We start from the raw sequence: 576,716 nt of genomic DNA on the forward strand, positions 1-576,716 counted from the left end.
ATGCAGACGACATGAAGCTCTTCATGGACATAAGAAATGCCTCCGACGCAGAAATATTCCAGAATGAAATAAATCTGGTGTAGCAAAAGTATACTCCAATTCAATGTTACAAAATGTAACGCAATAACATTTAGTAGAAAAACTGGAACCCCTTGTTTTAGGAAACGAAATAGTAGACGAATGCAAAATTTTAAGCGACTTAGGCGTAATACTGGACACCAAACTTACATTTGTGGAAGATTGTAACACTATCATAAGCAAGGAATCAAAATTGGACGACTTAATTCGACTGCATTTCCTCTACCATCCTATGGGGCACGCTGCGTGCTCATCAATCTACAAATACTAAAGGAACGGCGTGAATTTGCAATGCTTTTCTTCATCAATGACATTATTTCTCATCGCACAGAATCTGCAGAAATCAATAAAGAGAGTGAGAAAGGTAAGTAATTTCCATTTAATTCCACTACCTTATTTGTTTATCCTTGACAGATAGGCGTATTTCGTCTACAATGCGCAGACTTCTTCAGTGTCTTGTACTAATACTCGACTGAGTATTCGAGTATTAGTACAAGACACTGAAGAAGTCTGCACATTGTAGACGAAATACGCGTATCTGTCAACACACTTAGAAATACCTAATTTTACACGTGACGGAATCCATCTTTGACATAAAGAATGAGACGTAAGCAAACATGTCATGTAAAATTAGGTGCTCCAAGATTGAAAAGTTCGAAAGTACGTTTGATTGGGCTGAATTTCTCGTCTATTTTGACTAAATTTTATGTCAAAATTGACGTTCGTATATGTCTCAGAGCTCCTAAGTTTATATCAATTTTTCTAAGTGTGAAGGAGAAGCAAATAAGGTAGTGGAATTAAATGGAAATTACTGATCTTTCTCTCTCTCTCTCTCTCTCTCTCTCTTTCTCTCTTTATACAGGTATTCCACTTAGACGCCCACATTCATCAGGATGCAAAAATCAAGCTGAACATTGCATTAGGTCCTAAGTAACATTGACAGATTCTCTTCGTTGACTTTCTCTTTGTATCCCCACGGCCATGTAAAGACATTCCCAGGTATTTTCAGCCCACAGATCGATAAAAGAAGTTTATATCTAGTATCTAATACGAGCAACATAACAAGAAACAGATATGAGCTCAAGTTATTTACGAAAGAGAAAGTCGACGAAGAGAATCGATCAATGTTAGTTAGGACCTAATGCAATGTTCAGCTTGAAATACCCTAATAAACGGGTACCATACACTAACGATATCATAGATGATACGACCATACTACATAAAGTTGGGATGATATCTGGAATTGGTGGTTAGGCGCTTCTTATGGTTATTGCTTATGCGGGTACTCTCTCAACTAAATTTTCATGCACCCTTTTGACCCCTTAGAACTCGAAAATTATTCTATGAAAACACATGCCGAACAAATTATGCAAAAAATGGTCCCATCAATCGAATGATGTGCCTGTATAACATAAATTGCGAAGAAATTGAAATCACTATGTCAAAAAACAAAATAAAAAACTTGACTAGAGGAAATAGAAATAATGCATAACATGTAAGTACACTGGAGTCGCTTTTTACGCGGTTTTTTTTTACACGGTTTTTTTTTACGCGGTTTTTTTTTACGCGGATTTCGGAATTTACGCGGTTTTTTTTTACGCGGATTCCGGAATTTACGCGGTTTTTTTTTACGCGGATTTTGGTTTTTTTTTACGCGGATTTCAGAATTTACGCGGTATATCGCTTTTTACGCGGTTTTTTCTTCCTCGGTTTTTTTTTACTCGGTTTTTTTTTACGCGGATTTCGGAATTTACGCGGTTTTTTTTTACGCGGATTCCGGAATTTACGCGGTTTTTTTTTACGCGGTTTTTTTTTACGCGGGACGTATCACCCGCGTAAAAAGCGACTCCAGTGTATAACATTGTAAACATTGTATGTAGACTACTTTGCTTGACGAAATAAATAAATAAATAACATAAGCATTAAAATATTAAAAATTATGAAACAAGCCATACCGCATTATAATATGTACGACAAACAAATTTCTGAAAAATAAAACAGAAAACGTAAAAAATTAAGACTCTGTCTGACGGAAAAGGAAAACCTGTACAGTTGTCCAAATTAAAGAGGCTGAATTGAGTAACATGTCGTGTCTTTCTAGATTCAGTCTCTTTAGTCCAAATAGGCACCAGAGAACGGTAAAGCCAAGCAGGCACAAGTGCTCTGCTCCGCGATACTAGTCAGCATCACACGGCCAGCAATAGGCCTCAACCGAGACAGTGCGTTGGAGTGAGAAGGTTGCCGCGAGAAAGAGCGAGCGAGGGAATGAGAGCCAATCGATCGAAGTAGTTTAAGTACAGTTACACCAACGCTGACTTGTTGCTCGACCTTCGATTGTATGCGTGTGCCTCCATGGCGAGGGAGATCTCACTCAGATCTTGGCCTCTGTCTGTCTCTAGAGTTTATCTGTATAAGCTGTTCTGCCTACACAACACAACACACTACCTCTTCTGGATCTCTGTACGGGGTCGACTTTTCAGCTCTCAGATCTCTCAACTCAGCTCAGCGGTCTGTTCCGTTCGGTTATTGTCAACTCAGCCGTACGTCGGAACAGTCGAAACTTTGTCGGGGCTCTTCGAGTTTGAACTTATAAAATAAAAAAAGAGTAGCAAAAAGTAGAAAAATAAGCACACATTCAACCGCGACTGTGCGCTAGTATAGGGCTTTTAGGGAAGAGAAGACAGCAAGCAGCTCCGCGTTTGTACTTAAGTAACATTTACACAAAGTCAGTTCAGAATAATTCGCTCGTACCCCGTGTCGGGCGATCGATCCGGTGTGAATATTTTCGGTAATTCGCGACGCGTCGAGTGCACAGTGCTTGCTTCCGGCAGGGATTAGAATTTTTAGTGAACTACCCACGGCCTGGCGATTGGTCCCCGATCGTAGATACTCGATTAGTGCTCATTTGGAGGATTTTCCGAAACAGATTGAGGAGAGCTGCTGCGCATCGCCAGTTCAGTCAGTCATAGAACCGCCGCGACGACGTCGAACCGTGCGCGAGGCAGAGAAGCAGAGTGAAAAGAATACGAAGGAGGAGTGTGTAAAGTGCGGAAACCGAGAGTTGTAGAAGGAAGGCAACGCAGCACGGCGGTAAAGAAAGGAGTCACCGAGTAGTGTGTACAAGTGTGACCGACCCACCACCAGAAGAAGTGTGTTTGTGGAGGCACTTCCCCCACGATCGCGAGTGTTAGTGGCGAATTTCTTGTTGGGAGGAAAAATTTTGTTTTTCGATTTTTTTTTTTGAGGTTACACAGAAGGAAAGCAGGAGTAAAAGAAAACCGGGTGTGCAAAGGAAGAAAGAGAAATCGAAAGCGCTGTGTGGATTATAGGAAGATAAAGGGAAGCGAAACAAGTTGATTCATACGAAATTCCGATACATACACTAGTACAAAGGAGAGTGCAAGAATAGTGTTTTTTTTTTCTATCGTACACCGCATCGGAGTATTATTGATGAACGCAGTTATATTGAGGAATGGAGAAGCAACACTGAGTTACACAGATAGAACAAGTGTATAAGGTTGTAATTTGAAGCAGCAAAACAAACAGAGCCTTAATCTTACCTGTACCTTCTCTCTATTTCTCCACTGCAGAGTGATTGTTGAACACGATATTATTGTACAAAGCGCGAGAAGAAGTGAGTTGATTCAGAGAGAAGAAACCTGGAACCAAGCAAACAATCAGACAAGATGAGCGTATATGGCAATAGTGTGCACCCGGAGGCCACCATCCAGTCGACGCAGAGCATTGCCGACTATTTGGCACAGCTACTTAAGGATCGGAAGCAGTTGGCCGCTTTCCCGAATGTGTTCAATCACGTCGAGCGTTTGCTCGACGAGGAGATATCCAAGGTCCGAGCTTCCCTCTTCCAGATCAACGGAGTGACAAAAGAGCCTCTGACGCTGCCAGAACCGGAGGGTGAAACTATGACATTGAACGAGAAAGTGTACGTACCGGTCAAAGAGCATCCCGATTTTAACTTTGTGGGACGAATCCTCGGACCACGGGGCATGACCGCCAAGCAGCTGGAACAGGAGACGGGATGTAAGATAATGGTCCGGGGGAAAGGCTCGATGCGAGATAAGAAAAAAGAGGAAGCAAATCGGGGTAAACCGAACTGGGAACATCTGTCTGATGATCTGCACGTGTTGATTACCGTTGAAGATACCGAGAACCGAGCATCGATGAAAATCAAGCGTGCGCTGGAAGAGGTCAAGAAACTGCTGGTTCCCCATGCTGAAGGCGAAGATGAATTGAAGAAACGGCAGCTCATGGAACTGGCCATCATCAACGGAACCTATCGGGACTCGAGCACAAAATCCGCCCCGGCCGAGATCACCTTCGAAACGGCCTACGACGGATGGAAGCAGCTGGCTGCCGAGCAGCGATTAATGAACCCTGCGCTCCAAGGTCTCACGCAGAACCAGCTCCAAAGTCTCACGCGAAACGCCGGCAATCCACTCGGTGCTCCGCTGATCCTGTCGCCACGAATCTCAGTGCCAACGACCGGTGCCAGCCTAATGACCGGTTCGGCGCCACCCACCATCGATCACACCACCGGGCTGATATACGCCACGGCACCGTACGCCGACTACGCCAGCTATGCAGCACTGGCCGCCGGGAATCCACTGCTCGCAGAGTACGCCGATCACAGTGTAGGTGCAATCAAAACTCAAAGAAGGCAATTTGCGCCTAGAGATCATCCTTACTAAAACCGGGCAAAGGGGCAATAATCAGCAAAAACACGCATAAAACCACACACATAATTTATATATATACTTCTATTATATATAACTCTATTTTTTAATAACTTTTTTGTTTTTAATCATTGTTAATTCTGAAATAGATATAAAACAAATCTGCACTCACATCTAATAATAATCTAGAAGATCTTACATCTGGAAATAACTCTTTATTAAAAAATAGAAAGCGTCGTCTAGAACTCTATTAAACCCAATTGTCAATAACGAATCTAAACAAACAACAACTCAAGTCGCATTAAAACAAACCACACATTCGGAGAAGAAATGCAAAAACAAAAAAAAAACGAAAGAAAGAAACAGCAATATCTACAAAAACGAAAAACAAAACCGGAATGCAACCACCAATCACCAAAATCTTTTATCATTCTTCTTCCAATATTCAAATATTTACCACGCATCCGCATCGGTCGCTCAGGATCGATTTCGTCAATAATAATATTCAGTTGTTGTCCTCAATTTGACTAACACTCACACATTGATACTATTTACACTACCAATTGCTACTAGTTTCCGCAATCCACCCTCCATTTCCCGTAATTAGAAACAAAAATAGTAGTACTTTTAATCAGTTTTAGCGTGCGAGTCAACACCCCCTCCCCCTCCCTACCAACTCCGTAATTAAATAAAGTGCATTAGAAGAATGGATCCCACTTATACTGCAGCCTGCTACAACACACTTGACAAAATGAATACAGGTGATTTTCTTTGAATGAGACCGAAGGACAGGGCGCTTTCCGTGTTTGGTGTACAAGTCGTTTGGTGTCAGGTTGGTTGGTTGGTTGGTTGGTAAAACCTTTAGGAAATTTTCAGAAAAATCAGTGTACCTAAATCATATTTATTTCTATCAACCCAGATGAAATTTAAATTAGGTACTGCTTTCCGACTGTGATGAAAAATTTATATTTTTATGATACGGTTTCAAAACCTCTATCAAAATTTAAAAAAAAAAACCATGCATGCTAATATTTTTCGTTTAAAAAATTCAAACAAATCATATACAATGATCTACTGGACAAATGTGGACTGCCACTTGCTAGTTCAAATTTCATAGGTTTTCCATTTATCATATACGATCTAGTCTGCAACTTACAATTTGTTAAATTCAGTCTATCCATTGTTATTTCAAATCGTGGGTGGCAACTCTATTGAGTCAGGAAGTTGAAATTTTTTCCAGGAAAACCACTTTGAAACAAAATATTTGAAATTGGCTTCGTTGAGACAGGTGCTTATTTTCCAATGAAGCCAGTGTTTTGTAGTTTAAGGCCATTTTGATGGTACTTTTGCATAACATTTTTGAGTTTTTTTTATATTTTAAATCAAATTTAAAGATGCTGGCTGTTATGGTCAGTTTTGTATTTTCATCATGTAAATTTTGTGATTAAAGGGTCTATTTGCAAGACCTTTGTTAATTTTCAAAACCTTTTTTTGCGATTTTAAGACTATTTTGACCTTTATAATGTCATTGTTGCATTTCAGAGCTATTTTAGCTTTTTAAAGACGATTTTTGGGTTTGAATTCTGGCCTATTTATGGCCATTTTTACGTTCTGACGTTAGTTCATTAAGCTTTAAAAATATGCCACAATGCTTTTGTGAATCCATTTTGGCTGTTTTGGTGGTTCTCTGGCAACGAATAGCCATTTGCCTTATGCGTTTTATGGACTTTTCGGTACTTTAATTACTATTTATCATATGTTGGTGTTTTATGTGTTACAGCGTCCACAAATCCAGCAAGATGGCTGTAAACCCGGGTAAAGGCGGTTAACAAAATGAAAGCAAATCGATATTTAAGTTTGCTGTTTCTATCGTAATGAAAACTCATTTTAATATTAATTGTCGCGAAATAAGTCTGATTACATATTGTGCTTTCAGTTTTATAAATAAAAGCAACTTTACTACTTACTTTACATCATAACAGCAAATTTTGATTGCGATTTGATCTTCAGCTTTACTCGAGAAGCTGGCTGGGAAGTAAATCTCGGACACTATTGCCTAATTTGCATGGAATTCGTTTCTCCATAAACATGAGGATGAAGTTTTGTTGATATATGTTTCCTAGTGGCTGATTTTAATGCTCCAGAAAATGCGAAATGTCATGAGAGCGAAGGGCTTCCAGACCATATCACCTTCAGATATTTTGAAATTTTCGGGATGTTTTGACCTTTTTTGAAGTCATGTTAGAATTCTCAGAACGAGTCCTTCTTAAGGCGACTTTAGACGTTTTTTAATACTTCTTGGCGATATTTTAACATGTTTGACTCCTATTATGCAAGCCAATTTCAGCGTTTTAAAGACCATCGCTATACATTTCAAGACGATTTTGGAATTTATAAGGCTATTTTGATCTTTTAACTTGTCATGGGTTTTAAAAATATATATTTCAATGTGAAAGTGCTTCTTAGAACTTGGTGAGGTGCACAACTGGAAAATGTGAAATGGAAGACCAACAACCGGAAAAAACTGGAATTATGAAATGGAAATTTCCACCAGTGCATTATACTTTATCGTATTGAGAAGTCAAAGTACTGTTGATATTGATACTAATAGAATCCAAGGTGCTTTGAATCACTGTCCATTAGAGTGATGCAAAATTTGAAGTGTTCACTCCACAGTGCTCAAACGGTTTCAAATCGGGTCCTTGATAAGCCTCGCAAAATTGAAACTCATTTGGTAAGAAATTGGCATGGCACAAACCATTTGAAGTTTATATGGAAATTACTATGGGAAAACCAAACTTATTGCTCTTTGTCATCTAGTCTTTTTCCATATTGCACTGTTTAAAAATTCTATAACCATGCTTATGGTAAATTTTCTCAGCAACAACTTTGCAGAAGATCGGTTTTCAGCCAAACTTAAAAGTAAATAGTTATTAATTGTTTAAGAGATTGATAATCTTATGACACGATCAGGCATTTGTTCTGTGGGCAACACTGTGTTCTGCAGTGTGACGTAGTAGCCATTCTATGCGCCAAAAAAGACCAATGTTGCCTGTTGAACAGTTGATTGAACATAATCATAAGACATTAGTGATGTGAGAAGTGGTTTTTGGCAAAGTTGTAGCTGAGAAAATTTCCTACAAGCGAAGCTAACAATTTTAAAAGCAGAGTGAAATGGTGAATTTTGAGATCGATAGTAATTTCCTTATAAACTTCATAAAGTTTGTGCCAAGTCAGTTTATTAATAAATGAGATCAAATTTTGGGAGGCTAATCAGGATCCAATTTGGAACCGTTTGAGCACCGTGGACTGAAAAATTCAAATTTTGCGTCAGTCTACTGTCCATGCTTGAATAGACAATATTTGCTTCAGATATTTTGATTTAGCCATGCCTGAGAAAATCACCCTGGAAAATAAATCAAAAATCAAAATTTGAAACCATAAAAATCTAAGATTTAGAATATATATGATACTTTTTAAAGATACATGGTAATGGGCCTAGAAGATCTTTGTTAGCCCATTAATGATCTTGGAAGTTAACATTTAAAAAAAATACTAATCGGACTACACAAATGTCTAAAAGCCATGTTTTAATATCTATTTTAAGATTCTGTACCAATGAAATATTAGTATTCTGTAGTATGGATTCTTAATAACCATTGGATAAAACAGTGCCAACATTTCATTAGGGTGAAACTTCTTTTGTAACCAATGACTCCAACCGCCGATTTCTCACAAATAATAGCTCACTCCTGCAAATTAACGATGCCAGCTGGTAGAGGAAACATTCATCTACCTTGTGGCGTCGTTAATTGGCATGTGTGATCTTTTACTCTCGAGTAATCGTCGGCTAAAGCCACTGTAAAGATCTTTTCTAACCTACACTGTGCCAAAACATCATCCCAAGATTGAATGAAAGCTTATTCGCCCTTAAGCATTGTGCTGAACTCGACATCAGCATTTAAAAGCAAGATGATGTTTGTTTCACAAATCCATTTGACAAGCGAGTTTAACCTTGAAAAGTAAGGTTCGAAGATCGATTTATTGGTTCTTTATTATCTGATCACGTTGAATTCGGATTCTAGGAAATTGTGATTTATTCCAGCCTAGGTTACGAATTATTGTGTCCCTTTTTCGTGAAACCCTAGGAGAAAGTCGATGAAGAGAATCGATCAACAAAGATCAGCCATTTTGACATGTTGCCCTAGATTTCATCGGAGTCAGCGACTTAACGAACCGTGCAACCACATCATCGGATCCGTTTTTATTTTTGAATGTAATTTTTTTCTTTGATTAACCGGCGAATAAACGGTAAAGCGAGGTTGCACTGTTTACATCATCATTTTGAACGATTTGCATGAAGGGGTTTAACCAATGCTCATTTTCAGATTTTGATAGTAGGTACTGCCAATTCTTATAGAATTAGCATTGAAACTGAAAATTTGTCAAATAATGCGGTAATTATCAAAATGTTATTCTCAAAAACGATCTCAGACTTTTGATATGAATGGTCAAAGAATTCATACGAATAAAAGTTGAAGTTTTGGGACAGATTAGTCAGTAGAGGTGTGGGCTTCAAAGCAACACCTTGCCTATCTTTTAAGTAGGTATCTTAAACAATTTTCCTGCATATTTCAACGTGTCGGAGGGTTTGGGGCGCAAGACATTTTGAGACTTTGTTTATATAGTCCGAATACGGGCTGAGCGAACGTAAAAAAGAATATTCTATAGAATATTTGATTTTTCTTATTATATCTAGACCAACAATTGAAATAGGCGGAACAACCAAACGTAAACAATGACTTTAAACGCAAATTCCACGAGAATCAAAGCACATCCAAGCAATCTAATAACATCATCCGATAGAGCAAACTTCCTTTATAGAATGGCATTGTTAGTTTGCGTGGGAGTGTTTTAATTCTCGAGAAATTTGTGTTTAAAGCCATTGTTTATGTTTGATTGTTCCGCCCATCTCAATTGTTGGTCTAGAAATGGAACAACTTTGGTGTGCTTCGGAGGATTTAAAAACAAAGTTTTTTTTTGTATGTGCTAATAGTACTAGGTTTTAATTATTAGAAAACAAACTTCGCCTGTCAAATTCGACTTTGTCTAGGGGTTTTGATCTAATTTCTGTCCTTTACCTCTCTTTTTTGAACGGGTTTGAACAAAACATTGGAATGATTCTTCCAAAGATGACTTCTAAATTTATTTACCTTTCGTTGTATTTGATAAAGAGTCACACATTGTGGAGATATTGTTAAAAATTTAACACTGCTTCTTGATTCAAAATTTGTTCTACGGGTTGCAATTCCGTCCCAATGCATTGAAACGCCATTTAAAACAGATGTATTCGTTATGAGCACTCCTTTTGTTTCAGAACAATGAGTGTAAATATTCATACAATGCACACTAATGAGCTTTGTGTTGTAGCTTAAGAAGTAACGCATCGGAACAAACGTATTATTGTTTTGCGCAATCATGCGTAATCATTGATATTATTGATGTTTTCTGCCGATAGAACGAAAATGGGCGATTACGATGAAGTAGCGTTCTAGCCTATACAAATACTGGAAAATGAGGGTCAAGAAGCTTAAAGCAACACGGATGAAAAAAAATGATTTCCCTAGACTCTTTGTTGCCTTAACCTAAGCGGAAGATCCAGAATAGGAGCTTATTCAAGCAAAAATATGCTTCTTCAGCAAAAAAAGGTTTCAAAGTGTTTGTTGGGTGTCTACTACGAGGAATTGGAAACAAATGCTTTTTGTGTAAGTCTATCCGTTCAAAGAATTCGTTTTGATTTCCTAAAAGAAAACTGATCGTTGATCGATTCCCTTCACTTTTGGTAATTTAATTTTGGGGATTAACTAAAATTTTGAACCAACAAATTCCATACCAAACCAGATGAGAAACAAACGACTGTTGCCCAAACGGAAGAAGCCCACCAACAATACACAGAATACACACAAATACACATCCACCCGAACCCGAACCAACCCTGTAGAAACAGAAACTGACAATATCAAAGTATGCCTTGTTGTGAATGAGAGATGCATTATTCGTTATGACTTTTCGTATTAACTTGGTGCCATGGTAGTCTCGAAATATTTACAAATAAATACTACTAGAATGAAACAAACAAAAAAACAAACAAACAATCAACAAATGAGAGCAAAGCTTTTGTTCGTGTCTTCTCAAAATATGATTAACAATTACGACGGGACGAGAGCGAGAGAGCGAGAGAGAGCGCGTGATGGAAACAAGTCTCTGAGGATTCGTTTTTTTTATTAATTTAACACACAAACCCCACAACACACGTACATAATTATGTGCAAGCACATACATACACACATACACACAAAAACAAACACAGCTAGATGTATAAGGATTTAGTGACAAAAACATGAGCACTGTTTAAAAAAAAATGGAGAGTTATGTGTGCTATAACACCGTTTTCCTCCATTGTTGGGGCAAAGCAAACAACAAAACCTGATCGAAGCAAGCGAGAGATTTTTACTTTTAATATTTAACAAAGTCATCCTTGAACCAGGATATGCAGAATCCTCGATTCTCGACGCGAAAGAAAAACAATCATGAAATCTTGTCCCGTGCTGCTTGCTCTGCTTTGAAGCGAGGCAGAGACCGTGCGACAGAGACGCACTTTGGGACGTCGGAATAACACGTAATCTCAGAAATTATTAATAATAATTAGATGTGTTTTAACTGTGTAGACTTAACTGATAAACACTGTATAGCGCGCTAAGTGAAGAACGAGCAGAAACAAAAGAAACAAGTAGTTTTATTTTTTTTTAGTAAGATGAAAGTGGAAGTCTATTTTTTATTAACGTATTAACAAAAGGATACAATTGCAAATGGAATTGCAAATAAAACAATAACGTAACTAGCAAAACGAACGCAAGTGTGCGAAAACAGCAAGATGAAGAAAAGCAAAAATACAAACAAGAATCCAATAATAACTCATCTTAAAACAAAACTAGAACCAATCTCTTTTTATTTTTATCATATAATGTTATTAATAATGCTATCACAAACTCTGGATTAATCACACCATTTTCATTCGTCTGGAAAAGAAGAAAAGTTTGCATAGGTCGTCGCTAGTAGTTGTCTTTTGTTCATATGTTGCACTAAAACCACCCGGAGAAGGAATATCTGCGGACCGTTGACGGCGTTGCACAAATCTGTCTGAATTAACATTCAACCTAAGGCTTTTACTGTGTAGCGAATAAGCGAATGCGTGCCTTTTTTAAAAACAAATATACTAGAGAAAGACGATCGAATATCAATAACACTATTAATAATTAATAATTAATAACTCAATCGAAAGGAACGCAGAATATCGAAAAGTATGGAAATCTTAACATTTCATTAACAATGTAATCACACTAAATTAATTCGGTCTAATACAAGCGATTATGGATTGTTTTCAAGAGCTGTCGGAAATTAATCCACTTCTAATTTTATTCTAACCGAAAGCAAGGCCGATTAATCGAAACAATAAAAAAAAACAGTTGTTGTATCAGCTCGCCAGAAACTCAATACGTTAATTAATTAATAATATCTACTATCTCTTATCATTATTAACGTTTTCTTAGATTAATAATACAAGTGCACTTCTAGCAAGTAACGAAATAAAGTTATAACTTAATAATAACAATAACAACTACTTTTTATTTATTCACCTCTTCAAACTCACACCCACACCTTAGCTCTCTCTAACTCCATTCTCTTCTTTCTCTCACCTGGAGGCTAATCGTACCCATAAGGGAACATACATAAATGACGTTGCATTTGAGAGGGGTGGGGTTTCAGAAGTTGTAACCGGCCATGTATTAAGTATGGCAAACACGCAAATATGCTACGTCATTTATGGATGGTCCCTAACCTGTGAACTGTATTTCTTCATCTTTCTTCTTGCTAAACTCGCTCAACTTTTGGCTTACAACCTAATGACTTCTACTTGGTTTCTAATCTATCGCCAACATTGCACCACCCAGATCATCGTTACATGTGCTTACTGTTTATGTTTGAGAAAGAATAATCCCTTTTTCACAGCATCACATTATATTACTATTATAGTCGAGATTAACCCGTTCGCTCTCTCACTCTCTCTCTCTCTCTCTATCTACTACTGAGTGTCCAAATCCAGGCAAAAGGCAAGTACCTTCCCATAAACGTTTGTCTGTGTTCGCTGTCGTTGCCGTCAACTTTGTTGTGATTCATATATAGCTACCGTCAGTGTTGGGGGAAGAATGTGTACAATCCAAATCTTGAAGCTCAAATCATCTTTGAATTGGTTGTTGTGTCATGTTAAAAGTATTTGCACTCCCTATTTGTATGTTTTAACGGGGCTTTCTGCCAAGCTTATCCATGTAAATAGTTTAACAGCACGCCGCCATTTAATTGAATCGACAAATGCATTTGCCATCCTCCATGACATTGTACTGTATAGTTTACGAAAAGTTTAAATACTCTTTCAGTTTGCTCCGCTGCGATGACGACACTCAAAACACCGCATAATCATATTTGTGCTAATTGTGTCTGTAAATATGTTACTTCTTGTATTAGGCAGTGTCGTTCGCTACGTACTTCTTGTGGGTGTCTGCTCCCGTGTTTCGATGATAACAGGCCGAGGCTTCAAGATGCCTGATAACAGCAGAATTCAATCTTTTGCTCTGGCAGTTGCCCTACACTATCTACTTGCCGCAATCGTTGAGATTTGTCCAAACATTGGAGGTGTAAGGTGCAAGATAGGCGACCGTAATTATACGATTAGGTAATCGGAATCGGTGGATCCACTTTAGCGTATTTGAATTTGGCGTGGGCTTTTCTTGATTTATGTCAATTGTGGGCTATAAATTATCAGTTCCCACCGGAACAAAACCATCAGTGCAGAGCTGACCCACGAGAAACCCATCTGCATAGGGGGTGTGGGATTCGATTTGATTAAAATCCACTTGGATGTGCCCAGAATTGCAACGTTATACTATTTTAATATGGTAGTGACGGCTCCGATCTATTTGCAGTGGTCGGGAAAATAATAATCCATTTTATATGAAATGACAAAAGCTTCAACTTTGAAGCCAGAATCTTCCCGAAATTAGTAACTCCAGGCGCTATCAATTATAGTAAGTTCATCCATCTGAATAAATTTCTAACACACTCACACACATAGCTACCGACCGTTTTAATTGAAGTGGGGCTATTATTTTCTCATTTTTCTCCCAGGAAGAGCCCATTTTGGTGCCATATTTTATGACATATTTCACGTAAGTTTCCATTTTTTTTGTTTAATTTAAATATTGATCCAATACTGATCGCTACATTGCTCCCAGACTGTCGGAAAGACTGTCTGATCCAAATTTTATCCGATTTATTTCTCTTTGGTGTCTTTACTAGTCGTTACGCTTAGTTGTGGATCGATTTTTTTTTTGCGAAGTCGATTAATTATCAAGGCTTAACTGTTGAAAAGGAAATTCATAAAGTTTGTCAACTCACCGCTAAAGAGGATTACAGTCGGCTTTTTCAAGGTGTTACCGTTCAGTATTACCAACAAACAATACGAAACTAACGATTTTAAATTGGCTCACTACTTGACTAGTCTATTGGTTCCAAGCAAATTGACTTACGTACCCCATTTTAGTATAAATTCCAGTACTACACTATGTTTGTTTTGATTCGCTATGAAATTTTGACAGATAAAATGAGGCGTTAGTGGATTTTCCTATGATTCGAGGGGTGAATCGATTAGCTTGGGACCGAAGATAGTACCAGAGCTGAGCCAAAAAGTTGAGCTCGTTTCTTCGGGACCTTCTGGTCTTAGAGTTACCTCTATGGTATTACTACACGAGATGGAAGCGAGTCCTAAGGACAAAAAAAAAACTAGTACTTTTGACCCTATTCCAAACATGAAGTTTTTATTAATAAGATGCTCTAAGCAAGGTTGAAAAGACTCATTTCAGCTAAAATAATGTTTTTCGGAATAATAAAACCAAAAGATGGTATGATGGCATGTTTTACTTGTAACTTACAAGAAGAGGTTACAAAGTATGCGTTGGAAACATAAAACCTGTAAATTTTGCTTTCTATGAGTCACAATCAGCGATTTGCTGATCGCTGAGTGAGTGAGTGAGTGAGTGAGTGAGTTTGTGAAAAATCGCTGATTGTGACTCCCATGAAGTGAAATAAACAGGTTTAATATGTCAAACACATTCTTTGCAACCTCTTCTTGTATCCTACAAATTCAAAATTTGATCATGGCATCTAATTATTTCATAATTTAGAAAAACATTGTTTTAACTGAAATGAGTCTTTGCAACCTTGGCTCTAAGACGTGATGTATCTTGCTGTAGAAAACGAGGTTTTAAGAATACTGTTTACTCTCTGCTTGGATAGGGTTTTGCTCTGCGTAATACGTTCGACATCCTGTAGATACTCCTAGAGGTAGATCTCCCCGTTTACAGTCCCGGTAGTCACGAACGGCGCACTCCGTTTGCCACATGAGCAGATCGCTTGCCAAATCATGTATTTCTTGGCAAACTTTGAATTTTTCTGCTTCCTTACTTCCTCCGGAACATCAAACTTGTGCTGGGCGGTGAAGAACAGTAGCCCCGGAAGCTGCCGGAAGTCCGCCTTGACGTAAGTCTCATGATCCATGATGAGACAATGAGGCTTCGTCCTCGGCTTCGTCAGCATCTGGTTGTACAGTTTCCGGGCCCGTGACTTTCCCACCGTATTTTGCCGTTCGTCCCGATTGGGAGCCTTCTGCACTTTGTACGTACACACTTAAAAATAACTATTTTTACACGAGACGTAATCCATCTTTGACGTAAATTATGGAACGTAAACAAACATGTCATGTAAAATTAAGTGTTCCCAAACCGAAACATACGCAACTCGACGAAAAGTACGATTGATTGAATATATTTTCTCGTTTCTTTCAACTGATTCTTATGTCATTTGGGCCGCTTGCATGTGTCGGTCTCAGGGCACGGAAATTTACATGACTTTTTGGTAGTGTGTATGCAGTCCCTCGCGGTTCTTGGCTCTCTGAACGAATGACTTGGACAGATTCAACAACCGAAGCATTAGGATTCCACTTAAACGCTTTCACGACACGCTTGTGATCCTGATCACTAATAGAACACCCATTCTGACCACAATTCTCCTTTCGTTCGATGCTCAGAGCTTCGAAGTAACGTTTAATCACACGACTCACCGTTGACTGCACGATTCCGAGTTGTTCAGTCCGCTATTTGCTGAAGGAAGTGTTACTACTACCTAAAGCTACAACAAATTTAAGTAGCACTTTTCAGTGCTCAATATACCTGTAAATGTTCTACTTTATTTGACTCTTATTCCTCATCGATCCTTGTTTTGACCCTACCTGAGGTAATTCTTCTTGGATATTGATTTGGAAAATTCCTCTTCGATCCTTCTGATTCTTATAGTAATCTGCTTGGAAGTCGATTTGGATAAAATTTTTACTGCCGCCATGGCGCCTAAGCGCAAAAGAAAAGGGAAATCTCTTGATCCCCTTCTGATGAAATTAATCTGAGCAATCAATTTGATTTGCTCACGGATGATGAGAATGATCCATCATCCAGGAAAAATTCTAGTAAACTTTCCCGGCTTAATGCCAAGGAGGAGAATCCCCTATTGTGATAACCAATTCCGATTTCCAAATTCGATCAAATTTAGCACAGTTGTTGGGGACCTCGCAGTGAGTATTGTATTGTGACCCATAATATAAACTTAACCCACGATAATGACCATATGGACACAGACAAACAGATGAAACACTTTAAACAACCTCTCCTTCGAAATATCGTCACGGAACTGACTAACGGCACCTCGTGAGCAATTGGCGGAATATAAGCAGGCTTGCTGAATAGAAAACAATGTTGCATACAAGTTCAATAGTTTGAATAGAAACGATAAACTGATCCGATGCCAGTGCTATGGTATATAATTCACGAAACTGATAACACTCAAATTTAACGGAAAGGCTGTGTTTCATTTGATGACTTTTCACTTAAATTTGGCAGATGGAAAATTAAAAAAAAAACTGCTATTCCAGCGTGCTTATTTCTGGCAGACAATGAAAAAACAATGAGTTTAAGAAATGAAATTACCGTTTTTTTACCGGTTTCATAAAAATATCTAAATATGATAAAAATAAGAACACCGGCATGAGTGATGTCCTGGGCTGGTAGCAGATCACTTTTTAGTGGCTAGGTCAATATTTTCAAGTCAGTCACTAAAAAGTAACTTTTTTCATCAAAAAGTCACTATAGTCACTGTTCCTTAAAATTAACTCACGGCCAATGTTGAGAGTAAAGTATTTTATCTTAAAAACTCACATCAAATCACATATTTATTTGATAATAAATTGGTTTTAGAAAGATTCAATACAAATGTGTGAATTCTGACGGACAAAAAGAGTTGCGAACATACGAAAACGGGAACTATCCAATTGATGTTGACGCAATCACTAATATTTTGATTTTTTTTCATCTCGAAATTGTCAGAGACTTATCACAAATTTGTCAGAAGATTGGAAGAAATTCCTGAACTCAATATTTTATCTATTTTCCTTAGCGATCTTGAATGTTGTTTTCCAAATGCCTAAAATGTCAAAAAATGGTCTAGGAAAGTTTTTAAGCTCTCGACATTTTTTTTTTTTAAAAATCTTTGACCTTCGGTAGCTTTAGTATTTTTCCAAACACCGATCTGGAGTTTCTTTCTAAGTTCATTAAATTGTATTGTTTTTTTTTTCGTTCTAATGTTTAATGTTTTCTATGTTTAAGAAGCATTTAAATTGTTCAAGGACTGTAAACTTACATTCTATATGTTCAAAATATAGAAAATTATTTCAGACCTTACAATTTTCTCAATTTGGTTGTCTTAGAGATCTCGAATTTGTAAGTCCCAGAAATAAAAAAACGGTCCAAAATTCTAAAATACATGCTTAAATCCCAAATTTTTCTCGACCGATATTAGTCTTAGATCCATTTAAATTTTGTTTTTGGTCCGTGATGTTTCCATCTGGGACAATTTTCCTCGTTCCATAATAATGAGATGTTTTCTTAGACTGCGATCTAGAAAAGTTGGCTAGGTCCCAGATTTATGATCTTTTACAGTTACAGAAGATTGAATTCTTGAGAGGAATGGAAACGACCGTCCGCTATGGCGACTACAAAGAAGAGCAAGATTTTTTGTTTATTAAAACACTCATGGCTAACTTAGATCCGTGCCAAAATAATATGGTTCTGGCACGGATCTAAGTTAGCCATTAGTATCTTATGTTGGCGCACTCGTCTATTTTTGATCGCATCTCGATTTTGTTGAGATATTTGTTATACTGCCTTCCCTGGAACTAATATTTACAGTAGTAACTTTTCAAAAATATAGATTAAAAATAGTCGAAAATTATTGATTGCGTCGAGTTCTTCTGCTTCTTCTTCTTCTTCCTCGCATTTCAAGCTTATTGCGTATGGCATATTAGCTTATTGCGTGCTCTCAACTTAGTGTTCTTGATGCACTTCCACAGTTATTAATTGAGAGCTTTCGATGTCTGTACCATTTTTGCATTAGTATAATTGTGTGGCAAGTACAATCATACTCTATGCTCAGGGAAGTCGAGAAATTTTCCAACCCGAAAAATTCCTAGACCGGACCGGGAATCGAACCCAGCCACCTCCAGCATGGTCTTGCTTTGTAACTGCACCTTTACCGACTGAGCTAAGGGAGGTGCGTCGAGTTAGGAACCGTTTCAAATGTGGTGCCTCCACGGTACATTTAATTCTAGACTGTGGTTCTTCACGTTGCTAAACACATCGCCTCATATATATATCTTAGATCTTTAAACTCGACTGTCCTAAAATTGTCAAAGTTTGACTAAATCCTTGAATTTGATCATTTTTCTCTGTGCCTTAATTTTGCGATCTAATTAACAATTAGCGCTTTGCATATAATATAAACTTAGTAAATAGCTTGTTTAAAAAAAAATCGAGGTAGACAAAATAGTGCAGAGTGAGTAAGATGTGAAAGTTACAATTGGACCGTTATCTTGTTTATTCAATTCATACTTATTTTTTGAGAACAAATTTATGAGATCCTTAAACCGTTTGTTTCATTTTTAGAAACATGAAAAATGCGTATAATGTGTGTGAATTTATAAAATTTCTAGAAGTGGCAATCTCAATCAACGGTAGATAGAAACCGCATATTTCTAATCAATAATACTTTATGAATTTAATGTAAATTTTTAAAAAATAATTAAATTAAGTCAAGTTCCACCCATAAGCTCCTCCTGCCTATGAATCTGCTCTGTCATTGCTCATATACAGGCTGGATTTCGTCATAATTTGGCATACTAAATCTGATAGAAAAAGTTCTGTTTGGAAACTCGGAAGTCACTATCGTTAACTTTTTTTGTTGGGTAATTGAACATCTTCATTTTTGACAACATTCGAATGAGTGCAGCCGACGAACAACTCAAAAATCATAAAAAAGGAAATTTGGTACCATTTTTACTACCGTGCTTAAGATCTTAATTTAATAAACAAAATGGAACTTGAAATGTATTCATCTAACCTAGAAAAAGAAACAACAACTCTAGTGAGGATGGGCCCAAATTAAAGTTCTCCTACAAATGGTGTACGTTGGGTTGTACCTGATCGTAACACGTTTAACTTAAGTACTTAAGGTGAAAGTTAATGCTTTTCCGTTGATACTGAATCCACACCCGTTCAAACCACACCCAAATTCGAAATGCACCAATACCAACAAGCATAGCAAATTAGAAAAATGGGAAGAATTGAAAATTTGACCATATTCGTAAACACAATATTATTGTATAATTATAATAATTCTACTACTGAAATGACAGCTTCAATTCCAAGATTCCATGTTCAGGGTAGCCCTACTAATTCTCAGGGAAGTCTTGCCATAGTTCAGGGAAAGCTTTCCAAACTTCAGCGAATTCCTGATGAAGTTTAGGGAAGTCCTGCCGAAGTTTAGGAAAGTCCTTCCGAAGTTCAGGGAAGCCTTGCCGAGGTTCAGGGAAGTTCTGCGGAAATTCAGAGAAGGGCTGTTGAAGTTCAGGGAAGTTCTGCCGATGTTCAGGGAAGTTTTTCCGAACTATAGGGAAGTCCTACCAATGTTCCGAGAACTCCTGCCGAAGTTCAGAGAAGTTCTACTGAAGTTCAGGGAAGTCCTGCTGAAGTTCAGGGAAGTCCTGCCGAAGTTCAGAGAAGTTATGCCGAAGTTCAGGAAAGTTTTGCCGAAGTTCAGGGAAGGGCTGCTGAAGTTCAAAGAAGTCCTTTCAGTTCAATTCTTGGAACTCCGGGAGGTCCTGATGAAGCTCAGGGAACTCATGCCAAAGTTCAGGGAAGGCCTGTGAACCTCAGGGAAGTTATGCCGCAGTTCAGCGAAGTTATGCCGAAGTTCGTGGAATTATCTAATTATCTTCAAAAATACCAAGATATATCAGAATACCTTCATCAAAAAGGCTGAAAATTTTACAAAATATACTAAAATACTTGTGGGATAGAATTCAATAGGCCTTTAGAGGAAATGACACTGATAAATACTACCCCTTGTAGTCGAAATCCGTATCTGTCATGGATACAAATTACTAAGTGGAATTAAATGAAAAATAATTACCCCTTTTTATTGTACTCTTGTGAGTATTCCACTAACATCCCAATTCATAACTTTCATTATAAGTGGTGGTAAAAGTTAGTTGGGAAATTTGATAGAAATTGAGCAATATTTGACTGAAATTGTTTCAACTTTACTCTAATTTACATAAACGTTAAAAATAGCGAGTGCTTGATTGAAAAAAAAAAACATTATCTAATTTTATTCAGAGTTGGTTGGAAATGCTATCTAACATCAAGCTTTAGTGTAATAATTTATTAGCTAGAGAAAGATCTGAAGAGGGTAGGTAGATAGTTCCGCTAGATTACGCAGTATGGAAATTGAAGAGATGTTTAAAATGAGCAAAGGGCCACTACGTTGGTCATGATGAAAAGAGCAACACATCGGCTGGAAATGCTTTCGGCAACGTGGGCTTTAGTTAGTGATGAAACTTCGCTAGAACTATTTCTCAACCGCATACAGTATACGAGCAAACCAAACGCGCAGTTTTTTGCCTGCAGCTTTGAAGAAATACTTCAAATCTCCTCATCGGTTGTATGAGTTAGGTAAAGAAGTGTGCGTATGACTAGTACTGTCGCATTAATGGCTCTTTACTCATTTTCAACTTCTATTCCATTTTTATATCGCGAAACTATCTACCTACCCTCTTCAGATCTTTCTCTAGCTAATAAATTATCACACTAAAGCTTCATGTTAGATAGCATTTCCAACCAACTCTGAAAATCGCAAACTTCGCGTATGAAGTAACATGAAAACACTTTGAATTATCTTAGTATTGAATTCAAAAACCTGGCACGAGAATTTGGTTTGGTTTGGTTGATTGAATAGAAATCAAGCGACTGATTCTGACTGAGACTAGGGCAGAAATTTTCTCCGAGAACCAGTTGCGTGATTTGCAGGTAGATTCATCTGATCCACATTGGATTCTCTCCACTTTATAACTAGTAGATATTGATATTTTGTTGTTGTGAAAATTCGAAACATGTCAAGGAATATGATCTTTCGAAATTGTTATGTGTTTAGTTTAGATGCACATCATTTAGTATTTTCGTAAAACCTTAGAATAAGACAATTGACAAAGACAAATTTGCTAGGTCTACTCGATTGGCCAGACGATTCAGGAACACTCTCGTTAGTGGTGCTTAAAAAATGCAATAGGTAACTGCAAATCAAATTGAAGTTCCTGCAGTGAAAAATGTACCTTTGAATTTAAAGAAAAAAGCAAGCAAACATTTTATGGAAAATTTAAAAGACTGAACAATAGAAAATAATCAAACATAATTTCGTAAAAATGCAAAACTAGTGTTGAAGCTGGAGTAGGGAACCATATTTTGAGGAGTCCACGAGTACACCGATGCCACCATGTTAAAATCGTCCATTTTACGACATGATCCTTCCTTATCACCAGACCATTTTTCATCCATTGACTCCGACGTAGGTAGAGTTGGTTTGCCAAATCCGTTCCGAACGACATACACATGCCAACACGATTATATGTCCATTCCGGTGATGCATTCTCTTAGGTGTATCACTAATGTGATCTTTTAATGTTTTCTCCATCCTTTCCTCCTCCTCACATACACGACACCCGGTGATGTGGAGATAAGGCTCCTTTTTAAATTTATTCTCCCATTCAAGGCTAATAGAACTGGTTTCCTGCCCTCTCTCGAAACATCTTTATTAGCATATTATGCCATAACGTCTAAGCTGAGTGTCACCTCCTCCTGGTGCATGTATTGTTAAATTTTTGGTATTTATATGAAACACTAAAAAACAGTCGGATAACATTTTTTAAACAAAACAAGCTCTTAGCGTTCAGCCAAATTTGATGGCTGTTTGCTATAGAAAAATACATTCTACTATTGATCAAGAATGGTACCAACCATCGTCGTCAATCATCTACCATTCTTTTTTTTTCCAGAACTTCAATGCAATACCGCTCGAGAATGCTCAACATTTATGGCACAGTTTTATGAAGGTTGAATTCAACCAGTCTCGATTATGGAAATTCCGTACAATCGATGACCATTGAGAGCCGCGCCTAATAGGGGTAATAAGATCATCGCCATAAACATATTCTCAAGAGTAAGTGTTTAAAGAAATACGCTAAACGATCGCATGAATGAATGGCCGGCAATATAACTGGTTCTATTGTAGCCTCCATGCTCCAGACTCGTCTGGCGTTAGTCTGTCTCTCTAAAACACTACCGCGCTTCATTCTTCGCTGAACATTCTTCCATGGCGGGGCGGCTAGCCTGATTGATGTACAAAAACCTTTTAGCTTAGCACCATGTTATTGACGTTTGCACTACTCTGTACACAACCCGTAGCGGTCAATGAGTGCAAAAAATAGCCTACTCTCAAGCAGCCCATGAGAATCGACTTTGTTGTTCACGGTGATGATGTTGTTGTTTTTCAATGACGCTTGCTTGATCTGTTTATGAAAAAAATATCATATGGAATGTTTCCATAATTCATTCAAAGTGAAACCTTTGTTTTATTGGGTCCAACCGTTTAAACAAGGGCTTTCGATCATCCGCAAGTGAAAGTTCCGCATAGGTGACAACTCGCGGACTTCGTTCCATGACACGACGTCCAAGTTTAGTATTATCTTGCGAAAACAAAAGAGATTACTTCGAACAACCCTTGCACCAATACACACATGAAACCGGTCGTTCATCCAACGTCTTCAATGTACCAACCAGCCATTCAGCATCCAAGTGGCGGCAGCTTGGTGGATTCGAACTCTCTTCTCCATTTTAAAAGACACACACCATACATCGACCGTTATTGGGTGAAGGTACTCGCTACTCGGTCGGGGCTTGGTGGTGCACTATAATACCGCAACCGGAGAGGCATAGGTATACCAACCTACGTCTGTAGTTGAAGTGAAACCGCGAAATTATTTATAGTCATGACAACCGAAGACGACGACGACGACGGCCGGGGTGACAAGACAGCGCGGTTGGTTGGATGGTGTGGTGATGCTTGCTTCGGCGAAATAGCACTCACTCGCGCGCGCACCACGACCGATGGTCGCCTTAGGCCGAAGCGATCTGTCGATGATTACTAAAATAAACAGGCCAAGTGTAGCAGAAGAATCGAAGAGCAGGCAGAAACGCCCCACGAGCCACACTTTCGGCTCGGTTCAGTGGATGCAAATGAGAACGTGGTTTTGGAGCATACACAAGCAGGGGATTGGATGGCGAAATTTTCGAGTTGGGTGAGATTTTTTTACAGTTTACTGTTTACTCCCACTACTAGTACAAAATGGGATGCTTGATGGTCGTCCATGTCGGGCTAGAGATGAACATTTGAAATGGATCAATTTGAAAATTTTCTTGACATCTTGTCCCTAGTAAATATTTGATGAGCTCAGACTTGGGAAAAAATCTAAAATATTAGGATGAGGTTAAATTTTCGATCTCGGACTCAGGAAAATTCTCGACATTTAAGACTTGCTCTGAGGACATGAGTGTTATTAAATACCTGCTGGACAGAATGCATGCATAACAAAGTTGTGTTTTATGATATACAAGCATATATATCTACAAACAAATCGTATATAATGCAAAAAAAGGCTTGTACCTACAAAAGTGAAGGTCATATCCGTCCAATCTTAAAATGATTTTGTAAGCGAATCAATTTGACATCATAAAAGACTTAATCTGTAATGACAAATTTAGTTTGACAAGTCTTGCGGGTTTATCCGATTTAAGTTGTACTATTGTACGATGATAAAATGGTACATCCGTATGAAAGTAAAAAAAAATGCGCTATATACGATTTTGACTTAATCTGCAATATTTTACGATTTTATCTGTGCATCTTTATACGACTTCTGTTTGTCTGGGAGGACATAGCCAATGTTTTCAGTTTCCGGAACAAAGCTAAATTATCATGGTTTTGTTATGTTTAAAGCACAGATAACAGACGTCCAACTTCCACCAGAAACTTGTGTAAAGATAAGTGGGAACGTCGCGGTTAAGTAGCGCTAGCATCTCCTGATTTCCTCTATAAATTTTCCACTTTCGACCAATTTGGCGCTAGTATCGTTACATTTTCGGTTGAAAATTACCACTTGGTGCTACCGGCACTTAGTGTCTAGTGTAAGTTATGCAACGCCAGCGTCCTCATGTTGTCAAAGAGAGTTTTTAAGTGGGGAAATCGGCGTTGGCAGCGCTTAAGTCAAATAGGAATCTTTACACAAGGTTTTACAGAAATTTAGTTCAAGCCTCAACGTCTGTTCTCTATGTTTAAAGTTTGAACATTTTAAAGTTATGGGCTCAATAATGCCCCTATTCTGTGAGCTGTGTGGCTCTATGTCACTAGTATAAGTGGGACAATGTTGGCACTAGTACTCCAGTTTTTGGTCCTAGGGAATAATCTCTATTGAAATATTTGTTCACGACTTTATTTGCATAGATTTATGGCAAAATATATTTTCTAACCTTGTAACGAAATAATTTTTGAAAGCAATGAAAATGTTTGGATTTTTAGCTAGAGTCAATTAGACGACCACTAGAACCAAAAACAGACACACATACGACTCTCCATTTGATTTGCACAGAAAGTCACCTCACACGTCGTCCGAGTCTCCGACTCGCAAAATAAAGGGCAATATTTTCAACCTTTGCGACTGGGACAGGGACCTCTGCTAATCTGAATGACTGTTCAATCATATTTGACCTTCAATGAGCATCAGCAAAACGTTTTTTTCTGGTAGCCTTGTTTGCTTTGCCATGTATGATGCTAAATAATATTTGAGCTAATGTTTGATCAAATGGCATATTAGCAAGGCCCCAATCAAAAAGTTTTTAGAATAAAGCGATCAGCAGTTCTATTCGAAAACGGTAAATTGTCAAGTTTGAGTTTTTTTCCGATTTTAATGAAACTTTGTCCATTTAGACCATTTCGACTCAAGTATCATGTTTTAAAGGGAGTATATATTTCTATGGACACTATGTTTGACAACAAGTGGAAAACTACTGAAAACATAATTGATATTAAATTATCTTCAATCCTAATTATTGCTAAAATATTTTTTTAAATAAAAAAAAATGTTAGCAAAAACAGAAATAAATTAGAAACTTTTAAAAATAATTCAGGGATGATGCAAAATGTATTAACAGATTTCGTAGAAGACTAACATTTCACGGATTTTTTTAAAGTATATGTTTTCAAATGTAAAGTATGAATTTTAGCCAGCCAAACTCCCCCAGAAAAGTTCTAGGCCAAATAGGATAAAACATTAAAAATTTAAGGCTCCACGTTCTCCGATTTGCCTGAAACTTTTCATAATAATGCGTCATATCAATCCTTCATATATTTGCAAAAATTCGGTCATTTTGGATCTTGTATTTTTTTTATTCAGAATGGCGTCTTTAACATTGTTTAATAAATTGTAGTACTAAAACTTTGCTTCTGATCCAAAAGACGTCTGAAACAAAGTTGTTTAGAAAAGTAAAGCAGTAATGGAAAAATATACGAGGTAATTTTATTTTGCAGAGATTTTGAATAATATTTAAAAAGTGTTTAAATCTGAAATATTTAAAAAAAAAAAGTATATTTTATATATTTATAATTTATTAATAAAGCTCATGCAAAATGCAAACTTAAGGATATTTTAAAACCTCGGACCAATTTACTGTAATTTTTGCACAGATAAAGATTTAGAATCTCTCAAACAGTGTTTAATGTTATGAAATTACATCAAAAAGCACAAGCAAAGGTCAAATATTTTACCAAAAGTTCTTGTTCAACGATTTATGTGAATTTTAAAGTGTCCATGGTTTAAAATATTCCAAAAGTTTGTATTTTTGTAAGCTTTTTGTTTAGTTAAAAAAGTTGAAGATTTACTTTAATTTCTCTACAGTTTTGTCTCAGACGTCATTTCGACCAGAAGTTACGTTTTCATGCTACAATTTATTGAAACATTATAAAGACACCATTCTAAAAAAAAACATAACATCCAAACTGGCCGTTTCTTTTTTTTAAATAATTGCCCATAACACACAATTATGCAAAGTTTTATGCAAATCGGAGAAGGTCGAGTTTTTCCGATTCGTCATTTGGCGTGGAACTGCTTCCCTTACTCAATTTCTCCCTGACTCGATATTCTCACTAGCTCTATGGAAAGCCAGCCTACTTCGACCACTTTCATCATACAAATTTCCAAGCTTTACTTCCGTAACTAGATAACCTTCCTTTCTCGGTTGCTAATTCAATATAAATATGTTCAATCTTGTTCAATGAACGTTGGTTAAACACAGAAAAAAAAACATGTTTTTAGAATTCATTTACTAAATATCTCGAAAATGACTACATTTAGACAGAGCCATGAGCTTTTTTGTTCAAACTGACATTACCTAGAACTCGTTAAAAGGTGGTTAAAATCCATACTTTACATTTGAATTAATTAAACAAAAAGGGTCCATTAGTTTTTGCAAGTGTATATTTTTTTCACATTTTAAAAATCATTCCCTACAACTTGCCTTTCGACACAATTCCGGTACAATGAGTAGTTTTTGAAACACTTTTTTTTCAAGCATAGTGTCCATTAAAACATTCACATTTTTAAAATATGACGCTTTAGTCAAAATGGTCTAAATAGCTATGGAAAATTAATATTCCCTCCTGTTGAAAACATAGACAAGGTTTAATTTAAATCGACAGATTAGCGTCTGATTTTAGCTTTTCAGGAAGATTTCGCATGGAACTGCTCAAACTTTCAATATACTGGACCCTGGAAAAACATTCGAAGACTTAAACTTAGTAAATTTGTTTTCTTCATGATTTTTCATAACAAATTTATCCTTATTGGGCAGATCATGCTATTTCGGAGAACAGGAGCAAAGATTTTTGATATTGTATGGAAATGAAGTATTAATCTTTTTAAATTTGTCGATCCTCTTAACGGAATCTCTGTATGAAGAGCTTTGAGTGTGTTGGTTTATTTCCTTTTAATTCCGTGATGATTGCTTATCTTTTGACAGATACGCGTATTTCGTCTACTACTTGCAGACTTCATCAGTGCCAAGTTTCTTCGTACACGAAGATGGGCTTTTACACCAGCCCTGTTTCCACTTGTTTGGCTGCCAAATTCCATTTCCGCTTGAAATCCTTCAGGTCAATTACAGTTCCACCTTTTATTCAGTATGTGCTTCACAATTTACCAGTGTTCCTCAATTGACCTTAGTTCAGGATTATTGATGGAATTCATCTCCTTGAGAACCACTGTGACAGCATTTTCGCTGTACCACTGTTTGGTGGAATTTGAGTAGTGGCAGCTTGCCAAGTCCGGCCAGAATAGGCATTCACCTCCTTCTGCTCCAGGATAAGCAGTAGTCTCTTCCGTAGGCGCTACTCCTGGTAAATTTTCTGGTTCATGGTCTCAGCAGTAGCAAAAGTTTCGCTTTTCAGCCCTCAACTGCAGATTGCTTGCCAGACAAGAAAACTTTTGGGGACTATCGACTTCCTTTTGATTTTACATTCTTCCGGGGCACTCTTCCAGTCAACCAAGGTATAAAGTTCCTGCCTAGGAATTTGATCGAAAACTGCCAGGAGCGGATAAACCGGGATTTTCGTTTCGAGCGTGCAGGATCGAATCACGACGTGCTTACTCCAGTGAAGTCATGATGTAAACAAATGAACCTGCCAACCAATGCCTACTGTGATTGTATACACTCTTAGCTTGGTTCAGTGAAATTTTGAAAAAAACTCAAAAAATGCCTTAATGGCAGCGTTTTAATGTGTCCGGATTTTTTCGTGTTCCACTTTTAATCCGGATCAAGAGGTGTCATATAAAGTAAAGGTCTTACTCAACCGAACAACCTTGTCGAAGCGGAGAACTTTCTACATGGACAGGAACAATAATTATCGTGTAGAGCATTATTGATGTGCTTCGGGACCTCTGATTGCCTACACACTTAGAAATTATAGCTGACTTCGGTAATTTTTAATGAAATCTGAACAGGTGATCCGTTCGGTAAAATTTATGCAATTCAATTCAATTGCTTTTCAGCTACTTTGAAACTAAATTAAATCTCCACTAAAATGGCAAGATTTGATCATTTAAACAAGGTTGACCATGTTTTGAAAGTATTTTCAAGTTCAATAGCCTTTAAAATGAAGGTCAAAGTTTTACCGAACGTTCAGTTGTTCTGATTTCGGTAAAATTTACCGAATATGAAAACAAAATCTTAGTGTGTAGTCAGTGAAGGTTCGGTCAAGGAAATCTTTCGGGTAGGGCATTTTCTCAACTTTCCTTGCCACACAATTTACAAATTCATGCATTGGTTGGCATAGAAAGCTCTCAATTAATAACTGTCGAAGTGCATCTAGAACACTAAGTTGAGAGATGGCAACAAGCTCGCTAAAGAAGCGTAAAAGACCTAGAAGACACCTGACGAAATAATTTTACAATATTGATAAAATTTTCCAAATTCGGAAGCTTTCAAGTTGGTCTTTTCAATTGCAAAGCTTAAATTCTGCCATATTCGTTACTTGGATCTTTTCTCCAATTCCGATTTTCTGAATTTGTCAAGCCTAAATCCTCAATCAGCGCTTTTGTTTTATACTTAGTAGAAGCATAAGCCAGCTCGGTACGCCATTTACGGTGGTGAGATGATACTCATATAGGACTTATTTTGCCTTCTTGCTCAAAGGCAGCACAGAACAGCTTCAATGTTGGCTTAGTTGTAATTTGATGCTATGTTCTTGACTCCTTTCTTCAATACAACCACTTCCGCAGCACAGTCGTTCAACGGCATGTGAGAACCTCTGTTTCCACACCGGCATTTAGCGTACCGACGTTTTATAATACCCATCAAAACAGAAGTCGTTTCCCGTTGACCCGACACCTTCAGTGTTGTTTTGGGTGGTTAGGCAAAATCGTGGAAGGCCTCACTAAAATAAACCGCGGACAGTCATCTAACTTCGGAGCACTAAAACACGATCTGCCTCTACAATGCCTCCTCCCATAAGAAATGACGACCATCTCGAAGAAAGTGGACCTATGTATCTCCTGTTGTTGTTGTCCCAACGACCCATGTTCGTGGTGTTTCATAGTAGCATCCACAAGGGATTGATTGAATGACTGTGAGATGAGTGTCTGTTTTTCGCTGTATATTACCGCAGCACAGCGAAATGAGTCAGTCTCTAATTGAACTGGTTTTTTATTCCTCAAGTTATTACGTCAGATGATTTGTATTTGAAGTATTTTTCCTTTCTCAATCGGTTGCTGTTACAATTAACTGGAGGAAGGAATTCGCGGTGGTTCTACGGTACCTAATGATAAATTCATCGTATGTGCATCGTCATTTTTTAGCAGACTTGGTGTTGTCTCAACAACCTTCCCTTGCCGAGTGAAAGGTCGTGAGTTCGAACCCGAGGGTGACGACCGACGATATCTTCAAATTCAGTGTTCAATATTATGCGGGTCAAAAATCAAAACCCCTCTGTCAGCAGATTCGCGTTAGTTGCAAGGTTTTCCCATTTGCTAAACTGCATTTTAATTACCATCAGAATCGACTCCGACCGTCAGCTACTGGTAGCCTATACAAACAGCTTCCGTCGATAATTTCTTCTCAATTAGGGAGACTATTTACGCGAGGCGGCATCAAGTTAATAACAATTCCGCACAGTGCTATAATCATTATCATTTACGGAACCAGCATCTCGTCGTTGACGTCGTCATCATCGTACTCGGAACAGGCAAACATTCACGCATTGTCACTATGGGGCCCATAGCTCACGTACCTACTACTCTGAGTGTAGTGCGATTGCGGCTTAAGTAACAATAATAACAACATTGTGGGGCGCAACTACACTTAGCCATGAAAAGAAAAATAGTCGCACGCGTGCACGGACCGATACGAATGCCAAAACAGTATTGTATATTTTGTTTTTATGTTGTTGTTGTTGTTTTTGTAGAATACTAACACACTGACTGGTGCATCACACACTGTAGAGCTCTATGCATTCGCGTGCTGGAAAAACTGTACACGATTCATTGTGTACGATTTTTTATATCTTTATTTTCGCTTTATTTTACCATTGTTGTACAGTACATGTCGCTCTCTAAACCCTGATGCATGGTAGCTCACTTTTGCTTCCACTCGCACTCAGTTTCCGAATTGCAGTGGACAAAATATTCAGAGTGTATGTTTTGTTTTCACTCCACTTTTTTCTCTGCTTCTACATTGTCCATGAAATTGTGCTGACGCCACCCGTACGCACTGGGCGAACCGCTTCAATAATGACACATAAAGATCAACAAACGTAGCATTTGTTACCCTCATTAAAACGCTTCTAAAAGCAGACAGTGCAGATATAAATTAGAGAGACAGAAAATAGAACAGCGTTCAATTGAGTCACTCGAGAAGAAAAACTCATCAATCCGTGCTCACCTCCGTCAGGATTCAATTTCGTTTATTCTTCTGCGAAGATCGTTCAAAATGAGAACACTCTTTGCGGGCAGCTCAGACTTTTTTTTTATTCAAAGATAAAAACAGAAACGCGCCACGAGAGGACATTAACCGTTCGTTGACAAGGGTATACTCATTTGCTTCTAGTCTAAATTGTGTTGTTTATTTTTTTTCTCATACATACTAAATACTTAAGGTTGCAGATGATCTGCAGAAGCACAATGATAACAAAAAGAGAAGACACGCATGATTGCTGCTTTGAAAATCACTTAAAAACCGACAGATACAAATGTCTGCAATGATCGTAGGGAAAATGTATCGAATACATAAAAAAGTACAGGCAGACCCCTTATGTTTGTTTTAAATATATTTAAAATGATATTTATTTCTATTACCTAGTAACTATTTTTATATAGAATCAATCGAGTTAAGAAAGCAAAGATGCCATATGTATTTAATGATCTGAAATGAACAAAATTTACTTACTACCGACAAAAGCTAGATCTGTAAGAACCCACTGGCACTAGCACCCTGGAACGTACTTGAAACTTTATACATAAATATAAATATACATTAAATAATAACAGCTCAAATAACAAGTCAATAAAACCCCCCGAACTAAGCTTTGTTTTTAATTATGCGACCTACCTTGACTAATGTGCCTAATACGTATCCGCATCCGCATCCTCCTCTCTTCACCGCGCGAGCCAAACTCTCTTCATCGCATCGTCGTCGGTCTACCGTGTCAGTCTGCAAATCTACTAAATCGTTCGTAACTAAACCTTTCCTGTCTCGTGACTCATCCATCCGTCTTCTACTGGGGGTACCTACAGAACAGAAGGCACCTGTGCGCATCTTGTTAACTTGTTAAATACTGATCTTAACTGGGGATGTTAGGTACTAACATTTCAAATCAACCTCTAGTGATCATGCATATTAATTCTTCATGCATTGAATACTTAGGTAAAACATATATTACTGAGGTCAACATTATTTATTGGTAATTTATTCTAGGGGATGACGGGGTAATAAGAAACGCCCAACTTTCATATCTCTGTCTAATTTTAACGGATTTCGTCAGTCAGTCGCAGTTCGAATTCAGAATACATGTTTTCGAATAAGAATAAAAAAAAGTAAAGTTGTATAAAAGTTATATAGAAGTGACAAAAAATTATGATGTTTTCCAAAAACAATACTACTGCATCTAATTTTCGGAAATAACTGGACAATTGTGAGAACAGGTTTTGATTTTTTTGTTTTTTAAAACAACCCGAGCAAACAGGCTGCACTTAACTGCTAACCGTGAAATTTTCTAGCAAACTGATGAAATTTTCATTTATCATTTTGCATTGTCTCGGTGTTGTCCAATCGAAATCAGAACTTCCTACTCATACAGTATTTCAAGCACATTTTTTTTTTTTTTCAAATAGACGCAACTGCTTTTGTTAACAATGGTTTCGAACATCGATTCGAACAAACTAACATCACCAACATGTATTGGAAAAGTTCCCCTACAAGATCGTGGTGGTAGTTTGCGTGGGTGAGTTACGAGTTATGAAAAATCGATATGCCATTGCTTACAAACAGTTGCGTCGAATGAAAATGTTTCGCTTGAAAGGTGTCAAAACAGCCATTTACATTGCTGGCTAAACAATTTATAATACTTTTAAGGAATTCAACGTATTCATAAAATATTGAACTTAAAATGATGGGATGTTTATTAGAGTGATGCAAAATTTAAAATTTCCGCTCCACAGTACTTAAACTATTCCAAATCGGATCCTGACTAACCTCTTAAAATTTGAACCCATTTGGTGAGAAACTGAGATGGCACAAACCATTTGAAGTTTGTATGGGAATTACTATGGTAAAACCAAGATTTTTGTTCATGTCTATCTAATAATTCACCATATCGGTCTGCTTTAAAAGCTTTCAACTGTACTTGTAGGAAATATTTCCAGCTACAATTGCTGAAGAGCAATTTTAATTAAATGCAAGGATCGAAAGTTATCAAGGGTTCAATGCGGTGGTGTCGTATGATCATGCTCAACCAACTGTTCAGCAGGCAACATTGGTGTTTCTGGGGCGTTGAATAGGACACAAAAATCATGGCTACTATGTGACACTGCAAAATACAGTGTTGCCTACAGAGCAGCTGCTTGATCATGTCATAACTTTACCAATCTCTTAAATAATTAATAACTTTTTACTGTCTCGTTTTACATAGAAACGATCTGTAACAAAGTTGTAGCTGAGAAAATTTTCTATAAGAATGGCTATCGAACTGTTTCGCAGCTCAATATGGAAAAAGACTCGAAGGCAATGAACAAAAAGTTGAGACTTCCCTTAGTAATTTTCATGTAAACTTCAAATGGCTTGTGCGAAGTCTGTTTCCAAACAAATGAGTTGTAACTTTGGGAGGCTAATCAGGACCCGATTTTAAACCATTTAAGCACTGTGGAGCGAAAAAGTCAAATTTTGCATCAGTCTACAATGTTTATGCTACGATGCCTTATCATTATGCAGTAGAGAGCGGGATTTGTTCAAGTGTTTTCACGCTCTACAACGTACCGTTCTGAATAATGTAAAATTGTATCGCACTAAACAATTTCAAGGGAAGGTGAAAAATTAAATATCTTGATTGCTCCACCTACGATAAGTTCAGAATGTTGTTTGTCTGTTTCACATAAATTTTAACCATGTGTAAGCATGGAGCCTCCTTTGGATTAGTCATTACGGGCTACTGTTTCAGATTCTGCTTCGATCAGGAAAAAGTAGGCGTTGGAAGCATTCTCGACTTGTTCCAGTATGTGGGTGCCCCAAAAATATGTCAAAGAATCTTAATCAATCTTTCGCATGATACGTAACATGATTAATGAAACGATGAAGAGCTTTTGAGTGGATGAGTAACTTCCATTTGATTTCGTTATAATTGTTTATTTTTTGTCAGATACGTGTATTTCATCTACTATTTGTAGACTTCCTTAGTGCTAAGTACTCAAGCACCGCTCAATGTACTGCTTGCATATTTGGCACTGAGAAAGTCTACAAGTAGTGGACGAAGTACACCTATCTGTCCAAAGATAAAGGGCGAACACGAAATTATTGCGACACCGAAAATGTCATGCCAATTTTCTTATTATGTTTAGAATCAAACCAAAATTTTAGGGTAGTTTTATACATATATTTACTTCAAAAATCAAAAGAAAACTTAATCGATGGAGCCTTGAGTGTAAAATTGAACGCATTTTCGCTTGATGCCCTCCATCAAAGTCTTTACAGTGTCATCCGGTACCAGTTTCTCAGTTTTTTCCATTTTCTTAACATGTCCTTCTCGTCTTTGACTGTCTTCTTGCTCTTCCGAAGTTCCCGCTTCATTATTGCCCAGTACTGCTCCACCGGGCGCAGCTCCGGACAGTTTGGCGGATTCATGTCCTTTGGAACAAAATGGACAGAATTGGCCTCATACCACTCCAGGACACTTTTAGAATAGTGGCATGATGCCAAATCTGGCCAAAATAGCGGAGCTTCGTCGTGCTGCTGCAAGAACGGCAAAAAGCGCTTCTCGAGGCACTCAAATTTGTAGATCTCGGCATTTACTGTGCCCTTTGTCACGAAAGGCTCACTCCTCAGTCCGCAAGAGCAGATGGCCTGCCAAATGAGATATTTGGAGGCGAACTTCGACATTTTCTTCTTCTTAAATTTGTCGTCCACATCGAACTTGCTCTTGCCGGTGAAAAACTTCAACCCCGGAATTTGCTTAAAATCGGCTTTTATATACGTTTCGTCGTCCATCACACAGCAGCCATATTTTGTCAGCATCGTCTCGTAGAGCTTCCGTGCCCGAGTTTTAGCCGTCGATTGTTGCTCATCGCGGTTTGGAAAGTTCTGTACCTTGTATGTATGTAGTCCAGCTCTCTTCTTTGAATTCTGGACGTAGCTCTGCGACATGCCGATCTTTTTAGCCAAATCACGGCTTGAGACGTTGGGATTTGCTTTAATCATCCGCTTCACCTTTCCCTCCATCTTTTTGTTCTCCGGTCCCGGTTTTCTTCCAGCTCCTTTGCCGTGGTCCAACGTCAACCGCTCCTGGAACCGCTTCAACACTCTGTAGACGGTTGAATGGTGAATGTTCAACATTTTTCCCAACTGCCGGTGCGACAGGTCAGGAAATTCCAGGTGTTTGGAAAGAATTTGTTCTCTCAACTCGCGTTGGTTCACCTCCATTTTCGTTGAATCGAAAAACACGACTTCGAGTTTGACAGCATGTACACAATACACATCAATGAGAAAGTGTGCAAAATTTGGTTGATTTTTACCCAATGGTAAAAAAGTTATGCCCTGTTGAATGTGTCGCAATAATTTCGTGTTCGCCCTTTATGTAATTATATTGGAATTAAAAGGAAATAACTCAATTAGCTCTTCATAGTCTTTCAATGTATACTAAGAAAATCGATCATATTCTATTGAAGCCAAACTTCATCAGCTTCATATTATCAAAGAGCATTTCCAGCCCAAAACGCAAACCGGTTGGTCATGAGTGTTTCCGATTTGAATGAAACATTTTTCGCGTGTTCGCTGCTACTAATGGTTGCATTTTTCATTTAAATATGATTTTTTCCTCCAGAGTAACTTTTGAAAAGGGCGTATAAGAAAATGGATTATTTTTTTTCAAAAAATCATAACTTGAAAACTATTGATCTGATCAAAATGGCATATGACAAGAAGTTTTAAGTAGTTAAATTATCTTTGCGGAAAAAAATACACTGAAAGAAAAACTTAGTAAATTAGTATTTAAAAAACGTAAAACGATGATTATCTCAAAACACCCCCCCTTCGATCTTTATAATTTTTTTTTTCAAGAAAACTGAAAAAATACCCTAATATTTGGTAAAGAGTGTATACTGGTAACTTTCTTAAAAAAAATTTAATAATTTTTGAAATTTTTGTTGGTTTTTACAAGTTGGTAAAATTGCATATTTTTTAGTAAAATAGTAATTTATTTGTATTTTACGCATAATTTTCAAAAACATTGCATATATAAACTTTTTTCCTAAGTCCAGCCGTTCTTAAGTTAATGCAATTTAAAAAAAAATAATTATAATAATTTTCTACATTTTGGGCCATTTTCAAATGTTAGTCGTGATGTCCAGCAACGAGAAGTTTTTCCATGAATATATATTAAAAAACAGACAATTCATTTTCAAATATGGTAGCTGTCAGACTTACCCGTTTCTATTTAGACGCAGCGGAAAAGAAACAAGTTTATAAGTAAATACTCTCAAATATACCCAAATAATCAACAAACCCACTCATGTGCCTTTTTTTCTGTCCTCTATTAGTTGTATACCTGGATAGAATTGTGTATGTCATAACAGAGGCTCAAAACATAAACAGGTAAACAAATATGTTATTAAACCTGTAATTGAGATAAATTCTCTAGGTACTTCTCTGACGTATACCATATTGTGCCTTAAGAGCTCATCCCGCGATATCACAACTACATAAAAAGGCACCCCGTGGAGGCTTCTTACACTCACACTTAAAAAAGTTTGCTATAATCAATTGTACCTAATGAAGATAGGTATAATGTCAACATTGTAATTATTCTGCTACATATATATATATATATATATATATATATATATATATATATATATATATATATAATATATATATATAATTGGGACAATCTTCACCTGTTCCATTCAGTTCATCTCTCTTAGCGTTTCAAGTTAAAAAGCAAGTAGTTTTTTACGATGGATAACAATTTCAAGTGTTGTAAACCTCCACCTAAATCAATTTCAAATCATGACACAGTAGCAGTTCAGTTGTTTATCTCAAAATTATTAGAATTTTCAAAGTTGCAAATAACAGTCCAAAAGTGTATTTTTATGTCAGATGGAGCAGCATCACAATACAAAAACATAAAAATTTTTGCTAGCATTTGTGGATTTAAAGATAAGCATAATGTAGAAATTGAATGGCATTTTTTTGCAACTTCACACGGCAAAGGTCATTGTGATGCGATTGGCGGTACCCTTAAGAGAATGGCAACCAGAGCAAGTTTAGCTAAGCAACACGAGCACCCTATAACGAACCCTTAACAACTGTACGACTGGGCAAATAGTCGTAAAGAAGATCTTCAAACAAAAATGTCATTTTGTTATGTTTCTACGGAAGAATACAAAAAGGCTGACACGGAATTTGATCCAATTTTTAAGAAAGTGAAACCAATTCCTGGAACTCGAAAATATCATTGCTATATTCCAGTTTCAAACAACCAAATTGTAGTAAAAATATTCTCTAATTCAAACGATACACCCAAATTATTCAATGTATTCAAATAATATGAGTTGTCAAATAATATGAGTTGTAAAATAAAATAATAAATAGGGGAATTTACGTATTCTCGGCAACCTAAGCAGCGACCTTCTTTCTTTAGCCTTTTTCTCTAAGGAACGCACACATATGCAGTATTGGTTTGTTTACAATCTTTTGCTACCAGCTGCTCTAACACTTTCAGTCGAAAGAATTGTCAAACACTGTTTTGAAACGCTTTTACAAAGCTCCAATCTTCTCTAGTGAGAACGAGTATTGTCGGCAACCAGTTTTTCTTCGGCAACCGTTCCATTTGAACTGCATGTAAATCTGCTGTTCTATTATCGGCAACTCGAAATCAGCTACAATTTGTAGTGCGTGTGTTGCATTTCAAGAAAACCTTGCTAGATTGCTTTTTCTAAGTGGTAAAAGTATAGTCAAATTGAAGCTGAAAGCATAAAGAATCGTTTGCATGCATTCAGCGAAGTGTTTTCGTAAGAAAATCCAGTGAAAATAGTGTTTCAATTTGTATTGCCGAAAATAGTCTGTCATGCCGAAGCCGTCATTTCCCCTATATACTGTTTTTAATCTCAACAAATCTTTCATTTGACCACATCAACGTGCTTCTCTTCCGCTGCCTCTAGATAGAAACGGGTAAGTCTGACAGCTACCATATCTGAGAATGAATTGTTTGTTTTTTAATATACAATCATGAAATAAAATCTCGTTGCTGGACATCTCGACGAACATTTGAAAATGGCCTAAAATGTTGAAAATTGTTATAATTATATTTTTTTAATTTGCATTAACTTGAGAACGGCTGGACTTAGGAAAAAAGTTTCCATATGCAATGTTATCGAAAATTATGCGTAGAATCCAAATAAATTGTTATTTTTCAAGAAAATATGCATTTTCATCAACTTGTAAAAATCAACAAAAATTTAAAAAATTATAGATTTCTTTTTAAGGAAGTTACCAGCATACACTTTTCACGAAATTCAAGGGTATTCCATCAATTTTCTTGAAAAAAAAAAATTAAAAAGATCGAAGGGGGGGTGTTTTTAGATAATCATCGTTTTACGTTTTTTAAATACTAATTTACGAAGTTTTTTCTTTCAGTGTATTTTTTCCGTAAAGATAATTTAATTACCTAAAACTTTTTTTCATATGCCGTTTTGATCAGATCAATAGTTTTCAAGTTATGTTTTTTTTAATAAAAAATAATCAATTTTTTTATACGCCCTTTTCAAAAGTTACTCTGGAGGAAAAAATCATATTTAAATGAAAAATGCAACCATTAGTAGCAGCGAACACGTGAGCAATGTTTCATTCAAATCAGAAGGGGTCGAGACAAAATTGACATTTTTTTTATCGATTTGAGCTAGAAATGCTCCAAAGTATTTGTATCAATTCCTCAATAAATCATGTGAATAGCTCAATAACTAACGGTAAAACATATATGTTTCTATGTCCGTTCTGCCAATAATTTCTTATTTACCATCAGTCTTAATATTTCTGAACTGTTGGCTTGTCCAAGTTGTTTCCACTATTATTAAGTGAGAGCTTTGTATACCCACCAACGCATGAACTTGTATGCTGTATAGCAAGCACAATAATAGTTTACGCTTAGGAGAGCCGAGAAAATGTCGACCCGAAATATCAATTAAAAGTTGCAAATTGTAGAATTAATTTAGAATTAATTTGTAAATCCTGATTCAATTTTTTCTATATCATTCATTATGTTTGGTGTTGCTCCACAGATTGGTCAATTCTGCATCGATGAATTTCCAGTAATATAAGTAAGGACTTTTGCATCTATCTGTTAACTAAATTAGCCAAGAAAGACAAGTTACTCTCTGGGAGTTATTTGATGAGGATACAGAAAATACCATCATCACCTGAAGCTTTCATATTATGGCAATTTTTAGTTATTGATCTTACTTCGTCCAAATCAGTACCCGAGGAATCTTTAAAAACATTTTCCCAGCAGAAAATATTCAGATTATCCCGAGCAACCTGTTTCCCAAAAGGACTAGCAAGACCCACCCTGAAGTTATGGGAGTTCTCGAATTGCTTAGTAAGTTTTTGAGCTTTTTCCCAATTTGTGATCAAAATTTTACCACTTTCCTTAAACGATATAATAGGGTTTTGAGGTTTTTTTTTTCAAAATTTGCGTAAGTTTCCAAATCGTTCTGCAAATCCCGCCAAATAACTTTCATGGAAGGATCACGTGTTCTTTGATATTGCCGGCTACGGACATTTTTCAAAGCTGAAAATCGTCGCCTACTATATGATTTAACCTCGTATTTTGGTACTGATACTGTTCTGGCTTCGACTATAGAAGTAATCAGAGATTCAAGAACGTTATTAGCTTCATCTCTGGTTTGCAATTCCATAAATGTTCGGTATTGATTCCAGTCAGCTCTATGGTATTTAAAATTAAAACTGTTTTCTTGTGTTATTTCTTACATTTCCAAAATTGGGTTTGTAGTTTTCACCACAATTTGAACATTTAAATTTCTTAAGATCTTCCTTCACAAGACAGGCGTCCTTTGTGAAAGAGGAATCACCACAATGCATGCATTTAGCAGGCGTGTAGCATTTTTTTTTCCGCGACCCCATCCCTGGCACTTATGGCACTGGGTGAGGTTTTGGAAATTTTCTCTTCCTGAAGTGTTCCTATGAATGAAGCATAAGGCTAGGTTTTTCTAAGACCTTAAGGTTAATTAGTTCACTAGACTTGAAGTGAACTAAATAAACATCATTAGTTAAGTTAGAGTTAAGCGAAACGCCAGGACGAAATTTCATTTTGATTACTTAGACTGGCTCAACTCCAATTAATTTTGTCTATTCATCTTTGATCTGATCCAGAGATTCACCATTGAGCAGCTCTTTTAAGACATCCTCAGTTTTAGTGTCGTAAGTAAACAAATTGTGTTGCTTCTCAGAAAGATACTGTAGAAGACATTTGAATCCGTCCAATGTTACAGTCAATACACGGCATTCACCCCGACGGCCTATTTGAAGAGAAAACTTTAATTTAACGAAGTTCAAAAGTTCCATGCGACGAGCATGGAAATTTGAAATGGTTATCACAACAGGGGGGACCTTTTCCTTCTTGGCTTCAATCCGGGAATGTTTAGTGGAACTTTGCTTGAATGATGGATCATTCTCATCATACGTGAGCAGATCAAATTGATTGCTCAAATGAAATTCAACAGAAGGGGGATCAAGAGATTGTCCTTTTCGTTTGCGTTAAGGCACCATTGCGGCAGAGCAAAGTTTCTCCAAACCCAAGCAACATTGCAAGTTTTATCGAGGTTTTAAAGCATTCTACAAGTCTAAAACATGCTCTACAGAACCTTCATAAAACCAGAAATGTTACTTGGGAATCGACGACGTCCAAGCAGATTACTGTAACAATCCAAAGGATCGAAGAGAAATTTTGCGAATCGATGTCCAAGCTGAATTACCTTGGGTAGGGTCCACACAAGGATGAAAGAGGAATAAAAGTCAGAAAAAGTACAATATTTCCAGGTAATATTTAGCATTGAGAAGTGCTGTTTAAATTTGTTCTAGCTTCAGGTAGCAGTAAAACTTCCATCAGCAAAAAGCAACACAACAAGAGAGTACTATGCGGACTGACCGTTTCAATGGTTGATCTTGATTTGTAGTTGTCATCCTTTGTTTCCTCCAGGAAGCTTCTTCTGACTTTTTCCGGAAGTTTCTTCCAACTTCGCCTGAAAATTAAACAATTTCCCGGGAATAGTTTCCCGCGTGGTATTTTCGACTTTTGAAATTACGGAAAAAATATGTTGAGTACGCTTTCTGTAAAAAAAAAAGCAATAGTAGCTCGGGAAATACAACCAGATTCCCGAGAATGAGAAGACGTGATTCTCGATATGCTTTCCCCGTAAAGGAAACACTTAAAGTAGCGTTCCTTTGCCCCGTAACGAGGGCAGATCACCTTTTCGTGGAACGTTACGGGATTTAAGATCTACCACCATCTACCATTCCTAGTCCTGACTACTTCAAACTTGGGGAACAGGATTTTTCAGTAATCAAAGGAACAAATCTAAGTCCTTGTTACTTATTATGCATTGTTAATAGTGATAAGTTTTCGGGTTGCCTGGAGATGCTCTTGAAACAAGGAAAAATGAATTATGTGATTCCTGATCTTCTATTCGTTGTTCCCTAGTTTGAAGTGGTTAAGACTAGGGTTCTGATGCATGATTCAATTTTAGCTAAGGATCCTATTTTGACTGACTTAATCTTCGAAGGGTATGAATAGCGGGACCCTTCAATTGGAATCGATTCCTTGAAATGAAGACAAGAATGCCAACTGTATCCAAACTGAATACTTCATCATTTCTCAATAGTGATGGAGTGATACGACATGCACTAAGCTAAGGACATGGCCTTTATAGTACAATAGATCAAATTACTGATCGCAGTGGTTTTATTTTCCAAACAGAAAAAAAAAAACATTCCATTCAATGAAGAAATACTGAAAAACAGTTCTGAAGCATTATCTTCCAAACCATCTCTGTGCATCGACAATGTTGAGTTGTTTGTTAAATCCTAGCAAAACAGTTCTGATACTTCTGGAGAAATACAAGTTAAGATTGATGTCTAGACATTTTTTCATAGGTAATTTAAGATTAAAGATTAAATTTTGTGAAGATAGGTATTTTGGGGTCAGAAATTTACTTATATTAGATTTTCGATTTTAAGCTTATGGTTAATCTAGCACGATTTTGCGATTAGCTATCATGTCTCCAAAAACTGAAGTGAGATGAAGATTGGTGAATGTCAAAAAAAAACGTATAGAAACTTTAGAGATTTCGAGAAAGAATGTAAAAGAGTTACATAGGTTAGCAATGAGCAAGAGGTACCGATCGTGATGATAAAAAAACCCACGTTGTCGTGCGCCCATTCCCAGCAAACAACTCGCACGCATTTAAACGCAACACATTTAACGGGTGCATTTTGTAATCCACCCACGCCGTGCTTTGCTTCGACTGTTTGGAAAGATTTAGATCACTTTTTGACAGTCTCGATTTCCCTCCACACGCTCACTACTATACGCTCAGGAGGAAAAATGGCCATTTCGGAGGGCGCCCAAACGCCCATGCGCAGAAGAAGCCCTCCTATTTGCACCGAGTGAGCGACTGTTGCGCGGAAGGAAAACGATAAATCAAATCGCCTCCACGAGGCAACCACATTTTTGTCCCGAGCAGCAGCAGCCAAATGTGGAAACTCTAATAAATCCTACGACCGGCCGGCCTGCCACCCGCCCAGCCGGGTCCCAAGATGTGATTCATAAAAAAAAGCAAACTGCGCCGCGTGTCCATCGCAAGTAGTGCTCTCGTTGGCGAGCCAAATTAGTATTCCATATGTAACAAATTGAATTCAAATTGTTACTGTAGATCGGTCGCACCACACACAAAATACCTGCGCGCCACAATGGTCACGAGTCGCGTGGGAAGCATCCTCCTTCGTGAGTACCTCAATGTCACCCCCTTCAGCAGCTCATCGAAATCGATCGGGGCCTCAGGAGGATCATTAGCCAAATCAGGTGTATACAAATTATTACTTTTCATCGGTTTTGTTATTTTAATTCGGCGCACACAAAGAGCAACGCACCGTGTGGGTTTTTAGTGAATTAGTCCGAACGGTTCCCACACGGTTGCGGTTTTGGACCCAGGATCGTAAAATTATATTTCAGGGGGCTATGTTTTTGGTGCGGTGTTAATGACCAGAAACCAGGATGCAGAGTGACTCACTAAAGCTGCTCTAGACTGACAGCGTGCACCGTGGGTTGATGATTGACAGCAAATTCAAATCAAGGATTAACTCACTGCCGAACCGAGTGAAAGAGTGACTTGACTTTCGAAGACTGGAAACCTTATACAATATCTAGAATGAAAATATAGCATCTTGATAGTTAACGAACCTTTCTGCGATTAAAAGAACCCTATTTAGGGTTCCACGATTGGCTTCAAGTTTTTCAAAAAATGTTCCTATTCGATTGATTTATTTCAACAACCTCTTCTTTGGTTCTAAGTAGCCCATTTAGAAATTCCTGCATTCCTGTCAGGATAAAAATGAGATTTTTGGTGCTCAGCTTCAACTAATCCCATGCGTCCCCCGAGCGTCGCATTACTGAGTGTCTGTTGACCTGATTCGATCACCACCACTGCACCAGCAACGGGAATTTGAGCGAAAGCAACACAGGGCAAAGAGGGGGGTGGGGTGGTGGTTTAGCTCTTAATTAAAATAAATTGAAACGCGTAGCAGCGATGCAAGATAAACGACTCCTAGATCAAGTTATACCGCTTCGGCCGTCACTCACCGGGCGGCGTACGTCGGGAGGTCCCGCCCGTGTGTGGGTAAATAGAATTCCTACGCACTTCCCCCCTTTTGCTCCCTCCTCAACCGATCATGGTCACAGCGTGGATGCATGGGGCAATGCGTGCTGCATTTTGTTGTGCAACGTGTCTAGCTACCTGGGCGATGGGACAATACCGCGATCGCACGAGACGCGTGTGTGGGAGGCGACCATGTTTCAACTCCTCCGTATGATTTTTCGTCTGTTAAGGACGTTCTATCTAATTTTTCATTCAAATCAATTCCACACCGATGAAAAAGAGGAAACCTACATCAACCATCTTGAGTGACCGGTTGACTGATGGTGATTCGATGGCAATAGCAGCACCGGTTTTAATTTGAATCTAATTAGCCACGTCGATATCTGTCAGGTAGGTTGCGCCAAGTCAGGTAGCCACCTACACAGGTTACTAATAAGTAGCGCGGCGGTATTGATACCGCTATACCTCTCTATAGTTATATCCGATGGCGATCGATCAAAGCGGTTTGACACCCACCTGAACGCAGATGAATGGATGAGTGGTTGATGGTGCAATTCAGGGAATTAGACATTAGCTGGAATATTGACAAACTGTGTAGGGGTGGATTTGGTTGATTGCGGTGCTGGCGTTTGTTTTCGAGACCATATGGTGCATGACAAATAGCAATTGAATAGTTTTCTTAAAGTAAAGTTGTGATTGATCAATTGTGACTTGAGGGAGATTTTAAATATGAGGCATACCAACTCGCAGCGAAGGGCAGAACAGAATTTCAATGCAACATTTGCGCAGTCAGCTCAGGCGTTTATGATTGTGCTGATAAACTTCCGATGATAAAATTAATTTTCTAAATATACTGGGAATATATGAATCGTTGCTCGATGAAGTGATACATATCCACTTAAATAAATGTTATAGGAGACGCTATTATTCGAAATACTCGAAAAATTAATTCTGCTCGAAAGATTTCGGTTCGTTTTGGTTTTCGGTTTCAAGTACCGAAGGGGGTCGTAAGGTCAGGTCTCCACTGAAAAATCTAGAGATATAGATTTGACATCACAGAATAATAACCACATAAGTCAAATGAATCCTGCTTTAAAATGCCGATACTAAATAAAGTTGTGGAGTATAGATGACAGTCAAAGTAACAGTGATACTAGCTAAAAGGTTGGAAAAGGTAGAGAGGTAGAGATGGATGATTTGATAAACCTATCGACCCTGTTCTATGACCTACAGAATATAGATTTAGACATTAAGTTCCTTTTATTATTGATATCTGTACTCAGCAAACAATAAATTCTAATGTTACATCCAAGAGGATGCACTTCAATCATGTCAAAAATCTCATGTAATTTTTATGGCCACAAAAATAAACAAATACAGTAAAAGCAATGTAATGTCAGTTCATGCACTGTATTAATGATAATCTTGAAGTTTTCCAATAAGCTTCAAGTGATAATGGCTCGGACAATGACCTGTTGTAAGACCTGTATATATGCTTAGAAAGTTTCAGGATGACCACCAGACCAATGCACTGGGTTTCACAATTGCCGAATAAATCCAATGGATCATTTTCGGTTTCAGTCCTCACTGTTTACCGAATGTTCTTTTGCATATCCATAGAGCATTGGTAGCTTTGTTTATTGCCTGCTCTAGATGCATGTTCCAATTAAGTTTACTATCTAGGATTACTCCAAGATATTTGACAGCATTAGAAAGTACCAAAAGTGTACCATTCAATCTTATGTTGTCTAATGAAAATCTCTTCCTTCACGCAAATGACACAATAGTAGTTTGAGAAGGACTTATGTTCAATCCTTCCCTATCAAACCACGATGAGACATAATTTAAGGCAATTGGTAATCTGTTAGCGTTGATAGAATCGTATTTGCCACGTACAATTATGACTATACCATCTAACGAAGCTAATTATTTCATAGCCTTGGGCTATTAAATTTTTTAGAAGATCATCTACTATTAACAACCACAATAGAGGTTCCTTACACTGATGAGTGCGCTTCCAAGGTTCGCTGATATTTCTCTTTTCGATGACATCTCAGCTTCAATGCCAAGGAATGCAGCAAGTGAAATTTACTTTACTTTAGAAGAACTTTATAGTTTTGTATCAACCGTATGGAGTGCTGTTACTGATAACTTACCTTCCTGGTATGCAAACTGATATTTGCTCAGAGGATTTCTTACTAGATATGATGACTTTATGTGTTCATCTATTTTTTCCATTATTTTTAGCACAATAGACGATAAGCTCATTTGCCTGAAGGATTTTGGGGAAGTTTTATCCTTTCTATTTAGCCTTGGGGTTAAAAATAACCAACTCTTGTGGCCACACTGTCGGTATATAGCTTAATATTAAGCTTGCTCAAAATAGCTTTGTTAGAATATGCGTTAAAACCACTTTTTCCTTCTGTAGCAGTACAGGAAAAATTCCATCCCTACCTGGTGACTTGAAAGGTTCAAAGGAGTCAATCGTCCATTCAACTTTTCTTTCAGTAAAGATTTTGTTGGCCAAAGTGCAAGCATCAGCTCTTGTTCTCTCTAACTCAGTCGTTTTATTCAATATTTCATGAATATCCGTCCTGGTTCCATCGATACCAATTGCTGTTGTCGTTGCGTTTTGGTCTTCGTTTGAAGTGATAATAGAATATGGAAAATGTGTTCTCATTATCAACTCTAACGTTTCATTATTAAAAGTAGTAAAAGAGCCATCCTCTTTTTTCAAAGTGCTCAGCCCATTGGAATGATCTTTAGCGAGTATTTTCTGCAACCTAGCAGTTGCTGGAGTATTTTCAATGCTCTCACATGTATGCTTTCAGTGTTTTCTCTTTGATCTCCTTATTTACTGATTATAAGCGGTGAGGGAGTCCTTATATTACTCACACTGTTGTGTTCGTTTAACCCTGTTGAAAAGCTTCTGGGTCTTTTTACGATGTTTCTGCAGCCTGTTGTTCCACCAAGGTACATCCCTGTTTGTAGAGCGTTCCTTTTCGATGCAACTCTCATGGAAGGCATGTTGGATCAAATCTGAAAGTAGTATACGACTATTCTCGAGTGTTTGAGCTAATTACTATCGTGCCTCTTCCTGTCACTAACTCTGAATTATATAGCTCCCAGTCTGTTTTCCTATGATCTCTAAAAGTTTGTGTGAGCTGGTGACCAGCCTCACATTCAAATAATGTTTGTTTGTGATCAGACAAAGATATTTCGTCTGATACATGCCAATTTTTTCTTTTGTCCGAGATTAGTGAACTACAAAAAGTCAAATCAGGACTTCTAGTCTAAATGCATTAATAAAGGTTGGAGCATCTCTTATGTTACACATGTCTACATCATTGTTAGAAATATAATCTAAAAGGCACTCACCTCTGGTATTGCTGTCTGTGCTAGTCCATATCGTGTGATGAGCATTTGTATCACAGCTAATTACAAGCAGGCTTGCAATCACTCATTACAGCTAAAATGCTATTTTTTCGTAATTAAGAAACAATGAGATACTATAACGATAATTTTTATTTGTAAGATGCAAGAAGAGGTGGTAAAGTTTGTGTGTGACACATAAAATTTGTCTATTTTGCTTTCAGAAGGTCACAATTAGCGATTAGCTGTAACGATGAGCAACGCGATGAGCGAGCAATCAGCGATCATAAAATCGCTAGTTGTGACCTTCTGAAAGAAACATTGACAAATTTTATATGTCATACACAAATTTTACCAATAGCATTTTAGCTGTAATGAGCAATTGCAAGCCTGATTATAAATGCCTTATTTTATATCTTGTAGTACGCCGCTACTTCTGGTGGAAGTAACATAGATTTCCGTTTTCCCGTGAGTTGTTACAACCACCAGCATGACCACAACAATGTCTCTTTTTTATAAATTCTGTAATAAAAATAAATTTACTGTTCCATAAACTAAAATTGCAGCTCTTGGAGCTAATTTCCTTTCATCGGAAATTAACTTTCAAGATGTATTTAGTAGGAACTCCTAGTATCCTACTTTTATTTGTCCATGGTTCCTGCATAAGGGCAATGTTCAGTTTTCTCTCTGTGAACCTTTTAAAAAGTACAGCAGTTGCTCCATTCGCATGGTGAAGGTTCACTTGAACAAATTTGATTTTATTGTTGTTGTTCGCCGTGCGCATGGAGATTTCCCCAACACTGCTTTTGTGGATCCCCTTATTTGGATTATTTCCTGCTTGGGATTTCGTCAATTTGATCTACGATCATCTTGTCATTACCAGTGTATACGTAGGTCTTTTAAGAGTTACCATCATCCCTTTGCCTTAATCTTTCACAACCATCATGTAGATTTATCTTTTGGAACTTTTTTCTTATCTTGGAATTTCCAAACTTTAAATCAAGGATGAATTTACTGTTTTTGATGAAGTTCAAGGATCCTCCGTCTACAGAGAAAACTAGTTCTACATGTTGGTTTTTTAAGTTGCACTGCAGTATCGTCCATGCATCGTTTTGACTTTCTAAGAGAGTCAGAATTTCTTCATTGTTGTCCTCTGCACCAGGCATGGCCAATCATTGTTCACAAAAGTTGTAGCTAATATCAAAATCTACATTTAACGAAATTTCCTTGAAGGAAAAAGTTGGACGCAAATGAATGTAAATGAATGCACGAAATGAATGTAAATGATTTACCATGCCATTTCCATTTCATACACTGCTAACAGCCCTGCCGCTGACCAGGGAGAAACTGTAGAAATAATGCTTTTTAGCCAGTCTGCAGTTTCTTTATTTTTACTGACTTGAAAACACAATCGCCAAATTTTGGTTTCAATTGTGCTATCCGTTGTCAACCAGATACAGCCAATTTCATAAACAACCTAAAACCATTACAAACAATCAACTGACCAGGCTAGCCTCATCCTATCATTACTTATTGAATTTTACTTAATTCTTTCTTCCCTAAAATTCACTTGTTAGCAAATATATGATCGATGATCTGATTAATTTTTGTATTGGTTAAAATAACAACTTCCACTATTGCCAATACTGCCGGTGGACGCATAATTGTCTCATGTGTCATGGAATTTCATATACACATCGGAAAATTATGCTTCCAGCGGTAGTATAGCTAAAAATAGACCAAATGAGGACATTTATTCTACACATTTAAGGCCTAGTTGCGTTACTATGTGGGCATCCTATTCTTCCCACGAGATCAGCCTAAAAGTAAAATCTTGTCTTCGTCCGTCTTCAGTAACTTCAGTAATTTTGTGTGACAAAATGCTTCATTCTGAGATTAGTCTCCTATCTAAAGCATATTTTGTTTTGGGTGACTAGTTCGATCACGGTCACCTGACTCTATCCCAACGCACCCTGTCATGGGAAATGGTATTCCCAAATGCCACAAACGAACACACAACAGGACACACAGCCTTAACGCAAGCATTCACCCTGTTCGAAAATACATAAATTATTTACCAAATGAATGAAAAACAATTTGAAAAGTGAACTTTTTAGTCGTTTTCCTTAAAGTATTTGGAATAGAGATTGTTAATTTTCAGCTCTAAAGCAAAAACCACAGGTTCAGGGATGATAGTAAAAAAAAACCAGCATAGTTTTTATGACTCAGCTGAGTTATAAATTGCAGTAAAGCATACTTTGGCAAAACATGTATGGAAACAAACTGGGGGGATCGAGCACTCCTGGTTCAGAGCTTTTGGCGGGAATCAACTGAGAAAGAGCAACACAGTTTTAACTTGAAACAAAAATTGCAATCAGTTTTTCATTGGCTTGCAAATAAAATCAATCGACTCCACAGTATTCAGGGTCCAACCAACATCATTTATCCTATAATAATGCTGTAAGTTGCCCCGTTTAACGGTGGCAGAGGGAAACGGCAGTCGTATTTTAGTGGAAAAGTGTTGTAATCTTGCAAGCCATAAAGTTAACATTTTTGTTTTGTTTTTACCCTCGATAATCAATTGTCAGTTTTTTTTATATTTGACAACAACCGTGTAGCAAACAGTCAGTATGTTTTATGTTTTTATTTAGTGAGTACCTATTTATTCCACTACTGATTTTCCAAACAAATATTTAAGAACCCAGGAGTACTTCAGCAAATTACAGCGCATGTATGTGTTTAAATTTTGGAAAAAAATAATCATTTTATCTGTCAAAAAAAGCTAATTATATTTAATTTTTACATGTGTCCTTTAAATTCCAATGCACTGTAAACAAAAACACAAAATAATAGAACTCCGTGCAAAAGCTCCGCATTCTTTGGTAGCCTTCTTTATCTTATGTTCGACAATGGCAACTTCACCGCGATGATATCATTCGATTCGCTGGTAGCTTTCTGCATAATAAATAACATTTAATTGTTTTCAACCATTTCTCTCGTTCTACCACCTCTCCGCGCCGCGCCGCCGGGTCATTAATTTACTCACCCAAAATTTTACAACCCATTGAATAGCCTCTGAAATGACGTTTTACCTACTACCTACCTAGTACCTACTACTATAAGTAGAAGAAAGCTGTCGGAGTTGCTGGCCGCGACTCGAGAAAAAGCACCTCCATTGTATTCTTTTCTCTTTTTCTCTCTGTGTGTTTCTTTTCTAGTTTCCCTCTTGCTTTCAACCGGTTCCACGCCACGGACAGATGACAGTATAGTCTCGAGAGTTGTTGATACCGAGAAACGGTGCGCGGGATGAAATTTTGCGACCGCCTGTTCCCCCTCGCAACACTCCGGTTGACTTAAATCAAATGGCTAAAATTTATGATCCGAGCTTGCTGTCCCACTACTGTCTGTCTATCTGTCTGTCTCTCCGTGAAAACCGTTGCTGCCGCACTGTACCTTTCCTCATGTACCATTATATGTATACATTCACGGTAGAGGCCGCGATCCCACAAGAAAGCTGCAAGAACGGTAAATCTACGAGAAGAATCTCTCTATTTTTATTAGCCTCCCCTATTCACCCCCTATTCTCAGCCTCACATCTCCCTCTCTAGCTCTGACAGACTGACATTCCATGTGTTGAATCACCACCGCCACCCTGTTTCATGTTTTACCCGATATGTGTGTGTGTGTTGTAATGTCAAAATCTGTACCATCGCGAGACACCTGTCAATAATAGCAACCAAACTCAGCACGCGGTCGTTAAACAGAAATCGAAATCGTCCTCATCCTGGCGACGATCGCGGTCAACTAATCACCGAACTACTGCGAATGCACTAAACAAGAAAATCGCGAGAAACTGCCATTCGTACGCTATCGTGTCCGGGACACATCTCTAATCCTGTATCTAATCTGTCTGACCTGTTTAACCTTCAGTATTTTGGACGATGGCTAGTAGCTTATCTTCTGTCACGAAAGGCACGCGCTTACCGTTCTTCTAATAAATGAAAAGGTATGCGGGACGCTTTCTCATGCCGCTGGATATTTGCAAATCATTTGTAAGTCAAGTTATCTTCATTCTAATGTTAGTCTAAATAGCGCTAACAAAGATAATTTAACACTTTCCTTTTATAGATGCTAGCCGGTATTAATATTAGTTAGATTAGTCATATGTACAGTGGTCGTTATTGTGTTTAAAAGATGTTCTCACATAGGTGATTCCAAAGTAATACGTATGGAAAAACAATCATTTTGAAAAATGTGAAGTCATTATTCATAAGTATAAAGTTTACAAACATGTAGATACCATGTAGACCTAATAAGTTAACACTGAAACAGCGTTAAACATTGTCACCGCTATTACGCACCTCAGTGAAGCAGTTCATTTCTCTTCAGTGTTCTTCACCGATAATTCAGACATTCCAGCTCTTGTAGCTAGTGCTAGTGCTTTAAGAACGTTGGAGAGAATTCGCGCTACGAAACATGGCGGACATGGCATTATCGCTCAAAGATTGACACTTGGGAACGGGATTTTTCGGTAGAGTGACCGAATAAGAAAAAAGCCGCCATGTTTCACGCATCCACTGACGTTTGCTTATGAGAGTTCCCCATAGAAGTAAAGAGTTACAGAAGCTTCGTAGACGCGAATTGCATCTCTAAGTGCGCTGTTTTTCTTCTCTCCGAGGAGCGAGTGAAAATTGACAAAATATTAAGTTGCCAACTCTCACGCTCTTCGGTTTTGTTAATCGGTTATCGGCAAAGCTCGTAGAAACGACCGAAGAGTCTCTCAAGTGAACTATATTTCATGCACCGGTGTGCTGTACTATAGAGACTTATAACAACTTAATCATATCTGAATGCAAAGATCTCTTGAGTGCCTTACCTAGTGAGAACCCTGCGCACCTGCAGTAGTGCTAAGGTCGAAGACTAACGTGAAAGGCTTCCATCCTGGGGCCAGTTCAAATTCCTATCGACTTGCTCGATTTCCTTGCTGAGACCCCTGATCCGATCCAGCATTTTCTAGCTGAGAGTTATTCGCTCCAATGAGATAACTGCTAACTCACTTTGCATACACTGACGAGAGTTGCATCTCTGCCCAATCGTTCGCACAGAGAAGAAAAAAATCCACACAGAAGGTTTCCAGCTCTCCTCAATTTGTATTCTCTTTGTACACTTTGAGAGGTAAAGCAAATTACTATTTAGTCATATTTTTATTACTCTGTTCCTTACATTGTAACATTGTGGATTCAATAGCAAACATAGAAAACTAAATGTGCACAGTCTCCTCAGCAACAAAAGACTCATTTTATCGTGGTGCTTTTTTCCAATGGGCATTCAAAGTGTGTCTAAGGTCTTTCTTAATTGGATAGGCTTTAGAAACGGGAAAAGCTGGGAAAGTGCAAAAGCAACCGAGGGAAGAGCTTTCGCTTTATGGAACGGTATCCGGAGCGAGATTTTTTCATCTTTGCTTCCTCTGAGCAGCATTACATGTCCACTTGAAAGGATGATACCGCTTGTTAACACTCAAAGAGCTGTGATCTGCTGGATAATTTTTGTAATCCAAATATAAATGTTTGAATCGATTCCTTACATGAACTTGCAATTGAGTTCCTTAATTTATATGGAGTAGAACGGGTAACGCACGCCATTAGTCCAAATGCCGATAGGCCGAATGGGTCATTTAACCGAAATTAAAATAATTGTTCATCATTTGGCATCTGTATTGTTTCGGGTTAAGAAATTAAAGAGCATTGTAAAATTGTAAAAACATCTCAACTAGAGTAATTGTAAATTGTAAAAATCTTCATCTAAAGTAATGTCTTCAGATGAAAACATTTAAATTAAAAAAAAAAACTGTTCTTGTTAAAAGAAGGAGAATAGGCTAAATAGGTGAAATAGTTTTTATATACCGGGTCTTGGATTGTTTTTTTTTCATGATTTCAAAATTGGAATCTTAGTTTTCCAAGGTTATCTCATAATTCAGATCATGTACGCAATTCTTTTTTCCTTAAAAGTCCATATCAAAGGTTTTTAACCTTTGCGTGCGTAACGTCTGAATTTGTATATATTTCAAAATTCAATTAGCTCTATAAACATAATTTCTCAATCTTTTTCTTCACAACAAATTGCATTTTGTCGGGAATCTATTGAAGTTTTTGAAACTATCTGAAAATATTTGGATCAATACATGGTTCCGGAGTTATTCTGGTTCCCGTTGGAGTCACTTTTGGTCGGCATTCGACTTTACTGTTCTGTAATAAGTATACACACGATGAACATCATGTTTTTCTCTCAAATTATGTAATTCAACCAATGGCAGCTATACCGACGGTCCACAATCACATTTCGCATCCCGGAAATGTTCCCGTGCCCTGGGGAAGTGGCCAATTCTCAACAAGAACCAAAACCCATCATGAGACATATCAAACTTCACGATTTTACAAATCTTGGCCGGTAATGGCCTTATTGAGAGTCCATGGTCACACTAGCCCTCCCGGGAATGTTTTGGTGCCCCCGGGGAAGTGGTCAATTCTTAACAAAAAGAAAAAACCCATCATGCGACATATCAAACTTCATCATTTGACAAATTTTGGCCAGTAATGACCTTATTGAGAGTCCATGGTCACACTAGCCCTACCGGGAATGTTCTGGTGCCCCCGGGGGAAGTAGCCAATTCTCAACAAGAACCAAAACCCATGTCATTCGTGATTTGTCTGGGGGTGAGATTTGATCTCGTGACTTTGGCGTGAGAGTATGGATGTTAAGCGCTACGCCGGAGTTGCCCCTTTTTTGAAGATTTTTTCGAAGATCATATTGAGTTCAATCTAACACTTTTAAATTCTCGGTCTTATAACCCATACGACCTAGTGGCCTTTGGCCTTTGCGTGGGCGTGCTGGAAATTTCAGAAAATTTACGTTTGCAGTCATTGATTTCATTTGTTACTTTGGACCTAATGCAAAATTTCTCGAAATGCCGTTTTCAATATTTTACAATAAATCATAGCTTGAAAAAGTCAATTCCAATCGAAATCCTATTTCAGACAGAGATGTAGGAAAAACTAAAGCCAATCCAAGAAAGAAATACACAGTCAATTTTTATTAGTAACTTTTGGAAACATATAAAAATGTTAAAAACTTTAAAACTAAGACTTGCTTATGAAAAAAAAATGCCTGAAAGGAAACAAAACTATCGGCTTTCACTACCGAAGAAAAAATAATCATGGTTGCTTTTCTCGAGAGAATTGCTGCGCTAGATGGGGTGTTTACACTTATGCTATTTCACTAGCGCTAATGAGCCAGCTGCTAGCAAAAAAGCTCACCAGCATACTGTATCAGCGTCTACCAGCATAAGATTTCAGGAGCAACTGAAATTCGTACTAGTTGGCTAGTACAAGAGCACTAGCAAATCCACACTGATGTAAACACCCAATGAACAAAGTTCCCTCGCTCTTTGCATTATCTTTTCATCCTCTGTACGGGTGAAAATTGCCGGTTCTCTTCTCTTCTTCTTCTTCGCATTTCAAGCTTATTGCATATCGCATATTAAGCTTATTGCGTGCTCTCAACTTAGTGTTCTAGATGCACTTCCACAGTTATTAATTGAGAGCTTTCGATGCCAACCCGAAAAATTCCTAGACCGGACCGGGAATCGAACCCAGCCACCTCCAGCAAGGTCTTGCTTTGTAGCTGTGCCTTTACCGACTGAGCTAAGGGCCCCCCTCTTCTCACATCAGCGATAATTTCGATCCCTGGTTTGAATCACTCTCGACTGAAAATCTATGCAAACTTTTGGCAGGTCACCCAAGCAACAATGTTGGTTTTCGGAGACGAGTCAGCCAACGGCTGAAAGTCTCCTTAATAAAGATATAAAAAAAAAAAAAAACAATGTTGGTTTAATGACGGTTCTGTAGACCATGATTTAGACTACTAGAATGCTTTAAACCAATATAAAACATGCAATGTTGTTAGGGAGCTTCTTCACTTGCTTTGCAAGTGTAAGTTCACATACCAACTCTCTAGTGGCTTCGGTTTAGTGGTGCGATGGCAATAACTCTGGTATGGACATTGTTTGAAATCAAATATTGGATATTGACGATATACCATCAATAATGGTCTGTTTCGACATCATGTGCTACATAAAATCACATCATTTCAATACGTCTAATGGAATTCTTTTGGACCACTTTGGTAGTCACTCCTTATTATCTAGGTTGGAGCATCTATAGATTCTACACCCAACCGGGAAATGTAAGATTCTATAACAGATTTGCATAAAAAAGCATGCAGACTTTATAATGTATCACCGCGTGAACAGTTTCTGTAATATTGTAGTCGGAAGGGTTTGTTTTTTTAAAAGTAGTTGTAATTTTTATGTTAGCTTACTATTCAAATCAAGTTTGTTTCTCCAAATGCAATCCAAATTGTTTCTCCAGAAATTCATCTTATGAAGGTTTTTTTTTCGTAAATATTCATTCTACAAAAAAAAATGCTTGGATGCTATAGTCCATTATTAGAACTAACATTACATTTGTTGTCAGAAAACATGCAGAGGATGCATGAAATCCACCCTTACATTTGATGGGTCATTTGTTTTGGTGTAAGAAAGTCCCCCTTAAACTGTAGGCAGTGCATCAAACCAAGTCTCTATTTGTGCCGTTTGCCCAAACACAGCCGTTTGGCTGAAAAGCACTGAGTCAAAAATAAATAAATCAAATAATTATCTCTGCGTCCCATTTCAGTAAGCTGCAACTTCAGAAACATAGGATTATAAGCCTGTGGAATAAATTCACATTGCAGTGCAATATTATCTTAAAATTGCATGGAAACAATAGGCTACTTTAGAATTTGATTGAACCGCCACATATTGTTAAAAAAAAATATGGTGTACTGGCCAGTTATTGCATCCGGGCTTAGGCTCGTCCAGTTAATTCTTATAAAAAAGCAATCATGATCAGTTAATTAAAACAAAGCACATCATGTTGATTGGAATCATAGAACTGAGTGTTTTTTTTTTTCATTATACGCAAGACCACTGTACAACCCTTGCTAGCGGCTTTCTGAGTCGTGGTTAACCAAGATGCCACCTCACTAGCTAACACGCCGCTTAGGGCGCACCCTCCTTTCACGCCCTAAGCAAGCACTTAAAAATTGATTCGAATTTCACCATAAACACACTAACACACACGCCATCCTCATTCGCCTTACCGTTCCCCCGCATTATCCTCCAATCCCTGAACCATTCTTCAATCTCTAAAATTCCTTCTCTCACCCAACTGATCGTAACGCTGTCCGTCCGTCGTAACGATGATGATCTAATTCCTTCTAGCACAGCGCACGGTTGCCTTCTTCCTCACATGTATCGATCGAAACTCTGATTAACAACAAAATCCAATAATCCTAACCAGCTTTAATTGGGATGATCTCCCCCCTCAAACTCGCTTCCGAAAGCCACAACCCCTCCTCCCACTTACCCGGTGTAACTCTGTGCGGCTGGTTACGACCATGCCCCCAACCAACCCGCCCACCCAATTTTCCTTGTGGTTCCCAGAAAACGTGTGTGTGTTAGCTGTATTTATAATGTCAAATCATCTTAGTCTCTATCCTTGTTCCAGGTCAGACAGTTTTGAAGGACATTGGCAGGCAAATTCCGCAAACTTTTTGTCCCCAAAATTGCGTGTGTAAATATGGCAGATAGTGCCCTCGATGACGAACGTATGCGTGCAGTGTGCAACTCTTCTACCGCGTGACGCAGTAAATTCCGGTGTGCCATCCCCCAACGTCCCCCGTCCCCCCATCAGTGAGTGCGTGTATGTGAGCCCTAAGTGGAGCGAGAGAACCGATCCAAGCCGAGCGCGTGCGTGAATAGTTTTGTCGACATCCCAGTGAAACCGTAGTCTACTATTATTACTCAACGCCATCATCGATCCAAGTGACACGCACTACCCGTGCTTCACAAAAACAGCGTGCATGCATCGAAACAGAGTAAAAGCAGCGAAAACGGAATCGTCCAGTGACGGAAGCTCCGAACTGACAAAACGTCCGCAGTGTATGTAGTGAAACAAATTCGTTCTAGTTGTGTTTTTTTTTATATGTAGAGTTTAATGAAAACAAATTTTTATACTTCTCTTGTATATTAAGTAGTTATATAAATTGATGAGATACACCCTGCGCAATAGACATTCACGGAGGATTAGTTAAATTATTATCATTACGATTCAGAAGAAGAAGAAGAAATATTTATGAAAACAAATGTTCAGAAAGCGTAGAGTGCGAGACAGTTCGGGACATTGTGGAGCTGCATTTGGAAGATTAGATTTGTGTGATTGAGACGGTCAAGACGGCGAAATAGAGCGCTGATAGATGGGATGTACGAGGATGCCGGAGCAGGATTGCACATTTAGAGGGGCAACATTGAATCAAAACAAACAGATACAGGTGAGACAAACTGGAAATTGAATCATTATAATGGAATTATTTATGTTTTAATATATTTAGAATGTTTTCCCCTCGTGTATATATTTGTTGGAAATGTGAAAATTACAGTTTATAGGTACTGATTACTAACATAGAAAGTTGTTATCAATGTCACTGATTTCAACCAAACTTGCCAAAATGCTTATTTTTATAGTCTAAGAAAAAACCTTCTTGGATTTTGCTTTAAAGTACTTGGTTCTTGGCTGCAACCCTGGATTTTAAAGATTTTTTTAGGAATTATATCTTTGAATAGTGATTACTCCGTGGCCGAACATGTTGTGTTCTTGAACCACCACTTTGAAGAGTTTTCAATATAATATATAAAAAAAAATATTTGTGATATTCAAACAACAGCAAAGCGCACTATCTAACTTATCTACTAGATGTGTTCCGAAAAGAAAATGTTTGAACAGATGCTAGGTTTTCCAATATGTAGAGGGAATTTCAGTTCAATTTCTCGCGCGGTTTGAAAAAAGCCCCTTCTTAATAATTTGGATATCTTTTAATAATCTCAAAAATCCAGGGTTGTAGCCCAGAGGGAACAAAATCCAAAAAGGCGTTTCTTAGTATATCAAAATAAGAATTTTTCAAAGTTTGGTTGAAATCGGTGACATTGACCACAACTTTCTATACACTTGAGCTGGAATGACCCATATAACCTTTTCTCACACGGCAGTACTGCGTGAACAGGTTATATACTTTTGTCCGCAGAGTGAAAACCCAGATCGAACAAAAGTATTTAACTTACATCCAAAGTGTTTTTTGTTACTTCATAAGTGAAGTTTACGATTTTCAGAGTTGGTTGGAAATGCTATCTAACATGAAGCTTTAGTGATAATTTATTAACTAGAGAAAGGTTTGAAGAGGATAGGTTGATAGTTCCGCTAGAGTACGGCATTATGAAAATTGAATATAAATTGAAAATGAGCGAAGGGTCATTAATGCGACAGTACTAGCATAGAGGTAAATCTAAGACTAGAAGGTCCCGAAATAATGTGCTCAACTTTTTGGCTCAGCTCTGGTACTCTCTTCGGTCCCAAGCTAATCGATTCACCCCTCGAAACATAGGAAAAACCAATAACCCCTCATTTTATCTGTCAATCTTTCATAGCGAATCAAAACAAACATTGCGTCGTACTAGAATTTCGACTAGAATGGGATACGTTAATCGTTTGCTTGGGACCAATAGGCTAGTCAAGTAGTGAGCCAATTATAAAATCATTAGCTTCGTATTGATTGTTGGTACTAGTCAAACGCACACTCCTTGACCTAGCTCATTCATTAATGGATGAGAAGACTTGAAGTATTTCTACAAATCTACTCCAAGAAATTCAATTTTTAAATAGGTTATTTAAAAAATAAGTGTTTTGCTACAAATGCTAAAATTCAATACGATTCAACGAATTACCAAACATAATAAATTAAAAATAAAGTCCACACTTCTATTATCCCCAAGACATGATTTTACTCTACACACTAGCGGTGAATAGTACACTGTAAATTGAGTGCTTAGCAATTGACAGCTCATACTCAACAAGGCTACCGAAAACAACACACAGTTGAGTAAATTTTTTCTCAGAAACAAGGTTGCAAAGACTCATTTCAGCTAAAATAATGTTTTTCGGAATAATAAAACCAAAAGATGGTATGATGGCATGTTTTACTTGTAACTTACAAGAAGAGGTTACAAAGTATGCGTTGGAAACATAAAACCTGTAAATTTTGCTTTTTATGAGTCACAATCAGCGATTTGCTGATCGTTGAGTGAGTGAGTGAGTGAGTGAGTGAGTTTGTGAAAAATCGCTGATTGTGACTCTCATGAAGTGAAATAAACAGGTTTAATATGTCAAACACATTCTTTGCAACCTCTTCTTGTATCCTACCAATTCAAAATTTGATCATGGCATCTAATTATTTCATAATTTAGAAAAACATTGTTTTAGCTGAAATGAGTCTTTGCAACCTTGCTCAGAAATATGGTAAATTACCTGTTTACAATCTTATTGAAACTGAGTGAGACGAATTATATTTAATCTTAGATGTCTGTTGTAAATTGAGAGCAAAATATTCACTAAAGAAGCGTTAAAAGCCTAGAAAAAGTTAATGCTACTCAATATAAAGTTGTTTTCATGGACCATGTACCGCCAATATCTGTCAATTGCTCTGTAAACTCACCATATAAACTATCTTTATCGTTTTTTCCCTGATTAAATTTCTTGAAAAAAAAACGTAATGGGTCGATCGTTTTGCGCAGTTTCTGGATGTTCCAGCTCAAAAGAAGGCCCTTCCAGTATTTTCTTCCGAATTCTTCAGAAAGCTATAAACAGGTAAACAGGTTTCCAAATATTGTAAATTTCAGCTAAGCCATGTTTCGGTTTACTGAATATGACTAGTAACTAGAACAACATGTGAAAAGGACCTATGTGTCAAATGTAAACAATTACTAAAAAAACGTCGATTTCTCGTGAATACAGACTCATTCTGGCAAACCGACACCAGCATCTGAAGGAAAAGTTTGCTCTATCAGATGATATAGTTAGTTTGCGTAGGAATGTTGTAATTAATGAACAATCGACATTTAAATGCATTGTTTACGTTGGGCTTATATATCCTTTTCACATGTTGCTCCAGCAAAGTTGGGTTAATGATTCTTAGCGTGTTGAAAGTTTGCTTTCTGTCAGTTGGCAATCTGATCTATAAATAGGGATGGCAGATATAATCCGCCTTTTTTTTTTTCTTTTTTTTTTAACTCTTTATTTGTTCCAAATTCAAAATAAATTACATTTCATTTTTAACCTAGGTGCTCCAGTTACTACAGTAACTTACCAGCCTTAATTGTTATGATATATATCTAAGTGTTTTTACATTGTTCCTGTCTTGGCAATTCAGTATTTTAAACAGGTTTTTTAAACCTGCATGTCAGTATAACAATTGATAGCTTAAAACTAAATAACTAAAACTAAATCTTATCTAAGTATAAAGGGAATTAATCGTTGCAATTGAGGATTGTAACGATTTTTGCCGGAAATTAATAATTATTTTGTTGGACATTTGTGCTAAAGTCTCAACATTCGAAATTCTATGTACTTCGGTAGTACTGTACCAGGGAGGCAACTTCAAAATCATCTTCAGAACTTTGTTCTGAATCCTTTGAAGTGCTTTTTTCCTGGTAGTGCAACAACTAGACCATATTGGCACAGCGTAAAGCATGGCCGGTCTAAAAACTTGTTTAAATATTAGAAGTTTATTCGTCAGGCAAAGTTTGGATTTCCTGTTAATAAGAGGATACAAACATTTTATATATTTGTTACATTTGGCTTGAATGCCCTCAATGTGATCTTTAAAAGTTAATTTATGGTCAAGTATTAATCCAAGATATTTCACTTGGTTTGACCAGGAAATTGGAACTCCGTTCATAGTGACTATGTGACTACTACTAGGTTTCAAAAAGGAAGCCCTGGGCTTATGTGGAAATATTATAAGTTGAGTTTTGGAAGCGTTGGGAGAAATCTTCCATTTTTGTAAATAAGAAGAGAAAATATCTAAACTTTTCTGCAGTCTGCTGCAAATAACACGAAGACTTCTTCCTTTAGCGGAAATGCCTGTGTCATCAGCGAACAAAGATTTGTGGCAACCCTGAGGCAAATCAGGGAGGTCCGAAGTGAAAATGTTATACAATATAGGCCCAAGAATGCTACCCTGAGGAACTCCTGCTCTAACAGGTAGTCGATTAGATTTGGAATTTTGATAATTTACCTGCAGAGTTCTGTCAGTTAAATAATTTTGAACTAATTTCATAATGTAAAGTGGAAAATTAAACTTTTTCAATTTAGCAATCAAACCTTCATGCCAAACACTGTCGAATGCTTTTTCTATGTCTAGAAGAGCAACTCCAGTTGAGTGGCCTTCAGATTTGTTTGAACGAATTAAATTGGTAACTCTCAAGAGTTGATGAGTAGTTGAATGCCCATGGCGAAATCCAAACTGCTCATCTGCAAAAATTGAGTTCGTATTGATGTGAAGCATCATTCTATTCAAAATTATTTTTTCAAAAAGTTTACTTATTGAAGAAAGCAAACTTATTGGACGGTAGCTAGAAGCTTCAGCTGGATTTTTATCCGGCTTCAAAATTGGAACAACTTTTGCATTTTTCCATTTATCAGGAAAGTATGCCAAATGGAAACATCTGTTAAATAATTTTACCAGGAAAGACAAGGTACTCTCTGGGAGTTTTTTGATGAGGATATAGAAAATTCCATCATCACCTGGAGCTTTCATATTTTGAAATTTTTTAGTTATAGACCTTACTTCGTCCAAATCAGTCCCCCAGGAATCATCAAAAATATTTTCCCGAGAGAAAATATTCCGAAAATCCCGAGCAACCTGATTCTCAATAGGACTAGTAAGACCCAAACTGAAATTATGGGAACTCTCGAATTGCTTAGCAAGTTTCTGAGCTTTTTCCAAATTTGTGATCAAAATTTTACCACCTTCTTTAAGCGCTGGAATTGGCTTTTGAGGTTTTTTCAAATTTTTTGTGAGTTTCCAAAAGGGTTTGGAACTCGGGTCTAATTTAGAAACATTATTTTCAAAAGTTTTGTTCCTCAGGGCAGAGAATCGCTTTTTAATTTGTTTTTGCAAATCCCGCCAGATAACTTTCATGGCAGGATCGCGTGTTCTTTGAAATTGTCTCCTACGGACATTTTTAAGACGGATCAAGAGCTGAAGATCATTGTCTATTATAATTGAATCGAATTTAACCTCGCATTTTGGTACTGAGGCAGCTCTTGCTTCAACTATAGAAGTAGTCAGAGATTCAAGAGCATAATTAATTTCATCTTTGGTTTGCAAAGGAATGTTTGGATCGAAGTTATATTCCATAAATGTTCGATATTGCTCCCAATCAGCCCTGTGGTAATTGAAAGTAAAGCTGTTGGGATTAGAAATTATTTCTTGGGATATTTCAAAAGTTACTGGAAGGTGATCAGAACCGAAGTCAGCATGGGTAACCAATTGGCTACAAAGATGACATGAATCAGTTAAGACCAAATCAATAGTTGAGGGATTTCTTGCAGAAGAAAAGCATGTTGGGCTGTTTGGATATTGAATAGTGTAATAACCTGCAGAACAATCATCAAACAGAATATTACCATTGGAATTGCTTTGAGCATTATTCCATGAGCGGTGTTTTGCATTAAAATCACCAATAATGAAGAATTTAGACCTATGACGGGTAAGTTTCTGGAGGTCACCCTTGAGAAAATTCTTTTGCTGGCCTGCGCATTGGAATGGCAAATAGGCAGCTATAAACGTAAGTTGTCCAAATTTTGTTTCAACAGAAACTCCCAAAGTTTCAAAAACTTTGGTTTCAAATGAAGAAAGAATTTTATGCTTGATTCGTCTATGAATAATGATGGCAACGCCACCACAGGGTCCATCAAGACGATCATTTCTATAAATCAAGTAAGTTGCGTCCTTCTTAACCTTATGGTCAGGTTTAAGGAACGTTTCAGTTATAACGGCAATATGCACGTTATGAACTCTCAAAAAATTAAATAGCTCGTCTTCATTATCTTTAAGAGATCGAGCATTCCAATTTAAAATGTTTAATGCTTTAAAATCCATTACTGAATTTTAAAGTCATGACAATATTATTAGCAAATTTTACTCCAGTTTGAATAGCATCAAACATGGAGTTAGATTTAAGCATATCAGAAATCATGTCAATTAATGAATTCTGTAAAAATTCCATTTTAGGGGCAGTAATGCTTCCTAAGTCAAAATTGTCAAAATTTCCGTTAGAACGTTGGTTAGTATTTTGATTTCTACCCGCTGCAATAGCAGCATAGGTAGCTCCATTAACTCGCTGAACATTGTTAGCAGCGAGGGGAGTAGGTACAGATGAAACATTTGAAGCAGGGGTGATATTTGTACCTACGGGTACGAATGTAGAATTTGTTCCTCGCTGACCGTTGTTAACAGCAGAGGAATTTGTACCTGGTCGGAAACGTGGAGCGTTTCGGTAGGTTTCGGTCGGTTAGAACGAGATTGTAGGATCGCTTTGCGAGTCTTACATTCCCAAAAATTGGATTTGTGGTTTTCACCACAATTTGAACATTTAAATTTCTTAGGATCTTCCTTCACAGGACAGTCGTCCTTTGCGTGAGAGGAATCACCACAATTCATGCATTTAGCTGGCATGTAGCAATTTTTAGTTCCGTGACCCCATCCCTGGCACTTACGGCACTGAGTGAGGTTTTGGAAATTTCCTCCAGTCTTCCTGAAGTGTTCCCACTTCACTCGGACATGGAGCATAAGGCTAGCTTTTTCTAAGGCCTTAAGGTTGTTTAGTTCACTAGACTTGAAGTGAACTAAATAAAAATCATTAGAAATCCCGTTGCGCGAATCGCCAGGACGGGATTTCATTTTCATTTTGATTACTTGGAGTGGCACAACTCCAAGTAATTTTGCCAGTTCATCTTTGATCTGATCCAGGGATTCACCACTGGGCAGTCCTTTCATGACAACCTTGAACACACGTTCAGTTTTGGTGTCGTAAGTAAAAAATTTGTGCTTCTTCTCAGTAAGATACTTGAGAAGACATTTAAATCCGTCCAAGGTTTCAGCCAATACACGGCATTCACCGCGACGTCCAATTTGTAGTGAAAACTTAACTTTCACGAAATTCAAAAGTTCCATGCGAAGAGCATGGAAATCGGTAGTGGTTATCACAATAGGGGGAATCTTTTCCTTCTTGGCATTAAGCCGGGAAAGTTTACTAGAATTTTTCTTGGATGATGGATCATTCTCATCATCCGTGAGCAAATCAAATTGATTACTCAAATTAATTTCTTCAGAAGGGGGGTCAAGAGTTTGCCCCTTTCTTTTGCGTTTAGGCGCCATGGCGGCAGTAAATTTTTTATCCAAATCGACTTCCAAGCAGATTACTATAAGAATCTGAAGGATCGAAGAGGAATTTTCCAAATCGATATCCAAGAAGGATTACCTCGGGTAGGGTCCAAACAAGGATCGAAGAGGAATAAGAGGAGTTGAACAAGGTAGAAAATTTTTACAGGTTGAGCACTGAAAAGTGCTGTTTAAATTTGTTGTAGCTTTAGGTAGTAGTAACACTTCCTTAAGCAAAAAGCAAATAGATCCGCACGGCAAGAGAGCACGATGCGGACTGAATATATAATCTGCCTTCATTTATTTGATTGGTTCGCCTAATAGTACGTTAAGACCTACAAGGTGCGGAGTCACTCGAAATAATTTTCAAAAAATCAAACTAGTGCTGTTGACAAAAAATCCAACGATCAGGACCAACACCAGGGCTTACGTCCCTTAAACAGATTTGTTCGAAAGATAATGTATTAGGATCAACACTCAAAATGTTACCCTAAAACTAAATTTCAAAGTAATAAAACAAGTGTTTCTTTAAAGGCTGGTCACACTTTCCTACCAATGGAAAAGTACGTCTAACTCATTGCAATAATCACTAAAGATTGTAAACATCCCCAACAAAGATAACAGAAACATATTGATATTGATCCGTTTTTTATTTGATAACCAGTTAGAAGCTTATTTCTAACTTTACGAAAAATTGGCTTATTCAAGCAATTGTTATCAAATAATGAGAAAGTCACGAAATAGTTCCCATTTTGCTCTGAAAAAAGGCGCCAATTTGTGAGTGGTGTTAAGAGGATGCCAACAAAGGCATGAAAATTAATATTTTCAAGCAAAATAACATGAAAATTGAAAGTGATCGACCCCGCACCACTCTGGTTCAGACTAGAGCTGGAACTTCAACTATCCGGATACTTCAGTTTTTTCAATAAAATTACATTACTAATGAAGTATCGTTGAATTGATATTCAGTATACAGAATATCATGCTTTCTAGTGCCCAATATTGAAATAAAATAAATTGAGAAAACGTTGAGATGGTCATCAGGCGGATAATAACTATCCGGGATCCGGATAGTGAAATTTTAAATTTATTCTCCCTTTAACAGTTTTCTTTTTTACTGTTCTAAATATTTGTCAACAAGTTGGCTTTTAAGTGCCCATGGGAAATGGCAAATCTGTTAATTGTCAAAATTTAATAAAATTGGAAAATAAAAATATCCGGATAATCCAAGTCCCAGCACTAGTTCAGACCATTTAAATAACGTTATATCAACAATAGTCTGAACGTAGCATAAAGCCATGACGTCAGGGTAGGCGTGTAATAATGCATGAGAGAGCTAATATCATAGAAGTATCCTGCACACTTATACCCCGGACAGACTATGGCTTATATCATATAATATAGGCTGTCTTGCAATGAGCACTCATACATAGAATTTCCAGTGAAAACTAGATGTATGAGTTCTCATTGCAAGGCAGGCTATATTACGTGATATAAGCCATAGTCTGTCCGGGGTATTAGATTATTTTACCAAAATCTGTGAAATTTCACCGAAATCTGAACAGCTGAACGTTCGTTAAACAGTTCGGTGATTTTTCACAGATTTCCTGCAGTTTTTCAACGAATATCTGTGAAAAATCACAGAAAATCTGTGCAAAATCACTGAACTGATTACACTAGTTTACAGCATTTTTGAACTCGGTAGGGTGATGATCATTTCCAATGCAAAATCCTACGCTGAATTCAATGCCGTGGTCAGAAAAATTTAAAGTAGAGCCATTTTTGAGATACACAAAAATTTTGATTTTTCGAATTTTGGACAAAAGTACGATTACTAAAATGTCAATATCTTTGGAACTAGTGCACCAATTTTAAATCTTTTTTATGAAAATGAAGCTAAATAAATTGGCTATCGTTCACTAGAATATTATGTCTTAATTAAAAATTTAATTTTGAAGTCATTTAAAAATTTACAGCATTTTTTTTATTTTTCCTGCGAATTTTCCATAAGAATCTTGTTTTAATCAACATTTTTAATGCGATAAAAAGATTCAAAAAATTATTCCATAATTTATTCTTAAAGTCCATTCAAAACCGGAGAAAATGAGCATTTAATGGATGAAATCGGTTGGAAATTGTAGAAGTTATGAGCATTTTTGTATTATTATATATTATATATTTTTATATTATTGTATTTGTATTATCGTTTGCCGTGTGATTATTTAGCTTCACTTTCATAAAAAAAGATTTAAAATTGGTGCACTAGTTCCAAAGATATTGACATTTTAGTAATCGTACTTTTGTCCAAAATTCAAAAAATCAAAATTTTTGTATATCTCAAAAATGGCTCTACTTTAATTGTTTCTGACCAAAGCATTGAATTCAGCGTAGGATTTTGCATTAGAAACGTTGGTCAACCACTAAAGTTCACACTTTTTTTGTTGTTTTGTAAACTAGTGTTACCGAACGTTCAGCTGATGAGATTTCGGTAAAATTTCATAGATTTCGGTAAAATAATCTTAGTGTGTAGAGGCATCCTGTTTATTTCTCGATACCTAAGATAACTGGAAATACTTAAAAAATACTTAAGATATATTTCGCGTTAGTTAGTTACCCACGTTGCTAAAAAAAATATTATATTTTTAAGTTGAAGATGCTAATTTCGAATAACTGACTGAAGTGGTAATTTTTATACGATAGATGAGGAGGAGATGAAAGTATAGAATTGATAGTTCCGTTTAGATTACGGCAGTGTGAAAATTGCCAATAGAAGAGTAGATAGCGAGCTAGGACAACTTTTAAGGAAGGTACAAATCAGTTTTATCATCTCTCTTTACCGATTTGTACCTTTCTTAAAAGTTGTCCTAGCTCGCTATCTACTTTCCTATATGCAATTTTCACACTGCCGTAATCTAAACGGAACTATAAATTCTATACTTTCATTCTCCTCCTCATCTATCGTATAAAAATTACCACTTCAGTTAGTTATTCGCAATTAGCATCTTCAACTATGTAAATCGTTGACTTCACGCAGAAGTCATACTAAACATATAGTCAAAGTATTATTTTTTGTTTATTTACCAGATGTCATTTGGGATTTTGCGTGAGTGTTTGAAAACTTCAATGATTATATTTTTAGTTTTATCAGCTTTTTAATTGATTCTTCTAGCTTTGTAGGCATCATGTTGTGGTCTTTGAATAATGGAAGGTGATTACCAAACTGATTCAACCTATCAATTAAAGGGGAGATGAAACAAGTTGGAAAATAAATGCGCTGATTATGGCACCCATTTTGGAACCGATTTACACTGTTTTCGAATTATGCCTGCACTATTGAATATTTCACGCTATCGTGATGTTACTGACCACAATCAGCATAGTCCTTATGACATGTTACAGGAAGAAGTTAAGCTAATAATCATAGAAACCTTCCACTCTTTTGTTCGATTTTATTGATAGTTGCGTTAAGTGTAGGTATTTTTCATCCGTTATAATCTTGGCAATATAACACTTAATAGTACGTTCAAGACTACAGAGTTATAACATGTTTTAACGGTCGTCAAATAACTGCAACTCAGAAACTACCATCAAGATAGCGCTATAACATGTCATAACTCTGTAATCTGAACAAGGTATTAAACAGGCCGATCGAAGCATAATCAGAAGTTGTGAAGGCTTTTCATGCCATTCGCATTGTACTTGCGGCCGAGCTTGTAGCATCCAAAGAGTCGCAACTCATAGTTTTCCATCGACCATGTTCACTCTAGAGGTGGACAACATTTTCTCGGATTTGGAACCACCAACTCTCATATGTTAAACAATAATTAGGGCTGGACATGATTGATAGGGCATATCTGATAATGTAGAAACCGTTTTCTCATTGATTTTATCAGCTATCAGCAACGGTAGTGAATCTTCTTAAAATGTACTGTATTTTAACATTGGATTTTTCTTCACGACTTGTGAACAAATAAGTCCAGACGATTATTTAAAAAGGTCATATCTGCTTTGATCGATTTAATCTTTTGATAATCACGGCGATACAAACATGTTTCGGTGTGCTCTCGCTTCCCTTTGTTGCCGGTGTGACTTGACCGCGCTGATCTATTATTAGGTTTTTTACGATATGCATTGCTTTTGTGCACAGAGTGACTTGAAAAAGAAAAGTGATAGGTATTTGGTTATTGTGCGGTTGGAATCGCTGGAGGAGGAATTGTTTGAAAATAAGCATCGGGTATGCGCTCTCGGATATATTGATTTGGTTGAAGATTGTTGTTATACATTTCTCGATTGCATTTTTCGAGGGGACGTGTCTGCTTTTGTGGATAGTGCGTTTGATGGTCGGTTTGGTGTGACTGATGGCTCGCCCGCGCGTTCCCATTTGTCAGAGGAATGACCTCGATCGCATGAAGCATGTTCCTCGGGTTTTTACGGTTAGGTGTGTACGAATAATCTATTATGATTTTTTTAAGTTGAAGCATGATTCGTTAAGATAATAAATGTCGCAATCAAACATGCAAGCTTGGCGCTTGACCGATTAGTTTTTGTTGGGTTGTTAGGTGTGTCCTTAAAATGATCATGAAGGCCGTGGTTGAAGACTGACGGTAGTCACTGCGGGTCGTGTTTGATTGTGGGGTTTGGTGGTTTTGACGACGAAATATGATAGAGAAAACAGTCGTCGAATTCGCTGTTGTCGTCGTCGTATGCGCCGTAGTATTCGCCGTCGTAGTAGCGGTCGTAATCGCCCTAGGCAGTAGAGTAATGCGGGGCAAAAGTACGCACTTAACTTTTTTAGTAAGTTAACTATTGAACGAAAGGCAAATACCATGCGACCAAGTTACCACGTATTGCCTTAATGTCTTACCTTTCAAACGTAGTACTGGAAATTACCAAAATATTTGTGTAATATGAGAACTGAAACAGTTTTTAAACATAGTCAAATGCGTACTTTTGCCCCATAGGGAGGGAGGCAAAAGTACGCATTGTACGGGGCAAAAGTACGCATTGAACAAATAATGTATTTGTCGCAAATAATGGTTGTAAAAAAATAGTTTTTTCAGTACTGTACCTCCCCTCTGGTCAACAAGGATTAGGGAGCATCCAAAAACTTCGTTTTCTTTTTAGAGGCAAAAGCGTAAGGGAGGGAGGGTGATGAGAGTTGTAGTTTGTTGGTTTCCATAAAGGTTCATATAAAACATCTTAAGGTTCCATGCAAAACGGGTAAAATAATCTTTGAAATTCGACCACGTTTTCTCTGGATGGTTCGCGGGAAGTCGATCTTTAAGGGGTCATACATAAAGTACGTGATGCACCTAGGAGGGGTCCAGAAATAACTAAAAATTCAAACACAAAGTCAATCTCATTTCAATTTCATTTGGTACTTGATTTTACTCACCAGTTTCAACCTTTTCCTCAATGCTCCTTCCGTTATTCCGAGATCCAGCGCAACCTGCCGCTTCGAAATGCCATTCCGGACTCTTTGCTGAGCTGTTTCGAGCATCTGGGAAGTGTATTTCTGCCGACTGGTTTTGCGCTTGTAGTTCCTGTACGAAAACATAACCATTTCAATGTGACATCCTGTGCGTACTTTTGCCCCACATGCAGTTTTATCAATGATTCGATTTATTACAAAACTTATGGAACTGTTTGAACGGAATGACTGCACCTCTCAAACAATCATAGAGTAAAGATATTTTTAGCATTTTTACACCCATTTTTTTTTAACTTTAAATGGTCAAAACATAATCCCCAAAATGTTGAAGATTAGATCAAAACTGCACAAAACACAAATTACCTCATAACTTCACGCCACTACGTTCAAATCACTTATGTTTACACCTGTGATCAGCTGGTCGAATGATGTGTCGAACCCATACAGTGTGGCCAGGTTTTCATGTTCGAACATTTCAAAACGGCCTATGCGTACTTTTGCCCCGAATTACTCTACCGTTAGAACATTTAAAATTAACCATCAGCCGTTAGTATATTTAAAATTAACCATTTAAAATTAACCATATATGAATTATTGCGTATCTCTGGTGTTCATTACATACCAAGTGAAAACTTAATCATATTTTGTCGTGGAAAATTGTGGTTTTGAGATGCTCGATAACCCGGGAGGGATCGGTTTTGCTTAGTAAGCAGAATATCAAGGGTTTAACCCCAAGCACTCCCACAACAGAATAAACCACCATCGTTGGGTTCCGAGAGCATAATGCGCAGTTAGTAACCAAAATTTCAATAGTTTAAACCATGAATTTCGGAAAGTGTGTATGTAACGATGTAACGATTCAGAAGAGTAATAAGTATATTTAGACAAATGTGACGTACGCCTGAATCGGTTCGGAAGACATTGTTAACTACTTTGGATGATTTAATTTTATTGTAATAGCTTCTTGTACCGATAATGAACAACCGTCGGTCGTAGCTTGTTGTGCTGAAAGGAGCACGGTGGCCTTAGAGCGACCGTTTTTGCTTACTGAGCAGAGGATCATGAGTCAAAACCCAAGCCTCTTTACATTACTGTACCGCTTCCTGTAAAAGGTTCGCTTCATCAGCGTTTTCCTAGCATTGACCTTTGTGAGCATAACCTTCTTCTCTCTTCTTGCACTACTTGCGACTACGCTTGGTCGAAATTATGTGTAACATAGGCTTGGTCTTGAGCTTTGGAAATTCAAACGTTACGTTAGGTATTTTGTTTAGATTTGAATCCTTCGATGTCTCCATAATCTGCTATTGAGACATTTTTCGGTCGTCGATGATATTTTTAACCATAGTGTGCTCCATAATGTCCTCTAATCATCCATCTAATGCCGCTCAAAGTAAATGTCTTTCTTCTCCAGATGCCTCCCACGAAAATCTCCATCATCTGTCGGTGACACATGTTGACACCCTTGGTTCCGCCATATCAATCCTAGGTACCTTATTTTCTCGGAAAATTGAGTTGAAATGCATGATGCTGCACCCAAAACCATTAGAAATTCGAATAACACAAATTGTATGGCTAGAAGCTTTGCTGAAAAATTAGTATTTTTACACTAGCATAAGCATACGCATAATTTAAATTTTTGCTTTTCATTCCAATTAAAAAACAGAACTAGAATTAATTTAAGGTGATTTCATGTAGAGTCCAAAAATGGCCACTATACATACACTTCCACTACATCTCGGAAATCAGTGCCCAATTTTACCTGAAATTGCTTCTTCATTTGCTGCAGTGCAGCAAACGTGGAGTAACAATTTGAATGTTGCACATGTCGTAGAAGCTTATATTTGTGAACTTAATGTTTCGAAGTGGTTCCGAGAATAAGGATGTCACAGCGAATCACCTTAACTCAATACGGGACGAAAACTAACGAATTGACGGAGCATACGATAAACAACAACAATAGCAACCGGTCACTACGATGACAATAATCTATGATGTTAAATACTTTAAAAATACTTAAGAATACTTAAGAGAGATTTCAAAATATTTATTTTATTTTTTTTTTTTTTTGACTATATGTTTTTAGTATTACTTCTACGTGAAGTCAACGATTTACATAGTTGAAGATGCTAATTTCAAATAACAGACTGTAGTGGTAATTTTTATACGATAGATGGAGTAGATGAAAGCATAGAGTTGATAGTTCCGTTAGAGTACGGCAGTGTGAAGATTGTATATAGATATTAGACAAGCGAGCTAGGACAACTTTTAAAGAAGGTACAAATCGGTTTTTTCATCTCTCTTTACCAAACTCCCCCTTTGGAGAGGGATGGTGAGGGGTGTCCCCCCCCCCGCCACCACTGGCAAAAAGAGATGAAAACCGACCCGCTCATGTACTAACTGTGTGTTTGAAACAGTTCTACCGATTTTTTACCGCACTTCAGTTGTTATTTGAAGGAAGGCATCCAGTCGTAGGTTTGGAAATTGCAACTATTGTTTACCCCTACCACGATATGTGCTCCTGTCATCGTGGATGGGAGCATACCATCAATTACTGTCAATGGTCGAAAGGTACAGTAGCAGCACCTACCCCACCCGTGTCCCCTCGAGATCGTCAAGTCGACGATGACAGGAGCACATATCGTGGTAGGGGTAAACAATAGTTGCAATTTCCAAACCTACGACTGGATGCCTTCCTTCAAATAACAACTGAAGTGCGGTAAAAAATCGGTAGAACTGTTTCAAACACACAGTTGGTACATGAGCGGGTCGGTTTTCATCTCTTTTTGCCAGTGGTAGCGGGGGGGGGGGGACACCCCTCACCATCACTCTCCAAAGGGGAAGTTTGGTAAAGAGAGATGAAAAAACCGATTTGTACCTTCTTTAAAAGCTGTCCTAGCTCGCTTGTCTAATATCTATATACAATCTTCACACTGCCGTACTCTAACGGAACTATCAACTCTATGCTTTCATCTACTCCATCTATCGTATAAAAATTACCACTACAGTCTGTTATTTGAAATTAGCATCTTCAACTATATATTTATTTTATATTTTAACTCAAGTTTAGAGTGGGAAGCCCCTAGGAGGTAACTCCTAGACCAGAAGGTCCTGAAGAAACGTGCTCAACTTGTTGGCTCAGCTCTGGTACTCTCTTCGGTTCCAAGCTAATCGATGCACCCCTCGAAACATAGGAAAATCCACGAACCCCTCATTTTATCTGTCAAACTTTCATAGCGACTAACTAGAATTTCGACTAGAATGGGGTACGTTAATCAATTTGCTTGGGACCAATAGACTAGACAAGTAGTGAGCCAATTTAAAATCGTTAGTTTCCATCTGTTGGTATTACCAGAAAGAAATTTACTAAACTGATATTCAACATATTTCATTTTGGAGAGTTGGTGTGTTCCACAAAGTTGTTTATTAGTCAAAAATATAAAACTCTTACAAAGGCTTTAAAAATCTCAGCCTTGATTCTCGAGATTTTTTTTTATTTTAAAAGGTAAAGAAATCAGTTATTTACACTTTACTGTTTTTTTTTAGTTGTAGTTTTTTTTAAATATTTTGAAAATTGATTTGACGGTTCAATTTAAAGATGTTCAATACATACATTTGACACATTATTTCAAAAATATGTGCTAGTCAACACCGCTGAAAAGAACGCATTAGGCCAAACGCATTATAAATATATGATTGAGTGAGGTACATTTATGGTTGCTCTGCAGGATGTGTCAGTTCAACGATCCTGCCAAAGTTTTATAAATTTTCTTAATATTCATAATGTTAAGAATTGATATAAAGTTTCCTTGTCAGCAAATAATTTGTTTGCATCAATTTTTATCCCTGAAGGATTCAAGTATGTTGATTAAGTCCTAAAGGACATGTTCCAATGATGGTTGATCTGCAGGATGTGTCAATGCATTCACCCTGCATTGCTCTTTATGTTAATATTGCTTTTGTGTGTTTTCTACTTTCTTCTCATCTCATGCACATCATTTAAAAAATTCGGCATAAATTTTATGTAAAAGTTTAATTCATTGTTGCTGTTCTATTATGTTTTAGAATACCTGCAGGGTGGTATGGTACAGGGTAACAAAACCAGCCTAAGATTCACCGTAAATTTGCAACCGCAGAAAAGTTTGGGAGTATGAAATATCTGTTTATGCACTTTATTCGCACGATAAAATTACCCAGCAGAACATGTTTTGTAAATTGGTGATGGAAAAATAAACAAATTCCATTCGTTGGAAGAATTCAATTAATCTATGTTCAAATCAATAGATTGCTTTATAGCCACAAATACGTTGCGAAAGTCAATCACATATAGCTTGACATATGTTATATATATCCCACCTTTTGCGCTTTTTTCGATGTGAATAAGTTGTATATATGTGCTACACGTACATTTTTACTGCTGAGATTGTCATACATAAGTTATGTAAACCCGTTTATGACAAAATTTGTCGCCAACAAGTATAAAACAACAACTATCCTTACGGTGTCCTTTTTTATACTAACTCTTGTTTAATTCTTTTCACTCATCGAACCAACTTTATGGCTGCAACAAGCAATACATTTAGAGGAAACTAAAGTGAGTTCAGATAGCAGATCGTCAAATGATTTGATCACACAGAAATTGAGATGCAGCATTTGCATGATTTGTTGACTTTCCTACAGCAATCACAATGACACCCTATGTCCAGGGAAGTCGGAATAATTTCTAACCCGAAAGATCTTCCAGACTGAACCGGACCTTTGAATGTGTATCATATTGAAATTACTAAAAATAGGTGTAAAATATCATGAAGAATTTAAACAAAGAATGGGTTGAGAGTGTGGTGACCAAAGCAGATCACTCAAGAATTATAATCGAATGACATCTTTTCATTTTATTTGACACGCCAGATAAAACCATGAGTCCCTCGCATGATCCAATTTAAAACTCGAAAGAATCTAGAGCCCTGGCCAATCACAGTGTACCACATTGCGACTCACAGCGCTCGTACGGTGTAGCTCCAAAAGTTTAAAAATATCTCTGGAATGTGCTTGAAATGAAACACACCAGCAGAAGGGAAAAAATAGCCGGGAGAAAATACATAAACTGCAAACGAATTGCCACCGCGCAGCAGCGCAGCCATGATGATGTTGTTATATAGCAACCAACAGCTCATACCATGCGGGGGTGCACTCTATAATCTAAAATCGACCGCTTGACATGCGCAGTACCAATCAGCGTTTTCTTCGACTTGAATCAAGTTTTCCGCCATAGAATTGGTACCTATTTTGTTAAGCGTCGTAGTCGTAGTTCCTTTGCCTACGGAGTGCGCTAAAATTATGCGAATAAAAATGCACCGGTTGCAGTTGAATGCCGATGCTGGGAAAGAACTACCCATAACACAAAACACTGATTGCAAAACTCGTTGGAAAAGTAGGAAAAACGTGTTGAACTCGGCTCGAGGGATTTCGAGAGACACCACCAACTTGCATATGGACTGGTATTTTGCTCCCCGGAATGATGACCACCATTCCCTATGCATGTGCGAGAGCGAGTTATGGCCTGGCTGGGCAGGGTCAGTGTCTTGGAGGAAAATGAAAAAATGTGCCGGTTGGAAACAAATTTAGTACAAACTACCCGAGCAAAGCTGAAGATCAAATTGAAATCAAAATTTGCTGTTATGATGTAACTTATGTTGAATACTCCAGTTGATCTCATTTTGGTTGACTTAACGGTTAACACAGCAAAAATGAGAGCAAAATTTTACACTGTTGAAGCAAACGGAAAACTAATCCTGCTTTCAATGAAATCAATTTGATTACTGATTTTGCATTCATAATGTTTAACTGAATACGGGCCTAGAGTAAATGGTTACCATTCATGTTTCTCAAGCTGAAAGACTTAGGCTCCAATCTCACCGCGTTCAAGTCACGAATGACCTAAAATGTGTTAAACAAATCAGATAAACGATAATCATTAGTTCAACGACAGATGAATTTCAATTAAATTTTAAACAAGACGTAAACAGCAGAACTTCAAGTTAAGTTGCTTTCATTTAAAACGTCTTGACTGCACAATGAAAGCACAATATGATGTCAGACTTATGTCGCAACATTTGAAATCAAAATGAGTTTTCATTATGATAGGAACTGCACACTTTAATATCGATTTGTTTTCATTTTGTTAACCGACTTTGCTCGGGTAGTAACATTCTGGATAAGTACTTATGCAACGCGGATGAGGTTTGGATTGAGGGATTCAGAATTAGTCGTATTGCATAGTTCTATTACATTTCCGTAAACATTTTTTTTCGTTAAAATGATCGTTATTGAATCCAGGGCTTATCGAGATGACTGGCAAATTTTAAGCTTAACGAAGCAAAGAGGCAAAAAGGCAGACAAAATCTCACCATCTATCACTTAAAGGTTAAATCTCCGAACGAATTTGATACCAAGGATGCCAACCTGAAAAGAGAAGTTTGCATATTTGCTTATTTTTTATCCGTTCGTTTCACCCAGGGCTGTGGAGTGCAGAAATATCCTGGGATGTCCTATAAGTAAGAAATGCTAGCGGAAAATTTTCAATATATGCATTATGATTAAAATAATAAATTAAACATTGTATGTATAGGTATAATGAAAAAAATCAGCTCTGGTTTCGACAAAAGGAGACAAAAATTAATCAAAACTCGACTTCAACAGGTCGATGTTCCAGTTTCTTATACACTTAGAAAATTATACTGAACATGGTTAAATTATCTACCGAACCACTTCGGTTACCAACGAGAAAACAAATAATTCGATTAAACATGTTTTTTTCAGGCATATTTTTTCGAGTCAAACCCGAATCTCGGTTACAATTAGTAATCCTACGTATAGAGATTTTCAGATCGGCGATTTTGAGCCAATCGAGCGGCGAGAACTGTCAAAATGTGAGCCAAATGAGCATTCTGATTAGAAAATATTCAAAGGGTTTCTTATTGAGTTGAAAAGTGTTGTAATCAGGGTGAAATAAATTCAAACAAAACGTTTATAAATGAATAAAATTACTATTTTACGAATGTTAACATAAACTCTCTCGAGCATAATTAACAATTATATAATAAATTTTGAATGGATAGCTTTTACTGATTTTTCAGCTCGGTTTATATTGCTGATTGTATCTGTAACTGGACAGTCCTAAAAATGCAAAAAATGTGATACAAGTACACGATTCCGTCAAATCGTTTTGGTGTCTTCGAAGACACGGAAGACACCAAGATGATTAGAAGAAACTCGCACTTTAATCACCTTTTTTAATGAGTGAAAACGCGCTTATTTGTCCTATTTGGTATGAAGTGCGCAATAAGACTGAACGCAATGTTTCTGTTTTTTTTAGCAATATATCTTAATTCTTTAGCAAAATACAATTGCGTGTGCTCGAAGTGGTACTGGAAAACGCATTAAATTTTAACTAGATACCGCATAGAATCCACTAGGGAAAAATCCGTCGGTAGTCCGCAAAACTCCAGCCTTTTTTTTTGCGAAGTTCAGTGTTTTTCGAAAACAGAAAAAAAACCTCAAATTGCTACACTTTGTTACACGCGGTTACTTGGCAGAAATAGTTCACCAGTTCACTGAGAATTCAAACAACGTAAACAAACAAACTCGTAGAGTAGACAACGATACAGTCACACACAAAGCTGGAAAATTTTACTCCGCGGCAAGTGTTTGCAGCTTTTGTAAACAAAACAAATCACGTTGCCAAATCATCTGATAATATTTCCGCGATTCTCTGTATATAGGATTACTAGTTACAATAATATAAATTAGAAATATAAAAATTCTGGCAAAATCGAAAAGTAAATCCGGAGAACTTCAAGATTAGGGTGTAATTGCTTTTGTAAACAAACACGTCTATCACCGATTTCACGCGAATTAAAGCTCAATCTCGAAAACTAACACATGGTTGAGAAAAAGTTGTTTACTCTCCAAAACTATTTTGCTAGCTTCTGCTTGTAGATGTATCTGCAGCTTTTTTCAGCTACTTTACAGCACAACACTGGAAAAGTTGACTTGTAAAGCTGGAAATGTTAGTTGGGTAGGATCTACCATCGACGTTGGAAGCCGGTTCAATTTGAAGAAAAACATACCCAATACGAATCGTGAATGTGATATCGGAATTGTAGTGTGTACAGTGGATTGTGAGTACATATTTCGGACTGGTCGGCAAAAGGCGCCACCTGACAATGCAGGACTGTTCCATTTAAAAGTGGAAGATTCTCGAGGAGATGCTCTATAAATGACCTTGAGGGAGCATTTATGCCAGGATCTTCAAGACCTTCCGGACCATCAGAGTCCCGACATTTACCGTCATCTAGAAATAGAGCATCTGCGACTTATCATTCGAACAGGCTTGCATTGTCAGGTGACGTCTCTCATGCGTACTCTTCAACGAGTCTCAGCGATTTACCAACCAGCCCACAACACTCACCCTTAAATCAATAACAAGTCCCGCCCTTAACCCTCCGTTACTCGCGCCAACTTTTATAACACGAGTACTCGCGCGTTGTACTTTGTACAACAGTGTGAGTTTTCTATTGCCATTTTGCAGCCGAGCTACCAATCGATATGAAACCAACGGGTATTCATTAAAAAACTTGTTTTTAACTAAACAAGCAAAAAATTTATCACAGTTAACCCACAAAAATGCGGATAATAGAGAAAATGGGAATGGAAACCGCGTAAACGGTGTCCGTACTACGTGGGATACTGTCTTCGGCAAAGTTGTTCATCATAATCTTTTCGCTGGTGGAGAGTAGTTCAGAATTTTCTCACTACGTAGCGCTAGAATACATGTGAAATTATCGCATGTGATATATCTCGAGATCATGACCAGATAGAAAATTACTGTCGTCGACAAAGTTGTTCAGAAGGTCAAGGCCTTTTCGTTGGTGTACAGTAGTTCAGCGTTTTCTCACTTCGCGGCACTAGTATACATGTAAAATTCTCGCATATATAAAATATTTCTAGATCCTTACCATATAAAAAGTTACTGTCTTCGGCAACATTGTTCAGGAAGTCAAGATCTTTTCGTTGGTGGACAGTTTTTCAGAATTTTCTCCCTAATCGGTGTATACTAGCAATTCTCGCATATACAATAGCTCGAGATCTTGAGCAGATAGAAAGTTACTGTTTTCGGTAAACTTGTTCAGGGGGTCAAGACTTTTTGGCTGGTGGACAGTAGCCTAGAAATTTTTCACCACATGGCGCTAGTAAACGTGTACAATTCTCGCGTATGCTAAGAGATTCTGAACAGGGTAGAAAACTACTGTCTTCGAAAAAGTTGTTCATGAGGTCAATGCCTATTGCTTGGTGCACAATAGTTCAGAAATATCACACTACGTGGCGCTAGTATACACGCGAAATTCTCGCATGTAAAATATCTGATGATAATGATTCTGATCAGATAGATTTCTCTAGTGGACAGTAGTTCAAAATTTTCTCACTACGTAGCGCTAGAATACACGTGAAATTCTCGCATGTGGTTTGTTTCGAGATCCTGACCAGATAGAAAGTTACTGTCTTCGACAAAGTTGTTCAGGAGGTCAAATCATTTTTGGCTGGTGAACAATAGTTTAGAATTTTCTCATAAACTCTAGGCTTTAAGCTCCTGAACAACTTTGTTCAAGACAGTAACTTTCTATCTGGTCAAGAACGTGAGATATTTTATATGCGAGAATTTCACATGTATACTATCTTCATGAAGTGAGAAAATTCTGAACTACTGTCCACCATCCAAAAGACCTTGACCTCCTGAACAACTTTCTATCTGATCAGGATCTCGAGATATAGCATATGCGAGAAGTGTACATGTATACTAACGCCACGTGGTGAGAAAATTATTAACTACTGTTTACCAGCCAAAAAGTCTTGATCCCCTAAACAACTTTGCCGAAGACAGCAACTTTCTAGCTGATCAAGATCTCGAGCTATTGAATATGGGAGAAAGGCACGTATATACTAGCACCGCATAGTGAGAAAATTCTAAACTATTGTCACCCAACAAAAAGATCTTGACTTCCTGAAAAACTTTGCCGAATACATTTACTTTCTATCTAGTCAGGATCTAGAGATATTTTATATGCAAGAGTTTCACATCTATAGTAGCGCCGCAAAGTGAGAAAACTCTGAACTACTGTCCACCTGCGAAAAAGTCTTGACATCCTGAACAACTATGCCGAAGACAAAACCTTTCTAACTGGTTGGGAACTCGAGATATTTTATATGAGAATTTCACGTGTATACTAGCGTCGCGTAGTGAGAAAATTCTGAACTATTGAGCACCAAGAAATAGGCTTTGATCTCCTGAAAAACTTTGTGAAAGACAGTAACTTTTCATCTGGTCAGGATCTCGAGATATATCACATGCGAGAATTTCACATGTATGCTAGCGCTACGTAGTGAGAAAATTCTGAACTACTGTCCGCCAGCGACAAGGCTATGATCTCCTGAACAACTTTGTCAGAGACAGTAGCTTTCTATCTTGTCAGAATCTTGATATATTCCATGTTGTAATCAATTTAGTCAAATCCCACGTAGTATGGTCACAGTTTTCGCGGTTTCCATTTACATTTTCCCTATTATCCGCATGTTTTAGGTGTTTACTGTAATCAAAGTTTAGCTTGTGTAGATCAAAACAAGTTTTTTGAGGAATACTCGTTGGTTTCAGATCGATTGGTAAGTCAGCAACAAAATGGCAATGGAAAACTCATGTGTGTTGTACAAAGTACAACAGCTCGAGTAACGGAGGGTTAAGTCAATCACAAGTCCGATACCAGCCAACTACTCCCCAAGATATTCATCGTTGCAAACCAACACCTTCATATTCACTCATAAGCTCATAACTTCCTCTGCATACCGAGTAGCAAAACCTACTTCCTTTTTAAGTTCACTCACCAATCTGCAGTAAGCAGACAAATTTGACAAATTTCATAGAAGTTATGGACAACTCAGATGAGTTTAACGATCTTCAAATAGCTTCAGTTGAGTTTTTATAAATTACACTAAACATCTTATGTTCCTCATCGTAATCGACAAATTCCGGTTGGGTGCAATTAACACCGAACCGTGGGCTGCTTTGGCAGCCTATCCCCATGGAACATCTCAACGACTTCGATTTGGCTGATGATGTTGCTCTACTAGCACAACGGCGCTCTGATATGCAGAGTAAGCTCAATGACCTAGCCGAACGCTCCTCTGCGGCGGGTCTCACCATCAACGTCAACAAGACCAAATCGTTGGATATCAACACGGGCAACCCTTCCAACTTTACGGTAGCGGGGCAAGCAGTGGAGAAGGTCGAAAGTTTCCAATATCTTGGCAGCCAAATAGCGTCGCACGGCGGGACCAAGAGCGACATAGGTGCACGAATCAAGAAGGCTAGGGCTGCCTTTGCGAGTTTAAGAAACATATGGAGATCAAACTAGATAGGTCAACGCACCAAAATCCGAATTTTCAACTCGAACGGGAAATCTGTGTTGTTATATGCCAGCGAGACGTGGTGTGTATCAGCGGAGAACACTCAGAAGCTGCAGGCCTGCGGTATGTAATACGTGCCTGGTGGCCTCACAACTGGATATCGAATCCCTTAACGAACTTAACTAAGCATCTCAAAACTGTTCTCCAAACATCATAGAAGTTCAGATAACTTCAGAGAAGTTTTGCGAACTTCAGCTAAGAAATGCCCTATGCGTTTTGAAGAAATCTGCCTTACTTCAGAGTGGGTTTACAAACATTCGAGTACTCTTACCTATTTCCTGAAAATATCAGAGAGGTTATGCTTACTGCAGAGATTTTAACTTCAGGCCACGTGGTGTGAAATGTAAGGAGACCCGCTGTTCTGGTTAAGTAACACATCACCGCAACCTGAAGATCACTAGATTTAACTTGAAGCTCGCAAAAATCTGAGAAGTTCTCAGAAATGTTTGACGTTCGAAGAATTTATCTGAAGTTTTCTGAACTTCTGGTGAATTTCTTTGAACTTCTAGCGAGTTCTCTGAACTTCTAGCGAGTTATCTGAATTTTTTGTTAAGTTCTCTGAACTTCAAGCGAATTTTAATTTACAGAATTTTCTAGGAAAAATTCGCATAATTTCGGAACAAATGCTCACCGAACTTCCGACGAAAAGTTTACAGAGCTTCCCTGAACTTCAGAGTACTTAAAAAAATCCTTAAGGTTCACAGAACTTCCTTGAAGATCACAGAGCTTCATTAAAGTTCCCTGAAGTTCGATGAAAAGTTCAGAGAGCTTCCGACAAGAAGTTAAGAGAATTTCCTACAAGAGATTCAGAGAGCTTCAGACGAGAGATACAGAGTGTATGCTCTGGTTCAGAGAACTTCTGTACAACGTTATGATCCGTATTCCAGGACATTTTTCAGAATGGAACACATTTTGTTAATACAACTTCTTATCTCACTTGATTTGATATGGTCCCGTATAATAAACAAAATATTCACAGAACTTTCTAATCTAATCTAATCTTATCTAACACCAACACAGCCAGTTCTTGAAAGCATCCTGAAAAATGATGGGTATACCTCCATAATTTTTCTTGTCTATTTGATATATGTTTCACATCCAAGATGCGTCACATATATCAAAACGGCCAGGCCTACTGTGCAGCATTTAAGGGGCAAGATGATTCAGAAAACATCGGGCCTGTTTAAATCAAAGATTTGAACACGATGTTTCAGTATCCAATAAATGGATGAAACGTGGACATCTCGTACCGTACGTTCCGATTTTGGTAATTATATGATTGGTTGGTCGTTGGAAGCATCAAAGCTAGAAAGGTTAAGTGATGCTCCATTTTCTTCTGACGGTTGGGGCATGAGCACTAACTCTTGTCCTAGCCTTTTTATGACTTATGGCTATAGCGCCATAGCATGATGCTTAGACTGATGCAAAATTTGAAATTTTCGCTCCACAGTGCTCAAACGGTTTCAAATCAGGTCCTGATTAGCCTCCCAAAATTTAAACTCATTTGGAAAGAAACTGACTTGGCACAAACTATTCGAAGTTTGTATGGAAATTACTATGGGAAAACCAAACTTTTTGTTCATTGTCTTCTACCAATTTTTCATATTGCTTTTTCGAAAATTTCTATAACTATTCTTACGGGAAATTTTATAAGCTACAACTTTGCGGAATATTGCTTTTCAGTCAAATGTCTAATTATTATTAATATAATCTTATGGCATGATCAAGCAGCTGTTCTGTGGGCAACACTGTATTCTGCAGTGTGACATAGTAGCCATGATATTTGTGCTCTATTCTTCGCACCAGAAACACCAATGTTGCCTGCTGAACAGTTGAATGAGCATAATCATAAGACATCAGTGACTTGAATCATTAATAACTTTTGTTCCTTACATTTGATTGAAAAATGGTTTTCAACTAAGTTGTAGCTGAGAAAATTTGCTACAATCATTGCTATCATTTTTAAAAGTATAGTGATGTGGTGAATTGTTAGATGGATATGAACAAAAACATAAGTTTTCCCATAGTAATTCCCATATAAACTTGAAATGGTTTGTGCCAATTCAGTTTTTTACTAAAGTAGTTCAAATTTGGGGAGGCTAAGCAGGACCCAATTTGGAACCGTTTAAGCACTGTGGAGCGAAAATTTCAAATTTTGCATCAGTCTAATGATGCTACTGGTACTTTCATGCTCCACCTTTCTTGCTTGAATCAGGATGATATCCACTTGGTACTATTCAACAGAATTAACATGTTGCCTCTCCTTGAATACATCCTGATTCCTGGTGATTCCTTTTCTTCAGGGAGAATTTCCTGTAGTCCTGTATCTGTTATCTTTTTGTAATTTTCACATTTTGATCATCCATTTCAGGTTCAGCTAATATGAAATATCACTAAAAGAGTCCACAGGATCACCCCTAGTGGTTCGCTTCTCCGTGACGTCGTCGCAAACGAAAGAACGTCGGGGGTTCACTGGAGGAGTTTGTTTTCGGAGCTGCTGCCCTCTGAAGCTCTGAAAAAACTTCATGATACGGGTTTTGTTCAGAGTCACGGAAAGACAGCCCCAAACTTGAATAACTTTGGAAATCACTATCCGATTGTGTTTTTTAACTGTTTTATAAATATGCCGAAATCGTTTCTCCGAAAAAATCACAGCAAAGAAAATGCACGTCAAACTTGATCAAAGGCAGAGCCTACTCCTCAAAACGAAATATTCACAGAGCTTTCATCGAAAAATTCACCTTCATTAAATTTCCCTAAAGTTCACAGAAATCCATTAAAGCTCCCTGAAGTTCCGATGAGAAGTTTAGGGAACTTTCAACAAGAATTTCAGAAATTTTCTAACAAAAAGTTCAGAGAACTTCCGACAAGAAGTTCACTTGAAGTTTCTATGAAAAGTTTAGAGAACTTCCGACGAGTGGTTCAGAACACTTTCGAAGAGATCTGTGATCTTCAAGGAAGTTCAGGGAATTTTCGACGAGAAGCTCATTGAACTTCTAATGAGAGGTGCAGAGAACTCTCAACAAAAAGTTCACAGAACTTTAAATTTCCTACGAAAAGTTTAGAAAACTTCCGACGAAAGGGTCACAGAACTTCCGATAAGAAGTTCAAAGAACTTTTGATGAAAATTTTACAGAACACAGAACACACAAATTCAGAGAACTTCTGATAAGAACTTCACAATATTTCCGACAAGAAGTTTATGGAACTTCCTAGGAGAAATTCAAAGAGTTTCTGACGATAAATTTCGAGAACTTCCTACTAGAAACTCACAGTATGTCCGACGAGAAGAGCAGCATAATGAAACGCATAATCCATCCCGAATAGGCAACAAGTTTCTTGGCAAACATGGAACATGAAATAAGGGAAATAGTACGTTGCGCAAAAGTTCGTTGTGAGATTTAATATTCTTGCCGACATTTTCAATCACTTGCTGCTCCCTCCCGAATATGATGCGTATAACATTTCCGAATTTTTTTGCTGTAGCCGATCGGATTGTCCAGGAAGCTGATGAAAACAACGCAATCCGCGGAAGAACGTTCCGATTGGGATCAAGCCGCAACAAACTGCGGTCGGAACAGCAGCAGCTAATCGGATTCCGCAAACATAAACAGGAAAATTACATCCGAGATTTTGTCTATTACGCCGAAATCGGCGTATTAAATTTAAATTCGAGATTAAAATTGAGGATAATACGGCACGGTGTTTAGCAAAATTGAGGATATTTTTAGATTGGCGTATTATCCGCGATGGAGCTTATCGCTATTTGTGTATATAGTTAATAAAGTTAATGTCTCTAATGTCGGCCTAAGTGTCCCTTATATTGCGCCCATGCCATCAATTTCGAAGGAAGGAATTTTTTGCCAATTTTTCACTAGCATTCAAAAATATCGATTGTATTGTCCAGATGACGATGGTCCAAAGGGATCCAACATTATAGCCATTTTCGCTAGATTTTAAATTTAATCTAGGAATGGAATTCTATGGCCTATGAATCTAAAGATTTTGCCCATGGATAACAATCACATTTTCTTAGAACAATGTGATATTTTTGGATGCTAGTGAAAAATTGTCAAACAAATGCTTTCCTTCGAAATTTAGGGGCACTTAGGCCGTTATTAGGGACATTAACGCTATTCCCGAATTTGTAAACTATTCAAAACGTATCTCCTTCCATGGTTTTAAATCGTGTTTTTTCCATTTCTTTTCTCTATTTTCAGACCACCATCTTCTAAATTTACGAACTAAGCCAACTTTTCAAAACAGATGACAGAATTCCGGCCCCCAGCCGAGCCTCGTTGAACGGATCCGTACGTCATCATCGATGCATCGCGCGTGTTCCCATTTTCCCAATCGGTTGTTCCGGGTGCAGTAGTGGTACCTGTTGTCATTGCGAGCCGATTCAATCAACAACGAGACAATGCAGTACACACGACACAACGTGCAACGATGAGAAACGTCCACTTTGCAAAAGAGAAAAGAGAAAGGGAGTCAACTGATTGGGAATCACCGGACACCGAACCAGACGACCATCGCGACCAGGAGAAATGCCGTGAGAGAAAGAAAGAAAGCAAGAATGTATCGAAGACGTACACAAAGAAGCACAGCAACAAAAACATGAATTAACTTTGTGAATGCAAAAAACGTAAACACCAGTTTTGGATTGATGAGGAGACATTCCATACAAACCGTTATAAGAAGCGAAGAAAGCAACAAAAAAAAAATCCAGAAAGTTGTGCAGTAGGGTATATGTGTTATTTTTTTAAATAGCAGCGAAAGATTGTCCAAGGTGCTTTCGATGTGAAGAAAAGAGTGCCAAATCTTCCCTTGCAGTAGCCCTTCACCCCTCCCCCCAAACACTACCATCACCACTGAAATACCGGAATACTGGTCCAGAGTGGTGACTTCACCGATGATGGTAGTTTCGATGTCGAGCAGTAGTGGCCGTAGAAATACGAGAACACAAGTGGTAGACTGGTTCTAAAATTCAACATAATTCAAAAATCGTAGAAGAAGGTTTAAATTTTAAATAATTGCAAAGATAGACCATCATAAAAGTCAAACAACATTATTGAGAGTTTGGACCAGTCTACTCTATAACTGCATGATCAAAAGTGGTCAGTCAACTTGTCAACCCCACCGAAAATTGGTAGGGGGCAAGTGGTGTACGAATCCGTGTCATGTACTGGAAAGTAGCTCATATGAATCTGAGATGGTAGTGGTGGTGAGGGGTAAGAACAGCAACGCATATACAAGGGGATGCACTTACGATGCAGTTAGTCAGTTTTTTACCTATATTTATAAGCAATCAACCCAAAATTGCAGTTTTACACAACACCACAAGTTACCAAGTATTTTCGTTCGTCTGTTTCATTTCTTTTTTTTTTACTGTATAGAATTTATATTTAGATTTAATGTGTATTTTTTTTCAAGAAAAAGAATGGAAAATACAAGCAAATAAAAAAGCAAAACGCGAATAGCGAGTGTCACGCTAAAATTGACAGTATATAAAGATGAAAAGAAAAATTCTTCCACGACCGTTTAGAGATTAAGGAAGTTCAGCTGTAGTATTTAAGAGGAGACGTTTCTTAGAGATGCTTTGTTAGAATGTGTCAAACTAGTCTACACAATTAAATAAAAAAAACGTTAGGTGTGATGAGAAGAGAAAGAGAACATGCTTCGAAAATACCTTTATTTCAATGTACTGTAAATGTGTTTAGTATTTAATGACAGCTTTCTTAGTATTATTAAGTAAGTAAACTATTTATGTATAGAAAAAAATACGTTCTATGTGTTTTATTACTTTTGAAAGAAAGCCCTCGTATAATGCAATCTTACAATCTGAATTTGATCTTATGTAGACATTTGAGGTAGGGCCCAGGCAACCAGAATGCACGTATATTGAAAGTGGTTTCTGTGATATGCAAACATATAAGAAAATAACTTTTTAATAAATTCAGACATGAAAAGAGCATAACTGACAACCTAAATATAGTATTGACGAGCCTGGCATAAGAGGTGAAATGCCAAAAATAATACATAAAAAAACTATGCTACGAATAACGAACTAATACATAATTAAGTTATTATAATAACTGACGGATAACAGGCGTTTTTTAAACCGAAATACCATTTTTTATTTATTTTAAAGGTCTTCCAATACCAATCCAATATCTTTTTTAAGTGCTTTTGTCTAAAAACTGAAAGATCACATTTTGTCATTTCATTTTTATTTGTAATTTTATAAAATATTTCGATAAATGAATAATATCAAAAGCTGGTATAAAACCTTAAAAGCATACCAAAAATAATCCAACTAACAATTTTCGCTTTACTCATTTAATTTACACAGCCTCAAGCTGTATTCAAATATTATATGATATGAGGAAACCTTTACTCAACTTCTATACAAGTAAATCTGGCGAACTTAGTCAGCAGCTTATGGCTGTTGGGACGATTGGGGACAAGCTCTCATTGCATATCCATTTACGCTTCTATACAGCTTTTATCCTGCTGTTTAGTTGTGTGTGAACTTGAAAGGCGCTTATTCAACCTTTTCCCGGTAATCCAATAATCAATACACGGCTATCTCTTGAAGCCGGGTTACATATTGTTTACGTTTTTTGTTGGAGGAATGTATTAAATTTATTTTCCTGCGAATTAAATTAATCTAAATTAGTTATTAAAGCACACCACGCATTTATTTACCCTATTCCGGAACCTGGAATCGAACTCCAGACGACAGTAACAGACGTCTAAATTTACATTGCAAATGCTATGCAATATTAGACGACTCATACGTTGTACTCGTATACAACATTTATTCGTTATAAGTCTGGTAACACAGGAGAAATCTTATCAGAATCAGTATTCTTTCGGTGATACGACTTATTTTACTTAATTTTGGGTCGTTGAATTCGAAGCTGACATCAGATTTCGTTAATGAGAACAATTCCGTATCATAAAAATGATTATATGTGAAACACCGACAAACCGACATGAATGACCAAAGCAAAAACAATAAAATTTCTGACCAAAGCACACTACTGACATCTGGTTCCATGTTCGTGGGAAATATTCAGCTAAGCCATGAACCCGCATGCAAAAGTTATGAATTGGTTCGTGCCTGATCTATTCTGGACAAATTATTTTTATCAATAAATCCTATGGTTTTGACAGTTCGGATCACTGCACCTTTAAATCGACCGTTTACGATTTTCGGGCATAAGACAGAATTAAGTGTCATGTCGGTTTGTCGGTGTGTGAAATACTGATGATGATTGCCTACATTTAGGCGTATTTTGAACTAATTCGCAACAAAATATGCAGTGTTTTGGTAAAACATAACTTTTTTTTAATGTTAACACCTGGTTCTTCTTTAGCGAACACAAATCCACAGAAAAACAGACATAACACTGGCAATTTGTTCATCGAACACGTATTTAATGGTAAATCAGTCGATAACCCTTGCGTTTGACGTTTACACACTACCGCCATCTGTTCAGCGTACTACCCATCACAGTATACTCAACAGATGTTTGAAAGATATTCCATGTGTTATGTATTTTTGTCTGTGACAAATCTATTACCTTGTGGAGCCCATGCACCACTCACTTTAGAGCAACATCAGGTTCACATCGTTAGTAAAGTTACTTTTCATTAATATATTGAGTATATTTTTGGACTAGCTTGAAGCTCATTATAATTAGATGGTGGATAAAATATAAAACATCCAAAATAATGCTGTTAAAATAGATTTCGATACATATTAAAGCATGTAACCAAGGGTTCCATTCTCAGCTCATTGCGTAATGGAAATCTTCACTTTTTGAATTATTTATCTTTTCTGGCCATTTAGCGTACAATATGGTTTATAAGCTATTAAGGTAATAGATATTGATTAAAAACTCACCTTTTTTTATGAAATATTGGTAGTGATGTGATGTCTATTTTAAGTTCATTTTTGTAGTGAGCGGTGAAGTGAACTCTTGATCGTTGTAGGGGTCTCCATTCACCGGTCATATGGATGCAAACAAAAAAAAAATAGGCGGTAAACAGTGAAATAAAAATGCCGATGGTTAAATATGATCAGCAGCCATCTTAAACGAGTGAATTAATCGGTTAAACGCATGCTTAGAACTAATTTTGGGAACTTTTTCAACAAATTCTAATAAAATGACCGGTGAATTGAAGTTAAACGGTGAACGGGTACCACACGGTAGAAATGCTAACTTCTTAATATTGTATTGCATAAAAACCTGCATGACCAACTTCACCCCAGCATTGAAAAATTACATTTTTAATCTAATTTTAAATATAAAAATAAGCCCAACATGCAATTTTAATACTAAATTCGTAAATTAGAAAGCATTTGCTATTAAAGGTTTCAGAGGCATTTGTTTGTGTCCCAAACAAATGGTTGGAAAAATATTCAGGTTTATCAGTAAAAAGTGATCAACTTCCCCCAATTTTGCGCTATTGTGCTAATATTCAATGTCCGACGTCTTGAATATTTATTTTCATTCCATATTCTTGAAAATTTCTCCAAGTTTGATTGTATTTGGTCCAAGATTTAAAAATAAAATGTGTAAGATCAAAATCAGTAGAAATTATCCATGTTCCAGAACCTTAAAAAAAGAATTCATGTCTTGTTAGTCTACTACCGAATTCTTATTTCCAATGAATTAAAGTAAATAACGAGGAAGATAAAGTTGTTTGTATTATACAATGTTTTTAAATTTCTGAGAAGGTTCAGTAGCTTACTTCAATGTATTATATTCTTAAAAATTTGCTTGATTAGATAGTTGGAAAATTCCCTGAAAATTTCAGGTTTTCCAGCAAAAATAAAATTCCCTGAAGATCCCTGGTTTACCATGTAGTAGACACATTGTTGCATCATTTGTGCATAGGAAATTATTTCCTGGATAAAAAAAATCAACATTGATCGATGAGCGTTTTGTAATTGTAATTTTTCAGTGTACAGACTGTGCCAATCACTAAGTTGACCTATGTGGTTGGCACAGTCCAACCCCTTAGTCTGTACACCTACCGTCCTTCCCGTTGCACTCGTCAGCTCGTGCGATACTCTAGACAAACATGGGTGGTCGTATCTGGGTCCTCCCCTGGGTAGGCTCATGGCTTTTGTGCCAGTAAACATCCGAATCGCTCCCTGAAACAAAATTTAGTGGCCAAAAAGCGAGCACGATTACTATGCGAACGAGTTTTGACGAAATGTGGTGGCTGTATTTTAAAGGATAACGAAACATATGTCAAAAAATGGCTCTTCTTTCATCGAACAACTCCTCACCGGGAAGCGATATGATTAAATTCAATCTTCTGAAAAATCTCCCAGATATCGCTAAAAGACGCTTGCTAGATTTATTCAATTCCTTGCTAGAAAACAACATTGTACCGCCTGAATGGAGACAGGTCAAAGTAATAGCCATTAAAAAACCTGGCAAATCAGCGTCTGACCATAACTCATACCGTCCGATTGCTATGCTTTCGTGCATTAGGAAATTGTTGGAGAAAATGATCCTTCGGAGACTCGATCAGTGAGTCGAAACAAATAACTTGCTATCAAATACACAGTTTGTGTTCCGCAAGAGCAAAGGAACAAACGATTGTCTAGCGCTGCTTTCCACAGATATTCAACTGGCCTTTGAACACAAGGAGCAATTGGCTTCAGTATTCTTGGACATTAAGGGGGCTTTTGATTCAGTTTCCATTGAAATTCTGTCAGACAATCTGCACAGATGTGGACTTTCTAGAATTTTAAATAATTTCTTGTACAATTTGTTGACAGAAAAGCAAATGAACTTTTCCCTTGGACAACTGACAACTTCCAGAATTAGCTACATGGGCCTGCCCCAAGGCTCATGTCTCAGCCCTCTTCTTTATAACTTTTACGTCAAAGATATCGACAACTGTTTGGCATAACAATGCACGCTAAGACAACTTGCAGATGACGGTGTGGTTTCCAGTAAGAGGTCCACATGCCGTGGACTTGCAAGGACCATTGCAAAATTCCTTAGATAACTTGTCTTCTTGGGCTATGAATCTAGGGATCGAATTCTCGCCGCAGAAAACTGAACTGGTAGTGTTTACCCGAAAGCGGTACCCAGCCCAAATGCAGCTTAATCTTTTGGGCAGAAACATTACCCAATCATTGTCTTTTAAGTACCTTGGGGTCTGGTTTGATTCAAAGTGCACTTGGAATGCCCATATTACGTATTTGAAGCAAAAATGTCAGCAGAGGATCAACTTTCTCCGTTCAATTTGCGGCACATGGTGGGGTGCTCATCCGGGAGACCTCATAACGCTTTATAAAACAACTATTCTCTCTGTTCTAGAGTACGGCTCTTTCTGCTTTCTCTCGGCAAGAAAAAGTCACCTAATAAAATTGGAACGAATTCAATATCGTTGTCTGAGTATTGCTCTAGGCTGTATGCACTCAACGCATAACATGAGTCTCGAGGTTCTGGCAGGAGTAACACCCCTCCAGAACCGTTTCTGGGAGCTCTCTCTCAGAATACTAATCAAATGCGGAGTGACGAACACACTTATAATTGCTAATGTTGAAGAAATTCTTGGGCTGAACACACAATCTCGATTTATGAGAATCTACCACCACTACATATCATCAGATATGTGTCTTCCTTGTTATACTCCAGATCGTGTTCACTTCACCAATCGCAGTTCCTCAATTGAATATGATCTGACCATGAAACAAGCAACTCATGGGATTCCCGATCAACTTCGACCTATTATTATTCCGCGTATTTTTACTGAAAAGTACCAACAAGTCAATTGCATGAAAAGATATTTCTCAATGGATCCACTGGCTTCGGTGTCTTCAATGAAAACTCTAGCGCCTTCCGCAAACTTCAGGAACCTTGTTCCGTTTTTGTTGCTGAGCTGGCAGCAATCAACTTCGCATTGGGGATGATTTCCAACATGCCCGCAGACCATTACTTCATCTTCACGGATAGTCTCAGTTCGATTGAGGGTATTCGGTCGATGAAACAAGGTAGGCACTCATCTTATTTCCTTTCAAAGGTAAGGGAGCAGATGTGTGTGCTGGTCGAAAGATCATATATGATTACCTTTGTATGGGTCCCCTCACATTGCTCAATCCCAGGCAATGAGAAGGCGGACTCTCTCGCAAAGGTGGGCGCGCAGGAAGGCGAATTGTATGACAGGCAAATTTCACACGATGAATTTTACCATTTAGTGCGTCAGAGTACCTTTTCGAGTTGGCAAACCGATTGGGACAATGGAAATCTTGGACGGTGGTTACATTCAATTATTCCTAATGTTTCTTCGAGAGCGTGGTTTAAAGGCTTGGGCTTAAGTCGTGACTTATTCGCGTGATGAGTAGACTTATGTCCAACCACTACTCGCTAGATGCTCATCTCAATAGAATAAACCTCGTGGACAGCAACATCTGTCGGTGTGGAAACGGTTACGATGACATCGAACACGCAGTTTGGCAATGTACGGATAATGACGCCGCCAGAGAGCGACTTTTGAATACCCTCGAGGCCCAAGGAAGACAACCCTATGTTCCTATCAGAGACGTGTTGGCAACCCGTGATCTCTGCTATATGCAGTCCGTTTATGTTTTTCTTCAAATGTCTAGTATAAGAATTTAATTCCTTTTGTCTTTTGTCTCTCTTTATTAGTTTTTGTTTGTCTTGTCCCCCCGTCTCGATGAGTCTCATCGTCGCCCACTGGTCACCCACCATAGCCGGTCGAACTCCGGACGAAGCTAGAACAGCACTACCGTTCATACTGGCGACAACGCTCTGATGAGACAACGAAACCCTACCCCAAGCTCCTCCCCTGATCCTATCCTTCGAAAATGTACCCTTCTAACCTCGAGTAAGCCGCGAGTAATCGGCCCAACTCCTACTAGACATAGAATTAAGTGAATTTTGTTACAAACAGTGAACAATGAATTATCGGCTCCGTAAAGCTAACGCGATTGAGCCTTCCAAATAAACGAACTAGATAAAAAAAAATATGTCAAAATGAATTATAAACAAATCCCCGGACAAAAAATTTACCTGGCTACTGGTCGTGGGGACGTCCCTTGCTGATAAGTTTGCTCGGAAACTAATGATTTGGCAAGGAATCTGCAGTTGTGACCTTAAAACCAATGTTTTCATCACATCTCACACAATGACGTCGAAGGTTTACATTAAAGAGTGTCTGAAAAAGCGGATTTTACCCTTCATTCGGAAACACAAGACCAACGTTATGTTTTGGCCGGATCTAACCAGCTGCCACTACTCTAGGGAGGTACTAGAATGGTATGCTGCAAACAATGTTAATTTCGTAGCCAAAGAGATTAATCCTCCGAATTGCTCTGAGTTCAGACCGATCGAAACATATTGGGGGTCAAGCGAAAACTTCGAGGATGCGGTAAAGAAGTGACAAATGCACAACAAATGCGTTTAAAGTGGAATAAGTTAGCCGGTGCAGTGTCACCAGCGACTGTGCAGATCATGATGGCATCGATCACAAGTAAAGTGCGACAGTTCGTTCGAAACGGTGAAATGGAATAACTTGTTATGTATCGTTCGAAAGCTGAATAAATACCCTTTTGTTTGACGTTTTGATCAACCGTGTATGATGTTTAATTCTTGAGTTATGATCACTTGAAGGCATCTAAATTTACTTTGAATCGGGCTTTACGGTAGTGGAATTAAATGTAAATTACTAATCCTTCGCTCTCTTTTTATACAGATATTCCACTAAGACGCCTACAATCATCAGGATTCTTTTTAAAACTTTTTTTTTCAAACAATTTGTATTATATTATTTGTAAAAAAAAAGTTTAAAAATTTATACTATAAGTTGATGCTTTACGATTTTGGTCAATTTTAAAGTGTCCATTGTGTCCAATATAAGAAAAGTTAGCATTACAATCGAGTGTATACGCAGGGGAAGGGAGGGGGTACATAGTCCGTTGTGGTTTCCGTTCATTAGGGACTACCATCGACTACAGTCCTGCTAATGACTTCATTTCTTTAAAATAAAAAATCGTTCAATGGAGAGTATTTAGCAACTTGAATTACAAATGTTATAAAATAGCAAAATCTTCCATTTAATTCAACTTAATTAATTTTGGTATCCATGACAGATACGTATTTTCATCAGTGTCATTCTCATTTGTAGTTTCATTTTTTTATATCTGTGATCTTGACATTTTTACCTAGGAGATGAGTACTTAAGGTTGTTAAATTTTGATAGGTTCTTTGGTGGGAATGACACTGATGAAGACTACACATTGTAGTCGAAATACGCATAAGTCATGGATACCAAAATTAATTAAGTGGAATTAAATGGAAGACAACCTTTTTTGCTGTTTTATTCAAGCATTCCGCTAACAACCCAATTTCATTACAAATGTTGCTTTTCTAGAAAAATGTACAACATACTTTTCCTTGTACATTCTTCCTAAAACACCAAACGATTTCCTACAGCAAATTATTTTTTGGGGCACCCTATTATCCAGCTTCCCGAACGTCGTTGTTAGCACAACGATTTATTTGCCCTAGAGTCGGTGTATAATGAGTCACGCCAAGAGAAAAACAGTTGAACTCGCATCACGGTTTTCGAAAGATTCCCTTTCTTTTCACTTGGCAACAGAGGACTTTTACATCAACTTCAAATGACTTCTAGCGAGAAAAAAAAATAGCGGCTGTAGTAAATCCTTATATCAGTAATTTTGTCAAATTATCTTATCAAAAAATAGTAGAAATTCTCATTACTGATCATTGCCAAACGTATCCCATGACAATTTAATGCTCAGTGCGTGATTATGATAATTTTTCCAATTATATTTTATATTTTATTGCATTACCTTTCGTGGACCTTTCATAGCATCGTAATGTTTGTTTTCTTTGCACGATAGGTAGCCGGTTTGACAGTTCAATAGGTAGACTTGGCTTCACTCTTGGCGTGACTCATTATACACCGACTCTAATTTGCCCCATCAAATCCAATGACGACCGGGATATTCGTCACTAGTTTTACTGGTTTATCTGGTAATTTGTCATCATGTGTATGTGTGTTCAAACAAAGTCGACGGGTGTGATGCAGATGAGTAGAAAGACAGTTGTCTTCCCGTTTGCTGATAAGCCAATGGACTAACCTCCTCAGGTTAGGTTAGGTTTTTCTTTATTAGGGAGGCTTTCAGCCTGGAGTTGGTTCGCCTCCGGCCTAACCTGCCCAACTAACATAACAGCATAAAATGCCGGGAATTTCTCATGATTTCTGTTCAAATCGGGAAAAACGTTTGTATCCTTAAGGTACAAGTTTTATTTCACATGTTGATTTACCTACATAATCTCACCCTTCTAATGATGGTAGGTGATTCGCTAAGATACACCTAATCAGTGGTAAAGGAAATGATTAACCAACAAAACTGCGTGCACTTATTCTGAAGAAGGGGAAGTTGATGATGGGTCGGGATGTTTTTGGTTTTTGTTCCAAAAGAAGTCGAATGAGAATTTTCCAATAAATTAAAACAACTGCCAAACGTTCGGCAAAGTAAATGTGATGATAGTGCACGCAAGTATATGAGTTCGAAAATGAGTAACAACGGTCAATGGCTAATTCAAGTCGACTACAATGAAGACCAGGATGGAATCGTTAGTCAAAAAATACGCGCAAAATGTTGGTCTGCGTCTCGAACAGTTTTCGTCGCTTATTTTCCTAAATATGTGTGAATACACGCGATTCTCCCGAATAATACGATGCCTTTTGATTGATTTGATAAGTTGAGTTTTGTCTAGATTCCGGGATTTTTTCGTACAAACTTACGTCGATATGAGAGAGTAGATCATACTGCAAGAAAAGATGCGTGGGTAAGTAAGCTGGTTATTCGTATAGATTGAGAAACATACCCATATAAGTAGTAGAAGAAGGACAGGAGGTAAACGGCCAGTTTGATCCATCCTTCACGTTGGCACTTGGCCAGAACGTCAGCGTTCATGATGCTGGTGGGGTCGTATAGGCCCGGTCCGGACATGACCGGTCGGTTAGAGTATCTGTAAACGATCATGTTGTAAATCTGTCGAATGCTATCTTCGTGCGACAAAAATTCACCCAACCCCTATCCCTCAACATAAACTAGCTAGTTAAATAGAAACAAACTAAATTTCTACCTGGGTGAATTTTGAAACATTCAAGATGACTCATCGCTTGGAATCTCTTGAATTGCTAAATGCCAAACAGATTATCGGGAAAATTCACACTTACCGCCATATATGATACGCAATCAAGGGAATGTTCATGGCCAGCGAGAACCATTCCCCGGCAAACAAGAACAGTAGGTTGAACAGCAGATGAAGCATATATTCCGGCAGCACCAGCTACAAGAGAACCAATTAGAGACAAATCTCGGGAAATTATCGCTACCATTCAAATACTCACCGGATTCAGCGAATTGCACTGATCGATGGGGTTCTTGTAGTCCGTTTTCAGCTCATCGAAGGCGATCACATGGAATATCGAGAAAAAGATCAGAAATGCATCGATGATCAGGGCCACAATGTAGCTGAATGCCGAGAAGTTGAAAGCCATCGTCTCTGCTTTGCCGTAAAAAAATCCTCCCTCCGCAAACCTTAAAAACACTAACGAAAGAAAGCCAAAGGTTAATTATAGTCTCTGTGATGGGGAATGGTATGCATATTATGCTAATTCACCTGTATAGTTTTAATCCTTTTTACGAGCAATTTTCCTCAATCAGTGAACGCCGCAATCAGCAGCCTTCAGTCAAAAAAGCCACCCTTCAAAAAGGAAAACAGCAGCAGATGACAGGACAGAAGTCGTCGTCGATCGAGCAGGAAGGCACGACGGCGCGACACACGCACTTGGCATACAAACGAGACGGGGGATCGCCCATTCGGGCCGCTGTCAAACATCGATCGTGTTTTGTTTTGATGCCTACACTCTCGGTCTCGATTCGGGTCGCGCATCAAAGAGTGGTTTTTTTTCGCCGTCGGGGTTCCGGTGTGAAATTTCAGTGGAAAATGGAAAACGGATGGGATGTGATGGTGGCCAAGATTGTGCGGAAGTACAATCTAACCGGGGTGATTAGGGAGTACCAGAGTGAAATCGATACGGTCAGGAAATTGGATGCCATTCCGGAGATCAAGTAAGGGAAATTACCGTTCATTTTTTTTTCTTGGTGGGTTGTCCACAGATAATGGGACAGATGAATTTTCTGTTCAGCTAAGCTGCAACCCTTTAAAAATCGGGTGATAATTAAGTTTTGAGGTTTACGATGTTCAGTCTTTAGATCTGGATGGTTTCAATGAAAATGTTGTTGATCAAAATTGTTAATGTAATCTTTAGGAAATAGAGAACATCAACATACCACAACAGAAATAGACGGCTAACGACGATTTTGTACAATATTAGCAAAAACATTATACCATGATACTATGTTTGAACATTCCCAGCTCTATCTAGAAATGTTGGTTACTTTTCTCGAGGTTCTAGAAGAAAAAATCTCAAAATAATGTTTTATTTAAAAGTTCGAGTGGTAGTAAATGTCATTTTAGCTGCTCGAATGAAGTGGTTAATTGAGTTTAAATACAGCAACCTATAGAAACAGAAATTAATCAATCGTATCGCAGCACCAAAGAACGTGCTTATTATTTGACTCTTAAGTTCTGCAGAAAACCATACAATTCAGTAGCTGCTGCTCCGTGATTGAGGGAAAGGATTTTTAGTTCGAACCCCGTTGTTACTAGAGGCCGAGTATACCTTTGAATCTGCACAGTTGTCACGGAAAGAACGTTTTTGTAAGTGGATCGAAAAGGTTCAGGCAAGTTTATTAAATAGTACTTTCCCGATTGTGTCAGCCTTGTTTGAAATTTAAGACTGACAGAAACGGGAAGCTTATAAATCGGGATTTTTTCCAATATTTTAACCTTCAAATGATTTTAAATCTAAGATGAACCATTATTGATCCACTATGAATGGACCTACTGATAAATGTTTATTATTCTTACAAAAAAAGGGTTCACCAAACGTCTTGAAAAGGCAAAAATGTTTGCGCACGGTTTGTTGAGCCGGTACGTGTTCAGTTTCCTTAAACTCTGCTTGGTTTCCAGCGCTGCAACTGGACCTCCATATCTCAGTATCGGCATAGATACACTAGACAGGAGCCGTCTCTTGCTTACTGTTTGGTCCCGAGTTGCTCGGCATGATTTTGGTTACCGCGTTGATGGCCTTAGCCACCTTCTCGCAGGCGTATTCTACGTGGATATTGAAGTTAGACGGTACCTTGTATTTCAACACATGCTTCGGCTTCGAGGTTCTGGCGTGCTCTCCAAGAGTAATTTCTGCCCGCTGCACTGCTATACGGCCCAAACGCAATGTGGACGGAAGCGGAACGGAAAGTTTGACAGTTGTCACAAATGACATCAAGATGCCTAATCGAAGTCGATTTGATTCGAACTAGTTTTCAATCCGACAAGTAGGCTTATTCAGATCGGGCTTTTCCGCTGCCGCTGCCGTTCCGCTTCCGCTGTCATTGCGTTTGGGCCTTTACTGACAGCACTTCTTGCGTTATGTAGTGGGCTATCTGCAGCTTCGCTCCTTGCATCAAGTTTCCAATCATGTCGATCGCCTCTATCGCCAACATTTCCACCTCTTACAGCGTCTCGCTTGTTACCGATCTCATCCCCTTTGAGGAGCTTCAGCGTTAGCACGGCGTTGTAAATCCCGTTCCAGAACGTTGGACCAAGGATGGGTTCTTGTGGAACTCTTACCGTGATCCTAATCGATCTCTATCCCATGTCTGTTTCTTAGACCAGAACCCGGTTCTGGAAGTAACTCCTTAGAATTATGCACACTTAGACCCAAGTTCCCAAGACCCAAGTTCTATGCAGCGCTTCGGCGATGACCTCCAAGTTGGCGCTGTTGAACGCATCCTTGAAGTCGATCGTTATCCACATCTGTTTGGATGCCTTCTCGGTTCTCTCGACCACTGTCCGAATTCCATCTACCTTTGCGCTCCCTTTTCAGAATTCGAACTACCTCTCCGACAATCCGTGCTCACTGTCCGTGCATTTCGTCAGCCTGTTTAGAATTATGCTCTCCAAGCGTTTTCCGAGTGTATCCAGCAGGTATATAGGCCTATACGATGCTGGATCTCCCGGCGGTTTCTCGTTGGTGGCTTCGACGTTATGTCCCTCTCCCTCTCCATACGGTGTAGGTGTGTCGTTGGACCGTGCTTCGGGAAAAGTCCTTGCACGATGACTTTCAGCTTTTTTGGGCACATTTCAGCGGGCATCGTTTGACCTCTGATCTTCGCCATCACGAGACGGGGGTTGGCATCAGCGTCTCGACATAGCTCCTTGAAACAGTTTTACTTGCTCTGCTTCATCTCTAGTTTATGTGTGGCCATGGCCGCTCGGAACCCTCCTCTACGTTCCTCTGTGTCTGTTTCTGTTCTTGCACATCCTCTGGCTCTGCGACAACTAGCGCGGAGGGTGCTATGTGCTTCGTGTCACCAGTAAGCTGGACGCCGTCTGTTGTTTGACTCCAGTTTCCTTGGCATGGACGGGTAATATGCTCTCACTAACGTTTCTGTCAACTCGCCCGTGTTCAGATCCGTGGGGCCGCTGTCCACACGAAGTGCTTCAACGGAAAGATCCTTGTCGAAATCCTTCGTCTTCCACTTCCGGTTGCAAGTTCTCGTCCTCCGGACTGCAGAAAGTGACGTCGATAATGGATTTAAGGCCATCTATTAGAAAAGTGGTGCCATTTGGCAGCCTAATTTCCAGCTTTGCCAGAGCTTCCAACAGATTGTGCCCTCTTGCGTTGGAACATCTGTTTCCCCACTCCACTGTCCAAGCATTGAAGTTTCCTCCGATGACTACCGGTTTTCGTCCGGTCAGCTCTTCGGTGAGTTCATCCAGCATCTGGTGGAACTGCTCCATTGTCCATCTACTGTGTTACCTGACTTATAACGAATATACGTTGTATACGAGTACTTCGAATACAACGTATAGTTCGTTCAATTTTACATGGCAAATGCTATGCAAAATTAGACGAGTCAGGTAACACAGTAGGGGGTGCGTAGCAAATGCATATGAAGATTCCGTTAATTTTGGTGATCACGTATCCTTCTTCTTGAATGGGGTATCTGCCCATAACTTGTATTGTAGCCATAGCAGCTCTATCCACCACCTAGTTACCGTTATCAGGGGGAACTCGATACAGTTCCGCAACGACTGCAACGTCGCACATTGTTTCCGTTGTCCACTACCACAACAGTTGTGCAGTGTCTCAATGATTGAGGTTTATTCGGGATACGTCCGTTACTGTTCTAACAAAATCATTAAGTATCATGAGGGAAATGCTTGAGAATTCTTTATTAAAAACCGAAAAGTTCAGTAAAATCTGCAGGCTGATGAAATCGAGTAAAAAAGCTGACAAAATCGGGGGTAAACAAAATCGGGAGCTGACAAAATCGGGAAAGCGCTGTATATTTTAAATTTGGATGAGATAATCCAAATTGAGTAACAATAATAATATTTGTTTTACGTTTTAAAGGCTGTTCTATCATCAGGATTATTTTGGCGTTTTATTATAAAGGTTGTCGTTTTCAAGATTATTATAAGAGTTGTCAGTTTAGTGATGTAAACGTGATTTTGGCGTTTTTAAAGCTAATCAAGCTAAGCGATTGTGATGCAACTTCAAGAACAACATGTGAAAAGGGCATACAAGCTTTTTGTAAACAAACCTTCTTAAGCCCTTTTCTCGCCACCCATACGACATCAACGCAAACCATTAACATTCCCGATGATGTTGTTGGTTTGCGTGGGCGACCCTCGGTTGACGAGAAAAGGGCTTACAAAGGTTTGTTTACAAAAAGCTTGTATGCCCTTCTCACATGTGACATTTTGGCGTATTCAAGACTATTTTGAGGGACGTTTTTGATAGCCAAGCGTGTTGAGACCATTTTACGATTTAAAGTCATATTCATATTCCGCGTTAAGATCATTGTGGTTTTGCAACTTGGCCCGGAGTCGTTGTTTTTACCATCTCATCGTTCTGGATTGCTTATCTTAATACTAATTTGTCGCTTTGATACTACTAATGCGTTATGATTACTCTTTCAGTTTTATGAGAAAATTATCGCATATTTTGGCAGATTTTGATCAGATTTGGCATTTTAGTGTGATTGTCTTTCGTTTTTAGCTAATAAAGCTAGTTTGATTTTTTTTTTTGCATAACAATATCTGCGGCCCGACAGCTAATGTAATCGCAATCGAAAAAAGTTGGAGAACCGCTGCGCCCCAATTTAGATACGGTAAAAATCACAAATTTTTTGTTCAAATTCTTATCCAAAAACTACCGAAAACAAAATCAGGAAAGTCTGTCGCTCGTGGATCAGAAAACTACCGGCCGTTCGCGGAAACGACGAGGAAAAGTCACACCTCTATCGGGAAAATGGAAACGAAATTTTCCGCAGCCGCAAAAGTCCGCACGTGGCGCTGGAAGCCTACAGCAAAGCCATCTTTGCAGCACCACGTGGTTCGCCTGCGCTAGCACTGGCACACGCCAACCGTGCAATCGTCCTAATGAGCCTGAAAAAGTACCGCGAAGCGTACCAGGACTGCCAGTTGGCGCTGGAGGGCGCTTATCCAGCGGAAAATCGACTGAGGGTCCTTTTCCGGCAAGCGGAATGTGCTCTGCAGGAGCGCGATCGGGAGGGTCTGGAAAAGGCTTTGGAGGAAATAGAGCGATTCTCGGAGGAACAGGATTTGGCCAGTTTTGAGATGGAACGATGTGAGTGTTTTCTTTTTGAAAAGGTTGTGTGATTTTACTTATATTGATTTCTAGATAAAAGGCTGCAGCAGCTAGCTGGGATCATAGCGATTTCAGAGATACCATTGGATTCGGACGACGTTGTACTAAACCTACCGGAGCTTGAAGAGTGAGTGAAATGTTTAATAGTTTTAAAGTGGAATCACAATTTATATTCTATACTAACATAGAAAATCTGATGCAGTGCATGGAAGGTTTATGGTCACGAAAGAGGAAATTAAGAAGGACGCACCGATCGTACAGGAAAAAGCAGTATCGTTTGTACCGGTTTACGATCCCCGAGGTCGCTCCGAAATACCTCCCTTTGACTGTCAGTACTGCGGGGAAGTCAATATCATCCCGTTTCCGTAAGTAGTGAAACTTCTTCTAACGTAACGCAAATTTTCATGATCACATTCTCAGTTGTTCAACGTGTGGTCGAGCATGCTACTGTAGTGTACAGTGTTGCGAAGAACACAGCCAGGTGCACCGCTACGAATGTCCAGGATATGGAAAGCACCTCTGGTATCTGATCGGGATTGCTCATCTGGGATTGCGCAGTTTTCTGGATGGTTTCGAGTCTAGTATAGAGAACCTTGATGATTTAAAAGAATGCACTGCGGAAAGGTTGTTTGAACATGTTGCCGATAAAGTTGAATCCCAGCATAAGGAGTATCCGTACGGGAGAGTTTTTCGATTGGTTTCCAATCTTGACAAAATGGCGGTCACGGACATGATCCAGTATACTTTGGTAAGCGAACTAATCCGTTTTTAGAATTAGGGTTTAAATCGATCTTAAACTATATTTTTGCAGACTGCTTACATGCTTTCGATATATTTAAGTGATTTCACGCAGTTCTTCAGCGATCTAGGTAACAGAACCGATGTGATGTCAAAGGAAGATTGGTCTTTGTACATTTCAGGTGTAATTTTACGACACATCGGGCAGTTGGTTTGCAACGGACACGCAGTCAGTGAGCTTCGGATATGCACTGCATCGGAAAACAATTGCCTGGAAGCAGATAGCTTCAATATTAAGGCCGGTTTCCTTCATCGATGCTTCGAAAGTTCCCGGGTGTTTACTGGAATATTTCCTCAGATTAGTATGTTCAATCATTCATGTGATCCGAACATACGGAACTGTTTCAGCAAAAATTCCCTCTCGGTTTATGCGACGCGGGATGTAGAAGCTGGAGGTGAGATTTTTAACTGCTATGGACCAAACTTTAAGCTGTTGTGCAAGGAGGATCGTAACTCGGCGTTAAAACAGCAGTACTGCTTCGAATGCAGGTGTAGTCGTTGTGTGTCTGGCAATGACGAGGCCTACGTGAGTGGTTTTGAGTGATCATATTTTTGGGAAAATCCAGCCACATTTTTCAATTTCAGGAATTGTATGAACGCTACAAATGTCCGTTCTCAAAATGTTCCAAGAAATTCATAGTGGCGCAGAATGTAGATCCTTTTGAAAAAGACATTAAATGTCCCAAGTGCAAACGAATCATCGATTGTTCGTGCTTTCAGATCATTGCCGGTGGAATGTCCAGTGAGACTGAAGGTGTGTAACCTATTCCTATCCCACGGATGCAGATAACCTAACGTATTTTTATTTATTGCAGCTTCATACGAAGACTTTGAAGATGCAATGAATGCTTACAACAAGTGTAAACTGATTTTATCGCAATATCACGAAACGAAGATAACTTTGGCTCATATGATCTTCGTTCAATATCTACCGTTCTCCGGTTTGGACGAAAGGTGTCTGAATGCGCTCAAGAAGCTAGCCTATGAGTTCGTTGAAATCCGCGAGCATCGCTTCGGAACTTTGAGTCCGGAGTATGTGGTGGCATGTTTCTATGTGGTGGATTTGCTCGTTATCGAATCGAAGTGTGAAGGAGAATTCCGCATGGATGCGGATTCTGCAGAAATTGTTAACAAGTTGAAAAAAGCGATTGAAATATTCGGCCATGGAACTAGAAGCAGGTTGATGAACTATATGAAAACTCATTTAGGATAGCCAACCCAACATTGACCATTCCGATGAAAAGTATATAGCTATGTACCTCTTTCCAGTGCTTAATTAAAAATAGTATAGTTCAGGGCTTCGACTAGTTGTACCAAATTAGTTCTAAAAATTGCACTGAAAGACATCTTTGCCGGTAGCTTACAGTTAATTTTAGCAATACTCAATCTTTAACGGCGCTTCTGAAATATGAGATCGCGGAAAAGTTATGACGTGGTCTTTTAGTTATGACATGGTCAGTTATTTAGAAATAGCAATAAAAATCATAGCCGATTTTAAGTAGTCAATAGAGTTTTGAAAGTAATGTTATACCTATAATCCGTATGACAATTTGTTGAACACCAAAAAACTTTGAAACTGTGCTACTTGGAGGCTTCAATTCTCTAATTCATTTTTTTTATGCCGAACCACCCTCAAGTTGACTTATTATTATGTAAATAAAATATTAGAGCTTCCTTTGGTTTGTTTTTTCCGTCGATCTTGTTTTCCGTGCTGAGTACCAATGCTACCGACGTGCCAGGAAGGCAGCTCTCACACCTGGACCCTACCTATCGACCCATCAACTCATGAACCGGGGACCAACGGCTTTACTTCCCATCCGAAGGAAGGCGTGATCAGAGATGTTATGCCTCAGAACATCCCGGCGGCGCCGACTGGGATTGAACCCAGGCCTGCTGTGGTGAGAGGTCATCACGCTTACCACTACACCACCGGCGCTGCTTAACCTACCATCATGAATATCAAGCGTGCTGTCATGTAGAGAAAATCGACTGCAGAAAAGCAAGAAATGTTTCGCATCAAACCGTCTGGAAATAAGAGAAACTAAAACGCATTCGGTTTCGTCAACAAACGGAGTAGTTCGACTCCGTGATCATCTACTGCACTTTCATGACCTGTCTAAGAAGATATCTCACTCCAGAAAAGTTCCACGCCAAATGACGAATCGGAAAAACTCGACCTTTTCCGATTTTCATAAAACTTTGCAACAATTATTCCAAGGAGAATTCAACTCGGCACATCCTAATTTGTGCCGAAAACTGGGTCAACCGTTGTGCCGAACGTGCCGAAGTGTGGCAATGAAGGTATCAATCTCAGTATTCCATGAGTTTGGCAACCCTGAAGTTATGACTTTTGAGATTATTTGTTTTCATTTTCAAGATAAAAACATTAAAAAGTTGTGAACATAAATTCTAAGATAAATTTCAATGTTCAACGAGCGCATTGTCGGCTTTAATGAAGTGACACTCGTGACAGATGCCAGAAGCTATCCATGCAGGAGAAGAAAGTTCTGTACCGTGCGTCATTCTGGCAGACGTTTGCCGACACCAAGTACCTAACCGGTAAAAGGAAGACGCATCTTGTCTGCATTATCATCATGGTACGCGGGCAAAAAGCTACAACCTACAAAACAGGAAGGACTCGACCTAAAATGCCCACCTGAGACCTGCAATAGCTTCCCAGTGTCAGCAGTCGTGATTGAGTATTAAGATTCAATTTTCTTTGATGCTTTGTGGAAAATTTCAAAAGCAGTTTTTTCCGACGCATTATTTCAGATTGCATAAAGCTCGCACTATTCGATTCCTTTTGATATTTTACAAAAAATGACGCGAGCTTTTTGCAATCTAAAATAATGCGTCGAAAAAAACTGTATTGAATTTAAAAAAATGCATCAAAGTTAATTGAACCTTAAATCCATCTAACTGGCTTTCCCTTTTTGATGGGAGAGTCAAACTACTTCGTCCATGGTTTAGAACTTTTGAAAAGTCTAATAATAAATCAGGAGACCCAGGAATCCGCTGAGATTGGACATTTATGGAAACAAATTTACTAGTGTTGGTCTTCTTCTTTCTCATGGTTCTCAACTTTTTTTTACTTTTAATCCGATTATCCACATCTTCTATCTATCCATCTTCCCCCCCCCCCCCCCTAGAGCGTGACATAATATATGCATCAACCCTTATCTATACAATTGACTTCAAAAGTACACGGATCGAAATCCCCTTATACCCTTTTGGCAAATTTCTATTGCTGATTATTCATAAAATTTATAAGTCAACTAATAAGCAGACGCCTTGCAAAAAGTTAATGAAGATCATATGTCAAATGAAATGTATAAATGTTCACACATACCGTTTATGCATTTTTATAGGAACTATGTGGTTTGTCTTATGTTATGGGTGATGTTTTGGCAAAAATGTATAAATGAAACACATGAATAAAATAATTAATTTTCATTTCGTGTAGTCAATTATTTTGTTATGATTGGGGAGAATTTCGCTGCAAAATCGACAAAAAAACATGACACTGATAAATATTATATGATTAATATTATATTCTGTGACATACTTGTAATCGAGTGCCATGACGTGCCGATCAGTGTGATACCATGTGTTTCGGCACACTACTTGAATCATTCGCATTTTTGTAAAAAAACCTTAAGTAAAATCTTCGATCAGCTGTAGATATTTAGAATACTTCCCGGTAAATCTACTGTCAGGAAGAATATCTTTCCTTTATTTAACGTCGGTCTCTGTTCCGAAATCTACACGAAACGATAATCAATTATTTTATTTATGTGTTTCACTTGTACATTTTTGCCAAAACATGAGCCTTATACCACAGACAAACAGACATCACACTCGCAAATTGTTCATCGAATAAGCATTTAATGGTCAATTTAAAGGTATCGTAGTTGGTAGTACCGCCACCTGTGGCGCGTATAGTCATTTCCCTCGAGTTTGACGTTTACACACTACCGCCATCTGTTCAGCGTACTACCCACCACAGTGTACTCAACAGATGGCGGTAATGTTTTAGTGACGATGATTTACAGTGAGAACTACTCAATGTGTTATGTCTGTTTGTCTGTGCTTATACATTCCATAAGACAAATCACATAGTTACTATAAGAATGCATAAAAGGTATGTGTGACCGCTTATACATTTCATTTGACACATAATCTTCATTAACTTTTTCCAAGGCGTCTGCTTATTAGTTGACTTATACATTTTATGAATAATCAGCAATAGAAATTTGCCAAAAGGTATAAGGAGATTTCTATCCGTGTAGTGCCAATCACCGACGGACATCGATTGCCATACATTGACGGCAATCGAATGTGCAGGAAGGCAGCTTCCACACCTGCATAGGATATCGCACCCATTCAATACACATTGGCCGGGACCAACGGCTTTACTTCCCTACCGAAGGAAGACGTGACCAGAGATTTTTATGCCTCAGAAAAATCCCACCGACCTCGGCTGGGATTGAACCCAGACCCATTGGGGTGAGAAAGCAGTCACGCTTACCACTACACCACCGGCGTCGGCTAGGAAGAATATCTGTGGTTATCATTTTACTTTTTGAACAGTTGGCGACCTTCAGAATAAACTTCATCAACCTTCGGATCATCCTGCCATCTTGGATGACTATCTGAAAGATGAAATTTCAAATTTTGAACAGTGGCAGATCTTCAGAATGAAAGTCCGTGTACATCAACAAATTTCCGTTAAAATCTTCGAAAATTCCTTATCTTCTGCGAAGACTTTCGTAGTTCCACCATGCTCCATAAAAAAAAAACTCAAACCAAGCCCCCTGAACTTCATTCCAGTCCATTGAGTATATCGGAAGTTTTCAGCGCCCCTACAAAGTTTCATGAACTTGTGGGGAGCTCCGTAGACTTCTGAAATATGCTGTCAACTCCCAAAAACTTCTAAAATTTGCCATAGCGTGAGGCAACTTTCCTAAAATTCTAGGAAGTTCACTGAATTTCTACTAAGTTTGTTGAGCTTGTTCGGATTTTCTATAACACATAGAATGGAACACCCACCGACCTCAGCTGGGATTGAACCCATACCCATTGGAGTTAATCACCCCTATTCTGTATTTCGTTCAAAACGAAATTCTCATACAAAAATAAAAAAATTTTGTATGGGAATTTCGTTTTGAACGAAATACAGAGTAGGGGTGAATCTCATCGGCAGGGTTACCAAAACTACAGATTGATCTCCATTTCTATAGGTTTGCACAGATCCCAGATTTTTAAATTTAAAACATTAATTTGTTTTTAAATTATGAGTTGTAGCATTTAATTATTGTTAAAAATTCCAAAACATAATACTTTATTTGTTTGAAAACAAATCTTTTGTATTCGCTTTATATTTGATTTTGATTTTGCGAGACATAAAAACAAAACTTTTGTATTCGTTTGAATTTTATGTGCCATGGGAGTATGAGATCTGTCAGAGACGCAGACTCTTGTACCATGTCAATGTTAATATGTTATTTTTTCCGTTTTATGTCTATTAGAATATAGTGCAATATAAAAAACCCTTAATCATTTTTCTAAGATTTTTTTTTATTTGATTAATTCAAACAAACAAACGGTTTGCGATCCTACACTGAAACAAACCCTAATAAAAAAGTACCATAAACGAATGATAACCCAAACGATTGAACCATTCCACAAATGGTTTTGATTATACCCAGAACACGTCGTTAAGCTAAATAACCATAACTATTTTATTAGGGAAGACCATAGTTAGGAATACTATTTTGCAGAAAACACTTATTTTCAGTATAACAGTGCTTAATGCCGTTAAATCTACCATGATTTCAGTATAGCTGACTATAAATATAAACAAATTTAATACCACTCTGTCAAAACTACTATGCTTTCTCAAACGGTATAGTAGTTTTGATAGAAAAATAAGTAAAATTAAATGAATTTCGTTTCTGCACAAATCTATTGGTGCGAGTATCTAATTTAAACCATCAATATAGTAATTTTGCCAATGGATTTTGTTTCTGTGTAGAACATAATCAACTTGCATGCAAGTTTAAAAACCTAACAAATACTGGCATCGCCGTCCCATTTTCGCTGGGTCCGGCACAGCAGAACCGATTATTCTCGATGCTGACAGTTTTTGGTTCTTCCTTTTCTATCGCCACACACAGTTTTCTTTCGGACCAGATATAGTGCAAAATTCTTAGTTTTTTTTGTTTACTTTTAAAATAAGGTGAATTCCGCTCACTGGTAAGGCTTCGCACGAGCGCAAATCAACCGAACTGGCTGGTAAACGTAATCTCCGCTAAGACCGACCTCTAACGGGATAACACTTTTTATTCTAGGCGAATAGAAAAAAAGTAAGACATTTCATTTGGCGTCATCATCCAGCGCTTATCGCCGTTTCTGGAAGGAGCAAAATGGGAACCAAACAAGGATGAGCTACATGTATGGCGCGGAGGAGGTAGATCACTTCAGGAAAATTGCTACCTCGCAAAGGAAAATACCAAAGATCATGGCACTCAACGGTTTCCTGGAGTTCTTCCAGCGGGAAAAGGTGAGTGATTTCGGTTTTACATCCTGCACTCACCATATAAATCATTACTCTTGTAGACATTTCGTCCCAAGAAGAGATTCACTCAAGGAACGATCCGTTATTCACTACACAAGCAGGCCCACGCTAGTCTGCAGTCCGGTATAAATTTGAGAGATGTAGTAAGGCTGCCTCCCGGAGAAAATATGAACGATTGGCTTGCGGTGCATGTAGTAGACTTTTTTAATCGAATCAATCTCATCTATGGTACCATTTCTGAGTACTGCAATGAGACTACCTGCCCTACCATGAGCGGAGGCTCCAAATACGAGTATCTATGGGCAGATGGGGAGCTATTTAAAAAACCAACGCAGTTCCCTGCCCCTCGATACGTTGAACACCTGATGGATTGGGTGGAGAATCAAATTAACAACGAAGCGCTCTTCCCCGTGTCGACCGATGTGCCATTTCCAAAGTCTTTCCCGACTCTGTGCAAGAAGATTCTGGCTAGATTGTTTCGCGTCTTTGTGCATGTCTATATACATCACTTCGATCGAATCGTCAGTATTGGAGCGGTAAGTGGCTTCAGAGGTGTTGACCTCGAAGAAGTACTTGGATGATCTTCTTGAGTGGCGGTGCTAATGTTTGTTTTGCTCTCTTATAGGAAGCTCACGTTAATACGTGCTACAAGCATTTTTACTACTTTATTCAGGAATTCGATTTGATGTCCGTGAAGGAGCTGGAACCGCTAGCCGTGATGACTGCTCAGATGTGCAAAGACTAATTCGGAATTACAATTAGGTTAACGTGATTATACTACAACAAAAGTGTACACAAAATTGTAAATTAGCAATTTGATCGATAGTGATTTTGTAAATCAGGTTGTTGAAAATCTTCAATGCATAATAAAGGATAGGTTGGATGAATAACTATGGGGTGTTTATGATTCAACGCTGATTGCCCTTCATTACAGAGAACAGACATGGAGGCTCGAAGAAAATTTCTCTAAAAACTTGTGTAAAGATTCCTATTCGACTTAAGCGTCACTAACGGCAACTTCCCCACTTAAAAACCCTCTTTGACAACATGATGGAGCTGGCGTTGCACAAATTACGCTAAGTGCTGGTAGCGCCAAGTGGCAATTTTCAACAAAAAATTTATCGATACTAGCGCCAAATTGATCGAAAGTAATAAATTTAAAAGATAAATTTTTGATAGAAAATTACCACTCGGCGCTACCGACACTTAGTGTCTAGTGTAAGTTGTGCAACGCCAGCGCCGTAATGATGTCAAGGAGGGTTTTTTAGTGGGGAAATCGGCGTTGGTGGCGCTTAAGTCGAATAGGAATCTTTACACAAGTTTTTATAGCATTTAGTTCGAGCCACAACGACCGAACTTGAACGTCTGTTCTCTGTGCTTAATATGTGTACACATAAAAGCCATGTGTAACCACACATACTATTCATTTGACTCATAAATTCCATGTGTGCTTCTGGGTGGATTCTGTTTATGTGTGGCCACATGAAAATCATGTGGAATTTTATTAGTGTACCGCTAGCATCTCCTCATACCAAATTCTGTTTACATCTTCCAGCAAAATGGTTTGCTGAAAAAGATCCAGCAAAACGATTTTAGCTGAAATAACAGCTAACAACTTTTTAATTACTGAAAATCCAGTAATCCGTTGTTTTTGCCGAAAACCAGCAAATCATGAACTGTCAAAAAGACTTGTGGTTCTAGTTAATTAGTTGGAAGACCGCTTACAAAAAGCATTGCGTTGTAAAATTTTAACTGGATTATAATTGTTTGGCTATTACCACAGAGAACAGACATGGAGGCTCGAACAAAATTTCTCTGAAAACTTGTGTAAAGATTCCTATTCGACTTAAGCACCACTAACGGCGACTTCCCCACTTAAAACCCTCTTTGACAACATGATGGCGCTGGCGTTGCACAAATTACACTAGACACTAAGTGCTAGTAGCACCAAGTGGCAATTTTCAACAGAAAATTTATCGATACTAGCGCCAAATTGGTCGAAAGTGGAAAATTATAGAGAGAAAATCAGGAGATGCTAACACCACGTAACCACAGAGAACAGACGTTGAAGCTCGGTCAGAAACTTGTGTAAAATAAGTGGGAACGTCGCCGTTACGTGGTGTTAGCATCTCCTGATTTTCTCTCTAAATTTTCCACTTTCGACCAATTTGGCGCTAGTATCGATAAATTTTCTGTTGAAAATTGCCACTTGGCGCTACTAGCACTTAGTGTCTAGTGTAATTTGTGCAATGCCAGCGCCATCATGTTGTCAAAGAGGGTTTTTAAGTGGGGAAGTCGCCGTTAGTGGTGCTTAAGTCGAATAGGAATCTTTACACAAGTTTTCAGAGAATTTTGTTCGAGCCTCCATGTCTGTTCTCTGTGACGTAACGGCGACGTTCCCACTTATTTTACACAAGTTTCTGACCGAGCTTCAACGTCTGTTCTCTGTGGCTATTATACCTATTTTGCATAATAATAACGGGAAGACAGGGGAATATTTTGAAGGAAATATTATCTAGTAACAGATTGCCTTTTATTCTAGATAAATTCGGTAGAAACATGGAGAAGATGCTTACGTGCGAATGGAGAAGAACTTAAAGATAATCAATTTTGTGTAGAGTTAATTCAATAACGACTGAATAAAAGAGGGGTTTAAGTGATTTCTCTAACTACTTGATGCATTGATTCCCTGTTTTTCTTATTAAAACGAGAAAAGCTTCTCGTAATTGCGTAATTGCTGAAATTCCAGCAAAATCAACCTCATTTTTTTCAACAAAGAAATTGCTGATTTTCCAGCAACCTTCTGTCAAAAAATATTTGCTGGAAAGCCAGCAAAATTCACTTTGCTGGAAGGATTGCTGGTTACATAGCTCGGCAAAATCCAGCAAAATTTTGCTGGTTTCCAGCAATAAAAAATGAGTGTGCTGATTTCCTCTATAAATGTATCACTTTCAACCAATTTGGCGTTAGCACAGAGAACAGACATGGAGGCTGGAACAAAATTTCTCTAAAAACTTGTGTAAGGATTCCTATTTGACTTCTGCGCCATTAACGGCGACTTCCCCACTTAAAAATCCTCTTTGACAACATGATGGCGCTGGCGTTGCACAAATTACACTAGACACTAAGTGCTAGTAGCGCCAAGTGGCAATTTTCAACAGAAAATTTATCGATACTAGCGCCAAATTGGTCGAAAGTGGAAAATTTAGAGAGAAAATCAGGAGATGCTAACACCACGTAACGGCGACGTTCCCACTTATTTTACACAAGTTTCTGACCGAGCTTCAACGTCTGTTCTCTGTGGCGTTAGTATCGATAAATTATCTGTTGAAAATTGCCACATGGCGCTACCAGCACTTAGTATCTACTGTAAGTTTTGCAACGCCAGCGCAATCATGTTGTCAAAGAGGGTTTTTAAGTGGGGAAGTCGCCGTTAGTGATGCTTAAGTCGAATAAGAATCTACTAGTACCACAGAGAACAGACGTTCAAGTTCGGTCAGAAACTTGTGTGGGAACGTCGCCGTTACGTGGTGTTAGCATCTCCTGATTTTCTCTATACATTTTCCACTTTCGACCAATTGGGTGCTAGTATCGATAAATTTTCTGTTGAATATTGCCACTTGGCGCTACTATCACTTAGTGTCTAGTGTAATTTGTGCAACGCCAGCGCCATCATGTTGTCAAAGAGGGTTTTTAAGTGGGGAAGTCGCCGTTAGTGGCGCTTAAGTCAAATAGGAATCTTTACACAAGTTTTTAGAGAAATTTTGTTCGAGCCTCCATGTCTGTTCTCTGTGCTAGTACTTTATTTCACTGAGTTTCTATCCAGCACCGTAATGCTAATTTTTTAACCAGTCCGCTTTGAGAAGCGTCCGAGAATGGTTGTGTATTTTTGCTCCGCTGCGTGCTTTTTTTTTAGAGCTCGGGCTATCTTTGTGCTGCCGTGTAGTTTTTCGGTGCTCGCATTTGAATAGTTTTATGTCCCGGACGCGATAATTCCATAGAGGTAACTCTAAGACCACTGGGTCCCGAAGAAAATCATTATTATATTTGGCTACTCAGTACCAGAACAACGGTCCCAAGCAGTCCCAAGCTATTTCACTCACCCCTGCATGTTCTGCATGAATCCACACACCCCTGATGTTATCTGTCAAACTTTCATAGCGAATCAAAACAAACATAGTGTAGTAATAGAATTTCAACTAGAATAGGGTACGTTAATCGTTTGCTTGGGACCAATAGGCTACTAAAGTGGTGAGCCAATTTAAAATCGTTAGTTTCGTATTGATTGTTGATAATTCTATTTAGAATGATTAGTGCTGATGTTTTTCCCCTGTTGCTTTGGTGCCTGGTGTGCTCTCGCTCCCTTTGTTGACGGTGTAACTCGACCGCGCTGATCTATTATTAGGTTTTTGCGGTGTGCATTGCTTTTGTGCACAGAGTGACATGAAGAAGAAAAGTGATATTTAGTTATTGTGTGGTTGGATTCGCTGGAGGAGAAATTGTTTAAAAATGACTAGAGAAAATTAAGCATCGAGAATGCGCTCCCGGATATATTGATTTCGTGAGTACGTTCCAGTTGAAGATTGTTCTCTCTAAATATCCCTTTTTTGAATACGTTTCATTAATCAAACATTATTATATGCTGGGTTTGGGGGGGGCAGCCTAAGGGTTTCAATGGATTTGTAGACTGGACAAGGGTTCGTGGATTTGCCAGTCCCTTGTCACGTGTTGATAGACGTACATCTTGTCGTTTGTCTTCCAAAGGTCTTCAATGAAGTTGATTCACCCTGCTGCAACAAACCATCAGGCAGAACTTTACAACCAGTGAAGTATCTGCAGTCATAGGTAATCCACAGAGAACAGACATTGAGGTTCGAACAATATTTCTGTAAAAACTTGTGTAAAGATTCCTATTCAACTTAAGCGCTACTAACGGCGACTTCCCACACTTAAAAACATTCTTTGACATCCTGAAGGCGCTGGCGTTGCACAAATTACACTAGACACTAAGTGCTGGTAGTGCCAAGTGGCAATTTTCAACAGAAAATTTATCGATACTAGCGCCAAATTGGTCGAAAGTGGAAAATTTATAGAGAAAATCAGGAGATACTAACACCACGTAACGGCGACGTTCCCACTTATTTTACACAAGTTTCTGACCGAATTTGAACGTCTGTTCTCTGTGGTTTCACGTAGAAAATCTGAATACTTGGTAGATTTTGATATTTACCGTTCAAAAACTGTAAAAATACCCTAATAAACGTGTACATATACTAACGATATCTTAGATGGTGCGACCATATCACATAAAATTGGGATGATATCCCGAATTGGTGGTTAGGCGCATCTTATGGTTATTGTTTATGCGGGTAATTACTGAATAGTAAGGCTGTGATTAAGTGTGTAAGTTCATGTTTCATGCTGGTGTTGAAAGGGCGCTTTTCGAACTGCCAATCCGTGCTGAGTTCGACCCTGATGGTCGTTCGTTGTCGTCGTTGTATGCCAAGTGCGCCTTTTCGTCGTCGAATGCGAATGTCAACAAATCGTGCGCTGATCGCGGAAAAGCGGAAAACGGCAAGCGCCTCTTGGGTCAAATTCTGAGCAGCCTCTGATGGGAGGACGTCGTGTGTTCAAAATTTACGTTCAGGGAGGAAAAATTATACGTGCAGCCGAGGAAATTCGCCGTTTTGCCGTGTGCGTATCAATTGGAATGTTGGTTGGCGTTTCCCGTGGAAGGTCGGTAGTGTAGTTGGGTGGGTGGTTTTCTAGGAAAATCGGGAAAATTTTCTGTAAAGCTAAATGGTTTGTTTACTTCCGAAGCCAGGTTGCATTCAGTTTTCAAATCTGACAGTTCGACAGTGTTCGACATTTGAAATTTTTTGCTTCTCGCTCCCTTGCCAGCAGCACCAACAGAGCAGAAGCTTTTTGAGCAGAATATCTGCGAACCCGTCTCGAGAGTGAAAAAGTTCTCCATGTTTGATTCGAGTTTCAAAATTTAGGTGTGTTTAAGTGTGAAAAATCGGATATTAAGGGCGTTTTATGGGTGGAAAATGCGGTTTGAAAGTGTAGAAGATATGCAGTGGTGATTTGGTGCTAGTTTTGTGGGAGGATGAAAAGATTTGAAGCTTGAATTTGGTGTATGAAATTTGCCCATCAATTAGGGCTCAGCCCCGTACGGTGACCACCCACTGGAAGAAGATTAGAAAGGATATTAATTAGTGTTGTGTATGAAATTGACATTGTTGATCTTTTGTTTTGGATCAAGACGGATGAACTATTGAGGAACATTTCGAGATGGATGTGGATTCGCCAAATTCTCTGAAACGATGTTCCAGCGCTCCGCAGATCAACAATCTGCTGCCATCGTCGGCCGTTGGAGTAAATCATCCGATAGTGCCAATGGACGAAGGACAATCACAACAGGACAGTAGTGTTGTGGGATCGACACAACAGCCGTCCTCGCTGCGTCAGATCAATCCCAGCAACGGCAGCAGCAACAACATCAACAATAACAATACTATGTTCCTACAACACCAGCATCAATCTCCCAATCATCACCAATCGATGTCGTCTTCCAGTGCTTCCAATCTGCATACCACCGGTTCATCCATTCACAGGTTTGTGCCAAATTCCGACCTTTTGTTTCATTTTTGTTTATTTGGATTCTTTTCCAGGGATCCTCCTCCAACTTCCTTTTCTAACATATTTACGCGTACGCGTCGATTTTCGGCCAGTTTTAGCCCGTTGGCCGTAATGTCCAATGGCAGTTCTAGTCCCAGTCGATCCGGCAGCGGCACTTCGGGACCGCGGTTAACACCTCGAATATCGCAACTGCGGCAGGAAGAGTGTGCCGATCTGAGCAACAGCCGCGAGGTGAACCACGAACGGGAAATCCACTCGGCCATGCAAATGTCCCAGAGCTACGAAGATCTTACCCTGGTCACCGAGAATTGGTCCTTCTCGTCGAGTGCCAAGAACAATGACGATCTGATCAATCCGCTGCAAGTTGCCCTGCCCTCGATCGGAACCAGTTACTGCTCTAGTCCTTCACCCACCAGGTACATAGTTGAAACAGGCTTAGTGGGCTTAATAATGCCATTTTATGTTCGATCTACATTCCAGCCGTGGTGGCATTGGTTTACAATACCCTACCACATCGCCGTCGCCGACGAGGAAGTTTGTCACCAGGCGGTCGATGTCCCCGTGTCCAATCAGACCTAGTCCGCTCAGTTCGTCGGTGAAGAGGAAATTCGATCTGGAGGATAACTACGGAAACTGTTGCTCTCCGCCGCCGTTGAAAAAGGTTTTCACTTCTGAAAGGTTTGTTGTAAACTTCTTTATATTATTTTTCTTTACCTTTGTCATTTTGGTTGGTAGTAATTTACGAGATTTGAGAATCAGATATTTTTGCTGGAGGGTGGCATTTAAAAACACATTTCCAAACAAAATTGTATGAACATTGTCAGACAGTCCAAGACTGAAAGTCGAAATCACTATGCCAAATAGTGGTTATTTATACCGTATATATGAATTGCTGCATTTTCCTCGCACCCCTCGGGATTTTCACTAAAAACGATCCTCTATATGATCCCAGTATAATGGGAGATTGGCTCAAAGATTGGCGGCAGGGGGAGAGTGATAACGACTAATTACATATCCGAAACTATTGAGAGGGAAAAAGTGCTTCGCACCCACCCTCAGTTGGCGCCTATGTTTTTTATACTTTATTACTTGGTAAGCTATAAATTGAATAAGTCAGGGCTGGTAGCAGGTCACTTTTTAGTGGCTATGCCACTATTTTGAAGTCAGTCACTAAAAAATAACTTTTTTCATCAAAAAGTCACTATATATATTACAATCTAGCCTCTATAGACACTTTTTTTTTACAACCAATGTTGAGATTAAATAATTTGCCTTTTAATAATCACATCAAATTACAGCTTGATTAGGTAACAAATTGTGGTGTTATAAATATATTAAAAATGAGCATCTTGAAAAATCTGACAAGAAGAGTAGTGACAGGATCGTTAATTGTCCAATTAGTGTCCAATCACTAATATTTTGATTTTTATGTAGTCGTTCAAGTCTGTTATTTTTAAAATTTGTCCAGATTATAATTTTTCCCCTGCCTGCGACCTCAAATTTACCATATCTTTTCAAAAAATTACTGAGGCTTCGAAAACAATTGTGGTTCCTGTGCAGAATATATTAAAATATTTTTAAATATTTTAATTTTCTTGACTTAGTCTTAAAAAAACAGAAGTCTCCGTAAAACAAACATTGCTCAGTACAGAAAGCTCTATCTTTTACATGTATTAGATTTGAGAAGACTTAAGGACTTTTCGTTGATATTTAGAAATCTTACACAGATTTTAAACTTGAGAGTTCATACGTCTCTTAAAAATATTTGATGTCTTCATCAGTGTCACTGTCACTGCACATTGTAGTCGAAATACGTATCTGTCATAGATACCAAAATTAATTAAGTGGAATTAAATGGAAGATAACCTTTTTTGCTTTGGGAATTTTGCCTTATTAGAGAGTTGTATGGATTTTTGTCCTTTACTTTACTTAAATCTTTGGTCCGATTCTACACATTGTAGGTTCATTTTCATACCTGTGATCTTGACATGTTTACCTAGGGGATGAGTCAGGGGGTAAGTCACTCTGCCACATTGTGCTAACACCCACAGGAAAACATTTTGACACACTCCAAACACTCTTCCGCCGGATGATATTTTTTTAACACTCCGAATACGATGCCTCCGAAAAACGTGTAACGGCAAGTTTGCAATGGCAGAGCTTAGCCATTTCTTAATGAATTTCAGAAAATTGTGGTACCTTTAAAATTCCTAGGGTTTGTAGATGATTTTGATTGCAAAAAGATTGAAAATAGAGTCGTCTACTTTTTTTAAAAAGCTAAAAGAGTTGTTACACGTTTTTTTTGAAAAGTGTATTTGTAGGGTTTTTGCAAGTGGCGCAAGATCTGTAATTTAGATTAATGGGCACAATGTTCACAATTACCCAGAAAACAGTCGTGGTTCCTATATATGGATCCTGGAGACAACGGAACGGTCCTCAAAAAATCCGGAACATCCGTAAAAGTGGTCAATCCATGAACATGATCCTAGAGCTCTGCAGTTTTTTTGAAAACATTAGGAACTGTGATATAAAAAAATATTTGGGATCGGGACATAAACATGTACTTGGATGGCCATGAAGTTCCGGAAGATCCGTAAAAGTGGACAATCCATACAACTGATCCTAGAGCTCCGCGTTTTTTTAACATTAAGATCTGTGAGATAAGAATGAATTTGGGACATGGACCCAGATGGCCATCGGACCGTCCAGCGGAAGATCCGGAACATCCGTAAAAGTAGTAAATCCACGATCCTGATCCTAGAGCTCCGCATTTTTTTTAACATTAGGAACTGTGATGATAGAAGCAATTTGGGGTTGTGACATAAACATGAACCTGGATGTCCATGGGACCGTCCTCCGGAAGATCCGGAACATCCGTAAAAGTGGTCAATCCATGAAACTGATCCTAGAGCTCCGCAGTTTTTGAAAAACACTAAGAACTGAAATGATTGAATGAATTTGGGATCGTGACATAAACATGGACCTTGATGGCCATGAGACCGTCCTCCGGAAGATCAGAAACATCCGTGAAAGTGGAAAATTTACGAAACTGATCCTAGAGCTCCGTGGTTTTCTTGAAAACGTTAGGAACTGTGATATTAGAATGAATTTGGGATCGTGACATATACATGTACCCAGATGGCCATTGGACCTTCCTCTGGAAGATCCGAAAAATCCGCAAAAGTGGTCAATGTATGGAACTGATCCTAGAGCTCCACGGTTTTTTTTCGAAAACACTTGGAACTGTCATATATAAATTTATTTGCGGTCGTGACATAAACATGTACCCAGAAGGTCATGGGACCGTCCTCCACAAGATCTAGAACATCTTTAAAAATGGTCAATCAATGAAACTGATCCTAGAGTTCTACGGTTTTTTCGAAAGCATGTGGAACTGCGATATAAGAAAGAATTTGGGGTCATGACATAAACATGGACCCAAATGGCCATGGGGCCATCCTCTGGTAAGTACAGAACATCCGTAAAAGAGGTCAACCAATGAAACTGATCCTAGAGCTCCGCAGTTTTTTTTTTCAAAAACATATTAGGAACTGTGATATAAGAATGAATTTGTGAATAGCCATGGGACCGAAGATCAAAAACATCCGTAAAATGGTCACTCCATAAAATTGAGAGGTGGAATCATTGCTATGACGAACACCTCAACGGTGATGCAGCAGAAAAAGAAGGTGGCACGGCAACAGACCTTGGAGCACGCGCAGAAGACGACAGGCTATCGGTTCCTGATCTTCAAAAAGTTGAGGAGGAGATCGGTCGGCTGAAGAACACCAAAGCAACTGGTGTAGATCAACTACCAAGTGAGCTATTAAAATACGGTGGTGAAGTACTGGCTAGAGCGCTGCACTGTGTAATTGCCAAGATTTGGGAGGAGGAGACATTACCGGAGGAGTGGATGGAAGGTGTTGTACGCCCAATCTACAAAAAGGGCGACAAGTTGGATTGCTGCAACTACCACGCGATCACAATGCTGAGCGCCGCCTACAAGGTACTTTCCCAAATTATATGCCGCCGCCAGTCATCATTTGCAAGAGAGTTCGTGGGGCAATACCAGCCGGGATTCATGGGTTCATATTCGCGAATCGATCCTAGAGCTCTGCAGTTCTTTTTTAAACACTGTGATATAAGAAACCACTGGATCACTTTTACGGATTTTCCGTATCTTCCTTTGGCCATCCAGGTCCATGTTTTTGTCACTACCACAAACATCACAGTTTCTAATGTTTTTGTAAAATCACTGCGGAGCTATAGGCTCAGTTTCATTGATTAAACTCTTTTACGGATGTTCTGGACTTACCAGAGGATGGCCCCATGGCCATTTGGGTCCATGTTTATGTCAAGACTCCAAATTCTTTCTTATATCGCAGTTCTACATGCTTTCGAAAAAAATATAGAACTCTAGGATCAGTTTCGAGGATTGACCATTTTAAAAGATTTTCTAGATCTTGCAGAGGACAGTCACATGTTTATGTCACGACCGCAAATTAATTTATATTTGACAGTTCCAAGTGTTTTCGAAAAAACAGTGGAGCTCTAGGATCAGTTCCACACATTGACCACTTTTCCGGTATTTTCGGATTTTCAGGAGGACGGTCTAATGGCCATCAAAGTCCATGTTTATGTCACGATCCCAAATTCATTCTATCATCTCAGTTCTTAGTGTTTTTCAAAAACTGCGGAGCTCGATCAGTTAGATCAGTTTCATGGATTGACCACTTTTACGGATGTTCCGGATCTTCCGGAGGACGGTCCTATGGACATCCAGGTTCATGTTTATGTCACAACCCCAAATTGCTTCTATCATCACAGTTCCTAATGTTAAAAAAAATGCGGAGCTCTAGGATCAGGATCGTGGATTTACTACTTTTACGGATGTTCCGCTGGACGGTCCGATGGCCATCTGGGTCCATGTCCCAAATTCATTCTTATCTCACAGATCCTAATGTTAAACAAACGCGGAGCTCTAGGCTCAGTTTCATGGATTGTCCACTTTTACGGATCTTCCGGATCTTCCAGAGGACGGTCTCATGGCCATCCAGGTACATGTTTATGTCACGACCCCAAATATTTTTTTATATCACAGTTCCTAATGTTTAAAAAAAAACCGCAGAGCTCTGGGATCAGGTTCATGGATTGACCACTTTTAAGAATGTTCCGGATTTTTGTCTCCAGGATCCATATATAGGAACCATGGCTGTTTTCTGGCTAATTGTGAACATTTGTGCTCATTAATCATTGCAAACTTGCCGTTACACGTTTTTCGGAGGCTTCGTAGTCGGCGTAAAGTTTTTTACCCACCGTATTCAGAGTGTTAATCAATTCTGGCACCACTGCAAATAATGTTTAAATTCGATTGTTATTTTGTCGTTTTGAAAAAAAACCAGCGAAATACCGTCGTACCATCCTGCCGGGAAAGAAAAACATTCTGAATCTGGTTTGAAAACCTCAAATTCGAAGAAAAGGAAATACGAAACCGGTTGGGATCCACGAAAGTAGCTGCAGGAGGAACATATACTAAAAAAGGTATATGTCTTGCAAGAAAACCAAGACAAACGCAACGGAACAGTTTCTAATTAATCATATCGTCCAGCCATTTTCCATAAATTATGACGCTGTTCCGCTGGTAGGAAGTCATAAAAATCCCCATATAGAAATTGAGAGAAGTGAGAATAATTCGCTTTCGGTGCATATTCAGATCAAAAAAGTTAACGACAACCTGAAGAAAATAGTTAGGGACCTTGCCGTTCAGTTTTTTCCCGGAAATTATTGTTTAACAAGCTACAATTTAATAAAAATGATATTTCATCACACAGTTTTACCTGTTTTACTACCAGAGCCAAAAAATTCAAATTTGAGAGAGAAAATTTATTCTCACTAGTTCAATTTCTCAACATGCCATGTGTTTTGATGACACTCTATTTGTGATTTCCCTCTCACAGACTACAAAATAGAGTACCTGACACTGCAAAACATGTCTGGTACCGCTATATATGCATTTTGATTAACATCCGAAGTCCCTCCTTTTTTACATATTCTGCACAAAAGATACTTTCTGCCCCGCCCCGTTCATAGAAATTGGCAGACATCCTGTGAGGGCTGAGCTATTTGTGTGCAGAATGTGTAAAAAAAGGAGGGAATTCGGATGTTAATCAAAATGCATATATAGAGGTACCAGACATGTTTTGCACTGCACTGTTCTCTGTGAACAATTAACGGAAAACAGATTATGTGTAGTTTCCGATAGATGCCACCGCCAACAACAGCAGAAGCTTGACAAAATGATTAATTGTAAATCCTAGGTTCTCACCAGCAGCTATCCAATCACGGCCCCACAAATTAATTGCAAATTGCACCCATTGCTTAATCATCCTTCCCGGGTGGCATGTAACCATTCGTCTTCCTCCTGCAGCGAGAGGGCCAATGTCCATGTCAAGGACTAATATACACTCAAACAACAGCAAAGGAGTCGTAGGGGATCCGTCATTTTCAGCGTTATGTTATGGTTGCTAGTAAATATATATTTTTTTTTCGGTTGAAGTTTTGACAGCTCGGTCATCACGATGAAACACCTAGAAACAACTTCCGACACCCAAAATCACACATGGACATGAAACACAAGGTGGCAGAGTAACTTACCCCCTGATCAGATCCATTGGGAAATTCTATAGCATCTCAAATCCGATACGAAGTGGCACTAATCGAACATCTTTCCCATTTCAGAGGTTCATCTCCCAATTGCCAGACACCTTCGCCGTCTCCGATCTGCGCCAGCCCGGACTCTTCGACGGCATCATTCGAGAACGGTAGCAACAATGCTTCGAGCAGCGGTCGAATAACGCCCAAATTTTTCGTCACCAAGCTAGCATCTGGCCAGTCTAGCTTACCCACCGGTGCTGGAGCCGGTGGTAACGGTGCACAAGGCAGCGTTGCTGGAGTCAGCACTGTCAGTAGCGCTACGCTTCCCCTCCATACCGATTCGCCACCATCTTCGTCGTCTTCGTCGTTGATGATGATGGATTGCGGAGTTAGTAGCAGTAGCGGTCACAATCAGCTGGACGGGAAGCGACTACTACCGGCAGTTAGTAGCTCTGCAGCAGGAGGGACGAAAATCGACTGTGACGAGGATATTACCGATATGAATGCCGTTGCCAGTTCCAGCTCCAGTATGGCAACAACCGAATCATCGGAAGCGATGATGGAGGAAGTGCTGAAGACTACCCGGGCTCTGGAGGAGCGTAGCGAGTCCGAACTTTTGGATAGTAGCAGTAGTGCAGTAAGCAATAGTCACAGACTTAGCACCGGAAGCATTAGCAGTGCCAGTAATGACAACAACAGCGAAAGCAGCAGTTCTCTCTGTCCATTGGCATTCGGATCGGGTACTACCAACGGAGGCGGAGCGTTCCTGGTAAACAATATCGAAATCGCCGAAACCTGAATGGGGCTAACGGATTCGATGAATGGTTTTGATGGGACAAACGTAGTCGTACATTGCAACCTCCGCTAACATACACACACATACAAATACACGCTTAGGAAAACGGAAGGAGGTTTTGTTTTCCAACATATTTTCTCTTAACTTTTCTTTGTATAGCTTAGCTCTAAGGGTCTTAGATTTTTCGTTTTGTTCGATTCAGATGAAGGAGGGAGAAATGTACGTGTCTAATGTCATTATTTCGCATTGTTAGATGCTAATTGTAGATAGTCGATAGATGAAAACATAGAATGGAATGATATTCACTTGGTAACACACATACTAAACAGTAAACCAAATAGGATCATTAACACAAGTTTAGAGCACGTTCGAATATGTACTACCGTGATGCCCAGTGCTTCACGTGGTGTGTGGTGTGAATTAGTTTCGTGAATCGTTCCGGGTGATTTAATTCAGCACAAAACACTGAAGCACGTGGTCTGTTGCATAGAATTTTAGGAATTCACCCATATCACATATAAAGTTTGAAGGTTCGCCAGAATTGCAACCAGACCCCCAATAACCCAGAACAGTTCGTAATCTATTTACCATTTCACTAAGTAGAGTTTCAAATACCAAATAACTGATAATATTGAATGGGAACGGGCGAATTAATTTGTCCCTGCATTACTGAGATAGCAGCCGAAAGGGGAAATTGCTATTTGCCACTATAATAATACCATCATAAGATGATTCGACGGAGAATGCACAACACTTTAGGAAAGCAATACATTACGCTATATAAATATCGTAACAGTGTGAATGTGGTGGAACATGTTGCACTATTAGGTACTTGGTTTGTTTTTCTGTGATTATTTGTCCCTTCTGCCAGCAGCAAAATTGACTTCAGTTTCTTGTGCCCTTGGATTGTGAATGGAAACTTTGTCTTCGTTCATTTGTTTAATGATAATCAATTTACCGGATGTCGTTCTTTCTTATGAATAAAAAAAAAAAACAATGTGTATGAATTTAATCCAATCGAGAATTAGAATTAGTTGAATTAAACAAGTGATAATAAAGTAAAATACGTAAACTTGTTTTAAGATTTTGCTTCGAACACTTTCTTCGACCAGTAGAGGGTGTGTTGTCATAGTCCTCTCCAGGCGGGTTCGTATTGGTGCGATTTGCGTGTTAGCTGTGAGAAATGTTTTGTTTGTTGTAAGAACTATCGTTCTAAAGTAAAAATAAACAATTCAGTGCCAACATTTCAAAGGGGCGTAATTGCATTTGTAAACAATGGCTTTAGCTGTCGATTTCTCGCGAATAAAAGCTCATTCATGAAAAATAATGACACCAATAATTAGAGGAATGGGAGAGGAACCATCTACACGGTAACCGCAAAATACCCAATAATGACTATAAAAGACTGGATATTGACTACAAAGTAAGCATTTTCGAGGGCGACTGGGACTACCCATTAAATGAGTAAAAATATTACCCATATATGAGTATTTGTTACTCAAAAATGAATACTTACTACTTATTTTTGTAGTTGTAATTACTCATTTAATGGGTAGTCCCAGTTTCCCTCGAAAATGCTTACTTTGGTAGTCATTATTGGGTATTTTGCTGTTACCGTGTAGCATTGTTATTTTAAAGGAGTGAGCTTTAAGATGCGAGAAATCGATAGCTAAAGCCATTGTTTACAGAAGCAATTACGCCCTTTTGAAATGTTGGCACTGAATTATTGTTTATTTTTACTTTAGAATGACCGTTCTTACGGCAAGCAAAAAAATTTTCACAGCTAACACAAGCAAATCGCACCAATACTAACCCGCCTGGAAAGGACTATGACAACACACCCTCAACTGGTTTTGTTAACAAAACGAAAACAAACCCTACGGTTGCACGGTAAGAATCAAATACCCTTTTCAAGGTTACTTCCACTCACTTGCTATAAAAAAATGTTTTTCGGAATTATGAAATCATGATATAATATAATGCTTATTAGTACTTGTAAGTTACAAGAGGAGGTCATGAAGTATATGTTTGACACATTAAATCTGTCAAAATTGCTTTCAGTGCGTCACAATCAGCGATTTTACGACTCGTGAGCGCTCACTCTGAGTGAACGCTCACGAATCATAAGATTGCTAATTGTGACGCTCTCAAAGCGAAATTGACAGGTTTTATGAGTCAAACACATACTTTACTACCTCTTCTTGTTACTTACCAGTACAACATAGCATTATTGCATCTAATGATTGCATAATTCCGAATAATATTTTTTATAGCAAGTGAGTGGAAGCAACCCTGACCCTTTTATGTTGTTGCTGCTAACTGTAGCTAACAGTTAAAGGCCTAGCGCAATGACAGCGGAAGCAGAACGGCAGAGGCAGCGGAAAAGCTCGATCTAATCTAAGTAAGCCTACTTGTCGGATTGAAAACTTAATAGAACCAAATCGACTTCGGTCATTTGTGACAACTGTCAAACTTTCCGTTTCCGATACGCTTCCACCCACATTTGCGTTTGGGCCTTTACTAATCAATGAGTATAGTAAATTACTCATTAATTAGTAGTGCCACTTTTATTGACAATGGGCTAACTTTTACTCATAAATACAAGTTTGATACTTACCGCGTACATGACAGTATACGCTAGTGTGTGTAAAGTTATATTAGTGTAGCGCATGGTGGGTATATCAGGGGGTAAGTCACTCTGGCACATTGTGTCTGTGCTGATTGTGTTTCTTCTGTGCTTTTGGGCAGGTGTCGGAAGGGTCGGAAGATGTTTCAGCCAGGGGCGGGATGTGCTACCAAATCGTCCTACTGAAAATCCATCAATAAGATGGAAATATGTAATACCCCGTTCACATTACAGCGTATATCACGTGATGAGCACTGATACATCTAATATTCACTGAAAATCCTATGTATGAGTGCTCATTAGACTGATGCAAAATTTGAAAAATTGCTCCACAGTGCTCAAACGGTTCCAAATTGGGCCCTGATTAGCCTCCCACAATTTGAACTCATTTAGTGAGAAACTGACTTGGCACAAACCATTTGAAGGGAACGGGGAACGACACTTCAAGATTATCCCATTTTTACCCAAACCTCTCATATAATTTTCAACGTGCACAAAATTTCAATCCATCCTATCTATTCTTTCTATTCCCAACTTATCCCTTCTGCATGCACACAAATTGTCAAGCAAGCCGTGCAGTTTCTCGAAGTTTTCAGGTCGACCGCGAAGCACTCTGCCATACTCACTGTCAGTTTACAACGCTCTCCACAACAAACACCACGTATGTCAGCTGACCATGCCGGTAAAAAATCGGTGCGAAAACTAAAAAAAGATGACGGACCATTCGTCTATAATCGGTCTCGGGGGCAAAAAACATCAAGTGCATCACGGAGGAGACGGCAACGCACATCCATTTCCCGGACTCAAACCGATCGAATTCGACGGATAAGAGCCCGGGTCCTCTGTGTGTTGTAGCATGGAAGTTACCGAACAGGCGCGAAGCAACTGTTGATTTCATTCGAACTGCTGATTCTAGCCCCGGGAAAAGCCTTACCAATGAAACCCCCTACGACAAGCAGGTGGAAAAGGAATTTAGGTCGTTTTTTCCACTCGGCTCAAGTTTTACTCGTCTCTGCTGCTGGTCAAGGGTTCGGATAAGAAAGAGCTAATGGTGAAGTAAGACACCCACCGGGTGATGTATTTCTGTGCGAGAATATTGCGGATCAAATTCCCGTCCAAATACAGCTGGGAATATTAACTGGAACCTTGTAATCCATCGCCATCACCCGTTCATCCTACTGTGCAGTTTCGACCTTTTCGGTGCGGAACCGTTTTCTGCACTTGAGCTGTGAGCTTTGATTATTATAGTTGGGCGGTGTCCCGAGCGGTGTCCATTAATTCCGTTTCGCTAAAAATCAATATGTTTGACCCCCCCCCCTTTGGAACAAAACGGTACACTGAAAATGACCCCCCTCTATTTATTACGCAACGCTCTATAAACCCCCCTCCCCCGCCTTTTCATTTAATTAATGTTTGATTTCGTTTTGTATTTTTTTATTTTTAGGTAATTAATTATATTATTAATATTCAAAACAAAAACAAAAGATCAGCGTACCATCGAGTACCTCCTTTTCAAAAGTTCAAGATAGCAAAAATCTCAATTTATAAAATTGAAACAGATCCATTTTGTAAAGTAAGATTTAGTGATGATAGCCTTCGTTGTCGTTGCCAAAAACGTCAAAAAAGACCTGTATTTTCAAACTTTACATCAAGAAACGAAAAAAAAACAAAATGTTCTCTTTTTTACGCAACGCAAAGCTTTACTACTCCTCCCCTATGTATAATTCGTAACGATATAGGTGACCCCCTCTCCCTCTATAAGCGTTACGTAATTCATGGACGCTTCATTGCAGCAAATTTTTCTTCTTTTTACACCTATCCTCTTCGCGTTCAGACTCGTATCCCTCTGAAATTTTTTAACATCCCTCACATCACATCAATTGCCTGATCTATTCCCATCTATTTTTTCTATCCCTGCTCTATTTTCGTCAACACGACACACTCAAAAAAATCCCATCAATTATGTTTTTCCCGAAAATCCCAAGTAATTACTAGACTGAAAAAATACATCCAAATGAGTGTCGTTCCCCCTGTGTCCACACATAAACAGAATCCACTCAGAACTACACATTGAATTTATGAGTCAAATGAATAGCATGAGTGGTTACCAGGGTTGTTAATCGATAGCTCGATGCTTGGAGGCGAACCAGCCCAAGGCTGAAAGCCTCCTTAATAAAGCTAAATAATAATAATAATCGATAGCTCGATAACGTCTTTTCGTTAACGTCTGCAATGGGAAATTCGCATAGGCGTTAACGAAAAGACGATATCGAGTTATCGATTAACAACCCTGGTGGGTACACATGAATTTTATGTGTACACATAAGAACTATGTGTCCGACACATACATATCGACAATGAGCAAGCATAAAGGCGTATACGCGATGATCGATTCTCTTCATCGATTTTGTCTTTGCATTGTTAAAGCTAAGCGAAACAATTTTCTAGAATTTGTTCAATGCAGAGTTGTAACAGGTTGTAAAAAGCAACAACAAACGCACCAAGAAACGTTAATTCTAGCGAGTTATTAACAAAAGAGAAAATCGACGAAGAGAATCTATCATCGCGTTTACATCATTATGTATGCTCACTGTCGATATCATTTGTTTATCACATTGCAAAAATTAATGTGTGGGACACATAAAAAGTAGCATTGTATTTTTATTAGTGTAGAACACAGACGCTTCGTATCACTGGCAAAAAGCAGCATTCGAGGGATGTAACCGGGTCACGTTTAAATGTTTGTTAAATGAATGGAGTGGCATCGCCGGAGGCGAGAATGGTCTTCATGACTACCAACTACCTGGGGACGTTTGATCCTGCTTTGATAAGACTGGACAGTCAAGGAATTCGTCGGATATTGCAACCGACAACCCATTACCGGCGGAATGGGTTCGAATGAGTGGTGACCTCCTCGTGATAATACATGATGTATGATCTGTGGTCCTTGGAGCAAGGATCGCTGCGAGTATGACAGTAGGATGGAGATCGGGAGGATTCCAACTATGCCACCCACGAATCAATGTTTGATGTTTTAATATACTTAGTGAACGGAAACCGGTGCATATTTCATGCTAGGGAAGGTCCATTAATTATGTCACGCAAATTTGGCCCATTTTCAACCCCCCCTCCCCTCTTTGTCACATTTTGTATAAAGGGTGATACGGTCAAAATTTGGTCAAGGGAAAACGCGTGTAAATCGGTGAAATCGTTTATTTAAAAAATCAAATTAAATTTCATTTTCAAGTTCAATTAGTATAAAATTCAGGAAAAATATTCAGTTAGGCTTCCGCTTTTCCTAATCCGAATTGCCGGGCCTTACGCTTGACCCCTACCATCAGATTTTGTACAGCCACCTTGTCCACCTTCTTCGCCGCAGAAAGCCAGTTTGCCTTGAACTGCTGCTCGCCCTTAGCAGTTTTTTGGTCTTCTTTAGGTTCCACTTGACAATAGCCCAGTATTTCTTAATTGGGCGGAGCTCTGGCGTGTTGGGAGGGTTCTTGTCCTTGGGAACCACCTGCACGTTGTTGGCGGCGTACCACTCCATGGCCTTTTTACCGTAATGGCAAGATGCCAAATCCGGTCAAAACAGTACGGAACAACCGTGTTTCTTCAGGAAAGGCAGCAGACGTTTATTCAAACACTCTTTCACGTAAATTTCTTGGTTGACAGTCCCGGAAGCTATGAAAATGCTGCTTTTCAAGCCACAGGTACAGATGGCTTGCCAAACCAGATATTTCTTTGCGAACTTTGACAGTTTCATGTGCTTGAAAACATCTGCTACCTTTCCCCTTCCTTTTGCCGTATAAAACTCCTGTCCCGGAAGCTGCTTGTAGTCGGCTTTGACGTAGGTTTCGTCGTCCATTACCACGCAGTCAAACTTCGTCAGCATCGTCGTGTACAGCCTCCGGGATCGCGCTTTGGCCGTCGTATTTTGTTTATCATCGCGATTTGGAGTCACTACCTTCTTGTAAGTCGATAGTCCGGCTCGTTTTTTGGCTCGATGCACGGTTGTAGACGATACACCCAGTTTATTTGCGGCATCTCGGAGAGAGAGGTTAGGGTTTCGCTTGAAACTACCGGCAACTCTCTTTGTCGTCTCAGCGGCTTCCGGTTTTCGATTTCCCCCCGATCCAGACTTCCTGGCTGTCGACAAACGTTCCCCAAACACTTTAATTACATTTGTAACGGTTGATTTGGCAACTTTTAGCGATTTTGCCAACTTTGCGTGCGAGTAGCTCGGATTTTCACGATGCGCGAGCAAAATTTTGATACGCTGCTCTTCTTGCTTGGACGGCATTTTGACAACTGAAGAGTGAATTCCAAAATCAAAATAGGAGCAACATTCTACACACACACACCTTCAAAATGAGGGGTGTTCAGGTTTTTTAAATGCAAAATTGAAAGAAATACGTCAAGTTGATATTGACCAAATTTTGACCGTATCACCCTTTATGGACCTTAATTGTTTTTTGTAAGGCTCGTCACAGTTTCCAAAACCCCCGTCCCCCCTAAAAGTGTGACATAATTAGTGGACGATCCCCTAGAACGAATATGGGAACGAATTTTTCTCCCAAGTAGCGCTAGTTCTTACATACACACAAAATATATGTAGGTACAATCCAGTGGCATACTTTTATACATAACCAGTTCAGTGACCATTCGATCAACCTTCATTATCGTGCCGCCCCCTAGACTTATCCTGCAAGAATTAATAGCTGGCTGAAGGACGGATCTCTCTGATTTGGGTGCGTATATGGAATGACTACCAGATTAGAAAGAAATATCTTTCTACAGCCATCGGTCAATCATTGACTTGATTATTATCCGCTCCTTTCTTCACATAGTTACGGATAATCTGGCTTATTAGAGGCTGAAATGGTCAGTTTTTATAATGGCCTGATAGGACTAGGAATTGTAACTAATAATAATTGAAATTCAAAAGAACTAAAGTTGAAAAGACGCATCTGTGTTACTTGATAAGTAATACATGTAAACTACACAAATACGAGAATTAAAGATCATTCAAAGTAAAAAAAACTCATAGAAGGTATTCTTGTGACGAATTTTGGAGGTGACGGACAACCAGCAGCAACAAAGGGTCTGTTCATAAACTACGTAGACAGTTTTTTTGGGATTATTGACCCCCCCCCTCCCCCTGTGTAGACAATTGTCCATACAAAAAATTTAAAATTTGTATGGGCCGTGGATAATTCTCAACCCCCCCCCCCCCTAAACTGTCTACGTAGTTTATGAACAGCCCCAAAAGTAGCAGCAGTAGCAGCAGCAGCAGCAGCAATAGAAGCAGCCGCACCCGTGGGAGATGCATCACTAATTCGTGTAGCGGTGGCCGAGGCTGGAAACCTCGGTCTTGTCACTCCGGTCACGACACTTACATACTTCAATCACAGACAAACAGACGTAACTCTTTGAAAACCTTGTTCTTGAAAACATAGTATCTCAAAACATATAACCACAGTAACGACATCTATCTGGCTTCTCGCGGAAAACAAGCTTGCTCGCTAACTCGCAAACAATATTGCATAAAAGTTCTATTGAATGTATAGAAACGTCAAAGTGATCCGATGCCAGCGCTGCGGAGAGTAGTTCGCGGAACTGATAATATTCAAATCAACCGTTAAATGCGTGAACAAAGATACACAATGAAGTGTTACGTCTGTTTGTCTGTGAATAAAGGATGTATTCGATAAAAATAGCACACACATATTTACTCACCGATTATCGGATTTTCTTGATATTTTCAGGGAATGAAAAGCTACTAATGAGTTATGATTTACAAAATATGTTTTATTCAATTTCGTTTCCCATTCCGAATGCCCGCACCTTCCTTTTCACTCCACCCCTCAATTTTTTTACAATTGATTTTCCCAGTGTGTTTTTGTTGTTTTTACCGAGGGAACGACTCTATCTACGATGCAGGAAATATTGTGTTTTACTGTGGCTAGCTGCGTGACGCTGAGTAGATAGGTAGAAGATTAATCACGATTCTGAAGATTTACTGCAAAAAAGATGATGCGCGATGCAAGTAGATGCGAGAAATGAAAGAAGATTTATTCGCTAGTGTGAGATTTTTTGAGCATCTGAAGTTGAGATTTAGATGTGTCATCCCCCTCGGTTTTTACCCACATTTTCTTCAACTCCAGCTCTGATTTGATAGTTTTAGGATGTTTGCGAAGTTCCGTTTTCATAATTGCCCAGAATTTTTCAATTGGATGAAGTTCCGGTGAATTTGGTGGGTTCATATCTTTTGGCATAAAATTGACTCCGTTGGCTCGGTACCACTTCAACACATTTCAAGCGTAGTGGCAGGATGCTAGATCAGGCCAAAACAGAGTTAATCCTGTGTGCCTCCTTATGAATGGCAAGAGACGCTTCTTAAGGCACTCTTCCGTGTAAATCGCACCGTTGATTGTTCCGGAAGTGATGAAGGGAGTGCAAATCGCCTGCCAGATCAGGAACTTCTTTGCAAATTTCGATAATTTCTTCTTTCGATCATCCTTCGGAACATCGCACTTAGACTTGGCCATGCAATATTCTTGCCCAGGAAGTTGACGGAAGCCGTCTTTGACGTAAGTTTCGTCATCCATCACGATGCAACACGATTTGGTGAGCTACTTCGTGTAATGCCTTGTTCAGACTGGAGAGTTATAACAACAATCAATACGAAACTAACGATTTTAAATTGGCTCACTACTTGACTACTATTGGTCCCAAGCAAACGATTAACGTATCCCATTCTAGTCGAAATTCTAGTACTACACTACGTTTGTTTTGATTTGCTATGAAAGTTTGACAGATAAAATGAGGGGTTCATGGATTTTCCTATGTTTCGAGGAGTGCATCGATTAGCTTGGGACCGAAGAGAGTACCAGAGCTGAGCCAAAAAGTTGAGCACGTTTGTTCGGGACCTACTAATCTTAGAGTTACCTCTATGGTTATAACATGTTATAACGGTTTTCAAATAATTGCAACACAGAGACCACCATCAAGAAAGCGCTATAACATGTTATAACTCTGTAGTCTGAACGTACTATAAATTAACGTACTATACGCTGAATTTGGTATCATTAGTGATGATTTTCTTAAGGTGGCCAGACTGCCCCACTTTCCCCTACTAAATAAAATCTGGACTACTTGGAGTGTAGCCTTGTGTGTCGTTACTGCACCCCCGCCCCCGAGTATCGGCCAGTCAATCCCGGCGTGAAAACAGTGAACTCTTGGAGGAATAATTAAACGTTCAAAAGGATTTAGATAGGATGATTTCCATGATTTTTTGGGAGTTTTTGGTTTAGGCTTCTTTAGTAAAGAGGCTTGCAGCCCTTGACTGGTTCATCTATGGTTTCAAATTTCTGGGCTGTTAAAGAGAAATTATAGTGGGAGTCCAAAAACCTGAATCAGCATTTAATGAGCTTATAAAAATGTTATTAGTTTATATAAAAACGTTCCCAACTCATTATTAAACGCTTTTCTGAAAATTTTCTGATCTTACTAATCCCCTATGGATGTCATCAAATAGTCGGCACAACAAACAGTGGTAGAATCTTTGACCATAATGTTTCATTTATTCATTATTCTATACTAGTTGCAAGTACATACCGTTTTTCTTTTGTGTTCCTGACGACCAAACAAGCATTTGGATAATTTTGTTTTGTCTTTCTTTGTTGATTTTTGCCAATACTAAATAACACGTTCAATTCGCTATATGTATGTATATACTTTCGCTCATCACTGTTTGTTTGATTTTTTTTTTAAATATAACAATTTGCTCATCGATATCATGCATGACTTACGATAAAATGAGAAGCTTGTCACGGTTGAATTTTGATCGATAGTGCTGCAATGAATGTTGCACAAGATGGTACATTGTTCTTTTTAGACACTGAGTTAGTGTATGAATTTAGGTAGAATAATTAAAAACTAAGCTGAAAACTGTACACTACCTACCCTGATGCTTCAGCTCCACGGCCGATGAGATGCATTCAAAAATTCCTACAAACATCCTTTAGCGCGCATTGCCTTTTCCATTTCGTTTAGACTCATATTGACCACATGGAAATTTTGAACTATTGAGTGTTTAGACGACTTGGTGACTTGGTTGCTGAATTTAAAGTCGGAACGATACGACGAGATCATTGTTTCCATAATCCAGGTTCAGATGCTGAGCTCTGTCTGTCGGTCTGTGTTTTGTCTTAAAATCTTAAAGTTTTGTTTCCAAAATTTAGAAAAAAATAAAATCTTCAACTACACGCGGTTTAACAGTCGTCAATTGAAAATGGCGAGTTCCGAGTACTTAAATGTCTATAGAATGTAAATTCAATTCACGTTTCTCTGTTGATCTGGCGATGTTGCTGTGTTGTGTTGCGTTGGTTTAATCGTTTTTATTATTCCTCATAGCACAAATAGCATGTTGCTGCCTCCGTGGAATCGATTGAGCTATTCTCGTCGCCAATTGAGCACCTTTATTGCGAGTTTAACCGTCGTTCATTGCGGGCGTTACCCAGCCGTACTTTTCGTGCGTTTTGACTAGTGACCGAAAGGCTTCCTCGGCCGTTCTCCTACAATGATTGAGCCATGTGATAATGACTGTAATTAGGTGCTAGTAATCAGCGAAAAATCTCACCTGCTAAACTCCTTCGATGATTTGGGTTTCCTCGAGACACGGCCCTGCCCCTTGACCAAACTGGCAGCGAACTGCATCAGCACTGCTTCGACCGTGTACGCACTGGCCCAGCCCCGAGGCGTTAGTAGTTCCATACAGATGGCGCCACCCTCCATGACGAAGCCTTTCTCGATGCGTGGTTCGACGACACGCATAAAGGGTGGGGCAAAGGGGAAATTATCCGGAAACACCAGATGCAGGAGGATGTGCGGAATGTTCAGTTCGACTAGGTCCTCCGCAAGGGGTGAATCGGGATCCACTCGGTATAGGCGGGCGTGCCACTCGTACAGGTTATCGTTCACCAGTTCGACCTAGAGAGAAGATAGGTGTAATTTATTCAAAGATATTTTTTTGCGTGAGAATGTCAGAATCTTACGGTGAAGTAAGGATCGGACCGTGAGTGCTGTATCCGTTCGATTTCCTTGAGTTCCTTCATCAGTCGTCTGGATCGGATTGTGGTGTCCAAGGGTTTTGATACCGGCACGTTTACTAAGCTATTGTTGCTGGGGGCGACGGAACTGGAAGCAGTAATGAGAGTGCGTTACAAAATTAACCATCATCATCAAAATAGATTTAAGCTTAGAAAATAGCTAAGTGATCAAGGACCAACTTCTTCGCCTCCGCTTAAGGTCTTAAACCAGGTTTAATCTTATGCAGCCGTTCCACGCCAAATGACGGATCGGAAAAACTTGGCCTTTTCCGATTTGCATGAAACTTTGCACAATTGTTTGTTATGGGCCGATTTACATTTTGCTAAAATTCTGCCATTTTGGATCTAGTACACTCTAAAAAATTTTCATGTCAGATTTACGTGAAATATCACGTACCTGATCTGTATTTAGAAAATCTCAAATGTTACGTGACGTTAGTAACTTTGATCTGCATTAATGACGTGTAAATCAACTAAAAATGTTGGTGAAATTGACCGTATATTCACGTAAACAGATTTAATGTATTTGTGTTTGTGTGTTTGGGACTTTGATATTTCCGTGAAACGAGATTTACGTGATTTTCAGGTACGAAAAAAAAATCAATATGGCGTCACCGAGCGTGGTGAAAGAACTCCTCAAAGATTCAAAATTCCTCAGCGCTTGTTGCAAATGTTGGACGGTAATTTGATTCTTTTATATTAATTTATTTATGATTATATGTAGCTTTTTCTAGTTTTATAATTTCAGACGATGACATCAGCATTTTGAGTCTGCAACAAGTGTTAATATTTTGTCAGAAAAAAAAAACTCATACACGTTTCTACCTTATAATAATCAATTGGTCAATATTTTACAATTTTTTGAGTAGATATAAGTATTAATTTAAACACGTGAAATCTATATCTTCCCGATAAAATTGCATAATATTGACTGGTTCTATATATACTTCCGATTATTCGCGTTAAAATTCACATACAAATTACATGAAAAGCATTTTAAACCAAACGGAATGTCACGTAAACACAGATGTCCAGTAGTTTTCACCCCCATTTCACGTAAGCAGTACGTGGAAATCAGCTCTTATTTACCTGACTAAGCACATAGATAATTGAAGCTGAATTTTGATCGGCTACGTGCAATTCCGGTAAAAGTTACGTGAAAAATAGGGTGGACCAGAACCACCTATGTTTTCACGTCAATCGGACGTGATGATTTTTCAGAGTGTATAATTTTCACGATTTTTCATGAAATTTATACTCAGAAACCAACTTTTGGTAGATTTTCTTCTTTCCTTTATTTAACGTCGGTCTCTGTTCCGCAATCTAGTGCCAATCACCGACGGACATCGATTGCCATCCATTGACGGCAATCGAATGTGCAGGAAGGCTGCTTCCACACCTGCGTAGGATATCGCACCCATTCACAACAACACACATGGGCCGGGACCAACGGCTTTACTTCCCTTCCGAAGGAAGACGTGATCAGAGATTTTTATGCCTCAGAAAAATCCCACCGACCTCGGCTGGGATTGAACCCAGACCCATTGGGGTGAGAAAGCAGTCACGCTTACCACTACACCACCGGCGCCGGTATTCTGGTAGATTTTAAACCATGTAATAATGTGAAAAATGCATACTAAAAAAGTTCAAAATTTTACCACAAGTTCTTGTTTTACAATTGGTTCATGATTTTTGTTAGCAATCCATGACAAAGTTGTAGTTTGTCGCTGTCAGTGTTTATATAAAAAAAAGGTTGTAGGGGAAATGGCTCTAATCACAAATAACAGACATCCAAGTCAAATTCCTAAAGTGTGTAAGAAATTAAACTGCTATTTTGAATAGACATTTTTTTCCTTGATTTGTTTTCCGTCGATCTTGTTTTCCGTGGTGAGCACCAATGCTACCGACGCCAGGAAGGCAGCTCCCACACCTGGACCCTACCTATCGACCCATCAACTCATGAACTCATGAAGACGTGATCAGAGATGTCGATGACCGGCAGACGTCATTTTAACATAAATGTCAAAATTATTGTGAGCAAAACATTGTTTGTTTAAAACCCATCAAAAAATGGGCCGCAAGTGCGAGTTTCATTGGTGCGCAAATAAACAAGGTGTTACCAAGCGAAAATCTTTTCACAATTTTCCTAAGGATGCCTAAATTGAGATTTTCTTCTCACGTGGAGTCCAAGCGCTTGCAACGAAAAATTTATGTTCCGACTACTTCCCCCGGAGGCTTTTCAAATTCCTGGATGAACGGATGCAGGGTAAGCAGTGTTCAAATCTTACCATATTTTTCTAAATTTAAATGAGGGTTAATTAGAGTTCACACCCTCACTGAATCATTTTAAGATACGCCGCCAGTGAACTAAAAAAAAGTCAGTTTTGCGCTTGACTACTATGCCCAGTTAAAATATGAACGAAACACGGTTGTAGATTTACAGGAAACTGTAAAAGAGCTTAGTTTTTTATTCGAAAATAATGGTTCCGCAGAAACTCGATTGATTTCCGTTGTTTTGTCTTGTTTGTTTTGAACTGATTTGACAGTTCATTTGGATACACGGTCAATGAGATCAATCCAAATTTCAGTTCTTCTTTCTTCTTCTTCTTCTTCTTCTTCTTCTTCTTCTTCTTATTCGCATTTCAAGCTTATTGCTTGGCGCATACTGGCTTATTGCGTGCTCTCAACTTAGTGTTCTAAATGCACTTCCACAGTTATTAATTGAAAGCTTTCGATGCCAATACCAATGCATGAATTTGTATATTGTGTGGCAAGCACAATGATACTCTATGCCCAGGGAAGTCGAGAAAATTTCCAACCCGAAAGATTCCCTCGACCGGACCGGGAATCGAACCCGCCGCCTCCGGCTTGGTAATACCGTGCCTTTACTGACTAGGCTATGAGGCCCCACAAATTTTAGTTCAGTTAACTCATTAATCGCATTTTAACTCGAGTCGCAACATTCAGTATGGTAGCGCTAGTGTTTCTAACGTAATTTAATTTGAATTCTTACACATAATGTTTCGATAAATTTGTTTAAGCTTGGATGTCTGTTCTCTGTGCTCTAATGTTGGCCTATATATGGATCTAAGATAGGGCCCATTGCTAAAAATCTGATATTAATCAATTATATCTAGATGAACGCGTCATTGGGACGGTACTAATGGATATTTTTGGTCGCTATTGAAAATTTAGTCGATTGCTAAATTAATGTATGGGCCCAAATTAGGCCAACATTACATTCATTTCCCCTACCTAATATATCTATAAAGTTCTTGCAAATTTCTTGGGCACAATAGGAATGACACACAATTTCTTCACTTCGAAAGCGCCTAATGAAAATTGACATCCACAAATTGCTTAATTCATTTGGAGATTTATTGTATCAGCCTGTCTTCACAAGAGCATAATACCAACCGGTGGAAACTAACGATTTTAAATTGGTTCACTACTTAACCAGCCTATTGGTCCCAAGCAAAACGATTAACGCACCCCATTCCAGTCGAAATTCTAGTACTACACTATGTTTGTTTTGATTCGCTATGAAAGTTTGACAGATAAAATAAGGGGTCCGTGGATTTTCCTGTGTTTCGAGGGGTGCATCGATTAGCTTGGGACCGAAGATAGTACCAGAGCTGAGTCAAAAAGTTGAGCACGTTTCTTCGGGACCTACTAGTCTTAGAGTTACCTCTATGATAATACGGCCCAAATGAAATCAAACTGTTTGTATCTGATGCAAGAGGTGGTCACTCTACAAACTTATTTTGTGCCAAAAAAATTCTCAGTGTGTGATCTGACTGATTTTTTTTTGTGAATAATTGTAAGCTTGGCAACCTGGTATTTTAACAATTCAAATGTTTTGTTTTGGTATGTCAAACAGTACAAGCTGTCGAAGACAATGGTCACATCAACGCCAGATCAACAGAATGGGCAGCCCATCAATTGAACATTTTTGATGAAAATGAGAAAAGCAGCTATCCGCTATCAAAGGGCTTCGAATGGGTGATATCAGTTGCTTAGTCATTATGGATCATTCGCATTTGAGAAGCGCTTGATATCATTCAATTGACAATTGACCTACACATAAAGAGAGCTCTGGTCGACATTCCGGCGAAAAATCTAAGCCAACCCGACACCAACCTGACTTCTAACAAACCCCAACCCGATGTTGACCCGACATAAACCCAAAATTGACCCGAAAACAACAAGACATTGCGTCGACATCGACCTTAAATTTGCCTCACATTGATCCGACATCGGGTCGACTTATCTGTTCGGGACCACTTTGTTAGGTTTCTTCAATACTTCACTGTCGTATATCAAATGATAGTGAGTGACTCAATTAACAGTGACGATGAGCTTCGAATGAGAAATGGGCTCTTCAAATTATGGTCACGTGAGAATTCGTTTTCACAGAATTGATTGAATGGTTGTATTGGTTCATCTCTAATCGAATGATATGAAAATTAACAGCACTGACTGCAGCACTCGGATCGGCCCAGTTCCGTCTCCCATATGTCACAGTGCGATGAAGATTTGATCCACGGAGAGTACAGTAAATATTACACGCTGGTGAGCAACATCGAGACTGCACTCATTGAAGATTCTGCAATGGGACATCGAAGACGAGAACGCTGTTATCGAGCACAATTTCCATATCAAACTCATTAACTTCGGATCAACGACGTTCTTACAGTTTACAACTTTTTTCTAGCTTCTATGGCACGACCGAGTACTGCAGTCCGGAAGTGTCGGCAGGCAATCGCTAATCCTGTCCGGAACTGGAAATGTGGGCTCTCGGTGTGACACTGTACGTGTTGATGTTCTTCGAGAAATCATTCGTGGACGTTGAGGAAATCCGGCAATCCTGAAGAAATCTTGCGAATAATAATTATTGGAGTACGTGTTGCTTTTGCTGTTGGACAAGAATCCCAAAACTCGAATCACCATCCAGGAGCTACTGGAAATGGAATGGATGACGCAGGGAATCAATTCGTCACAGTTCAATTTTGTCAAAATCGTCCCATGCTAACCGTACGAAATCAATCCGTAGAAGTGATTCATAGATGCTTATAGCTGCTCCAGCCAGACGGGAATATCCTCGGTTGTTTATTCATACAATATGGCCACAACTCAAAAAAGTAAACCCATTTTTTGGGACCTTCTGGTCTTAAAGTTACTTCCACAGACAAACAGATATAACTTTCATATGTTGTTCATCGCGCACGCATTTAACGGTCAATTTGATTTTCTCTCTTGAAAATTTGGGTAGAAGTAAGTTAGAGTGTATTGTTTACACTGTATTTTTATCGCTGTCAGTTTTTCGAAGGTTGGAAAAAATGGCGTCACCCGAAAAGGAACGTCACAAATTGATTTTGCGCAAGCACCTGGAAACTCTTCTACTCTCTCATCGAGACATCAGAAAACAACTCGGAACCGTGCAGTCAACGGTGAGTCGTGTGATTAAACGTTACTACGAAACTCTGAGCATCGAACGGAAGGAGAAATGTGGTCAGAAAGGATGTTCTATTAGTGATCAGGATCACAAGCGTGTCGTGAAAGCGTTTAAGCGGAATCCCTATGCTTCGGTCAGGGATGTGGCCAAATGTTGAATCTGTCCAAGTCTTTCGTTCAGAGAGGAAAGTCACGGGCCCGGAAACTGTACACCCAGATGCTGTCGAAGCCTCATTGTCTCATCATGGATGATGAGACTTCCCAACAAACAATTGAGAGCTCTTATAAAACACCTGAGTTGATCAAACGTTGAATAATAGCTTCCAGAGTTGAAAAGGATTTAGTTGTATTGCCTTTTTGGTTAAACGCTTCAAAAGCTGCTTGGAGCACTCTTAAATGATTGTTTACGTTCGGTTTACCTATATGCTTTATAAGACCTACGAGAACTTTTATAGCACCTTAGTCAAACCGATTGACAAGAGCTATATAGTACGTGGAATAAATGCATCAAAACAAACCATTGGGAGCTCTTATACAACACCTGAGTTGATCAAACATTGAATAATAGCTTCCAGAGTTGAACAAGAATGTAGTTGTATTGCCTTTTTGGTTAGAAGCTACAAAAGCTGCTTGGAGCACTCTTAAATGATTGTTTACGTTCGGTTTAACTATATGCTTTATAAGACCTACGATAACTTTTATAGCACCTTTGTTAAACTGATTGACAAGAGCTATATAGAACGTGGAATAAATGCATCAAAACAAACCATTGGGAGCTCTTATACAACACCTGAGTTGATCAAACATTGAATAATAGCTTCCAGAGTTGTACAAGAATGTAGTTGTATTGCCATTTGGTTAAAAGCTTCAAAAGCTGCTTGGAGCACTCTTAAATGATTGTTTACGTTCGATCAACCACCAACCACAATTTTGTTGCTAAAAATAGCACAAGTGATAGGCACGTTTATATGACCATAAGGCAATGATTATTCGACTGCAAGAGAAGTCACTCAAGATGAGCTTCATATACTTCTCTCATATGATCAAAATATGTATTCAAGAATAGAGCAGATGGAAACAGAAGCGGCTGGCAATCCGGGATCATGAGTTCGAATCTTGCTTCGAGAAACCCTCGGTGGAGTAGAGGTAAATTATATATAGGTGTTATTAATAAATGCAAACATTAATTTAAGACATATATCATATAATCAACGATAACATTTCTAGATAAATTCTATCAATTAATGATTAGAGAGATTAATTGAAAGAATATCAATCAAAGATTAAACAGATGCTTGTTACTACTGTTAGGAGGTGTCTACAAACGTTGTATTAGAGCTTTCACCAAAACAATAAAGCTTGAGTTTAAATATGTATCTATAAACGTTGTATAAAAGTTGCTTCTACACCTATACCGCGTATACATATAATGCTGTAGTTGAACAGGTTCTCCAAACCAGTGTAAACAAGAGTTTTACAGAAGTTGTAATAAACAAATGGTACAGTTATTATTCGGCATGCAGTTGAATAAAATCACAATGGAAGCGTTTCTTCAAGAAGAAATTGATTTTGGGTAAACGTTTTACTGAATACGTTAGAAAACACTTTTGTGTTGCAGTTGTATAGGTTCTCCAAACCAGTGTAAACAAGGGTTTTATAAAAGTTGTGGTGAACACATTGTGCAATTATTATTCAACATGCAGCTGAACAAAATCAAAACGAAAGCGTTTCTTCAACTGGAAATTGTTACTTGGGTTACGCCAAGGCGGACTTCCGGCAGCTTCCAGGGCTAGTGTTCTTCACCGCCCAGTACAAGTTTGATGTTCCAGAGGAAGTAAGGATGCAGAAAATTTCAAAGTTTACCAAAAAATACATGATTTGGCAAGTGATCTACTCATGTGGCTAACGGATTGCGCCGTTCGTGACTACCGGGACTGTAAACGGGGAGATCTACCTCAAGGAGTGTCTACAGAAGTGTCTGCTTCCTCTGTTGAAGCAACACGAGGGTCGTACGATCTTCTGGCCGGATCTAGCTTCGTGCCACTATTCAAATGTTGTCCTGGAGTGGTACGAAACCAACGGGGTCACTTTCGTACCCAAGGACATGAACCCCCCCCCCCCCACCGGAACTAAGGCCCATCGAAAAATACTGGGCTATTATGAAACAGGCACTACGGAAACATCCCAAGGAGGACAAATCTGAGGAAGACAGAAGAAGCTGCAGACAGATGTTGTACAGAACCTAATGAGTGGAGTTAAGTGTAAGGTTATGGTATTGAAGTTGAATGAAATAAATATGCCAAAAGCTTACAAATGGGTTACCTTTTATTGTCTGGAAGTTTGAAAAGGATCGGTCAACTAGGTAGTTTTCTACAGCGTTTTTTTCCGTGATGCAATTTAATGTGGGACACCCTTTGCTGTTGATATCCATTTCGTTTTGCATGTAGCTTGTTGAAACAATTATCTGAATAGTAATAAAAGTAACAAACTTGCCTTGATTACAAATCTTAGCAACAGCAAGATTGCCCCTTTGACAGCATTAGTACCTAATTATTCGGGACCCTTTTAATACTGCAACAATCCATTTGAGGGATACCAGATAAAACAGCAAAAAAGCCCTTTTTAGGGCCACAAATTAAAAAAAATATAGAGTTAAAATTATAGATCCTGAACAATTCAAAGCATCAAACCGATCAAACCCGACCAATGCGGTCCTACGTCAAGTTTCCGTTCGTGCCCCTAGATGAAAACTCTTCTACTTTTTTTTAGATTTTAACAGATCGGATCGCTGCACATTTGAATCAGCCGTCAGAGATTTTTAAGCAAAAGTGAAGTTCAAGTTTCATGTCGGTTTGTCGGTGGTAATATATTCATAATGATAAAATCAGTGCTAACATTTGAAAACGGCGCAAAAGCCATTAGTAAACAAATGGTTTGTGGGCCCTTTACTCGCTACCCGAAGAACGCCCACGCAAACCAACAGCATCGTCAGGAAGGGGAAAATTTCCCCTACCCGTTGTTGCTGTTGTGTCGCGTGGGTGTACTTCAAGTAGTGAGTAAAGGGCCCACAAACCATTTGTTTACGAATGGCTTTTGTGCCGTTTTCAAATGTTAGCACTGAAATAATGCATCAAACTGAAAAAGGCTCAAGAAATTTATCCCTCCCCCATTCTACTCACCATCGCAACCGCCGCAGGGGACTGTCGGTGCTACCTTTGCTAGTGCTACTGCTATTGTTACTACTGCTACTGCTTCCGCTGGGAACGATCGCTCCCGCCACTGCCAACGTGGCCGGATGTGGATGCAACATGGGATGATGCTGACCTTCCGCTCCCGCCCCTGGCCCACTGACCTGCTGCTGCTGATCCACCGTCGCTGCCCCACCCGCACCATGATGCTGCTGTTGATCTTTGTCTTTCTGTTGGTTTTTCTCCTTCTTGTCGGGAGATTTGAAAAATTTCCTTATCGCTGCCGTTACCTTATCCTTCGACCGTGACGACATTCTTCTGCTGCTGCTGCTGCTGCTATTATTGCACTATTTCACTGATTTCCTTCTGATGGATCGGATGAAGATGGATGGACTGAACTGATGATGTTTGCTGCTGCTTGACCGCAATACCACTCTGCCGTGTCAATGTAGCACTCCCGAAACAAATTGATACTGAAAGCGACCACTTAAACAAATTCGTTTACTCTTTTCCGGCGCCCGACGTTTTTCCTTTTATTTTTATCGTCGCTGCTCCTTCCGTTGGCTGCTGCTGCTGTTTTGGGCGATTTGCTGAGAATCATCTGCCGTTTACCTTGTACGTGGTCCAGGTGCTGGTGGTGAGCTTCCGAGTCCGACCATGCACGGTGTTTATTGGTTTCCCATTTGCTGCCGTTTCACCAACATCGTCGTCAATGGCAGTGTAGATTTTCACTTTCCGCTGTTTGGTCCCTTATATGAAGCAGCAAATCTGTATAGCTATGTATGGCTATGGTTTTTCTCGGCGAGGCGGGATAATAAGCCCACTGAGCGATTGCACGTGCTCGAGAGTTCGGAAGTTCGATCTAATGACGGTGAATTCGTTGTGTTAGCACCTCTCTGCAAAGATAGACCGGAGAAGAATCGAGAAGACGGAAAAAATCAATTTATTTTGCAACTGGATCATCCGCTGGCATGGCCCGCGAAATAGAGAGTGGTTCGTTTTTATTTGTTTTTTTTTTTCAGGATTATCATTCCACGTCAAATTGCATAATGGTTGGGGAAAACTGGCCTTGGCTGCTTAGTAGTAAGGAGTTAGGTTTTTGGTTTTTGCAATATTAAAACGATGAAATGCTCCTTAAACCTTGGACAACTGCTCTTCTACTGCGTCGCTACTCAGATTTACTGTCCAGTTCGTATTTTTTAAGTCAGAGGAGTGGAGTGACGGGCAATCGTCTACAATAAGCTTCTAAGCAGGCATGGCAAATCATTTGCATTCATTTTCCTCTATCTTTTGTACATCAACATAACTCCGTAAAATGATGTACGAAGCTTTTGTAGATTTTAATTTTAGCAAAAACTGTTTGAGAACAACTTAAATCGAACAGAACCCTTAAAAAAAATCCAATAAAAATACAATGATTTTCATTGTCATTGTAACCGGGGGGCGACCCCGGCGTAGTGGTTAACATCCATACCTCTCACGCGAAAGTCACGAGTTCAAATCTCACCCCGGACAAGTCACAAATGACCCAAGAGTGTTAAAGTGGCTATAAAAAAAAAAGTCATTGTAACCATGTTATTTACTGTCAAAACATTGAACATTTTTGTCCATCACCATAAAATCACAACGAAATTCAAGGTTTACAACAATGAAAATCATGGTATTTGAATTTGAACTAACAGTAAAAAAGGGGGGGGGGGGGGGTTGTTAAGCATCTTAACAATCTAAAAAGTGATTTTTTTCTCGAACAAATTTGATCTCATCACACTAATTTTCATTGTTTGAGCATTGTATCGTTAAAAATCGAAATCCATTTTTTTCTCCCGTACAATAATTTAACAATAAATTTTAATGTACTCAAAATTCACCAGTAAAAATCATTGTAATTTCGTTGTTTTATTATAATATTTTTTTTCGGGAACCTACCACTGTTTTCCATTGAATATAAATTACATTCACTGAAAAATACTAACAAGTTCTGCCCGCTCTAGTGCATCATGGATAAGAGATGCAGATTTGGGTTAATGACAAAAGTTGTAGCTAATATCAAAACCTTCTAAAGCTTCATACACCATTTTACGGAATTCTGTTGTTGAAAAGTTAGAGACAAATGAATGTAAATGAATGTAAATGCTTTGCCATGCCTGATTCTAAGGAATAAGCTTCTAAAGAATATGTTTTTAAAGAATAAACATGTAAAGAGTATGGTTCTAAAGGATAAACTTCAAAAGCATAAACTTTTAAAGAATAAGTTTCTAAAGGATAACCTTCTAAGCGACGCCGGTGGTGTAGTGGTAAACATTATTGCCTCTCACCCCAAAGGGCCCGGGTTCAATCCCAGTCGGTGTCGCAGGGATTTTCTGAGGTATAACATCTCTGATCAGGGAAGTAAAGAAGTTGGTCCCCGATCCATGAGTTGTGATAGGTCGATAGGTGGTAGGGGGCAGGTTTGGGAACTGCCTTCCAGGCATCGCACAGTGGCCGAAACTCGGACAAAGCTTCTAAAATTGTTTATTTTTTTTATTTTACAATGAATAAAGTTTGACAATACTTTGAACGTTGCTAAGTCAGCTGATTTTGATGATTTGTATGTTCAAAAACCAAACATTTAAGCACAGACAAACAGACATAACACTCACAATCACATTCATCACAAATAATGTTTTAGTTGGGAATGTGCTTGCATTTGTCATGGTGGCGCCACTGAAGCATTGAGAAAGCCACCAAATTTCGAACTTATCAGTGATGCCAGTTCTTTTTCACGTCTAGTTGGTAGATGTCAGCTCTTGAAAATGATAAGTGGTCAAGGCACCCCACTGGAGACACATACCACATCTGACGAACACAGAAAAAAAGTTGTTGAATATTACATCAAAAGTGCTGCACATTAGTCATTCCATAACTAATATTACGCTGTACGATTAACACAGAATTCGAGAACAAATCATGTTGATGACTGTAATATTATATCAACTTTTACCCCTTTTACCAGCTATTGAAGTTCAATACTTCACCATGAATTTCATTGATTGATACATATTATATATTTTTTGCTCTACACACATTAAAGTTATGAGCAGTGGTAGAAAGGGCACTAATTAGTGATGCATTACCTCGTATAAAAAAAAATTTCCAGCGAAAGAAAAAGCACACTAAACAAACAAAACAAATCCCTAAAAAAAGTCTTAGCTTCTGTGAACTTTTCCTACGGATCCTTTTTTCTGCAGAATTCAATCAATTCTATAGATCTACGGAAAATTTAGTAGAACCGACATTACTGACTTTTATTCAACACAGCTGACGCGTTGACAGAACGAGGGAAAAGCAACTGGTGAAAAAATAACATGAACGAGGGATGCTCTAGTTGCACATCAATGCTTGGGAATGTGGATGATAGATGGTGCTAGTGCACATGCAAAATACGCTTGACGATATTTTTTGAAGAATTTTCTTCTAAGAGTTATGTCTGTTTGTCTGTGATTTAAAGCTCACTTAAAATGCCTGTTACCTGTTCAATTTTGAACCAATTTGATCACAACAGGTTTATTTTGAAGGAGTGTGAAAAACTAATATTCCCATAAAATCGTCGATTGAAGTGACTGTTTACAAAAGCAGATACGTTGATTTGAATAGCTACGCTTGAAATATGTTTAGTGGTATGAAATATCAATATTCTTTTTGTGTATGCATACTGCACAATATTCGAAACAGTTCGAAAGGGTCACATGCCACAGATTCTATGGGAAATCATCTCTATTTTTCAAATTTATGGGTCCCAGTTTGCCACTTGTTGCCCCATTATGTTATTAAACATTAGGTTCCTGAGCTATTCAGTCTAAAAATTAGATATTGCTCCCATTTCATCATTTCTGAATGGATTTTGATGTTGCAGCATCAACAGGAATAATTTTTTTAGGGTCTGGGTAATCTTTGTTAAATATAAAATATATTTAAAAGATTCATGTATGGGGAAATGGCTGGCTCTAATGTTGGCCTATGGATCTAAGATTGGGTCCATCGCTAAAAGTCTGCTATTTATCAATTTTATCTATATGAACGCATCATTGGGACGGTACTAATGGATATTTTTGGTCGCTATTGAAAATTTAGTCGATTGCTGAATTTATTTATGGGCCCAAGTCAGGGGCATTTATGCCGGCATTACATCCATTTCCGCTATTTCTAAGCAATAATTTTAACCCCACGTATTTCTTAAGTATGTTTAATACTCAGCAAGAATTATGATAAACCATTACAAAATTAAAAACTTGAACCAATTCTTGACCCTGACAAATTGAAAGTTATTTCACCTAAATCGGTCAAGAACTGATGAAACGGGAGTAATATCTATTTTTTAGGCAGAATAAGATCGACGGAAAACAAATCAACGAAACAAGAAGAAATTTGTAAAATAAACTTCTAAATAATTATCTTCTTAAGAATAAGCTTCTAAAGAAAAAGCTTCTAAAAGAAACTTCTAAAGAAGAAATTTCTAATAAGCTTCTAAAAATAAATTTCTAATAGGTATCAAGAAAAAAACAATTCAGGCAGTAATCGATAAAAGAACAAGGGACTATTTATTAATTACGTCAATCGTGAAGCAACATTAAAATTAAAAATTAAAAATCACATATCTTATCAAAATTAAACTTGAGCCAAATAATTAATCATTTTGTCAAGCTTCTGCATTCATTTTCCATCAGATGTCACTGCTGTTGTTGGCGGTGACATCTATGGGAAACTACACATAATCTGTTTTCCGTTAATTGTTCACAGAGAACAGTGCAGTGCAAAACATGTCTGGTACTTCTATATATGCATTTAGAGAGTAACATCTGAAATCCCTCCTTTTTTTACACATTCTGCACACAAAATAGCTCACCCCTCACAGGATTTTTTGCCAATTTCTATGAACGGGGCGGGGCAGAAAGTATCTTTTGTGCAGAATATGTAAAAAAGGAGGGACTTCGGATGTTAATCAAAATGCATATATAGCGGTACCAGACATGTTTTGCAGTGTCAGGTACACTGGAGTCGCTTTTTACGCGGTTTTTTTACGCGGTTTTTTTTTACGTGGATTTCGAAATTTACGCGGTTTTTTTTACGCGGATTCCGGAATTTACGCGGTTTTTTTTTACGCGGATTTTGGTTTTTTTTTTACGCGTATATCAGAATTTACGCGGTTTATGATTATACACTAGAGTCGCTTTTTACGCGGTTTTTTTACACGGTCTTTTTTTACGCGGTTTTTTTTACGTGGATTTCGGAATTTACGCGGTTTTTTTACGCGGATTCCGGAATTTACGCGGTTTTTTTTACGCGGTTTTTTTTAGCGACTCCAGTGTACTCTATTTTGTAGTCTGTGAGAGGGAAATGACAAATAGAGTGTCATCAAAATACATGGCATGTTGAGAAATTGAACTAGTGAGAGCAAATTTTCTCTCTTAAAATTGATATTTTTGGCTCTCTGGGGACTGGTAGTAAAGCAGGTAAAACTGTACGGGAAAATATCAATTTTATTAAATTGTAGCTTGTTTAACAAAGGTCCCTGACTAATTTCTTCAGGTTGTCGTTAACTGTTTTGGCCTGAATATGTACCGAAAGCGAATTATTCTCACTTCTCAATTTCTACATGGGGATTTTTATCACTTCCTACCATGGGAACAGTGCCATCTTTGTGGAAAATGTCCGGACGATATGATTAATTATAGATACTCCATTTTCTTGGATGCAGTACCTGAACCTCCTTCCGAATTCTTCCACAAGGTTAATATTATTCATCTTCTCTTGTATCTTTCGAGCAGCAAGAAAAATTCGTCAACTAGCTGTTCGCGCCTGTTGATTGTCACCGAATTCACCTCTTCCTTTATGCACATAAAAATAAGTCCATGGGAGTCAAATCCAGACTCCTTGGGTACCAAGCAATCGGCCCATTCCGCCCGATCCACGGTTCCCGATAGTTGGTGTTCAGAAAATGTCTTATCACATTTGTGGAATGAGGTGGGGCTCCGTCCTGTTGAAACACAAAGCGCCGTCTCACAGCAAGTGGGACATCCTCCAGCAGGATTGGAAGCTCGTTCCAAATTCCAAATACTTCGCGTTGTTTAGCGAACCTTCGATAATGATAACCCAACATGACATGTTTAGTACGAAATTGCGACAAAACAAAACAAGATAGAAAATTGGTGTCAAAGAGAGAGTTGTAGAGTGCATTGAGAGGCATCTTTTGGTAAGACAAAACAATACACTTTATTGATGAATTTACGCAAAGGTAAAACTGGCCATGGGTAAAACACCTAGTTTTCAGATTTGCAATTACAAAACTGATGATTTACTAAAAAATATTTCATACGATTTGACAGGTAGCAAAACGTCATTTTCATTTTCACATCATTTCCATCTGCTGGTCGATCGTGACGTAAATTCATCAATTAGGTATTTTTTTTTTAAATAATAAGGGAAAATCCGTAGGAAAACACAAATTTTAGAATCGTTTATCCCTAAAATGTGTCTAAATCCTGCTTACTTAAAGTAAAAATGACATATTAAGTAGGAAATTTACCAAGCTGTCCAATGCACACTGAGCCAGAAATGCAATCTACACAGCAAAAAATAATTTTGATATCACGTCAAAGTGGATGCACTACAGTCATGTCGAAAATATGGTGTAATATTACCTGCTAAAAAGGACAAAATTATCATTAATACAATGCATGAACTGACATTACGCTGCTTTTACTGCATTTGTTTATTTATGTGGTCATAAAAATTACATGAAATTTTCGACATGATTGTAGTGCATCCACTTTGATGTGATATCAAAATTATTTTTTTGCTGTGTAGCGGAGCAAAATTAATAACTCTGAAACGAAGAATTTCCGCGACTTGGTGTCTTGGGCAAAGTTTCTCATCATAATAAGAGCCATCTATTGACATAAACAAATAGTTCAAAACTCTTCCGCAAAGATGGCGCCACAATCTTACTTATTTCTTTGACGATTTGGAGACTTGATGTCTTCGGCAAAGTTGTTTGCCTTGACAAAATAAACAACTCTTTTCAAGACGTAAAATTTCCACAGCCTATTGATTCCGAGTTATATGGAGTTAAAGAAAAAAAATGTCGAAAATATGCTTTTTTCTTTCGGTTTCGGTTTTTTTTTGCTGACAACCATATAATGTTATATTTTTCTCTTACGCAAATGCATTAAATAAATAACTTTTGTGAAGAAAAATACTGGTTTAAGCTTCAAATTTTAAAGATATTGTTGAAAAACCGAAAAAGAACAACAATTTTTAAACTTTAATATCTCCCAAAGCGCAAAAAATCGCAACCTGACATTTTCAGCAAAAATTAAGCAATACTCGATAAACGAAATAGCAAAATTTGCGAGAGGTATATTTTCGTGTTTTTGAGATTTCATAATTTTAGTGGAGCATGTATTTTTTATATAGCTTTTTTAATGCATTATAATGGCGTTTTGAAGACTTGACGGTATAGGCAAAGTTGTTTATCTTGATAAAATAAACAACTCTTCTGAAAAAGTCAAAACTCTTCAGCCTACTGTTTTCGAATTTTTTGCATTTAAACAATATACTTAAAATTAAAACACTTATTTTCACATTTTTTCTGTTATTCCATATAACTCGAAAACAGTAGGCTGTGGAGTTTTGACTTTTTCAGAAGAGTTGTTTATTTTATCAACGCCATTTTAATGCATTAAAAAAAGTTATAGAAAAAATACATGCTCCACTAAAATGATGAAATCTCAAAAACACCAAAACGCACCTCTGTCAAATTTTGATATTTTGTTTATCGAGTATTGCTTAATTTTTGCTGAAAATGTCAGGTTGCGATTTTTTGCGCTTTGGGAGATATTAAAGTTTAAAAATTGTGGTTTTTTCTTCGGTTTTTCAACAATATCTTTAAACTTTGAAGCTTAAATCAGTATTTTTCTTCACAAAAGTTATTTATTTAATGCATTTGCGTAAGAGAAAAATATAAAATTATATGGTTGTAAGCAAAAAAAAAAAACCGAAACTGAAAGAAAAAAGCATTTTTTGACATTTATTTTCTTTAACTCCATATAACTCGGAACCAGTAGGCTGAGGAAATTTTACGTCTTCAAAAGAGTTGTTTATTTTGTCAAGACAAACAACTTTGCGCTAGACATCAAGTCTGCAAATCGTCCGAGAAAGAAGTTAGATTGTGGCGCCATCTTTGTGGAAGAGTTTTGAACTATTTGTTTATGTCAATAGATGGTTCTTATTATGATGAGAAACTTTGTCTAAGACACTAAGTGGCGAAAATTCTTCATTTCGGAGTTATTAATTTTGCTCCGCTAGATTGCATTTCTGGCCCACCCAACTAACAATTTTCACAATGTAAACGCTTTACTCATTTCATTTATACAGCCTCAAGCTGTATTCAAACGTTATACGATATGAGGAAACCTTTACTCAACCTCTATACAAGCAAATCTGGCGAACTTAGTCAGCTACTTATGGCTGTCGGAACGGTCGGGAGAAGCTCTTATTGCATATCCATTAACGCTTCTATACAGCTGTTATCCTGCTGTTTAGTTGTGTGTGAACTTGAAAGGCGCTTATTCAACCTTTTCCCGGTTATCCAATAATCACTACACAGCTTTCTCTTGAAGCCGGGTTAAATACTGTTTACGCTTTTTTATGAAGGAGTTTATTTTGCTGTGATCAAATTAATCGAAATTAGTTTACCCTGCACCGGAACCTGGAATCGAACTCGAGACGACCTCATTGGCAAACCTTGACACTACCAACTGTGCTACGCCAACACTTTGAACTTATGTAAACAAATCAACATTCCCTTCTACAACAAAATCGCTGAGTAGAGGCTTTATAATAGTGCACACTGCACTCTGCTCTCGACTAGTTATAAAAGAGCAGAGTAAAAGCTGTAAAACTGCACACGTCTAAAAATAAACCTAGTTGACTGTGAAAATGCTTCCGAAGTTGCTCTAACACAGTTTATAAGCTGAGTACAGGTTGTTTAGTTGTTGAAAAAGCACTTTTGATGTTTATGTTATTCAGCAAGAGTGGTTGGTTGTTTAGAAGCCATCAAATGAGTAATATATTCACTTTGTTAGCTTTGTTTTGCAGCTACAAGTTGAAAGTTGATTAGTGTGTGTATAGAAGTGACATTAGCGTTTATTGGCTGATGTTATTCAGTGCGACTGACAAATTGAATAATCGTTGTGAGAAAGTTGAGTAAACGCTCTCCAAAACTATTTTGCTAGCTTTTGCTTGTAGCTGTATCTGCAGCTTCTTTTCAGCTACTTTACAGCACAACGTTGGAAAAGTTGGCTTACAAAGCTGAAAATGTTAGTTGGGCAGCGTGCAGAAAAAAGTAATCTTTGAAATTTGGTCATATGCGTAGAACAATTTTTTACATCAAATATGATTTTATATCGCCCTTTAAATTATTTGCACTAAGGAACCCTGTATATAAAAATGAATTTCAGTCTGACCCTTATACAGACTCGGAAACTACTGAAACGATCGGCGTGAAAATTGGTATGCAAGGGTTTTTGGGCGGGGAAAGGTTCGTATGATGGTTCGAGACCCCTCCCCTTCTATAAAGGGGGGGGGGGGGCTCCCATACAAATGAAACAGAAATTTCTGCATAACTCGAGAACTAATCAAGCAAATGGAACCAAATTTGGCATGTGGAGATTTTTGAAGGCAAAAAATTTTTCTATGGTGTTTCGAGACCCCTCCCCTCTCTGGTATGTAGCTAATTTTAGATCTTGTTGTTAAAGGCCAGCTGTTGGAGTATTTGAATAGCAACTCTTTGTTGATACCAGAACAATCAGGGTATCGGGAAGGTTATTCTTGTGAAATTGTGTTGAATTTGGTGTTAGGAAAGTGGAAAAACAACGTTTAGCGTAAAGATACGACTGTTGCTGTTCTTCATATAAATGGTTTGAAAACTATTTGTGTGACAGGACTCAACGGACTGTTTTTAATGAATATGTTTTCAGTTCCGTGGGGAATAAACTTTGAGTGACCCAGGAAAGTGTATTAGGGCCCCTTTTATTTATTATGTATATTAATGACTTGCGACGTGTTTTACGATTTTGCGACATTAATATTTTTTGAAGATGATACTGTGTTTCATTGCAGCTAAGGGTTTAGAAATTGCCGTCTTACACTTGAATGAAGATTTGCGATCAGTAGATGGTTGGAGCATAAGCGATAAGTAGATGGTTGGAGCATAAGCAGTTGAAATTGAATACAAATAAAACTAATTTCATTTTAATTTCGCGGGATCGAGTAAATGATAACGTATCTGTTGTACTTGATGACAAGACAAATGATCGCGTTTGGGAGATTAAATGTCTTGGCGTGATTATTGATGACAAACTTAAGTTCAACTCTCACATTGACAATGACATCAAGAAAATGTCCAAGTATGGGATTCTATGTCGGTTGAAAAACGATTTAACTATTGCCTGTAAAATACATTTATACAAATCAATCATCTCTTCTCACCTAGACTTTTGTCTTTATATTTTATTTCTGGTCAATGAAACACTGCGTTTGCAGAACAAAATACTGCGTTTGATTTTTAAAATCAGATGTGATAGATTCACTTCCTCAAGTTTGATGCTGTACGGCTAACAATGGTTGTCGGTGCAGCAAAGAATTGTATATTTGACTATGGTGTTCATTTTAAAGTAGTTAACGGTTTGCTGCTTCGATATTTGTGATCGAATTGAAAGAGGAAGTGATTACTAGACACGCGGATAAAATAAGAACACCACATTTCTTGACTTGTGCTTCACAGAATTCATTGTATTTTAAAGGAGTTAATGTTTTCACACGTTGAAACTGTCTTTTTGGAAGATACCCCTACTAATTCTTAGGGGCCTCCCTTACCTCCAGTCTTGGCAAAAATGGCCTTACAAGGTTTGTTTACAAAATGGAGTTAAGGCCATTTCAATTGTTGGTCTTGAATTGATATTTTTCCGCTCTCATGGATATTGCGAGTCGCAATATCACGCGTGATATTGGAACAAAATATCATGCTTGATATTGATTTTACAAGCTCCTTCGATATTGCGAGACTATTCACAACGTGCAAACATCAAGCTGAGAGTTGACTCGACACAAAAATGATTCCATTGCACATCGTTTTCTTAAAATGAGAAAGTATAGTTTGCTATCTTTTTTAAATCTTCACCGATGGCAGACGCGGAGGGCCTGCTGCAAGCCGTTATGGAAGTTTTGGTTGCATTCGAGTGTAAAGCAAAAATCATTAAACTCAATCTCACCACAGTTTGGTGATATTCGCAGTTGGTGAGTTTTGTTAGCTTGATATTCCGAGCTGCGATATCACAGCTTGCAAAATCAACCGCAGTAACTTTGTACTACCTATATTTAACACAGGATGTCAGCCCTTCAAGAAATATTCCCAATCGTGTAATCTTCTCCGATTTCGGCAATTCAGTGAATTTTGATTTATCTATGACGCAGGAAATCCGCGGAATTCCAGAGCATCATCGTCCTATGATTGCTCCGTCATTATACGCTGCAAAGTTTGGCCATGTTGATTCTGCAAGAACGTTTTTCACAGATGGATCTCTAATAGAGGAGTCCGCTGGTTTTGGTGTATTTAATGCATTTCATAGCGCCTCTCGAAAACTTGAAGCTCCTTGTTCTGTGTATGTGGCTGAACTGGCAGCAATTCACTACACCTTGGAAACTATTACTTCACTTCTTCCAGACCACTACTTTATTTTTACGGATAGTCTCAGTTCTGTCGAGGCTATCCGTTCCATTATGCCGGTAAAAATACGAGAGCTGCTTGGTACTTTATCCGTGCGCTCTTTCATCATCACCTTCGCGTGGGTCCCTTCGCATTGCTCAATTTTGGGCAATGAGAAGGCGGATTCACTTGCGAAGGTGGGCGCTATGGAAGGCGACATTTATGATCGACAGATCGCCTATAGTGAATTTTTCTCTATTTATCGTCAGCAGTCGCTCGTTAGCTGGCAACATCAATGGAGTGAAGGGAGCTTGGGACGATGGCTACATTCAATTATCCCTAAGGTGTCGAAGTTTGCATGGTTCAAAGGGTTGGACTTGAGTCGAGACTTCATACGCGTCTCATGTCCAATCACTATTGCCTAAACGCTCACTTGTTCCGTGTGGGGTTGGGAGACAGCAATCTCTGTGAATGTGGACAAGGTTACCAGGACGCTGATCACATCCTTTGGTCTTGTGCGGAGTATCGTGGAGTCAGATCACATTTTTATGATTCCCTTCGGGCTCGAGGTAGACAACCTAATGTTCCAGTTCGGGATATTTTGGCTAGACGCGATCTGGAGTTTATGAAACTCATATATGTTTACTTTAAGGATATTAACCTTAGATTGTAAGTTTGATTAACCTTGTGCTTAGTTTGTATTTTGTACGTGTGGGTTTTTTTTTCAATGTTTGTTTTCAAGATGAATAGAAATAATTTCATGCTTTAGGATTAATTAAATAGTTGTATCGTAAACCACATTTCAAACCTCCTTCTTCCCTTTTCCCATCAAAAAAACTTGTAAATCTCCACTAACCTCGAGACAACCGCGAGTACTCGGTCCAGTTCCTTTAACTTTAAATTTAAGACAGTAATAATGTATAACGCAAAGGATAACTCGGCTCTGTAAAGTTTATTCGATTGAGCCTGTACAAAAAAAGTAATTATAAAAAAAAAAATCAACCGCAGTTGTTTGCTTGTTGATTTTTGTCTACGAAAATCAAGCGTGATCTTGAGCGTTGGTGAGATTTGATTTTTTGATTTTTTCTCAGTCGGTAAAAGCGCAGCTACAAAGCAAGACCATGCTGGAGGTGGCTGGGTTCGATTCCCGATCCAGTCTACGAAGTTTTCGGGTTGGAGTATGATTGTACTTGCCACACAATGCAATGCAATGCAATGAATACTAATGCAAAAATGGTACTGGCATCTAAAGCTCGCAATTAATAAATGATGAATTGCATCTAGAATACTAAGTAGAGAGCACGCAATAAGCAAATATGCAATAATCAATAAGCTTGAAATGCGAAGAAAAAAGAAGAAAATTAACTGACAATGCTGATAATAATTATGATAGCATCAATTGCGGGATTGCTAGTGTATAGGATCCTTTGTTGATTGTTCATTAACTCTTAATCGCTTGTAATACTTATGAATACTTTAGGTGCGCAAAAAGGCGATCTAAGAGGTGGACGCCTAAGTTTTTTTTCACATCGCTGTGAAGCAACTGTAAACTCTAGAGGGAATTTATATCTGTAACTATAACCAATTTGTTTTTGTTTGCTAACCTGGTTAAAATGTCATACTTAATTATCTTAAAGATAAATCGTCCAGCTCAAACCTTTGTAGGGTAACCATGATCATCATCATCTGATGGCCATAAATTGACTGTTTAGATTACGTGCTCGTTTGAGTACCAATTTTTCCATTTCCATCAAATTTGATTTGCAATTTTACAAGCAGGGATGGAAAATCATTTACATTTATTTCGTGCATTCATTTACATTCATTTGCTTCTAACTTTTTTCATAAACAGAATTCCGTAAAATATTGTCTCATGCTTTTGTATTCAGTGAATGTAAATTACATTAATTGAAAAACAATAACATGTTCTGCCAGCTCTAGTTCGTCATGCATAAGAGATTCAGCTTTGAGTTGTTAACAAAAGTTGTAGTTAATATTAAACGCTACAAAAGTTTGATACACTTTTTTACGATATTCTGTTGATGAAAAAAGTTAGAGGCAAATGAATGTAAATCAATGCACGAAATGAATGTAAATGATTTTCCATCCCTGGTTGCAAGTGTTGAAATCTTGAGCTCGTAAAACACCCAACGTAAAACTACTGCCCAATCCAACATGGAAGGTCTCAAAGTGGAAGGAAACTTTTACTTGGGCCAGATTTCCAAGGATCAGTTGTCACTTTTTCCGACAGCTGCGGAAAACTTTGTCACGATATGAACTTTTTCCTTACCGATTTTCCGTTCTTTCTTCTTCTCTGCCTCAGCGATACAGCTTGCTTAGCTGCTGTTGCGACTTTGATACACCCAACACCGACAGATTTGTGCTTTGGTACTTTTCACTCTCGCTCGTTATATGAAGGTATCTAGAAAAGCTTGAAACTCGAGACAGTCGGCGGATGCAAGGCTCGGAGTACCAAAGTTTCACTTCTTTTATTTGAATTTGCACTGAGGCTGTGGGCCGACCGACGTTGAATTTGAGCGAGCCTGCGTTTGTTGGACCAGATCCGTTCCTGGAAGGGAAATTGGACAGAAAAGATAGAAAAAATTAAAAAGGGAGCACTGTTTAAATAGCGGAAAAGAAAAGCTGCTGCTTCTTGAGTCGTGAGTCTGATGCTGTAGTAGGTTCTGTCAGAACTGCCCGAAGAAAGACGATGGAAAGTTAAATAGAACGATTCGGTTTTTTGTTGAGTTTCATCACGAGAGTTGCAATTACATAAATATTTGTAGAAACTTATTGGAATAAACTGGGGAGAGCAGGATAACTGAAATTTGATGATGGTGGCTTTGGACGAAACTTTGTTTGTAAAGTCTTTTGTCTTGACTCTGTTTTTTGCGCTTGGATGAAAATGGTCTAAGGAAGTACATTTTGACTAATTATCTTCACAATCAAATTATTACATATAAGATAATGTTTCAAAACATATTTTTGCAATTGAATTCAGACAATTTATGAAAGTTTACGACCTAAGCTACGAACGAAAATAATGAAAGACCATGCTTCAAGGCATCTCCCATATTCAAGCAAACAATAGATATCAGTTAAAATCTAATAGAAAAGTTTAACTTTCGAAAGCATATCACGATTACAACTCTACAACAATCAGCACTAATTAAATCACTATTCTGTTTTGAATCGTTCAAAGTTTTCCCATTTCCATAATAACCACACCGACGAAAACTAACTCCTACACAACAGATTTCTCTATTCCCAACGCCACACAAACATCCGACAGAAAACTTTCCAATACTTTACATCGTCCATCCGTCCGTCTGCTCGTCCGTTGGTTGTTTACCACCATCACACAGGACATATTAATTAAGTAAGCAATTTCCCCTTTCAGCACATTGCACAATCTTTTGTGCCAATAGCAAGCATCTATCGTCATATACTAAAAGGAACCAGACTTATTGCATGTACAGGATGGTACCTTGTGTGGTCCGGGGAGCTCCAGAGCTCGTCTCTGATGAGCGAACCTAAAGATGCAAATCGGCAGCATTCATAAAGCTTGAACGACTGGAACCTTGCCTATAATAAAGCTTACCAAAGCCAGGGTGGCACTCCCCCTCCCTTTGTGATGAGAGGCTGCGCAAAATACTTTGGAGAAATGCATTCCATCCCCACTTATTCCAATGAGCGAAAGCGACAGGGGAAAAAAATACTTGAAATTTTAATTTCCATCCATTGCAAACGTCGGGCTGCATAAATTTCCACGGTTGTTGTTATTTTTGCACTTTTGCATCGCTTGCTTTCGGCACCGTGGTTTCATCCATGATTGGTTTTATGCAAATTTGTTTTGTCTATGGCCGAGTGGCGCGGCGCCACCCTACCTACACTGGATCGCACTGACGACGGCAGTGGCGACGCTTGGTTGACAGGGTGGGCGGATAGTGAATTAAAGTAAAGTGAGCTCGGTTTGTGGAGGTGGGCGTGCACTCTGCAAGGACAAATCAGTTGGAACTAGATTAAGTCGAGAGCTTTTCTGCTGATGACATACTTTAGTGTACGTGCAGTAGTGCCAGAGAATTTTGTTCATAAGATGAACAAAGCTTAATGTAACCGATCGTGTAGAAAGCTGTAAAGAAATTAAAAACCCCAGACAAGCAGAGCTCGTATTTCCATTGTTCGTTTCCTGAACTGTTGTTTTTTATGGCTGCCTTGTAGGGCCTGCACCAGGGGGCTATTACTGTCTGAGCCAATGGGTTATCAACTCCGCACAGTGTGCTGAAATACAGCATGTCAAACTGTTAGACACGTTAAGGCCGAGGGGAGCGACACATCTAAATCTCAGTTTTAGATTCTCAACAAATCGCACACTAGCGAATCAATCTTCGAAAAATCTTCTCTCATTTCTCGCATCTACTTGCATCGCGCATCATCTTTTTGCAGGACATCTTCAGAATCGTCATCAATCTTTGTTCTATCTCACACACCAGTAGGTCGTTTAACTGATTTTTTCTATCTACCCAGCGTGCGCGCAGCTATCCACAGCAAAACAAAAATTTTCATGCATCGTATATAGAGTCGCCCCCCTCAGTTAAGGCACACTTTGACAAGTAGGACACATATAATATAATATAATATAAAATGGCATCACTGTTGAGTGTTGACGTTTTGCAAATCGTTGCCAATGTTTACTACTCGTTTGAATAGTTTGTTTACTCAAAGATGAATCTAGTGAGAGAATTTATTACTGTTAAACCTAGTAAAACATTCACCAACAACCCACCGATTTTGAGGATCGTTCGACAAATTCTGAAGTATTCTCTGAATCGTGAATCTCTTCTGAATCACAGCAAAAATCCCAGCGGCTCGTGTTTTTATCTAAACAGCTACTATTCGGGCCTTACTTCAATCGAGTTTATCCACACCATGGTCAGTTAAGAGTGTCTTGTCGATACGGCAGTCAAGACGGCTTAAACGGGTTACCTCTAGTGACTATTCGTGCCAGACGGTTTCCTTTGATGATACATTTGGAAGGCCACACAAACAAGTGCATTAATATCAAGCAAATGGATCACAGCTATACAACGGGAATGGTGGAACACCTACACTAAAGGGTGATACGGTCAAAATTTGGTCAATATCAACTTGACGTATTTCTTTCAATTTTGCATTTAAAAACCTGAACACCCCTCATTTTGAAGGTGTGTGTGTGTGTAGAATGTTGCTCCTATTTTGATTTTGGAATTCACTCTTCAGTTGTCAAAATGCCGTCCAAGCAAAAAGAGCAGCGTATCAAAATTTTGCTCGCGCATCGCGAAAATCCGAGCTACTCGCACGCAAAGTTGGCAAAATCGCTAAAAGTTGCCAAATCAACCGTTACAAATGTAATTAAAGTGTTTGGGGAACGTTTGTCGACAGCCAGGAAGTCTGGATCGGGGGGAAATCGAAAACCGGAAGCCGCTGAGACGACAAAGAGAGTTGCCGGTAGTTTCAAGCGAAACCTTAACCTCTCTCTCCGAGATGCCGCAAATAAGCTGGGTGTATCGTCTACAACCGTGCATCGAGCCAAAAAACGAGCCGGACTATCGACTTACAAGAAGGTAGTGACTCCAAATCGCGATGATAAACAAAATACGACGGCCAAAGCGCGATCCCGGAGGCTGTACACGACGATGCTGACGAAGTTTGACTGCGTGGTAATGGACGACGAAACCTACGTCAAAGCCGACTACAAGCAGCTTCCGGGACAGGAGTTTTATACGGCAAAAGGAAGGGGAAAGGTAGCAGATGTTTTCAAGCACATGAAACTGTCAAAGTTCGCAAAGAAATATCTGGTTTGGCAAGCCATCTGTACCTGTGGCTTGAAAAGCAGCATTTTCATAGCTTCCGGGACTGTCAACCAAGAAATTTACGTGAAAGAGTGTTTGAATAAACGTCTGCTGCCTTTCCTGAAGAAACACGGTTGTTCCGTACTGTTTTGGCCGGATTTGGCATCTTGCCATTACGGTAAAAAGGCCATGGAGTGGTACGCCGCCAACAACGTGCAGGTGGTTCCCAAGGACAAGAACCCTCCCAACACGCCAGAGCTCCGCCCAATTGAGAAATACTGGGCTATTGTCAAGCGGAACCTAAAGAAGACCAAAAAAACTGCTAAGGGCGAGCAGCAGTTCAAGGCAAACTGGCTTTCTGCGGCGAAGAAGGTGGACAAGGTGGCTGTACAAAATCTGATGGCAGGGATCAAGCGTAAGGCCCGGCAATTCGGATTTGGAAAAGCGGAAACCTAACTGAATATTTTTCCTGAATTTTATACTAATTGAACTTGAAAAAGAAATTTAATTTGATTTTTTAAATAAACGATTTCACCGATTTACACGCGTTTTCCCTTGACCAAATTTTGACCGTATCACCCTTTATGCTGTTATTCGTACGAAAAGATAAATATCATGCATCCTACGAAGATCGGATCGGTGAGCATCGAGTATCTATAGCTCGATGAATCCTCACATTCAGTATCGGAAAAGTTCACCAAACCTCACTATGACTAGTGATTTTGTCCAACCCTCCCTACATTCTCGTCCACATGTTTTACCCAAAGGCCACATACTGGAGGCTTTATTCTAGAATACGCTTCTTATTTTTTTACTAAACAATTAGTACTACCGTGGGTATGCAATATCGAAGCGTACAAGGAAGGATCAGCACAGAATCTTCTGCAGGAGTTGAGCTACATTAATAATTCTGTTATGCAGAATGAACATATAAGAAGAAACAAAGTTTATCATAGGGGGCAACCAGATTCGAATCCCAGTCTTGCCAAGGTTCTTTTGGGATGGAAACTTTAAAAATTTTCCCCGCGGTTTTTCTCTGATATTCTGGCCAGTCATTAATCTCAATTGGCATGGACTTCGATAGCATATCCACTACTTTTGAAAGAGCTCTCGTAAAATAAAGCCTTGAATTATGAATCACCAACTTCTATATACAGACTTCTAAGCAACGGGTAAAGCACTTCTACTGAATCCTATTTTCAAAGCATGACAGACCCTAAGGGGTAGATGTTTGATAGTTTTAATCGGTGGTCCATTGCAGTAGGAACCACAACTGTTTGGTAGGCTTGATAGAATGCATCATATGGAGGTGTAAGAAGGGATCATAATCAGCGATATCTTTGAGGACCCGCACCTCTGAGTCGATCAGATGATTTAAAACTGATTCGACGATGTTACTCCTAGGGTGGGATTGAACTCTCGCCCGTTCGAGTTTTGGGTTTACTTTAGTCGGGGAGGATTTAATAGACAAAAATTTCATTCATCATCGACCGGGTTTCTCCTTTGCTCCTGTACACCTGCAAGGAATCAACAGCTTAAAGGGACATCGAGACAGAATTTTATGGATGCGTTGAATTTGCTTGAACACCTAGATGAACACCCTATAGGTTTGGTGGCTTAACGGCGCCGGTGGTGTAGTGGTAAGCGTGATTACCTCTCACCCCAACAGGCCTGGGTTCAATCCCAGTCGGCGCCGCCGGGATGTTCTGAGGCATAACATCTCTGATCACGCCTTTCTTCGGATGGGAAGTAAAGCCGTTGGTCCCCGGTTCATGAGTTGATGGGTCGATAGGTAGGGTCCAGGTGTGGGAGCTGCCTTCCTGGCACGTCGGTAGCATTGGTGCTCAGCACGGAAAACAAGATCGACGGAAAAAACAAACCAAAGGGAAAAAAAAAAAAGGTTTGGTGGCTCCAGTTACTCCTCCACCTCCCATTCCGCTAACGTTCTAATGATAATGCTTGCCATGATCCATTAGAGAAACTGAGAATGTAAACACAATCACAAGTCATAATTTTCAGGGTTGCCAAACTCATGGAATATTGACACCTTGATAGGCACTCGGCCCAGCGCTAGGCACAACTTTCGACACAGCTCGGCACGAATTAAGGTGTGCAGAGTTGAATACCCCTTGGTCTGAGCCCCATTTTGAAACCTGCATGTTGATGGAATATCGAACCAACCAGTTATTTTGTTTCCTTTGAATCAGAATATGCCTCAGTACCAAACGCCAAATCTCATAGGTATCATAACGTCAAAATCGAAGACATGTAGGATTCAAACTGAGGTTGTATTATATTTAGTGAATTTTAACTTGATTTTTCGAAAATAAATTATACTGCTCGAAAATCATTTTCGAGAAGGTGTTTGTCAAAATTTATTCCTGGTATGTCAAAAATAAGTGTTTCATCTGTCAAATTCAACTGAACATTCACCAAATGGAATGTAGGGGCTTTGACAGCTATAGATTTTTTTTATTATAGTCACTTTAACGCTCTTGGGACATTCGTGACTTGTCCGGGAGTCAGATTTGAACTCATGACTTTGCCGACAGCTGTACAAAAGTTGTAGAATAGCTTTGGCCTGCACCAACCCCCCCCCCCCCCCCGACTCAGCGGAGGACCATCGTGCACAGCACTGTTTAGAGTCCCACACAGGCACGAGTACGATGATCAGCCACCTCTAACAGACACTTGTTACGTCTGTAAATATGATTAGACTATGTTACTAGAATCATTATTCGATATGCAAACACACAACATACAATCAATCCTGCCGCAAACTTTTCGCTACTGGCATAATAGCATAGAGGTAACTCTAAGACCAGAAGGTCTCGAAGAAACGTGCTCAACTTTTTGGATCAGCTCTGATACCTTGTATATTGCTCGGTGAACATTTCAAAAGGTCCTATCTGCTTTGATAGATTCTCTTCATCGGCTTTCTCTTTTTATAACCACTGCTATGTTAACAGATTTCGACTAAAGGGGGCGACCCCGGCGTAGTGGTTAGCATCCATACCTTTCACGCCACAGTAATGAGTTCAAATCTCACCCCCGGACAAGTCACGAATGACCCAAGTGCTTTAAAATAACTATAATAAAAAAATAAATAAAATGCATTGGGCGCAGTGATTATGACCGAACAGAGGGGAGAATACTGTAGTTGACACTACTTTCTGACGAATAGTTGTAGAAAGCAACTATTGGGATGTCAAATGATGAATGATGCGAATGATACAATGCAAATTTGTCACTGAATCTCTGTAAATAAATCATGCTATATCACCCTTGCTGGAGTAGAACCACCGGTTGGAAACTAACGATTTAAAATTGGCTCACCACTTGACTAGCCTATTGGTCCAAGTATATCTATAAGTATAGTCCAAGTATATCTATGTAGTCGAAATTCTAGTACTACACTTTGTTTGTTTTGATTCGCTCTAAAAGTTTGACAGATAAAATGAGGGGTTCGTTGATTTTGCAATGTTTCGAGGGGTGCATCGATTAGCTTGGGACTGAAGATAGTATCAGAGCTGAGCCAAAAAATGAGCACGTGTCTTCGGGACCTTCTGGTCTTAGAGTTACCTCTGTGGTAACGGGTGTTCAATAAAAAATGAGAATGATTTCAGTGCCGTCCAGCGCTCTTGTGAGAGCATCTCGACTAAGTTGCGTCGTACAGCGCCCCTTCTCTAATATACATTGACGTTTTTTTGACGAATAAACATTATGGTTTTAATAAAAAAAAAACTGAATTCGTTGAATTTTTTTACTAGCTATATGACTGAAAAAAATCTCATTTTTTATTGAACACCCGTTAGAACCTCGTTGCAATGATCGAAAAACGAAACTATCGAAAGATAAACAAATTGTTACATTTAACTTTTTCCAGGTAACTTAGCCACCATTAACACTGTCATAAACATAAACTGTTCAGAATCAAGCAAAATGGCTTAAGCTAAAAAACAATACAGTCAGTAAATTATCTTCATACAGCTCGTATTAAAACGTTTTGTTGGTGATTCTATGAAAAAAAAAACTACTTTTTCACAAATGGCCGATTGATAATCAATTTTATGCCCCCACCATTAGGGTGTTTCAAAATATCTATTTTGCTAAACCAAGCTCAATCGATTTCAAATCAGGTCCTGATAATTCTCCCAAAATTTGAGCTCATTTGAATGCGAACTCATACTGCACCCAATATGATTCTGGTCACTCAGTACCACCAGATAAATCCTTTTTGAATTGTTGATGCATCGCAAGATGGGTCTTGACTGAAATTATATTATGTTCACATTGGAACCAAGAACACTTCAGGTATTCAAAACATGTCCGGAAGTGGTCAACCTGGTCCAGAGAACTGAAAATCACCACCAATGATCGTGTTTTTGAATGTTCAATTTTTCTGTATCCAATTTTCTCTGGTGACAATAGAACGTATTCATTTGTGAACAGGAGACTAAAAATGATCACAAATATCGATGAACATTTCAGGATAGGACTGCTTTGATATATTCTCTCAAGTGCTGTTGACCAATGCACTGTGGTTCAAAACGGCATAAAGTGGAACTTTATTCCTAGAGCCTAGCCTTTACATTTTAGCCATATAGTGTTTTCAGAAAAAATGTTTGCATAGATATCTTACATAATATAACCTTATGAAGTAATGGAAAAATAAAGATAAAATATGTTATAACTTTACAAGGAGTAATTGTAATGATTCATGATCTTGAGCAAAAACGTGTATTTTGATTGTTTCAATAATTGTCTAGAACATTGTATACTTGAAAAATGAAATTTAAAGAAGTTAAGTATGAAAAACTAAATTTAAGGGAACTTCCATAGAAAAAGCTCCATAACTCTGAAAATACAGGATTTAGAATTTTGACGTTTGAAGTGAAGTTGCTTGTTTTTAAATTGCCTACAACTTTTCTGAGGACATCGTTCCCCTGTATCCTGAAAGAAAAAAGTTAGTGTTTTTTTTATTTTTTGCATAGTAAGACATGGTTAATTTTGGACAGTTTTATATTATGTAAGATATTTATACAAACATTTTTTTCGAAGACACTATATGGCTAAAATGTAAAGGCTAGGCTCTAGGAATAAAGTTCCACTTTTTGCCATTTTGGACCACAGTGCAATGCACGGAAAGAACTGCATGAAAAAATTGACGTTTGAGCGGTGCCATGTTTACTAAAAATAAACACATGAATAATACTCGCGTAACATTTAAAAATGGCCTATCAACTTATGTTCACAAAACTTGTTAGGCATTTTTCCCGCGAACAGAAGTACGCCCATGCAAACCAACAACACCATCGGGTAGGGTGAGTTCTCCCCTTCCCGATAGTGGTTTGGTTTGCGTGGGTGTTCTTCGGTTTGCGAGAAAAGGGCCTAACAAGTTGTTTATAAAAGTGGATAGGACCTTTTCTAAAGTTACGCGAGCATTGCATCATGTGTTCATTTTTAGTAAACACGGCACCGCTCAAAAGTCAATTTTTTTCGTGAGTTCATTCCGTGAATTGGTCAATGCAAACATTTTTTTTTCTTTATTATAGAGATTTTTAGCCATAGGCTAGTTCATCTCTTGTCAATGCAAACAGATTTTGCGCAATTTTTAGCAAATCGTTTGATAACGGAGGTTCTTATCAAAGCGTCAAAACAACTAGGAAAGGTTTTGCAGCTAAGTTATTAACGAAAGAGAAAGTCGTTGAACGGAGAATCGATTAATGCAGATAAATGTGTTTATCTAGAATTGCTTGTTATTGAGCTTTCATGTGGTCATTTCAATGTCTGATTATATTTGACTCAAGTCGAATTTTGGCTACTTCCTCGGAGGAACCAGGAATATGCCAATGATGTGGTGAACGTGGTCTTAGTATTCCTAATTTCACTAAGACTGTAATTATTATAAGTGTTGATTACTGATCATTATTGGCAACATTGCCAGCACTTCTCAAATCTTGATTTTTCTCTCTTTGAGAGAGACAACTTGTGGTAATTTAACGGTAGAACGTGGCAATTTTGAATTTAACGGTCACAATTGCCATCAATCGATTTCTTTTTAACTAAAATAAGTACTACAATCCCACAGTGCACGTTCTCTATCCATTCAAACAACTTTCCAAGCCCCAACTAATTCGATCACGTCTAAGTTGTAAAGTCGAGCGATAATAACCGACGCTGAGCTACCACCTACAAACTCTGAATCTATATCTTTTTCTCTGTATGCTGTTGTTGGTGCCATCCAGCCGTACAAAGAAACATGAACCTGAGACAAAACAGTCTGGAGTGTATGACGATTTAACTCTGCCTTCGTCGCCTTCTGCGAATTGTCTCAAGTTTTATCTACCAACCAACAACGCTCCGACAAACAACCGACGTCAACACTCAAAGGCATAACTCGTGCAGAACAAGATGATGAAGAGGTTGAGGGTGAACAAGTTACAATAAATGTGCCAAACTTCTACAGTCTAGCTCACGTACGGAGCCCCAAAGTGGATGATAGTAGTAAGCATGCCACAGTAAATCTCAAACTGGAAACTTAATATAATATTGGCACGTTTGACAGACCCATGCTCCGTGAAACGGAAAGTTGGAGAATCTTTCTATGCTAACTTTCAGTCCCTCGGTCCCATCCCAAAGGACCTCTTAGGTGTGTGCATTTCCCCAACCACCCTGGCAGAAAATTACACTTTTCAAACGGTTCACAGCACACAAGCAAAGCCACTCACACGTTCGGTGGTGATTTCACCTTTATTCTGCTGCACTCGAATGCACCTCGACTGCAGATGATGTCCCAATTTCTTCTGACCATCATCATCGGACTATTGATGATTCAATTTCATGTTCAATTATCGTTCGAGAGTGCTTCACCTTTTTTTTCAAACGAGATATAGAATACATAAGACGACGACGATGGACAGTAAAGGGCAACGATGAGCGTTGACCTCCACCTTGGAAGATGCATGATAGGTTAGCCTGACGATAGAAGAACCCAGCTGCTGTAAAATAAATTATTATGGGGAATCTGGAGCAACGGCGATAGTCGAAGGAGTTCCTTCGCAACGGATCAATTTATCTGCTATTTATTTTAAATTAAATTACTCTGATGAAGCAATTTTCCAAGCAAAATAACACTATGGCAGACGGTGATTGCTTTTGTCTTATCGTGACCAGGTCATACGGGTTGATGATGAGGTGATATCTCCACTAATGGGAGCAATGCCTCTGAGGAAGCAGCATTAGCAGAATACTTGGAATGGAAGGAATAGTTTGGCTGACACACTCCGAGAATGTTTTAAAATAGCAGTAATGATACCAAAAATGCTCCTTCTCTTGAAAGCATACGATGTCACGATTCTTCAATATACCTCAATCATGCCATATTTGCAATACCGCATATTTGCCCCCGCTGTCCTTCTCAAGATCTCGTAAATTACGTAACTGCCTCCCATTGCCGCCTGTCAGCCGTTCTCATGAACCCGCTTAGTCAGTAAGAAAAAGTTCCATCCTGTCTGCTGCTGCTATGCTGCCATGGTCATTATTATGTAGACATAATGGACGTGATGTGAATAATGTGCACCGGCGGGCACGTGTGTTCTGATCTCTTTCTCTTTTCCGTTTTACAATATAGCATTATGTACTGCTGATGAAGAAGGTTCAGTCTGACGCAATTCGAAGCGAGAAGGAGATTTTGACTTTCATACCTACTTACATACTTCAGTGGAGATTTTTCTAGAGAACTAGAGCGTGTGCGTAACACAACGAGAATCAATGTTGATCTTTAAAATCTGAAATCAACAGTTTAAGCAACTTTTGTTCTTGGTTATTCACGATAGGAAAAAGTTGTTATTTTTGGTGACACATTTTAACACACTCTACTACTCAGGCCGTCTCCATTGTCACATACATACATACCAACTTCATGAATAGCCTTCATCAAAGAAATTTTGCGCTTCCGAGTGGGAAAACAGCAGAGCATCAAGTCACTCGAAGCCGTTTCCGGGAAGGAGCAACAACATGTATTCAGTTGATCTAAACATACGGAATGGAGGATGTGTTTGGAATTGGAAATTGGAAGCTCAACCTTCGAAGAAAGTAAATCTTCTGTCTGTTGTTTGTGCTATTTTTGGCTCGATACATCGTGCTAAACGCTAAGGCATGGACGAATGTCAGCACTTTTGCCGATTTGATGGAATCTTTAAAACATTTTTTTTAATGCGAACATAAATAGGTAGAGTACATGTCCCTAACCTAATAAGCAGCCACCATTTATGATTTTGATCATATCTCAACAAATAATTAACCTGCACATGAAATTTCGTAACAATTGAACACGATAAACAGTTACAAAACTTGCCAATTTCACAATGCTTAGAAAAATCGATTCAATATCGGATTCTTAGGACCAACGATGGATGTCACTTCGGCCACTCGAAAACAGTCCAGAAATGAAAATTAGGTGGAAACAAATATGTTGACCCAGAAACTGCACCTCATAGTGTCTTGTGTTTCCTATAATAAGGCCTTTATTTTGATGAAATATGCAAGTAGACTGGCCCTTAAATAGCAAAAAATTTTTTTTTCATTTCTGACATTAATTCTGACTTTTTGCTGATTATGACGGAACCTTCTACAAATTTCTAGAAATTTATAAAACCTTTTCTGAACAAACTGTAGTAATACAGCGTATGAATATTTTTCTATAGCTGTTTTTATGATTTAAGGTAGGGTGTCCCTAAAAATAAAGTAGTTTATGATGAATAATTTTTTTGTTTTAATTCATACGTGAAAGTTGTCTTATACAACTTTTTTTTTTAATAATTAAATTGCACATGTTTGCTGACGGAAGTATCTCGTTTAATTACTCAATTAAAAAAAAAAGTTACGAGCAACTTTCTTCAAGAAATGTTATCAGCTAAACTTTGGCTCAAGAAGACTTTTCTGTTTGCATGCAATATGCAAATGATCCAGGATAGCAGTAAGTGATCGACGAGACACAGTGAGTCACATGGGGGAAAGAAAGATTGTCGGGATTGATCGGGATGATGAGTGCCCAATACTTTTCAATACCGACGGCATGCTCAGAGAACGTTCTACCACTACTACTGCCGATCTGATAAGAAGAGAGAGAACGGCGATGGACATCCGACACCAATGAACACCCAGCAGGTCATCAAATCCTCATCGTATCTACAATAGATCAATAGAAGATGGTCGAAAATCGATCAAAGTAAAACATCGCTATGTAATTTTATATTTTACTAATTTTAAGTTAAAAACTATTTAATAAATGTGGTAATTGCTGTGGTCTCAGTCTAGTTTGAAGAAAAAATAGTGTGCTAGTGTTAAGTGTTAAACGGTGTTTTCTGCATGAAGGCACATAAAAATGGATAGGCGACACCAGTGATTCCTCCCGTAAGTCCATTGAAGTTACATTTTCGATTAGACCACAATATTATTAGTTATTAATTGATTTCGAAGCCGATAAAATTCGGAGTAGCTTGCTAATTAATTAATAGCTAATTATCCTGACGTTCACGTAAAAAGTGGTATTTAGCAAAGTTGTGGCTTCGAAAATTTAACATGCGTACAGATAGCAAATCTTTCCGTAGATAACTACAGCGGAGGGCTAGATCGATGAAAACAAAAGGTTCATTTTCCCAGGGTAATTGCCTTACAAACTTCAAAGTACCGGTGCAGTATGAGTTTGCATTATGAGTTTGCATTATGAGTATGCATTCAATTGACGCAATGAATGAATCGAAAACTGTTTCCTTCTTTTTTTCCACTTTCACTTCAATTCGGGCTCATTTGACTTGTCACGCATCGCGTCGTCAAGCATCAAAATATAGTATCCACACAATATCGGTTGCGGATAGGGATGGCATCCGGATTATATATAGTAATAATATATTATTTTATGTTCAACGAACATTAAATTAACGAGGCCATTCTGGAGTCCAAGATGGTGGCCATCGGGGTCAGGAAAAGTCTCAAATAACGGCAGCCCTAAGTATTTACCATTAGAATTGATAAAACAATCCATAAAATATTGAAAAACGTTCCATTAAAAACATCCAAATGATCCATAAAACATCGGAGAAAATCCCTTAAAATGTGTGGATGATCCATAACAAATATCAATATTATCAATATTTTATGTAAAATTTAGCAATACAACTGTAAAAATGTACCGCTAAATTTCTAAAGAATGAGCATTGAAATTGTACGAATTACCTATAAACATATTGCAATTGATTCATAAAACATTCAGCAATGAACCTTAAACTAAAGAAAGTGATCGATACAAATCAAGTTTATGGCATTAAAATATAGGCATGATCCATTAATTAGACGTATATCATTCATGTTTAGAACACTATTTTTTTTAATGTTGATCCATAGACCTTGAAAAATTGCCCGTGTATTTTAGGTAGAGGTGTGAAGCGACGGGCAAGCATCTAGAATTAGCTTCCAAAAGAAGATTCTATAATAATATTCTTAAGAAGCTTCCTATGGAAGGTTCATTTAGAAACTTCTTTAAGAAACTTATTCTAGACAAAAAAAAAAACACGGGCAGAACAGTAAACCTGAGTAGCTTACCTGTAGTAATTTTGCAAGGTTTATGGACCAAATAAAAAAAAGGGTCCAAAACATGAAAAACATATGTATATCCCATTTACTATAATTGGAACACACCATAATAGGAACGTATACCAATAACTGGAACACCATGATCCATAAAATTAACATTTATTTTTCATATTTTCTTTAGAAGATTATTATAGAAGCTTATTTTGGAAGCTAATTCTAGACGCTTGACCATCGCTCCGCATCTAAAAAAACACGGCAGTACAGTAAATCTAAGTAGTTACGCAGTAATGGAGCAATTTTTCATGGTTTATGGATCAAAATTAATAATATAGTGTCCGAAACGTGATAAATATACGTCTAATTTATGGATCATGGCTGTACGGAATATTGGGATAACCCTGTACCGCCAAGCTCTGAGACATCCCTGTGGGAGATTCGGAGAGCTACGGTAACGGTCACTGTCAGAAATGACAGACGTCAGGTTTGGTTCAACGGAACTATGAGTTTACATAAGTCGGAGTAAGAACGAGAAAAAAGAGGAAAAGAAGGTACAATTCCAAACCATCTAGAACACGTTTTACAGCTAAATTAAGTTAATTGCCTAAATTTGTTACTATACCTACCGTTTAATTCAATTGTAGTGATTTTTAGTGAACTAGCTACTGAAGTAGGTTAGTTGAAGGTGGGATTCGTGAAAATGTTGAACTTAATAGCCCTATAATTGCTTAATATAGATACTACAACTTGATCCTAAAATCTGGTAACCTACAATTTGTTCCTAAACGCTATATACTTGATTGGTAAAAAGGTAAATGAATCATTAAACAATGACGATGTTCCTTAATAAGTAAAAAAAATCTCCTTAAAATAGATCGGGTTGCTCCTTAAATGATTGATCAAAATACGTTAAAAATCTTAAAATGCTCAGTAAATATTTAAAGTACGCTCCCTAAAATAGAGAAAACTGTACATTAAGCATTTGAAAATGCTCCTTAGTATGCACCGCTTTGTACCATTTTGAAGTGTAATTGTACCATATATCATCGGAAAAGCTGCTGTAGAAAGGTTAATAAGTACCATGAAATCAGCTGAAATGTTCAGTAAATCATTGTGTGCATTTGTGTATTTTTACTGTACATTTCAGCTGATTTCATGGTACTTATTAACCATTCTACAGCAGCTTTTCCGATGATATATGGTACAATTACATTTCAAAATGGTGCAAAGCGGTGCATACTAAGGAGCATTTTCAAATTCTTAATGTACAGTTTTCTCTATTTTAGGGAGCGTACTTTAAATATTTACTGAGCATTTTAAGATTTTTAACGTATTTTGATCAATCATTTAAGGAGCAACCCGATCTATTTTAAGGAGATTTTTTTTACTTATTAAGGATAATTTCACCATTCCGTATCGAGCGCTGAGCCAGTTAACAGCGTCCTGGTCTCTTCATACGACACTCGTTTTTTTACCGCGTTTCCATCGCTCTCGTGTTAAAAAAAGTGTTCAGGTGAATCGCGCACGGTTTTCGGAAGCAGCTATCGTAAGCTGAGTCTTACGTATAGACTGTCCATCTTTAACCCAGTGATTGATCATCATAAAATCATCACCATCATCATCGCACCATCTCCGTCAATAGCAGCAATAGTAGCAGCAGCAAACGGAATACCTAGCTGCACCGGCTGATAGGTTGTTTACACAACCGGCATAAGTATTAGACAATACATTTTGCAAGTCCATTGCCTCCCTATTGTAGTTTTGTTTTGCCTCGTGGCGCGTGGCTCTGTCTCTCACCCCTGGTAAGGGAGTATGGTTCATAGTGAGACAACTTGTTGCAACTAGATATAAGTTTTTTTTTTTTCTCGATTTTTTTTTTCTCGATTTTTTTTTTCTCTTAAATTTGCTTGTACGCCGTGCAAAACATTTAATTAATAGTAATTGAAATTAATCAATTGGAGAAGGTTTTTATTTTTTTCCTTCTTAAGCGGTTGCGCACCGCTTTTGCGCAACACTTATGGCATCTTCCGATGCCAACGTTGCGCGAACCAGGTATTACCAACCACTTTCGAAAGGACCATGGGTTGTCTTTTTTCGGCCTAAAAATAAACCCTTGAAAACTCTCGATATTTCGAGAGACTTGCTGCGTAAGTATCCGGGAATCTTGGTACATAAGGAGAGATTCAACAAACTGCGTGTAGAAGCACCGAATTATGATGTAGCAAATAAAATTGCTGATCACGAGTTGTTTAGTGTTGAGTACAACATCTACATCCCTTCTCGAGATGTGGAGATAGAAGGCGTGGTATCCGACGCGAGTCTGTCTGTCGAGGACTTGAAACGTGCCTCGGGTTGTTTTAAAAACAGAAAAGTCACAAGCGAGCTTGTAAAGATACTGGATGTTAGGCAACTGCATTCAGTGTCTTTACAAGATGGCAAGAAAGTTTATCAGCATTCAGACTCGTTTCGGGTGACTTTCGCTGGTTCAGTTCTCCCAAACTTTGTCAAAGTTGATGGTGCTTTTTTTCCGGTGCGGTTGTTTGTACAGAGGGTTTATAATTGTACCAACTGCAAAAGGCTGGGACACTCGGCCAGCCATTGCGGCAACAAAACTCGTTGTGGCAAATGTGGTGAAAACCACAAAGAGGATTCTTGCCACAAAGAATCAGTAAAATGCGCTTACTGTGGCGAGAATCCTCACCCTTTGCAGGAGTGCCCGATGTACAAGCAGCACTCCGATAAAGTGCAGCGTTCAATCTCTGGACGCTCCAAGCAGACATATGCTCAAATGGTGAAGGCTGCATCAGCCGTCCAAGAGGCAAACCAATTTTCGATTTTGTCAGCTGAAGAATCGAACTCTGACTCATCCGATGAAGGTGATTCTACGGTGGTACACGCACCTTCAAAAATGGACGGATCCACAAAAAGAAAATGCCCCTCCCCGAAAGTGCGCCGTAAGAAAACTAAAGTCACCTTCAGAAGATTGCCAAATTCCCAGGGTAATGGGGATGAAAAAACGAAACCGAAGGCTCCTGCTGAACCAATCCCTGGATGCAGCAGGAATTTTTCACCATTGCCCAAAAAAGATAATAAAAATAATAAAGCTGCTCCTCAAACTTCTCAAAAGAAATCCAAGTCCGAACGAGGTTTGCTAGCTTTTTCGGACATTGTGGAATTCATATTAAACATGTTCAACATACAAGACCCTCTAAGAAGCTTAGTTTCTGCCTTGCTTCCAACATTAGAATCATATCTTAAGCAATTGACTGTTTCATGGCCCCTCCTTGCATCAATCATATCTTTCGATGGATAATTCGTCGAACGAGGTTGAAGATATGATCACTGTGCTACAGTGGAACTGCCGTAGTCTAGTGCCTAAACTAGACTCGTTCAAATTTTTACTTCACAATTCTGATTGTGATATATTTGCTCTCTGTGAAACATGGCTTTCTTCCGATAAAGAACTCAACTTCCACGATTTTAACATTATACGCCTGGATAGAGACGATTCTTATGGAGGAGTACTTTTAGGGATCAAAAAGTGCTACCCTTTCTACAAAATTTCCCTTCCTGCTCTATCAGGCGTCGAAATCGTCGCTTGCCAAATAAATGTGAAGAACAAAGACCTTTGCATAGCTTCAGTTTATGTTCCACCAAGAACCTCCATTAGCCGTAGTCAACTCTGGAATCTAGTTTCGATTCTTCCATCCCCAGTATTAATTCTAGGTTATATGAATTCCCATGGTACTGGGTGGGGCGATCTATACGATGACAATAGAGCGGCTATTTTTTACGATTTATGCGACGATTTCAACTTGACTATTTTGAACACTGGTGAAGCGACACGTATAGCAAAACCTCCGGCTCAAGAAAGCCGACTCGACCTATCTTTGTGTTCAAGATCGCTATCATTGGATTGTCAGTGGAAGGTTATCAATGATCCCCATGGTAGCGATCATTTGCCAATCATCATTTCAATTAAGTGTGCCCCTCACTCTGCAGAACCATCTCGTGTTCCATTTGATCTTACAAGGAACATAGATTGGCAGAAATATGCAACGGCGGTGACAATCGGTGCCGAATCAATAGATACGCTTCCACCATTGGAAGAATATCGATTCCTCGCCGATTTGATATACAAAAGCTCACTGGAAGCACAAAAAAGAAAAGTTCCAAGTGCGCCCTTCAAAAGGAGACCAGCCACACCTGGATGGGACGAAGAATGCACAAAATTGTATGTAGAAAAATCTGATGCTTTCAAAGCTTTTCGTAGACACAAAACCTGCACTTACTTCGAGGAATATTCAAAGCTTGAGACAAAGCTGAAACAATTAATCAAAGCAAAAAAACGCGGTTATTGGCGCAATTTCGTCGAGGGACTCTCACGAGAAACCTCAATGAACACCTTGTGGAGGGTGGCGCGCAACATGCGTAACCGCTCATCTTTCAATGAGAGTGAAGAATACTCCAACCGATGGATATTCGATTTCGCTAAAAAGGTCTGTCCGGACTCAGTTCCAGCACAAAATATTCTTCGAGAAGCGTCTCCTAGCGGCGGCTCTCTGGATAGACCATTCTCAATGCTGGATTTCTCTATGGCTCTTCTTTCATCGAACAACTCCTCACCGGGCAGCGATATGATTAAATTCAATCTTCTGAAAAACCTCCCAGATATCGTTAAAAGACGCTTGCTAGATTTATTCAATTCCTTGCTAGAAAACAACATTGTACCGCCTGAATGGAGACAGGTCAAAGTAATAGCCATTAAAAAACCTGGCAAATCAGCGTCTGACCATAACTCATACCGTCCGATTGCTATGCTTTCGTGCATTAGGAAATTGTTGGAGAAAATGATCCTTCGGAGACTCGATCACTGGGTCGAATCAAATAACTTGCTATCAAATACACAGTTTGGGTTCCGCAAGAGCAAAGGAACAAACGATTGTCTAGCGCTGCTTTCCACAGATATTCAACTGGCCTTTGCACACAAGGAGCAATTGGCTTCAGTATTCTTGGACATTAAGGGGGCTTTTGATTCAGTTTCCATTGAAATTCTGTCAGACAATCTGCACAGATGTGGACTTTCTGGAATTTTAAATAATTTCTTGTACAATTTGTTGTCAGAAAAGCAAATGAACTTTTCCCTTGGACAACTGACAACTTCCAGAATTAGCTACATGGGCCTGCCCCAAGGCTCATGTCTCAGCCCTCTTCTTTATAACTTTTATGTCAAAGATATCGACAACTGTTTGGCAGAACAATGCACGCTTAGACAACTTGCAGATGACGGTGTGGTTTCCGTAAGAGGTCCACATGCCGTGGACTTGCAAGGACCATTGCAAAGTTCCTTAGATAACTTGTCGTCTTGGGCTAGGAATCTAGGGATCGATTTCTCGCCGCAGAAAACTGAACTGGTAGTGTTTACTCGAAAGCGGTACCCAGCCCAAATGCAGCTTAATCTTTTGGGCAGAAACATTACCCAATCATTGTCTTTCAAGTACCTTGGGGTCTGGTTTGATTCAAAGTGCACTTGGAATGCCCATATTACGTATTTGAAGCAAAAATGTCAGCAGAGGATCAACTTTCTCCGTTCAATTTGCGGCACATGGTGGGGTTCTCATCCGGGAGACCTCATAACGCTTTATAAAACAACTATTCTCTCTGTTCTAGAGTACGGCTCATTCTGCTTTCTCTCGGCAAGAAAATGTCACCTAATAAAATTGGAACGAATTCAATATCGTTGTCTGCGTATTGCTCTTGGCTGTATGCACTCAACGCATAACATGAGTCTCGAGGTTCTGGCAGGAGTAACACCCCTCCAGAACCGTTTCTGGGAGCTCTCTCTCAGAAAACTAATCAAATGCGGAGTGACGAACACACTTATAATTGCAAATTTTGAAGAAATTCTTGGGCTGAACACACAATCTCGATTTATGAGAATCTACCACCACTACATATCATCAGATATGTGTCTTCCTTGTTATACTCCAGACCGTGTTCACTTCACCAATCGCAGTTCCTCAATTGAATATGATCTGACCATGAAACAAGCAACTCATGGGATTCCCGATCAACTTCGACCTATTATTATCCCGCGTATTTTTACTGAAAAGTACCAACACGTCAATTGCGTGAAAAGATATTTTACAGACGGGTCACGTCTCAATGGATCCACTGGCTTCGGTGTCTTCAATGAAAACTCTAGCGCCTTCCGCAAACTCCAGGAACCTTGTTCCGTTTTTGTTGCTGAGCTGGCAGCAATCAACTTCGCATTGGGGATGATTTCCAATATGCCCACAGACCATTACTTCATCTTCTCGGATAGTCTCAGTTCGATTGAGGCTATTCGGTCGATGAAACAAGGTAGGCACTCATCTTATTTCCTTTCAAAGGTAAGGGAGCAGATGAGTGTACTGGTCGAAAGATCATATATGATTACCTTTGTATGGGTCCCCTCACATTGCTCAATCCCAGGCAATGAGAAGGCGGACTCTCTCGCAAAGGTGGGCGCGCAGGAAGGTGAATTTTATGACAGGCAAATTTCACACGATGAATTTTACCATTTAGTGCGTCAGAGTACCCTTTCGAGTTGGCAAACCGATTGGGACAATGGAAATCTTGGACGGTGGTTACATTCAATTATTCCTAATGTTTCTTCGAGAGCGTGGTTTAAAGGCTTGGACTTAAGTCGTGACTTCATTCGCGTGATGAGTAGACTTATGTCCAACCACTACTCGCTAGATGCTCATCTCAATAGAATAAACCTCGTGGACAGCAACATCTGTCGGTGTGGAAACGGTTACGATGACATCGATCATGCAGTTTGGCAATGTACGGATAATTACGCCGCCAGAGAGCGACTTTTGAATACCCTTGAGGCCCAAGGAAGACAACCCTATGTTCCTATCAGAGACGTGTTGGGAACTCGCGATATCTGCTATATGCAGTCGGTTTATGTATTTCTTCAAATGTCTAGTATAAGAATTTAATTCCTTTGTCTTTTGTCTCTCTTTATTAGTTTTTGTTTGTCTTGTCCCCCCGTCTCGATGAGTCTCATCGTCACCCACTGGTCACCCACCATAGCCGGTCGAACTCCAGACGAAACTAGAACCGCACAACCATTCATACTGGCGACAACGCTCTGATGAGACAACGAAACCTTACCCCTAAGCTCCTCCCCTGATCCTATCCTTCGACAATGTACCTCTCTAACCTCGAGTAAGCCGCGAGTATTCGGCCCAACTCCTACTAGACATAGAATTAAGTGAATTTTGTTACAAACAAAGAACAATGAACTATCGGCTCCGTAAAGCTAACGCGATTGAGCCTTCCAAATAAACATACTGGTTAAAAAAAAAAAAAAAAAGGATAATTTCATCTGTTTTATTGAGCAAAAGTAGGGCTGCCATACTTGATTTACCCTAAATAACTCAGTAGTAAGTAGCTCATTCTACATCGTTTGCGTGCCATACTAAAATAATAATTGAATCATCTAGCAAAATCTTTGTTGAAAGAGTGACGGAAGATAACTCTCGGTTTGAAAAATCTCCCGCTCAGCCTCCTATCGCTTTTCATGGAAGAATTTCTCTTCCTCCAGCGCTTTCTCATTTGTGCTTTTCTCCTGCTGCAACTGGTCTAGTGATTCCTCCAGGCTGACCACATTGGTACTTCCTTTTCCAGATTCGGTTCTGGCATCACTCATCGCACTATTCTTTCTGCTAGGTGGTTTCTTTGGGACAGACTTCTTGGTTCCTTGTGGCACCTTCAGTATATTTGTGCATTTCGAGCACGTCTACGGAACCTCCTTTACAACTGTTGTCTTACCAGCACAACTATAATGGGTCAAAAAATCGCAGACATCAGACATCATCTACGTGGTAATGGCCTTCACAAAGCGTACAATTTCGATCACTGTTCTGTTCTTCACTCAACGGTGGTGTTGATCCCTCTGACATTTTGAGGTTATATCCGATGTTGTTCTTCAAGAATGTTCGGATTAATGAAAGACACTTTCCCAGAGCAATCTGGTTTTGGACAACTTGAAGCTGAAATAGGTTTTATTATAAGCATTAAGATTGGTTTAGATTTTATATTAGTTTAATAAAACCTATTTCAGCTTCAAGCTGTCCACAACAAGACTGCTCTGAGGAAGTTGCTTTCATTAATCCGAACATGGCTATATTTTTAAGTGCGCAAACTTGATTTTCTATGGATCACTTTCTTTAGTTTAAGGTTAACTGCTGAATGTGTTATGGATCAATTGCAATATGTTTGTGTTTAATTCGTACAATTTCAATGCTCCTTCTTTAGAAATCAAGTGGTACATTTTTACAATTGTGTTGCTAAGCTTTACATAAAGTATGGATCATATTGATATTTTTTATGGATCATTCACACTTTTTTTAAGGATTTTCTCCGATGTTTTATGGATCATTTGGATGTTTTTTATGAAACGTTTTCCAATATTTTATGGATCATTTAATGGTTTTTATATTCAAAAGTATGTTTGCCTCAAATAACCTACAATATGGGTATTTTCGGAACGGAGACGACGTGAAGGTGCCAAAAATCGATATCCGACGCCATTTTGGAATCCAAAATGGTGGCCATTGGGTTTCAGAAAAAAGTGTCCAATACCCTACAATAGGCGGACGGGGATGGCGCGTAGATGCTGAAAATCGATACCCGACGCCATTTTGGAATTCGAAATAGTGACAATAATTGATTTTCGGATGTGTCGAATACCCTAAGATATGGGTATTTTAGGAACGGGAACAACACGTAGATGTCAAAAATAGATATCCGACACTATGTTGGAATTCAATATGGTGGCTATCAGGATTCGGAAAGTGTCAAATACCCTACAATATGGGTATTTTCGGAACGGGGACGACGCGTAGATGCCAAAAACCGATATTCGACGCCATTTTGCAATCCCACGACGCGTAGATGCTGAAAATCGATATTCGATAATAAATGGAAATTACTAATCTTTCTCTCTCTCTCTTTATACAGGTATTCCACCAAGACGCCCACATTCATCAGAATTCGATATTCGATGTCATTTGCAGACCATTTGACACTTCTTCTGAAATCGGAAGCCACCATCTTGAATTTTAAGATGGCGTCGGACATCGATTTCTGGCTTCTAGATGTCGCCCCGATTAAAAAAAAAACTACATTGATCGGTATTCGACAGTATTTCACAGTTTTTCTGAACCAACGCCGCCATCTTGGATTTAAAGACGGCGTGACATCAATTTTCGGCATCTACGTCTCATCCCCATTCTGAAAAAGCCATATTTTAGGGTATTTGACACTTCCGCAAATCGGAAGTCGCTGTCTTGGATTTCAAAATGGCGTCGGATATTGATTTCCGGCATCTAGACGCCACCCCGATTCCAAAAATATCTATATTGATGGGCATTTGACAATATTTCCCATTTAACTGGAAGCCACCTTGAATTTCAAAATGGCGTCTATTTTTCTATCACACTTCGCAATTTCAAGAGCACACAACACAAGATCTACGAGGTTTATACATCTGCAAATTTCAGACATTGCTTGCTTCACCGCATCAAGCAACAAGAAGTAGTTTCAGCTACGTGTATTCACATAAACCTTATTATTTTTACATGTTAAAATGCGAAGTGTAACATGAAAAAGGACGCTACAGGGAATCACCTTAAATGAACCGAGTGAACAATCAAGAAAAGTCATGAAAACTGCGCGAATTTGGATCGAACAGTTTCGTTTCAAAGCAAAAGTAAGTTCATTTGACAATGATAGAAGAAATGAACACGAGTCAAGCCAAAACAAACAGCATGAAAACTGATCGAAAGTGGTTCTGTTGATGTTGACAGGGATTTGCTCGAAGAGAAGACAGAATGACTTTCAATTGAAAGTGATGATTTACAGCTTCATCGTCACTTGATGATTTTCGATTGAAACTGACTTTGTGAGGCCCTGGTGTCAGTGGGCCATTTGTGAAAAAAGTTATTTTGTTTTAGTGAAATCACTAATAAATGCATAACGTTTTAATACGACATGTATGAAGATAATTTACTGACTGTATTGTGTTTAGCTAAAGCCATTTTGCTTGATGGTGAACAGTTTAAGCATTAATGGTGGCTAAGTTGATTGGAAAAAGTTAAACATCAAAATTTGTGATGAGAGAGAGAAGGATTAGTAATTTCCATATAATTCCACTACCTTATTTGCTTATCCTTGACAGATACGCGTATTTCTTCAACAATGTGCAGACTTCTTCAGTATCTTGTACTAATACTCGACATTAGTACAAGACACTCGAGTATTAGTACAAGACACTGAAGAAGTCTGCACATTGTAGACGAAATACGCGTATCTGTCAAGGATAAGCAAATGAGGTAGTGGAATTAAATGGAAATTACTAATCCTTCTCTCTCTCATTATACAGCTATTCCACTAAGACGCCCACATTCATCAGGATGCGTCAAAATTTGTTTATCTTTCGATAGTTTCGTTGTTTATGTTGACGTGAGATGAACTGGCTAAGAATCTAAATAATAAACAAAAAAAATGTGTTGACTGCGAGAGTGGCTTGTTTATAAAGACGATCGTAGTGAACAATTTAGTTGTAACTTATAAATTGTTTTCGTACTTAAAAATAACGTAGAAAATTGGTACTGATAAATCTTTCCGGAGCTTTTAGTTTCAAACGATCGTCAGTCTCAGAGGTTTACTAAAAATAGGAGCTCGGTGGTCTAGTGGCGATCGGATTAACTAACTGAGCTAAAGATTCAATGGTTCAATCCCAAGCTCCTTCGTATAGCAGAGTTGTTAGGATCACGATACAAATATACGATCATATCACTTACTATGATGAATCTAGGTCTTATCCACGTTTCCTACTAACAGAAATCCCTCCCGTGACAATGCAAAGGTAAACTCGGTCTCTTGTATCAACAGTGATCGAACTAACATTCCTTCCCTTCCTCATTGAATGCAAGGACGTGGACGGCGTCATTATTGACATTATAAAAAATGAGCTTCCAAAACTTGTACAGTGAAAATGTTCAGCTAAACCCAAGCTTTATTCATTTGGTTCAGTGTGGCTTTGTCAATCATGGAGTAGCAACTGATCAACAGCGGTTTCAGGTCAAAAAGATTAAAAAAATATTCAAATTTTAGATTTAACCGCTCAAAATTTCATGCAACTTTGCACAATTGCTCGTTAGGGGCAATGACATAAGTTTGTGCTGGAATTCGGCCATTTTGAATCATGCAGTATTTTTCAAAATGGCGTTTTCGATATTTTTCAATAAATTATTGCACGAAAACGGCTCATTTAATCAAAATGACGCCTGAGACAAAGTTCCTACAGTTTTTTTTTCAGGATTGCTTTATCAGCTGAAAACATATAGAGGAAATGGCTCTAACGTTGGCCTATGGATCTAAGATTGGGCCCATCGCTAAAAATCTGCTATTTATCAATTTTATCTAGATGAACGCGTCATTGGAACGGTACTGATGGATATGTTTGGTCGCTATTGAAATTTTAGTCGATTGCTGAATTTATGTATGGGCCCAAATTAAGGACATTTAGGCCGACATTACATCCATTTCCTCTATATGAGATTCTTTAAATGTAGTGGAAATGGATGTAATGTTGGCCTAAATGCCTAAACAATTCAGTAATCAACTAAATTTTCAATAGCGACCAAAAATGACGCTTCATCTAGATAAAATAGGTAAATAGCAGATTTTTAGCGATGGGCCCAATTAGAGCCATTTCCCCTATCTTTTCCAAATTTTAGGTCAAAAGCAGATCATGCAAATCTTTTTGTTTTGAAATTTATCCTGAAACTAATGGCTCGGACCATCGATTGTGATCGAAAACAAAGCATTGCCGTCATCGAAATATTTCTACGAAACTCAATCAATTACCAGTTTAGCGACAACCGCACCCCGTAGAAGCCCGCAGACCATGGAGCCGCACGGTATTTTACGCAGTGAACAACTTCCATGACCCCAACACAAGGCCACTAACCTCCGGCGGACACAAGGCCAGTCACACAGTCAATTGGCACACGGGTATACTAGTGTCAATCCCGTCTTGTTAGGTTATACACGTACAACGCAATAAACCCTCCTCCTTCATCTCTTCAATATCGTCTGCTTCTTTCGTATCCTATAGCAATCAAAAACAACACTCGAAGTTGGTAGTGTTGAGCAGGCTTCCCGTTCGTGTGGTCGGTTGGCGAAAGTTACCATTCTCTTCCAGCTTCCTTGCCAACAGGAACGAACGACACCCAACGTGCGTCTTATATTCTCATGACTAAGATGAGCAATTTCGAGATAATGATGCGCGACCTGGGAGCATTGAAGGAGATGTTTCCCATCAAGTCGACAGTCAGTAAGTGTGTTCCCACTTCTCCGGTACGGGGGATGATTTAACAAGATTCACAGGAAACTTTAGCCACGAACACCAAGACGACATGAGTAGATTAGAATTGCTTTGCGGCCATATCGCGACATCAAACCAAGGGCTGCTGCTGGCGTTGTTGAGGATGTTTGTCGTCAGGGACCTCCCTTAATCCAGTCAGTAAAAGAATGGCCAAACTTGTCCGATTGGGGAATTTTTCAGGTTGGGAAAGTATTAAATTAGCAGCTGTGACAATACCCAACGAACTCCAAGTTGAGAACAGGTGTTAAGTTCCAGTTGGGACGTAATAGCCGAAGCGAAGCAGAAGAAGATGGTTCGTAGCAGGGTGACGACACGGGGCTCCTTTCTCCCTCGCTTGTTGTTGTGGGTGCCGGTTGTTGTCTGTTTGTTTCGTATCGTTGGTGGTATTTGCTACCGTGGAGGATCACGTGCGGTGTAAAGTTTTATCATTTACATAATTTCTTCGAATTTGGTTGGATAGCACTTGGTGACAGTCGTGTCAGTAAGTCGCCTCTCCGGGTTGTAAGTTGTACGAGCAGAAGAACAACAATGGATGTAAGTAATATTCCAAAGTACTTTCATGATTGCTTTTAAAAATGCTGATTAATGCTGATTAAAGCTGAGCTTATGTACGGTAATTTATTTGCCACAGTTTGGCTTCAAGGATTCATTTCAAAATTCGGATGAACACATGCATCCTACTAGTGTTCAACTACAATTTATTAATAGGTATAATCCAAGGTCTTTTCATTGTCTTCATAAGTTTATCCTAAAATATTTCCTTTTAATGGCCTCACCGTAAACGGAATGCTATCCAACCAGACATAATGAAAGTGTCTTTTATTGCATGCTCAAAACCACAGAAACGGCAAACCATAGTCATCAACCTATTCCGGCAGTATACTCCAAAAATCTTCCCACAAGAATTAATGCACAATGGGGTAGGCTTCCTGAAAGTTTTCCTACTTGCGGAGATTGATGTTGTTCCATCTTTCTCCAGCAACGGGGCACAAATCCTTTAACATGCATGCATATGCATTGCACGTTGTTTTCACTCGCCCACTTGTTCGTATAAAGGAAATTTCCCACACCCATAACGGACCAAAATTTGTGCTGATGATACCGGAAAATTTCGTTAAATGTTGAAATCTTCCATATGCCTATCATGCCGTCGAGAGCATTCTTTGCTTTATACTATGGATGTATGCATTGCACATAGTACTACTGGTAAGTCTAGCGCAACCTACACAAAACACGACACATAAAACAGAATTATTTTGTTCGTAAGCTTCGTTCGGAGAGAAGATACAGGGTCTGCATGCGTTGTCATGGTTCGGACATTATGCTGTGTACTCGTGGCAGAGGACAATGGACTTTTTGGAGTATGTTTAGCTTGGTTGAGTAACATTGCATGGCAGCTTTAATACTTAAACGGTAATGATAGCACAAGCCACCTTTAAGCCATCAATTTATGCAGTGATGGTTTTTTCAAACATTGGCGAATATATTCGCTATTATAGTATCGTCAGCGAATCCAAACACATAAAGCAACCAACGATACAAACAAAATGGTTGCTACGACTACCATGAAAAACTCGCTCTGTAACATAGCTCGATCCGTGTGGTAGAAGGATAATGATATATTGCTTGCCTGCTTTGTTGCAATATACACGGATGAGGACATAGCTTGAAATGAATCGAGAAAAGACATAACAAAAAAATTCCCATTAACACACGTGTATCATCTTCGGCTTTACTTCGTAAAGCAGCTTGCCAACAATTTGCTCGTTTCCTTCTACCGCCCCGAGTGAGTTGTGTCGCACGGGCTGCTTGTCATGAAAAAGAAGGAAGAAGATGATATCATTATTGCTTTCCACTTCTGACATAGCGTTATTATTCGGTTCGTTGATCGCTTGTCATTTTGTCATTTGGAGATATTTTTGATTCCTTGAGTATCGTTGATCCAGTGAGTATGAGTATCGTGCCTACATCCCCTTTCGAAATGTGGAGACAGAAGACGTAGTCACTAATATGTCTCCGGCCACTTCTGGATCGTGGATTGGTTTGTATATTGCAAGTTTCTACATTAAGTACGGGCCACACTCAGTGCCGTAGTGACGGTTGGCGACAATGGCTAAAGGGTAGCAAACTGGGGTCAAATTCAAAAAGTTTCTAATTAGCGATTTTCCACAAAATTCATTGCATCAATAAAAAAATATTTGTTTGGATTTTGAAAAAAATAAATATCTGAGCTCTAAAATTAAGATTATTTTGAAGATTGAAATCTCGAAAGATGTTAAAAGAATAGTAAATCTTTAACTAGGTTTAAAACAAGGTTACGAAATCATAAAAAGTTACGATCACATATTTTACATTTAAGTTGCAATAGATAGTTGCACTTTCTAGCAGTCACAATCAGTGATTGTGTGATCTTTGAGTGCGTTAGTGAAAATTGATAAAAGATGATTGCTACTCTCAGAAAACAGCACGGGAAAAACTCCGATGCCATTTTCACGAATAACAAATCATGAAATCAGAGAACTTGCCATCCCATGACATCATAACAATGATTCATGATTTCGTGATGGAAATTCGTGATTTTATAATGCAGCGGAATCATGACCGCTTCAAGCGTTACCAAGAAAACCGTGTTCACCGCACTACATAGGTATCTCTTATACGTCTTTTACCTTTCATCTCAAATAAGTACTGATAGTCTAGTGGTCAAAGTATGGATTTAATGATCGTAATGGTTCGAATCCACATACTTAGAAATAACTACTTTTACACGAGACGTAATCCAAATTGGACGAAAATCATAGAACGTAAACAAACATTTCATGTAAAATTAAGTGTTCTCAAACCGAAGCATCAGCTAGTCGACGAAGAGAACGTTTGATTGAATTGATTTTCACGTTTCTTTCAACTGATTCTTATGTCAAAAGGCCCGCTTACATGTGTCGGTCTCAGGGAACCGAAATTTACATGACTTTTTAGTAGTGTGCAGTGTTGCATTATTTTATTTTTTAATAAATTTTAGTTTAAAAACTAAAAATTAAAATCATGAATTTAGTTTATGATTTTAACTCGAATAATTCATGATTTCGGGAATCTTGGGTCCGTTACGCAAACATAGCTCATGATATCATGAATATTATTCATGGTGTATTTTCATCAGTGCTGAGATTCGTCATTGTCACTGACAGACTTTCACGCGATATTGACTAAATTGTTCGTCACATAGTCACTGACAGACTTGATCCTTTGTCAAAATCTCATTAATTTTTTCGTCAATGACAAAGATTCACCTGGTAGCAAAAAGTGTAATTTAGTACATTCTGTGTCACATTATTGTTATCCAAGTAGCTCAGGATGTAGATACTTGTTCACTAAAATGGATCCATGTAATTGTTTTGCTCAAGTCATTTAATTTCGTTACAAATTTAGCTAATAAATAAATCTGCACATGTTCGTCACTGACAGCATTGTCATTGACAATTGACATGGTTTGCCTTGACTATGACTGTTAGCTCCAATGAGTGACCAAAGCAGAATTGTCAATATCACCGTGTACTGTCGAGATTTTGCAGCACTGATTTTCATAACATGAAAGTACGCTATGTTCATGAAATCATTAGTCATTTTTCTCATTTCAGATTTTTGATTTGTTCCCGTGAGTATTTACAGGATTTATTTTACAGTTTACAGTTCACAGTTTCAAACACATACTTTGCAACTCTGCTAGTAAAGGGTGATACGGTCAAAATTTGGTCAATATCAACTTGACGTATTTCTTTCAATTTTGCATTTAAAAAACCTGAACACCCCTCATTTTGAAGGTGTGTGTGTGTAGAATGTTGCTCCTATTTTGATTTTGGAATTCACTCTTCAGTTGTCAAAATGCCGTCCAAGCAAGAAGAGCAGCGTATCAAAATTTTGCTCGCGCATCGCGAAAATCCGAGCTACTCGCACGCAAAGTTGGCAAAATCGCTAAAAGTTGCCAAATCAACCGTTACAAATGTAATTAAAGTGTTTGGGGAACGTTTGTCGACAGCCAGGAAGTCTGGATCGGGGGGAAATCGAAAACCGGAAGCCGCTGAGACGACAAAGAGAGTTGCCGGTAGTTTCAAGCGAAACCCTAACCTCTCTCTCCGAGATGCCGCAAATAAGCTGGGTGTATCGTCTACAACCGTGCATCGAACCAAAAAACGAGCCGGATTATCGACTTACAAGAAGGTAGTGACTCCAAATCGCGATGATAAACAAAATACGACGGCCAAAGCGCGATCCCGGAGGCTATACACGACGATGCTGACGAAGTTTGACTGCGTGGTAATGGACGACGAAACCTACGTCAAAGCCGACTACAAGCAGCTTCCGGGACAAGAGTTTTATACGGCAAAAGGAAGGGGAAAGGTAGCAGATGTTTTCAAGCACATGAAACTGTCAAAGTTCGCAAAGAAATATCTGGTTTGGCAAGCCATCTGTACCTGTGGCTTGAAAAGCAGCATTTTCATAGCTTCCGGGACTGTCAACCAAGAAATTTACGTGAAAGAGTGTTTGAATAAACGTCTGCTGCCTTTCCTGAAGAAACACGGTTGTTCCGTACTGTTTTGGCCGGATTTGGCATCTTGCCATTACGGTAAAAAGGCCATGGAGTGGTACGCCGCCAACAACGTGCAGGTGGTTCCCAAGGACAAGAACCCTCCCAACACGCCAGAGCTCCGCCCAATTGAGAAATACTGGGCTATTGTCAAGCGGAACCTAAAGAAGACCAAAAAAACTGCTAAGGGCGAGCAGCAGTTCAAGGCAAACTGGCTTTCTGCGGCGAAGAAGGTGGACAAGGTGGCTGTACAAAATCTGATGGCAGGGGTCAAGCGTAAGGCCCGGCAATTCGGATTTGGAAAAGCGGAAGCCTAACTGAATATTTTTCCTGAATTTTATACTAATTGAACTTGAAAAAGAAATTTAATTTGATTTTTTAAATAAACGATTTCACCGATTTACACGCGTTTTCCCTTGACCAAATTTTGACCGTATCACCCTTTATCTTATAAATAAGAAATGATCTAATGATAATCTAATGATCCCATTATTAAAAAGGCATTTTTATATGAAGCTAGCTGAGTGTGCCCGGCCTTGCTCGATGTTCAATATAAGCTTGAGTTTATGCACCGATTCAAAAAAAGCATGCTATATTGTACGTAGCCCACCATCTCTTTTATCTAAGGGCTACCCCCTATGACCATCTCCTTATACCACACAGCTAAAAAAAAGTAGTGTAAATTTCCGTTACTATGATGCACATAAATGGAGCGTCATAAATCATACAAATTTACATTATAAATCGTGTAAATTTATGAGACATGTCATGCAATATTCCATATATTGTATGCAACTTTCCACCTTTGTTTGCAACATTTCTTGCAAGCTGCTAGTTTACGTGAAAAGGAAGTTTACATGCATGAATGTTTGCATGCATGGATGTTAAGATCACCAGTAAAATTCAGATTTTTTTAGTGTGCACCACATGCCAAATTTTGTTACAGTTGCTTGATTAGTTCTCGAGTTATGCAGAAATTTTTGTTTCATTTGTATGGGAGTCTGACCCTTACAGAGGGGGAAGGGGGGGGGGGGGTCTCGAATCATCATAAGAACCTTTCCCGGTTCTCAAAACCCCTGCATAAAAATTTTCACGCCGATCGATTCAGTAGTTTCCGAGTCTATAAGCACAGACAAACAGACATAACACTCGCAAGTTGTTCATCGAACACGCATTTAACGGTAAATTTAAATGTTTAGTTGGTAGTACTGACACCAGTGGCGTAGTCAATTCTCTTGCGTTTGACGTTTAAACACCACCGCCATCTGTTCAGCGTACTGCCCATCACAGTATACTCAACAGATTGCGGTATTGTTTTAGCGACGATGTTTTACATTGAAAAATATTCAATGTGTTATGTCTGTTTATCTGTGCTATAAAGGTCAGACAGACAGACAGAGAGAAATTCATTTTATATTTATAGAAGATGAGTATTTACATCCTCCGGCGGCGAACCAGCTCTAGGCTGGAAGCCTCCCTAATAAAGAAAACCTAACCTAACCTATTTACATCCTTGGTGGGGAAGCATGGCTGATTTCATCCCTTAAAAATAATCGTGCCTCTCCATCCGCCTACACTTACAATCACATTTGAAAAAGTTCCATAGCTCCAGCATTTCACCAAATCGATCCATCCCAGAATCTGAAAGCAATTCGTTTATTGGATGAAGACTGCAAATGGAATTACAGCTTCACCCCCCGGCAGACGTTGCCATCGTCCCAGTATTGTCAGCCTTGTTGTAGGCCTACAACGATTTCGAAGCGAAAATCCTATCGCCTTCCACCCACACGGTCCATGCTTCATCGTAAAAGCATAGCAATTCCGAGCATTAATTCATTCTTCGGTCTAGAAGGATGCGTCGTGTTTGGCTTATAACGACGACGATGCTAGGCGAGATCGCGTAGAATTACGGACAGTCAGTGACGCGCATCGCTCGTTCAGCCGTTGTCTCCCGGCCCTGCTCCTGCACCTCCGAAATGGTGGTCCTATCCTTCATGCCGCACAGAGGGGTATTCATGGCTGGCCAAAAGTCGATTTTCAAAACTAACCAAAATTAATTTCTAATTGTTGCATATTTGTGATCTTTCGAGATCTTGTAACATAAAAAATAAGATAAATCTTACACAAAACGAGCAAAAATGCTTTTACTGTCTTCAAGCTTTGCATGAAATGTTATAGGCCGTTTTTATTTTGCTAGTGATTAAGGTTTGTGTGTACAATTTGATCCAAAAAAAGGGCTGACCTTGTATTAAGAGGAGGGGAGTTGCCTTCAAAATTGATTTCTTGAAAGGCACTGAAAAAAATTATATATATTTGTAAAAAATATTCATTAGAAACAAAAAAAAATATTTGAAAATAATTGTGATGAAAGTATTTTTTATGTAAAATTCCTACCCTTATAAACAAATACCATAAACGAACTGTATCCCGGATGGATAAACTATCCCACAAATGTTTGGGATGATACCCCGAACACGTCATTAAGCTCTCTTTTATGGTTATTTTTATTAGGGTAGCTCTAGGTTAAACGCAGGGAAATCACGGAACTTTATCTTTTGCTAAAATAAAAAAATAAACAATGGCTTTGGTGCAAAATTTAGCTATAAATTTTCATATAAACATATTTTAAAATTTTCACGAGTGTTTTTCTTTTAGTGCACATTGTTTAATTTTTTTCTATTTATAGTATACACTGTTCTAAACTCTTCGTTCTTTGACGGCAACTTAATCAGAAAAGTACTTTTCAATGTACAAACCGTCAAAAAAAAAAACTTTTTCAGAAAGAGACTCTTCTTCCCAAAACATGACCCAGGCCTTGTTTGACCAAGGCTCAAGACACCGTCACTCAATTCGGATTCTTCTTGTTTTTGAAATATTCCTCAATCATCATCATTAGTATACACCACATGGCATGCGGCACATGCATACACAAGCCATCCGAAAATTGAAAGCAAGTATTTCATTATTTTACATCGTATATTTTCTGAATAAAACACCATTACTGCATTTAATTACTTGTGTTCTTTGTAGCATTCCACAGTTTCACGTAATCGAATACACAAAATTAATATAAACTGGAGGCCAAATCTCTTGGTGAACAAAATAAAACACCAAGAAAATCACTTCGTCTCCACTTCTTTGCTAGCGAATGTAAAAGAATCATTGAACAAGCGGTGCCAAATGTATTACCTCTAGTAGTGAATATAAGTTTATTAAAAATGCAAATACGAAGTTTAAACCCATACCTTGGATGAGTGGATGTTTTTAATGGTGAATAAATATCAAAAACTGAATAAATAACACTGAACGGACTTTTTTGAAACTTAAACGTTCCAATCAGATAATGAGAGTTTTCTTCTCCCAGTCATTGGGGAAAACGAAACATTACAATTTATTTTTGAAAAAATGGCGTCTTTAGGATTAAACCAAATAAACCATGTAAGAAACCAATAGAATTGTTTCCTAGATTTCTTGTTAACGAATATACATGAAGATTTCTGTGTAAGTAAATCTATTTCTCCTTTATGGAAGAATGAAACATTTCACACAGCAATCGAGTATTCCATATTTGTTCATGAGTTTCGGTCTCCACTTTAAAGATCCTTATACAATTACATCACTTTACGTTGCTTATGTGAGGTCAATTTTAGAATATTGTAGCGTTGTTTGGTCACCCTATATGAAAAAGCATGAAGAACGAATAGAGTCAATCCAAAAGCAATTTTTATTAAATGCATTACGTAAGTTAGGTTGGACGACTTTTCCTCTTCCGTCATATGAAGCACGTTGCTTGCTGATCAGCATTCAAACATTGAAAGAACGTCGGGATTACGCAAAGATTTCTTTATTAAACAATATCATTTCGCAACGCATTGACTCAGCTGATCTATTGTCAAGGTTAAATTTGTATGCACCTTCCCGACAATTACGCAATCGACAGTTGTTCGCAGTAGATCGCCATCGGACCAATTACGCTAAATTTGGACCGGTAAATCAGATGATGACTGTTTATAATCATCATTGTGAAATGATTGACCTAAATATGCCCTCAACAGAATTAAAAATATATTTCAGAACCCTGCGAAGTCATAGAACATAAGTCCTAATGTTAATATGTAGTCTACGATTTGATTGATTGACGAATAAATAAATAAATAAATAAACATAAAACCAGTCAATATTGCTTTCAGTGCGTCACAATCAGCGATTTAACGATTCGTGAGTGCTCACTCTGAGTGAACGCTCGCGAATCATAAGATCGCTGATTAAGTCGCTCTGAAAGCAAAATTGACAGGTTTTATGAGTCAAATACATACTTTAAATTAAAAAGTTAAAAAAAAAATGAATTAAACACAAACAGGGGAGATGGCAGCATTGCAGCCTGTTATTGGCTTTCCCGCTCAGGGGTGTAAACAAAATGTCATACAGCGTGGTGTGGCAGAGTGAATGTTAGAGATGGGCAAACCGGATCAATTAGGTGAACGGAAGAACCAGATCATTCACAAAGGTGATCCGGATCAGTTGAACGGATCATCGGATCACTTACACCTAGTGCATTTTAAATTTATTTGGATATTCTACCTTGAGCACAGAAAATTCATTTACAATTTATTGTCATCAATTATTCATTTATTATTTCTCTTATAATTCGCATCTACAAACGCATCCGTTAGTAATTATGGTTGATGAACACAATTTTGGAAATGTTCTTCGGAGAAAGCCGAAATCTGTCCAGCTTTTGAGAAAATTAGTTCGCAAGGAACAGACGTCGCCGGAATACAAAGCCGCTCTTGCCTTGGATAAAGCAATTTTCTTGCCTCCCACCACTCCAGGGGATCCTTGGTTCTGGCAAGATAGGGTAGGTAGATAAACCGATCCTTGGTGCTTTGTAATTCATTGACTTTTGCATCAAATTCCTCCCAAACTATGGATCGACATAGTTTCTCGTTCTATCCTTCAATATGCACGTGCTGCTGATCTGAATTGCCAGGATCAGATTATCCAATGTTCTCAACTAATGATTGATACGCCTCATTATAGTTCGAATCTTCGCTGACTCCTTGCTTCTTGAATCTGGGGTCCAATAAAACTGCCAGGCCCACCAACTCGTTGGTTTCCCTGCAACCAAACCGCTTGGCTAATCCATCAAGAAGTTCCTGTCCCAACTTCCGCACTATCGCTGGTGATGATGACTCTTTTTCCAAATTTTGTTTTACTTGTTGGCTCATGATTCGGACTAGGACTGCAGTTTACGACAGTGAAACATTTTTCTCAGCTGAAATTTCCTCCGCAACGGCGTAAAACATCTCCAAAATCTTGACAAGCTCTTTCAATTAAATCCCACTCACGTGTTTTCAAACGAAGCTTCGATTCCAGCAATGCCAGTGCAGAACTGCTTTTTTTGAATAACTGTACGATGGACTTGCATTTATCTACCGCCAGCTGGATGGAGTTTGCAATGCTGCGTTGAACAATCAAATTGAGGGAGTGAGCAAAACATGACAGATGAATAATGTTCAATTTTGATGCAGCTGTCTTCATATAAGCGGCATTATCAGTAACCAAAGCAATAATTTTGTTCTGAATTGAAAACTTTTTCAAGACATTCGTGATCCAAACAGAAATGTTTTCTCCAGTATGTCTATCACTGAACTCGGAACATTTCAACAAGTAAGATTGGAGCCGTGAAAAAAAAATCCGACATTGTTTGAGTTGGTTCATCCATCGCAAGTTAGACAAACAGCCGAAGCAGCCGAAGCAGCCGACAGATCATTCATAACTTTAGCCAATAGTTCATCGTCAATGGTTGGGAGTAAGCTGTTTGTTAACGTCTTTCTGCTTGGCAACGTGTATGATGGGCACAAAATTTTCACAAATTTACGAAACTCATCATCTTCGACTGTTGAAAACGGGTGGTATTCCTTACATATCATTTTCAACAGTTGTGTGTCGAAAAGCCTGCTTGTTTGCACCGACATTGGCTTGACGATTCCAACAAATTTCGACATCGTTGTTTGAGAGGTAGATCGAGCGGAAACTGGAGCCGAACTTGATTCCGGAGATTGCTCCAAATCATCCTTGGGTTTGCCTGTACTTACAGCAGCAGAATTTGAAATCTCTTCATATTTTGCTGGTGGTGCAGGACTATCTGCTCTCGAAAACTGAATCGTCGGATGTTTCCCTCTAAGATGCCTTTTTAGGTTTTCGGTCGAACCACCGGCTGTTGCTATCAAAGCAGAACAGTGCTGGCATTTACCTTTGCCCTCCTCCTTCGTGAAGTGATGCCAAATTTCACTCAAAGCCTTTCCTTGAGCAGACATTATGCAATTAGTTCCTAGAGTACATAATTGTTTGTAAAGATTTAATTTGATGACCAATGATTCAAATTAGTTACTCACAGATTACGAAAATAGACGTAATTTTGTCTTCCAGCTGGAGGATTTTGTTTTGCTTAAAGTCTTCACTCACAACAACAAAATTTTGACAGCAGTAATCAGCAAAACAGCAAATCTGGATCAACAATAGAAAAGGGCCCATCAGCATTTGTAAACAAACCTTTCCAAAGCCCATTCCTCACAAATCGAAGGCCGCCCACACAAACCAGCACCATCATCGTGTAGGTAGAAGTTTCCCCTATCCGATGATGGTGTTGGTTTGCGTGGGTGGCCTTCGCTTTGTGAGTAAAGGGCTTTGAAACGGTTTGTGGGAAGATGGATAGAAGCAAAGCAACATGTAAGAGCGAGTGAGAGAGAGATCCGAATCATTTTTGAAAGCTCGTTTTCAATCCTTCCGATCCAAGAACATAGAGAAAAAGAGTAGTGAACTGTACTGAACCGTTGAGTTGGTTCTCATAAAAAATGAACCGTGGATCATTCATTCTCCACGCTGATTCGGATCTTTTGAACGGATCTGGATCTGATCGCCCATATCTAGTGAATGTGTTGTCTACGACATTCTTGAACACGTGCATGTGTGACGTCACATTTGCTGTTGTATTGAAATGTAAAAGAATAAAAGATTTTGCTCACCATACTAGTTGATATTTATGATGCATTTACTGTTTTTTCACGGCGACGCACGCTACCAACGTATTTTACCAATACTTTTAAAAACTACAAGGAACAGCCCTATGGGGTTGTACGCAATGGTGACGTAGGACTACGTGGTCTTATATAATAAATTTTATTTGTTAACTGCAGCAGGCGCTTGTGTTTTGTATAGGAATAGGAATTTGAGCTGGGTTCTCTCTGTTTATACATAGTATGACGCGCTTGACATAGATGGCCCACAGCGACTCACGAAGAGCTACTAATTCCGATCAATAGCGGTGCGGCTTCTTCCTCCTTCTATGGATGCTCCTGTGGGCTGCAGTTCGCTGCTTGCAGACAGCCTTTTGTTGTGTACTGGAGAACAATGTTCAACGCCACGCGCCAAAAGCACTGCTGCTGCTGCTGATGATGCCGACGACCGGACACCACCACACACGGCGATTGTAACTGAATTCAATCAGCTTCAGCCTTGATAGCTAGCTGCTTGCGGGGAGCCTTTCGTTGTGTACTGGAGAACACCACATGGTGATTGAATAAACACCGTTTGGTGAGACCAGATGGAATTCGATTTTGAAATCTGTGTTAGGGAAATCGCTTTTCACAGGCAATCGTTGATAATTTTAATTATCATAGCAACAGTTGCACATTCGTGCAATTTTCAATAGTGTTATTTTTAAAAATGATAAAGTCTTAAATTTTTCATATGCGTAGGAATATTTCTGATCGATTGGTGATCAAATTATTGAAATTGGTTCAGGGGCAGCTGAGTTATTAACGTTCAAAATCTTTCATAATTTTGTTACATGTTCCATTTTTGGTTTTAACAAAGTGTACCTCCATATAGAAATCACAGACGTAGTTCTACGTCAAAAGTGATGATTTAGGAATGTAAGAAGAAGAAGACAAACCAAAAGCAAATCGAGTGATGGTTAGTTATAACCAAGTTATAACTATATTATAAAAGAGCATTTTTGACAAGTTGGAGTGGTCTAATATTTTTGGACAGCTAGAATGGAAAAATACTCCACTGTGTGTCGTACAACTGCGAGTCAGATATGTTTTGCGCGCTGGTGCTTTCGCCTCCAACGAAGCCAGCCAGATTGGAATGTGTTTTGCCGCTGCTGATGCTGCGTGCGAACAGTCCTATTGAATTCATTAAAGGATCATCCGTCTTCCGTTTCGGCCGACGATGACGGTGTCAATGTTGCTTTGACGGGTGAACTCGTGACATCGGTCTTGACGATAGGGCAAGGGGTGGTGACAACTTTTCCAGGAATGGGCAAATTTATGTCATGTGAATGACATAAATTGGATTAATGGTTTCATAAGATTCTTTTTTCTGCTTTCGACAGATTCGAGTCTAGCTAAAATAGAAGTATGTGATCCGGGTGTCTCATGGTCATAGAGTTGGATGATGTTGATTTATTGACATCTGTGTATGTGATTTCACTGTTTGTAATTCGTCAACATTCATACATAAACAAGATAAGGGGCGGGAAGGTTGGTGGCATACGATGCCAGTGATGTCTGGTTCTATTCCCGGTCCGGTCATGAAAATTGAGTACGATTTTACTCAAAATCGTAGAAAGTATGGCGTTAAAAATTGAGTGAATAACCCCACTTTCTATGTTTTCTAATGAAATCTCACTCCATTTTGATTAAGTCAGATTGGTCGTGTGTGTAATATCCACAAAGAAAAAGAGTGCACACTTGACAGCTTCGATGGCTCCATATTGACCAAAGTGGGAAAAACCCCACTTATTCCATCTATCAACCCACCTGATCTGATTTGCACATTTATGAGCCCTGGATGGTTGTTGGTACCAGACAATGTAACAAAAATTGCAATAACAGAAACATGGCCTCCACTGAACATCAGCGCCAACTATTGCAGCTATTTGCAATCGAGCCGCGATGCTCGCCCCAATTCCCAGCAGGAAGTCGATGTAGCAAAAATGTAAAACTATGCCGGTATCTGTTTACAATTTATCTCCGCTGGTCACGTTCCATTTGGTATCCAACTCCCTGCTGGGAGAGGGTGTGACCCCATTTTATCCTTCACATACAAGCCTCACGAGGGATGAAAATGTTGAAAGCTTGCTTTGGTGGTATAATCTAAATTTATGTACCCTCTATTCACGGGAAATAATGATTGGGTGAAAATTATAGAACAGTGGGTGGGCTTGAAGACGGCTTTTTTTTCCGCTTCAAATCCAGGAGAATGTCCTTGAAATTTGTATTGTGTCGTGCCTAATGCACACATTAAACTGATGCAAAATTTGACATTTTCGCTCCACAGTGCTCAAACGGTTTCAAATCAGGTAATTTCCATATAAACTTGAAATGGTTTGTGCCAAGTCAGTTTCTTACTAAAGTAGTTCAAATTTTGGGAGGCTAATCAGGACCCAATTTGGAACCGTTTAAGCACTGTGGAGCGAAAATTTCAGATTTTGCATCAGTCTAGCACACATACACACATTAATAGGAGCGTCGTTCCAAAATGTAACCAGAAGCGCAAGCACCCCTCTGTGACATCGACGCTCCGCTTTCCTGGCACTCTCATATCGGTGAAGTCTTTTGCAAACAATTTGCTCACTCAGTCGTTTATTCATTCACTTGTCTTGACATGCACTTTGTCGGTTGGAGAACGGCAATATTGTGAGGTGATTTGCTCGCATTCTTCTGCCGAAGAAAGTTCGAGTTGGAAGTTACTGTTGTTATTGGCTTTTCTGAGTCCCAACGAAAGAATGTCAATTTGGAAATTTGAAATTCCTTCACAATCGTAAATCCCTCACTGTCGAGTGGATCACTCCGGTGCGAATGCTGTTCACCAGACGAGAAAATGCTAGAGCAAACATCTTGCCCTCGTGCCATTTCCGTATGACGACGACGACGACGACGACGGTGGTGGCGAACGGGAGCAACGTGGTGTGGTTTGCCATTCTTTGGCCTACAATTTCATTCCGCAAGACTTGGAACTTCTTTTCGACTTGGATTGCAGAAAAGTTTTCTACTCATATATTTTTTTGGGCTGCTTTTGCTCTTCTTCTACCATGCCAGCTATTCCTAGCGTTGGATCGAGAATTGTATGCCGAGTTTCCACTGGATGCCAAGTCGGTTTGGTGTTTGCGGTTCGTATTCCTTCAGGAAAATATGTTCGCTCTCCAGAGGGGAAATATTGTACATCTTATTATTGTGTGGCCAAGCTGAAGTTGAATTTGGTTAGCCTCGATTTCTGTACCGGAAGATAGTAGTTTTCTGCATTCCTGGTTCGTACAGGAATACTTCCTCCAGTGGTCAGTTGTAAATATAAAATGTTATGCTATGGATATGTTTTCCCAGCATATTAAAGATGCACGAAAATCTATGATTTCTTTGTTGATCTTTACTCTAAAGGCTCAACATTCGAAATTCTATGTACCTCGGTAGTACTATACTAGGGAGGCAACTTCAAAATCATCTTCAGAACTTTGTTATGAATCTTTTGAAGTGCTGAGGATACAAACATTTTGTATATTTATTACATTTGCCTTGAATGCCCTCAATGTGATCTTTAAAAGTTAATTTTGGTCACGTACTAATCCAAGATATTTCATTTGGTTTGACCAGGAAATTGGAACTCCGTTCATAGTGACTATGTAACTACTACTAGGTTTCAAAAAGGAAGCTCTAGGCTTATGTGGAAATATTATAAGTTGAGTTTTGGAAGCGTTGGGAGAAATCTTCCATTTTTGTAAATAAGAAGAGAAAATATCTAAACTTTTCTGCAGTCTGCTGCAAATAACACGAACACTTCTTCATTTAACGGAAATGCCTGTGTCATCGGGGAACAAATATTTGTGGCAACCCTGAGGCAAATCAGGGAGGTCCAAACTGAAATTGTTATGCAATATAGGCCCAAGAATGCTACCCTTAGAAACTTCTACCCCTCGTTCAGATTTTTTTTCTGACAGTCAAAAATTTCGTATTATGGAGTGGAAAATAACAATTTTTCGATTTGGCAATCAAATCTTCATGCCAAACACTGTCGAATGCTTTTTCTATGTCTAGAAGAGCAGGTCCAGTTGAGCAGATTTCAGATTTATTTGAACCAATTAAATTGGTAACTCTTAAGAGTTGATGAGTGGTTGAATGCCCATGGTGAAATCAAAACTGCTCATCTGCAAAAATTGAGTTCATATTGATGTGAAGCATCATTCTATTCAAAATTATCTTTTCAGAGAGTTTACTAATTGAAGAAAGCAAACTTATAGGACGGTAGCTAGAAGCTTCAGCTAGATTTTTATCCGGCTTCAAAATTGAAATAACTTTTGAATTTTTCCATTTATCAGTAAAGTATGCCAAATGGAAACATCTGTTAATTAATTTTACCAAGAAAGACAAAGTAGTCTCTGGGAGTTTTTTTGATGAGGATATAGAAAATTCCATCATCTGGCGCTATCATATGTTGAAACTTTTTAGTTGTAGACCATACTTCGTCCAATTCAGTCCTTCAGGAATCATCAAAAATGTTTTCCCGGGAGAAAATATTCAGATAATCCCGAACAACCAGATTCTCAATAGGACTAGTAAAACCCAAACTAAAATTATGGGAACTCTCGAATTGTTTAGCATGTTTGTGAGCTTTAACACATCTATAAGCGCTGGAATAGTTGTTTAAAAAAAATGAGCTTCAAAAAGGGTTTGGAACTCGGGGTCTAATCTCGAAACATTATTTTCAAAAGTCTTTTTCCTCAGAGCAGCTAATTGCTTTTAAATTTGTTTCTGCAAATCCCGCCAGATAATTTTCATAGCAGGATCACGTTTTCTATGACATTGCCTCCTACGGACATTTTTCAGACGGATCAAGAGCTGAAGATCGTCGTCTATTATAATTGAATCGAATTTAACCTCGCATTCTTGGACTGAGCTAGCTCTTGCTTGAACATTAGCAGAAGTCAGAGATTCAAGAGCATAATTAACATCATCTTTGAATTGAAAAGAAATATTTGGATCGTAGTTATGTTACATACTTAATAGTTCGATATTGCTCCCAATCAGGTATGGTATGGAAATTGAAAGTAGAGCTATTGGGATTAGAAATTATTTCTTACGATATTTCAAAAGTTACTGGAAGGTGATCACAACCGAAGTCAGCATGAGTAACCAATTGGCTCAAAGTTGACATGAATCAGTTAAGACCAAATCAATAGCGGAGGGATTTCTTGCTAAAGAAAAGCATGTTGGGCTGTTTGGATATTGAATAGTGTAATAACCTGCAGAACAATCATCATACAGAATATTACCATTGGAATTGCTTTGAGCATTATTCCATGAGCGGTGTTTTGCATTAAAATCACCAATAATGAAGAATTTTGACCTATGGCGGGTAAGTTTCTCAAGGTCACCCTTGAGAAAATTAATTTGCTGGCCTACGCATTGGAATGGCAAATAGGCTGCTATAATCGTAATTTGTCCAAATATTGTTTCGACAGAAACGATTCATTATCTTTGAGAGATCGAGCATTCCAATCAAAAATATTTAATGATTTAAAATCCATTACTGAATTTCAAAGTCATGACGACATTGTTCGCAAATTTTACTCCAGTTTGAATAGCAGCAAAAATTTCAATTTAGGAACAGTAATGTTACTTAAGTCAAAATCATCCAAGGGGGACGACTCTATCAACGATGCAGAAAAGATCGAATGTGCAGGAAGGCAGCTTCCACACCTGCGTAGGATATCGCACCCATTCAAACACACATGGGCCGGGACCAACGGCTTTACTTCCCTTCCGAAGGAAGACGTGACCAGAGATTTTTATGCCTAAGAAAAATCCCACCGACCTCGGCTGGGATTGAACCCAGACCCATTGGGGTGAGAAAGCAGTCACGCTTACCACTACACCATCAGCTGTAAAAGCAGCAAAGCTCTATTTACTTTCTGAACATTAATTACGTAATACGTACCTTCGGATACGAATGTAGAATTTGTTCCTTGCTGCATACCTGTAGCTTAGAACGAGATTGTTGGATCGCTTTGCGAGTCTTACATTCCCAAAAATTGAATTTACGGTTTTCATCACAATTTGAACATTAAAAAAATTCTTGGGATCTTCCTTCACAGGACAGTCGTCCTTTGCGTGAGAGGAATCACCTCAATTCATGCGTTTAGCTGGTATGTAGTATTTTTGTTCCGTGAACCCATCCCTGGCACTTACAGCACTGGTTGAGGTTTTGGAAATTTCCTCCATTCTTCCTGAAGTGTTCCCACTTCACTCGGACATGGAGCATAGAACTAGCTACGGCCTTAAGGTTGTTTAGTTCACTAGACTTGAAGTGAACTAAATAAAAATCATTGGAAATCTCGTTGCGCGAATCGCCAGGACGGAATTTCAATTTCATTTTGATTACTTGGAGTGGCACAACTTCAAGTAATTTTGTCAATTCATCTTTGATCTAAACCTCGAGTAAGCCGCGAGTACTCGGCCCAAATCCTACTAGACATAGTGAATTTTGTTACAAACAAAGAATAATGAATTATCGGCTCCGTAAAGCTTACGCGATTGAGCCTTACAAATAAACTAACTAGATAAAAAAATCTTTGATCTGAGCCATGGATTCACTACTGGGCAAACCTTTCAAGACAACCTTGGACAGACGTTCAGTGTTGATATCGGAAGTAAAAAATGTGTGTTGCTTCTCAGTAATGTACTTGAGAAGACGTTTAAACCAGTCCAAGGTTTCAAGGAAGTGGTTACAATAATAGGGGGAACCTATTTGGCATTAAGCCGGGAAAGTTCAATGGAATTTTGCCTGTATGATGCATCATTCTCATCATCCGTAAGTATATCAAATTGATTGCTCAATTGAATTTCATCAGAAGGGGGATCAAGCGATTGCCCTTTTCTTTTGCACTTAGGCGCCATGGCGGCAGAACCAAGTTTCTCAAAATCGACTTCCAAGCAGATTACTATAAGAATCTGAAGGATCGAAGAGGAATTTTCCATATCGATGTCAAAGCTGGATTACTTTGGGCAGGGTCCTAACAAGGATCGAAGAGGCATAAGAGTCTAAAAAGGTAGGAAATTTACAGGTAATATTGAAGATTTAGAAGTGCTGCTTAAATTTGTTTGTAGCTTTAGCTAGTAGTAACATTTCCTTTAGCAAAAAGAAAATAAAGGGCGAACACGACATTATTGCAACGTATTTAATTTGCTCTTAAATTTCACATATTTATCAGATTAAACCCAAATTTATAGGGTGGTTCTTTACATGTATTTATCTCAGTATACATATATTGGATCAATTTTTGGTCAGATTGAAGGTGTCGATATTCGAGGTGGTCGACGAGTTAATGTATTTGGGCTCACTGGTGACCACCGAAAATGATACCAGCAGAGAAATTCAAAGACGCATTATGGCAGGGAATCGTGCCTACTTTGGACTCTGGAGGACGCTCCGGTCGAATAAAATTCATCCACCGCACAAAGTTTACTATCTACAAGACGCTGATTAGACCGGTGGTCGTCTATGGCCACGAGACCTGAACTATGCTCGAGGAGTACCAACGAGCCCTTGGTGTTTTCTAACGGAAGGTGTTTCGTACCATCTACGGCAGATGGATGACGAAACGTGGTGGAGGAGAATAAACCATGAATTGTACCAGCTGCTGGGAGAACCATCCATCGTCCATATTGCAAAAAAATGTGTAACTACGGTGGGTTGGGCACATCGTAAGAATACCGGACGACGACTCAGTGAAAATGGTTCTCGAAAGCGACCCAACAGGAACAAGAAGAAGAGACGCGCAGCAGGCAAGGTGGATTGACCTAGTGGAAGGCGATCTGCGGACCCATCGCAGACTAGGAGGCTGGAGTCGACTTCATCGGACAGCAGAGGACATCAAGGCCTTAACCTGATTTGTAAGGAATTTTGGTACTCTGATCCGTCCAAATCAGATAAGCTTCCCTGAAGCTCTGAAATAAATGGAACTTTCCTAAACACTTTTAAATTTTACTGTAGTTTTCAGGACCTCTGTGAAGGTCCCTAAATATTTCTGAAGTTCTCTGAAGGTCTCTATACTTTCCTGAAATTCACGGCATATCTTAAGGGTTCATTTTTTTTGTTAAGAACAGGAGCTGTTCTGAAATTATATAATCTCACGTGAATCTTGAGAAATATTTTCAGGATCGATTGAAGTGTTTGGGCACTTTCAAAGGAATGTACCACAACAGCCACAAATTGAATATCTTATTATCGCCAACGTTCTGCCCCTGAGATCAGCAGCTAAGAATCTCCCCTTCCGGCATCAATTTAGTTCGTAAATGCTTTCCCATCTTCGCAAAAAGTATACCCTCCCCAAAAGCCTTTACCATCATCAATCTTTGATTGATATTGTCTTTCCATTTTGCGTTAGTCCCGTCCCATTCCCATCAGCGCGCCAATACCTTCTCGTTTTGGCTAAAATCACATTGTCTGCAGCCAAACCCCACCCATAATCATCGCCATCGTTGTCGTCATCGTCGTCATTATCCTAGTGGGTGGCAGTGGCGAGCGGCAACAGCAGCGACGGAATTCGATTAGGGGCACTTTATTTGAATTTTAATGAGGAAATCTTTTCATTTTCGGAAACTTTGTCTGTTCGATTGTAGCGGAACTATGTAGGTGATCTGACCTGGCATGCGGTGGCGGCGATGTGATTTCCCGTTTGATGGGTACGGATGAGAAGCTAAAAGTGGAATCAATCAATCAATGAGGCTGGCCTTCGAAGGGGTGGGAGCAAGCAAAGTGATTGGGATTTGGCGTTCGAGACGACTCTCCATTGAAAGGAAATTCGAATATGGCACTTGCCGGAAGATGGTACTAGAAGAGGGAGTGCAATTTCAGTGTCTTTGTTTGTGTTTCGTCGCTGTGTCGTTCGTACAGCATTTTCCTGGGAAATGGAAATTCCCTTTCACATATGCTTCTTTTGTGTCGCCGCCGACTCAACGAAATTGGTACCTACCGGAAGTGAAAGCATCACCATCGTCTCGAGCTGGATCGGATGAACGACGGGAACAAAGTGTTTCATTAGCTCTCTTCCGAGCGAGTTAAATGGGATTCGGTTTGATGGAGTGTGCCCTAAGGGTTGATTAGTAGCATGGCTTATCGACTGCGCTGCACAAGTCTCTTTGCAAGGGAGATCCCAGCCATCGTTGGTTCGTTCGTTCGTTAGATCGAACAAATGGCGATGGGTTAAAGCAAACGAGAGGGGAATGGGGGGGGGGGGGGGGTACTTGCAATCAAATCCGAAAATGGATGGCTGCAGTACGACGAAATTACAAAGGATCTTGTGGTGCATGAAGGCTGCAGCATAGGCTTGCAGCAAGACCACACCGCTATGCATCAGCACTTTCGACCTACGACGAGCGAGACTGAACTTGCCGTTTGCTACGGATGTGAAGGATAACAAGAAAATACGAGCAGGCATCTAAATATTGGCTGGGACCTTGACGAATGTACACACCAAAAACTGGTCAAAACCATCGAGCTCCTATATTTTGTTTTCCGAGCTTACACAATATTTATGTTAATTATGAAACAAAGGTTGGGATCTCAGCTTTCGACGAAAAATAAAATTGTACAATTTCATTGATTTTTTTATAAAATGCGTTAGCGTTAGCGTTAGCGTTGTTATGATATACTTCGTAGACGTCGGAGGCGAACCAGCCTAAGGCTGAAAGCCTCCTAAATAAAGCTAAATTAATTAATTACTTCGTAGATTGGATACTAGCGACACTCACGTCTCTTCTGAAATTCTCAGTTAGACTACTTTCAGGAATAATGCTGAGGAGTAAACATTGGTTCCAATCTAAACAAGAGTAACAGAAGCATGACTGTCGCTATTCCTGGCCACGCCCATCTTTACCATAACTAGGGATAGGGAAGGAAATGTTGATGTAGTACTTACTTAACTAGAGGCCACCGACTTAGCGACACCCTCATAAGTGCTACGGAGTTGGAGGGTTGGGTAGGGTATTCGGTTAGGATTCACCTCAAGTTGGCGATGCAACCAAAAGTATGTCTTGTTTATTTGTTGTTTATTTAATCTCTCGATAGCCGGCTATCGAAAGAACATATTAATTTTGTTTAGTGATAATGAATTTTAAGAGTCATGATGGAGAGCTTGGGATTAAACCCATGATTTTCTGCTCAGTAAACAAAAACGATCCCTCCAGGGTCATGGAGCATCTCAGAACCATAACGCTTCGCGACAATACAGGACTACGTTTTCGCTTGATATGCAAATAGTTTCCGAGGTTAATGTTCAATATCAAATATACAAATGATGGTGGCGATTTATTGTGCTGTGGAAGAGCTTGGGGTTAAATCCATGATTTTCTGCTCAGTAAGCAAAATCGATCCCTCGAGGGTCATCGAGCATCTTATAATCCACAGTGCTTTGAATAACTATTATTTACGATAATTACATGAAATGAATAAAATATAAACTACAAACAAAACGTGACTGCTAAAATCTCAAAAAGATATTCTCACAAATATATTTCACGCTACCAGGAATCTCAAAACCATAAGATGTTATAATGATACTCTGCGCATATTAGACACAAGAAGAGGCCAAAAAGCAAGCGTCCGACACACAGAACCCGTCAAATCCACTTGCAGTCACAATCAATGATTCTACGAATCGCGAGCGCTCACGAATCATAAAACCGCTGACTGCGACACTCTGAAAGCGAAATTGACAGGCTCTATGCGTCAAACACCCGCCCTCCAATCTCCACCCGCATCCAACAGCACAAATCTCCATTACAACATCTAACGAATTCAAAACTCCGAAAATCACTCATCTATAGCAAGTGAGTGGAAGCAACCCTGCATGCAACCATTCTTAATGATACACTTGTTCTGTCTATCTTTCTATTAGGCCTGTGGACATGCGTTAGCTTCGAAACTTCTAACCAAACTGGGTAAGCTTTCAGATCACAAAAAAAAACTTGAAAAAAAACTTTCAAAGGTAATTACAAGTAAGATAAATATTGATTATTTTACGCGAAAACGAGCAAGTAATATTAAAGCTCTTGTATCATATGCTAATGCAAATTGACTGTAACAAAAATAATATGCTTAAATAAAATAAAATATTAATAAAATTATATGGAAAATTTACAAGAAGATCATTACTTTATTGGTGAGAAGTTTTTAATAAGCCCTCCCAGTTCCTCTGTATACAGAACAAATCTGATACTATAATCAGAATTGCTCAGTCTGCATAATGCAGCCGATTGCAGCAAGGAAGTTCTATTAACAACCAAGAATTAATCGTTTGAGGTATACTGAAGCATTAAGAAGGTAATATGTGTCACTATAGGAAATCATCATCGTTGCAAATATAAAGAAATTAAACATAACCCTTTGTTTCAGTACCGTCAACCTCCATGTTCATGGGGAGGGAATACAAAACCCTGTTGCATTTTGCACAAAGTGGCAAAAAATGCATATTTTCTAAACCATCTATCATTCACTATCTTGGAATGATGATAAATAATTGATACCAGATTCCTATTCGCTTTTTTCATGTTGTGAAGGTTTTGAGATAGTATTACTTTGTCAACTGTCTGAATTCACTCAAAAAGTTATTATGAAAAGTTCAATTACCTTAATTTTTTTTAAGTTTCCATTTAGTAGTATAGTGCCAATTATCAAATTTGCTATACTAACAATATAGTTCACTCTTTTGTTTTTTATTTCGGAGACACGATTTTCGGCCAACAAGCGTGCTCTTGGGTGTGAAAAGGCAACTAATGTATTCCATAAACATTACGAGGGATGCTTCAAAGCTAAAACAGCGATTTTTATCAAAACTTGTTTAAACTAATATTTTTGTGTTCCCATAGACAGGCGCACGCTATGTCTGAAGGTACTTTTTTGCAAACTTTTATGTACCTCAGTTTTTTCATTACATGAAGTTAATATTGATCCTAACAATCAAATCTGTGAAGATTTTAAAATATTTCATCTTGGGTTTTTTGAGAAAAAGTGTTTTGAAGTATACTTAGGCGTTTATGAGGGCGTATATGGACTATTGACGATATAAAACTGTTAAGGATTGAAACAAATTCAGCTGAAAATGATTTAAAAAGAGTTTAAAATTGTCAAAATACTAAGTTTCACTGGAACAGTATGATTCACTCTTTGGTACTGTAAGATATCGTAACTTTGTCATGTTTAAATAAATAAAATAAGTTAATAACAATGGTTTAGTCTCTAAATTTACTATTATTACACTAGTTTACAGCATATTTGAACTTTGTCGCTGATGGTCATTTCCCATGTAAAACCGTGTGCTGAATCCACAAATGTTGTAAGAAAAAACGTCAGTCGGATTGTAGCATCCATACTGTTCAAAACCTTTAGCTGATGATCAAAATTGCATCTTTCCAAAACTACACGTTTATCAAGCACCTACAATGGCGACCAGTGAATCCAAATTGCTCATGCTAAGTCGCATATTCAGCAACCACCCAATTTGAAGCGTTATCGTCGATCACATTTCATAAGAGGAGCGTAAAAGAGAAAGCGATATCACAACAAATTCTCTCTATCATACCTGTTTTCTAAGAAATGGAGGGTAAGTTGTTCCACCAGCGATCCAATGAGACAGCTTAGTAACATTCAAATTCAACTCCATGTTCATGTGATTTCCTTGAACTTCGGTGAAATTCTTCAAACTTTCCTGATGTTCTTAGAACTTCTTTGAACTTCACAGAACGTCTCTGAGTTTAGCATTTCCTGGAATTCTCAGATATTTCTTGAAGCTCACAGTATTTCCCTAATGTTATTAAATTTTCCCTGTGGTTCACAGGCCACCCTAAAGTTTACAAACATTTCCTGACGTTTAAAGAACTTTTTGCGGAGCATCATTGAAATTCATATAATGTTGCTATAATTCACAGAACTCTCTTGAATTGCGTAGAATTTACCAGGAGGACATTGCACTCCACTGAAGCTCACAAAACGTCCCTGAAGTTGGCAGAATTTTCCAAAAGCTCATAGAACTTCTCTGAAGATCGAAGCATATCTTTAAAGTTTAAAGAATTTTCCTGAACTTTGTAGAGCTTCCCTGAAGTTCAATAAACTTCTCTGAAAGTTACTAAAGTTCACTACAGTTCCATATAATTCGCAGAATTTCCTAGAAAGTCGCTGAGCCTTTCTGAAAGTTCCCTTAGACAAAATATGTGAACTGCAATGAAGTTCCAGCAGTTCTGTAGTAATTCAAGGTGAGGGCTACCTAAACTCACTGGGAAAGAGTAGCTAACCTCATGTGAGTTTATTTCCTGTATTGTCGGAGTTATCGGTTAAACGATTTTCAAACAAATTCGTCATAGTTTCTAGAGTTCATTTTCAATTTAACCGTTGAGTCAAACATGTCTATTTGTTTTTAAAAAATACTAGCAAATGTTTTGCCGCACAGGATTGCAAATGCCACCTTCGCCACCTGCTGAGTACGGGACACAAAAATGTCGGATACCTACTATCTCCTTTATTGAACTCCGATAAAAATGCTACTAAAGTGGAGTGAATTTTTTTCTTGACATAGTGGCTTTTTCGAAGCACAACAAGCAAACGCTCTATTTGCTTCGTGATTTTTTTTAATTTTCCAGATTTGCTACACGATACATCTATGAAAAACACTCGGAACAGGACGAAAATCAATGCCTACTATCATTACGTGGCTGTCCTACACTGTCCTGCTCGTCCTTTATATTTTACTCTTATGAGGGAAGAGAAATTAAACAAGATGTTGTTCTAGCAACAAATATTAATTGATTTTGCGTAAACGGATCAATACGAATCTTAGAATCAATACGAATCTTAGAGAGCCATTTGGATTAATTCAATCATCTTTTAAACCTTATTAAACTCCTAAGTTCAATTTGTAATAGTTTTGTATCGTCAATAGGGCCATATACTCCTTCATAATCGGCTTTGTAAACTTCAAAACACTTTTTCTCAAAAAAAAAACCCAAGGTGAAATATTTTAAAACTATCACAGATTAAATTCTTAGGATCAATTTTAACATCCTGTGAAGAAAAAACTGAGGTACATGAAAGTTGCAAAAAAGTGCCTTCAGACATAGCGTGAGGCGTAAGCAATGTGCACAACTTCTTTCCTTGATTGTAATTAATGTAATTAAATTATATTTTTCATGTGTGATAATTACAAATCACTCAACCATCGACTGGAATCAAATGCATGTTTGTTGCCTTTTCTGACGATAGGTGGTGTGTCGAACAAGAAGTTTCTGTCCCCTTGGAAATGTAGCAAATATTATAAATTAACAATATGGATCACTTCCCGAATTCCCATATGTTTCTGAAAAGAAGCAACAGTAATACCCTAATGCTCTTCAGTTAAAGTAAATATGGACGAGTGACACCACAAAACTGAAAAAAGTTGTTCATATCGAGCAAAACAGTGCATTTTGACGGTTCGATTGGAACAACTTTTGACAGACGGCTATACTTTTACTTGGAGGACTTTATAATACCCTATCCCGGTGAGAAAGGTGACTAAAACCACTCGTAGCATTATTATTTAAGCGTGTAATCAATTCATAAATGTAGAAAGATAAAAAGGTGTTGCAGACAGTATTAACTTTCTCATGCATCTTACACGCCTACCCTGACGTCATGACATTATACTTCGTTCAGAATAGTTGATATCAATACCGTAATAACGTAATATAATATTATATCAAGAAAGCCTATATTTCAGACTATAGTCTGAATTACTATTAGCTTAAAGGTGAACTAACCCCGTAACGTGGCTAGGTGTACCACCGATTCCTAGTTTTGAATTCTTCAAACTAAGGGAACAGGATTTTTCACTAATCAAAGGAACACATCTAGGTCCTTGTTACTTTTTATGCCTTGTTGATAGTGATAAGTCCTCGGGTTGCCTGGACCGAGGATGATCTTGAAACAAGAAAAAAAATGAGTTAGTTAGTCTTCACCTATGTGATTCCTAATCTTCTATTCGTTGTTCCCTAGTTTGAAGTGGTTAAGACTACACACTTAGAAATTTTTACAGAAATCTGTAAAATTTTACCGAAATCTCAACAGCTGAATGTTCGGTAAAGAGTTTTACAGATTTCCTGTAATTTTTCACAAATATCGGTGAATTTTTTACAGATATCTGTAGATAATTACAGGAAACCTGTACAATTGTTTACCAAACGTTCGGCTGTTGAGATTTCGGTAAAATTTTACAGAAATCTGTAAAATAATCTTAGTGTGTAGGGTTCTGATGCATGGTCATTATCGGTGTCATTGTTTAATTTTGTAGCTAAGGGATACAATTTTGACAGACAAAGGGGCGCGCCTTTGGAGGGTGTTCCAACACTCCAAAGGGTACACACTTAGATTATTTTACCAAAATCTGTGAAATTTTACCGAAATCTCAACAACTGACCGTTCGGTAAACAGTTCGGTGATTTTTCACAGATTTTCTGTATTTTTTCACAGATATTCGATGAAAAATTACTGTAAAGGGCCACCCACATTAGATCCGTTTGCGTTGCGTTGACGTAAATTTGACAGTTAGACAATAGATTTAGCTGTCACTTTGCCGCAACGCTTCCGACCCGGATCTAATGTGCTTGGGCCTTAAATCTGTGAAAAATCACCGAACTGTTTACCGAACGTTCAGCTGTTGAGATTTCGGTAAAATTTCACAGATTTTAGTGAGATAATCTGAGTGTGTAAATAGCGTGACCTTTCAATTAGAATCGATTCCTTGCAATGACGGCAAGACTGACAACTTTATCAAATCCGAATACTTCATCATTTCTCAATAAGGATGGAGTAATACGACATGCACTAAACTAAGGACACGGGATATACTACAATAGATCAAATTACTGGTCGCAGTGGTTGTAAGATTTTTCCCGAACAGAGGAAAAATAGATGAACTAACAAATAAAAGAAAAGGCAGATTATACCTGAGGGAGAGTCGCGAAGAGAGAAAAATGGAACGTCAAATGCAGCCAGACGGCTGCTGTCACGAACTGTCATTTGGAGCCAAGCAATATTATAATGTTTTTTTTACAGTTGAACAAGAAAGCATAAAGCGGTATTGAAATCTTGCGTAAAGTAATTTGTGACAAACTGTCGTTTCCAGCTATTTTATTCAATGGGACACCGTTTCTTTTTAATTCATTCAAAATACACACAAATAAATATTGAAAGATACCATTAGCCAAGGTTTTGTCAAAACATACAGTGGCATAGTAAAATACCAAACAGAAAAGTACAGTTTCTCACTGCACACTGAACAATCTCAAACAATCACTACACGCTCAAAGCAAAACACGCTATTTTGCTACGCCTGTTTTGATTTGATTTCAATGGCACAAATTTTCATGACAAGAAGAACAAGTATACAATGAATTCCGCGTGTGCTATTTGCTTCTCCCTCCCAGGATTATACCATCCCTCTTTACATACCACAGTGGCAACTGACAGGAATTAAACTTTCAACATGCTAAGAATCGTCAAACCAAATTTGGATAGTCGATTTACATACACGGTAAGAAAAAATACTCAAAATTACGTTTAAAAAAAAACTCAATATTAGGTTCTATCAGAAAAGTGGCGTTTGATCAAATTCACTCATCTTTTGAGTAATAATAGATGTACTCAAATTTAGGTTCATTTTCTGTTAATCATTGTTAAGCTCAAAACGTAATATTTTTCATTGTCGATTGTTATACACACTTAGATTTTTAGCCAAGATGGGCACCACCGAGCAGCTCGGCATTTTATTTTGCTGAATCTCAGTGAGAAACATGCGGAGATTCAGCAAACATTTTGTTTGTTAGCTGAGATCTCGGAAAAAATTCCCGTTTGTTAACTGAATCTCGGCAAATTTTTAACTGAGATCCAGCAAAACAAAATACTGAGCTGCTCGGTGGTGCCTATCTCGGCAAAAAAATCGAAGTGTGTAGTACTTTCCGTATTTGTTTTAAAGTAACATTTTTGTAAATTGTGTTACATAAAAGAACTAACGGAGCATGTATCGAAATATTGTTCAATATATATCATTTTAATAAAACACGCTGCGATTCAAAGTAGGAAATATTTAAATTTTAAGTTAAAAGTACTCAACCGTCATATTTTCACCGTTGGGTACTTTTAACTTATTTTTTTTTATGAATGTCATAGCATCCTGCGTTGCCGTCGATGCTGTCATTTTTGTGTGCTCCATCGCCTTCGTTCGTACTCTATTATTGCATTCGATTGATCGTCAGGTAATTTTCACAATTGATCAGGATTACTCAAAATTTAGTTTTCTTCATAAACTTAATTTTTTACCTAGCCTTTCGGAAGTCACATGTTGAGTAAAATTGAACTCAATTTCGGGTACTTTATTCTTACTGATTTCAGTTCACCAGAACTTTATCCAGCAACAAGTGAAAAGGCATTCAAGGCAAACGTAAACAATGCATTTAAACGTCGGTTATTCACGAATTACAACACGCCTACTAACTATATCATCTTATAGAGACATTATCTCTCATATGCTGGGTATAGGTTTTCCAGAATGAGTATACACGGTAAGACAAATTTTACTCATTTAATGAGTTAAGCCACTTTTCTTCAAAATGGGGCTTTTGTAACCATTAATAGGTACTTTCAAGTTAGCATGTAGTGTGTGGGATCCCAAAGTTGAGTATAACCATATTTACCTACCTAATATCCTACAATACCGTGGACCCCGTTAATCTGAACGAAGTGTTAATTTGAACTTCTAGTAGCCCTATGACAATCAGAAATTTGAGTTTCTGGTAGCCTTATTTGCTGTTTTGTTTTGATTTTGCGTTCCGTGTCACATCGTTGCATTTTGATTCACTCTATTCCATATGCTAGATGACGTTTGAGAAAATTTTCGATTGCACGGCGTGCAGAATAGCGGGGTTAGAGCTAAAAAGCGGTCAGATTTACTGGGAGTCCACGGTACTGCTTAAAATATAACAGCTACGGAACTGTTTAAATGGCGAAGCTACCAGCTGATAGTTGGTAATGTGTGACTTACCTTGTGAAGAGCTGGTCCGAAAGTAAGTGGAGAGTTGCCCGTGTGTGTTTATGAAGCGTTGCCATAGAGACCTCCGTTTACCGGCATTGAACTGTTGCGCTTACAACGGGGGGCTGCACACAAAGCTTGCTGACGCTAATATATACCACACAGGTAAGTATATTATAAGTTTCTGAACTTTGAAAAACAAAATTAATTCTTAACTGTTTACTCAGGTCACAATTTGATGCTTAACAAGTGTTGTTTAATCGATTTTACTTATGCCTTAGATTGAATAATTGCTGTACATAGACCAAGTTAAACTTTTTTCAGCTTTCGAACATCTAAATCTGGTGATTTTAATCAGCCATAAGCTTAACAGCAATACACATTATAAGCTTTTGAATAACAGTCTTTTCCAACCCTTGTTCAGCCTTCTAGTTTTATTTCAAAAATAACAATGGAAAACCCCTTCATATCTTATGCATTTAAATGGAACTGCTTTAACTTGGTTGCTGACTAATTGGATTTACATATTTATGTTGTTAATATAAGTTTAAAAATTACCTTTGCATTTCGGGATTCGAACCGGCAGTCGCTGATTCGCAGGCGTCAACCATTTCTACTGGACCACTTAAGCAATGTGTGGCAAAAGGTTTGATCATTAACTTGAACCACGTTAAATTTACGTTGAAGACAGCAACCGGAAGAGTATTATACTGCAATGCAGAATTGTAAACAACAACTGGTGGACAGTAAAACATTCCTCCCATTGCCAAGTGCAGTTAACACACTGTGGACACAAGTGCGTGATTTATTTCGAAGGTCATTTGGATGCTATTTTAGTGTCATAATTGAGTAATATTTTTTGGAATGCGGTCTGAAACAAAACAGACAGACAAAACACAGGAATACAAATGTTAATACTTCTGACGTCGTTGCAGCCCACATCTACCTGCACTGCCGTTCTACGCATATCTGTCCCATGTTACTTTTGGACGTTTTTCACTTTTGTTCATAAAACAGTACTTTTTTAGGTAAACTTTCGAATGAAAATAGAAAAACATGTTATTTGTTTTGGGCTTATTTAAAAACAACATCAAGTCTAATTGTCCCATGTTGAAATTCTACGCATAACTGTCCCACAAAGAATTTTTTTACTGAATCTTTTATTCGTTCTGAGTGCACGAATGATTGAAACAGGATTTATGTGATCAAAAGAAACTCAATCAGTCATTTCGAGAAGTAGAAGCTTTATTTTATGATGAAAAATATTAGGAATTCATAGTAAAACACCAGATTATAGTTCAGATTTCAAACTGTACATTATTGGACTAATAATAATCAATTGATAAGAAGCAGTGTAATGATCTTAAAATAAACCAAAGACAAAATAACATGAACATGTCAATTGTTTGTAGCAACGATGTATAAACATCTTCCAATATTGGCATGATTGAAAAAGTACGTATTATTGTCTAAAACAACTATAAGCAACGCAGTTAACAATGATGGCACTTTCTGTCACTTGATGTGTTAATTCATCTAGTTGATAGCTGCTACCATATTTTTGAGTTAAAATAAGGTTCCTGTTGACTGATTCAGAATATCCGTTGTCGTATACTACCCATAATCGCATATCAGTCCCATCTTTGCTTGATTTCCTATCCATATGGGACTAATATGCGATTATGGGAAGTATAGTCCTTACGTAAATTTAGTCGTTAGAATGTTCTCAATATACTACCGTGGTTGCATTTGGTTGAATGTAATTAAATCCTTACTGTGTACAGAGCATTCATCATTTGTTTCTCAAGATGCCCATACTTATACGCTTGTAGCAAACGACGATTGCAGCAATGTCAACTCACTTATTGTTGGTTTTAGTTAATGATGCAAACCTATACAAACTATCCACTTCGCGGAGAACTTAAGCACGCTCATGTAAACACAACTACAACCACAAGAGTAAAGACGTCAAACGCAACGTGGCCATCAAAGCAACACGGAAAGTAATAGTTCTTAGTGAGACTGATATGCGTAGAATTTCCTACTTCATGGCAAAATTTTTCGGCATAACAGTCCCACTGAATTGTTATCTTAAAAAAATAGGCTTGACTAATTTCATAGAAGGTAATTTCTGTAGTTTTCACTAAAACAAATTGATTCTGTTGAAATGTGAACAATGCACTAACTTATTTTAACTTATATTTTTTTCCAATGAGCAGAAATGATTCGAAACATTATTCGCGATTTTCTCAGATGCTGCTTTTAGAACATGAGACAGATATGCGTAGAACGGCAGTGCAGCTATTCCTAAAAATCCTTGTCTCTACTGCTGCCACTGCTTGTAATTAGAAAAGTAGGCAGTGAATTTAGAAGAACTAAATTGCCGGAAATGCAACGATTGACACAGACACTGACGACATTTAACAAATCAAGCTATCAAAATATGTGTAACGCATTTTTGATTTGTGTTGTTGTGTTAAGCTTAAATAAGGCTTGTTGAAGTATGAGGATACAATTCGCTTCATGCACTACTAATCAAGTATATATTCAGTCTGAGGTTAATCATCTTTGTACACCAGTCGGATGAGGTTACCTTTGCGCAGTGTGACTCGGCTTTTCATATCTATCAAAATGGGTTTATCAAAAGTTTACCCGGATAGAAAACGTCATCATCTGAGTAAACCTTTCCAAAGTATGTTTCCCAGATCTAGGTAAATGTACGTTTACTCATTTTTGAGTAGGTTCAGTTTTTACAGGACTGGATAGACTCTACCCAATTTTGAGTAGTTTTCAAATAGCGTGTAGAGATTAAAGCTTCTGTAGTGAGCATTTTACTGGCTCTCAACTTATAACAAACACCTAACATTAAATATTATTCATATTAGTCTAATCTAGATTTTCTCTATTACATATTATATTCTGTTGTACCATAAGCTCCAGTTTGAATAAAATTGTAATATAATTTAAAACAGGTAATTTTTAATAAAAATCAATAATAGAAGAGTAAACCATATTGTTAATTTATATTATTTGAATATACAGTGGGGGAAATTCGTTTAAACGCAATGTAATTTTTGCGTTTATTTTCAACACAAAAGATCGAGACAAAAAATCAAATATAGTTTGTCATAGCCCATCAGAAGTCTCGTATTTGAGAACACAATTTGATTGGAAGTTCATAATGACTTTTGAAAAAAATCCCAAAAAAGGTGATTTTGGGGGGGAAATTCGTTTAAACGCACTTTTAGTTTTATTAATCAAATCGAGTTCACAGTTCAAAAATCAACAATAAACAATAGTTAATACTTCGTTTGCTTTCCGTTTTTCTGAATAGTTTCGAAAATTCTGTTCGGCATTGATTTCACCAGCTTCTGCAGAGTTGTATCAGGTATCAAGCTCCAGGCTTCTCTTACGGCTGACTCAAGTTCACGAACTGTTTTAAACTGCCTTCCGCCTTTGTAAACCTGTCGTGCCAGGATGCCCCACAAGTTCTCGATAGGATTTAGATCCGGACTACGAGCTGGCCAATCCAAAAGACTGATGTCTCGTTCAGAAAACCATTTCAAAGATTGCTTGCTGACATGAATTGCTGCATTATCCTGTTGAAATACGAAATTTTCCGGCATAACGTCTTCAGTAAACGGGATCAAAACATCTTCCAGAAGCTCCAAGTACTTTCCCGAATTCATCCTGGTTGAAATGGTGGCAATAGGGGTCTTTCCATGGATCGAAAAAGCGGCCCAACACATTAGAGTACCACCTCCAAAGTTCCTGCTCAACTTAACCTGCGGAGATTTCCTCAAATCGTGCCAATAATATGCGGTGCAGTCTGGGCCGTCCAAATTGAATTTCTTCTCGTCAGAAAAAATAACATTGTCCCATTCCGTAGTCCAAGACATGTATTTTTTAGCGAAATTCAATCTGGCGCTAATGTGGGCCGGTTGAAGATTGGGTTTTTTTGCTTTTTTGGTGTACTTTAAGTGGCCACTTCCATGTAGAATCTGCCGTACACGCCTCTTAGAAATGGAAAGCCCCATTTCTTGCTTGATTTGCGCAGCAGAGAAGTTTCCAGAGTCTCCCATTTGTATGATTTGGTTTCGGACACGGTTGGTGATCTTCGAATTTCCCTTTGTTTTCTTTTTTACGCCATACGTCTTGCCTTTTTTCAGCAGGTTCCTGATTGCTGCTTCCGATCTGTGGATCACACGTGCAATTTTGCGATTGCTCTCACCGCGACTTTTGAGTTCTCGAACCAGTATTTGCTCCGACTGGCTTAAATACTTTCCTTTACCCATTTTGCCGAAAACAAGCAACAACTACCGCGCAACGCAAATTTAAACTCGTGTTAATGGCGAACGAGGGCTATACAGTGTAAATATGACAGATGCGCAAGATAACAGGAGCATAGGTACGCTCAATGCGGCTTTACGTTAGTGTGCGTTTAAACGAATTTCCCCTCTAAAATCACCTTTATTGGATTTTTTCAGAGACCACAATGAACTTCCGTTCAAATTGTGTTCTCAAATACGAGACTTCTGATGGGCTATGACAAACTATATTTGATTTTTTGTCTCGATCTTTTGTGTTGAAAATAAACGCAAAAATGACATTGCGTTTAAACGAATTTCCCCCACTGTAGTATACTTGCAATTATGCTCAGTTATGGAGTTTTGGCCTGTAAAAACTTTTTTAAACCAAACAAAAATGTTTGGAGAAGGACACGGTGCAGAAAAAGGTGTGTTTTGTAAGAAAATCAAATTATATTAAATGGTAAAATCTCTCTTATTTGGTAACTTTTTCTGAAAAAGGCTTTGGGCAAAATCAAACTGCCTTGTTTATGTCAAATAAAGCCTTGATGGGGTTCAAAGCTGGCTATATGTTGAGAACATGTTTTCCTTCGAGATATAAAAGGTAGTTTTTGATCGATTTTTCCCAGGACCAATTTTTGGTGTGTACATTCTTTATTTCGTTGTTCATTATATGAATCCAGGAAAACGTATGCACTGGAAACATTCATGGCTAAACTAGCATGAAGTAGTAATTTACTTAAAATTAAAAACATCAGTTTTACAACCAGTAAATCGAATGTTATCATAGCACAAATGTCGAAATGCAACAAAGCGCAGATGTGACTCGTCAGTCGTAAGGGTATTTCCGCCGAAGAGGGAAAAATTGCTCATTGTTTCCTGCACAGGCATCATCATCATCATCATCATCAGTGTCATATCTGTTCTAGATTAGAGTGTTGCTGGCACAAAAACTGCACCGTGCACTTTGATCACACGTAACATGACGAGGCCATCGCCATTGCCATTATCCTTTGAACATGGAACCCCGGTCCTGTAGTGTGTGAGCATGGCCAATCCTGTGTCCGACAGTGCAGCCAACGAATAACAACGGTAAGCGTCAACTGACTGAGCTGGTCCCGCTGCTCATGATGATGATGATGCTGGGGAAAATTCTTTTCTGCTGACATTGACCAAAAACGTTCATTTACCAAGTGTGCATGGTACGTACATAGACTATCAGGACATGCCCCATATGTTGCTGGGCCACATTTCACTGAAAACGGTCGCTGAGACTGCACATATCGGTTTGGATTGTAATAAATGGGCTTTAATTACAAAATGCTTTTAACGTCGTCTACTGGAAGTTAGTCACTGTCTGTTTGATGCTAACGAAGCGTTTTTATTATTTGCAATGCCCTGCAATTTGCACAGTGCCACCCAGACATGGATCGGACTTTGGAGCATCGTTCATTACTTTTTAATATGGAAAGCTAACGTTGGGTCCAATTGAATTTTCAGTTAATCCATCTTAAAATAGAACGATTATTGCTAGTAGTCTTCTGATCAAACTTTAAATTTTTGCCGCTGTGGAGATGGCTTATCTTAGAATTAGTTTGGACTTAACCATTGTTGTAGCTAATGAGGTGCCTACTCGAGCAAAGTCGGTTAACAAAATGAAAGCAAATATTGAAGTTTGCAGTTCCTATCACAATAAAAAGTCATTTTGATTTCCATTGTCGGAACATATGTCTGATATCATATTATACTTTCATTATGCAGTCAAGAGTTTTTTTTTAATGAAAGCAACATGACTTCAAATTTTGCTGTTAACGTCTTGTTGAAAATTTAATTTATGTTTATCTATCGTTGAACTACCGGTTATTCTTTATTTGTTTTGTTTAACGCATTTTAGGTTTGGGTTATTTTGGGTGAGATTTGAACTCAAGTCTTTCAGCGTGCGAAGCATGGCCCGTATTCAGTAAATATTAATAATGCAAAATCAGTAAGCAAATTGATTTAATTGAATGCAGGATTAATTTTCCGTTTGATTCAATTGTGTAAAATTTTCTTCGCATTTTTGCTATGTTAACGGTTAATCAAAATGAGATTAACTTGGGTATTCAAAATAAGTTACGTAATAGCAGCAAATTTTGATTTCAATTTGATATCCAGCTTTGCTCGGGTAGAGGTCCAGACACTCCCCAGAATTCATGGGAATTTCAAAACCGATAATTTGTTGATGAACCACGTGGTCTAACAGGTACTTTTTACCAGTGGTTAATAAAATTGACCCACAAACATAAAATTGTTTTACTATATATCTTAATCTTCTAGAATAAAAAATCTTAAGGTGAAATTTAAAAAAATACGCATATGGCCGCTATTATGGTTGTTTTGCCTTACCACTTCGAATTTTTGATAACACAAATCTCAGAAACTATAAGGATTTCGTGCAGGAAATTTTAATCACCTGTATGCTGCAGTGTAGCAAAAAAGTGATTATAATTTCGAACACAAATTGTAGTTTCTGATATTCGGGCCATCAAAAATTCTAAGTGGCAATGCAAAATAACCATAATAGCGTCCATTTTCGGATTACATAAACTTTTACCTTAAGAAATTATTTTATTCAATATTTAACAGGTTTTATAATGAGACAACTTCTTGCTCTACGAATCGGCCTGAAGTTTGTAACATGTGATCTATTAGATCAACCTGAACAGGAACGATACTCTTTCATAGCAACAGTTAATATGTAGTTATGGTCAAAAAACCTTGTATCTACTAGGTAAACCCCGATTGGAACAATGTCTTTAGCAATTAAATAACTCCAAACAGTAACATGGAGTCAATGCGCATTTCTTGTGCTCGATTTCTATAAGTATCAGATGTTCTAAGCTCTCTTTAAACTGGGAGTTAAGATCTCATGATCTACTAGATCTATACCACGATTGGGGCTAAAGACTGCACTCGAAAAAAAAATGCAACAGACAAAAATGATCGCCAACAATTATTGTTCTCCTAGGCTAAATGCCTGCAGCTTGGACCCATCAAATTCTGTGCAACACTTGCGCCATCTTTCATACACGCTTTCATCCACTCTTTCTTCAAATCCTTGTCATTTTTGAAGACCTTCCCTGTTTTCCGGAACTTGTCCTTCATAATCGTCCAGAATTTTTCTATTGGACGTAGTTCTGGGGAGTTTGGCGGATTTGCCTCCTTCGGCACGAAAACAACATCGTTTGCTTCGTACCACTCCATTACCGGTTTCGCGTAATGGTACGATCCCAGATCTGGCCAAAACAGAGTGTCACCTTCGTGGAACCGGAGGCAGGACAACAGGCGTTTCTGGACGCATCCTTCTGTATATATTTGGCCGTTTATGGTGCCGGTCGTTATGTACGGCTTGCTTAATTTGCCGCACCCACAGTTGCCTGAAATGAAGTTGTAGGGGCTTACACGAACTTCAAGAAAAAATACACTGAGAGAAACAGTCACCTTAAATCCATGTTAAAAAAAAATAAAAGTTGATTTTATTGATGAAATGCGATTTTTTTTTGTGCGTAGAAAGCTGAAGTTCTGTTCTAGAATCTGGTGGAGAGCGACATGCTTAAACATGTTGTTTTGTTTTTTTTTCTTTATTTTTATAGAAAAGAAAAGTGCAAGACTGGCCACATAGCTGAGTGCCATTGATGGTATTCACACCAAGAATCCAGGATAAGATACTCAGTAAACCCTGTGTGCCTGATCGATTCTTCGATGAGCATTGACCGCATTTAAGCCGTTACCATGATCATAGAGGATTCGACCCGCTGGAAGAGAGGTCGTCTGGCACTGTTTTGGGTTTTGGATTTTACACTGAAAGGTCTTGTGCAAAAAAAAAACAAATTTGCGAAAAGACTTATTAAATAAAATATGTCTTATTAATATAAACCTAAATTCAAGAGTTGGTTGGAAATGCTATCTAACATGAAGCTTTAATGTGATTAGTTATTAGCTAGAGAAAGGTCTAAATACGGTAGGTTGATCGCTCCGCTAGAGTACGGCAGTATGAAAATTGAATAGAAGTTGGAAATGATTTTCATTCTGCCGAACTCTTGCGGAACTATCAACCTACCCTCTTCAGACCTTTCTTTAGCTTATAAATTATCACACTTCATCTCACTCATCACAATTTACAAATTACACACAATTTACAAATAACACAATTTACAAATTCACAAATTATCACTCACTCATCATCTAACATGAAGCATTTCCAACCAACTCTGAAAATCGTAAAATTCACGTATGAAGTAACAAAAAACACTTTGAATGTAAGAACACAAGGCGTGACTTACCGTCAACAATGCTGATGATGGTACAGCACGCAACAACCACCCTACTGCTTTCTTTCTTAGATGACTGCTTTGATCATAACGAGAGCAGCAACACAGTAGTTGGGTAAAGAAAAATTACATTATTACACCCCATCGACTGGAAATGCTTTCAACAACGTGTGGCTTTAAGCAGTGATGAAACGTCGCTAGAACTATTCCACAGCCGCAGATAGTATAGAAGCAGTTCATACGCGTACTTTTTGTCTGTAGATTTGAATACATACTTCAAGTCTCCTCATCCATTCATGTATGATGTAGGTAAAGAAGCGGCGTACTGTCGCATCAATGGTCCTTCGCTCATTTTAAACTTCTATTCAATGCTCATACTGCCGTACTCTAGCGGAACTATAAGCCCACCCTCTTCAGACCTTTCTCTAGCTAATAAATAATCACAGTTAGTTTGTATTTTGTACGTTTGGGTTTTTTTTCAAAGTTTGTTTTCAAGATGAATAGAAATAATTTCATGTTTTAGGATTAATTAAATATTTTATCGCAAACCACATTTCAAACCTCCTTTTTTCCTTTTCCCATCGAAAAAATTGTAAATCTCCACTAACCTCGAGACAACCCCGAGTACTCGGTCCAGTTCCTTTAACTTTAAATATAAGACAGTAATAATGTATAACGGAAATGATAACTCGGCTCTGTAAAGTTTATTCGATTGAGCCTGTACAAATAAAGTAATTATTTAAAAAAATAATCACAGTAAAGCTTTATGTTCGATAGCATTTCTAACTAACTCTGAAAATCGTAAACTTCACGTATGGAGTAACAAAAACACTTTGAATATAAATTCAAGGAAAATCACATTGCTACATATTTCTGCCATCCCAACCAATCCAAAAATATTCACTCAATGGTCAGATCTGAGCCAAACATCTGTTCAAGTTTTCAAATCTGGAAGTGTGTTTGTGAAATATTGACATATGGGGCTAATTGTATGTGAAAGTGATCTTAATCTATTTAAAATGAGATCAAATCATTCACACTTGCTTTAGATTACTGGAGTCAGTAAAATTTTACTGGGTTTGTGAATTTTGGACCGACCAGTAATCATCACATCAATAATTTGCAGTACTGAACTGTCTTGTAAAGTCAATCTGTCAAAAATATCTGTACATGCAGTGATGTTAGCTGAACAGCCCAGTAAATGTGTTTGTTTATTTTGCAGTAATTTAACTGACTAGACAGTTATTTTGATTTATCTTGTACCGTGTTACCCAGTTACACAGTCATGTTAGATTACCGAAATCAGTATAATTTACCTGGGTTTTCGAACTGCGGACCACCCAGTAATTAGATCAGTTGCAATTTTGATTACCGAACTTCCGGTAGTAGCAAAATGGAAATGAAATATCAAAGAATACAGTCAGTTCAGTAATGCATATAAAACCATTTTCGAGAGAATTAACTGATGAGTTCAGTGCTTGTGGTCGAAATAATGTTGATTGAATATATTGATTATGATTGCTGCAGTATAAAATTCATTTAATGTTTTCTATTTGGCACATGATCAATAATATTGTTACGAAATTCTATAAAAGTCTCTACACACTAAGATTTTATTTTCGTGTTCGGTAAATTTTACCGAAATCAGAACAGCTGAACGTTCGGTAAACTTTTGACCTCAATTTTAAAGGCTATTGAATTTGAAAATAATTTCAAAACATGTTCAACCTTGTTTAAATGATCAAATCTTGTCATTTTAGTGGAGATTTAGTTTCAAAGTAGATGAAAAGCAATTTAATTGAATTGCATCATACATTTTACCGAACGGTTCAGCTGTTCAGATTTCGGTAAAAATTACCGAAATTAGCGATAATTTTTAAGTGTATATGATCAAAAACTAATGAGAATACAGAACATCATCTATGCAGCTTCTTACCTGATCAGTATTCTATGTAAAATTTACAGTTAACGTATATAATTACGTGGCAGAACTATGTCTTGCCGAAACATCCATCATACCCAAGCTGCAAGCTTTATATAGGTTTTATAGCATTCTACAAGTCCAATTCATGGTCTACAAAACCCTCATAAAACCAAAATTGTTACTTGGGTATGCCCCGATCAGAAAGGCATAACAAAATTATAACAACTGCAGTTATTTATTTAACAAAAAAAAATTAACAGAACGTGTTATAAGCATTGGCTGGTTAGTTGTTGAAATAAAAAAAATCATAACAAAAATTAGTCTAGTGGTAACAAAATTATAACAGATCTTGATATGATTCTTACAAAATTATTACAAAATTAGATATAATCTATCGCATTCAAAAATATACATATATAACAACCGTTGTTATAAATAAGATATAAAATTTGCCATATTTCTGGCAATGGTTACATCATTTATTTTTCACTTTTTTTTAATCTAAGTCAAATAATTAATTGGATGGAATCATTCGAAAATTTTATCGTTTCTTACTATTTATACACAGAGGCTTCTAATAATCGTCACTTAGAAACAGAAAATAGTGAATAAACTTATATTTTGGAATCATTAAAACATATTTTATGTATTGATAGTAATTAAAACTGACTTTGTTTAAATCAACCATTGATATAATTGTGTTATAATTTTGTTATGCTCTTCTGATCGGGCAATGTGTCAAATTATACTGTTCATGATCAGTTATATGCCCATCAACATTGACGAGTTTTCGGTAAATACTATACAAAACTGATATTCAGTTAATAAATACTGGTATTCAGTTTCTAATCAGTTCTGACCTGATGTTTTAGCTATAAATTTGCTTTACAAGCCAGAGTCAGTAAAAATAATTACCGAACACTTAAATCATGGATGAGTGTATTCATATGGTATCGACTATGTTTCCCTAAAGTTCAACAATATGATGTGATCCAGAAATTTATTTCAGATTGTTTGACAATCGCGCAATACCGACATCACTTTCACATATAATTAGCCCCATATGTCAATATTTCACAAACACACTTTCAGATTTGGAAACATAACAAAATGTTTAAATCAGTGTTCACTCGGCTGTCGACAAAAGCAGGCCACTCACGATGTGTGCTACGCGATCGTCTGTTTCCTCGGCAGCAACCATTGTGTGGTCCTCCTTATTGTTCTTCATCAGCAGTTCTTTCGGTCGATGCGTCGTCGACTTTGGAAAGCAACCGTTTCGTGATGAGTGTGTGAGTGCTGACCACATTTTGCGTCCATTGCTGCAATGGACGCGCTCTGACCCTCGTTGGCGTACAACAATTTGCCATACAATTAAACTACTGGAAGCGGCTCCAGTTCTGATGGAGGAGGCTTTTTGGATAGCGGAAGATAAAGTGTTTATTGTGTTGTACCTTTTGACTATAGTTTTAAGATGTATTGTATAGTGACCAAGAATCCTCGGCTCTGTAAAGTTAATTCGGTTGAGCCTTATCAAATAAATTATTATACAAAAAAAAAATGTTTAAATCAGGCAACGTTTTAGTAGTTTTGGAAATAATAATTGATTTAAAATTAGATAGATCTCACCAAGTTACACCTCTGGAATATGACTGCTGCTGCATATCCTGCTGTTGATAAAAGGCTATGATTAGGCTCTAAAACCAGTACTTACTTCCATAAACATTCTTCACAAACCGGTCAGAGCACATCAACAGAGGACGTGGCCAGGGCAGCTCTGGGTGGTTTCAAGGTGAATCGTCCTATATCTAAGAGATAGTGATTAATCCCAATTTACTATCTAACAGTTACGGATCGAGATGGACATTCTTCTTAACAACAGTTTGGAGCTTGGACTGCCTACGAAATTGTGTGACTTGGTTTATGTTATTATGTTATGTATAAGCTCGTTAGGTATTCGAGTGGCCCGTCCTAGTGGAATGATCTCAACTCGACTCGCTTTTATAAATCCTTCTAATTTATAAGTAAAAGGTTGAATTTGTTTCAAAACCAGCGTGATTCCATTGCTCTTTTTAGTAACGGAAGAATGCTCCATTGAAAAAATCACTAAGGCCAAAAACTGGAGGCTACCTACTACCAATAAAGAAACAAATGATGTCAAAACTGGCACTGTTAGTAGAATTTCAAAATTAATTGTTCAGATTATTGTGTCTTAAATTTAAATTCATATTCAGAATAGTCTTACTATAACACATGGGCCTACCCAAGTAACAATTTCCAGTTGAAGAAACGCTTTCGTTTTGATTTTGTTCAGCTGCATGTTGAATAATAATTGCACAATGTGTTCACCACAACTTTTATAAAACCCTTGTTTACACTGGTTTGGAGAACCTATACAACTGCAACACAAAGGTGTTGTCTAACGTATTCAGTAAAACGTTTACCCAAAATCAATTTCTTGTTGAAGAAACGCTTCCATTGTGATTTTATTCAACTACATGCTGAATAATAACTGTACAATTTGTTTATTACAACTTCTGTAAAACTCTTGTTTACACTGGTTTGGAGAACCTGTTCAACTACAGCATTATATTTATACGCGGTATAGGAGTAGAAGCAACTTTTATACAACGTTTATAGATACATATTTAAACTCAAGCTTTATTATTTTGGCGAAAGCTCTTATACAACGTTTGTAGACACTTCCTGACAGCTGCTTTGAAATTTAGTAGAGAGGAAACCTGAGAGGCGTTTGTTACACTCTTTTATGACTCCTAAATATTAATTGAACAGCAAGCGGTGAAAAGCGTTTATAACACTTTTTAATGACTCCTTAATAACCGTTGTGTAAGTACTCACAATATTCACAGATTAAAATTAGTTTAACAATTGTCGTGGTACGCCAAAATAATGGCTTTTCAGTTTTTATTAATTTAATTTATTTGTGCACATTGAAAAAATATGTAATTATGCCATAATTCACATTCTGTGATCATGGAGGAAGTAGTAACAAGCATCTGTTTAATCTTTGATTGATTTTCTTTCAATTAATCTCTCTAATCATTAATTGAGAAAATTTATCTGGAAATGTTATCGTTGATTATATGATATATGTCTTAAATTAATGTTTGCATTTATTAATAACACCTATATATAATTTACCTCTACTCCACCGAGGGTTTCTCGAAGCAAGATTCGAACTCATGATCCCGGATTGCCAGCCGCTTCTGTTTCCATCTGCTCTATTCTTGAATACATATTTTGATCATATGAGTGAAGTATATGAAGCTCATCTTGAGTGACTTCTCTTGCAGTCGAATAATCATTGCCTTATGGTCATATAAACGTGCCTATCACTTGTGCTATTTTTAGCAACAAAATTGTGGTTGGTGGTTGGTCGAACGTAAACAATCATTTAAGAGTGCTCCAAGCAGCTTTTGAAGCTTTTTACCAAATGGTAATACAACTACATTCTTGTTCAACTCTGGAAGCTATTATTCAACGTTTGCTCAACTCAGGTGTTTTATAAGAGCTCTCAATTGTTTGTTGGGTATCTATTTTATAATATTTGAAAACTAAATATGTCTACTAGCTAGTGCCAAAACTGACTCACCATTCTTCTCTGGTATTCTAATAATTTCAAGATGAACAACTGAGCTGCTGCTGTGTCATACTTTAAAACATCTGAAATTATCACGAAACTAAAGTGGTTCAGTGTACCAATATAATTAAATTAAACTACAAATGGGGGTATTGTACATTTGAAGATGGACTTCACGACTCGAAAAAAAAGTCTAAAATAATGTATAAAATAATTTTCTGCTTGCGCATTAAACTCATGCATGAGATTTGAGTTTTTGAGTTTTTCCGAACACTGATATTGTAGTTTATTTAGCCTAACGCCAATATTGGAGGATGAATCAGCTGTTAAAATTAGCAATAACATTAAAACGGTTGGATTTGGGAAAAAAATACTACAGACTAATTGCGTAAAACCCGTTTTTGGTATCATTTTACTCAAAATTTTTTAACATAAATCTGTTCAAAAATGTTTAGTTTAAATCAAACAAATATATGTAAGCATTTAACCATCTCTCACTCTTCACCAGATTTCAGGACAAAGCTTGAGCTATCTTCACACACAAAATGAAAAAAAAAAAATCAAAGCGTACGTTCTACAAGAAATTAAACTTTTTATTTTTTAATATGGATTTCAAGAAACTTTTTCTCTCAGTGTATTTTTTTCATAAAGCTCATTTAAGACTCTACAATAGGGTGTCCCAAAATTGCACTATGTTTGGAAATCTGGGGTCTCAACCTTCAAATGATAGCTAAGGGTGTTACAAACAAACTTTTGTGTGGCGGCAACTCTGGGAAATGTTGTTTAGAGGTCGCCCCGACGAGATTTTTGAAAAAAGTTTATTTTTCATAGCTATTATCCAATAAACATTTTTTAGTTCTTTAAATTTCAGGGAAATCTCACCCTTTTATATTTTTCGCAGATTTCCAAGGGTCAAAACTATAAGAGAAAAAATTGCTACGGCATGTTCTGTGTCCAATTTGTTAGTTACAATTTTTCAAATTCTCTAAAATGATGTTTTTTGTTGTACATCACTGCATTCAATCATCAAAAGTGGGTATCAAGCATAGCGCTATTATCAATCAAATGCAACAGAAATATGGGAAATTTTATGTACAAAAGTTTTGTGGAAAATATTTTAACCTCATTCTTAACCGTTAAAAAGTTATTCGTGATTTACTGTGGAAAGAAAAGTTCAGAATTTCAATATTTGCAGTATGTCCACCAGCAAATCTCCACACCTTCGGTAGCCACAACTTGAATGCTTTTTCCGATTGAAAGTTGTTGGGTTTCATGCTTGAATCGCCCTTTTAAAAACATAGTCTTGAAAAGTAGTCATATTTCATTGCCAAATGTAATATTATGTAGCAATCAACACATGTGCAGTGTTTCATTCAAATCAAAAAGGGTCATGTCAAAACTGGCAATTTTTTTGCGCTTGGGCTGGAAATGCTCTATGGAGAAATTTGGTGTAGCGTTGCGCACAGAACTCACGAGCCGTAATGAGTTTTTGCGAACATTTCCATCACTCATCGCTTTAAATGTTTAAGCAAAGTAGTTAGTAAGTGGCGATTTTTTATTCCTTGATTTGTTTTCCGCCGATCTTGACTGTACTGAGTACCAATGCTACCGACGCCAGGAAGATCTGCCTTCCACACCTGGACCCTACCTATCGACCCATCAAATCAAACTCATGGACCGGGGAGCAACGGCTTTACTACCCTTACGAAGGAAGGCTTGATTAGAGATTTTATGCCTCAGAAAATCCCGGTGGTGCCAACTGGAATTGAATCCAGGCCTTTTGGGGTGAGAGGCAATAACGCTTACAAGTACCCCACCGGCGCCGCTAAGTAAGTGGAGATAAGTATAGTTAAATTTCGGATGAATTAATCCATTAAGGTTTTGTCGTTTTGAATTTGTCCAACATAGGAAGCCCCGTATAAATTTGCTCGTTTGTTATTCAATTTTCAGCAGAAAGTTGTGCAGTCAACAAGTGGTTGATTGATTTGAATGTTTGCTTTTTTGAACAATCATAATATTGTCCCAGAGTATTTTCAGAGTACCTACCGTTAATACCCAACAGCTTTGCAAAACATCGCTACCAAACATCTATTATTAGCACTCTCATCGCGTGCGAAAGTCAGTGAAGCTCAAAACATCAATCCAATTAGTTCCACATCAATAGCATTTCGTGGTGGACGTCTCGGAATAGCTTTGAAACAACACCGAGGATCAACAATTCCATTTCACGTCTTCCTCTAATCTATCAGCTCGCAGCCTTAGCGATGATTCTAAGAAATACAATTTATCACAATGAATAGGAAATTGCTTTCTCCGGTTTCTCTGTATCTCTCTTTTACTCTCTCTATCTCTCTCTGTCTCGTTGTGTTTAATATTTAAGATATCCTGTTTGGCAATGAGGAAGCAACATCTCACCACTTTCCACCCACCCATTATGGTGTGGACCGTGCAAACAGAAAGCAATTATTCCTCACTCAATGTGACAACAAACAGAACGCTCGTGCTTTCCCTGCTTTAACTACTAGCACCCTCTCACCGATAAACCGACATGAAACATAAATTTAACTACTGCTCGAAAATCTATAACGGCCGATTCAAAGGTGCAGCGATTAGGGCTGTCTGTACCGGACCCTTTTTGCAAGTACCGATACCATGGGACTTTAAGAAAATAAATAGATATCGATCGAAAAAAATCAAGCAAAATAAATTATTTACAGGAGTCCGTCCGGTGTAGTGCTTCGCATCTTTTCCTCTCACGGTTAAGGTCACTTCTTTTAGTATTTTTTTTCCGATGCAATAACCCAAAAGTGTTACAGTGACTGTAAAAAGAAATTATTTATTTATTAAATCTCCTGACAATCATAATATCCTGATTATTCCTGATCAAAATAAACAAACTAAATTAAACTTATCTTCTCTGAAATTAGAACGAATTTTAGTCACGACATTTTCAGACACAAAAAGTACAAATTTCGCAAAGTTTTCATAAATCCCGGCTTCACCATCAAACTTATTACATTTATTATTACAATTATTATAATTGCTAAGACCATCTTTCGGAAGTTTTTTTTTATCGTAAGAATATCGAAAACATCGCCATCTCCTTCATCCATGTTTGATGATGTTTTATTTATTTATTTATTAATTTATTTATTAATTTATTTATTTATTTATTTATGCATTTTCTCTTCAGCTCTCATTAGCTAGTTGGTTCACAACGTTGTAAACAACATTTCAAGCTTGGTAATTCGATACGTTTTATAAAGTATTCACTTGTCAGTGCTACTATAAATGCTTTAGCATTTTTCAAATGACCAGTATTTCGGTACCGGAAAATCACTCAGTATTACCGGTAAAACCGGTACCGATACTACCGGTATTACAACCATACCATCGATCGGATTGACAACCATAGTATTTTATAAATAAAAAAATAAAACGATTGATAGATAACAATATTTTGTTAATAATAAATCAGACACGAACCAAACCCAAAAAATTTGCACACGTGTTTTTGGCTACACGGTAACCGCAAAATACCCAATAATGACTACAAAATAAGCAGTTTCGAGGGAAACTGGGGCTACCCATTATGAGTTATAGTATAGTTCTATAGAAATAAGAAGTAAGTATTCATTTGTGAGTAATAAATACTCATAAATGGGTATTTTTGTACTCATTTAATGGGTAGTCCCAGCATCTTTCGAAAATACTTTCTTGGTAGTCAATATCGAGTCTTTTATAGTCATTATTGGGTATTTTGCGATTACCGTGCAAGCCAAGCCTAAACGTTTTCCGCGAACATGAAGACAGATGTCAGTAAAGTCCTTTGAGTAGAAATTTCATGGTTACTTCTATAGTCATTCATGTCGGTTTGTCGGTGACCCTCTAGCAAGAGTATTTTCCCTATTTAGGTATTATGGCTTTGAGAGGGGTCTACATCGAGTGAAGCAGGATAATGAATTGCCTTCTACGGCGGCGACGACGAGAGAGCTTTTGCGTAAGCTCTTCCGAGGCTAGAGGATCTACTCGTATAGTAGTAGTAGTAGTAGTAGTTGGAGGCAATCACTCTATTCGTTCCCCCGATCGCCGTGGTGGCGGTCCATGGGGTACATGCGCGGCGGTTGTTATGTACGGCACGAACCGGCGACGACATTGGCTGACTGGCTAGCTCTGATCTGGGGAACACATTCTCATTTGTCGTCTGGAGTGAACATTGCTTTGATGAACTGTGGGAATAGAAAGTGTACAAGACCCAGCTGATGGGGTAGATTGGGTGGCATTTTGGGGGGTGCGGAGGGGGTTTTGCTAGTGAATGAATCAGCAGTATTTCGCTTTGATCCCCCAGGAATGACACTGGACACGAACAGCGTCGCAATGCGAGCGATGCTGGAAGTCCTTCCTACACTCAGAAATAAGGGCTCCAACATAAACGCTCAGCAATCAAATCCGACCAAAGTGTTGTTGTTCAATTTGTTCGTTGTGTTTTTTTTTTATATCACACTGTAGAAATAACAGAGCAGATAAATATTTCGTTTTCCAGAAATCAGAATGGCTCCACTTCTGAGTGTACGTCACACTCTTATTTTTTTTTGCTATGGAACGAGTGGCGACCTGTTTCAACCACAGTGACTCAATTTTTACGTTCGATTTGGCTTCGGAAATTGCTGCCATGTTCGAGTGTGCCTCGCATCGTACCTACTGTCGAATCGTCAACGCTTTCGAGTGGACAGGACTGTGTTGTATCCTTTGATTAGCTCTGATGAAGTTTTAATTTCCAAAAGTCCCGGGGCACTTTAGGCGATCGATCCGGTAAGCGAGCGGGGAGTGCAGCAGGTCAATTGAATTAACCAAATTGAGTTTCGGTCGTTCCGTTTGATTAGATCTATTGAGTGATTGTTGCTTGCTGGATTGCACCGGTCAGCAGTGACAGAAGGGAAAATCAATTAGAATTTTCAGCAATAGTCGGATACTCAACCAATTAGCGTGCATGGTAATTCTCAGTGTAGTGCTATTGCGGTGCTTAACATGTGAAACATTTTAAGGTCAACACATTTTCCCAATCGCGAATCTCGCCGGAGGGGAGGACGGGGTAAGACGCCACCCCCCTTAGAAACCCTGTATTGAAACAACCAACTCTTGAAAAAAAAAATAATTAAGATGCAGAGTTCTTCTCTATAGTATATTTGGTATAATAAAATATATTTTGACTTGATAGCAAGTGAAACGACAAATAAACAACAAAAACAAATATTGCACATGACGGTGGCCTGCATTTGTTCATTTTTGTATACGGAATTTATTGCTTTAGAGTTATCATATAATTTATCATGTAAAAGTAACGTTACTATAAGGAAAACACTTGTCTGTTCGATGTACTTTTAGTGAAAAATATACAGTTTTCATTAAATTATGATGTATTTCAGAAGCTGTTACAGTTTGACATGTGTCGGGGTCAGACGGTCACCAGTAACCTTTTAAATAGCCACGATAGTGATGTATTGCATGTGGCCGTCTTACCCCGCATGATTTTTTTCTTTCGTTATTTAGTCTGTTTTTGATTCGTGATAAAACATCATCAAATGAATTTTTTTCGAAAATCAGTATAATGAGGGAAAGTACTCTAAAGATGAAAAATCACTTAATTTATCGTGGAAATTTGCTACAGTGTTGGTTAAAGTTTACTCCAAACTTAGGGTGGCCATCCTACTCCGTCATCCCCTACAACATTTTGAAGTCTGCATCCTTTTAAAAGTTCACATGTTCGCCACGAAAGGGAAAATTTATCTATATCTTTATTCTAGATTGATGATCTTCTAATGATCGGACCCCAATGGATCCAGATTTTGTATATACGACGAAATCGCTCGTTTGTTTTACGAATTCATTCGTTGTTTTCTGCATCGACATAGATTCGTCGCATTCAGCCATGAAAACTCTGTTAGTTTTCTCACTTATTGACCACATTAGATTGGATCGTCTTTAATTGGTTAAAACTCAGCCCTTTTAACATGCTGGCCCAGCTTTTTTTTTGAAAATCAAGTACACTCAGGTCTTTTTTTACACGGGGGATACGGTCCGTGTAAAAAAAAACCGTGTAAAAAAAAACCTACGAGATTTTGATTTTTCGCATGCTTAAATGTTTTTAAAAAATCGGATTTTGATGCCATTTGTAATTAAAGCATGATATGGTCCATATAGACATATTTTAAAAATTTCTGTATTTACACCAAAAATTGTGATTTTTTTTTAAGTATGCCATTCGATTACAAATAGCTTGAAACGGATAATGTGATTGGAATCAAGTCGATAGGTTGTATCGTTGTCGAGAAATCGTTAAAAACGTACCGTGTAAATCGTGGAAAACCGTGTAAAAAAACCGTGTAAAAAAAAAACCGCGTAAAAAAAAACCGTGTAAAAAAAGACTTCAGTGTATGACAGGATGAAACGTTTTTACACCCACACAGAATTTAATTGCAATCTGAGGATTTGACATGAAACTGTTAAGATTTTTTGCAGACATAACAAATTACAAGGTACAGTCCTATAGTGATGTACGCAATTGTGACGTAGAACTACGTGGTCTTATATAATAAATGATATTTGTTAACTGCATCAAGAGCTTTTATTTTGTGTAGGAATATGAATTTGAGCGGGTTTTTCTCTATTTATACTCTTTATTATGACTATGATTGCCCTGAAAAGAACCTTTTGATATGAATTGTAGTAGGAACTTCTTCAGCAATTTGACTCTTTTGGAAAATCTTGGTGGCCCTGAAAAGGGCCGATGGTAGTACAGGCTTAAAGTCTTTGGAAGATGATGATGTCGTGTAGGCAGCTGGATCATCAAATCGGACAATCCTATATTCTTCGGTTCAATGCTTGGGCACTCGCAAGTGTCTCGGCCCGTCTGCTGTTGGACAGGAGTTGAACTGGTGTCTGCGACAGGTCGAAGGACCGCAGAATAGCAGTGTCCACCCAGCTAAAGCTCCTTCCTTTTTTAGTTTGTCTCGTTGAACTCCTTCTCTCAACAAGTTGGTAAATCTTAGCCTTTAGCAGATAGACGCTTAACACTTTTTTCGGTGAATTTATGATCCTGTTTCACGCCATGGTTCTTCTCTATGCATGTTCAGATAAATTAATACTTTTTATTTCTCTACTGCGCTAAATCAAACGAGTAGAACTAAGAAGGAATTTCATCGAATAGCTGGAAAAATCTATGGGATTAATCGTTAAACGAATTATTGGACTTTAAGGCATCCCTAGAAAATAGTGTAATTTGATGTTTTTGGTGGTGCTTCGAAAATTTCGAACAGCAGAATTGCAACCAGCAAGTGTAGCCCAAGAAAAGCGGTTCAATGATAGTATTCATTGCTGTGACGACGATTGAATTAAGAGGCTTAGAAGCAGAGATGTGAAAGGCAATTCTCTTCATCGATTTCCTCTTTTAATGACCATGGCTTCCTTGGGGACGTGTGGTTCTGAATAAGGCGATGAGTGTGCAAAATGTTACGCAATTGCATCCTCCCTATTCGCACACGCCCGAAGATCGGAAGCAAATGCCACTTCGACTTGTTTCGTCTACTAACGACTCTCTGCTGACAGTGTTGGGAAAGCTGCAATGCTACATCAACATGTTTCGTCTAGAAACGATTCTCTGATGACTGTATTGGGGAAGTAGGATATACGTGTACGTAATTGGTGGATTTGTTAGTTATTTCGATGCTTTTGGGCAATGCTTGACATTTACCCCTTTTCCAATAGTTTCTTGATGTAAAACAACAGTCAGTATTATTGCTATCAATTTGAAGAAATATTTCTGATCAATTGGTGATAAAATTATTGAAATTGGTCCAAGAGCATTAATAATTTCGTCACATGTTCTATTTTCGGTTTTCACAAAGTGTATCCCCATATAGATATCACAGACGTAGTCCTACGTCAAAATTTTTCTATTGGAAAAACTTTTTTTTTCCTAAAAGTGCGCATCTTGCGATGTATCGACGACTTTTTTTTTCCTTTGGTTTGTTTTTTCCGTAGATCTTGTTTTCCGTGCTGAGCACCAATGCTACCGACGTGCCAGGAAGGCAGCTCCCACACCTGGACCCTACCTATCGACCCATCGACTCATGAACCGGGGACCAACGGCTTTACTTCCCATCCGAAGGAAGGCGTGATCAGAGATGTTATGCCTCAGAACATCCCGGCGGCGCCGACTGGGATTGAACCCAGGCCTGTTGGGGTGAGAGATAATCACGCTTACCACTACACCATCGGCGCCGTTAATATTGACGACTTGTAGGTTATGATATAGGTTTTTAATAAAATTTATTATTTATTTATTTTTTATTCAAAACTAAAAAAAAATGAAAAATGCAAATTTTTTAATTATTGAAAACTTGATACATAAAAATTGTAAAAATTATAGTACTACAACTTATATTATTTTTTCAATTGTAAGTTAGTGACCTTTTTTTGTAGATTTTGCACGGAAGACAATATTTGAGCTAGGAATTATGAAAAAAAAAGAATACCGTCTAAAACTCCATCCGCAAACAACGGTACCTCTCTGTACTTGAATTTTACGAATACCGGAAGCCTTGCTCTTTTTTTCTCATACAGACACATTACCGGTGGCTTATAAAGCAATGCGAATTATTTTCAATATAGAATCGATCATTCCAATCGAATGAACACTAGGTTATGAATATATAGAACACAAATCAAAAACTAATCGCTTTTATTTCCATGACGAAACCATTTTTTTTTCAAAAAACAATTTTCAACAATGTCGACACGTGCCTCTGGAAACATCTGGATCTGAGCCAGCACCACCGTCAACTTAGTCAAACAAACGAAAATCCGTCGCACAGCCTTACAGAACAATAATGTTTGATAAACTGGAAGTGGAACTTTTCAGTGGAACTTTTCACTCGAGTTTTGGGTGTGCTTGTTCCGCTTCCGAGATGGAAAAGTTCAAGAGACTTATGTGCTTGTTGTTCGGCTTGTTCTACCTCAATGGATTCCATGGATTTTCTTTCATTTAAAGTTTGCACCAAGATCAAATTCAGAAGTTATAACCCTTAAGTGAAAAGTAATCCACTTTCTTTGTAAGTTTCCGATGCCGGTAAATAAGATTATTCCTAATGCAATTTTTAGTGTGTCTGTGTTCTCATTGAGGGAAGTCGAAACAAAGCGTTTTTCGTATGAAAGATTTTATGAAAACAGGCTTGGCTTCATAATGGTGGATTTAAGCTGAAAGTCTTCTTTTCGGCTCAGATTTACAATGCATTGCATCCTTTCGCTTCCTTATTTTTCAACATTCCGGAGGATTTTTCCCACCATCATTCGTTTTGCCTTGTGACTAACATAAAAGAATTGCTTGTGCATCAACAACCTTCATTAACACCCCGTAATAATGGGACCTTCATTACAAGCGCGTGCCCCCAGACCCGGGGGAAAGTTGTTCTTTGTTGGATTTCCTTTGGTATGGTAGGAGAAAGCTGAATTTACATCACAAGTGACTGTTATGTCCGGCGATAAGAGTTTTAATGATGGCTTTTAGGATGGAACTAAATAGGGTATACGTCCCTAACCTCGGTCTAATATGCAGCCATCGATTACGTTTTTAATCATAACTCATCAATGAATTTACCTGCAAACGATATTCTACTGCTAAATGGTATGCTTAGATATGCTTATCATGTCGTTTGCTATCAGAAACCACGAAAAGTTGAAAAACTTACTTTTTTTAAGACAATAACTCACGAGGGAAATGTATGTAATATGGGTCTATTGTCCCCAAATTGGGTCTATTTATGGATGCAACTTCGTCCTATCTTGTTTGATCCTCAAAAAAACGCTCTTGGTAACGTTTTCTGATGTATTTTTTTTTATCACTATCACTGTTAACTTAATGCTCTCCATTCCTCAAAACATTTCTTAGAGAAAATTTTACGAAAACTACATTAAATCACTCAATTTAAAAATTAAAAATTAAAAATTTCGCTTATCGTCTTTTGACCGCAGAATATCTAAATCAGAACATTGTGATGTTCATTATACAGGTTTGGCAGAAAAAATCTCCCTTCCTGTTCGTTCCTTATCATCCAAATGCAAAACAACATTGTTGACGTTACTCTTATTGCTATATGCTGTCAAATGAATTTCATGGGCCATAGTTAGGAACATAGAAAAGAAATGTGTCCCTAAAGTTGGGTCCATGTTTTACTTGTGAAAACGTTGTTAAACAATTAAAATAAACATAAAATATTCAAACAGCAACTGTAAGTTTTACGTCTAGTGTGTATTATCAGGTAATTCCAATCAATAAATGCCATAATCAGGCCATTTGATGATCGTCAGTCAACCTTCCCATCTTAACCTTATAAGTCATGGCGGCTAAAAACTCCGAACATTGTGATATTCTCAACCAGTTTTATTACTTACGAGAGCTGAAAATGTATTGAAATGTTGTGATATAAATTGATTTGTGTGTGGTACACATTTATCAACCATCAGTGATCAATATTTTCCTTATTTTTTGTGTAATATTCCTTAATTAATTATTTATTTGCGTGATAGGCCGAATGAAAGGACTAGACCCACATTACATACCGTAACCCTAGGTACTGCACTACTGCGAGTACAATGGTTTGGGAAGTGTGGAAGTACTTGCCGAAGTGGATGCTGCACTTTGTCTGTAACTAACTTTCATTTGTCGAGAATTCTTTCGTTTAGTGAGCAGCAGTTTCCCAAATAATTAAAAAAATGTACCTTACTTACCGGATAGCTTCCACAATGTTCGCTCTGATTTGATCTGAAAAGAAGAGCGAAAGAAAAAGGATGGTTATTTGAAGCAAAATCTAACATGCATTAGTCGCTTATGGGGTGTTTACATCCGTGCGGATTTGCTAGCGCTAGTGAACTAGCCAACATGCACGAATTTCATTTGCTCCTGAAATCTTATGCTGGTAGACGCTGGTGCCCTGTTTACATTATGCTGGTGCACTTTTTTGCTAGCAGCTGGCTCATTAGCGCTAGTGAAATATCATAAATGTAAACAATTCATTAACGATGGTTTGGAACAGCCCCTAAATTCACAGTGCAAAGTGTTATCAAAAGCCTTAAGTCATTTGAAGTACAACAAAATGCTTTAAGCTTCTCTGAAGTTCTCTGATTTAATTTAAGGCTTCTAAAGGTTGTCTTTGATAGCCTGAACATTTCTTCTACTCGTTTTATGAAGTTTGAAATTTCTGAAGTTTTATGATTGTATGGTCTTTAACATTATTCGTGACTTCTTCACGGATGAGATTTGAACTTCTGCATGGACATGTGTTCCGTGCATACCTACTCGGGCACATATAAGCTTGCAGGTATGCGCGAAGCACCAGGGCGACAGTAAAAAATAATAACTTTTTGCACAGATGTCGAATCGATTTGCAGTCTTTAACGAAGTTGTTCTGTATAGTTTTCATAATCTAAGTCCCAGATTTGGTGAAAATTGAGCAATTATTGAAGTTTTGTCAAGCAAATGAAATCTGCTTTAAATCTCTCCCGCAATCCAGATCGTCATCGAATTCTTTCAAATTTGGCGCAGTTTTTGGGGATCCCAATACGAAACGAAATAGCTATGGGGAGCCGAAGGTTGTGATCCACCATATAAAGTTGACTCACCCTGCCGGCGCCGGTGGTGTAGTGGTAAGCGTGACTGCTTTCTAACACCCCAATGGGTCTGGGTTCAATCCCAGCCGAGGTCGGTGGGATTTTTCTGGGGCATAAAAATCTCTTGTCACGTCTTCCTTCGCAAGGGAAGTAAAGCTGTTGGTCCCGGCCCATGTGTGTTGAATGGGTGTGATATCCTACGCAGGTGTGGAAGCTGCCCTTCAATGGATGGCAATCGATGTCCGTCGGTGATTGGCACTAGATTGCGGAACAGAGACCGACGTTAAATAAAAGAATGAAGAAGTTGACTCACCCTAGAGTACACTGTACTTCTTAGCTTTTTCCTGTAGTACACTGAGGTTCCCTAAGGCACCCTGATGGTTATTGAATGTTTTCTATACTTTTGTGTAGTTTGCTGAACTTCATTGAAGTACCTGTGCTCAGTTTCTCTGATTTTATCCATAGATCGTATTAGCTTTTCGATCTCCGCAGAATCTTTTTAACGTTTCCTACACACAAACAATTATCGTTTATAAAATCGAAAAAAAAAAACGATTGGTAGTATTAAAAGTTTGTGTTGGTTCTTTTTGGTAGAAAGTCTATAGCATTCAAAACAAAAGTCAGGCAGTTGTCAATTCAAAAGTAACTCGTTCTTTACTTTTAATAGTAGAAACTTTCAAATCGAATTGTAGAACTGTTAGTATAAAAATCTACACATTTTGATTTTTTTGCCGATATGGGCACCACCGAGCAGCTCGGCATTTTATTTTGCTGGAAATTCAGCAAAAAGTATGTTTGTTAGCTGAGATCTCGGCAAAATTCCCGTTTGTTAGCTGAATCTTGGCAAGTTTTTCTCTGAGATCCAGCAAAATAAAATGCCGAGCTACTCGGTGGTGCCCATCTCGGCGAAAAAATCTAAGTGTGTATGATTTTTTAAATGGACTCCGGAAAGTTTAATTTAAAAGATGGTCATTTATATCGCAAGGATGAATGTTTTCATCTCGAATGTGAACTTTTTTTTAATAAAAAAAAATTATTTAATATATTTCAGTTTATTTATATTTTTGGTGATTACTGAAAGGGCACGGCATTGTGGAATCTTCCATGGGTAGCATTTTACGCAAATGATGCAGTTGGTCATGGTGATGCTGAGAGTAGCCTTCCTTTCCGGCAATACTGACGAGGCTGCTGAAGATCAAAACACTGCAGGCTATAGGTGAAATGGCATTCGGCCAAATTTTCCATAGTAATTTTTTTTTCGCCCCTCCCTAAATCGAAACCTGGCTACGCCCTTGGATCCTTCCACTCAATAGTGTCACCGTGGATGTCTCCATATGATTTTCCGTATCGTGCAGAAGAGAAACAAGCGCGCTGGCGGATGAAAATGTAGGAAACTTGAAGAAACTGCTGCACACTTGCTTTCGTTTTGTTTATTTTTTCTCATGTCCTATTTGGCGGGAAACGGAGGTTGTCAAAAACTTCGCAATGAATAGTTTTTTTTTACGGTTTTCCAACTTTTATTCTAAAAAATACACTTTTAAAATTACAAGCCCAAAGTGAAAGAAAGATTTCCACTTTATGACTTCTATGGTAAAAAGGGATCCATGAAGCTCTGTGAGAGATGCCAGATATTTTTCTATGCAATTCCGTAGACTTATTCAAATCTACGGATTTCTACGGATTTTTTTTTAGTCGAAGGTGATATTTTTTTTAATTCCAAGGTGATATTTTACGTTAAATGATAAATCGATGAAAGAAATTTTGAAAAATACTAGGGACAGCCCTCTGGGGTTGTACGCAATGGTAACGTCGAACTACGTGGTCTTATATGATAAATGTTATTTGTTAACTGCAGCAGGACTTGTGTTTTGTGTAGGAATAGGAATTTGAGCAGGGTTCTCTCTGTTTATACTCTTTAGTATGACTTTGATTACCCTGAAAAGAAGCTTTTGATATGAATTTTAGTTGGGACATGTTCAGAAATTTAACTCTTTTGGAAAATCTTGGTGGCCCTGAAAAGGGCCGATAGTAGTACAGGCATGAATACCATAATACTATTGCACCTGTAGTTTTTGGCTTACTTTCACTGATTGCTTCCCGGGGATCCTTGTTCAGCCATAGCAAGATGTGCGCGTGAGGACTTCCACGTTGCTGAAATTCAATCGTGTCAACCAGCTTGTTGAAGTAAACGCAGCACGTGACTGGATCATCATTCATCAGAGTTGCTTTTTGTAGTGCAGTCAATTCCTGGATAGGATCTGTTAAGTCATTGCCATTGTGTCCTTCTGACAATCGATGTAGGAGATTCAACAAATGGGGCCACTTCATCTCACTTGCACTGAGTGTGAGGAACATCGTAGGCTTTCCCAATTGTCGCATCATGGTGAACAAATTTCTCTTCCTTTGTTGCCAATACTGTACTGAATTCGGTATTGATTTGAGGAAGGATAGATTTCGCTCAATGCTCCATGAATAAGGCGGTTCTTAAGGTCCACGTGTAATGTTTGCGGTCGCCGTGCACTTAAAAGTACATTGCAAGCCTTCGGAAACTCTAAGCCGAAGAACTTTCATTGTCATATACAACAAATGTGGTTTGGCCACACGCCTGTCTTGAAGACGAGTTACACTGAATGCCATCATGAAATATGTCACCCGAACCCTTGGCTTGAATTTCTTTAGATGGCCGAAACGAATGGCAGAAAAAGCTATCTTTTCGCCGTGCTCGTCATATATTAAAGACAGAGGAACCCTGTTTTGCGCGGGAGCGATCTCCAGGCATTTGTTCTCATTCCAAAGAAGCGTTTCCTGTTGCCCAAGCAGCAATTCTGTCTCATTATCCACGGCAATGGTTTCCAGCTCAATTTGAGGATCCACTACAGGGGTTTCAAGACCATCTATGGCGATTTGATCAATTGTGATCCCGTAGCGGTGGTGGTACAGTGGTGTCGTAATCTAATAAGAAAGCCACGCTTTAACCGTAGTTTCCTTTATAAAGGCCTGACAAGTAGGACGACTTATGGATTACGTTGTTTTTGATGAACACGTTGAAGGCCTGATCATCACATCGAGCTGACGGGGAAGAGAGCGTCGTCTCTCTTACACAACGCAAACGGTAGAACAACATTCGAGCAAAAAGAAAATTATCAAATGACTATCATATGACATATGTGATTTCGTTCTAATTCCTCAATTTGGTGTAAATTAAACCATTTCTGATCAAAAAGGTTATTACTATGACATCGTTGCTTGCACAAGCACATCATCAGCAGCTCTTATTTTGAGAAAAACTAAAATACTTACATCCGTCATGGTCTTCGGCGGCAGTGTCGTATGACATTTTAGTTTGGTACTGTAATTTGAAAGCTTGTTTTGCAAGTGTCGGAAGCAAAGGCAGTTGATTATCACAGAAAATGTGTCGACTACGGTGACCGCTTACAAGACTGGTCTCGACATGACTTTTATTCGCCTTCACACGGCACCGTCGAAAACTGTTGTCTTCATGCAAAGATTGACTGTATATATGGGAACTTTCGACGGAGTGAAGAGATAGTACGAAGACCGCCATGTTTCACGCGGTTTTCACGAAAACGGTTGACAAGTTGCAGAGGTGTATTTTACTTTATGCTTCTTTCCCTTCAGAATCAGATTGTAAAATTTGATTCTGAAGGGAAACGTACACTGAAGAAAAAAATCCGTAGAAACTGTACCGAATTCCGTAGATTTTGACTACGGATCCGTATTTCCGCAAAAATTTGTAAAATCCGTAGATCTACGGAGATTTCCGTAGATCTGGCATCTCTGAATTGGGGGTTCTAGAAAAGTGGTGGTTAGAATTGGTAGATCTTAAGACAAGCATCGATCTTAGTGAATTGATTCATTTTCTTTTGAAAATAACCGATTCGCCGATATAATCAATCGATCTTTTTGAATCGATCTTTTGAATCGACTCATTTTTCAAAATGGCACAAAAATGTTTCAAATATAACGGATCATAGGAAAGTTGGTACAAATTAAGCCAAGTTCAGTCTAGAGTTAATATTACGTTACATAAGCTATCTTGTTATGACAATTCACCTATAATAGTCATTTAGTGTCATGATTGATATCATTTAGAAATAAATTGTGTAGTACGTACCCAACAAACAATTTTACCTGAATGAAAGCTCAATAAGCCACTTTTTAGCTGAAGAAGTATATTTTTGCCTGAATTAGCTCTTATTCAGCATTTAATGTTTGTTGAGTACGCAGTGAATGTTGTGAGTGTAACATACATCACTGCTGGTCATTAAAATAGGTGGAGGCAGAATAAATACGAAATTTTAGGTTTGATAGTATAATAAATAAACAAATAAACAAATTAGTCTAATGACCTTGTTCACTCTTCTTGGCATTGACTCAACCAAGCATTGCCAAGTTTTCTTTGGTTTAGCATACCACTCTTTTCGAACTGTGGTCCATAGTTGATCCTTATTTGAAAATGCTTGACCAGATAACTTTTTTTTAAGCTCGTTCCATAAATTTTCGATGGGGTTGATGTCAGAAGATTGGCTAAGCCATGAAATAACCGACACTTCGTTTGCACGAAACCATTCCTTTACATACTTAGAAGTGGGTTTCGGATCGTTGTCTAGCTGAAAATGCCACATAAGAGGCATGTTCTCTTCTGCATAAGGGAGCATAACCTCGTCCATGATTTCTTTGTATTCAAATCTGGTCATGCTGGAATTAATACGGAAAATGGGACCTACTCCGTACCAAGAAAAACAGCCCCAATCCATAATGCTACCACCTCCATGCTTTACGGTCTTACCGCGGATCGAACTCTTTACCGGATGGTCTACGTGAGGATATAGTAAATGACTATTTTGATTTGGAAGTTTTTGCTAAGGATTCTTGATTGGGTAAGTGATTTAACAGGTTATAATATTTGTTTAATTGGTATTAAATGAATGATTTAAAAAACGAAAGATTAACATATGCAACAAAACGATTAGATGGTCGGAGTGTAAAAGCAGGTAAGTACGAAAAGTACTTAATTCAGACATCCCATTCATCCGAGAGGGATCACAAGAAAGCTAATTGAGCCATACGTTTTGCATTCAGCCAATTCTGTGTGGTTTCACCAGTTTTGAAGAATAGCCTCTCTTGGAGGCGAACCAGCCCAAGGCTGAAAGCCTCCTTAATAAAGCTAAATAATAATAATAATAGCCTCTCTCACGGAACACTTGTTACCCATCTAAACCCCAATAGTCTCGAGCAATGGGGTTTAGATGGGGATATACACTACGGATTTTCTCCCATCATCGATAAAGATCGACAGAACGTGGGAAAACAGGCTGATGCAAGAAATTTTGTAATTCTGGCGGGGGCGATCCAGTTGTGACATAGCAGAGGATTGATGAATCTGAAATATGTCATAAGAAGTGAATGTTTGTACATATGTAGATTAATAACATTCTTTATCATTTCGTCATGAATATCCCACAGGCCTCCGGTTGGTTTTGGTGGGGGGGACGGATGTGTGCAATCATCGTATACTCTTTCGGTACTATAGATCTGCTCAGACACAATTTTAACTGCCCGAACATTAAATTGCAAATGCAAATGCGCTGATTTCGTTTGTTGGATCGAAACAAAAATCGAATGAAAAATCGAGATCGATTCAAAAATCTATATTTTGTGTTTCGATCCAAGATCGCCTATTTCTAGTGGTGGTAGCATCGTATAATATCCTGCAAATTCAAACACATAATGCAACCAATGATAAAGTAAAAACGCTTGCTACTACTACCACGATAAATTCTCTCTTTAATATAGCTTGATCGGAGCTGTAGAAGGACAATGATATATTGCTTGCCTATTTTGTTTTTTTTTTATCTAGTTCATTTATTTGGAAGGCTCAATCGCGTTAGCTTTACGGAGCCAATAATTCTATGTTTATTGTTTTTAACAAAATTCACTTATATCTATGTCTAGTAGGAATTGGGTCGAATACTTGCGGTTTATCCGAGGTTAGAGGGGTACATTGTTGAAGGATAGGATCAGGGGAGGCGCTAGGGGTAGGGGTTCGTTGTTTTATCAGCGCATTGTCGCCAGTATGAACGGACAAAAGACAAAGGAATTAAATTCTTATGCTAGATATTTGCAGAAACACATAAATCGACTGCATATAGCAGAGATCGCGGTTTGCCAACACGTCTCTGATAGGAATATTGGGTGATCTTCCTTGGGCCTCGAAGGTATTCAAACTGCGTGAACGATGTCATCGTAACCGTTTCCATATCGACAGATATTGCTGTCCACGAGGTTTATTCTATGGAGATGCGCATCTAGCGAGTAGTGGTTGAATATAAGTCTACTCATCACGCGAATGAAGTCATGACTTAAGCCCAAGTGTTTAAACCACGCTCTTGAAAAAACATTAGGAATAATTGAATGTAGCCACCGTCCAAGATTTCCAGTGTCCCAATCGGTTTGACAACTCCAAAGGGTACTCTGACGCACTAAATGATAAAATTCATCGTGTGAAATTAGCCTGTCATACAATTCGCCTTCCTGCGCGCCCATCTTTGCGAGAGAGTTCACCTTCTCATTGCCTGGGATTGAGCAATGTGAGGGGACCCATACAAAGGTAATCATATATGATCTTTCGACCAGCAAACTCATCTACTCCCTTACCTTTGAAAGGAAATAAGTTGAGTGCCTACCTTGTTTCATCGACCGAATAGCCTCAATCGAACTGAGACTATGCGATAAGATGAAGTAATGGTCTGCGGGCATGTTGAAAATCATCCCCAATGCGAAGTTGATTGCTGCTAGCTCAGCAACAAAAACGGAACATGGTTCTTGAAGTTTGCGGAAGGCGCTAGAGTTTTCATAGAGGACACCGAAGCCAGTGGACACCGAAGAGACGGGACCCGTCTGTAAAATATCTTTTCATGCAATTGACGTGTTGGTTGCCTGCTTTGTTGCAATCAGTGTTCGGAAAATTACTCTCAAATCTCATTCATTGAGTCTCCCTGCGAGAATAATCTCGCTTGCGAATGTGGTAAGCAAAATTCATGCTTGAGATTCTCATGCATATTCACGCACTCATAGTCACAACACCGAAAAATCATTCCAGCTTTAAACTCATAAAAACCTCTCAAACGTCAATTGATCGCATGCTTATGCATGTTGTATTAGTTTTCCAACACCTGTTGCACAAACAAGAGTAATAACAATGAAAAGCGCCGTCATATAAAGAAATGAATTTTTGAACCTGAAAACTCAGCGGTGATTTTTGCGACGTTGAATTTTGGCAGGCAAAACTCATAGGCGTTCCGAACACTGGTTGCAATATACATAATTGAGGACATAGCATAATCGAAATCGATAATAGACAGAACAAAAAAAAAAAAAAAATCCCATTAACACACGTGTATCATCTTCGGCGTTTTTTTTCCTCTGTTCGGGACCTAACACTACTGCGACCAGTAAATTGATCTATTGTAGTATATCCCGTGTCCTTAGTTTAGTGCATGTCGTATTACTCCATCACTATTGAGAAATGATGAAGTATTCGATTTTTTTACAGTTGCCACTCTTGCATTTATCGCAAGGATCCGACTCTAATTGAAAGGTCCCGCTATTTATACCCTACGGAGTGTTGAAACACCCTCCAAAGGCGCGCCCCTTTGTCAGTCAAAATTGGATTCCTTAGAATCACATAGATGAAGACAACTAACTCACTTTTTCCTTGTTTCAAGATCATCCTCGGTAGACAAAGCCGAGTCTTGTCACTATGAACAAGGCATAAAAAGTAACAAGGACTAAGATGTGTTCCTTGGATTACTGGAAAATCCTGTTCCCTTAGTTTGAAGTAGTCAGGACTAGGAATCGGTGGTAGATCTTACATCCCGTAACGTACCACGAAAAGGTGATCTACCCACGTTACGGGGAATCTTCGGCGTTACTTCGTGAAGCAGCTTGCCAACAATTTAGTCGTTTCCTTCTTCTGACCCGAGCGAGCTATATAGTAAAGGCCGTTTGTCATGTAAAAACGGAAGAAGATTATATAACTATTGCTTTTCATTACTGACATAGCGTTATCATTCGGCTATCTCATAATGTGATTAGGTCCAAGTAGCCCCATGGATTCAAATAATAAGTCAGGACATCGTATAAAACATTGGTTGAGCCTGTAGAAATTCAAGATTTGTACATTAGGATGATTTGGAGCACTCGAGTTAATTTGTCATTACAACTATACACACTAGGGTAAACGCTCTTATAGTTGCGATACGTAAGTAGCGTTAGGTTCCTATAGTTGTGTATCAAGTCTCCATGCACAACTATAGGAACCTAACGCTTCTAACGTACCGCAACTATAGGAGCGTTTCCCCTATTTTATATGTTATCCAAGAAGGGCTCAACGAGGCTCTACGGAAGCCAACATTTGTTCAGCACATCGTACAATATCTCGTTGAGTCTGTAGAGCATCAAGATCTGAACTCCAAGATGATATGGGGAATCTTAGATTTTTAGTTAACGAACTGATCTAATGAGCTCTAACATAGTATCTGGAGTCGTATATTTAGTTGGGACATAGAGAAAAACTTTATTGAGCTTGGAGAACTACAAAATCATTCCTTCAGGATGATTTGAAGGTTTAACTTGTGTCTCGTAAACAGCATAGTTATAATTTCATATGGTGTGTTTAGCTCTACGAGGAATTTTAATTTCATATCTTTGGATAAAATCCCCTTTGAGTCTCTGCTGATGCTTTAAAAATAAATTTCTAAAAATGTTTAAAAATAATTTAAATGTCCTAAATAAGTCATAAAAAATCTCGGATATTTTTCTTTATTATAGCCTAATTCTAACATAAATCATAAAAAGTTCCTTAAAATAAGCCTTAGAAAAAAATGAGACTGAAACGGTTAAAGTGTTCGTAAATTAACAATCTCGATAATCCCTGATCTATGATATAAGTTTCAAATTCTCAACACTACCTGTGTCCACTTGTTAACTGCCGGGGGCCACATGTGAATAATTATTGCGTCGCTAAATATGAACTATATCCTTAGGAACTTTGCCGCATTGCATAAGCAGTGAACAAAGTGTTTCTATTGTAAGGAGCTGACCAAAAACCACGTGAGAAGTTTTTGAGAGATTTTAGACAGTCATCTCTACAAATTGTTGAAAATTGGTGTACCTTGTGAATACAACCTCCCTCTCCCTAAAGTCCACGTGTTATGTGGACTGCCCCTAACCATACTGTCTGAAATACCTTACGGGTTGTCCTTGCTCGATTCCGGCTTTTTAACCAACCTACCGAAGCTCAGGCCCAACCCAACCGATACCGCATTCTCGTCGTCATCATCATCATCAACAACAACATCATCGCTAGTCTATTCATCCGTAAAACAGCAATAACAACAACAACAACAACCAAACCAGAAGGATCACCGCCGCACCACCGACAAGCAAGAGAACTAGTGTATACCTGTGGTGTTCAATGTTTTGTCGCACTTGATCGATATACTTGCCAATAAAGCTGTGTACACACTTGTACGCTCTATAGATGTACACTTTAGCCTCTGTAGGGCACCACTCTCTATACATGGCACTAAACTGAGCAGTCATCCCGTGTTGTATGGCGTGGAGTGTGTTTATCCAAGCGGCATAAATAAACTACGGCAGTGGAGAAACAATAACAGCAGGAGGTCAACGAAGGAATAAAAAAAATATATACTGTGGGGTTTGTTCGGTTGATAACGGAGCGCAGAGCCGCGCCCTTTGCCACTCTGCCGTCGATAAGTGTTCGACCAACGACCAGAGATGGGTTTGAACAACGACGCTAATGCCTGCTCATATGCATGTGCTGTTATCTTGAAGGTCGTTTAGGAATTTGTAACTGCATTGTAGCTGGTAGGCCAACAGATGTGAGTAAAATCTAAGCAAGACTATCGAACGAGTTTTCATAGAGTCAGTATTTTTTACCTGGGTTTTTAAATTGCTAAGAAAATTGATACACATTCAAATCACCGTTATCCTTAAGGATTCAATGAAATAGAATTTTTTTATTTTCTATCATTAAATGAGGTAACTAGAGCTAAATTTGTACAAATTCGGAACAAATTTTCCACACATTTCTTCATAAAAAAAACAGTAAATCTTACTAAATGGATAAGCATGTGGATACGAGCTTTATAAAAAAAATTAGCGTTAGTGCAAATCAACCATTCTGATATCTATTTGGGAACTCTGTTCAGCAAATCCTACAAAGCTGAATACAAGTCAATAGCGAAAATTACTTTACAAACACTATCCCATCCCTAATTTACCCCTACCCACAATCCTTCAGGAAACATCCATCTATCAGAGCGCACTTTCAAGGGCAGTGCATAGCGCATCCTTTTGAGAAGTGCTCAACCGTATCACGGAACAGAAGTTTATTTAAATAATAGAACATTGCCAGGTTCAGTTGAGGATTTTGCCACCAGCTAGCCGGCTGATGACGAACAGTTGGCGGTAACCGAAACCACATCCGTCGAAACGGAGCTACTGGCTTGCCATCCGAGGCGTTAATAATCGTCATCAGTTCATCCTGCGGGACACCCACTCACACAAAGCGAAAGGTAGGTACACATCAAGTACCATCGCCGCCACCACCGTCGTCATCACCGTCATTCGCGCAGTAGTCCTAGATCTACATTATAATTTGCATAAATACATTTTGGAGTCTACTCTGTTTTCGGTTCTCGCGGGACAGCGGCAGCAGCGCGAATGGCTTGGAAGCAGTTTCTCCGGCGTGCATAATTTATGGGGAAAGTTAGTCAATCTCAGCAGATGGACGGTGGCTAGGAAAATTTTTTAACCACTTGTGTTTGCGAATTCCCGAGGAGGGTGGTGGTGTGGTGGGTGCTGACTGTTGTGCAAACTTGGAAGACCTGTCGTCGTTGTTCCACGCTGGGAAATGATGCGGAAAAATGCATAGTCCGTGGTTGGGAATAAATTTACCGCGACGAGAAACTCTGCAGACAACTTGTCCTGGGTTGTCAAAAGTCCAAAGACGACTCACACAGTGTTTTCTGACTAAGAACATTGCAACTTCATTGCAGATTCTTTTATACAAAACAGGTCGATACAGTCTGGAAGCCTTTGCTCTGATGCCACTTCGCGGTTTTCCGGAGCATAATTATCAGTTACCGGAAAACATATGTACAATAACAAAACTGCTGCTTGCTGCGACGGACAGTGGGACGAAATCACAAAAAGTTGGACAGGGCTATTTGAAACGAAACTATTATGTGTAGTATTTTGATGTCTTCTAGAATGTTTCTTCGATTTTTGAGTACTTTATTTGAGTAGTGAATTTTGGTGCTTTGGTCATGAATATAGCTAAACATAACAAAACAATGGGGTACTTTATTTAAAAATTCATTAGGTTTCTTCTTGTATATGTAACAGTAGGGTAAAAGTTGCTGAACGAAATGACGTTGAGATTAACTGCTTATGCCTGCTAACCTGCAAGATACACCCCCTTAAAGAAGTTTTAAAAAAATATAAGAGCGGACGTAGATCCTTAAAACAAAGTGAGAGTGATTTGCTTCCTTCTGCAAACATTGTGCATTTTTAAAGTGTATACTCCACTTAAACCCTATAACTTTGTTGAATTGAGCGATTGAAAATGTTCGCCTTGGACAAAGTTTCTTAAAATGACATCAATTTTCACAAGTTTTTTTTTATCTGAGTGTACACCCCCCTTATGAAAACATTTTCACTACTCTAATAAAGTACTCAAAAAATGAAAAAAACATTCTAGGAAACATCAAAATGCTATACGTAATAGTTTCATTGAAAATAACCATGTCCCACTATTTTTGAAAAAAATGTCCGAGTGTCAAATTTTAGGCTTCATTTTTTTCTGGCATTGAATTTTTTCATCATGTTTTAGCCCGAAACAATGTGATAAAGCTCGATTCAAAGTAAATCTGAACGCACGGTTTAATACACCACCGCGCCCCTGGTGTTTCATTGACGAAGAAATTGGTGAAAAGTTTTTCTCGAATGATCGACACATCCCGAAATTACGGATCATGGAACTTGAGAAAAGCAAATCAATTGTGCACAAACATCTAGAGAACCCTTCGTGGTCTGCCTCAAAAATAGCAAAAATGTTAAAATTCCCAAAGTCAACGGTGAGTCTTGTAATCAAACGTTACAAGGATACTCTGAGTGGGGATAGAGCACAGCGCATCTATCATAAAAGTGGCTCGAGAGACAAAGAGCTGAGGAGAAAGGTGTTGAGGTACGTGAAAAGCAACCCCGGGTGTCTCCATCCAATAGCTCCCTGAAACAAAATTTAGTGGTCAAAAAGCGAGCCCGATTACTATACGAACGTGTTTTGACGAAATTTGATGGCTGTATGTTAATGGATGACGATACATAAGTCAAAATGGATTATAAACAAATCCCCGGACGAACATTTTACCTGGCAACTGGTCGTGGGGATGTCTCTTCCAGGTATAAATTTGTTTTTGCTGATAAGTTTGCTCGGAAACTAATGATTTGGCAAGGAATCTGCAGTTGTGGCCTTAAAACCAAGGTTTTCAGCACATCTCACACAATGACGTCGAAGGTTTACATTAAAGAGTGTCTGAAAAAGCGGATTTTACCCTTCATTCGGCAACACAAGACCAACGTTATGTTTTGGCCGGATCTAGCCAGCTGCCACTACTCTAAGGAGGTACTAGAATGGTATGCTGCAAACAATGTTAATTTCGTCGCCAAAGAGATTAATCCTCCGAATTGCCCTGAGTTCAGACCGATCGAAAAATATTGGGCAATTGTCAAGCGAAAACTTCGAGGATGTGGTAAAAAGTGTCACCAGCGGCTGTGCAGATCATGATCGATGCGATCACAAGTAAAGAGCGACAGTTTATTCGAAACGGTGAAATGTAATAACTTGTTGTACATCGTTTGAAAGCTGAATAAATACCCTGTTGTTTGACGTTTTGATCAACCGTGTATGTTGTTTAATTCTTATCAGTTATGATCACTTGAATGCGTCCAAATTTACTTTGAATCGGGCTTTAATATAGTTCTAGAAAAGAACTTTAGTGCAAAGAAAGTACAAGTGATCGGGTGAAATGCAATTCAAAGTGTTTTTTTTATCAGTATCATTTTTGTCAGAGCTTTTATTAGGTGATTGGCAAGCTAGCCCGATGATTCTGATTGGAGAAGGATTGTGCAAGAGTTTCTTTCAAGATCCGATGTAATGGATTGATGTGTTGAGCTAGAATTAGAAGATGCAACAGTCTTCCAAGTTTCTGCTGCACGGGCAAACCATCGTTCATTTTTTTTAATAATTACCTTATTTGTACAGGCTCAATCGAATTAACTTTACAGAGCCAATTTATCCTTTCCGTTTCCTAAGTTCCAACATAGATTTGCCAATTGATTCATTCGGCAAGAGAGTCGTCCTAGCCATTTTATCTGGTTTTAGACGTTTGATGTTTTGTACTTGAAAGCTCATGTGCTCATGATTTGCATAAAGAATTTTTGAACCAGTTTGGAAATAACCCGGAAAAGTCTTGGAAGTTTCTTTGGTTCAACAGTAGTGCAGCAGAACAGTAAGAGTGCCAAATTATCAATTTGGATGAGATCTTTCCTTTATTTTCATTTATATGCTCTTATATTTTTTAATATATTGTCATTCTATTACTCCCTACTGAAGTCTAGTTCTCACCTATTCGTATTCAGCGGTGGAAAATTTTGCGAGGTTATATCATAGAGGTAACTCTAAGACAAGTAGGTCCCGAAGAAACGGCCCTGAATCATCTGGCCCCTTAAATGCTGCACAGTAAGCCTGGCTGTTTTGATATATTTTGCGCATCTCTGATGTTCAAAATATACCAAATAGACAAAAAAAAAGATGGAGGTATATCTATCATTTTCCAGAATGCTTTCATGAACTGGCTGTGTTGGTGTTAGATTAGATTAGATTAGAAATAGCCATGTCCCATTATGTTTGATTTCGTCCCACTGAGCGACGCAGAAAATATGGAGAAGCAAATTTCATGCTCGCAATTGCAATACTGGCCAAGAGTGACTACCTAAAAAATTTGAAGTTGCAGTGCAAGTCAGCCATCGGCGCCGATGATTTGTGAATGCTGAATCGTATCACCGTATCTTTTCACTTTTTGTCACGCAATATTCATGCGATTTGTTCCCTCCCCATGGACATGGAGGTTGACGGTACTGAAGCAAAGGGTTATGTTTAATTTCTTTATATTTGCAACGATGATGATTTCCTATAGTGACACATATCACCTTCTTAATGCTTCAGTATGCCTCAAACGATTAATTCTTGGTTGTTAATAGAACTTCCTTGATGAAATCGGCTGCTTCATGCAGACTGAGCCATTCTGATTATAGTATCAGATTTGTTCTGTATACAGAGGAACTGGGAGGGCTTATTAGAAACTTCTCACCAATAAAGTAATGATCTTCTAGTAAATTTTGCATATAATTTTATTTATTTATATTTTATTTTACTTAAGCATACATTTTTTGTTACAGTCAATTAGCATTAGCATACGATACAAGAGATTAAATATTACATGCTCGTTTTTGCGTAAAATAATCAATAATTATTTTACTTGAGTGTTGAATGTTTTCATCAAGTTTTTTTTTGTGATCTGAAAATTTTCCCAGTTTGGTTAGAAGCTTCGAAGCTAACGCATGTCCACAGGCCTAATTGAAAGATAGGCAGAAAAAGTGTGTCATGAAGAATGGTTGCATGCAGGGTTGCTTCCACTCACTTGCTATAGATGAGTGATTTTCGAAGTTTTGAATTCGTTAGATGCTGTAATGGAGGTTTGTGTTGTTGGATGCGGGAGGAGATTGGAGGGCGGGTGTTTGACGCATAGAGCCTGTCAATTTCGCTTTCAGAGTGTCGCAGTCAGCGGTTTTATGATTCGTGAGCGCTCGCAATTCGTACAATCGTTGATTGTGACTGCAAGGGGATTTGGCGGGTTTTGTGTCTCGGACGCTTGCTTTTTGGCCTCTCATTTGGTCTAACATGTGCAGAGAATCATTATAGCATCTAATGGTTTTGAGATTCCTGGTTGCGTGAAATATATTTGTGAGAATATCTTTTTGAGATTTTAGCAGTCACGTTTAGTTTGTAGTTTATATTTTATTTCTTTCATGTAATTATCGTAAATAATAGTTATTCAATAATAGATAGTTCATCCATATATTCGTACTTTGACGCGAAGAACTGTCGATTATAAGATGCTCGATGACCCTGGAGGGATCGATTTTGCTTACGGAGCAGAAAATCATGGATTTAACCCCAAGCTCTTCCACCGCATAATAAATCGCTAGCATCACTTGTATATTTGATATTGAACATTATCCTCGGAAACTATTTGCATATCAAGGGAAAACGTAGTCCTGTATTGTCGCGAAGCGTTATGGTTCTGAGATGCTCGATGACCCTGGAGGGATCATTTTTGCTTACTGAGCAGAAAATCATGGGTTTAATCCCAAGCTCTCCGTCATGACCCTTAAAATTCATGAACACTAAACAAAATGAATATGTTCTTTCGATAGCCGGCTATCGAGAGATTAAATGAACAACAAATAAACAACACATACTTTTGGTTGCATCGCCAAGCATCGCCAACTTGAGGTGAATCCTAACCGAATACCCTACCCAACCTTCCAACTCCGTAGCACTTATGAGGGTGTCGCTAAGTCGGTGGCCTCTCGTTAAGTAAGTACTACATCAACATTTCCTTCCCTATCCCTAGTTATGGTAAAGATGGGCGTGGTGGTGTACAAAGTTCACAGCGAAAAAATTCTGAATTTTAATTGTGATGACATTCATACACGTAAACTTGTGTTTCATTAAACGCAAACGAGCAACTTGTATGCAATGTTGTTTAAAAATATGGGCAACTTTTCATGAAATGTCTCTGAACTTTACACGATTTATAATGTAAATTTATATGATATATGACGCTCCATTTGTGTGCATCACATTGAACAGAAATTTACACTACTTTTTCGAACTGTGTTGATTACCATCAGGCTGAATATATTCTTGATTAGTAGTGCATGAAGCGAATTGTATCCTCATAATTCAACCTCAATAAGGTAGCTGAAATAAAGATTGAACAAGCCTTATTTAAGCTCAACACAACTCCACAAATCAGCAATGCGTTACACATATTTTGATAGCTTGATTTGTTAAATGTCGTCAGAGTCTGTGTCACTCGATGCATTTCCGGCAATTTAGTTCTTCTAAATCCACTGCCTACCTTTCTAATTACAAGCAGTGGCAGCAGTAGAGACAAGGATTTTTAGGAATAGCTCCAGGTACATGTGTGCTGCGACGACGTCGGAAGTAATAACATTTGTATTCTTGTGTTTAGTCTGTTATATTGCACTGAAGTTCCAGACCTCTTCCGGTTGCTGTTATATGCTTAAATGGTCCAGTAGGTATGGTTGAAGCCTGTAGATCAGTGACTGCTGGCTCGAATCCCGAAATACAAAGGTAATTTTTAGACTAACAATATAAATATGTAAATCCAATTAGTCGGAAATTCCATATAAATGCAGAAGATATGAAGTGGTCTTCCATTGCTATTTTTTAAATAAAACTAGAAGGCTGAACAAGGGTTGGAAAAGACTGTTATGTAGTGCCTTAAAACACCTATAATGTATAGTACTGTTAAGCTTTTGTCTGATTAAAATCACCAGATTTAGATGTTTAAAAGCTGAACAAAGGTTAACGTGGTCTAGTACCGCAATTATTCAATCTAAGGCTGAATTAAAATCGGTTATACAACACTTGTTAAGCATCAATTCATTGGTGAAGCTAACGTGGGGCCCCGGGGGCCAGCCTCCCCAGGAATTTTAAGTGTTTTTTATACACCAGTATTTTGTTTTTTTTTTTTAATAATATTATCGACATGTAATCGATAGCATAACAAGAAGTCTTTAGGCTATTCAAATTGGCCAAGAGTAAAAGGATTTTTCTTTTATCTTCGTAAAATGTTAAGGACTTCTAATAAGCTCAAAGAACATCGTAGAATTTAACGAAAAGAAATTCTGGGAACTTCAAAGAGCTTCAGAAAAATTCATAGAATCTCAAAGAGTTTTGGAAAAGCTCAAAAAACTGTGTAGAAGTGGGAAATCTATTTAAGTTCTTTGATCTTCGTAGCAGTTGAACATTATTTAATTTCAGGGAACCTAATTATTGATCGGGGATTTTCATATAATTTCAGGGCACTTTTTTTGAACCCTAATGAGCTTGAAATAGTTCAGGGAGTTACGTACAAGTTCAAGAAATTCCATACGTGAATCATCGCGGAAAATGAACGAGAAACTTAGCTTCTAAGATCTTCAGGAATCCTCGCTTCAGTTTAGAGAATTTCGTTGCAGTTTGTCAAGGATCTTACTTCAAAAACTCAACAACTTTCCAAAAGTAATCGTAGAATTAAATATATGGAAAAAAGAGAGTTTTGTGTTTAGGGAATGTTGCATAGGTTATAAGATATTCTTTCGGACATCCTTCTTAAACAGTAGGTTATACTCAAAAGATCTCCAAATAGACGAAGATATTATTAACGTTCTTTGGACAAGACTTCTGGTTAATCAAGTTCTGAAGATCTCCAACTTTTGTCCTTGATATATTCTTTCAAGACTGCAGCTGCAGCGATGCAAAAAGTGTGATAAAAGTGCAAATCCGTCAAATCGTTTTGATGTCTGCACTCGACGAAAACTACGTTTGATTGAATCGAATTTCGCGTCTGTTATGACTCAATTTTATGTCAAATTTGACGCTCGTTTATGTCAGTCTCAGAGCATCTAAATTTACATCAATTTTTCTAAGTGTGTATGCAATATTCAAATGATGTTATATGAAAATGCCTGAAGTTGCCTGTTGTACTGTGGTCGTTATTTTACCCAACAAGGTCTACACTAATCACTGTAAAAAAAATGGCTGCTAATTTTTGCTATATTTTGAGTAATTGACATTTTTATGCATCACTTTTTTGAGACATTTATGTTAATAACTTTATAATAAAGCATGATATATAAAGTAATGGGTATTTATTGGATGACTCAATCTATTATGATAATTATCAGAGTATAAAGCTTATACATTTGACGTATATAGGTGAAAAAAAGGAAAAAAAAAAATGCAATTTTAGAGGTTAGTTTTCATAATTGCCCGATATCTCGCTTAATATGAGTCATAGAGTTTCGATGTCTTCGACAACATTTTTCAACACTTAAAATTACACAACTGTGCAGTAAAAACCATTCGGCTAGGATGCTCAGTTCAAAAGATAGAATCGAGCGGTTTTCAGTCTAGAGGTTTTGGCCACGCGAATGGCTTCGCTGCCCCACTGTGCGCCGATCAAAATATTTTCGGCGGTGTCACGGCGTTTGCTATCGGTGGCGGTGGCGTGGCGGCATGGGTCGATGTGAGTTTATTTTTAATGATTTATAAAATCTCGGCAAGATTCATCATGTTTGCAAAATTGCAAGCATCAGAAGATTTGGCGCTGCGTGGTTTGATTGTTTCTCCCGGACCAGAAATTTGTGGCATCGCGAGTGAAAATTTTAATTTCTGTTTATTTACGCGGTGATGAGAACGGCGCTGATCTATTGTTAGGGTTTTGCGATGTGCATTGCTTTTGTGCACGGAGTGACTTGAAAAAGAAAAGTGAAGAAAAGTGATATTTGGTTGTTGTGTGGTTGGAGTGGAGGGCAAAAATGTGCGTGGAAGCATAGGGAATGCGCTCCCGGGTGAAGTGATTTGGTGAGTACGTTCCAGTTGAAGATTGTTGACAAATGTATTTGTGGTGATGCAAATTATGGTTTAGATGACGCATGGCTTCAAACATTTTGTGTATCCAAATAAAACATATTACATACTAAATACGCACAGGGCATCGTCTGCTGACCATTACCGCGGGTATATCGTGGGAGTCCCAGGTACCCGGTTCAAGCTTTAGTTGGCGGCGGTGGCTCTTCTTGACCTTCTACCCCCTGAGTAGTTAGTGTGAATAAGGGCGTCTATGTGATGTTTTGCTGCACCTGTTGTGGACATTTATGGCGGTAAGCTCCAACTCGGATTAACTTTTAATACCGTCCCTGTTTGGATGATCTGCGAATTTTTTGCATAGCATCGTGTTGAATAACTCTGATGTCGACATCAAAGCATCCGGACATTCTTTATCGGGATTTAATCCGAGGATAATATCGATTGGAGCTTACCGCCATTAGTGCATCCTGTTCCCTTAACTTGTTGAGGACACCCTGTCTTGCCTCAAAAGTTACCCTTCTTGAAGTACTAGTCTTCACAACATAAAGGGCACCATTACGGAGCATGAGATTTGATCAAATTATTCGCAGTTCTACTTGTCCAACGCCCCTGGCTGGGTGAGGGATAGAGGATGACATACACACACACACACACACACACACACACACACACACACACACACACACACACACACACACACACACACACACACACACACACACACACACACACACACACACACACACACACACACACACACACACACACACACACACACACACACACACACACACACACACACACACACACACACACACACACACACACACACACACACACACACACACACACACACACACACACACACACACACACACACACACACACACACACACACACACACACACACACACACACACACACACACACACACACACACACACACACACACACACACACACACACACACACACACACACACACACACACACACACACACACACACACACACACACACACACACACACACACACACACACACACACACACACACACACAATGATTTATAAAATCTCGGCAAAACCAGTTTTACTTAGATCTCCGCAAACATTTCATTTGTTTGCTGAGATTCAACTAAGCATTATCCGAGACTCCGTATGGAATCAAATGTCAATTCTGCTGAGATCTCAGTAAAAAAATAATTTTGCCGGGATTTGCACAGCCGAGCTCGGTAGAAAAAAGAATAACAGTAGACAGACTAAAACCACTATCAGTTATCCTCATATTCGAGAAGTTTTCCTCGGAGGGGCGTCGGAAAATTTACTCGTTCTGACCTACATTTCGGCAAATTTGAGTAAACTCAAATATGAGTAACTCCTACTCAATTTTGAGTTGTTCTCATTGGCCGTGTATGCGGAATTTGTTTAGAAAAGTACACTCCAAAAAATGTGCACGTCTGATCTACGTGAGAACACAGGTACACACTAATCCAGGCCTCCGTCGTTCGGTAAATTTTGAACTACAGAACTGTTTGGTAAAAGTTTAAAAATCAGTGAAAAATCCAATTATTAAAAAATTAATCCCGAACTTGTACAGAAGTTGTTCAGTTTACCCCATTTATTGATGAAAAATAAAATTTATATATTTTCTTGATTTCTCACGTGTAACGGTCATTTGAAAATTCTACCGAGTTGTTCTGCTGTTCAAAAACCCGGTAAATTCGTACCGACTTCGGTGGTCTGAATAAAGTGTGTAGCTTTCGTCCATACTACTTTTATGTAACATTTACGTTGATATCATGTATCCAAAAAATGTATCATTTAGCGGTCACTGTCTGAAAATTTCAGCTCATTCGGATGTAACACGAGCTGGCGCTTTTGGTTTAAAGTTTATATGGGGATTTTGGTTGAAACGTATGGAAAAATAACATCCCTTCACATTTTCGTGCATAAAACTGGTTCAACAAACTCGCTTAAGCTCAGAATTTCAGCACATGTAGCTTAATCTATAAGAAACACTTTCGCTGAAGACAGCAGCATGATTCAAGTTATTATTATGGAGATATTCATTCTTGAATTTATATGTGCATTTTGTTCGTATATTGCAACAAAATACAGACAGCTTATTCAACATATCAACACTAAAAAAAAATAAAAGTTAATATTTTCCACAGGCCAACATCCAGACTTGTATCAGTAGGTGAAATAACCACTCTCTGAATGTTTCAGCTGTTTTTGACGTAACACGGGGACTGGTGCTTTTGGTTTAATGTTTATATAGGGGATTTGGTTGAAATTTTCATATACAAAATGCTCATATACATTCACAAGCGAATATCTCAATAAAACTAACCGGATTCATAATGCAGTCTTCAGCAAAGTTGTTACTCATTCTTTGAACTACAAGTTTTGAAAATCTGAATCAAATTAAGAATAAGGAAACTTTTGACGTAGGACTACGTTTTTTTTCTATATAGAGGTACACTTTGAGAGTACGAAAAATGAGCATGTAACGAAAGGGTCAGGTTTTGAACGCATATATCTCCAAAGCATTAGTGTGAAATATGTCATGCAATATGCCATTCGCCGGGGGCTTACTCCAGTAATTTTGTGGCATATAGTACAAATAGTGCAAATAGTTAAACAACTAAGAAATTTAACTAAAATTTGTGGCATCTAAATTTTTCATATATTTGCTTACACTATAAGGTGTATTTCCTAACAAAGACATCACATAGTTGGTCCCAAACGAATCAAGTCGTTGCCGCATTTCCTTTCTCAGACGTGTTCGAAAGGCTCCACAAGCAGCTTGCTGCCAAGGCTGCCTGCAAGAGCGCTCTAGACAGAGTAGCAGTGATGAAGCCACACTGTCACTGTTTGGGTGCAGTTGCTCATCGTGAGAAAGCATTGTGGGCCACCATCATCAAGCACGTCATCGTCATGTCGAAGCTCACCCAAGCTCAAACTAGCTCACCGTATCCGTGGAGGTCTCAGAATTTTATTAATTATTACCAATGGAAAAGCGCCATCTATGTGAAAAATAGCCTTGACTTAATGGTTCATTTTGTCAACAGTCTTACTTCTTTTGAGGGCCATGCAACATCGAAACAACTCTTTTTAGAGCCACCACAATTTTCAAAGAAAGAGTTAGTTTGGAATATTTTCTAACACAAGAATAATTACACATGTACTGAACAATAATCTTATTAGTATTAAACGGAAAATGGACACTGACCAATTGTTACATTTCGGAAGAAATTCACGGATGTCATAATAATATCGGAAATTTTAAATAACGTTCGTTCAAAATACATATGTGAGCGTAGTCCTACGTCCCTTGTAGTTTTTTTGTGATCGAAAGAGTGTAGAGGTGTCATTTTTTCATGTATTTTGTCCAAAATCCCCATACAAAATTCAAACTAAAAGCGTCAGCTCATCCTACAACCAAATAAGCTAAAACTTTCAGCGACTGGTTTTCTCACCTTTAGGCAAAAATCTAGAGGTTGGCCCATAGAAAATTAGAACCTTTATTTTTGTGGGCCAGTCTACTGGACATCCCCCATTGTGTAGGTGTGTGCGTGCAGAATGATGTCTCTGTTTTGATTTTGTCATTCGCTCTTCAGTTATCAAAATGGCGTCCAAATGGCGTCATAATTGTTCTTGATTTATGATTTATTGTTCGGTGAGTTTAGCTTTTGCTCATTTTTAAACATATTTCGGAATTCCGGAAAGCATGTTCTACAAAGTTCATTTCTAGATCAAATTTTTGAGTTCGCACCATTAGGCTTATAAGACGTAATTGAAACATATTAAAATTAATTATCAAACATTAATGAAATATACGAAGGCTTCATAAATTCAGTTTCCAACTTAAGTAAAAACCTAACCGAAAGAAAGTACTGTTTCTGTATCTTCATGTCTCCGGGTTTGAAAGATCGTCGGTTGCCGCGGATTGTTCTACTGTAAGGGCCATCGCTATTGGGATCAATTATAGCATTAACTGTATCATAAGTGGTGTGTGTTATATGCATACACACCAAAAAATTCTGAATTTTACTGGCGATGTAAACATACATGCATGCAAACATTCATACACGTAAACTTCCTTTTCACGTAAATTAGCAACTTGCAAGAAATGTTGCAAACAAAAGTGAACAGTTGCATACAATATATGGGATATTGCATGACATGTCTCATAAATTTTCACGATCTATAATCTAAATTTGTATGATATATGACGCTCCATTTATGTGCATCATAGTAACCGAAATTTACACTACTTTTTTTTAGCTGTGTATGGTATGATATTCAGACAGCCGTTTTTGCTCACTGAGCAGAACAGCGTGGGATCAAGCTGTGGTCCCATCATATCAAAGAGTTTCTCCGTGTTTTGTGAAAATTGTCGTCCTTTTCGTCGGTGCCGGGATTGAATGGTTACAACAACTCGATTATGAGTGGTGTGATGTAATATGTGGGGCTCGGTGACCTTAGACCGACCGTTTTTGCTTAGTGAGCAGAACATCATGAGTTTAATATCATGCCGCTCCAAATTCAAGATTTGTTAGATGATTTTTTATTCTTTTTAGCTCTAAAATCACTGTAATTCAGCGTACCGTTTGCCAAAACGAACTTTGCTGCATACCCAATCCTTTTATCCAACATCCCAGTGATTTCTCGTGGAAGTGCATTTGGATTTCTCTGCTTCCAACAAAGCGAGTATCACGTCAACACATTCCTACCCAATCCTTTCGTGACCTGCATTCAGACGCGGCCAGCGCTGGTATTTATTACATAATTTTAGATCACCAGTGTTTACACATTGAGGATGATTGCTAGTCCCTAGCAGTGATGGAAAAGTTCGTGAAAACTCACTATGACTCGCGAACTTTTCCCTTGGTGAACTTCGTGAAATATCGCGAACTTTTCCAACACTGGTCCCTAGCATCATCTGTTGGTTCTCTGTGTAAATACAACTGATCTGGCAATAACGGAGTAACATCTGTGAGCGGTCAATCATGTGGTCAATGTTGGCCTTGCAATATAATCGTCTTCAATATTAAAAGGTCGAGAGTTTATGAAATTTCACAAATTTGGTCACAATCTAGTTTGAGAATCGCTGCTCTATCTCATCCTGCTCACAAATAACGATCACACATCTAGCTCAACAACTTCCAATCAAACACATAATAGCTCATGATTACCTCTGTGAACCCCGATAATTCTGCTATCAATGCTATCGGATCCGAAAATGCATCTCCTCAACGATGAAGGCAATTTTCACCATTCTACAGTAGGAACGTCTTCGACAAAAGGATTTACGACCGAAGAAATTGAAACATAAATATTTGAAACATTCTGCGTTCCAGTAGTGCAGTACAAACGCTTAGCAGCATACTCCGGTACTCTGAGGACGTTGGTAAATACATGCCATCCATGATCCGAAAATATAAATAACATTAACCGAGATACTGTTCGTTCCCATGCGGGCGTTGTCGGTGTTGGTACCTTTAGCAGGAGCGAGCGTTCGGCACACCTTCGAATAACAACTTGCCAAATCGGATTTCGAAGGTATTCGGCCTTCCTTCCAAATATGTAGGCGAAATGGAAAAGTTTTCCGGTACCATATCATCTTCCAAGCCGTAGTCGACGAGCATCAGGGGCCTAGGATTCCGCTCCTCCCCAGTGCCAATGTTTGCGTTGCATAAAACGGTCTGCTCCTATACAAGTAGCTGTGATTCAAAGGTGTATTATAGGAAGCAGGCTTATGTCGAACAGTTCCGTAGGTATCTGTTGGCCAACGGAACGAGCACAGATTGCGGGGAGGTGAAAATGGCTAGCGATTTATTCTAAAGTTTAGGATGCTTTCATCTTGAGATTCTCTTCTTTGGGTCTTGTGTTCTGCTTGTGGGAATGTGTGTTGCTTGATAAAAGAGATGCTTTATGTCTTGGGATCGGCTTCCGCCGGAGCTTTCAGAGCACTCTGAATTGAGTTGTTTCCATTGAAATACCTGTGCCTGGATGATGTGCCATGCTAGGAATTTATGCAATAAGGTTCCGACTTTTTAGAGGTGAAAATGAGCCTTCTCAAACAGTTGGAATTGTGAAGTGCTGATGGCTTGTTTAAAACAGTCACGATACGAAACGAATTCGATACGACCTTTGATTCAAACCGCAATCAGTAGCGAGTGTCGAATGCAATTTAATTCTGACTGCCCACCACCAGTCAGTGACAGTACGCCAACAGCTCCCATGCAGTCGCTTCAGTTGATGGGTAGCTTTTAAATAAAGGTTTTCGAAAACCAAACTGCCACATCAATCAAATGTATTTGATAAGGCTGTTTTTTCGCACGGGCAAGCCTATCACTTTAATGTGCTTTGTACAATAAAATCTAGGCCAACCTTCAACTGTTCGCTACATGTACTTCACACGTAGGCAGGCAGGACGGCGATATGACGTGGAAAGTAGACGTATAGATGAAAAGTTGCTCCCAATTTTTCCTCCCGGTTGTTAACGGGCTTCATTTTTCTTCACCATTGCTACAATGTGATGGCGGAAATCAGCAGTCGCCAGGATGTTTGGAGTGGGAAATTGAAAAAAGCCATTTCCATTCAACCTATTTTTTTTCCTGTGTGGAGTGGAACCGTCTAACGAACTGTTGGTAGGTGCTTTGCAAGCGAATGCTTTTGTGATGTCGAAAATATCTTGTGTACCTTGTTACCCTCGGATGAAATAGTAGGCTCATGGGAAATAGTAAAAATTATTGTATCACTTTTTTTCTAGGCTTGGATGGTGTACGTACATTACTCTCATGTGGAACGTAAAGGTATGATTTATGAAAAGGTTAACAGCGAGATTTGGTCTACAGCAATATTGAAGCTCTGATCTTTAGGAATTGTGGAACACTAATATTGTTGGCTCTAGAATCACCCAATACGGAGTGGTTGGAAAAGCTAGTTTCAGTTAGAGATGTCCGATTACTTCTCGATTAATCGGAACTAATTGATTATTATTGATTAAAATCATCGATTACATATAGGAATCTGATCACTGCATTGAGGGTATCTGGAACATGTCCGGCCGAATAGAATGTGGTTCATGACACGTACTATAATCACCATTGGTCCTATTTTCTTAATTCGCGATTACTTTTTCAAAGGGACGTATCATCTTGTGTAAACAATGCATTTGATCGTAGATTTTGGCGTAACTGGTAGCTCGCCCACCCGTGCTAACCCTATCATCAGGTAGGGGAAATTTTCCCCAACCTGCTAGTGGTGTTAGTAAGTGTGTGCGAGCTACCAGTTACGCCAAATCGACGATCAAATACATTGTTTACAAAAGCTGATTCGTCCCTTTGAAAAAGTAATCGAGAATTCTCTTTTAATTTATTGTGCTGCATGATTCTGACTATGTAGCTATGTATCAGCAATTGTCACCAATGATCTGAATACTGAATGCTCATATATTTTGAAGTACTGTATGGCTTTGATACAATTAAGATTCTCTGGCCACTTTTTTGGATTAGATGGAAATGGTTTTTACAATAACAACGTCTTATACGATGACATTTTTACTAAGACCGTTCGCAATGCTGAGTTTCAAAATTGTATCAAGCTACTCGACATTTATAAAATTCAAACCAATCAAAAATAGAACTGCAACACGATCCATGCACCGCACAGTTTTAAAAGGTGTTTGGCACTCATCCCTACATATGATGGCGTGTAGAAATTTTGTTTGCTTAGGTGATTTTAGCACGAACGGAGAAGGTGATTCTGATTCAAGAATGTTTCCTGAAACAAGATGATTACAACAACTGTTGGAGATGGAGCTATCTAACATTAATTAAATTAAATACAACCCAACCGTTAATCAACCACACAACACCCTACACGTAACCGAGAGAGTAGGTAAAGGGTGATACGGTCAAAATTTGGTCAATATCAACTTGACGTATTTCTTTCAATTTTGCATTTAAAAAACCTGAACACCCCTCATTTTGAAGGTGTGTGTGTGTAGAATGTTGCTCCTATTTTGATTTTGGAATTCACTCTTCAGTTGTCAAAATGCCGTCCAAGCAAGAAGAGCAGCGTATCAAAATTTTCTCGCGCATCGCGAAAATCCGAGCTACTCACACGCAAAGTTGGCAAAATCGCTAAAAGTTGCCAAATCAACCGTTACAAATGTAATTAAAGTGTTTGGGGAACGTTTGTCGACAGCCAGGAAGTCTGGATCGGGGGGAAATCGAAAACCGGAAGCCGCTGAGACGACAAAGAGAGTTGCCGGTAGTTTCAAGCGAAACCCTAACCTCTCTCTCCGAGATGCCGCAAATAAGCTGGGTGTATCGTCTACAACCGTGCATCGAGCCAAAAAACGAGCCGGACTATCGACTTACAAGAAGGTAGTGACTCCAAATCGCGATGATAAACAAAATACGACGGCCAAAGCGCGATCCCGGAGGCTGTACACGACGATGCTGACGAAGTTTGACTGCGTGGTAATGGACGACGAAACCTACGTCAAAGCCGACTACAAGCAGCTTCCGGGACAGGAGTTTTATACGGCAAAAGGAAGGGGAAAGGTAGCAGATGTTTTCAAGCACATGAAACTGTCAAAGTTCGCAAAGAAATATCTGGTTTGGCAAGCCATCTGTACCTATGCCTTGAAAAGCAGCATTTTCATAGCTTCCAGGACTGTCAACCAAGAAATTTACGTGAAAGAGTGTTTGAATAAACGTCTGCTGCCTTTCCTGAAGAAACACGGTTGTTCCGTACTGTTTTCATTACGGTAAAAAGGCCATGGAGTGGTACGCCGCCAACAACGTGCAGGTGGTTCCCTAGGACAAGAACCCTCCCAACACGCCAGAGCTCCGCCCAATTGAGAAATACTGGGCTATTGTCAAGCGGAACCTAAAGAAGACCAAAAAAACTGCTAAGGGCGAGCAGCAGTTCAAGGCAAACTGGCTTTCTGCGGCGAAGAAGGTGGACAAGGTGGCTGTACAAAATCTGATGGCAGGGGTCAAGCGTAAGGCCCGGCAATTCGGATTTGGAAAAGCGGAAGCCTAACTGAATATTTTTCCTGAATTTTATACTAATTGAACTTGAAAAAGAAATTTAATTTGATTTTTTAAATAAACGATTTCACCGATTTACACGCGTTTTCCCTTGACCAAATTTTGACCGTATCACCCTTTAATGGGAGAGCGCATGCGCAAATAGCCTCTGTCCAATGATTATCTATCACCGATCGTGGACCGAATAGATATAGGTATGCAACACAAACCCCCCAATGTAAAATACCCCAAACAATAGTGAATAATAACAATCTAATCGAATCGGAAGTGCGGTCGATCTCTCCCACAGTGTCATACACATCACGGTCTCTTCGGTGTGCTATATCTCGGTTGAAAATATTACAAGTCCCCGGCTGAAAAGGGACTTGGTCATTTTCGTTGCGGTGCAGTGGCAATCAAAGCATTTTTTCGGTAGCGAAGATGGTGGCCGGCAAAAGTTCGCTTTCCGAACAATCCAGTGTTAGGTAGCGAGTAACCACAAGAACAGGTTCCGAACGATTCTGCTGTCGAAACATGCAAGGAGGTCACTGAACGAGCACCTGAAGGTCTTTGCTATAGTTACTGAGACACCTGGTATCATGAGAGAATCTCTGAGAGACGTTTTTATGATTGTTGGACAGTTAAAGATCTTCAGAATAATAGTTGATCATTTAGAAGTATTGAAAAAATATCCAAAAATTTTTTTTGGAGATCTGATCTGATCACCTAAAGGTCCTTAAAATAATTTCTGAGTCACGTGGTATCATAAGAGAATATCTGAGAGACGCAATTGGAATTACCTTTAAAATAGTACCTATTTAACCTGAAGGCATGAAAAAATATCCTGAAGATTTCATCTTCATCTCTGATCACCTGATGGCCTTTGGAATAATTTCTGAGCAACCTGGTATCATAAGAAAATATCTGAGAAACACGATCTGAATTATTGGACAGTATGTCTTCAGATTTATTGTTGAACCAGAAGTATTGAAAAATATCCAGAGAAGATTTTGTAGATCTCTAAGCACCTGAAGATCTTTGGACAAATTATAAGTCATCTGGTTTCTTGAGAGATGTCTATGATGTAAAACAAATGTATTTGCTCGATCAATTTGGCAACTCCGAACAGTAACAGAATGATATTTCGTTTCGTCTGCCATTTGTCAGATTAGAAGCTCCACAAATACATCAAAAGAAATTTGAAAGTTCGTGTTTCAAACCCGCTCATAAATAAAACAGAATAGTCGAGCAGTTGCAAATATTGTGCTCGAATAATAAAACTGCAACTAGCAACAAGCATTACGAGGGTTTATGTTCTTGTTTCAAATTAACCACTTCATTCGAGCAGATAAAATGACGTTTACTACCACTCGAACTTTGAAATGAAACATTATTTTGAGATTTTTTCTTCTAGAACCTCGAAAAAAGTAACCAACATTTGTGCGTTCCACAAAAAATAGGAATTAGTTGGTCCAGTTTTGTGAAATCGCTTGTAGAAAGTCACGCCAAAACTGCTTGACAAAGTGGTCAATTGAAACAGTCCATATAAAATACAACAGCATTGCGAACAGCCTAATAATATTGAATGTTTATTCTGACGTCATTGGATTGAAGGTCGTATATGGTAATTTTATGTGTTTTTTTTTTATATTCATCTTTTTACTAATCACGCAACAAAATACTAGGCACTGGAAGGGGCCATCGCCGGCGCCGGTGTTGTAGTGGTAAGCGTGAATGCTTTCTAACACCCCGATGGGTCTGGGTTCAATCCCAGCCGAGGTCGGTGGGGTTTTTCTGAGGCATAAAAATCTCTGGTCACGTCTTCCTTCGGAAGGGAAGTAAAGCCGTTGGTCCCGGCCCATGTGTGTTGAATGGGTGCGATATCCTACGCAGGTGTGGAAGCTGCCTTCCTGCACATTCGATTGCCGTCAATGGATGGCAATCGATGTCCGTCGGTGATTGGCACTAGATTGCGGAACAGAGACCGACGTTAAATAAAGGAAAGAAGAAGAAGAAGAAGAAGAAGAAGAAGAAGAAGACGAAGAAGAAGAAGGAAAAGAAGAAAGGGCCATCAGGGCCGGTTTGATGAAAGCGTGTAAGGGGTCTTTACTTACTACAACCGTTAAGGGTCGTATTCACTGTGAGTCTCCTGGAGAAAATTTCAAAGGGGGTAAACTGTCAACCCTATATTTGGTGGAAAGATGGAATTTACAAAAAGTTGGCAGAAAACAAGATCTTCAAGAATTATGATTAAGATTATGAAAAACAAACATTTACAACATGTAAAGTTATGGTTCAGACGGCCAGACATTTATTTTTAAGTGAAACACAGATAATCAAAAAAGCTGGAGTTATTTTTAGGTTGAGATGTTGCGACCTTTCTATGGTCAACATGCTCTTCTTATTTTCATCTTGGGATTCTTCTTCGCTTAACTGTTCCCACTCTTGACGAGGGAACCATCTACGTGACGGTAGGGCCATTGTATAGAGAGTCAGAGTTCCGTGTCCGGGGATTGGTACCGTTTGTGTAAACACTATCTTTTTAAGTGGTCATCAAGCGAGCTTCATCTTCTTCCTCGCATTTCAAGCTTATTGCGTATCGCATATTAGCTTATTGCGTGCTCTCAACACAGTGTTCTAGCCACAGTTATTAATTGAAAGCTTTCAATGCCTGTACCATTTTTGCATTAGTATAATTGTATGGCAAGTAAAATCATACAACTCGAAAATTTTCTAGACCGGGAATCGAACCCAGCCACCTCCAGCATGGTCTTGCTTTGTAGCTGTGCCTAAACTGACTAAGCTAAGAGAGGCCCCATCAAGCGAGCTTGCACAGGTGCAAGGTGGAGGTCTATATTTTGTGAGACAGACATTCACAGTCTTTACTTAGTAACACTTTCTGCAATGTCTGCTCGACCACTTTTTTTTTGATTTTCACAGTAGTTTTATAATCACTAGCTCGCTTGAATTTTCGTACGGTCGTAACGGTCAAGGTGAGATAACGCGGCTAAGACTAGCGTTAACTAACTAACTAACTAACTAACTAACTAACTAACTAACTAACTAACTAACTAACTAACTAACTAACTAACTAACTAACTAACTAACTAACTAACTAACTAACTAACTAACTAACTAACTAACTAACTAACTAACTAACTAACTAACTAACTAACTAACTAACTAACTAACTAACTAACTAACTAACTAACTAACTAACTAACTAACTAACTAACTAACTAACTAACTAACTAACTAACTAACTAACTAACTAACTAACTAACTAACTAACTAACTAACTAACTAACTAACTAACTAACTAACTAACTAACTAACTAACTAACTAACTAACTAACTAACTAACTAACTAACTAACTAACTAACTAACTAACTAACTAACTAACTAACTAACTAACTAACTAACTAACTAACTAACTAACTAACTAACTAACTAACTAACTAACTAACTAACTAACTAACTAACTAACTAACTAACTAACTAACTAACTAACTAACTAACTAACTAACTAACTAACTAACTAACTAACTAACTAACTAACTAACTAACTAACTAACTAACTAACTAACTAACTAACTAACTAACTAACTAACTAACTAACTAACTAACTAACTAACTAACTAACTAACTAACTAACTAACTAACTAACTAACTAACTAACTAACTAACTAACTAACTAACTAACTAACTAACTAACTAACTAACTAACTAACTAACTAACTAACTAACTAACTAACTAACTAACTAACTAACTAACTAACTAACTAACTAACTAACTAACTAACTAACTAACTAACTAACTAACTAACTAACTAACTAACTAACTAACTAACTAACTAACTAACTAACTAACTAACTAACTAACTAACTAACTAACTAACTAACTAACTAACTAACTAACTAACTAACTAACTAACTAACTAACTAACTAACTAACTAACTAACTAACTAACTAACTAACTAACTAACTAACTAACTAACTAACTAACTAACTAACTAACTAACTAACTAACTAACTAACTAACTAACTAACTAACTAACTAACTAACTAACTAACTAACTAACTAACTAACTAACTAACTAACTAACTAACTAACTAACTAACTAACTAACTAACTAACTAACTAACTAACTAACTAACTAACTAACTAACTAACTAACTAACTAACTAACTAACTAACTAACTAACTAACTAACTAACTAACTAACTAACTAACTAACTAACTAACTAACTAACTAACTAACTAACTAACTAACTAACTAACTAACTAACTAACTAACTAACTAACTAACTAACTAACTAACTAACTAACTAACTAACTAACTAACTAACTAACTAACTAACTAACTAACTAACTAACTAACTAACTAACTAACTAACTAACTAACTAACTAACTAACTAACTAACTAACTAACTAACTAACTAACTAACTAACTAACTAACTAACTAACTAACTAACTAACTAACTAACTAACTAACTAACTAACTAACTAACTAACTAACTAACTAACTAACTAACTAACTAACTAACTAACTAACTAACTAACTAACTAACTAACTAACTAACTAACCAAATAAATAAATATATAAATAAATAAATAATTATATAAATAAATTAATTAATAAATAAATAAATAAGATCACCGCCTGAGGTGGGCACTACAAAATGAAAAATAAACGTCACTCAAACAGTATGCAAAGCAGAGAGAGACATTTATTTAAAATTCGAGCATCAGGGAAATTCTAGGCGACACAAAACATAAATATTTACAAATTTTCAGTGTTGCTTAGCCTCCAACTGGTCTTCCACCAAATCATTTATTGAGACCCGAAAATCGTCGGCCACAAATTCACCGTTGCTAACATTTCGTGGATAAAAGGCGGCCTCTTCCCCCACTCATTGGGGCATCCTCGTGTCGTTTAAAAGAAGATCCTAAAAGAAGCTTCTAAAAGAAGATTCTAAAAGCAGATTCAAAAACAAGATTCTAAAAGAAGATTCTAAAATAAGTTTCATAAAGAAGATTCTAAAAAAAGATGTTATAAGAAAAGTCTAAAAAGTTGCAACCTCTGGCTCCGTACCAGTAGTCACCTCCTTCCACTAGTCCGATGTTTTTTTTTTGACAAACCCAACGGCTGTCTTACATAAAGTGGCGGTGATGATCTTGTCGCAAGACAGCCTTCCACTCTCCACATGTGCTGCGTGCCCTGGGGTAGAGGGAAAACAGACCTGCAGTGATTCTGATGGCCTAGTGGTACACTGAGGCCAGCTCAGTGACCAACTGATGAGATGCTAGGCTGTTTTTTTGCTGTGTGCATTCATTTTGATGTGATATCAAAATTAATTTTTTGCTGTGTAGGCCTGGAATCGAATTCCGCTTTACTAACGCGCAGACCAATTGCTTGCCTGGTGTCTTCTGGCCAAAGTCCACAAAAAGTTCATCAGTTCTCTTTTATTTCGTTGAAATTATTGTTAAAGGTACGGAGGCGGTCCAGCCATACGCACAGGACGCGGAAGGACTTATTGAGGGGTATGAACCTTCTGTGAATAGTTGGAGATGCTGAACGTCAAATACCAGACTTAAAGTCGCCATGATATTTGACCTTAAGCTATGTAAAGCGTTAACTTCGCGCATGAAGTAATACAAACATAATTAGTTGAAGCTTCTGTACATGTTGATCAGAGAGCGAAGAACTTCGATGTGAGAGTAGGCAGTAGGCGCACTTTTCCACGGATAGGTGGAATCCTACAGAGCTGGTCCAATGTAGGATTGCTTTCGTGGTTGCCTTAAGCTTCCTTGGAGGCCCTTAACAGTGCTTCCGACTGCAACCAGGACGATGTCTTTCGTACACGCAATTATAAATCTGTTTCAGTAGGTTCCGGAACAAGGTGTTCAATAGACTGATGTAAAATTGGAATTTTCTCTCCATAGCGCTCAAACAGCCCAAACTGGCTAATCCTGATTAGCTTCCCAAAATTTGAACTCATTTGGTAAGAATCTGACTTGGCACAAACCATTTGAAGTTTATATGGAAATTACTATGGTCTTATAGCCTTTTTTTTTTCCATATTCCACTGTTTTATAGCTATTCTTATGGAAGACTTTCTCAGCTACAACTTTGAATAATATAGTTTTTAAGCCAAACGTCACTTTAAATAGTTATTAATTGTCCCTATCAAACAATTGAGAAAATTTTATTGAATTCGTAGAGGGAAAAATAAAATCGATTCGTCAGTTTGCGTAGTCTACGCAAACTGACGAATCAATTTTATTTTTCCTGCTACGAATTCAATAAAATTTTCTCAATAGTACAAACAAGCAAATCTTGTGAATAAAAATATCGTCCACCACCTTTTTTAGTTGTACATAGCGGACAATATCTGAACTAAAACGATACCAATCAGATAGGCTTTCCTCTATTGGCCATCATGGTTATTGCCAATGAAGTTTCCAATGAATTTTGCAGTATCAAAGCTGTTTTGTAATGTTTAACTTTTTATTCAAAGGAAATTCACCGCTTTGCAAAATGATTCTCATGATGAAGAAAAAAGCGCTTTCAGCTTACCCCCCCTCCCTCCCACTCAATCACAGTAACAAACGAAATGAAAACGCAGCCGAGCAACCAACGTAAGCCGAGATGAATGTTTCGAGGAAAAATAATTTCGAAAAATTGACTAGGCCTGCAGCGTTGAAACCATCAAAACAACCATCCAATGTAGAGCCTAGCAGTGACCGAGTTCCGAGCGCAGAAAAGCACTGTAGAAGCAATGCAGATTCCTGGGTAGCTCAGTTCCATTGAAGGACGAAACATTGGACGGTTGCGAGGGGGAGGGGGACGGGATTGGGGGTTTCAGTGATGATGAATTTCTTTCCAATGAAGTTTCCTCTCCAAGCAAGGAGGAGTTCCACTCGCAGAGCTTGGAGGTTTTCGGAATATTCCAACGAAAGACAAAAAAGAATGTTGGGAATGGGGGAAGCTGTTCGTTACGTTGTTCGACAGCCATGATGGTAAATAGTAGCTGCCCGAAGACAGCTATCTATCATTTGAAATTTATGGCTGACACACTTCCCCAAAACGGACACAAAGGTACCGTAAAGCTGGGGGAAATTGACCATTGATTAACATGAATATCGGAATATTTTTTTTTTACAAAGACGGATAGTTTTTATTTTGTCACTCGATGCTCGCAGCAGTCAGGGGGTTCAAAAATAAACCAAAAAATAAATAAAACATTTGAAATTAGTTTTACATTACATATAAACCATTTATTTAAAAAGTTTAAATTACTTCTAAGCAGGGTTACTTCCACTCACTTCGCTATAAAAAAAATGTTTTTCGGAATTATGGAATCATTGGAAGCTATTATGAAAGTTTGTACTTGTCAGAAACAAGAAGAGGTTGTAAGGTATGTATTTGACACATAAAACCTGTCAATTTCGCTTTCAGTGCGTCACAATCAGTAAATTTATGACTCGTGAGCGTTCAGTCAGAGTGAGCGCTCACGAATCGTAAAATCGCTGATTGTGACGCACTGAAAGCAATAATGACAGGTTTTATGTGTCAAACACCTAGTTTACAACCTTATCTTGTGACTTACATCTACTAATTATCATTATAATATCTAATGATTTCATGATTCCGAAAAACAATTTTTTTATACCAAGTGAGTGGAAACAAGCCTGCTTCTAAGCCTTCGCTTTAGTCTTATACTTCTTTGAAGCCGTGATTTTTGACACTAGTGCATAACAGGAGCCACACATGTTGACTTTATTATGTGTAACACTCAGGTTATTATAAAGACATGTCATGCATAAGTTGCTGTATCCTTTCAAGGAAGAACATTGGTAATAATGTAGATGAATAGGATCAAACCAAGTGATTTTTGGGTTTGATGAATGGCGGGTAAATCATCAAGCGGAATACCACAAACGTAATAGTTCTTATAAAAAAAACGTTCAGCAAGGTCCATTCTATAAAATTTAAGTCTATTTTTCAAAGATTGGAGCCGAAATTCAACATGGCAGACAGTGATGAAAAAGTTCGCGAAAACTCACTATGACTCGCGAACTTTTCTCTTGGTGAACTTCGTGAAATATCGCGAACTTTTCCAACACTGATGGCAGAACAGAAAATCAAAGTTTCTATAAAAATACGTACTTTTGTGAAATTAAACTCGGTTTTTTTTTTCAAAAATTGAGAAATTCAACCGTCGCGCTGAATCCATAAAAAAGTTTTATTTTTTTAAAAGACAAGCCTATTTTTTAAAGATAGTAGCCAAAACTCAGTTCGGCAAAACAGAAAAATAAAAATTTCTATGAAAATACCTACTTTTGTGAATATTGACCAGGTTCGTCTTTCACTTATCCCAAGTAACATTTTAAGTTTTATGAAATACTACAAAGCTACTTTAAATCAATATTCATAAAACCCTGGTCAAGACTGCTTTGCCATTGATGCATCCACCAAACCTCATTGATGCTAGAATATGTCTAGTTGGCCCACTCTTGAAAAAGTTCTGAAGGGTTTATTTTCAAAGCTCTTCAAGATTGATTTACTGCAAAATTTTCGAAACCGTATTTGAGCTACAATAAAACCTATTTGGCAAGAATTAAAACCATTATCTGAGCCATTTACCCTAGCTGCTTGCTAAGTTCACTAGAAAAAAACAACAATCAAGATAAGAAAGGATTCATAAATACCATCCGATATTATCATAATCGTATCTCTGATCGTGAAAAAATCCTGCCGAATTTCAAAAATTATAAAATAGTTCTCATGAAGTGGCCTAGTTTTAGGTGCCATATAAAATTTGATGTGAAATGTACATGAAAACATCGAAAAACTTGAGTCCACCCACGGAAAACATCGATTTTACAAATTATTTAACATTAGGAAAAAAAAGATATATATATATATATATATATATATATATATATATATATATATATATATATATATATATATATATATATATATTTCAGATCGATCATTAAGCTAAGCCGAGATTTTTACATTCGAAATATTTTCTCATTGCTAAATTAACTAAAATAAAGTTATAATAGGAAATATAGATTTAAAATCGAAGATTGAAAAAAACAAACAAAATAATTGTAATATGGCGGAGGCATAAAAGTTGATTTTCATGGGCCATTTGTGACAAAGATATTTTGCTTTCAAGAAATCCTTGAAAAGTTCATTAGGTTTTGAAATGGCTTTTATGCAGAAAACTTGTAGACTGAATTGTATTTATCTAAAGCCATTTTGCTTGATCCTAGCCGGTTCAGATTTATGGCAGCATTTTTTGGCGGCAATTTTGCCTACAAAATGTTAAACGTCAAAGTTTGTTTATCTTTCGATAGTTCTAGATAGAGCTGGAATTAGGGCGTAACAGCTTTTGTAACAATGACTTCTCTCGATGATATCTAGAAAGCCAAGGCTCTCCTACTCAAATCAACGTCACCATCGAGTAGGGGAAGACTTCTCTTTCCTCCCGTTGGTTATGTTGGTTGTCGTGGGCGTGCCTTGAGTTTCGACAAATCATCGAGAGAAGTCATTATTTACAAAAGCTGTTTCGCCCTAATTCCAGCACACTATCAAGAGTTGCGCTGTGCGATTCAGCGTTCTTCCAGGCGATTCTCTCCCGATGGCTTGGAAGCAATTACTCAGAAAGTGTTCACAACATTTCGCATTTCGCACAGCTGAAACCTCGATCATTCCCGAAAAGATCCCCTTCTTCCGGATGGTTCTGGCAGTGAACCATCAAACGATGCAGGAATGTACGGTTGAGTGAAAAGAAGTGGTTTTTCCAAGTGATGACCCTTTCACCGAATAAAATTTCAGCTATGGATCGAAACCAACTAGTGTCCGCTAACTGACAGTTTGAGTGGTTTGCTGTCGGTACTGACGCAAGTTATTCCGATCAATGTTTTATGAATTTGAGGACCACCCTCACTTCACTCTTCTCCACCAGATGCTCAGTCGTTGATGGTACCCGTTCCACCGGACGTGATGGTTCTTCTAAAGAACTAAATTTTACTGAAATCGACTTCCCTTCGGTCGTTAGCATCGCTTGAATTTTTCCTCCACCTTGGTTTTTATTCACAATGAGGATCCAATTCAGATTGTAAACAGAGAATTCAATTTGTAAACAGAGAAGATTTTATGATGCACTTTCCAAAGCCTAAAAGGCAATAATATATGCATTTTACTCTCATTTAATACCGAATGGTTTTATGATTGCTTTTATAATGATAAAACAGGTTTATAGAGCATTTATAATACATTAATAAAAAATGCAAATGAAGTTTATGATTGATTTTTAGAACAGTTTTATGGTGGGATTGAGAACTACTTTAAATTTAATTTTAAAACAAGACAATTTTTGTCTTCTCGTCAGACTGTAAAGGGTTTTTAAAACAGTGAAAAGGTGAACTACTAAGCAGGAACGTTTTACACTTTGAAATGCTGTATTTAAACTAAATGAATTATTCATTGCCATTATAAAACCATCATAAATCAGAGTGGATGACAAATGATTGCAGAATTGTTACTTGGGATGGATTCTCCAAGTTACATTCTTTAAAATCCAAGAACAAATATCAAACGATAGAACCGAAATCCAACCTGGCTTCAAACAATCAACCATCACGTATGAACACACAAAGGTCTATGCTATAAAATCCAAGCCTGTTTTTTAAAGAACGGAGCTAAAATACAACTTGGCTGATCAAGAAACCCAAATTTCTGTGAAAATACGTATTTTTGTGGATGTAAACCCAGTTTTATCAACAATTGCGCTTATTTAAAAAAAATCTACGATCAGGTACATACTTTAAATTCTCAGCCTAGTTTTTAAAAGATGTGAATGTCATAAGAACGAGCCTCCGAGTTTAGGGAAGCGGAATATACGTTAAAAGTTAGTTAAATCTCTTCAGGAAAGCTCAGACTAACATTAAATTTAATTCAATGACTCAACAGAAAAGTTTGGACCTCTTAAGGAATGAGATAATCTTAGTGATTATTCTCTCCACTAAAAGATACAACTACCGTTTCAACATCCCTATGCGTTTCAACTTGCTCCGGTGTAGGGTAATGGATTTTGGTTGGACCTATTTATTTTATTTATTTATTTTTTTTTTTTTTTAATATCTTTATTAAGGAGACTTTCAGCCGTTGGCTAGCTCGTCTCCGAGGACCTATTTATGTCATTTTCGCAGTGGCGCCTAAATGTATGCCGTGTTTTTTCAATGAATATAACATATGGACATGAACAATGTGTGTTTGGTGAAAAAGTCTAACTTTCTAGTTTCTAAAAATACTAAAGAATGAATAATGTATTCAAAATAGGATTTTATTGAAACGCGGGTTCGTAATCACCCAAGCACTCCAGGGAGGGGGGGGGGAGGTGTGGTGTTCTGCATAAATAACATTTCCGCGTTTCATAATAGAGGCTGTTCATTAACAACGTAAACAGTTTTTCGGAATTCCAGAAAGGTATTAAACCACTTCAGAAAAGGTTGGAAAATTTTAGCTCACAAAAGTGTTGGTTCACTTCGATATACTTTCTACACTTTTAGGAAAGCTAGATGACCGAAACAAGGTTGTGTCCTTGCCAAATGCCAAAGCAGTTAACAAACATCTGGGCCTCACTTAGGAAAATTACAAACCCGTTCTGACAAGTTTGGATTCATTTCGGAAAAAGATAAATCAATGCAGCAAACCTTGGATTCAGTTAGGAAAGGGATTAAATCAGTTAATGTAGCCTCAATCCAGAAAATGCAAAACCAATTCTTTTAAGCTTGAGTTCGGGATATGTTGGATCACTTTAGGAAAGCTTGGACAACTTTAAAAAGGATTGAATAACATATCAGAAAAGTTAAGACTCAGTTAGAAAAATGTTGATGTCTTATTCGAAAGTTTTAACTCCCTTCAAAAAAGGCTCAGTTTTGAATCTGCTTTGAAAAGTGTCACCTCAATTAGGAATTTCCTGAATCGTTTCTGATTTGATCTCACTTCTAAAAAATTCAAACCAAAAGAAAAACTTTAGCTTTGTTCCGGCCTTAATGGTATTAAAACCAGTAGCTACACAGAAATTCTACCCTTTTCATGTTAACTTTTTGCCAACGTTAAAACATTAATTAACAGTAGGAAACTCTGTTACTCGGCTGTCGATAGAAGCAGGCCACTCTCGATGTGTGTCACGCGATCGTCTGTTTACTCAGCAGCAACCATTGTGTGGTCCTCCTCATAGTTCTTCATCAGCAATTTTTTCGGTCGATGCGTTGTCGACTTTGAAAAGCAACTGTTTCGCGATGAGTGTTTTGGTGATGACCACGTTTTGCGTCCACTGCTGCAATGGAAACGTTCTGCCCCTCGTTGACGATACTGCCAAACAATGAATCCACTGGAAGCGGATCCCGTTCTGATGGAGGAGGCATATTGGATAGCGTAAGATAAAGTGTATATTTTGCTGTACCTTTTAACTATAGTTTTACGATATTGTGTAAAGTGAACAAGAATCCTCGGCTCTGTAAAGTTGATTTGATTGAGCCTTATCAAATAAATTTAAAAAAAACATTTAACATTTATTTTTGGTAGTAGACTGATGCAACATTTGAAATTTTCGCTTCGCAGTGCTCAAACGGTTTCAAATCAGGTCCTGATTAGCCTATCAAAATTTAAACTCATTTGGTAAGAAACTGACTTGGCACAAACTATTCGAAGTTTATATGGAAATTACTACGGGAAAACCAAACTTTTTGTTCATCGTCTTCTACCCATTTTCCATATTGCTTTTTCTTAAATTTCTATAACTATTCTTCCGGGAAATTTTCTAAGCTACAACTTTGCGGAATATCGTTTTTCAGCCAAATGTCAAATTAAATTGTTATTTTTTTTTTTAGAGATTGATAATCTTATGGCATGATCAAGCAGCTGTATTCTGCAGTGTGACATAGTAGCCATGAAATTTGTGCTCTATTCTTCGCACCAGAAACACCAATGTTGCCTGCTGAACAGTTGAATGAGCATAATCATAAGACATCAGTGTCTTGAATCATTGATAACTTTTGTTCCTTACATTTGAGTGAAAAGTGATTTTCAACAAAGTTGTAGCTGGGAATATTTGCTACAATTACTGCTATCATTTTTAAAAGCATAGTGATGTGGTGAATTGTTAGATAGATATGATCAAAAACATAAGTTTTCGCATAGTAATTCCCATACAAACTTGAAATGGTTTGTGCCAAGTCAGTTTCTTACTAAAGTAGTTCAAATTTTGGGAGGCTAAACAGGACCCAATTTTGAACCGTTTAAGCACAGTGGAGCGAAAATTTAAAATTTTGCATCAGTCTAATGAGGAGTCTATCATTTTACATGAATACTTTTCATATTGGATGTTTTGTTTATTTTTCTGGATATTTTTGAAATTTAAAAATTGAAAATGTCGGTATAGTGTGAAATTATTCAACCCATCGAATAACTTCCCAGTGCATTTGCAATCTGATATTAGAATCCTTGTGATCTTTGCGAAGTGGTTTTACAGCAAATTTTTTTAAATAGATGTATTGAATGATACGGTTCCGCCTAAATTTAGGCATTTTTTATAATGATGGAATTTTGTGGAAAATCCTCTAATTTTTTGATATTGGCAACATTTCTCTTATAGACGCTGACTAAAAGTAAATTGGCACGCCCCTCACGCACCGATAGCACGCCGCTAGTGTTGGGAATACAAAAATCTTTGACAATGGTTTCTTTACACTTCTATATACAACAACTGGTGCAAGTTTGATCAAAGTAGTCGATCGCGTTCAGAAATAACGTCAAATAGAACTCGAAAGCAGAAAAAATATTGTGCACAATCATCTGGGAAATCCGGATTGGTCCGGTTCCAAGCTGGCCAAAGTGCTGAAGATGCCGAAAACATCAGTTTATCGAGTTCTCGAAACCTACAAGGAAACCCTGAGTGTGGAAAGGAATCATCGGACCTACGAAAAAACTAGAACCAGGTATCGTCAGCAAGGTGTTGAGGTACGTTAAAGCTGACTCCGGTCTTTCGATCCAAGATGTGGCCAGAAGGTACAACGCCAACTTTCAAACGGTGTGGAACATCCTTGCCAGGGAAGGATACAAGTCGTACAAAGCCAGTAAACATCCGAATCGGCACATGAAGCAGAATTCCGTGGCCAAAAAGCGTGCCAGGCTCTTGTACGACCGTGTTTTGATGAAGCACAAGGGCTGCACTTTGATCGATGACGAAACATACGTCAAACTCGATTGTAAGCAGCTTCCCGGTCAAAAGTTTTACATCGCGACTGAACGTGGGGATGTGCCGGGAAGATTCAAGTTCGTGTTTGCCGACAAGTTCGCGAAGAAGGCCATGATTTGGCAAGCGGTTTGCAGTTATGGCCTGAAAACGAAACCATTTGTCACATCCTCGACGATGACATCCCATGCGGGCAAAATGGAAGAATTGCGCTGATTCCGTGTCCGTTTCCACTACTGTGCGGGCGCTGATGGGCTCTATCGAGAGGAAGGTTCGAGGTTTTGTTCGAACTGGAAAAATGTAACCATCTAATGCTGTAACTTTGAATTTTTAATAAAAGCCATGTAAAACAATTCTTAAAGGACTTTTAAACTTATTGAATCACGAATTACAGGTCTTTTGTGCGTATCAATTTTCGTTTTTTTAGTCAATATTTTTTTATCTTTATTGAGGGACTTTCAGCCCTGGGCTGGTTCGTCTCCGGAAGGGGGCATCCCAAAGGGAAAAAAAGGTACAGACTTTTTTTTACAGAGTTGAATGAGACTATGCCGAAAAAGGGATTCCGGAAGGGAGATCCCTGATGGTTGCGGTTCCAGAGGGGAACCGGTACTAAAATTTATTATTTGTTTTTGTTTTGCCTAACTGTTCTATGTTTAATGAGAGAGAGAAGGATTAGTAATTTCCATTTAATTCCACTACCTTATTTGCTTATCCTTGACAGATACGCGTATTTCGTCTACATTGTGCAGACTTCTTCAGTGTCTTGTACTAATACTCGACTGTTCTATGTTGCTGTCATCTTTTGTATTTTCTAATTTGTTTTCAGGACCCCAGCAGAGCTCCATCGGTAGAAACTGCCAGTAGACACCTGGCACCCGCTACCGGCAGGGAAGGCTGGGCCTTCTGTAACAATATACATGGGTTAAACTCTCATGTAGACTCCGCCCTCCTTCGCGAAACATACCAGTTGTACCTCTGCTACCGGGTCGTACTGGAGGGCGTCCCCGACGTTACCCGGGATCCCGTAGAGTTCTCGTGGTCCGTGGAAGCAAAGGCAGTTTATTAGTATGTGTTCGATCGTCATTGTTGTTCTGCAGGTGTCGCATCTTTGGCTGAAGTTTCCACCACTGCTGCTGCCCATGTTGTGGGTGATGCGTGTATTGCCGGTTTTTAACCAGGACAGGAGTCACTGGTCGTAAAAACTTGAGACGTCCGTTCAGAGGAGGGTTACCCCTTTGGTCTCCAGGATGAAGAGGTTTCTCCTGGCGAACCATTCGCGGTCCCATGCCGTCCTGAGGGTTGACGTGATCCATATTTTCAGGTCCTGTCTGGAGACCGAAGTGTTGGCGAGTCGGCCACTTCGTCCAATGGCTGCGAGGTGGTCTGCTTCAATGTTTCCGGCAAATCCACAGTGTCCCGGTATCCACGTGAAAGTGGGTATGATTTTGAATCCAAGGAGGGCAGGCGGTGGCCGATTCCAGTATCGCGAGGGCGCTAGCAGAGTCGGTTAGTACACACAATGGAGAGGACGATGTTAGGGAAGCTGCGTAATGAAGGGCTGCACTATAATCTTTTGTTTGAACGATTGTAAGCTATTTATCGCCAGTAAAATAGATTTCTCTTAATATCAAATTACAAAAAAATGTGCGACAGCTGAAAACGCAAGGCATTTGTTCAATTCAACCCCAGTGATCAATTTGCCCCCGGATTACGGTACCTTCTGTACTGAAAACCGAGCGCCTGTGTGGATAAGTTACCTGGGAGTAGGAAGTATATTTTTGGAACCTATCAATCAAAGCGATTCAAATGCTGCTACGTTGTAACGATTGATTGGCGGTGACTTTTTGATTGGGATGAGGCAAAACAATCGGTCCCTACTGACTTACTGGTTTCAGGCGGGTATTTACGTTAGTCTGAGTGCAGTGGTTTAGTAGTGGTAAAGACATTTTCTGGAGGCTATAACTATAGATCTAGATCACGTTTGCGACTGCCACATTCAGTTGCTTGAATTCAACTCATCACATGCCTTTCAAATTCGCACCAATCCACGTAGATCCGAAATTCGTCAAATGAACCGTAAAATGAATCGATCGTTTGCCTTGAACAACAGAAGGCACTTCCATTAGGGCGGCGAATCTTATCCTTTGCCTCCTCTCGTAGAAGACATTGCTCAAGGCAATTTTGCCAAGACGCAATGCTACCGAAATTCGATTGAATCCGAATCTATTCCACTCGAGCGAACTGGGACGAGCAAACCCTGCTGCACGGGTCGCTTCGCTTGCATCGTTTGCAGCAAATTTCCATCAGCATAGGGCACGGTAATTAAATCTTCTTCTCGTGTTCCATATACGCTTGCCATCCACCATTCTAACGTCGCGTCGTCGCCGATAGCCGAATTCCGGTAGGCGATGGGTGGCTCAGGAAATTACTTCCACACCATGCTCGGCTCGTTGATCGTTTTTCCATCCATCCCATTTTTTTGGTGTGTGACTTGTTTACCGTCCTTCATAAAAGACGCAAAACCGGGCTCCGGGTCTATTTATCGGGAACAAATAGAGGTCTCCGTGGAGAAGGAATGGAAAAAGATTCACAGGGTCTCCTTTGTAGCGGAAAGTGAAAGCGTAGCGTAGCGTAAAAAAGTCTTATTCCATCAGTGTGATTTTCCGCTTCTTTGTTGTTACTTTTCCACCGGCTTCTAAAGATGGTTAGCACACGCACACAGTAGTGTGTTTCCTGTTCATGGGTGCAAATGTCGTCTCATTTACGCGCTACTACCGGTTCATGGTGATGACGACAATGGGACCGGTGGGGGTTGGTAGGTTGAAGTTGGGCGGAGTGGTAAGTTCCACCTTTTAGTTTGCTTTCTGAAAGGCAACACCACTGAAACGATGCGTGCTGTGTACAATATACAACACTGTTGAAGATTGAAAGATTACTCATTCTTTATCGCAGTTTGATATCATGATTAGTTTCAATTATTCATATGCGCATAAGGATAATTAAACCCACATATTCTAATGCATCTTGATCTGATAACCGATTTGCTCTGCATCCCTACCTCGAAAATCCAGCCAACGTACGGCGATCATATCATATCAGCTTCCTGTGCATCGTTCCGTAGTTAATTTTAATCACTTTAAGCTGTACAAATTCCATTACATGACGTCGTTGTCGTTCGTTGGCACAGTTAAGTTTGCTGGAGCTTTATCATTTATCGGAGATGATTCGCACACCTTCCATGTGCCTGCCTGAGTCTCATACTCTCCTCTCTTGTATACGAGTCCATATCGTTCTGGTTCGAGAAAGGAGAAACTTTAAATTAGATTCCTTCCACCAAATGGTATCAGCCGATTACGAGGATGGCGAAAAAGTCATTCGCTGTCTGCTGGCGTTAATAATTGGATTTTTTTTTACCAGCAAAGCTTGGAAAGAGCTTTCATAACATACACAGAAAACCCGATTTGAATTTTAACCATCGCGTAAAATCGGGCAGGTGTGGCACGAGCTTTAAGTTAAGAACGCTGTCGTACCGAAGCTCATTTTTGCATCGGACAACGTAGTGGAGATCGTACAATCGATACTTCTCAGGGCCACATTTTTTACAGAAAGAGTTATATTCCTGGGATCGGCGGTATTGACCGATTTTCAGCGAGACTACAATATTAGTTCCCTCTTGCAGGGTGTCCATTCAACTGGCAAAAATGGGAAAAGCCCGGGAATTCAGATTTGCCGGGAAAAAAAAACCGGGGAAAATTCAGAAAAAACCTTAATTACACGGGAAAGATTATGAGGATGACTATAGTAAGTAACAATTTTGGTTTTATCATAGTATTGTAGAGCATAATTTGGTATTATAGAATAATTTAAAACATGCAATGTTACTTGGAAACAATCAATTTAATACCAGATAATTCAGGAGGGGGCCTGGTCCCCTTGGCACTCTGATAAGCTACGCCAATGTGAATTAGTAGAGACTCAATTGGATGTTTATTTTTGTAATCAATGACTGAACATTGACAAAACGACTATAAAAACCTTTTCTATTCAGCTTTATCGATCGAAAATTAAATGGAAAAGTCTACAAAAAATTTTAATTTAGTTTTTGGATGTGATCTAAACTGGAAAGAAAAATAAGCCATTATTAAACTTTCAAACAGGAGATAAAACACATCTCGGGAAAGTGTAATTTGGCTTTAATATTTCGGATTTGTGTACTTTGAAATTCTACTAAAAATATATTTCTCTACCTACAATGGGTAGAACAAGAGAATTTATTGAAGATTATGGGAAGAATATCAAATGATCCGAACTAATGATTTAATGTTTCAAGTATGTCCGCCCTCGCCCTTGCTTTATTATATGGTGATTGACTCAAATTCGACCGGTACAAGACACAAGCTTGGTGGTTAGATCAAGCGTAGCAAGATCTACAAAGCAAAAAAATAATTTTGATATCACGTTAATGTGGATGCACTACAATCATGTCGAAAATATGGTGTAATATTACTTGCTAAAAAGGACAAAATTATCATTAATACAATGCATGAACTGACATTACGCTGCTTTTACTGCATTTGTTTATTTATGTGGTCATAAAAATTACATGAAATTTTCGACATGATTGTAGTGCATCCACTTTGATGTGATATCAAAATTATTTTTTTGCTGTGTAGGACATGTGAAACGCTTGACTTTAAATAAGGTAGCCACGAACCGAATTAGATAGCGTAATATTGCGCAGTTCAAGTCAAGTCTCATAAAAGGACGTGAAAACAGGAAAAGTTAAAAAAGTAAGGAATTATTCATAGATTAATAAAGATTTCTGAATTTAGTATCTTTGGCGATCCTATACAAAAATCGGTCATAATACAAAAAGTTGTTAAAATCGTAACCAACATATTTTTATATTATAGTATTGCCATAAATATTTTTTTTTTATTTACATATTAAAATATTGTGGTCGTGGTTTTGATAGTTTATTAAATAGAACTAAAATTAGTAAAAAGCATGTAGTTGGTTATCAAAACATGTATTTAATTCTAAATCTCATAATCAATCTTCATCTTCTGAAATATCTACAATTAAATCCAAGACTTCTTTTGGTAATTAGTTGAGGGGGTTTCTTTAGTGAATTGCTGAGAGATGTGATTAAGCCGATTTAATATGTCTCCTTATTTGTCTTTTAATTCTCTTCCGACTAAAGCTGTATCTCTCAATGTTCTTATTCCTTGGCTCCTGAGCCTCTTCTGACATAAATCACGGAACACAGGATGATCTTTTAGCCGGGAATGAGTATCTTATGAATAGTGGTAGGCATGTGATACCAATTGTTTAAGTCAATATACAATACCGCAGTCTCATAGCAATACTTTTCATATTTTTTTAGATAACTTTGGTGGCTACAGAAGATCGCATGTAAAGTATTTCGCATTTAAAGAATGATATTAAATCAATTTATGTAACATTGGCACTTATATCTGCATTCGTGAAGAAATTTCTTAATTTAAAAAGATCGAATCCATGCAAAAAAATTGATTTAAAAAGATCGAATCCATGCATGTAATGACGATCCATCTTTGACGTAAAAGATCAGACGTAAACAAATATTTCATGTAAAATTAGGTGCTGCAAGACTGAAAAGTTACTCGACGAAAAGTATTTTTGATTGAGTTGAATTTTACGTCTGTTATGACTCAATTTTATGTCAAAATTGACGCTCGTATATGTCAGTCTCAAAGCAGCTAAATTTACATGATTTTTTTCTAAGTGTGCATGCTCAAGGTACGGTAGTTCAACGATGTATCTACCCTTCATTTTCTTTAGATCATTGAATTTTGAGTTCGATTCCCCGCACAAATAGCACCTTTGGGCAAACTTAGTTCTGGTCAACGCATTATCAACCTTCTCCTCGATCATCGTCAAGAATAAGCTGTATGGAATCGTATACTGCCTGCCTTCGATGAACCCTCGAGCGACTTGAAGGTTTTTGATATTAATACCTCCATTCGACTGCTTTCCTGAAGTATGACATCTATTGTTTCACGCCTAAACTTCAAACGAAATGGGCAAAAATACTTTGATAAAGATAGGCGATCATTCTGCCATGTGCTTTTGGCTCCAGAAAAAATTGTCATTGTCGCAACGGAAGTAAGCCAAACGTGTGAATGATTAAGTTCCATTTTTTCCGGTTTTACTTGTATTCTTTTAAATGTTTGACTGCTACCACATTTAAAAAAAAAGTCGAAATATCTCCTGTTTAAAAAAAGAGACTTAGGGTAGCGAAAAATCAAATGTAAATTTAGACTACCTGATTCTGAAGATAACTCACGAAATTTATTTCCCAGAAGGAGTGCAAATCTTTCGACTGTCTTATCCAATAGCGATTGGAGAGCAATCAGCATCTCACTTTCTGTAATTGTGATATTTTTTTAGGGGGTTAGCAATTTGCTTTGGCTTGTTGTAGTTTGTAATACGAAGGATACCAACTGATTCTCTTATGAGATCATAGGAATCGCGTGTCAGATTTGCTCGTACGACTATGGCTAACCCAACAAACATTGACAGTTGAATAAGAGCTTATTCAGGCAAAATTATGCTTCTTCAGCTAAAAAATAGCTTTTTCAGCTTTTATTCATCTCAAATTGTTTGTTGGGAATGCTTTATCTGGAGAAATACACTCAGGACTGCAAAGCTGTTCGATTGTTTTAGAAGTGCTCGCGTTTCCGTTAGCGCTGTACTTCACTTTCGCCGCAAATGCCAACTTAGGTATATGCTGTATGTTTCGTCCTGATCTCTTCCGTTTTTCTTCGTTGAACCATCTATAGTAGTAAAATTTACGATTATTTACTAGTTTTTATGTTTCAACATTTGGTTTAACATTTCAATTGGTTATTCTAATATGATGATTGCGTTTAGCGCAAATTTACAGGTTACCCTTTTAAGGGCTTGTTTTCGTTTGAATTTGAAAATTTGAACCCCTACCTACTTGAGCACAGGAACCTACCTAACTACTTGAACTAGGTTGCCAAATCAGGAATGATCTGGTGGTTTCATCGCAGAAGGCGACTCTGAACCTTTCCAGCGTGGACGTCTTTCGCTCCTCTAGTGTTTGAAGACCGGCCAGGTGGTGAATCTCAGAAATACGAGTTCGCAGTTGACTGTTAAGGATCATTATGACGATCTCGTTTTGGATCCTCTAAAGCTTTTGGTGGTGGCACTTAGCACAACTCTCCCAGATTGGCATACCATACTCAATAGCCGGCAGAATGATTTGCTTGTGGACAGCAAGCTTGTTTTTGAGGGACAGGGTGGACTTTCTGTTTATCAGAGGGTAAAGCGACCTGATCAAGATGTTACACTTGGTGGATGTCTTGTCCACATGGGATCGGAATAGCAATTTGCTATCGAGGGTGAGACCAAGGTAGACTACTTCACTCGACCATTCAATGGGAGTGCTATCAAGATGGATCTTGACGTTAGCAGGCAGAGCAAGCTGAGGTGAATTCGAGTGTGGAAACAGAATGGGTTGTGTTTTAGCTGCATTGATGCAAATCTTCCAGGTATTGAAATAGTCGAACAGAACATCCAGGCCTGATTGTAGTTTACTCGCCAGAGCACGAATCACTCGACCCTTATAGATGATGGAGGTGTCATCTGCGAATATTGACAGGATACCACCACCCAGCAGGGGAGAAACATCTGACGTGAATATGTTGAATAGGATAGGCCCAAACTGTCTACCCTGAGGTACCCCTGCATCAACGTTGAACGTTTCAGAGGGGACATTGTTCAAGTAGACCTGGAATAATCTGCCCGACAAGTAGTTTTTGATGATCTTCACGAAGTAGATCGGAAAGTTGTATCGATGCAGTTTGTACACTAGGCCATCATGCCAGACTTTGTCAAACGCCTTCTCAACGTCCAACAATGCCACAGCAGATGTTTTAGAAACGGACTTGTTCCGCCTGATGATGTTACTAACTCTACTTAGTTGGTGGACCGTTGAATGACCTATCCATCGCCATTTTCTTCCGGGTTACTTGCATACTGGTTAGCTTGAAATACCCGTTTTCCGGCGTCATCCTGCGACGCGCTGGGCTTGATTAGCGCCTTCTTTGAAGGGCCTGCTGCTGTCTCATTGAAACATTTACGCACCATTTGTTTCGTGTTTGCAAGTTCAAGTAAACTTACCAGAACGCGAGCAGATGGCGACACTTTCACGGCGCAACGCGACAGCACAAAATGAAACAAAATCGAAACGAGAACTCGAGCGGACTGAACAGCTCAACCAGTCGAGCAAAGAATGAACCTTCTGACTGTTTGCGCTAAACAATCTCCAAGCAGGGTCGAAGCTTTTCATATGCTCCCACTTTTTGAATTAATACAAATCTTTCCAACCATGAGTGATATTTTAATGTGAATTTCTCCCACTTAAGGTGCGCAGACGTAAACTTCCGCTCAAACGCACGCAAAAAATGTGACACAATCCTTTCGGCTGTGGATTTCGAAACGACAATTTAGCTTGACACTTTCAAAAATGAGAATTTTAATAGCTTACTTCCGTTTTAATGCGTTAAGGGTGATTTTTCTTTTTAATTTTATTTCAGTGATTAAAGATTGAATAAACATGTGTAAAATTTAGTTCTAAAAATTCCTTACCATTGCGTTTGCCGTCCATTTAGAAGAGATTTGGATCAAGAAAATCGACACTCACAACATGTCGAAAAGATTGCCAAATATTTTTTTTCCAAAACTTCAACCGAGCTCAAGTACAGCAAAATTTATTTGAATTCATGGCTATCTATGTCCTTATTATTGCTAATGGCAATGCTAATGCTAATGCTCATAATACGGCTGTCACTGATCTACTAATTCCGTTGAAGTGCGTTGAAGAAATGACTATTTAACATAACATAACATACATTAACCAATCGTCTCCATCAAAAACTTCATGAAAATGTTCAAATTTAACATAGAAGCATATATTTGAGCAAATGTACGTAATGTCGGCCTAAATGCCCCTAATTTGGACCCATACATAAATTCAGCAATCGACTAAATTTTCAATAGCGACCAAAAATATTCATTAGTTCTGTCCCAATCACGCGTTCATCAAGGTAAAATTGATAAATAGCAGATTTTTAGCGATGGGCCCAATCTTAGATCCATAGGTCAACATTTGAGCCATTTTCCCTATGATACACCATGTTAATACAGAACTACGAAGCCCTTTAATTGCATTACATGTTAGTTTGAATTGTTAAAAATGTGGTAAAAATGATTTGATTGATATTATCTATTCATACTAAGTGAATTCTTTGGGTCATCAATGATGCACGAATTGGTTAAAAATTAGGTCTTTTTCAATGAATTTTCGTCATCAACCATAACTTGTTTCAATTAATCCTTGAGGTCTTTGACTGAGCTCCGTCTATGATGCTTCTTGAACTAGCTCATTAAGTCCTTGTGCTTCATAAACGAAGCATGCCAATCATAAATTCAAGCATTCAAAGTGTTTTTATGTTACTTCATACGCGAAGTTAGCGATTTTCAGAGTTGGTTGGAAATGCTAACATGAAGCTTTAGTGTGATAATTTATTAGCTAGAGAATGATCTTTAGAAGAGAGAAGGTGGATTGTTCCGTTAGAGTACGGCAGTATGAAAATTGAATAGAAGTTGAAAAATGAGCGAATTCAAGATTTTGTAGGCAACATAGCAAGTAATTACTCAAAAGAATGCCAACTTCATTTAAAAATCAATGAATTTTAAACCAAGATAACGCTCAACGTAACAGTTTTGAAAAAAACTCAGTAGTCCCTTCCACTCACATTCTGATCTCGACTAAAGATAAACACGAAACCCACCCTCCCCAAAACTCCCAACGCTAAACCAGCAGCAGTTAATTAATTTACCTCACATATCCCCCTCCCCCCCCCTCACATCACTTTTGCCACTTCCGTAAGAATTTCCGAACGCTAAACTCCAACCACGCCAACCGGCCAACCTCCTGAGAATATCCTTTATTTCGTTATCATTTCGTTCCTGCTGCTGCTTTTTTTTTGTCTGACTATTTTGCTTACCCTTTCACTCTGTCGTGAAAGCATTTTCCGCTTTTGTCTGTTTTCCGCGCGTCCCAAAGGGAAAGCCGAACACACAGAACACACGTTGGTCGAGCTGAAGGAAAAACTACCGGGGGTCAACCGAGCAGCTGGGAACATGATGCCTCGCTGCTGGTACCGAAAATAAATTTCTTGATATTACTACTTCTGGTGTTTGCGCTTTTAATTGCACCCGACGTGCCACGGCGGGGAATAACAATGGGGGAATGGTCCCCTTCTATGTCAGAACATTTTCCCGGCTTTCCACCGGACTGCGAAGGTGTGGGTATGCATTGTAACTCCGTCCGTTCCAGCGAGCGAGCGAAACACAAGACCCGAGGGAGCCGCAGCAAAAAGTTGAGAGCAATTAGTGTTTCTCGAATCCGTGTGCTTTTCTGGAGGAAGCCCTTTTGGCTGCCATCGTCGGCGTCGTCCTTATTGTCGTCTTGTACCGAGAGGCACAGGTTGGCCATATCTCTTGGGGCGCCAGGAAGGAACGTTTGTGAAAAACCGGATGGCCAACATATGTTGTTCTTTGGCTCATTTGAAACTGTCGCGTTTCGCTAATGTTTTCACTTATTTGTGCAGCCTGCGAATTGGGCTAATTTTTATCACGGGATTCATTGTAACCTGTTTTGCTGGGGTTCTTTGTTTGGTTCGTTTGTATGTCGAAAACTTTGGGGTAGTAAACTTTAATTGTTATAACAGATGTTGCTACTGTTCATGGTTATGAAGCACTTATGGTTGAAATTATTATTCAAAGGCAACACGTTGTTCACTAAAGTATTTGTATTGTGTTTTTTGGAGTTGTTCGGGCGATCGATCTGATATACCTGTTGAAAATAGTTCACTCTAATTGTCCGACAAATCAGTTGCGACAGTGGGAATGAGAATTAACCAATGATCAAAAAATACATCGAGATGAAACATCGACAATTTCTGGATAGAGTTTATGAAAAATGTTTATGAAAATGCCACACCACTTATTTGAATAACTCCCACTTTACTGCATTTATTTACTTCAAGCACTCCGCATCCAAAGTACGCTCCTGAAGCATTCTTCTACAAATGGAACCCATGAAGAACTGCATCACACCCGTATGCGCGTGCTTTAAGCGACATCAGGCAATCAGAACCATTTTTTTTTGTTGCAAACAGCAAACATCTTGATATTTCCATGTTGAACACTTCGACTCGCACCGCCCCGTCGCCGTCGCGGTGCCGATCATTTCTAGCGCCTGATGCATATGGAAATTTATTCCGAATAAAATTTCCACCGTCGTCACCGAAAATTCATCTTCTACCCAAATTGCCTTGGCAGAGTAATCCCTGATGACGGCGACGACGAGTAAGAAAATCTGCAATCTCATGTATCTCATTTTGGCCGTCGCCAGCATCGCCACCGCCGTCGTCGTCGTCGTCCACATCATCGTGCAACAGAAGGCACAGACTCTAGGTCGTTGGTGCCGCCATACAGACAGGTAAGCAGGCAAACAGGCAGGCAGGCAGGGATGCAAAATTAGATTATTTGTTAGCTGTCATGATTTTGTGATAAATTACGAAAATTTAGCAATTCAGAGAAAAGAAAATCATGATTTCCATTTCTGCTTTGCACGAATCAAGACGTTACACACGTTACATTGCTCTCCATCATCGTTGCGCGATGGTTGGCATTGTTTCAGCCGCTTTTAGGTGATTGAATTCCTCTATTCCTGCCAAGCTTTGTTGTCTGGACCAGCTTGCGTTGTTTCGAGTGGGTGGTGGGACATAGTGCGAATTCGAATCACGTTGTGGCAGGTATTTAACACTCCATGGAGCGGTTTAATCCTATGCAGCACGATTTGGGAAATCCGCTTATGTGCATACGTATGGAACAGGATGGATTAGGATAGCGGAAGAGGGGGAGGGATGGCGAGACTGGAAGGGAGGCACTTGGAAGAGGGTAATACGATCCGATCTGCACGAACGTTTGTGTGGTTTGTGTTGGTCTGAAGGGATCGATCCAGCATCGCTTGGTGAAAATAATAATGATGGCATTAGTGTTATCGGGATGCTGCGGAACGGGTTGAAATTGGGCTATAAATAAATCGGCACTGTTGAAGTTTTATCCTCCATGGGTGAACTGTGTTGAGAATTTGATTTTAAAGTTTAGTATACATCCCGAGCAAAGTAGGAGAACAAATTGAAAACTAAATATGATGTTGTGATGTAGCTCAGGTCACTGTCGTTTTGGGTGTTTTAACGGTTAAAATATCAAAATTGAAAGTGATCTGAAATTTCAATTGGATTTTAATTTTTCCTGTTGATAAGAGAGTGGCCTTCCATAAACCTGAAATGATGCTTGGGATCATACAATTTTAAATCGATCCTATTTACAAACGGGCTCGGGCTGACAATAAATCAATTAAGTTAGAAATAACAGCCCAACATGCTTTTCTTCAGCAAGAAATCCCTCAACTATTGATTTGGTTTTAACTGATGCATGTCAACTTTGTAACCAATTGGTTACCGATGCTGACTTCAGTTCTGATCACCTTTCAGTAGCTTTTGAAATATCCCAAGAAATAATTTCTAATCCCAACAGCTTTACTTTCAATTACCATAGAGCTGATTGGGAGCATAATCGAACATTTATAGAATATAACTTCGATCCAAATATTTCTTTGTAAACCAAAGATGAAATAAATTATGCTTTTGAATCGCTTGCTGCTTGTATAGTTGAAGCAAGAGCTGCCTCAGTACCAAAATGCGAGGTTAAATTTGATTCAATTATAATAGACAACGATTTTCAGTTCTTGATCCGCCAGAAAAATGTCCGTAGGCGGCAATATCAAAGAACACGCGATCCTGCAATGAAAGTTATCTGGCGGGATTTGCAAAAACAAATTAAAAAGCGATTCTCTGCCTTGACAAACAAAATAATTGAAAATAATTTTTCGAAATTAAACTCGAGTTCAAAGTCCTTTCGAGCGCTTAAAAAAGGTGGTACAATTTTGACCACAAATTTGGAAAAAGCTCAGAAACTTGCTAAGCAATTCGAGAGTTTCCATTATTTCAGATTGGGTCTTACTAGTCCTATTGAGAAGCAGTTTGCGTGCGATTATCTTAATTTTTTTTTCTCCGGAGAAACATGTTTAATGATTTCCGGGGGACTGATTTGGACGAAGTAAGATCTATAACTCAGCAAAAAACTCCCAGAGAGTACCTAGTCTTTATTGGTAAAATTATTACTTGTGTTTCCATTTAGCATACTTTCCTGATAAATGGAAAAATGCAAAAGTTGTTCCAATTTTGAAGCCGGATAAAAATCCAGATGAAGCTTCTAGCTACCATCGAATAAGTTTGCTTTCATCAATAATTAAACTTTTTGAAAATATAATTTTAAATAGAATGATGCTTCACATCTATACGGATTAAAATTTTGCAGATGAGCAAATTGGATTTCGCGCTACTCATCAATTCTACACTATGTTTGTTTTGATTCGCTATAAAAGTTTGACAGATAAAATGAGGGGTTCGTGGATTTTCCTATGTTTCAAGGGGTGCACCGATTAACTTGGGACCGAAAAGAGTACCAGAGTTGAGCCAAGACGTTTTTCTTCGGGACCATCTGGTTAAATTCTTACGACTGAGCAATCTTGTTATGCCAGAATTTTCTTTTCATGAAATATAGGCTCTACACAATGTGGATGATTTTGAGTTGCCGATAATAGAACAGCTAGTTAACACGCAGTGCAAATGGAAAGGTTGCCAAAGAAAACGAAGCTGCCGACAATAGAAGTTCGGAACGTTTTAAAAACGTGTTCAAAAAATTTTTACAATTCTTTCGATTTGAATGGATAGAGAAGCAAGCAGCAAATGTAAACATACAAACACGTCATATCTATGCGAGACGCTGAGAAAATGCTAATAGAAGCACGAGAATGCGTGAATTCCTCTATAAGCAGAATTTAAATGCTGTTTTCTGCGGATAATTTCATATGAATACTGAGGAAGATTAAAAAAAAAAAAATACTTCAAAGCAGGGATGCCATTCTCCTCAGTGTAAGCAGGGCGATCAGTTGAAAAGACACCTCGCACTATGACAAAAGCAAACTCACCTGAGAGATTTTTATTTTGTTTTCACTTTCCACCGCTTCTCCCACTTCGCAAACAAATACAGTTTCTGACTTTCGCACCTTAACCAGTCCAACACACCGGAGCGTATGAGTGATCACTAGGGAGCACCGTAGAGAGTTCGTTTGCTTCACCGGGGAGAATCACCCCGGTGCGCGGTGAAGACTTTGGTTGTTAGTTTGTTGTATACAACGATTTTTTAAAGGTATTTTTTTTCTATTAACGCACAGTATGTAGTCAATTATTTGAAAATTTGGTAAAATAATAATGTACACATTTTGGAAATGCGAATACGGGAAGTGCATCAGCGAAATTTGCTTCAGTTTAGTCGACAGACAGACATGGGACAGAGATTGATAAGAATCACAGCAGAAGTTCCACGAAGCTCCATCTTTGGTCCAACGGTGTGGAACGGGATGTACAACGGCGTGCTAACACTGAAGCTGCCCAAAGGGGTTGATATCGTTGGATTTGCAGACGACGTCGTCTTGACGGTAACAGGTGAAACGCTGGAAGAGGTATTTGTAACTGGATGCAAGGAGCGAAGCTGCAGATAGCCCACCACAAAACGGAAGTGCTATTGGCCAGTAACTGTAAAGCGGGCAGATATCACCGTCAGGGGTACGCCATAACCTCAAAGTGTGTTGAAATACGTGGGAGTGATGATCGATGATCGGCTAAACTTCAAAAACCACTTCGAATATGCCTGTGAGAAGGCTGTATACATTGATGTTTTCACTCACTCACGTAAAGCTCTCCCGGAATCTTTGGAGAAACAATAACACCTCACCGGAAGTGAGTGTATAAACAGACAAACAGTGAACAGTCAACTCTCTCACTTTCTCGTGCTGTGTCCAACAATCTCTCCAGTGGTGCCAGGATAAATCTCCGAGGAGACAAGCAGAGATTCACCCCAGAGAATGATATCTCTTGCACCCGGGTGATTCTTCCCAGAGAATTTTCAACCCTGCTTCAAAGGGAATTCCGATCATAACATCGAAGCAATCGCATTCTAGTTATAATAACAACAAAATTAAGGAGAAGAAGAGAAAAAATCAGAAGATAATGTTGAGGATTTCTGAAGAAAAAGTTTAGTTCAAATACAATTTTCAAAGGAATCTAAGAGTCAAAAAGTTGTAAAGAAATTTTAAGAAGGATTCCGGCAATCATAGTTTTGCATATAGAAATTTCTTTAATAATTTTCTTAAGAAGCTTTCTCTGGATGCTTCTGTTAGAATCATTAGAAGCTTATTAAAAAAAATAGCACTGACATGACAGTAAATCTGAGCAGCAGCTGATGGAGCAATTTTCCAAGGTTTATGGATCAGAATTGAAAAAAAAGGTATGTCCTAAGCATGAAAAATAAATGCCTAATTTTTGGACTTTCCTATATTTTTTTCATTGCGAAAACTTGATTTTCTGACCAACAAGTCAATTGCAATATAATATTTTTCACTTATGGATCCACTGGCTTCGGCGTCTTCAATTAATACTCAACCGCCTTTGGGAAACTTCAGGAACTTTGTTCCGTTTATGTTGCAGATCTAGCAGCAATCAACTTCGCATTGGGGATGATTTCCGACATGCCCATAGACCATTACTTCATCTTCTCGGATAGTCTCAGTTCGATTGAGGCTATTCGCTCAATGAAACAAGGTAGGTACTTATCTTATTTCCTTTCAATGATAAGGGAGCAGATGAGTTTGCTGGTCGAATGTGGGTGCACAACAAGGCGAGATTTATGATAGAAGAATTTCACATGATGAATTTTTCCCATTAGTACGTCAGAGTTGTCTTTTAAGTTCGCAAAACGATTGGACAAATAATTCTCTTGGGCGGTGATTACATTCCATTATTCCAAATGTTTATTCGAGAGCGTGGTTCAAAGGTCTGGATGTAAGTCGGGGCTTTATTCGCGTGATGTCAAGATTTATGTCCAACTCGCTAGACGCACATCTCTACAGAATAAACCTCGTTGACAGCAATATATGTAGGTGTAGAACCGGTTATGACGGCATCGATCACGCAGTTTGGTATTGCCCGGGTATGGACGCCTCCAGAGCACGACTGATACCTTAGTGGCCCGAGGTACACAGGTAACAAATTGATGCCTAACAAATGTAGTTCAATCGATTTTAATTTAGCCTTAGATTGAATAATTGCTGTACATGGACCACGTTAACCTTTTTTCAGCTTTCAAACATCTAAATCTGGTGATTTTAAACAGCCATAAGCTTAACAGCAATAAAGGGTGATACGGTCAAAATTTGGTCAAGGGAAAACGCGTGTAAATCGGTGAAATCGTTTATTTAAAAAATCAAATTAAATTTCTTTTTCAAGTTCAATTAGGAAAATTCAGGAAAAATATTCAGTTAGGCTTCCGCTTTTCCAAATCCGAATTGCCGGGCCTTACGCTTGACCCCTGCCATCAGATTTTGTACAGCCACCTTGTCCACCTTCTTCGCCGCAGAAAGCCAGTTTGCCTTGAACAGCTGCTCGCCCTTAGCAGTTTTTTTGGTCTTCTTTAGGTTCCGCTTGACAATAGCCCAGTATTTCTCAATTGGGCGGAGCTCTGGCGTGTTGGGAGGGTTCTTGTCCTTGGGAACCACCTGCACGTTGTTGGCGGCGTACCACTCCATGGCCTTTTTACCGTAATGGCAAGATGCCAAATCCGGCCAAAACAGTACGGAACAACCGTGTTTCTTCAGGAAAGGCAGCAGACGTTTATTCAAACACTCTTTCACATAAATTTCTTGGTTGACAGTCCCGGAAGCTATGAAAATGCTGCTTTTCAAGCCACAGGTACAAATGGCTTGCCAAACCAGATATTTCTTTGCGAACTTTGACAGTTTCATGTGCTTGAAAACATCTGCTACCTTTCCCCTTCCTTTTGCCGTATAAAACTCCTGTCCCGGAAGCTGCTTGTAGTCGGCTTTGACGTAGGTTTCGTCGTCCATTACCACGCAGTCAAATTTCGTCAGCATCGTCGTGTACAGCCTCCGGGATCGCGCTTTGGCCGTCGTATTTTGTTTATCATCGCGATTTGGAGTCACTACCTTCTTGTAAGTCGATAGTCCGGCTCGTTTTTTGGCTCGATGCACGGTTGTAGACGATACACCCAGCTTATTTGCGGCATCTCGGAGAGAGAGGTTAGGGTTTCGCTTGAAACTACCGGCAACTCTCTTTGTCGTCTCAGCGGCTTCCGGTTTTCGATTTCCCCCGATCCAGACTTCCTGGCTGTCGACAAACGTTCCTAAAACACTTTAATTACATTTGTAACGGTTGATTTGGCAACTTTTAGCGATTTTGCCAACTTTGCGTGCGAGTAGCTCGGATTTTCGCGATGCGCGAGCAAAATTTTGATACGCTGCTCTTCTTGCTTGGACGGCATTTTGACAACTGAAGAGTGAATTCCAAAATCAAAATAGGAGCAACATTCTACACACACACACACCTTCAAAATGAGGGGTGTTCAGGTTTTTTAAATGCAAAATTGAAAGAAATACGTCAAGTTGATATTGACCAAATTTTGACCGTATCACCCTTTACACATTATAAGCTTTTTAAGGCATTAAATAACAGTCTTTTCCAACCCTTGTTCAGCCTTCTAGTTTTATTTCACAAATAATAATGGAAGACCGCTTCATATCTTATGCATTTATATGGAACTGCTTTAACTTGGTTGCTGACTAATTGGATTTACATATTTATGATGTTAATATAAGTCTGCAAATTACCTTTGCATTTCGGGATTGGAACTGGCAGTCGCTGATTCACAGGCGTCAACCATACCTACTGGACCACTATGTGTGGCAAAAGATATGATCATTAACTTGAAGCAAGTCAAATTTAAGTTGAATAACAGAAACCGCAAGAGTATTATACAGCAATGCAGAATTGCAAACAACAACTGGTGGACAGTAAAACATTCCTCTCATTTTCAAGTGCAGTTAACACAATGTGGACACAAGTGCGTGATTTATTTCGATGGACATTTGGATGCTTTTTTAGTGCCATAATTGAGTAATATTTTTTGAAATGCGGTCTGAAACCTCAGTGCAATATAACAGACAAACACAAGAATACAAATGTTAATACTACCTGGGGCAATTCCTAAACAATCTCTTCTTCCTTGTCTCTACTGCTGCCACTGATTGTTATTAGAAAGGTAGGCAGTGAATTTAGAAGAATTAAATTGCCGGAAATGAAACGAGTGACACAGGCACTGACGACATTTAACAAATCAAGCTATCAAAATATGTGTAATGCATTGCTGATTAGTGGAGTTGTGTTAAGCTTAAATAAGGCTTGTTCAATCTTTAGATCAGCTAACTTATTGAGCTTGAATTATATGGATACAATTCGCTTCATGCACTACTAATCAAGAATATACTCAGCCTGATGTTAATCAGCTTTGTACACCTTAAACCAACCGATAATCACCTTCTGTTCTTACTGTTCAGCTTGAATTGTAACTTGGGTAGAAAACCTTTGCGTGAAGTAAGAGATGTATTGGGAACCCGTGATCTTCCCTACATATAGGCGATCTACGAATTCCTTTGTTTGGCTGATGTTAGAGTTTGATGTGACCATCCCCTCCTTTCCAAACAAATTCCAGCCATTGTGTCCCAGTCTTATTATCCTCCTGTTTCTGTGCTTGCCCCTGTCCAACCAGGATTTGGTCAACCGTCCGAGAAAAGTATATGAAGGAGGCTTCAGAAACCAGCTTCCTACCTAGCTTCTTCCAATCGAAATTGTTACCCATTTACCTCGAGCCCGCCACGAGTAATTGGTACTCAATGCTAACCTAGAACTACTGCTGTTTAAAATGTAAATTCAAACATTGCTGGGTTTTGGCTCCGCAAAGTGTTACACATGACTGAGTCTAGTGAATAAACGAACTAGTAAAAAAAAATCGATTTTCTATATCAACTTCGTTGGTTCTTTGTTCATTGTTGAACGTTTTATGGCTCATTTGCAATATGTTTTTCGTATAATTTCAGTGCCCATTCTTTAGAAATTGAGCGGTACATTTTTACAATTGAGTTGCTAAACTTTACATAAAATATTAATCATAGTGACATTTTTATGGACCATTCTCACTTTTTTTAGAGATTTTAACCGGGGTTTTTAAAGATCATTTAGGAGTTTTTTTTAAGGAATATTTTTCAATTTCTTATGGGTCGTTTCATCAATTCTAAAGGTGCTTAAATCGAGAATTATCTTCGATATGCCAAATTTGCCCATATAGACCCAATATGGGCACAGACATAACATCCATGTACCTGGAAATTTTACATGTTAAAATGGTTAGTTTCACAATTTTCCGTCGTGGAATATCGTTTGCAGCTCAGTTATTAAATAAGATGACTAAAAATAGATTTAGGGCTTCATATTAGACCGAGGTTAGGGAAATGTACCCTATAGATGAAAATTTATGATTATTAAAAATTGGTTTCACCAATTTCGGTTAAAATCTGAGAGGATCGATAGAATTCTGTAAATTTACTCGATTACCCGCGGGAAGATCCCGATTGTTGTGTTGATTAGAGCCTCATAATTTTTATTTATGGATTCTTTAATTGATATCATGCCATAAGTTTCTTGAAGGTATTGTGCAATTTATTTACTTTTTGTTTTGGTAGATGTTGTTTCAAACCTGTGCCTTAGAAATAGCTGCAAAATACATCGTGAAACTATTCTTTTTCGGGTCATTCCAACTCATACCACCTGAGCTTGATGTTACTGATTTCAACTTTTCTGAATTTCTGGCAAAAAATATTTAACAAAAACCGAGCGGTATGAAAATAGCCAATGTTTGATAACTATTCTGTTTACTGTAGCTACAGTAACTAATGGAAATTTGGAAATCCTACAGATTTTAAATTTAAACACTTTCAACATAGTAGACCAACAGCAAAAATAATATAATTGGTTGGGGAGTAATCTCTGTTAACATTTCTAAAAATCACGAATCAATCCAGGGTTGAAGTCTAGAGAGGAAACCATGCACTTTATAGTAAAATCCATAAAGGCGTATTCTTAGAACAATTAAAGAAACATTTTGGCAAAGTTAGGTTAGAATCGATGACATATAACCACTTTGTGAGATTTTGTATACCATTAAGTATCGAAGTATGGACCTTTGTTGAAGTTGATTAATTATATTTACCATTCTCCAAACAAGCACATAAATTTATTATAGTCCAATGGTATCGTCCATGTTCATCACATATTTTTAATATTCACACATATCACACATATTTTTACGATTCACAAGAGCTTGAATAACCATATCAAGCAAATTGATATGCTAACGCAAAAAAAATAACCTTCAACAATACTTTCTATCAATCTCATAATGAAGGACACCTGTGGTAAGTCACAAATGGTATCAGAATTAATCAGCAAATTCGCCTTTGTTACTACCAATCAAGACCGTATTTGATCGAGTAGAGCACACTCTTTCCCAAACAAACAAACAAACAGCCAACCAACCAAGCCGAATTGAAATGATCCGAGTCCAAGGATACAGACCCTGTGTAAACTATCCCCCCCGTCCCCTTCTGATGGTACTGCGCATACCTACACCAAACACTCACGGAATGAAATATCACATAACGCTCGCCAATATTTCATCGGAATCGTGCACCGAGCCTTCCAGAGCCGCCAGTACGCGCCAGAGATATGTGATAGCATTATAAATGAGATACCATTATCATTGGTGAAAGCGCTTCCATCCACCATCCGGCGGTGCCATCCCCGAGAGGCCACTGAAATTCGTTCCGAATGAATATCAGCCCCGCGGCCACCGTGGGTGTGATGGCAGAACTGGAATTGTTGTGGTTAATATTACGAATACCTTTAACCTCAACCACCAGAACCTGCACAGGTTGTTGGCTCTAGCGTTGGCTCAAATAATCAACGATTACCAGCAAATTTATCTAATGTACCGAGATGGAAATAAAAAAGCAACTCAACATTTTTGGTATCGATTTGGCTGAGTGATAAATACAGTTGGGAACACGACAATGAAAACATTTTTCGTGCGCTCGAATTCCCATTTTCCCGGACTGGCGGCACGTGTAAGGAGGTGGATACATGCCAATGTTGGGGTATTTTATTTTCTGAAAAAATTGCAATGCTATATTTTATTAATCATCCATCGAATATAAGCACGATGAAAGCTTTGAATGCCTCCTTCTCCGGCAGGAACGACAACAGCAACGTTTGGTTCGGTTCGGTGCGGTAGTGTGTGGTTTACAAATGTGATCCACCGTACTGAGAAGAGAGTTTTTATTTTCATAGCTGCCTTTTATACTTTGAGAGTGGGATTTCCTATGTGAGTGCCTATAAATGTGCCATTTTCGCAATTTATAGCTGAGGAAAAAAAAGAAGCTAGCCTCCCGCAGCAGTAAGCCTGATGGCATATGTGCGTAGGAACGAACAAGTAGGAGTAAAAGCTTGGATCAGAGCACAATTGGAAAAACATATTAAATTCGTGTTTTCCGGCCAGGTTTGGGGTGGCAGCCGGATGTAAAATGTGACACTTTTAAAATGCCATAAATTTTCGATGTAAACCGTCGTCGACAGGAGAAGGTGCGAGGTGACGTCCAGTACAGTCGCATTGGCTAGAAGCGAAATTTGGATGGAGGGGGGGATATAGACCACGTTGTATCCTGAATTTTATTTTGATATTCCATAAAGTTGACAAACTACACTCCGAAGATCGACGGCTTTACAGTGCAATTGAGCTGAACAAATCCGAATCTCACTCGAGATCGCAACTTCTGTCATAAATGCTTGTCTGATAATTGACTTGGAAATATTGCTGGCATAGTGAATAATTAGCATATTGCTGGGGACTGCATATCAAGCAGATCTGCAGCTTTGTCAGAATCTATCGGACAGATACAGTATCGCTGCGCTTGAGAAAGCTCATAGAGAAATGAATAAATATGCACACGTCTTATATGAGGTTGGCATTTTTGCTATCAACTTTGCTTGGGGTATTTACCTTTTTTAAATCCATACATTTATTAGAAAAGGCTCAATCGTGTTAGATTTACGGATCCGATTAATGCATTGTTTTCAATTACTGATCAAATGGGGACAGGGTCATATTGAGTTAATTTTTCCTTGCAAGGCGACTGTTTACTGCTTGTTTATTGTTTGAGCATCTGTGGGTGGCGATTTCCACTCAGAATGGCACACTAGACTGATGCAAATTTTGACATTTTCGCTCCACAGTGCTCAAACAGTTCCGAATCGGGTCCTTATTAGCCTCCCAAAATTTGAGCTCATTCGATAAGAAACTGACTTGGCACAAACCATTTCAAGTTTATATGGAAATTACTATGGGGAAACCAAATGTTTTGTTCATATCCATCTAACAATTTACCATATCGCTCTGCTTTAAAAATGATAACTGAACTCGTAGCAAATTTTCTCAGCTACAATTTTGTCATGAACCACTTTTCAATATAATGTAAGCATCAAAAGTTATCAATAATTCAAACCATCAATGTCTCATGATTATGCTCAATCAACTGTTCAGCAGGCAACATTGGTGTTTCTGGCGCTTAGAATAGAGCACAAAAATCGTGGCTACTATGTCGCACTGCAAGATACAGTGTTGCTCACAAAACAGCTGCTTGAACAGGCCATAAGATTATCAATCTCTTAAACAATTAATAACTATTTTGTTTGACGTTTGGCTCAACAACTATATTCTGCTAAGTTGTAGCTGAGAAAATTTGCCATCAGTATAGCTTTTAAATTTTTGAACACTGCAATATGGAAAAAGGTAAGAAGACAATAAACAAAAAGTTTGGATTTCCCATATTAATTTCCATATAAACTTCAAATGGTTTGTGCCAAGTCAGTTTCTTATCAAAGGAGTTCAAATGTTGGGAGACTAATAAGGACCCGATTTGGAACTTTTTGAGCACTGTGGAGCGAAAATGTCAAAATTTGCATCAGTCTAATGGCACACTCTTTATCTGTGTGATATATCACGATCGCGTTAACGACTGCAGCCTTTTCGAGAAGCACGCATTTTCTCTGGATTGGATTGTCTCTCAGATGGGAGTTAGAGACAGCATCGTCATCCTGGGCGATTTCAATCTCAGTACCATATCCTGGCTAAGCGTTCATCGTTCAGATCAACATTTCTCTCGTTGCTAGACACGTATTCTACCGTAGGGCTTCGGCAAGTAAATGGAATTCCGAATGCAAACAACCATTTGCTCGATCTGTGCTTTGTCAGCGAAGAATTGGGACAAAGTTGTTCTGTCATTCATGCTCCGGCACCGCACGTCAAAAACTGCAGACATCATTCTCCTGCACTGTTGACGCTTGGGATCAAACCTGAGAATTGCTTTCTGGACTTCGCCAAAAACGTCTACTACGAATCTTGATGAATAAGGGCGTCTGTATTAAGAGAGAGAAGGATTAGTAATTTCCATTTAATTCCACTACCTTATTTGCTTATCATTGTCAGATATGCGTATTTACTCTACAATGTGCAGACTTGTTCAGTGTCTTGTACTACTCGACTGAAAAAACCATAGAATATATATCAACCTAGGTACATTTTCACTTCGAAGCTAGGTAAACTTAAATTTAATTTCTTGTAGAAGCAGATACCCCGCTGCTTACTCGTTGTAACTTGAAAAGCCATGTGTGTCCGTTTCCTTGATCCCTGTTGAGTAAAGTTGAATTCCGTTGTTTGTTGATCTCGAGGCTCTCTGCAGCATCCAATTTCTATGGTGTAGATACGGTTCGTAAAATCGTGATGTCGACGTCGATAGTTGGTCGTCCTCTGTGAAGATGTGTTCTGCAACCTTTGTTTTAAAATCATATCTTAGGCTTTTTCCTCTTGCTTTTAGGCTTTATCAACCTCCGCTATATGTTCTTTAAACCTAGTTGCTAAAGTACGCGTGGTTTGTCCTACGTATACTTTGTTACAAGGATTACAGCTTATTTTATATACACCTGCTTTACCTAAAACATTAACTAGGTCTTTAGTGGATCCTAACAATGATTTTAACGGGTTATGTCCTGGCATGGAAAATCATTTACATTCATTTCATGCAATCATTTACATTCATTTGCCTCTAACTTTTTTCATCAACAGCATTGCGCAAAATGATAGAGCTTTGTAGGTTTTGTTATTAGCTACAACTTTGCCCATGCCTCAAATCTGTATCTCTTATGCAATACGAATTAGAGCGGACAGAACTTGTTACGGTTTTTCAGTGAATGTAAAATACATTCACTGAAAAACAATAGTGGCTTCTGTTCGCTCTGGTTCGTCATGCATAAGAGATACAGATTTGAGTTATGTTAAGTGTGAGTTGTTTTCACAAGTTTTAGCTAATAACAAAACCTACAAAAGCTCCATACGTCATTTTGCGGAATTCTGTTGATGAAAAAAGTTAGAGGCAAATGAATGTAAATGATTCATGAAATGAATGTAAATGATTTTCCATGTCTGGTTATGTCTACTGGTGAAAACTAAATCTAATCCAAATGGTTTTAACTGTTGTCTTAGCTAACAAGTATTATCTTGATCAAATGGAACAGACACTCGTTTCAAGGGTTCTGGTACTACGGTGAGGGTTGTAAATAATCTCCTTTGTAGAATTCTTGCTTTTTATCGATGATTGCCAGGATTGTGGTCTCCTTGAATCCGTTGAGTCTCGCTGTTTCGACGATGTACTGAAATTCCTTAACTCTTCCTGAATCACTGAGTGAAAGAGTCTGCATCTGATGAATCATATGGTGGATGGTGGCCATTTTCTGTTGGATCGAATGGTTGGAAGTATAGGGGATAACTCTTTCGGTGCTTGTTGGTTTCCTGTAAATTTCGTATTCAAGTGAAGAAGATGATGACGATTCCGACCGCATTCACGGAAGAACAATTGACACTCCTCAACAAGGGGCTAGTATATGCGGTTGCCAGACGTGACACTTCCAACATCATCACAGAATACGGTCAGGACTATCACATCAAACATAATCAAGGACGGACAGGAACAAAGTCGCAGCAACGAAATTCGGATTGTAAAGGAGCTGAAAAGTAAAGCAGTATACTATGTGAAAGCAGACAACGGTAACGCGGTCGTTATCATGGTCAAGGACGATTGCGAAAATCAGATGACAACGAAGATTAACAACGGACCGTATAGACAGCTTCGAGTAGACCCCTTACAGATCATAGTGAAATACGTGGAGAAGGCACTGAAGGAATGCAAATCAATATTAGGAGATGAAGCAGGTCTTCCAAACCCATTCTACCCAGAATCAAAGGTCTCCCCAAAGTCCACAAACCAGGGAATGAAATGCGAGAGATCGTGCCTGCAGTTGGTTCTCCTGCCCACAAACTAGCGAAGTGGTTAGTCGCAGAGTTCCAGAGTATGCCGAATCAGTTCCAGAGTAAAGCAGTTAGTAGCACCCAGGAGTTTGCCCAGCAACTACAATCTTCAGGAGACATCAACGAAGACGAAATTATGGTATCTTTCGGCGGCACAGCTCTTTTTTCTAGCATACCGGTCGGGGAAGCGATCAACCATTTGGAGGACTGGCTATTAACACAACGGACTATTAACACAAAAGGATGCTGCATTGAGAAACAAGGTTCGGACGTACCTTAAACTGACCAGGTAACTTCTACAAGCAGACGAAAGGAGGCCCAATGGGAAACCCCCTATCCCCCTTCCTGTGTGAACTTTTCATGGCCAACTTGGAGACAATACTAAAGGAGAAAGGACTATTACAAAACCGTTGGTGGAGGTTTGTTGGCGATATCTTCAGCGTAGTTGAACGGGAAGCCCTTCCACAAATTTTAGATGAGATCAACAGAATTCACAAGGATATCAAATTCACTCACGAGAAACTCGTATTTCTCGATCTTCTAGTCATCAGGGAATTGTCATCATCTTTTTCGCTTGAATACGAAATTTACAGGAAACCAACAAGCACCAAAAGAGTTATCCTCTATACTTCCAACCATTCGTGGTCGCGGAAAATGGCCGCCTTCCACCATATGAAATTAAATTTAAGTTTACCTAGCTTCTAAGTGAAAATGTACCTGGGTTAATATATATTCGGTAAAATGCGATGTTTTCTTCAGTCGAGTAGTACAAGACACTGAAGAAGTCTGCACATTGTAGACGAAATACGCGTATCGGTCAAGGATAGCAATTAAGTGGAAATTACTAATCCATTATTAATCCTTCCCAAGTAACATTTTAAGTTTTATAAAATACTACAAAGCAACTATAAAACAACATTCAACCCTGGTCAAGGCTATTTTGTCATTAATGCATCCACCAAAACCTCATTAAGACTAGAATATGTCTTGTTGGCCCACCCTGGAGAAGGTTCTGAAGGGTGTATTCTCGAAGCTCTTCAAGATTGATTTACTGCAAAAGGTTGCATGACGAATGCATTGAGAACAATTTGCAAGCTACAATAAAAGCTATTTAGCAACAATACAAACCCTTTCCGAGCAATTTCCCCTTGCCCGCATGCTGAATCCACTAGGAAAGCATCAATCAAGATAGAAAAGGATTTATGAATCTGATCTTATCAAAATAATAAAAATAGAAACTTATGGTATAAAAATCAACAATCCAAATTTATAACAATAGTTCTCATTAAGTGGCCTAGTTTTAAGAGCCATATTAAATTTTTTGTGAAATGTACGTGAAAACATCGAAAAAAATAAGTCCACCCTCGTAAAACGTCGATTTGACTAATTATTGATTGAAAAAAAAAAATATATATTCTTCAGATCGAGCTTGGCCAAGATTTTTTTTTATTACTGTCGCATTTAAATGTTTGCTCATTGCTAAATTTACCAAAATATAGTTATATCTAAGGAAATATTGATTGAAAATCGAAGATTGTAAAAAACAAGCAAACTAATTGTAACATGGCGGTGGCATAAAAGTTGATTTTCATGGGTCATTTGTGAAAAAGTTGTTTTGCTTTCAAGAATTCCTTAACAAATAAATAAGGTTTTAAAATGGCTTTTATGAAGAAAACTTCTGGCTGAATTGTATTTATCTAAAGCCATTTTGCTTGATCCTAACCCGTTCAGATTTATGGCAGCATTTATGGAGGCAAAGTTGGCTGCAAAAAGTTAAACGTCAAAGTTTGTTTATCTTTCGATAGTTGCGCTGTGAGATCCAGAATTCTTCCAGACGGTTTTCTCCCGATGGATTGGGAGAAGTTACTCAGATAGTGTGCGATACTGTTTTACAACATTTCGCATTTCGAACAGCTGGAAGCGCAATCGTTCCCGAAAAAGATCCCCTTCTTCCGGATGGTTACAGAAGTGCGCCATCCAATGATGCAGAGATGTACGGTTGAATGAAATTTTCGAAGAGTCTTTCGCCGAATTAAATCGCTGCTTTGGAACGGAAACCAGCTGATCTCCGCTAACTAATAATTTCAGTGGTTTGCTGTCGGTTCGATTGTCATCGCAAGTTCTGGAGAAGGCTGGTATGTTTTTCAACTTAGACAATGTTTTATGAGTTCGGGGGCCCGCTCACTTTACTCTTCTCCGACAGATGGTCAGTCATTGGTGGTGTGCTGGTTCTTCTAAAGAAGTAAATTTATCTGAAATTGACTTGATTATTTCATCCTACTTCGTCTATCCTTCGAGATTTCCTGGTCATAAATTTTGCATTTATTAACTATAAGGAACCATCTTTTAAGCTCAATTTGTAAACAAAGTAATTGGAGAGTTAATGATGCACTTTAAAATGGCTAAAAAGCAACAATAAATGCTTTTTTCTCTAATGCAAAACCTATTTGTTTTATGGTTGCTTTTATAATGATAGAACACGTTTATAAAGTATTTTATCATGATATTAATAAACAATTGCTAATGACGTTTATGAATTACAGAACAGTTTTAAGGAGCGATTGGTAACTGTTTTAAATTTATTTTTAAAACAAGACAGTTTTTGACTTCCTTGCCAGACTATAAAAGGTTTTTAAAGCAGCAAAAAGCTGAATTACTAAGCAGGAATGTTTTACACTTTAAAATGCTATATTTAAACTAAATGGATTGTTCATTGCCGTTATAAAATCATCATAAATCAGAGTGGATGCTAAATGGTTACTGAATTGTTACTTGGGTTCTATCTCTGTCTACTACGACTTTTTCAAAGCAGACTTTGAGGGAATGTATATCTTTCTCGCTAGTGTGGACTGGAACGCAACACTTGGCAACGGGGATGCGAATTTTGCAGCTTCGACCATCTCTAGTATCCTGCTTTACGCTATCGATCAGTTCGTGCAAAAAAAAAACTCATTCGTAAGCCTGCCAAACCCACTGGTTGAACTCCGAACTCAAACGTTTCAAACGACTGAAAAGGAGCGGTCTGAGGAAACATAGTAAACATCATACGGATTCTACGAAATCAAATTACCAACACGCTAACAAAGACTACAAACACCTCAATATTAGCTAATACAATGCACATCAGTCTCAATTGCAGAGTTGTCTCAAAGCGAATCCTAGGGATATCTGGCGCTATGTGAACGAGCAACGGAAAGAAACGGGATTGCCTTCTAGTATTACCGATGGCGTTATGAATGCCAACTCTGTTGACGAAATATAACTTGTTTGGTACGCAATTCACCAGTGTTTTTTCAGACCAGAAATTCTTAATGACCCCCACTTCCTACAGCAGGAATTAGAATCAACTATTAAGGATTTGGGCGTCATGCTCGACTCCAAGCTGACGTTCAAAGACCACACCGCTTATGCTGTATCTAAGGCTTCATTGCACCTAGGATTTTTATTCCGTTTCGCCAAAGACTTCAAGGACGTGTATTGCCTGAAGGCGTTATATTGTTCTCTTGTTCGTCCTATACTGGAATATTCAGCCGTTGTCTGGTCTCCATTCTATCAAAACGGTATCCAGAGGATTGAAGCTGTTCAGCGAAAATTTGTTCGATTTGTTTTGCGACATTTTCCTTGGCTTGACCCGCGTAACTTACCGAGCTAAGAAAGTCACTGTAAGCTCATTGGCTTGGAGCTACTGGAAGGAAGGCGTAACTTAGCTAAGGCGTGTTTCATCGGCGATCTTCTGTAGGGGAACGTCGATTGCTCTACACTTCTTAGTCTCCTTTACATTAACACATTCGTCAACGCAAACTCCGTATGCATGTTTTTTTCAACAATCGGCGTTCAAGGACCAACTATGGTGCACACGAACCAGTGCTGTTTGACTCACGGGAACAAATCATTACAAATCATTACATGAACATAGTATGTTTTCATGGTATGAAAATACACCATGAATAATATTCATGATATCATGAGATATGTTTTCGTAACGCAGCCAAGATTCCCGAAATCATGAATCATCCTAGTTGATATCGTGAACTAGGGGAAATGGCTCTAATGTTGGCCTATGAAACTAAGATTGGGTCTAAAAAGCTTATATTTATCAATGTTATCTAGATAAACGCGTCATTGGGACGGTTCTAATGGATATTTTTGGTCGCTGTTGAAAATTTAGTCAATTGCTGAATTTATGTATGGACCCAAATTAGAGGCATTTATACGACATTATATCCATTACCCCTAAATCATGAATTTAGCCTTTAGCTTTGTAACCAAAACATATATAAAAATAAAATAAAGCTTCAGACTTCAGGGATTCGAACCAAGAACCTCGGAATCATTAAACCCATACTTTGACAACTAGACTTTAAGTACTTTTACAATACGAAAGGCAAAAAGCGTTTATGAACTACTTATGTAGAGTGTTCACTCGGCTGTCGACAAAAGCAGGCCACTCTCGATGTGTGCCACGCGATCGTCTGTTTTCTCGGCAGCAACCATTGTGTGGTCCTCCTCATTGTTCTTCATCAGCAGTTCTTTCGATCGTTCCGTCGTCGACTTTGGAAAGCAACCGTTTCGTGATGAGTGTGTGAGTGTTGACCACGTTTTGCGTCCATTGCTGCAATGGAAGCGCTTTCCCCACGATGGCGTAACTGCCATACTATGAAACCACTGGAAGCGGCTCCAGTTCTGATGGAGGAGGCTTTTTGGATAGCGGAAGATAAAGTGTTTATTGTGTTGTACCGTTTGACTATAGTTTTAAGATGTATTGTATAGTGACCAAGAATCCTCGGCTCTGTAAAGTTAATTCGGTTGAGCCTTATTAAATAAATTAATGAAAAAAAACTACTAATGTAGTGCGTTTTATGAGGACGGTTTGCAGGTACGTGTAACGCTTGTAGCGGTTATAACTTCACTTCATTATGAACTATAAATTTCCATAATGAAATCATGAGTCATTGGCATAATTTATGAGATGAAAAGTTGATCATGAAATAGAGTTATTATTCATAAAAAATGGAAACGGATCTTTTTCTGTGCCTTAATGTGTCCCGTGAGAAAAATAAGTATTGTTTTAAAATATGTTTATGTTAATATTGTATGTTTTGATATAGTTATCTGTCATTGGGGTATATATTTCATCTGTTGACAAGCAGTAGTAAATAAATAAACCTAGGTAAATTTTCACTTAGCAGCTAGGTAAACTTAAACCTTATCTTCTTCTGAAGAAGAAATGAGTGCTACTATCAACCAAAAATTCGAGGTAATTCCAATGCTTTAAAAAATCTAAGTTCAAACTTATCACCTTCAGCATGGTCTTCCTGCATAGCTGCGCCTTAATTTTGGTATTCTACACCTTATTTTCTCGTCACATTATGTCACCTCTAACAAAACGGAACCATTCGTAGGGATCCCACTCCAAAGCGACTATCAGTGGCGGCGGCTGCTATCATTAGTTTCAATTAAAGGTTGTCATATTCAATTTCTTCCAAGCTGGAAGGCAACAAGGCAAACTCAATTTATCTTTTATGTGCCGTGCTAAGTTTTTCCTTGGGGTGGAGTGAAAGCTTTCATAGTTCCACCTTTGCAGTATAATAGCACTGATCGTTTGCTGGTACTTGTCACCTTCGTTTGAATGAAAGTGTGAAATGTGGAGAGAGAGAGCGTTGGGCGAGCGGCTAGTGAGTGCAAAATGGTCGGGAAATGTAAAACGCAGCCTAAATTATTTATATAGTACCAGATGAATAATTTACTATTCTAGAGTAGTAAGGCACAAAGATTTGAGTTGAAGCAGCTGAGCAGTTCTCCGATTTGTACGAATCTTCGCGTGATTGTTTTTCAAGGGTTATGATTCACTTTCTTGCGTCGGCCATTTTGGATCTTGTAAAATCTTCAAAATGGAAACACAGGAAAAAAATCTGAATTGTAACTATCGCGTAAAATCTCCCTTCGTTTAATTTTGAGCTATACTTGGCATAAACAGCGAAGTCGTTTACAAGCTTTCATGCAATATTGCTAATTTATGCGATATTGCGCTTAAATTTACACGAAATATCGCGTAAATTTATGCCAAATTTAGCGTTAATTTTATGTGCGCTATATCTCGCAGAAATTTACATGAATTTTTCGAACGGTGTAGTATTATGGATACGAAGGGGAATTATTAACAACAATAAGGATAATTTCAACAAATACGTATTGATGGCAATAGAATGTATTGACAATACGATTACAGTTACCACCGCATATATGGAGGGGTTACTGAATTGTCAATAAAAGCCATCGTGTAGCATTTACTTAAGGTACAGTATGGACAAAACGGTTGTAAATACTAGTGTATTGATGATTATATACAAATGTGCTGGTACATAATGCTGATCAACCAAAATTTGTGCCAGATACTGATGCGCCAATCAACAACGAAAAACGGTTTACATCATGCTAATAACCATGGGTTTGCGAACAACAGGCACACCAGCACGCGAATCAGCACAAGTGTAAACACCCCAATAATATACGTTGGTTGATTAGCTCAACCAGCTCAACCAACTGGCACGAATTTAAGTTGCTCCTGAAATCTCATGCATTTACCAGCTTTTACAGCATACTGCTGTTGGTGCTAGGTCCCAAGCGACCAACCGAACCAATCGGTGATGATGATCGGCGGTTGTAGAACTTCCGGATGCAAATAGAGCAGAGCCTGGAAGGGGCACTAGTTAAAACTTCACAAAACTCGAGAAAAAACGGAGCAAAAAATTGACGGTTGAAAATTCTCCATGTCTCTCTTTGAGCACAGCGTACTGCGATCATAGATGCTTAACGTCAAATATCAGGCTATTGGTAGTTCTTTCCGGCTCTTTGTGTTTCTTACGAGTGGGTCAGATTCTCTGATTAGCAAACAGGATTTTTGGTTCACTTGTATTCATCATTGGACGGAATCACCGACACTAAGAATAGGCAAACCTATTTTCATGCCCAGTGAATTGACGAAATCAAAGATTGATCTATTATGGAGAACCGCACGTCACGGCGGGTCTTGCCCTGATGGTGGCTTTTTTATCACATCACATCATAACACTACTATTTTTCGCAGAAACTATATGAATTATCGTGTATCTTTGTCGATCGTATTTTGTCGTGGAGCGTTGTGGTTTTGAGATACTCGATGACCCTGAGGGATCGTTTTTACAGAGCAGAAAATCTTGGGTTTATTCCCAAGCTCTTCCACAACAGAATAAATTGTCATTGCTGGGTTTCAAGAGCATAAATATATTTCTATTCTTTGACTCCTATCAAACTATAATCTAATGAAAATACAAAAAAAAATAGGTTTTCCCCAAGGAGTTGATCACTCCGCACAGTGTACCGAAAACACAGTTGGGCACACCTGGGCATACTCCTAGGCACCCATGGTTTTAAATGTTCAGGATATTTGAAGTTACTGGCAACACTGTACTATACCCGCGCCTGCGCAGCGCACGTGTCAAATCATAGTTGTTAAGACATTGCAATTTTCGGATTCTGATAACCGCAACCGTGAATTTACGGCCAAGACCTTCCATAAAACCGAGTTGGATTTCCCAGCAGCGCACATCCAAATGGCTGTTCAAAGCAGTACACCAACAGTAGCAGTAAATACAAAAAGCAGGGCAATCGGTACTGCGCTGGAATTGAGAAACCAGCTAACGGACTAATGTTCGAATGTTCAATAGTAAAATCAAAACATTCGAGCTACCAGAATCAGGACTTCATGTAACCGAGGTGTTATTTTTCGCCTGATTACACAGGCCATTCCATCGTCCATCAGCGTAGAAAGCTGCAACAACTTGGCAAATTCATCCCTGTGTACTTCCGGTATCGGTATTATCCTCTCGGTTTCGAAAAGCAACCCACCCGCAGGGTACTTGTTGCTTGCCATTCATATATTAAAAAAAAAATAATGCTTTTAACTGTGATGCTTTCTTCTAAAATTGTGAAAGGAAAAGAAACGGATGGAACCGTACTCTCCACTACTATTGCTACTACACTGTGAATTGTGTATCGGTTAGAACAGATTGATATCTTCTAGTTTCGCTAGTGTCTAGCAAAGTCGCTAATACCCCGTTCACATTACAGCTTATATCACGTAATATAGGCTGTCTTGCAATGAGCACTCATACATAGGATTTCCAGTGAAAACTAGATGTATGAGTGCTCATTGCAAGACAGCGTATATCACGTGATATACGCTGTAATGTGAACGAGGTATAACAAAGAATAATGGCTTAGTTGGCTTTTATTTTGCTGTAGTTGAGGCATGGTGGCTTCCGATGACTGTTGCTCCACCGTTCACATGATCGTTTCGGTGGTACTGATAATGGCGGTAGCTGTAGACGCCGGTGACGACGACTGGGTAGTGGTGATGAGCAACATCGGTGAACACAACCGCACCGGGAATCGCTTTTGGAAGCACTTTTTGAATGCATTAAACCGCTCCTCGGTAACACCGCTGAAACAACCAGCCTTTAGCAGCAGGAACACATTCGTTGCATTCTCCACTGTCTCCATCTTCAAATCCGCCGACGTAAGCAACTTGAACGCTTCGCCCCTTTTCTTTCTCGTCCAGTTGGGGGACATGTCCTTGTTGATCTTGGCAGCCAATTCAGATCCCCGGAAGAGCTTTTCCCGTCCCCGATTGATGACCAGCTTCACGATTTTGTCAATTTAGTTGCCAGCAATCTTGCAACCCCAATGTTGTAGGACCAAATCACACAAACGGTTCGGTTCGTATTCCTCTGATTGTTGTGTTCTTTCTACAAAACAAAACATTTGAACAGTTAAATTGAGCGGGTTGCCAAACATCTTATTTTAAAACAGCTAAAAAGGTTATCTTCCATTTAATTCCACTTAATTAATTTTGATATCCATGACAGATATCGACTACAATATGCAGTCTTCATCAGTGTCGTTTCCACTAAAGAACTTATCAAAATCTACCCCTCTTAAGTACTCATCCCCTAGGTAAAAAAGTCAAGATCATAGGTATAAAAATGAAACTACAATGTGTTGAATCGGAACCTACCTAACTAATAAAAACCAAAGATTTAGAACAAAGAAGACTGCATATTGTAGTCGAAATACGTATCTGTCATGGATATCCAAATTAATTAAGTGGAATTAAATGGAAGATAACCTTTTTTGCTGTTTTATTTAGCATTCCGCTAACAACCCAATTTCATTACTTCATCTAATTTTTCACAAACAATGTCAGTCCGATGACTGGCACTCTTGGCACTGCCGATACAGCTGCGGCACACGTTAGGTACACTGCAAAAAAGTTGGCAAAAAATAAGTGTGTAGAGTGATCACCACTTCGTTTTCCAATCATTCAAATTTCAACTGCAATGCGGAATGCCGAGTTACAACCAATCGTCGCAAAATTTTGCACAAATGGAAACATTGTTCTGAAAAAAATATTATGATGACCCACCCTAATATACAGCCATTCCATAGCAAACCGCTATAGCGGTTCTCAGAAATTCGTAAAAATTGTTAGTTTGGTTTCTTACACGCTAACTCGAAAGTACCCATTAAATGAGTATCTTGTACTCTTTTTTGAAGTTATTCTAACCTGTCAAAAAAAGCGGGCACTTTTTCCTCATTTGAAAAAAATTCTTCGGCAATCAAAAATGGGTAAAAATATGCACAGTTCAAAAAAGTAGTGTGAATTTCTGTTTAATATGATGCACATAAATGGAGCGTCACATATGATATATGTTTACATTACATATCATGTAAAGTTCTGACACATTTCATGCAATGTAGTAAATATTGTACACAAAAGCCCATCTTTGTAAACAACATTGTTTGCAAGTTGTTCGGTTGCGTGAAATGAAATACATGTCTACGTGATTGAATGTTTACATCACAATTAAAATTCTGTGTGCTTTCAATCAATGTCAACACATCTCTGACGAAGTGAAGACCCAGAGTGTTTAACTTTTTTTAACAAGTGAGTGTTGCGATCATTCGCGAAACGAGTATTGTCTGTTTCATTGGAGACAACACGTACCGAAACCATTGTAAAAATCATTGCCATAGGAATTTGGAACGGGTTGATACGAGATAAGAATTAGAAGTGATGAAAATTGAAACACGGTATTTTGAAAATGTGTTCCGTTTCAGGCTAGCAAAGAACGCCAAAGGGCGAAAAGTGGTAGGATCTGGACCTGTGCAATGAGCAGCATCTCTCATGGACTGACCAGCAATGAACAGGACCGGGTTCTGAGTGGTCAAAGATTTTTAACGAGATTTATAAACTCGAATAAACTATAATTATTGTGATTTTATTCAATAAAGAGTAAGAAGTGTTTTAATTATTTCGCTTTTTTATAGAATTTAATTGGTATAATGCGGGCTACCATGAAGCAAAACACAAATCAATAAAAATGGGTATTTTTTACTCATCTACAGGACCAACAAGAAGGATATTTTTTTGACGTATTCATCGAATACTCATTAATGAGTAAAATCTGTTTCACTCATTTCATGGGCTCAAAATGGATATTTTTTTACTCTGTAATGGTAAAAATACCCAGCGTGTATCGCAAAATATTAAACCCGTATTGCCTTTTTTTTAATTAATAGCTTTTGAACCACTGAGCTGATTTCAAAGATCAAAACATCAAATGAATGGTAATCAAAAATAATTTTTAAGATAAATATAATGATATTCAAAAAAATGAGGATTTGTATTGAAAAACATTGATTGCATTTGATTTTTTATGATTTTCCTGGTTTGTAGACAGAGGGCGCAATATCTTTTTTTCATAAAAACTCAGGCTTGGCGGTAAGTTTTTTGTTTGTTTTTGAGATATATTTTTTTGAAGTTATCAAGCTATGGGCTTTCGCTCAATACTCCTATGGAATGGCTGTATATACGAAGGCAATGAAACGAGCATGACGGCACAGATCAATGGAAAGAGGTTTGGCTTATCAACACACTTAGAAAAATTGATGTAAATTTAGGTGCTCTGAGACCGGCATATACGAACGTCAATTTTGACATATAATTGAGTCATAATAAACGCGAAATTCAGCTCAATCAAACGTACTTTCGAGCTTTTCAGTCCCGGATCACTTAATTGTACATTAAATGTTTATTTACGTCTCATCCTTTATGTCAAAGATGGATTCTGTCGCGTGTAAGATTAGGTATTTCTAAGTGTGAAGGTGAGGGTCTGGGCAACTCTAGTTGGCAAAAGAATTTTACGTTTCAGATATCAATAGCCAGCATTACAAATTGATTGCATTTTATGAATGACAATCTTATTATTTCAGTAGTTAGTATTTTTAAATTTTATGGCGAGCTGATTACAGAAACGTGTTTGTATACATACAGTTATACATAATTTTATTAATATTATGGGTACTCCTCATGAGGGGCACCTGGAGTTGAGGTAAGCGGGGGGCGACCATAAGAAACATAGTGAGTAAACAGCTCTAAATTTACCATGACAGCACTGGTTGTCAGGAAAACTGCGGATCTAAGAAAATCTGAAGAATTCTCTTCAAACGAAAGTGCAACTACGGCAAAGTAGAGCATCCACTTTCCCAAAAGCACTTCGACACTCACTTCCCACCCAAACTATTGTGCTCGCAGTAGTGCAGTACCTATTTAGTTCTAAACCTAAGAGCCATCATTAAAACTCTTATCGCCGGACATAACAGTCACTTGTGATGTAAATTCAGCCAGCACCGACCGTACGTACCAAAGGAATTCCGACAAAGAACAACTTTCCAGCGGGTCTTGAAGCACGCGCTTGCAATGAAGGTCCCATTATTACAGGGTGTTAATGAAGGTTGCTGTGCGAGGAACAATTCTTTTATGTTACTCAAAAGGCGAAATGCACTGGAATGCCGAAAAACAAGAAGTGAAAGTGTATCATGAATCAGGAAACTGACCCAAAAATAATTCTTTCATCATGATTCAGATGAAGTTCAAACTGAGTGCACTTAAATTACTTAAAGAATAGTTTGATTTACTGACGTCGGCAACATTTTTCACCTGAGTGCTTTTAAATGTGACAAATTTACATGTAAAGGTGGGATTGACGCTTCTGTGTGAACCTTGCAAAACAAAACAATCCGTTTAATGCTTGAGATAGCACAACAAGAATATCAGATTTGCTAACTTTTACATCTCGGAAAAGGAACAAGCACACCACAGCTCAAGTAAAAAGTTCTGCTTCCATTCCTGAACTGGAATATTGTTAAATAAAGTAGTGAGACTTTGCCGGATTTCCGTTTGTTTGACCCACGATGACTGTAATCCAGGCCTTTGAGGAACGTGTGGACATAGTTTAAAATCAATATTCTTTTCATCTAAAAAAAATGTTTGCAATTCGGAAGTACAACGAAACAAATGTCAATTTTTTCCCTAGCTGATTTTGCGAAGACCTGCTCGAATGTTACAATTTTGTCGCTGTACAAACAAACCTAATCCCTAATTTGCATTTTGCTTCCATCATGTCACCTCAAATGGCTGAACGATGCCCAAAATTTCAACCTGGCTCATGTCACGTCCATTAAATTCTAGTATCTAACCACCAGCAGCAGCAGCAGCATCGTCAACCTGGCGCGTAAACTGGAAAAACTTGTCTGCTCAGCATCCTGCATGTGACCTGAACCTACACCACCAGCACCATCTCGCGCCGAATCACCACCGACCAGCACCTGAGTGTGGCGGTATATTTCATAAACCACTCGTGTACGATAGGTCTTTTTTTCTTGTTTTGCTAGCAAAAAAGAATCCCTTACGGTACAAGCACACGGAACATGATATGCATAATTAATTCTCCACTTCGGGTGAAACATTCATTTGAGCAAGCCCGAATCGCTTCAAATGTACGTTTGTAGCCTTCTGCCACCCAATGTATTCTTTAGCTCCACGTGGGAATTTGCTTGTATCGCTACATTGTTTCCTCCACCTTACCAGTGAGTGTGTGTGTGTGAGGGTGATGCCAAAGGATTACCATTCGGAGCAAATTACACTTTGATAACGAACCATAAAGATTCAATGAGTATCATTGTTATGGTCGGTTAAAGGTTTGAAATAATAATGAGAACTGCGGTTGGTATTACTTAGCGTTGAGGTAGCATCCGATGAAGCGTTAGTTCGTTTGATCAAGAAGGACTCTATTCCAGCACTGCTCTCAGAAGCTTCCAATGAAGATATTTATTTTCAAAGAAAGGCTCTTCCCGTATCGGCCGTAATCCAACAGCATGCAAATAAGATGCTATCCCAAACGGCTCTCGGGGACAACTCTCTATCTGAGCCGAGCAATAGGACATTGAGACCAAGTGGACCCTCATATCCATAAATATCGCATCTACTGAAGCAAGTCCTTCGGAGTTCGTTCATGACTCTTGGAAAATACAGCAGATAAACTTTCGGACGAAAACAAAAGGAATTCTAAATTGCCTACGAACGAACCCACGCCTAGCACATCTAGGACACAAACAAAGGAAAAAGGATTTATTTCTCGCGTGAATGGATTTTCTTGTCTCTTCTCCTGGTAGGTAAAGGATGGCGAAGGAAAGGAAATCCTTTTATGAGCGGATCCCATGTGTTTTAGTCAACAATCGAGATCGAAATAGCTGATTAGACTTAGCTAGTTTTTATTTTGGGCACTGGCAGATGGCTGCCTGCTGGTGTTTTCTTTCTGAAAGGGATATTTGCAAAGGCTGACCGTTATGGGTTGGAGATGGTAGCGATACAGGATCGGAAGACCAAAAAAAAAAAAGGTCCGCTGCCGGGCAGATGGTGAACTGTATTGTGAAGAAGCAGCAGTAGCATCATAATGGCAACGGCAAGAAAATCATAAATTTATCTCCGAGGCATAAATAGCAGACGATTTATTCGAGCCGTGATAAGGGTGCGGTTATAAAATTTTCCGGGCAATCACGGTCATCCGGGAGCCCACGATCTTTTTATCGGAATTAACAATTTTTTATTTAAATTTTGTAAAGAATAAGCTTGCGATTTGAAGTCATCAATCATGTCGATTCCAGTTAATTAAACGTGTCGTCATCAGAAACAAATGACGGAAGATAGAATTTTTTTTTTTCTTAAGTTTAAAGTGTTACCTCAAGTGACTTGGAGACCTCTATTAAAAAGCATCGAATGCAATTTGGAGCAAACTCAACTATACGGAGTTTAAGCAGCAATGTGTCTGACATACCTGTAAAGATAAAAGAAAGTAGAGATGTTAGTTGAAAGTTTTCATTTGTGATGGTTTTTTGAAAAAGCACTTGATTGTCTTAGGGTGCGACACTACATCGTCATAGAGCAGTTCCCGGCCACATGCGAAAAAAATGTATAAAATTTTAAAATTTTAACTTTTAGAATTTCATGAAACTACGCATCATTGTTCGCAAGGGCCGATGAACTAGGTTTGTGTGGGAATTTGACCAATTTGACTCACGCCTAATTTTTCAAAATGGCGTTTTCGATATTTTTTTACTAAATCATAGCGGCTAATCTAATTAGAATAACGACTGGGACTAAGTTGTAGGAAATCGGATTGCCTTTTCGTCAAAAATACACCTTAAAAAATAAATAAAAAAAAACCTGTTCAAAGCTTTAATGACAAAATAAGTACCTTTTTAGATTTTTAAACGTATGATTCATAGAAAGCTTATCAAAAATGATAAGTTTTCAATGGACCGATCAAAATTGACCAACATCGCAGAACATAAACTTATTTAAAGAGAGAGAAGGATTAGTAATTTCCATTTAATTCCACTACCTTCCCAAGTAACATATCTAGAGCCGCTTGGCTATATTCAAAATTTATAAAGGTTTTATAGTAGCTGTAACCATTACCTAAAGCTTTATGACGGTCATATACAATGCAAGTCATGGAACATTCTTTTAGCTATCTACATAATCCCTCTAAAGTTTATAAAAAAACCAACTGATGCTTATGCTATTTTCACTTATGAAAGGTTTTATGATTGACTTGAAGTGTAAGAAAAAACAATATGAATTGCTCTTATAAAACCCACATATAATAAATCCTTATATAAGTAATCGGAATAAAACTAGTTGGCCATGAAACAGTTATTTTAAAACAATTATAAGCATTCAGTTGCAACTGTAAATGGCCGGTTTATTTTTACAACATAGAAAAGAATCAAAACTTTCCGGTACTTCCAAGTGGAGCGCAAAGTATCAGTGATTTGTTTTCATCAGGAAAACTTTCCGCTGTGGAAAAAAGTTTCCTGATGATAACATTTCGTGTATACGTATACGCGACGTAGTGTGCGTAAGAAAAACGTCTATGATTCTTCCGTTCTCGCTCGCATATACATGGGGTGACACTGTCGAATCTTGGTCGAAATACATGGAATGGTGACAGTTCTAGGACAAAAAGTTGAAATCACGCATAACTTTTTTTTTAATGTACCAATCAAAACTTTTCCAATTTTTTGTAAAATTCATCGGTTGCACACGTAGAATAGGAATATACATTTGCCCTCAAATAAAAAAATTAATTGCTGTTGTAAAAAAAAATAGTGTCAGAAATAAAATCATGCATTATGCTTTTCTGTTCTGCTTTCCTCCAATGTAAGCATTAGAAATTTTAAGAAATTACGCTTGGTGTTTTTCCTTCCTGCTGTCAAATAGCGCCATCTCTCAGAAATATTTAGTAACTTTAATTCAGGGCATCTGATCGTTCCTTTTTTCTAGCGAACGGCAGCAGCAGTATGAATTCAATTTCACCACTCCCTTATGTGCGGTACTTTGTATACCATTCAGTACCCCCACACTACGCTTTGCATTCATACATACCGATGCACAGTAAAGCGAATAGATACCAAAAAGCATTCCCACTTTCTCTTCTTCAAAATCCTCTCCCGTACAGTCGCTCCCTTTCGCTCTGGTTTCATTCCCATTTTGATTTCATTCGGGTTCAGCGTTGCCAGGCTGCAAGATTTATCTGGCACAGCCAGAAAAATTTTAGCTCTGCCAGACAGATTTTTTGAGAAATCTGGCAGCTTCCTATGTTAATTTGCTGTGCCAGATTTTTGCCAGACATTTTTTTCGGGTTTTGCCAGATTTTTTCAAAATAAGCCTGGCATCTCTGTTCGGGTTCCTTTTTTCGTTTTGGGTTGGGAATGTCCGAAAAAACAGTCAATGAACGGCATTCAACGAGCAAAGTGGTTGGTGTGTTTGATGCTAAAAAATAATATGTTGGTTTGAAAGAACAATGTTTGGTTTTTGAATAACACCATTCAAGAATCAGTATGATTTTTGTTTATCAGAATGAGAGTATTTGAATGAATCTATAGTGCCTTTTCATATATGATTGTTTAATATATTTTTTTTATTAAATTGTCAACCTATTAGCTTCTACCTTTTAGAAATTCATCTTAAATACATTTGCACGGATTTCAGCATTGAAGGAGGAAACACCTTGCACTCAGCATACCACGTTTACTGATCCAGCTGTTCAACAGGATGAACTGGACAGTTTTTTAGTGGACATGTTTGGAGGCTGTCTAGCAGGTTCAAGCGGAGACCCGAAAAGTATCCCAAACAAAACGCTTCCAGAACAGTTAAGTGTTTTGGATGTTGGATTGCGACAACCACACCATGTCAACGTTTGGGAGTACTGGGTACAGAAGAAATTCATGCAAAAGGATCTCTTTGAAGCAGCTGCTGTAATTTACGCCGTTCCATCGACGCAAGTATCAGTGGAACGTGCTTTCAGTGCTCTGGCGTTAACGATTTTAGATCAGTGCACATCCTTGGGTGAAAACACCATAGAAGATTTGCTCACTATCAAAATAAACCAACCAGTTCTTGACAAGATATTGTTGAACTCAAATAATAGAAGTAATGGAAGGGTGATGATTTAATGAACTTCAAGGCAAATTGCAATCATTTTTTAACAAGCAGAGAAATAAAAACCTAAGTCTACTCTGCTTAGGTTTTTATTTCTCTGCTTGTTAAAAAATGATTGCACGTTGCTTTGAAGTTCATTAAATCATCACCCTTCCATTACTTCTATTATTTGAGTTCAACAAGTAGTAGAGTAGATGTTTGGGGCCTTTGAGTATTGGCCATAGAGTATGATTGGACTTGCCACACAATTATACTACTGCAAAAATGGTACAGGCATCAGAAGCACTCAATTAATAACTGTGGAAGTGCATCTAGAACACTAAGTTGAGAGCACGCAATAAGCTAATATGCGATAAGCAATAAGCTTGAAATGCGAAGAAGAAGAAGAGTAGATGTTTGTATATTTTTTGACTTACTAATGTCATGCCGAGTTCTTATATATCATCATTGTATGACATTTGACGAGTTTAGTCACGTTAGCTCCGTAAATATTAATATTTTCATAGATTTCTTGAGTTCTAAAATGTATCAAACATCCATTTCCGACTTCTACAAGTTACGTTGTTCCCGGAAATATCCATATTGTATGGTATTTGCAGATTCATAGTGTTCTAGTACATCTGAAGTCGTTATCTTGTATTCCAAAATAGTGTCGAAGATCCATTTCTGGCTTCTACATTCTGCACCGGTTCCGAAAATATCTACATTGTATGGTATTTGACGAGTATTCATAGTGTTCTAGCATATCGGAGGTCACCATCTTGGATTTCAAAATGGCATCGAACATCCATTTCTGGCATCTACATTCCACACCGGTTCCGGAAATATCCATATTGTAAGGTTTTTGACGAGTATTTATAGTATTCTAGCATACCTGAAGTCGCCATCTTGGATTCCAAAATGGCGTCAAACACCCATTTCTGACATCTACATTCAGCACCGGTTCCGGAAATATCCATATTGTATGGTATTTATCCAGTATTCATAGTATTCTAGAATATCGGAAGTCACCATCTTGGATTCCAAAATGGCGTCGAACATACATTTCTGGCATCTACATTCCGCACCGATTCCGGAAATACCCATATTGCATAATGTTTGACGAGTTTTCACAGTTTTATAGCAAACATAGGTCGCCATCTTGGATTCCAAAATGGCGTCAAACTTCCATTTCCTGCATCTACATGTCACACCGGTTCCAAAAATGCTCATATTGTGTGGTATTTGACAAGTTTAATTGTTTGCCTAATCGTGCGGGAGTCCTTAATTTACGCGAAATCCACGTCGCGGATCGCTGTTTTCCAACGCTTAACCCGCGCTAATATGACTGCCGATATATAAAAAAAGATATCATCGAGATGAATCGTATCATACGTATATATTCCAAGCGCTGCTATCTCACACTGGAAAGGAAAATAATGTGTGTGCGAAATGCTTCCGTGCGGTAGCCGATAGGTAATCCGTCTGAATTTACAGCTCCCGCAGTTGGCAATCAACTTGACCAGAGCAGAAGGAATGAATTTAAAAATCGGCATCTGCAAAACAACTGCACAAAGCACAATGCAGCGTAGAAAGGAAATCTGACTGTTTTTAGATCCCATTCAATGCGACTGTTTTTTCATCAGGTTCAGTGAATGCCGATCACTGCGAATGATGAATGCAGAAAATGTACAAGTTCATGCAGTCACAGGCAGAATGCGTTCCCTCTTCAAGCCCTGTTTAATTAGCAAGTGATGTACGATTTCTAGATTCTACTCATTCGAGAGTTAAAAGTTACCCAAAAAACAACTAATCTAGTTGTTATAAGTATTCATGAATTTAATTAAAAAAGAGAAGAATGAATTAAGCATAGCGTTGAATTGGCTATTTTGATAACATTCATCGACAAATTCATCCGTAATCAGAGCATTTTCATTTTTGTTTGTCATATCGCGGAAATGAAAAATAAAAATATTAGATATAGATAGAGAACTCTGATCAAGCGTGTTTTCAGTATTAATTACCAAGAAAAAATAAACAAAACAAAACAAACCCAAAGTCGACTTGCATAGCTATTCCATTCCTAAATTTAGTTTTCTAGATTCTTACAAAATAGCTAAAAAAAAATCATTAAAAGTCGTGAAGGCCGTAGAAAAAAGTGAGGTATGTCTCTGTGTTGTTCCGTCGTGATGGGAGGAGAAAATAGTTTTGTACTGGCCAAAAACATCGTTGGTCACCATGAGAATTTCTGCCCCAATCTAACCTAGTAGAGGATGAATTGAATTGAATACTTAAACTTAAAATATCCGGCTTGAAATACATCTTATATACGAAGAAAATGCAGAATTATATTCTACCAACACCTGTAATAATAAAAATACGTTAGGGTTGTTTCTTTTTTTTTTCAAATAGATAACACTGATTAACCACGAAAGTTAGTATATGGTTCAGTTACGGTAGCTATGTAGGTGTTGAATATACTGCCATCTTTTAGATATTTGAACGAACTACAAGTTGTACATTTTCTCCAGCAGATGTCAAATATGATCAACCTAAGTACCATCTGAAGGAAAAAGCAGAAGGTTGGGATAGTTTTATGGTAGGTTTAAAACGGTTATGTTACAACCATCTTGATTTATTTCTGACATGATGCAGAGGAATCAGGTTTATCACCGAAAATGTACTTTATTTTCGTAAATCCTCTGTCGCCATTATGAAAATGCCATCAGTCTTGGCATAAAATCCAAGAAATTTCAATAAAATAATGGCTAAATTAGAGATCTGAAATGATTTTCAGTGTGCATTGATATGCATTTATTTATTGAGATCTATTTTCTGTAAAGTTAAGATGATTCTATCAAATTCATTTGATTTCTGAAACAATATTTTTTGTTAACTTGAAATATTTTGGAGGCGCATTTATTTAACGCTCATATTATCCCAATATACACGATAAAACTTCAAGCGCATATGTTTTGGAACTTCTAAACAGTCATATATTTTCTTTAAGATTTTCTCTAATGTCGTCATGAAACAAAATTGATTGCATGGTGATCTTGACACCAACACTCAAACCTATTTTTACCGCTAAAGATTTCCATATGGAAAAAAAAAGTTTCAGCAGAACACTCAAACAAAAGTTTCAGCAGAACACTCAAACCTATTTTTACCGCTAAAGATTTCCATATGGAAAAAAAAAGTTTCAACAGAACAGGACAACAACAAGCTAATTTATGGCGGTTGTTTTGAAGCAATAAAAATTAAATTGGATTTATAACTGATTTTCACCAAAGCTTAATAAAACTGCTTGAATACAATATAACTCTTAAAGAGGCTATGAGAACCTTTTGTAGAGTATGGGGCTTTCTTACTAAAGGTTTTAAGACAGCTTTTTTGTGATTCTCTAACATGCTTTATAAACCGTATCAAGAGTGGTCCACAAAGCTGGAAGACGATCTCATAGCGGTTATAAAAAGGTTGTGCTGGAGCTATTAATTTTACTGACGGTTTTATAAAATTGATCTCAAAAACCACTAATAGAGTGCAATAAAACAAGAAATTCTACTTGGGTTATTTGCTTATTCTGACAGATAGTGTATTTCGTCTACAATGTGCAGACTTCTCAGTGTCTTGTACTAATACACGACTAATACTCGAGTCGAGTATTAGTACAGTACACATTGTAGACGAAATACGTGTATCTGTCAGGATAAGCAAATGAGGTAGCGGAATTAAATGGAAATTACTAATCCTTCTCTCTCTATACATACAGGTGAGCGTTGGAAAAGATAGCGATATTTCACGAAGTTCACCAAGGGAAAAGTTCGCGAGTCATAGTGAGTTTTGGTGAACTTTTCCAACACTGATACAGGTATTTTACTAAGACGCCCACATTTATCAGGATAAACTTTTTGTAAAAAGTTTGAACTTTTTAGAGGTAGAACTACGCCTTTGTGGACTATGCAGGGGAGCAAATAAAAAAAAATGTGGCGAAATAGTGTTGGATTTTGAACTCTTGTAACTTTGTCATTTATAGATGAAATTAGAATTCAAATAAGCCACTCGATAGGAAATAACTCTACAAATTTGCTGTTATAAATACCCTGTTTGCTGTAAATGTTATCCATGTTTTCAAGAAATAAGCTTTTTCTCCAAACCCAGTCATCATAATCGAGTATCTACCACTTGGTTGCACATCGTTCTGCTTGAACCTGAAAAGTTATAAAACATCGCTGCTGTCATGCCTCTGCTAATCGATACTGAAGGAACTGCATGAGCTAGGCTTCAACCCTGTGAAGGTGTTCCGGAAGATGAGACAGAACACTGGTGTCGACTACAGGGACGTTCTTTTCCTTGTCCACTTTGCGAAAACTTCAGCTAACATGGAAAAGTTGCACAGCATCCGCGTTCTTTTCAGCACGATAGTGGAATGGAAACGGTACAAGCCTATGCACCGTGACGTCACGCAGTGCACAAACTGCCATGGTTTTGGACATGGCACCCGGAACTGTCAAATGCTGTCCAACTGTGGGTCTTGCGGTGACGCACACAAGACTCTGGAATGCAAACTTTCCGACGAAGCTGAGCCAAAGTGCATCAATTGTGGTTCCAACCATCGAGCCACTAGCCGTGACTGCCCAAAGCGAGCGGAATTTATTTAAATCCGCAAAAAGTCATCAACGAAGAATCGACCGAAACGGAGAAGGGACCCGGTACTAGAAGATAACAATCAGAACTATCAAACTCTGCAACCACGCCGGCCGATTCCGGTACTTCCTCCACTGCCGCTCAACCAACGTTTGTCAGTCGCAGCTGCATCGGTCCCCTCTGGTTCTCATACCGCACACGCTACATCTGGCTCCCCGCCCGGGTTTAAATGGCGACAAGATGGTGCATCCCTCCCTCCAAAGGAAAGTGAACCGTCGCTGTACACCTCCGCGGAAATGTGGAGTATTTTCACCAAGATGCACAACATGATGAAACAATGAAAAACCCGCGACGACCAGATTCAGGTCATAGGGTATTTTGTACAATTATGGAGTCACATGAGCCTTGGAAATTGGAATGCTAGCCTCATTCCTGACAACATTGACATCGGTATCTTTACCGAGACCCATCTCAAACCAGAAGATAGCCTTGCCATACCTGATTTTCGGTTGATCAGACTAGATAGCACCAGTTCTAGAGAGGGAGGGGTAGCGATTGCCATTAGAAGGAACATCTGTGGCCGCCATCGGTGTGGAAGTTTCAATTTGCGTTGGCACTATCACCATCATCGCGGCATATTGCTCCAAGCAAGTGAACATCAACGACGGGTCGGCATCAAATCTGCGGCAGGACATCATGCAGTTAACATCATCGCCGGGGACCTCAACGCGAAACACCTAGCCTGGGGCAACAGCAGAAACAACAGGAACGGCACTATCTTAAACGACGACTTTGAAGAAGGTCACTTCAACATCTTAAGCCCGGATTCTCCCACCCGGTTGAGTCGATCCGGAGCTCATGCAACCTTTGATTTCTACATCTCCGATTTGGTCAACATCTTTAAACCAGTCGTCGTTCAAGAACTCACCTCCGACCACTACCCGGTGGTAGCTGAGGTCGGCTTATCTGTAAACCGGTTCCAGGAATCGAGACGCGACTATCACCCTGTCGACTGCCAAAGTAACATTGCAAGTTTTGTAGAGGTTTTATGGCATTTTACAAGTCTGAATCGTGGTCTAAAAAACCCTCAAAAACCAAAATTGTTACTTGGGTGGGATCGGTTTCGGTGCTGCATCAACTACCATGTACATCCTGTCTCTACCGATGACATCGACCAACAGCTTCGCTGCATTGAGGCGGCAATCTCCCAGGTCAGGGAACAACACGTACCAGCTCCTAGAATGGTGAGTAGTAATCTGAAAATCGATAGATCCACTAAAGACCTTACAACTCTCCGTAACACCATACGCAGGCAGTAAAGACTGCAACGCGCAAAAATTGGTCGACAAAAAAATCGTTCCTTTCAGTCAAAATTCACCATTTTTTTTTTGTGGTTCAATTCATATATTTAAAGGAAAAAATGTTCGTTTATTCTTTTGGTTTGCCAAATCCGAAGTGCCGTGGCTTCCGCTTAACCCATTCCATTACATTTTGCACAATGGTCTCATCGACCTTATTCGCCGCCGAACACCAGTTAGATTCAAACTGCTACTCGTTTTCCATGGATTTATTAGTTCTTTTGAGATTCCGTTTGACCAAGACCCAATATCGTTCGATAGGGCGAAGTTCTGGGCTGTTGGGAGGGTTGTAGTCTTTGAGTACCACAATCACGTTGTTCGCATCGTACCTCGATTGCCTTTTTCCCATAGTGCTAGCTCGCCAATTCCGGCCAGAACAGTTCAGGTCTATTATGTTGTTTAGGAATGGTAGCAGCAGCTTTTTCAGGCACTCCTGGACTTAGATCTCTTGATTGATGGTTCCCGTAGTAATGAAAATGCCGCTTTTTAGACCACACGTGCATATGGTCTGCCAGACGAGATATTATGACGGGAACTTCGATAGTTTGATGGTTTTAAAAATTTCATCCACCTTCCCTTTTCCTGATGCGGTATAAAACTCCTGTCCTGGAAGCTGCTTGAAATCCGCCTTCACATAAGTTTCGCCGTCCATGACGACACAGTCGAACTTTGTGAGCAGATTCATATACAGCTTTCGGGACCGCTGCTTTGCCGACGTGTTTTGTTTGTGATCTCGGTTCGCCACCTTCACCTTCTTAAACATCGACAAACCGGCTCGTTTCTTGGTCCGCTGCACAGTAGTATGGGAGACATTGAGCTTACCAGCGACGTCCCAGATGGCGAGGTTAGGATTCCGCTTAGATTTCACTGCCACCTTCTTCGTCGTCGCTGCCACGTTCAGATTACGATTGCCGCCGCTTCCAGGCTTCCTGGCGGTCGACAGACGCTCCCCGGACACTTTTTAAACGTTTGTCACGGTCGATTTGGCCAAATCCGGCAATTTTCGGATTCTCTTGCTGCGTGAGCAAAATTTTGACACGCTGCTCCTCTTGCTTGGACGTCATTTTGAAAACTGGAGAGCAAACGGTGAAAACTCAACATAGCAACCATTGTATATACACTCAACTTCCAAATGCAGCATTTCAGGTTTTTTATGCATTTTAAACAGAAATACAGCAATTTGAAGTTGACCAATTTTTGCACGTTCCAGACTTTACCAACCTTCTGGTCTGCCTGTTTATAAAACAAATTATAATCGCCTTACTAAAATCATCCAAACCAGAATGGTGAACCTCAGAAATGAGGATTTTGCCAACAGGATCCGCACTCTCCCAGATTGTGTTAAGCCATTTTGGAACACAGCAAAAATCTTAAAAACCAAACCTAGGCCCATTCCACTACCTACCTTGTGAAACGCCAGATAAGTTTGAAAATTGATCCGAAGATTCAAATCTGATATTAAAAGGGTGAGGTTCCGATCCGTAAGCCAACAAGATCCGTAGAGACACCAATTTTTCCTAGACGTTTCAGTTATATTCCGTGGTCACTTCGATCGAAAGTTGATTTCAAATCAGTGTATGCGGTGTCGATCTGAGCACCAGTATCAATGTTGCGTATACAAACCGAAGCAAATTGGACGAGATTTGAGGATATTGATCTTTTGGAAAAGAAACCGTGCTGATCCGTAGAAATGTAATTCTTGCAGGAGTCGAACAGACCATGCAGATTGAAGCCATCGAGTAACTAGGCACAAGCAACAGAAATGTTAGACTTCAATGCATCTACGGAAGGGCGATCGTTGCTTGGTGTGTTCCAGACAAGTCCCGATTGGCTCGGAAACGAACCAGCCCAGGGCTGAAAGTCTCCTTAATAAAGATATAAAAAAAAAGTCCCGATTGATTCTAATCACCAAGCAGAATAGCATGATTGTTATATTCGTTCTTGCATGGGTTGTGTTCATTTTAAAAACGTTAGCATGTTTGAAAAGCTTAGATATTTTTAACCTTTGCGTGCCTAACGTCTAAATTTGCATAGATTTCAAATTCAATTAGCTCTGAAACCATAATTTCTCAATCTTTTTCTTCACAACAAGTTGCATTTTGTCGGAAATCCGGGTTCCGGGTATCCGGATCTAGCCAGATTCACCTTATGGTCTATTTACTTCTGGGTGAATAATCATTAATTTTGATTCGTCGGACGGTACCAGTACATGAGGTTTTGGAAGTGTCCTTTTGTGCCCTATTGGAACTGGTGCTAGGTTGCCTAAATGACCTAATTGGAGAAATCCTGAGCAGGGTGCATTTTTATGAACCTTCATCTTTTATTTGAGGCCAATAGATCAAGAATCGATTCAAAAATGGATTGTTGGGAACGTGTTGCAGATTGGGTCTTATTTGAAAATGTCATATTTAATTATCTTAAAGATCATCCAGCTAAAACCTTTGTAGGGGTATGAGATGGGACCATCATCATCATCATCAACGACAGATGATACACCAAAAACTCTACCATCTACTCTACTCTACTCCACGAATTCAGCACCAAATGACGACTTCACATATTTACCACTCGAACTGTATACATAGAAACATGTGCTTCTCAAAATTCTCTCAATCCCAACACACTCCTCCGCAGTTCAAGTGCAATGTAAAGCTTCTGCGCTTCCTCCGACATGACACCGGGAACGAGAATATAAAACCTTGACAGTGAACTTCGTTGCCAGGAGCCAGAGCATGGACAGAAGAAAAATTACCGCCCTCAGTTTAGAAGTTCGTTTCTCACAAGCGCACCCCACCTAATCACTTTACGGTGAAACATAAACGTAAATAATGACTTCCCCTGGAGCACTTTAGGGTCGGTTGGTCGGTCGGTTCGTCAGGGAACGGACGAAGGGACACCCGAGCAAATGCAAATTAGCTTCACCATTTTTCTCGTGATTAACGATACCCCATTCCCGCGCACAATGTTCTCGACTTACGGAACGCTCGGGATGATGACGTCAAATGTGTTATTGTGCTTGAAGAGAAAGTGGTAATTTGTGATGTTGGTACAAAACTACAATTTTGTAAAATGCGTATGGCCGGTGGTGTTGTTGCGTGGTATACGGCTCCAATCGGGTGACCTTGGGAAGAAGCCGGTTGGGGACGTAAGTTTTTAAACCCCTTTTTTGTGTAGTCACTTTAACACTCAGGTGTCATTCACAGGTTTGTTAATCGATAATGCTGACGTTATCGACGGGTCATTCATAACTTGTCCGGGGATGAGATTTGAACTCGTGATTTTGGCGTAAGAGGTACGGATGTTAACCACTACACGGCAGCCGTTCCTTCTAAACACAATTGGTCAAAGCTAATAACGGCATTTTATTTTAGTATCAAATTGCGTGATCAAACATAGGCAACAACCGGGCAACGAGCACCACGATGGTCTTTTTTTCCACTATGTTCAATCGAACTGTGTCGAAGTCAGAGCTGCCAGGTGGTTTTATAAAAAATCTGTATCCACTCTATTAAAAAATCTGTATTTTCTGTATTGACGATTTTTTTCTTAATTAATCATGTTTTGTTGTTTTACAAATACAGTGCATACAAAATAACCATAAAAAATGCTTAACCACCTATTCGGGCTATCGTACTAACCATACGGGATATAATTGCGCCATTTGTGATATCGTCCGTACTTATTTATAAGAGTGATATGAAGCCGTTTGAAAATGTATGGAGATTTTAGTTTCTATTCATTATCTTCCTGATAAGCAGTTTTAAATGCAAAAAAGTGCACGAGTTCATTACTATTTGATATTTTTAATATAGATGAATACAATTAATTACATCATTTGTGTGGTAGTTACACCGAAAAGTCGAGAGATGTCGCCCCGCCAGTGCTGGTAAAATCATTTTTGCAGTATGGAGAATATCAGAAAATCCGCAATTTCTTACGAAATACATTTTCAATGCAAGTAAAATGTTTACGAGTACTTGTATTTGCACCATTTTAATGTGCTCGGGCACTTTTCTTGTATTTAACATACATGCTTATATTGGAAATATTCAATTAATACTGTAAATCCCCATACAATCTCAAATCGTTTACTATCAGCTCCATATGCATCCGAAAGCGGTTGGTCCTCTGGTTGTGAATGCTGTCAAAAACACCATAACATGATTAATTGTCGATGGAAATTTGACATTTTTTTTTCTCAAGCATGTTATAAAAATCTGTATAAATCTGTATTGTAATTTAAAAATCTGTGATAAATCTGTATTCTGTATCGGGTCTGTATTAATATTAAAAAATCTGTATAATACAGACAAATCTGTATAAATGGCAGCGCTGGTCGAAGTGAGGGATGATTTTATGTTTATTCTTAGTTGAGCGTTATGATTTTTGAACACCCCGAATCGATTCTATTTTCACATCCCGTTCTATTCCTTTCCTGTTCCTGTAACTAATAGTTGTGCTACATTTTTCAGTTTGAACTAGGCATGCACACATCGTTCCGATTCCGAAGTGCCTGTCCAGGCTGTGTGCATGATCGAAATGGGTTTTCTGATTTTCCAATTAGTTTTATTATTGAACTTGAATTCGATTGCATCGGTGATCCCGAACGCTAACTGCAGCGGCAAACTCGTAAAAGGCCGTAATCCACACGTATGAGCATTTGCAGTTCCCTGCCCAACGACGACGACGACGACGACCGTGTAGGGTGAGAGCAATTGTGACGAAGCAATTTTCCTAGTCAGGGAACGCTTGCACTTGCTTGCCGATTTCCTGATTCCAGTACGTTACGGCAAGGTACGGGTACGGGAGCTGATTCTAGGAAACAATCTGTGGCATTCAGTGGCGAATTGGATAGCTGTTGTTTGGCATCAGTGGCGTAGTAAAGGCCTTGCAACCGGGTTTCAACTATTTCCCTGTTTGTTTAGTTGAATATTTGATCGAATAATTTATGCATAGGTGGGGCACAATTAGAATCCCACACTTCAGCCTCAAACCTTCTTCTTCTTTCTTCTTGTTCGCATTTCAAGCTTATTGCTTAGCGCATATTAGCTTATTGCGTGCTCTCAACTTAGTGTTCTTAATGCACTTCCACAGTTATTAATTGAGAGCTTTCGATGCCAACACCAATGCATGAATTTGTATATTGTGTGGCAAGCACAATCATACTCTATGCCCAGGGAAGTCGAGAAAATTTCCAACCCGAAAGATTCCCTCGACCGGACCGGGAATCGAACCCGCCGCCTCCGGCTTGGTAATACGTGCCTTTACTGACTAGGCTATGAGGTCCCACAGCCTCAAACCTCCATCTGTTCAAAAAAATTAACTAGTATTAGGTTCAATACCATATCGACATCAACCTGCCCCGAATAATCAAAAATCTAAAGCTTTCCCTGCGCGCATGAAAATCGTTTGAGATCCTCTGTCCAAGCCATCCAGGATCGTCACCGACAAGTGATGAATTCGAGTTTCTTGCTGTTTCTCCTTGATTCGTTCGTTCTTAAAATTGTATAGGTTTCACTTCACCAAACCATTTCGACTACTTTGAGGTGACTGGAAGGTCCCTCCCGGAATCACACGGTCATACATGTCCACTAGAGTGGTTAAAAATATCGATTTTGTTCCACCAGGCTCAATCGATTTCAATTCAGGGCTTGGCAATTCTTCCAAAGTTTGAGCTATATGTTAATATGGGAATTACTATGGGAAAAGTGAACTTTTTGTTGAATGATCTATGGAAAAGACTAATACCTGTATTTAAGTATAATGATCTTAGCGGCAACTTTGCTGAATATCGCATTTTAATTTAACGTCAGGATAATTAGTTACTAATTAATAAGAAGGTGACATTCATCTGACATGCTCCATCAACTGCTCAGCAGGCAACATTGGTGTGCTTGGCGCGAAGAATAGGGTGAAAAATCTAATCAATTATGTCAGAAGTGCAAGATGCAGTGTTTCCTTGAAAGCAGTCGATTAATCATATAAGAAGGTTATCGGTTTAGAAATCAGTTAATAACTAATTACTTTGAAGTCTAATCAAAAAGTGGTAAAACTTTTCAGTAAATCATTATCGCAAAGTGCTAGGACGATGAGAATAAGAAAATAATGTTTCTTATACTAATTCTCATATAAACCTAAAAAAAATCTGTGCAGTATGAGTTCACATCCAAATGAACTCAAATTTTGGGAGAATGATCAGGACCTGATTGAGAATCGATTGAGCCTAGTGGAGCAAAACCGATATTTTGAATCACCCCATTGACCACGTTCTATGATTGGCTGTTTAAAATCACAGGTGAATGATAGCTTTATCTTTTCGTCAGCAAAATTGTACTTTTAGATGTAAATAGAATATAAACGAAAATTTTTTCGGAACGGTTCAGCATGACCTGAACGTGCTTTCAATGTCTTATCTAACGGAGGAAGTGACTAAATCGCATATTCTGTGCAGGATTCAGCTCTAGGAGCGTCTCACTTATTCAATTCCCATAAATTAAAAAAAAGCATTTAATTTCCATCGTTTGCATCAATCATTAATAACGTTAAATCCAAGCATGCGCATTTTTGTTGACACCTAAACATACAAGTTACCAACCGGACCACCAGCATAGATCCAGTTAGTAACAACACGATTCCAACAAACATCATACAATCATTATTCGGGCCACATCATCAGAAGCCAGCTATTCCACAGCCAACCTGAAGCTTGTTGCTAACAACATTTGCGTACATTCCATAGCCACCGTTTGACCCACATCAGCAGAAGTAAACAGTTCAACCGAGTGCAACGATCGAACACTATTTTGGCCTCATCAGCAGATAACATCCTGACCACAGCGACGACGACGACAACGACGGTGGACGACCCTTGGACGTGCTAAATCAGCAGATCAGTTAGCTAGCGCAGGGTAACTTTAAGTATTGATTAATATAGAAATTCATTCTTAGTTGAGCAGCTCAATCGTTCAGATCTCTTTTTTTAAAAACCCGTATTCGACAACCCGTCACATAATTTACATATAGCGAATTCGTTTATTATTCAGTTTCAACCTGGATCGGGTATCAAGATTGGGTCTGCTTGTTTTCTGACAAACGTCAGTTTGCTCGTTTGTTTTTAAAACCTAGCTCAGGTTGAGGTTCGCACTGACAAAAGGTTCGGTTTCGCTAATATATACTTACATGCATCGAAGCGAAGATAAACAAACAAAACTGGAAAAGAAAACTCGTCGTTCCGGATTATTTCGGTGGAGTGGAGAATTTACACAACCTCCTCCGGCAGCAACGAAAACCTCCAACGAAATCGTGCAGAAGCTCCCTCCTAATCTTCCATTGTCGACATCAAAATCGCGTCAAACCTGCCGCTAGCAGCATGCCGTAGAGATATTCCGTTGGTAGCACCGAAATCGTGTGGAAGCTTCTTCACCGTGAATGCGATGAAATTTCGTCGAAACTCCCTGGAACCTCCACTGGTAGAATCAGAAACCTCTACCAAAATAGTGCAGAACCTTCTCCTCTGAGAACGCAAGAAAATTCTGTCAAAATTTCCCGAAACCGTTGGCAGCATCAGAAATCGCCACCGAAACCGTGTGGAATCTCATCCGCCAATAACGCAAGAAAACGCCATCGAAATTTCGCATTTTTTTTATAAGCCATACTTTATGTAATTGTGATTTATTTATTTGTCAACATCAACAGACTGAATGTAGCCCCAAATGTAATTTACTTATAGCGAATTAGTTTATTAATCAGTCCCAACCTGGATTGGGTAGCAAGATAGTTGTCGTAGCGGTGATAAAAATGTAAAACATCTGTCAAATGTGACTCATATAAGAATTTTCACCTTTTAAATTGGATATTTGCCTTGTTTTGTACGTTTTTGTAAATAAAAAAGCTTGTTAAATTGTAGGAAAAGTAACTTTCTTCAAAATGGAAAATGGCTTCAACGATATCACTGCTTGCAATCAGGAAAATAGTTCATTTTTTTTAAAACGTTAAGCTCCCCCTCCTAACATTTTCATTGCTGTTGCAAGATCTTTTTCGGGTTCCGAAGTCGGGGAGCAACAAATTCGTGCAGTGGAGAAAGGTTGCCACTGTTTACAGGGACAGAGCGAATTTGCTCCATCATTTGGTTGAAACAGACTTTGTTGAATATAAGTTCCAAAGTTTGTTGTCGTGGGGTAATTTGAGATTAATTTCAAGTGACCGCTCCCCGGGATGGGAACTTTGCAGCACAAACCCATTTTACTGGTGTGGCCCAGGCTTACAATATGCTGGGTCTCTAAAACCGCTAGTCCTTCTCGTAGTACGGAGTCCCAACATAATCCATTATATCCAGCAGACTGACTTGGACATCGATTTCGGGATGGGAATCTGCAGTCATACAAAACATAACCTAAATAATATCGGTGCATAAAAAATGCATTTTCATTAATACAAATTCACATAACATTGCATTATTCGAAAAATTTGCTATATGCATCATTCATAAAAATGATCATATCTCACTATTTTGAACTTTTGACGTAGGACTACGTCTTTGATTTCTATATGGGGGTACACTTTGTGAAAACCGAAAATGGAACATGTAACAAATTAAGAAAGATTTTGAACGTTAATAGCTCAGCTGCCCCTGGTCCAATTTAAATAATTTTATCACCAATCGCTCAGAAATATGGCTACGCATCGATAACTTCCGAATGTCGATGCTTCCGAATGTTGATTTTCAACAAGAAACTTTTGAAAAACTGGTAAATGTCCAGCATTGTCCAAAAGCGTCGAATTAACTAACAAATTCACCAATTACCTACATGCATATGCTGCTTCCCCAGCACAGTTGTTAGAGAGTAGTAAGTAGACGAAACAAGTAGAAGGGGCATTCGCCTCCGATCCTCGGGCGCGTGCGGTATAGAGATTTAGATTCCACGCAATTTCAAAAAACCAAAATGCACAGCATTACGAAAAGAGGTCAGGTTTCGACCAATAGCAGATAGATTTTAATTCTAAACAAGCCAAACGATTGGAAATTTATCTACCAATCTACTAAAATGAACACTTAGTTAATTTTCAATAGGCACTATTGAAAAATACCAAATGTCCAACTGTTGCAATGGTGATCAAAATTATCACCGAATGTCTGAAAACAGCGCATTCCCGCATTCACAGACTTAAAAATCAAATTCGATGCGGTTCCACTGAACGGTGCTCATTCAATCACCGTAAGTGGTGGTGTCCAGTCCAGCAGCAGTAGTAGTAGCAGCAGAAGCAGCAGCAGCAGGAGCAGGAGTGCTTTCAACAACAACAACAACGAAAGGATGCCTTTAAGCAGCGAGCTGCAGAAGCTGAGCTCATATATGCACCTATAGAGAAGGAGGAAGAAGTTTCACCGCTATGCTAGGATCGGAATCAGTAGCTCGTCGTGCTCAGCTCAGCACAAGGGGTGGTCACCCTACACACTTAATTTGCGCCAACATTTTTCTCAGTGTACCTCAGTGTACCTCAGTCAGTGTGCCGCAGCTGTATCGGCAGTGCCAAGAAGTCATTGAACTGACTTTTGTTTGCTTGTGAATAATGCCTTGCTTGGCAACCCGGTATTTTAACAGCTCTTGTTTTTGTTTTGATTTTCAATGTTTTCAAAAATAAGCATCTTCGGCGGAAGGCCGACCCCGCACAACGAACGTCAATAATTAGTCAACCAGCCCTTCTGGGAGCCGGCCGGAGGAAACGGATTTGCACCGAATTTGTCACCGCCCGAGTATCATCCGTCGGAAAACTGGAGACCAACACCGGCCGGAACACACGTCGGACTGATGAAGGACGCACCGCTAACCCGAAATGGACCAGCCAACTTCATTCAACCGGCACAGCAACAAGGCGCAGTGATGATGGCCTACGGACTCGATAACAACACAGCCAACACCGATAAGCTGTTCAATTTGTATCGCCTGTATGGAAATGTCAGAATAAAGTTCCTGAAGACCAAAGAGGGTACCGCCATGGTCTAGATGGGAGACGCCATCGCAGACGAACGTACACCCTGCCGGACAATTACATCCCAGGCCAGCAAAAATCGTATTCTCCACTTATTCAATACCCCACCCGTATACCACCAAGGACTGCCACCCGTCGCAAGTGCGAATGTTCCTGCTGAAATCGGAAAATTCCTCCTCCGGATTGGTCGAGTTCCCGAGCGTAGCCCTGGCGGTGAACGCCATCATGAAGTGCAACCACAGCGCGATCGATCACAAATGCACAAAATTTCCGTTTATTATGAAATTGTGCTTCTCCTCCTCCAAGAAGATGACCGGTGCGTGGAGCGTTAGCTTTCTTTTTCTGAGAAAAGAAAGGATTTTCCTTTTTCTGTGTAGTTAATGTTATGATTCGTAATTATAATTTCTTATTGTGTTAGTTGGAAGTGCAAAAAGGCAGGAGAGTACAAATAATTTGTTGAACTATTTGAGATTTTGCCAAGATGGTCCTCCAACATTATATGTTGGACGAAGGAACGGTTGGTGTAGCAGTAACCGCCATGGATGTATTCGAGCTGTTAGAATGGTATAGTTTTTGTTTGGTTGTTGACTTTCCGATTAAAACTCAAGCACTGCTTGTCGTGACCGGCCCGAGATTTCCAGCGTCAGCCACGGCTACACGAATTAGCGATGCAGCTCCCACGGCTGCGGCTGCTTCCAATGCTGCTGCTGCTGTTCCTTCTGCTGGTCCGTCTCCTCTGAAATTCATAAAAAAAAGACGGACCAGCAGCAACATTGGAAGCAGCCGCTGCCGTGGCAGCTGCATCGCTAGTTCGTGTAGCCATGGCTGGAAACCTCGGTCAGGTCAAGATACCGCTGTCAGCTGTTCTTCGTATGGGAGGAAATGTGGATGCGACTGCCGTCACGGGTGTAACGATTTTGAGAATCCATGGCGAGACTTGGTGGAGATTCACGGTTGCTTTGAACATAATTTGATTATAGTGTGGCAACATCAATAACAAATGTTGACACATGCACACTGCGTAAGCGCAAAAAAGGTCAGTGTTGCCAGTACCTTTAAAGATCATAAAAATTGTAACCATGGGTGCCAAACAGCGTCAATGACGACGCCTGAGTGTGCCCCAGTTTGATTTTGGCACACTGTGTAGAGTGACCAACCCCTTGGCTCAGCATTACTCAACCATCACTACAAAACGGTCCTTTACAGGACCACCATAAATTTGTTAAGAGTATTATTTGGATATTTGTCAAGGTCATCAGTTCCCGCAAGCAGCTAGCTATCAAGGCTCAACCGGGTATCTATAGAAGGTGTGGAATTATAGGCCCGAATGTATTGGTGAGATTAATCATCGTCCGACCATTTTCCAGAACCCGCTGGTAGGAAGCGTTAAAAATCCATATAGAATTTAAGAGAAGTGGTAATAATTCGCTTTGGGTGTATATTCAGGCCCCAGAAAGCCAATAAAATCAAATTTGTGAGAAAATGAGCTCTCACGACTTCAATCTCTCGAAGTCCCTCCTTTTTTACATATTCTGCACAAACGATACTTTCCGCTCCGCCCCATTCATATAATTCGGAATGAAATCCTGTGAGGGGTGAATTGAATGCTCTTTAATACCAAAATGCACAAAACTTAAAAATTCATAAATAACAAAAAAAAAAATCATAATACACCATTTAACGTCGAGTAGATGAATCGAAAATTCTCAAGTTGACAGTCCCTTGGATTCTCTTCATCAACTTTCTCTTTGAAATAAATACTACAAATTTGATACGCTTACAAATAAAAACTAAAAAACGGAAAGAGTTAAGACAATTGATGATTGATCAAAAAAGAAGTAAATGTTCACATTTGTTCCGTCCACTAGCGGGCCTACGTCAAGCTTCCGTTCGTGCCCCTAGGCACAGATCCTTCTATTTTTTTTTCAATACTCAACAACTCTTGAATTTGAACCAGCTATCATACATAAATAACCATCGACTAGTACTATTTCCCGCCACTAGTGCATAAATTTCACTAGGATTCTACTATAGGTTCTACTTGTTTTCTGACAAACGTAAGTTTGTTTGTTTTTAAAACCCACCGCAGGTTGAGTTTCGAACTGACAAAAAGTTCGAATTCACACTGGGCTGGAAATGGTTCCAACCCCAATAATAAACGAATTTGCTATTAATTAAACGAAAATCTGGTGGATAAACCCTTTGTCAAGACAGGGAAAAATTTCTTAGAACTTTCGTTGGCAGCATCTAGAATCATCTCAGAAATCATGCAGAACCTCCTCCACCAAGAAGGCAAGAAAAATCCGTTGAAACTTCCAGGAACTCCCGCTGGCAGCATCCAAGATCATCGAAATCACCCGGAACAGCGTCCGGCGAGAACGCGAGAAAACGCCGTCGATAAACTCCATCGAAACTCCCTGGGAACTTTGATTGGCAGGATCTGAAGGGAGAATTCGACGAAGTATATGCGTGTTCATGGCGGCGAGGATTCCGCACGATTTTGGTGGAGATTTTTTATGTTACCGGCGGAGATTCCGGAGGAGTTTCGCCGGAGTTTTCACATGTTCACGGCGCAGAGGGTTCCGGGAGATTTTCAGTGCTGCCAAGTGCCAACGGTGATTGCAGGGAGTTTCGACAGAGTTTAATTGTTTCCGCATTCTAGGTGGCGGTTCCGCAAGATTCCCGATATTGTCAAAGCAAGTTTGAGGGAGTTTTCTCGTGTTTTTGGTGGAGAATGTTCTGCATAGTTCCGGTGGAGATTTTCGGTGCTGCCAACGGAAGTTCAAAATAAGTTTAACGTAGTTTTCTCCGCTCGTCTGAGATAAAGTCAGGGATGGACGTTGCTTAAGCATCGCAGAACCCTTCAGCTCATCACCCGTGACTCCATGTCCCCATTTGCCGCGGCCATGCACACCTTATTCAGCAATCGCCGTTAAGCATGGCCGTATCGTCTGCCCAGTGGGTTTCAGAGGTAAAATATTGTATTGGACCTTTGTAACAGAACGGTTACAAAAGTATGCCAAATAGAAATATCTGTTAAATAATTTTACCAATAAATTCAAGGTACACTCTGAGAGTTTTTTGATGAGGATAAAGAAATTCCATCATAACCTGTAGCTTTCACATTATGATACGTTTCCGTACATCTTTTCGTCCAAATTAGTCCCCCAGGAATCATCAAAAATATTTTCCCGAGAGACTGAAATTATAGGAACACTCGAATTGCTTATATAGCAAATTTTTTGGGCTTTTCCTAATTGGTGATCAACATTTTGCCACCTTATATAAGCGCTGGAATAGACTATTGAGGTATTTTAAAATTTGTTGTGAAACATTATTTTCAAAAGTATAGTTCCTCAGGGCAGAGAATCGATTTTTAATTTGTTTTTGCAAATCCCGTCAAATAAATTTCATGGCAGGATCGCGAGTTCTTAGATACGGACATTTTTCAGACAGATCTAGAGCTAAAGATCGTCGTCTATTATAATTGATTCAAATTTAACCTCGCATTTTGGTATTGAGGCAGCTGTTGCTTCAACTAAATACTGTACTCAAAAAAAAATGCAACAACTTTCTTCCACACTTTCTTCAAATCCTTGTCGTTTATGACAAGCCTTGTTCTGGCGAGTCTGGCGGATTTGCCTCCTTCGGCACAAAAACAACATCGTTGGCTTCGTACCACTCGAGCACCGCTTTCGCGTAATGTCACGATGCCAGATCCGACCAAAACAGAGTGTGACCTTCGTGGGACCGGTGTTCTAGAGGCATTCTTCTTTATATATTTGTCCGTTGGTAATGCCGGTCGTTATGTACGGCTTGCTGAATTTACCACACGCACAGATTGCTTGCCACACTAAGTCCTTCTCGGCAAATTTGTCGACCTTCTTCTTTCGGAAGTTCTCCAGGAGTTGCCAACGAAGAACTCCAGGCTGGGGATCTGCTTGGCGTCCACTTTTATATTCGTCTCGTCGTCCATTACGATACATTTCGGCTGCACCAACCACTCGCCGTACAGCTTCCTGGCGCGGGATTTGGCCACCGTATTCTGTTTATCGGTTCGGTTAGGCGTCTTTCTTACCTTGAAGACATGAAGTCCAGCCTCGTTCATTGTCTGTTGGACGAACCAGATGGAAGAATTGACCTTCTTGACCACGTCCCGAATCGAAAGGTTCGGATTGCGCTTGAAGTAATCTCTCACCTTCCTTGCGTTCACGGGGTCGGTCGTCTTCGCTTTTCTTCCGCTGCCAGCTCGCCGCTGGGTCGTCTGGGTCTCCTTAAACGATTTTACCACACGGGACACGGTCGAATTATCGATTCCAAACTGTTTCGTCATCCACCTGTGAGACTGGCCTGGATTTTCCACGACCGCTCCCATAATTTTTTTATCGAAGCACTTCTTGCTTGGAAGCCATCGTGATAACCACTTGACGGAATGTGACAAGATTTGCACTAATAAGAAAGTGTTGCATTTTTTCGGGTACAATCTTTATAGAAGTAGTCAGAGATTCAAGAGAATTATTTGTATCATATTGGTTTGAAAAGCAATATTTGGATCGAAGTTATTTTCCATAAATGTTCGATATTGCTCCCAATCAGCTATATGGTAAATGAAAGTAGAGCTGTTGGCAGCAAATTATTTCTTGGGATATTTCAAAACTTACAGGAAGGTGATAAGTCAGCGTGGGTAACCAATTGGCTACAAAGTTGACATGAATCAGTTAAGACCAAATTAATAGTTGAGGGATTTCTTGCTGAAGAACAGCAACGGCTGTTTGGATATTGGATATTATAATAACCTGCAGAACAAACAGCAAACATTTTTTAATTTTTTTGTGTTTCTTTATTTAAGAGGTTTTTAGCCTAAAAGCTGGTTCGCCTCTGGAAATCAGTAAACATAATATCACCAGAGCATTATTCCATGAGCGGTGTTTTGCATTAAAGTCACAAATAATGAAGAATTTAAACCAATTACGGTAAGTTTCTGAGGGTCACCTTGAGCAAATTGCTTTGTTGGCCTACGCATTGGAATGGTAAATAGGCAGCTATAAACGTAAGATGTTTCGACAAAAGTTTCAAAAACTTTGGTGTCAAATGAAGAAAGAATTTGATGATTGATACGTTTATGAACAATGATGGCAACTCCCCCTCCTGTTCCATCAAGACGAGCATTTCGAAAAATTAAATAATTTGCGTTCCTTTTAACCTTATGGTTAGGTTTAAGGAACGTTTCAGTTATAATGGCGATATACACGTTATGAACTCTCGAAAAGTTAAATAGCTCATTTTTAATTACCAAGAGATCGAGCATCCACACTACATTCACCTCGACGGCCGATTTGAAGTGAAAACTTGAATTTAACGAAGTTTAAAAGTTCCGTGCGAAGAGCATGGAAATTGGAAGTGGTTACCACAATAGGAGGGACCATTTTCTTCTTGTCTTTAAGCCGGGAATGCTCAGTGAAAGATTCCCTGGAAACCCCCACCTGTTTGGAACTGTCCTGAATTGTTGCAAGCTGTAGTTACATCAATCAATAAGTAAATCCCGAAAAACGAAAACCCTGTTGTAATAAGATTTTTCTACCGTATTCCCTTAATCTTATGGTCAGTGCTGTCTATAATCAAAGAGACATAAAGCAAACAAAACATCCTAACTACGACGCTGATCGCATGTACACCATCGTCCTCATTCGCTCGGATACGAAAACAGAACGAAGCTTATCGCAGGAGATTGGGCGAGATAGAAACCGTCACCGGGAGGGGTGGCAATTTACATGAAAGGCTGCAAAAAGTGCACAAACATGTCCTGCAATAAACCATAGCCGGTACATAAACTGGAATAAATTGGAATGTCCGGGCGATTATTAGAATAACAGACATATCCACATATACCAACGGTGCACAGTGTAATCAGAACGAAGGAGATGCTAATCTGTTCGTTCCGTTCATGCAGTTCCAGTCTGGCATCTAACAGGATTATCTAACACACTGTATGTCACACTAACAGTCAGAGCACGGAGATTAGTCATTCAGGTAAGGTAGAACTCGGAACCAGAAGCAATAAATTGTTTGGTCTCATAGAATATCACTAGATATACTCCTTCAGATAAAAGTACTATGCAATAAAAACGATTTATATTGCTACCGGAAAAAGAATCCTCAAGCCGCTAATTTTTTCCTCACCTTCAATCCGATTTCTTGTTAAATAATTTCGAATCTATCACAAATCAGCACCGACTTTTCCAGTGCATCATTATCGCTCAAGGGATCATCAAAAAGCCCAAGTATGTATCTACATTTCTTGAATCATTTTGCCATCCCTCATTTTATAACCCATCGTAAAAAAAATGACGAAAAGAACATCATGTCGTTCATTGCGCTCATCGCATCCACCCAAGCCAACTCAACGATCCCTCTGTTTATGGGGTTCCAGCGAAGAAACAAGGTCAATTATCGTTTTATTTAATGATATCCCATTTTTTTTTCGGGAGGGTAGGTACCAACTCTGGATGGTGGCTTGATACCCTCGGGCAAGAAACAGAAGGTGCCTTTCACTTTTTTGTTCGCTTTTATTATTTTTTATTTCAATGTTCTTCTGAAAGATCCTGTTCGTCATTGCGGCATATGCGGTGGTGGCTGGCTGCGATGTCAAAGGGCAATTTTCTCGTGGTACTTTTTGCGCCATGTTTTTTTTTCGTGTTTGAGAGTGGAATGGTGGAGCAAATTTTCCGGTATGCGAGTTTTTGATATGCAGCAAAATCAACGATAACAACAACAAAACACTTCAGATGTCGGAAGCGTTAGCGAAAATAATGAAAAGCTGAGTAAGGATCCGACAAGAAAACGAAAAAGTTCCAGAAAATGACACAATTTTAGTCTCGTGGTGTTGAAATAGACATCAACAGAGAATATTCGCATAGAACACCATTAGTTGTACAGTACAGTAAGCCTCAAGCTGTATTCAAATGTTATACGATATGAGGAAACCTTTACTCAACCTCTATACAAGCAAATCTAGCGAACTTAGTCAGCTACTTATGGCTGTTGTGACGGTTGGGACAAGCTCTTATTGCATATATATTTACGCTTTTATATATCTGCTATCCTACTGTTTAGTTGTGTGTGCAGTTGAAAGGCTAAGCGCCTCAACTCAACTCAAAATATTGTTTACGCTTTTTTTTTTGTCGAAATTAGTTATAAGCAAACCACCAAATTATTTACAGTGTACCGGAAGAACCTGGAATCGAACTCGAGACGACCGCATTAGCGAACCTTGATACTACCAACTTCGCTACGCCAACACTTTGAACTAACGTAAACAAATTTACATGCCTTTCTACAACAAGATTGCTGAGTAGAGGCTTTCTAATAGTGCACATGAATCACTTTTCTCGTCTAGTTAATTCAGCTTTGTAAAGAAGCAGAGTAAAAGCTGTAAAACCGCACAAGTCTAAAAATAAACCAAGTCGACTGTAAATAGCTTCCAAAGTAGCGCTAACACAGTTTATTAGTTGAGTACAGGTTTTTTAGTTGTTGTAAAAGCACTTTTTTTTTCTCATGATTTGTTTTCCGTGCTAAGCACCAATGCTACCGACGCACGGAGGGGTATTTGTTCTACGCTAGCTGGCCAAAAGTCGATTTCCCAAAATAAGCCAAAGCAGATTCTGAATACATGCATTGTATACTTCAGAGGTAGGGTAACAATGCCCTGTACTCATAATTTCTTTTTCTAAACTTACCGCGTTGTGGCATCAGTTCAAACTAGCCTGTTGTTGAATCGTGTTAGTTTGTTAGAAAAAATCGTTCCGCAGTGCTATTGTTTACGTGTCTCTACTTGTTGTTGGGATAATCACAATAATTTGCAAAAATGAATAATGATCAAGCAGGTATTGAAATATTAATTCCAGATGACATCAGCTGATTTCACTTAGTTTTGACTTTGTAGAAGCAGTTTATGAAAATCTAGTCTTCAAGTGCTATATAAACTATAACAAAGATATATCGTGATAAAAAAGTTGACTTATCCTGTAATATCCTGTAAAGCCGTATATGAGGCATTATATGTACATGTGTATAGAAGATTATAGCAAAAAATCAGCTGCGATTATTTGCGATCTTTCGAGAAATTGGAAAATGAAGATGGAGTGTCCATATAGGTGAATTTATCAAAAAATGTACACAAATGCAGTTATTGACATTTTCATTCATTGTATGGCAGTAACCTAGGCGAACAAGGCCTTGTTTTGGAAGGGGGGAAGGGGGGGTGGGGGAGATGGTTGCCTCTCAGGTATATTTTTAAGCAATTTTTTTTGTCTTGTTTAATAATTCCATCAGGTGCGTGTGGATATGGATTCTGATACGAGTGTGTTCCAAAGTTCATTTGTACCGTTTGTGGATCTAATGCAAAAATAGTTTGGCAAAACCCAACTCCATCTTCACCTCGCTATTCTCGCCCAATCCGCATTAGGTTTATCAAGGAATCATCTTAGGTAACTAATGAAGAGATGCAATTAATTCGCAACGGCCGACAAAAGTTGCATTAAATGGCAAGCAGATCACTATTAGACATACTTTTAAGCTCACTATGGTTGATGGTAAAGTGTGTAATGCTGCAGCTGAAACGACATCAACGATGAGATGTTATATATGTGGCGCAAGTTCAAAGGAATTTAATATTCTTGGTGTTAAAAAAGAAATCAACGCAGATTCCCTTAAATCCGGATTATCCATTTTTCATGCCAGGATTCGAATTTTACATCTTTCTTACAAGTTGCCGATCAAAAAATGGCGGTTAACTGGCAATGAAAAGCAAATCGTCAAAGAAACAAAAGAACACATTCAAGAAAACTTCGGAAAATTGGGACTCTTGTGGGCTTTCCAAAACCAGGCTTTAGAAATTCGAAACGCTAGTCAAAGATTCTTTGCTGATCCGAAAACCGCTGCTCAAATAACAAGTGTTGATTTTAATTTGATCTACCGGCTTAAAGTTATATTTGAAACACTAGCTAGGGGTTTTAAAATTGATACGAAAAAGGTTGGGAAATTTACTCAAGAAACAGCGGAGATATACGTTCCACTGTGTCCGTGGAATCCGATGATTCCAACTCTGCGTACAATTTTAATTTACACTACCATTGTTGTAGAACATGCACTGCTTCCAATAGGGAAGTTGTCAGAAGAAGCTATAGAATCAAGAAACAAATATTTAAGATTACACCGCCATTTCCAGAAAGTTCTCAAGACAGGCTTTCAACATGGATGTACTGAATAGACTGCTGCTTAGTTCTGATCCTCCACAGGTAAATAACGTAATGATTATCATACAAGAAAGTAAATAAATATTCTTTAAGGATTTAGAAAAATCCCGCGAAAAAAGTAAAAGGCATTGACGACAGAAAAATTGTAATTGTTACTCCCACAGGACCTCATCCAAGAAAGCGAAGATCGTCTGGAAAAAATTAGAGATGCAAGAAACATATGAAACAGACGAATAATAAAATGTCTTCTCAAATTCGGAATGATTTTTTTTTCTTTTAATTTCATTTGTTTTTTTTTTACTTGTTGATTTGTTATTGTTTTTGAATTGTTAAATTTGTTGTTGCTGTGTAATATTTGGTGTAATATAATTATTATCTTAAAGTAAAAGTTGGTGGAATCCACAAATGGCCACTATTTTGTTTATTTTTCCTTACCACTTCTAATTCTTGGCGGCACGAATCTTAGAAACTACAAAGTTTCCGTGCATGAAATTGTAATGACATGTATGGAGCAGTGCAGCATAAGATTGATTATAATTTGGCACGCAAAATCCTTTTAGATTCTAAGAATCGTGCCGCCAAAAATTCGAAGTGGTAAGGAAAAATAAACAAAATAGCAGCCATTTGTGCATTCCATCAACTTTAACCTTAAATATCAAAATCTAAATATAATTACCTTGTTCTCTTTTAGCTGAACTTATTTTACAATGACTACAATCAACGTCAAAAAAATCTTCAATTTTTTACATTCTCATAAATTTTTACACCTGCGGCCAAGAAAATAGCACCATAGGCGGATTTTCATATAAATTAGCCAACTTTTATGTAAATTTGTTTGTTATGATCGACTAATTGAAATTGTTATGCAGAACGAAAGTATTGTGAACTTTGCGTGTACGAAAACAAATTTAAAATAAGTATCTTGAAATATTTTGAATTTCAAAAATGCTTTTATTTTAAACGTTTTTAACCATATCGCCAATTTCCGGCAGGAGTTTCAAAAAGTTTGGCCTTTTGTTCACGCAAACTCAGCATATTTGTGGTTCAGTAATTGATCATTACAGAACAAATTTACAGCATGTCAAATGTGACTAGTTTGTAAACCAAATTCGGATTTTGGTGCTTTTTTATTGACCGCAGGTGTAATTGTATTTTTATATTTTTTATATAAAGTATTACTAGTTCCCAATATTTCATCCTTTGACGGTAACTATATCCGAAGAATACTTAACGACTTACAAATTAAAAAAAAAACACATCATTATAACATGACCCCCTCCCCCTCCAAATCATGACTACGCCCTTTTTTACAATAAAATATTATTATCCTTGAATAATAAGATGTATGTGACAATTTAGAGTGGTTAAATATTTAAATATTTCGCTCTCTAAAACAATTTTGTTAGCTTCTGCTTGTAGTTGTATATGCAGCTTTGTTTCAGCTACTTTACAGCATAAGGCTGGACAATTTGGCTTATAAAGCTGAAAATGTTAGTTGGCATTGCTACCGACGCCTGGGAGGCAGCTCCCCTTCCTGGACCCTACCTATCGACCCAACAACTTATGAAGCAACGGCTTTACTGATCAGAGATTTTATGCCTCAGAAAATCTCGACGGCGCCGACTAGGATTGAACCCAGGCCCTTTGGAGTCAGAGGCAGTTACACTTACCACTATACCACCGTTGCCGCTATCTTAAAACTGTATTTATTTATTTATTTATTAATATAGTACACCAACAGATAACATAGGTCATAATGATGTTTAACCTAACATAATTGACGCATTTCGCGCCAAATCGAATCGAAGCTGGCAACACCCTCTCAGATTTCAATGAAATTTTCTGGATGTGCAGACTTTGACTAAATAAGCACTTTTGCATACTCAGTTTTTCCAAAATTCACTTAACATTTGAGAAGGGTCAAACTTTTTCTGCCGATTTAAAAAAAAAAAAAAAAAATATTATGGAAAAATGACAACACCTACAAAAATGTGTTTTATGGATGACTTTTAGGAAATCGTCCAAGTTTTCGAAAAAAGTAGAAGGGTCTGTGCCTAGGGGCACGAACGGAAGGTTGACGTAGGACCGCTAGTGGACGGAATAAATGTGAAGAGCATTTAGTTCTTTTAATTGATCAATTATCTATTATCTCAACTCTTTCCGTTTTTGAATTGTAGGCGTACCAAATTTGTAATAATTTTTTTCACAGAGAAAGTTGATTAAGAGAATCAATCAAAATTACCTGCACCCCTGCTTCCAAGTTTGGTTACAAGATTACAACACTGGAGAGCATTTTGTGTGGTAGTTGGGGGCTTGTCGTTCTGAATATGGACAAACAAGCACAGATAAATTCTATTCCAACTCTTTACTGATGAGGATTGATTGAAGAGGACATCCATGGCCACTTACGCTTGGCGTGTTTAGTGTAGGTGACAGCATCACGGACCTCATTCTCCAGGAACACCTCGTAGATCAGACCGGAGATACGTTTGACACCACCACGGCGAGCCAGACGACCGAAGGCGGTTATCTCGAAGAACTTTGCGATGACGCTTGACGCCTTCTTTACCAGACGTTTTCCTCCTTTGCCACGACCAGTCAATTCAGTGCCAACATTTCAAAGGGGCGTAATTGCATTTGTAAACAATGGCTTTAGCCGTAGATTTCTCGCGAATAAAAGCTCACTCATATGAAAAAAAATGACACCAGCAGGTAGATGAATGTTTCCTCTAACAGCTAGCATTGTAATTTTGGAGAGGTAAGATTTCATTCGCGAGAAAATGACGGCTAAAGTCATTGTTTACAAAAGCAATTACGCCCCTTTGAAATGTTGGCACTGAATTGTTGCTTGTTAGGTGTGAAGGAAGGGACTAGCCACCAACTTCCTACTGCTGCTATTGCTGTTCACCGAAGCGAAAATGAGCTAATGCCATACAGCAGCGCTCTTTTATATCTTTTCAGGTTAAAGCAGAATGATGTGCAACCAAGTGGTATAAAATTTGGAGTGTTCACTCGGCTGTCGACAGAAGCAGACCACTCTCAATGTGTGTCACGCGATCGTCTGTTTACTCGGTAGCAACCATTGTGTGGTCCTCCTCATTGTTCTTCATCAGCAGTTCTTTCAGTCGATGCGTCGTCGACTTGGGAAAGCAACCGTTTCGTGATGAATGTGTGAGTGCTGACCACGTTTTGCGTCCATTGCTACAATGGAAGCGCTCTGACCCTCGTTGGCGAATCTGCCATACAAGTAAACCACTGGAAGCGGCTCCCGTTCTGGTAGAGGAGGCTTATTGGATAGCGGAAGATAAAATATTTATTGTGCTGTACCTTTTGACTATAGTTTTAAGATGCATTGTATAGTAACCAAAAATCATCGGCTCTGTAAAGTTAATTCGTTTGAGCCTTATCAAATAAATCAATAAACACAAGTGGTATAAAAGCTACCAAGACTCCTCCCATTATGAGTAGTTTGCTATCAAGTAGCGGCACTGGCTCTTTTCCTTTTGCGTACACGGCGAATGAGGACGACCCAAATTTGAGTTCAGTTCACTCATAATCGCCAAATGTGCAGGAGCTCAGCGATGAGTAAATTTGTCTCATGGTTTCCTGTGGAAAACCTAAAAAATCTGCAGAAAATGATGAAATTGACGAAAATTTTATTCAGTCTCGGAGTAGTACCAATAGACTGAGTGAATCCAATCTTTTCTTTTCTCAAATTCGGGAATATTTCCCTGAAAAATCCTGGAAAAACCTGGGAAAACATGAGGCAAATTTACTCATCGATGAGTTCCTGCACTTTATTTCTTACTACTGAGATAACTAAACTCAAATTTGGGTCGATCTCATTCGCCGTGATATCACCTTGAAAGATATCGGCGCCGGAGGTTAGCGTGATTACCTCTCACCCCAGCAGACCTGAGTCCAATCTCAGTCGGCGCCACCGGCATGCTCTAAGGCATAACATCTCTGATCACGCCTTCCTTCGGGAAGTAAAGCCGTTGGTCCCCGGTTGAGTTGATGTGTCGATTGGTAGGGTCCAGGTGTGGGAGCTGCCTCTCTGGCGTCGGCAGCATTGGAGCTCATTACGGAAACAAATCTCGCGTCACTTTTCAATAGGTCCTATCTACATTGATCGATTCCCTTCATCGACACTCTCTTTCTTAAATAACTCGGATTCACAAATGTTTCCTGCCGTCTTCGTCGAATTTTTTGCTAGATTGTTGCTTCTTCCATCGAAAATATCCGGCCGTGGCGATTCAAAGTTGATCAAGGTTGATCAAAATAATTTGTACCCCTGCTTCCAGTTTGATTACATGAGCATTTTGTGTGATCGTTGGTTTTGAATATGGACAAACAGGCAGATGAATTCTATTCCTACTCTTCACTGTAATAAGCTTGGTGGGCCTGAAAAGAGCCGTTTTCTTGCCAAAGTTGGTGATGATTTAACCTCTGAAACCAAACAGAGTGCGTCTCTGTCACTTCAAAACGTAGATGACATCCATGGCCGCTTACGCTTGGCGTGTTTAGTGTAGGTGACAGCATCACGGATCTCATTTTTTCAGGAACACCTTCAGCACACCTCGTAAATCAGACCCGAGATACGTCAGCACCGCCACGGCGAGCCAGACGACGGATGGTGGTTATCTCGAAGAATTTGCGTTTGGTTCTGAATATGGCGATGAGTGTGCAAAATATTACGCAATTCCATCCTCTCTATTCGCAAGCGACTGAGGATCGGAAGCGAATGCTTCTTCGACTTGTTTCGTCTACCTACTACTCTCTGACGACTGTGCTTGGGAAGCAGCATATGCATGTAGGTAATTGGTGGATTTGTTAGCTAATTCGACACTTTTGGACAATGCATCACGATGCACATTTACCAGTTTTTCAATAGTTTCTTGTTGAAAATCAACATTCAGAAGCATTGTTATCGATGCATAGCCATATTTCTGATCGATTGGTGATAAAATTATTGAAATTGGACCAGGGGCAGCTGAGTTATTAACGTTCAAAATCTTTCTTAGTTTGTTACATGTTCCATTTTCGGTTTTCACAAAGTGTACCCCATATAGAAATCAAAGACGTAGTCCTACGTCAAAATAATTCCATTTGAGACCTGCACTGAAAAAATCGATCTTTAAATTTAAAGTCGATTAAAAAATGGCCATGTTTGATTTGGATGAAATTTTGCCTCAAGATAGGAAATTATGAAACGAAACCAGTGAAGCTCAAAATCATCTCAGAATCCAATGAAACTCAATGTGCGATTCAATTTTGTTTAATCAGCACTTATGTTCACTTTGATTAATCGAGAATTTCATATGAAAAGGGCTCATGATGCATTTCTCGCCAAATCGTATTCAGAATTGGCAGCACCCTCTCAGAGTTCAATAAAACTTTCTGGACATAAAGACTTTGTCAAAAAAAATCATTCCCTTATTCTGTTGTCTACTGCTGAGGCAAAATCTGATAATATGTGAGAGAAAAAAAGACAAGATTTTTCATAGGGGAAATGACGGCTTCGGCATGACAGATTATTTTCGGCAACCCAAATTGAAACACTATTTTCACTGGATTTTCTTACGGAAACACTTCGCTGAATGCATGCAAACGATTCTTTATGCTTTCAGCTTCAATTTGACTATATTTTTACCACTGAGAAAAAACAATCTAGCAGGGTTTTCTTGAAATGAAACACACGCACTACAAATTGTAGCTGATTTCGAGCTGCCGATAATAGAACAGCAGATTTACATGCAGTTCAAATGGAACGGTTGCCGAAGAAACTGGTTGCCGACAATACTCGCTCTCACTAGAGAAGATTGGAGCTTTGTAAAAGCGTTTTAAAACAGTTTTTGACAATTCTTTCGACTGAAATTGTTAGAGCAGCTGGCAGCAAAAGATTGTAAACAAACCAATACTGCATATGTGTGCGTTCCATAGAGAAAAAGGCTATAGAAAGAAGGTCGCTGCTTAGGTTGCCGAGAATACGTAAATTCCCGTATTTTGAATAAATGTTTTATAACAGTGTACAATGCTGAATAAAACGGGTATGTGCTGAAAAAACCTCATTGAGATCGATTGATGCATATATATTCCGCTGTTTGCTCTGATTTGATTAATATACTTATTAAAAGCTATACAAACGATGACTGTCTTCCTGATTCAACAACAGAAGTTTGATCTTATAACATACTGAATAAGTGTTATTTGCACATACATTGACGCATTTATTCGACTGTTTTCAATTGATTTATTAACATGTTCTATTATACGTATAATAATTGTTTTCTAGCTCCATTATTAGATTTCATTGCATTGATTTGCAATATTGCTGTATAAAGGTAAATACAATCAGCAAAATAGCGCTTATACCTCTATGCGTCCATGTTTTAATTGCATACTTTGTAAATGCTTTACAAACGACGTATTCATTCATTATTCCACAACACTGTTTCAGGCTAACTTCAAAACGAAATTGGTAGCATATTGGTTACCGATTCCGCTTTCTAAGTACAAGGTCGCGCCTATTTTCTACGCCTAATTAATTTAAATAGTCATCATAGATAGTATCACTCACGACAACCGATTCATCTATCTATCGAAAAGAATAGCCCAGCATCCTTTTCATCGAAATTAGAGAGGTGGAAAAGTAACATTGGTCTCATGTAAAACAACTATGAATGAATTAATAATAATAGCATCTCCATAAAATAGCTAGAGTTACATCTGGGAGTGCTGATAGGTATTCAGATTCAAGCTTTTATTGATTATTTAGCTGCCCACATGATGTATTCTAGGATAGCTCAGATGGCAAGGCAAGCGGCTGGTGACCGGAAGGTTATGGTTCGAATCCCATGCAACGACATGTGTGTATGTATGTTTGTAATAAATTTTCTAGTATCTGTGTGGTGGGTGCGTTCTTAGACAGAAATAATGACACAACAATTACTAATGAGAACAACCCTGCTCTGTCCCGTTCTTACGTTCTGATTGATTATCCAATAGTTGAATAATCGTTTAGTAAATGTATAATAGTGTCTAATTAAACATTATTTCGGGGAGCGACTAAGCGTAGCGGTTAGCATCCGTACCTCTCACGCCAAAGTCACGAGTTCAAATCTCACCCCCGGACAAGTCACGAATTACCTTACACTCTTGGCTATAAATGAATATAATAATAATAATAATAATAAAAACATTATTTCACATGAGATTTCAGCGTCAATATACTCCTCTATACTATCGCTGTTTAAGGAAGCAATGATGTCTAGTAAACGTTGAATAATTGAAAATTGATCGAATAAGCTCTGTTACAACTCTTCTAAGTCGAATAAAAGATTCTCAACATATCTTATTCAACACCAAATATTTTGATGTTGTGGTTGAATGAATTCTCCAGATTTGTGTGAAAAAAAGCCTGAACAGAAGTTATTATCAAAAATAGTACAAGTATTATTAAGCATGCAGTTGAATAAAATCGTCAAGAAGTCGTTTCTTCAATAGGCAATTGTTTGTTGGGCATTTACATAATAATCAATCGTCTAAACTAGAGAAAATAGCAGAAAACTATCGGCGGATCGTTTGTCGGGATAGGTGGAAATCGAAAGCGGAAGCTACCCTGTTGAACACTCGTTGTACACCGATCAAAGTACTAACTATGTTATTGTCCGTAGTTTGTTCGTTGGAAAGGTAGCCTCAGCATCGCATTGTTTTGGTGTGCCCTTGGTCGAACGTTCAAGTCAACCAGCTCAAGAATAGCTGGGCAGTCGATTCTTCCGTGCAACGTGTCCGGTACAACCATAGCCCTAGCGATGTTCCTGCGCGACTAAAGAGTTTCCAGATGAATTAACTGACATCGATTTCTGTAACTGTAACGGATCTCGCGTTGAACAGATTCAATCCTCTCCGAACCGTCCTGATAGTACGGATACCAATTGTTTAAACAGCAGAGCAGTATTTGAGCGGTGAACGGACCAAAGAGCAGTACAATGGCTTTAAACAGTACACACTGGTAAAATATTTGGCGACACGGAAGATGAATCCCAAAGTCCTGGATGCCTTCTCAACGACGTAAGAAACATGATGCTTGAACGTTAGTTGAGTATCCAGAACAACTCCAAGGTCCTTCACATGGTCCACGCGCGGAATAACGGTACCTTGAAGCTTGTAATTGAAGACAAGTGATCGATGAATTGGAGCGTAGGAGATAACTGCGCATTTTTCAGGATTTACGATCATTTGATTTTATGTGCACTAAGCCATGAAGGTGTCGAGTTCTTTCTGAAGGCGCAAAACATCAGCGATAAATTGTATCCGTAACGGCGCCGGTGGTGTAGTGGTAAGCGTGATTACCTCTCACCCCAACAGGCCTGGGTTCAATCCCAGTCGGCGCCGCCGGGATGTTCTGAGGCATAACATCTCTGATCACGCCTTCCTTCGGATGGGAAGTAAAGCCGTTGGTCCCCGGTTCATGAGTTGATGGGTCGATAGGTAGGGTCCAGGTGTGGGAACTGCCTTCCTGGCACGTCGGTAGCATTGGTGCTCAGCACGGAAAACAAGATCGACGGAAAAAACAAACCAAAGGAAAAAAAAAAAAAAATGTATCCGTAGGTAAATCTTAAGATCATCGGCGGAGGATAGCCGAGGAACTCTGAGTACGTGGTTAATATCGTTAAAGTATATGAGGAATTCCAGATGAGGCCAAAAACTCGATAGCCCAAATAGGCCAAAAACTGAATCCGTTAACTTGCGATCGACAAGGTAGGAATTGATCCAGCGTAGAATACCACCACTAACGCCGAGTCTATTCAATTTAGTTATCGTTATATCATGGTTGATTTTATCGAAGGCCATAGATGACGTCTGTTTGTGCTCTTTCAGTTAGACTATCAGTAATGTATGACGTAAGGCACAGAAGATTAGTGGTGTTTGACCTACCTGCGATAAATCCATGTTAATCGCCACTCAGGTGTTGCTTGCAGTGAGACAGCAGCGGATTCCTAGTAGCGCCTCCACTAGTCAGTGACAAGTCAAATACATGCCAAAAATGAGTGAGCAGATTCTTATGAGGATTTCATTCGAACTCTTCTTTAAAATTCTTTGGGATTTTTCACAGAGTTTTGTTTGAACTCTCCTCAAAATTTCTTTAAGACTATCTTAAGAATTCTTTCAAAATTCTTCTTAGCATTCCTTTACGATTCCTTTAGAATTCGGTTCCATGACCAGGTCTGAACGCGTGCTGCCGGTGATCTAGGTGGTTGTTATCATCCAAAAATTGCATTAACTTGAACTTGCTTGAGCTTGAGCTTGATTGACCGCCCACGGTTGCTACTCTGTTACTGCCAGATCAGCTGTAATTACACAGAGAACCAATAGATGATGCTTGGGACTAGCAATCATCCTCAATGTGTAAAAACTGGTGATCTTAAATTAGGCAATACCAGCGCCGGCCGCGCCCGAACACAGGTCAAGAAAGGAATGGGAAGGATTGTGTTGACATGACACTCGCTTTGATGGAAGCCGAGAACACCTCTGCACTTCCACGAGGAATCACTGGGATGTTGGATAAGAGGGTTGGGTTTGCAGCAGGGTTCGTTTTGGTAAACGATAAGCTGAATTGATGTCTTAACGATCATATAACGCGAAGGAGCTTGGGACTAAACCCACGGTCTTCTGCTCAGTAAGCAAAAACGTTTGCCACTAGGCAGACGAGCGCCTTTTTAATCATCGAGTTGCTGTTATTACCACAAATAAAACGATTGACGAATCTTGAATGTGAATGGGCCTGAGATTAGACTCATGATGTTCTGCTCAGTAAGCAAAAACGGTTGCTCTAAGGCCACCGAGCCCCTCATATCACATACTACCGTTGCTCAAATTTGTGTATTCATTCAAATCCGGAACCAACGACAACAACGAGTTTCGCAAAATACACGATACACTTTCCACTTTCACGCGACGTTCAATGACAGGGTCCTATCCAGGATTACATCTGAAAAATCCAAATCTGGCCAACGCCCACCTAAACCTGTTCTAATCCACCTGAAATGACTAACGAATGGAAGACTTTGACTACCCAGCCATGCAATAGTCTCATTCCGTGCCTTATGGCAACTTGATGATTCTATTGCGCTCATCTTCTGGCACCACCCAGGGGAGACTTGGTCCTGTACCCAATGCTTAACTTATCTCCATTCCACTCAGCTACTCGCAATTTCTTGTGATATAGTGGGCGGAATATTATTATATGAGACAATTCAATGCAGACGTCTTTCCAAATTTGGCAGATCGACAGGTAATCGGTGAGTTACCACGATAGTTGCTACTCGACAACGTCCCATCGTCAACGCCTGCTATGAGAATTTCCCATTGCATACGTCAACGAAATGACGTCATCGAGCTATCGATGAACTACCCTGGTTATCGCCTGGTACCTTATAGCACGATGCTAGGAGGCGAACCGGAAGAATCGATGAGCTACCTCTCCCCCCCCCCCCCCCCCCCATCCAAAAATTGCATTAACCGACGATTAACCATCCGCTCCAAGATTTTATAAAAAAAAACAACAAATGAACGGTGTGGAGATCGTCTACCCATGTTTGAAAATGGGGACCACCAAGCTGTGGGTCCTTTCCGACTACATTATGTTCGCCGTCCATATATTGTTTAGTATGCTCAACATCGCAAGTTTGGTTTCAGGCAGTAGGTGTCTATGCATAGGGTATTCCGGGCCGGACAATTTCCCAACGTAACGGCTGAAATAGAGCATTGAGCGGTAGTGAATCAGGAGCTTTTGGAATAACTATGATGTTCAAACTTTGCATGGACGCGTTGTTCTTACGGATGAAAACCGTGTCATATTGGTCGAAGGCAGACAGTGACGCAAAGTGGTCTCCTAGAGCCTCTGCGATGATTTGTGGTTCCCGGGGGAAAACAATTGGGAAGACGGAGGGCCATCCCTTTGGCTTTCCTCTTCCCATTCACGACGCCAGAATTTATCCCCTCAAGCAATTCCTCCCAGCTGCTCGTTTTGGCGTCTCTGATAATCTGTCGGCACTCATTTCTCTTAGTCCGTTAGGCTTCTGAAGCCCGTTCTTTGTCTGAATGGTCTTTCGGTAGCCGTTTCATGACACGAAGAGCCTTCCTCCGAGCTTTGGTGGCTTGGGCACACCACCAGTGGAGAGATCTTCGTCCGGGATTCGGACTTGACTTTGGGATCGTTGAGCTGACAGCCTCAAGAATTATCTCCGTCAAGTTCCCTAACTCTGAGGGCTGGGAATTCTCGTACGACGCGGAAATTATCTCCTGGAATCGGGACCAGTCGGCTTGATCGTAGACCCAGCGTGGCCTACAGGAAGCCTCAGGTGGTCTGCATTCGAGCCGGATTTCACCCGGGTGATAGTCACTACCCACCGGATCTTCCTAAGCGTTCCAAAGAAAACGATGCACGATGTCTGCGCTAGCTAGGAAAAAGTCGATAGCTGTTTGCCTCTGTCCACTTGTAAAGGTGATGGACCCATCGTAAGAGGGGTTAGATCGGCAGCTTCAGCCACTTCCAACAACTCGATGTACCGACGATTATTTGATGGGCTATCCTAGGCTTGGTGGTAACCGTTGACATCCCCCAGGAAGAGTACCGGACCATCCAGGGATGAAAAAAGATCAGTTAGCTTACCTTATAGACCAGGGATTATCTGGCAAGGAAGATAGACAGAAACAACTGTGATCGCGATCGGCTGTTCTAGCTTGACCGCAGAAACAGGCAGCTCTATGGATAGCGGGACGATGGAAAAATGAAGCGGAGCTTTTACCCCCCTACGATAAAAATGATTCTGGTGATTCCCCTATAAGGATGGTATCGTAGGAAAACACAAAAATGTATTGCTGGTTGAGCGCCATAAAATTTAGACCAATTGCCATCAAAATAAACATCCTCTTTATTTTATTTTTTATAGTTACACATAAACTCCAAAATTTACAGTTTTTATAAAGGTGTCATTTGCATTTTTGTAAGGTCTTTAGGTTTTTATTGTTTTTGAAAAACCAACAAAAAGTCATCCTTCTGTAAACTTCATCATCCCATACAGAACTTTACCTTCAGTGTGCACAATGTCCATTGTACATATTCAAAACGCACACACCCCGCACTAGTCTGCACGCATCTCGGGCAATGGATTTGGGTTTTATCGATTTCTGTCCAAGTCATGTTTTATCATCCGATAAAATTCATACTCCAAATAAACCAAAGCCCACAAGAGGCAACCACCGCACGCGGGTGCAAGCAGACGCTGGTGCACAGTGGCTTTGTGGCTGTGGTGATAATTGCAGCAGCGAGGGAGAGAAACAAATGAATGCAATAAAAAAGGCACAGCATTTCATTTCTATAATTTTTAAAACCCAAACTCACTCCCCTCCCCTCCCTTCATCGACGGGCAGCTTTGATTGAAAGTTCGTTGAGTGCGCGGATAAATGAATTGGATTTTGAGCACCTCAACGATGGTTGCAGCAATAAATGCACTCGATCGACATCCAATAGACTGATTTTACGAGTGGGCGCAATAACTAAAAAAAAAAGTAGCCAGCACATTTAATGATTTATTACGTTCCATGTGTGCCGACGCCGGTGCATTTTTATGATTGGTTAAACATTTCATGTTGGCTATATGATGAAAAGAACTACATTTTTGCGAGGGTCAAACGTTCAATTGAAGTTCAACTGAGACAGTTGAGGTTACATCTGGGGCGCGTGCAGGTTTTGGAGGCTTCCTTCAAAATGTGGATCTGGGAATGTTCCGTGGTGGATGAATTTTGAAACAAATCGATGGCAGTCACCGTGGCGTCGGAGTCGTAATTTTATTGCTGCTATTGGCCTAGAAATGTTTCCATTTCGGTATATATTTATACGTGCAGTCAATGATGTTACACATGTTGCCGAGCACAATTTTATGGACGATGGCTTTCCAAGACTGAAGAGAGAGAAGATATGTAGTTAATGGGGCGTGAAAGGTGAGCAAATGAATTTTTAAGCTGTTAGAGTCGGCTATGTGACTTTGAGTTTAATGCATTTTGCGAATGAAAAAAAAAACAATGAAGCACAGAGGTTTTTTTCAAATCAATTTCCGATTTTAATATTGCCATTGACTTCTTCCCTGCCATGCACGCAAAAACAAAAAACTGTGAAATATTCAAGATCGACGACAATCGACCCGACGACATGACAGACGACCTTTTCGATCAATCTCAATTAACTCGTGTTTATTTTCTCGCTCCGATCGTAAAACCATTTGTCTCTCTGCCCCGTATCTATCGTATCATAATGAACTGCCCGAACTCGAGCCGTTTGATTGACACACCCCCAAAAATGCTTGAAGCAATGCCAACGCTATTGATTCCGGACGCACATCCTAGAGAACGCTGTCGACCGACCAACCACAGCGCACCCAGCTCCAGACATCTAAAATTTGCATGCACGTGAATACCGGTTCGTCAAGGCCTCGGGATCCTCATTTTCAATCCACAAAAGGCTCTGCTCCGACAGCTCAACCATCAGTGCAGGGTCAGGTCAAATACCGAAATCCATACATCCACAAAAAAAAACACCCCAAATCGGTCCCGCCAGCATCACACCACGCCGTAGTCGGTCAAAAGAACACATAATTGAGTGTTTTTCACCCACATACCAGCAGGACACACATCAAGCTCCGTCGGTCGTTGCCGTTGCCGGTTTCACCGGTAGAAAGCGCACCTCTAATGAACGTGAAAATGATAATTCGTACGGCGGATCCAAGCGTGAGTGGAACATCCGTTTACGCCTCGGCAGTCGACGGCAACCCTCACCGAAGCGTCAGAGCATAAATCTGATGCTCGCACTCCTCCCCGGAGCTCCATTACCACGTGCAGCGTGTATCGTGTGACTGTACATACATGTGCACCAAGTGACGAATAAATAATGCATTCACATCGAAACGATAAATTAAAATCGTGCCAGGGGGTGCCAACAACATATCCTATCGCGAGCAGTTTCATGTTTATATGCAAACGGCGTCTTTTGCGAGCATTTATAAATTTCATCAAATTTGAACGGGGAATTTATGTGACAGACCAATAATGTATTGGGAAGGAGTTTACCCCATTAGGCATATAGAAATTAGGGCTTATGAATGATAGGTATAAAATGTCATGCAATTTAGATTCATTTTCAACTATGCGGTCAGCAACTGTAAACTTGATCCGGGGAACTCAGTGGAACCATCTGAACCCAAGTAACAATTTTGGTTTTATGTGGGTTCTGTAGACAATGAGTTGGGCTTAATGCTATAAAACCTCTATAAAGCTTGCAATGGTACTTGGCTTTTACTGTGCAACATTGAAACTTATTTGAATGGATGTATCTTGATGTTCGATGGTCATATGTTAAGTTGAATTTTGTATGTTTCCCAATTATTCGTAATGCAACAAGAAATTCATGCTAAGGTTGTTGCATCACAAAGATCCGCGGGCCGCACTTTAGACATCACTGACTTAACATAACGTAGATTCAATCAGTGTTCATAAATGCGGAATTAGTGTTTCCATTTCTCGACCATTTTAGGTTTCCTGGGAAACGGGAACAAGCTGATGGCTCTTCCCGGGAATTCTCGGGAATCGAAAAATATGTTAGTTCATATACCAGAAAAGCATTCGGTTGAATTCAGGACATTTATTCACGAGAATATTTATTTTTTGACATCCGTAAAACGATGCATAAAGTAAAGAATAGTTTAACCACATAATTTCAATATTTTTGCAACCATCGAAACCGACGAATTCTTCAAAATTTTGTTCTGATGGAGATGTTTACTGTTTAGCCAACTGGCTAGTTCATCTCCATGACTACCCTCGGGAGATTCTTTTAACCTAGAAAATATTTTGGAATTCTCCCAGAATCTTCTAACTTAATAATCGGAAGCTTCGCCCAGAAGCCTTTCCGACTTGACTTCCGTTGGAAGGTTTATTCAAATTCGCCAGCAAATGTCTCAAAACTTTCGATGGAAGTTTCTTTTGAATCGCTTTTAACTACCACAGAAGTTTCTTTCTGGACAACCCCTTGGAGTTTCTTCCAACATCCTTCGTTTTTTCAACAATGTCTTTGAAATTTGAAGTTTAATCCAGTATGTTTCTTCACAAAAGCTATTTATTTAATGTATTTGCATAAGAGAAAAATATAACATTATAAAGCTGTAAGCAAAAAAACCGAAACAGAAAAAAAAAACCATATTTTCGACATTTTTTTCTTTAACTCCATATAACTTGGAACCAGTAGACAGTGGAAATTTAACGTCTTTGAAAGAGCTGTTCATTTTGTCAAGATAAACAACTTTGCCCAAGACATCAAGTCTCCAAAACGTCAGAGAAAGAAGTTAGATTGTGGCACCATCTTTGCGGAAGAGTTTTGAACTATTTGTTTATGTCAATAGATGGTCCTTATTATAGTGAGAAATTTTGCCGAAGACACCAAGTCGCGGAAATGCTTTGTTTTGGAGTTATTAATTTTGCTCCGCTAGGTTGCATTCCTGACCCAGTGCGCAATGTAAGCATTAGACATTTTGAGAAATTGCGCTTGGTGTTTTTCTTGCCTGCTGTCCTCTGTCGCCATATTGTCATTATGAAAATGCTATTAGCCTTGGAATAAAATCCAAGAAATTTCAATCAAATAATGGCTAAATAAGAGATCCGAAATGATTTCCAGTGTGCAAATGGTATGAATTTATGTATTGAGATCTATTTTCTGTAAAATTAAGGTGATTCCATCAAATTCATTTGATTTCTGAAACAATCTTTTTTGTTAACTTGAATTATTTTGGAGGCGCATTTATTTAACGCTCATATTATCTCAATATACACGATAACATTTCAAGCGCATATGTTTTGGAACTTCTAAAAAGTAATATATTTTCTTTAAGATTTTCACTAATGTCGCCATGAAACAAAATTGATTGCATGGTGATCTTGACACCAACACTCAAACCTATTTTTACCGCTAAAGATTTCCATTTGGAAAAAAAAAAGTTTCAGCAGAACAGAACAACAACAAGCTAATTTATGGCGGTTGCTTTGAAGCCAATACAAATTAAATTGGCTTTATAACTGATTTTCACCAAAGCGTAATAAAACTGCTTGGATACAATATTACTCTTATAGAGGCTATGAGAACCTTTTGTAGAGTATGAGGCTTCCTGACAAAAGGTTTTAAGACAGCTTTATTGTGATTCTCAAACATGCTTTATAAACCTTATCAAGAGTGGTCCACTAAGCTGTATGACGATCTTATAGCGGTTATCAAAAGGTTGTGCTGGAGCTATTAATTTTATTGGCGGTTTTATGAAATTGATCTCAATAACCACTAATAGAGTGCAATAAAACAAGAAATGCTACTTGGGTAGTTATATAAATTTTTAAGTACTCTGTGGTGTGAGCGAATAAAAATTCCAGTGCCAGTATTCTAGCACAGGAATCTAAAAGGGTACAAGATACGCAATAGATTGACGTTTTTCATCATTCAGTTGAAAAATACGCAATGAACCAGTTGCCTTTTGTATCCTCGTATCTCTTGGCCCTTTTTACAGAACTTAACCAGCCGAAAATTGATTAACCTCCCCTATGTGGTTTGCCTTTTTTTTTTTAGTCGTTGTCACGTTGTCTCAAAGCGGTGTCTATTTTTCACGCATACTTGCCGCCATTCACAGGATCCCAACCCACATTTTTGGTCTGTTCATTGTGACACTACAGCAAGGGGCGTCGTCTCTGTATGGTGGAAAAGCTTGTGTCTACATCCGTTACCACTGCGGTATCGCACCCCACATTAGCCGTGAGTGAGGCATCTCTTTTCACTTTCATCGTCAATGGGATGACAAAAAAAGGGAACCATTCGGGCATCACCCGCTTTTGAGGACGACGCAAAACAGTCATGTTTCAAGGCCACTAGCCGCATTCGTTGGGATATGGTGGTGGAGCAGTGCAGTAATGGGTAGGTGACTGCTCCTGATACTGGAAGGAAGGCAGCGTTTATTTCACTTCTCGTGTGTCATGCAGCAGTTAGCGCAGTAGGCTTGGTGAGCTGGGGGTGGTTTGAAGTAGCACGCGATGGTGCTCCTTTGGTTTTTGTGGATAACTTGTTCCATCACTACACCACTCACAGAGGCGGTGTCCTGGCAGTTGAGAAGGAGATATTAGAAAAGTTTTCCGAATATGCATAAGCGGATGAAGCGTTTTGATGTTTTCACACCCTATTCACGGAAGGGGATAAGTACGTCATGTAAAACCTGTTGCTTTAATAGTACTTTAAAACCCGGAATCTGAATGTATAGCAATAAGCAAGCATTCTACAAGATTTGATAAAATTATCATAAAAGACACAAAATGCATTGCGTCACATTTCCATATCTATTTATTGCAATAAGTTCACCCCAGTTTCGAGCGATTGAATAAATGTAAAACGCTTTGCAGCTTGCTCTATATTCATAAATTCTGGAATCGTTCCCTATCGACTCCAACATCGACAATCGAATTCCAGCCAATCGAATGGCATTGTTGGTAGGACTCCTCTCACTTTGTGAGTGTACGCTTTTCGCGCTCACCCCCGAACAGCGCCACACTTCGCGTGACATTTTGATAAAATGTTTTATGATTCGTAAGAGGCACGCGAAGAAACTTTATACCTACCAAGTGCCACCCCGTATCGCAGTAAGGTTCTTCAACTTTTCAACTTGTACCTTGTACACATGGAATGTACAGAAAATAAACTGAAACCGTTGCTTGCCGTGCATTGCTGACAGGTACGACTGTGGCTAAAGGTTGACTTAATACCGACGACGACATCGCAGCCTGCAGCTTGAGTTCTTATACGTTTTTATCACTTTGACGAGCACGGAGTGCGTCGTACATACCCGTGTGGCATTGGGGCGTACGCATGTGGTTATGAATATTGTATTTTCTTGGTGCTCCACTTTTGCATGCTGCTGCTGATGCCTTCAAGTACGGCATAGTAAACTTCAAAGAAGGGATCCCCCTCAGCAGAGGACCAGAAAAAAAACATTCTACATTGGCTTCGTGTACGATCATGGGAACACCATTGCCCTTGGAAGAGCCAAAGGCGGTATCGTTAAATTGGCTTATTTGATTTTCTGGTTCTTTGGTTGATGGATGGAATCCGTGGATATTTATGGGCGATGACGTATTTTGGATTTATGGTAATTTTGTTTGATTTCTACACATCATTTTTGGCATTTCTTTTCAAACTGCAAGCTCCATACAAATGCGACAGAGATCGAAAGAACGGGCTGTATGTTTTGGGTTGATAACGAACGTCCCATTCCTGGAACATAATATTCCATTTGTACAATGAATACAAAGAAAATATTCCATGGAAGCTCCATGACGCAGTACATAAAAAGCTATTTTTATCGCACACACAAGAAAGCAAAGTTAAACATATGCAGCTTGAAATCTAGGTTCGCCTTTCTTTGTGCATTCCATCATTTGCTTAGTTCAAGGAGCAGATAGAGAATGGGTACCGTCAAATGGGGTGAAGTTGAACACCGTTCAATTCCTTTTTTTTAATAATTACTTTATTTATACAGGCTCAGTCGAATAAACTTTACAGGGCCGAGTTATCCTTTCCGTTATACATTATTACTGTCTTATATTTAAAGTTAAAGGAACTGGACCGAGTACTCGCGGTTGTCTCAAGGTTAGTAGAGATTTACAATTTTTTGGATGGGAAAAGGGAAGAAGGAGGTTTGAAATGTGGCTTAGGATACAAATATTTAATTAATCTTAAAACATGACATTATTTCTATTCATCAAACATTGAGAAAAAAACCCACACGTACAAAATACAAACTAAACACAAGGTTAATGAAACTTACAATCTAAGGTTAATATTCTTAAAGTAAAAATATATGAGTTTCATAAACTCCAGATCGCGTCTAGCCAAAATATCCCGAACTGGAACATTAGGTTGTCTACCTCGAGCACAAAGGGAATCATAAAAATGTGATCTGACTCCACGATACTCCGCACTAGACCAAAGGATGTGATCAACGTCCTGATAACTTTGTCCACATTCACAGAGATTGCTGTCTCCCAACCCCACACGGAACAAATGAGCGTTTAGACAATAGTGATTGGACATGAGACGAGACATCACGCGTATAAAGTCTCGACCCAAGTCCAACCCTTTGAACCATGCAAACTTCGACACCTTAGGGATAATTGAATGTAGCCATCGCCTCAAGCTCCCTTCACTCCATTGATGTTGCCAGCTAACGAGTGACTGCTGACGATAAATAGAGAAAAATTCACTATAGGCGATTTGTCGATCATAAATGTCGCCTTCCATAGCGCCCACCTTCGCAAGTGAATCCGCCTTCTCATTGCCCGAAATTGAGCAATGCGAAGGGACCCACGCGAAGGTGATGATGAAAGAGCGCACGGATAAAGTACCAAGCAGCTCTCGTATTTTTACCGGCATAATGGAACGGATAGCCTCGACAGAACTGAGACTATCTGTAAAAATAAAGTAGTGGTCTGGAAGAAGTGAAGCAATAGTTTCCAAAGTGTAGTGAATTGCTGCCATTTCAGCCACATATACAGAACAAGGAGCTTCAAGTTTTCGAGAGGCGCTACGAAATTCATTAAATACACCAAAACCAGTGGACTCCTCTATTAGAGATGCATCTGTGAAAAACGTTCTTGCAGAATCAACATGGCCAAACTTTGCAGAGTATAGTGACGGAACAATCATAGGACGATTATGCTCTGGAATTCCGCGGATTTCCTGCGTCATAGATAAATCAAAATGCACTGAATTGCCGAAATCGGAGAAGACTACACGATTGTGAATATTTCTTGAAGGGCTGACATCCTGTGTTAAATATAGGTAGTACAAAGTCATAAAACATGTTTGAGGATTTAGCTCCAGAAGCTTCTCAAAGTTTTCGATCACCAGTGGGTTCATTACTTCGCAACGGGTGAGGAGCCTCAGAGATAACTCTGAAAAACGGATGGATAGTGGCAACATGCCCGCCAGCACTTCGAGACTCATAGTATGAGTCGACTGCATGCATTCTAACACGATTCGAAGACAACGATACTGGATCCGTTCCAGCTTGATGATGGGTGTTTTAGCTGCCGACTGGAAACAAAAACTACCATATTCTAGAACCGATAAAATCGTTGTCCGGTACAACGTCAGAAGATCATGTGGATGGTCTCCCCACCACGTTCCGGTAATTGATCGAAGGAAATTGATCCTTAGTTGGCATTTTCGTCTCAGATACTCAATGTGGGATCTCCAGGTGCATTTGGAATCGAACCAGACCCCAAAATATTTGAAGGACATAGAATGAGTGATCGGTTTACCCAAAAGTTGAAGCTTCGGTTGTGCTGGGCTATGCTTCCTAGAAAAAACGACCAACTCAGTTTTCTCCGTGGAGAATTCTATACCTAGATGAATAGCCCAAGTAGACAAATTGTCCAAGGTATCCTGTAAGGGTCCTTGCAGGTCAACCTCTTTTGGCCCTGTGATAGACACAACGCCGTCATCTGCAAGTTGTCTCAACGTGCAATTGTCACTAAGACAGTCATCAATTTCTCAAACGTAGAAATTGTACAAAAGGGGCTTAAACATGAGCCTTGGGGGAGACCCATGTAGCTAAATAGAAAATCTGTAGAGTTTCCATGAGAAAAGCTCATATGTTTTTCGGACAGCAAAATGTACAAAAAATTATTCATTAATGGAGACAATCCACAAGCGTGGAGTTTCTCTGAAAGAACTTCAACGGATACTGAAACAAAAGCCCCCTTGATATCCAAGAACACAGAAGCCATTTGCTCTTTCTTAGCAAAAGCTAACTGAATTTCCGAGGAAAGCAACGCGAGACAGTCGTTCGTTCCCTTACCCCTACGGAAACCAAATTGAGTATCTGAAAGAAGGTGGTTCGTCTAAACCCATTTGTCGAGGCGAAAAAGGATCATTTTCTCCATCAATTACCGAATGCACGACAGCATCGCAATGGGCCGATAAGAATTGTGATCCGACGCGGGTTTATCAGACTTCTTAATAGCTATCAGCCTCACTCGTCTCCAATCGTCGGGAACAATATTGAGCTCCAAGAACTGATTGAACAAGTTCAACATGCGCCTCTTAGTGACGTCTGGGAGGTTTTTCAGCAAGTTGAACTTGATTCTATCAGATCCCGGGGCAGAATTGCCACACGAAAGGAGAGCGAGTGAAAGTTCGACCATTGAAAAAGGCTGACTGATTTCGTCTACCGAATTCGCGGTTTCGCGAGGAATCAACTGCGACGGTACGGAATCCGGACACACTTTTCGCGCGAATTTAAGAATCCATCGATCCGAGTATTCTTCGCTTTCGGTGTTAGTAGACCGGTTACGCATTCTTCGCGCCGTACTCCAAAGCGTATTCATAGACGTTTCGCGCGACAATCCGCCTACAAACTGTCGCCAGTAACCCCGTTTTTTGGCCTTGATGAGGCTCTTGAGTTCGCGTTCAAGAGATGTGTATGCGTCGAAATGCTCGCGTGTTCCGCGTTTCCGAAAAAGTTTAAACGCGTCGGACTCGTGAATATTGGGATGATAGGAGCCTAAAATCAATGCACTACCAAAATAGTGCAAAAAGATAATTGAAACAACATTGAACTCAAGCGGTGCTTGTGGTGTAGTGGTAAGCGTGATTATCTCTCACCCCAGCAGGCCTGGGTTCAATCCCAGACGGCACCACCGGGATGTTCTGAGGCATAACATCTCTGATCACGCCTTCCTTCGGACAGGAAGTAAAGCCAAGCCGTTGGTCCCCGCTTCATGAGCAGATGGGTCGATAGGTCCAGGTGTGGGTGCTGCCTCCCTTGCATCGGTAGCATTGGTGCTCAGCACGGAAAACAAGATCGACGGAAAACAAATCAAAGAAAAAAAAATACATTGGACTCGAATGGTTTATCTTACTGTCCCTGAAAATCAATCTTACCATACATGGAAGCACACAAAAACTAGATTCAAACCTAGTTTACTACCTGAGTGCGCCCGGCCTTGCTCGGGATTCAATAATAGCTTGAGTTAGCTTTATACACCAATAAAACAAATCATGCTATATTGCACGTAGCCCCCCCCCCCTCTCATCTAAAGGGCTATCCCTATGACCTCCACATGCCAAATTTGGTTCCATTTGCTTGATAAGTTCTCGAGTTATCCAGGAATTTCTGTTTCATTTGTATGGGAGCCCCCCTTTACAGAGGGGAAGGGGTCTCGAACCACCATAAATACCTTTCCCTGTCCCAACAACCCCTGCATTCAAATTTTCACGCCGATCGGTTCAGTAGTTTCCGAGTCTATAAGGGTCAGACAGACAGACAGACAGACAGACAGACAGACAGACAGGCAGACAGACGGACAGAAATCTATTTTTATATATATAGATATATAGATATATAGATTTTACCGAAAATCCCTGAATGTTTTGTTCAAGGTCAAAATTTACATAACACCAATATGGGGATTGAGTTGTTAGCAATAATTACGGAAAGCAATGATGCTTTCGACAATAAATCTAATTTCTCTTCATCATGCCAGCCAGGCATCTGAAATCATTTAGTGCATTCATTTACATTCATTTGCGCCTATCTTTTTCCATCAACAGAATTCCGTAGAATGATGTTTGTAGTTTTTGTAGAATTTGTAATTAGTTAAAACTTTTATCAATATTTCAAATGTGTACCTCTTATGCATGACAAACTACAGCGGCCACAACTTGTTATTATTTTTCTGTGAATGTAATTAGCATTCACTGAAAAACAATGGTGGGTTCTGTTCGCTCTGGTTCATCATGCATAAAAGATACACATTTAAGTTATAGACAAAAGTTGTTGTTAATATTAAAACCAGCAACGGATCAACTTGGTATGTCTTGCTATGGTAATCCTCTATAAAATTTATATTTTTCAATAATGTTCTCGGATGGAATTTTCAATAATAACCCTCCACTGGGTTGTCAATCGGCTTGCACCAGAGGAGAAGGAGACAAAGTCGTCCGATAGCTCCTTCAATGCAAATACGGCCAGGACTGTTTACAGGCGCAGTTTGGCGAATGTTTAATATTCCTCATCGTCAGGCGAAGGCAGCTCCAGCTCCTGCATGATGGTACGGTGGGGTGGTATACTCTCTAGAGATGCCTCCGTGACATCCGCAGAAAACACAGGAGAACTTGTTTCTTGGCTGGAGCTACTTGTGGTAGGTTCCGGCTGAAGCACTTTATTTTACAGAAGCGGACTCATGTGTACAATGTTGATGAAATGCTTCTGTATCTTTGACTTAAAAGTTCCAGAATCATTGAATCATGAAACCATGGTGGAGAAAGTTTTTAGTGACAGTGGTTGACAAGTTGAAATTGAGTACTTATCACTGTTTTGACATTATTGCGGCTGCTTATAAATCAACATTAGAAATGACTATCGGGTTTAATGAGAGCAGTTCAGATTGGCTTTATCAGACACTGTAAAGCAACCATAAAACCTTTCATAAATCTAAATAGCATTAGTATTAGTTGGTTTTATAATATGATTCATTAGGCTTTTTTAGATAGCTCATTAGACCTGTTCATTTTAAACGAAATGTTCGGAATGTAACGGGTCAACCGTGATTACTGTTCGTCATGTTAATTTGAACTTTTGTGCAAATTTTCAGCAAAATCGGTGTTGATTTAGAGGTGCTTCTAGTTAATTTTATGTTTTCAAGGTAATTTACGGCTTATAATATTTGTATCTCGAGACTGAAACAACGAAAGCTGCTGTAACAACTTTCATAGCAAAGCTTAATGTGTTATCTACCAACTTTGTGGTCAAAGGTTGACTATTCGAAGTGATTTTATTGAATTTTCACTTAGTTTCATGCTCGAAGATATCTTAAAATGTGAAGAATTTTAAAGTATTTGTTCTACGAATTTTCCACCCATATGATATAAAAACCATAACAGCAATTTATAAAATAACGAACATTTTGAATGGCTCGAGTGACACTTGCCTTTGATAAAAAAACACGTCTACTGAGGATTCATATTTATGAAAAAATCATATATCAATGAAACAGTCATCGGTCGTCATTGAAAAGCAATGCAACTATGTTCTGTCAATCTAATTGACTTTTATTGGTTCTGTTGTCTTGTGAATTTTAGCTAAACGGCCTCTTTTCTGATTTTTATCTCTCAATCTATGAAATATACACGAAAACTATGTTGGAACGAAACTTCTAGAACAATATGAGGAACATTATGCCGTACACTACACATTTTTATATCATATGGGTGGAAAATTCGTAGAACAAATACTTTAAAATTCTTCACATTTTAAGATATCTTCGAGCATGAAACTAAGTCAAACATCAATAAAATCACTTCGAATAGTCAACCTTTGGTTACAAAGTTGATACATGACACATTAAGCTTTGCTATGAAAGTTGTTACAGCAGCTTTCGTTGTTTCAGTCTCGAGATACAAATATTATAAGCCGTAAATTACCTTGAAAACATAAAATTAACTAGAAGCACCTCTAAATCAACACCGATTTTGCTGAAAATTTGCACAAAAGTTCAAATTAACATGACGAACAGTAATCACGGTTGACCCGTTACATTCCGAACATTTCGTTTAAAATGAACAGGTCTATAGCTCATAGTATTTTATATGACAATATGTGTATGACCGTCATAAAACCATTGGAAATTGTTGATGCTGCAATAAAACCGTTGTAAAATTCAAATAAAACCAAGTAGCTCTAGGTTTGTTACATGGGTGGGCACAGAATATGATTGTTCTTTCCATACAATATAACAAGGCAGAAAAGGTACCGGCTTAGAAAGCCTACACGTAACAACGGTGGCAGTTTTCAAAGAACAGTAAGTTGAGAGCCGGTATAAAGTTTCAGTTGGGACGCAATAAAGTCATAGATGAAGAAAAAACAGTTTGATTAATTTGCAATTTGCATCTCATTTTCATTCTTTAAACAATAAAATATACAATTCAAAAACTAAATACAAACATAAGAAAGGCATTTGTCAGTACGGGTTGTAGAGGTGTTTGTTTTTGTATCGAGTATAATGATCATTGGCATAGCTACCGGGGGTGTCAAGGGGGCCAGGCCCTCTCCAGAATTATCTAGCCCCCCCAGAAGTTTTGATGTTTTTTTTATTCACCGGTATTTTGTCAAGCTTGTCAAATTCGATGTTATTAATCTTTTTTTTTAAGTCTTTTATGTTGACTACTTTTCTTACGTTCTGGACTAGAACAAGCAATTTAGATAAATTATTGTATCGATATTTAATCGATGGCATAATACCCTCCCCTTGGCTAGTTTTTGCACCTTGCTGTTGGTGGGCGGGCTTAATTTCATGCTTTATAGTGGAGTGTTGGAGACGGTAGGTTTATGGTCGGCGTTGCTGGCTCATGCCGCGATAGAATGGCGACATGGGCAGGCGATGGGGATTACTAAGCTTCCCCTCTCTGATAAACCGCTGCATGAGAGAACCAAAGATCTAGTCTAGCAGTGATAGTATCACACTTGTTACTCCTTTTATTGAGAGCCGCGTCGTAGTACGCTTACGTATAGGCACTGACGTTGGGTGTGATACTGGCGGGTTTTGCCGCAAATCACTCTTATTTTATTTATTTTTTACGCAGAGAGATTTATTTGGGTTTGCAAGGGAATTATACTATTGAAATATTTCAGAAAGTGCCCAACAGTGCTCCTTCTATTTGCGTGACAAGCTTTCATTGTTGTTTTCATTGAAGTATTACTCAGAAAACAATGTTAAACATCATTTTTGTACATGGTATTGTAACTAATCTTATATGTGCTTCATTTTGATTTGGGATAAGTGTTTGAACTATGGCTCGGGATTTCCACTGTGGTGTGCTTCTATTGTGACATATCCATATGTATTTTTGTGGTGCCACATAGTGGAAGCGTGAGAGCGTAGTTGGAACATTTACCCTATACAATATACAATTTAAAATTAGCTTGGAAACTAACTTCAAAGTGAAGCATTTTAGTCACTTGAAGGTGTCATCTGGGACGAACAAAGATATAAGATAAGATATGTAAAAGCCAGAAGTACTTGAAACACGTTAAATTGTAGTTTAAAAGCATGGGTTATATAGGTAGATTAGAGATTTCAGTTATTTATTAAATAAACTTCAATTATAGAATTCAGAAAGTTAATTAACATAAGAGATAGGACGCGGGGGGTCCGCTTAGGGAGGCGACTAGCCTATGAAGTTGTATAATAAATCTTCCTATTTAGTGTATTTGTTAATTACAGACAATGTCAATAGCGAAAGTCATATCTTCAACCAGGCGCTTACGAACAAGTGAAATTTTAAGAAAGATGTGTTAAATATGTTGATAGGTTTGAAATAAGAATTAGGATTGTTGTGCTTTAGTTTTCGGTAAGGTATGATGTGTCAACAAAGCCCTTTTGAGCAAATTTTCAAACATCAAATTGATTGAGTGATTTATTGAAAGACATTGCGTTGCGAAAATTGACAAGTCATACATCTAACATAGTAGTAGTAGCAGTGTCGCATAATCTTATCACAATTGCTGCAAATAGTACTTGAGGGGCCAGCAGGGCTGAATACGGATCAAAACTAACATAACTACTAACACTTAAATGATCCCGGAACTAACACTTATCCATTGCACTTTTAGTTATTTATTAGTTTTATTTTTCTACTAAGTGATCTATGCTTCTTTATGTATGTTTTACTTCCTTTTAACCCATTATCTTTATGAATAGCGACTCATATGACGTGAGACACGTACAAGCTGGAACTCACAGAATTACTTCGAACAGGATATCAAACAAATTCAGCGCCAATCCAAATGAGACCAGAAACCAACAAAGCATCGGGGAGTTATATATTCTGGGAGAGGTATTTGATAAATAATCAAAAAGTGGTAAGTTAAATTCAGAGCCAAGGATCATGAGAGGTAATTGTCAATAATTCATTAATTAGTAGAAATCTCGATAACTTTTCCAAGGGAGCGTATCGGCTTTTGTAGGCGGTGCGTTTGGTCGTCGATTTGGCGTAACTGGTGGCTCGCCCGCGCGTGCTGGCACTATCATCAGATAGGGGAAATTTTCCTCTACCTGCTGGTGGTGTTGATAAGCGTGTGCGAGATGCCGGTTGCGCCGGATCGACGATCGGATGCATTGTTTGCAGGAGCTGGTGCTTCCCTTTGAAAAAGTAATCGAGAAATAACCATATCATCCTGTAATTGATATTACTATTTTTATATATCAATGAAATTAGTCATGACAGAGTAACAGATGGGGAAGGACAATAGACACAAGTTGACACAATAAACAAGACAAGTGGGGGTTAATACTCAAGACAAAATGACAAAATAAGTGACGACAGAAGACAAGACTGGGACGAAAATCAACCTTTTAAAAAAACAAGAATGCGCAATTATATTATCAAAACTATTTGGATCAGCACAAAAACAACAGTGACCACACGGGCACCATAGCCTAGGAACGTCTGTGTGTTGATTTAAAATAGAGGCTCATAGAAGCAAAATTTATCAATAAAAGGGGTCCAGTGTAGACTTTTAGCAAGTTGCTGCCACTGGCTCACTACAAAAAAAAAAAAAAAAAAAAAAAAAAAAAAAAAAAAAAAAAAAAGATATTTAATCGATGGCATAATAAGACGTCTACAAGCTCTACACATTCAAGACCGGCAATTGAAATGTAGTAGCTAGTGGTGGTTGATTTTAGTTTGGTAAAGTTTTCTTCATTGTCTAGGCTTTGACGGTGGCTAGGTTCGATTCCCGGTCCAGTCTATGAATTTTGGGGATTGAAATTTTTTTGACTTCTCTGCCTAAGTAACATTTTTAAATTTATTGTAGTCTATTAGAGGTTTTTAAGATTAATTTTACAAAACTGTTAATAAACCGCTATAAGATTGTCTTCCAGCTAAGTGGACCAAGGTTTTTGAAGCATGCTTAAGAATAACAATAAAGCTGTTTAAAACACTGCGGAAACAATCTCCATACTCTAAAAGAGGATTTCTTAACCTCTTTAAGAGTAATATTAAATTCTAGCAGTTTTATTATGCTCTGCTGAAAATCAGCTATAAATCCAATTTGATTTTTATTGATTGACAGAAACTGCCATAAATTAGCTTGTTGATGTTCTTTTCTACAAAAACTATAACAGCAGCGAGCCAGACTGTTTTTTGACGTAGGATTACGTCTTTTGGCAACATATTGGGGGTGCAATGTCAAAAAACCAAAATCGACCGCGTTACGAAAAGTAGTCAGGTTTTGACTACTTATAACTCTGTCAATAAAGGATGGATTTTAACTTTAAACAAGCCAGTCTATTGGAAATTAACACTTTATATATTTTCAATAGGTCACTATTGAAAATAACACAAATGTCCAATTGTTGCAATGCTCATCAAAATTATGACCGATTGCCTATAAAAAAGAGGTTTCCCTGACACAGTCGCTGAATATTGATACCGAGCACGTAATCTTACATTCAATCTACGGTTGTGTGATACAACCTCGTTACTTTTTTTTTGGAAATCTTTAACCATGACAAAAAGTTCTAGTGTTGGTGTCAAGATCGTTGTGCATTTGATTTTGTTTCATGGCGGCATTAATAAAAGATCTGAAATAATAAGAAACATACAGCAGCATATTTAGTTCTAATGCATATGCGCATAAAATTTTTATCGTGTATATTGGGATGATAGGAGCCTAAAATCAATGTACCGCCAAAATAGTGCTCCAGAAATATCTAGCCCCCCCCCCCCCACAACTTTTGATGTTTTTTTTTTTTTATTCACCGGTATTTGGTCATGCTTGTCAAATTCGATGTTCTAATCTTTTTTTTTAAATCTTTTATGTTGACTACTTTTCTTACGTTCTGGACTAGAAGAAGCAATTTTGATAAATTATTGTATCGATATTTAATCGATGGCATAATAAGACGTCTACAAGCTCTACACATTCAAGACCGGCAATTGAAATGACCTTAAGGCCACGGCCAGGGTAAACGCGACAAGCGACACGACGCGATGCGACTCACGCAAAGAATAATAATAAATAATAAGATTCTTTTGAATTGGTCGCGTCGCGTCGTGTGTCGCGTCTACCCTGGCCGTACCCTAACTCCTTTTTGTAAACAAACCATGTAAGGCCATTTCAATTGATGGTCGTGAATTGGTAATGAGTCCAGGGATTTTTCTTTAACTCCTGGGAACTTCGTAAGACTACAAGGATTTCTAAGAATTTCAAGGAACATCGTAGAAATTGAGGAAACTTATTATAAATTTTGGGAACTTCATAAATCTACAGAAAAATTCGTACAAACAAGAAACTTGAAAAGTTCTGAAATCGGCGTAAAAGTGGAAAATTTATTTGAGTTTAAGAAGCATCGTAGAAGTTAAGGGAACATTATTTTATTTCAGGGAAGCTCATTATAGATCGAGAGCTGGTATATAATTTCAGGGCACTTTTTTTGAAGCCTCATGACCTTGAAACAGTTGTGGAAATTACGTACAAATGCAAGAAATTTCGTTCGTGGAACTTCGCATAAAATCATCGAGAAACGTAGAAGTCAGCAAACTTTGTAGAAGTTTTGCGAATTTCGTAGCATTATGAGGAGCTGCGTAAAACTTCATATAAGTGTAAGGAATTTTCAAAAGTTCAGTGAATTTTCTAGCAGATCTAAAGATAGTGCAATGAACTTCTAGGAACTTCAAGGATCCTCACTTCAGTATAGGGAACTTCGTTGCAGTTTGTCAGAGATCTTAATTCTGAAAAGCTCCGTGAAATTCTTAATGGTTTTGAGAACTTCGTTAAATGTCAAGGAACTTTCCAGATGTTCAAGAATATTTGTAGATGATAGGTGCCTTTCCAGAAGTGCAAAAATGTTCAGGGATCTTCGTAGAATTAAGAGAGATTGACACAATATGGAATATGGAATAAATTCAGGTAACTTCAAAGAAGTTGAGGAAATTTAGTAAAACTTAAGGGAGTTTTGTGGATGTTCAGGAAACGTTGCATAAGTTACAGGATATTCTTTCACACATCCTTCCTAGACAGCAGGAAATATTCAAAAGATCTCCATATAGACAAAGGTATTATTAAAGTTTAGTAAATATAAGTAACTAATATGTTTCCAAGACTTCAGGATGATCAAGTTCGGAGGATCTCCAACTATATAAAAATTCAATGTTCTTTCAAGACTGTAGGTTGTTCTGGAAGTACCGCAATCCGGGGGCAAATTGATCACCGGGGTGAAATTGATCATAATGCGTTGCACTTTTAGTTGTCACGTATAACATGATCGGTGATAGATATCAAGAGAAATCTTAAAAGTATATCATCGTGAGACTCCAATGATTGCCTTGATGTGCCTAACAACAAAAAATTTACAATTTTATAGAGGTGACGTTAAGAAGCATACAATTTCAACATCATACAAACGATCATAGGACTGCAGCGATTGATGTCATTACCATGTTCTACTAAACTAAGTGTCAATGAATCCGAATTATTTAATAAATTTGCGTAGAATGTTTCAAATATCACGAAATCCAGGGTTTTCGTAAAATTAACAGAGATTTTGAATGAAATTGCCTACAATAAGGTGGAACTGAAAATTTAAGACATCTTTTTTGGCGTTTCTACTGAAAATACTTTTCACACAAGGGTTTTAGCATCTGAATCGGATTCAGGAAACCCATCCATTTAATAAGAACAATTACTAGAATTGCACTGGAAAGCCATTTGAGGGGTTGATCAATTTCACCCCATATCGATATTTTCAAATTTAGGATTTCAAAAATTTCCTAAAATTAACAAAATATCCAATATCATAAGAAATCATGCAGGACGATGGAACCCTAATAGCTAACGATTTAAATATCATTAATTTTTCAATTTAGTTTAATGTAGAAATTTATTTATTTACGTAAAATAGTGATCAATTTATCCCCGGATTACGGTATTGAAAAGTTTTCCAGCTAATTGAACCTGATGGAATCTTGAATGATGAATCTAGATATTAATGGACATTTTTGTACATTCACTATAGGGAAGACCCGTACCTTGGTGATTTAGCTATATTGTCAAGCAGGCTTGCAATTGCTCATTACAGCTAAAATGCTATTTTTCATAATTATGAAACAATGAGATACTATAATGATAATTTTTATTTGTAAGATGCAATCAATTTTGCTTTCAAAAGGTCACAACTAGCGATTTTCGCGTTGCTCATCGTTGGTGGGGGGGGGGCGAGGAGTAACATTTGAAGTCCCTCCCATTTTGCATATTCTGAATAAAAAATACATAAAAGTTCCCTCCCTTTTAACATATTCTGCAAGAAAATATTATTTAACAAAAATTTCTAGGAAAAAACTGAACGACAATAAATGATTTCTTTTGACTTATTTTGACCATAATATGCATCCAAAGCGTTCCATCCTCTTTTCCAAATTTCTTACTTACTATCAATGGAACAGCGCCATCATGAGAAAAAATAGCCTTGACTTAATGGTGAAAACTATTTTTGTAGTTCTTTAAAAATTCTTCTCGAACTCTTTTCTTAAATGAACTTGGTGGCCGTTTTGTTAGTTGGTTGTTGGTGATAATCCATGGTCGTGACTGTCTGCGCTTGGCGTGTTCAGTGACGGCATCCAAGTACCATAACTTGTATTGGTACTTGGATGTCGTCCAAGTACCATATTTATTGTCATTATTGTCAAATGTTTTGAGTGTACATTGCTCGATTGGAACCACGTTTGACGGTTCGATTGGACAATTAAAATTTTGGCTTCAGTCTTCGCGTCTCTTATTAAACATCGTCTCTGGCTCGACCCATGTACCGTTCCATGTATGGTGAGCAGTGCCAGTCCGCGATGATTTGCTAGCCCGACTCAAGGGATGTACCAGGCTGTATGTTTGTTTTCTAAATCTCGAAACCAACCCCGCGTCAGAAAGCGAACGCATGAACAAATTGAAAGTACATTTTTGAGAGCATGTTTTTTTAACCCGTACACGGAATAGTTTTGCTCCGTTACTGATTCCATAGAATCCACAGAACAAACTTAGCCGATCTAAATCTGCATTTTAAAAGTTCACTTAAATAACTCTCTTATGGAATCTTTGTAGTGGCTCTGAAAGGGCCGGTTTTGTAAGATATTCGACGGGGAAATTAAGCGCGTTCACCACGGATACGACGAGCCAGCTGGATGTCCTTTGGCATGATTGTGACACGCTTGGCGTGGATGGCACACAGGTTGGTATCTTCGAACAGACCGTCCAGATAAACCTCGCTAGCTTCCTGTAGAGCCATACCAGCTGAGCTCTGGAAGCGCAGATCGGTCTTGAAGTCCTGGGCAATTTCACGGACCAGACGCTGGAAAGGCACTTGCGGATCAGCAGTTCGGTCGATTTCTGATAACGACGGATCTCACGCAGGGCGACGGTGCCTGGCCGGTAGCGATGAGGCTTCTTTACTCCTCCGGTGGCTGGAGCGCTTTGGCGAGCGGCCTTCGTTACCAACTGCTTGCGAGGAGCCTTACCTCCAGTGTACTTGCGAGCGGTCTGCTTGGTGCGAGCCATTTTTCTTCTTCTTCTTCTTTCCTTTATTTAACGTCGGTCTCTGTTCCGCAATCTAGTGCCAATATCCGACGGACATCGATTGCCATCCATTGACGACAACCGAATGTGCAGGAAGGCAGCTTCCACACCTGCGTAGGATATCGCACCCATTCATAACATACATGGGCCGGGACCAACGGCTTTACTTCCCTTCCGAAGGAAGACGTGACCAGAGATTTTTATGCCTCAGAAAAATCCCACCGACCTCGGCTGGGATTGAACCCAGACCCATTGGGGTGTTAGAAAGTAGTCACGCTTACCACTACACCACCGGCGCCGGCAAACCATTTTTCCTTAGGTACGATGTGGATTCGATGAAAGCAAACTGCGGAATAAAAGATAAAAACGACTTCCATTCTGTTTTATAACATGCGTTTGCTGTGTTCAACCAATCAGAAACGATCAAAGAACAAGAATACAACAGCTAACAAGAAGGTTGTTAGATTTAACCTAAGTTGGTCGTTACTGGTATGAGATCTAACACTACTAATCCAGTACCGACAGTCATTTGCATTTATTTGTTGTGTTGGGGTAGTTCCAGGTAAGTACTGCGTTTCCAGTGATATTCCAGTCGAAATACAACAGAAACAACAAAAACCGCCTGGGTTGTACGTGCCTTGGTTAATCTGAAGGCAATCATAGTCATACTGAAGGGAAAAAACAGAGAGAACCCCGCTAAAATTCCTATTCTTACACAAAACACAAGCTCCTGCTTCAGTTAACAAAAATATTTATTATATCATACCACGTAGTCCTACGTCATCATTGCGTACAACCCCATTGGGCAGTCCCTTGTAGTTTTTAATAAAAAACACTGAATTCGTTGAAAAAAAAATTTACTAGCTATATGACTAAAAATATTCTCATTTTTTATTGAACACCCGTTAATGATGGAAAAATTTACAGCTTTAATTTTTTAATAATTTTACAGGTTTATTTTAAAAAAGTGTTCAACTTCCTTCCAGTATACGGTACCTGTACATCAGTGAAGTTGCTTGGTTTGGTTTGGTTATGTTTATCAAAGGCATATCTAGTAAAGTTACTTTTAATATTTTAGTGTGTGAAAAAGACGCCATTGTTGAAAAGAATTGATAACCTATATATTAATTATTATATTTTTTTAAATATTTGTATGTATTGCACCTTATTAGACTCACTCGGTATTACTAACTGGAGATGTTCAATACCAACCTGAAAATATACGAAAAAAGAAGATATTTAAAAACAATAATTGTTTTGTATTTGTATTGCAGTATCGGTCTGATTTTGGTAACAATGTTTTTAACTTTCTTCTTATCAGCACATTCAAACCTCAAAACCTATTGATAATATTTTTTCGCCTTCTGAATAATGGTAGTCATTTGGACTTGATCAGATAACCCAAATTATTGGTTATAAAAAAATTGTGGAAAAACTTTAAAACACATACGCCCTTTTGAAAAAAATAGTCTTGAGACGAAATGGTCTCTTGCCCTGCGGATCAAGTTTTTGGAAGTTCCTTTCAACGGGGTCCGGAATGTTGCGGCATCGAATCTTGAATTAATTATTGATATTATATTGTATTGTAAACTCTATCATACATAGTTATCTACGATAACTAAGTGATTGAAATGAAAGTGAACCCTATGTCAGGTGAGTTTCAAATGATAAATTTTTGCTGAGCCGTCTCCGAGTTTATTGCGGTAGGTGAGGTCACTAGGTGAAACCGGTCATTAGGCCACACTGTGCATGTGTCGATACATAACTAACCTACAATGCCAAAAAGCAGCAGTTTCCATAATCATGACTATTTTACCTGTCCCAGAATTTTGAAAATATTGACCCTCGATTCATGGAACTAAAATATTTGTACATTCATTACAATTAGTCTGACAAGTTTATAAACATTTTTTTTTTGACAAGAAAAACCAATGTTTATAGAAAACATTTAGCAATTTCCGCTTTGTGTACCATTACTCATAAATTCACATTTCAATGGAGATTCCAGAATCACATATGGCACGACTACTTCCACAAAGAACGGTGCCTAATCCAACGGGTTCTAAACCCAACAAAGAAAATTGCATTCACCCAAGCAATAACTCAGTTCGACACAGCTAACGCGCCACGAAGTATCGGCGACGCGCGTCAACGTTCATTCTCTTTGAAGATGTCAGCGAACTGTTGGTAATGCAGTTTCTTTGTCCGCATTCAAGGCGATTGTGTTGCATATCCCGGGTAGAGGAGAATAACTAAACCAGAGCAAAATAATATCAAATTTCTGTATCAATATTTTATTAGGTTATTGGCAGCAGCGCCAACTTCATGAAATTATTGGCAGGGCAATATGTGTTTGGATCTACCGTAAGAGGGAGTGACATTGGGCAACGAATCAAAATTTGTCGTTTCCTACCTTACAACATTCACATTTTAGCAAGGAAAACAATTTTTACTATCAATATCTTATTATGTTATTGGTAAGATATTTAGGTATCATGAATTCAAGAACTAGTTTTGAGCTGATTCCAGAATCAGCTATTACTATGCAATTAAATTGATTAATTTAAACAACATACCAATAACAATGGCCAAATGTGATATTAATTAGCTATGATTTTTGCTATTCTCTCGATATGACAACATCTGACTTTGCTATTACTCAGTTATGGCTCAGTTGATTTGATATTGTCGTCTACTCGGGATCCCACCCGGTACTTCTCTGACTTGGAATAAAAAAAAGAGTGAACACACATTATAGACAACGCAACACAACAACGAACTGGTATCGACCGGCCCGTCCATCACACCCAATCCCTACAGCTCTTTTTCTGCTCTTCTGAGTCATCATTCCGGTCCACAGCGGACAGAAGTGAGTCGATACGCTTTTTGAGAACGGTGAAAACCTTTACGGATCAAAAAGTTCAAAGCCGGATTAGAAAGTCAGAGTTACTCTTTTTTGCAATGACACACGTGCCTGAATCTGCGCCAACACCAACGTGCCCCGTGGATAGAACTGACTGGATTTGTATGCGCCATGCCATGTGCGAACTGCAAAGAAGGAAATATATGCAGACCTTCGATTTCGTTTCCAAGACCTAGGTAGGTGCTGCGGAGGAAAGCGAGGTTGCGAGTGCCCCGGGGGTGTCGGTTGCCAAGGCGTACGATGACCGATGAATTTTAAACATGTTTACAGTCATTCACCCATAGCGGCTACCGGCTACTGGCGTGGCGTGGTGATATGCGTTACGGTTAATAAGGCAAAAAGTGACCAGACATGACCTACACGATGGGCGATGGGCGGGCAATGAGATTTTCTAGAACAAAACGCGAACCGGTTGCGCTTTTTGCATTCGTTTTGAAGCTACTTTAAGGGCGTTTCAATTGTTATGCCTCTAAGCATTTCCTATGTTTGAATAAAGCTCTAGTTCGGTCGTTGATACTCTCATAACACACACACACACACCTACGATTTACCACGGAAAGCAAACTTCCGAAAGCAATAATTTCACGCTTCAAGCAGTGAGCTGCCACAACTCACGTAGAACCAATTAACCAAGTTCGCTCGAACCAGTTTTACGCGTATTTAATATCCCACGCCAAGATGAACATTCTGTTTTCAAGACCAGGCCAATCAACAGACCCACCACTACTGCTGGCAGAAGATTAAATTGTAGCGCGACCTTTCCGTAATACAACAACCACGTCCACATTCGACGACGACGACGACCAGGAGGACGGTAGCTCATTTCACCCCACTTTGCCGCAAACATGTGGCGAGTTGCTGTGGTTTGCACACGTAGATCGCGCGCGCTCAGCCAGTCTGCAAACCTCGCTTGGACCAGACTAGGTCGAAATGAGCGAGTTGAAAAGAAACAAAACAAAATATACGAGCTACAACAAAAAAAAACATGACCATGACTTTTGTAGACTTTGCTTGCGGATGCTTCTTTTCTTGGCGAAACCAAATCGAAATCAGCATGCCATCTCGCGCTGGAAGAACCCCAGAAGATCGAAACTATGTGTAGGAAACGTGCCGAATAATGTTGTCCGGTGGGCTCAGATTAAGAAACGTGACGCAGGAGTTGGAATTAGTGACGTTTTGGGTGTTTGACCCGGTCGCGTGTATCCGGGAGAAGGTAAAACTTGAACTTGCAAATTATATCTTGAGAACTAAGCTTTATTTTTTATTGTGGAGGAAGCAACTATCCGAGTCCACTCTTCTTTTTGATGGAATCGGGAAATGAATTTATGAAGATATTTTAATTTATTTTAATCTCATGTTCCCTGCCAAGGGAATAGCCAGGTTTCGAGCTAGGGAGGGGCGAAAAAAAATTTAGTATGTAAAATTTGGCCGAATGCCATTTCACCGAACGCCTTTTCCCCAAAAGCCCCCAAGGTGAACCAGCCAATGCACAGTGGTCCAGAATGCAGATTTAGATGGAATGATATGTTTTGAGCCTGGAATTGAAACTTTAGACTAAAAGTCTCTTGTACAAAGTTGTTCCTTATAGTTAGGCCCTCATAAAACAATGAATTCTAGGATGGTTCCTATTATCATTAAAATCAAACATCTAACTTTTTTGTTTGAATAAATTAAGGTTTACATTCTTCAGCAAAGTTATAGCTGAGCTAATTTCAAGCAACTTTGTTGAACATAACTTTTTTGTATCTCTTGAATTGGCCGATTTAGAGCTATTTTCTTGAATTGAGTTAGGGTGGCTCTTAAAAAAACAGTTTTTTTGCTCTAGATTTCTTTTTTCGAATTTCTCAGCAAAGGTGTCTTGAAATAACTTTTAGATCTTAAGAAGGCGCAAATTTTTACTGCACAAAATTTGTCAATATCTTTCGCCAATCAAGAGTTATTGACGTTTTTATACTAAAAATATGCACTTTTCAAATGTTAATATCTCTGGTTGGGGCAAACAAAAAAAAAGTTTTTTACTGCATTTAAAAGGGCGTATGTTATTCTCAATAATATGACAAAATTGGAGGTATGTTATTTTTTAAACTCGTATAAAATCAATTTGAATTTATTCATATTTTTACTATATTAGAGTATATCTTTTTTATTAGAAGAGATATAGGCAACACATTCAGCTATAAAACATGTACACACATAATCTAGCTCGGTAAAATCTCCAACAGCCGATCACCTCGGCATTTACTTTTGCTGATATCTCTGCAAAATATCTTTTTGTTAGCTGATATCTCAGCAAAATCTTATTTGTTAGCTGAGTCTCGGCAATTGTTTTACTGAATCTCAGCAAAATAAATTGCACAACTGCTCGGCTGTTGGAATCTCGGCGAAAAAATTTAAGTGTGTATACCTTAATTTATTCAAACAAAAAAGTTAGATTTTTGATTTTAATGATAACAGGAACCACCCTAGAATTCATTGTCATAAAAATGAGGGCCTAACTATAAGGAACAACTTTGTAGAAGAGACTTTTAGTCTAAAGTTTCAGTTTCAGGCTCAAAACATATCATTCCACCTAAATCTGCATTCTGGACCACTGTGCAATGGCTGAAAGCCTTGTAAATAAAGGAAAGTTAATTAATTCCCCGAAAGCCTTTGTGTACGCCTATGTTCCCTATTATACAAATTAACATTATAAATCGTGTAAATTTATGAGACATGTCATGCAATATTCCATATATTGTATGCAACTTTCCACCTTTGTTTGCAACATTTCTTGCAAGCTGCTAATTTACGTGAAAAGGAAGTTTACATGCATGAATGTTTGCATGCATGGATGTTTACATCACCAGTAAAATTCAGATTTTTTAGTATGTAGTTTTACACTGCCTATAATCCCATATCAGTTCCATATAGAAAAAAAGGGCATTGAGAAAAAAGCAGTTTAAGTTAAAAAGTGTAATTTCCATGTAAATTTAAAAAAAAATCATAGTAAATTAATTGATAATTATGCCAAGTTAAAATCAGTTGCAATGCAGCTTGTATGATTTGTTAGATCAGCGAAAAATATGGCGATGCAAACAGCAGCACTGTATCTTAACCTCTGGACTAGGCCGATCAAAATATTTTCGGCGGCGGCGTGATATGTTGTTTTCTGCCGGCGGCGGCAGCGGCGGCGTGGCGACGTTGGTTAGCGAGAGTTTATTTTTAATGATTTAGAAAAAAATACTTTCCAAACCAATCGCACGTGGACAAAAAATGCTACCCACATTTAAGTACAGAATACTTAAAATCACAAAAACGTAGGTCACTCATAGTATGAGTAAATTTTCCGACACTTTCCCGGGGAAAATTTCTCGAATATGGGGAAAATTTAAGAAAATTCTACACACACAGCTAAAAAAAAAGGAGTGTAAATTTCCGTTACTATGATGCACATAAATGGAGCGTCATAAATCATACAAATTTACATTATAAATCGTGTAAATTTATGAGACATGTCATGCAATATTCCATATATTTTATACAACTTTCCACCTTTGTTTGCAACATTTCTTGCAAGCTGCTAGTTTACGTGAAAAGAAGTTTACATGCATGAATGTCTGCATGCATGGATGTTTACATCACCAGTAAAATTCAGATTTTTTAAGTGTGCGGGTTAGACGTGTATTAGTAGACAGACTAGAACCAGAATCAGTTTTCCTCATATTCGAGAAGTTTTCCTCGGAAAAGTGTTGGAAATTTTACTCATCTTATGAGTGACCTACGTTTTCGCGAATTTGAGTAACCTGAACTCAAATATGAGTACCGTGCCGATTCAAATTTCGGACACTTAAACTCGAATTTCGGACACTTTTAAAAGTTGATTATCTCGGTCGAATATGATCCACATGTCTTGTAAATTTTAAATTTTTTTGACTAGTGCCCTCCACGATCATCTAACATTATTACTTTGTTTCTAACTGGATGTAATATTTAAATAAAAATGAAAGTGTCCGAAATTTGAATCGTCCGAAATTTGAATCGGAACGGTAACATGTTTTCATTGGCCGTGCATGCGGAATTTGTTTAGAAAAGTATGTCAAGTGCTTGTTAAAATTGCAGGCGGTGAAGTCATATGGCAAAGTGTTACAACCCTTTTATTAATTATAAGAAAAGTACTTTATGTAGGGGTGGATAATATATAACAGCAATCTGTTGCATTACGTAACATTTCAATGGGTCCTAGAAATTCTTTTATTTATTGAGCATTACACGTTATTAATATGTTGATAGCGATAAATTATATGCTTTTATTACTCTGATACATATTTGAATCTGCACGCATTGTAGTCACATAACTTTTTGTTTATGTATTTGAAGATGATGTCTTTCGAATATACGTAGAATCCCGGACAACTTGTAAGAGATTCAAAAACAAAAGGTCAAATATCAACGTGTTGTTAATAATAGTCACTTATTCACCTTTATGTAAATCCGATCCTCGTCAGTAAGCCACTGCTTACTGCAAAACTCTATTTTTTAGAAATGCTGTGATTGTTATGAATGATGATTGTTTTATCCACATTGTTAGGGTGGATGCCTGACCGAGGTGCAGATACGTTCAGCCCAGCTATGTTAAAAATTTGTTCACTTGGCTGCCAACCAAGAATACTGCAGCTTTCTAATTTTCCAAAAGCATATAATATCTCCATCTACAACGTTGTTCGGGTTAGCGGCGCTGGTGGTGTAGTGGTAAGCGTGATTATCTCTCACCCCAGCAGGCCTGGGTTCAATCCCAGTCGGCGCCGCCAGGATGTTCTGAGGCATAACATCTCTTATCACGAAGGGTAGTAAAGCCGTTGGTCCCCGGTTCATGAGTTGATGGGTCGATGTGTGGGAGCTGCCTCCCTGGCGTCAGTAGCATTGGTGCTCAGCACGGAAAACAAGATCGACGGAAAACAAATCATGAAAAAAAACGTTGTTCGGGTAAGACGTAATGCGCAGGATCTATATGTGAGACAGAAGGAAACACTAGTTCACTGTTTCATTCATCCGGTGTTTTCGTTGGATCGAGCTCGTTTCCTTCCGCCTCACTTATAGATCTCGCTCATCGAGACGAAATTACTAAACTGAGATTCGTGATAAAGGGTGATACGGTCAAAATTTGGTCAATATCAACTTGACGTATTTCTTTCAATTTTGCATTTAAAAAACCTGAACACCCCTCATTTTGAAGGTGTGTGTGTGTAGAATGTTGCTCCTATTTTGATTTTGGAATTTACTCTTCAGTTGTCAAAATGCCGTCCAAGCAAGAAGAGCAGCGTATCAAAATTTTGCTCGCGCATCGCGAAAATCCGAGCTACTCGCACGCAAAGTTGGCAAAATCGCTAAAAGTTGCCAAATCAACCGTTACAAATGTAATTAAAGTGTTTGGGGAACGTTTGTCGACAGCCAGGAAGTCTGGATCGGGGGGAAATCGAAAACCGGAAGCCGCTGAGACGACAAAGAGAGTTGCCGGTAGTTTCAAGCGAAACCCTAACCTCTCTCTCCGAGATGCCGCAAATAAGCTGGGTGTATCGTCTACAACCGTGCATCGAGCCAAAAAACGAGCCGGACTATCGACTTACAAGAAGGTAGTGACTCCAAATCGCGATGATAAACAAAATACGACGGCCAAAGCGCGATCCCGGAGGCTGTACACGACGATGCTGACGAAGTTTGACTGCGTGGTAATGGACGACGAAACCTACGTCAAAGCCGACTACAAGCAGCTTCCGGGACAGGAGTTTTATACGGCAAAAGGAAGGGGAAAGGTAGCAGATGTTTTCAAGCACATGAAACTGTCAAAGTTCGCAAAGAAATATCTGGTTTGGCAAGCCATCTGTACCTGTGGCTTGAAAAGCAGCATTTTCATAGCTTCCGGGACTGTCAACCAAGAAATTTACGTGAAAGAGTGTTCTGCCTTTCCTGAAGAAACACGGTTGTTCCGTACTGTTTTGGCCGGATTTGGCATCTTGCCATTACGGTAAAAAGGCCATGGAGTGGTACGCCGCCAACAACGTGCAGGTGGTTCCCAAGGACAAGAACCCTCCCAACACGCCAGAGCTCCGCCCAATTGAGAAATACTGGGCTATTGTCAAGCGGAACCTAAAGAAGACCAAAAAAACTGCTAAGGGCGAGCAGCAGTTCAAGGCAAACTGGCTTTCTGCGGCGAAGAAGGTGGACAAGGTGGCTGTACAAAATCTGATGGCAGGGGTCAAGCGTAAGGCCCGGCAATTCGGATTTGGAAAAGCGGAAGCCTAACTGAATATTTTTCCTGAATTTTATACTAATTGAACTTGAAAAAGAAATTTAATTTGATTTTTTAAATAAACGATTTCACCGATTTACACGCGTTTTCCCTTGACCAAATTTTGACCGTATCACCCTTTATCTCCAACAAGTGCGAGCAGGAGGGAAAATAATGATTCATCGGATTCATCCCTGTGTGATAGATAGAGAAAGCGCGTGACAATCGCTGCCTTATACACGCTCCTTTAAGGTTACTCAAAAACCAGTCAGACGTACTCATTTTCATAACTACTTTTGAAACGTCAAATCACGAGTAGTTGTGATTTGTGAATTTGAGTAACATTGACTTAACAATAAATAAATAAAGGTGGATCTCAATTTTGAGTTTTCTGACTCAAAAAATAAAATAAAATGGCGTTATGATAATGTAAAATACGAAGTTTGCCTTTTTTTAAATCATTCGTAAGTGGAGCAAATTGCAGCCGCCGTGGATGCGGAAACGTACCGCAAATTGAAAGTTAATTATTTTCCATTCTGTTTGCTATAAAATAAAATGCTTTATTAAGGTGTTTTTCAGTTTTTGGTTTATTAATCCCAAATAGAAAAAAGAAACGAAATGAAATATTTGCCCATTTGTGTATTTTTGACTCATTTCCCTAAATTTTTTAGATTTTATGGGAATGAGTAGAAATAACACATCAACAAATACCTTGCCATTTTACTCAAAATTCAGTTCTGGCTATGATACTCAATTTAGAGTAGATCTGATTTTAATTAAATTGAGTGGTTTTTCACTCAAATTTTAGTAGCCACGAACGAGCGTGCACACATGTTCTAATTTCAACGCGTGAAAGATGCATTTTACCGAAAAGTTGTTACGAAATTTTCATCAGCGTGACATAAATTTATTCGGCGGCGTGAACCACTTTACTGCGGCGGCGCGGCGGCCCAATTCAATCGGCGGCGGCGGGGGCGTATAAAAATCGTCTTGGCGACAGCGCACAGGTCTACCATAGAGGTAACTCTAAAGGGCCACCCACAATAGTCCGTCACCGTCACCGTCACCGTTAACGTCAACGCATCCGTCATGTACGTTGCGTTTTGACAGTAGCAGAATCTCGTTTTAATCATTTGTTTTGGTAGAAGATTTAGTATTTTTAAAAAAGTCCGAACATTCTGAATTTGGGAGGCGATTGGTGAATAGCGAGTTGGATTTGCCAGCACCGGGAAAGTTGCCAGGCTCAAATGAAGTGATGCCGTATTTCATTGTTGGGGATGCAGCATTTCCTCTTAAGAACCTACCTCCAATTCAAGACAACTTCAATCAACGACTGTGCAGAGCCAGGAGGACCATCGAAAACAGCTTTGGAATTCTAGTGGCGGGGTGGACGATTTTGAAGAACACGTTAGTAATGCTTCCAGGCTCGATTTACAAAATTGTGAAAGCTTGTGTCATTTTGCACAACTTTGTAAAGAGGAATTCAGCGAATGATTACTGCCCGCCATGCTTCGTAGATCGTGTTGATGGTGATGGGAACGTCAGTGAACCTGGTGAATGGCGTACATTATAGTAGTTGATTCTCTGAGATGTATTGGCCAAACATGCATTCACACAATATTGATAAAAGATATATAAAACATTGCAATAGTTTAAATTGTCTACAAAGTTATTTCACTAGTTGTATTTTATGGAAAAATTTTACTGAAATTTGTTTGGGAATTGGGGTTGGGCCTCCTTACACACTTCTATTATACACAAAATACACTTCTGATTACGCTGATGTGAAAGACAAAGCAACATGACGCTGCGTCAGTTTTGAAAAATTTCAAAATTTAGCACAGCGTCAGCGTTTTAGTATCTTTGTGGGTTGCTAAACTGAATATCATTGGCTCAAATCAAGCTGTCCGTTGACGCTGACGGTGACGGACTATTGTGGGTGGCGCTTAAGACCGGAAGGTTCCGAAGAAACGTGCGCAACTTTTTGGCTCAGCTCTGGTACTCTCTTCGGTCCCAAGCCAATCGATGCACCCCTCGAAACATAGGAAAATCCACGAACCCCTCATGTTATCTGTCAAAATTTCATAGCGAATCAAACCAAACATAGTGTAGTACTGGAATTTCGACTAGAATGGGGTACGTTAATCGATTTGCTTGGGACCAATAGCCTAGTTATGTAGTGAGCCAATTTTAAATCGTTCGTTTCCACCGGTTGGGTCTACTCTGGACGATTGAATTTCAAGATGGGACGTATATGCGATTATTTTACTTGATGGGACAAACTGACTTGATGATGATTTCACATTTTTCATGATTAACGTTTGTAGTTTTATCTCGAAGGGGTGTATTCGATAAAAATGGCACGCCAAAAATCTTCTGTAACTTTTGAACCGGATGAGTAAAAAAACCAGAAAATTTGAGTAAATCTTATTCATAGTGTATTGTTTACATCTGTCAAGTTTAATAGTTATTCATACAGTTGTTCCAGTCATGTCATTGAAACAAGAAATAACACTAACAATCAAAATCCAGAGGCGTCCCTGAAATTGCAAATACAACTATGTCTCGTGTGATAAGAACCTTCAAGGAGCATCTGAGTGCCCAAAGGAAGGAAAGGATTGGTCGTAAAAGTGGTCCAATGGACAGTAAAATCACAGACAAACAGACGTAACTCTTCATTGTGTATCTTCGTTCATGCATTTAACGGTTGATTTGAATATTATCAGTTCCGCGAACTACTCGCCGCAGCGCTGGCATCAGATCACTTTGACGTTTCTATACATTATATAGAACTTGTATGCAATATTGTTTACGAGTTAGTGAGCAAGCTTGTTTTCCGCGAGAAGCCAGAGAGATGTCGTTACTGAGGTTATATGTTTTGAGATACTATGTTTTCAAGAACAAGTTTTTCAAAGAGTTACGTCTGTTTGTCTGTGGTAAAATGGCCAGGAAAGTGGTGCAACAGTTCAAGAACTGTCCAAACATGTCAATTCAAGATGTCGCTAGAAAGTCCAAGGAAAAAGTTGGTTTTGTCTAGAAAATCATGTCGCGTGCTGGGTTACATGATTACAAGGTGCAAAAAGCCCCAAACATTACTGCGAAAACCCGCGCCCGGAAAATTTACACGACTTTGCCCACCAAATCGTGTTGCATCGTGATGGATGACAAAACTTACGTCAAGGTCGACTTCCGTCAACTTCCTGAGCAAGAATATTTCGTTCGATGGTCCAGAGGATGTTCGAAAGAAGAAATTATCGAAATTTGCAAAGAAGTTCCTGATCTGGCAGGCGATTTGCGGATGTGGTGAAATAAGTGCTCCCTTCATCACTTCAGGAACAATCAACGGTGCGATTTACACGGAAGAGTGCCTTAAGAAGCGTCTCTTGCCATTCATAAAGAAGCACAAAGGATCAACTCTGTTTTGGCCTGATCTAGCATTCTGCCACTACGCTCGAAACGTGTTGAGCGTAGAAATTTTGTTAATCATACCTCATTAGTAGTTTTTCATTCGCTGAAAATTTCAAGAAAATCAGATAATCGGTTTAATTTTGGTGAGTAATGTGCCATTGCACAGTGGTTCAGAATGCAGATTTAGGTGGAATGATATGTTTTGAGCCTGAAATTGAAACTTTAGACTAAAAGTCTCTTCTACAAAGTTGTTCCTTATAGTTAGGCCCTCATTTTTATGACAATGAATTCTAGGGTGGTTCCTATTATCATTAAAATCAAAAATCTAACTTTTTTGTTTGATTAAATTAAGGTATACATTTTTCGACAAAGTTATAGCTGAGCTAATTTCAAGCAACTTTGTTGAAAATAACTTTTTTGTATCTCTTAAATTGGCCGATTTAGAGCTATTTTCTTGAGTTGAGTTAAGGTGGCTCTTGAAAAAACAGTTTTTTTGTTCTAGTTTTCTTATTTCAAATTTCTCAGCAAAGGTGTCTTCAGATAACTTTTAGATCTTAAGAAGGCGCAAGTTTTAGCTGCACAAAGCTTGTCAATATCTTTCGCCGATCAAGAATTATTGACGTTTTTATACTAAAAATATGCACTTTTCAAATGTTAATATCTCTAGTTGGGGCAAACAAACAAAAAGTTTTTTTACGGCATTTGAAAGGGCGTATGTTATTCTCAATAATATGACAAAATTGGAGGTATGTTATTTTTTAAACTCGTATAAAATCAATTTGAATTTAGTCATATTTTTTACTATAATTGGTTATATCTTTTTTATTAGAAGAGATACAGGCAACAAATTTGAGTATGAAACATTCGTCTAGAAGAGTTTTAAAATTCTCTAGAAGATAAGTTTCATGAGAAATTTCAAATAAAAAAGTTATTGGCAAAAAATGGATTTCATAGGACCACTCTAATGACAAATTTATATAAAATGTGCTAGTACATTTGTTTCAATATTTGGACATTTAGTGTCTTCGAAGAAGTTTTTGTTCTAAAAAATTCCCTTCTTTTGGTGTTTGCAAACGTCAGGGTGGTCCTCAAATTAGGGAATTTTCAAAACTAACTTTTTTGTTTTACAAAATAAAAACATGTGTTGTTTAAAAAAGTTGTAGCTAAGTTAATTGCAAGCAACTTTGTCGAAGAAATTTTTTTCTATCTCTTATCGTTCTCATTTTAGAGTATTTTTTCGGAGTTGACTTAGGGTGTTCCTGGAAAAAATAGTTTTTTAGCAATAACTTTTTTATTTGAAATTTCTCATGAAAGTTATCTTCAAGAGAATTTTAAAACTCTTTTAAACGATTTTTTTTTTACCAGTATTTGTTGCCTGTATCTCTTCTAATAAAAAAGATATACCCAAATATAGTAAAAAATATGAATAAATTCAAATTGATTTTATACGAGTTTAAAAAATAACATACCTTTAATTTTGTCAAAATATTGAGAATTACATACGCCCTTTTAAATGCCGTAAAAAAACTTTTTTTTTGTTTGCCCCAACTAGAGATATTAACATTTGAAAAGTGCATATTTTTAGTATAAAAACGTCAATAACTCTTGATCGGCGAAAGATATTGACAAGCTTTGTGCAGCAAAAACTTGCGCCTTCTTAAGATCTAAAAGTTATCTGAAGACACCTTTGCTGAGAAATTTGAAATAAGAAAACTAGAACAAAAAAACTGTTTTTTCAAGAGCCACCTTAACTCAACTCAAGAAAATAGCTCTAAATCGGCCAATTTAAGAGGTACAAAAAAGTTATTTTCTACAAAGTTGCTTGAAATTAGCTCAGCTATAACTTTGTCGAAAAATGTATACCTTAATTTAATCAAACAAAAAAGTTAGATTTTTGATTTTAATGATAATAGGAACCACCCTAGAATTCATTGTCATAAAAATGAGGGCCTAACTATAAGGAACAACTTTGTAGAAGAGACTTTTAGTCTAAAGTTTCAATTTCAGGCTCAAAACATATCATTCCACCTAAATCTGCATTCTGGACCACTGTGCATTGGTGTGTGCCATTTTTATCGAATACACCCTTTAATATAAAAGAAGATGCCAATATGAATAGCGTTATTATCTTCTTCTTTTTTTCCTTGATTTGTTTTTCCGTCGATCTTGTCTTCCGTGCAGAGTACCAATGCTACCGACGCCAGGGAGGCAGCTCCCACACCTGGACCCTACCTATCGACCCATCAACTCATGAACTGGGGACCAACGTTAAATTTCCCTTGTATTGAGCTCAAACTAGGAGGACCAATAATTGCGTTTTGGCAGATGGCCAATCTGAAAATAACAAACAGTAAATATTGCACCGTGTTGCTCAATTAGAATACATTGATCGTCGCAAACCGGAGATTCTCTTTGTTGATCAAACAAGTCACTCACTCTTCACAACAGACGTCATGCTTTTGCCTCGTGACATCTAGCATGTTTTATAATTCAATCCATGCCAGGGTAGCCATGGAAGAAAACACTCGAAAACACCCACGCTCTGGTTTGCCCTGCACCCAGTGTCTATGACCCAACACCAAAGCAAACCAGTCGTGACTCAATCGGGGTGCTTCCCATTTTCCTTAACAACTACACAGTCACAGTCAGTTGTCGCCACCGTCGTCGTCGCTCGGTGGCATCGTTTCCGCTGTCATCGTCGCCATTGTCACATTCAAGTGAAATTCCTCTCAAACCACCCAGCCAACCCCACTCGGGGACATTGGAAGGAAGCGTGTAGCATAGTTTTCGGTGACACTGTTGTTCAGGCTACGGTTTACATACGCCAGCCCAGGACGGGACACAATCAATAGTGTCATGTTGATTTGGGGCTTGGAAAGGCGATAATTTATATAGGTTATAATCAATACATTTTGTGAAAGAGAAAGAAGTGTGGATTTTGAAGCCGAAAATAGGTCTATCAAATAAAATCCATTCCGGTGAAATCAAGCGGGAGAATTTCACTGGGAAAACCAAAGATTAAAACAGAAACCAGAAAAGCAATTTTCCGAAACAGGCATTCTTCGAACAAGCGCACAGAGACGGGAGGATCAAAATGGAATCGGACGGTTGTCGCAGCAGCAGCAGCATCAGACGGGATTGGGCGAAAAGGGACAAAATACACAAAACAGAAGAGGAAGAGAGGAACGACCACAAAACCACTATCGATAAAAGCCAGCAGGGAAGTGGGCTGAATAAATTTAATCACAGCTCCATCTCGTCGCCTGCGACAGAGGGTGTCTGATCTCGTCGAGCTTATCCCACCACCCACCAGCAACATCAGCATCAGTAGTGAGTTCTTTTGCAATTGGGAAAATTGTTGACTTGGTTGGACTTTTTTTTTTCGTCCTGAGGCTTCCGGCAGGCATACCGTCGTCATTGTCGCCGTTTCGTCATCGTCATCATCGGTCGGGGCTGAGTGGCAGTCGGTCATTATCAGAGGATTTACACAAAAGTTAAAGCGAACTGACTGTGCAAGCAGCCACAAAAGCTCATCGATTCGGTTTATCTCTGGCTAAGGGTAGGTATATTGGGATTTTCTCACCGCTGATGGCAACCAAACGGGGTGGACCGGGAGACTGGAAGGCGACTTTTATGTTCGTGCTTTGCTGGTGGAACTCGATGTACCGTTGCCAATGTGGTGGAAACCACTCCACTTCAGATGTGTATCGTTTTTTTTTTGGTGGTTCATAAAAAACAATCGAACCTTAACGATCCGCTGTTATGTGGGTTTGTTCACCTGTTACTTTACTTATGGTTTGTTTATTTTTAGATTTCGAAATGTGGGGAGAAGTGCCTTTCATGTTGGTAAGAAGCCATTGAATATTTATTTATTATATCTAGGACCTTTTCGCTGTGGCTCATTTGTGTTAATAACATTTCGATAAAAATTTCATGGGCATTGAATATGCGAGGAGACCAAACTGCCATATCAAGATTTGTTAACAACATGGAAGATTTTTGCATGCTCTTATTAGTATTTCACTAACACCCCAATTCATTATTTTGATTATGATGATTGTCAAGCCTTTGCAGTTTTCGTGTTAAAGATTTATTTTATAGATTTTTATCTTTACCTGGACTGTTGGTGATGATTAAGATGCTGGTTTTTAGATTCTGTACGTTGTAAAATGAGTTTACACCATATTTACCTATAAAATTAGTTTAAAATAAATCAAATCAAGCAAGTTTGAAGGTAGTTTCAATGAATTCCTTACGGGTTCCCAAGAGAAAATCATTTAAAAAAATTTAATGAACGGAGTAGCGTTCCTAGGCTCTAAATAAATTTCCAATTCTAAGGAGAGTTTTATGGGAATTCCAAAGACAAATCAATAAGCTTTTCTCAACGCAATCTTCAGACGAATTTAAAGGGAATTCTATGGAAAACACTCATGTAATTCTGGGGTGAAATCAAAGGGAATTATGGAAAAAATTTTAACTAAGTTCTAAAGGGTGTGTCAATTTTAATAAAAATTATGGAGTGAAATTAAAGCAAATTCCCGTAGAGAATATAAACAATAGCAATTTTTAAAGGGCGAACACGAAATTATTGCGACACCGAAAATGTCATGTCAATTTTCTTATAATGTTTAGAATCAAACCAAAATTTTAGGGTAGTTTTATACATATATTTACTTCAAAAATCAAAAGAAAAGTTAATCGATGGAGCCTTGAGTGTAAAATTGAACGCATTTTCGCTTGATGCCCTCCATCAAAGTCTTTACAGTGTCATCCGGTACCAGTTTCTCAGTTTTTTTTTCCATTTTCTTAACATGTCCTTCTCGTCTTTGACTGTCTTCTTGCTCTTCCGAAGTTCCCGCTTCATTATTGCCCAGTACTGCTCCACCGGGCGCAGCTCCGGACAGTTTGGCGGATTCATGTCCTTTGGAACAAAATGGACAGAATTGGCCTCATACCACTCCAGGACACTTTTAGAATAGTGGCATGATGCCAAATCTGGCCAAAATAGCGGAGCTTCGTCGTGCTGCTGCAAGAACGGCAAAAGGCGCTTCTCGAGGCACTCAGATTTGTAGATCTCGCCATTTACTGTGCCCTTTGTCACGAAAGGCTCACTCCTCAGTCCGCAAGAGCAGATGGCCTGCCAAATGAGATATTTGGAGGCGAACTTCGACATTTTCTTCTTCTTAAATTTGTCGTCCACATCGAACTTGCTCTTGCCGGTGAAAAACTCCAACTTCGGAATTTGCTAAAAATCGGCTTTTATATACGTTTCGTCGTCCATCACACAGCAGCCATATTTTGTCAGCATCTTCTCGTAGAGCTTCCGTGCCCGAGTTTTAGCCGTCGATTGTTGCCGCTCATCGCGGTTTGGGAAGTTCTGTACTTTGTATGTATGTAGCCCAGCTCTCTTCTTTGCATTCTGGACGTAGCTCTGCGACATGCCGATCTTTTTAGCCAAATCACGGCTTGAGACGTTGGGATTTGCTTTAATCATCCGCTTCACCTTTCCCTCCGTCTTTTTGTTCTCCGGTCCCGGTTTTCTTCCAGCTCCTTTGCCGTGGTCCAACGTCAACCGCTCCTGGAACCGCTTCAACACCCTGGAGACGGTTGAATGGTGAATGTTCAACATTTTTCCCAACTGCCGGTGCGACAGGTCAGGAAATTCCAGGTGTTTGGAAAGAATTTGTTCTCTCAACTCGCGTTGGTTCACCTCCATTTTCGTTGAATCGAAAAACACAACTTCGAGTTTGACAGCATGTACACAATACACATCAATGAGAAAGTGTGCAAAATTTGGTTGATTTTTACCCAATGGTGAAAAAGTTATGCCCTGTTGAATGTGTCGCAATAATTTCGTGTTCGCCCTTTACTCCTCTATTTTGGACGGATTTGAACACAAAAATTGAATGATTCTACTAAAGATTTCTTCTTAATTAATTTTCTTTTCTGTAGCTACTGTTGGATTTGATAAAGAATCACAAATTGATAATTTTTGTTAAAAAATATAACACTGCTTCTTGATCTCCAATTTGTGCTACTAGTATCAATTCCGTCCAAACGCATTGAAACGCCATTAGGTTTCCTTCGTTTTACGAAATACATAAATAAATAAATCATTACAGGTTTTGTGTTGTAGCATTTGTACTTAAGTACCGGTACAAACGTAGTATTGATTTTCAGGGCTGTTACAAGATTTTCTAAATTTGATCCGCGAAATCCGCGAATTCTCAAAAGAAATCCATGACTTCAAATACTAATCCGTGACAAAAAAAAACTGTTTAATTACCTAAAATTGCCATTTGTATACTACTACATGGCATTTCAAGCTTATTGCATATAGCATATTAGATTTTTGCCATATGTCTGCTCTCAACTTAGTGTTCTTTGAAGTACCATAATATTTTAATTGAGAGCTTTCTATGCCTGTACCATCTGATGCCAAAGGAAGTAGAGAAATTTTCCAACCCGAAAAATTAATAGCCCGGACGGGAATAGAACTCAGCCGCCTCCAGCATGGACTTGCTTTGTAGCTGCGCCTTTACCGACTGAGCTAAAGTAGTATCGTTTGTAACCTTTGAAAGAAAAATTTAAAAAAAACAATGTCTCATCTTCAGTTATTTAGGTATAGTATAAATTCTGAGTAATTTTCGTAGATAGAGGGCGGGCTCTTCTCCACACTCATGGGGCATCATTCAGGACGAGGGCTTGTCCCATTGCGAATTTTATATGATCTTGGTTGCTGGAAGGAGATTCTTATTCTGTTTCCGGTGGGTTTCGTGTGGGTGTTTCTGCTTACGGGTCCACCCCTCCGTTTTTGGCCCTTCATACAGCGCCAAGCTGAATATGATTTGTCAGTGGGACTTGATCAAGCCGTCCAAATTGGATTGCCCATTGCTATGTGCAGGCGCTTTGCTACATGAGTGGTAGTCTCAATCATCAATCATCATCATCACACATACATGAACATAATAAAACACCCTTACATTATGAGATTCTATTGGATAATACCGGCCTAAATTTGATGAAACATTATTTAAAAAAAAAATATTTTCATTTGAAATGCAAATTTTCTTGAAAATTAACCTTTGCGTCTCTGACGTATTTTGCTGTCCTAAATGTTGTAGGGGAATTTACGTATTTTCGGCAATCTAAGCAGCTTCCGCACTTCTATTAGGATTTCCTCAATGTCACGCACACATATGACGTGTCTGTTTGTTTACATTTATCTGCTGCTAGCTACTCTATCCATTCCAATCGACAGAACTGTCCAAAACGGTTTGAAAACGTATTTAAAGCACTCCAAACTTCTCAGGTGAGTGTGACTATTGTCGGCAGCCTCTTTTACTTCGGCAACCTTTCCGTTTAAACTGTGTGTTAACCAGTTGTTCTTTTATCGGCAGCTCGAAATCAGCCGTATTTTTATGTGCTTATGTTTCAAAGACTAAGGCCTTATGCCTGAAAGACTAAGGAATCGTTTACATACATTCAGCGAAGTGTTTTAGTGAGAAAATACAGCGAAATTAACGTTTAAATGGTGGTTGCCGAAAACAGTCGATGACTGCTGAAGCCATCATTTACCCTAGTTAATTTGGCTTTAGTTTTCTAAATTTTTAACCGATTTAAACCAAACACCCTGCACATAATCGAGAAATTGTCAGAGTTTCATAAGTCACACTTGCTGGTCACGTCGCGGTTCTATATTTACACGTGGGGTCTGTCCAAGGTGACACATTTTCTTGATATTTTTTTTATTTCTTATATGAACCTAGCTTTTTTTGTTGTCAAATCATAACCGAATCGTATATATGTGACTTTGTGCATCATGCACGACTTATTACCAACAATCAATACGAAACTAACGATTTTAAATTGGCTCACCATTTTAGTAGCCTATTGGTCCCAAGCAAACGATTAACGTACCCTAAAGGGTGATACGGTCAAAATTTGGTAAATATCAACTTGACGTATTTCTTTCAATTTTGCATTTAAAAAACCTGAACACCCCTCATTTTGAAGGTGTGTGTGTGTGTGTAGAATGTTGCTCCTATTTTGATTTTGGAATTCACTCTTCAGTTGTCAAAATGCCGTCCAAGCAAGAAGAGCAGCGTATCAAAATTTTGCTCGCGCATCGCGAAAATCCGAGCTACTCGCACGCAAAGTTGGCAACATCGCTAAAAGTTGCCAAATCAACCGTTACAAATGTAATTAAAGTGTTTGGGGAACGTTTATCGACAGCCAGGAAGTCTGGATCGGGGGGAAATCGAAAACCGGAAGCCGCTGAGACGACAAAGAGAGTTGCCGGTAGTTTCAAGCGAAACCCTAACCTCTCTCTCCGAGATGCCGCAAATAAGCTGGGTGTATCGTCTACAACCGTGCATCGAGCCAAAAAACGAGCCGGACTATCGACTTACAAGAAGGTAGTGACTCCAAATCGCGATGATAAACAAAATACGACGACCAAAGCGCGATCCCGGAGGCTGTACACGACGATGCTGACGAAGTTTGACTGCGTGGTAATGGACGACGAAACCTACGTCAAAGCCGACTACAAGCAGCTTCCGGGACAGGAGTTTTATACGGCAAAAGGAAGGGGAAAGGTAGCAGATGTTTTCAAGCACATGAAACTGTCAAAGTTCGCAAAGAAATATCTGGTTTGGCAAGCCATCTGTACCTGTGGCTTGAAAAGCAGCATTTTCATAGCTTCCGGGACTGTCAACCAAGAAATTTACGTGAAAGAGTGTTTGAATAAACGTCTGCTGCCTTTCCTGAAGAAACACGGTTGTTCCGTACTGTTTTGGCCGGATTTGGCATCTTGCCATTACGGTAAAAAGGCCATGGAGTGGTACGCCGTCAACAACGTGCAGGTGGTTCCCAAGGACAAGAACCCTCTCAACTCGCCAGAGCTCTGCCCAATTTAGAAATACTGGGCTATTGTCAAGCGGAACCTAAAGAAGACCAAAAAAAAACTGCTAAGGGCGAGCAGCAGTTCAAGGCAAACTGGCTTTCTGCGGCGAAGAAGGTGGACAAGGTGGCTGTACAAAATCTGATGGCAGGGGTCAAGTGTAAAGCCCGGCAATTCGGATTTGGAAAAGTGGAAGCCTAACTGAATATTTTTCCTGAATTTTATACTAATTGAACTTGAAAAAGAAATTTAATTTGATTTTTTAAATAAACGATTTCACCGATTTACACGCGTTTTCCCTTGACCAAATTTTGACCGTATCACCCTTTATTCTAGTCGAAATTCTAGTTCTACGCAATGTTTGTTTTGATTCGCTATGAAAGTTTGACAGATAAAATGAGGGGTTATTGGTTTTTCCTATGTTTCGAGGGGTGAATCGATTAGCTTGGAGCGAGAAGAGAGTATCAGAGCTGAGCCAAAAAGTTGAGCACGTTATTTCGGGACCTTCTAGTCTTAGAGTTACCTCTATGTTATTACTATGTTTACCGGAAATTATAGGTTTTCAAATCGTCAAATCGTCGGACATCAGTTGATTTGTTCTACTAGATCAAGCAAGACTGCAATAATGTCTGAGGTTTCGAAAAATTTCCAATCAGATTCAAAGTGTCTATGTGGATCATGCATTATCTATTTCCGAGTAATCCATATGTTCAAGATTCTCCAAATCGTCCTGCAGTTCAGATGATTTGTTTAACTAGATCAAAAAAGACTGTGATAATATTGACAGCATCAAAATATCGATTTGGAAATCCTAGAACAATTGGCATACACTGAAATAGATTTCGATACTACAGATATTGAATTAAAAAAAAAGTAGAAAAATAATCTGATCTCCAAAATGATTTCAGAACCTACAGCATCTTGTATACATAGAAATAGGTCGGACACGATCCACATAGACACTTTGAATCTGTTTGGACATATTTCAATACTCCAGGCTTTATCACAGTCATGGTTGATCTAGTAGCATAAATCTTCTGAACTCCAGAACAATTTGAAGAACTTAAAACATCTGGTATACATGGCAATAGTTCATGCATGATCCACATATACACTGTGGACTTATGGAATTGAGATAGTTTCTCGATTATTTGAACCGGTACAAAATTGAGTGCCAAATAAACAACAAAATTGATGACAGCAAAATAATCCGGGACGGAAAGGTTACGATGGATTCCACAATTTTTGTGACAGCACATCAGTCCCTTCGCGATTTTCAAGACTAAAAGTTCAAATCCGCGAAATTCGCGAAATCTGCGCCTGTTGTAACAGCCCTGGATTTGTGTACGGTGAAATCATGGATAGTATTAATGTTTTCTACTCGATTGAACAGAAATAGGTGATTACGACGAACAAGCGCTGTACCCTACGACGACAAATGTAGAGCAAATTTCCAGAGAATTGTGAAGAATTCCCTTCACAATTCTTTGGAAATTTGCTCTACATTTGCTGTCGTAGGGTACAGCGCTTGTTCGTCGGTAGGAATTCCCCTAAAGAATTCAAGCCATGTACTCGAGAAACTTTTCAGGAAATAACGGTGGGAATCACAAATTTATTAAGGGAAATCCTGGAAGGAACTCGCATGTTAAAGATCACGAGTTGAAATCTCACCCCGGACAAGTCACAAATGATCTAACATAGCGGCGTCGGTGGTGTAGTAGTAAGCGTGATTGCCTCTCACCCCAGCAGGCCTGGGTTCAATCCCAGTCGGCGCCGCCGGGTTGTTCTGAGGCATAACATCTCTGATCACGCCTTCCTTCGGAAGGGAAGTAAAGCCGTTGGTCTCCGGTTCATGGGTTGATGGGTCGATAGGTAGGGTCCAGGTGTGGGAGCTGCCTTCCTGGCGTCGGTAGCATTGGTGCTCAGCACGGAAAACAAGATCGACGGTAAACAAATCAAGCAAAAAAAAAAATGATCTGACATATTTTATGGTGACTTTAATACAAAAACAAATGTTTGAAGGCATTTGGAACTATCATAAGGATAATATTTAAAAAAAAGTAAAAGGCTGTATCCAGTAAGTAAGAGGTTGTAGACACGACCGTAGATTTGACGTAGAATTGAGTGCTCAATATCAATATTCGGGAATAGGGAAAACACTTTTTCCCATCACGGAAACGCCTTGTTTTCTGATGCCAAAATTACGCATTTTTGTGAACAAAACGATTATTTTTTTGGTTTATTCAATGGGTAAAAAAAACTCAACATCGATTGGAAGAATTTCATGCTAAAATTTCCAATCGCGAGACATTCGCGATCAATCATATAAATTTGGGACTTTTTACGCATTTGACCACACAAGTTTGGTTGCTGGGTACATTATCAAAGAGCATTGAAATTTAACTCTTAAACAACAATAATTTATGGTGTTCCTGAAAAGGACCGTTTTATCGTGATGGTTAAGTAATGCTGAGCTATTAGGGTGTTCAACACGGATGAGACTGGCGAGCCGTATGTTGTTTGGAACGGGAGTGACGCGCTTGACATAGATGGTCCACAACCACTCACGACGAGCTACTGAATCCAATCAGTAGCGGTGCACTTTCTTCCTCCTTCTTCAGTGAATGGACGCTCCTGTGGGATGCAGCTCGCTGCTTGTGGGCAGCCTTTCGTTGTGTACTGAAGAACAATGTTCAACGCAATGCGCCGAAAGCACTGCTGCTGCTGCTGATGATGATGATGACGACCGACCGGACACCACCACACACAATGATTGAATAAGCACCGTTCGGCGAGACCGGATGGAATTCAATTTTGAAATCTGTGTTAGGGAAAGCGGTGGGTGATTATTTTGATCACCATTGCAACAGTTGGACATTTGTGTAATTCTCAAAAGTGACCTATTGAAAATTGATTAAGTGTTAATTCGTAGAAAAATTTCCAATCGATTGACGTGTTTAGAATTAAAATCCGTCAGCTATTGACTGAGTTTAAAGTAGTCAAAACCTGACCACTTTTCGTAACGTGGACGATTTTTTTTAATTTCTTCGCGAATCTAAATGTATCGTGAAAAAATGTCCAATAAAATAATTTTGTTAATTCAGACAATGAAAATTGTACATAGAAATGCAAGTCCAAGATTAAAGTTTTTTTTCAAGGTTCTGAAGCTTTGATTAGCAAGACCGTGATCCTGGTCTAAGAAAACTGTTCAATATTATGGGAAAACAATTCAATATCCCAGGCATGTATAAATGTTTCAGATTTTTATTTATATAAGGTGTCGTCCCTATATTATGTCACACATTTAGGGGAGAGGGGGGGGGGGTAGGGTTTGAAAACTGTGACGAGCCATACAAAAAAAAAATTAAGATTCATACAAAAAATGTGGGGGGTTGAAAATGGGCCAAATTTGCGTGACATAATTAATGGACCATCCCTAATGCATTCCAGGCTCATTTGTTGCAGCTTTGCGGAGCCGATATTCATTGCTTAGATCACAAAATTACTTAAAACTAACGTTAGTAAAGCGGGGGCCGAATACACGCGGCTATCTCGAGGTTAGGGGTAACAAATTGTAACAAATGGAAGGCAGGGTAGGGATTGAGAACACAAGGTTTGGAGAACAATGTGCTCTTGATCTCGAACTAAGCGACATACTGATGAAAAAGACATACATGGGGTACTATGTTTTAGATTCTGTGCACAGCATTCAAAGTGTTTTTATGTTACTTCATACGCGAAGTTCGCGATTTTTAGGTAGTGATGAAACGTCGTTAGAAATATTTCACAGCCGCAGTCAGTTATGAGCAGAAGGAGGACGCACACCTTTTGCCTGTAGACTTGAAGACATACTTCAAGTCTCCGCGTACATCGTATGGGTTAGGCAAAAGATGTGCGTCTGACTTTAAAAACTGTCGCCTTAATGGCCCTTCGCTTATTTTCAACTTCTATTCATTTTTCATACTGTCGTACTCTATCGGAACTATCCTCCTGCCTACCCTCTTCTAAAGATCATTCACTAGTTAATAAATTATCACACTAAAGCTTTATGTTAGCATTTCCAACCAACTCTAAAAGTAGACAGTTTAGGAGGGGGGAAGCGGTTGACAATTATCCACGGCCCATACAAATTTTAAAATTTTTGTATGGTCCATTTTCTACACAGAGCGAGGGGGGAGGGTCAAGAATAAAAAAAACTCTTTACGTAGTTATTGAACAGCGCCTACCAAATGTTCAAAATGTCGGACATCAGACACACAATATAATTTTGATATCACATCAAAGTGAATGCACTTAAATCGTGTCAAAAATATGGTGTAATACTACTTGCCAAAAAGAACAAAATATTATCATTAATACAGTGTATGAACTGACATTACGCTGCTTTTACTGCATTTGTTTATTTTTGTGGCCATTAAAATTACATGAGATTTTCGACATGATTGAAGTGCATCCTCTTGGATGTAATGTTAAAATTTATTTGTTGCTGTGCATCGAAAGACTGTGTTAACTTTGAAAACATTATCAAAAAATCACATATCTAAGGCTTAGGAATTGTTTAGGATTTAACTGAGATCATGTAAGGCAATTTTGAATGATCTGGACTAGCCAAAACTCCGAGATTATGAGACATTGCTATTCATTTTAGACCTCACACTTAATTTTTGAAATTACTTGCTAAGGAAAAGTTCAGACCTCCGAGCATGATGAAATATTCAAGGTTAATATTCCAGATATCGTACTTGACATTTGTATTAGAGAAGGGTGAGAAAGAAATGAAGAGATTCTGTGAAGGGTGAGAAAGAATGGAAGAGACAGCCCTATGGGGTGTACGCAATGGTGACGTAGGACTACGTGGTCTTATATCAAATATCTTATTCGTTATCTGCAGCAGCAGCTTGTGTTTTGTGTAGGATTATGAATTCGACACCACCACACACGGTGATTGGAACTGAATCCGATCAGTGGTTGAGGGCCTTGATAGCTAGCTGCTTGCGGGGAGCCTTTCGTTGTTAACTGGAGAACAACACCACTCACCACGCGGGGATTGAATTAACCGTGAGACGGGATGGCATTCAACTTTGAAATCTGTGTTAGGGAAATCGAGTTTCGCAGGCAATCGGTGATAATTTTAATTATAATAGTAACAGTTGCATATTCATGCAATTTTCAATAGTGACATTTTGAAGAATGATCAAGTATTTAATTTAGCAGATGCGTTGAAATATTTCTAATCGATTGGTGATAAAATGATTGAAATTGGCAGCTGAGTTATTAACGTTCAAAATCTTTCATAATTTTGTTACATGTTCCATTTTAGGTTTTCACAAAGTGTAGCCCCATATAGAAATCACAGACATAGTCCTACGTCAAAATAGCCATGTAGAACGATAGATGCATATTAAATTTGAATATGTATATGTCCAAACTTGTTCTGGTCGCAGTAATAATCCTTACCTTGAAACTCCTCAACTCAAGCGTGTGTTTCGTGTATCAAGTACATCCGGATTTTCCTTCCTGTTTGTTGAGTATGTCCTTATCAGCTTCTGCTTCGGCACGCTGTTTCTATTAGTCCAGTGGTAGTCTTGCAGTTTCACTACTTCCACTTTGAACATCCAGCTGCTGATCACACAATAATCAAAACAGACCTTCGACAAAGACGGATACTCACACCGACAACGACTGCGATAATAACAAAACCATTAACCAGCTTATTTCTGCTGTTGCAGTAGCTCGTGCTGCCCACAGTTTCCACTTCTCAGGGATATTTGTTCTTCGGCTCTACTGTGTACTGAACTTACGTTATTCGTCCCTTTCTCTTGTGTTCTTCATCGGGCTCTAGGACAAGCCTTAGTGCATTCGTCTGTTTGTAGCACCAGACGCACAGGCCTTGGTGATATGCTGAGCGTTGTTCAAAAATGTGGGTTGTTTTAAATTATTTTATAATTTATGAAATGAGCAAAAAATAAATCGCAATGCATGACTCTGAAAACACGTTTTAAAATTTTTAACATTAATTTTGAATATAAATTATACAAATTTTATATGCAACAACTATAAAAATTAAAAGTGGCTCAACGTTCTTTGTTCATGCGCCGACCATGTGTCATTCTTTCAGCTAAGCTGTCGGAGCTCATGAGTCAAACATGTTTTCTACACTCTAGCACACAAAGCGGAAATATAGAGCAACTTGTGAAAAGTGCCCATGTGCTAAAATGTAAACAATGGCTTCAAACGACGATGAAGGCTTATGCTATGTTCATACCTTGGAGTTATAACATCAAGGAAGCCTTTTAACATTGTATATATAATACTGTAGTTCGAACAAGGCATTACTCTGACAAACCAACAGCAGCATCTGGTAGAAGAAGTTTGCACTATCGTTCTGTGGTTCGTGAACAATTACTTTTGTTTACATTTGGCACATAGGCCATTTCCACATGTTGCTCGAGAAATATGCAGCCTGTCCGGAGCTCAGAATCACAAGAGAAAAACTGGTTCGAATTAGCACTAGCCAACAGCATGCACCAGACACGGCACACTCACACACGGCACTTTTATTTATTTTTGTTGTGCTAGGGCTGGGGCACAAATAATATGCTTCCTTGCTTCTCCGCGCCTAGCCATGCCGGCTCGGCTGCATCAGCAAGCTTCACTGCACTACACGTTGACGATGTTTTCAATATTTCTCTATCAATATTTTTGCTTGCTCACTTGTTATCTCGGTCAAAGCACTTATGCTGTTGCTGCACTGCACACACTATCTTCTCGAACAGATGATTTCATACAGCCATTCTTCGCCGTCGAAAGCAATCTCCAGATTTCGAGACGGCTAAAACGAACGGCACGTGTATTGCAGCACGCAGCAAACAAACACACTTGCACACCCCCACACGTTTCGTCAGAAAGCACCGATGCACTCGCAACAACAGCAGCTGATTTCTGTTGTGGGCAAACTGGTTCGTGGTTATTTTTGGCGTCTCTCCTTGAAACAAACTCACGTTAAGACGAAGCTAACGCCGGCGGCAGTAAAAATGATACGGGCAATAATCGCGGAACTGCACTACAACAACAATCGATGAACGTTCTGACCTCTGACTTATTACTTACATTACCCACACAATGTGGCTCGACGCGACGCGGTTTCAACGAATTGACGGTGAAGATCAACGCTCACTTTGTTTGTTGTTTGTTATTGACTCCTTCCTCTCCGTGAATCTGATGCTGCTGCTCTCCAATCTAGGCACCACATGCACTCCTACTCCTATTGGGTGGTGGGATGTTGTACACTGCGCGAGAGCAAACGATCCAAACACGGCAACGATTCGAGGCAAACTGAATGCTGACAAAGAATGGGCAGTTCAGAATTGCATGCACCGTACCGACCCACAATGTACCGACCGACCAGAGTGCGGTATATTGGTAGAGAACCGGACGGGCAACGGCGTCTATAGAGGACCGGCAAGTGGCGGTGAGAGGCAAATCTGAGTGCGCGCACTTCGGCAATTTCCGCGTGAACTCTTGCCGAGCGGCAGCATGGTGTTGACCGTGATTACACCCACCTCAAATTTTACGCGGTCTTAGTATCCTTTTGTTTCATATTCGTGTTTGATGCTTGATGGATCTGGGTGTCAAAAAATAAAAATTTCCAGCCTCACCACAGAAAAAGAATATTAAAAAAATGTACCCGCGTAAAAAAGAATTGGCTGTAGTTAACTGTTGTGAAAGGTAGAAAAAGGAGAGGCATAACAGAGACAGAGAGGTACCGTTGTTTGAGGATGGAGTTTTAGCTGATTCTCCGTTTCCTCAATTTCTGGCTGCCTGATCTTTGGTAGTAAGAATTATCACCACAAATGGTAGTTTTATTACCAAAAATCAGATATCAAGGAATCAAGAAAAATCATTACCAGCTAAACTTTCATCCGCAAATAGCGGTACCTCTCTGTATTCGATGCTCAAACGATGTAGGGAGGTTTTTAGTACAAGAGAGCGAATTTGCAGTGGCATCCGAGCGTTGGAGACGTTGGCTGGCTTTTGGTGGGTGGTGGAGACGCGTTATGTCCTACAAATGTTTAACACAGCTTTCCCCGAAGAAAGCGTTACCCACTGAGTTCTACCTACCGATTTTTCTCGACGATTTTTCAACCAATCGCTCTGATTGTCTGCGAGTGACTTGTTCTCCATTGATACTATACTCACATGCAGAAACCCCGCTGAGAAAAAGCGGCGGATAGAACTCTGTGGGTATCGCGTTCGTCGGGTCAGGGATGGATCGCTCTTTTGGGACTTTTGACGTAGGACTACGTCTTTCTTTACTATACAGGGGGTCACATTACGAAATCGAAAATGAGGCATGTAACGAAAATGGGGAAGTTTTCAAACGCATATTTCTCAAAAGCATTAATAGGAAATATGTCATGCAATATGTCATTCGACAGATAATTTACCCAGTAATTGTTTGATGTATAGTTAAAATAGTGACACTAGTTAAACAATTAAGACACTTAACTAAAAAAATAATAATATTTCACGAACTAATAAGAATAGCGGACGGATGGGATACATCTATATTATCTCGTACGAACATCACATTCCAGCTAATGCCTAAATTTGCCTCCTGCAGCACTTTCTGGCAGACGGTCAATGTTTTTTTTTATTTGTCGTTGTTGTTACATTGATTATCTTAAACACTTGTTCACTTAAATTCAACCAGCTTTTTTTTCCTTTATTTAACGTCGGTCTCTGTTCCGCAATCAAGTGCCAATCACCGACGGACATCGATTGCTATCCATTGACGGCAACCGAATGTGCAGGAAGGCAGCTTCCACACCTGCGTAGGATATCGCACCCATTCACAACACACATGGGCCGGGACCAACGGCTTTACTTCCCTTCCGAAGGAAGACGTGACCAGAGATTTTTATGCCTCAGAAAAATCCCACCGACCTCGGCTGGGGATTGAACCCAGGCCTATTGGTGTGTTTAAAAGCAGTCACGATTACCACTACACCACCGGCGCCGGCATATTCATCCAGTTTTGTCTTAGTACAATTTGTGTGAGCATATAAATAGTTTTACATCAATGGACATTGTTAAGTCGATAGTATCGCAATGTGTATTGTACACAGTCATCATTTGGCATAGTTCGTATAGGATCGGAGCTCACTTATAACGCTAGAATAGGGGAAGAGGAAGAGCAGCCGAAATGTACGCCCAAAAAAGAGTCCCCAAAATTGGCGTTGACGGCGACTCTGTAGCTCTTTACTCTTATGGTAAAAGTCAGACTGTACATGAAGCATAAGCATGACGGACTTCATACTATCCTCTCACTCCACCGAAAATTACCATAAGAAACTGTCAATCTTTGCTCGAAGGGACGATTTTTCGACGGTGCCGTCAACTCCAATCACTTCCACCATCAGTTGCTGACAGATAGTCGAGCTTGTCGGAACTACCAGATAACGTCAGAGTAAAGGGAAAGAAGGAGCAGAGGAAAGGGCTCTTCACACTACACCGTACAGAGTCTGGGCCGGATGGAATTTGCGTTGGTATGAAAGAGGTACCATAATTATAGCTATCCAAGTAACAATTTAACAACCTTTTGACTTTCACTCTGATTTATTGTGGTTTTATAACGGCAATAGGCAATCTTTTTAGTTTAAATACAGCATTTAACAGTGCAAAACATTCTTCATTAGTAGTTCAGCGTTATGCTGTTTTAAAAACCTTTTAAAGTCTGATGAGAAAATCAGAAAGTGTCTGATTTAAAAAATGAATTTAATGCAGCACTCTATCCCTTTATAAAACTGTTCAGTAAATCAATTGGTTTTTGTTTTATTGATGTCACGACAAAATTCTCCATAAAGGTGTTTTATCATTATAAAAGCAATTATGAAACCGTTCGGTTTCAAACGGGATCAAAAAGCATATATTGATGAGTTTTAGTGTCAATGAAGTGTATCACAAAACCTCCCACTGTTTACAAATAAAACTAAAAAGATGGATCCACCTAGAGACAGAGAAAAACATAATCGAGAGGGGCATTCAAATGCAGAGTCACTAGGAAATACGAAAGGATAATCGAGTAATAATTCTAGCAATGCTGTCGATGGAAGAGAAAAGGAATCCAATTCCAGAACTTTCTTCAACAACAACAGAGCATCCGACTGAGGGGAGCGAAGTGAATGCGGTTTACGAAGCACTGGAAGCCGTCAAATTAAACGCTTAGAATTGGTGGAAATACACAGCATATTGTCAATGGCAGCCTTCTCCAGAAATAACGTTGCGATGATGATCCGAATAGCATCAGTGCCAAACTGGGACTGCGGAAAACTGCTGACAGGAAACTCATCCGGAAGAAGGAAAACTTTTCGGGAACGATTGAGCTTCCACCTGTTCCAAGTTACGTAGACTCACTTCCTGAGTAACTGCTTCCAATAGATGAATTGCCTTTATAATGGATGACACACAACTTGTTGATCCAGCGCTGGAGTAGAACATCGTTGCAATGATCGCACAACAAAACTATCGAAAGATAAACAAATTTTGACGTTTAACTTTTTCCAGGCAACGTTGTCACAATTAATGCCGTCATAAAACTAAACGGAATAGGAACAAGCAAAATGGTTTCAGATAAAAAACAGTTCAGTTTGAAAATTATCTTCATAAAAGCCGTATTAAAATGTTTTGCATTTGTTAGCGATTTCATGAAATCAAAACAGCTTTTTGACAAATGGCTTTTGGAAAATTAATGTTTATGCTATCGTCATATTGTTATTATTCCATTTGCATTTTTACAATCTTCGTTTTTAAAGTTTTTCCTTTAAAATAACTTTATTCTCATCAATTCGTCAATCAGCAGTAATATAAATTACGAAAATCATCAAATTTTCTCGGCTGGGAGCAATGATTAACATAACAAGTAACTATATTTTGTTTCAGAAATTAAAAATAACTAGTCAAATCAACGTTTTCCGAAGGCGGACTTATTTTTTTCGATCTTCCGAAGCACATTTCACATTAGATTTAATCTGTCACCTAAAAATAGACCACAATATGAGTTTCGATAATTTTAGTAATTATTTCACTTTAATAATGAGGAAATTTATGAGGATTTTTTGACAGATTCATTTTTGAACAATGAACTTGGCAAGGTCGGACGATATTTATGTATCCCTTTTCATCTTGATTAATGCTTTATTTTTAAGGCGCTTAGCAAACGTCAAAGGCAAATGGCACAAGTATTGATGCCAAATGGCTTTTATTGTAGTTTTAATAAGGATTTCAAATGGTTCTCAATGCATTCGTCATATAACCTTTTTGCAGCAAGTCATTCTTGAAATGTCTCGATAATGCACTCTTTTGAACCTTCTTCATGGTGGGCCAACTAGACAGATTCTAGTCTTAATGAGGTTTTGGTGGATGTAATAAAGGCAAAACTATCTTAAACAGGATTTTATGAATGTGGTTTTATAGAAGCCTTGTAGTATGTTACTTGGGTAGTTTACTCTCTCATACCCCGGTAAATACCGATCCAAAAAACTTTTACCAAATCGCAGTGAAGAAAGTCGGAACTCGGTGATAACGTTTAACAGAACGAGAGGAAGAGTAACGGAAATCTTCATACTCCGTTCGGCTGTCAAATCGCTTCCACCATCTTGTTCAGCTATTTGGGAGAAATCACGTTTTCAGTCATTGTTTGCATTTGGCTCATTGACCCTGGTCCGACGTTCAGGGCGTCCATAACCATTAACCTGCAGCACTCCATGAGGGCATCTGATTGAAGCCATTTGGACGGGGAGAGTGAGAATGCCAACTCCTCATTGCTAAAATATCGTGAATAGAGGATGGGCTCTTCTCCCCATTCTTCTTCTGGGGCATCCTTCTGTTCGATGGCTTGTTTTTTGACCGATTGCATGATCTTGTTATTGGAAGGAGATTCTCATTTATCCCGTAGATGCGCGTTTGCGAATTTGCTTACAGATCTACCCAAACCGTTTTTGGCCCTTCATAAAATGGCAGGTTAAGTACAATTAGAGGTTATTAAGCTTGATCAAGTCTAACAGTAACGACAGCCCACAGCTGTCTTGCAACATTGAGTGGTAGTTCCATATCATCATCATCATAAGCATTGACCTATAGCACAACGTTATTCTAACTGCTATGGATCGTGGCTGTTGGTGTCTAGTATCATGAACGTCCATCCAAGGCCATTTTTACCACTTGTAGGGGCTCTGGCTTTTTTAACTCTTTGTCTGTACCCTAGGGGTAAATTTGACCGTAGACCACTTTGAAAGGCTGTAACTGCTTCATTTGTCGGTGAATTTTACTAATTCTTTCGTGACTTGGTGCGTCCACCGGTGCTCTGTGATATTAGATGAAATCTGGTCCAAAAATCTTGAAAACGTATTGATTGGAAACATTTTATTTAAATATTTTCGGTCAAGTTCGACACCGGAAAACGTCGGACATAGTACGCATTATAGCGCATCATTGTGCGAATACAGCGAACTATGTCCGACACTATGTTTAACGTACATAACAATAGTAAAATCGATTGTCACGTGTGGGGTTTTCCGGTTTTCAACTGTACCGATAATACTTACGTTGCCTGAACCCTTGGGGTCAATTTGACCTTAAGTTCAAATTACCGTATCTTAACAAAATTTCAATGGATTTCTGAAGTTTCGAATGATTTGCTATGTAAATTTTGTGGAATTTCTGTTTAAATTATCATTGTAAAAATTTACTCGTGTTGTGGCATATTTTGATGTAGAGATGTTTATATCACGAGGTCCCATCCATATAGGATGTCGTTTGCTTCTACAAACATATTCTAGGTCTTCAAAACAATGGACAGTGAATGATAGAACCTGCTCACTAGATGGCGCTAAAATGAAAATAATCAAGTTGCGTCATCTTAAATACACATTATAACGCTATCTACAGATCCTGCTCATATGGATGGTTTCCGTCTTCAGCAAAGTTGTTCAGATGGACAAGACCTATCTTAAGCAATAGAGTTTAGTTCAGAATTCACTCACCAGGTGGGGCTTGCATTACATTAATTTATCATTATTTGCCCTAGATTAACATCGTGACTAGATTGAAGGTTCCCGTCTTCGGCAAAGTTGTCCAGATGAATTAGAGCTATTTTATGGTAAATAGTTTAGCTCATATTTCCCTCACCAGGCAGTGCTAAAGTGTCATAAATTTTTCATTTAATGCCCTAACTTAACATATCAGGCATAACATTTGATAACGGCACAAAAGCATTTGTAAACAAACTTTCTAAGGTCCTTTACACGCGAACCAAAGTACGCATACGCAAACCAACAACATCATCGGATAGGGGCAACTATCACCTTTCCGAAAGTGGTATTGGTTTGCTTGGGCGTACTTTGGTTTGCGTTCAAAGGGCCTTAGAAAGTTTGGTTACAAATGCTTTTGTGCCGTTATCAAATGTTATGCCTGATACATACTAGATAGAAGGTTTCCGTCTTCGGTAAAGTTGTTCAGCTGGACAGGAGCTATCCTATGGTAAAGATTTCAGTTCAGTATTTCATTTATTTTGAATTGCTTGCCCTAACTTAACATCTTGACTAGATAGAAGGTTTACGTCTTCGGTAAAGTTTTTCAGATTAACAAAATTTATTTTATGGTAAAGAATTCAGATCAGACTTACCTCAGCAATCGTTGCTAGTGTGATAAAAGTTTTTCATTGTTTGCCCTAACTTAATACATGGACTAGATGTTTCCGTATTGGGCAAAGTTATTCAGATGGACAAGATCTCTCCCAAGGTGAAGAACTCAGCTCAGGATTCCTTCACCAGGCCGCGTTGGTGTGACATTCATTTTAAATTATTTGTCTCAGATGGACTAGATATAAGGCTTCTTCAGTAAAGTTGTTCAGATGGACAAGACCTTTGATTTGGTTAAAAGTTCAGCTCAGTTTTCACTCACCAGCTGGTGCTCGTGTAACATGGGCACTATAAACAAAGTAGCTCCATCAATCTCTGGGGAGTGAATTCTAAGCTATTATGCATACCATATGCCATATTTCATATCTGTAATTGTTTTAGTTCATCTTAAAAACTTTGCTATGAAGTAAATAAAAAAAACTAGAAACCACGTGAAGCAACAGTGTGTACTGATGAGTAAATTCTAAGCTAAACTGTTTACCTTAGAATAAGTCTTGTCTATCTGAACAACTTTACCGAAGACGAAAACCTTCTATCTAGTTCATATGTTAAGTTAAGGCAAACCAGTGATGGGAAAATTCCATAAAATCCAAAATCGGGAACGACCGAAAATCACTACTGATCTTGAGATCCGAAAAATCACAAAGCAGAAAATCAAGGCTGATTTTAACGTTCACTGATTTTGAGGTAACAAAATCACCAAACGGAAAATTAATACCTTGATATTACAGTCAAAGTAAGAAACCGACATCCACCACCTTTTTGGAATCCAAGATGGCGGGCCAAAATCCAATATGATGGCCTCCGGACAGCGTATATGCATTAAACCCATGCAATATGGGTATCTACGGAATAGACTTAATGAGTAGAAGTGGAAAATTGACCTCCACCGCCATTTTGTAATTCAATATGGTGGACCAAAATCCAATATGACCCCACCATTCCATAGATACTCATATTACAGGGGTTTAGATGCATATACGCTGTTTAGAGACCGCAATATTAGATTTTGGCCCGCCATGTTGAATTCTAAAATGGCGGCGGATGTTGATTTTCTGCATCTACTCATCAAGCACATTCCGTAGATACCCATGGGTTTATATGCATATAGATTAGAGTGGGTCATCGTTATATGGAAAAACGCAAACTTTACCGCACTAATCGAGAACAACCCTTTTTTGGTTCCATTTGGAGTCCCAAACAACTGTGCAAAATTTGAGGTTGTAGCTCCGCTTTCCTTATTGCGTTTGAAATTTGTATGGAAATTAATATGGGAAAACCTACTTTTTTGCATTTTTATCCCCAGAGACCACAATTTTGCATGAATCATGCAACTAATTATGTACAAATATAGTCCAAGAAGTACCTAACAACTTTGCCAAAGAAAGTACGGTGCTAGAATGTATCCAAAAAAAAAAGTTATAGGTATTCAAATATTTGTGGGTTGAATTAACCATCAAAAATTCCTTTTTCTGCCAACACTGCCGGTGTACCAATGGAAGTCATATACCGATTTGGTATGTTCAGATGAATTATTCAAAAACAATTGCTCTATCTCATATGTGTAGTTGGAGAGGGGGAGGGGGGGAGGGGGGGTATCTTAATAATATACCCCATCCTCCTCACTCATATCAATAGTTTCAGTTTGAAATAACTTCGGAGTTTCTTATTTTATCGATTTGGTATGTTCAGGAGGAATTATTCAAAAACATTTGCTCAATCTCATAAGCGTTGTTAGACAGCGGGTTGGGGGGGGGGGTTGACAAGGGCTTACTGTATGCATATTTTAAAACGAAAATTGTTGTAGTGTAAATATTTAATATCCACTTGTCGGTTCATTTGCTAGTGAGGAAATGTTTGAATTATTAGCAGCTGGGAAATTTTGAATTTATATACAAAGCTTTTATTTGAAATATTAAACTGCCATTCGGGCCACCCGCATATAGAAAAAACAGAAGTACTCGTACCCTAAGAACCAAAAACAAGAGAAAACGAAAACTGTCTTCACCAGTTTCGTCTCAGACACAGGTACAGTCGGATTGCGCTTGTTGGGCTAACTTTAAGTGGGCTACGTTTCAGTTGGGCTCCCAAGTCAAACGTCATTTCTAACAGTGCTGATTCCTTTTCGAAATTTCGACCGGCTTCATGCAAAAATCGGCATGTGGAATAATGATACACATTATTTCAATGCGATACAACGAGTTGCTTCCTTGATGGTTGTCAACGATATGGATGAATGAGGGACTTATCAAGAAATCCACCCGAGACCTAGTTCAACGGCAATATTCGCTTCTAAGGATAGAAGAGCATCCAAAAGAGTACCCTGAGAAATCGTAGAATAATTTAAAATGAAATACAATCATTACAATCCAATGCCATTTGTGTGAATATATCTAACATTGTATATTGCACCAAAATAGTAGGGAAGAGAATGTAGTACTCGCTTTACAACTGCTCTTATGAGATTAAGCAAATGTTTTTGAATAACCCATCCGAACAACTCGAGAGATGGGAAACTCCGAAGTAATTTTAGTCTTTATCTTTACTTTCATTGATATAAGTGAGCGCCGAAAAGCATACAGTAAGCCCTTCCATATCTAACTACGCCTATTAAATGGAGCACATGTTTTTGAATACATCTGAACATACCAACTTGACAAGATCAGAAGCACTGAATTTATTGCAGTTTGAAGCCTTACCTCCATTTATATGAGTGAAGGGGCGGAGGTATAGTTAGCCCGCCCCTTCATATCTTAATAAGCCTATGAAATTGAAAAATTGGTTTTGAATAATTCATCTGAACATACCAAATCGATAAGATAAGAAACTCCGAAGTTATTTCAGTTTGAAACATTACTTCTACTGATACGAGTGCCCCCCCCCCCTCACCATCCCCTCTCCAACTACGCATATGAGGTAGACCTATTGTTTTTGAATATTTCATCTGAACATACCAAAACGATAAAATAATTAACTTCGAATTTGGAGTCTGACTTTCACTGGTACACTGGCAGTGTTGGCAGAAAAAGGGATTTTTGGCATTTAATTCGAAACATTGATCTTTGAACAGCTATAACTTTTTATAGGGGAATTCTAGTACAGTAAATTTTAAACAAAGTTGTTAGGCACTTCCTGGACTATACGTTAACGTATTAGATGCGTGGTTTGTGCAAAATTGTGGTCCCTAGTAATAAAGATGCAAATAAGTAGGTTTTCCCATACTAATAATAAAAAATACAAATTTCAAATGCAATGCGTTACAACCAATTGTCCCCAAATTTTGCACAGTTGTTTGGGACCCCAAATGGAACCAAAAAAAAAACATTGTTCTGAAAAAATGATCATGATGACCCAAGCTATTATAGATGCGCTGTCCGAAGGCCATCTTGATATATTTATATATTACTAGCTGAGTGTGCCCGGTCTTGCTCGGGATTCAATATTAGCTTGAGTTTATGCGCCGATTTAAAAAAAAAGCATGCTATATTGTACGTAGCCCCCCCCCCCTATTATCTAAAGGGCTACCCCCTATGATTATCTCCTTATACCCCCACACTCGCCCCCACATGCCTAATTTGGTTCCATTTGCTTGATTAGTTCTCGAGTTATGCAGAAATTTCTGTTTCATTTGTATGGGAGCCCCCCTTACAGAAGGGGGAGGGGTCTCGAACCATCATAAGAACCTTCCATGGCCCCAAAAACCCCTGTATATAAATTTTCACGCCAATCGGTTCAGTAGTTTCCGAGTCTATAAGGGTCAGACAGACAGACAGACAGACAGACAGACAGAAATTCATTTTTATATATATAGATAGTCACTTTAACATTCTTGGGTCATTCGTGACTTGTCCGGGGGTGAGATTTGAACTCACCACTTTGGCGTGAAAGGTATGGATGTTAACCACTACGCCGGGGTCGCCCCCGGCTTGTGATATTGGTGCCTGTGATTTTAGGTGATATTGATCTTGAATATAGCTGATAGCTGATGTTGTTTTTCTGATCTTGATATTAGCCAACACTGGGACAAACAATGATAAATGAATGTCACACTAGCATAGCGCCACCTGATGAGTTAATTCTGAGCTGAATTCTTTACCATAATATAGGTCTTGGCCGAAAACGGGAACCTTCAATCTAGTAAAGATGTTAAGTTAGGGCAAACGATTCAACATGAATGTGACACTAGCGCCGTGTGATGAGTGAATTTTGAAATAGACTATTTTCCTCTCTATGGAACTAGTTTTTCCTACATTTGAAGTTAGTTATCGAGATTGGCTTTGGATACAGAATAAACAAATAAAGCTTTTGAATCCGAAGAGCATCTAAAATTGTACTAGATAGTAGGCTATTAAATAACTTAAATTACTGTTCTGAATGTCGATCTCTCTCTATCTCGATGAGCCCTTATTGAGAAATATAAATTTTGGCTGTATGTATTACATTTTGTGCAGCGAGTGGGGTCTCGAATTTTGAAATCTGCCTCTGTTTGATAGTTCATATGTTCGCCACGAGGGGAAATTTCTTGTTTGCAAGACCGTTGAATCCAAGGCCGTTGAATCGGATTCAAAATTGAATTGAATTTCACTCAATATCGCAAAACCATAGGTTAAATTTTCCTCAATTTGAAGAAAAATATTAAATATATCATTAAACAAAACAAGGCGAGAGTGAAATCAAGACCAACATTTGAAAAGACCTCAACTCCATTTTGTAAATAACCCTTGTAAGGTCATTTTGTTGCGAGCCGAAGTACGCCAACGCAAACTAACAGAATGAACAGGTAGAGGAAATTCTCCTCTAACCGATTGTGATTTTGGTTTGCGAATGGAGGTTTTGGTTCGCGAGAAAATGGCCTTACAAGGTTTGTTTGCAAAATGGAGTTGAGGCGTCTTCAATTGTTGATCTTGAAATGGCTGAATTTCAACAGAAATTTCCATGGTCACCCGTAGCGAACAATTATGCTAAATTTAATGGAAATATGGAAAAGACTAGTCTGGTCGATTCGTCATTTGGCGTGGGAATGCTCGGAGGATTTACCAGGAAATATGTGCAATAACCATTTTTCCATTTGATTATAAACGCTACTCTCCTCAACATCAATATTTTGTCATATTTTCAAATAGCCTAGAACCGATACTCGCACCCAAGACGAAACCAACCGTCATGCTCACATTTCAATGGTGCATACCTATTTGTTCCAGCAGAACACTTCCTCCACCCACTAGATCCACACAGCCCGGAGGTGGATATCTTCTGCTCTGTATTCTGAGTCTATCCTGTACCTGGTCGTAATCCTCTTGATGACGTGAATAACGTGTCCTTAACGAGTAGGTATCTTCTTGAAGTTGATATGCAAATATGCAAAATGCTTCATATTATGCACTCCGCCCACACCACTGCCTGCCGGGAGGAGGTACCTCAGCGCTGGCATATTTAGATGACAGAGGTAGTCCACCGTCCCTAGCGGAGAGTTCAAACGAAGGAATATTTCTTCTCACAAACACATTCACACGGAAAATAAAAAGAAGAAGAAGAAGTGAATCCACCGCATCCTTATTCCTCAAGTGCCAACAGGAGCACATTCAGAACATAAAACACACAATCTGGCGATACAGGGATGCTGCGTGGTACAAAAGTTGATGATGGGGAAGTTTGTTATCAGTCAGTGGGTTCGGTGGTAGTGACAGGTGGAGCTGGGGGTGTATGAAGTGTCGACCTGCTAGGAATCTTTTATTACGCAGCTTCGTTACTATGTGATGTGGAAGGACGGTTGGATTTTCCGTCTCTAGTATGGGTAGGAGAGACGTGTAAAGGAAGGGAAGTGTGCATTTTTAGGACAATGTTGAAAAAATCCACAAACGGCCGTTGTCATAGCTCATTTACCTTGTAACATCAGCCATGGTAGCGGCCATTTGTGGCTTCTATCAATCTTGTTATTAAGAAGCTGTTCAATCATGCGGAACTATGTTTCCTAGGTTGTGTGTTTCTGAAGGGGTTGTAGGGGTTGTACGCACTAAAGGTCACGATTTCAAGTATCATTTTCGAGTGACCTAATAAATTACCGTCGAAAAGGCCTGTCTCTGCTGCGGTATCGTACTTCGTTCCAATCCAGCCAGCACTTGCTTAAATATTTCGTATCCATCCCTTCGCAATGTGTGGCCAACCCACCGCCACTTGCGTTACCGAATTTTTTGCTGATATCGACTTATGTACATCGATGCTGAAGCTCGGAGTTCGAGACTCATTTGTGAGGCCACTCAGCACGAACTGATAACAGTAGACATCAGTTAACGAAGACTTGCAGTTTTTGAGTGTTCTCCGCTGATACTCACCACAATTCGCTGGCGTATCACTGCACAAACTAGCGAATGAATTGAACATGAAGATCTCGGAAAGTTGATTAATTAATCATTTTACCATGCTTCTGCATTAATTTTCCTTCACATGCCACTGCTGTTCGTAATAGTGACATCCATCGGAAATTACGCTCATACTAATATTGCTGAGTATTAGAGCGTCCCAAAATTGCACTATGTCTGGAAATCTGAGGGCTCAACCTCCAAATGATAGCTAAGGGTGTTACAAACAAACTTTTGTATGGCGGTAACTCTAGGAAATGTTGTTTAGAGGTCACCCCGACGAGATTTTTGAAAAAAGTTCATTTTTCATAGCTATTATCCAATAAATATTTTTAGTTCTTTAAATTCCAGTGAAATCTCACCCTTTTATATTTTTCGGAGATTTCTAAGAGTCAAAACTATAAGAGAAAAAATTGCTACGGCATGTTCTGTGTCCAATTTGTTAGTTACAATTTTTCAAATTCTCTAAAATGATGTTTTTTGTTGTACATCACTGCATTCAATCATCAAAAGTGGGTATCAAACATAGTCCTATTATCAATCAAATGCAACAGATATATGGGAAATTTAATAAGCAAAAACTTTGCCGAAAATACTTTAACTTCCTTTTTAACCTAGGGGCAAGACGGCTGTACTCAGAGTTAATATTTTCACAGCGAGTAAATTTGAGTAACTCATATTTACTCAAAAGTGATCAAAGCAGTCTCATATTGATCCATAAATTAAAATTAAATAAGTATAAACATACATTATCTGTCAGAGTGTCGGAGTGATCCTACCGGTATTTTATTTTGTATTATTGTATCAAATACTCATTAATCCGTGTGTTTTTCTTTTCAGTGTGAATTTTTACTCTTATATGCGTGGTATCTACTATGGTGGGACAATAAAGTTGAACATTAGAAAAAGATGTTTCTGATATGATCCCGAGAAACGAACCCGTTATTTGGCGTGATTTATGATGGGTTGGCAAGGATGTATTATTCCAATTGTTAATTTCAGTATCTTATATAAATAAGTTAAAATGAGTTGCGAATTCTAGTTTTAATTGTTCTGATAGAAAAGTAAATTTGTATATGTGACTAGATAATGATCTATCCATCAATCCCGGTTTAAAGTTAGTGAAAAGGTTTTAATATTAATAGATGCCCATCATGGAAACTACAACTCCTTAATGATTATTGCCTTCCACAGTCGCGAGTGAAACGCGATGCGAAGGAGAAAAAAAGTACTACTATAAAAAACTTCGGTTTTCATTCGTGGGTAATACAGTCCTGGAATCACAGGACTCGTCACAGTAGTTGAATGATGGACGTAGATTTTCCTCGTCAAACGCTAAGAGGAAGAGGAGACAACTGGCTTCTTACTCTTTTATCTCTATATCTATATCCATCTCTATATATATCTATCTCTATCTATATTTATCTCTATCTTAATCTATGTCTATCTTTATCTTACGCACTTCAAATCGGTCAATCATGAGCTTGTTCACGTTTGACAGAAAAGTCGTTTATTTTTGCCTCCGCATTGTCTCCTCTCCCTCTTAGGTCAAACGTCTTTGCTTGACAATCGTGAAATGCACACAAAACAAACAGGTTGCTACGTCATCGTGTATTGAATATTGAGCAACTCTAGTTACTCAAAATTTACTCCAGTATGACTCATTATCAAAAGCTGTCTTACCCCTAGTTTTTAACCGTTAAAAAGTTATTCGTGATTTACTGTGGAAAGAAAAGTTCAGAATTTCAATACTTGCAGTATGTCCACCAGCAAATCAAACTATCATTGAAATCGATAAATACAAAACGAAACGATACTGTCCGTGCAGAATTCAGGAGCCAGCAGGTGACAAACAAAGTTCCGGTTGAGTTTCCGAAAAGCTTCTCAAGCAGTGTACCATTGATAGGCAAGCAGCTTAGGTAGCCATAACTTGAATGCTTTATCCAATTGAAAGTTGTTGGGTTTCATGCTTGAATCGAAAGAACCTAATGATGTTCAACTCCGACGACAAACGGTTTCTGGTCAAATGCTTCCTCACAATACCGGTGATGAGATCCGACTTGAGCTTAGTTTTTGGTGACATGATTTTCTTTTTTGGTTCTGCTTGCTACGGAAATCAAATGGAAACTAATAAATTGTGTGAACCCTCTCCTCTCATAAATCCTCCTATTGAATTCTAGAAACTTCGAAACAAATGTTATCAAGTGATTTGCAACAAAGTAGGTGATTTTTATTCATCGATATCAATGATAGTTTGATTTGCTGGTGGACATACTGCAAGTATTGAAATTCTGAACTTTTCTTTCCACAGTAAATCACAAATAACTTTTTAACGGTTAAAAATGAAGTTGAAGTATTTCCGGCAAAATTTTTGCTTATAAAATTTCCTATATATCTGTTGCTTTTGATTGATAATAGCGCTATGTTTGATACCCACTTTTGATGATTTAATGAGAATTTAAAAAAATTGTAACTAACAAATTGGACACAGAACATGCCGTAGCAATTTTTTCTCTTATAGTTTTGACCCTTGGAAATCTGCGAAAAATAAAAAAAGGTGAGATTTCACTGAAATTTAAAGAACTAAAAATATTTATTGGATAATAGCTATGAAAAATGAACTTTTTTCAAAAATCTCGTCGGGGTGACCTCTGAACAACATTTCCTAGAGTTGCCGCCATACAAAAGTTTGTTTGTAACACCCTTAGCTATCATTTGGAGGTTGAGCCCCCAGATTTCCAGACAAAGTGCAATATTGGGACACCCTACTAAGTATCCTATTTGTAGTCTGTGAAAGGGAAATATCGTGTGGCATCATAGGCGTAGCCAGAGAGGGTAGCAACACAAAGACTTTCGGTGAAATGGCGTTCGGTGAAACAGCATTCGGCCAAAATTTCCATAGTAAATTTTTTTTTGCCCCTCTCTAGCTCGAAACCTGGCTACGCCCTTGTGTGATATCAATATACATGGCATGTTGAGAGATTGCACATCCCTGTCAATACTAGTACTCGCTGAAGTCACCACTGATGGTTGTGGTGTTAGTTTTGACAACAGGGTGTATTCGATAAAAATGACACACCAAAAATCTTCTGTAACTTTTGAACCGTATGAGTAAAAACCAGAAAATTTAAGCAAATCTTATTCAAAGTGTATGGTTTACATCTGTCATTTTCAAAGTTATTCATACAGCAGTTTCAGTCGTGTCGTTGAAACTGGAAATTGTCCGTGAAAAAATGTTGTGCTCTTACAATTAAAATCCAGAGGCGTCCCACCGTGGATCGCTATAAAGCTTGGAATTGCAAATACAACTGTGTCTCGTGTGATAAAAAAGTGGTCCAATGGCCCGGGGAAGTGGTGCAACAGTTCAAGAGCCGTCCAAGCATGTCAATTCGAGATGTCGCTAAAAAGTCTAAGGTATCCGTCTGGATGCTAGGTTACATATTTTCAAGGTGCAAAAAGCCCCAAACCGAATTATTGAAACAGGATTTATATGTTCAAAAGAAACGGTATGAACTATTTTAGGAAGTGGAAGTTTTATTTTATGCTGATAAATGTTAAGAAAAACGGGATTTCATATTAAAACACCAGTTTCTAATTTCAAACAATGCCTTATTAGACACTTACGTAGACACTCGCCACCCCCACATTCCCCCTGCCTACGTGTTTCACGAAAAGCCCCTTATATAATATAAGAATACGTAGTATAAAGGTCAACTCCGTACGGAAGAAATCTGCATGTGGATGTGCATCGAAGCCCACGATCAACGATCGTGTGACGTATTGATCTTTTGCACATAACATATGTGGAACTCGGTCATAAAAAATCGACCCCATTTCAGTGATTTCAAGTGGTATAGTAGGACATTGATGTGTCAAACTGATTATACCAGCTGTAAAATGAAAAAAAGAGATCAAGGGGGTAGTCAATTTTATTAAAATATGTCTAGTTTGGTTTTTCATTCTATTTCTTTTTAGCGCTCTTGAACTCATGTCTTTGTATTGTCATAATAATTCACGTTCTTTATGTTTAATTATATAGCTTAATTTATAATTATAAATTACCGTTGGCATAAAAAAGGAGACATTTTTTGAAAATGTTTTAAGCGATAACCAGCCACCTAAAAAACGTAATTTTAAGTTGCCATGGGTTAACTGTTTACAATTCAATTATGAAAGCGATGCGTATTGCTTTTCTGTAATTATTACCAAAAATTGGAGAAACTCCAAGTGAATACTTGTTTATTTCTTTAAATTTGCGTGGGTAATTTTTTTTTTCAATTTTCTTTCTCTATGATAAACTTAGATAATAAATGTATGCATCATTTTTTTCATTAACATTTTTTGTTGGAACCAATTGCATCTAACTTTGATTTCATTTCATAACGTATGAGGAAAAAACGGCTGCACAAATTTGGAGTCTGATGCATACAGTTTAAAGCAGCAACATTTTGCAACAAGTGTCCTGGTTTATATATAAGTATTGCAAATCTTAAGAAGCTGTCAAAGTTCTACCGTCAGTATAAAAAAGAGCTGAATATTGAAAAAAAAACCATAGTGTGCGTTTGCTGGCGATTCTTTGAAGCCTTGTTCATTTGATAGCTGGAGTGGAACTTCTTCTTCATGGAAATAATACGTAAAACAGACATAAATCTCTTGATATTGTGAAAAATATGCAGTGTTTTGAGCTAACCTTGCAACTTTCTATTCACAAGAATTTTGCAAGAAGGATAACAAATGTAATCGAGCGCTTATCGATACCTATAATACCCAAGGTTTCAACCCTCTCTATGTTTCTCAATAGCGTAACATTGAATGTTTCTGCTCAAATCCCAACACAAAGATCACTGACTGAGTATCTACAGTATGACTGGTTAACAATGTGCTTGATTGACTTCTGACCGACTTGAAAACACGCGTTAATAAATCCTTTGGTAGACCACCTGTTCCCCAGAGCTAGTCTAAAAAAGAATGGCCGCTTACCTTTACAATTTGCCTTTTCGGTCACTCTGTAACTCTTTACTCCTATGGTAAAATCCCATAAGCAAATGTCAGTCTGTGCGAGAAACATGTTAGACATTACCTTACCCTTTCACTCCAGTGAAAAATCTCATAAGATCCTATTAATCTTTGCATGAAGAGACGGTGGCTCGCTGGTACCATGGTGGAGTGAAGAGATAAGATAAAATCCGCTAGATTTCAGGATTTTACCATAGAGATTGCTGACGTTTATCGTACGCACACTACGTCACGTATACGTGTAGGCGAAATGTTTTCATCGGGAAAATAAACTTCATAGCGGAAAATTTTCCCGATGAAAACAAATCACTGACACAATCATACTTTCGCAGTCTATTATAGGAGTAAAGAGCTAGAAAGCCACCGTCAACGTCAAAACTTACACGTTATTTCAATACTACTCCAATTTGGGTAGAATCCTCGCAGATCTGTCACAACTGAACCTACTTAAAAATGGGTAAACTATGTTGGGAGTGACAAGCTGACAAATGAGCAACATTGGCATGGATCCGACCGACGTTGTTCAATTGTTAAACTGTCACTCCCAACATTTTTTGATAGATTCAGTTTTGACCGATCAGGGTGGATTTTACTCAAATTTGGGTAGTTTTCAAATAGCGTGTACTGAGCTTGCAACCAAATCTAGATAGAGCTGGAATTAGGGCGTAACAGCTTTTGTAAACAATGGCTTCTCTCGATGATTTCTAAAAAGTCAAGGCTCGCATGATTCTCAGGAGCAACTAAAATTCGTGCTAGTTGGCTAGTACTCTAGCGCTTGCAAATCCGCACAGATGGCAACACCCCATTAGGCCTACGTTCATCTAGCTAAGGATTAGATCAAGATGCTAAGAAGTTTATGTTCTAACTAGTGCATTCATCATTAGTTTCTTGGGATATCCATGTTGGAAGTAAGTAGTGAAAGCCCCTGGATGCGTGTCTATAACAAGAGTGTCTATAACAGCCCCCGGGAACGTTGATGACAGCTGCCAGTATGAGTGTGTATGAGTGCGTGAGAGTGAGAGACTGACGAAGCATAAATTGCTGATGTGTGTACAATTTATGTTTTGTTGACTAGTCCATAGCAACTTGTAAATAAAGACGCACGTAGAACGTAGTCCACGGTTGTTATTTTTCTTCGTTATCACGCGACTTCCGGGACGGGTGTTTATTGTCCGGTAGTTCGGTTTGGATAACCTGTGTACACCTGCGCTGGGATTCCCACAGCCCATACTATTAACGGTTTTATAGAAGTAGCAAAGTCAACAAATTTATTATTGGTATAATTTAATGATGGAAAGCTATACAAACTATCCAGGATCTTCCAAAACTTCGCAAGCACGCTCATGCAAGCACAAGAGTAAAGACGTCAAACGCAACGTGGCCATCAAAGCAACACTGAAAGTAACAGTTCCTAGAGGGACTAACATGCGTAGAAAGATCCTACTTCATTGCAGTTTTCTAGGTATAACAGACCCATTAAATATTGTTTGTATAAAAATAGGCTTAACTGATTTCATTGAAGGTAATTTCTGTAGTTTTCACTAAAATATAGTGATTCTGTTGAAATGTGAACAATGCGCTAACTTATTCTAACGTATGTTTCTTCCAAGGAGCAGAAATGATTCGAAACATTGATCGCGATTTTCTCAGAAGCAACTTTTACAACATGGGACTGATATGCGTAGAACGGCAGTATAGTCAACGAGAGGTGAAGGCTTTCTATGGCGCTGCCATGGCACCTGCAACCGGACCTTTCACGCAGGTTGTGTTGGTGCATAGCGAAATCATGAAGACATTCTTCGGACCTTCATGCTGCCTTTGTGCCAAGACTGCCAGGATAAGTTCATAAATGAACTTAATCTGAAGGAACTGTCTACAACATTGAATGGCATCAAAGAAAACATTGGCAATACTTGGGAAGCAAATCACAAATTGCTTACTAACTTCAAAAACCTCAGTGCGACGCATGACGCAGTGCTTGAACACATTGAAGAAATGCTTGACAATATTAAGCGTAGCATGTCGACCGTCACCAGCAGCAACAAACTTATTGCTGTTGAAATGAAAAATGCAATTTCATCAATTCTGGACACACCTTCGGCGGACACCTGCACAGCTGTAAAAGCGGCAGCAAATCAGCGGCAACATCAGCAGTAGCGGCAATAACAACAACAACAACGCACTCAATTAACCAACTACCTGCAATAATTTCCACACTCAAGAATGAGTTAGCGGACTCCCAAAGTACTCTAGCATGTGAAATAAAATCTCACATAGAAGAAATGGCAAAATCTCTTTGAACACCAGCCGTCATCATTTCCAAGAATTACACAATTGACGAACCAGCCCCCAGCTGGCGAATCTTGGGAAATAAAAAAGTATGGAAGCGTGACTGGACAGAATATGACGCCAAGCAACATTCCCGCCGTCTCCAGGAAAAAAACGACGAAAAAGCCAGACTTAGGCGCAAAAAACGAGAAAAGAAACCAGGTAACAACCCCCACAACAATACCAACAAAAACAGCGGCAGTAACAACTACACTATTGGCAATTGCAACAATAACAACAACAATAACAACAACAACAACAACAACAACAACAACAACAACAACAACAACAACAACAACAACAACAACAACAACAACAACAACAACAACAACAGCAACAACAACGACAACAACAACAACAACAACAACAACAACAACAACAACAACAACAACAACAACAACAACAACAACAACAACAACAACAACAACAACAACAACAACAACAACAACAACAACAACAACAACAACAACAACAACAACAGCAACAACAACAGGACCCGAAGCAGCCATCTCTACAACAGCACTGCATTACCTTTGGATAAAGAACTTTTGGCTGCTGCACGAATACAATTTTCTCGGCCACCCAAAGAAAGCGGACTAAATTTCATTAATTTCGAAAAAGGGGAAACTATTAACCCTTATCGAACTGAAAAACCAACTGAGCGAGAACACCCTCCTCTTCTGGACTCCATACGTCCGCCAATAGTGAGACTTACTGAACAGTCCGTAACTGGCGACCAACGCTTCCTGAAGGCGCGTCTAAGGGACCCGAAAATTATGGACATTGTTCGGACCTACCTCTCCTTCCTGCATGACCAGCCATCATCAACATGTATTCGCGGAATCACCAAAACCAGTGCTATTCTAATGCTAGCAGCTGAAGGACTGCCAAAAGACAGAAATCTCCTGTACGAAATTTTCCTGGACGTCCATGAAGAACTTGGAATTACTCGAAACGACGCCTTGGCAGACCTGCAATCCTACCGTACATTCCTGTCGAGTGAACGCACGCAACGGCTACAATCTACTAGGGAGGCCGCCCTCAAATTTTACAATCCTGTAAATTTTCAACGCCGCTGACGCACCTTGAGGAAGACTCATTATTTCTATACAACGATGCTCGGCATGAGACTGAGGTAACTAATAATAACAATGACCATACTTTATCAACCGACGTATTTCCAACAATTTCTTCACACAGACAGAATGCGACTGAAATTTTGATTTATTGTCAAAATTTCAATCGCATGAAAAGCCCAGCTAAAATGAAAGAAATTTATCAACATTTATTATGCTCATCCTTTTCGGTCATTCTGGCAACTGAAACAAGCTGGGACGAAAGCGTAAAAAGTGAAGAAATCTTTGGAAATGCCTTTAATGTATTCAGAGACGACAGAAATTTTCATGCAACACAGAAGAAGTCAGGTGGTGGAGTTCTTATAGCTCTTTCGGCCAATTTTAACTCAGAAATTATCTTTACACCAAAATTTACAGAATTTGAGCATATTTGGGTGAAATCACACATAGCCGGTGAAACGCACGTGTTCGCCTCAGTGTATTTTCCACCAGACCATGCTCATAAAAGCACTTATGAAGCCTTCTTCCAAAGTGCTGAACAAATTCTATCTGACCTTCCTCCTGAGGTTAAAGTTCACATCTATGGAGACTTTAATCAACGCCATGCTGACTTCATTCTGGACTCTGAAAATGAATGTATCTTACTCCCAGTCGTTGGGGATAATGAAACATTGCAGTTCATTTTTGACAAAACTGCTAATTTAGGACTGAACCAAATTAACCACATCAAAAACCAACAAAATTGCTATTTGGACTTTTTACTAACGAATATTTATGAAGATTTCTGTGTGACCGAATCATTAAATCCACTGTGGAAAAATGAAGCGTTTCACACAGCAATCGAATATTCTTTATTTATGCATGAAAACCAAAGAACCAACGACCGCGAATACGAAGAAGTCTTTGAATACAAATTAGCAGACTACGAAAAAATAAAATTTAAATTAAACAGTGTCAATTGGCAATTAATTTTAAGGAATGTAGGAAATGTCGAAATTGGTATAGACGTGTTCTACAAAATTTTAACAGAAATAATTTCGGAAGAAATACCTTTGAAGAAAAAAAGACGTAACAGAAACACACAAAATCCAGTCTGGTTTAACAGACAAATAAAAAACTTGAAAAATCGGAAGCAAAAAGCACATAAAATTTATAAAAAACACAATAGTAGTAATAATTTATTAATTTATTTGGATCTATGCGATCAGCTGAATTTAGCTATCAGTACTGCATTTGAAGAATATAATGCAAAAACTGAACGTGAAATAAAGTCCTGTCCGTAGAACTTCTTTAATTACGTAAAAACGAAATTAAGATCTGACAATTTTCCTTCAATAATGCATCTAGACGAAAATGTCGGTGATAGTTCGGAAAAAAACTGTAATCTATTCGCAAAATTTTTTCAAGAAATTTATACGACATTTTCTGAAGAAGATCGTGACCGCGATTATTTTGCATTTTATCCAGAATTTTCAAGGGACATTGGCCTCAATCAACTTCAAATGCAGGACATTTTGCAGGCTTTAAAAAATTTAGATGCCTCAAAAGGTCCTGGACCTGACGGAATTCCTCCAGTATTTATTAAATGTCTAGCAATGGAACTCACTGCTCCATTGTTTTGGCTTTTTAATGTGTCCCTGGAATCCGGAACCTTCCCTAAAATTTGGAAAAGCTCATTTCTAGTACCTATCTTTAAATCTGGTCGAAAATCTGACGTACGTAATTATCGTGGTATAGCCATTATCTCTTGCATTTCTAAGCTTTTCGAGTCAATTATCAACGAAAAATTATTTCTCCAAATAAAAAATAGAATTACTGACATGCAACACGGCTTTTTCAAGGGTCGTTCGACCTCGACCAACTTACTTGAATTTATAGACTATTCATTGAATGCAATGGATAATGGAAACCACGTAGAAGCTCTCTATACAGACTTTGGCAAGGCATTTGACCGCATTGACATACCAATGTTACTCTTTAAACTGCAAAAAATTGGAATTAAGTCAGGGCTCCTGAAATGGCTTGAATCATATTTAACTAACCGCCAACAAATAATTAAATTCAACGGAAAGAAATCGAGCCCAATTCAAGTCACTTCAGGCGTCCCCCAAGGCTCTCATTTGGGACCTCTCCTTTTTATTCTATACGTAAACGACATATCTTACATTCTCAAAAAACTTAAATTGCTTATTTATGCCGACGACATGAAGCTCTTTTTGGAAATAAGAAATGAAGAAGACATCAATATATTCCGGAATGAAATACACATATTCTACATATGGTGCAAAAAAAGTCTACTAGAATTGAATGTAAAAAAATGTAACTTAATATCATTTAGTAGAAAAAGAACAACTTCAAACATTTCAATTGCATTCGGAAATCAAACTGTAGACAAATGTGAAAGAGTTAGGGATTTAGGAATTATCTTAGACTCTAAGCTAACTTTCATAGACCATTACAATACAATTATTCACAGGGCAAATAACATGCTAGGTTTTATCAAGCGCTTTTGCTATAACTTTCAGGACCCTTACACAATTAAAACACTATATATTGCCTATGTGAGGTCAATACTGAAATATTGCAGCATTGTATGGTCTCCATTTTCAATCACGCACGAAGAAAGATTAGAATCAGTACAAAAACAATTTCTATTATACATTAAAAGAGCGTCGTGAATATGCAATGGTTTCATTTGTAAATGATATCGTTTCGCAGCGAATTGACTCAACAGAACTTTTATCAAAATTAAATTTCCATGCACCCACTCGGCAACTCCGAAATCGAAATTTATTTGCCATAAACCATCATCGCACAAATTATGCAAAATATGGGCCATTAAACCGCATGATGGCCTCTTACAATCAATACTGCGAAACCATTGACTTTACAATGTCTCGGCATAAACTAAAACAATATTTTTACTCCATAAGGCATTATAACTCATAAAAGAAAAGACAAGAAAGCTGACACTACTTTTTTATATAAATATATATTTAAGAAAACAAAACTGTATTAGTTGTACTAGTCTACGTTGGTTGACGAAATAAATAAATAAATAAATAAATAAATAAAAGGATCATATTTTGGTCTACGTGGATTATGAACGGCCCCTATATACTATTGATTGTACCAAAATGGGGTCTAAAGACGAGTTTTAAAGAAAAAATATGCACAGAATAGAATAATTGATCATTTTTAAAATTCGTCAGAATGGCAGTCAATACGAGACTATTAAATTCTAATTGATTTTGAGACTTTCATTGATTTTTTAAAGTCCATATTTTCAAATGTTAAGTATGAACTTTAACCACTTGTAACGATTTCTGATATCATTTTGCACAAAAATGCTCATGTAGAACATCTTTCTAAATGTAGCATCGTAAACCAAAAGGATTTTCCCTTCCTTATCCACCCTTCATTGTGCATCTGTACAATTAATAATCACTAATTAATTTGAACATAGCACTGTCTTGCTAAAGTCATCAGCTTTCAGAATTCTCACATGAATGGCCTTTTCATATAATCAGTCTGACAAAATGATTACTTTCCCATTAGAAAGCTCGTTCAGTAATTAGAGCAGACATGTCGGGGCCTTAGATAGCCTAGTTGGTAAAGGTGCCGCCTTACCAAGCCGGAGGCTGCGGGTTCGCTTCCCGGTCCGGTCGAGGAAATCTTTCGGGTTGGAAATTTGCAGACTTCCTCCCTGGCCATAAGAGTATCATTGTGCTTCCCACACATTGTACGAATTCATGCATTAGTTGGCGTAGAAAACTCTCAATTAATAACTGTGGAAGTACATCTAGAACACTAAGTTGAGAGCCGGCAAACGCTCGCTGCAGAGGTGTAATAAGCCTAGAAGGAGAAGATGTCGGATGTGTTTTGTTCCAACAACTGATGCCATGTGTTGCGTAAGACTATATGTGATAAGCTGGCTTCTACTGGTTTGATGACCCATTGTGTCACACAGAATTCATTCAAATGTGGGAATGAGCTTCTCCATGTTGCTGTTACTGCGTAAATACATAGATGTGGATAGTGCGGAGAGCAACACTAATGGTTATTATACTTCCACTGAAATGGGTTTTCCGTTTTCCTAAGAAATCATCACATTGGGTCTGTCAGTGACATCAAGAGCGGTTCGTAGTGACATGATAGGATTTAATGATGATTGAATAAACGCCGGAGGGATCGCCTCGTAATGAATTTTAAGTTTTATTCAAATTATACCATGTACTCCTAAAACCTTCCATTCCCTTTAAGAAAATCAATTACCTATACAAACGTATTCATTTCATTGCCACATCCTATAATTCAATCAACCCACTAAACGACCTTTCACATTGGATGCCACTAGATTCAGCTCATGCTTTCAACGATGATGACATCTTGCCGCACGCCGAAGCTTGGGGCTAGAAGGAATTATTTTTTTCCCATTAAAATTCAAATAGAGAGAGCTTTTAATCGAATTCCGTCACGCGTTCTCGTGATCTTTGCCTACGGGACCTACCCTACTGCTGACGACGACTCCACTCAACATCAAAAGAATCACCTACCACTAAGACTGCTTTGACTCGACAGAGGGTGCGTGGATGAAAGTGACGCAGAGAAATGGCTGCGAAAAATTAATGAATGCTTGACTCGTGGGTCGGAACAAGTGGCAACTGTTTAATGGTTCAACGAATGGCTGCGAATGTCGTCTAGGACCTAGGCGGCTAATGAAAGGCGACACACAAGGAAGCACTTGCGTAGGAAATCAATTTGGCAAGGCATTTGTGATTTCTGGTCTGTTTACACTGCAAAATAGTGAACTTTTCATGAGCATTAACGGCAAATAACTCACCAACACTAGCGGACCGTGAGTACTTAACCACCTATATATCCATCCATCTAGGTCTAGGACTAGGATTTCAAGATCAAACGGGCGGTGATATTGAATGATTAAATTGGTCGAGGGAAACACAGCATTAAACGTTACGAGATGCTGAGTTGGAGTTTCAAGCTTTTAATTGCTGGAGGGAAAATTGGAATGAACTTTAGCCTTGTTTACTTTAAAGACAGCTCTCGATTGAATGTTGAATTATTTGTGAACGTACTTGAAATGGGGAGCAACGTTTAACAGTTTTGAACTTGCCGGATTCGGCATTTCCTAAGAATTTTGATTATGGTGGCGCAATAATGGTGGCACAAGGAAGACAAAGTTGGAGGTTGAAAACAACCTATTACTTCTAGGATTGCATACAATTTCCCCACGTCAAGACATATCATCGCTTCGAAACCCCTGGATTCATTTACGAATCCTCATTATATATGACCTTATTGTGCTTCCATGAGCCGAAAACGTCATCCTCTTTTGCCACCAGCAGTCATCGTCACCGCAAGCGACTATTAGCGGTGGAGCCGCCTGGTGGTTCGTTTACTTGCCGGTCGGTGGTGGTTCTGCTCTGCCACCGCAAACCACACCAACAATTTTCAATTATAATATTCCATTCAACTACCAACGCCCTGCGTTGATCGTTGTTTCTTTTTCTGGGCTGTTCGACCCCAACGGGAAAGACAAGGGCGGTGGAACACCAGAGTTGAAACACATGTTCCAACAATAACGAGAGCAAAATTTTGCGCTTTAGCTGCCTGGAGTAGGGAAATGTTAAAAACTGAATCCTAGAAATAAAAAATAAAAACCTGAATGAATCCACTTATGGTGAAATCTGACCCATCTTACTGATAAAAAATAAACCAAAAGAGCTTATTAGGGTGCTTCATTTAAAAAAAAGTGATGTATTTCTGATAGACCATAAGGCACCCTCCACTATTATTGCAGCAAAATATAAAACTGTGCTAAAAACGGTAAATGAACGGCGCCGGTGGTGTAGTGGTAAGCGTGATTACCTCTCACCCCAGCAGGCCTGGGTTCAATCCCAGTCGGCGCCGCCGGGATGTTCTGAGGCATAACATCTCTGATCACGCCTTCCTTCGGATGGGTAGTAAAGCCGTTGGTCCCCGGTTCATGAGTTGTCGGGTCGATAGGGTAGGGTCCAGGTGTGGGAGCTGCCTTCCTGGCACGTCGGTAGCATTGGTGCTCAGCACGGAAAACAAGATCGACGGAAAAAACAAACCAAAGGAAAAAAAAAACGGTAAGGATTAATGAAGGCTTAGATTCGCGCAAATAATTTGAAATTTGTATGGTAGACTTTCAAAAATCACTTATTCCTTTATAACTGGTATGTAGGAAGAATTCTTTTTTATGGCTTTCTCAGTCTAGGGTAATCCAAACGGTGAGTTTGGATTACATGACGTTTCGGCCATTTATTATGGCCTTTTTCAATGTCTACCGTTTGTCGTTAAATTTTGTTTGTTGGCACAATACGTGTGTTTAGCTTGGAGAAGCTTCCTGAGCTCGATTTTAATTAACATGGGACACTATACGACACTGCACTACACAACGGTTATTTTGAGCAAGACAAACGACCGAAACGTCGGGCAATGCATAGCTGCCGTTTGAATTACCCTAGACTGAGAAAGCCATCTGTAATGGTCATCAAGACCATCATTCTCTCCAACCAAAATTAATATCATTTAAATTCAGACCTCTTCACAGGTAAACATTCACCCTCACGATATTGTTGAAGTAAATCGGCAATCAGCATAATTAACTGCATTCGACAAGAACCATCGAGTAATTTGATTCTTTGTCATTTACACAGTATGCGATCGACTCGGAGCGTCCCGGTGTTGAAAATCATTACATATGCTTGCATAATCACTCCAAACGTTTATCTCTTTTGCTCTAATTGAAACATTGACTAATTGCGATGTCACACCTGTAACCAATCATGTAGGGGAAATTGATGTAATGTCTACCTAAATGTCCCTAGTTTGGACCCATACATAAATTCAGCAATCGACAAAATTTTCATCTAGATAAAATTGACAAATAGTAAATTTTTAGTGATGGGCCCAATCTTAGATCCATAGGCCAACATTAGACCCATTTCCCCTATATAAACCCAAAAATGTACAATAAATCAATTCATTCTGACTTCAGATTTCGACTTCAATTTTGCTGCTCCTAACCAGACCGGGTAGGACACGAAGAAGAGCAATTAAGAAATCCCTTAATGTTTATAGTCCACCTTGGTCCACGTTAAACGATCTACACATCTTATTTCTTTATTAATTTATTTGATAAGGCTCAATCGAATTAACTTTACAGAGCCCAGGATTATTGTTCCCTATAAAAAACACCGTAAAACTATACTCAAATCAGCACATCAAACACTGTGTCTTCCAATAAGCCTCCTCCTTTAGAACGGGATGGTCAAGGCGACGATGGATCGAGTGATGTGCGTTGTTCGAGTATCGGGGACACTCTCGAGTCCCTATGAATCTCGAAGGGGGTTACGGCAGGGTGATGGACTTTCGTGTCTGCTGTTCAACATCGCGTTAGAAGGTGTGATCAGAAGAGCTGAGATAGACACGAGTGGCACGATATTCAGGAAGTCCATCCAGCTCCTTGGCTTCGCCGATAACATTGACATTATGGCACGGAACTTTGAGATGATGGCGGAAACGTACATCAGACTGAAGGCTGAAGCTAGACGGATTGGACTTGCCATCAACGCATCAAAGACAAAATACATGAGAGGAAAAGGTTCTAGGGAAGACAATGTTAGCCTCCCACCCCGAGTTCAGATTGACGGTGACGAAATCGAGGTGGTCGATGAGTTCGTGTATTTGGGCTCACTGGTGACCGCCGAAAATGATACCAGCAGAGAAATTCAAAGACGCATTATGGCAGGGAATCGTGCCTACTTTGGACTCCGGAGGACGCTCCGGTCGAATAAAATTCGCCGCCGCACGAAGTTGACTGTCTACAAGACGCTGATTAGACCGGTGGTCCTCTACGGCTACGAGACCTGGACTATGCTCGTGAAGGACCAACGCGCCCTTGGTGTTTTCGAACGGAAGGTGTTGCGTACCATCTACGGTGGAGTGCAGATGGATGACGGAACGTGGAGGAGGCGAATGAACCACGAATTGCACCAGCTGCTGGGAGAACCATCCATCGTCCACATTGCAAAAACTGGGCGACTACGGTGCGCTGGGCACGCCGTAAGAATGCCGCACGACGACCCAGTGAAAATGGTTCTAGAAAGCGACCCAACAGGAACAAGAAGTAGAGGCAAGGTGGATCGACCAAGTAGAAGGTGACCTGCGGACCCTTCGCAGACTACGAGGCTGGCGAACTGTGGCCATGGATCGAGTAGAGTGGAGACGACTTCTTCGGAAAGCAGAGGACAACAAGGCCTTAGCCTGATTGGTAAGGTAAGTATCAGAACGGGATCCGCTTCCAGTGCTTTCATTGTATAGCAGGATCGCCAACGGGGAGCAGAGCGCTCCCATTGCCGCAATGGACGCAAAACGTGGTCATCATTCACACATTCATCACAAAACGGTTGCTTTCCAAAGTCGATGACGCATCGACCGAAAGAACTGCTGATGAAGAACAATAAGGAGGACCACACAATGGTTGATGCCGAGTAAACAGACGATCGTGTGACACACATTGACCGGCTTTTGTCGACAGCCGAGTGAACTGAAAAAACTCTTATATTGCTCTCTACATAGGGGAAATGGCTCTATGGATCTAATATTTTGCCCATCGCTAAAAATCTGCTATTTATCAATCATTTTTTTTTCTAGATGAACGCGTCATTTGGGACGGTACTAATGAATATTTTGGTCGCTTTTGAAAATTTATTTTTTCCATTTCCTCAAAATGTCCAAATATTTAAAAATAATAATGAGTTGTTCCTATGACAATGACCAAAACGTCTTTTGTTGCTACGATCAGTTTTAAAGCATGTCAAGAATGATAGAAATGCGAAAAATTACGAAATAGCATAGTTGAAGATGCTAATTTCAAATAACAGACTTTAGTGGTAATTTTTATACGATAGATGGAGTAGATGAAAGCATAGAGTTGATAGTTCCGTTAGAGTACGGCAGTGTGAAGAGTTGGTATTTGAGCGGGACGGTTTTCATCTCTTTTTGCCAGTGGTGGCGGGGGGGGGACACCCCTCACCATCCCTCTCCAAAGGGGGAGTTTGGTAAAGAGAGATGAAAAAACCGATTTGTACCTTCCTTAAAAGTTGTCCTAGCTCGCTTTTCTAATATCTATATACAATCTTCACACTGTCGTACTCTAACGGAACTATCAACTCTATGCTTTCATCTACTCCATCTATCATATAAAAATTACCACTACAGTCTGTTATTTGAAATTAGCATCTTCAACTTTGTAAATCGTTGACTTCACGTAGAAGCAATATTAAAAAAAAAAAAAAAAAAAAAACGACGGATGAATATGTGCCAGAGAAAAACGCAAATTTCATCACAATAACAGGTTTGTTGATCATTGTTCAAGTAACGCGTGTAATGAGCTCCTGTTAAACTGTGATTGGAATAGTACTCTGGCAACAAATGTCATTAACGATATGGCAGCACAATTTTGCAACATGATTCGCAACTGGCTCACCGATAACACTCCAAGACGAAAACCTCCTGTCAAGCTTGCAAATGCTATTTTTCAGATGTATGAAGCTATGAAATATTTTAATGGTAATTCTTATTGACAAGATGCAAGAAGAGAAGGTAAAGTATTTGTATGATACATAAAACATGTTAATTTAGCTTTCAGATGGTCACAATAGCGATTAGCTGTAACGATGAGCAACGTGATGAGCGAACAATCAGAGATCATAAAATCGCTAGTTGTGACCTTCTGATAGCAAAAATGATAAATTGTGTACGTCATACACAAACTTTACCACCCATTCTTGCTTCTTACAAATAAAAATTGTCATTATAGTATCTCATAGTTTCATAATTCAAAAAATTTGCATTTTAGCTGTAATGAGCAATTGCAAGCCTGCCTTCTGTATCTCCTGTTTGGAGTTCTCCTCTCCTGCGGCTTTTGAAACGCGATAAAAATTCCTGCCAGCGTAAACTTCGTTGGCATCGAACCTCTGAAACGAAACGCATTTTTCATCGCGCTTGCAATGCCTATCGTAAGCTTCATTCAACCCTATACAAGTCATATGTCTTACGTGTACAGACCAATTTACGTAGAAATCCCAAGGGCTTCTGGAACTTTGTGAACTCCAAGCGAGAATCGTTGAATATTCCATTCTCCGTATTTCTTCGTGATTCGGAATCTTCTTCTATGTTCGAATCACTTCAGTTCTGTTTTTTTTTTTTTCGGATTCAGTCAACAATACAATGCCAACGCTAATAGAACTGCTTGCAATGCTTCTGAGGGTCTCATTAATCTGCGTACATTCGTGGTTAGCGCTATGGATGTCATCAAGGCTGTTAGGAAGTTGAGGAAATCGCTTTCACCGGGTCCTGATGGTGTACCCACCGACAAACTGACATAAATAACAATAGCAAAAACAATAAAATTTCTGACCAAAGCACACTACTAACATCTGGCTCAGTGTTCGCGGGAAATATTTAGCTATGCCATGAACCTGCATGCAAAAGTTATGAGTTGGTTCGTGTCCGATCTATTCTGGACAAATTATTTTTATTTAGATCAAAAAATCTTATGGTTTTAAAAGTTCGGATCACTGCACATTTAAATCGGTCGTTTACGATTTTCGGGCATAAATCAGAATTAAGTGTCATGTCGGTTTGTCGGTGGTATACCTGCAATCATTTGTTTTTGCCGCTATGTTGGTGCTTTAGCTGATCCTCTGGCTTGCATAATCACGGCTTTTCAGTCTCAAAAAAATCAAAATACTGCTATTTTCTTTTTTTTTTGTCCAACGTTTTGATTCGTTTAGAATCTTCTTCAGGGATTCTAAAATTGCTTATTAACATTTTATTTGTTTGAAAATGTGTTTTAATAATTGTGTTATTTCTACTAATAGCTACAGTTTTTTCGTCTAATGTGGTGTGCCGTGTACTAAATTCCAGAGCGTGAAAATTGGAAAGGGTTTTCGACGGATAAATGAATCCGAACCGTTTACGTTTGAGCGGGGGTAAGTACACGATAAAATCCAGCGTGGGTGGTTACCAAATGCTAACCATATTAAAATTAAGAAACAGAAACTCTGACTTCGGGACATTTCCAGGTTCCACAGAACCACACAAGACAAGAAAACTGTAATTAGTGGTAGAAATAACACAATTATTAAAATACATTTTCAACCAACTAAAATGTTAATAAACAATTTTAGAGTCCCTGAAGAAGGTCCCAAACGGATCGAAACGTTGGACAAAAATAAAATAGTAGTATTTTGATTTTGTCGAGTCTGAAAAGCCATTCACAACACACGTTAAGAAGGGCGATAAACGTGACGTGACTAACTACCGTGGTATAACAAGTCTTTCTGCAGCTTCAAAATTATTCAAGATTATTGTGAACGACGCTATCTTCTTTCATGTCAAAAGCTACATCTCAGTAATGCAATGCGGATCTTGCCCCGTAACGTGGGTAGATCACCTTTTAGTGGTACGTTACGGGATGTAAGATCTACCACCGATTCCTAGTCCTGATTACTTCAAACTAGGGGAACAGAATTTTTCAGTAATCCAAGGAACACATCTTAGTCCTTGTTACTTTTTATGCCTTGTTAATAGTGACAAGACTCGGCTTTGTCTGCCGAGGATGATCTTGAAACAATGGCTTCATCTATGTGATCCCTAATCTTCTATTCGTTGTTCCCTAGTTTGAAGTGGTTAAGACTAGGGTTCGGATACATGGTCATTATCGGTGTCATACCTTAATTTTGTTGCTAAGGAATCCAATTTTGACTGACAAAGGGGCGCGCCTGCGTTAAATGCGATAAATGCAAGAGTGGCAACTGTAAAAAAATCGAATACTTCATCATTTCTATTTTCATCATACGACATGCACTAAACTAAGGACACGGGACCCTAAACTAAGGACACAGTAGTATTAGGTCCCGAACAAAGGAAAAAATATATGCCAGGACGTTCAGTTTCATCAAATGTATTGGAGTTCACCTTCACCACTTGTATAAATTTCTTGAAAAATAGACAGATCGAAAGTCGGTTTTCCAAGCGATTTGCATACCCTTCTTTGCGAGAAGAGTAAAAACAGAACAGCTGGGTGGTGCGTTTTGTTTTGTGGCTTTGCGAGTTGAGAGGACAAGGCGGAGTGAGTTGAACCTTTGGTTTTTGAATGTCATACCGAAACGCGCTGGTAAACTGGCCGCCAATGTGAGCATATCGCAACGCAGAACAACAGCTCGTGGAAGCGTTATTAATTATCCTCTCATATTTTAATTGCGGTTTCTGGGGTTTGCGTTTGCTGGCGGGTGTGAGAGCTTGGAAAGTTATAGTATCCTGCGGTGTCAATTTTTTATAGGTTATCCGGTATTGAGGTTTTGGCAAAATTTGGGGTGCAAAGTGATACGAATATAAGTTTTGTTTGAATATGAATAAGTATACTGATCACAGTGTATTTATGTCCCGAACAGAGAAATAAAATATGAATAAGTATGTACAGGGAAAATTTGGGAAATTTACGTATATTCGTCAATCTAAGCATCGATGTGAATTATCACTGCCTAACGATCACATATCAGGGGAAACATGTCAGTAGGGTCTAACTCGAAACGTAAAAAATGACTTGGATCGTCGATTTCTTACGAATGACAGCACACCCACTCAAACTAACTAAATCATCTGACAGAAAAATGTTTGTTCTATGAGCTGGTGTAGTCATATTTCGTGGGTGTGTGGTCATTTAAGAGAAATCGACGTTCAAAGTCATTGTTTACGTTTCGAGTTCGACCCTTCTGACATGTTTCCCCTGATATGATACTTTTTCAAAACATTTCGAATCTAATAAAAAAGGTCAAAAGTCAGAAAGTCGAAGGACTACTATACTTTCACACATTTCAGTCCGGAATGTGTTCCATCCAATTTTTGAAACTTCGTATTTTGAAATTAAAAAAAAAAACGTGCTTTTAGGAACTGATCGAATCGAGATTCGACTGCTGTGATGATGTAATATTCCGCTGTTTCGATGCCGGTTTGTTCCTGAAGAAGATGCTAACCGGCATTGAAACGTTGGACAAAATTTATCCATTTGTTCTAAATTATAAAGACTGCTTAGTCGAATACCACTTAAGTTTCGGAACCCATATATCTTTTTAGTTGATCTAAATTGATTGATGTGCGTTTTAGTTGAATAACTGTATATCTTCCACGTTATTTTTCCATTTAATTCTACTACTATTGTATAACTTTCACTTTCAATACTTCATTTTCACTAATTCACTTTCCCTATTTACTTTTATTATCACTTGAAACTATATCCGATACGTATTTCGTTTACTACTTGAGAATTTCTTCAGTATCTAGTCATAGATTTTCGATTTATGATTTCGTCATAGATTTCGAAGTCTATGACTAGAAACTAAAGAAGTTTGTAAGTAGTAAACGAAATACGTATCTGTTATAGTTTAAAGAGAGTTAGGCATAGAAGTGTGCGTTTAACTTTGTACTGTCGCATTAATGGCCCTTTGCTCATTTTCATCTTCTATCCAATTTTCATACTGCCATACTCTAACGGAACTATCTATCTACCCTCTTCTAAGACCATTCTCTAGCTAATAAATTATTACACTTAAGCTTCATGTTAGATAGCATTTCCAACCAACTCTGAAAATCGAAAACTTTGCGTATGAAGTAACATAGAAACACTTTGAATGTAAAAATAATATGCAAAAATATTTTTTTAATGTAATGCAAAATTTACCAGAAGATCACTAGTTTATTAGTGAGAAGTTTCTAATAAGCGCTCCCAGTTCCTCTGTATACATAACAAATCTGATACTATAATCTGAATTGCTCAGTCTGCATGAAGCAGCCGATTTCATCATGGAAACTCTATTAACAACCAAGAATTAATCGTTTAAGGCATACTGAAGCATTATGAAGGTGATATGTTTTACTATGGGAAATCAACATAGTTGCAGATATAAAGAGACTAAACAGTTCCATGGTTTCCTGTGGAAAATCTAAAAAATCTGCCGGAAAATGAGGAATTGACATACGACTATAAAAACAATTTACTATCCTTATTCACTTCCCGGGACATCAAATAAATATTTCTCGAATCCCGAAATGGAAGCTTTAATTGAACGTCAACTAAATAAAATTGAAAATTATGCAGAAAAATCTACTTTTTCGTAAAGAGAAACTCATTAAAGCTACCATTGGAGCCTCATAATGAAATGCTATCAATATTTCACTTGATATCTATCACCAACCAATTTTACCCGGATGCTTAATTTGCCGTGAATCATAGTAAACAAATTTTTTATTTTCAGTTTTTTTTTTTGTGAAATGTAGGTTCCATATCCTTCATTGAAAGTCATGTGATAATGGCAGTTAACGATACTTTGAGCAACGTTTTGTACAAGCCATTTACAGTAGAGGCTGTCCATAAATTGCGTAGACACTTAAATGTAAAAGGGGACGTCATTTTCAAAATTCAAAAGCAATTTTTCGTTCAAAACCAAATTTAAGTTCATGAAAATGTGTTTATTGCCTACCGAAACAGAGTGAACACATTTTCATTGACAGGATGTTGTTTTTCATAAAAAAAATGCTTTTGATTTTTTTAAACTTAACGATGTCCCCTTTCCCTTTAAGAGAAGAAGAGGAGGTGTTGGCAGTACTGCAAAATCTTGACCATACACGGCGATATTGGCAAAACGGACACTCACTCGAGCTAAAAATGATATTCAAGGGAAACCATGATAAGTGTCAGAGATGAAGTAGTCAGTGACCAACATATTTAAGCAGTTTTTTTTTTTAATTATCTAAATTTGTAACGAAATGAAACGATTAAAGCAATACAAATCCATGGAGCAGTCAAGGCGAACAAGTATCTATGTCCTTAACTGCCAGGATAACAATAATGTGAAAAGAAATGCACAAAATCATACTTTTTGTTACAAGGTGAATATTTGTTGTTGACGAACAAATTTATTAACAAATAATATTAACAATAATTCTTCCACTGGCAAAGTCTAAAAATAATTTTGTCAATATCGCGTTACGTCTTTCAATAACAATGACAAATCTAAGTACTGGTGTTGATAAGTGTATACCGATTATTTTACACTATACGTTTACTAACTGAAAGGGACTATTTGAATATTTTAAAAATTCCTACTTACCGTAGCCAAATGTTGACCATTCACGGGAAAAATGTCAGAAGGGTCTAACTCGAAATGTAAACAATGACATGGATCGTCGGTTTCTTACGAATGACTGCACACCCACTCAAACTAACTAAATAATCTAACAGAGCCATGTTTGCTCTTGAGCTGGTGTAGTCAGATTCCATGGGTCATTCAAGAGAAATCGACGTTCAAAGTCATTGTTTACGTTTCGAGTTATACCCTTCTGACATATTTCCCCTGAATTGCCAATAATTGGTCAGCGAGCAACTTATTTTATGAAGAGCTTTGAGTGTGTTGGTTTATTTCTTTTTAATTCCGTTATTGATGAATCTACGCGAAACTGCACCAGTGCATGCGACGTCTAGGTTTGAAATCTAAAACCACAAAAGTGATGATGTACTAAACAATATTCCATACGATTTGACAGCTAGCAAAACGTCATTATCATTTTCACATCATTTCCATCTGCTGGCCGACCGTAACGTAGATTCATCAATAATTGCTCATCTTTTGACAGATACGCGTATTTCGTCTACTACTTGCAGACTTCATCAGTGCCAAGTACTCAACACCACTGAGAGGTTCGACAAATTTAAAAGATTTAACTTATTTTAGACATCATTAACTTTTTTTTCTAATCTAATCTAATACAAACACAGTCAGTTAGAGAAAAAATCTGGGAAAATTATTAGGTTAGCTAACGCCCACTCATTTTTCGTGTTAATTTGAATATTGCAGCATATCTGAGATATCAGGGGAAACATGTCAGAAGAATATAACTCGAAACGTAAGCAATTACTTTGAACGTCGATTTCTCTTGAAAATCCACACACCCACGGAATCTGACTACAACAGCTCAAGAACAAACATTGCTCTGATAGATGATTTAGTTAGTTTGAGTGGGTGTGCTGTCATTCGTAAGAAACCGACGATCCAAGTCATTGTTTACGTTTCGAGTTAGACCCTTCTGGCATGTTTCCTCTGATATAACACAAATCTCGGGTAACATTTGAAAAGGGCCTATCCTCGTTGATCGATTCTCTTCACCGACTTTCGCTTTGGTTTACCACGGCAACATAAACGAATTTCTCACTAGGCTCGCAGCATAGTTCGACAGAAGATGATGTTAGCTGGCGCCTGAAACAACACTCTCAATGTGAAATGCATTTGCAGTCAGGTTATTCGCGAAAGAGAAAATCTATGAAGAGAATCGATCAACAATGACCCTTTTTTCGTGTTGCGCGAGAAACATCATAACGGCCCGGCCTACTGCGTGGAAGCGCCATTTCAAGACCAAAAATTGAATAGGCCTCAACTCCATTTTGTCGCGAACCGAAGTTCACCAGCACAAACCAACAAAATCATCAGGTAGGGGAAATTCTCCTCAACCCGATTGTATTTTAGGTTTGCGAATGTAGGTTTCGGTTCACGAGAAAATGGCCTTATAAGGTTTGTTTACAAAATTGAGTTGAGGCCTTTTCAATTGTTGGTCTTGATTTTTCGATGATTGAGCCTAGGAAATGTCTAGATAAACATTTCAAAAGGTCCTGTCTGCTTTGATCAATTCTCTTCATCGGCTTTTTCTTTTAATAACCATGGCTATGCAAACAGATTTCGTGCAATTTTTGCCACTTAGTTTGATAAAGATGGTTCTTATTGAGCATCCAAAACGTCAAACACAACAGGGAATGTTGTTGCAGCTGAATATTGACAAAAGAGAAAATCGATAAAGAGAATCGATCAATTCAAATAGGACCTCTTGAAATATTCATCTAGATTTATCATCGTTAAGAGCGAAAGGACAGTGAGTCCATTTTCAATACATACACCTAAATAATTTTCACCTTGACAGAAACGTGCATTGATTCAGCAAATTACTTTATGCCTGCACCGTGTAAAATGAATTATAGTTCTCCCGAAAAAAAAACTGTGATTTCCGGTGAAACTCATCTGCATAAAATGTTTCACCCTTGAAATACACGGCATAGGCTATCTCAACAAGTCCCCATTTCCCAGCCCCACGTACGTTGAAAAGTTGTACAATAATAGTTTCTCGTTCTCAAAAACCCTCTTCACTGCTATGGTTGTCTGCAGCAGAATCCACCCTGTTGCATGCTAATGTGCTTTCCCACCATGCAGCGCGTGCACCGACTGTGAAACACATATCGGTAAAACAATATTTTATTATGGGAAACTTCTTACCCCGCCCCTAGCTACTGACTGGTGCGCCAGCTGTTGCCTGAGGAGGAATCCAACCGTTAACCGAGATCGTAGCCAGGGGCGTAGTCAGGGGCGTAGTCAGGGGCGTAGCCTGACTGAGCGCCACCCCTTAATAATCAGAACATTTTAACATTTTTAGCAACACAGTGAGGAGCTTGAGCAATCCATAAAATACTTCACATGTCCGCACTGAATGTCAAGTCGCCGAAAGTCTTTCATAACCGCAAAATATCAGATGCTAATTATATTGTAGCAAAAAAATTAAAGGATTACGAGATACAAACAAGAAGTCAGAAGAGACTTCGTTAGTTTAATTTTGAATTTTTGTATTAATTATTGAGGTTGATAAGAAATTTAAAATGTTAACCACATTATCCTCTCGGGTGCCACCCCTCTCACTCAGGCAACGCCACTGATCGTAGCCGAACACAAACAGCTAAGCTAAACTTTTGCTCAAATCTGGATTGAATTTATCTCGTTACGTAGTGCTGCTTCCTCGTTCCCGTTCCAAGCAATTTATCATTGCACATAAACAGAACGGTTTTGCTTTGTCTCGAGGTAATGGTTTTTCGGTTTTTCGCCTTCCTCACCCGTCTTGATAATAATGTGATGCGCTCTTTTTGGGGAAATTTTCCCTCATCACACGGACGATGAGACCGCTCCAAATTGAGTTGAATTCGGTTCAATTGTGTAAAAAAGAGGATTTGCTCACAGAGTTAGTAAAGTTTTCCTTGATTTTCCTGGAAAAACTACTTGAATAAGACCCAACAAACAATTTTAGCTGCAAATTAGCTTATACAGGCAAAAATTAGCTGCATAAGGCAAATTTTGGCTGTATAAGCTAACCTGCAGCTAAAATTGTTTGTTGGGGAGCTATCACTCAGTAAAATTCCCGTGGATTTTCCTCATATTCGAGAAGTTTTTCATGGAAAATCGTGGAAAATTGTACTCACTTTGTGAGTAAACCTCCTTTTTGCAAACTTGAATCGAATTCAACTTAATTTTGAGTCGGTCTCATCGTCCGTGCACCTAAGTGGTTTCCAATAAACAGGGACGAGAGGCTGAAGGAACTTTTACGTCTCCAACTACCCGCCTTCTAGGTTGGAGATGTCGGTGATGTTGGCTGTCGACGAGCAAAGGAGAAAGCAAACTTTTATCAACAGGATCACAGGAAAACTTTGATCGTTAATTGACAACCAAGCTGAAAGGAAGCTGGTTGCCCGACTATAATGAAGATGTTATCCCGGCGTGATGGTTCTTAGGGTTCGATTAAATAATGGCGAATGACTGGTGGTGAAGCGGAACCCGACATGAAATGACAGAGTTTTCAATATCGGCTGAAGTGATGCAAAGTTTCCCAATGAATTAAAATTGGTGTTAATTACCAATTCATAATTCAATACAAAGATGTGCAGTAAATACATTTTTCGATCTATATTGTCTGGTTAGCCACCAGAATAACTTCAAATGTGATATGTAACTTGAAAACATAGTTGATTTGCTATCATTAATGCTGTCTAAATGGTGCTCCAAGGTGGAATTTCTCATGTTCCGGGGTGACTTGTGGTGTTACGTAGTATCGGTTGAGAAACCGGATTCGGATGCCGCTAGGGTGCCTATCGCGTTGCTGATTGAGGACTTCCAGCACTTGAATACGTTTTGAAATACTTCTATAGGGTGGTTCATTTATTTTTAAATCGGTGACTACTTACAATAAAAACCTCGAAAAAGTAAAAATCGTTCATATATTGGTACTATGCTAAATGTTAGGGTAAGCAATATTTATTTATTTTTTATTTTATTTTTTAGATTTTTAGCCGTAGGCTAGCTCATCCCGTACGATAAGCAATAATTATTTTTTTTCCCTTGGATTTGTTTTCCGTCGATCTTGTTTTCCGTGCTGAGCACCAATGCTACCGACGCCAGGAAGGCAGCTCTCTCACACCTGAACCCTACCTATCGACCCATCTGGTCCCTGTTCAAAAAGTTGCTGAAACGATTAAAGCCGAAGAGTTTCGTCCCATCAAAATGTTGCACACTTTAGAGAAAATTTTAGAACTTGTTGTTAAAGGCCAGCTGTTGAAGTATTTAAATAGTAGTAGTTTGTTGATACCAGACCAATCGGGATATCGGGAAGGTCATTCTTGTGAAACCGCGTTGAATTTGGTATTAGCGAAGTGGAAAAATAACTTGAAGTGTAAAGATACGATTGTTGCTGTTTTTTGGATCTTAAACGCGCTTTTGAAACAATTTCTAGGCCCTTATTGTTAAGTACAATCAAGCGCTGCGGAATTACGAGTACTGCATATAAATGGTTTGAAAGCTATTTGTCTGACAGAACTCAACGGACTGTTTTTAATGATTCTGTTTCCAGTCCCGTGGGGAATAACCTTGGAGTGCCCCCGAGAAGTGTATTAGGGCCCCGGTTATTTATTATGTATATTAATGACTTGCGACATGTTTTACGATTTTGCGATATTAATCTTTTTGCAGATACTGATGATACTGTGTTATTCATTGCAGCTAAGGATTTTTTTTTCCTTTGGTTTGTTTTTTTCCGTCGATCTTGTTTTCCGTGCTGAGCACCAATGCTACCGACGTGCCAGGAAGGCAGCTCCCACACCTGGACCCTACATATCGACCCATCAACTCATGAACCGGGGACCAACGGCTTTACTTCCCATCCGAAGGAAGGCGTGATCAGAGATGTTATGCCTCAGAACATCCCGGCGGCGCCGACTGGGATTGAACCCAGGCCTGCTGGGGTGAGAGGTAATCACGCTTACCACTACACCACCGGCGCCGTTCAGCTAAGGGTTTAGATGATGCCGTTTTACACTTGAATGAAGATTTGCGTTCTCTAAGTAGATGGTTGAAGTATAAGCAGTTGAAATTGAATACAAGTAAAACTAAATTTATGGTAACTTAGCGGAATCGAGTAATTGAGAACGTCTCTGTTGTAATTGATGATGAGACTATTGATCGCGTTCGGGAGATTAAATATCTTGGCGTGATTATTGATGGAATTCTATTTTGACTGAAAAACGATTTAACTATTGCCAGTAAAATACAGCTATACAAATCAATCATCTTTCCTCATCTTGACTTTTGCCCTTCCATTTTATTTCTGGCCAATGAAACACAAATATCGAGATTACAGCGCCCGCAGAATAAAATAATGCGTTTGATTTTGAGATGTAATAGATTCACTTCCTCAACTTTGATGCTAGACGCCTTACAATGGTTGTCGGTGAAGCAAAGAATTGTATATTTGACTATGGTGTTCATTTTTAAACTAGTAAACGGTTTGCTGCCTCGATATTTGTGTGATCGAATTGAAAGAGGAAGTGACTTTCATAGATATAATACTAGAAACACAGTTGAAATAAGAACACCACATTTCTTGACTTGTGCTTCACAAAATTCATTATTTTTTAAAGGAATAAATGTTTTCAATTCGATGGCTAGACATATCAAACGTTCAGCAACACTTACAGAATTTAAAAGACACAGCATTTCATACGTTAAAACTGTCATTTGAACAGTTATCCAGTGATTTTATTTTATGAATTGACAAATTATGTATCTTAACGAAGTTATCTCTAACGGATTATTTTATATGGATAGCTGTCATAGCGACTTTTTTTAATAATTATTGTAGCACTGCAAAAACTATTTCTGTTCGTCACGATGGTGATGATGGATTTTTAATATTTGATTTAATAGTAGATTACTTAAAAAAAGTAGTCTACAAAGGTTTGAGCCTCGCGCGCGTATTACGGATATAGAGGACTGAATTTAACATTTGATAAAAAAAAATGCAATTTTGAAGCTGATTTGGAAGATACCTTGAGTTAGTAGTAAGTTTTCTGGCAAATGTTGGGGGTTCGTGAGCATTCCTGACATTGCTGAAAATTATGATAACATCAGATTGCGGGGTTTCTAGTGTAATAGGATGCTTTGTTGATTGTTCACTAACTCTTGATTGCTTGTAATATTATTTTTTTTTTAAATATTTTTTTATGAATATTTTAGGTGGACAAAAAGGCGAACTAATAGGAGGACGCCTGAGCTTTTCCACATTTATATCGCTGTGAAGCAACTGTAAACTCTAGAGGGAATTTATATCTGTTACAGAAACCAGTTCGATTTTGTTTGCTAACCTGGTTAAAATGTTTACATTTAATTATCTTAAAGATAAATCGTCCAGGTCAAACCTTTGTAGGGGTAAGAGGTGGAACCCATCATCATCATCATCAACTCATCAACCGGGCGTGATCAGAGATGTTATGCCTCAGAACATCCCGGCGGCGCCAACTGGAATTGAACCCAGGCCTGCTGGGGTGAGAGGTAATCACGCTTACCACTACACCACCGGCGCCGCTTAGCAAGCAATAATTATGTACTGGAACAATATGAACACAGTACATAGCATTTAACCATCACTAGCATTCGTTACGTTACGGGATTTTTTTCCATGGTGGTTCACTTATTTCATAATTATTGCATTATTTATAAAAAAATAAATAAATAGAAGCTAGAATCATAAGTCTGCGCCAAATGCACTTTAAGGCTGTGATCCATTTGCCGAGTTAAAATTAACTCGTGGTTAAAAGTGACATTTCGAAAGTTATTTTCTATTTTCGAAAATCCCCGTGTTGTCGATCGACCGGTTTTCGACCCACCGTTGTCAAAATTTAACTTCTTGTCTGTCAGAAGTAACCATGCTCGGATAGCAGGGTTCATCGATAACTTTCCATCTGTCAAATTTTAACCAAAAGTTAAAATAATCCACCAAATGGTTCAGAGCCTAAGACCAAATATCTTCTTTCCAATATAACCCTGCGCTTTGGTCAGAGAGAGCGTATAGGACGTCGTTGTGCCAATTTGGGCGTGGCACATTTCGATTATGAGAGTTATTGCAGTTAGATCAAAAGTACCTGTTAAAAATGCAAGTACTTAGCATAGCATAGCATAAACCAGGTTGCACAATGTCGTAGGTGGTACGAGCTAAAAACTGTTGTTAAGAAGGAACCCACCTTCATCCGTTGCTGTTAGATAGTAATTTGTGATTAATTACTAACTCTTAGATAAAGAATGCGTCTCCCTCCAACAGACCAGAGCTGTCCTGGCCACGTCCTTGCATCTGGTGGGGAAAGGGGAGGAATGTTAGTCCGACATTTACTTAAGAGAGATGCAGAGAACTCTACGACCCCTCATAAGTGGGGGAAGGGTGGATTTTTGTTAGTAGGGAGGGTAAGCCATAGGATACGCCCAGCCGGCGTTGCTGGCAATCGTTATATCAAGTATTTAATAAATAGAAGCTGTAAGTAGTTTATCTGTCCGTTGTTGCTACCCATTACCTAAACATATTATTCAAAACAGTCTTCAGATTTTGGAATTAAGAAACGTTATCAGCTCGATCCTGTTGCTTTTTTGCACCTGAAAATGTTTGTTGATCCTAAACATATGCACAATTCATTCTGATCGATAGGAGGTTCTCATGTGTAATTATCGATAAAATCTGCTGCAATCATTTCTTATGAATGTAATAAGCTTGAACCCGGGAGTTAGAAGGTGACAGCTCTACCACAGCTACAATAGCCCATTTCAAGAACGCACACATGATAAGGATAAGCCCCGCTCCAATACATTATCGATGCAAATATACACCATTGATAATGTACTTAAACTTTCAATAAAGTAGCAGTGCAATACTTGATTGACGCGTATTTAGTAGCTTTGAATTGATCGTTTTTAATTAGATGGATAGGGTAGACGTACCAGTTATGGCTATACGTTCCCATTATGGTGTGTTCCAAATATGGCCTATGGAATTCCATAGGCCATAATTGGAACACACCATAATGGGATCGTATAGCCATAACTGGTACGTCTACCCTATTTCCTATCGAGGACAGATGAACGAAAAGGTAAATGAAACTAGCTGAGAGTAACAACGCGTAGGTTAGAACAGTCGGCACCACATGCAACGGATAAGAATTTGAAAATTTTTACTTAATGCAACATTACTTCTGTATTTTCAAATAAAAATGCAAGTACTTTCGCGGATAACCCGGAGTTGCGATAGTGAAGGTATGACAAGCATACATAACATGCATAAGATGTTCATCGAAATCGCTTTTAACGGTCAATTTCTTAGTTGATAGTACCGCCACTTGTGGCACACATCATCAATTTCCTTGCATTTGACGTTTACACACTACAGTAATCTGTTGAGTGTATTTCCCATCGCAGTGTGTACGGCAGATAGCGGTAGGGTTTACAATGATAAATTGTCAATGTTTTGTGTCTGTTTGTCTATGATATAACATTGAGGTAACGTTAGGATAAAATCAAAACATTGATAAATATAACGCATCACTTTCAGGAATACTTCTTTTCGCGACCGATGAACCATTCTGACGGCCATATGAGTACCCAAGTAACCATATAGTCGCAATATAGCTTGTATCTACTTACCTCGCTTGAGTATGGTTAGTTGGGGTAGGTGATGAAACTATCATTTCTTGAAACTAATCCCTTTCGTATTCCATTCACTCTCTTTTCGCACTTAGCATATAGAGGAAACAGCCCTATTGTTGCGGTACGTTAGCAGCGTTAGAAGCCTATTGTTGTGTATGAAGACCTCCATACACAACAATAGGCTTCTAACGCTGCTAACATACCGCAACAATAGGGCTGTTTCCCCTAACACAATCTCATACTAATCTCTACATTGATTCAATGACTCATTCCGAGTGCTCGGTGAACCAGCGACTTAAGACGCGAGCCTTATGCCAGATGACCATGGCAATACCGTAACAGATGGTGGACATGAGATCGACCACACCAACCAGCGAGGAAGAGTCTCGGATTTATCTCCCTCGGAAAACAAGAAAAACCCGGACAAGGCGGAATCTTGTCAGAACCGACCAAGGACGATCTACGGAAGGAAATTGCTGGTGAATTGCGGAATGAAATCGTTTTAAGTTAAGCTGTTGAATTTAGTTTATTAACGTCCACACGGTCAGAACATGTAAAACTTATGTCGTTTTCGTTTTTGCTACACTACACCGATGTAGTGTAAGCAGCAATAAGCGCAAGTCATTGTCAGCTCATCATCATTTGTTTGTAAACAAACGTGCAACCGATAGGTACACCCTGAATTTGTTCGGTGTTCGGCGGTGTAACACCGGTGTAGCTACACCGCAAAAACGAAAACGACATAACTGATCAATCAGTAGTGAGTGACGCAGGCCTACCTAGCTTGACAATTTGTGTCCCTATAGCAATGCATGTGAGGTAGTATTGGTAACATAAAATAGATGGCATAGAGATGCACAGTTAGTAGGGTTGCTCACTTTAACAATCATTATTACACGCTTTCTTCTTGAACAAATTAGTACAGCACTGTCCATAACGATCTGCAGAAACAATCGTACGCCCACCTCGAGTAGATCGCGAACTGCTAGCTTGCGGTTTTAGCAAGTTACGCTCAGCTTCAGGATCACATGGATAGAAGGAATTGTTTTCGTCATGTTGAACCCCCCTGTTTCAATGGCTGATCAATGGGTTCAAGTGTGACAACTTAGTTCACAACCCGTACTTAGTCTTTCTTAATCTAGCGCAGTTTACAACCAAACGGAATGTTATTATTACTGATGGCTTCCAAATTTATTTACCTTTTCGCATGTACCGTAAGATTTGATAAAGGGAAACCAATCGTTGAGATATTGTCAAAAGTCTAACACTGCTTCTTGACGCCAAACTACGGATTCTAAACTTGGCCTAACACATTGAAACGCCAATGAATTCATTTCGCCCTATCGGATGAAGATAAAAATTGATTCGGTCAGAGCGCTTCTTCTGTTTTTGGGAATAATGGGTGCAAACCTTCATTCCACGCGTTCTCATTGACTTCGTTCCGTAGCTTATTAACTAAAGTATCATACCAAACGCATAATTGATTTGCTAACTCTGAAATCATGGATTTATTTGAAGTTTTCTGCTCGACAGGCCCAAAATTGGCGATTAACCCTGTATTGCCCCCGATTGCCTGTAACCCTGTAGGTATAACTAAGCGGTGATCCTTAAAGAGAAGCCCGTTCTCATAGTGAAGTTCTTCACGATACTTGAAAAACAACTGGGTCAAATCATCTAGCCTGTGGTATGGTGGCCATCCACTATCAACATACTCAATAATGCGCAAATAACGTTCATCCTGATTCAGTCTTTCTACGTACAAGTTGAAGTTATCCAGAGACATGCAAGCCCTTTTTACAAGAGTGTGAATAACATATTCTAGATCCTCTTGGGCTTCACCAGTTTCCTGAAAAGCAGCTCTCGAAAGGCAATCGGCCACCAACAAACTCTTACCCGGTGTATATACTAGAGACAGTCTTGGATATTTTAGCAGTATTAGGAACATACGCTGAAGACAAGGTGTTAAATCATCGAAATTCCGTTGGATCAAAGTTTCAAGCAAAGTTTCATAGTCCGACTGCACCACAAACTCTCGACCATAAATGAAATAATAAAACCTTTGGTACGCAAACACCACAGCCAGTAATTCTTTTTCGATTTGAGCCCATCGTTGTTCACATTTAGTCAAAGTTTTTGAAGCGTACACAACACGACCATGATTTTGAAGCAAGACACAACCTAACCCATCTTTGGATCTATCAGTCTGAATAATGCAGGGTTTTTGAAGTAAGAATACGTCTATGATTTCCATATGGGGGGTTGTGAAAAACGAAAATGGAACATGTAACAAAATTATGAAAGATTTTGAACGTTAATAACTCAGCTGCCCCTGGACCAATTTAAATAATTTTATCATCATTCGATCAGAAATATTTGTATGCATCTGTTTAATTTAAGACTTTATCATTTTTTCAAAATGTCTCTATTGCATATGGCTCGATTGTGCAACTGTTGCTATGATAATTAAAATTATCACCGATTGTCTGCGAAAAGCGATTTCCCTAACACAGATTTCAAAGTTGAATTTCAACCGTTCTCACCCAACGGTGTTCATTCAATCACCGCGTGGTGATTAATGACGTTCTCCAGTACACAACGAAAGGCTCCCCACAAGAAGCTAGCTATCAAGGCTGGCATCAACCGCTGATCAGATTCAGTTCCAATCACCGTGTGTGGTGGTATCAGGTCGTCGGCATCAGCATCAGCAGCAGCAGCAGTGCTTTCGGCGCATGGCGTTGAACATTGTTCTCCAGTGCACAACGAAAGGCTGCCTGCAAGCAGCGATCTGCAGCCCACATGGGCATCCATACAAGGAGGAAGAAGCAGCACCGCTATTGATCGGATTCAGTAGCTCTTCGTGAGTCGCTGTGGACCATCTATGCAGCTCACCCGCCTCATCTGTGTTTAACACCCTAATAGCTCAGTATTACTCAACCATCACGAAAAAACGGTCTTTTTCATGACCACCATAAATTTGTAAAATAGTATTTTTTAACATTTGTCAAGGTCATCAAGATAGAGCTGGAATTAGGGCATAACAGCTTTTGTAAGCAATGGCTTCTTTCGATGATGTCTTGAAAGTCAAGGCTTGTCCACGCAAATCAACATCAAAATCAGGTAGGATAAGATTTTCCCTACCCGCCGGTAATGTTGGTTTACAAGGGCGTGCCTAAAATTCCTAAAAATCATCGGGAGAAGTTATTGTTTAAAAAAGTTGTTACGCCTAATTCCAGCTTTATTTAGCTATGTTTAAATCCAGCATACCATCTTCTTGAAGACAACATTGGGGGTGCAATTTAAAAAACCAAAGTCGGTCGCGGCATGAAAGTGGTCTGATTTTGATCCAGAGATGATGGATTTTTATTCTTAATACGCCAATCAATAGGAATTTTTTCCGCAAATCTGTTAAAATTAAGACTTTATCAATTTTTCAAAATGTCTCTATTGAATATTGCACGAATGTGAAACTGTTGCTATGATAATTAAAATTATCACAGATTGCCTGCGAAAAGCGATTTCCCTAACACAGATTTCAAAGTTCAATTCCATCCGGTCTCACAAACGGTGTTTATTCAATCACCGCGTGGAGAGTGGTCTCGTTCTCCAGTACACAACGAAAGGCTGCCTGCAAGCAGCGAGCTGCAGCCAACATGAGCATCCATAGAAGGAGGGAGAAGCAGCACCGCTATTGATCGGAATCAGTAGCTTTTCGTGAGTCGCTGTGGGCCATAAATGTCAAGCACGTCATACTAAAGAGTATAAACAGAGAGAACCCCGCTCATATTCCTATTCCTACACAAAACACAAGTTCCTGCTGCAGTCAACAAATAAGATTTATTATATAAGAACACGTAGCCTTACGTCACCATTGCGTACAACCCCATAGGGCTGTCCCTTGTAGTTTTGCTGGATCAAAAACAGCCAGAACAGGAACATTACAAATCGTTTTCAGAACATAATTCATCTCTTTTTCGTGTACCGCACTCCAATCCCATGGAGCATCACTATAAGTTAACTTACGGAGGCTAGCTTTGCGCTTGGAAAGGTTCGGAATGAATTTAGTTAAATACTTGCATAGACCTAGGAATCGTGTAACATCTGCAACATTTTTCGGTTTTTGCATTTCTGTTCTTGCTTTAACGTCCTAAAGGACGCACTTCTCCATCACCGATCACATTTCGCATAAATGTAACACGATTCGTTCGGAATTGCAATTTATTCATGTTGAATTTCACGTTGTTTTCTCGAGCACGCTGGATAACCCGCACCAAAATATGATCATGTTCAGTTTCAGTTTGCCGCAAAAATATTCCGAATGCCTGCTTCCAACGTGGCCACTCCTTGGCCAAATTGGCACAATCGAGAGGCTGTTGCAGTCGAAGGTCGAATCCGGACGCCATCTTCGATTGTCTTCTGAACTTTTCTCACGCAATTTTCACTTCCTTTAGAATTCCATCTGCACTTTCCATGTACGCATTAATGTTTTCGAGTACGTGAATTATAATTTCAAATGGAATCACATCACTGTTACTTCTGACACCATGTTTTAAGTCTCGCTGTTGAATAAACTTTACTAACGTCCACACGGTCAGAACATGTAAAACTAACTAACTAACTAATCAATCAGTAGTGAGTGATGCAGACCTACCTATCTTGACAATTTGCGTCCCTATAGCAATGCATGTGAGGTAGTAAAGGGTGATACGGGCAAAATTTGGTCAAGGGAAAACGCGTGTAAATCGGTGAAATCGTTTATTTAAAAAATCAAATTAAATTTATTTTTCAAGTTCAATTAGTATAAAATTCAGGAAAAATATTCAGTTAGGCTTCCGCTTTTCCAAATCCGAATTGCCGGGCCTTACGCTTGACCCCTGCCATCAGATTTTGTACAGCCACCTTGTCCACCTTCTTCGCCGCAGAAAGCCAGTTTGCCTTGAACTGCTGCTCGCCCTTAGAAGTTTTTTTGGTCTTCTTTAGGTTCCGCTTGACAATAGCCCAGTATTTCTCAATTGGGCGGAGCTCTGGCGTGTTGGGAGGGTTCTTGTCCTTGGGAACCACCTGCACGTTGTTGGCGGCGTACCACTCCATGGCCTTTTTACCGTAATGGCAAGATGCCAAATCCGGCCAAAACAGTACGGAACAACCGTGTTTCTTCAGGAAAGGCAGCAGACGTTTATTCAAACACTCTTTCACGTAAATTTCTTGGTTGACAGTCCCGGAAGCTATGAAAATGCTGCTTTTCAAGCCACAGGTACAGATGGCTTGCCAAACCAGATATTTCTTTGCGAACTTTGACAGTTTCATGTGCTTGAAAACATCTGCTACCTTTCCCCTTCCTTTTGCCGTATAAAACTCCTGTCCCGGAAGCTGCTTGTAGTCGGCTTTGACGTAGGTTTCGTCGTCCATTACCACGCAGTCAAACTTCGTCAGCATCGTCGTGTACAGCCTCCGGGATCGCGCTTTGGCCGTCGTATTTTGTTTATCATCGCGATTTGGAGTCACTACCTTCTTGTAAGTCGATAGTCCGGCTCGTGTTTTGGCTCGATGCACGGTTATAGACGATACACCCAGCTTATTTGCGGCATTTCGGAGAGAGAGGTTAGGGTTTCGCTTGAAACTACCGGCAACTCTCTTTGTCGTCTCAGCGGCTTCCGGTTTTCGATTTCCCCCCGATCCAGACTTCCTGGCTGTCGACAAACGTTCCCCAAACACTTTAATTACATTTGTAACGGTTGATTTGGCAACTTTTAGTGATTTTGCCAACTTTGCGTGCGAGTAGCTCGGATTTTCGCGATGCGCAAGCAAAATTTTGATACGCTGCTCTTCTTGCTTGGACGGCATTTTGACAACTGAAGAGTGAATTCCAAAATCAAAATAGGAGCAACATTCTACACACACACACCTTCAAAATGAGGAGTGTTCAGGTTTTTTAAATGCAAAATTGAAAGAAATACGTCAAGTTGACATTGACCAAATTTTGACCGTATCACCCTTTATTGGTAATATAAAATAGATGGCATAGAGATGTACAGTTAGTAGGGTTGCTCACTTTAACAAGAGATACGAAGCGTTAGAGGAAAAGTAAAAGGGATTCCAAAAGAAGCAATCAATGTCGGCAGACCAGCGGAACATGTTGAGAGCGACATCAAAATTAAACTAAATACGCGCTAGGTTTGAAAAAATAATTTCGAACCTGGAAGTGTGTATGTCCAATTGATTGAGGTAATACGTATATGCGGGCCTTATTGTAAGTGAAAGTAATCTCGGAATGGACGTGACTCTCCAGACATTCTAAAATGGGTTGCTGGATCTGCAATAGAGCTATCACCTTCTAACTCCCGGACTAAAGCTGTCTACAATGACCATAAATGCGACATTGTATAGAGGGAGTTCTTCCATAATAACACTGCCGGCCAGTGGGGGCTAGCAGGAATTTTTTCTTGAACCCTGCGTAGACAATTGTCCATACAAAAATGTTAAAATTTATATGGGGCGTGGATAATTGTCAACCCCACCCCCCTCCCCCACCAATAAACTGTCTACGTAGTTTATGAACAGCCCCTTATTTTTTACCGCATATTAGCTTATTGCGTGCCCTCAATCTCAATTTAGTGTTCTCGAAGCACTCGCACAGTTATTATTTGAGAGTTTTCGATGCCTGTACCATTTTCGAAAAACTCGTAACCCATTCGAGAACGAAATGTATGCGAAAAATTAATTTAATCAAATTATCACCCGCACACACAAAACACAACCGTGCCGATCGGCTCTTCACACAGCACTCAGAAATATTTCTGTTGTACTTCTTTTGTTAAACAAACATAACTTATTAGATTTGTTTTATTTTCATAGATCACTTAAAAACTCCTGCAATCACATGCCCCGACCATCTTCGCCATTTAAACACACCGTTGCAAATTAACGTGAATGAAATTCATTCGCATTAAAAGAGAATTAATCAAATAAATTATACAAACCACCCGAACACCCGCTCACGGTTCTTCCCTGAATCGAGTTCATACTCCCGCTAATTTATTATTATTTAACTTTCAGCTCGTGAAAACCCCATTTCCTACTACGATTTGAATAGAAAACTTCCTCCGAGCTCGGAAAGGCGCCTAACTGAGACTGACTTTACCGAATACGCTCCTCGACTCCTCCATCCAAAAGGGAAGGTGTTTTCCTCGCCTATTTCTCCATCACTCCGGTCCGGAACGGTAAGATAAATCTTTCGACCCGGTTTATCCTCTCGAGAGTACTTAGACGGCGAGATGGCAGTCATGACTTTGCCGTGTGGTTGAAATTTATTTGCGCTCTAAAAGCTTCCTTGTCGAATGAATTGTTTCTCGGGCTGCGCTAGAGCAATGTTATCAAAATCGGCTGGCCCCATAGGAAAAAGTTTCGCTCTCCACATAAAGTGTGTTTAATTTTCAGACTAAGGATTATACGTTTTAATAAGCATTGAAAAATGACGCACTGAAAAGAGCATTATTGTTTGAGTTTTGCACTCTATTGACACAGGGATGAACAAAAAAAAATTACCAGTCAATAATCATTTGTTTCCCATTTATCATCATCATCAGCAGCAGATATTCAATTAATTAGGCCCTTTCACCCGTAATAATGGTGGCCATTTGATATCGATTGAGGGGGCGGTTAGGTTAGCCCTAGGTGTGGAAATGTTTGCTGACAACGCGGAACCTCTCACGCACATATTTTACGGGTGTTTTGAGATGATTTAAAAATTAAACAAATCGTAGTTCCGTTGACCATGTTCGTTCGCCTGTGGACATTGCCGCTGACGGCAATTATTTCCCCATCGAAGCAGAAACAGCAAGCAACCGCAAAGGGTGATAGGTAATTAAAAACTATGTAGGGGAACATGGGGCAAAATGACATTGCAAGTTCAGACTTTCAATTAGCAATGCTGATTCACAGATCCTCGAAAAAGGAGTAAAAAGCTTACTTGCAATGCAGAAAAGTAATTCTTTTGGGGGTGCATTTTACCCCGAAGCCCTTAAATTCATACATCGGCTTGCTGAATTAATCGGAAAATGTCCTCGAAAAATGTGATATCATTAGATCTGTTGGGACATTCCATCGTTAACTGAGAGAACAATGTATGGTATACCATGCATCCTCCACTAAGCTTGATTCGGTTTTCAATTTCCCTCAACAGAAAGCACCACCAATACTCATAACTCAAACCATCGTCGGGAAAATTTCACGAACCGTTCCATCAGCAAGATCACAGAACACACGTTAAATTGATAATCACGCGAGAGTGAAGCCTTGTGCGGAGTACGTTAATTGATATCTATAATTCAACATCAGATCCGTGCGCTGCACCAATTAACATCTAAAAGCGCTTGTAGCTCTGCTGGTTTGTAGTGTGCCTCTGTCTCTGATATTTATGCCGCAAATATGCGCTCGTTTTCATATGCTGTCCTGTTTGAGGCTTCGGTCCATAATCGGGCATATGCAACCGCCGAAAATACCGCCATCGAAATGTTTGCAAAAGACCCACCATAAATTACCTGTTCCCAAAGCCGAGCACCACCGCCAACCATCCCAACCCATCGGTCGGTTTATCCCTTTATGTCAGAGAGTGGAGCCATTCTAAACCAAACCCACCACAATATTCGTTGTACCGAACTGGTCCTGGCATCTGTACTGCTTGACAGTCAGTGGTATTCGGGTTTGGAAATATTGTTTACTTGTATTATGTTCACACGATGGAAATTAATGTCCGAATCGATAAACACAGACTTGCTGCCATGTTGAATTCGTGTTTCCCTCAGGACTTTACCAATCGCTGCAAGTCGGAATTTAATTAGTAACGTTATTTTACAGTTTAACGTTTTAATGGACGACGCCAGCGGGTCTGGGTTCAATCCCAGCCGAGGTCGTTGGATTTTTCTGAGGTAGAAAATCGCTGGTTTCGTCTTCCTTCGGAAATAACGTAAAACCAGTGCACACTGGGCCAGGAACCGAAATTAGCAAGACAAAACCTCTAGCGCATTGGGTTTCCATTATATTGAATTGATGTCTTTGGCAAAGTTTCTCGGTTTAATATGCACGTTCATCTGGTTATGGAAATTAGTTCCAATTTTCTCCGCATAGATGGTGTTGCGATACTAATTTTCTTATTTCGCATGATAGAGGTTTGCTGTCTTGCGCAAAGTTGTAGAACATAAAATAATATATTAAAATGCCGAAAAACTTAAAGTTCTAGGTCTTCAAATAACAAAGATACAGTAAATATTGTAAAATTTAACTGAAATTCACGTTTTTTGTACTATTTTGCATACAAAAGAGAAATCCTTCATTCTAACGCCGTGTATCTTTTAAGTCGAATAATTTTCAAGTTTTGAGGAAGAGTTCCCAATATTTTGGGTCGATACAACAGAAATATTAGCCAAAATAGTGAAAATTACCATGATTTTCGTAATCCGGTTTCTCAAAAAGTAGCAAGTATTAGCAAAAAGTTGTTAACCTTCTGAAATGTACCATTTATCATCGATCAGAGATGAAATTTTGCCGGAAATATAATTCTATATATTTGAGATATTTGAATTAATTGTACTACAATGTTTATTCAGTTAGCGTTCGCCAATGCACGGCTTGCTGGCTGCGTGCAATGGAAACGATGGAATATGTCTCTTATGCTTCGCAGGCTGCACGTTGGCGAACGCTGTACTAATGTATGCCAAAGCTTCTTCATGTATATTTTCGAACATGTGTGCGTGTGACAAATGTTGATGAGATATCTAGATTCATAGTATTTTTTTAATTCTTACAACTACCTGTTATCTTACAATGTCGATTATTGCAATTGATTGTCAATGGAATACGTCCTCGATGTTTGCAAGACGACTGAATTGTCGAGAATGGTGCTTCTGATATTTTCTGATGGGTTTGTTCCGCCGCTCTTGCGCCTCTTCAGGTCATAAACCAATCAGAATATCACATGTACCAAGATCATGTGTACCGTAGGTGGCAAAGGGTAAAACTATAATAATGGACAACCTTCTAGTCTCTTCTGCGTAGGTTTCGAATGCCTTTACGTCGATTTCAAGCTTGCTAGATAGCGCACACAGAATTGTAACGAATCGACGAAGGATATCCTCCTCAATTCCTGTAATTCTTGCCGTTATTTCTGGATTCTGAAAAAAATCTTCTGGCGGTGCTGCCATCATTACTATTACCTGACGAAATGAAAATTTATTCGTATGGGTATCCTAACAAGACGATAAAATGATAATCAGTCGTCTTGTAAACATCGAGGACGTATTCTATCGACTTTTGCTGACCTCTGACCCAGTGATGACAATGCAGAAACAGTTTCTTCAAACCGATAAAGAGCAATTTCCAGGACCCGTGAAAATACTGTTGCGATTTCCAGGACCCGTGAAAATACTGTTGCAATAATCGACATTGCAAGATCACAGGTAGTTGTAAGAATTAAAACAAAAAAAAAATTACTATGAATAACTATACATGAAGAAGCTTTGTGAACACATTAGTAAAGCGTTAGCCAACGTGCAGCTAGTGAAGCATAAGAGACATATTCCATCGTTTCCATCGCACGCAGCCAGCAAGCCGTGCATTGGCGAACGCTAATTGAATAAACATTGTAGTCTATGAATTCAGATATCTCAAATATATAAAAATATATGTCCGGCAAACTTTCACCTTTGATTGATGATAAATGGTACATTTCAGAAAGTAAACGACTTTTTGCTAATACTTGCTACTTTTCGAGAAACCGGATTACGAAAATCATGGTAATTCTCACTATTTTGGCTAATATTTCGCTTGTATCGACCCAAAATATTATGAACTCTTCCTCAAAACTTGCAAATTATTCGACTTAAAAGATACACGGCGTTAAAAATGAAGGATTTATCGTTTGTATGGAAAATTATATAAAAAACCTAAATTTCAGTTAAATTTTACAATATTCACTATATCTTTGTTATTTGAAGACCTAGAACTTTAAGTTCTTGGCATTTTAATATATTATTTTATGTTCTATAACTTTGCGCAAGACAGCAAACCTCTATCATGCGAAATAACTTATTTAAGCTCAAGGTACATGGTTACTTTGATTAATTTTGTGTTCATTTCCAGCCAACTGGTAACAATTTTTCGTATTCTTTTTTTTCTGCCTATATTTTTTACAGTTTTAATGGACATTGAATAAACCTGTTTAAATTTTTTATCATCCTAAAATGCACACTAAAAAGATGTTTTTGTCAGATCCTTGGTCAGCAAATAAAGCGTGCAGCAGTCCCGCATACCTTAGGGAGGGTCTAGACCCTTTCTAGTTTTACATTGTTTTACAAGGATTCCCAGTCATGGGAGAGGACACTAATAGCACAGTGAAAAAGTTCACCACCACCTATATTCCTAACCATCCCCCCCCCCCTGCATATAATTATTGCATAAGAGCTTACAGGAACGATATTACGAACACTAGTGATGAGAGGAGCCATGCATTAACTGTATTTCGCGAAACTGAGGATACATTATGCGCTCCTCCTTCCGCAACCCCCCCCCCCCCCATCGTGAGGAACGGTTTTAATATAAAAATTGCTAGTCACAAAATCTAACACTACCCTCCCCGTTCCTCGTTAATGCCGCGTTGACACTTGTGCTGATTCATTCATTTTTTGCCAGAAACCAATGCACCAATCAATCAGCATCACAAAACTGTTCACATCATCCTGATAACGGTTACTTTAAACAACAGGCGCCAGTAGACAGCCAGCTACCAGACTTATCAGGCTTTAGAGATTGTATTGATTTACTAGCTTTCTGTCTATAATCTTTCCCTTGTGAAATGTGCAGTGTAATTTTCAAGAACGAATGTTGTGTAAAGGGACAGAGAGAAAAAATGATCTGATATTTTTCGTATCCTCGCGTTGGTGATTCGAGTTAAAAAAGTTCGCGATATCTCATTCTTTCATCCCAAAAAGTTCGCTCAGGAAATATTGGAGTGTGAAACTAGTGAGGGAAAGTTCTCAAGAGAAAACGTATCGCAAGCGAAAATGATATTTTGGTGAGAATTCCATCACTGAATAAGAAAGTTAGTATCGCAGCACCATCTATGCGGAGAAAATTGGAACTAATTTCCATGACCAGATGGAAGAGATGAACCAGCCCAAGGCTGAAAATCTCTCTAATAAAGCAAAAAAAATGACCAGATGAACGTGCATGTTAAACCGAGAAACTTTGTCAAAGACACCAATTCAATATAATTCAAACCCAATGCGCTAGAGGTTTTGTCTTGCTAATTTCGGTCCCTGGCCCAGTGTGCAGTGGTGTGTTCGATATGTGGGGCCCAGGTGCAGAGGCGGCATTCGGGCGCACAGTCGGACGAAATAAAAAAAATGACATGGCCATTTACAACGAAACTATTGAGTGTAACGTTTTGATGACTACTAGGATGTTTATTTTTTTCAATTGAGTACTTTATTTCAGCGGTATTTTTTTGTTTAAGGGGGTACTCCACTCTGGAAATTTGAAAAAATCTTTTTTTTTACTTAAAAAATAATTTGGAATGTCTACTTTGACATAGACTTAACCGCAAGTCCACAAGTGACATCGTTCCAAAGTTATAGGCCGATTAGTGGACTCATGTCCAGACGCTCTAAGCGCGCTCAGGTGAGCGCTCGGAGTACCCGCCCGTTACCGGCGAAACGGCGTGTCTTAGTAGTTCCAACTGCTGCCGCGATTATCTCTAAACGATGTTTTCAAAATTGGCGGGCGCTGTATTTAAGAAATGGCTCAGTCGATTTAAACGGCGATTGAATTTTCGAGTTAAGTACCTTTTTTTCTAGCCGATTTTCAAAAGAATCAAAAATGGATTTTTGGTGCAAACTTTTATCTCCAATTTTAGGGTACAAAAACGGACTGTTTTTTTTTTTTTCAAAACGTCGCCAAATTTTTATTTTTCAACCAAATCAAAAACTGCTACGTACAAGACTGGGTCATCTATTAGAGAATAACCACAAAAAAAAAATCGTTGTTCCAGCTCCAGTGGTGTGACCGCCAGACGTCCCACCCCGCGACGACTCAGACGGGAGGTCTCTTGGGGAACCTGGTGCAGCGGCTACAGGAGACATCCAATCGCGCAACAAAAAAATCTCAATTAAAGAGGACATTTCAATTGACAAAACCATGCATTCCTTTTTTTGAATTGAATGTTATTTACCCTAAAAAAAATCGTGAAAATGACCTATTTTTCATGCCGCCAGAGTGGACTACCCCCTTAAAGGAGGTATACAATAAGATAAAAAAATAACTTGTTTATGTTTCGATAAAATCGATGAACATCTATGGCAACATTGTATATAAAAATATTTGAGGAAACTTTGTCTAGAACAATATTTTTTATATCTCAAGTGGATGAAGTTATAGGGTGAAAATGGAGTACAAACGGCAGTACCCCAGGTAACAATCGTGGTAGGGGTAAACAATAGTTGCAATTTCCAAACCTACGACTGGATGCCTTCCTTCAAATAACAATTGAAGTGCGGTAAAAATCGGTAGAACTGTTTCAAATACACAGTTGGTACTTGAACGGGTCGGTTTTCATCTCCTTTTGCCAGTGGTGGCGGGGGGGGGGGGGCACCCCTCACCATCCCTCTCCAAAGGGGGAGTTTGGTAAAGAGAGATGAAAAAAACGATTTGTACCTTCCTTAAAAGTTGTCCTAGTTCGCTATTCTAATATCTATAAACAATCTTCACACTGCCGTACTCTAACGGAACTATCAACTCTATGCTTTCATCTACTCATAAAAATTACCACTACAGTCTGTTATTTGAAATTAGCATCTTCAACTAAACAATTTTATGCTTAACAAGTGTTGTTTCAACGATTTTAATAATAGTTGTACTTAGACCACGTTAACCTTTGTCCAGCTTTTAAACATCTAAATCTGGTGAATTTATTGAGGATGCAATTTCAAAAAACCAAAATCGACCGCATTACGAAAAGAGGTAAGGTTTTGACCACATATAACTCTGTCAATAGCAGATGGATTGTAATTCTAAACAAGCCAAACGATTGTAAATGTATCTACCAATCTGCTAAAATGAACACTTTATCAATTTTCAATAGGTCACTATTGAAAAATACACAAATGTCCAACTATTGCAATATGAATCAAAATTATCACCGATTGCCTGCAAAAAGCGCTTCCTTAAAACATATTTAAAAATCGATCCTGTCTCACTGAACGGTGCTCATTCAATCACCGTGTGTGGTGGTGTCCGGTCGTCGGTGTCAGCAGTAACAGTGCTTTCGGCGTGTGGCGTTGAACATAGTTCTCCAGTACACAACGAAAGGCAGCCTGCAAGCAGCGAGCTGCAGAGCCCACATGAGCATCCATAGAAGGAGGAAGAAGCCACACCGCTATGGATCGGAAAAAGTTTCTTCGTGAACCGCTGCGGGTCATCTATGCCAAGCGCCTTACCCTTGCTCCAAACAACATACAGCTCGCCAGCCTCATCCATGTAGAACACCCTTATTGCTCAGCATTACTCACCCATTACGACAAAACGGTCCTTTTTGGATCACCATAAATTATTGTTGTTTTAGAGTAAATTTTCATTGAACGTTCGCTCGCCTTTCTGCCAGCCACATCACCCCTAAAGCTCTTTGATAATGTACCCAGCAACCAAACGTTTGTCGTCTAATGTGTAAAAGTACCGAAGAACGCGTTACCCACTGAGTTCTACCCACCGCTTTGTCTCGGTGGGTTTTAAACCAAGCGCTCTGATTTTCTGCTAGTGACTAGTTCTCCATTGGCACTACTCACATGCAAAAAATCAGACCGACTGGTTTAAACCCCGCCGAGAAAAAGCGGTGGGTGCAACTCAGTGGGTAACGTGTTCTTCGGGGGATAGCTGTACAAATTTTCGCAATGACCGAATACCACATGACCATGTTAATAAACCAGAGACACTTCGTAAGCATTTCTTCAGGACGCTAGAAAAAGCAAAAAAAATCTCGAATTTATATGATTGATTGCGATTGGAAAAAATTGAGCAAGAAATTCCTCCAATCAATATTCGCTTTTTTTATCTATTGAATAAAACAAAAATTCCGTCAGTTTTGTGCACGTAAATGCGTAATTTTGTCATCAGAAAACGAGGCGTTTCCTTGATGGGAAAAGTGGTTTCCCTAACACAGTCGCCGAATATTGATACCAAGCACTGAGCATGCCAGACCGTACCGACCTTTATGCCTTTTGGTGCAAATTTTAAGCCCCTCCTATTAAGAGCATTATGCCAAAAAAAAAAACCTTGCCGAATTCTCTTAATAGAAGGGGCTTGAAATTTGCATCAAAAATTATAAACGTAGGTACCGTCCGGTAGGCTCAGATTCTGTAATTGATGTATTTTCCCTAATACATATTTCATTTCCGCACCGCTATCATTTCCAAAAACATCGAGGAAAAATTTCCACAGAATTGTTCTTAACTAGCATCCAAGCTTGCAACCCATCGGTCTTTTTCAGGACCACAAATGACTAATAAACTCTCAAATTGCTTCCGAATTTTAGCCTATTGAAATTTTTTACAGATAACGAGTTAAGAAATCAATTTAATATTCACTATACTTTTGCTGCATAACTACATTTCGTAATCCTACGTCAAATCTACGATCGTGTCTTGGATACAACCTCTTACTTTTTTTCAAAAAAAAAAATATATGAAAGACCGCTTCATATTTTATATTTTTATGAGACTGCTTTACCATGTTTGGTGACTATTTTTTTTTTTTTTTTTATCCTTGATTTGTTTTCCGTCGATCTTGTTTTCCGTGCTAAGCACCAATGCTACCGACGCCAGGAAGGCAGCTCCCACACCTGGACCCTACATATCGACCCATCAACTCATGAACCGGGGACCAACGGCTTTACTTCCCATCCGAAGGAAGGCGTGATCAGAGATGTTATGCCTCAGAACATCCCGGCGGCGCCGACTGGGATTGAACCCAGGCCTGCTGGGGTGAGAGGTAATCACGCTTACCACTACACCACCGGCGCCGCTTGGTGACTATTTGGATTTACATATTTATTTGCTTTATATGTCTAAAATTTACCTCTGCATTTCGGGATTCAAATCGGCAGTCGCTGATTCACAAGCGTCAACTATACCTACTGGACCTCTGTACATTTTGAAACGGTTAATATGGAAGTGGAACACAGTTTTGTACACCTAAGCTGATCAATTCATTCATTTCATATCGTTTGAAAAAGCGTAATGACAATTCAATAGCAAATCTGTGATGATGTAAGATTTTCCGAGTTGATAATTTTGTTTTGACTAAAAAATATGATTGATAAAAACGATAATGATTAAAAAGAACGAAATTATTTAACAAAAAAAAACTTTAAGGGACAGCCCTATGGGGTTGTACACAATGGCGACGTAGGACTACGTGGTCTTATATAATAAATCTTATTTGTTAACTGTAGCAGGAGCTTGTGTTTTGTGTACGAATATGAATTTCCCAAGTAACAATCTAATTGCTTGGAAGATTTATTCTTATTTTATCATTGATTTATCATAGCATCCCTTTCAGCCTGTGGCTATATTACGGTTTTGTGTGCTTGTCATAAAATCGGGCCATCAAGTCGTCTATAAAACTGTTTTATGGCTACTAAATTAAAACTCAGACTTCATAGTTTTAACGGTAGCTGTAAGGTGGTTCTGTATCACTACTTATAACTGCAGAATAAAACCAAAACAAAACATAAAATTATGTTTTATGGCATACTTTTTATGACCGATAAAGAACTTGAAGCAGCCTAAGACCTTCATTAAAGCCTCATTACAACTATCATATTTATCAGAGGCCTAAGATTCACAGATAAGAAATATACTACAACAATAACAAAAACACTCTGGAAATTGTTACCAATAAAAAAACAAATCTATTCAGATACATGAAATTCAAACCCCTTCAGTGCTTTTGAATACGATGAAGATGAGACGATCAACAATATGAAACTCCTGGAGGATCTACAGTTATGGGCTCCCTCACATAACATAAGGCACAGTGCGGTGAAGGAGCTCTTAAAAATATTGAACAAGCGGCTTTCCGATACACTTCCAAAAGTTCCACGAACCCTTCTGAAAACAACGCAGACAGTTTCACTAAATCCAGTTGGAGATGGCCAGTATTTGCATCACGGCCTTACACCTTGTATTGCAAAAACTTTTAGTGGATACAATAAGCATTTCTTACATCTTGTTTACAAGAGAAAATAGGAGGATCGCTTGGAACGTTGACTTTTTGACAGGTTGCCATGGTTTTTGTTTTGTTTTGATTCGCTGTACCGAATAATACCAGCAAGCTAGTTATAGAGCTTAAACATAACTTAACGCTCTCAATTTGGACTACGAAATGCTAAGATGCAACCGTTAGGTTTATGTTATGCTATAAAATTCCAATCTAGGAGAATATGTTATATTGAGGTATTTTTTAATGAGTAGCAAGTTATAACGAAAAAAATGTCGCCGTATGAACAAATTTCACACAGTATGAACAATTTCGCTTTAATTGATAGGCGATAAAACACTATCATTTACATTTATGTATAATTAAATAATATGTGACTGGTTATTGCTCAACAGTAGAAACAGTTTGGTACTAAATAGATAATCTTTTAATGACTCTGTAATGCATGGTGCTAATGCAGACAAATTAAAAATATCCCTATATTTTAGTATTCATATGGCGCACTGAGTTTATGCTCCTATTTGGTATGATAATCACCATAAATATTGCACGGCATGCTGTGAAGCATATACAAATTGGTTTAAAATTGTAACAAAGTCATCTTATTTTCAATATACAATAATATCAGCTATTATTACCAACCGACAAGGATCATGATTTCATATTAAACATCGAAAGAATAAAACCACAATAAAATATTTCTCAATGTTAACTGTCATCCAAAAACCCCAACTTAAAACCTTCAAGGTTGTCAAAATGTTTTGCGTATCATGTTTTATCAACTTCTTCAGGAGCGATTTATGCAGTTGTAATATAGTTTTATGGTAGTCATCAAAAGGTTGTTAAAACTTTCGGACTATGAGGAAGTTTTATGTTTTCATTTTTAACAACAAAGTGTAGAGTGTGATAAAACTGACATAAAACCTATGCTCCTAAGGTAGTTCGCATATCAAGTTTTAATGATTACATTAAAACTGGGCCAATTGGCCATGACATGGCTGTATAGCGGTTCTCAGGAGGTTGTTAAAGCAATGTGGTCGTCAGTGAAGGTTTTAAAATTTGGTTATATCAACTGCTATAAAACTTTAATAAAACAAAAATTGTTGCTTGGGTTGAGCGGGGTTCTCTCTGTTTATACTCTTAAGTATGACGCGCTTGACATAGATGGCCCACAGAAACTCACGAAGAGCTACTGATTCCGATCAATAGCGGTGCGGCTTCTTCCTCCTTCTATGGATGGTCATGTGGGCTGCAGCTCGCTTTTCGTTGTGTACTGGAGAACAATGTTCAACGCCACGTGCCGAAAGCACTGCTGCTGCTGCTGCTGATGCCGACGACCGGACACCACCACACACAGTGATTGGAACTGAATCCGATCAGAGGTTGAGGCCAGCCTTGATCGCTAGCTGCTTGCGGGGAGCCTTTCGTTGTGTACTGGATAACACCACCACTCACCACGCGGTGATTGAATAAACACCGTTTGGTGAGACTGGATGCAATTCAACTTTGAAATCTGTGTTAGGGAAATCGATTTTCGCAGGCAATTGGTGATAATTTCAAGTATCATAGCAACAGTTGCACATTCGTGCATTTTTGAACAGCGACATTTTTAAAAATGATAAAGTCTTAAATTTAGCAGATGCGTAGGAATATTTCTGATCGATTGGTGATAGCATTATTGAAATTGGTTGAGGGGCAGCTGAGTTATTAACGTTCAAAATCTTTCATAATTTTGTTACATGTCCCATTTTCGGTTTTCGGTGTACCCCCATATAGAAATCACAGACGTAGTCCTACGTCAAAACAGTCAATACTTATTTATCTCGTAATCATGAAGTAATATCTGAAAAAGATAACGGCTAACTATTCGCTCAGATTTCAATACCTCCTATCTTATCTGTTTCCTTCTTAAAAGGACAGTAAAAACTGGTTCCATTTTGACAGGTTAAATTGGTTCGAAAATCATTACGCCCTCGTCAAACTTAAGGCAAAACATGAACTGTATTTCGGTTCCGATGCGCGATTTTTTAATCCGCTTTGCAGAATATACCTGGGGGTGTGACACACCCAAGTAACCATAGGCATGTTATTTCGCTTTTTTGGTTATATATCTTTTTGCAATTATTTCTGATAAAATGATCTCGATAGCAACTTTCGTCGCAAAATCAAAAACTTATTATTGGATTTTCTTATTGCACTATAATAAATCCAATAATAAATATTTGTTTTTGAGACGAAAGTCAATATGACTGTCCAATGGTTGTCAGATGTCTATTTACACGCATGACAAATCTACAGTGGTTCACTATGAAACATATAGGAAAATAATATTTTTTCCCATCGCTGACCATGTTCAAAGTAAATGAAAATCATAAAATCAGTAGTAGAAGATGCTAATTTAAAATAACAGACTAAAGTGGTAGTTTTTATACGATAGATGAGGAGATGAAAGTATAGAGTGGATAGTTCCGTTGGAGTACGGCAGTGTGAAAATTGTATATAGAGAGTAGAAAGCGAGCAAGGACAACTTTTTATGAAGGTACAAATCGGTTTGATCATCTCTCTTTACCAAACTCCCCCGTCCGTATGTGGCATTCAGATAAAAATCATTCCATACTAATGTTAATTGGTGTTAGTGAAATGTGCAAATGTTGAGTGGTGTTCGTATTTCATTGAAATGCTTATCTTTTTACACGAAACAGCTGTTGTCAGTGTCGTAAATCTCACTGTTTGCAGTATGGAATGTTATGGTATAGTGACGTCGTCGCTTGAGCGCTCAGCAATGTTTACAAAAATGTTGCTTCTACCACCAGTAAAGCTGCCTGTTGGCCTGGACCTTATATAAACGTCATTGATTCCCTACTGCAGTCGGTAAAACTTATTGGAAGGTATACAGTTTTTAAATGATAATCAAATGGTGGCTATGACACATCACACATCACATAGCGTAAATACACATTTTGAAAGTTTCTCCAATGCAGCATACATGTAGAATTATTCCAATGTATGAATCCAGCCTATACTGACCTTAAATCATAAGTAATCTCCATTTGCAAAATCCGTTTAATTTGATTGGATATCCAATATATAGCGCTTTGAAAAATTTAATGAAAGTGAATTGCCAATGATTCCTATATGACCATCATATAAGATACATAGGATTGTTGAATATCACAATTCTCATTTTCTTATGTGATGAACTAGTCCTCGTCTAAAAGTCACTTTAATAAAGAAAAAACTCAATTCCTCGTCCTCCAAGCTGAAAAAACACTAAAAGCACTAGCTAAAATAATAAGAAGAAGAAGAAGTCATTGCCGCATCGTACATAACCAATCGAACCGTTATTTACCATCATTGCAATTTGCACTCGATCCTACAACAGCTCACAACCATATCCAAAACCCGAAACAATACCTCGAAACGGAAAGCAACACCGTATTTAACCGCAAAAGGTTGTCCCAACTATTCAAATCGGATTCCAAAATGGAAAAGTTAAAATTACAACCCCCGAGCAATGCGAGCTTTTGAGAACGAACCATCTGTAGGGTATCCGCATAACAACAAGCTGGTTTCATCGTGGTGAACCGAACTCGGTTGCTGTACCTAAACGACGAGAGACTAAACAACCAACCGGATGGTTGACTAAACCCCACGATTTCCCGCGCATTTTTCCCAGACCCCCAATCACGCACTCGGCGTTGGGAAACTTCGCAGTTCGAACGGATTAGGTGCCATAAATTATTGAATTGTTCCTCGACGTTCGCCTTCTGTGCCGTCGTTCAACGATTGGTGGCTGCGGAGCAAAAGCAATATCCAATTTCGAACAATGATTTTTATCGTCGTCTCTGCCTTCGGCGATCCACAGAAGCTCCTAACTTTAAATTGGTTGGGTGCGTGTGTGTGTGTATGTGTGTTGAAATCGTTTGGTTGGGTAGACGTCTACGTTTGAGGGCTAAGGGGTGTATCTGCCTAGTATGGTTTTGGGTGATTCAGTTTGGAGGGATGAAGCGAATTTTGTCGTACTTTTGGTCCATTGTGTAATACAGTAATGACTCGATTTTGTCAAATCTTTCTCATTCATCTTCGAAGTGGATGTTTATGGTATACTTTGGCGCATAAGTCCACTGAAAAAACGAATGGATTTCGCAGAACATTAGAAAAGATTTCCATAAAGAGGGCTTACAAAATTGGGTCATTGCTGTACCATGAAAATTTATGGAATCGATTGTAAATCGGAAAGCAAGTCTTTCTTAACTATACTGGGGGTCACATTACGAAATCGAAAATGAGGCATGTAATGAAAATAGAGCGGTTTTCAAACGCACATTTCTTAAAACCATTAATGGGAAAAAGGTCATGCAATATGTCATTCGGGGGAGAAATTATTCAGCAATTTTTTGGTGTTAAACAATTAATAAATTTAACTAACAAAATAGGAATATTTCCTGAAGCAATCAGAAGAGCGGGTGGAAGGCAAGAATCTTTATTCTCTCGCACGGTAGTCTTGCTAATTTGACTGAATGTGTGTACATGTGTGTGCATTTTCTACCGAATGTTCGTATAAATTTTTACTTTTTGATTTACGGTTTAGCGACTTTGCAGTCAATTTAATTGTTTATAGGAAAGTTTGAACATACTGAGAGGTAAGCACATATCATCGGTAAGAGACGTGTGTGTGTGAAAACCGTAAATCAAATAGTAAAAGTAATTGATATTTATCAACTACGGCCCGGTGGTCGGAGGTGAGGCCGGCAGCTCAAAATGTTATATTCATACTGTACTGGACATATTTCAGCATGTAAGATGTACAATAAAAATGAGCTGTGTTTGTTCACATCGACTGATACTGAGTGGTTGCGGTACAAGCACATATCGTCGATAATAGACGATTGTTGTGTATTAGAGAGCGCTTGCGCAAAAAGACTACACGGCAAGAAAAAAAATACTCAAAATTAAGTTAAAAAAAACTCAACGTTGGGTTCTATCATTTGAGGTCCGCCGTTGAGTAAATCAGAAAAGCGGCGTTGGTTAAAATTTACTCAACTATTGAGTAATAATAAATAAACTCAAATATAAGTTTATTTTAATTGAGGTTGCTCTTATGCGACTTTAACCATTTCATTTTCACAAGCGTTGATAGACGAGTGGTCAACACACGGGCCCCGTAATCTCAACGTCCATGGTTCGGTTCCAGCCTGCTCCGTTTTATTATTTTTTGTCAACTTCAGGATTACTCAAAATTGAGTTTTCTTATTTAACTTAATTTTACCTAGCCCCACGGAAGCCACGTGATGAGTGAAAGGAACTCAATTTTGTTTACTTTTTTCTTACCGTGTAGGGTGGGGAACGGATTCGAAACTCAAATGTCATTAGCCAAATACATCCGTAAACCATACACTGAAAATGTATTTTCGTTATTTCTCTGAAAACCGTTTTGTAAAAATGAATATCGTACATACAACACATCTTTCATAAATAGTACGAAACATTCGTTTTTCCTGTCATCTGGCGCAATGTCAATATTACGCCTTATTCGTATAATATACAAATACATCTTCGTACAATCAAACCAACAACTGCGCTTATTGTCTCCTAAAGTGCTGATTGTGTGTTGGAGATGGGATATTTTTTTTTTAGAAATATTGTCGGTTTGACCAAAACATGCAAGCTACCACAATAAATCATCGCGGTGGTTCTATGTTAGAGAAAAAAAATACATGCAAGCAGCAGAAAACGCAAGAGAAATCGAAGTACCACTGCATGAGTGCTTCTTATTGCCTTTAGCTTTATCAATTCAATAGCACAGATAGAGCGATAGTTAAAGCACAGATCTGACTATCGCAAGGTTCATGAGTCGAATCCGGTCTGAGGCCTATTTTTATTTTTTTTGTCATATTTATTCCTTCCAATGATGAAGTTATTTTTACCCATCCTCACCAACACACTCCACATTTTTCGGTTTCCACAACCAACACTTGTGGACCGCTGGTTGTGTGTAGCGATAGCGAGTGTGGCATTTCTAACGAAACTAGCTTCATACAATGTACAAATCCATTTCGTTGCAGAAAACAACGAATAAATTCAAACAAACGAGTGATTTCGTTGTATAAACGAAATTTTATTTTCAGTGTAGGTCCACCGTTGTATAATTGGCAATGCACCCGTGTACTGAATGAGAATTGTGGGTTCGTATCCCACCGGTGCCCTTAGATTTTTTCGCAAATTTTCTCACACACACGTCTCTTACCGATGATATGTGCTTACCTCTCAGTATCCTCTAACTTTCTCATAAACAATTAAAATTGACAGCACAGTCGGTCAAACAATAACAACAACACATGAAATTATGAAATTTTGTTTTTCGAAGGGACACACTTCGAAATTATTATTTTTACACGAGACGTAATTCAGCTTTGACGTAAATCAGGGAACGTAAACAAACATAGCATGTAAAATTAAGTGTCCTGAAACTGAAACATATGCAACTCGACGAAAAGTGCGTTTGATTGAAGTTATTTTCTCGTCCTTTTCAACTGATTCTTATGTCAAAAGGGTCGCTTGCATGTGTCGGTCTCAGGGCACTGAAATTTACATGTCTTTTTCGTGGTGTGGACGTATCAGCTATTGCAAACAATGCATTTGGATGTCGGATTGGCGTAACTGATAGCTTGCCAACGCCTACTAATACCAACCGATGGAAACTATCGATTTTAAAAAGGCTCACTACTTGACTAGCCAATTGGTCCCAAGTACATCGATTAACGTTCCCCATTCTAGTCTCTAGTACTACACTATGTTTGTTTTGATTCGCTATAAAAGTTTGACAGATAAAACGAGGGGTTCGTGAATTTCCCTATATTTCGAGGGGTGCATCGATTAGCTTGAGACCGAAGATAGTACCAGAGCTGAACCAAAAAGTTGAGCACGTTTCTTCGGGACCTACTAGTCTTAGAGTTACCTATGTGCTAATACTACTATCAGGTAGGGGAAAATTTTAGGATACGTGGGCGAGCTACTAGTTACGCCAAATCGACGATCAAATGCATTGTTTACAAAAGCTGATACGTCCTTTCGAAATGTTGAAAAATCCGAGGGGGGCGACACATCTAAATCTCAAGTTTAGATGCACAACAAATCTCACACTAGCGAATCAATCTTCGAAAAATCTTCTTTCATTTGTCGCATCTACTTGCATCGCGCATCATCTTTTTGCAGGAAATCTTCAGAATCGTCATCAATCTTCTTTCTATCTACTCAGCGTGCGCGCAGCTAGCCAAAGCAAAACACAATCTTTTCTGCATTGTAGATAGAGTAGTCCCCCTCGGAAAATTCGTGAAGAACTTCATGGAATGGGTATATATCAAAGAAACCTCATCAATTCAATGATTACATTTTTTTGTACTTATTCGAAGCTTTGGGATGTGGAAATGTTGGGTATGATTTGGTTCTAGAAACAACAAGCTGTTAAACATTTTCCTGCTGACTAATATAAAGTTCAAGGTAGTGAAAAAAATAGAAACTGGTCTTAAAAATATTTGTGGTTGATCAAACTAATATAAATGTCACTTGAAGTTTACGGCTCTTTTTAAATATTTAAAGAGTTTTATGTTTGGGGCTGTTCATAAACTACGTGGACAGTTTAGGGGGGGAGGGGTGTTGACAATTATCCGCGGCCCATACAAATTTTAAAAAAATTGTATGGAAAATTGTCTACGCAGGGGAGGGTGAGTAGTTAATGAACAGTCCCTTTATGGATTTAAAAAAAAAATAAAAATACTAAGTGCAAAAACAATTGTATCGACCAACTGCGGTCCTACGTCAACCTTTCGTTCGTGCCCCTATTCGAGCATAGCTGGAACCAAAATTTGCTGTTATGATGTAACTTATTTTGAACAGAATCCCGCGAAGAGTGAAGCCAGAAGTACCAATCGAACAGTCAAGCGGGGTACCATGGTTAGTATCCATGCTTCTCACGCTGGAATATTTGAGCTCAAGCCTCACCCCAGGCAAGTCATGAATGATCTAAATATGCTAAACAAAACAATTAAACAATAATCGTTAGTTCAACGACAGATGAACTTAAATTAAATTTTAAACAAGACGTTAACAGCAGAACTTCAAGTTAAGTTGCTTTCATTTAAAAAGTCGTGACTGCATAATGAAAGCACAATATGATATCGAACATCTGTCGCGACAATTGAAATCAAAATGAGTTTTCATTACGATAGGAAATGCAAACTTTAATATCGATTTGCTTTCATTTTGTTAAGATTATCATTTTGTAGGCATGATTCATCCATAAATTCATCGTGCAAATTCGTCGAATGAATGGATGATGACACTGCATTGCTTATCCAATCAGCAAGCAGTCATGACGTGACACAAGCATTCTATGCTCCCGCGAAATCTTTCTCGATCTATTTTTGTCCAGCTGAAAGACTGCTCAAAAAAACCTGACTCCAACGAATCAAGACCAAGCATCCAACTTTGTTTGAGGGACATTCCTAATTGCCATTTTATCACAATCCATTATCACGTTCTTGCCGGCTTCGTCGTCGTCGTCGTCGTCTTCATCACTGACTAAGGTGGCACATCCAACCGAAGCGCAGTGATGCCGTCGTCGTCCGAAGCGATTGCGCTCCACTCGAATGTGGTGGCTTTTCCTGGTTCGTCAAGAAGCTTAACATTGAGCTGGGCAAATGTTGCTAAGGAGTGAAGATTTCATTCCGTGAATCCTCTCAGCCGGATAAACCGCAAAGATTTTCGCTTTAGGAACAAGCTACGCTGAACGAGATAAGCCACACATTTACGTCGGGCCTTTAAGGTTGGCACGGAAAATATTTTAATAGCGAAATGTAAGAATGTAATTTACTCTGAATACTAAAATATTCGTCAAGCGAGTTGGTGCCGTTCTCAGTAGTTCAACGATTTATTGAAAAAAATTCAAACACGCTATTTTAAAAAAATATTTCAAGACTTAAAATGTCCGATTTTTAGATCTAATGTGATTAATGCGTATCTCTGTGGTTCAATACATACTAAGTGGAAACTTAATCATATTTTGGCGTGGAGTGTTGTAATTTTGAAATGTCCGATTACCCTGAAGGGATCGTTTTTGCTTATTGAGCAGAAAATCATTCCAATTGCTCTTGACTTTTTGCAATTATAAAACATCGTTTGCGAACACTAGAATTAATGGTAAGACATATCAAAGCTATTGAGGGGTGTCTCCCAAGTGTGGGACTAAAGATAAATAATGAAATAATGTTTGGATTAAAGCGCCAAATTGCTTAGCGAACAAGGCATCAACTATAGTTTTAAATGGGAAAAGGTATAATGTTTGTAAATCAGTCAAATATTTGGGAGTTAACATAACGGATACCTTAATCAGACCAGTAACAACAAAACAAAGATGCGTAAACGTAGTTAAAGCTACAAAATTGGTTGTCGAATATTGTAAACAGTTTAAGTGTTCTTGGGAAATTGTAAAATAATTATATAATACGGTAAAGGGTGATACGGTCAAAATTTGGTCAATATCAACTTGACGTATTTCTTTCAATTTTGCATTTAAAAAACCTGAACACCCCTCATTTTGAAGGTGTGTGTGTGTAGAATGTTGCTCCTATTTTGATTTTGGAATTCACTCTTCAGTTGTCAAAATGCCGTCCAAGCAAGAAGAGCAGCGTATCAAAATTTTGCTCGCGCATCGCGAAAATCCGAGCTACTCGCACGCAAAGTTGGCAAAATCGCTAAAAGTTGCCAAATCAACCGTTACAAATGTAATTAAAGTGTTTGGGGAACGTTTGTCGACAGCCAGGAAGTCTGGATCGGGGGGAAATCGAAAACCGGAAGCCGCTGAGACGACAAAGAGAGTTGCCGGTAGTTTCAAGCGAAACCCTAACCTCTCTCTCCGAGATGCCGCAAATAAGCTGGGTGTATCGTCTACAACCGTGCATCGAGCCAAAAAACGAGCCGGACTATCGACTTACAAGAAGGTAGTGACTCCAAATCGCGATGATAAACAAAATACGACGGCCAAAGCGCGATCCCGGAGGCTGTACACGACGATGCTGACGAAGTTTGACTGCGTGGTAATGGACGACGAAACCTACGTCAAAGCCGACTACAAGCAGCTTCTGGGACAGGAGTTTTATACGGCAAAAGGAAGGGGAAAGGTAGCAGATGTTTTCAAGCACATGAAACTGTCAAAGTTCGCAAAGAAATATCTGGTTTGGCAAGCCATCTGTACCTGTGGCTTGAAAAGCAGCATTTTTATAGCTTCCGGGACTGTCAACCAAGAAATTTACGTGAAAGAGTGTTTGAATAAACGTCTGCTGCCTTTCCTGAAGAAACTCGGTTGTTCCGTACTGTTTTGGCCGGATTTGGCATCTTGCCATTATGGTAAAAAGGCCATGGAGTGGTACGCCGCCAACAACGTGCAGGTGGTTCCCAAGGACAAGAACCCTCCCAACACGCCAGAGCTCCGCCCAATTGAGAAATACTGGGCTATTGTCAAGCGGAACCTAAAGAAGACCAAAAAAACTGCTAAGGGCGAGCAGCAGTTCAAGGCAAACTGGCTTTCTGCGGCGAAGAAGGTGGACAAGGTGGCTGTACAAAATCTGATGGCAGGGGTCAAGCGTAAGGCCCGGCAATTCGGATTTGGAAAAGCGGAAGCCTAACTGAATATTTTTCCTGAATTTTATACTAATTGAACTTGAAAAAGAAATTTAATTTGATTTTTTAAATAAACGATTTCACCTATTTACACGCGTTTTCCCTTGACCAAATTTTGACCGTATCACCCTTTATTAGCTCCACCACTATTATATAGAACAAAAGTGCCAACATTTACAAAAAGAAGCCATCTTCAAATATGAGGAAATGATAGTGAAGAGAGGTTTGAATTATATGCAATAGAGGAGCAATGAGAAAATTAAACATTAAAAATAAGTTTAAAGGAAAGACCATCAATAGAAGAGTACGAGTGAACATATCTCAAGAAGACAAAAAGATCAGCCTCTCAAAATCGCATATAAGTTCAAATTAAACAAGAAAACAGAAGGTATACACACTAATCCAGGCCTCCATCGTTCGGTAAATTTTCAACTACAGAACTGTTCGGTAAAAGTTTAAAAATCAGTGAAAAATCCAATTATTAGTATATTTATTCTGAACTTGTACAGAATTTGTTCGGCTTACCCCATTTATTGATGAAAAATAAAATTTATAAATTTTCTTGATTTTTCACGTGTAACGGTCATTTGAAAATTTTACCGACTTGTTCTGCTGTTCAAAAACCCGGTAAATTCCTACCGACTTCGGTGATCTGAATTAAGTGTGTACCTAGTTTTACATGGAAGGATTAATTAAGCCAGGGCTAAGGAACATACAATAATATGAACAAAAAGGATTGAAAGAGGTTAGCTGAAGATAGCATCAAACTAAAACAGAAGACAGAAGAGATATATAAACAGGATGAGAACGAGAATTCAGATGAGGAAGTAGATGAATCAATAATTAGTTTGAGAGTAAAAAATGAAGATGTTACAGCATCAGTGTGTGGGTGTTGAGTAAACAACAGAGGAATAAAAACAAGAATAGTTATAATAATGAACATCAACAATCAATTACAAATAATTAAGAACGAATAATAATAATATAATAATAAAATAAATATGTTTAATAATGATAAAAAAATAATAAAAAGCACCTTCATTAAAGTGAATAAAGGTTTGTAGTTCGGTCAAAACGGCATAAGCAGAGGATTAAAGGAGATGGGATGAGTAATTAATTTATCACTCAAATATTGGTCAAAGGTTTATTTAAAAAATGCAGTGAATAACATAAACTTTCATATGATTTGTAATATTAAAAAATAATATCAATTTCACATTTATAATCTTTAATGACGCTATATTCAATGGGGAAGGGGAGATAAAGTGTATCAGGCATATTATAGGCTGTAGGAGGGAGTCTTGGTTGCCTTTTTTGTGGAAATCCTTGGATCGATATTATCGAGGGTATAGTTATCTTCTGACAGTCTACAGTGAGTTTGATGCACCCTATTTCGAACAAACCACCAGACGGAAATTTTCTTCTGCCCTAATCGGTATGATCTAGATCTCAAAAAGGATAGTAAAAAATCAAAAAAAAAATATCTTCTGTTGGGGAGTATTCTCACACCATGCATGGAGGCTAGAGTGATGCAAAATTTGAAATTTTCGCTCCACAATACTTAAACGATTCCAAATCGGATCTTGACTAACCTCTCAAAATTTGAACCCATTTGGTGAGAAACTGAGATGGCACAAGCCATTTGAAGTTTGTATGGGAATTACTATGGAGAAACCAAGATTTTTGTTCATGTCTATCTAATAATTCACCATATCGGTCTGCTTCAAAAACTTTCAATTGTGCTTGTAGGAAATTTTCCCAGCTACAACTTTGCTGAAGACTACTTTTTAATTAAATGCAAGAATCGAAAGTTATCAATGGTTCAATGCGCTGAGGTCTTATGATCATGCTCAATCAACTGCTCAGCAGGGAACATTGGTGTTTCTGGGGCGTTGAATAGAACACAAAAATCATGGCTACTATGTCACACTGCAAAATACAGTGTTGCCTAAATAGCAGCTGCTTGATCATGTCATAAGTTTACCAATCTCTTAAATAATTAATAACTTTTTCCTGCCTCGTTTTACATAGAAACGATCTTGTGCAAAGTTGTAGCTGAAAAAATTTTCTATAAGAATGGCTATCAAACTGTTTCGCAGCTCAATATGGAAAAAGACAAGAAGGCAATGAACAAAAAGTTGAGATTTCCCATAGTAATTTACATGTAAACTTCAAATGGCTTGTGCGAAGTCTGTTTCTAACCAAATGAGTTGAAACTTTGGGAGGCTAATCAGGACCCGATTTGAAACCATTTAAGCACTGTGGAGCGAAAAAGTCAAAATTTGCATCAGTCTAAGGCATTGCAACTGGATATTAAATGCTGGACTGCATCGTAGATGCGATATCAACATAGCGGCTCATAGTGGTGCAGTCTTATATGTACAATAAATTATCCATTGAGTTGAATAATAATAGAATTTTAAGACTTTTCAATGATTTGAATCAAAAACATTACGGTGAAAGTGACCTAGTGAGTAACTACAAATTTCATGGTTTTCTCTGAGGCATCACTTCAGCTTGGAAAAAGCTCTCGTCGTTTTGTAAGAAATAATGGTATGGATTCTCTGCTTGGCCGTCAATTAGTTCAGTTCGGTTTTAGCTCACTCTCTCCCGAGTTGTTCGGAAAGTTCGTTGCGATAGTGTTCGCGCTCTCTCTTTCGCGGTGTTTGGTTAAGCATCGGACGACTCCAGAAGAAGCTGCTGGCGAACAACCGTTACGCCATATTGGAAGATGACGATGAACCGAAGGTGGAAAGGTAGGATAAACTTCCGCCGTTCTTCGCAAAGGGATTCCCGGACGGCTTGCGGTAGACTATAGACTTTTACATTAGTTAAGGCCTCCAAATTACCATCCGCTTGTTCACGGAGGGCTACATGCTGACATTGTCAACATTGGCAACACTGACATTGAGCGGCTTCAAGGTGGGGCTGGGTGGCCTCCCGGACATGGATACCGACACACTGTCGGATGAATTGAAGGCGAACTGCCTCAAACTAATGCAATATTTCAAGATGGCTCGTCATGACGCCACTCATTCACCCTTCATTCATCAACATTTTGCTTGCGATTATCTGCCAGTCTAAGACAGCTGATGCAAACATTAAGAAATTAAACTCCGACCCAAGGGGTAATCAACTCTGCACACTGTGCTAAAATACATCACGGCACACGGTTAGGGCATACTTTGACAAGTATGACACAAAATATTATATGCAACGGGATCACTATTGCTTGTTGCCGTTGTTCCAATAGTTGCTAAGGTTTCGCACTTTGCTGACAGTCGTCGAACTTCACTTCAGGGTGAAATTGACGCATCCATCAGACTAGACGATCGGATTCCGGATTAGAAGACAAACATATACTTTGTTCGGATCTCTCCTGCAGCCAGTACTTCGTCCAATTCCCTGCAAGAGTTGTCAAAGTTTGAGTGATAGATAAATACCAGCGTGCCAAGATCATCACCAGCAACAGCAATAACTAGGTCACTCTCAGGGTCATCCACTTTAGCAAGAACACTTGCTTGGCATTTCCGGTATAGTTTCCAATATCGGTAATCACGGTTCACATGGGTCAATGCCACAGGGTGGTCAGATACATATCGTCATACAAAATAGGTACCATCCTCCCGGATGAGCGATCTACGCCACCACTAGTCACTCATCTTGTTTAAATAATCAGGATTATTTCAATAAATATTATGATACTCAATTGTACATTCTTAGATAATTTCTTAGATAGGCTTTCTGTAAAACAAATTAAGTACATTTTGACAACCTGAACCCGATCCTTAAGCCTTTCAAACTTTTCCTTGGCATACAACAGAACCACATTCGGCACATCAAAGTTGTTCACCTGAAGTAAATCGAACATTTTTTTTTTGCAAAATCTCCACTAATCTTCAAGTAGCCGCCTTGCGCTTGCAGCTGATTGAACAGTTCCACCGCCGCCTCTCAGTTGCTATACTGCTTCATAATCAACGCCATGGACGAAGAACCACGTCCAGCTTACCGCAATGCACCAGAATCTCGAACTATGTCATGATATACTCCTGGTTGACGAGTGTTTCCGGATTTATGAGGATCCCCCGAAGTTGGGCTTCAGAACCGGCTTCCGCTACAATTAGTGTTTTGTTGGTAATGAATGGTCCGAATCTTGAAACAGATTTGGTTTACTTTGCCCAGTTTTCTTATTCGGATATAATTTCCATACTGCAGCAGTGATTGTTGAATACATCAATTCATCACGCTTCCTTCTCTCGCACAATCACAAACAAACAATCACAAAATTCAATGAAACTTCAGTGTTGCCAAACTCATGGGATACTTGATTTGTAGACTTTGGCACCGCTAAAACATTCGGCACAGATTGAGGTGTGCAGAGTTGATTACCCCTTGCTCCGTCCACAGAACTGTTCGATTTGTTGCGCGGCAAAATAATCGTGATAAAGGTATACACCCAGCTTGCCACACGTTTGCGCAGTTGCAAAACCCGTTACGACCAGATTTACACTCTGGGTCTTTTCGTCATCGAGTATGGCCTCTGAAGTGTTGAAGCTAATCAACTGGAACGCTTGCTCGCTCAATAACAAGAACATCGATTTCGTTGAGTTTCTCAACCGATCGAACCAACTCTGGAGGAGGAGGAGAAGTGGCTATTACGCTAAGCAGAAGCATCTGCTGTCGGCTGCTGCCGAGTTGTCAGCTGAAGATCATCGAAGCCCCATCACTGCCCCAAACAAGTCAACATCAGGGACGGGTCGACAGCAGTGCTGCGACGAGATATTGTCAAACTAACAAGACGGCGGGTAAACTTCATCATCGCTGGCGCCCTCAACGTCAAACATCAAGTTTCGGGCAACAGTCGGCGCAATCAAACCATCCTGAACAACGACCTGCAGGAAGCGCAGTACAACATCTTGAGTCCGGACTCTCCCATCCGGTTGAGTCGATCCGGTGCTCACATTACCATCGACATCTGCATCAGCAACATGGTCCACATCTCGCAACCGGTTGTCTATCAAGAACTCAGCTCGGACCACGATCCGGTTGTGGCCAAAGTTGGTTCCTAGGTAAACCGGTTTGAAGCTTCCCGGCGCAACTACCATCGTGTCAACTGGGCTCAATATCAACACTGCGTCGACACAACCATCGACTACGATGTCCAACCGGAGACGTCCGAAGTTGTTGGCAGGTGTCTACATACCATCCTGGGCCAGAGAACAACACGTGCCAGTATCCAGACAGGTGAGTGACACTCTGAACCTTGACAGCTCTACTAAATACCTCATTAGACTCCGTAACACAATTCGTTGGCAGTACCAGCATTAGACTGATGCAAATTTTGACATTTTCGCTCCACAATGCTCAAACGGTTCCAAATCGGGTCCTGATTAGTCTCCCAAAATTTGAACTCATTCAATAAGAAACTGACTTGGCACAAACCATTTGAAGTTTATATGGAAATTACTACAGGAAAACCAAATGTTTCGTTCATATCCATCTAACAATTTACCATCTCGTTCTACTTTAAAAAATGATAACTGAGCTCGTAGCAAATTTTCTCAGCTACAACTTTGTCCAAAACCACTTTTCAATATAATGTAAGCATCAAAAGTTATCAATAATTCAAGCCACTAATGTCTTATGATTATGCTCAATCAACTGTTCAGCAGGCAACATTGATGTTTCTGGTGCTTAGAATAGAGCACAAAAATCATGGCTACTATGTCACACTGCAAGATACAGTGTTGCTCACAAAACAGCTGCTTGATCATGCCATAAGATTATCAATCTCTTAAACAATTAATAACTATTTTATTTGACGTTTGGCTCAACAACTATATTCTGCTAAGTTGAAGCTGAGAAAATTTTCCATAATTATAGTTTTTGAATTTTTGAACAGTGCAATATGGAAAAGGTAAGAAGACAATGAACAAAAAGTTTGGATTTCCTATAGTAATTTCCATTAAAGCTTCAAAAGGTTTGTGCCAAGTCAGTTTCTTATCAAATGAGTTCAAATTTTGGGAGACTAATCAGGACCCGATTTGGAACCGTTTGAGCACTGTGGAGCAAAAATGTCAAAATTTGCATCAGTCTAACCAGCATACTGCCCTGCCTAACTTGAAGATCAATTTTAATCGATTAACAAAGATCATTCAGGTGGATCTCAGAAATAACGATTTTCCCAAGATCCGTTCTCTTCCAGATTGTGCAAAGACTTTATGGAAGATAACCAGAATCTTAAAAAATAAGCCCTGACCCATTCCACCACTGGTTCCACTTAATCGTCCCGATGATTCAGTGGTTCATCTGATAACTCCTGCTGAGAAGGCTACTGTGATTGGCCAACACTTGGTCAACTCCCACTGTTGCTGAAAATGCAGCCAAACTCCATTTGATTCCCAACAACTTCTCGGAAGTTTCAGAAATTTCAGCTGACGAACTGTTGGCCTATATCAAATCTTCCAAAAACATGGAGACCCCAGGTTTCGATAACATATTGAATCTAGAGCTCAAACATATGAGTTCTTGATTCTATTATTACCTGGCACTGATTTAAAATCGGCTTGGCTACTTCCCTTCGTGCTGGAAGTTAGCTAAAGTCATACCCATCCGGGAACCTGGGAAGGATCCTCCTTCTCCCTCCAGATCTAGACCTATCAGTCTTCTCTCAGGGTTATCAAAGCTTCTTGAAAAAGCGATATACCGGCGTCTTCCACCACCAACTATCGTACTTAAGGAGCAGTTTGACTTTCGACAAGGTCGGTCGACTACTCACCAACTGAGCAAGCAATATTCTCAGACGGAACAAGTCTGCCATGGCATTGTTGGACCATGAAAAAGCGAGTCAGACAGGACATTCTAAGTACCTTTCAGACAGGACATTCCAAGTCCATCTCAATGGCATCACGTCAAATGCAACTTGTTTACCTCCGACATTCCGGCTCTTCGAGATGGTGGAACGTTGTCACTGTTTGCAGATGACACATCCATCTACAAGGGAAGGGTCATCAGTGCTCTTACTGCCTAGCTTCAGAGAGGCTTGGATGTCCTGTCTGAGTATTTCAACAGCTGGAAGATCTGTATCAACGCGTTCCATCTGGAAAAGATAAGATCTGCTTGAACGGCTCAGTGGTGGAATGGTCCAAAGAGGTTGTGTACCTCGGACTAACACTAGACAGCAAGCTTATTTTCAACGAGCACATTGATAAAACTAGCACCAAGTGCAATACCTTGATAAGGTCACTGTATCCGCTTATGAACAGGAAGTCCACCTTATCCCTGAAAAATAAGCTTGCTGTCTATAGGCAACTAATCCTACCTGTTATTGAGTATGGTATGCCAATCTTGGGAGAGTTGTTCCAAATGCCATCATCTTAAACTGAAAGGCATCCAGAACAAGATCCTTTGGATGATCCTAAACAGTCCCCCGTGGACTCGAATCTTTGAGATCCACATCCTGACTGGAATTCAGACATTAGAAGAACGGAGAATATTCATCCTGGATAGGTTCAGATACGTTAGGTTAAGCACGTTAGGTTAAGTCATACTCGTAGATAGGTAGGTTATCACATTTTTCAATTTAAACAAAGCACACCCCCATGTAGTAATTCATAATCATATTAGGCATACTGAAGAATGCAGAGTAGACATTCTGTAATAAAGCTTCTAACCCATAAGACATATTTTATTGAGTCTCTACATTTCAGAAGTGGGATAAAGTCATGTTGCTTCGAAGCCAAAAAAACCTCTGAAGAATTGGGAACTCTCGAAATTCTAGAACGTTCAAGAGGAAATACTGCTGTTGCTACTACTGGTGAAGAGTCTGGATCCGTTTGTAATTCAAGTCTCGAAGACGGATTTTCTAGAGCAGTTATCGCCGTTTCAAACGCAATGAATGCTGCTGCAGCCGCTGTTCATCCAGTTTCCAGTTTGAATTGTCTGGAGATGGACTTTCTGGAACAGCTATTGATGTTTCCAACGCAATGAATGCTGCTGCAACTGCTGTTCATGCAGCTTCCCGAGGTGGACATCCAGTCCATGAATTGGGGCAAGGAAATTCTGGACCCCCACTGAATTTTCAATCGTCGGAAGCACCGAATCAAGGTAACTTGTACATCAACCAACAAAACGCTTGTGGTGTTAAATAAATGTACCTACAATCATAATCATGAGAAATAAACGTAATTTTACTACTAATAGAGCTTTTTGCAATCAGAAGTGATATCCATTTTTATTATTTTCATTTTCTCACTAGGTCACTTTCAACATAAGTAACTGTTTTACCCGGTAAATTGTTTCAGTGCTTCCTCAGAAATAAAAGAGCAATGTCAAACCAAAAAACGATCCAAAATTCTACCAAAATGAGTTTTCCCGGAGGTACCTATCATTCTCACAACGATCTATAGATGTATCTCACGAAGCATTAATTAGCGATAATTTTAAATACAGCTTACTTTTTAGTATCGTGTACCCAACCACTAGATAGCAGATAATGACTTACGTCGGCAGCCCCGCACAGCCGCCGTAATCTGATCTTGCCATGGTGTAAACGAACCGAGAAGCGAGCGCATAAATTCACAGAGTGATGTTACGAGAAAACCCACCGAACGCCTTTTTCATGGAGCGGTGTTATCTCATTGCTTGAGCTGCCTTCGTTTCAAAGAGTACCTACAAGAAAGGAAATAGGATTCATTGAGCTTCTACCCGAGCGTAGTTAATTAATTTCACATCACTTAGACAGGAAGGCACAGATTACCGAAACGTTAAACCCACGCTCGGTTGAACTTGAAAATTCTGTTATGATTGCCGGTAGTCTCGATGCAGACTTTAAAGCGCAAACCACCAGTTAAGACGATAAACTACCCCGCAGCTAAATCGGTCATATATTTCCCAAAGTAATGCATCCAACAAACATAAACTGACTACATATTTGTCAATATTGATTTGTACCTACAGATTTGCTTCCCATCCCAAACCAGCACGAACACGAGAGCGAGTCAATGATGCTCTACGTCGTAACCGGAAATGCTATGTGAAACAGTTTTTACAGGCCGCAGGCGACTCCCGGTTTCCGCTTCCGGTTTCTCTCCACCACCGACTGTCCGCTAGACTAGTGATCCAAACGGAGGGCAGCAGAAGGCAAAATTGACATAAATATAGCTCTCGTTCTACAGCGCGAGCCAGAGCAGCTTCCGTACATTCGACGAGAACGAATTTTCCCCAGGAGAATTTTCCACTTTTTCTTTCTGCTTTGACTTTTCTGTCCGGAACTTTCTCCTTTTGGCTGCCATGGCAGAGAACATTTCTGGCGCCTAGACGAGACAAGAATATTAACGGTGGCGTTTTTTTGATGCGATCTACTCCGGCTCCCACTGCTACCGAGCAAAGTTTATTCCGGGATCCGCCGGGGGCAACCGAGGGACAAAAACTATACCTATTGCTCACAGCGGATGACGACGACGACGAGTATTGGCATGTCGTTAGTTTCAATTAGGCTTGTCATACCCAGGCTGGAAAACAGTTTGTCTATCCATAATTTTCCGCTTTGCTGATTGGGTTCGGGGGGATGCTCAGAGAATTGGTCAATCGGTTTTATGATGAAACTCCATTTGGGGAAAGTCCGCAAATTATATGGAATAATGAATTTTGATAATTCCTTATGATGGCTAGAAATAACGATAACTGATGTCGTGAGATGTTCCCTTCTAATTATGTCATTCAGGCTGAACATTGTGATTCAACTTTTTCCAATCAACCGGAGTAAAGTAGGAATATGATTATCATATTCAGCTTACATGGGGATGGGATTCTAGACATGAGCATTGCACTATTGGTGAATGGCTTTTTACCTTTCTCGTACACCTTCAAAGTATCTCATAAAGTATAAATACAGCGTGATATTGAAATTAAAACACTTTGTTTGTTTGTTCAGGTCAAAAAAAAGTGAACGACAACCTAAAGAAATTAGTCAGGGGCTTTGTCGTTCAGTTTTTTCCCGGAAATTAATGCTAAACAAGCTACAATTAAATAAAAATAATTTTTCCCCATATAATTTTACCTGCTTTACTAACAGTCCCCAGAGAGCCAAAAAAATTCAAATTTGAGAGAGAAATTCTCCCTCACGAGCTCAATCTCTCAACATGCCATGTATTTTGTTGACACTCGATTTGTGATTTCCCTTTCACAGATTACAAAATAGAGTACCTGACACTACAAAACATGTCTGGTACCTCTATATATGCATTTGCTTTAACATTTGAAGTCCCTCCTTTTTTACATATTTTGCGCAAAAGATACTTTATGCCCCGCCCCATACATAAAATTCGACGGGAAATTCTGTGAGGGGTGAGCTATTTTGTGTGCAGAATGCGTAAAAAAGGAGGGACTTCGAATAATAATCTAAATGCATATATAGAAGTACTAGACATGTTTTGCACTGCAGTGTCCTCTGTGAACAATTATAGGAAAACAGATTGTGTGTAGTTTCCGATAGATGTCACCGCAAACAACAGCTGTGACATCTGATGGAACATGAATGCAGAAGCTTGACAAAATGATTATTTGAGTTGACGTCTTCAGTGAAGCTTCTTTTATTAATTAGGACTACAATTTGGTGGGTGAAAAAAGTTCAAGTTGTGGCCGCAAAGATGGCGCAGCGAAACAAACTTTTTGATTTCGTAAGATAGAGGTTTGCTGTCTTGGGCAAGGATGTATAACGTAGAATTTTATGGAAATTTGCCAGAGGCATAAAAGCTGTATATTGTCATACAACTGAGATATAGGGGAAATGGCTCTAATGTTGGCCTATGGATCTAAGATTGAACCTTTCGCTAAAAATCTACTATTTATCAATTTTATCTAGAATAACGCGTCATTCGGACGGTACTCATGGATGTTTTTGGACGCTATAGAAAATTTAGTCGACTGCTGAATTTATGTATGGGCCGAAATTAGGGGTAAATTGTGAGTTACGAAATTACGAAAAGTGAATTAATATGAAAAATATTGTTCAAGAAATACTAGTGAATTAAACTGAAAATGATCGATACTCGAATTATCAATTGTAGTGCGTTTTACCCGCTGCAGCAACTCAAATTGCCGCTAACGGGCAACTAAACCCGGCAGCAAATGCACCAGGAATCCTGTAAAACTCAATTCTTTCATCAAAAGTATTGACAACATAGTTCCATTGCTAAATGAAGCAGAACGAACCAATGTCTACAATGTGTGGATACAGGCCATCCGTACGAAGGTCATCGGCGATGCCGACAACGTGCTCGAATTGTATGGTACCAACTTGAGTTGGATCGAAATAAAGCAAAATATTATTACACACTATAGCGATAGGCGCGACGAAGTCTCCTTGACTAGAGACTTATTTAAAATGACTCAGACGGGCAGGAATTTTACAGCAAAAAATCGAACATTGGTTCGCTTCTGGTCAACAATCTTAGCATTGCGGAAGCAAATGCGAAGGTACAAAAGGCTAAGAAAGATTTCTACCAGGAAACGGGGTAGAAAGTTTTTCTAACAGGCCTCAAAGAACCTCTTGGGCCAATAATCAGAGCCCAAAGCCCTACACACAAGATTTTCTTGCCGAGATGGGCACCACCGAGCAGCTCGGCATCTTATTTAGCTGGAAAATCAGCAAAAAATATGTTTGTTAGCTGAGATCTCGGCAAAATTCCTGTTTGTTAGCTGAATCTCGGCAAGTTTTTCACTGAGATCCAGCAAAATAAAATGCCGAGTTGCTCGGTGGTGCCCATCTCGGCGAAAAAATCTAAGTGTGTACAACCAACCGGTGGTAACTAACGATTTTAAATTGGCTCACTACTTGACTAGCCTATTGGTCCCAAGCACATCTACAATGCGTACCGCATTCTAGTCGGAACTCTACGTTTGTTTTGATTCGCTATGGAAGTTTGACAGACAAAATGAGGGGTTCGTGGATTTTCCTATGTTTCGAGGGGTACATCGATTAGCTAGGGACCGAAGATAGTACCAGAGCTGAGCCAAAAAGTTGAGCAGGTTTCTTCGGGTTACCTCTATGCTACAACCATGCTCTAAGGCTCTGCATGGAGGAGCAAAATTATAATTATGTTAAAACATTTAAACCAGCATTACCTTAAAGGCAAATCGGTATGCCTTTCAAAAATCCTATTGATAACATTCCACCGAACACAGTTGATAGATACTCACCACCTCCAAGACCTTACTACAATCACTACATGCTTCCTCCAACCCATACAATAAACCAAGTTTCGATAGAAATTAATTTGGACAAAATACTCCACCATCACTTCCAAAACCAGTACCTATGGAAGTAGACCATTCAATAAGGAGTAAAGCCGTGAACTAAATGAACAGAAACCCACACAGTAATCAATTTACACCAAGGCAAACTTCAAATTCATTTTCACCGAACTACCATTACGAACATTTTTTATCAAATTACCAATTTGAACAAAAATTTCCAACCTTACTACGATTATCATGACTTCCACTACTCTAGAGGTGATCATTAACAAGCATAAAATGAACAAAATCCAATTTTGGAAAACGTAGATGAAACACAGGCACAATCTGAATCAAATAATGAAACTGTTGATTTTTTTTTTTCTTCTATAAAGTTAGAAGCACTAAAACTGCTACATCAATCCCTCAAAAATAAATCATTTGAAAAATTTTAAGACCAACCCTTCACACGTCAAAAATATAAGTGGCATTCACCAAGCAAGCTAGTTCGTCGAATTTTCTCCACTTAATAGAAAACCACCCATAACCTTTTTTTTTGATTTCCATCCATTTTTTGATTGACTTGTGGGGTATGAAAACCTAAATCAACTTGAAGCGGATATTTTAACATCCTCAAATACTCTTAGGTTTCCCGACTACTCAATCCAAATGGAGAGGAAGTACCCGGATTCCTATACGGTAAGTATAAATTCACACGAAGAAATATCTCTTGAACTTCCCATTGACCTTGATTTTTATATACAGGATTTCTATCCGTTGACTAACGATGACATATATATAAGTGAATGTCCTGTAAAGATTAGCCAAAATAGACCCATCTTTGCAACTTTAATTGGTGGATCACGAGTAGATCACTTGAATTCGTACGAACGAAAAAACCTGTTCAAAGTGATAAAAAAATAAAAAAATAAAAAACAAAAATAAATGAACAGTCTCTGGACTTCCCCTTCCGGAAAGAAAAAAATGGCGACTTGTGATTGATTACCGGAAACTAAATGACAAGACCATTGAAAACAAGTACCCGTTACCTAACATCAATGAAATCTTGGATAAGTTGGGCAAATGCCTATACTTTTCGACTTTAGCTAGCGGATTTCATCAAATAGAAATCCAAAACAAAGATATCCCTAAGACAACTTTCAGCATCGACCACGGACATTACGAGTTCCTTAGAATGCCGTTCGGGCTAAGGAACGCCCCATTCACTTTCCAACGTGTGATGGACAATGGTACCATATGCCTCGTGTGACATGATGACATCATTATATTATCCACAAGTTTACAAGAGCATTTAGAACACTTGTTTAAATTTTTTGAAAGGTTGAAGATATTTAACATGAAGTTACAAGTGAATAAAAGCGAATTCCTTAAAAAGGAAGTTGCTTTTTTAGGCCATATTGTGACCCAAAGGGCGTGAAACCTAATCCAAACAAAATTGAAGTAATTCAAAACTGGCCATTGCCCAAAAATGTAAAGTAACTTCGTGGTTTCTTTGGGGGGATTTAGAGAAAATTCATAAGGGATTTCGCAAGAATTGCAAAACCTCTTATGAATTGTTTAAAGAAGGGTGAAAACATTAGCCACACGGAAGAATTTATCCAGGCATTAAAAAAAATACAAAAACATATTAACAAGCAGTACAATCCTGTAATACCCAGATTTTAGCAAAAATATCATTCTTACAACAGACGCATCGAACCATGCGATTGGAGCTGTACTTTCGCAAGGACTAATTGGCCAAGATAAGCCGATTGCGTTTGCCTCGCGAACATTGATAAAATCGGAAGAGAACTTTTCGACAGTAGAAAAGGAGTTATTGGAGATTGTATGGGGTTGCAAATATTTTCGCCCCTACAATCTCCTTTATAGCGACAGGTAGGAAACGCTTCACGTTCCCGACCAGATGCTAATTTCTCTGCTGTTAACAAAGATCAACGAGGAACATATTCTAGATTCCGTAGGTACAAACAAACGATCAACGAGGAACATATTCTACATTCCGTAGGTACAAACAGCTCACAAACTTCAAATTCTTCACCAATACCTGCTGCCAACAAAGTTAAACAAGTAAATAAAGCTATTGTAGCTGGTGGAAATCGAAATTTAAATTCTAGCCAACGTAATTCTAACGAAAATTTGTAATGATTTTGACTTGGGTAGCATTATTGCTCCTAAAATATTTTTATTACAGGAATCATCAATTGAAATGATTACTGATATGCTAAAAACTAATTCCATGTTTGATGCTATTCAAACTGGAGTAAAATTTGCGAAAAATATCGTCAGGACTTTGAAATTCAGTAATGGATTTTAAATTATTACAATGTTTGAATTGGAATGCTCGATCTCTTAAAGATAATGAAGGCGAGCTATTTATCTTTTTGAGAGCTCATAACGTTCATATTGCCATTATAACTGAAACGTTCCTTAAACCTGACCATAAAGTTAAAAGGGACGCAAATTATTTCATTTATTGAAATGCCATCATTGTCCATAGACGTATTAAACATCAAATTCTCTCTTCATTTGAAACCTAAGTTTTTGAAACTTTCGGAGTTTCTGTCGAAAAAAAAATTGGACAACTTACTTTTATAGCTTCCTATTTGCCATTCCAATGCGTAGGCCAACAAAAGAATTTTCTCAATGGTGAACTTCAGAAACTCAACCGTCATAGGTCTAAATTCTTCATTTTTGGTGATTTTAATGCAAAACACCGCTCACGGAATAATACTCAAAGCAATTCCAATGATAATATTCTGTTTGATGATTGTTCTGCTGGTTATTACACTATTCAATACCCAAACAGCCCAACATGCTTCGCTTCAGCAAGAAATCCCTTAACTATCGATTTGGTCTTAACTGCTTCATGTCAACATTGTAGCCAATTGGTTACCCATGCTGACTTCGGTTCTGATCACCTTCCAGTAACTTTTGAAACATCCCAAGAAATAATTTCTTATCCTAAAAGCTCTACTTTCAATTACCATAGAGCTGATTAGAAGCAATATCGAACATTTGTGGAATATAACCTTGATCCAAATATTCCTTTGCTAACCAAAAATGATGCTAATAATGCTCTTGAATCTCTGACTACTTCTATAGTTGAAGCAAGAGCAGCGTCAGTACCAAAATGCGAGGTTAAATTCGAAGCAATTAAAAAATACGACGATCTTCAGTTCTTGATCCGTCTGAAAAATGTCCGTAGGAGGCAATATCAAAGAACGGAACGCGTGTCATGCACATAATATTGCAGGATTTGCAAAAACAAATTAAAAACGAATATCTGCACTGAGGAAAAAAGCTTTTAGGGATAATGTTTCGACCCTACTTCTAAACCCTTTTGGAAGCTCTCAAACATTTTGAAACAACCTCAAAAGCCTCGAAAAAAAGCTCAGAAACTTTCTAAGCAATTCGAGATTTCCCATAATTTCAGTTTGAGTCTTACTAGTCCTATTGAGAATCTGGTTGCGCGGGATTATCTGAATATTTTCTCTCGGGAACATATGTTGATGATACCTGGGGGACTGATCTAGACGAAGTAAGATCTATAACTAAAAATATTCAAAATATGAAAGCTTCAGGTGAATTGTCTGTATCCTCATAAAAAAAAAACGCCCAGTACCTTGTCTTTCTTAGTAAAACTATTTAACAGATGTTTCCATTTGACATAGGGGAAATGACGGCTTCGGCATGACAGACTATTTTCGGCAACCCAAATTGAAACGCTAATTTCACTGGATTTTCTTTCGAAAAAGCTTCGCTGAATGCATTCTAACGATTCTTTAGGCTTTCAGCTTCAATTTGATTATATTTTTACCACTTAAAAAAGCAATCTAGCAGGGTTTTCATGAAATTAAACACACGTACTACAAAATGCTGCTGATTTCGAGTTGCCGATGAAAAAAAATGGAACTAGGGATCGTCAACTGTGCAGCAAGGTGTTGCGGTGCGTTAAAGCCAACCCCGGTATTTCGATCCGATATGTGGCCAGAAGGTACAATGCCAACTTTCAAACGGTGCGGAACATCCTTGCCAGGGAAGGATACAAGTCGTACAAAGCCAGTAAACATCCAAACCGGCACATGAAGCAGAATTCCGTGGCCAAAAAGCGTGCAAGACTCTTGTACGACCGTGTTTTGACGAAACACAAGGGTTGCACTTTGATCGATGACAAAACATATGTCATACTCGATTTTAAGCAGCTTCCCGGTCAAAAGTTTTAAATCGCGACTGGACGTGGGGATGTGCCGTTCGTGTTCGTGTTTGCCGATACGACCCTGAAAACGGAACCATTCGTCACATCCTCGACGATGGCATCCCAAGTTTACATCGAAGAATGCCTGAAAAAGCGTGTATTGCCGTTCATCCGCAAGCATATGGGTAAAGTCATCTTTTGGCCCGATTTGACCAGTTGCAACTACTCCAAGGTGGTTCTGGAGTGGTATGCTGCCAACAAGATCGATTTTGTCGCCAAGCTAATGATTCTTCCGAATTGCCCGGAATTTCAACTGTTCGAAAAATACTGGGCAATTTCAAAGCAGCGACTTCGACGAAGCGGCGGGGCAGTCAAAGACATCCAGCAAATGCGGGCAAAATTGAAGAAATGCGCTGATTCCGTGTACGTTCCCATTGTGCGGGCGCTGATGGGCTCCATCAAGAGGAAGGTTCGAGATTTCGTTCGAACTGGATGAATGTAACCATCCAATGCTGTAACTTTGAAGTATTAATAAAAGTACTGTTAAACAACCATTAATGGATTTTTTAAACCTATTGAATCACGACATACAGGTCTTTTTGTGCGCACCAATTTAATTTTAGTCAGCCTTTAGGTTGAAATTAAATGAAATTTTATTTTAATTTTGAACAAATAAAGAGTTTTCAAAAAATCTAAGAAACTTCACTAAAGCCGTCAACTAAGTTGGATGCAATAGGGATTTTCACGTCCGGTTGTATTGGTGCGATATGTGAGAGCATTTTAGTGAAAATCCGACAAAAATACATAACACATTGCTGTCAAACTCATTTTAACAGATCTAATCTCATAAAGTTTTTTAGAATAGTCTGTGGAAAGTAATAAACAAATTTACACGGCGATGCACCCGCTAGTGTGTGTGTGCGTTAAACGTCACTAATCTCTATTCCAGAGCGTTAATATTTTTCTCCTGCTAGATTTAATTCCTGGCCCACTGTGCAGTGTACGGCAAGTGCATATCGATATTGTGACGCTACTCCTACTGACCTTCACCTTTCACTCAATTGATGGAAACTAGTCCAACCAACCACCCTTAGCGTGCTGAAAACCACCTTACTCACTTCAAATGACGACAGATGCACTGCCCTTAGACAAGTACTGTAACGCATTAAAAATTAAAATTAATGATTCAAATTCCCCAATGTCCACTACCGAGTGCAATCTTCACCATTCATCAACCAGAATAGAATGATTGCACCCATATGATTACACGGAACACGCAATCCGGCAAAGGATTCACAGTTTAATCAAACAAAATGACACCTGATCACATTCGCAGCGCACTGATGGACGGTTGAAATGTGTTGGTGGCCCGGGCAGAGGTTCGGGGTAGAAATCTGCTAAATAATTGAGTGTGTTTTCTTCAACTGAACGATTTGAATAATTGAGCAAGTTCGCTAGAAGCATGTTATTCACCACCTTTCACTCACCTCTATTTCTAGGTATTTTGCAAAAGGGGTCTGCTTAAAAATGCATGCCGAAAATTGTACACACAAATATTTAACAATGCACTGAAAAGTAGGACAATTTCAATTTTAAGCCTCCTACCCGGGGGGTTATGAACAAGCAAAAACAAGAATTTACGGATGTAGTTTTTTTTTCGGGGAAAATAGCACCATCGATACCCTTTTTCGGCCAATGAATATAAATGAGCCAGTAAAGCTTATTCTTCGAGGCAGGCACACGGATGTAGAAGAGAATTGCAGAAAATTCACGGCGATGCATCCGTTCCGTTCCACCCGCGAGTACCGTCGTCATCGACGAAGTCAACGCTGTTCGACGAGAAGGAGGGAAAGCAATATCTTTGCTTGCTTTGCGATCATCTTACTTGCAGTGGCCACCGGCGAATGGGATGTACTCAGGCAAGTTCCGGATTTGGAGAGAAATTTTTCACAAAAAATCAATTTTGGGCGAGACGAAGTTCGCCGGGTCTGCTAGTTTCGTATATTTTTTAGAGGTTTTACTTTCTTAACAACAGTTTAACACTCTATTGAGACCTTACTTTTTTATATAAAATAAAGAATCTGTCATTGGAAATACCTCACGCCATTGTGTGCTCAATTTGCAGGTTATGTTTCACTTCTTGCAAGCAGTGCATTTTCACCCAATGTTGTGATGCATTTTGCCCGATGTTGTGGTGCATATTGCACCATGAATCAGGCGTTTTACTCCGCTATCATTCAGGAATTAATTTGAAAAATTCCTTGAAAATCATGATAAATCGTCATTTAAGAGTTCTTAATCACTCGATCTTCGTAGAAAACATTGTAATGAACCATACCCAATTACTACTTTTTTCTTACCGTGTCGGTCAGCTGTCATTCGTTCTTGCGCGTTTTTCTGCAACGCTCCCCTCAACGATTTTCGTACAGAACAGTCATTCAGCCACAGAGAACAGACATCCAAGTCAAATTCCTAAAGTGTGTAAGAAATTTAACTGCTATTTTGGATAGACATTTGAAACTAGCAATATCGTGGTGGCGCTAGTGTCGCTTGCCATCGACGTGGATGACTGGCAGACGTCATCTTAACATAAATGTCAAAATTGTTGTGAGCAAAACATTATTTGTTTAAAACCGATCAAAACATGAGCCGCAAGTGCGAGTTTCATTGGTGCGCAAATAAACAAGGTGTTACCAAGCGAAAATCTTTTCACAAATTTCCTAAGGATGCTGAATTGCCCGAAGTACAGGTGATTTTCTTCTCACGAGGAGTCCAAAGGCTCGTAACGAAAAAGTTATGTTCCGACCACTTCCCGCTGGAGATTTTTCGAATTCCTGGAAGAACGGATGCAGGGTAAGCTTTGTTCAAATCTTACCACATTGACCAAACAACTCGATTGATTTTCGTTATTTTTTCTTGTTGTTTTGAATTGATTTGACAGTTCATTTGAATACACGGTCAATGAGGTCAACCCAAATTTTAGTTCAGTTTACTCATTAATCGCACAAAGTGATAACTCATTCCGTATGGCGGCGCTAGTGTTTCTAACGTATTTTAATTTGAATTCTTACACATATTCTTTCGAAAAATTTGTTTAAGCTTGGATGTCTGTTCTCTGTGATTCAGCTATACAAAGTGTCAAATGTTTTCATGGCGGTGTGATCTCGTGCTTTAACTCTTGCAATCTGGTGTCGAAGTGTAGATTAAATAGTGTAACGTTGTTTTTTATAAACTTTTATTTGTAACCAAGTCGGTTGGAACAATATTGGCGTTCGGAAAGCGTCGTATGACAATATCACGGAATATCACGGACTCCTGGAGCTGCTCCGATTTGGCTATCGACACAATCGTCTAGGAAAGGGATCAGGATCAGTTCCTTTGTAATTCCTTTGGGTATGGATACTCGCTTTGCTAGATTTAATTATGTTGTAGAATGTCACCTTGTTCATTTACAAAATTTTTACATAAATTGGTACTAGACCGATATGGCATGCCGGTTTCAGTTGTTGAAAACGGATTTCATAGAACATCATTCCTAATCTTGTATAGCAACATACTAGGTAAGCCACCTTCAATCTGATCGATCCCTTTGTGCCCAGCCCATCGTAGTCACCCGATTTTCACATTCGATCTAAATTTCTTAACTTACAAACCTGCTGCAATGCTACTTAATGAATTCATTCTTTTCTACAGTGATTGAAAAATTTCCAAGCTAAATACAATCTTTTCAAAATTGGTTTAATTTTTTTTAGAAGTGATACCAAATCAGAAACGATTCAGGAAATTCCTAATTGAGGTGGCACTTTTCAAAGCAGATTCAAAGCTCAGTCTTTTTTAAAGGGAGTTAAAACTTTCGAATAACTCATCAACATTTTTCTAACTGAGTCTTAACTTTTCTGTTATGTAAGAATTGGTTTCGCATTTTCCTCGGCATTTTCTTTAGTGAGGCCACATTAGCTGATCTAATTTCTTTCCTAAATGAATCCAAGGTTTCCTATATTGATTCAACTTTTTCCCAACTGACATTTTCCTAAGTGAGCTTTGGCATTTGGCAAGGACACAACCTTGTTTAGGTCATCTGGTTTTCCTAAATGTGTAGAATGTGAACCGACACTTAAATTTCCCAAACGGAGTCGAACCTTTTCTGAAGTGGTTTAATACCTTCCTTAGGGAATCCAATCTTTTTTGCTGAGTTATTGAATTATATTTACTGTTAGTCTGAGCTTTCCTGAAGGGATTTAACTAACTTTTAACGTAGATTCCGCTTCCCTAGACTCGAAGGCTCGTTCTTGTGTGATTCACATCCTTTGAAAATTAGGCTGAGATTTTAAAGAATGTACCTACGTGTGTTCATAACTGTTGGTAGATTTTTTAAGTAATCACAATTGTTGAGAAAACTGGGTTTACATCCACAAAAGTACGTATTTTTATAGATGTTGGATTTTGGCTCCGTCCTCGTATTTTTACAGGCTCAGATTTTATAGAACAGATCTTTGTGATGTTAGCACCGATAAACCGACATGATGGCTAGAACAAGAACTCACAAAATTGCTACCCAAAAATTCATACTTAAATACGTTAAAACACTAGCTCCACCTGTATCCGCGATCACACCTTACCTGTGCTGATAAATGTATTGGTAAAGAAGCATTTTGACAGAAAAATTTCGAACATTCTGAAAGAAAACTACATATTTACGTGTAAAAAAGTGAAGAATATAATCAAGCATCGTTGAGCAGTTGTAATATATTAAAAAAAAAAAACCTGAGGCGTTTCGCATTAGAATCATTTTTATTCCTTATTATTCTTGAATCATGAAAATGAACTTTTTTCATAAATATAACAAGTCTATTAAGGGCAAACAAATTTAGTTTCAGTATTTTTTCTGCCTTCATTCTATACACATTTGATAAGTATGCATTCATTGTGCAATGTTTACATTCATACCTCATCGTTGATATTGTTATTGTTGCTGTACAGATAATAAGGTCCAGTGCCACCCACTGCAATTACGGAAGGAAGGCTGTAACACAGATTAGATCGGTACGACGGAGGAGACTAGCAGACGACCAACGAATTGGTATGTATGAACTTGCTACTAGAATCAATAAACTGTTAAGCAACTTATTTTTTTTTATGTATTAATTTATTTGTACAGGCTCAATCGAATAAACTTTACAGAGCCGAGTTATCATTTGCATTATACATGAATAATGTCTTAAATCTAGAGTTAAAGGAATTGAACCGATTACTCGCGGTCGTCTCGAGGTTAGTGGAGATTTACAATTTTTTGGATGGGGAAAGGGAGAAGGAGGTTCGAAATATGATTTATTATACAAATATTTAATTAATCCTAAAACATGAACTTATTTCTATTCATCTTGAAAACAAACATTAAAAAAAACTACACGCACAATACACAAACTAAACACAAGGTTAATCAAACTTACAATCTTAGGTTAGTATTCTTAAAGTAAACATATATGAGTTTCATACACTCCAGATCACGTCTAGCCAAAATATCCCGAACTGGAACATTAGGTTGTCTACCTCGAGCCCGAAGGGAATCGCACAGCTCAGATCTGACTCCACGATGCTCAGCACAAGACCAAAGGATGTGATCGGCGTCTTGGTAACCTTGTCCACATTCACAGAGATTGCTGTCTCCCAGCTCAACACGAAACAAGTGAGCGTTTAACGAATAGTGATTGGACATGAGGCGAGACATCAGACGAATGAAGTCTCGACCCACATCCAACCCCTTGAACCAAGGACTCTTCAACACCTTAGGGATGATCGAGAATAGCCATCGTCCCAAACTTCCTTCACTCCATTTATTTTGCCAGCTGGCGAGCGACTGTTGACGATAAATGAAAAAAAATTCATTGTAGGCGATTTGTCGATCGTAAATATCGCCTTGCATAGCGCCCACCTTAGCAAGTGAGTCCGCCTTCTCATTGCCCGGAATCGAGCAATAAGATGGGACCCATGCAAAGGTGATGACAAAAGATCTTAAAGATAAAGCACTCAGAAGCTCTCGTATTTTCATGAGAAAATACGAGGAGTGCTTTACTGGCCTCATGGAGCGAATAGCCTCGACAGAACTGAGACTATCCGTAAAAATAAAATAGTGATCTGGTGCAAGTAAGGCGATCGTTTCTAGCGTATAGTGTATTGCCGCCAGTTCAGCAACATATACGGAACAAGGAGCATGAAGCATTCGGGAGACGCTATAAAATTTGTTATAAATACCAAAACCAGTGGACGCCTCTATTAGTGATCCATCTGTGAAGAACGATCTTGCGGAATCAACTTGGCCAAACTTAGAAGTAAAATTGACGGAACAATCATGGAACGATGATGTTCTGGGATTCCACGAATCTCCCGCGTCATAGATAAATCAAAACTAACTGAATTGCCGAAGTCAGAGAAGCATACACGATGGGGATTATGCTGTGAAGGGCTGACATCCTGAGTTATGTACACGTAGTACAATGACATAAAGCGAGTTTGAGGGTTTAGCTCAAGAAGCTTCTCAAAGTTTTCGATTACCAGTGGGTTCATAACTTCACAACGGGTGAGGAGCCTGAGGGACAATTCCGAAAACCGATCCGATAGTGGCAACATGCCCGCCAACACTTCGAGACTCATCGTATGAGTCGAGTGCATGCATCCTAACGCGATACGAAGACAACGATACTGGATACGTTCCAGTTTGATGATGTGAGTTTTAGCCGCCGACTGGAAGCAAAAACTACCGTACTCCAAAACCGATAAAATCGTTGTCCGGTACAACGTTAGAAGATCTTGCGGATGAGCTCCCCACCACGTTCCGGTAATTGTTCGGAGAAAATTGATCCTTTGTTGGCATTCTCGTCTCAGATACTCAATGTGGGATCTCCAGGTTACGGACGTTTGCTGTTGGAAATATGAACGATTGAGAAGTAAGACAAATAAACAGGCATGTGTTACACATTAGCATTTTTATTCACTGATTGGTTTCCAACTTATTGGTTACAAAAAGGATATCCTTATTTTGATTTGACGCCTAGTGGTAAGCACATACGACGTGCTTTTCCCTTCCTTTTAAACATTTTATTTTTACCGTCGATGGGTGAGAACTTAAGTTTTTTGTGGAAGGGCTCCCTAATACAAATAATTATAAAAGAGAGCTTAACGACGTGTTTGGGGTATCATCCAAACCTTTTGTGGGATATGTAGATAATAATCCGACAGGATAGTTTACCCATCCGAGATACAGTTCATTTATGGTATTTGTTTATTAGGACTGTACTTCCTGATTCTCGGAGCAACTTATGCAGATCCGGTGATTGACAAAACTGCACTCAGTTCCAGCAACTTTCAAAGCAGAGCAAACCAAAATGAGCAAATATTTTCATATCACCTGAAAAAGTGTCCACTGGCAAATACTTACGTTTCAATGTTGCAGGGAAACTTGTAAAAAGATATGCTGATATTTCGCACATCATTATTAAAACATTTGTAAACTTTGCAAAACAGGCCCATTGTCAATACTTTGGAAATTTTCCACGGTGTTGTTTTGTTTATGCTTGTGAAATGATTCATCAAGATGGCCGCTGCGCGAACGTCATCATTGTAATAAATGTCATTATCAATTTGACAGTTGCGATTACTCGACATTCAAATTGACCGTTACATATTTTCGGTTACGGTCCAAAAACGAGTGTCACGTCGGTTTGTCGGTGATGTTTTCTAACACCCCGATGGGTCTGGGTTCAATCCCAGCCGAGGTTGGTGGGATTTTTCTGAGGCATAAAAATCTCTGGTCACGTCTTCCTTCGGAAGGGAAGTAAAGCCGTTGGTCCCGGCCCATGTGTGTTGAATGGGTGGGATATCCTACGCAGGTGTGGAAGCTGCCTTCCTGCACATTCAATTGCCGTCAATGGATGGCAATCGATGTCCGTCGGTGATTGGCACTAGATTGCGGAACAGAGACCGACGTTAAATAAAGGAAAGAAGAAGAAGGACGAACCTGGTCAATAATCACAAAAGTCGGTATTTTCAACTGATTGTTTGCACCTATCTTTAAAAAATAGGCTTATATTTTATAGAATAGAACTTTCTTAATTCACACGTGAGGGTTGAATTTCTCAATTTTTGAGAAAACCGAGTACAAAAGCGAGGGGGACGACTCTATCTACGATGCAGAAAAGATTGTGTTTTGCTGTGGCTAGCTGCACGCACGCTGAGTAGATAGAAGGAAGATTTATGTCAATTTTGAAGATTTCCTGCAAAAAGATGAAGCTCAATGCAAGTAGATGCGAGAAATGAAAGATGATTTTTCGAAGACTGATTCGCTAGTGTGAGATTTTTTGAGTATGTATCTAGAATTGAGATTTAGATGTGTTGCCCCCTCGTACAAAAGTACGTATTTTCATAGAAACTTTGATTTTCTGTTCTGCCTAGTTGAATTTCGGCACTGATCTTTGAAAAATAGACTTTGATTTTATAGATTGGACTTTGCTGAATCCATACGTCAGGGTTGAATTTTTGAATTTTTTGTGAAAACCGATTTAAAACAAAAATACGTATTTTGATGGAAGTTCGGGTGCCCTGTTCAGCCAAGTTGGATTTTGGCTACGTCCTTTAAAAATAGGCTTAGATTTATAGAATGGACCTTGCTGAATCCATGTTTGATGGTACATTTTTTGAAACATGCACAATTTTTTTTAGACAACAGAAGAAATGTCGCTATCTGCGTTGTTTGATTTTTTTTCTCCCGGACCAGAAATTTGTGGTTTCGCGGGTGGTAATTTTTAATTTCAGTTTATTTACATCCGTACGGTTAGGTACGTGAAAGAGCTCAACACGGTCGGTGTTGATGTTGGTTTGCTCGCAACTATTTGCAAAAAATTAAGTGTTTTCGACCGAAATTGACTCCGAAAGTGTATCAAAAGTGCTTCTGAACGTGTTTCGCAGTTGGGTGTGGTGAAATTCCCGAGGGGCGATCAACTTCATAAATCAGCTGAATTGTAAATACACGCTTCGGAAAATACACAAAAAAATACGTAAATGCGTACACGCTGAAACTTAAATATCCTAATAAAATTCTCAAAAATACCTCGAAAATACATTGTACACGAAAAATACATAATGCATTTAATACACTTTAATACAAAAATACACAAAACTTAAAAAAACATAAATACGAAAAAATACAAAATACACCTTTTCAAGTCGGGTAGATGAATCGAAAATACTCAAGTTGACAGCCCCTGGGAAATTCCCGCATTCCCGGTTGATTTTCAGTGGAAATTCCGTATCACAAAATTGCTCACCGATTTCTTTTTTTTTTTTTTTTGCTGTTCGAAGACGACGGGTTTGATTTCACGAGAGTGACGTTTATTGAATCCGTTTCTTTGCACAGTGTGTTTTTTGTAACCAGTGGTGTGTAAGTGTGCTTGTGATTTTTATTGCCTACCGGGAGGCCGGTTCACCGTGTTCGGATGTTACGCTTTCGGCTTGTAGTTCTATCGAGAGTCTCGACACCGTGTGCGAGTTTCAGAACGATCCGGTTGGAAAATTAGCTGGGGAAGCTGATAATGTGTCCGCCACGAGTTTTGATGGTGATTCGGTGACCAACGATGCAGCGAGTTTACGGCTTGCAAAAGTGCTCGTCTGCTGGTCTCTCGCCAGTGTCGGAGATTAGGAGCAAGCTGAAGGATGCCTCGCTGGATACGCCCAAGACTGGACGGGCGGTAGCTGGTGGCCGTGAACGGTTCCTGGGGAAACCAGGATTTATATTTAAATATAAATTTAAAATTAACCATCAACCGCTGAAACTATATGTTATATGTATACTGTAACGAGGTTACAAGAATGGAACGATTGACTGATTTTTATTTTTGATTGACTTTCTTTTCGCTTCGAAAAGATCGATTTAAATCGACTTGGAATCAGCAGCAATACTCGAGCACTTTTTTGCATCGGTAGTGCCTCTGGTGGTCAATGTAAGTACCATTTTACCTGCCAATCAAAATACATTTCTGGAAGGACACTCATCTTAAGTGAGGAGCCCCAAATTTTAGACTGATACGATGGCTCTACAGAAGTAAAACCCCAATCAAAAGGTCCTTTCCAAGTCAGACAGCAACCCAAGCGGGCGTAGTCCCAAGTGGAAGAAAAAAAAAGTGATATCGAGGAAGAGTTGCTAGCGGTTTGATTTCATTAGTATACCATTACAGAATTTGGAAAATTTTATTGAAGATAGTGTATAATTAGAATAGGCCCAGTGTACGGAAACAAGAATTTCCGAAGTAAGTCGATCATGATGCGCTTGGATGGCGAGTGTTTAATTTTCAATGTATTTTTTGTGTCAAATTAGAATTAAAATAATTGCTGTATCCAGTAAAACAGCATTGACCGTTGAATCTGCTGCTCGAGGCTCAGGTCATTTTGGAAAAAAAACTGCATGAAACTGTTTTGTGAAAAGTCCCTTCAATTTGATGCTAATGCATGGGCGTATGGTTTCTTTGTTTCGTGAAGGAATCGATCCTTCACGCGAAGGTGTTCCTGCCGGGTTCTAGAACCGGATTGTAAGTTGCAGAAGATTTCGACTAGCTACGTCTTCTCTGGGTGGACCCAGAAGCTTGGCGGCTTGTAGGCTTGCCCTCGTCGTTCGGCCAGTGGTTACCAACGCACCTACGGGCCAAGGGAGGAACTCCACCACTCAAATTGGAATTTTGGAGTTAGGAAATAATAGCTCTTCGAAACCTGGAATTATACTCCCACAGAAAATGAATGTTTGCTAGTGTTGTTATTGGATGAAGAAGTTCCCGTTGGGTGTTCCCGATTTGAGTCGAGTATCATCCTACTTGTAGGTTGATTGGTCGGATTTCGATTAGGTTTTTTTCTTTTTAAATTTGAAGGGTCGTCCTGAGTCTCGCCGGGTAAACAATCTTGCTGCTTCACATGCAAGCGATTTCGATCGTCTTGCTTGGCGCTAAAGTGAAGTAAGTTAAAGAAAAATCCAGAATCGGTTCCAACCTTATTTTGATCCGTTACAATACGCGTGTTTCTGTTGTTCATTACATACCAAGTGAAATTCCAGAACGTAATTTCATTTGAATAGCTTGTTTAACCAGGGCTCAAACAATCGTCACGTCGGTTACAGCTTGTTATGATTGCCTGAACCATGCGTAAAAAGCAAATGGAAACATTGAACGTCGTGTGAAAGTGGAACTTAATGAGTAAGTAAGTGCTCTTTCGTAGCTTTTAGTTTTAGGATTTGAAGGATCGTCGGTTGCAGTGGCTTGAACAGAAGAAAAACACGGTCAAAGGTCGTTTCATATTTAAAATGTATGGTAAGATCGCTTGTGTATCGTGTATTTTGTAAAACTTTTCGTTGTCGCAGGTGCCGGGTTTGAGTAGTTATAACAACTTGAGTAACGGTATAATGTAATATGAGGGGCTAGGTGGCCTTAGTGCAACCGTTTTTGCTTACTGAGCAGAACATCATAAGTCTAATCTCCAAGGTTGTAAATTCTCTGGGGAGAATCACCTGGGTGCGAGAGAAATCATTCTCTGGGGTGGATGTCTGCTTGCCTCCTCGGAGATTTTTCTTGGCACCATTGGAGAGATTGTTAGACACAGCAGAGTGAGAGAATTGACAGTTCACTGCTTGTCTGTTTATACACTCACTTCCGTGAGAAAGGTGGCAGCTCAAATGCGTTATTGTTTCTCCAAAGTTTCCATCAGAGCTTGACGTGACTGGGTGAAAACATCAATGTCTGAAAAGCGTGTTCAAGAGGACAAAGTGTGAAGTTTTTTTCACGAAGAAAGAAGTGCGTCAACCAAACCGTTTGTTTACATCAAAATTACAATTTTTAACATCAAATTAACGCGTATTAAAATTTTACTTCTGAATTTAAACAAGAGTAGAAACTGAAATGAATAAAACGATCTAGCAATCAAGAAAAATATTTTAGAATATCTAAAAAAAATAAATTTGTTAACATAGTACTTTGAAAGAATTAGTCATTTTTTTTTTTTTTTTTTTTTTTTTTTCATTATAGTCACTTTAACACTCTTGGGTCATTGGTGACTTAGTCATTGAATTATGGATGCAAAGTCTGTTCATGTACTGCTTCCAGTATCAGGTAGGTCATTATATCATCGCTATGACAATAATCTACGGCATTTGAACTATGCCATCAGCACGAACCTTGTAACATGTTATAACTGAGTTGTTTGCACATAACATTACGTTAACGGTAAAATCTTATTCCCAGGTTATTCATTAAAATCACATAGAACAACATCACTTGTACATGCCGAAAAATACTGAAGCAAATTTCAATAATGATGCGCTGATGCACTTTTCGTATGCGCATTTGCAAACTATGTTCATTATTATTTTACCAATTTTAAAATAATTCATCACATACCTACTGTGTGTTAATAGAAAAAGTAACCTTTCAAAAATCTTTGTATGCAACAAACTAACAACCAAAGTCTTCAACGGGAAGAATCACAAAAACGAAATCTCTACGGTGCTCCATAGTGATCCCTCATCCGCTCCGGTGTGTTGGATTGGTGGAGGTGCAAACGACAGAAACTGTGTTTGTTTGCGAAGTGGGAGAAACGGTAGAAAGTGAAAACAAAATAAAGATCTCTCGGGTGAGTTTGCTTTTGGCAGGTGTCTTTACAACTAACTGCTCACACTGAAGAGAATGGCATCCCTGCTAATCTCAAGCTCATCCACATTCAAGATTCGTCAATTTCCAATTACCCAATATCCCAGTGATTCCTCGTGGAAGTGCAGAGGTGTTCTCGGCTTCCATCAAAGCGAGTGTCACGTCAACACATTCTTACCCCTTCCTTTCTTGACCTGTGTTCGGCAACGGGGGGAGGTGGCTGTCAAATACGAACAATCGTCACCTACCTCGCATGCCTCGCATAACTGGTTCCAAAGGTAAAAAAGCCATAAGAAACCTACAGCGATTGTTTACGTTTGGAGCCAGTTTCATACAAGAATGATCAGTAGACTGATTTGACAGCACGTCCCCCAACCCCAGGTGTTCGGGCGCGGCCCGCACTGGTATTGCCTAGTTTGAGATCACCAGTTGTTACACTTTGAAGATGATTGCTTGTCCCAAGCATCGTCTATTGGTTCTCTGTGCAATTACAGCTGGTCTGGCAATATAAGAGTAGCAACCGTGGGCGGTCAATCATGCTCATGCTCGTGCACAATTTTTTGACAACTGGGTTAAAAATCTCAAAAGTACGTATTTTCATAGAAATTTGGATTTCCTGTTCAGCCAAGTTGAATTTCGTCTCCTTCCTTTGAAAAATAGGCGAGGACTTTATAGAATAGCTGACTCCATACGTATTTTCATAGAAATTTGTTTTTCGGTGCTGCCAAATGGCATTTCGGCTCAAATATTTGAAAAATAAGCTTGTATTTTCTTGAATAAACCTTGCTGAATCCATACGTGAATATTGTACCGGGTCAATATTCACAAAAGTACGTATTTTCATAGACATTTGATTTTTCTGTTCTGCTGAACAGCATTTCGGCTCTTAGCTTTGAAAAATAGGCTTGTAATTTATAGAACGAACCTTGCTGAATCCATACGTGAAGGTTGAACCGGGTTTGTAATTCGTAAAGTATTTTTTGAGAAATTTGGGTTCCCTTTTCTGCTAAGTTGAATTTTGATACCGTCCTTTGAAAGTTAAGCTTGGATTTTATAAAACGGATCTTGCTGAATTTATATATACGTGATGAATATTTTTTTTAAGTACACACAAAGCCAGGTTTAAATTGACAAAGGTGCGTATTTTTGTTAAAATTTGGTTTTTATGTTCAGCCAAGATTGGTTTTGGCTCCTTCCTTTGAATATGAGGCTTGGATTTTGTTGAATACACCTTCCTGAACCATATTTCTAGTAAGACTTTTTGAAGCACGCACAATTGAAAACTGGGTTTAAATTCACAAAGTAGGTATTTTCATATCAATTTGGTAAATTTACAGTCTTTTAATAATTAATTCTCAAACGTTTCGCCATCTCTAATGAAACTCGTCCGTTCGTAGTCCATTCGTAACAGATCGCACAGCGTTAATAGTGTGTCATCAAGACGCAATTTAATAACGACGTCACCATGGACATGGGCAGCTTCACATCCCCTTGATTCCACTCTGGCTAATTCGCTATCTTCCTCGGGGAGCACGTCTCGGCACTCAAGAAGCATAAATATTGTGCTTTTTTTTCTGCTGGCTGCTGCTGGAGGACCAGATCACCATGCAACCAAAGTAATAGGAGAGGATATTCTCCTGCACTGGGCTTCGTAAAGCAGGAAAACTGCAAAGCAAAGGCACCTTAAAGAACGAATTCTGATATCGCTTCGCTGAACGGTGGCCTCTCCTTGCTCTGTGGAGTGGAGCTTGCTTCTGCCTGCCCGAGCAGTAGGTAAACGATATTTACACACGAAAAGTGCTTGCTTTTCATGGAGCAAATATTGCTCACCCCACCATTCACCCCCCACTCCTCCACTCTCTGGAGGATGTTTGCAATTCCAATTGAATTTAGTTTTTTTTATGGTTCTTCTTCGTTTGGATAATTTTTTTTTCAGTTTCATCTTTCTGCGTCATAGTTGTAGAGTGGAATTGGGGCCAGTAAGGATATGCAAACGGAAGTGCGTTAGTTATTCTCGTTTTGCTGTTTTTCCCCACTGGTTCTGAGCGTTCCACATTGTAGGCAAAGTTGAAGCTGGTTGAGCACAGCTGAAAATAGAAAACTGATGAAAAGCAAAGTAAGTTTCATTCTGGGTGAGAGAATTTCAATGATTTCTGGTATGTTTTCAGTTGCTGTTCGTTATTTTTTGCAGGGGAGAATTTTGAACTTCCCGGCAGCAACAGCCAGCTGCAAGCCATTGAAAGCGAGCACAAATAGTTCAACTGAGCAATCAAACCGATGGATGATGGAAATTCTTGTCGAGAAGTTTAAGGCGACGGGTTTCACTTTTGAAATGTAATTGAACTGAGCTGCATAAAACGATGAATATGAGCTATTGGAACAAGATCCTCTCTATACGTCGGGTGGAACAAGTTTAATGAATAAATCAATTGGGAAAATGCAGGTTTTGTGCATGCACTTAGACAAATTGAAGAAAATTCAGCTAGTTTCTGAAAAACTTGTCAGAACATCAAGAATTAAAAATGGTCATGCGTAAGATTATGGGCTTAAATTAACCCAAATGAGAAACCCGATGAATGTGGGCGTCTTATTGGAATACCCGTATAAAGTGAGAGAGAAGGATTAGTAATTTCCATTTATTTCCACTACCTCTGCTGACTTCTTCTGTGTCTTGTACTAATACTCGATTGAAGAAAACATCGTACTGAATAGTCGTTTGTAAACTCTAAAAGAAGAAAGTCGGTTTGTCATTGTCAGTTAATCTCGGTGAGCAAACCGCTGAATCTGAACCGGAAAAATATCGCCTTTTTGCTCAACATTTCATGAGTTCGTTCAATGAATCTTCGGCCTCACCAAATCAAGTCACGATTGCTATAAGCGATTCTCCAACAGATGCATTTGAGCTCCGTCCGTTTGACATCAGTGAACATACTGTCAATCTAGCTCTTCAAAGGTTGAAACTCTCGTTTGCTGCCGGGCCAGACGGCATTCCTGCGTCCGTTCTGAAGCTGTGTTCGGAGTCGTTGCTCACTCCCTTGGTGAAGTTATTTAATCTGTCACTACAGGAGAGTAAATTTTCGTATATGTTCCCGGCCACAAGAAATGCGATAAAAGGAATGTCCAGAATTACAAAGGCTTTACATCACTATGTTGCTGCTCCAAAGTATTCGAGATCATCATCAATGAGGCGCTCTTCAGCTCATGTAAAAATTACATATCCACGGCTCTGCATGGATTCTACCCAAAATCACTAGCGTGCACAGGAATCTTGTTAAGCAGGGGCAGTTTTTTTCTATGGTGCATTTAATCTGGGAATGGGGAGTACTCCAAAGTGCGTGGGAGATGGTGCTGTCCACCCACCACTGTTTCCCTACGGTTTAGTTTAGCTAATTTTATTTATTTTTTGATCCGGTGGTGGTTCATCTTCTTCAATGCAAACTGCTTTCAGACTGCTAATGGAAATTTGCCAAAGTACCGCCATTCGGGCTGACAGAAAATGATGCCGACATGCCGATGCCGAAAATGATGATTCAACATGTTTTAAAGATGATATAAAGGACAAACCCAAATTTATTGCAACGCACATAAACAGCTGTAACTTTTTAACCACGGTAACAAATGACTTGAAATTTTCATAGAAGATTCTTAGACGGTTCAATGGCAAACTAATACCCACTTTTCAATTACGGAATCAAAAAGCTGTCATTAAACTTTGTACAGTTTCGAAAAAGTCCATCCTCAGAATTACTTGAGGCTCTTTTCGAAATTTTTAGAACTATATGAGCTCTTTTGAAATTCTGCTCAGAACTCCTCCGGAATTATTGATATTCTTGACTTTTACTCAGAACACCTTGGAACTGAACTTCCTTTAGAGTTTCAGAAGAATTTCCTCAAAACAAATTATTCCCGGAATGATCGAAATTATCGGTACTCCCTTGAAATTTTTCTCAAAATCCCTTTGGAATTTCACTCAAAATTCAATTTTCTCGGTATTCTTTTCGGAATTATCTTGGAACTATTTACAGGATTCACTAGAAATTATATGCAGAATTTTCTTGCAACACTCCCCAGAAATCCTTTGGAGCTGTCCTCAGAATTCAATATCCTTGAGGTTCTTCTCTGATTTTTTTAGAACTCTCCTGAGAGCTCTTTTTGAAATTCTTCTCAGAAGTTCACTGGAATTATATTTAGAACGCTTAACGATTTTTCTCAAAACACCTTGGAACTGAAAGAGCTAGAAATTATTCTCGATATTCGCTTGAAATTTTGACTAAAACCCCTATGGAATTTCACTCAAAATTTGACTTTCTCGATATTCTTTTTGAAATTATTTTGGAACTATCTGCAATATGGACTAGAAATTATCCGCAGAATTTTCTTTGAATTCTCCCCAGAAATATTTTGGAACCATCATAAGAATTGAATATCCTTGAAGTTCTTCTCGGAATATTTAAAAAAATCTCACAATACCTTGGAACTGAAATTCTTCTAAAGTTTTAGAAGAATTTCCTCTGCATTCTCCAGAAATTCTTCCCAGAATGAGCTTGAAATTATGCTCGGAATTCCCTTGAAATTATTCGCAGAATTTTCATGGAATCATCGCCAGAAATCTTTTCTTTTAGAACTGTCCTCAGAATTCAATACCCTTGAGGTTCTCCTCGGAAGTCAAGTTTAAGTTGCCCGCCCATTCACCATTTCTTCCAGAAATGTTCAATAAAGCTTGTCCCTCCATTCACCAGAACTGTGCAATTTTTACATCAGCAATTATCAATTCAGCTTGCCTCTTCATGCAGCAGATTTTTGCAAATCTTACATCAGAAATTTTCAATACAAACTTGCCCCCATAAAATTTTACACCAGAAAATTTAAATTGATCAAAACGATGCAAATTTTCCACCGTTTTAGTTCTATAAAAATTGCTTTTCCAATCTTCTGATTGGTGTAGATTTCCTTTTTCCATTTTCCACCAGACATTTTTAATATAGCTTGCTTCTCCTATCATCCGAATATTGCAGGTTTTCCACCAAATAAAGTTTGCCCTTATTTTCAGATTTTTCATCATACATTTTCAGTAAAGCCGCTTCCCTCCAATCATCAGAATGGTGCAAATTTTACACAAGAAATTATTATTAAAGTTTGTTTCTCTATTCAGCAGAAGGATGCAAATTTAAGACCAAAAATTTTCCAAAAAACTTGCCCGTTCGTTCACCAGAACGGTGCAGATTTCCACCAGAAATTTTCAATATAGCTTAATTTTAAATAAAGCTTGTCTTGTGCAAGTTTTCCACCAGAATTTTTCCGTTCACTTCATTTATCAGAGCGATGCAAATTTTGCCCCAGAAATTTTCAATAAAGCATCCTTTTCCATTCACAAAAACGGTGCCTCAAAAATGTTCAGGGAAGTTTGTTTTTGCTTTTTCTCTTCATGCACCAGAATGCTGCAAATTTTCCACCATGAATTTTCAATGAAGCTTGTATTCATCAGAACGATGCAAATTATGCGCCAGAAAAATTAATAAACCTTGCTTCTACATTCACATGTTGCAAACTTTCCACCAGAAATTTTCAGTTAATTGTCTACCTACAAATTTTTAGCGTGATTCATTTTTTTTTTCAATTTTCATTTTGATTAGTCCCTTTATGCACATCCTTGATTTTATCTTTACACCAGAGATATTCAATAAAAAGCATTTTCTTCTACTTACCACCACGAAGGTGAATTTTTTCAACCTTCAATTAACCCTCTTCTTTTAACCACCTTCTCATGGAGCCACCTTGAAAAAAAATTACACCAGACATTTTTTGTATGCGCCATTGTGGTGCAATTTTTTGACCAAGTTTGTCCCTTCATGCACCTTTGTGGTGCAATTTTCAGGCACCATCTCAAAGGAATTGACGCAATAAAAGGTTTTCAGTGCCCTTATTTTATGAAATGAAGTAATGTTACCTTCAAACAAGTTATCAAGAAATCAAGTTATTTTATATCATAATTTTGTGAATGTTGAAATAAAAATCTTATTTATAAAAGGTGGGCAATTGCCCCACCTTGCCCCACCCTGTGCACGCCAGTTCCCAAAATGGTCAGTTACAACCAATTTGACCAAATTCGTGTCGCTCTGCGCTCAGACCATGGACTCTGGCGGACAAATCGACGCTGTTTATACTGATCTCAAGGCTGTATTTGACCCAGTAGACCTCAACATTCTTTTGAGCAAGATTGAGAAAGTCGAAGTGTCTGGATCCTTCATCTCGTGGTTCATATCTTACCTTATACATTGTACAGACATACAAAGTTCACTGTTGTACTACCGTTGTACCAACAATCAATACGAAACTAACGATTTTAAATTGGCTCACCACTTTAGTAGCCTATTGGTCCCAAGCAAACGATTAACGTACCCTATTCTAGTTGAAATTCTATTACTACACTATGTTTGTTTTGATTCGCTATGAAAGTTTGACAGATAACATCAGGGGTGTGTGGATTCATGCAGAACATGCAGGGGTGAGTGAAATAGCTTGGGACTGCTTGGGACCGTTGTTCTGGTACTGAGTGAGCCAAAAATAATAATGATTTTCTTCGGGACCCAGTGGTCTTAGAGTTACCTCTATGGTTGTACTGCTTTAAGCTAGTACCACAAATTGTACGTTTTGAGGTACTAGATTAAAGGAATACAACCATAGAGGTAACTCTAAGACCAGAAGGTCCCGAAGAAACGAGCTCAACTTTTTGGCTCAGCTCTGGTACTATCTTCGGTCCCAAGCTAATCGATTCACCCCTCGAAACATAGGAAAATCCACTAACCCCTCATTTCATCTGTCAAACTTTCATAGCGAATCAAAAAAAACATAGTGTAGTACTAGAATGTATACTAGAAGGGGGTACGTTAATCGATTTGCTTGGGACCAATAGGCTAGTCAAGTAGTGAGCCAATTTAAAACCGTTAGTTTCGTATTGATTGTTGGTACAACGGTACTAATTTGTATGTCTGTCTGTGGTATTACGAACCGTTCACTTTGCGTTAAGATTGGAGCTTCAAGTTCTGTAGTGTTCACGAACGTTTCCGACGGGACCCCTTCTGTTTTCGCTTTTCGTCAACGAGCTTTCGTGTCTACTGCCACCTGGATGCCGGCTATTCTACGCTGAAGATGTCAAAATGTATGTGGTTATCAATTGCATCGCTGATTGTGAGGAGTTGTAGCTGATTGTGGATCGTATGCAGAGTTGGTGCTCCCGTAATTTCTTGACACTCACCATCAACAAGTGCAATGTGATATCATTTCATTTCCGGGCAACCATTAGAGAGGATTAGCCAGGTCAAAGATTTGGGAGTAACACTCGACTGTGAATTGACCTTCAAACCGCACTACAATACCATCCTGACTAAAGCTAACAGGCAGCTTGGCTTTATGTTCAAAATATCTGAAGACTTTCACGATCCGCTTTGCCTGCGGGCGCTGTATTGTTCGTTAGTACGTTCAATCTTAGAGTATAGTCATTAGAGTGATGCAAAATTTGAAATTTTCGCTCCACAATACTTAAACGATTCCAAATCTGATCCTGACTGACCTCTCAAAATTTGAACCCATTTGGTGAGAAACTGAAATGGCACAAACCATTTGAAGTTTGTATGGGAATTACTATAGGAAAACCAAGATTTTTGTTCATGTCTACGTAATAATTCACCATATCGGTCTTCTTCAAAAATTTTCAATTATACTTGCAGGAAATTTTCCCAGCTACAACTTTGCTGAAGACCATTTTTTGATTAAATGCAAGGATCGAAAGTTATCAATGGTTCAATGCGCTGATGTCTTATGATCATGCTCAATCAACTGATCAGCAGGCAACATTGGTGTTTATGGGGCGTTGAATAGGACACAAAAATCATGGCTACTATGTCACACTGCAAAATACAGTGTTGCCTACAGAGCAGCTGCTTGATCATGTCATAAGTTTACCAAACTCTTAAATAATTAATAACTTTTTCATGTCTCGTTTTACATAGAAATGATCTGCAGCAAAGTTGTAGCTGAGAAAATTTTCTATAAGAATGGCTATCGAACTGTTTCGCAGCTCAATATGGAAAAAGACTAGAAGGCAATGAACAAAAAGTTGAGATTTCCCATAGTAATTTACAAATAAACTTCAAATGGTTTGTGCGAAGTCTGTTTCTAACCAAATGAGTTGTAACTTTTGGAGGCTAATCAGGACCCGATTTGAAACCATTTAAGCTCTGTGGAGCGAAAAAGTCCAATTTTGCATCAGTCTAATAGTCATAGAGGTAACTCTAAGACTAGAAGGTCCCGAAAAAACGTGCTCAACTTTTTGGCTCAGTTCTGGTACTATCTTCGGTCCCAAGCTAGTCGATTCACCCCTCGAAACATAGGAAAAACTACTAACCCCTCATTTTATCTGTCAAACTTTCATAGCTAATCAAAACAAACATTGTGTAGTAGTAGAATTTCGACTAGAATGGGGTACGTTAATCGTTTGCTTGGGAACAATAGGCTAGTCAAGTAGTGAGCCAATTTAAAATCATTAGTTTCGTATTGATTGTTGGTATAGTGCACACTTAGAAATAACTATTTTTAAACGAGACGTAATGCATCTTTGACGTAAATTATGGAACGTTAACAAACATGTCATGTAAAATTAAGTGTTCCTAAACCGAAGCATATGCAACTTGACCAAAAGTACGCTTGATTGAATAGATTTTCTCGTTTCTTTCAACTGATTCTTATGTCATTTGGGCCGCTTGAATGTGTCGGTCTCAGGGCACGGAAATTTACATGACTTTTTCGTAGTGTGTTCTGTCGTCTGGTGCCCATACCAAGCATGCTGGATAGCCAGATTTGAGAGTGTACAGAGAAAGTTTGTTCGCTACGCGCTTCGTCATTTGCCTTGGCGTCAAACGGCTAGCTTGCCGTCTTACGTGGATCTCTGCCGTCTACTTGGAATTGATACCTTGGAACAAAGAAGACGGAACGCTCAAGTTGTGTTTGCTGCTAAGATCATTACCAGCGAGATTGATTACCCCGAATTACTTCGGCAGCTTTTCTTTCACGCACCTGAGAGAGTGATTAGACAGCGTAGTTTTGTACATCTCGCAGCTCGTCATCGGCAATATGGGTTGAATGAACCTATCCGTGCCGTCGCTAATGCGTTTAATTACGTCTATGCATTGTTTGACTTTAATGTGCCGTTAACTGTTTTTATTAGAAGACTGTCCTGAATTGGAACGTGTCCTGTTTTTTGTTTTAATTATACTTTTTTAATTCATTAAGATAACCATATGTCAGATGAATCATTGAAACAATAAATAAATAAATGAATAAATATATTAACTTACACACTTGGAAATAATTAATTTTACACGTGCATTCCGTCATCTTTGACATAAGAGATGAGACGTGAACAAACATGTCATGTAATATTAAGTGCTCCTAGACTGCAAAGTTCGTTGCTCGACGAAAATAACGTTTGATTAAACTATATTTCGCATCTGTTATGACTCAAATTTATGTCAAATTCACGCTCGTATATGTCACTCTCAGAACACCTAAATTTGTATGAATTTTTCTCACTGTGTAGGTAAATTTTCACTTATAAGCTAGGTAAACTTAAATCCTAAAGCTCAAAAATAGTATCTATGAGAGCTAAGCTAAAGGGGCATTGTCCTTGGATGTCAATGGATGTTTGGTGGTTAATGAAGGAGAAAGAAAAACTGTTTAAGAAAAAACGTCGTAACCCTCAAAATGAGCAAACTGCGGAGCTTTTTGCTCATGTCTCGGTGCTATTAAGTAAAAAAATCTTTATGTAAACGAGATTATTACCATAACATGTTGATGAGGAATGACCAAAAAGCTGCTTGGAATCTAATAAACGATGTGTTGGGAACGAGAACAGGAAAAAGCAAATCCATCGAAATCATGAAAGATGGCAATTTTGTTAACGACACTGAGGAGGTTTGCCGCATATTCAACAATCATTTTTGCGATGTCGGAACCAACTTGGCATCTCAGATAGGAAGCGATCGTGACATCCAGCTGGGTGGCATCCCTATCTTGTTTGCCTTGCCTTGAAAAGAGCTAACATCGCTGCGGGCCCGTGAGTCGTGGGCCCCACTGACAGCTCATAATTTGTAAACAAATAGAAGATTCATGCCAGAATTTCAAAAAAGGCGTGACTGATATTTTAGATATTCTTAATATTTTTGCTTACATTTTGTGAAAAATAAACTTAGAACTCATAAAATATTATTTTCTGATTTTCTACCACGAAGTCAACCATTTATATGGCATGAAAGGGAAAATAATTTCATTTGATAAAAATAAGACAATGCAGTCACGCCATTTTTGCAGTTCACACTTGAATTGTGACGTTTCAGATGTGGCTTTCAATAACATGGCGGCATATCACCCAGCTGGTGACATGCATCGTTTGGGAACGCTGCAGTATCAGCCGAATTCAATGTTTTGAGCCCTACGTCAGTCAATGAGGTGATTCAGTTAATAAACAAACTGGAATCAAAGAAACCATCCGGCTTCGACAATATATCGGTTGGTTTTGTAAAACAAAATTTCAACATTTTTGCATCAATCATTGTGGATGTTTACAATGAAATCATCGAAACTGGCCAATATCCTGACTGCCTCAAAATAGCACGTGTTGTACCTGTTTTTAAATATCATAAGGAACTGAACAACTATCGTCCGATCTCCACGTTGTCTATCATTGATAAGATCATAGAAAAGTTGATTGTCGTCAGAACTGTTAGCTATTTATCACAGTATAATATATTATACGAACATCAGTATGGATTTAGAGAAGGATCCAGTACTCTTACAGCAACATGTGATCTCGTCGACAAGATATATGATGCATTAGACAATAACCAATTTGCGGGTACGTTATTTATAGATTTTAAAAAAGCTTTCGATACCATTGACCACGACTTGCTCGTGGCTAAACTGGAGGTTTACGGAATACGAGGAGCCGTTAAAATGCTATTCAAAAGTTATCTTACCAATAGGAAGCAGTATGTGTCAATCGGTCAATATAAAAGCCCATTGCAAACCATCTATACCGGAGTTCCACAAGGTAGCAATTTGGGGCCGGTCTTGTTTCTGCTGTTCATAAACGATTTGTCTAATCTAGGATTTATTGGAGAACTTCGACTTTTCGCTGATGATACGTGTATTTTCTACAAAGGATCGAATTGCGAATCAATTTTACAAAACATCAAACATGATATGAATTTGCTAATGGAGTACTTCAAGGCTAATGTACTTTCGTTGAACCTGCCAAAAACGAAGTACATGTTGATTCATTCACCAAGGAGGTGCATTCCATCACATGATCCACTTGTTATTCAAGGCCAGGTGTTAGACGAAGTTTCCGATTATCCGTTTCTAGGCCTTGTAATTGATTCGTCTATGAGTTGGAAGCCACACATTGAGTCGTTGAAGAAAAAAACAAGCTCTTTATGCGGAATTTTGAAGATTTCAAGTTTTGTGCCCCTTGTATGCTTGAAAAACATATACTTTTCGCTGATTCATTCGAGACTCCAATACCTAATAGCAAATTAGGGAAGTGCAAGTAAATCTAGTTCACGAGAACTCCAGGTTATTCAAAATCGGTGTGTGAAGATAATACTGCGAAAGCCATTTTTGTATCCAACAAGACTATTGTATAGTCACAGCCGGAGCAGCTCTATTTTACCAGTAAAATCACTGTACGAATTCCAAATCTTGATACAAATGCATAAGATTGCTACAAATCAAACTATACATCACCACTACGCTATAAGGATAATGCAGCACACCAGAGCATCGCGTCAGATGGGAAACTTTGCCATGGTACGTCCACGGACAGAGTTTGGACGTAAGAGAATTACGTACCTAGGTAGCAAGTTGTACAACGATTTACCATCAACCTTGAAAAATCTACATCGAATTGATGTGTTCAAAAAGGATTTGAGAGCACACTTCAAGCGGAAAATCACACAATATATTTTTTGAAAATGTTCCTTTTATTTTTGGCATTTATTTCTGGTCGCACCTGTATGATATGGAGTTGATTCTTATGTGGAGCAAGATTTAAAGTTTTCATAATCATCGATCGACGACACCCGTTCATAATAACCATCATCAAATCAACATTTTGGCTGAACCCTGGTACTTAGAACCACCAACCATATAAATTAAAGTTTAAACTTAGTATCCACTTGTATGTGTTAGAATAAGTTTATTGTTTGAAAGTAGGCATCCCCTTTAAAGAGCCTTTGCTCACTGGGAGATGTATCATAAGCTAACCGATTAATGAGAACCACAGAGCCTAACCCCATCGGCATACAGAGAGCCCAGGGTAGGTGAAAATTTCCAGCTTTCTTAGTTGGAAGTGCAAAAAAAATCTATATATAAAAAAAAAAAAAAAATCTAAACTCCTGTAGAAGCAGATATACTCCACTGCTTACTTGTTGATGTGTCCTAGGTAGTAACTTGAAAAGCCATGTGTGTCCGTTTCCTTGGTCCCTGTTGTTGTAAAGTTGGATTCCGTTGTTTGTTTATCTCGAGGCTCTCTGCAACATCAAACTTCCATTGTGTAGATACGGTTCGTAAAATCGTGATGTCATCCGTCGATAGTTGGTGTGCAGATGTGTTCTGCCAACCTTTGATTTGAAATCATACGTAATGCCTATTTCCGCTTGCTTTTTTGCATTATTAACCTCCGCTATATGTTCTTTAAATCTAGTTACCGAAATTCTCTAGGATTGTCCTACATGTGAATATTGTTTATATTTGTGTACAAATGCAACAGTTGCGGGTACTTCCTGCTGTAAATGAATATGAATTCTCTTTCATTTTTCCAACACACATTAATTACGATCGTATTTTTGAAGCGAATTAATCATCGTGCATTGCTTACAGTAGAACATTCCCATAATTCACAGCGTTATCAATTTTGCACAAAGGTCAGGATAAAATAATATCATCAGATCCGTAATTTATAATGTTCACCGTAAATGGAAGCACTCTATTTGTGTTCGATTTTTCCCCTTATCTTTGCCCTCGATTCTCCCATCGAGCCACGCTATTTGCGATCCACACCTACAGGTTATTTAATTCCACTCTAGATGCTGCATGGCGAAAGGAGCATGGCTCTGGGATGGGTTGGAAATAGTCATTCAATCAATCCCTGTCCATCTTTCATCGTCATGCTTGCTTACAACGTTTATATTGCAGCTTCCAGTTGGTTCCTGAAGGAAGCAGTCTTGTTATTACCGTTGCTATGAAACATTGAACAAAAGAAGTCAAAAGGAAACAGAAGTGAATCTTACCTCTTGAGATGGAAATTCTTGGAAGCGTGGTCCGGGTACCTATTTTCCTGGAAGGACTTCTTGATTCTAGTTAAGGAAGTGGGTTGGAGGCAGCGGACAACAATTTTGGCTTTTTCTCTTGGAAACTTGATGAAAGATATAAACTGGGCCGTTCAAGTGTGGGGTGGATTGCGAACTAATGGAATTTGGATTTGGATAATGGAGTTCTACAGAGGTCCGCAGATAGCCTAGCCAGTTGTGGCACGGTATTACCATTCCGGAGGAGATGGGTAACCATCTTTGAGTTTGCGAATTGTAGACATGACTGTTTGTTTTGACTGTAAAAATCCAATTGTTACAATTACAGTCCAACTAATCGTATCGCATTCATAGACGAGTGCACGGATGGATTTGAGTTCACTCACTCGCAGCGTTGCCAAATTGTTTTAAAGCTTATCGGTATCAATGGTATTAAAAATCGGTATTTATCGGTATTTACTATTTAATTAATTATATATTTTTGCCGTTTTTTAAAGCGAAAATTATAACGACGGTGACGACTGGGACTTGAGGGGAATTGCTATGTTTAACGGCTTTCTCAGTATTAAAACAGTCTTTGTTTTTTTTTAATTTTATTTTTAAAATTATCGGTGTCCTTAAGGGGAAGCTTACCGGCCCGAAAATAAAAAAATATTTTCGGTACATTTTTATTTCTTTAAAAATATTGGGAAAAAATATCAAAAATCAAAGAAAATCAGTTTGTTCCTTAGATTTTTGTCAAAAATTACATGTAAAATTTTTTTTTCTATCTCATCATGAAAAAAAATTGGACTCTCAGCAAAACCGAAAAGTCGATGTTTTGTGGTTTTTTGATTCCAACTTTATGCCATAATGACTTATAAAAAATGTTTTTGCACGTGAATTTTCTTTGAAAAATTAAACAATATGTGATTTTCTAAAAATTTTGATATCTTTTTCCAATATTTTTAGAAAAATCAAAACGTAATTATTTTTTTCGGAGCGGTGAGCTTCCCCTTAAGTGGTGGTCAAAATTGTGAGAAAATAGTTTTTTTTCAATAAAATATCATTAAATGAAACCAAAATATGGAAAATCAGCCACAACAACGACTAAACTATTGATAATTACGACAAACAATATTTTCACTTGAAAAAGACCAAAATCCATAGCCTAAATGTCCAGCATATTACATCGTAGTTGTTGCAGTTTTTAAGACTAAGAAAGCCGTTAATCAAAAAAAAAATTTAGCTTTTGTACAATGATCGGAAAATTCCGGAAGAAAACTCCGGGAATGTTTGAATTAGCTTCTGAACGGAGCCGAAAAAATATCCAAAGCAAAACGAAAGAAGCTGTCTTGGATGAAGTTCGATGAAAGTTCTAAGAAGAGTTGGAAAAATATCCGGGAAACTGTCAAGACACGAATTGAGAAACTTGTGGCAAAAAATTAAATAAACTATCGGAAAAATCACATGTAACATCTAAAGGAACTTTGACTATACGTTTTTAGTATTACTTCTACGTGAATCCACAGTGGTGGCGGGGGGGGGACACCCCTCACCATCCCTCTCCAAAGGGGGAGTTTGGTAAAGAGAGATGAAAAAACCGATTTGTACCTTCCTTAAAAGTTGTCCTAGTTCGCTATTCTAATATCTATATACAATCTTCACACTGCCGTACTCTAACGGAACTATCAACTCTATGCTTTCATCTACTCCATCTATCGTATAAAAATTACCACTACAGTCTGTTATTTGAAATTAGCATCTTCAACTATCTAAAGGAAGCTAGAAAAGTTTCGGAAACCAGAAGTAAATTTTCAGAGGTAGCCATTTCCAGGGAAAGCCAGAAGAAGCTTGGAAAAATCTTCCAGTAGAAGTCAAACAAACTTATGGTCAAACTTCCTGGAGAAGACGAAAGAAACTTCCTGGAGACGCTGTCAGAAACTTCCTAAGGTAGATTTGAAGAAAAATCTGAAGAAAGTCGGAAGCCAGAGCGCTTACGGAACAGTCGAAAGAAACAAGGACATAATTTCGGAAGAAATAGATTTCTGGGGGATGTTCTAATGATCCAGAAAATTTTCCTGGTATTCATAAAACATCCCCGAAGACTCCTGAAGTTTTCGGAACATTCCTGAAATGCACTTGGGAATATTCCATAATTCCTCGAAAATCCTTAAAAGTTCTTTTAATTTTCTTGAAATTAGGGGCTGTTTTGGAGTTCCCTCCAAAGTTGGGTCATCCTCAAAGCGCTCGGAATTTTCCTGATTATAATAAGACTACCGGAATATCTTTAATCATCTTTGAAGATCTCTGGACTTTCTTGAAGATCACGAGTTTTTTTAAGTGCTCTCCCAATTTTATTGAATTTATTGTAACATCAGCATTGAAGTTCTCTGATCCTCTCGATTTTTTTTTTTATTTTTAAAAGTTATCGACACTGCCATCAAAACCATAGAACTTCCCATAAAATGTTCTCACGATGTTCTAATTTTCATGTAACTTCCATTACGTTTACTAAATTTGCATGAGCCCCTCAGGACATTGCTCGGAACTGCTTTATAATTTCAGCAATTTAATTAATTAATTGATCTGTCCTGATGTTGCCTGAGCTTCACTAAAGTTCGTGAAAACCATTGATTTTCTCTGAAGTTCTTTGGACTTGTGAAATTTCCAAAATATTTATGATGTTTCCTTGAGTTCACTGGAGCTCGCTGGACTTTTCTGAAATTCCCGAGTTTTCGAATTTTAACAGAAGTGAAACTGTCTTTAATTTATCGAAACTTACACATAAGTCTGGACTTTTCTGAAGTTTCAGAACTTCTTAAATGTGCCTACAGCTAGTTTGGATCCGCGATAAAAATATGATAGCATTCTTGAAGTTCCGGGAAAGTTGAAAAAACTAGCGGGAGAAGATGAAAGAATGATACGAGTGAAGGGTGAAGAAGCTTCCAGGGTAAGGTGGAAGAAAACTCCTGGGAAAATTGGATGAAACTTCAGGAAGTTAATGTTTAAAAAATATTTCTCGATTCCCTAGGAATTACCGGAAAGAGCCATTGACTATTTCTCGATTGATGGGTAGCCAAAAACAGTGAGGAAATGCAAACATTAGTCGAAAAAGTTTCAAGCATAAGGCATCTTTAGAGATGATTGTTTAGAATTTTGAAGGCTCAAAACATATGAGGTATTCAAAAAGATACAAGTCTCTCACAAAAAATTTTTCCAAGCGCAGACAGGCAATAATAATTTTTATTATTAAAAAAACGGTATAAATCGGTATAAAATCTTAAAAATCGGTATTCTGAGGAACCTTATCTGTATATCGGTATCTAGTTTGGAAATCGGTATAAATACCGATAAATCGGTATATCTGGCAACGCTGCTCACTCGACAAAAAGTGACACAACAGCGGGGCCCTGTTTACTAAAAATGAACACATGAATAATGCTCGCATAATATTTGAAAATGGATTATCAATTTTTCTAAGCAAATTGCAAAGTCCTTTTCACGAGAACCGAAGTATGCTTACGTAAACCAAGAGCACTATCGGGAAGGGGAGAATTTCTCCTACCCGATGGTGTTATTAATTTGCGTGGGCGTATTCGATTCGCGCGAAAAGGTCTTAACAAGTTTTGTGTACAAAAGTTGATTGGCCCGTTTTAAATATTACGCAAGTATTATTCATGTGTTCATTTTTAGTAAACAGGGCCCCGCTGTTGTGTCACTTTTTGTCGAGTTTGTGAACTCAAATCAATCCGTGCACTCGTCTATTCACGTAGACTTGTATTTCATTTCACGCAACCGAGCAACTTGCAAACAATGTTGTTTACAAAGATGGGCTTTTGTATACAATATTTGCATGAAATGTGTCAGAACTTTACATGATGTATAATGTTAACGTATATGATACGTGCCACTCCGTTTATGTGCATCATATTGAACAGAAATTTACAGTACTTTTTCGAACTGTGTACTTCTTATGCTGATACACGTTCATACCTGCCTTTAGAAATAACTTTTATAAAGTCCTGGCTTTAGAATTAGCTTTCATATAATTGCGAACTAAATATAAAATTGGTGTAGAGGACAAAAACCTTTTTTAACTTATTTTCTAAAAGTTCCGCCAGAAGCTGCTTAGAATGCTCTTCAATTATGGTACCGAAACTATCATGTTCTTATAACGACTTAAAAATGAGGCTGCTTAGAATTCTATAGACCACCTTCAACCAAGCTGCTTAAGCCACAAATAGTCTTTTATAGGAACTTCTGATTACTTGGGTTGCCTGATTCACATTTTTGCTAAAATTCTGTCATTTTGGATCTTGTACAATTTTCAAACTGGTGCTTTTGAAATTTTTCAAAAAATGTTGTGCTTATATGGCATTTTCTGATCGAAAAGACGTCTGAGAGAAAGTTCAAGAGAAAAGTAATGGATTTATGGAGAAAATAAACATAAAATGTTTTTTTTTATTAAAAGAAAATAACTCAATTATTACAAAATGTTCTTGCCCGATGTTTGAAATTTATTGTTAAAAAAGAGCTTATGACAAATTTTAACTTTTGAAATGTTCAAAAATATGGACACTTTAAAACGGACAACAATCGTAGAACAAAATCTTTTGGTACAATTTTTGAACTTTTTGTTAGTACTATTTTTTGTGTACATTTTTACAGAAAATGTTATAAAATGTCATTGTTTTCTGGGCATAAATTGAATACACAAAATTTAACAAGAAGTTCAAATTTTTACCAAAAGTGCTTGTTCTATTTTTTTACTGTTGTACGATTCTATAAGCCCTAACCTTAAAGTATTTAGGGTGCTTGTTCTACGATTTTTGGCAATATTAAACATTTGAAAAGCTTGCATTTTTATGATATGTTTTTTAAACTTAAAGGACTTTTTAAGATGTTTAGAATTCTTACATTTTTTTTTAAATTTACCGTATGCGTGATAATGTTTGCACCATCTTACAAATAAGGTTCCCGTTTCACCTGTGCATACCATGCCTTGGTTTTCTTTGCATGCACGTAACCTGTAGCTCATACCGTAGTAGGCTGTGTATAAAAGAAAATGATTTACTTAGTTTGACAGTTGCAGCATGACGAAGTGGCAGCGTATTCGTGATTTGTCCCACGCGCAAATGTCGCAAAAAGACATTTCAATCGCCGTGGGAGTGTCCCGGTGAACCGTCAAAAGGGTTTTAGACCGAGAAAAGAAAGGACAACTATCCGCGAAGGTGGCCACAGGTCGTCGGGTGGATCCAGTGCGTTCAATAAGAAAAATGGCAGAGGAACACGGGATCAGTGACTTTACGGCACTGAAGATCGTAAAGGAAGATTGCGGGGCGAAGTCGAGGGCACGAAAAAAAAATCACATGACTACCAACCGCATCCGGGAGCTACGAGTCGAACGATGCAAGAAAATCTTGAACTTCCTTAAGCGAAACAATCCGGTAATCCTGTTCACCGACGAAAGCATGTTTACCGTCGATCCTTTATCAAATTCCAGAACCGACCGGTATATTAGTTCTCTTCCGGTAAAAGACGTGGACGAGCAAACGCATCCTGCTAGCGTTATGGTGTTTGGATTGGTGGCTTCCGATGGCAAAAAAAATGGACCCGGTGCTCATTCCAGAAGGCGACAAGGTCAACACGGAGGTCTACATCGGGATTTTAAGTAAGTATGTTCTTCCGTCGATCAGAGAACAGGACGGTCCGAAGCCAAATGTTGTATTTCAACAAGATGGGGCTCCGTGCCACACCTCGAACCGCACTCAGAAGTGGTTGCAGGAACATCTTCCGTTCTAGGCGAAGGATATGTGGCCGCCATCCAGCCCCGATCTTAATCCGCTGGATTACTCAATATGGCGCGTCATGAAGGCCAAGGCCTGTTCTAAACGCCACCCGAGTACAGCAAGCCTCAGACAAACATTGACCCGTACCTGGAGAGAAATGGATCCAGACTACATTATTAGAACCTGCCGTGCATTCTGGAAGCGTGTGGAGGCCGATATTGAAGCAAGTGGAAACTCGATCGATGATTAACATAGTTTAAGACTTTGAGAAACATCCCCCCATTTGAATAAATAAAAAAAAAAACAAAAACGAAATTTTTCAGAATAAGAGCTCATTCAGCCAAAAATATGCTTTCTCAGCTAAAAATTTGCCTCTTCAGACTTTAATCAGCTCAAATTGTTTGTTGGGTATGTTCCTATCAGCGACGTGTTGGGAACCCGCGACCTCTGCTATATGCAGTCGATTTATGTGTTTCTGCAACTGTCTAGTATGTATAAGAATTTAATTCCTTTGTCTTTTATCTCTTTTTACGCTCTGATGAGACAACCAAACCTCATCCCAAGCTTCTCTCCTGATCAACAATGTAACCCTCTAACCTCGGGTAAGCCGCGAGTATTCGGCCCAACTCCTAATAGACATAGAAATAAGTGAATGTTGTTACAAATAACGAATAATTGATTTTTGGCTCCGTAAAGGCAACGCGATTAAGCCTTCCAAATAAACGAACCAGGTAAAAATTTGAAAACTGTTGGGCTATTTATTTTGCGAAAGACATAGAACAGCACAATCTTTTTTTATTATCCTGTGCGCGTGCTTCCACACTGTCCCTGAATATCACGCAAACAAACCTTTATTCCCATATTCCCATCCAATTGATGACGGTACAGAGGTTACTTTCAATATGTAGTTCATACCGTATCCTTGTTTATGATATCCGCAGGAGAAAATTGTACTCAATCCCATGTTCAACCATATCACAGGTAACCCAGACACATACAAGCCCTAACACGTCCACCAATTACGGTTACCAACCAAACGAGCAAGCAATCTGCCAAGTCATGACTGTTTATGATGTTCTGCGAATATTGTGCCCGGTCCATTTTCCACGCAAGTTTGCTCAAGCAAAGTGTACCAATCCAGACCTTCATACAACGACTCGCATAATATATTCGAACCGTACAACCACACGGTTTAAAAATAGATCTGGCTCCGGCCAGCAGAAGGATGGAACCATGTTTGCTTCTTACCCTCGTCGTCCGACATCCTTGAATGAAGGACGGAAGCTGTGCCATATGAATATGTTTCAAGCTAGAGGCAAAAAATTACCGAGATTTCAAAGACGTTGCGTGTGCTGTCAGCACCGTCGTTGTCGTCATCATTGGATGAATTTCCTACTCTTATCTATGAAACATCCGCGTCACGTCCGTCCGGCATTTCCTACAACCGACAACTTTGCTCCAGCGAAAGCATTCAAAACACCCCGTCTGTCGTGTCTGCATCGGTAGGTCTCTCCCAAATTCTCAATCTCAATTCAATGAAGTTCGGGTCGTGGATGAACTGTCCACGGTCGAACATACCAACTCAAAATTCCGTCGACTCGACTCAATTTCGTCAAAAGGGGATTTACTCAAAAGTTAGTTGAATTTCCCGGGCTTTTCAAGGAAAATCGATTAGTATACTCGCAGACTGAGTAAAAATTTCATGGATTTTCCTTATATCCGAAACATTTTCACTGGGTTTTCACGACTTTTTAACGCAAAATTCAACTCACTATAGACGAAATTGAGTCGACTCTACTCAATTTTAAGTCGATCTTACCGACCTTGTAAGCAGAGTGAGAGTGAGTGATTTCCGAAAAGTCAAGCTTTTTGTGTTTAGTACAAGTTCCAAATGAGAGAGAAAGATAAGGAGGCGGCTTGAAGCTCGAGCCTGTTCATGGAGGCGGATGGTCGTTGACGGATTTCAGACTGTCTCAAGGAGGAGGGAGCACAATTAATCTGCTGGCAAAAACAAACGATCGCATTTTTTAGGAATTTTACTTTTATAATAAAGTGTGTCATCCTAACCACTATCTGATTCTTCACTTTTGGACATGTACCATCTACATTTTTAATAAATAGGATGGTATTAAATGTTGTTCTTCGACAACTTATTGATTTTTTTTTCTTCAATAATCTCAATTTCTCTCAGGTCTGGTGAGAGAACTCTCGGGGTATGTATCAACCGGTCAAAACTAAAGATTGTAAATTGGCTCACTACTTGACTAGCCTATTGGTCCCATGCAAACAATTAACGTATCCTATTCTAGTCGAAATTCTAGTAGTACACTATGTTTGTTTTGATTCGCTATGAAAGTTAGTTTCGTGGATTTTTCTATGTTTCGAGGGGTTCATCGATTAGCTTGGGAAATTTCGGTGGGTGCACAACTGATGGATCTTGCTGAAAATTGCTGGGAATCGGGAAATATGTTTATCCGGACGTACAGGAAAAATTTTCAAATAAACCTGCTATTGTACCAGACTTATTTCTGACTGACCAGGAATCAAAAACACCTTCTCGAAAATCGAACGGTATACAACAGAGGGATTTTTAGCCGGCGCCGGTGGTGTAGTCTTGGGTGTAATGGTAAGCGTGACTGCTCTCTCACCCCAATGGATCTGGGTTCAATCCCAGCCGAGGTCAGTGGGATTTTTCTGAGGCATAAAAATCTCTGGTCACGTCTTCCTTCGGAAGGGAAGTAAAGCCGTTGGTCCCAGCCCATGTGTGTTTGAATGGGTGCGATATCCTACGCAGGTATGGAAGCTGTCTTCCTGCACATTCCATGGCCGCCAATGGATGACAATCGGCGTCCGTCAGTGATTGGCGCTAGATTGCTGAACAGAGACCAACGTTAAAAAAAATAATGGAATAAAACAGAGGGATTTTCGGACATTATAATTTATTTTCGAAGTGTCAAATTTAAGTGAACCTACACCAAATGGAAAAAAGGGGTGAGTTTCCAGCCCATCCCTGCTTCCAAGTCTCGAGTCTTAATTATTTATGGGATTGAGATCTCGAAAAATTTGCTGAATCATCTGATGCCCTTCGAATTCAACACAAGATTGTTGTTAGCTTTCTCAAGAGAATCCTCTGAACCAGAGGAAATCTAAGAAACAGCATAGAACTCTCTTTAGTAGTCATAAAATTAGCTCAATGTTTCTCTAAAAATCTCTGCAGTTATCTTCACATTCCTAACTATTCTCACAGTATTCGCCACGAGTTCTTTGAAAAATTTCTCATGGAATTGTTCTCAGGATTCCCACATAAATTTGTTTACCGAATCTCGGCAATTTTTGCCAAGTTTTGCAAAAATGACATTTGGTTGCTGAGTCTCGGAACATGGTATTGTAATGGCGAACGTTATAGTTTATTTCGCAGTGTTGTGATAAATCTATCTATATATCTTCTTCTATATATATATAAAAATGAATTTCTGTCTGTCTGTCTGTCTGTCTGACCCTTATAGACTCGGAAACTACTGAACCGATTGGCGTGAAAATTTGTATACAGGGGTTTTTGGGGCCGTGGAAGGTTCTTATGATGGTTCGAGACCCCTCCCCCTTCTGTAAGGGGGGGCTCCCATACAAATGAAACAGAAATTTCTGCATAACTCAAGAACTAATCAAGCAAATGGAACCAAATTAGGCATGTGGGGGCGAGTGTGGGGGTATAAGGAGATAATCATACGGGGTAGCCCCTTAGATAATAGGGGGGGGGGGCTACGTACAATATAGCATGCTTTTTTTTAAATCGGCTCATAAACTCAAGCTAATATTGAATCCCGAGCAAGACCAGGCACACTCAGCTAGTATTAAATAAATTAAGTGTGAAATTGTGCTTGTGCCGCAGTAGAATTGATCCTACGCGTGCCCCGTAGTGATAATTTATTGGATAAGTAAGAGAACGGTTACTGCTGCCGCTGGTGCTCATTCAATTGTATATTTTTTTTAAATTCAAAATACAAAATCAGTAATTTCAGGAATGGTAAAGATGGCTCCATTATTGTTGACTGTGCAACAGGAGCTAATCCAAATGATGTGAAAAATGGTATTGAAAGCAAATGTGTGTTATGTCGAAACAAGTAAATGTAGGGTTTGATCGGTGCTCGATAGTTCCCGCGATTAATGTGTTGAGATGCTTCAAATGTGGAGAATTTGGGCACAGGAGCATGGATTGCAAAAATTGTGAGAGATGCTCTAGGTGCAGCCAACAATACAAAACGTCGGAGTGTACGTCAACTGTATTGAAATGTTTTAATTGTTTGAAAATGAATAAAGAACGTAAAATGAACTTGGACTTCAACCATGCCGCATTGAGCTCTGAATGTTTGCTCTATAAAGACTTTTTGATCAGAAGAAAAGCAACTTGCGTTTCAATAAATAGCAGCCAAGTTCCAGGAATGTGAATCAATTCGATTTTTTGTAATTTAATATTGCGGAGTTCACAACCAAACTACGTAGCATTACGTCAGATTGTTGAGGAAAAACGTCATCTTTTATAGTTGAAGATGCTAATTTCAAATAACAGACTGTAGTGGTAATTTTTATACGATAGATGGAGTAGATGAAAGCATAGAGTTGATAGTTCCGTTAGAGTACGGCAGTGTGAAGATTGTATATAGATATTAGACAAGCGAGCTAGGACAACTTTTAAGGAAGGCACAGATCGGTTTTTTTTTTTTTTTTTTTTTCGTTGACTTCACGTAGAAGTAATACTAAAAACATATAGTCAAAGTCATCTTTTAGTTTTATTATCTGAAACTCATATTGTAGAAACTGAAGCTTTTGATCAATATAGTATTTCGGGATATAGTGTTGCTACTTGTTTATCACATTCAAGACACACTGGCGGTGTTGCTATTAATGTCAAAGAATCAGTTCAATTCAACCTTCGTACCAACGAAGTTATTGATGGCAACTGGTTCTTGGGCATTACAGTTGTAAGTAGCATGAAGATGAGTAATTACGGTGTTTTGTATCATTATCCCAGTTCTAGTGACCAGCGTTTTGTTGAAGTTTTAGAGAACTGGCTCGACACATTCCTTGATTCTAATAAATTAAATATGTTAGCTGGTGAATTTAATATTAATTGGCGTGACAACCATAATTCGAATCATTTGAACCGTTTATCCTAGGGGCAAGTCAGCTGTACACACCAAATTTAAATCACTGGAAATCAGCAAAATTTTGCTGATTTTGATCTTGACGAAAGATCAGCAAACCTCCCAGCAAAATAATGTTGCTGAAACTTCCAGCAATTCGAACTTCTGTCAAAATGACAACGTTTTACTGAATTTTCAGTAAATCTGTTATGTATTGCTGAAGCTGCCGCACAAATGTAAATGACAGCGTTTAACTGATTTTCCAGCAAATTTCAACGAAATATTACTGAAACAACAGCAAATTTATTTATATCCGTTTCTACTGATTCTTCAGCAAGTTTCAGCTTCATAGTTCGGAACCAGCTGTCAAATTATTGTATTTTCTTTTTTTAATTACAATCACACAAAAAACACACTTAAAAGAACGATATTTTATTCATTGGCAATTAGTAAATTTCAGAGTACTTTTTTATCCGCGGAGCCCGTGGGGCAAGTTCACATGTGCAAGAAAATCCACTTTCCTGCTGTCCTCCAATTATATGCTTGCAAAAAAAAACACTGGAGCGCCTGCAAAGACATAATTTTTTAGTTATAAATCAACTTACAAAACAATTTTTCGGCATCCCAGTTGTCTATCGCTTTCGACAACAATTTTCATTGCTCCATGTATACACGAAACTTTATAATATCTCATAGTAAAAAAAACAAATACGTACCGTGCCTGGAAGCACGGCAACGAAAAAACGTCAATTGAAAATTATATTTGAAGTAGATAGTGTACCTAGGCAAGCTTTTCCCGACTGTCATTTAAGTAGACAGGAAGTTCGGTTTACTGATTATCAGCAAATACTCTGACATTCGTCTATTTGCTGGATGTCGGCAATGCCAAAAATGCTAATTATTCTGAATTCCAGTAAAATATTATTATGCTGAACCCATTTCAGCAAACTGTTTTGCTGAAACTCAAAATATAAATTTGGTGTGTTTATATTGAGTAGCTGTGAGTTACTCGTATTTCCTCGAAAAATAACGAAGTAGCCTGAATTTTGCTGATTCACAGAAATCTTATGTCGTTTTCGTTTTTGCGGTGTAGCTACACCGGTGCTACACTGCCGTACACCGAAATATTTTAGGGTGTAGATATAGGATGCACCTTTGTTTACAAACAAATGATGTTGAGCTATCAAAGACTCGCGCTTATTCCTGCTTACACTACACCAGTGCTACACCGCAAAAACGAAAACGACATTAGCATGCATCGACATTTCACAAATAAGAAGAAGCAACATCCGCAGCTGTTAAACATAAACACAACACGAAACAATTCATAACCGTATCATTCTTCGAAGCCTTGGTAGAAGACGGTTCGAATTGCTTAATGCTTCAACCCGATCCTTGATCCTTGGCTTATCAATTGTCCTTAGGTTGGTTGGAGGATCTTCTTGATCCATGTGCTGAAATGCAGTTTTCATTCACTTTTCTATTCAAATAGCTTCAGATTTCTTGCAAACTTTCATCTGACTTGTTGTTTTAAATGTTGTCTTGGATGTTTAATGTGTTGTCATGCCAACAAGGTTGCCAACTCGGTCTTCAAGGAATGATTTTCGATTTTCGAATGATTCGAAAATCCCAAAAGCAGTTGTCAGTGACGATTGTCAATTTCGATTGTCAAATCTGACGCCAAATACTAATTTTTCTCTGAACTGGCAATATTTACAAACACACTAACGCCAGCCATTCTTAACAGATATTTTTCAATTTCAAGTAAATTAATTTTCTTTAGAATAACCCAAAGCAAAACATTTTTACTATGTGTAGATACTGATGCAAGCTGAAAACGTTTGTCTATGTTCCAACATCGACATCCTTCTATTTAGACATTCGGTAGTAACGAGAAGCATAGTGTTATAACTTATACTGTCGTTAAGTTGCACCCTAATTCAATCCCGTATTCTTTTTCCCAGATCATCAAGAACTATTCTGTTATTGAATTTTAAGTAAGCATCAAACAAACATATAAATAAGGAGAGAAACCTGTTCAAGTTTGTTTTTCCAATGTACATGTAGTTACGGCCCTGAAACCGATTGAGCCACCTGCACATCCCTATGAAATAACCACCTATCGAAACAGTTCCAGTACAACCTCAGAATTTGAAACGAATTTTGACAGTAACTTATAACTCATATAAACACATCACTTCGTCTCTCGAATATGTTCATCATGTTGACATTATCGTAAACATTGTACCACATGAAGAAATAAATGATAATTTTTATATAGTTTAACAACTTATTTGTTTTTTGAAAGTATGTAGGTATATTAGACTGATGCTAAATTTGATATTTACGCTCCACAGTGCTCAAACGGTTCCAAATTGGGCCCTGATTAGCCTCCCAAAAATTGAACTCATTTAGTGAGAAACTGACGTGGCACAAACCATTTGAAGTTTATATGGGAATTACTATGGATAAACCATAATTTCAGTTCATATTTATCTCAAAATTCACCGATTCACTCTACTTTAAAAAATGATAATTGAGCTTGTTAAAAATTTGTTGAAGACCAGTTTTCGATCAAATGTAAGGAACAAAAGTTATTAATGATTTAAGTCACTGATGTCTTATGATTATGCTCAATCAACTGTTCAGCAGGCAACATTGGTGTTTATGGCACTTAGAATAGAGGACAAAAATCATGGCTACTATGTCACACTGCAGAATACAGTGTCGCCCACAATACAGTTGCTTAATCTTGCCATAAGAGTATCAATCTCTTAAACAATCAATAACTATTAAATTTGACGTTTGGCTGAAAAACGATTTCCTGCAAAGTTGTAGCTGATGAAAATTCCCATAAGAACAGCAATAGAATAATGTAAATATGTAAAAAGGCTAAAAGACAATGAACAAAAAGTTTTTATTCCTATAGTAATTTCCATATAAACTTCAAATGGTTTGTGTCAAGTCAGTTTCTTATCAAATGGGTTTAAACTTTCGGAGGCTAATCAGGACCCGGTTTGAACCCGTTTGAACACCGTGGAGCGAAAATTTCAAATTTTGCATCAGTCTAAGGTATATGTATTATACATAACGTATTTCCTAGGAATATTCACATTCGGAGTATACTTTCAATTTGCAAAATTTGAATTAGAAATGATGCTTCACTACCACTGAAGAGACAGGCTGCGATGTGTGGAAAAAATCCTGCGACTTGTTCCTTAAATATGGCTAACCAACGTAATCAACGGATACGATATTTATTTTATTTTTTTTTTTTAATTTATTTATTTCGTCAACCAACGTAGACTAGTACAACTAATACAGTTTTGTTTTCTTAAATATATATTTATATTAAAAAATAGTGTCAGTTTTCTTGTCTTTTCTTTTATGAGTTGTTATTTCTTATGGAATAAAAATATTGCTTTAGTTTATGCCGGGACATTGTAAAGTCAATGGTTTCGCAGTGTTTATTGTAAGAGGCCATCATGCGGTTTAATGGCCCATATTTTGCATAATTTGTGCGATGATGTTTTATGGCAAATAAATTTCGATTTCGGAGTTGCCGAGTGGGTGCATGGAAGTTTAATTTTGATAAAAGTTCTGTTGAGTCAATTCGCTGCGAAACGATATCATTTACAAATGAAACCATTGCATATTCACGACGCTCTTTTAATGTTTGTATGTTTATAAGCATGCAGCGTGCTTCATATGATGGAAGAGGAAATGACGTCCAACCTAATTTACGAAGAGCGTATAATTGAAATTGTTTTTGTACTGATTCTAATCTTTCTTCGTGCGTGATTGAAAATGGAGACCATACAATGCTGCAATATTCCAGTATTGACCTCACATAGGCATTATATAGTGTTTTAATTGTGTAAGGGTCCTGAAAGTTATAGCAAAAGCGCTTGATAAAGCCTAGCATGTTATTTGCCCTGTGAATAATTGTATTGTAATGGTCTATGAAAGTTAGCTTAGAGTCTAAGATAATTCCTAAATCCCTAACTCTTTCACATTTGTCTACAGTTTGATTTCCTAATGCAATTGAAATGTTTGAAGTTGTTCTTTTTCTACTAAATGATATTAAGTTACATTTTTTTTACATTCAATTCTAGTAGACTTTTTTTGCACCATATGTAGAATATGTGTATTTCATTCCGGAATATATTGATGTCTTCTTCATTTCTTATTTCCAAAAAGAGCTTCATGTCGTCGGCATAAATAAGCAATTTAAGTTTTTTGAGAATGTAAGATATGTCGTTTACGTATAGAATAAAAAGGAGAGGTCCCAAATGAGGGCCTTGGGGGACGCCTGAAGTGACTTGAATTGGGCTCGATTTCTTTCCGTTGAATTTAATTATTTGTTGGCGGTTAGTTAAATATGATTCAAGCCATTTCAGGAGCCCTGACTTAATTCCAATTTTTTGCAGTTTAAAGAATAACATTGGTATGTCAATGCGGTCAAATGCCTTGCTAAAGTCTGTATAGAGAGCTTCTACGTGGTTTCCATTATCCATTGCATTCAATGAATAGTCTATAAATTCAAGTAAGTTACTCGAGGTCGAACGACCCTTGAAAAAGCCGTGTTGCATGTCAGTAATTCTATTTTTGATTTGGAGAAATAATTTTTCGTTGATAATTGACTCGAAAAGCTTAGGAATACAAGAGATAATGGCTATACCACGATAATTACGTACGTCAGATTTTCGACCAGATTTAAAGATAGGTACTAGAAATGAGCTTTTCCAAATTTTAGGGAAGGTTCCGGATTCCAGGGACATATTAAAAAGCCAAAACAATGGAGCAGTGAGTTCCATTGCTAGACATTTAATAAATACTGGAGGAATTCCGTCAGGTCCAGGACCTTTTGAGGCATCTAAATTTTTTAAAGCCTGCAAAATGTCCTGCACTTGAAGTTGATTGAGGCCAATGTCTCTTGAAAATTCTGGATAAAATGCAAAATAATCGCGGTCACGATCTTCTTCAGAAAATGTCGTATAAATTTCTTGAAAAAATTTTGCGAATAGATTACAGTTTTTTTCCGAACTATCACCGACATTTTCGTCTAGATGCATTATTGAAGGAAAATTGTCAGATTTTAATTTCGTTTTTACGTAATTAAAGAAGTTCTTCGGACAGGACTTTATTCCACGTTCAGTTTTTGCATTATATTCTTCAAATGCAGTACTGATAGCTAAATTCAGTTGATCGCATAGATCCAAATAAATTAATAAATTATTACTACTATTGTGTTTTTTATAAATTTTATGTGCTTTTTGCTTCCGATTTTTCAAGTTTTTTATTTGTCTGTTAAACCAGACTGGATTTTGTGTGTTTCTGTTACGTCTTTTTTTCTTCAAAGGTATTTCTTCCGAAATTATTTCTGTTAAAATTTTGTAGAACACGTCTATACCAATTTCGACATTTCCTACATTCCTTAAAATTAATTGCCAATTGACACTGTTTAATTTAAATTTTATTTTTTCGTAGTCTGCTAATTTGTATTCAAAGACTTCTTCGTATTCGCAGTCGTTGGGTCTTTGGTTTTCATGCATAGAACATGATAGAACAATAGAAAATTACAACAAGGTATCAGCAGATTACTAAAATGTTTTGAACTTTCTACGAATAAACATGTGTGACCTAGGGGCATCCAACTCTAAGCTTTGTATTTCTCGCATTATAGCGTTAGCGTTGTTATGATATACTTCGTAGATTGGATACTAGCGACACTCACGTCTCTTCTGAAATTCTCAGTTAGACTACTTTCAGGAATAATGCTGGGAAGTAAACATTGGTTCCAATCTAAACAAGAGTAACAGAAGCATGACTGCCGCTATTCCCGGCCACGCCCATCTTTACCATAACTAGGGATAGGGAAGGAAATGTTGATGTAGTACTTACTTAACGAGAGGCCACCGACTTAGCGACACCCTCATAAGTGCTGCGGAGTTGGAGGGTTGGGTAGGGTATTCGTTTAGGATTCACCTCAAGTTGGCGATGCAACCAAAAGTATGTATTGTTTATTTGTTGTTTATTTAATCTCTCGATAGCCGGCTATCGAAAGAACATATTCATTTTGTTTAGTGATCATGAATTTTAAGAGTCATGACGGAGAGCTTGGGATTAAACCCATGATTTTCTGCTCAGTAAGCAAAAACGATCCCTCCAGGGTCATCGAGCATCTCAGAACCATAACACTTCTCGACAATACAGGACTACGTTTTCGCTTGATATGCAAATAGTTTCCGAGGCTAATGTTTAATATCAAATATACAAATGATGGTGGCGATTTATTGTGCTGCGGAAGAGCTTGGAGTTAAGTCCATGATTTTCTGCTCAGTAAGCAAAATCGATCCCTCCAGGGTCATCAAGCATCTCATAATCCACAGCGCTTCGCGTCAAAGTACGAATATATGGATGAACTATCTATTATTGAATAACTATTATTTACGATAATTACATGAAAGAAATAAAACATAAACTACAAACAAAACGTGACAACTAAAATCTCAAAAAGATATTCTCACAAATATATTTCACGCAACTAGGAATCTCAAAACAATTAGACGCTATAATGATACTCTGCACTTGTTAGACACAAGAAGAGGCCAAAAAGCAAGCGTACGACACATAAAACCCGCCAGATCCACTTGCAGTCACAATCAACGATTCTACGAATCGCGAGCGCTCACGAATCATAAAACCGCTGACTGCGACACTCTGAAAGCAAAAATGACAGACTCCATTACAACATCTAACGAATTCAAAACTCCGAAAATCACTCATCTATAGCTAGTGAGTGGAAGCAACCTTGTTTGCAACCATTCTTCATGATACACTTTTTCTGTCTATCTTTCTATTAGGCCTGTGGACATGCGTTAGCTTCAAAACTTCTAACCAAATTGAGAAATTTTACAAACCAGAAAAAAAAAATAAAAAAAAAAAATAAAATAATTAAAAGTAAAATAAATATTGATTATTTTACGCAAAAACGAGCAAGTAATATTAAATCTCTTGTATCGTATGCTAATGCTAATTGACTGTAACAAAAATAATATGCTTAAATAAAATAAAATATTAATAAAATTATATGCAAAATTAACTAGAAGATCATTACTTTATTGTTTAGAAGTTTCTAATAAGCCCTCCCAGTTCCTCTGTATACAGAACAAATCTGATACTATAATCAGAATTGCTCAGTCTGCATGAAGCAGCCGATTTCATCAAGGAAGTTCTATTAACAACCGAGAATTAATCGTTTGAGGCATGCTGAAGCATTAAGAAGGTGATATGTGTCACTATAGGAAATCATCGTCGTTGCAAATATAAAGAAATTAAACATAACCCTTTGCTTCAGTACCGTCAACCTCCATGTCCATGGACGCGTGGGGCATTATACTCAGAAAGTTCTTACTGATATCTACGATACCTGAAAATACTTAAAATACTTAAGAAATATTTAGCTCTAGTTTGTTACCACCGTTGCTAGACAGATTTCATTGTTTATTTACCCGGTGTCATCTGGGATGTTGTGTGTTCATATTTAGAAATTCAACTATTGTTTTTTTAATTTATTCCTTTTGTGTAGGAATCGAAGAGGAGACCGTTTTGATTCAAGGAATATTACATTGCCAAACTATTAACCTGTCATTCAAAGGAAGAATAAGGAGCTATTTGGACAGTTATTTTAAAAAAAAAGTGCATTTGAAAGCAAATCCTCGAAACAAATTTGTCTGTAAAAAAATAATCTATAGATAAGGTTTTTGGCTAGACAAATTTGTTTCGAGGGTTTGCATTCAAATGCACTTTCTTTTACAATAACTTTCCAAATAGCTCCTTATTCTTCCTTTGAATTTGGTGATCCAGTTGGAGATGGATTTTTCGTCCATTAGGATCTTGACCGTGGGACGATAGTTTCAGGAATTTACGCTGAATACGAAGTTGTGAAAGCTTTCCGCACCATTCGTACTTATGGCATCCGGAAAGCCACATCTCCTAGATTTCCGCCGAATGAGTTTATTGTAGAAGTGAATCACATTTCCTCGGAATTGAAACCCTCGGAATTGATATCGATGCTCTTCTGGTTAAGGTTTATTATTAAGGCTGGACATGACGAACCAACATATCCGCTTTGTGTTAACCTTGGAATCGCTTTAAACATTGTTTGAAATAAATGCATGTTTTATTTTAAGATTATTTTACACGAAATGAGAAAAAATAAGTTAGTTTTTGAAGTACACCGTTTTATTTGGTATATCAATGGTTTGGAATTAATTATTATCACAGAACAGATTAATATCTTTCTTCTTATTCTTACTGGTTTCAACGCCTAAAAGTTAGAAAATCAAGTTGATTTCACATAAATCTTTCGTCTACCATCAGGATACTCATTCAACTCCCTCACCGGTCCGTCGTAACTCATCTTTACCGATGTAAGTTTCTCAAAACGCGGCACGATACGGTAACCAGTGGCAATTGCAATCAGTTCAATTTCAAGACAGTTATGCTTCATTGTGTTTCTATTGCTCTCTGACAAATAACGAGCGTAGCCCTAGTATCCTAGTCAATAATTCCATACTCATGCAGCTTGCGGTAATTCTTAGCCGAAATTCCGTCCAATATACACTTTTATTATGGCAGTTCAGACTGGTAGGTTAGGAAGCTCAGTTTGGAATCTGGTTGCGAGTCTGGACGATAACGGCATCATTAACCTCCAGTTAAGCAATAGAATTCAAAAGTTTGATATTAGCCAGGTCGAAATCAAATAATTCTGATCGGATAAATTCTCGATCCAACAGCAGTCCCTGCTCCAACTGGTTCGCTGAAAGAAAATTGTGTTTTGATGATCTATTTCATGAGTAGAATTAAAGTACTTACTCATAAACATGATTACACTGTTTCATTTAATTTTAACACATTAAAGTAATACATTGACGGAATAAACAACAACAAATAACAACATTAAAAACCGGTTACTACGATTAAAAAAATCAAAAAATAAAAAACTTAAAATACTTAAGAATACTTATCAGATACTTGGAAATACTTAATTGATACTAGAGCTATAGTTAAGAGTGGGATGCCCCTTGTGTGTGACAAATATTTCGCATTTTTGTCTCGTTGACTGAGTTGCTGCGATGGCATTTTGACAACGATATTCATTATTGAGCAACGCGAGTAGCTCAGAGTTGCTCAAGATTTGCTCAAAAAATACTCATGATTGAAAGCTGTCTTACCCCTAGAGATTTGCTCAAAAAATACTTATGATTGAAAGCTGTCTTGCCCCTAGAGATTTGCTGAAAATTCCGAGGAAGATTCAGTGAAATGTTTTCATTTTTACAGAAGTTCGAATTGCTGAATGTTTGAGTAGCTTTATTTTGCTGATCTTTCATCAAGTCCAAAATCAGAAAAGTTTTTGCTGATTTTCAGGGACTTGAATTTGGTGTGTAGTTTCTGATGGCATTAAAATGACAATTCTTTAACGTTTATTACATACGACCTATTTAAAACACACTTCACATAACAGCCTATTGGTTCCAAGCAAATCGATTAACGTACCCTATTCTAGTAAGAATTCCAGTACTACACTATGTTTGTTTTGATTCGCTATGAAAGTTTGACAGATAAAATGAGGGGTTCGTGGATTTTCCTATGTTTCGAGGGGTGCATCGATTAGCTTGGGACCGAAGATAGTACCAGAGCTGAGCCAAAAAGTAGAGCACGTTTCTTCGGGACCTACTAGCATAGAGGTAACTCTAAGACCACTGGGTCCCGAAGAAAATCATTATTATTTTTGGCTCACTCAGTACCAGAACAACGGCCCAAGCAGTCCCAAGCTATTTCACTCACCCCTGCATGTTCTGCATGAATCCACACACCCCTGATGTTATCTGTCAAACTTTCATAGCGAATCAAAACAAACATAGTGTAGTAATAGAATTTCAACTAGAATAGGGTACGTTAATCGTTTGCTTGGGACCAATAGGCTACTAAAGTGGTGAGCCAATTTAAAATCGTTAGTTTCGTATTGATTGTTGCTACTAGTCTTAGAGTTACCTATATGGCTAGATTGTGTAAATGTGCTACTAACTTGAATGAATCAAGTACAAACCCTAAGAAACTGTTGTGATATGTGTCGACTTTAAAATAATAATTACTACTTTGACTATGTTTTTTTTTTAGTATTACTTCTACGTGAAGTCAACGATTTACATAGTTGAAGATGCTAATTTCAAATAACAGACTGTAGTGGTAATTTTTATACGATAGATGGAGTAGATGAAAGCATAGAGTTGATAGTTCCGTTAGAGTACGGCAGTGTGAAGATTGTATATAGATATTAGAATAGCAAGCTAGGACAACTTTCAAGGAATGCCTTCCTTCAAATAACAACTGAAGTGCGGTAAAAAATCGGTAGAACTGTTTCAAACACACAGTTGGTACTTGAGCGGGTTGGTTTTCATCTCTTTTTGCCAGTGGTGGCGGGGGGGGACACCCCTCACCATCCTTCTCCAAAGGGGGAGTTTGGTAAAGAGAGATGAAAAAACCGATTTGTACCTTCCTTAAAAGTTGTCCTAGCTTGCTATTCTAATATCTATATACAATCTTCACACTGCCGTACTCTAACGGAACTATCAACTCTATGCTTTCATCTACTCCATCTATCGTATAAAAATTACCACTACAGTCTGTTATTTGAAATTAGCATCTTCAAATAATTACTAGTTTTCAAATTAAATTGAAAAAAAAACATGCTAAGGTTATGAACATGGTTATGTTAACAGCCATACCACATCGATTCATGATGATATGGAGACGTGACCAACCAAATTAAAGAAAAATTAGAAGAGCCCCTTGTAAAATGTATTCCAATGGTAGGCACCCGATGCTTCTTCTTCTTCTTATTTTTCGCATTTCAAGCTTATTGCTTATCGCATATTAAGCTTATTGCGTGCTCTCAACTTATAGCGAATTTGTTTATTATTCAGTTCCAACCTGGATCGGGTATCAGGATTGGGTCTGCTTGTTTTCTGACAAACGTCAGTTTGCTCGTTTGTTTTTAAAACCTAGCTCAGGTTGAGGTTCGCACTGACAAAAAGTTCGGTTTCGCACTGGGTTGGAACTGGTTCCAACCCCGATAATAAACGAATTCGCTATTAGTGTTCTAGATGCACTTCCACAGTTATTAATTGAGAGCTTTCGATGTCAGGTACCATTTTGCATTGGTATAATTGTGTGGCAAGTACAATTATACTCTAAAAGCCTAGAGAGGTCGAGAAATTTTCCAACCCGAAAAATTCCTAGACCGGACCGGGATTCGAACCCAGCCGCCTCCAGCATGGTCTTGCTTTGTAGCTGCGCCTTTACCGACTAAGCTAAGGGAGGCCCCGATGCTGGCTGCTGGTTTAATCTGGTAGGATTGTATTCGGATACGATTTGCAGCCATCTATTAAATCATGCAGGAATTTGGTTGGTTTGATAATGTTTGTTCCACGATTATATTTATTTCAATAATTTACCATTCTGATCAACGCTACTTTTTTAAGGATCGGCTTTTCTTGCCTGGATCCCGCTTGTCCATCCGTGGTCAGTGTCTCTACTGCCAGTTGTTTTCGCTTGATTCCAACGAATTCACATGGGCAATCCGCTGGCTTTGTTTTTCTTCGAGGATGTCAGAGAAGAAAGGGTTTCCTTTCGGTTATATTCCTGTGTGAACTCCAATTATGGAATCAGAATTAGATAAAAATGGATATCTTTCCCGAGCTAAGCTAAAATTTAAAATCTTAGCCGTAAAGAAATATTGAGAATCAAATAAAAAATAAATTAGGAAAGGAACGTCATTTCCATGGTTTGCCAAGGATGCAGCAAAACCTCATTACCACCCCTATTCTGTATTTCGTTTCGAACGAAATTCTCATACAAAAAAATATTTTTTTGTATGAGAATTTCGTTCGAAACGAAATACAGAATAGGGGTGTACGTCTCTGATGTCTCTACACCCGAGAGGTCTCAGTAAAGGACCCAGAAAACTGAATCATGCTAGTAATATGAAACAGCTGGAACAGCTGCAGACTTTGCGCCAGAATCCACGAGTCGAACGCAGGGTGACACAAATGGCTGAAAGTCTCCTTAAAAAAGAAATCCGATCCAATCCGGTTTACAAAACATGCATTGTCATCATATCAAACAGAAACGCGTTGACAAACTTAGGTATGCTCATTTTGTTTTCTTTAATTTTGGTTTCATCCACTTAGTTGGGATACGGTAATTTGTCTATATAGTGTGGCGCGTGGTACATTGCTGTCATTCCTACTAAGTCCTCGTCCTTGTTATTGGGCCGTATGCATAAAAGAGTTTACTTCACTTTCCCCGTAAGAAAAGCACGGGAGAGTTTACTTTACTCTCTTTATTCATACGGCCCATAGTGTTAAATTCTTTCCTAAAATATAAATATATTTATTTCATTTGAAACTCTGCCGGAGAACTTGCTGACTCTCACTCTCTCCGGCGCTACTAGTATCTACCAGACTCGATTCCTAAACATCGTAAAATCGAAGGAATTGTAAAATAAAATTGACTTTCTATTGTTTCAACTCACTGGAACCAAGACGAGTCTTCTGATTGTATTCTTATTTTGTTCATTGTAAAATGTAATTGATCCTACCGATAATATTCAGGGAAAAGAACGCTGGTCGCTAGAAAAATAGATAACACAGGCTGCTCTTCCGGAAGAGAAGCCCGGAAAGTTAAAAAGAAGTAACGTCTTTTGCAAAGGCTACACAGAATTCAACCGAGAAAATGGCACTTTACACACGCAACTTGTTCTGTCTTTTCTTATTATTAACGCTGTGCTTCTAAATAGGTATTAGTGTGTTCGCCAATCTAAATGGTTTTTATTTTCTGAATTTGATACACGTCTTTTTTTTTTTGTTGGTATTGCTATTATAGGCCTATTAGTTCGTACGTGTGTCTTTCGCTTTCATAGTTTTGAAACAAATGTCTGATTAATCATTGTTTAGTACAGGTTGATGATAATTCTCGACTTTTACTATTACATTTGCAGGATTTCTGTGTGTTTGTTCGGTTGCTTGCATTTCTTATATCTTATATAGTAAGTGCATTGATCGTTTATTAGAATATGTAAGGAAATTGCATGTACGCATGCAAGGTGCTTCATTGGCGATTGGTTTTCGGAAGATTGTTGTCATATAGTACGCATCGTTTCAGGCAAAAATTAAAATCATTCAAGTAACGCAGAGACGGTTTGTTCGACAGTTTGTTCGCTGTTGGGTGAAGTGCAAAGCTTGATTTTGGAGAGGAGGGAAAGTGAATTGACCTGGGAAGTAAATATTTTCTTGATACACGGTACGGTCGCAAAATTAAATGATTTTTTAAATGCATCTTGAATATGTTTCAGTAACGCTTTGCAGTGGTTTAAATGCCTAAGCCTTGTTTCAGTTGATCAAGCTCTTTGCCTTGGAAATTGCTTGGAAATAGTTGTATTTAAACGCTCAGTTAATAGCCATAGTCTCGCAAAAACAAATTTGATTAACCTACTGTGTAACACTGGAGAAAAAAAAACCTGAGCGAATCGTTATGATATTCAACGCAGTAATGGATTATTAATCATTGAACCAGCCTAATTGATTCTGAAAAAATGTCCAGACATCAAATGAGCCACGGAAGGCCTAAAAAAATTTGACGCATCTTATGCTATCGTTTTGCCGGCTCTCGACTTCCGAAGAAAGAATTAAAAGCTTTCTATGCCAACCATTGCATTATTTTCTATATTATTTTTATATTGGGATTTGGGAATAGTTTTGACTTCCAAATCCCAACACGAAAGTTTTTCAAGACCGGACTGGGAATCGAATTCACCGCACCCGACTTGGTAAAACGGTGCCTTAACTGACTAGGCTATCTGAGGTTACACCCTCATCGTCTACAATAAGCTACACACTCAAGCAAAAATGCCATGTATATTCCATGTGACATTTCACATATAGCCTTCACAAGGTCACATACTACAACCTTATAAATTCAAAGTGATGTTGGCATAAAGAGAGAAAGAAGGGGATTAGTAATTTCTATTTAATTTCACTACCTTATTTGCTACCTCATTGACAGATACGCGTATTTCGCCTATAATGTGCAGATGTTTTCAGTGTCTTCTACTAATACTCGACTCCGACACTACAAGACACTGAAGAACTCTGCACATGTTAGACAAAAATTCGGAGACGAGCCAGCCAACGGCTAAAAGTCTCCTTAATAAAGATATATAAAAAAAAATGTTAGACAAATGTTAGATTAAATACAAATAACTTATTCTTTTTTTCGCTCTCTTTATACAGGTATTCCACTGAGACGTCCATATTCATCAGGATGATGTAGGTATTTTCATGAAATGAATACCAAACATCATACAAAATTCATACAACCCATGGAAACTACAAAAACTTAGTTCTGACTGAAACATCATGTAAATCAATATAACAAAGGCAAAGAACTTGCTGGAACAATACTATTTCAGTATCAATGATTTTTACCGATTATTTCCTTGTTGGTCGATATCAAACCTCCCATTCTGCAGTCATACTCATACACACTCGAACCAAGAAAGCAAATCACTCCAAAGCAGCAGCACCTAGCCTTTAGAATTACATATGTCTATTATGTATAATTGTTTATTGTAACACATTTTCACAGCAAAATTTCCCTCACTTACAAAAACTATACTTTCATTGTTCCAGCGTCATCGATTAACGATTTACGGTTTGTTCCAGACTAGACTTGAACCGAGCGTAATTCTCACACAATTGAATGTAATGCAATGATAGTTTTTTGTTTCATGTCCTAAAGAAAACATACAAATTTCCGATTTTCACGTTAATCAGAACGCGTAGATATAAAGGCTTCGTTCTTCTTTTCTTTCAGGCATTAAGTCTTTTGTAATGAAATTATAGATTAGTTTGCTTGGTACGATTTTGGTTTGCTTAGTTAACCTAGATAGAATTTGACCCCACAAAATATTCAGAGTGATGTTGTTGAATCATTACTAAGGCATAAACGAATAGAGTGGAATAGTATTCCGGGATGAGAAAGGGAATAGTGGATTTCAAAGTGGATCGTTGGAGGACAACCCAGCCCGCAGGATGACAAAGGGGAAACCAACACCGTTATTGGGTTCGTGTTTTGTAGGAGTGTTGCTCCTTACTCGAAGCGCATTTGTTTTATAGTTGTTTGCTTTTGCCTACAAATTTTAGATCAATTTTAAATTGTCATTTTAAATAGGTCTTCTAGGAAAAATCTAAACTTTTCCATTCTTTGTAGCTGTTATGCTTTTTTTTTTGGTACAAAAATAGATCACCTCTGCACAATTAAGCTTAGACATGCTCGCTCACTTGCTCACTCGCTCGCGCCCACACGCATACAGGAAGAAAGAAATTAAGTCTCACTAACAATAATATTTCTCTTTCTATACGTAGTTCTAAAAATAAATAACGACTCTAAAATAAAAAGAGAAATGCCACTGCTATAATATCACTTCCGGACTCTCCTGGATGAAGATGACCGCACTGCTGCTGGAACCAGCCGCCGACTCCTCCCTAGTCCGTTTTCCCTCTCCTGCTGCCGCGGCCTGCCCCAGGTCTTCGTCGATGGCCACGTGCATTTCATGCTCGCACAGATTCCGACTGCTATCGCTGATTTGCTGCTGACCGGTGCCCACCACCGAGCAGCGTTCGTTCAACAGTTCCAGCTTGTTGAAGTTGAACAAATTGGTACAGTTCAACCGTTTGATCGTCTTCAGCTTAGCATTCTCCCCAAGGATTTCCTCGTCATAATCATCCTCGTCGTCATCGTCGTCGTCGTAATCTTGTTCGCTCGTTCCATGCTTTGATGCTTCCTCATTCGGAAGAGGACGCGTTGAGATCACTTCGAGCTCGTCATCATTCACACTTACAACATCCTCGCTGCTGGCTCCCTCGTCACCGCTGCATTCGAGCAGTTCGGTTTGTGTCTCGGCTGACCTCATCGTACGAGATTCATTATTTGATATGGTCGATGTCGCCGAAGGCTGTTGCTTTGATTCCATCTCTTCGAGCTTCAATATTTGCTCGCGTCTCAGCACTGGCCACAGGACCAGCGCTGCGTGTCGTCATAAGATATCCTCCAGGGATTTCGAATTCGTTTCATAGTGGTGCGGCTTCACTTGCAAACTCACTTCACACTCTTTCCCTTTCCCAGGAGCAACAGTTTGCTCTCCTAGTCCCCTAGCCTCCTGCCCTTCGGCCCTATCCTTCAGCCGCACCACCGTTGACGACAGCAGCATAGCATCGTGATGCTCCTGACTGTGCCGGTTGATATTATTGTTATAGTTACTACCTAGAATGTACTGCTCCTTGTAGCTATTGCTATTTAACGTACAATTGGAATCTCGACGATTGCTAAAAGCATTCCCGGTGATTGTTACAAACGAACAGTTGTCCCCCGCAACACTCAAATTGTACACGTCCTCGTTGAGAACATTTCCCCGCCCTCTCCGCTGCGCCGAGCCCACAATAGTCTCTTGCTCTCGTTCAACAATCTCGTCATCCACCGCAGGATCTCCGCCGCCGGAGTAATTGGCACTCAAACTGAGCTGTCTTCGCTTGGGCAAAGGCAGCGAAGCAGTCTTCTGTCGGTCAAACCTCTCCGAATTGGCGCGCCTGGTCGTGCTCGCAACCATCCGCACCGGTGTGGCTTCCCTCGAGCCGGATATCGAGTGCGACTTCGAATGTTGGTAGCGGGAACCTACTTTATGGCGATGCGGTGTCATCGTGGACTTCAGCGATAGCGAACCGTCGGTTTGCATCATGGAACTGTAGAAGGACGAATCCGCCGGGGAAGACGAGTAGGCCATCACGGCTGATGGGCCTGAGGAACGGTTGATTTTGGCATTGCCCAAAATCCGCTGGGTGGGGATTGGAACCGTTTGGGTGTAGCTGTTGATTTTCGTAATACCGGTGTTGGTGTGATGGTTAAGGTTGTTATTGTTATTGTTGTTACTGCTATGGTTGGTGCCGTTCTGAATATTCTGAGGGGCAAACTGCTAGTCGCCGCGATGGGTGCTACGCGGTGGATTCTTCCGATAGATGTACACCTGCAGCAGAATGGCTAGATCGAGGCTGACCTGAAAAAATGGGAGAGAGGGGGAATAAATTAGAATGTGACTACAATTCTGTTCGCTGTAATTTGAGCAGAATTTATAATATTCAGCACAAATGCTTGATCAAAACTGCGTTTGATTATTGATCCTATTAACTCCACTTTCTCAAGATACGGGGCCAACACTGTATCACGAATTTTCCGAAGTAAATGAGTCGTGATCATTGCTCTCCCAATTTTTAAAAATATCGATTGTATCAACTAAAATCTCCAACTAGTCGACACCAGATTGTAGTATCTACCCTGTTCAGAGTAATTAATGATTTAGAGTGTAATCAATCAAGATACAAAAAGAGACTCGAGATGAGAGTTCAGAATAAAGAGCTAGGCTAGTCTAGCATGAGCCGTTGGAAGAGACGGAGTCGAATCCAATCTACATCGTTAAGCTTTTATTTAAGATAAGAAGAAAGATTGATTAACACTAGTTAATCCTTAATAATTAAAAAAAACACATAGTAGTGGGAGAGGTAGCTCATCGATTCTTCCGGTTCGCCTCCTAGCATCGTGCTATAAGGTACCAGGCGATAACCAGGGTAGTTGATCGATAGCTCGATGACGTCATTTCGTTGGCGTCTGCAATGGGAAATTCTCATAGCAGGCGTTGACGATGGGACGTTGTCGAGTTGTTGAATAGCAACTATCGTGGTAACTCACCGATTACCTGTCGATCTGCCAAATTTGGAAAGACGTCTGCATTGAATTGTCTCATATAATAATATTCCGCCCACTATATCACAAGAAATTGCGAGTAGCTGAGTGGAATGGAGATAAGTTAAGCATTGGGTACAGGAACAAGTCTCCCCTGGGTGGTGCCAAAAGATGAGCGCAATAGAATCATCAAGTTGCCATAAGGCACGGAATGAGACTATTGCATGGCTGGGTAGTCAAAGTCTTCCATTCGTTAGTCATTTCAGGTGGATTAGAACAGGTTTAGGTGGGCGTTGGCCAGATTTGGATTTTTCAGATGTAATCCTGGATAGGACCCTGTCATTGAACGTCGCGTGAAAGTGGAACTTAATGAACACCTAAGTACTTTTTCGTAGTTTTTAGTTTTCGGATTTGAAAGATCGTCGGTTACAGTGGCCTGCTTACTGAGCAGAAAAACGCGGTCCCAGGTCCTTACATATCAAAGAGATTTATGGTTAAATCGCTTGTGTATCGTGTATTTTGCGAAACTCGTTGTTGTCGTTGGTTCCGGGTTTGAATGGATACACAAATTTGAGCAACGGTATTATGTGATATGAGGGGCTCGGTGGCCTTAGAGCAACCGTTTTTGCTTACTGAGCAGAACATCATGAGTCTAATCTCAGGCCCATCCACATTCAAGATTCGTCAATCGTTTTATTTGTTAATATGACAACATGGTAATAACAGCAACTCGGTTAAAAAGGGGCTCGTCTGCCTAGTGGCAAACGTTTTTGCTTACTGAGCAGAAGACCGTGGGTTTAGTCCCAAGCTCCTTCGCGTTATATGATTGTTAGGACATCAATTCAGCTTATCGTTTACCAAAACGAACCCTGCTGCAAAACCAACCCTCTTATCCAACATCCCAGTGATTACTCGTGGAAGTGCAGAGGTGTTCTCGGCTTCCATCAAAGCGAGTGTCATGTCAACACAATCCTTCCCATTCCTTTCTTGACCTGTGCTCGGGCGCGGCCGGCGCTGGTATTGCCTAATTTAAGATCACCAGTTTTTACACATTGAGGATGATTGCTAGTCCCAAGCATCGTCTATTGGTTCTCTGTGTAATTACAGCTGATCTGGCAGTCAAGCTCAAGCTCAAGCTCAATAATTAAACAAAACACATAGTAGTGATCAGTTACCGTTCATAACACAGATGAGTTGCATATGATACTTGAGGGAGTGAGAAGCTAATGATTCCACTTCTATCATAATTTGATTTCAGTTTATGATCGATAAATATGATTTCAAATTTTGTTTTCATTTTGCTGTACTTTTGATCTACATCTTAATTTGTTTATGATTTTTTTGTTTTTAGTGGTGTCTTTTTTCAGCAAATCAACAGCTGAAAACGTTGTTGCAATCTTGTCAGAACATTAAATTGAATACTGATTTTGTTGATTGATTGATTTCCTTTATTTAGGAGATTTTCAGCCGCTGGCTACCCGAGCAAAGTCCAGCATCAAAATGACAGCAAATTGAAATCAAGTTTTGATATCAACATCAAACTGAAATCATAATTTGATTTCAGTTTACGCAATTGACAAATTTGATACCAAATTTTGTTTAAATTTTGCTTTACGTTTGCTCTTCAAAAATATGTTGTTGCTGGTTTGTTTTCATTGCCTTAGCATAACATCAAATTGAATACTTGTTTTGTTATCAACAGGAAAAATGGATATCAAATTGAGTTTTCAGTTTGCTCTCACTGATAGCAGAAATACGACCAAAACGATAGCAACCTGTGTAATCATTATCAGCGAAATCACAACATCAAATTTAGATTTCAATTTGATCTCAGACTTTGCACGGGTAGCTCATCTCCGGAACCCCCAGAAGGTGGCTCCCCTAGTTACATAGTTGATAATTTGGAGAACCTAGAAGTGAGTGGGGACCCAGAAGGGAGCCCCATTTGTACAGATCCCAAGTTACATTGAAAGTTTTATCGAGGTTTTATAGTATTCTACAAGTCTAAATCATGATCTACAGAACCCTCATAAAACCCAAATTGTTACTTGGGATGGTCTTTTTTATAGCAGGGTTTATTATTGTTCCTGTTTTAGCTCCTAGCGTGATTGGCGGATCATGGTGTAATTTTCCGGTATTCCATAGAGGACCCGGATGTGGGGCCTCATAGCCTAGTCAGTAAAGGCACGGTATTACCAAGCCGGAGGCGGCGGGTTCGATTCCCGGTCCGGTCGAGGGAATCTTTCGGGTTGGAAATTTTCTCGACTTCCCTGGGCATAGAGTATCATTGTGCTTGCCACACAATATACAAATTCATGCATTGTTATTGGCATCGAAAGCTCTCAATTAATAACTGTGGAAGTGCATTTAGAACACTAAGTTGAGAGCACGCAATAAGCTAATATGCGCTAAGCAATAAGCTTGAAATGCGAATAAGAAGAAAGAAGAAGAAGACCCGGATGCAATGAGAGCAGGGATAGTTTACAATCAGGCAGGCATGGAAAATCATTTACATTCATTTCATGCACTCATTTACATTCATTTGCCTCTAACTTTTTTCATCAGCAGCATTCCGCAAAATGATGTTAAGAGCTTTAGTAGGTTTTGTTCAGTGCTGAGCTGCATCACGGTACTGACAGCCTTTAGATTGACAAAAGAGATTCCTACGGTTAACAATAAAAACAACTGAGAACCCTCTCTCCGTGAAACTTCTCACCAGTATGACACAACAACCGTGAGATATCGTTGTTTTGCTTTTCTCACTCATTCGCAATATCACTAACATCTGCCATGTGTTACCATCATAACATCACCGAGGAAAAATAAACAGACATATAAATTAACCGTCATCTCATTTCGATCATAAATACGGTTATGACGGTCATTCCCCTTCCAAAATCACGGATGAGGCGATAGCTGTGATGTATCAAGGAAAAAGCCTTATCCTGCGTTATACAATCGTATCATAACCAGTAATTATTATTGTGAGAATTCATATCTGCATGAACACGTACTTACTACCTGCAGTCACGAATGGTTATTCATGGATAGAGATTTTGCAACTATTCGTTTTTTCGAATACCGTGAAGGCCCAAACGCAATGTGGGCGGAAGCGGAACGGAAACGTAAAGTTTGACAGTTGTCACTAATAACATCAAGATGCCTAACCGAAGTCGATTTGGATCTAACTTGTTTTCAATCCGACAAGTAGACCGCTTCCGCCGTCATCGCGCTTGGGCCTTGACGCTAGAACTCCAAGAATAAGGATGCTGACCGCATATCGTATCCGCATTACCGAAGCCCAAGTATCAAGGGATCCGTAAAAAGCAAAACCAATAAAAAATCCTTGCGTAAATAGGAATTCCCCTCTAAATATTGGAATTGTGGCTAGCAATCAAAGCAACCATTGGTATCCATCAACAAAGAAAACTTCAAATCGTTACTTTGAAGTCCGTAAGGAAACGCAATGTATTTCAATAAATCTTCGCTAAAATTAATAGCGAATTCGTTTATTATTCAGTTCCAACAGTTCGGACAAACGTCAGTTTGATCGTTTGCTTTTAAAACCCAGCTCAGGTTGAGGTTTGCACTGACAAAAAGTTCGGTTTCGTACTGATTTGTCGAAGTTCCGCCTGATGGTTCCATGATGGTCCAATTGGAGCAATTCAAAATTTAAGATTATTCGCTTCACTTTTCGCACAAAACGTAATAACATTGAAACGATATTTGTTTTGATAGTAAAATTCTCGTGAGCTTGTCAATTGTGAGTTGTGCCAGTTTTGAGATTTATTAAGCATCGTAAACAATGACGCGTACGTAAAAGAGAATTGATATTGCCGATGGATCATAAAAAAAGTAAAAATGGCTTTAATTTGCATGTTAAGAAATGGAATTTTTGAAAATAAACGGATATTTTTCGACATTGTAACGTAATAGTACCCACATATTTATTTGTTACAAGGAAAATGAAAATCCAACGTTTTCTTCAAAATGTTTCGTATGTTCTGAACTCAACAACTCTTAGCAAGAACAGGAAAATGAGGGAGCATTATACCAACAATCAATACGAAACTAACGATTTTAAATTGGCTCACCACTTTAGTAGCCTATTGGTCCCAAGCAAACGATTAACGTACCCTATTCTAGTTGAAATTCTATTACTACACTATGTTTGTTTTGATTCGCTATGAAAGTTTGACAGATAACATCAGGGGTGTGTGGATTCATGCAGAACATGCAGGGGTGAGTGAAATAGCTTGGGACTGCTTGGGACCGTTGTTCTGGTACTGAGTGAGCCAAAAATAATAATGATTTTCTTCGGGACCCAGTGGTCTTAGAGTTACCTCTATGATTATACTCACTTCCCACTTATAAATGCCCAACAGAGATGATCAGTGGGAGAATGATTTTGCTACTCTCTCCTTGTCATGTAATCTAACTGTCATGGATGGCTTCTATGAAGACGGTCTAGTGAGGTAGAAGTGTTTCCAAGTGATATGCTAGTTCAAGAGCCACATGTGAAAAGGGCATACAAGATTTTTGTAAACAAACCTTTGTAGGCCCTCTTCTCACCAACCGAGGGTCACCCACGCAAACTAACAACATCATCGGGAAGGGGAAACCTTCCTCTATCCGGCGATGTTAATAGATTGTGTTAGTGTCATATGGGTGTCGAGAAAAGGGCATAAGAATGTTTGTTTACAAAAAGCTTGTATGCCCTTTTCACATGTTGTTCTTGAGTTGACCGTCATTTCTGAGATGTGACGGTTATGCGAGGATGACCGTCAAGGTACAATAACCGTTATGATAATGCACAGCACTGGTTTTATTATTAGCTACAACTTTTGCCCGTAACTCAAATCTGTATCTCTTATGCATCGCGAATTAGAGCGGGCAGAACTTGTTACTGTTTTTCAGTGAATGTAAAATACATTCACTGAAAAACAGTAGTGGATTCTGTTTGATCTGGTTCGTCATGCATAAGAGATGCGGCTTTGAATTCTTAACAAAAGTTGTAAATAATAACAAAACCTACAAAAGCTCCATACATCATTTTGAGGAATTCTGTTGATGAAAAAAGTTAGAGGCAAATGAATGTAAATGAATGCACGAAATGAATGCACGAAATGAATGCAAATGATTTTCCATGCCTGCAATCAGGTGTTCGACTGTCATAATCGTGTTGCAGGAGTCGCAAACCTCACGAAAAAAGACCCATGTTGTGGTTCACTTGGGTGTGTCCGGATCGAAGCCGGGATAGGACCTCGGCTCCTTGTGTCATTCCATTTGGAGGTGTCACCATTTATTTTTCTCAGGAATGGTTCCCTTTTTGCGAACAACTCCCAGGCGTCTCGGAGGGATGCTTTCAACCATGGTGACAATCCGGCCGGAGCGCTCAGTGGCACCGAGATGACCCGCTTCAGAGTTGCCCGGATACCGCAATGACCGGATACTCAAACAAATGAGGTGTTTGGAGGTGCAGCCTTTTGGATCCCTTGGATCCAGGGGTGTCTGGATGTTGTGAGTGCAAGGTGGAGGTGGCGAAGTGGATGGCCGCAGCCTCCGCCGAGAAGACGGATCACTGATCGGGTAGTCGAAAGAAGAAACTATTGGATACATCCACTACTCCGAATCCGATCTTCCCCACGGCCTCAGAGCCGTCCGTGTAGCGGTGTTGAAAATAGGTGTATTTAGTTCTCAGCAGCTCCGCTACGTAGACCTGCATGTCACGGGAGTTGCCTTGAAGAGCTTGGCAATTGAGAGGTCAACGCGTATGGTTGGCTCTGCCCATTAGACTGATGCAAAATTTGAAATTTTCGCTCCCCAACGCTCAAACGGTTCCAAATTGGGCCCTGATTAGCCTCCAAAAACTTGAATTCATTTAGTGAGAAACTGACTTGGCACAAACCATTTAGTTTATATGGAAATTACTATGGGAAAACAAATATTTTTGTTCATTGTCTTCCAGCCTTTTTACATATTGTACGGTTAACAAATTCTATTGCTATTCTCATTATTCTCAGCTCAGCTATCATTTTCTAAAGTAGAGTGAACTGGTGAATTTTGAGATAGATATGAACCAAAATTATGGTTGTTCCATAGTAATTCCTATATAAACTTCAAATGGTTTGTGCCAAGTCAGTTTCTCACTAAATGAGTTCAAATTTTGGGAGGCTAATCAGGGACCAATTTGGAACCGTTTGAGCACTGCGGAGCGAAAATTTCAAATTTTGCATCAGTCTACTGCCCATCCTCTGGCTTCGTTCCAGTGTACCCTGGACACGGTGGAAGCTCTCCCGATGGAGAAGGTATCCGCGAGCTCTGTTCCCCTCCCTGCGGAGGAAGATCTCGTGGTTCCCGGTGGTCTTTTCCAGGTAGCTGGAAGTTTTGCAGCTCAAGGTTTCGGCGGCTTGATATTGAAACGGCAGTACACCGAGTTCGAAGCATGCCGATTCAGCTCAGGGTGTTGGAGGCAACGATTCGGATAGACTGGTTGGGGCTAGTCGCGTGATTAGAGAGTCCCGTAGAATAATCTACTGTGTACGGTGGCTTTGGCCACTTTTATTAGGATCTCTCTGTTACTGCTCCGGTGTGGTTTGGATCAGTGGCGTTGCGTAACCTCTATTGTTACCTGTTTAACAAATTTGAAAAAGTTATTTACGGTCATGTTTACATACAAATCAGTTTCAAAAGGCACAGGATCTTCTAGTTTCACTGAGTTGTATCCATTGGGATCAATATTGTTTTATTTGTTTACGTTTTGAAAGTTGTTGAACAGGTAGATTGAGGTTAGGGTGACACCACTGGTTGGGATAGTGTCCGGAGGCGGTTAAGTCGCGAGCGGCAGTTGAATTTGGTGTCGTTGAAGTGTGTGTCAAACCTCAGCTCCCGGTCCTAGCACACACCGAGAACCTGGATGGTCTTCATGTTGGGTATCGGACTGTTGTTCGCAAAGATGGCTGTTGGTAGCGGGCGATGACGGGAGTGGCATAGATGACAGATCACGTTCTTTTCTGCATCTTGTGGTAGCTGATACAGCAGCTTGTAGTTTCCTTCGCAACGCCTCGAGGGTGCGTCCGATATCCAGCAGGACGATGTCGTCTGCACATACAAATATGTATATTCCTTTAGGGAGGGCCCCAAAGACTCCATTCAAGGCGACCGCAATGACGGATCCCTGTGGTACTCCAGTTTCTTCCATCCGGGTTGAGGAGCGGTTTCCCGATCATCACCTGAAAGGTTCTGCCGCAAAAGAAAGTTTTTTACAGAGTGTAGAATGTGCCCCCAGCCAACTGTTTGATAACCTACCCGAGCAAATTCCAGCATCAAAATGACAGCAAATTGAAATCAAGTTTTGATATGAACATCAAACTGAAATTTTTGATTTGATTTCAGTTTACGCAATTGACAAATTTGATACCAAACTTTGTTTTCATTTTGCTTTACGTTTGCTCTTCAAAAATATGTTGTTGCTGGTTTGTTTTCATTGCCTTAGCATAACATCAAATTGAATACTTGTTTTGTTATCAACAGGAAAAATGGATATCAAATTTAGTTTTCAGTTTGCTCTCACTGATAACAGAAATAGTTTTCAATTTGATGTCACAGGCAGGCTTGCTTCCACTCACTTGCTATAAAAAATTGTTTTTCGGAATTATTAAGTCATTAGATATTATAATGATAGTTAGTAGTTGTAAGTCACAAGATAACGTTGTAAACTAGGTGTTTGACACATAAAACCTGTCATTATTGCTTTCAGTGCGTCACAATCAGCGATTTTACGATTCGTGAGCGCTCACTCTGAGTGAACGCTCACGAGTCATAAATTCGCTGATTGTGACGCACTCAAAGCGAAATTGACAGGTTTTATGTGTCAAATACATACCTTCCTACCTCTTCTTGTTTCTGACAAGTACAAACTTTCATAATAGCATCCAATGATTCCATAATTTAAAAAAAAAAGTAGAAGGGTCTGTGCCTAGAGGCACGAACGGAAGCTTGACGTAGGACCGCTAGTGGACGGAATAAATGTGAAGAGCATTTAGTTCTTTTAATTGATCAATTATCTATTATCTCAACTCTTTCCGTTTTTGAATGGTAGGCGTACCAAATTTGTAGTAATTTTTATCAAAGAGAAAGTTGATTAAGAGAATCAATCAAAATCACTTGCACCCCTGCTTCCAAGTTTGGTTACAAGATTACAACTCTGGAGAGCATTTTCTATGGTCGTTGGGGGCTTGTGGTTCTGAATACGGACAAACAAGCACAGATACATTCTATTCCAACTCTTTACTGATGTAAGCTTGATGGCCCTGAAAAGGGCCGTTTTATTGAAGAGGACATCCATGGCCACTTACGCTTGGCGTGTTTAGTGTAGGTGCTAGCATCACGGACCTCATTTTCCAAGAACACCTTCAGCACACCTCGTAGATCAGACCGGAGATACGTTTGACACCACCACGGCGAGCCATACAAACGATGGCGGTTATCTCGAAGAACTTTGCGATGACGCTTGGCGCCTCCATTACCAGACCTTTTCCTCCTTTGCCACGACCAGTCAATTGTTGCTTGTTAGGTGTGAAGGAGTGGACTAGCCACCACCTTTCTACTGCTGCTATTGCTGTTCACCACACCATCCGAAGCGAAAATGAGCTAATGCCATACAGCAGGCAGCGCTCTTTTATATCTTTTCAGGTTAAAGCAGAATGATGTGCAACCAAGTGGTATAAAAGCTACAAAGACTCCTCTCATTATGAGTAGTTTGCTATCAAGTAGCGGTTTTGTTTCCTTTTGCGTACGACCCAACTTTGAGTTTAGTTCACTCATAATCGCCAAAAGTGCAGGAACTCAGCGATGAGTAAATTTGTCTCATGGTTTCCTGTGGGAAATCTGAAAAATCCGCCAGAAAATGAAGAAATTGACGAAAATTTTATTCAGTCTCGTAGTAGTACCAATAGACTGAGTGAATCCAATCTTAACTTTTCTCAAATTCGGAAATTTTTCCCTGGAAAATCCTGGAAAAACCTGGGGAAAACATGATTACCTCTCACCCCAGCAGGCCTGGGTCCAATCTCAGTACGGAAAACAAATCTCGTGTCACTTTTCAATAGGTCCTATCTACATTGATCGATTCTCTTCATCGACACTCTCTTTCGTAAATAACTCGGCTTCACAAATGTTTCCTGCCGTCTTCGTCGCATAAGATGCTAGATTGCTGCTTCTTCCATCGAAAATATCCGGCCGTGGCGATTCAAAGTTGATCAAGGTTGATCAAAATAATGTATACCCTTGCTTCCAGTTTGATTACATGAGCATTTTGTGTGGTCGTTGGTTCTGAATATGGACAAACAGGCAGATGTAATAAGCTTGGTGGCCCTGAAAAGAGCCGTTTTGTTGCCAAAGTTGGTGATGATTTAACCTCCGAAACCAAACAGAGTGCGTCTCTGTCACTTCAAAACGTAGATGACATCCATGGCCGCTTACACTTGGCGTGTTTAGTGTAGGTGACAGCATCACGGATCTCATTTTTCAGGAACACCTTCAGCACACCTCGTAAATCAGACCGGAGATACGTCAGACACCGCCACGGCGAGCCAGACGACGGATGGTGGTTATTTCGAAGAATTTGCGTTTGGTTCTGAATGTGGTGATGAGTGTGCAAAATATTACGCAATTCCATCCTCCCTATTTGCACGCGCCCGAAGATCGGAGGCGAATGCCACTTCGACTTTTTTCGTCTACTTACTACTCTCTGATGACTGTGCTGGGGAAGCAGCATATGCATGTAGGTAATTTGTGGATTTGTTAGTTAATTCGACGCTTTTGGACAATGCTGGACATTTACCAGTTTTTCAATAGTTTCTTGTTGAAAATCAACATTCGGAAGCATTGTTATCGATGCGTAGCCATATTTATGATCGATTGGTGATAACATTATTGAAATTGGACCAGGGGCCACTGAGTTATTAACGTTCAAAATCTTTCTTAATTTGTTACATGTTCCATTTTCGGTATTCACAAAATGTACCCCCATATAGAAATCAAAGACGTAGTCCTACGTCAAAACATTTTTTTTAGCGAAGTGAGTGGAAGTAACCCCGGTCACAGGAAGATTTGTTTGCTCTCAATTGTGATATTTTAACCGTTAAAACGACCAAAACGATAGCAACATGAGTAATCATTATCAGGGAAATCACAACATCAAATTTAGATTTTAATTTGATCTCAGGCTTTACTCGGGTAGGGGGTCCAGCCGCGGTTATACGCTTTGACTAGATCCAAGGCCGCTATGTAGACATGGAGTGCCTCGTTCATCGCCTCTCGAAGTACGTCGCCCAGGCCAGTAAAGTACGTTCCGGTACCGTGACCGGGTCTGAACACATGCTGCCGGTGATCGAGATGGTTGTTGTCCTCGAAGAAGCGAATGAGACGGCGATTGACTATACGGTCCATGACTTTACTGGTGCAGCACTTCAGAGAGATCGGACAGAAGTTTTTCGGGGTAGAGGCCACTTGCCCTTGCTTTGGGATGGGGACTTACAGACTGTGGGCAGGGTGTTCTCTACCCAGATTTTATTTATTAGGTCTAGCAGTTCGAGTTTGGTGCTGGGCAGGAGATGTTGCAGCATGGGCCCGAGTAGCACACGTTCATCACAATAAGTTACAGCAACTTGTTTATGACTGAAATATAAGTATATAAGTATATAAGTTTCTACAATTGATTTGTGACAAGCGTGCTACTAGGGGTATCCTATGTCATCTGGACCGGCGGATTTCCTTTTGCTGCGGGCTACCGAACCGCAGGATACCGAATGAAATTCCTGTCGTAGCGGTCAATGGCTGAGAATGAGGCGAATTAGTCGCCTGGCCTTTCTTTTTCCGTTGAGGGCGTTGACCTGGCTCCACAGCTCAGACGCCGTTTGGTTGGAGTTGATCCCCTCCAAATATCCTCCCAGCTACTTTTCTTGAAGGCTGAAAGCCTCCTTAATCAAGCTAAATAATAATAATACTTTTCTTGACGTCCCTGATAAGTTGCCGGCACTCGTTTCGCTTGGAGCGGTAAAGCTCGGCGGCTCGTTCCATGCCTGCACACTTAGAAATCAGGGTTCCTTCCATTCATTTTGGCTATAAAAATGTTTTATGAAAATATGGAATAATAAGATATTATTATAATATTTTGTTTGTGTAAGCAACAAGAAAAGATTGTGGAGTTTGTGTTTGACACATAATACCAGCCAATGTTGCTGCATGAGAGTGGCAATAAGCTATTTTGTCATTTATCTCACCCACTCTTCGCTCTTCACTCTTCGCGAAGAGGCGATCAGAAAATCGCTCATTGTGGCTCTGTCAAAGCTAAATTTGCAGGTTTTATGTGTCAAACTCAAACTTTAAAATCTTTTCTTGTTCCTTACACATACAAAATACCACCATAATATCTTATTATTCCATAATATTCTAAAACATTTTTTTAGTCAAAATGAATGGAAGGCACCCTGTTAGAAATACTTAATCTTACACGTGACGGAATCCAGCTTGTCATGTTTAATTAACTGCTCCGAGACTGAAAAGTTCAAAAGTACGTTTGATTGAGCTGGATTTCGCGTCTATTATGACTCAATTTTATGTCAAAATTGACGCTCGTATATGTAAATCTCAGAGCACCTAGATTTACATCAATTTTTCTAAGTGTGTGGGTGGTCCTGGCACGAAGAGCTTTCCTTTTGGCCTTGATTGCAGATTTCGCTTCGGGACACAAGGGTTTTTTCGACCGAGGTTCGGACTGGTCTTCGGGATGGCGATATTGGCGACCCCAGTGATCATCCCCATGAGTTCTTCCATGCTCGTTGCTGGGTGGTCGGTGTATGCCTGGGTCACATTATCGTTGAAGAGTTCCCAGTCAGCTTGACCGTAGAGCCACCTGGCCACGTAAATGTCAATCGTTGTTTCGTATTGGCCGCGAACGAAGTCCAGCTATAGTGGAGCCACGGGGGTTTGCTTTGGGGGCTAAAGCTCGTTGGAGTCTGTTCAGCTGGTTCGGGATTTTCCCGTATGCCAGGTAGATGACTGGAACCAATATTGTTTTGTTTGTTTACGTTTTGGGAGTTGTTGAACAGGTAGATTGAGGTTAGGGCGACGCCACTGAAGCAAACTATCTTATTTAAAAACTCTGACTAATCAACCACTCGATCAAACGATCAGCCCAATGACGTTTGACCTAACATCAAGTGGTATACAGCAGGAGCGTTCGGTATTTATCACGTGTTTTCTTTGTCCGCTCGATCGTCTAAGGGTAATCAAGTGAGATACAGTGCAAGACAATCTAAAAATAATTTCCTCGTTCACATCCGAAACGATCCAGAGTTTGTGACCAAACCGGGAAGTTCCGTCGGTCGTAGTGCGTGAGTTATCCTATGGACTGTTTCGTAGATACGTGTGTCCGAATCCATGAATTCGTGAAAGTGGTTATAGTGCGTTAAGAGATGGCACTGTGAAGATCAGTGCTAAAGGGTGATACGATCAAAATTTGGTCAATATCAACTTGACGTATTTCTTTCAATTTTGCATTTAAAAAACCTGAACACCCCTCATTTTGAAGGTGTGTGTGTGTAGAATGTTGCTCCTATTTTGATTTTGGAATTCACTCTTCAGTTGTCAAAATGCCGTCCAAGCAAGAAGAGCAGCGTATCAAAATTTTGCTCGCGCATCGCGAAAATCCGAGCTACTCGCACGCAAAGTTGGCAAAATCGCTAAAAGTTGCCAAATCAACCGTTACAAATGTAATTAAAGTGTTTGGGGAACGTTTGTCGACATCCAGGAAGTCTGGATCGGGGGGAAATCGAAAACCGGAAGCCGCTGAGACGACAAAGAGAGTTGCCGGTAGTTTCAAGCGAAACCCTAACCTCTCTCTCCGAGATGCCGCAAATAAGCTGGGTGTATCGTCTACAACCGTGCATCGAGCCAAAAAACGAGCCGGACTATCGACTTACAAGAAGGTAGTGACTCCAAATCGCGATGATAAACAAAATACGACGGCCAAAGCGCGATCCCGGAGGCTGTACACGACGATGCTGACGAAGTTTGACTGCGTGGTAATGGACGACGAAACCTACGTCAAAGCCGACTACAAGCAGCTTCCGGGACAGGAGTTTTATACGGCAAAAGGAAGGGGAAAGGTAGCAGATGTTTTCAAGCACATGAAACTGTCAAAGTTCGCAAAGAAATATCTGGTTTGGCAAGCCATCTGTACCTGTGGCTTGAAAAGCAGCATTTTCATAGCTTCCGGGACTGTCAACCAAGAAATTTACGTGAAAGAGTGTTTGAATAAACGTCTGCTGCCTTTCCTGAAGAAACACGGTTGTTCCGTACTGTTTTGGCCGGATTTGGCATATTGCCATTACGGTAAAAAGGCCATGGAGTGGTACGCCGCCAACAACGTGCAGGTGGTTCCCAAGGACAAGAACCCTCCCAACACGCCAGAGCTCCGCCCAATTGAGAAATACTGGGCTATTGTCAAGCGGAACCTAAAGAAGACCAAAAAAACTGCTAAGGGCGAGCACCAGTTCAAGGCAAACTGGCTTTCTGCGGCGAAGAAGGTGGACAAGGTGGCTGTACAAAATCTGATGGCAGGGGTCAAGCGTAAGGCCCGGCAATTCGGATTTGGAAAAGCGGAAGCCTAACTGAATATTTTTCCTGAATTTTATACTAATTGAACTTGAAAAAGAAATTTAATTTGATTTTTTAAATAAACGATTTCACCGATTTACACGCGTTTTCCCTTGACCAAATTTTGACCGTATCACCCTTTACTGCAATGAAAAATCGTTTTCCCAGAGTTGTGGCTCCGTTGTTTGAAACAACGGGTAGAAAAACCTCCAGTGGCCGGCAATTAGAGCCCACGCTCGAACATTGGTCTACAATGTGCAGACTTCTTCAGTGTCTTGTAGTCGAGTATTAGTACAAGATACTGAAGAAGTCTGCACATAAGCAAATAAGGTAGTGGAATTAAATGGAAATTACTAATCCTTCTCTCTCTCATTAATAACTTTTTATTTGTTTGCGTTTTGAGAGTTGTTGAACAGGTAGATTGAGGTTAGGGCGACACCACTGAGTAAAATACAGACCCTTCGAATATTTGATGAAAGATTTCACAAATAGAGGGAGGCGGATTTGTTAATAATAATACTGAGATAAGTAGTGTATTAAGCTTACAAAACGGGGGAAGGGATGATTTGTTGGTAGTGAATTCCCATATGCCGTAATAGGAACACACCATAATAGGAACTTCACGTCCATCACGACCCAGATCGACTCACCTGCAGGGTTCCGCAGATCCAGAACTGCGTCGGTGCATTCCTTAAGATAAAGTAACCAGTCTTGAACATATCACCAGCGGTCCACATGATCACCATGCAAATACTCATACCGTGCGTGGACTTATTCTTATAGTTTCTAAGAAATTGCGGTGCACCTAAAACGAGACACTTCGTTAGTAATATGCTCCTCCAGCACCCATCAGCAGGACTCACCTAACATCGCTTCGGTGAAGACTGCCAGGAAGCCAACGGTTTCCATGAACCAGGTCACGGACAGCATCAGGTAGGTGACAGCCGCCCCGACGACCCACACCACCAGCATAAAGTCCAGATAGGACTGGAAGTCGGTCCAGTTCCAAAAGTACCGCGAGTCAAAATCTGCGTAAGGAGAAGGAGAAAAGGAAGAAATCGAAAAAAAATTGAATTAATCAACTGTCAACTCCGTGCAGGGACATGCAAACAGATCAAATGAACAGGAAAGAAAACAAAAACGAACAAACGTGTCACAATGGACTCTGCTGTATGGAAATGGATTGCACTTTGGAATGAGTAATTAGTAATGGCACCGATCAACGAACGGTCTACAATGCTTTGGAACGCTACAAAACAATGACAAACGTGGTGGTTAACGGTTATCCTTTTTGATGTCTTGTCACGAACAACAGTGGGGTTAATAAATTATTTCTGCGATGATGGAACGTAATATGCCGATGCGATGGTCGTTATGATGGGGCATTTTTTACGCTTTCTACGATTAATGGCTAAATGGATCTAAACTATACACATTGCATTGCTCCCAGGTGTGGCCACGCGGACGCACCCCACCGATGAGCGAATGCCCGTGAATTCCGGACGATGAAATACGTGAAATGGAAAAATTAACCTCGTCATCGTGTTTGCCTGGCTTTTACCGGGCTTTTACGTGGAGTTCCTTTTTTATCCTCCACCAAAGCCGACCATGTGGATAATGGTGTCCGAGTAACGGGTGCGTGTTTGACTGTTGGAGCAAAGAAGAAAAAAAAAGTATAACAGGGAGCGGAGATGATTGCGACCCCGGTCGACCAGATCCGGATATTTTCCCTAGGGGGATGGCGCTACAAAGTAAGTGATTGTTTGATTTGGTCCCAACGAAGGACATTTACTACGACGCGACGTGGTGCGACACTGGAGAAGTATAATCCTATCCATTTCGGAAGCCGATGGGTACTAAGCCTGCGAAGGTCATGGTCAGCGTGGATTATGTTTCAGTTGTTCTGCACTTGTCAGGTTATGATTGAGTCTTTTGGGATACATGGATATTGACTGAAAATGTGCAAAAGTCACGATTTATAACGGGGGTTTGTAAGCTTTATTGTTTGCGGAGCACTTAAGGAGATATACATTATTTGCGGAGCAGTGTATTACCTTTGTTACTGCCGTAACATAGGTATTAAAATCGGATTTCACACGTCTTGCCGTCTGTGACCGATAGTAATTCACACAAGCTATCTCACCTGTATAAAAGATTCCCAATCGATAGATCTCTGCTCGATCTGGCTCGACAGTTTGAACGCGACATCGTAGAATCAAATTAAATATGAAAAATCGACCCGGCAAGATGAAATTTGCTGATGTCTGTATGTGCGTGCAGCAAATCTTCGTGCACTGATCTATTGTGTTGATGGCAAGAGTTTTCATACTTTACAATGTATCCCATTAAGACTTGTTGGATTTTGTCCCTTTAAATTTGTGCACGGCCGATGAGATCAACCCAAATTATAGTTCAGTTTATTCTTAATCGCAAAAAGTGCAGGAACTCAGCGATGAGTAAATTATCCCCATGTTTTAAAACCTCAATGAACTCATTCAAAGTGTTTTTTTTTTTTTTTTTTTTATGTTACTTCATACGCGAAGTTAACGATTTTCAGAGTTGGTTGGAAATGCTAGCATGAAGCTTTAGTGTGATGATTTATTAGCTAGAGAATGATCTTTTAGAAGAGGGTAGGTGGATAGTTCCGTTAGAGTACGGCAGTATGAAAATTGAATAGAAGTTGAAAATGAGCGAAGGGCCATTAAAGCGACAGTTTTACAAGATAGAATGAACTGCTGGAAAATGATAAAAATTTAAGAAAATTTTACTCAGTCTAGTAGTAGTAACAAACAGGCTTGCAATTGCTCATTACAGCTAAAATGCTATGTTTCGCTATTATGAAACAATGGGATACTTTAATGATAATTTTTATTTGTAAGATGCAAGAAGAGGTGGCTAAGTTTGTATATGACATATAAAATTGGTCAATTTTGCTTTCAGAAGGTCACAACTAGCGATTTTATGATCGCTGATTGCTCGCTCATCGCGTTGCTCATCGTTACAGCTAATCGCTATTGTGACCCTCTGAAAGCTAAATTGACATGTTTTATGTGTCATACACACACTTTACCATCTGTTCTTGCATCTTGTAAATAAGAATTGCCATTAAAATATCTCATAGCTTCATAAATCCGAAAAATAGCATTTTTGCTGTAATGAGCATTTGCAAGCTTGGTAACAAAGGATGCTAATTTCAAATAACAAACTAAAGTGCAGGGTGTCCATTCAAATCTAATTTTCAAATTTCCGGTTTTTTCCCGGTTATTTAATAATAAACCAAACCACAACATCACCTCCGCCTTAAACAAAAACAGGCGTTCAAAAATAACCGTAGTGATTATATGATTATCTGATCAGAATTGTTTTACAATCCGTCAACTTTTTAGAAAAAAAAAAATGAGATGAGATTTGCATTAACATGTTGATGATCTAGATCTCAAAAATCTCATGGAACCATGAATTCGTATAAAATCAACGAGTTTCACTGCAAAAAAATGAGCCTAAATTTTGGTATACGAAGATTCGACTTAATGATAGAATGGTAAAACCATAATATGATTTGGTTTATTGGGTTTTCCAAAATGTCTGGACTCACCAAAAGAAATTCTAATAAAAAAAACTAGGTAAGCTATCGTGGTAGAAATAACAGCAAAATCACCATTTGCCCCGTGCGCGAACAGATTGCGAGTGAGAGCAAGGATTTTTTGGATACTTTACCACACTGAAAGACATAATATGAAAGTTGTAAACAGATGTGTACACAAGAGAATATAATGGTGTATGTGACATAAAATTGATTGATTCCAAGTAACATTGCAAGTTTTATAAAGGCTTTAATGATTCTTCAAGACCAAATTATGGCCTACAAGACTATGATAAACCCAAAGTTGATATTTGGGGTGAGTATTTATGGTCTTTCCCGGTGCGATTTGGGTTTTCCCGCATTTTTCCCGGTTTTTTCCCGGCAAATCTGGATTCATGGTTTTTTTTCTCGGATTTCCCGGTTTTCCCGGTTGGATGGACACCCTGAAAGTGTTAATTTTTATACGATAGATGAGGACAACTTTTTAGGAAGGTACAAATCGGTTTGATCGTCTCTCTTTACCAAACTCCCCCGTTGGAGAGGGATGGTAAGGAGTATCCCCCCCTTCCCGCCACCACTGGCAAAAAGAGATGATCACTGACTCGCTCATGTACCGACGATGTGTTTGAAACAGTTTTATCGATTGTACCGCACTCAAGTTGTTTTCTGAAGGAAGGCATCCAAAATGACGTTTACTACCACTCGAACTTTGAAATAACCCATTATTTTGAGATTTTTTTCTTCTAGAACCACGAAAAAAGTAGCCAACATTTGTGCGTTTCATAAAAAAAAGAAATTAGTTGGTCAAGTTTTTTGAAATCGCTGGTAGAAAGTCACGCCACAACTGCTTGACAAAGTGGTCAATTGTTACCTCTACCACGGTATGTGACCCTGCCATCGTCGACTTGACGATCTCGACGGGACACGGGTAGGGTGGTGCTGTTACTGTACCTTTCAACCAATGATAGTAATTGATGGTAAGCTCCCATCCAGAGTTATGTACTTCACGCAGAAGTAATACAAAACAAATAGTTAAAGTACATGAGCATATCAGAGCGCTCGCCATACGACATACAAATTCATGAACTGGTGGGCATGGAAAGCTTTCAACTGTTCACGGGCGATCAAACCGACTCAAAATTGATTCGTCTTGACTCAATTTCCTCAAAAATGGCTTACTCAAAAGTAAGTTGAATTATCCGGGCTTTTACAGGAAAAACTTATCGAATATGAGGAAATGATTTCATTCAGTATATAAGTATACTCAGACTGAGTAAAATTTTCATAGATTATCCTCATATTTTTCGTGGAAAAGCCCGGAAAATTTAACTATCATTTGAGTAAATCCATATTTGACGAAATTGAGTCGACTCGACTGTCAAAGCCAGTAAGATGAATAAAGACATATCGTTCTGTTATCCAGTATATTTCTAGACTAACATTTGAAAGGGGCGGAAGAGCCAAAATGTAAACAAACCATATTTTGCCACATATAGAGAGAATAGTTCACAAACTACTCGATAAACACGAAAAAGTAGAAGAAAATATCACTTCAAATCATCAAAAACGTTTCTTCTTACATGGCGTATTTCCAACTTTCAACTCTATGATGCATCTGGTTGTTACGCCTTGCACCAGAACTACGAATTATATCGTTTTAATATGTCAAACGTATTGAGTCTGTAGTATCTAGTCACGCCCGATTCATTTGAAATGCATCCGATTGATAGTTCACGTGTAAACAACGAACAAAAAGAAGACCAAAAAATCTCCGGGCGTAATTCCACTCTCAAAAAATTTGCGAACGAAGAACCAAGGCGGAACAACAAACAAAAAATCCCGAGGGTGTACTTCCACGGCGTATCACCAGTGTTGGCAGTTCAAAGGGTGGAAGATCCGGGGGGTAACAACATGTATGAAATTATCAGGGCGTACGACAAAGAAAACTTTTTTTGAGTTTTTGGTGATGCATGATGTTAGATTACACTATTAACTATATGTCAAGCTTATAAAATCATCCAGAAAATGGAAAGTCGTGAAATAGGATTAATTTTTAGGTCATCAAAATTCAGAAGCGATTTTCTCGATATGGTCATTTTGGAATTACGCCCTTTTCAAATGTTAGTCTAGATTTTAGGTTCACTCAAGTGTCCAGGTGTTAGCATTCTGAAGTTCTACAGTCTCTACAAAGACTTCTATGATGGTCTGATTAACTATACGAATTTGTAAAGGGTGTGCCATTTAAAATCCGCACACATTCAAATTGCTCTAACTTTTGATCCGTTGGGTAAAATCAATTGAAATTTTGCAAGTGGTGTCACGTCCACATGTGCAACCTGTGCACGACACAGATGTAAATAATTTTAAAATATGTGTTTAGATTTTTATAGATTTTAATGGTCTCATTATAGCTGTACTTCTTTACTCCAGACCACAATTGACCATGAATACACTATTTTAAAGTGTGGTTCAATTAAATCTTCGACCTTGGTTTGTTTCAAGAATGATTAAATTCAGTTCGGATGGTCTGCCTAATCCCTAATGCATTGATTTCTAAGCATGTCGATATTACTACCATGACAAAACTCATCAAATAGTGCACCTAAAAGCGATCTTTTTTGGTTGGCGGGTGGCAAGTTTGTGAATGGTCAAATGCCTGATGTAAGCCAAGCAGACCTCCTATCACCTCTTGAAACATACCACAAATTTTCCACGATACATGGCAGTTTGCACCACTAGTTGTAATTCAAATTTTCAGCAGTCACGCGTCAAACGGGAGCAACACGAAAACAGTAGTCTGGTACGCTTTGAATGTGTGTCATACTTGCAGACCGGTTTGAATGTGTGAGTTTAAATTAGAAGAACATTTTTGATGTATGGGTGCCTAAAGTGTGCAATTCTCGCAGTGCACTTGGATATCTGATTGCAGGCAAAGAGAGTAAAGGAAAAAGAGAGCGCAAAAGCTCGCTTTCACTCTACTTACAGTTGTAAATCTCTCAATTACCGATGGTTTGGCCGGTGCGCCTGTCAAAACTTATGAGCTTCCCCTGGCTCATTCTGATAGTGTTGTTTTGATGACTAAAGAGTTGATTAATTCAAGTTTGCTACCCAGGGTACTACATTAATTTTCTCTAGATTTTGACACTGTTTTGTATCAAACAATGTTTTCGGAAGTGTTTGACGGATATTCTTCATTACACTTCAATCGAAAGAGTTAGCCTTGTGATAAAAATTAGAATTAGTTAGGTTTTGCAATTCCTCCTGCTTCGATTAGCGCGAAAAGGGCTATACAAGTTTTGTTTACACAAGATGATAGGCCCTTCAAATGTTACGTTAGGTAGTGATTAATATAGTAATTGAGAATATGTCCCTCGAATTCATGGTGGTGGTAAACTATAGCGAACAAAGCTAGGTGCACGCGACGCCTCTGAATTTTGCGTAGACTAGTTTAATGTGTATTGTTTACACTCTGTGAGTTGATTTAATCAGATGCGCAAAAGTTTTCCGGACTTTCGTGCAGAATACCAAAACTCGTGTAACGTTCAGTAGTCAAAAAAGCCGTGGCCGGAAGTTGTGCGACCAGATGTTAACGGAACCACACTGCTGCGTAATGGATGACGAGACATATGTGAAGGCGGACTTCAACCAGATTCCAGGAAACCTGTAGGTGACTGCCAAGCATAAGTGTGCTGTTCCCGAGAACCTCAGGACAC

The 576,716-nt window shown here is 38.8% G+C and overlaps 7 protein-coding genes, 1 long non-coding RNA gene and 1 pseudogene across 25 annotated transcripts in view; 4 read left to right on the forward strand and 5 right to left on the reverse strand.

Annotated features, from left to right (window-relative positions):
- The first annotated feature begins 2,608 nt into the window (after positions 1-2,608).
- On the forward strand, positions 2,609-87,043 carry how (protein held out wings). Of its 10 annotated transcripts, XR_010518258.1 has the most exons (6): positions 2,609-3,595; positions 3,669-4,730; positions 14,016-14,056; positions 50,163-50,469; positions 56,550-57,372; positions 85,483-87,043. XR_010518258.1 is itself a non-coding variant. In XM_065229586.1 (4 exons), exons 2-4 carry the CDS (start codon positions 3,765-3,767, stop codon positions 85,508-85,510), a joined length of 1,035 nt encoding a protein of 344 aa, XP_065085658.1. In that variant the 5' UTR covers positions 2,609-3,595; positions 3,669-3,764; the 3' UTR covers positions 85,511-87,043. The 10 variants fall into 10 exon arrangements, 2 of the variants coding, with proteins under 2 accessions (XP_065085658.1, XP_065085660.1); XR_010518255.1 differs by lacking the exon at positions 50,163-50,469 and having other exon boundaries at positions 56,532-57,372; XR_010518257.1 differs by lacking the exon at positions 50,163-50,469.
- Positions 4,994-12,179, reverse strand: LOC135707716 (uncharacterized). The gene is made up of 2 exons (XR_010518263.1): positions 10,511-12,179; positions 4,994-10,280 (listed from the first exon to the last, which is right to left on the reverse strand). It is a non-coding gene; the product is annotated as an uncharacterized LOC135707716 (long non-coding RNA).
- Positions 87,044-95,576: 8,533 nt separating the features above from the next.
- cni (protein cornichon) lies at positions 95,577-97,083 on the reverse strand. Its single transcript, XM_065229606.1, has 5 exons — positions 96,979-97,083; positions 96,707-96,906; positions 96,533-96,645; positions 96,178-96,321; positions 95,577-96,118 (listed from the first exon to the last, which is right to left on the reverse strand). Exons 2-5 carry the CDS (start codon positions 96,854-96,856, stop codon positions 96,091-96,093), a joined length of 435 nt encoding a protein of 144 aa, XP_065085678.1. The 5' UTR covers positions 96,857-96,906; positions 96,979-97,083; the 3' UTR covers positions 95,577-96,090.
- Positions 97,084-97,245: 162 nt separating this feature from the next.
- Positions 97,246-104,522, forward strand: Smyd4-1 (SET and MYND domain containing, class 4, member 1). The gene is made up of 8 exons (XM_065229563.1): positions 97,246-97,430; positions 101,664-102,082; positions 102,137-102,230; positions 102,292-102,468; positions 102,524-102,851; positions 102,915-103,427; positions 103,487-103,655; positions 103,717-104,522. Exons 1-8 carry the CDS (start codon positions 97,306-97,308, stop codon positions 104,112-104,114), a joined length of 2,223 nt encoding a protein of 740 aa, XP_065085635.1. The 5' UTR covers positions 97,246-97,305; the 3' UTR covers positions 104,115-104,522.
- Positions 104,523-109,047: 4,525 nt separating this feature from the next.
- Mob3 (MOB kinase activator 3) lies at positions 109,048-110,368 on the forward strand. 2 transcript variants are annotated; one of them, XM_065229608.1, is made up of 4 exons: positions 109,048-109,156; positions 109,252-109,463; positions 109,520-110,014; positions 110,104-110,368. In XM_065229608.1, exons 2-4 carry the CDS (start codon positions 109,344-109,346, stop codon positions 110,221-110,223), a joined length of 735 nt encoding a protein of 244 aa, XP_065085680.1. In that variant the 5' UTR covers positions 109,048-109,156; positions 109,252-109,343; the 3' UTR covers positions 110,224-110,368. The 2 variants fall into 2 exon arrangements, with proteins under 2 accessions (XP_065085680.1, XP_065085681.1); XM_065229609.1 differs by having other exon boundaries at positions 109,298-109,463.
- A 4,723-nt stretch (positions 110,369-115,091) lies between these two features.
- Positions 115,092-124,628, forward strand: LOC135707726 (uncharacterized protein DDB_G0271670). 2 transcript variants are annotated; one of them, XM_065229610.1, is made up of 4 exons: positions 115,092-116,095; positions 116,153-116,536; positions 116,601-116,798; positions 122,859-124,628. In XM_065229610.1, the coding sequence occupies exons 1-4, from the start codon at positions 115,773-115,775 to the stop codon at positions 123,571-123,573; spliced, it is 1,620 nt and encodes a 539-aa protein (XP_065085682.1). In that variant the 5' UTR covers positions 115,092-115,772; the 3' UTR covers positions 123,574-124,628. The 2 variants fall into 2 exon arrangements, with proteins under 2 accessions (XP_065085682.1, XP_065085683.1); XM_065229611.1 differs by having other exon boundaries at positions 116,213-116,536.
- Positions 124,629-133,745: 9,117 nt separating this feature from the next.
- On the reverse strand, positions 133,746-411,469 carry LOC135707711 (ubiquitin-conjugating enzyme E2Q-like protein 1). Of its 6 annotated transcripts, none has more exons than XM_065229597.1 (8): positions 411,256-411,469; positions 409,603-409,827; positions 239,187-239,220; positions 157,982-158,260; positions 143,940-144,844; positions 135,253-135,394; positions 134,838-135,187; positions 133,746-134,772 (listed from the first exon to the last, which is right to left on the reverse strand). In XM_065229597.1, exons 5-8 carry the CDS (start codon positions 144,260-144,262, stop codon positions 134,688-134,690), a joined length of 900 nt encoding a protein of 299 aa, XP_065085669.1. In that variant the 5' UTR covers positions 144,263-144,844; positions 157,982-158,260; positions 239,187-239,220; positions 409,603-409,827; positions 411,256-411,469; the 3' UTR covers positions 133,746-134,687. The 6 variants fall into 6 exon arrangements, with proteins under 6 accessions (XP_065085669.1, XP_065085667.1, XP_065085666.1 ...); XM_065229595.1 differs by having other exon boundaries at positions 409,603-409,793; positions 410,860-411,469; XM_065229594.1 differs by having other exon boundaries at positions 409,603-409,793; positions 410,692-411,469.
- Positions 382,220-382,629, reverse strand: LOC135707727 (histone H3-like; annotated as a pseudogene).
- Positions 411,470-553,354: 141,885 nt separating the features above from the next.
- Positions 553,355-576,716, reverse strand: part of LOC135707709 (solute carrier family 66 member 2) — a 95,083-nt gene continuing 71,721 nt past the window's right edge. For both annotated transcript variants that reach the window (XM_065229591.1, XM_065229590.1), the window contains 3 exons: positions 570,284-570,448; positions 570,071-570,225; positions 553,355-555,075 (listed from right to left, as the gene is read on the reverse strand). In XM_065229591.1, the coding sequence (XP_065085663.1) occupies positions 554,995-555,075; positions 570,071-570,225; positions 570,284-570,448 (401 nt within the window). In that variant the 3' untranslated portion in view covers positions 553,355-554,994. The remainder of the gene's footprint in view (positions 555,076-570,070; positions 570,226-570,283; positions 570,449-576,716) is intronic.

The sequence above is a fragment of the Ochlerotatus camptorhynchus genome, unplaced genomic scaffold, assembly GCF_037179485.1.
Source record: "Ochlerotatus camptorhynchus isolate MF236.1 unplaced genomic scaffold, CSIRO-AGI_Acam_v1.1 ptg000316l, whole genome shotgun sequence".
Classification (NCBI taxonomy): Eukaryota; Metazoa; Arthropoda; class Insecta; order Diptera; family Culicidae; genus Ochlerotatus; species Ochlerotatus camptorhynchus.

Coding starts and splice junctions, on each gene's coding strand:
- Mob3 (XM_065229608.1), top strand. CDS start 109,344: ATGAGCTACATGTATGGCGCGGAGGAGGTAGATCACTTCAGGAAAATT. Junction 109,464..109,519: donor AGTTCTTCCAGCGGGAAAAG/GTGAGTGATTTC, acceptor TTACTCTTGTAG/ACATTTCGTCCCAAGAAGAG. Junction 110,015..110,103: donor GAATCGTCAGTATTGGAGCG/GTAAGTGGCTTC, acceptor GCTCTCTTATAG/GAAGCTCACGTTAATACGTG.
- LOC135707726 (XM_065229610.1), top strand. CDS start 115,773: ATGGATGTGGATTCGCCAAATTCTCTGAAACGATGTTCCAGCGCTCCG. Junction 116,096..116,152: donor ACCGGTTCATCCATTCACAG/GTTTGTGCCAAA, acceptor ATTCTTTTCCAG/GGATCCTCCTCCAACTTCCT. Junction 116,537..116,600: donor TCTAGTCCTTCACCCACCAG/GTACATAGTTGA, acceptor TCTACATTCCAG/CCGTGGTGGCATTGGTTTAC.
- LOC135707711 (XM_065229597.1), bottom strand. CDS start 144,262: ATGTCGTCACGGTCGAAGGATAAGGTAACGGCAGCGATAAGGAAATTT. Junction 135,395..143,939: donor CCCCTGCGGCGGTTGCGATG/GTGAGTAGAATG, acceptor TACTGCTTCCAG/TTCCGTCGCCCCCAGCAACA. Junction 135,188..135,252: donor GGTCCGATCCTTACTTCACC/GTAAGATTCTGA, acceptor TCTTCTCTCTAG/GTCGAACTGGTGAACGATAA.
- cni (XM_065229606.1), bottom strand. CDS start 96,856: ATGGCTTTCAACTTCTCGGCATTCAGCTACATTGTGGCCCTGATCATC. Junction 96,646..96,706: donor AGTGCAATTCGCTGAATCCG/GTGAGTATTTGA, acceptor GTTCTCTTGTAG/CTGGTGCTGCCGGAATATAT. Junction 96,322..96,532: donor ATTGCGTATCATATATGGCG/GTAAGTGTGAAT, acceptor GATCGTTTACAG/ATACTCTAACCGACCGGTCA.
- Smyd4-1 (XM_065229563.1), top strand. CDS start 97,306: ATGGAAAACGGATGGGATGTGATGGTGGCCAAGATTGTGCGGAAGTAC. Junction 102,852..102,914: donor ACATGATCCAGTATACTTTG/GTAAGCGAACTA, acceptor ATATTTTTGCAG/ACTGCTTACATGCTTTCGAT. Junction 103,656..103,716: donor AATGTCCAGTGAGACTGAAG/GTGTGTAACCTA, acceptor TATTTATTGCAG/CTTCATACGAAGACTTTGAA.
- how (XM_065229586.1), top strand. CDS start 3,765: ATGAGCGTATATGGCAATAGTGTGCACCCGGAGGCCACCATCCAGTCG. Junction 4,731..14,015: donor CAGAGTACGCCGATCACAGT/GTAGGTGCAATC, acceptor TTTTTCTCCCAG/GAAGAGCCCATTTTGGTGCC. Junction 14,057..85,482: donor TATTTTATGACATATTTCAC/GTAAGTTTCCAT, acceptor CTCTATTTTCAG/ACCACCATCTTCTAAATTTA.